The 576716-nt window shown below is 32.3% G+C and overlaps 23 protein-coding genes, 5 long non-coding RNA genes and 3 other non-coding genes across 60 annotated transcripts in view; 18 read left to right on the plus strand and 13 right to left on the minus strand.

Moving 5' to 3' along the window:
• Window positions 1-230: 230 nt before the first annotated feature.
• Window positions 231-171657, minus strand: LOC145977422 (band 7 protein AGAP004871). 2 transcript variants are annotated; one of them, XM_083109395.1, is made up of 6 exons: window positions 170707-171657; window positions 151778-151907; window positions 150148-150263; window positions 76278-76401; window positions 1136-1299; window positions 231-603 (listed from the first exon to the last, which is right to left on the minus strand). In XM_083109395.1, exons 5-6 carry the CDS (start codon window positions 1260-1262, stop codon window positions 431-433), a joined length of 300 nt encoding a protein of 99 aa, XP_082965521.1. In that variant the 5' UTR covers window positions 1263-1299; window positions 76278-76401; window positions 150148-150263; window positions 151778-151907; window positions 170707-171657; the 3' UTR covers window positions 231-430. The 2 variants fall into 2 exon arrangements, with proteins under 2 accessions (XP_082965521.1, XP_082965519.1); XM_083109393.1 differs by lacking the exon at window positions 76278-76401.
• Window positions 30733-50578, plus strand: LOC145977416 (LHFPL tetraspan subfamily member 6 protein). Of its 2 annotated transcripts, none has more exons than XM_083109385.1 (5): window positions 30733-32188; window positions 36272-36390; window positions 40735-40910; window positions 41722-41817; window positions 43643-50578. In XM_083109385.1, exons 1-5 carry the CDS (start codon window positions 32099-32101, stop codon window positions 43774-43776), a joined length of 615 nt encoding a protein of 204 aa, XP_082965511.1. In that variant the 5' UTR covers window positions 30733-32098; the 3' UTR covers window positions 43777-50578. The 2 variants fall into 2 exon arrangements, with proteins under 2 accessions (XP_082965511.1, XP_082965510.1); XM_083109384.1 differs by having other exon boundaries at window positions 30737-32188; window positions 41719-41817.
• On the plus strand, window positions 160526-162366 carry LOC145977421 (uncharacterized). Its single transcript, XM_083109392.1, has 2 exons — window positions 160526-160811; window positions 161048-162366. The coding sequence occupies exons 1-2, from the start codon at window positions 160634-160636 to the stop codon at window positions 161311-161313; spliced, it is 444 nt and encodes a 147-aa protein (XP_082965518.1). The 5' UTR covers window positions 160526-160633; the 3' UTR covers window positions 161314-162366.
• A 2464-nt stretch (window positions 171658-174121) lies between the features above and the next one.
• Window positions 174122-178391, plus strand: Ras85d (ras-like protein 1). 3 transcript variants are annotated; one of them, XM_083109409.1, is made up of 5 exons: window positions 174122-174336; window positions 175375-175565; window positions 175837-175980; window positions 176041-176247; window positions 176396-178391. In XM_083109409.1, exons 2-5 carry the CDS (start codon window positions 175437-175439, stop codon window positions 176480-176482), a joined length of 567 nt encoding a protein of 188 aa, XP_082965535.1. In that variant the 5' UTR covers window positions 174122-174336; window positions 175375-175436; the 3' UTR covers window positions 176483-178391. The 3 variants fall into 3 exon arrangements, with proteins under 3 accessions (XP_082965535.1, XP_082965537.1, XP_082965536.1); XM_083109411.1 differs by lacking the exon at window positions 174122-174336 and adding an exon at window positions 174416-174553; XM_083109410.1 differs by lacking the exon at window positions 174122-174336 and adding an exon at window positions 174430-174583.
• Window positions 178392-178800: 409 nt separating this feature from the next.
• Window positions 178801-184414, minus strand: Vap (RAS p21 protein activator vap). The gene is made up of 15 exons (XM_083109396.1): window positions 184168-184414; window positions 183532-183713; window positions 183205-183386; window positions 182500-182897; window positions 182247-182392; window positions 181839-182172; window positions 181304-181647; window positions 181029-181220; window positions 180746-180895; window positions 180622-180670; window positions 180336-180554; window positions 180020-180252; window positions 179777-179918; window positions 179483-179620; window positions 178801-179346 (listed from the first exon to the last, which is right to left on the minus strand). The coding sequence occupies exons 1-15, from the start codon at window positions 184213-184215 to the stop codon at window positions 179269-179271; spliced, it is 2835 nt and encodes a 944-aa protein (XP_082965522.1). The 5' UTR covers window positions 184216-184414; the 3' UTR covers window positions 178801-179268.
• A 270-nt stretch (window positions 184415-184684) lies between these two features.
• Idi (Isopentenyl-diphosphate delta isomerase) lies at window positions 184685-186658 on the plus strand. 7 transcript variants are annotated; one of them, XM_083109402.1, is made up of 4 exons: window positions 184685-184910; window positions 185021-185253; window positions 185435-185761; window positions 186054-186658. In XM_083109402.1, exons 3-4 carry the CDS (start codon window positions 185480-185482, stop codon window positions 186510-186512), a joined length of 741 nt encoding a protein of 246 aa, XP_082965528.1. In that variant the 5' UTR covers window positions 184685-184910; window positions 185021-185253; window positions 185435-185479; the 3' UTR covers window positions 186513-186658. The 7 variants fall into 7 exon arrangements, with proteins under 7 accessions (XP_082965528.1, XP_082965533.1, XP_082965531.1 ...); XM_083109407.1 differs by having other exon boundaries at window positions 185450-185761; XM_083109405.1 differs by having other exon boundaries at window positions 185453-185761.
• Window positions 186659-188652: 1994 nt separating this feature from the next.
• Window positions 188653-194517, plus strand: LOC145977424 (arylsulfatase B). The gene is made up of 8 exons (XM_083109397.1): window positions 188653-189044; window positions 190195-190354; window positions 190740-190966; window positions 191318-191561; window positions 191777-191934; window positions 192312-192603; window positions 192890-193206; window positions 193514-194517. The coding sequence occupies exons 1-8, from the start codon at window positions 188925-188927 to the stop codon at window positions 193745-193747; spliced, it is 1752 nt and encodes a 583-aa protein (XP_082965523.1). The 5' UTR covers window positions 188653-188924; the 3' UTR covers window positions 193748-194517.
• A 143-nt stretch (window positions 194518-194660) lies between these two features.
• On the plus strand, window positions 194661-200896 carry LOC145977425 (arylsulfatase B). Of its 3 annotated transcripts, none has more exons than XM_083109399.1 (9): window positions 194661-194904; window positions 196593-196687; window positions 197070-197229; window positions 197537-197763; window positions 198011-198272; window positions 198595-198752; window positions 198983-199274; window positions 199565-199842; window positions 200264-200896. In XM_083109399.1, coding segments are annotated over exons 1-9 (1632 nt in total). In that variant the 5' UTR covers window positions 194661-194903; the 3' UTR covers window positions 200423-200896. The 3 variants fall into 3 exon arrangements, with proteins under 3 accessions (XP_082965525.1, XP_082965526.1, XP_082965524.1); XM_083109400.1 differs by lacking the exon at window positions 194661-194904 and adding an exon at window positions 196413-196494; XM_083109398.1 differs by lacking the exon at window positions 194661-194904 and having other exon boundaries at window positions 196536-196687.
• A 1300-nt stretch (window positions 200897-202196) lies between these two features.
• LOC145977232 (uncharacterized) lies at window positions 202197-203368 on the plus strand. The gene is made up of 3 exons (XM_083109036.1): window positions 202197-202232; window positions 202338-202598; window positions 202994-203368. The coding sequence occupies exons 1-3, from the start codon at window positions 202197-202199 to the stop codon at window positions 203174-203176; spliced, it is 480 nt and encodes a 159-aa protein (XP_082965162.1). The 3' UTR covers window positions 203177-203368.
• Window positions 203369-204384: 1016 nt separating this feature from the next.
• Window positions 204385-208713, plus strand: LOC145977428 (arylsulfatase B-like). Its single transcript, XM_083109412.1, has 8 exons — window positions 204385-204801; window positions 205368-205527; window positions 205877-206103; window positions 206416-206677; window positions 207003-207160; window positions 207407-207698; window positions 207785-208062; window positions 208456-208713. The coding sequence occupies exons 1-8, from the start codon at window positions 204667-204669 to the stop codon at window positions 208621-208623; spliced, it is 1680 nt and encodes a 559-aa protein (XP_082965538.1). The 5' UTR covers window positions 204385-204666; the 3' UTR covers window positions 208624-208713.
• A 5278-nt stretch (window positions 208714-213991) lies between these two features.
• On the plus strand, window positions 213992-230909 carry LOC145977429 (protein Wnt-11b). Its single transcript, XM_083109414.1, has 6 exons — window positions 213992-214398; window positions 214735-215100; window positions 222821-223062; window positions 224438-224790; window positions 225016-225287; window positions 229566-230909. The coding sequence occupies exons 2-6, from the start codon at window positions 215015-215017 to the stop codon at window positions 229738-229740; spliced, it is 1128 nt and encodes a 375-aa protein (XP_082965540.1). The 5' UTR covers window positions 213992-214398; window positions 214735-215014; the 3' UTR covers window positions 229741-230909.
• Window positions 230910-232299: 1390 nt separating this feature from the next.
• Window positions 232300-237706, plus strand: LOC145977487 (uncharacterized). The gene is made up of 3 exons (XR_014440510.1): window positions 232300-232538; window positions 232675-232766; window positions 232842-237706. It is a non-coding gene; the product is annotated as an uncharacterized LOC145977487 (long non-coding RNA).
• LOC145977482 (EF-hand domain-containing family member C2) lies at window positions 232315-237236 on the minus strand. Its single transcript, XM_083109534.1, has 14 exons — window positions 237040-237236; window positions 236672-236836; window positions 236315-236465; window positions 235831-236054; window positions 235435-235677; window positions 235030-235256; window positions 234761-234952; window positions 234526-234668; window positions 234055-234251; window positions 233540-233679; window positions 233350-233463; window positions 232834-233013; window positions 232661-232763; window positions 232315-232522 (listed from the first exon to the last, which is right to left on the minus strand). The coding sequence occupies exons 1-14, from the start codon at window positions 237094-237096 to the stop codon at window positions 232370-232372; spliced, it is 2289 nt and encodes a 762-aa protein (XP_082965660.1). The 5' UTR covers window positions 237097-237236; the 3' UTR covers window positions 232315-232369.
• Window positions 237549-249130, minus strand: Esyt2 (extended synaptotagmin-like protein 2). Of its 2 annotated transcripts, none has more exons than XM_083109532.1 (17): window positions 248967-249130; window positions 245134-245511; window positions 244862-245002; window positions 244670-244746; window positions 244525-244591; window positions 244310-244455; window positions 244082-244202; window positions 243791-243961; window positions 243150-243235; window positions 240740-240788; window positions 240577-240666; window positions 240415-240501; window positions 240152-240310; window positions 239904-240056; window positions 239668-239785; window positions 239211-239499; window positions 237549-239129 (listed from the first exon to the last, which is right to left on the minus strand). In XM_083109532.1, the coding sequence occupies exons 2-17, from the start codon at window positions 245473-245475 to the stop codon at window positions 238802-238804; spliced, it is 2424 nt and encodes an 807-aa protein (XP_082965658.1). In that variant the 5' UTR covers window positions 245476-245511; window positions 248967-249130; the 3' UTR covers window positions 237549-238801. The 2 variants fall into 2 exon arrangements, with proteins under 2 accessions (XP_082965658.1, XP_082965659.1); XM_083109533.1 differs by lacking the exon at window positions 248967-249130 and adding an exon at window positions 248703-248938.
• A 2-nt stretch (window positions 249131-249132) lies between these two features.
• On the plus strand, window positions 249133-254277 carry Tms1 (serine incorporator TMS1). 4 transcript variants are annotated; one of them, XM_083109538.1, is made up of 11 exons: window positions 249133-249405; window positions 249982-250146; window positions 250208-250395; window positions 250460-250669; window positions 250741-250825; window positions 250910-251093; window positions 251182-251376; window positions 251580-251618; window positions 252219-252369; window positions 252443-252613; window positions 253503-254277. In XM_083109538.1, the coding sequence occupies exons 1-10, from the start codon at window positions 249379-249381 to the stop codon at window positions 252579-252581; spliced, it is 1383 nt and encodes a 460-aa protein (XP_082965664.1). In that variant the 5' UTR covers window positions 249133-249378; the 3' UTR covers window positions 252582-252613; window positions 253503-254277. The 4 variants fall into 4 exon arrangements, with proteins under 4 accessions (XP_082965664.1, XP_082965663.1, XP_082965666.1 ...); XM_083109537.1 differs by lacking the exon at window positions 253503-254277 and adding an exon at window positions 252711-253445; XM_083109540.1 differs by lacking the exons at window positions 251580-251618; window positions 253503-254277 and adding an exon at window positions 252711-253445 and having other exon boundaries at window positions 249138-249405.
• LOC145977483 (nose resistant to fluoxetine protein 6) lies at window positions 253428-271939 on the minus strand. Of its 2 annotated transcripts, none has more exons than XM_083109535.1 (12): window positions 271306-271939; window positions 260677-260832; window positions 259627-259847; window positions 257686-257894; window positions 257209-257464; window positions 256693-256853; window positions 256424-256592; window positions 256063-256256; window positions 255855-255984; window positions 255564-255756; window positions 255325-255470; window positions 253428-255154 (listed from the first exon to the last, which is right to left on the minus strand). In XM_083109535.1, exons 1-12 carry the CDS (start codon window positions 271577-271579, stop codon window positions 255008-255010), a joined length of 2256 nt encoding a protein of 751 aa, XP_082965661.1. In that variant the 5' UTR covers window positions 271580-271939; the 3' UTR covers window positions 253428-255007. The 2 variants fall into 2 exon arrangements, with proteins under 2 accessions (XP_082965661.1, XP_082965662.1); XM_083109536.1 differs by lacking the exon at window positions 271306-271939 and adding an exon at window positions 261133-261267.
• A 5511-nt stretch (window positions 271940-277450) lies between these two features.
• On the plus strand, window positions 277451-294659 carry LOC145977486 (uncharacterized). 3 transcript variants are annotated; one of them, XM_083109542.1, is made up of 4 exons: window positions 277451-278096; window positions 285371-285654; window positions 290629-290892; window positions 291273-294659. In XM_083109542.1, exons 2-4 carry the CDS (start codon window positions 285534-285536, stop codon window positions 291332-291334), a joined length of 447 nt encoding a protein of 148 aa, XP_082965668.1. In that variant the 5' UTR covers window positions 277451-278096; window positions 285371-285533; the 3' UTR covers window positions 291335-294659. The 3 variants fall into 3 exon arrangements, with proteins under 3 accessions (XP_082965668.1, XP_082965667.1, XP_082965669.1); XM_083109541.1 differs by having other exon boundaries at window positions 285516-285654; XM_083109543.1 differs by lacking the exons at window positions 277451-278096; window positions 285371-285654 and adding an exon at window positions 287348-287504.
• A 1903-nt stretch (window positions 294660-296562) lies between these two features.
• Window positions 296563-305448, plus strand: LOC145976809 (gustatory receptor for sugar taste 64e). Of its 6 annotated transcripts, none has more exons than XM_083108232.1 (12): window positions 296563-297099; window positions 297444-297617; window positions 299988-300049; window positions 300139-300286; window positions 301651-301769; window positions 301852-302046; window positions 302862-302971; window positions 303275-303445; window positions 303903-304057; window positions 304352-304514; window positions 304804-304893; window positions 305116-305448. In XM_083108232.1, exons 2-12 carry the CDS (start codon window positions 297559-297561, stop codon window positions 305215-305217), a joined length of 1374 nt encoding a protein of 457 aa, XP_082964358.1. In that variant the 5' UTR covers window positions 296563-297099; window positions 297444-297558; the 3' UTR covers window positions 305218-305448. The 6 variants fall into 6 exon arrangements, 5 of the variants coding, with proteins under 5 accessions (XP_082964358.1, XP_082964359.1, XP_082964360.1 ...); XM_083108233.1 differs by having other exon boundaries at window positions 296563-297024; XM_083108234.1 differs by having other exon boundaries at window positions 296563-296932.
• A 1851-nt stretch (window positions 305449-307299) lies between these two features.
• LOC145976811 (gustatory receptor for sugar taste 64a) lies at window positions 307300-315001 on the minus strand. 2 transcript variants are annotated; one of them, XM_083108236.1, is made up of 11 exons: window positions 314759-315001; window positions 312332-312349; window positions 311695-311979; window positions 311072-311303; window positions 310424-310559; window positions 309385-309581; window positions 308954-309045; window positions 308634-308851; window positions 308103-308271; window positions 307884-307973; window positions 307300-307547 (listed from the first exon to the last, which is right to left on the minus strand). In XM_083108236.1, the coding sequence occupies exons 3-11, from the start codon at window positions 311953-311955 to the stop codon at window positions 307482-307484; spliced, it is 1461 nt and encodes a 486-aa protein (XP_082964362.1). In that variant the 5' UTR covers window positions 311956-311979; window positions 312332-312349; window positions 314759-315001; the 3' UTR covers window positions 307300-307481. The 2 variants fall into 2 exon arrangements, with proteins under 2 accessions (XP_082964362.1, XP_082964363.1); XM_083108237.1 differs by lacking the exons at window positions 312332-312349; window positions 314759-315001 and having other exon boundaries at window positions 311695-312052.
• A 1496-nt stretch (window positions 315002-316497) lies between these two features.
• Mrps14 (mitochondrial ribosomal protein S14) lies at window positions 316498-317431 on the minus strand. Its single transcript, XM_083108247.1, has 3 exons — window positions 317272-317431; window positions 317049-317180; window positions 316498-316798 (listed from the first exon to the last, which is right to left on the minus strand). Exons 1-3 carry the CDS (start codon window positions 317344-317346, stop codon window positions 316613-316615), a joined length of 393 nt encoding a protein of 130 aa, XP_082964373.1. The 5' UTR covers window positions 317347-317431; the 3' UTR covers window positions 316498-316612.
• Window positions 317432-317710: 279 nt separating this feature from the next.
• LOC145976821 (uncharacterized) lies at window positions 317711-319702 on the plus strand. The gene is made up of 3 exons (XR_014440315.1): window positions 317711-317937; window positions 318155-318340; window positions 319537-319702. It is a non-coding gene; the product is annotated as an uncharacterized LOC145976821 (long non-coding RNA).
• On the minus strand, window positions 318825-322332 carry Cabp1 (Protein disulfide-isomerase A6 homolog CaBP1). The gene is made up of 6 exons (XM_083108246.1): window positions 322157-322332; window positions 321687-321880; window positions 321392-321616; window positions 321043-321249; window positions 320634-320959; window positions 318825-320280 (listed from the first exon to the last, which is right to left on the minus strand). Exons 1-6 carry the CDS (start codon window positions 322203-322205, stop codon window positions 319962-319964), a joined length of 1320 nt encoding a protein of 439 aa, XP_082964372.1. The 5' UTR covers window positions 322206-322332; the 3' UTR covers window positions 318825-319961.
• Window positions 322333-323393: 1061 nt separating this feature from the next.
• LOC145977316 (uncharacterized) lies at window positions 323394-350226 on the minus strand. Of its 2 annotated transcripts, XM_083109200.1 has the most exons (10): window positions 350072-350226; window positions 344665-344757; window positions 334526-334723; window positions 333959-334309; window positions 333416-333732; window positions 328159-332629; window positions 327625-327885; window positions 325739-325923; window positions 324842-325025; window positions 323394-324483 (listed from the first exon to the last, which is right to left on the minus strand). In XM_083109200.1, the coding sequence occupies exons 2-10, from the start codon at window positions 344704-344706 to the stop codon at window positions 324208-324210; spliced, it is 6285 nt and encodes a 2094-aa protein (XP_082965326.1). In that variant the 5' UTR covers window positions 344707-344757; window positions 350072-350226; the 3' UTR covers window positions 323394-324207. The 2 variants fall into 2 exon arrangements, with proteins under 2 accessions (XP_082965326.1, XP_082965327.1); XM_083109201.1 differs by lacking the exons at window positions 344665-344757; window positions 350072-350226 and adding an exon at window positions 336832-336973.
• On the plus strand, window positions 335913-337745 carry LOC145977321 (uncharacterized). Its single transcript, XR_014440475.1, has 3 exons — window positions 335913-336201; window positions 336302-336599; window positions 336849-337745. It is a non-coding gene; the product is annotated as an uncharacterized LOC145977321 (long non-coding RNA).
• Window positions 350227-371108: 20882 nt separating the features above from the next.
• Window positions 371109-576716, plus strand: part of Nrx-1 (neurexin 1) — a 222501-nt gene continuing 16893 nt past the window's right edge. For 2 of the 4 annotated variants that reach the window (XM_083109202.1, XM_083109205.1), the window contains exons 1-20: window positions 371109-373981; window positions 385540-385587; window positions 460736-460877; window positions 478388-478531; window positions 482401-482561; window positions 492440-492466; window positions 498362-498520; window positions 501956-502108; window positions 516323-516397; window positions 529206-529313; window positions 530685-530877; window positions 533601-533792; window positions 535009-535152; window positions 535475-535692; window positions 539048-539156; window positions 549112-549434; window positions 549918-550209; window positions 556646-556939; window positions 557775-557953; window positions 558191-558362. In XM_083109202.1, the coding sequence (XP_082965328.1) occupies window positions 373373-373981; window positions 385540-385587; window positions 460736-460877; window positions 478388-478531; window positions 482401-482561; window positions 492440-492466; window positions 498362-498520; window positions 501956-502108; window positions 516323-516397; window positions 529206-529313; window positions 530685-530877; window positions 533601-533792; window positions 535009-535152; window positions 535475-535692; window positions 539048-539156; window positions 549112-549434; window positions 549918-550209; window positions 556646-556939; window positions 557775-557953; window positions 558191-558362 (3742 nt within the window). In that variant the 5' untranslated portion in view covers window positions 371109-373372. The remainder of the gene's footprint in view (window positions 373982-385539; window positions 385588-460735; window positions 460878-478387; window positions 478532-482400; window positions 482562-492439; window positions 492467-498361; window positions 498521-501955; window positions 502109-516322; window positions 516398-529205; window positions 529314-530684; window positions 530878-533600; window positions 533793-535008; window positions 535153-535474; window positions 535693-539047; window positions 539157-549111; window positions 549435-549917; window positions 550210-556645; window positions 556940-557774; window positions 557954-558190; window positions 558363-576716) is intronic. The other 2 variants (XM_083109204.1, XM_083109206.1) reach the window with 2 other exon arrangements.
• Window positions 411844-417937, minus strand: LOC145977320 (uncharacterized). The gene is made up of 4 exons (XR_014440473.1): window positions 417855-417937; window positions 417517-417750; window positions 413156-413450; window positions 411844-412543 (listed from the first exon to the last, which is right to left on the minus strand). It is a non-coding gene; the product is annotated as an uncharacterized LOC145977320 (long non-coding RNA).
• Window positions 484011-486723, minus strand: LOC145977322 (uncharacterized). The gene is made up of 3 exons (XR_014440476.1): window positions 486397-486723; window positions 484455-484589; window positions 484011-484363 (listed from the first exon to the last, which is right to left on the minus strand). It is a non-coding gene; the product is annotated as an uncharacterized LOC145977322 (long non-coding RNA).
• Window positions 526662-526781, plus strand: LOC145977568 (U5 spliceosomal RNA). The gene has a single exon (XR_014440564.1). It is a non-coding gene; the product is annotated as a U5 spliceosomal RNA (small nuclear RNA).
• Trnas-cga (transfer RNA serine (anticodon CGA)) lies at window positions 534254-534335 on the minus strand. The gene has a single exon. It is a non-coding gene; the product is annotated as a tRNA-Ser (tRNA).
• Window positions 551412-553862, minus strand: LOC145977319 (uncharacterized). Its single transcript, XM_083109210.1, has 3 exons — window positions 553333-553862; window positions 552109-552336; window positions 551412-551892 (listed from the first exon to the last, which is right to left on the minus strand). Exons 1-3 carry the CDS (start codon window positions 553593-553595, stop codon window positions 551886-551888), a joined length of 498 nt encoding a protein of 165 aa, XP_082965336.1. The 5' UTR covers window positions 553596-553862; the 3' UTR covers window positions 551412-551885.
• Window positions 576247-576440, plus strand: LOC145977576 (U2 spliceosomal RNA). Its single transcript, XR_014440572.1, has one exon. It is a non-coding gene; the product is annotated as a U2 spliceosomal RNA (small nuclear RNA).

The raw sequence follows: 576716 nt of genomic DNA on the forward strand, positions 1-576716 counted from the left end.
TCCAATTTCGTAAAAAAAAACAGAGATTATGATAAAAAATATTAAATATTTGACATAAAGTATTTTTACAAAGTTATTTATATATTGAATATTAAAAGAGAAAAGATGCATAAAATCTATAGCTATTCTTCTTAACTTTGATTGTATGCGTCATTAAAAAATCAAAATTAAATTAATTTTTAATTAATATATTAATATATTAATATTAAATTTATTCAGATCTTATAAAACGTCAAAAATAAGACATAGACTATATACGTAAATATAACTTATATATGTAATATCATAAAATAACAAATTAGTCGTATAATTTTTCCAATTATTTTTCTTACATTGGAGTTGCTTTCAAAACAATAACATCGTATTATCTTTATGCTAGAAATATAATTATCTTGTTTTATATTAGCGATAAAAGAGAGAATCATAATTTTTAATATTTATCCTCTGTTTTATGTAAGAATCCCGCCATCTGCACAATTTCTTGATGAGTACGCAAGCTGGAGATGAATAAAGGCGTCAGGAACTCAACGGACAATGAGAATACGACTGTTGAGTTCTCGCCGAATATATTGTTTATATTGCAGAGTATTGTAGATATCACAGCTGCCGGCAATAACAGTTAAGAATATAATGTATTATCTTTTTCATCGTATTATTTTTTAATTATGACATTCGACTCGAGAATTTTTTTTATTTCCAAGCTATGTGTATCGAATACTGTGTTTAATATGTATTATCAATGAATAATCAGAGTCCTATACTTTTTGTAGAATTTTCTATAGTAACGTTTGAAATTTTTTGTCATAAAAAGCTTCACAAGACAAAGTGTTAAACTTCTTTCTCTCTCTTTCTCTCTCAATACAGTAAATAATTAAAATTATACTCAATTTTAGAATATGTATAGAATTTTCCAATAATTAAAAAATTATAATATAGCCGTGATTAACTATTAATTTTAATTCATTAATATTAATTAATAACGCATCACGAATAGCTCGTAATATTAATATTACGAAAGTGAAATGTAATAAGACGAAACCACAAAATAAAGTACAATTTTCGATAGTAAATAATTAATAGCATTTGTCAATTAGCGTCTGGTTGCAAGGAATGAAATACGAACATGTATGCGTACCTGGGACAGTAGGACTCGTGGAAATGACATCGTTGGCCTCTTTCAGGGAATGGGAAGCTCGCATTTCGCTTTCCGCCGCAATCACTTTGGTCCTCGCCTCCCTCGAAGCTTCCGCCTCCATGGCCATGGCTCGTTGAAGTTGCACCGGAAGTCGGATGTCCTTTCTGAAGCAGAGGCATCCGTTAGATATCCGTTTCGGGCAGTCGCAAGGATCGGGAATTCATGATCGAGCATGCGAGCGCAATCGCATGAGCTGCGACAAGAGATTCCGTTACAGATTGTACGATCTCTTAGGATAAATACGCTTGAATTATCACTATTAACCCCTTGCGCTCCAAAATAAATTTAGAAAAATAGCATAATACCTGAATAATTTATTTTTATAAATTAAAATAACTAAATACTGTCACATTTTTACAATCTAATAATCACTTTCTGTCCCGTATATTATTTCGTAAAAATTTGATATATAAATATTCTTTACAGAGATTACAGTAATTTCTCGCTGGATGAGTAAAATATACACATGCAATATTATTATGAACGTGTGTGGGGCAAGACCATGATGAGCGCAAAGAGCTAATATCGAAATGGTGATATTGCCGCGATGGTATAATGCATACAACCGTAATGTAATTACTCCTTAATAACTCTCTTCGTCGATGTAAATAAATGCAATCTATAAACGTATCGATTCGTTCTCTGCCCGTCTGTGAAATTTTAACGGATACACAGCAAGCAAATAAACAACCGCCGACTTGTTTTACGCGAACGCGGATTCGGTGAACATTTAAATTTTAAATCGCGCCGCGAATTCTATCTTTTTTTCTCCCTTTTTCTCTCCCCCCTCCTACCCCTCCTCCCGATTGAAATACATTTTCGTTAGCGCATTATTTTTATCGGATCACTTTACACGACGCCTGCATAATGCAGCACAATCAAACGATTTTAAATTTGCATTAGTCACTGTTGCCCGTAATAATAATTTTTTTCGTTTCCGTGCGAACGGGAATGTTGCTAGCGCGAATAAGGTGAATTTCGTATTAGAAATACAAACATTTAAATTTGAGCAAACTGTTCTTAATACTTTAAGTGAAAAACTTGCCAGCGCGATATTAAAGCGCAATTTCGCAAGATATATTTTGCGAAGCAAGTAGTAGAAATTAATTCGCGTAATAATATTTCTCTATTTCTCCCCGCCATCTCAAGTAATGAACAAATTAATTACGCGAGCCGGTAATGAAGGGAAAGCACACTCGGTCGTACAGTCGCGATGTGCTAAAGTATTGAGAAAAATAAATATTCACATCTCGACGCGCTTGACTTTGACTCCCCAAGGATTCGTTGTCTCGTCCAGGACGGTACAGGGAGAGTCTCTCCGACAGGATCTTAGCGAGACTTGGAGTCTACTGAAGATCATTTGTAGTGTATGCGGCCAGCAACCGCGTTAAATAGTTAGAAAAGTAAATAAGCCGAAGGGGCGATTCGTCAAGATAGTTAACCATGAACGAAGCGATGATGCAGCTTAAACTACCCTCGCGAAATATCGAAACATATCGACAGGCTACCGACTATTTCCCGTAATTTTTAATGCACCACAAATCGCCTTTCTGTGATCCGTTTTATATGACTTTGAATGCATTACACAATATATTAATACCCTATGCATTAATGCCCTCTTATTACAGTAATAAGGATTTAATAATGATTAAATATAAAAATATAGTAATAAAGATTAAATATAAAAATATGGTAAACGAAATAAAATTCTATTTGTGGAATATAATATTTGAACGGTGTTAAATCTTATATTGCTTCATTATTTCTGCACTGTATCTTAATTACTAATTAAACGACAATCAATGTATTTATTATAAATCGGAAAAATTACGCAATGAATTTCGTAATTCATAGCATCAAGTTCGTTGTACGGTTCACCGCTGCGAGCCCGAAAAAGATTTTTAACATGCGTAATTAGCTTATTTTCATCACACCGTCGCGTATGTTTCCGTCAGTAGTTCTCGCAATGACCAAAAATAAAGACAGAGATTACAACGAGCGTGAAGGCGAGCAAAGGAAAAAGGGTCGCGTGCAATCAAGTATTTAAATGCCGTGCCAGCTGCACGAAAGAGACACAACGTGTAACCAAAGAAAAAACCTGTACGAAGTGCTTTCATCATGGCTGTAGAAATAAACTCGCCGAGTAAAATTGTCAGAGTAAAGTGAAAACTGTCAGTCGCAAGAATGCAGAATAATAACATAAAAAAATTGCAATAATAAAATAATATTATAAAGTAGTATATATTCTATAAATCACTACATGTATATATAGATTTAATTTAAAATTCTAATATCTTTTTTCTTGCAAACTATTTCGTCTTTCTGTGTCTTCATTTTAGAACAGATGATATAATATTTTGATGATATAATATTATTATTTCTCGTAATTCGCGCAAACGGCATGTACTCTTTTATGCGGTAATAGATAATCACATTTACGTTTTTAGTAAGACTTAAGACATTTCCTGTGGCGCAACATCAAGACACTCTTTCAGGTTTACACATATAATAAATCAATGCATGGCATGACGATAAAAGGAAGAAGGATCATTGAAGATTATTCAGAACATTTATTTTTTATGTCGAATTATAAAGGCAAATCGAATTGATTTTAAAAATTATAGACAGTTTTCCGAGGTCGCGAGCACCTTTCAAGTGAAATGAAGTGAATTCCATTTTGAAAACAATCGCTCGTGGACGATTTTAAATAAACAGCAGAGGAAGAACGGCAGCATAACTATTTATAAAAGTAACGGTTACATTGTTGCAAGGAATTCGACAAATCTTGTCATTTTACTTTTTCTTACTATTCATGTCGGTCATATGATGATTAATGTTCATGTTTCCGATTGCTTAAAAAAAAAAGCAAATATCTTATAAACCTTGATCATAATTTAATTATTGAAATTTAACATTAATTAACAAAATATATTAGAGATCTATTGGCATTCTTATACGATTACAATTTTAATTGATTAAGTACAAATGTAAGAGGTTAAATATAATATTTTTCACTCATAAAGGCCTTTGGATTTTCTATACATACGTAATTCGGTATTTTGCTCAAACAAATTCTCGATTTAAGCAACAGCTCTGATTTCGTCAGGGAGAAAGATTAATCGAGCCATCACAAAAGTGATTAGGTAAAAGCAGAGCGGGCGATGCGCTCCCTTGATGCCGTTCCCTGCCGCTGATCGTTTTCTTTTCAACTATATTGCAAGCAAAGCAATCATGCAAACGCCTTTTACGGAGATCGCAGAGGTTAAATTGTGCGTGAAATGGAACGTCTGCCAGAAAAGTAATTTGTCCCTTTTCGTCTATACCCTCTCTCATTAATTTCATTGCACTGTGTTCCGTCAACTTTTTTTCGCGAGTTTTTTACGAGAGAAAATTTAAAACGCAAAAAGAAAATATTTGATGTACGAAGCTCCGTTGACTGATGCTATCTCAAAATATTGGTGATCAATACATAACTAACTTCAATACATTAACTTTAATGTAATTTCCTTAATTTCTGTGTTATCAGAGAGAAGCACAGAGAATCATTAAGGAAAGTGAGCGATTTATTTCCTCATTGCAATCTCTTGTACATAATGTACCATACCATGTATTGTAAAGGACTTTCCTTCCGTTAGTCTCTGTTGGGTTCGATCACCCTCCATGTGGTTTCACCAAAACGACGTCCTCCACTTAAACGGGACACGCAGGATCGATCAACTCAGAGCACCTGCTTGTTCATCAGATTTCTCTCGTAATTCTAAATCCAGCAATACACCGCGTTATCGCAGAAATATATGTAATTATCTTAAGAAAATATACTTGTGAAATAATTGAAAAATAATCTGAAGAAAAAATTAAAAGAAAAAATTTATTGTATTGAGTTATCGGATTGTATTATTGTATATTCTCGATCAATTTACTATATTATTTGTGCATCTAAAATCGGTATCGAGTAAAATTAAACGTTTTTTCGATAATAATTATTACAGCCTTTTACTTACAACTAATCTAAAAATTTTATGTTCAAAAAACATTTTTAGATAATACTTATTATATTTTAAAATTAAAGAAAAATTTATTTGAATATAAATGTCTTTTTTAAATTTTACTATTATTATTTATATATTCTTTTTATGCTCAACTCCTCGATTCTAATTTTGATTGAAATGTTGAACAGTGCTAATACGTTAACCACAATATTGAGCATTCTTCGGTTAATTTCCGGGGAGTTTAATCTCTATGTATGAATGTGAACTCTATGACAGACACAATACTAAAAATTCAAGCATCAAAATAACGCGGGCCGAGGGTGTGAACGCGTTCGTACGCACGCACGTATGCACGCACTCAAGCGATACCGTGTCGCGAGAACCTGCTAAATTAACCGACAGCCACGTGCACCAGTTCTGTTCCCGTGTTTACGAGCTGTAAAGTTCTGTGTGAAAAGGCAGTATAAACTATTATATAGCTTGGACGCGACATACGCAAAGCTGTTGAAAAAAGTAAATTATTCCTCTTGGTGCGTGTTATAACGAGACAATGCTGCGAAATCTACATTTCAGACTCGTTTTATTTGCGCACTCGCGCAAAGTTTAATTAACGAAAGAAGTAAAATATGTAAAAGGCGATTGTGGCCGATGCGTCACCGAAATGCAATTAAATTTTTAAATTAGCTGATTAATATAAAATCGACATATAAATAAAAAAGTCAAGCGTATTATATTCCATTATATTCTCGCATATGATATTTATTATAGTATATTTAATAATCATTCGAAATTCTGTTTTTCTCCCTGATTCTCTTTTCCTGTCTGGCAATCCTAGGATCAACTCATAATACGCTAATGCATTATCGTACGACTCGAAGACATTTCGAGAGAGCACTTGACGGCTCCAATGTCTTCAGTCGATTAATCGAGAGGTAAAAGGGCCGAAACGTTCTCTTTCGATCTCGTGCGAATTTGTTCGCTCCTATAAGACATCACGTTAAGAGAACTCGTAGTCGATGAGTCTATTGTGATAGAGTAATAGCGTTGTTCCTGAATTGTTCGGATTCCGTCGTTCGTCGTGTGCTTTATTTTTTTCCTTTTTATCTTGTTTTTCTTTTATTTTTCTTTCTTTTACATTTGTGTAGGCTCAATTTTTAAAGTTATTCGATCACTCGCGTTACGTTTCCTTTCATTACTTCAAACCCATGAATTATCCAATTTTCCGTGCCGTGGTTCGCAAAAAATAGCAGATTACCGTTTCGAGCATCGAAATCCATTAGACTAATGAAATTGCATTCGCGAGCTCGGATGGATACTCTTTCGAAGTACCGACGAGAAAATCCCGATTCGTATTTTCAGATCGTCGACCATTACAAGTAGCCTTCTTTAATGGCGATAGTGACGATGAGGTGCCAATTAACGTGCATCAGCAAACTTTGGCTACGGCGTAAACTAATCGAGAAATTTCGTTATGGATAACTTCCGCTGGAGCTAATGGTATTTACGTCGATGGCAAAAATCATAATGCACCATTGTTGCTATTTTATCGCGTTTATGCATAATGCCAAGTAAATATGCGCATTATTGTCCAAACAAATTATAGGTGTTATAAATACTTATGTGTTTACATACGTATTTAATATCGTTGTTGATATTATATCCTAAATGCATCGTGCATGAATGTCGTTTATGAATTAAAAGATACGTGTAGAATTAATGGGAAAAAAAAATGTAAAAAGTAAGTAATTAATATGTGTAGACCGACGTGGAAAACATGACTAGCTTACATAAAAGCAAATGGGTCGTTTATGCATGTAGAGCAAATTGCCCAGAAATAATAATAGCGGAGTTGATGCACAGCAGAATCAGCTGATAAGATTTAATAAACAACGACCTATTATATCAACAGGAGCATACGATTTATTAATGTCGAAAAATTACGAGACAATCTTCCCAAAGTATCGCGCGATAGGGCGAACTTTTTTTACATCGGTCCGGCGTATTCGATAGCCAAAAAATAGTAAAATATTTCGCGCGACCTGAAAAACGACATAATAAAAGAAGAAAAAAAGCGGAGGAAGAGAAATATTGAAATATACACGATTCGGTGGAATCGTGGGGTGGGGGGCCGTCATTTTTCCAAAAGCCCGCGTTTTCGGGGCTACGTTTCGCTGTATACCATGAGGTATACCACCGTTAATCGACAACTGGCGATCTGCACATGGCAGGTTCGCACGTGCATATAAGCGCGTCGCGTATGCATCGATGGAAACGATCGCGGGAGTATCTTGACAGACCACGGACGAGAGTGTGTCCCGGAGAGTATGCGGGGAAGGAGGGGAGGCATGGGGAAGAAGGGGAAGCAAAATACCGGATGGTGAAAAGGTTGGATAGCGGTGGTGAGAAAGGGTGAGTCGGCTAGCTGATGTGGCGATCCTGTGGGAGTGCTTGAACCGTGATCACGTTGTTAACCCACCCATACCTCATCTCGTCTCTCTGCCCTCTCCGTTTTCCTTTATCCGCTACGATCGTATGCTCTTTCCGGGCGTGTCGTGTATAAGTACATAGGTATGTATCCGCGCGCGCGTATATGTGCTCATATTTATGTGTCGTTCCTCTCGCCTTACCTAGGCGATACACGCCGTACTTCATTTTTCGCTATCTAAGGATAGTTTGCCGTCGATCTACGTCGCTAGGCTGCCTTTTCATCATCGCGATACACTAGAAGCACGCGTGCGTGTAAGATTAATAAAAGTTTATGATAATCGAAAATTGCATTAGAGGAGAGGATAAAGTAATATTGATACTCTCGTGTGTGGGAATTTTATATGGATTTCAGTATATAAAAATATTTGATAATAATAATAATAATATCTTTTTTATTGTAGGCGAAATAATGTGTTATAAGACAATAATATTATTTTTACTGTTTTATCACTGTTTAATTTATTTAACAAAAGAGGTAAAATTGCAATTATCAAGCTATAATAATATAATATGTAACCTGAGCAATAAAGAAATAAATTGTATAAATGTATGCAGAAATTGTTAACGAAAATATATGTACGTACTTAAAACAAATGCCAAATATTATATAACAATTAACAATATGAATAAATGGATTGAAAAAGTAAATATGGAGTCAAATAAAATTATAAAAAATGAAGAAGTTACGTGATTAAATTTTCTGACTCCAAAAAGTTGTATGCACGATGTATGTCATCGATAATATTCGTTAGACGTATATAATCGCGTATACGTGACAAGATTATCACACATTGGGATCTTCCAACGAACAACAATATTACGATTTCAGTGCAAATTTCCTTGTCGGGAATTGCAGCCGACTCTACTGCGTTTACGTCACCTTCCATCTGTGATTCGCACGTACATGTCAAGAGAGATACTGTTTCAGAGACATTAATTAGTTACATTTCAACGTTAGGTTGATGTACACCGTTGAACCATTATGCGATTCTACGTTGACGGAGTTAAAAGATATTTACCTATACGTATTTACTGATAAAAAATCATAAGATTAAGTTAAGATTAAATTAAATATATATTTTGAAAATGCGGAATATACAATGTGTTTGATATACTTCATGACCATAAAATTATATTAAAAATTATTTTTAATTGACAAAGGATTTCCAAAATAATTATTTATTGCGAATTCATTATGCGAATATAATGATATAGAAAAAAATGATTTATTGGAATGCAGTATGGTTTATGGAGAACGCAATTAGCTGTTGCACGGAAATAAACGATGCAACATTTCACGGATCTAACAGTAAGCGAGAGTTTTGAGTGTCAATTAATTAAAAGCTGCATCACGATAAATTTGTATGTATATACAATACATGTACGGATTGCAAACTGCAATTACTCGCAAATTCGAAAATAATTCGCCATTTGATGTATTAACTTGTAATGTACCAAACCACCGTGTTACATGCAACTGTATCGTGCGTTCTGGTATGTTCATGGTGCAACCTTGTTCGGTTGGTACATGAGACAACACGACACGTTAATCTGTTTCTGATATCATCAACGAAATCGTTTATGATGACGTATTATTATTTAATGTTAAACCTCCCTTCAATATTCACATAACACAACTTAATTTAATTAATTTTTCTTGGATATAATCAATATATGATAATTAGATATAATAACTTTTCGATCATTTTCAATATTTTAATCCATAAAAAGCTCTATTTCAGTTAATTATGTTTGAATTTTATTCAGAAATGTGAAACATCCTGCATAATAATCCTTTATATCGAGATTTAAATATCAAGAGTTATGCTATATCTGCCACTTTTTCAATAATTACATAACGATAACTAAAACCATTTATTAAAACCAAGATTGAAAATCCCAAGAAACGTAACGAGAGTTTCTCATAGAACTCATGATTAGATCAAATACTTTATACGTGACGCAACCACGACAAGGTTTACAAGCCGGCCGTTATCATGAACGAGGTCCAGCAGCTCGTTAAGGGTGACTCACGATAATATTGACGTCGTTGACCATTTTGGCAAACGTTCGCACGTAGAGAGAACGCTGAGCATTCGGGCTCTACTACCGTCCCCACGTGACCGAGGATACGTGTCGAGGCTGCGCTTCTCTTAACGGTAGGATGCTTCCTAATATTCCTGCCGTTCCTACATATTCGGGCGGTTAGGGAAGATCGTGAGACGTACGGTTCGTACACTGTCCTAACATGTGTTATCAGATTAACAGCGATTACGTTCGACAATAGCAGGGAATCGATCGAATGCTTTATCGTCGTCGGCGCGAGCTCGCGCTGTCGCGTATTCCGTCGAAATAAAACGCCTCGAAAGATATATAAGAAGCGGCAGTTTTCTTTTCTCACGACCTTTTCTAACGTCGAAACGAAGAGCAGTTTCTGGAGCGATTAAATATTGAAAACGCATCCGAGACTAGGATCGTCGGGGCATCATGAAAATTTTATTTCGAAAAACAATCATCCGTTATTCGGTAACAACTGACATGTGACAGAATAAACGGTACAGAGTAAACGGTGTGCATCGAATTCCGCTTCCTGTCGGCGAGAGGCAGAACTGCCGGATGAAATTTGTGTAGCTGTGAGAAAAATACGCGCGTGGGCGTATGTTCCGAACGGTTTATCGAGGCCTTTCAGCGGAAACATGACTATTGCGAGTGTTTCGTGCGGCATACAAATCCGTCCGATACATTAAAGCGATATTTAGGTAACTCTTATCGTAATTCTGATTTAATTTTAACCATTTCTACGTGTATCGTCGGGATAATCAGGAGGGCGAATTTAAATATATTTCGGCGATACGCCGCGTCATTTCGCGCGCTTTTAATGAAATTTTAATAAAATGCGCACGTAGAGGAGGGAACGCGGCGTTATCGGCACGGTTACGCAACGCGCATTTTACGTAGGCGATCGTCTGCAATCCGGGAGCAATTTGTACCCATTGGCCGAATCGTTTAATAATACGAACCTGACGATGCGGTCGTTGTCGGCCGCGACCGCCGCCGCAGGATAGCAGAATCGACGGTGCGTGCCGCACGCAAACGCGACCGGAATGCGATTTATGCACGTCTCCGTAAGCGGTTTATATAGATATTCGCGATCGATTCCACACGGAACCGAATGGAGCAGAGGCAATGAGATGCGATGCCGTAGATATATACATAGAATACCCGCATATCTCCAAATCGCGAGATAATTTCGCGTTATTATTTTAATCAGCGCTACACATCAGATGATGCGAAAAATAATAAATAAATGCGTATGTTTAGGTCGCGTTGTATTAGACAATTTTTATACGCAAAGTGTAACCAACAAACGTACGCATGTATTTATTATTTGGTGATTACATTCGCAATTACATAAAAGAGACTCGATCGGATATCGAAAAGTTTATATTTATATTTATATTTTTAAAATTATATTTATATTTATATTTTTAAAATCTCGTTTTCATTTTTTTAAAATCGTGCGCTATTTGATCGATGATGGATTGCGGAATTTAAACGGATATAATTCGCTATAAATGACCGAATCATTATAAATTATGTCATTACATTTTTTTTCGATACGATTACTTGACACTCTACGAGAGTTTTCAATGTAATAGCTCGAAGCGCTATTACAGTGTATCTCGCGCACGTGTGCGCCCACCATCCGCGAGTGCATGACCGCGGTTGCGTTACGTGTGAGTAAGATAAATTAAGGAAAAGTAGATTATACGGAGCATGCTGAATATATGGTGCGTTCGTGCATCGTATATCTATCATTTGCAAGCGGTCTCGACGACTTGGGACGGAGTGTCGTGATATTTCAGAGCTTAGAGCACTCCGTATCCACTATGGAGTATGTATCGTACGCGCGGAATATCCAACTAGGCGTAGTCAGGAGCACGTTAATGGTGGGCAGAGACAAGTGTATCTGTCTTAATCAGATTAAGGAGTTAGGAATGTATTCCGTTTAAACAAGAAGCTTTTAATTTGCCCGGGTAATTTATTTACCAAGCTTAAAAAGAGCACTTTATTCATATACGCAACTAATTGCTCCTAAAAATGCTGATTATATGCTCGTAAATTTAACCCCGCGCGCATTAAATTTTTTTATAATTCACAGATTTTATATAATAATAACCGCTTGTGTGCTCTCTGTTCAAATGTATATAAAATGGAAAGATTTACGGACTAAATAAATCAAAAGGAGGGAGTATATTTAGTGATTTATGAAATTCAATTACGAGTAAAATGGGGATCGTAAAAAAAAAAGAAAATGTAAATGTTTATCTTCTCAATCATGGAGATTGTACCTTTCTTCTACCTTTACAGTTGCATTCCATTACGCGAGAGACAGAATTACCCGCCGACCGTATTTAAAACCGTTAATGAAATCAGGACGCGCGCCCGACGCTCCTCTACGCGATCGTTAAAGCTGACGGCTCGTCGCGGACAAAAACCGCGACCACCCCTTCCGTGTTGCCTTCCGTTGCGTTTATTTTCGCCACGGTAATATATAACGGTAGCGGGGTATTAAACGAAACGGAGAGATCATATCGTACAGATTTAGAGATTTATCCATTCGTGGAAGATAGCTTTTACACGGTAGCAATGGCGTTCTGTTACACATGTCGGTATGTTGGTAATTTTTCTGATGATACACTGCTGGCGTACGCACATGTAGATATATCGTATCGCGTATCGTACAGATGTAAAAATTTATTCTTTCGCGAGAAACGAGCTTTCCACTACTACGTAACAATATTTATATAATGCAATAAAAGATTTATACGCATCTGATATTTTATCGAATAGCATCGTCGCGTGGTCTCTTCCCTTTACGCGATTATTCGCGGTTACAGTAATTAAAAAAGATTGCAGATATTGAAACCTCCCTGTTACAAAGAATATCAATCATTTTTCTTTACGATACTTGTAGCTTCTGAAAAGCCCGAGGCAGCTGATCAAAAATTAAAAAGAACGGAGGAAACTTTTTCTCTCATCGTTGCGTCTACAGTTTATCACCATAAGCAACGACACAGTAATTTTCTCAAAGTATTAACAGATGTGCCGCTTCCACGTTTCCCTCTCTAAATTGTAATTCTCCTTTTTCGCGTCGACCGCGTTTCTTTCCGTTCCAGCTGTACCTCGTCTCTTTGCGATCCCGGGCTCCTCTATTAGGCCGTGAAATTAAATTACTGAAATTACACCCCAAGGCAGCGCGCGAGCCGCCAGGTGGAAAATCTGCGAGATGGCCATCTGCTGTCCCGTCAAGTCTTCGTTGGCAGGCGAGAGCAGGTTGTCTCGCTTCTTTTTCTTTTTCTCCTCCGTTCGGTACGGCGCGGTGGGACCAACGAGATTAAGATTCCGTTACCTTGCGTTAGCTCGTGTAATTTTCCTTGGGCACACCGGCTGCTCTCAATACCTTCTCGCGCGCGAGGCGGGATTAATACTTCAAGTTTCATTCCAGCATTCGGCCCGCGCACAACGTTCGCGTGTTAAGAGACATCTGAATAATCCTCAGCTACGCCCACAATTATATCGAGAAATATATTCTTAAAAATTTTTAATTCGCTCACATTTAACAGCTACCTCAAGTTAGAGAAAAATGGAAAAAAATACTTGTAACTAATATTTTATACGAGCGCTTCTCTAATTTTTTTAAATTTTCTTTAATATAAAATTAGTAATTGCAGAGCAAAAATGTTATCTGTAATGTAAATTTTCGGCAGCGTGGTATGTACGTATATATAGCCCGAAAAATGTTTCTCTCGGTAACCCAAATTGATTTGGGAATGTAGGATTACAAAGGCGTGCAACATGCATGGTCATGTGAATAGTCATTGTAACGTAGATGGTAGAATTGAATTTTCCACAATACGTATTAAATATTTAACGTTTTATCTTTGTTTTATACGAACGCTTCTAAAAAAACTGCTATAAAACCAAAATACATTTTAAGCGAAGAAATGCTATACATATAATTAGTAAAAAAATTTCTATTTAACACGAAAAAATAATGCCAATATGATAATTATTATATTCATTGAATTTTTTATTTAAGCTCGACAAAGTAAAATTAATTCTAATATCAATTACTATTATCGTCGAAACTCTATCGCATTTATTTTTCAAATTCAACTACCGTCACAGTGACTGACGGTTAGTGACCAATAAAGCTAGAAGAATCTTACCGCGAAAATAGTGTTTTCCGTTTTCGCATGAATGTGAGGGTCGAGAATTGTACATTTGCATTAAAATGCTCGTAGCCACGTAGCTATCGTCTACATTGGTCGGATTTTCACACGTACACTTTCAAAGGACTCGACACAATTTTAAGAGGCTCACTGTTTTAAAACAGCTAAGCCCACTGCGACGTCGACGTCGACGGAATTCAGAGGAGCTTTCGCCAAATGCATTAATGATATTCTATCTCTTTGCTAAATTATGTATGCTAAGATCATAATATAAGAGAGGAAGAAACTTTTTTATAAATCCTGCAATAATGTAGGTCAGTGAAAAATCTTTAAAAATGTCGAGCAATGTACGATTAATAAAATGTTTAATATATACATATAATTAATATTGATTTTATCGCAAATGAATTGTAATATGTCATAAAATATTTCAAGATACAATCAAAGAAACATATTTTTAAGATAATAAAAAATTATTAAATAAGTTATCGGTCGAGTGGATCTTAAGTTTATAAACGTGAAATTTATTTATTTATCGTCTATGAAAATAATTGAGAAAAGAGCATAAGAAAATCGTTTAACAATTTCAATTCGCGAAACAATTACAATCGTTATTGTCACCTTTCGGGGCAGTAATAGTGTGGTGAACAATACCGTGGAATTGCATTTTTTCGATTTTCGTGCGGGATGATTGCCATTGTTCGCCATTCGTGTGTATCCAGCGGATTCTATTTATATAGGAGCGCTGGAGCCTAAAACGTTTCGTTCTTGTGCGATCGTGGAACTTTTGTCGGCGGTTCGCTGTCATCAAAATTCAATTAAAATCGTCAAAGACTGATTACATATACGTTGTGCAGCGCTTTCAATTTTTGCTCTCAGTCTTATTCATGTACGCGGGCGAAGAAAGAAACGTTGCCTCTATTCGTGTGGGCGCTCTTATCGAGAACAGGATACACAAGTCACTTCATTTTTCAGCGCCGACCTAGGTTTCGTCGTTTAACACGGAAGAAGCTGCCACCCGCGCTGTTATCAAAAGCCACCGGGTAGGAAATCCACGTTAAAGCGACACCAGCGAAAACGTCGAGCCGGATAAAACGAAAGAGAATGTGCGCCGGTGCGCGGGTGACAGCGAAAGCGGGGGTGGAAAAGGCAAAAGACGTTTAATGCCCGCCATCGATAATGTCGTCTGAGCCCGGGCACCAGGGAGTACGCAGTTAAGGAGCGAACGAGGCAGAGGAAGAGCCCCGACTCGGTGAAGCGAGAGAGAAAAGACGGGCCGCGGAAGAAGCGACAAGCGAGTGACGAAGAGGCAATAGCGGTGAACAAGGAGAGATATCGGATCGGAGCGGATGGAGGCGAGAGGAGGGAGAATGACACGAACTAATAGCAGTCGAACGATTAAAACTAACGATCCCGTTGCGTCGACTAGTTCATCCCTGGGCTTGTCCCCTCGACCAGGATTAACTGCCGGATGACGAGCCCGATCCGGCCAAATGAAAATACGGCGCTCTGCTTCCCGGCCACCGTCTTCTATCTTCGTCCGCTACACTAATTGGCAAACCGACCTCATCGTTTCTTCGGGAATCAACTTTGGAATTGTTCTTCTTCGTAAAGTTAGCACTCTATTTTTACAACGTCGACTTAAAAACGATATTCGACCTTTTCTCTAAAAAATTCTACAGTTTTTCATGTTTTGAAAAGCGATGAGGGGATAAGTCGATTTAATATTTTCATTATGTGAATATTGCTAATAACTACTTCATCTATTGGAATCGATTCGAGTACTTGTATATCTTGAATTTTCATATAAACCTTCTAAGAAAATGTTCAAAATGTTTCTGAAAACTGAAAAGTTTTAATCGACGGAAACTTAAAAAATTTTTCAAGGAATTTTTATTGAAAAATTCATTTATCTTTATCACCGTATGGTTGTAATTTTTATGTGAACACTACTTGCTTGTGCTATTTACGTCGCGCACATTCTTGCTTATACTACTGTGCAGACTGGTTCATTTGAAAACGCTTGTACTACTGTAATAGCGAAATCAAATCACTTGTGATTTATAAGTTGACATAAAAGTAATTTATAAATTTATTTTCGAATTAATAAATTTGCAAGCAACTTCTAACAGAAAAACAGAATCTACGAATAGAACGATAAAATTATATATATATATATTCGCACTGAAAATGTCAATTTTAAAATAAATATAGTATTTAATATTAGAATTAATTTTGAGAATCATACAAATATTATTCTTTCTACGTTTTAAAAATAATAATTTCCTTTTTCCCAAGCAATACACGTGTTTGACCTGTGGCTGCTTTTCCAGATGACAGCGAACGGATCATCCATCAGGATGAGATTGTATATTATATTATCCCGGTACTAACTTTTCAAATCATACACTCCCTTTCTTCTCTTCTCTTTTCACGCGAGAAATTCTTTTGTTGATACACGTTCCGCATATTTTCGTGATCAGCGTGCGTATTTACTTTTGATTTAGTAAATGAAAAATTTTATTTTAAGATGACAAAAGATTGCAAATTAAAAGATTTATTAAATGTGTCAATGTTTTGTCTAGATTTCTTTTCTCAATAGATTTGTATAGAGCCTTTCTACGTAAAAGGATTCTTACGCAAAAGGATCCATCGAATCCGTCAACATCAAGATTTATGGAACATTCGAGGATAGGATTGCTGGTAATTCAACGCGGAAGCGTATTTCGTTCGTCGTCGGCGACACTATGAATGCACGATTCTCGGACCAATTCCGTACAGCGATAGAAGTGCGCGAAATAGGTAATCCATCAGAAAACGACGTCGTAAGACTCCCGTACATACGCGCGATATATCACGAGCGCTCTTTGCGTTTCTCTTTTTGCGTCCTCCCTTCGCGCACGGGAGAAAAGAGAAAACAGAGCGAATGCAGGAACGCGGCGTGGAAAGGAAACGACTAGGATGCCGGGACAATACCGCGGACTTTCCATCGTGACCGGCATTTTCGATTCTTCGCATAATTCATTTTTTTCTTCCCGACGCTACCACCCTCATCCCGCGACTCTTCCCATCCCTCCGTCGATTCTTTCGTTATCGGTACCGTTTTTTTTCCTGTCACGGCCTTCGAGGACACGCTTCCACCGGTTTTCGGAGTATTGATCGATCGCGCGTTTCGCGAGCGACACACAGACGCGTTTGTTCGGGCCGATGAGGGACTGATAGGGGTTAGTAATTTCAAGGAGGCTGCTTGTAAAAAAAGGCACATCAAAAGTGAGCTATAAAAATAACGATTACAATACGTCTGGGATATCTAAATTTTTATAAAAAATTCTATTCTACTTCTACATGTTTCAAAGAGACAAAATAATTATTTTAGACGTATTTTTTTTTATCATTTATATTCAATAGTATTATTCTTGCATATTAATAAATTTAATCAATCCTTAATTTGTAAAACAATAACATAATTCCGCATCGTGTGTTTTCATCGTTATTAATAAATTAAAATTTGGAATTAAATGTAGCGACGTTGTGGTATATTACGTTATTCAACTAAGTGTACTACTTCCTAGCTAATTCATTACGTCGTTCGCGAAAAGCTCGTAGAGCTAATAAAATCTCTCTCGGAAATTACGATGAAAACCTTCCACAACAGGCGACCTTCTCCCTTATTGCGTTCCCACTTCAAAGTTGATATGGCGAGGCGTATTGGTGCATGGCATATGTCTGTGTGTGGCAGATTCCAGGCCTTCGCCTCTGTAAAGTTACCTAGAGAAGCACTTGAAGACGAAGAACGATCTCGACGAGAGTCTCCCCTGCCTCCGTACATGCCATTTGCCATCCCGCGTGTTATCCTCGTAATAGGGTTTTCATATGCGATCTTGTGTCACGAGATTCTACAAGACTTTGCAAGTTATGATGAAAATTGGAGAGTCGCGTATATGTCGTATCTTGATTGTAATAATTATCTTATCCTCGCGTCACAAGAGAATGACAGAGTATATTTCCGTCTTTTAAAATATTTTTTCTCTCTGACATTCGCATCTTCACGTAAAGTTTTAAAATCAGGATTTTCATGTTTGCATAAAAATTATATACGAATCTTTTATCGATAAGATTAATATATAATTATCACTTTTTACATATCTTCTATAATCCCTACGATTTAATTTTATTTCCTTCAATAAATCCTGATTTAAATTTATTATTCTCATTTATGTACCGGCAACAGATATTTCGGGATAATAAACTCTGTTAATTTCATTGAGCGTGGCCATTCTGCATAGTTATCGAATATGTCTCTATCGCGAATTACGGCGAGAAACTCGATTTGAGTTTGCCGGATAAGGGAATGATTAAATACTATGGTAGCACCAACGTTGTAGAGCCGTTTACGCGTATCTGCTCGTTTATGTAATCGTATCGTTTACGCATACATCCGTATCGTGAGTTACTACATGAAACATGAAACTCGATTCGAGTTTACCGAATTAAGGGGTTATTAAATAGTATGATGTCGATACACAACACGCTTTGTTTATTAGCAATATCGTGGAAATGCCTCTATATAACCTAACTCAAGATAATCATGTGATATATAATCGTATTATGTTTTGAATGTGTGACAGTTCCTTTGAATAATAGCGGTGCATACATTTTGGTAAATTCAATTGATGCGCGATTCGCCGTCATAAATTGTCAAATATTATCTCAAACTCCAACTTCGCTACCATTTGTAAAAATCGATGCAAAACTATTCTACACAAAATGCGCAATTTTTCATTGAAAATTGCCAATATGTTATGAAATTACGAGAAACATCCCAAATAAAATTCTTTTTTTCTGAAATCAATTCGCACAAAAGCGCAGAAAATTACATACATGCGCTCGAAGTATCTTTTATATGTATATATATCGCAATATTAATCGATTTGCAAGCGTATGCATAGGCTTCCCGTTCAAAATCCAGTCTGTATGCACAAGTTTTCAATTAACTCTTCTCTCTCGCGGGAAGGAGGGGGTCGCATTGTTCTTTCAAACTTTCTCCCATAATTTATAGCATCCAACAAGAAAGCTAGAGAACGAGACCTTTAGAAAACTCGCGCCGCTCTATTTCTGAGAGCCAGAAGGAACTCCACGTCTGCGAGGGACACCGACGAGTGACGAGTGATGGTATCCGGAAAAACGAGGGAACGAGGCGGTAGAGCACGGACGACAGCGCGAAATACCATTAATAATTATCGCGCTTAAACAAAGGATCGTGAAGTGGACGGTCGAACGACTTGCATAAAAGACTTGACAGGACTCTGTGCCGCTCTCATTGCCTCATGAATATTCCGTCCTTCATTGCGGGAACTAAGGGCGCGAAATCATTTCGAGAGATTGATAATAGGACGTTAAAAGCGGCGAAACCACGTCCCGAGACACGCATGAGGCAACATTATGACGTCAGTTGTAATCTTCTCGGTGACTGACGACGACGACGACGACGGTGAAGATTTTATTCCGACGAAATTCCATGACAAATAAGACGCGTCCTGCTGACGCAAATCGAGATTTTTCCGAAGGGTACCAAGGGGTAAATGCCCGTAAAATAGTTCTCGAAAATAATGCCAGCGTGAAATTAAAAATACCGTTATTATCATCACAATATCGCGGCAGCGTCTGAGATATTTTATTACGTTTATTTATGTTCTCTCTCTCTCTCTTTCTCTTTTCATTGTGCAATATAGCCGACAAAAATTCCGTGCTTTTTTGTAAATATTTAATACAACTCTCGATACGCGTACAGCAAAATTTATGTGTCGCATAATAAACGCGTACATATGTACATATTTAGACGAATGGTGCATTTTTTCGTCGATTTCGCGTTATTGATTTAATATATGTACATTTACGCAAAATATTTGGTTTGCTGAATAAATAAAAAATAGTGTAATAAAATTTATCAGCGTCCAAATATTCAAGATGCACGTGCACACAATGAACGTTGGTCGCGTATTCACGTTATACTATTTAATTTCAAAGAAGTACAGTAAAATTAGAAGTTGTTGTCGAGTTACATCGAAATTCCGTAGTCAGATGCTACTGCAATCCTAATAGTTGATCTGATAGCGAAAGTTCGCCAATTTAACCTCACCTCCGGATCGATCTCATACACATAAAAACTGAAACTTACAACATTAACTTTGTCGACACGATAAAGAGAGAATTAAGAACTAATTTCGATAAATGTTCAGTATAGAAACTATCTCATAAATTTATTTAAAACTCATATTTTGTGTATTTTGAACGTAGAAATTAAATATCTTTGAATTGCACATTCTTAGTATCGATAAATGTATATCCATGCATAATACGACAGCCATATTTGTTTCAATACCTTTAAAAGAATATTATAGTAATCATTATAATATAGATGAACAAAGGATTATTGACATGAAACGAGAAAGTTGAAATGACAGAATAGTTATTAAATCGGAGAGTCTAAGCTTCGAGTATCTTTGAATGATGCTTTTTCTCTACCTGTGGAAGCTTACACTTTGTGATATTTGCATCTATGGTTGCGCGGAGTTTATTTGACAGAACTGTCGCATGTTCGCACTACTGACGTGATATATTGCATTTATACATAGTGAAATGGTATTTTTCCTTGATGCTTTCAATATAGACTTACTTGCACATGATTTTTATTGTCATTGTAAATCGTAATTTAGATGTAATCGTAACTGACTTAAAATTGTAATTCAGATATAGTCAGACAAATGATTCTTATGATTGCAATATCTTGTAAGTATTAATATATTAATATTATAATATAATTATATATTAATTATTAATATATAATTAACACATAGTTACAATATATCATAATTATACACATATACATACATTATATAGTTAATTATAATATATTATAATGTTATAATTAATATATTATAATTCTTATTATAATTAATATATTTATAATATAATTATAAATGTATAGCGATCATAACATTAATCGAAACTCATTTCATTTCTTTGATATTCAACGCTTTGATCGCTTTTACAAATATTACAGTCATACAAATCACTTATCTTATTTGAGTTACAATTTTAAATTAGTTATGATTATATTCAAATTACAAATTTATTGAAATAATCGAATTTATTGAAATATCGTTTGGAAATAATTCGTGATGTATCCGTGTTTTAATCCAATAAAAATATATCGTTAATTTCATGATTATCTCCATGGTTATCAATCATAAAAAGTTAGTTAAATTATCGAAAGTTCGTTTTTTTAAACGATAAAGCTTCCCTTATTTTCTTGTAATTACTTCTTCATAAAAATTTCATAAAAGTTTTACAAAAGTTTGTTTTAAATATGTAATAAAATTCTCCTTCTTACGACATAGATTTACTTTTTCTTATCTTTCTTGTACTTTTTGTCCCTCGACGAATTTTATCGATGCTGAATATAACTCAGGCACAATATAGCATAGACCAAGTTATTATGTTGCTGTGTTATTGTTGTTTTTTGATTAATTCTTACAATTTATTTTATTGGTTATCAAAAAGTCTGAGAATATGAGATTGTTGTAAATCGAAATTATATGTGAAGAGAAATGTGAGGTGAGAAAATAATGTGCAAGTGTACCAGTTAACTTTTTAAATAATTTAATTAGTAACAACATTTAATTTTCACATTAAATACAATTAAATTATTAAATAATTCAACTTCTATATTAAATAAAATTCAATTTTTTTCAACATTAAATAAAACTATTTTTGCAATACATATAATCAACTAATTATAAATTAAAGTTTACTAAGTATCAAAATATTTATTTATTATTACAGTATAAATAATAAAAAATAAATGTTAGTCTTCTGATAAAATGTTAGAATTTTGATAGAATCATTGGTGAATTAACATTGTATAATTTAAATGATCACGTAATAATTAGGAAGTAATAATTTGCAAATTTTTGGAAAGAAAATATTAATATATAATTTTAAATGATATAATAATTTTTAAAGAATACGAAAATAAACAGTCAGGAGTTATTAGAAAATTTTTCACGCAAAAATCCCTTTCTCCCTCTTCTCTCTCTCTCTCTGTTTCTTTCTGTTTCTCTCTGTGCGCAATGATATAATAATATTAAAACATTTCTATGCTAGGAACGATGAAACTTCACGGCGCCGAAGGGATGACTAGTGGGCGGATTTGCGCTGTCGTATATTTACTGGAACAACGGCTGGGTACCGTCGTGCAAAAACGGCGAGGCGCAACCGAGCATTCGGTCGTATATTTGACCGAGGCGTGAAATTAATGCTCCTCGAAAGTTGGACGCGCCAAGAGCGCGCCGGTTGTGACGTGACGCGAAGTTTTATCACGAAATACGTAATGTGGAAATCCCGGCGGCGGTGGCATTTCCCGTGAATATTTTAATGTCATTAAACATTCATAAACCCTCCGTCCGCGTCCCCCTATGCGAACTTTATACTTTCCTTCGCAAATTTCTGATCTAATTTAATATTAAATATTTTCACGGCGTATGGACGATGGTAAAATTCAAGGACCTGATATTGCTCGTCCGCGCGGATGCGGATACACGAATCGTTTTATCGAGTTTCATTATGAAATATCAAAGATTAAACAAAAAACAGAAAGCAAATTAACTTTTAATAAAGTGCGCGTGAATTGAACCTGTTCTGTTATTGTGCGAAATAAAATCGCTTTGACATAATCCTCGCACAAAGGCAGCATTGTTCTGCTTCATTTTTTTTTACAGCAGCCACTTTATGAGAAATTCAAGAGGAACGCATAAATTTCCCGCATATTTTGCGTACGCGCGATGTTTGCGCAAAATCCGCAATTTTAACGGCAATTCAATTCAATTTTATAGTACATTAAATTCAAAAGCAAAAGGCACGCGCTATTTCCATTAGAGAAATCTTTGAAATAATATATAAGCACGCTCTTTTTTATTATTAATACATTTAACGATGACCTTTTTCACGCGTGAACGATGTCGCGTGTTTTTACATTTTTACATTTTTGCAACATCATGCTCTCTATATGCGCTCGATGTATGCAAATTATTTACTGCAAACGCATCCCTCGTTATTTTTCGCTACTAGACGGCTACGCAATATCTTTTAACTCCCCAACGAAGTTTGCGGGAGAAAAAGTCGGCGATGCGCATCGTGGTTATGCCATACGATGGACGAGAACCGTACGCATCCGGCGTTATATATTCACGCCTTCGTGCGATTGCATTTCGTCGAAATTTTCCGTATACCTGTTTCCTCTTTCATTTTCTCTTTCTCTTCTTTCTCGCCCTGCAACTAGCAGCACAGAAACAACGAGTCGTATCCGACGTCTTTCGTATATTCCGTGACACGTAGGCGTGAAATTAATGCGTCTCGAAGGTCGAAAGTTTCATCGCGGAATAAGCAATAGTCGAATACGCGCCCGATCGAATATCCGCGTTTCATTAAGCATTCATAGCCTTTTAGTGTTTCCGAATTATCGTGGCGTCAATAATTCCCGTTCGCTTGCCGCAATATCGCGTTTGCATGCGTATATTGCGTTACGTGCTCGCACACCAGATCTAATTCAGAAACTAATGTGGGCCCAGCCGAATTCCAATCTGAGCCGATGGTGTTTTTAAATCGGTGCGCCGATAATATACCTTCCATTGTATTTCTAATTCGAAATTTTAATTAAAGAGTTATTGTACGCATTCTTTAAATAATCGAATGAACAAAGAATTACATGTAATTCCTTTGGAAAGGAGAGGCAAGATGAAAACGCTCTAAATGACGCGGATAAAAATTTCAGCAATCGCTGCCGAGTACATGAGAATTTAAGAGACACACGGATATTCATAAATTTCGACGGAGAATTAAGCAGCATTTTAAATCATGCATATAAGCTCATCGCTATCAGTGCACACGGCTACAAGGACGTGCGTGCCGCGTGTCGTATCGCTGTCCCACAAATTTCGTCCGTGTTTCATTTTCTCGCCCTTTTTGTCGTCCTATCCGCCTTTTTTCCACCACCAACTCTGTCGCTCTCGTTTCATTTCATTTCATTTCATTCTATTTCACCTCATCTCATTCTATATCGCGCGCGCGCGCGAACATCCAGCGTTACGACGTGCGAATACGCGCGGTAAGTGACGTTTTCTCGTTTTCATGTTTATTTTTTTTCTGTTTTTTTTTTTTTGGTATGATGCTTTTATTTGGCGGTTGCCGAGCGAGACGAGACGAGACGGGGGTAGGAAGGAGAAAACGAGGTGGGGAACGTTAGGTTTTATTCCTGTCGTAAACAATATTTTTATTGCCGCTTCATCTGGGGAAAAACGTGGGGTGCAAAAGTGCATTTCCGGGAAATGTTTGCCGTTTCTGTACACACCTGTACCGACCGAACCGCTCCGAAAACGTAACACGTTCCGACTGACGGCCCGATCCTCGCAAGATGAGGCAGACTTATAATTTATGCTTAATTTACATTTTTATGCACAAACTTTGTCGATTAAAAGAGAATGTATAAAATGAGTGATCATAATAATCTGGAATCTCGGATAATAAAAATCGAGCGAACGATAACAAAATTCGCTGCTGGCAACTTGATAATAAGTTGTCATTTTTTTTTAAGAGTTTATAATATAATCTTTAAGAAATGACGCAAAGAAATTATATATGTATATATACAAACTTTAAATGCAGTATAAAAGAATAAAAATGATTAAGAAAGAGTGATAAAAAAATTGAGTAAAATAATTATGATTCATTAACAAAAGCGCTATAATATGATAATGTCATAAAATAAAAGTTGCAAAATTCAATTAATCGTAGTAAATATATGTAATTCATATCGAAACACATGTTTAAAAAGTAATGTATAATAATGAAATTTGACTATATCACATATGTACATATTGAAAATATATATTACTACATATGTATATAACTTTATTTTTTATTCAATAGGAAATTTATCTTTTATTTTCAATTATTTTTTAAATGTTTCATGAAAGAAGAGTACTAGCCATTTGCACGATATTTCGAGATACATATTATTATGTTTATATTTCGCAACTTAGATTGAAACGTGTTACAGTGGAATAATTGCTACGGTTGATAATTTGCAACAGTCTCAATGTGAAAATTTAAACAGATACATTAAACGAACGGTGTGTTATCTATCCGATTCGCGCGCTAAGTACGAACTTCAATTCAGATTTAACTAATGGATAGAACAGTTTATGGACACATGCATGGATATACGAGAGTTAACGGTGGCGGCGATTCCACACACCGGGACTAAAGCGTCAATCTCGAGAAAGTTTCGAGTCGTTACGGCTTGAAATTTCGCTCACGTATTCGCTAACTTCGTCGGGCTATCGAGAATCGAATACAATCAAATTGCAACACGTACAGATGCATATACATACGTATGCATATGACGTAGCGTTCTATTGATATACGCGATTAGTTTGATATATTCAAATTGTCGCACAAGTTTCATTCAGTTTCGCGTTTATCTCTGTGTCTCGCGTGTCATCCCATCGTTCCTCTCCCTCCTTTTTCTCTATCCTTCTCTTTGTAGCGATAATTAATATCTCGCTGAAATGAGGAAAATCATAAATTATATGGTTTTAATTTTTGATCGAACATCCTCTGTCATACTTTGATAATTCGAATCATTTTGTATTCTTATTTATCTGATGTACAAAAACAAAAATAATAAAACTTGTCACGTTATATACATTAATATTCCATATATGCGATAATAACCATGCGCCAAATAACAGAGATTTACTCGTATTTTATGATGAGAGATAAGCTCGAAACTTTTATGTCACGTCAAAGCGATGTGTAAATATCGGTATTTTATTTTTGCCAACAACCATTATTTAGCGTTTAATAATACATTTTATAATGCATACTGATATTGGTGCACACTTTGAAGTTGAATCCATGCAATGGCGGATAAAATCTGCTCCGGGAATGATTGTAATTGTCCGTTACTCTTTGATTAAAGCGCCTCTGGCAAACTGCTATAAATGCCGTGCTAGCAGAGCTAGCATGAGTTTATTAACATGCTTCCCGCTTGTTGTATGCGTCGTCTAATGTCGAGACTGATGGCAAAATCGACGTTGATGCCGAGGCTGACCTCGATGTCGGTCCAAGTTGGTCACTTAGATATTCGATAACAGCGCATTACGTAACCATCTATCTAATTAAGCGCGAATATTCGATTTTTGTTATAATCTACAACAGCAATGTTTTATCGAGATTTTTGAAAGACGAGCCATATCATTTAATTAAGATATTTGCGGATCGCTTTATTAAATACGGCACGATAGTGCCTTCCATGAATTTTTTAAACATGACGGCATTACTCGTTTTCCCCGGTTCGGCCATAACGATAAAGCTTGAAAAAAATAAGCGTTAAAACTGGAATGTGGAGCCATGTGGCGACCATTAAGTCGAAGCTACGCCAGAAGAATTCGTTGAAGGCATGGCCAAACACCGCCGAACAGTGCTCGACAGCAATATTGAACAAGTTACGTGACGTATAATGCTAATTTATAGCAATATTACTACAATTTTTCAATCTTTCCAACAAAAGATCAATCATTCGTAATGTTCCTAACTAAAAGAAGAATTTTCGTTGTTTTAACTTCCGCATCAAGTTCGTTTCACTAGTGATTCATGACCGATTCTTTCTATTGGAAAGCACACGACTCACTCTCTTCCTCTCTCGTACTAGATGCTTGGGAATAGATCGGATGGGTAGAATGATGGAGAAAAAGCGCGTAATTAGGCGTCTACGGGGAAATGAATTCTTTCCGGTGAAACGATTAATTCGATCGAGCGCGAAGAGAAGGACGCAGTCATTTGTCGCGTGTGCGCGAAAGGACGAGCAAGTTTCTCTGTGCTTATGTACGCGAGTCTGTAACCGCCAATTTTTTTGCGAAAATTTAAATTATTTAAATTTAATTTATAAATTTATATTAAAGTTTTTATTAGATTAATTCGCGTCATATAAGTAAAATGTGAACTATTTGTATTGTATATATTTGTATTTTATTTAAAATATGAGATGAGAGTTTGTAGACATTTCGCATAAATATTACGTAAGAAGAACGTTCTTGCTCATAATTGTTCCGCAGTATTCGCAAATTTGAGATACTTATTCACTCTTCCTTTCAGGAAGCTTCCTGTAAAAATATTCCTGCATGGAATTTAATAAAGCGATATGATTTCTCGATATTTTCACGCTCTTCTTTTTTCCTTTCCGCACCCGCGCGTTTTTAAATCCCCGTATCTTACATCTTACGGACTCTTTCGAGTCCGGCCAGACGAATTGCAGAATTTTCGCAGTAGGACTCGAATCTCGACCTGTATTTATTCAGCAGGCAGCCTCGCGACCGCGTACGTTCGAAGATAAGATTCTTTTCTCCATCCAGTAGTCGCGCGCGAGTCGAAAGGAGATCGGGTAAATCCCAAGCTTGCGATCTTTTGTAAAATCTATCTTATCACAAGATGAGAGAGATAAAGATTCGCGCCCGGGGCACTTCGTTTGACGCATCGTACCGGAATAACAGCCGGAAGCGCGGCGCCGCTATCCGATAAATCATCTTTTTCAAGTGCTGCCCGTCTTTTGATCCTAGCGCGATACGTAATTTGCCCGGAATCGCGGGAAATAACGGTTCGTTATTCTACGCGCATCTTCTGCACGAACGTCCCTACAGTTGGCACAAGGTTAAACGTTGCGCCGACGGTTATACAGCGACTGGAAGAGCTCATTATCCGAGCAAATAGAGGAAGATAAGAGCGAGAGATAGAGAAATGAGAGATCTCCCATGCGCGTCTCTGTATCTTAATTTCCTACGCGCGATCAGCCGCCCGTGCGTGCGGTTTGTGATAAAACGCGAAAACGTATTAAAACCGATTCGTACATACGGTTGCTTTAGCGTTATAATGCCATATCCCCTATGAAAAGGGGGATCTAATCTCCGGCTGATTCCCTCTACTGTTGGACGTCGTTCGACGATGATTATTTTCGCTCGCGTTGCTTCCTACAGAAAAGGAGCCGCCATACCTTTCACGGTGTCGTGATTCGGAGCACCGCTATCGAATCAAGGGAGAGCGGTATCAGTTTGCCTCGACGTCCATGACGCTGGGATCTGGCCGGCCGTAAAAATAAATCCGAGACTCATAATCTGTTTGAGGGGATAGTGCTTTTCTCGTTCGACGGCGGAAGAAGAGCCGGGTCTACCGCGATGATATTGTAGGCAAAGAGTTTGCTCTCCGTTTTCAAAAGTTTCGCTGCATTCGTCGTTTCATCTCGGATTTTCCTTTCAGTTGATTTTCTTGAAAACGCTTGACGGCGAATGTTCGCTGAACGTTTAGAAAAATATATATAAAATATTATTTGATCTCTGAATAATATCACACTCTCTGCGTATAATTAAAATTATTGTCGTGATGTCGCGATCGATAATATAAAAATGTATATAATATAATAAAAAAAGGTATGCTCGCAGAAACGAGGTATCTCGTTGCATAACGGTAAAACTCGATGATATTTACACCGAAATGAGATTTTATTCCGAAATTGTCTACGTACTTTGCTCTCTCTGCTTGTGCTGTCGGGTCGCCTCAATTTGTATACGTACACGTGCGTAAACGAGCGCTGGTTACACTCTTTCTCTCGGCAGAATAGAAAGTTTTATACTGTTCCACGCGAAATGAAACGTTACATCGTCGCCATTTCTGCTCCGAGTTGTCAGTCTGCTCTTTTTTTTCTGCCACATTTTCCGGTCTCGTTCTTATCCTTATTTCTTCAGGCTTTGTAGTGTCTCTTTATATCTGTCACGTGATGCTCGTAAAAAAAAAGAAAAAAAAACCGGTTCATTTTCCTAATGCGACTGATAGCGGTGCCAAAAGGGACACTCAGGTCCGTCGATAGCGGGGAGAATGGACGAGAGCATCTCTATGTCTCTATGATAGATGATGGAAATGTTAACGAGATACCACGATGGACGTAGAGCAGAACTAATCGGAACAATATGTTGGCAGATTCATCAACATCAAGTGGTCTGTATATATAGTATATAAGTTAAAGAGATATAAATAAGTAATAAATGTATATGTATAAATTAGAAAAACATATAATTAATAACAAAATTTAATGCCAAGGAAAAATTATTAACTTTTTGCGAGATATTGAAGATGCGTCCTTTTAATTTTCAAATAATATTTTTATTTTTGAACTCACGAGATTCTCTAATTTCTAATATTCTAATAGTCTAATAGTAGTTCTAATTAGTTAGCTATTTTCAATTTCGATTTTGGGGGCTTTATGTCAGGAGGGTGCAACGCAGCATTAATACCTCAAATCGATATACATGGAATTGGGGCTTACATATATTCATTGAGAATTATAAGCTTCAGTGTTTTAAGTATAGAAGATTTTTATAATAAAAATTTCTGCTTTTTATTGTTTGGAAACAAAATCATTCTTTATTATTTTTGGATCTGAGCCAAGAGTTTGGTTATCAAAAGTTATTTTACTGTCTTTCATTTGTTCACTTTCTGTTCATGGACTATTGAAACCGCTTGTAATCTTTAATAACGTTTAATAATAAGTTATAACGTATCGTGTGTATAATAAATATTTAAATATAAAAGTCGAGAGGCTTTTTTGTATAAATCGCGATTGTATGTATCGCGATACATTAAAATAAGGTTACACGAGATACCGAGACTTGATATTATTTTGTCTCGAAATTCGAGACAAAAATCATTATATGCCAATTTACAAAATTTTATTCCATTTTATTCAATAAAAACATTTATATTATCAAATTTAAAATTTTAATACAATAAACAATATAAAGTTTCACACAATTATTTAACAATACAAAACTTTGCGTACGCAGTTCTCTGAATGTATATATGTGAATCGCGTTTGCATTTTGGCTATATACAATTGCTTTTTCGTATATAGATAACGAATATAAATATAAATAAATAAATATATATATTATGCTTTGGGTGAATTAAACAAACGATTAATAATTGCTATACAGATTATGTTAAATATTATTTTAAATTGTTCGGATTGGATAAAAATTGTTAATAAAATGGAGACATGACAATACGAGATGTTTGTTACAAAGGATCAGCCAAGACCAAGATAAAATTTAAGTTTTCGAAAAGTTTCGATATCAATACAATATTTTTATTATCTTGCCTTGAATTTTGCAACATATAGGTATAAACCCTCAGTTATTTTGGCTGAGTGCTTAACAACTGAAGCGTCGAGCTCTTCATCCCTAAATTGATACACCGGGGACCCTAAAGTCCGTCAGCCTATCGATTGACATGTCGTTGTACGCGTCGAAAAAAAAACAAAAAAACAGGTAAGCATGATTAATGCTCAAAGAGCAGCGGGATAACAATGAACCTTGTCATCGCGTAATAACCAACAAAAAATAGGCCAGCACGGGACAATGTCCCGTAATCATCATTTGCTTCTTCGCGGTTCGCCACATCGCGTATTCATCGCGCCGGAAACTTGGAGACAAGGACGGGCGATTATTTGATCTCCATTAACAAACATGTACGTCGACAATGTGATTCGTACACGTGTTACATACATTGCGCACGCACACGTTCCTGCAATGTACACGCGTGTACACCGTCGGCCGTGTGCCCGCCAGATGTCCGAGAGGCGGGATGCTGCGTCGCGGCGCTCTTCGTTCTCCCACGCAGTGCGGTCGCGACGCGGCGCGGGTGGGCAGGAGAAGAAGAGAGAGAGAGGAGGAACGCGCTGAATGTGGAGAACGGAACCGTTCAGTCGCAGCCACGAAGCAGCGCCGTGCGCGACGACGACGACGACGAGAACGACGACGACGTCGGACGTTCGCGCACGTTACATTTCTCCTCGTCGTCGGTCGTCTCGTCTCCGTTCATTCCGAAGGATTATCTAAATCGGATTGAAATTCAATTTCGATCGTCGTGCGAAATCTTAATCATCAAACACTGCGTGTGATTTTTTCGACATCTCCCGCGTCGTGGACGTAAAAGTGCGTGTGCTCCGAAACGGATGGTACTTATCGGGCACGCAACGTGGGTGGTGAACCGTGGTGTGGTGGTCTATAATTAACGGCGAAGAGCGCGTCTGGCAACGGAACGAGGTACCATCGCTGCAAGAAATTAAGTCTCGATGAAAATATCTCTTGATAAAATAGCAGCGAGACGCAGAGAGTGAAAAAGTGAAGGATGTGATCGACGAATTGCGGATTTATCGCCGGACGTGTTTCAACAAGCGCCGCGTTTCGATCGGTGAACTAGATCGATACGAAGTGATGAGACAGTCTAGAATATACATCGAGATCATTAAGGAACAACGTTAGCAAGTTTTAATGAATAATGAACTTCTTGAATCTTGTTGGCAGCATTACGGTGTCAAAATGGAGCAGATCGGTCGTGAAACTTCATGTAGCTGGTGATCGTCTGGAAGTATAACTTTCTTATTAGTTTCCATGCACATAAATACGTGGTAACTTGAGGGATCCTGCCCTCGTTTCATCGTCGTTCAATATCAATTTCCGAGGTGCAAAGCATATTACGGAACGGGAATTAACTGCGTGACTCATTCGAAGAAGTGATACTCTCGGTCACGTTTTACGAGCGGGATAATCTCGTAGAGGTCGAATTAACCACGACGAGTCGAAGGTTTTCACCAGCGGGAAACGACGACGCAGATCGGGGACGATGATTAAAGCATTCATGCTCGAAAAGAGAACGCGGATATGACCTGATCCACGATTAAGAGATCGATCGACCCTGATCGCTCTCCCTCTCCCCCTCTAGCGAGCATCAAGCGAGCCGCGACAAGACCATCAATACCCTAATAAATGTCACTTGCACGATCGATTGGTGCCTTTTGCCAGCCATGACATAAAGAGGGGGCGATTTAAAAGCGACAGAGACGACGGATCAACGTTGTCGAAAACGGCTGTCGGTGTTGGATCGGACGGAAGGACGCTCTTCGCGGATGAGAGTACGTAATCGAGATCCCCGGCGCCACTTTCGGAGACCTTGATAATTATCCACGAATGGAGGATGAACAGCGGTGCGTGAGGGAGAGAGGCGGACGCTTTTAAACCGATGAGATGACAGTGCTGTGCGTGCTGTGGGCTACTCTGTCCACCGTAGCCTCGTTTCTGGCGTGCGCCGGTTTTTACATGCCTTACTGGATTCAGGTAAGCGATGATTCTGCTCTTAATTATGTTATGTCACTTTACGAACAAAAAGTCAAAACTATCCTGCGAGAGTGTTCTTTAACTTTTTAGCGTCATGGAGTAATTTTTTGAAGATTGGAGCAAAGTTGGATAATCTCAAAGGAATTTAAGAAAGTTTCGAAGCAGCCGTAGATAATTAATGATAATGATAATTAATGAATTTTTCTCGCTTTTCTTTCTCCCGTCCTTAGATATTAAACTAGCACTATAAATATATATTCCCCTTATAATTAAATCAATATCTCTCTATTGCACCGTGTGGCGCTTCGATGTTTGATGGTCATTAACGTGCGATATTAATGGCGCGATAAAGCAGCCATGTCGATAAATACGAACACGATATACTATCGAATCAAATAACACGATAGAATAGCATTATTATCGGTTATAACCGGGTTAGCTTCCTCCCCCGCGACGATACACATATTGACGATTCCCGGCGCGCGATTTTCACACGACTAGCGAATAACAGCTACAAAATAACCGATAACTTTTTAGGCGATAACTGGCAACTTTGAAAATTATACTTATCGAGTGGAACTTTGCCGCAGCGACACTTCCTCGTTCCATCGTACAACTGTACGACGTCGTTTTCGCGTTCGTGCAACTTCGCCGAAGGATCATTCCGGATTTTGTACGATCATAGTTCGCGCATCTTCAGGACTTTTATTCGTGTAACGTACACGACAACGATTTATACGAACACGCGAGGAAAATCGTTTTTCCTCTCCGGGGAGTCGTCGAGGGGTTTTGTATCGACGATTTTGATGACTCCGACAATTTCTTCGGCACGATCGTAAAGCAATTTAAGGCATCGCGATAAAACCGAAGAAATTTGCATGCGCGGCCAGTAAAACATCGGTATCGAGATTCTCGTGAGCTTACGACGCGCCGCGAACGTTTCACGATTGCAATAAGACACGTTAAGTTTATTGAATAACGAACGATTCCATCTTGATGTTAAGGTCTAGTTTACGAGAAGATAGAGTTTATATATTTTTTTTTTACGTTATTTCGGTCCGCACACTTCGTACATTCGAGTATTCGACCGACGGTCCATTTATCACTCCGGGGATTCATTCATCGGGAAATCGAATGGCTAAAACTCGTAAACTCGAATTTCAACACTCGTCGAGGTCGAGTTTCGCGCAGAATGTTGAGAGCGACGCGCAACGGCTACTATACTCCACAATATCCATTAATTCTTGATTTCTGCCGCGTAATTAAGTGTAATCCGATTACACGTGTATCGATGTATTTTAATAAATTAGTTGAAGGCCGGAGATAGAACGTGTATTTCCATTAGAATACGGATTAACGGATTTTTGCTTTAAAGCGCTTCTGCACCTGAGCTTTAATGTTAAGACTGCAATGTTATTCGAGAGGATACGACATTATCTCGCGCGTACTATTTACTTTTCATTTTCACATCGTTTCGTTCGTGTGCGCGAGATGTAAAATGAGATACCGGCATCTGCGACAAAGAAGCGAGACACGAGAAAGCGTAGAAAAGAATGAGAAAAGAACAACTTGGAGGGAAAAATAAGAAAAGCAGAGAAGCTAGAGAAATAAGAGAAGGAGAACGGCAAAGAAAACGTGAGAAATCGAACAAGCTCGAGTCGTCTGACAAGATGGATCGCGGAGCGGCGATAGTAATCGGATTCTTCGTTTTAAACGGCAAACGAAACAACGAAAACTGAAACATTAATTCTACGGTATACGCGTCTTAATACGGAGCTTTTATTCCGTGTTGTGACTTAACCGGCGAAAAAAGTCGAGAAGCAGAGAAAAATTATGACGAAAGATATGTAAGAAATATCTTTCAGCGTTAAAACAAATATGAGGAAAGATTGAAACCTATTTACACATTTTTTATTAATGTAAAACTTGATTATGCAATGTCAATAAAGTATGAAATTGGGATTAAAAATGTACTTTGGTACAAAATATCTCGTAGATCTATAAGAAATATGATAAAGAAATATTCGAATCTATTTATACATTTTTTATTAATGTAAAAGATTGTGAGTGTTAATAAAGTATGAAACTGGGATTAAGAAATGTACTTTTGTACAAAGTATACCAATTATGATAGTTGTGACAATTATGATTACATGCCGGAACGATATAATTTATTTTGCAATATGTACAGTGTAATTCGGATAATAGAATGATTTTGAGATGTAATCGCGTAGCAAGCATTGTCAACAAGTGTAACAATGTTCTGGCCGTGATGCGAGGCAAAATTTCGGTCCTTGAAACTTACCGAGACGTTCGTTACGCGTACAAGATTCTCGAACGAGACAAGAACGCTTCGGGCACCGGCAACTTGGTCGAGAGAGAAGTTGATGGAACGAATACCGTTGGGTAGGATAACTTTGCACTTCGCGCGACTACTTGCCTTTACTTGATCCTGGTTTGCTCAATATTGTTGCAGATACAAAATACAGTTTACAAACGAAGTCTTATTCAGATGGAATTTCCAATGAAGGACCAAATTGTTCATATTCTCCGCATCGCATGATAAACGAAAAAGGCTCTTGAAAAGTAAAATTCTATCTATCAATTATATGATTATGGATCTCCGGCTTTCTTTATTTCATAAATCTATTTTGCCTCACCCAGGCGACTGATTTGTATAATTTTGTTACAAATTTTTTTTATAAGATGTAGGTGCGGAAAATGACAAAATTAATATTTCTGCACATTAATATATTTACACACAATTTTCTTTTTTCTAAAATCTTATATTATTGATTGTGAATATTCCATTTCTTTCTAAGAATTTATTTATACTGTTTAAAATTGATAATGTAATAGTTTGCATTATAGAGTCATTGAAAGAATTTATTTTTATAAGAGAAGTTTGCAAAAAAAATCTCTTTATCGAAAACGTTTAAAACCAATTATTTTCTTTATTTCATACAATTTTCATTGTTAATATTTATTATCTTTTCTAGATTTTATTAATTGTGTAAAAAATGCATACAAGTTTTTTTAACATTTTATAACATAAATCAAATATTTGTAAATAAATTTTTTATGTATTTTATATAAATATAATATGATCATTTTCAGAAGTTTGTTTAAATAGTAATTTATTTTTTATTTAATCTTTTTTTATTATTACATTGGAAAATCGAGTTCAATACAGAAAGAATAATAAAAAAATTGTAAAATGAAAAAAGAATAATAAAAAATGACTGATATGATTCTTTTGTAATGTTAGTTATTAAATATAACTTTTCGATATTTTACATTTATTTAGGATATGAAATATTGAAATATTTTACAAAAGAACTTGTTTGCAAAATCGTGCAATTTAACTCGGGGACTTTTATTACGGTTTGTTAATGAAAATAAATGCGAAAAGAACGAGCTCTCTGAAAGAAAACGGCATTTGATAAACGACAAGCGAGCTTATTACGACCTCCTTCCTCTTCCTCGTCCTTTTCCGATAGACGGTTGCGTTATATTTTTTCCGTATTAAGAGAAGCAATCAAAAGCATTCAAACAAGGCGGCGAGACATTTCCCGTTTCTTTGGCGCCGCTTGTAAAATTTGTTAGAAAGGGGAGAAAATTTTCTCAATATACACTGTACTGTAATACGGAGAGAGAGAGAGAGAGAGAGAGTTTCGCGTATAAAATACATAGAATACCTAAGTATTTTGCTCTAGATGTTAATGCACTTAATCGATGCAAGAATTTCTGTGTCAGAAATGAGCAATATTTAAATAACGTTATATACTATCTATTTAATATTTATTTACACTTTTCATTTATTATTATTATTTTTTATTTGATAATGTGCGATGCAAAAGATTGCGTTAAAAAAATATAAAATGAAGTTGCAAAATTTCTTGTAATATTTATGAGTTCCATTCAATTTTTTTTATTAATATTATATAATTTTAAGTACGCCTCTTCTAAATCTTACCAAGTCCATAGTTAGCTAATTCTTTCTATTTTATAAAATCTTATTATAAAATCTTACGCTAAAACGCAGTAACATAATTGCCGTTTTTGCGATCTTGTATATTTTAGGGACGACTACTGGGAAAGGCGGATGCGTACTTCAGTTCCTTTCGACGTTGCAACTATCCGCGAATTAGGGCCCCTAACACCACGCCCGAGATAGTTTACGAATGCGCGAGATATTCCAGGTATGTATTTTTACATTAATATATTCTCATATCTCTTAAAGCACTATAAATATAGATTCCTTTTCATCTGCGATTCCTAGGTGTGAAAAGAGCAAAGCTTGCGCGTCAAGTGTCTTTTATTGTTAGATTATGCGAGACGTGAAAGATCTACTGCAAATTGTTCGTTCATTCTTTCAAATTATTAATTGAATATGAATTTAATTATTTCATGAGGTTATAATTTAAAAAAAACGATAATTACATTCATAAAATGCGCATAAAATGTATAAATTTTTATACGTGTAATTAAAGTTATATCAAGTTGTATAAGCGATACGGAATAAAGTTTAGAAAAAATTAAAAGATATGTAAAAGAATATGAAAAAAATAAATCAAATATATTTCAAAATAATATTAAATCGATAAGACATATATAAGTACTAGTAAAACATATATTTCTGCATTAATAAATAATTATTATAATATAGTCCAATTGAGAACATAATTCAGAAATGGGATTTTATTGCGAATTATTATATAAGGCACCTTAATTATACAATTTTTTCTATGCGTGATAAAGAGAGTAATTTTATACATACTCGCGTTTTAGGCACGAGGATGAATATTTAAAATTCGACAACGGGTTAATTTGAGTTCGAGAAGTGAATCCGAATAATTTCAACCGAGCTCAAGTGACTTGTATAATTCGCGTCGCGCGACCAGAATAATTCCGCGCTAGTACTCGTTCGGGAAACGGAGCGTAAAAACTTTCTTTATGAACGATCGTAAAAATCGTGGTTGACTCGCAGCATTAAAACTATACAGAACACCATTATTAACAAAGAAAATTATAAAAAGTAGAAAGGGAAATGGCGCGATTCTTTCTTATTTGTATGTGAAATTACATAAAATGTGAAATTACAAGAAATTACATGAAATATTATAAATTCAGTCAAAATAATGACTCTTTGATTGCTTTACTCAAATAAAAGAGACTCTCTCAGTTGTTAATACAGGGATTAATTCGAGATCCATTTATTTTAACTTTTGAATGCGTACGAATAATTGAATTAAATGTTAGTTATTTGATCATCTATGCATATTTTCAACAGCTATATCTCTTTCCTCTAAAAGAAATAATAAACTATGATATTCTAAATTACATTTTAACAAAAAATATATGCAGGTTACATGTAACCTGCATTTAGTATACATTAAAACAGATTTTCCTAATATTAATAGTAATTATAGCGGTATTAATATTAATACAGTAAATTAATCAGAGAATATACAGAGGTTGGATTGTGTTCTATTCCTGTTATGGCACCGATAATGATAATAACGGGAATAACAATTATCGCAGTAACGGTGTGTAAGCGCGCGAGATTAATAGAATTGGATTGCGCTTTGGGAATGCGATGTATTAAGGTATCCATGAGTCATGTGTTTTTCGAGTACCGTTCCATCCGATCGCGGCAGTTAAACGATGCATACCAAATCCCCGCATTCGCTTCGTAGGATTAACGAAAGCGTTAAAAACAAGAATTGGACTATTCCGCGCATTCGTATTATCGCCCGTTATCGACTAGCGCCCGTTTACAGAAGAGGATTTGGATAGACGCGGTCGAAAATACGCGTCATATTTTACGCGGCAAAAGTGATGCAACGACCCGTGATAAATTATAGAAGTTTCGTCCTATTTTTTTTTATCGATCCAACGCTGTGCATTCGGCTGACAATTTGCACCGTACGTGATCGTGAGAATAATTTATGTCGAGTTTGATTTAACTTGAATCGATAATAACTTCCCTTCGGTTAATCATTTTTCACAAACACTTGAGAGAATTGAAATTTTCATATTATATGAATTATAATAGACAACACGTGATAGTCGGTTCAGCAATATATATTGATGACGTTGGCAACGGAGAATTGTATGGAAATTGTTCCGACAACCTACTTTATGACAGCACGTGTACAATGATGGAAAGCATAGAAAATAAAGTTAACGCGTGTACTAGTATTGCATATTTTTCAAAACACTCGTCAATGGACAAACAGAAACTTTATCTGTTTTTTTTTTAAATATACTTTGTTTTAAAATTATTTTTAAAGAGAATGTAATAAAAATGTTTTGCGACGTTAATATAATATTTAAATCTTTCAAAAAATTATAAAATAAGCTAAGGATTAAAATTATGACATACATTGCTTTGTTTCCGTACATTTCTATCTATGAAAGGTATTGTTATAAAACATATTCCTCTCATCGAGAATACGATACAGGGAGGCAAGCGCTAACAATGAGTCACCCGCAAATTTAATTCCAGGTATATTTTTTGCACACGAGATCTCACTAGTGCGCTGTGGAAAAGCGATAAAAATGTATATCTCGCGTATGCAATCGCTGATTTAATTTTCGCAAATTCGTATGTAGGTCGACTTCGTCGGTGTCAGTACCATCTCTGGCGAAGCTCCTCATTCTTCTTTCTTTTTCACCGCGATGACGATGTACTCCATCCGAGCAAAGTTTTACTTACTCTGCCAGATTTGATTCAATAGAGAGTCAATTGAATATAGCGAGACGCGCGGTATGTATTCTAGCAATACGTAATTTTGTGTTCAATTCTCCGGGAAAATGTCGGTAAGCTTTCCAGAATGTCTATCCTTAATTTTGATAATAAATCTCCTTTGAAGAATTTGATATCGTTTCTCCTTTTTTTGATATGAAGAAATATGTTTTTCAATGCAATTTATATGTGTCAATAGTATCGCAATCTAGATACGTTGAAATTATATTTGTTATAAATATCATCAAATTATTATCAAATAAAATCCGCTTCTATGACTTCTCTCTTCTCATACCAATATAATAGGTATAAGTGCTAATGCAACTTTGGTCTCTGCCGGAATTGATTCGATAATTTCATCAGTTTCTGTGATAGACTCGTTATCTCTCGACATGGAATTACGATAACTCGAAAATTTATGCAATTGTTTTATTATAAATTTTACGGAAAAAATAATTTGTAAAAACAAATTGTAAAAAGATAACACTCATATTATTACATTGTTAGATATTATCTATTATTCTATTACTTAACAAGATTGAAATACATGAAATAATTAGAACAATTCAATATTACTGACACAAAGCATCAAAATCAAATTAGCTATTTAAAATCATGTTTATAATTAATTAACATAGTTAATATAACAGAAATTATCAAGAAAATCTTACGAGAGTAATAGGTAGAATATTTATAGCTATATAGACAGAGCGTTGGGGCTACGATTAATATTCCATTTTTTCGAAACAAAAGAGCGAACGATACGATATTTTACGTCAGAATGCGCGCTGCGAAAAAAATATTGCATTTGGTCAGTTTAACGGGTCAAAACTTTGGGAAGCTAAAAACAGATAATACGATATTTTACGCCACGATATCTCCCGCGAAAAATATTTGCGTAGAACGAAAAATATACTGCATATTTATGTGCATTTTTTCGATATTAACAATCTCTCTAATTTTTTAGTTGGAATATTCAATTTTTATTTTTCGAATTACTATAATAATAACATAAGTTAAAGTTTACATTATTGCATTCTACGCAGTTGCTATGTAATACTGATTGTTTGTTGTAACAATAAATCTCGTTGTAGCAAAATATTTTCTATATTTAAAAAATTTGAGTCGAGCTTCTAATAGAAAAATTTAAATTGGAAAATCGCTTTAATATTCCAATTTATAAAATAATGCAATTAATTATTAATCATCGCATTTATTCAAAATTACAAAGTAATAATATAATTTAGCTAAACTTTGTTTAATTTCGCCATGAAAATTTTAACTCATTACATACATCAAAATACAATATAATTTCACGTTTGAGTAAGTTCTCGTAATATTATTACATCGGGATGTAATTAGAATAAAATATATTTGCTTTTTCGTTTTGCTTGAAACATTGGCTCGATAAATCCGCGCTAATTTTGTCATATAAGCCGTATACGTTGTTATATTAATTAATGTAGAACAACTATGAGTACGTAAATAATATAATGAATAAAGCTTATTCCAGCTTACGATAAATACGTCGATTAGAGCTTTATTCGAATTGTTCCATTATATTAATAAAACATTTTCATGCAAAAGCTTGTCCAATTTGACGTTTTCTCTTTTTCCTTTTAATTATAATTTAATATTACGCGGAAATATATTTTAGATGCAAAAAATACTTACAAATCTTACAATTTTCTCGGTTAATAAAACTAGATAATTTTCGAAATAAATAAAATGTAAATATTTAACAAACGGCTAGTGATTTCAGAAATTTATTATCGTGATTGATGTTACATTACAGCTTTTGGGATATACCGAGTGCCTGGTGGCAGGCGAGTACAGTCATGATGGGAATCGGCGTCGCGATCGCAGTGATTGGTGCTTTGACGCTTTTTGCAGCGGCCTCATCATTCCTCCCACACATTCTAAAAACGCCGAAACACACAAGAGTTCTTGGTTCCTTGCAATTGCTCGCTGGTGAGTGTCACATACGCGCCTTGTAATTCAATTGAATAATTTCATTCGAAATTAATTTCATTTATTACGTGATATAATGAGCCGTTAACAACGTATCATGATCATATTATGCGAAAAAGGAAAATATATATTATTGAATTGTATAAAATGTAGAATTTTTAAATTCCTTTTATATCTCGAATATAAAAGAAAAGATAATGCACCTTTAAAAATAACAGTTCGTCTGGTGACATCAAATTGATGCGAGGTGAAGGTAATGGACCGGCGAGAAATTCACATCTCGCGACAAAATAATGAACTGTCCCTGAATAAAATAGATATCATGGTAACGTCATCCTTCTTCCAGCGCATTGACGTATTCCATTTACGCGCTTCAAGTTAGTTCGTTGTTCTCGATTTGCTTCTACCTGCGTTCGAGGGTCGCTTTCGAAAAATGACAGAATCGCCCGCAGGCTCTGTACGACATGATCGATGCGGGATGACGTTGGGGATCTCGTAATACTGATTTCTCGAGAGAAAAACGTATGACATAACGTTGAAGTCGCAAAATTCGCTATTATTTCTTCCTTTTAAAATATTTCTATCTTGCAAGTAAGTGTGTGACACGCAATTTTGCAATTTGAACATGTGTGTGTTTATCATTTTTATATAATTAATACATAATACTGTCGACAGAAAACTGCAAAGAGTATTTTAACGGAAAAATGGATAAATAGAACCTATAAATACGCTCCTCGTTTAAAGTAGATTATAAATTCTCCGTCGTATAATTTATAATTCATTGACTATTTTTATCTCTTTGTTACAGCAGCGATGATATGCGGCGGTCTGATCATGTATCCGATCGGCTGGGATAATCGGGAGGTACGCGAATCCTGCGGGAAGGGGGCCAATGTTTACAATCTTGGTGAGTACTCTTCGCCCGTATTCGGTACTCGTATTCCGCGTAGCGATACGAACGATACGGTGAGCGTAGAATGGCAGTCCGGAACTTAATTCCGGCGGAATGCGGCGCGAGTTATCGATCTAATTCGATAACTAATTAACGCTCGAGGAACTCGTGCGCGAACGGAAGGAGGGGCAGGAGTTGCGCTTTAGTTGCTCGTTTCCTAGTTTAACGACGTCTTCAAGGAGAAATTGCCGTTTCGATGTGGCGCAGCAGAAATCCGCGGACGTGTGTCTGTACGTGATTACTCTTAAGACGTTACACTACGACGACGACGACGACAACGACAACGGACTGGTATCGGTGGTGGAAGTTTCCGCATTTTCGCAGGCGAATTCCCGGAACGTTTTACGGAGCACTCAACGACCTACAGCCATTCCGAGACTTTACGTAAACCGGTCGAGACTTATGGCTCTTGTAACTTTGCGGGGGCGCGCAATCCACGTCACGCCGGTCTCGAGCGTAATTCCTCTGATTTTCCCGTAATTTTCCAGCTTGCCCGTAACGATCTGATTCGACATAGACGATCCGGTGGTGATTTGCCTTTCAATACCCGGGGGATTGTTATTGATTTGCCGTGGATTTGCCGGCGTGACTGCGAATGCGTACGTTGTTGTATTCCGCAGGATCATCCCTGATACTAAATTTGCATCCGATAGATTTGCCACGCGATATAACTAGGGGAAATATTTGTTTATATTCAGGCGTGCGCTGCCTTGTATAAGAGAGAAAATTCTCGTATCAAAAAATTTTTAATTTTTCTCTTGTGATTCAAAAATTTTATCGACGCTTCGATATTTTACAAATAGAATTGCAGAAAGCTGATTATATATTTGAAAAAAAAAAACTATCGATGCGAAATTAATTCCGAAAAAATTCCGGGACATTTAACGTGAGCGTGTTCATTTTTTTATCGACAAGATTTTGTAGAGTTGTCTGATCGAGAGAATGTAGTCCATATGCTCTGTATATTCGACGCGAAGGTGACAAGCGTCCCCAGGTGAATACTATGGGAATAGACCGATGGTGAGTCAGACCAAACGTCAAAGCGATGACGGGATGTATATATTTCGATAGCACGTTCCGTCTGTTAAACGATATCTCCTGTGAGTTAAATTGGATTTATTTGTAAACTTTAATAGAAATACAAAGGTTCTCATAGTTCAAATTATTCAAAGCTAACTGACTTGACGAGAATTATATATTTCCAGGCATTACATTCGTAATTAACATCTCTATTATTTTAATGCTGAATTGAAAATATCGATATTAATTTGCGCCAACGTTGATATTATTATTTTGTTTAAATCAAATAATATTTTTCTTTTCTTATCGCTATCGCGAAATCATTTATTTATAAAGTGAAAAAGAAAATAATATTAAGTGATAAAAAATAATATTAAAAAAAATAATATTAAAAAAAATATTATTAAGAAAAAATTAGCAATTAAAATATATCGTAATAATATCTCTTTTCTCAACTGTATATTTTATTAATTATTAAAAAGAAATAATTCTTCTTCTAATTGTAACTTTGAAAAAACGAAGAAATAACTTTGACAGTTTACTTTTGCCATTCGGAGCAACACCTATTTCGTGGGGTAAAATCCGTTTATGTCGGCTTATTAATTTACTCCGCGAGCCACTAATTAAGCCATTACGGCGATCAGATTCACCCTCTCGGCACGACGATTAGGCCGCTGAGCTATTCGCCGGGAATTCCCGGGGGTGATGACGCCGCAGAATACTCGCCGAGTCGATGACAGACGGATGCCATCTGTTTCAGGAAAGTGCTCGGTGTCCTGGTCGAGCTACTTGCTGGTCGGCTCAGTGGCGTTGCTGATGCTGTGCTTCGGCCTGAGCTTCTGCGCGGCGCGGCACAAGCCCACGAATTCGCACACGGATCCCCTGCGCATTTGACAATCGAGATACTCGCAGTCGATTCACGCCTACGCCTCGCCGAAGACGACCACCACGCTCTCCATCGTCACGGTTTGTTGATCATCGCGCCTGTTGCGTGCATACGCCGTGCGTAAGTATGCGACCCTCCGTCGCCCATCCGGGTCGAGGCGCGAAACGAGATGCACATATGTCATCCCGCGCATATATAAACACGTCGCACGTTTACGCGGGATGTTTTTGTTTGTGTCGCGGCGTACTAGCGTGACGACTGCGAGTTGCGTGCGAGCTCGCATCTCATACATATTTTACGTACGTGTATTTTTCGATTCGAGGCGAGAATGCAAATTTTTGCGATTTCACGTAGATTTAGTGCATGGTTTAACGCAAACGCGCCATATGCGTGACTAACCCCTTCCCATTGACACGTCTCACGCTACGGTCGGCGCGAACGCTATAAATGAGCGTCGCGCTCGTAACATAATTCATCGATAAACGAAACGATTGATTATTGAACGATTAAGTGGGTAGGTACGAGTTGACAATTTGAAAAAATTAATTTCCCCCTCTCTGTGCACTTTGAATATATCATACATCTGTCGAACACGAGAAAAGTATACGATCCACAGTGATAAATAATTTTACAAGCGAGGGAAAAACGGTCTCTGCTCAATTGTAAGAAAGTTCTCTTTTGTACAAAGAGTTTGTAAAAAAATTTCTGCCATTTTGATAATTTCTTTTTTAATATTATTGGATAATTTTACGCAATAAAAATATAAGAACTGTATTCGAAGTCTGGTTCTCGAAAGATTGATTAAATTTTTGACAGGTTAACGCATATCTACCCTCTCGAGGCAAATTCTGTGCCTCTGTATATAGCATACGCGACCTGTATATGTACGTATGTATATATTTAAAGTGAATCTTATAGTCTTGTTTCGCGGCGCAGACTGTTCGAGAACTGCTACGGTATTTCCAATTTGGTGCCGTAGTAAGCCCCGGGTGGAAGCGACAAAGCAATTGGCAATTCGCCTTTCAGCACTTTCAATTCGCTTGCCGGGCGTATACACGGTGGCGCGAAAGGATTCGGACCGGGAGAAATACGAACACATACATACACATCTTTTTCGCGACGGGACTTTGCATTCAGATGCGTCGATAACGATCACGGTATCCAGGTGGACTCACCGCACCCTCCTTTCGAAGACGGGAAATCGCTATGTATATCCCACGGTCCCGAAGAAGCCCTTCGGATATATCGATCGCATAGACGTGGAGAACGTTTCGACTCTCCAGAGATTTTGTACGTTTCTCTTATTTATCCTCGTCTCGGATTCCTTCCTCAAGATGCTATTTTTTTCGTGAAAATAACGATATTGGCGAAACGATGATTGTCAGTGTGCGTTTAAGTGTTTTCTCTTAAAATTTATTAATTTTCTAAATGTAAGATCCCAGACTTTTTCGGATAATACATGTCATATTTATTTTTCGCGTAAAATATCGCTTTACCTGATCATTTTATAGGATAACAGAAAAGTGTTGCGTTTTATATGTAGGAAATTCTTACGTGGAGCTACTCTATCAAACAAGTAATTGTTCTCCATATTGAATCGCGCACGCAAGAGAGAATGTTGAGAAAATTGGGTTTAAGCCAGACGCGGAAAATTTAGCGGCTAGCGAAATCCGCGTAATTAAAAGATAAAGGGATCAGGAAGGGTCGAAGTTCTGGGTTTCTATAGCTGCGGGTAGTAGTTTATTTGTATCGCGGCTCCTATCTAAACTATCCGCAGATCTTCTTGACTTCGTTTTTTTTTCAAACGAAAGAATCGAAAGATTGAATCGACCGGTTAAGAAAAGTATTTTCTCGTTCTACGTTTCATCTGCCTCCTCGTTTGGACTTTTATCTGTACTTTAATTACAAATCGTAATATTTATAAATATCACAAATAATGTGATCTTTATGAGAGAGATACATTTCATCAGAGTTACATTTTGTTCATCAGAGTTACATTTTGTTTTTTCGCTGTTTTAAAAAATCCAGAAATAATCAGTGCTTCCGGGATTTTTTTGAGGAAAAAAGGATTGTGCAATTCGGTCGCGGAGTCTCGCATTCACGAATATTGAATCATCCTATACGACTCTCAGGTAAAAAATAGTCTGCGGTATTTGTGCGCGATGTAAAAATGTAATATTCGGGATGCATGTATGTGACCAAGGTATATAGGTGTAGCCTCAGTGAAATTCACAATTGTGGACGCGGTTGAATTTCACGTGTTGACGGAATGGCGCGTACAAACGATGGGCGCACGTTATTCGGTGAAGGCACCGCTATTGGCCGGATAAAAATCCAAGCTGAACAAACAGATCGGAGCACGCATGGGATCTCCATGCACCGCTTACTTCTTGCATCGGGGATTAATCGCGGCTTTTTTTCTGCTGCACGCGCACGCACACATGCGTGCACGCGTATTGTTGCGCGCGAAATAACATACTCGTCGTGGTTATGTATCTGATAAAAATTGTTTCGCCGTGAATAAAAGAATCCGCGTTGATGTGGTTACTGATTCTGGTACACGCTCTCGTTCTCTCTCTCTTTCTCTTTCTTTCTCTTTCTCTCTCTCTCCATCAATATGCATTCGACATATGCGGACCATGGAGATTGTGACAAATTCGAAAAATATCTCTACTATCCATTATTGACAAAACAAAGTCATATTGTATCTGACAATGGCTTTCCCGAGGGTGGCCTAGAACGCAACTGGCAAAGATGTCATAAAACTGCTGAAAGCTTTTTGGATTACGTGCTTTGTGAGTTCAATCTGGATAGAACAAAATGCGTAAATACTGATAAACGTGTTATAGATCGAGAATGTCACTTTTAAAAAAGATGGAAAGTTGAAGTTTAAATTATATATGATATCAAATATTATATCGAATAAGATCGACAGTATTATATAAGCTATAATATAGCTGACAATCGATATTATTAGTTCCATTTAAATTTTCCTCTCTCACATCTGTCAGCGCGCGTCATATCCTTATTTTCCAACAGACTTTTAGTGACTTCGCATCTCAAGTCTCTAACTCGATTCGTTCGTTAAGTCGTGATTCGCTGACAGAAAAGAGGTGGAACTACTGCATCGTGTTTCTCTGCGAGCTATAACTTTAGGCTTCGTCGACGTACCGTCCCCCGAGCGAAACTTAGCAAAAAGTAAGGGAAAGAGAGAGAGAAAAAAATGGGAAGGAAACGAGCTGCTGGTTCGGGATCTATCGATCGATTCGGGTCGGTTTGTTCGCTCGTAGAGCGGATGTACCGTCTCCCTTGAGAAACTTTCGCGGTAAAACCTCTCCCGGTCGCATGCGCATCCTCCAGCATCCCGTCTCTCATTCGTCCCGTTTCCTCTTTCTCTCTTTCTTTTTTTCTCTTGCCTTCCGCTCTCCTCCTCCATTCTCGTATCACGCCGGTCCCTTTCCATTTTTCGTTACGCGCTTCCACACGCCGCTGCCCGATTCCACTTTGCCTCTTATCGACTTCCGCCTTCCTTCCTAACCTAAGGACTCGCCCGGCCATTTCTCTCTGCGACCACTGCCGGCCGATGCGGAAGGTGGGGAAAAGAGATAGCCGGAAAAGCGAGTTCGTTCTCGTGACTAATTGAGCTATCGGTTTACCTGCGAGAGAAAGAAAGAGGGGAGATGGAGAGAAATACGATAGCCTGAGCGAGAAGGAACGGTTCGGGAGCAGAACGAGGAATGTTTCAGCCAACCCATCGTTCCCTTTTCTCCGTCCTCGTGTTTTCGCTCGCTCGACTCACGAGCACTTATCGCGTGACTGGGCAGAGCAAGTGGCGGCCATTTCACTGTCTCCATAAACGTACCGTTTTGTAACCGGTTACCTTGCCTAGTTGTCCTTAGAGAGGCCATAAGGGTCGCGAGCGAATTCCTGTGTCGGTTTATTCTCTCGCCGCACCTCCGTTTAATCTTAATTTCGCTGAAGCCGTTTCCACCTACCGTAATTCGGTCTCTCGGCAACGAAAAGTGAGAACAACGATAAACTACATCTTACTTAAAAACGTCTGCGAGAATTGTCCAATACATTTATATTCATTTTTGCCATCGCAAAAATATGAACAATAACCAGATCCAAGAGTTTCATCGCATTCGCATTTTTCTCACGAGCGGTGACAGATGACGTGAAAATAGATAACGCGATTACACGTCCGTACGATGGTATATCAAGAAATGTCAATTTCGAAGAAGAAACTTCTTACAACTCTTAAACGATTTCGATACCTCCACTGTTTACAAAGTTTCGTTATGTGAGTCTCGTGGCCGCAAAACAATTTATAGCGATTGATTGTGCAATCAAACAATCTCCCCTTTGTCGTGCTATTTATTAAGTATTTTTAAAGTCTATTAATTCCGCAATTATTAATCTAAATTGCTACTGCAATTATTTATCGCTATTTACGTAATATGTGGTTTACTTATTTCAATGATTTGATCCTAATTTATTATTCTTGCACACAAAATTCAACTACAATTTTCTATGATTCTTGATTTTCTTGTATTCTTTTTTCTACATTTTCTTAATTTCTTCCTGGTTATGGTGTTCAAAAACAAATTTTTTTAAATTTTGCGCTGATATAAAATTCAGCTCTTTTTCCCAGTATTCTTGATAATTTTAGTTAATTGCATTTTAATTCCCATTCTTGAATTATGCTATTATTGATCCAATAGAAAGATTACAAATTGAATTGTTTGGATGCAAGATCGCGCAAAAGAGCTATGCTAATTCATCTTTCATGCGAAGCGATGTGCCCTTTGATTAGCTCCTGCCTGTGATCGAACAGCGTAAAGCTTTCTCGCTAATTTGACACTTTCGATGCGGGATCCAATAATGAAGGATATTGGTTGACGGTGTTTCCCGAGCGTCTGAGCGATGGCTGAGTGATTGTGATTAATCCGAATTGCTAGCAACTCCGTAAGACGATTATCATTGTCGGCAATAAGGATTCGATCGATCGGTTATCATCTATCGTATCCTTAATTGTTTGTTTATCCTTCTCGCAGCATCCTTGGGGGCAATTGTTAGTTAGTGTTATTATGGCTACATGATTTTTGAATTTTTGACAGATTGAAAGTATGAAAGATATATTAAATGTTAAGAGGACTTTTACATAAAAGAGGAGAAAATGTGTTCGAGAACAAAGATAAGATTTCTTAAAGTTAGACTTTTCTATTTCCTCTTTCGTCTAAATTTGCCGAGCCATGATCGATATATCCGAGCGTATATGAAATCGACGAGGCAAATTATGACAGCCGTAATCTATCGTGCTTCCCAAATGTCGTTATATGTACATTTTTCATCTTTGACCATATTATCAGAATCAGTGTACCGAATATTAACTATATTAACGTATTGTCATCTAGTGCGATTTATATTGGAGGAATTAAGGACCACGCTAATTCGATCGGTACATTGTAAGTGCGTGTGTAAATATGAATTCTTGAAGAGAAAATGAGAGACCATTGCTGTTACATCTATCGTTTTGTAAAAAAAAGATTGTGCGTTAGTAAATAAGCATCATAGTTTTATCAAATTATTTTATGACATTCGCGGAGAAGCACGTTGCACAAAATTGTATTCGATTTGATATCCTTGCATACCCGATTTAATCTTTAGAGTTTTATAGCTAAAACTTAAATATAATTAGATAGGCAATAAATTTTTCATTAAAATAATGATTCGTGTTCATTTTAAATTCAATATTATTAAATGTATAGTTTTTGTTTATTTCATAAGTGTTAATTTCTCTTAATTATGCAAATTTCCATTGTTTTGTATAACGTGTTTCACACGTGGAATTTCGTCATATAGTATCCTCATAATCAATATGTTTCAGCGACACAGATAATTGTTTCCAAAGGTAATTCGTTAATGTATATTAAACGCGCACGTGATTAGATGCTGGAACATAGTAACAATATTTCGCTGATAGCAGTATTTTAAGCAGATATGCTGAAGAAGGGTTTTCGAACTAACGATATTTGCTTTTGAAAAATGTAAATTTTCTGATATGATGCATATTAAGATCTAACAAAACCCACGAGACATTCAGAGTTGCCTCCAACTTTTTCCAACTTTTTCCTTTAGAATGAAAAGAATGGAAATTTATTCGTTAAAGTTTCAAGAAGTTAGACGAAGAGAAAGGACAGAAGTAGCATGAAAAAAAATGTTGAGATTTGTTGGACCTTGGTGTGCATCCGCAATGTTAATTTCGGCTAAGATTGTTATACAATTTTTTGTAATATGTACATAACGTCAAACGCGTTTATGCAATATTATTTATAATTTATAATTTGTTCGGGAAAATACATTAATCAGATATCATCGATTGCACTCGTACAGAAGATCGAGTGTATATAAAATATTTGGAGACCCGCATGATCCGCCTGTATAAAATGCAAAGGAGCGTGACGAGCGTGTTTAGTTAGAGCTCGTGTAAATAACAGCGCGCATATGCATTTAACGTGAAGGTAAATAAATGCTGTTCGATGTGCAATCCGACACACAATTAATTGGGATCATCTGTTTTTATTTTCACACACCACTGATTGCAAAAATCAATGATATGTGCTATACAACATGTCGATATAGGGCACATTATTAGAATTAGTCTTTCTTTCGTACCGTCATCCACGACTATTTCCTTGTAAACGACGATTGTGTACATACTATTATATGTATTCATCCGATGTAAATTTTTTGTTAGGTATTAATATATTTTATAATAAAAAGGAAATATATATATATAAAAAATGACGAATTATTGTATCAATTATTCTGCCAATTCTTCCTCCCCAATTAATATATGTATTATATATGTGTTCGATAGAAATAAATCAATTTAAAAATTATTTTCTCTTGACATTTTTTATTATAACTTAATTAAAAATTAATCCTTTTAATTTCAAGTGTGTTTGCATTATAATTTTGTGTATTTGAATACTTTAATATATTGAATATTTTTCATTTTGCACGTACACACATGTATTCATGAGTAATCGTTCAATCATCGTGTTATAACGACCTAATTGCGAATGTAGTTTTCGTCAATCTCATCATCTTCTCTCGAATAGAACGGATAAGATGAGAGGATTTATGGGAAAGATCGCTTTTGAGAACAAATGCTCTTACGGCATGAAGCAGTTTCCTATAAGCGGACTAGTGTAACGAAGAAGAGAAGGTAGAGGAGGATAATGACATCGAAACAGAGAGAGGGCGAGAAAAGTGGAGGAGAGGAACGTGATAATGCAACGAATCAATGTCACGATAAAGATAGATGACGAAATAAGTGAAGATGAAGGAAGCTGCATTGTATGCAGGCGAATGGATTGGATCGATTACAATCGCGGAGAAAAATTTCTGCTTCATTAACTCGATAATATTTGTGTAGAGAGATATGCAAGAGATAAACATAAAGTAGAATAATATTAAAACGAACTGGAATAAAATACACGAGGAAAGAATTGCGTTATCTCAATAATGTGTGTTTTCTAAAAGTACAGTTCTGTTTGAAAATAATCGTTTAACGGAAGACATTACGAGAATGACGATGATAAAAGTACAAATAATAAGGAGCAACTTTTTGCCAAATGCATTTATTTGCGAGAAGAAATGTAATAATACTTATCGGAAGCTCTCAATAATGAGATAAAATTTAACTTGGAACTTTACTTATATAAAAAATGATTCGCGAGAGAAAAGGGAAAGAGAAGAGGAAATTAGAAAGGAGAACTCGAAGAAAAATATTTCAAGTCGGTCCTTCGCGTGGTTTTCGTAGATATGTATGATCCGAATCCTAACTTGAAAGAAGGCCGAAGCTATTCGCAGAAATTAATACGCGATAATAAGAAGACTTTTCGCGGTTGCGGACCAGGCGTTCCATAGGAGTCCGGAGGAGAGGTAAAGTAAGGTAATCCGTGACTACGGTAAGATCCCCGCGGGCAGGCGATTCGTGTTCTGAACTCCGCAAGAACGCTAACGCTTATTAGAGTTTGCTCGTTAGAACAATCGCGGAGAACAGACGGCGGAATTAGCCGACATTTGCTGATAGTTGCGCGCACGCTTCTTCAGCAAATTGTAATTAACAATGGAAAATTGTCAGCTGTTATTAGATCATCGTAACGTTTTGCGTCAAATTGACTTGACGTTTCATTATATAACTATTCTTTCAATCTCTCTCCTTTCTTCAAATTTCTTTTACCAGATAAAACCGAAGATTTTAGCATATTTTAGCATAGTTCACATATGACATTATTATATGTAGAAAAAGATGTTATAATGTTCACGATAAAAATGATAAGATGAATTCAAAGAAGGTACACTGAGAAAAAAGTCTGATTACATTAATTAGAAATCTGATTCAATCAGTATATCTGTTGAAAAATGGACGAATCAGAATTTCTTTAGGAATTACCAGATGAGTATGATTAATTTCTTCCTGTTAAATTTACCAAATTCTCTTGGTAATACTAAATTTAACAAAAAAAAATGGCATCACTCTGTCCATGTTTAGTTCATAAAACAAGAAGTTTTTTATAGATCCAACTAGAAAATACTAACCAAATCCTTGTAGTAAACTCTATTAAAGTTCTAATTATAAAAAATCGAGTTTTATTATGATAACTAGAAATTCTGCTTGGTTTAACCAAAGTGGCTTCTATCAGATACGTCTTGTTGATGACAATCAAATGATTTTTCTCAGTGTACGAATCACGCTTTAGCATGTTAGATTCATTAAGAATCTAATTGCATTCTGATGTCTCGGCAACGCGGGTCAACCTCTTCAACGTTTCTCGCGTCCGTCTCGAGCGCTCGATAAACTCCATTTAGGAGACGAGCGTAAAGGGGTTGTACTTTCGCGAAGTAATGCAAAGCATCAAGCAGACTTCGCGCTGCCATCGGGGTAAAATCCCGATAATGCAAAACGGAAAGGCGAGTCCGTCGCGAGCCGAGATACCGCATTGCTAAGGAGATTGGAAACTGGAATCTACGTGCGAAGTAACACTTGTCGCTGCACCCCCTCGTCCTCTCCCCGGCGTTGAAGATACCTTTTCTCTTTGCACTTTTCCAGCTCGCGCCCGAACCCGAATCCCCGCGGCTTGCAACAAGAAATCGCGGCGCGCGTATCGAATTACTTTAAGGAAGGTAAAACCCGAGAAACTAGACCGCTTGAATTTTATGGCCCTGGTTTTCGCCACGCTAAACTATCTCAGCTTGTTATCCGGAGGGAATATAATATAATCACTTATATAAAAGAGATCATTTCTCTCGAAAGTGTAAACCTCTGCTTTCCTTATGACCCTAAAATATAACGTTAAAAGGAAAGAGATGTACAGGTAAAATATTATAAAATAACGAAAATTATGCAATTTTCTTATATAGGGGGATTAAACGAAGCTATTCGGTGCAATTTGATCGGAATGTATGATTACATTCTCTGCTCTTTGTGCGATCTTCACGGTAAAGGGTCTCTTGTATGCATAGTTATACATATGTTATGCAGTTATGAAGTCACTATGGTTATCTTGCCCCTGTCAACTTGCCCGGAATGGCTTAATGTAACGGCACGGCTTCTAGTTTGTAAGTTATAAATTCGTAATCCGATATGCAAAATACGTATACCATAACTAAGGATTCTCGTATAAAACGTGTATTGTTTATTTTCTCCGGAGTAGATTTAAATCTGGAATCTTTGTGCTTTGCAGAAAAAAAAATAAAAGTTTACGCGTATGAAAATAGAAAAATAAATTTTCTTTGAATAACTGAGTTCACTTAATTCGTTGGATGATACGTAAACAAAATGAATAATTTCGAATACCTGAAAATTTTTTATAAACTGCAGATCTGTCTTATTAAATTATATATTGCATGGAACAGAGATATAATCTCTGTTCCATGCAATTATAATTTAATAAGACAGATCTGCAGTTTATAAAAAATTTTCAGGTATTTGAAATTATTCATTTTGTTTACGTATCATCTCTATTGAAATACGTGCGCGTATGCATCTCCTTAAACATGCAAATCTTGAATCGTACTCTCTGAACGACGTAAAGTGTTATATACGTTTATTCGAAGATTTATTCCTACTTCGCGAGAAAGTGGGAGAGCACAGCTACGTGTGTGCTGATGTATGTATACAATATATACATTCCCGGCACGTCACGTACAACGTGAAAAGTGCCGCTTAACTCGCAAAGTGATTCGAGTGGATGGAGAGCTTGTCCGTAGCTTCTCTCGAAAAACGAAAGTCCCTGCCAATTCCTGTCCTCTCCTTTCACGTCGAGTGCTTCAGTTGTAATGGCCCAATCCTCGAAATCGAAAAACGAAATTTTAAAGCTCAAAATTAAGACCAAGGATGCGACTTGATTCCAACATTGTCCACACGTCAGAGACAAAAGGAGATTCATTAGGAGAAAATTAATTTTTTCTTTTTTCGGTAAAAATTTAAGCGTGCAATTTTCAATATTTTGTGAAAAATAGCTTCACAATCGTGAAAATAAGTAAAACGTGCTTACGAAAAAAAACAAACGCGGGAAATTAAAAATTTACCCAACTAATTGACCGCGGTACCATTGCTATTCAGACCTCGTCGTCGCCTAATATTTACTCGCGTTCATTAAAGCAGCGAGTTTTCAGACGGTACAATTTACGTGCTCCCGAGTTCCTGCTCTCCTCTCCTTTCTGCGACGTCGCGTATTTTTCGCAATCCACAGCTATCTCCATCTTCTCGAGTCTCCTGCAAATGGTCCATACACGTCCATGGTCTACGTGACTACGTGAACTTTTTAAGCTGTTTACCGAGTATCGTGTCTACTGCGAGCGGTTTTATCGCGGCTTATGAACTTAGTTCGAGTTCGATGATCGAACCTGGGTAAAGGGATGGGAAGTTATAAATTCGTTATAACTCGTATACGAAATATCGACAAGATGCCATCGAGAACGATGGCATTTTCAAAGTAAACAGACGAAGGATCTACGCGTACGCGGGTTCTTCACGCGACGTTGCATCCATTACAACGGTACCTCTTAAGGTGCTGTCGAAGGAAACCATACGGGCGTCGCGGTTCTCTCTGGAGGGATCCTTAAACGTTCACCCACGTGTTTGTTCGCAGATTGTTATTTTCGTCACGGCGCAAGTTCCGGCGGAGGCTTTTATTATAGTCGGGAAATGTATCGCTTCTGTTCGCTCTCGCGCGGAGACGACCGCGTGAAACGAAATACTTTGCTCGGGCGATTTAAATTCACCGTGCCTGCGATGGTATTCCTTTACTTCATTCGGCGCGAGGAACTTCTTGATTCCCGACCACCACCTGGCGGAAGTAAAAACTTCCTCGAGATCGGGGTAAATGAATTAAACGGATACACGGCACCGCGTACTAGCGTTTCGAAGCACGAGACATTCGCGGCGCGCGCCCTTATTTCTCTCGTCGTCGTCTCGTCTTAAATTCGCCTTACCTGTTCGCCGATATTGTTTCGCCGGCGGAAGTTTGTTTTTAATTACTTTACTTTCGGCATAAATTGCTTGTAACGTTTACTACCGGTCGCTGCGTCCAATAACCTTTCGCACGCAAGTCTTCGAAAGCGCACACTTGCCGCGTACGACCATGAGCATAGCTTTACTACTTATGTGCGTATAATGATATTACACGAGAATGTATCAAAAGAGATCTCGTGATGTTATAAACATTCCCTGTCTTACACAAAGTAAATATTGCTTCTTCAAAAATTTATAGGCAATATTAGCATAAAATTTTCAATTCCTCCAAAATTATAAATTTATTAAATTATAAATTTAATTAAATTAAATTATAAATTTAAATCATTGAAAAAAAACCTACATCTAATTGATATCTTAATTTTCTATGTTCCTTTTTTTAATAATATGGATTGCGGAAAGTTAGACTTACATCTCGATTGACAGCCAAGAGATCAATGTAAACCGTAAATAAAATAACGTCGCGACGGATATTTTCCTATCTCGCCCCCGTAAAATCCTATATATTCCGTATATCTCCTCCGACGTCATCTTGCACGTCATCGTCATTTCCGCTGGCGTAACAACTAGGGGGCAACTTTGCCGGCAGGTAGAACGATTATGTTTCGAGACCTGAATGAATATTTGCTCGACTTCTCCCTTCCGGGAGATAGATCGGGCAGGCGCTGTCCCGGTACACGACGGCTATAAATACTGCTTTGTATGCATGCCGAGTGAGCGGACCGCCAAGCACGGATAATAGGGAAGGAAGCCTCGGAGAAGCTACTTTGTCCCTTCGTCCTTGCTTCGGCCTCCGGCTCCTCCTTCTTCGCGTGCGCGTGCATCGATGTTGTATAATGCGGTAACATAATAACGCAAGGCTGCTCTCGCGACGCCGGCGACGGGTTCGTGTCCGCTCACCACACCTCTAATTATAATTATCAAAGGATTCACGGTGCGGCGACGTCTTCACCAGTCTCGTACCTTGTGGACATTATTTTGATCCTTGCGGTGCTCGTTAATGGAGTGATTACCCGTACGCGTTTATTATCCGTTACTTGCAACAATTTTCAGGAAGTATCTTGGTACTGTGATGTATAAACTTTCCTCATCAACGCTATTTATTTTCAATGCATTAAAATTGCGAGTGCAAAAAGGCACGTTATTATTTATAAATAATTTTCTCTTTGAAGTAATCTTAATAATTAATAATTAATCTCTCTGTCGAAATTATAAATATTTCCATTTATAAATTTATACATTTTACGACGATACATAAATATCATCTGTCGCGTAGCGAAGAGAACAAAGTTTTAGATTGAAAATTTTCTCGGAATGTCATCTCATTTCCTTCGGATGATCTACAAGAGCATTTTGTCGTAATATAGAATAAAAATCCCATGAACGTAAAAGCGATATTTTAACGCGAATGTACTAACTTATTCAACTAGCGTCAATCACGAAGGTGCTCGAGCTGCTCGGACGATTCGCATTAATTTCATTTTAACATCGTTCGTATTAGGCAACACGTATCACGAATCGCGCGTACGTGCTTGCATGTATGGAACATATATCACGTACTACGTGACTAACGAATCGCGAGCGAGCATGTAGACGCAATTTACACAGATAGATTTCGCTAAATTGCTGGACGATTCTATTCTAAAATCGAGCATTTTGTCCAAAATAATACTGTTGCTCGCTCGGAACGGAAGCGGATTCCCGTTCGTTCAAACCCTCCATTTCGAATCCGCTTCCTTTCGGCAATGCCGTTGCCGAGCTAAAGTTTTATCAGGTACAGCCGAATCGCTAATTACATTGCCTTTATACACTACCTACATCTAGTAAACTGTACTCGGAGTTACCGAAGTTCCCTTTTAACCAAACTAAATCTCTTTTTTAGAAAAGTCCCATTCTCGTATTTGTTTCTGTTTTTTCCGCGGAATATCCGCTTTTTCTCGAAACAGATCTCATGAAAATAACAATCAGATGTATAAAATTTAATGCTGCGATATATTGATAATAATCTCGATGTATAATATTCTCCATAATGTGTACGTTTATTATACAAGTTTATTCTTGTATCGAAAATACGTTCTCATTTTAATCTAAAACACGTGTCAGTTTCATTTGATTTAAACTGACTTGAGGAAAAGACGTAAAGCAGCTCAATATCACGGCGCGAAACTTGGATGGATTTCCTATCTCGTGGCTAGAAGTTTGTGTAGCTTATCAAGAGAGGTGTACGTAGAAAGAGATTGAAGTGATAGGGAAGCGGAAACGGCGAAAATTCTTTGCAGTTTTCGTGAAAGGAGCAATGAAGAACGGTACATAACGTATAGAGTGGCAAGAAGAGAGCACGCAAAATTCCCATAAAGCACAGTCGAATATGTCGGTACAAATAAAACGATTGCCGATCAATGCTGTGACTACGTAAGCTCAAATAACGGAAAAAAATGGTCGGAAAGGGTAGAAGAGAGCGTTGCTTTGATCGAGTTCATTCAATTTTGCATGATCAAATTATAAAGAAAAAAATGCAATTTTGTTGATAGAAAAGTTACATCGTTTCTATTAAGTGTTCTCTAAAAACTGTGAAATTAAAAAAAAATAATTATGTTTTTCATTACACAGACAATTCTGTTTTATTCTCTTTCAACTTTTAATAGCTCTTTTAATATTAAAATCTTCAATAGTACGATATCGCAATTATCGCTAGTGTCACTCGCTATAGTAAATACGATCGCTTATATAAAACGATAATACAAACGATAAAACAATGCGTGATATTTTCTGTCGCATCGGTTTCGGTGCCAGTGAAGATGAGGAGCGTAATGAATATCATCGGAAGTAGATGTAAAAAAAAATAATAATAATAATAAAGCGCACTATGCAAAAACTTCGTATTTCATTCTGTGTCACGTCCCGTCCACATCGACGCGGCGTTTTAGTATAATAGAAATGTCGGCACAATCCCGGTGTATGGCGTTTTTTTTCCTTTTTTTTTTTATTCCTGTGTCGACTTTTTCCGACAACCCGTCAAAGCAATCACCCAGCGCCGCACGCTCGTCCGGCGCACGTAAATTCACCGAAAAATCCAATTAATCTTAATCAAGAACCGATTGCATAAAAGTCGTATATACGCGCGCGAATCCAGCTCGGAAAGCGAAAGCGTCCTCAATCGCCGGCGGCGTCGCGAAATTGATATTACGTGCTAGGAACGTAGAAATCCCACGCTGAAGATCGACAGCTAAATGCCATTATCCGAGAGGATTGCTATATACGTCACGAGTCGTATATCGCACAGCTCTAAATGCTCTTCTCGACACATTCCCGGCGCAAATAATCATATTATCGCTCGGCAATAATTGCACATTGTCGAAAGCACTTCACCTTTGTGAAGGGAGATGCGCATTCGATTGTTAAATAACGCAGGGATTGGATTTTTAATAAAAATTCTCGTTACAAAGGTCTCCATGTTTTCGCGCGAGTATCGGAATTCCGCAGATTTATATTATATGTTGCGAACGAAAAGTATCGATAGGACGACGAGTGTCTGCCTTCGACGCGACCGTGTGTCCTGTAACGACGCGAAAAGAAAGAGGTGGTCGGAAAAATGTAAGTGAAATACGATGTAAAGGGAGTAGCGAAGACAGAGGAGATATAACGGAGCTCGGGGGAGAGGCTCAGGTTGCCAGCACAGATGGAGTGGAAAGAAACGTAATTACAAATAGTTCTACCTTTCGTCCGCAGTCCACACCACTGCCTGCCCGCTAACTTCCGGCCATTTGTTCCTTTCTCGTTCGAGACCGGACCGAGAGATATGGGCTAAATTTGATAAATGGCGCTGCCGATCGAAGGAGTTTCCAGTACAACAGGTAATTCCTGGAAACGTTCAGTGCTATCCCGCATTTATTAGATCGTATCGTGTTTTTGACAACGAAGACTGATTTGCGTTATCGTATTTGGGATCGCCATCTTGTACGTCTGAAAGTATCGCTCGATTCTCGAGTATCCATTATATAGGCAATTTATTTTTACGATACATTTTTCTCATGTCTTGCATATATATCTTTATATATATATATATATTAAATTTGTTGCCGAAAAATCACCACGAAATGCTAGTAATTAATATATTATAGCCTATAATCTTTTGGAAAATCTGATCTTTAATCAAAATTCATCAATAATTACATAAGATTAAACTTAATTCTATGTTAAATTTTAAGTGTTTATATGTATGAGTTAATTAAGCGTATTTTAATATAATAATGCCTCCCTATTTAATTAATAACGATTGATACACTTCCGCTATCATAAATTACCAATTCTAGCTATTGCGTTAATTTAATGAACGACAGGTTTGATTATTCGAACGGTAATGGTCTCGTTTTCAATACGATGCATTTTAAGCAAATTACATTTTACGGCAATTCGATATATGTTTCAAAAGGCAGCGAATTAATGTATTTGCGTTTACGTACTGTAATTTAAATATACATACAGAATGGTAAAAAGGTAATAATAAACAAAAATATTTGATGCAGAATTGATGACGGAACATATATAATCATGACAGATATTATTTTTCCATAAATCAATTCATCAAGTACAATTATTTATTATTACATATTTATTGAAATAATTAAATTAGCAGATACGCGATTAATTATCTTTTTGTGAAATGCAACGAGATTCCAAACAATTGGCTCGCGTATCTTTATACATTTCTCGAAACATTTGATTAACATTAAATTTAATTTTATTATTTAAGAAAATATTTATATCTCAATATTGTAAGTAAAAACGAACAACATATTTACGAGCAAGTGTTTTAACTAGGCGTTGATTTTTTTCTCTTAATTTTACGTTAATTAACCGACATATAAACAACTTATTCATTAACAAAATCGAATGTTTTCTCACGTAGATATGAAAGGAGAGATGCTTTGTGTACATTTTCAATTTTTACCGGTGTTTGTTTTAATTCATACTAAATGGGGTGTACGAGCGAAAAGTATACTAAAGTATTTATACACAATTATTCCGTGGACGCGTAATATTTGCGTTTTTATCCGTTTTATTAGCCACTCTAATTCAATTATTCTTTAAATTAGCCCAGCGCTGTCATTCGTCACTTATTCAACTAATCAACGAGAGATTAACGAGCATAGAATGTCTCATTCATATGCTTGTTAAATCTTCGACTGACTTGAAATTGCACGATTGTGATTTATGCGCATTTCCATATTTGCTCAATTCGACGATTGAAGTCAATGTCAGATAGTCTCATCTTTGAAAATATGATATTTTGACAAGCATGTGTTGGCGATATTTTTGATGGAAATGTTGCAGTAATGGAAAAGCGGAAACGGTGCAATAATGCGACGGGCGCGATACTCTCCAGCTGTCAGACCATAATCACACTGATCCCCTATCCACTGTTTTGGATTTAAATCATCATCAAATAGCAGTATGGCATACGGCTGACATCGCATTTCCGCGTCTGGACAACTGCGTGATTAAGCTTTAGATATATCTCAATGTCATTTAGTGGAGGCGACATTTTGTAAGCGCACGCCATGCTCTTTCCTAGATATATTTATAATTTTCAATAACCGTGTGAAAATATTGTGCGCGAACTATCTGTGTGTCTTAAGAATGTGCGACCACTAACACAATGTCAAAATATTAATTTTACGAGAAAAATAAATAAACATTTACTTCAATCTTTCTTATATCTTTCGTATATTTTAATAATGTAATATTTATATAGCAAACTATATAAAAATCAGCCAATTTAAAAAATATAGAAAATATAGAAAATCGAGATTTTTGCCCTAGTTTTTATTGGATTATAAATAAATAAAGAAAACCGATGTTTCATCAATTTCCTCCTCAACATATCTCTCATCTCTGCAGCGTTTGCGTTGCGAAAATTACGTAAAGCGACGGAGAGTGCAGCGACGCGCAAAGAGCTCTCGATCTACTCTCGAGCCGACGACAAGCAAATGAAATCTCATTAAAGAGCGCGCGATCTCTTAAAAACGGTCGGTTCGAGATGTTGTCGACAATGTCGTCTTTGCGAGGAATTCGTGCGGGAATTCATCGCGGACTTGCGCCGTTATGATGGTGGCGCGAGTATTTGCTGATTGCGCGAGGGCGACTTATCGAGTTAAATGCAAACCGACCTTGCAAAATTGCGGACTATCCACACGGACGATCACCCATCCGTCCCAGGCAGCCACGTTTCGGTACAGACGGGCCGACCAAGCTCGATCTCGCCTCCTCTGTATACGCAGAATTAACGGTAGCGGCGGTCCTCTAGGCCGAGAGAGCCAAGCCGAGTGCTTCGTTAACTCATGGAAGCCAGTTGAAAGACGTGCCGAGGGTGCGAACAGGGTACAGGGGTTTCGATCCGAGGCAGCTGCTCTGCAAGACGAGGCAACTACCAAGAGCTATTCGCGTCGAGGAAGCTCTCTGGTAATAAAGACAAGTCTCTGGTAATAAAAAAAAGCCATATGTACTAAAATAAAATTATATTTATATGTTTCCTAAACCTTTAATTGTGACAAAGAAACGAGATCTAATTAACTTTTCGCTAAAATGTCTGATATATTCCTGAAAATTTCATACCATTTTCTGCAAAATTCTATTAAATATTATACATGTTAATTTAAAATTATTATATCCTGACAATTTGTTAATTTTAAATTATTCCTAACAATATCTTATTGTTTAATTAATATTTAGTAACATTATACGCGGAGCAATTTAAAAAGAACTGACTACTGGCGACTATTGGTGTTTGAAACTTTTTCCTGACTAGTTAACTGTTTGATTGGAATTATCTTGCAGTATTTATAGAGAGAAATCAGATAGCTCGTAGGAAATAAAACTTTTAAACCATCGAAGAATAGCGGAGCGAAACACACAAATGGAAGAAGATAGGATGAGCCGGCCGAATCTCAAGGGGATGAGTAACGATTACCGAGTTCGAGTATCTCTGCCGAGCTAAAAAGAGAGAAAGAGAGCAAAAAAGAACGGCGAGAGCCAAACGAAGACGCGAGCTCATAGATTCCGTTAATTGCACTCGACCCTCGAGCGAATCAAGTTCCTTCGCTCTTTGATTCTTGGATATCCGTGAAAATAAGTGTAACGGGCGACATAGAAATCTATATCGACGTTTTTATCCTCACCCTCGGATTAATCGCGAAATCTCAAATCAATTATCGAGCGATCGTTTATATGCACAGTCATCAAAATTATGCATTTTTTTTAAGTAATAGGCAACACCATCGCGTTTATTATTTGCGCGATAACACGTTATCCGCGTTGCTCGTAATATATTACATAATAACACCTGACGCGCACACGCAGGACGTATGTACCGTGAATACTTTAAAGCGGGGGAAAAAGGAAAACGTAAAAATGGTTCGCGCAGGCCGGATGGATACTCGTGACGCGGATATTGCTGTAAGAGAACCGTACGTGGTTCGCGATGAGAATGGCATGGCGTATGAGTTTCATGAAATTTTAACGATGTCGGGAAAGGAAGCGCGAGCGTGAATTCAAGCACGTTTGCAATCGCCGCGTTGCACAGGTCTAAAAACAGTCTCGATATTATGCTCGCTGTTATTGCCCGTGTGAAATATGACCTGATTGCGAAATGAGACAGTCTGACAAATGGCAACAATTCTCGGACGGTATTATATCAGCGCGTTGTGTTTGAAATTTGCGCGAAAAGCGTGGGAAAATCATAATTACAATCGACGGTGAATTTGCCAGAGCCGGGTTTATTCGCGACATTTAAATCGAGTTAATCAACTATAATGACAGAATTTAAATCAAAGATTCGCGGGGCTCTCGTTCCGCTGCACAAAGTCATGTAAATGGCACAGAGTCGGTAATTGCGAGCGAGAAAGAAAATCACCCTGAGAAAAGTACCATTGTTTGGTCTCGTCATCTAAATATCGCGTGTGCTCTTATCTCAAAAACAATTAAAGCATCGTATAATGAGTATGCTGCTCTTCGCCACTACTTCGGTTTCCTTATTGTTTACATTCAATGGACTAATTGCATTTTAGATGAGAGACAAGGGTCGTTGTAATTTTTTTCATCGTAACGTTTCGTTATTTTAGGATGCCATTATTCCACATAAATATTTTATTGATCGCGCGAGCAAGATTAAATTTTATTCGAATAAATATCACGCGTTGGAAAAACGATTGTGTAATTTCGTACGATTTAAATTAAACCACATTGGACGGGACGGATCGTACGGCTCGGCGATGCTGCATAATACGGAAAAATACGGCGAGAGACGACGGCGCTTTGTCTTATTCTGTAATGAGAGATAAACAAGAACTCATCTGTGCTTCCACGTTTAATTTTCCGACTCCCGGCAATCAGGAAATTAACGTTGTTTGAGAGTTGAAGGCGACTGGTCCCGCTTCTTAGTACAAGCGCAAATCGCAAATGAGAGGATGCCTTGTCTGAGGAAAGTTTGATGTACAGAGGCACATATACAAATGCAATTCATACTAACAAGGTAGCTCATTAATTCTCAACAAATGAGATCATCTGACGATGCGTAAGGCAATTCGAAGAGGCGACTCTAAACCTCGCCTCTCCCGTGTCAGAAGGTAATTTTGATTGCGAAAAGAATTTAATCCCGTTCTTGATTATATTTTTTACGTCACTTTTTTACGTGCTCGATAAAAGCTTTCTATTTCTGCTAATTGCGCCTTTCATCTCGCTCGTCTTTGTTGATGCTGCTATTAGGTGTGAATACTTAAGGTGAATCAACCGTTATCAATCACTGCAATCTTATAGCGTAATTAAAAAACAGTTTTATTCACTCAAGATAATTAAAATTCAAAAGTTGTCTTGTTTTTGAAAACAAGTATGCGTTTCGATTAATATTATTAAAAATCTCGCGCGTTTTCCCTCTTTTTCCCTCTTTTTATCTAAAAACACTGATACAACATGAAAAATTCATGAATACCTAATCGTAAAAAGAAGCTCTTTCGAAACTTGCTCCTCGAATTGTCCTTTGCGGAAGCCGCAAAAAATTCGACTTCAATCAACAGGACATGGGTTGCGCCGTATCTCTTCTCGCATTAACAATAGAATATCCGGCGTTGGTGTTTCGTGTAAACACTCGTGGCCGCTCCACCACCTTACAGTATTCAAGCACCGAGCTGAAAAGCCCCCGTGGAAGCGACGAGGGTGCGAATGGCCCTAGTGATGGTGGTCGTGATGGGGGAAGAGTTCGGGCTCGCGCCGTCTGTTCTTTATTGCGGCAGTTAAACAAGCGAGCTTGAATATTTGATTGGCAATTCCACGATCTCACAAAAGATCGCGTCGGGACTGTCTAGTCCAGAGGGCCACGGGTCCACTAAGCGCGTATAATCAACCGCACATAATCAAAACCTAACCCGCGAAGAGAGAGGAGGGAGGGGGCGCGATCCGCCAGCGATATAATCCCGCGAAACGAGCGAGCGCGCTCGCTCGCGATCGGCGAGCGAAAAGCTTGGATTAATCCCGGTGATCCTAATGAAATTCGTCCTCGGAGGATTTTCGCGAAACGACGGGCTGTAAAATCTTGTCGACCATCCTCCCTCCCTCCCTTCCCTCCGGAAAATTGTTCAGCCCGGAAGCGCGAAATTGTCTCTCCCGGGTGTATTCTGCGCGTGTTCTCGCACCGGAAGAGCGATTAACCCGATGAAATTCGTTATCCTGCTGTGATCGCGGAAAGTTAAGTGCACTGAGAAATAAATTACATCGTAGAACAATAAATCTTAGGCGCGCTACAATTCGAAACGAAATTTCATAACTCAAAAATTTCTTAAGACTATTATTTTTTATCAAGAAATACCATTTATTCAAATTTATTTATTTTTTTATTCAAACTTATTTTTATTAATTCAAATTTATTTAATTAGTAATCTTAATTAATGATCTTAAAAACGCAACTATACATGTAAATCTTTACGTATAATATTACGTATATTATTAATGTTAGCAAATAGGTTTTTTTTATTTTATTGTTTCTATTTCATTGAATCTATTTTATTTCTATTTCATTGTACAATAATAAATGTTTTTATAAATTTAGATTGAAAAATAATTACGGAGCAACTTTTTACCACTACAATTTAAAGAACTCTGACAAATTAAACTTCCCTAAGGACACAAATGGAGAGCAAAAGTCTTCAGTTGATGTCAAGTGGATTTTAACTTTAAACTAAAAAGTCCTATTTAACTAAAGTTAATTTGAGACTTATACCGACTTCTTTAATGTGGAGAGTTCAAGAGTTGCGAAACATAGCATGACGCGACCAACCGAATTTTCGTTGAAACAAAACTGTCTCTTAAACCGCTCTAAGAATACGCTCTTAGTTAATGTCTTACGGAATATATTCTCTACTACCACAAGCATATATATATATATATATATATATATATATATATATATATATATATATATATGTATATATGCAGAGTATTCTGTAAGACATTAACTAAGAGCGGTTTAAAATACAATTTTGTTTCAACGAAAATTCGGTTGGTCGTGTCATTCTATATCTCGCAAGTTTTAAATTTTCCATAATCAAGAAATCAGTAGATTTCAAATTAACTTTAGGAAAATTTATTTTGTCAGAGTTTTTTAAATTGTGTGTAAATCATTGACATCTGAATATTCCAAAAAATACGAGAAGAATATTTAAATAACTTCAAACTTTAAAAGAATAATGGAATTTATTTAGTAATGAAATGTAACGCGTAGTTTCATCATAAAACGTTTAGGCAGCCCGTCATCGTGTTCTGGGGAATCGTCTTGCAAATAGTCAACTTAATAAACATAATATCCGTTCTGGGAGGCAATCGCACAAGAAGGAAGCTGGGGAACCGCAGAGTAACGTCGAATTAAAAGCGTCGTGGAATGGAGCGACGAGCTTCGACACGAATAAGCGAGATGCGAGAAGAGGAATACGAAATGAGAGAACGCGTGAAAAACCGACGTCGCGAGCGGATTGAAGAGAAAGATGAGAATTATCCGTTCTCTCGAAAAGAGAGAGACGTATTCCTGGCAGGATAAACAGAATCATCTTATCCCAGCGACACGAAAGAGCGGTTCTCTCTGCTTCGCCATGACTGCCTGGATAATATCCTCCGTACCGTTCGAACTACGGATGCTAAGACGGATAAAGGCAAAGTCGGGAGTCGAGACACTTGTCGAGTAGTATCAATCGCCCCCGACACAGAGGATGACGAGGATAAGTCCGTTTTTCTATTTTGAGAATTCTATCTACGCAGAAGAGGAGATGCGAAATGGGATAGAGGCAGGATCAGACTTCATCTCCGAGGAAAGATCATCTTTCAGACCTCGGTAAACGTCGACGAAAGTTGTATAAATAAGAGGAGCTCCCTGAAATTTGCACACACAAAGTACTGGGTTAAATGCACGGGCAGAAATAACATATGTCGAGTGTATAGATGTCTTATTTATTCATCGGCTCTACAGATAACACTTTTAACTTTGCCTGCTAGAGACCGCGAACTCGTGTTGCAGAAGTTTTACGGAAGATATACATCTCGGGTATATATTCAGAGAGACAACTCTGCTATCTAAATCAACGAAGCGTGCTATCAAACTTTCTTCATTTCTCTTTGAACACGTTTGTCCATTCTATAGCTTTTCTTTCTCTTCTCCTCCTCCTCCTCCTATTTTTTTCAAATAAAACTATATGTATTTTTAATATTATAAAATATTGCAATAATTGCAGAGATTTTTAATATAAAAAGTAGATCTAAATATAATAATTTCCACGCAGAAAGAACCAAGGAATACTCAAAGATCAAATTAAATAACGCGTAATGATAACTTTGATCGTTTCTGCTAATTTACTCGCATACCAACGTCGATTGCTTAATTGAACCCGAGAAGACAAGCTCGTTTCGAAGCCGATTAGAACCTTCGTCGCTTCTGCGAGGAACTTGCAGATACGGACCGCATTTACTCCCGACGCACACCGTGTCACAACGCTATCTATATATTTCAGGAAAGTCTCCGCGTGGAAGGAAAGAGGAATATGCCATTAAGCCTTTCAAATGAGAAAATTAGACCTCCGCCCAACATCCATCGAATCGATGTCTTACAACTTGTTGTCGCCTAATCTCTTCTGATAAGTAAAGTGTGCGTAATTGCTTTTAGCAAAGTTCACGATGAAAATCTAAGTATTTGTGTACAAAATTAATGTGTCTATAAAAATAAAATGAATAAAATGGAATAAAACTGCACTGAATCTTAATTTATGTAAACTGTCAAATTCTTCTCCTTCTCTGTCAGATTTCTCCACAAATTAAATCTTGAATCGCAATTAATCGACTAATATACAGCTTACAAAAAATACAAGAGAACGCATCACAAACTTTAAGTGTATTATAGCGAGACAAATTAATATCTATCAACTGTGAATTAATTTATTGACAGACGTTAATGGTCGAGATCGTTGTAAATAACGGATAAGAGATTACTTTTCTCTGAGATTTCCCATTACTTTTCTCTGAAATCTCCATGTCTGTTACAGTCCGATATCTTGCGTTTGATTGTAAGAGAGTTGAGTGATAATCCAGACGGTTGAACGCAGTTACCGGTCTTGAAGTAACGCCCGAGATAGGATATCCGGTCTGATGAAGGAAAATTCGTAATTCCCGGCGCTCGACGTCGTAGCCTGAGGTGGAATAATGCATCCCAACCAAGTTGCCGTATTATGATAGACTTAAAATTCGAAACAGCAGTTTCTACGAGAAATGCCAAGCTAAGCTGCTTATGCCTTTATCTGTAATCTGCATGCGTGCTCTCTCTCTGCGCAAGTAAATGACTCTTTAAGAAGATATATCAATTCCAAATTAATTGGGAATTTCCTTACTTTCTTCGAATAAGTATTTTCAAAATGAATGCATCGACAATGAATGCATACATTTAAATATAACATTAACAAACATGTTTTGCTTATGCAATTCATTATTCAAGAAAATAATTACTTCCCAAAAGCACTATAGTATTTTCCGCAGATTGGCAATTTGACGTTTGTATTTTAATCTCGATATATTAATCAAAATACATACATATTTTGTAATAATTACAATATAAATTAATTATTGATTATACTGTTATTGTTTATACTTTAATTCTTTAACTTTACGTCAATCTAAATATTTTTCAAATATTACTGTGAAAATTACAAGCTGTAATACTGAATAATGTTTCGCGATGTTTACGCTTGAAAACGATGTTTTTAGAAAAAGTGATAGTATCCGTGACAGCGAGTGAATAGACATGTCTTTGTAATATTATTGCAATATAATCATGGATAATGCAAAAGTCAAGAAATTGGTTTTATATTGCGAAATTATTAAATTTGTCGAAATGAAATCGCGGGTGAATGATTTCGTCGTAAAAATCCTCGAGCTATCGTTTCGTGATACGATGAGTTATCGATTATTACTATCGCTTCGTTCAAGAAGCGCATGTGTACGAATCTCTATAAATGAACAATTTCCATCGTGGATCAATCTCGCGTTCATCAATGTCGTTGAATAATTAACGAACAGCCGGAAATCTTCGTCGGCGTCCTCGTTCATTCGTCGATCCGCGCCGTGACATTTATCCTGCGAGAAGTTTCGTCCTGCCAAATATAATTAACCGACGCCGATTATAAATCCGACCGTCTGAAATTTTAATATCCGGCAAATCCTCTCATATTACGCAAGATTTAAATATATATAATATCGCGATACGATCGCGAATATGTACTTGCCGAATATCGAATGGATCGCCGCGGGCTCGATTTTCGCGTATATAATTCTCTATATAATTCTATATATTATACAGAGTCTATCAGTTTCAGAAAATAGGCACACCATACGTATTCCTGTTATTACAATAATAATATTATTAATTAATATTATTATACTGTTATTACAATAATAATATTATTATTAAATACGATTACAATATGATTAAAGATAATGGTGCGCTAAAAGTTAGATAATTATGGAATTGGACAAAAGAGCAAAAAATTGTCATACATACTGCAGAGTATGCTATTGCATAAAATCAACATGATTTCGACGCATTCAAGTTTGATTATCGAGAAATGCCCGACAATCAAAGGACAATTGGAAATGCGACAATCCCGAATATTTTCAGTGAACGTACCGGATCCAATTTCTGATCCAACTTTGGACGGCGATCGTTGCCGAGTCCGTAATGGGCAAACAAACGCGCAAATGTCGCGTTGGTTACCTCTGGAGTTGGCTTTGCAGAATCGCAAAGCTGATTGCGATTATCTGGAGGGAGAGAAGGAAAATACGACGTACATTTAACCGGCACAGCTTCGTTCAATTGAATACGACGCGAGCAACCGACATGGCCGCGTTTCGTCAAAAGCGAGTCGGTGAGAGCGACTCCAGTTTTACGTGACTTTAATTTTCGTCGAATTTCATCGAGGTAGAAAATTGAAACGCGAAACCCACTAGTTCAACCCCAGCGACGAAATGATCCGAGTGCTTGAGGAAGCGAACGTCTCACTCTAATATCGTTTCCTTTCTCTCTCTCTGTCTCTTTCTCTTGTTCTGTCTCCCTCTGCTGCTACCTTGTCAATCCAAAAGTATAAATTGCGAAAGTTGAACCATTCTCGGTACCGCAGCGATATAGTTAGCATGCAGTTCGCGTTGATTATCGATGATTGCGAGAGATTGCGAGACGGTAAAATGGAGATTAGAATAAAAAGTCCTTTAACTTGTTTTCGAAACAAGTCTTACGTTTTAAACTTGCGCTATTCTTTAGAACGAAAGTGCATTATTAATATTAATAGATACACATCAATAACTCTGATACAAAATTAAAGAACATTATTATAAAAATATATATAATTTAATAGTTATTAATAATTTAATAACCATATTTTCTTTTAAATAAACATGATATTCTTCCATTTTATTCTCTCATTCACCCAAAAGAATCGCTCGATAACATTACGCTAATTAAAGTAATATATCAATCCCCATGTGAAGCTGTTGAACGCGGCTGGCATGCGATTCAAGGATAACTATGTATTCCGCGTGTCGTAGGTTCGTTTGCGATTCGATTGCCGTTCGAGAGTGGAATGGGAAGACGAGCGTAGAAAATGGAGAAAAAGAGGGAAAAGCGGCGGTTTCCTTGTCGCGGAAGGAACGACGGCGACTGCCCGAGATTTATCTCGTCGCGTCGCCGTTCTTCTCGGCGACAGGTCGTACGACATGGAAGAGAGCATAGGGCAAGGTACAAAATATCCTCAAGTTCCTGAAACATACCGAGCGGAAAATTACAAATAGTTGGCGGTGAGGCCGCGATCTAACGCGAGAATCCGATGAAATGTAACGGGATGTAGCGATAAAAGCGAAAGGGGAAAAACACACGTCATGAACCCGTGATATCGATAACATCGCACATACAAATCATAGTAGATAGAAAATACGGATGTTGTCGATATCCATGTGTCGGCGGTTTCCTCTTTTTGACAAACAGTTCGGCTAGAAATATATCGGACGATTTGTTTGATAACGCGGCGCTTCAATAAAAAATATTTGCGACGGCATGATATGTTCCACGTGACGTGAAATTTGGAAAAAACCAGGAGCAAATTTGGTAAAGCCAAGACTAAAATATCGACACGAAGGGCTTTCCTTTACTTTCCCGTGTATCGCAAAAATAGTTCGCTCATACCATCCTTCCGCTCCGAATGACATTTTTCGCGAAATAATACTTGGTGTTGAATATAGGAGAACTCGCGGTGGAAACTTCAATATACTAAACACACCGCGCATCCCTCCTTCCTTTTATGCCCAAAGTTTCATCTTTACAGCCGCAATTTTGCACGCTCGTCGTCCTGAGAGCGCGTTGTATAAATATATAATATGACAATAATGTACTGTAAAGCCTGCATAATCTTCGATCGGGCGCGGCAATACATTTGACAATCGATCCATGGTGATATGCAATGAAAAAAAAACGGACGCATTAAATTAACGTTTAAAAATTTTGACAATTAAAATATTCAAATTAAAATCCAGAAAATTACATACACATTTAGGTTCGAATATTTTATTACGTAGTTAAAGTTTAGTAAAATGCTTTTTATCTTAAACTTCCAAGTATATTAACATCCTGATCTTAATTCAGGAAAAACTATCATTAAAAAATTGTTTGCAAACTGTTGAGAAATTAAAAAGCGTTTTAGTCCGGAAAAATTTGTTATTAAAATTAAGAGCAGAAATTTTTTTTAAAAGGGAAACATCGCATAAATTAATCTATTAAATCCTGACAACTTTGGCTGCCATGATTTTCCTCCTCCATATTTCTATATTTGATATTTTAAAAACTAATGAATTGCGAATGTAAATATTCCATGTAAAAAATATACCATTTATCGTACTTTCAAAGCCGAAACTAATATAGCTTTGTAAAAAAATCTCGGGAAATTCCGGGTTTCGATGGGGGTAAAAACTCGGAACTCTCAATGTAAAGCGAAAATGAGCGTGTGTTCGAGAAATGTAAGATTGCATCAATCATGCTGGAACGAACGCGGCGAATGTCGTTTGCGCGAAATGAGAGAGAGAGAGAGAGAGAGAGAGAGAGAGAGAGAGAGGGAGAGGGAGGGAGGGAGGGAAAGAGAGAGAGAGAGAGAGAGGGAGAAAGGGGGAGAAGGAGGGAGGGAGAGCATGTAATGAGTTTCGACTCGCGCGGGTTTTCGGACCGCAACTCGCAGTATTTCAATAAACCGACACGTACATGGGAGCGATGGAAAAGCGATGGGGAGGCTGTGTTCGAAGACAGGAACCGCAGCGGCATTCCGCGGCCGAGGCGTTTCCGACATCGGCTTCTCTTGCGTTCGCCGGCCGGGGCGGGGGCGCAGGGGAGCAGGGGGGAGGAGGAGGATAGGCAAAGTTGCGCGTGCTTTCAATAAAGTTTTACGGTTCTTCTCTCGCGCGGCGGCTCGTCGTCGTTCGCCGGGAATGTCTAACGGCTGCCGTGGAATCGCATGCCGGTTTACACACGAAGCTAACTTTCTTGCCTACCGCGATGCAATCTTTCTACCCTTTCCCGACGTTCTCCTCCGGGAGCGCCATCGTGCTGCTCTTATTTCACCCCTACGCGCGCCCTCCCTCCGCGAATTCCTCACCCATTCTCTTTGCTTCGCGCCGCATCTTCCCTCGTCCGGATGTGAAGGAGCACTTCCTTGCCCGAATCTCCTCGAGCTCGGTTATCCGAGATGTACGCAGTTACACGGTTTATTGGTTTCCGCCCTAAGGCGCTCTTAAGATTCTTCTTACGCGCATTTTGAATAAATTTCGAACGGATATTCCCTCGGACGAATAGAAATTCCCACGTAAAATGTCGTAATTTAAAATATTTCGCGAGGTATTCCATGCGTGTCCATAGGTTGTAATTAATTTTATTTATATGTGCTTAGCGACACGTGAAAAATGCAAGCGGTTTTACGGTCGCGTTAACCGCAATGGAGAAAAGGAAGAATAATAAGGGTGAGATAGACGAAGCATATCCTGTAGGATTAAAGCAAAGCTCCGCGAAATTGCTCGAAAGCCACAGAATTTCAATAAACCTAGACGCCATCGCTAAGCATGCCGTCTCATGCGCCATGTGATGAATATCGATTTTAATATAAAACAAGTGCGCGATGTTTAGCGCAACTAGAGCTTCATAAATAGAAATACGAGGACGGCGAAAATAAAAGTATTTAAAAGAGATTTAAGTGCACACGCATTGTCGATTTTCAGCGTAATATGAATTAAAAAATATTTTCAAATAGATAAAAATTCATTAATCACGAGAAAAACAATTGAAATCATGCAATATGTATAATGAATAAATAAAATTTAAATTTGTTCGAAGCACATATATGAATATCACATGCCTCTTTCTGTATCCCGGTGATTTGCGCATTCGAGCTTGCTAAAAATGGCAGTAGCCTTGCCGCATTTGCACGTTGATTGGCTTTATGCAACCATCAGCCAAACATAATGCAAATCCTACGTCGTATAGCCGGGGCTTGCAAGGGCTCGCGAAAACGATTTGAATAAAGATCCCATATGAATAGTGAAACGAGTGCAAACAAGAGCGGATGTAGGTAAAAAGATTTTCGCGGCAAGGAACGATTGTGAACATAATCTCGTGTAAAAACCTTGTTTTTCTATAAGTGAAAAGCCCTTATCAATTAACTTCAATATCCGCGATTATAACGATATGCGAATTATTTGTCTGAAATCACTCGATGATTGCAACATGAATATTATAGACGATTAAAAATTATTTTTAATTGCAGATATATATTCTGTTGGGAGATGATGATAGGTTCTGAAAATTATTTTTATATGAAAATGTTGAATTGCAAAAATATAAAATACACGCTTTACAATGCAAATAAGCGTAAAATGTTACGGATGAACATGGCATTAATATTAATCGTCTCGCAAAATAAATGAATTATGTCTGACAATAGAGAGAAACACGCACAAAGAGCGTCGAGTCAAAATACGAGGCGATACATTGCCAGAACCACTGTTCGTTACTTTGAGGTCAATCCTGTCTCCGCGCAGTTTCTGTTCTTGAACTTAGTTTTCAGCGCGTCCGTTGTTATAGCTACTAATTATTCTTGGAACGTCCACGCCAGAAAGCAGTAACTACAGACGGGACTAGTTCGAAACCAGTCCCTGGTGAAGTTACGTTAAGTCTTCTCTCTATGTACCGACTAACACGCCCGACATAAATCTACTGGCTATCGCTTTCGGAAAGCAGCCGTTTAATTGAATGTACAAATGAAATTTTGCTCGAGAGATAATTAATTAAGCATAATATACCGCAATGCATTAACTGGCGTCTCCACTAAAATGTAAACCACTGAAAGTTCTTCAAAAAAATCCGCATAAAAAATATGAAAGCCCTCATAACGGAAATATATGGCGGAATTGTTTCGCTTGTTAGATGAGTTTCGCGTTCCGAAGTTTTATTGAGGATCATAGCAGAGATGAACGACGCTTAAATAAATTGCTTCCGGCTATGTGGTAAAAATTCGATAGATGAGAAAACATTCCGGCGTATTGTTGATTGATTGTTGATTTAAGTTGTTAATGATTTTGACTACCCGAGTGATAGGGTATCAGCGATAGGTTAATCAGGTACGGCTCGAGTTTGAGCAGACTAAATAGGTTTCAGCATAATTAAACGACGTGTCCAACAAACCGACGTCATGCGTCAACTACGCACGCACGCATAATTACTTTGATATAAACTGGTAGGAAAGGACCACTTTTCGAAACCGTGAGATTCAAAAGTTATAGAGCCGCTTTCGAACGATCGCTTTGTCATTACGGACGAAAACTTAACGCGAGTGGTATTACTCGGAAAATTACGTTATTGTGCCAGTCGCATTTGTGCGAGCTCCATATCCGGGTCGTAAATGTTGCATACAAAGGGAGGTTTCCACGTAATACACGATGCAAACGATATTATGCGCATTGCATCTATTACGAATGCGAGTGTATGCGATTCACGTTCGTGCCAATGTACGTAGTAGATATTTTAATATGATTAGCTATTTACGTAGAATATTCATTTTTACAATATTACATTATGAAGCGTAAAATAATGCTGTAAATTTAATGCTCTCCGAAAAAAACTAATGATGTACCCTCTCGCTTTTTCAATTTGTCAATTTTAACTATCCGCTCGAAGTATTATTTGTCATAATAATTCTTTTGCCATGCACGGTAGTGAAATTATGTTTGCAGAAATTGGAGAAACTTTGTTCGCAGACTGAAGTATTGAAAACGAGAGCCGCAAAATCGCTCCTGTGTGCCATTCGTTCTCGCGATCGTAACTGCCCTTGTAAATGAAAAAACAAAACAAATTTCACGCGGTTGCAATTTACGTTCGGCAATAGTTTGACGATAAAATGAAAAGTATATTGCGGAAATAAAAAAGAGCATAAAATACGCAACACCTCTGTTATATCGATATCGTTCTCGAATTTGAGATGTAAAGATAGAATTAATACGCGTATATCATAAAAAACAAGGGTAAATAAAATATTAAAGTTATATAAAGATTAAGATTACAAAAGATTAAAATCTTCCAAGCTGAGGCTGCTTAAGTGAAATTTTATTATGCGAACGTCTACGAAACAAAGGATGATATGCGACTTTAAGGAAGTTTAAACCGTATTAATTCGTCACTGACGAAGTAAGCAAAAGAGAACTTTAAAATTGCCGCATTTAATAAGCTGCACTTGAATCCAACTGTACCGAGAGAGTTTCACTTTAATCTTTTGATCTTGGCGAAGACAGCGAAATTTCTTCTCTAGATAATTATACGCGTCTTGAAATTCCATGTGTTGCAAAAAAAAAGGAAAGCTTAAAGTACAAAAATTATCGATTCGAATTTTAAATGTACGAACGTTAATATCAATAATATCAAAATGTAAACTAATGCGGTCTATAATAAAAAAAAAATATTGTATAATTTTTTAGATACTGTATTAATTTTTAGATTAATTAATGCGCGCTTATTATATTTGCGTGTGTCCTTCATTTAAACGTATCGTCGGGATATTTTGCATGACAACCATGCGTAAAAATAACGCAAATATTTTGAACGTATGCTCGTAAACAATGAAACGATTAAAATATTTGACGATAAATATGGATGATCTACGGATGAGCGTTATCTTCTGACATGCATATAAGATTATCTAAACGAAAACATTATCTCTATACGTTTCTATTCTTATATTTATATTACATTAAATTAAATATCTTTGAAGCAGCATCTCTCTCATATGAACTTGATTATAAGTACTCTTAGAGTTTCATAAGAGATATAAAGATATCGATTAAACTTGCAATACTTGCCTTGTTACGTAGCAACAGTTCGCAATAGTCCGCAAACACGTTACGCTCGCATTACGATGAAATTAGGTCGAAACAGCTCCTTAGGGGAAAGTACCCCCGCCGAGGAAAAAGATCGCTCACTTACCTGAAAAAAGAAGAAAAGAGAATGTTACTGGACATTAAACTAGTTTATTACACCACTTATTCCACACGTATCTTTATAAAGTATAGCCTTACAGAAGAATGATGACATATGGTGTCACATCTTTTACTTTTATCTACATATGCCATCCCAAAGGTATGGATAAAACACGCAGTAATGATAAAGTAAAATATGTAGAGAAGTAGTTTTGATAAAAATAATGCACAATATCGCTCTAGCGATTTCTTCTAAATTTACATAGCCAAAAAAGCCTCTAATTTTGCAATTATATTTTCGTACATTCAGAAACAAAAAAAAATAAACAAAAAATTGACAAATATTTTGGAAAAAAATTGTTGAGAAAATACAAAGCATCTCTGACGAATTCTTTTAATTGATACTGCGTCCATGTTCAATCAATAGTTTCATCAGTAACAGAATAATAGGGAAAGGAATTTTTTTTAGCAAGCTTACGATTTATCTTCTTATATTCCCCTTCTTCTCCTACGCGTTCGCTATGATGGAGCATCGGTTTATTCAATCGCTAAAGGTCCGTGCATTCTCTTAACAAGCTATCATTAAATTGATGTTAACATGGCTCAACTGTACCAGTATCGCTCATGTGCAATTCCAGGGATTCCATTCTACATATGCGAGGATGAGCGACAAACGGAGATAGTCGGTAGGAATCGAGAGGGTTAGATAGTTCCGGAGGACAATGAACAACATTCGACAGGGCGAACAGAGCTTCATCGATCTCTCTCGTTAAAGCTTGCTTCCTTTTGTTTTAGGCATTTTCTTTTCTTCGTTTCTCGCCGAGATCGGTCGGCGGTCGAATAAACTCTTTCTCTCTCTCTTTCTCTTTATCTGCTCTTCCTCCTTCTTCCTTCTTTCTCGCGCATTTCTAGGTCCTCCTTCTCAAGCCTCTTCAACCCACTATTATCGCTCGGCTGACTCCTGACGCCTCTCCGCCTCATCCACCACCACCTTTACGAACCTCGAGACCGACCGTCCGACCAAGCAAGCAACTAACCGGCCCCAACCGTCGACTTCGCAGCCAGATTACACCCGCGGGGAAAATTTTACCTCTCCCATCCGCTTTGATGCCACTCCGTTTAAATGCCGCCGACGAGATACTCCGCGAAATTCCGCCTGGGCGCGCGAATGCGTATGCCATTGTATAGGTTGCTGTACCTGTCTGTAGACGAGTATAAACGTTAGCCGTCTGTCATCAAGTAAAATTTCGAGGCGAACACGATGCAATATAATGGTCGTTAACTACCTGCGCGATCATTGATAAAAAATTGATTAGATATTTAAATGATTTGAAAAATTATAAGATTTACTTATTCAATCGCTAAAGGTCCGTGCATTCTCTTAACAAGCGATCATTAAATTGATGTTAATGGCTCAACTGTACCAGCATCGCTCATGTGCAGTTCCAGGGATCTACATATGTGAGGATGATCGACAAACGAGGATGGTCAGTAGAAATCGAGAGGGTTAGATAGCTCCAGAGGATAATGAACAACATTCGATAGGGCGAACAAAGCTTCATCGATCTCTCTCGTTAAAGCTTGTTTCCTTGAGAGTGATTTTACTCTCCTTCCCTTTATTTTTTCAAATAATTCAAAGGTGTCTTATTCATATTCAATGGGCCTTTTAAGGGTGTAAAAATCTTGGCGATAATAATAACATTGTAAGACAAGCAAGTTAATTTTTCTAAATTATTATCGCTCTGTTTTATTTTATTAATTAAATATCTATCCTTAATCGATAATCAACTATCGTGAAATTATCACAGAGCGGCGCACAGTTTGTTATATTCACCGTGAATAAGGAAATTGGTTTCCTTTGTTGTATTCTCGAACTCTGGTTCGAAAGCGATTAGCAGTTACTCGAAGTTAAACACTGGGATCTGTGAAAGTTACTTTCCAACGTAAGCGAAGTAAAGTCAATACTTGTGACAATAGCTCGAGTATTTCATCGATTTCGCGCGCTTGATGCGGATAATAGAGTGGAAGAGAACACGATATGTAGAGTAAGCGATAATAGAAAAGAGAGAAAGGGACAGGGAGGAAGAGAAAAAGAAAGAAATCGTAATAGACCCATGAAATAACACGACGCGCTCTTTGCGGAATAAAGCTTCGCGAGCGACTATAAAAAAAACACATACACACGTAATATTGCGTAAATATTCAGGAATGTGTCGATGAAGTTTCAACTTTACAACAGCCTATTAATCTTTCCACGGCATTCAACGGTCCGCGATGCGAGTCACGATGACATCCGGTTGTCGATAGTAGGACATCAATGATACGGACGATGTGTATCGTGCTAACAGGGTTGCCACGAGGATACCCGCGACGCGAGGAAATATAGATCGCAATCGATAATAAAGCAATATATTTGTGTCTGGGATAGACGAGGGAAGAACATCTCGCCCTTCCGTCACCGATATTTTTCCGTTTGATTCCGTTCGCGAATCGCGACTTGTCAGTATTTTCACGTTTTGTCCGAGGGATACCAAATGCCGCCGTGGCCGCAAAAAGCACCAATTTTCGCAATGCAAATGCTTCAGACCGGATTGCGTTGACAGTCGGACGGACGGAATTAACCGAAACCTTTTTCTCCTCTCCCCCGCTTAACGAATTCTCTGATGTATTTTTAAATTAGTGATTTTATCCGCGATATACGAAATGAAATTGGATTAGCATTGATAAACGTTGGTGCAATCATGTCTTTAGATTCATTTTTATATCTAATTTAATATCCAAAGCATAAAATAACGATAAGTTAGTTTAACGATAGCTTAATTCGGGTGTGATAGCCGGGATATCATCTTGAAATAATAAAATTGCCATGTTAAACAAAGTAGAGAGGAAAAGGGAGGGGAGGAGAAGCACGAATATATCGTAATGTGATGGCGGGAATTTTTTTATGTCCGTTTCGTAACTCATAAAGTTTTGCCAACTTACTGAGAGGAGAGGAAAGGCTTTCCACGCCGAGCGCTACGAAACTCCACTTCGAGGGATTTGGACGTCATCCTCGAATCTCCAGACAGAGTCTGATTGTAGCTCGACGCGAGTCCATGAGCTTTATGTTGCTCCTGTCTACGTTCTCGGAAGTATGTTTCTTCGGGTATATAAAAATATACTTTATCGAATCGAGCGACCACGTTGTTGACTTTGGTGTTTTGTTAATTCTCTTTATATTCTCGCTGCTTATAACTTATCGCTCTTCTTCACGCTCTATTAGCTTCGCGTCATCTCATACTTATAACGACGTAGATATAAATTGACGATGTGAGGGCGCGATCAATATTCTATTTTGCTCGAAAAATATTATTTTCGCGTGTTTTTCAAAGATTTGATTTTGAAAAAAAAAAAATGAACAATATCGAGTTACTTCGTTTTACACCGTAATCTCCATTCATAGTTTTAACTGTACACGGATTTGATTTATCTTATCCGATATGATTTTCCGCACGACGCTTTGAAGCCACCCATTTGCAGCAATAATAATAAATCAAACGTTTTACGAGACCCGTAAAAATGCCTCGGGAGAGACCAAACATGTAAATAACGGTAAGCTGCGAGCATTATAACGCGAACCGCCGGAAAGATATCCCCTTAAAAGTGGATAATCGCGCGTCGGACGCGTATAATACTCGGGGATGGAAAACTGCCATCGTGAAGTCTGATGGCGGCCCGAGAGCATTCACGGGTCCCCCGGGGGACGAAGACAATATATCACGTCGTAATTACTCGGGATGCCGAAGATAGGTTGAAATATAACACGAAGGTGAAGTACACGAAGAAGCGTCGTTTTCGTGGATATACTCGCCGGTGGAATATATAACGAGCGTCTTTATCACCCGATATTCCGCATGATAATACGTATAACGTACGCCAGACATCGCAGTAGCGAAACACAGCTATAATCAGCCCGGCGACGTTACGTATCCCGCAGAGAGGATAAGGGGAAGTGACGCGTAGTATCCTCGCCCGTCATTTGTTTAACGCTTTTCCGCCGAGTGTAAAAGCAGACGGTTAAGCCCGGATTATCCGACTTTCATTTAATTGTTCTGTCGCGCCGCGGTTTAGCTCGAATCTCCGCTCTCTCGCCTGATTTTAATCCCTGCTGTTTTTAATTAGCTCGATCTCGCGCGAATAAAATTGTCAGAAACTGCTCGAGCGGATGATGATTCACGAAGATATAATCGCACCTGGATTTCGGAATTTCTGTAATTTACATACATACAATCGCCGATTAAGATGCATAAAATTAAAACGGCAATTTATAATTATATTTAATTTAAACACTCTTCTTTCAAGTAGTTGGCAAATTTGCTCAAAAACAATTGACTCGAAAGTTTGAGAGGAATGCTGCACGCTCTCGAGTCCAAGGATCGCATTCATCTTTGCGCCGTACAAAGTGCATTGCATCTAAACGAGATATACGGGGGAAATAAATGGCGCTCGCGGGGAGGAGGAGGAGGAGGGAGACGGACAATACGGTTGAGGGAAAAGTTTTATTCGCTCGTTATCCACGGTTGTCTGAGAATAACCGGTAGCCTCTCCTTTACACCGGTCCCGCGCTAAGTTCGGCCGGGAGAGAATGCACTGTGACGAGAGGAGAAAAGATCTTATTTATAGGCGCGCTAAGTTTCCAAGTTCGAGAGCTCTTCTTAGCGCGCTCTCGAGATCTTGCTTCCAAACATCCTTTCTCTACCCTTTCGCTTCCTTTTGTCCGTTGTCTGCCGGTGTTTCCGATCCTCCTCCTCTCTTTTTTCTCTCTTTTCCTTTCATTCTCGTGCGCGACAAACTTTTGTTTGCGGGAGCAACGGCCGAACGAGCCCGAAATTAACTTGCATCCGAAAGTTTGACGTTGCGTAACGCCGTATACAAACGGTGTCACATCTCGATCTCGCTGTTCTCCATCGTAAATTATAAACGACAAATTACACACGACAAATTATTTTCTCGAGACGAGAAAATAAATCAGAACGTTAACGCTATTATTCAACCAGTCGCGTGATATCCGGCATAAAAAAGTGACTTAATGATACTTGAAATATAATAAAGAATAAATTATAATTGAGAAACCAACTTGGCCATGTCGACATAACGTCAAATCATTGCGATAATTTCTTTCTCTCGGGAATATCGACTTAAAGTTTGATGATAGTTTAACTCTTTACAAAAATTACTCTTGTGATTATCATGAACTCCGCGTCGATTAATACGCGAGGAGTAATAAAGAGATTATTCCATTTGCGCAGTTTGGCAGATTACTTTCTAGATTTAATTTTGCGAGGCGAGAAAATCACAGCCGAGTAAATCGCCCATGATTCCGCTATTGTAATATCGTCGTAAATCTTATACTCGTTGCGACTCTACGTTTATCCGAGTTTCCAAGTTTTCTAGTTGTGCGCGCTGCTGCGAGAAGAAGAAGCCATTATTTACTGCGTCTTCTTTAAGGAGAACTTATCTGGCTGGTAGATTACATAACAGCGGGCGTTCCTCGCAAAGTTTACACCTGTTGCGAATTCTACGGTGAAAAATGGTAACAACGCGGACCGTACGTGACATCCACGTAAAAACGATGACACTGTCGTCGTCGTCGTCGTCGTCGTCGTCGTCGTCATCGTTCTGGACGCTCATCTACGATAGCGTATAATTCCGTCGTGAATAGATTAACCAAAGAATCTCTCTTTTTGCCGATAGACAGACTTGCCCTGGCTTGCCCGACGCAGATCCGATTGATTTACGGTCAAAGTTCCTCGATATATCCGCTATATATATGTAGTTACATGATGCTTCCACGAGATGAGTTTCGCGATCGAATTAAGCTCCCATCTTTGCGATAGACATTACCAACTTCCTGCCCATCCTTATAGCTGATTTCCGGCGAACGCCGGAGGTCGCAGACTTAGAGGGGATAGATTCGAAGAGCCTAATATATGTTGGTGAAAGAAAATATTTCAATCGCGAAGCTTCAAAATTGACTTAGGAGGAAATGAGAAGTCGTTCAAAAGAATCAACTCGAGAGTATTTTACATGTAGAAACATATTTTGCGTTTCTTGATAGCTTATTCTAAACGATATATAAAAATACGTCTGCAAACTTTTCATTGTAATGCAATATATAATATAAATAAACTAAACTGTTTTTCACTCTATTATTTGATACAATAATACATATAATTTTCTCTGTACACACAGTCTTATAAAAATATTTAAAATTTACCAATAATATATATATGCATTGTATGTGTGTGTATAAACATCTCGTTTTGTATAAATATTAATCGTATTGCTGCATTGCATATAAGAATAAATAATTCTTATTTTATCATGCTGCATAAATAACAATCATATTTTTCAATGTGCGCTTGAATGCTTCTCTCAAGTCGGTAAAAAACAGAAGGTTTTATGTTTCGTTATCGTCTATTATCTTAACCGTCATTTAAGATCATTTGAAATAAAATATGACGAGATTATACATTGAAATATGAAAAATTGCTTGTGAAATGGATCGCGAGAAAGAACAAAAAGAAATGTACAGTCCTCTATTGTCATCTTCTTTACATACGTCATCTTTCTTGTTTATTAACTAGGACTTATGCGTTATTAATGCATAAAAATATTTAATAAATTAATTAAAAATTATGTTAATAGATGTAAAATATTCTCTTCATAAATTAAGAAATATATGGATAAAAAATATTGTGAAATTTTTGGAAAATACGCTTCAATGATTTTATAATTTTAAAACTTTAATGAAGAGAAAATAGTATTGATAAGTCTTAATATGTACTAGTAAAAATTATTCTTATTTCGCGATAACTTTTTTGAGATGTCTCGCGAAAAATTTGGCATGTATTTGCAAAATTCATAATTTTTATGTAAGAGCCAAGATATATAATTCAATACATGACTTGTTCTTATATACGGAATTCTGTCAGCTTTAGCTGTATTTTAATTTTAAAAATATAAGAGATAATTTATATAATTTATGCAGCACGCGCGACAGAATACTCTCCTTTATGAAGCTCATCCCACAGAAAAATTCATAATGGCACATGATAGATAAGAAATCAGAGCTTTTATACTCGAGAGAAGCACGGCGTTTTCGTTTGAAAAATATTTCTTTGCGGGCTACAGGGCACGTTATCGGTATAGCGCGCTTCTTTGCTTCTTCGAAAGTCGACGAGCTTTTTACAACGAATACAAACATGCACATGCACGGTGCATGCATGGAACAGTAAGCTTCAAGCTAGCTCTTCCATCAAATTCTTTTATATTTTGAAAGGGTTTGTTCTGTACTCTTCTCATATTTCGAAATATATTGACAATTCTCTGAAGAAACTTATCATACATAATTCCAGGAAAATTTTGTATTACAAAGAGATTTATTTAAAAAAAAACCAAGATCATTTATTATTATTTTAAATATTTTTATAATTATGTATTAAAAAAAGTCAATTATAAAATATATTTCTCTATAATTTTCAGAGAAAAATATTCTATTTAAAAATTATTTCTATTTAAATATTCTAAAATATTCTAAAAATTCTGTGCTAGAATAATATTTATCTTCAAGAAGAAGAAAAAGACGTAACGCTTCTCCTACATGGAAGAGTTATTTATACAGATTTACGAAAAAGTTTCAAACAAAATTATTAAAAAGATCGGAAAGAAAAAATATATAAAAATATATAAGTCTCTTTTCTTTCTCTTCCTTTCAATTTTTGCTTTATATCGATATTATTTCGATAGACTGTCATTGCAGACAGTTCGTCGCGATCGGAGTGAAATTATATCCCCCGGTCGAAGATATGAAAAACGTATTACAATCCCCCGGCGAGCGACACAGACAGCCAACCGGAAGGTACCGGGCAACATCCGACGTTCCGTTTCTGCGGAAACGAGTATTCCGCGCATCGAATATGGACCCGATGGCGAACATCAAAGGCAATACGACCGCGGATATCCGTCGTCGTCGATCGAGACCGCGCCTCCGCGCGACGGAAATCGCAAAGATGACGGTAGCCGGATAAGGAAAAGTATTATGCAAGATAGACGGCATAACGGGATATATCCGCTCTATGGATTCCGTATGTGACAGCGGACGGAGATATGCGCCCCGAAGCTACCATCCCGACGCGACGTCGCCATGGAAAGTGAACCTAGATATATACATACTCGCGAATTGTCCAGAAGTACATAAAGTTAAAATGCTATTATATTTGAGAAATAACATCTCCTCGCACCATGCACCTTCTGAGATAGCAACAAAGGACCGAATATTGCATTCCAAATTTGACACACAAACTGTTATATTTTTTGCAATATATTTCACGTTGGCAAAAACAACGCGATTATAGAAAATATGTAATTAATAAATAAATACATTAAAATAAATTTAGAAAATAATAAATTTAAAATAATATTGAATTTCTAATATGTGCACAAGTCATTGTTTTTGCAGAATTATATATATCTTTCAATTTATATATTATTTCGCGAAGAGATAAATTATAATACAATATTCGTTTATATAATAAACAATAACTACAACTTATTTGTTCAAGATATAAAACGCGATCTTCAATTCTTTTTTTTAAATCTCGATGCGCTTGCTTGCTTGTGTGAATGCGCAAACGAGATAGCGTACACAACGTCTTCGGTAATCAAGTTTCTTTGGTCCGAACCTGTAGGAATCGGACTCCAAGAACATTTCCCCGGAGGCTGGATTCAATTTCGCCAACTGAGACGCAGAATTTTGCTATGCTCAGTACTAAGCTGTCTGTAAACTCGCATACGATCAAAACTTGCGCAATAAGTCCTTTGACTGTCTTGTACGTAAAGAAGGTATAAATGTAAAACGGGAAAACAGTGAAGAGATTCAAACGGGCAAGTATACAAATGGAAACAAATGCTCCGTTTCTGATGTTTGATTTTTGCAACAAAAGTAGACCTATTATACAGAAGAAAAGGAGTTCTGCTTTCCATCGTGAATTACTTTATGGATGAATTACTGCGAATAATATAAAAATAAATATAGCTCAAAAGAGAGAAACAACTTTAAATTAACTTGTGATTCGTTAGTTTAAACAAAATGTAAATCTAATATTAATAATTTATAATTGGAGCTAGTAATATATAATTTGTCAATTAGATATAAATATTATTATTGTTATGTTTTATTTTATTAAACTATTTTGCTTTGGAGACTGTCGAGTTTTATGGAAATGTCGCATCTCTCCTGAATCATTGTTATTATTCATTTAAAATGCATGGAATGAATCATATCTTTGTATGTTAGTGCAATCGATCTTCTTTTCTTTCCCACGAGAACTTCTTGGTTCGCGTTCAAACTAAGCAAAAACTTATTGGCTCTGTATCACCGAGGAAGTCTCGGTAAAACGAATCTACGATCTAAATTAAATGAAAGGCAAAGAGAGAAACTGCGAAATGGAAATGGCTCTATGTGTTCGATCTTAGTTCAAGAATACTTGAATTCGTCTGATTATTTTGATCTCCTATAAGAAAGAGATTGAAATAATTAGTTGAAAAAAAATTAATTAACGTACATAAATACGTGTAAAAAATCCATGGAAAAAAATTTATAAAATTTAATTATTTAAAGTATACGTATGCAAACAAAGCATACACATATAGTGTAAATAGTACAAATTTAATTACATCCACGCTATGTGCAACATATATTGTGTAATTCCATCGTGTGTAGAAGGCCAATAATCTCTTAGAAAATCATTGTGAAGAATTTCAAGTTTCCAACAGTGATGGAGAAAAATTAAATCTCGTGTAACAGAAACAATTTCATTCTTTCAAGGATTAATGACTTGAAACAGCATAATTATTTGATAATAAATATGCTTCTTTGAAAAACAAATATTAAAAGACCCCGACGTAGGTAATCTATTCATCAGAAATTTTGCATGAATTTGTCTGTATATTTGCACAGACGAGAGAAAATGTAGAAAGCTTTCAAAGGAAATATGGGTTGTGGATATTTCGCGCATCGTTGGAAAACGCCACGAAGACGCAACTTTAAACATTGCGCGAAAAATGAGCAAACGGACCAAAGAGCTCCGCGCATAAGTCTAGCTTGGTAGAAAGTATGTATACGTGAGGCATTACGATTCAGGTTCCAAGAGATCGTGCATCTTGAAACTTAATAAAAATAGAGAAAACCGTCATAAAAATATCAGAATATCAAAATATGGTAAAAATATGACAAGTAAAAGTTCCGTGACAGAGAGGAAGAGAAAAAGCGCAATATTTTTTTTCGATAAAAATATAAACATGCATTAAAATTTACATAATTTATATTTACGATTCTGTATCAAAGAGAAACGTAAGCTTCGTTTTGCTAGTTTTCCTTCATTTAAAAATTAATAAGTGAAAGTATATTATATTATTTTATATTATTACTGAAATATATAATTTGTTAAATAGTATGTTTTGCTTTAATCCATGCAAATCGAAGATCGACGAGTAGTTAGCGAACATTGCAAATGACTAGGTAGCGGATTAGAGACAGATGCGCCGAGCGGGTAATCGGCAGAGCTTACAGAGAAACGGGAAACGCGATCATTAAGCGGTACCGAGTGAAAATGACAAACCGACACGTCCGTTTCGCGAATTTCTTGCACGTGTCCGACAACAACGACCGGTAGTTGTAGCGATTGCAATAGGATGCAACGCTTGCAACACACGTTTATCTGTATACTTGCTCGCTAACGTTACTAAAACTTCAACAAATGAATACATCTCTATAAATATTTAATGAATCTGGATATTCAGATACATGCATAAGCGTAATAATCAGGAATATTTGTAAAATTATTTGATATTTTTTATAGTTTTATATAAATTTAATTTTGTTTGTGTAAATACATTATTCAATTAAAAAAATAAAAATAAAAGAAATATATATTCGAGAATAGAAAATATTCCTTGAATTTTTTACAATCTACTTATTCGAGCTGAGATTCACTATTGGCAGATATCGCCTTTCTATAAAATGCATCTGAAATATAATCTGAATAATATAATACATTTGCTATTTCAACAGAATGAACAGGAACTTTATCGCCCTGGTAACATTAAAAGTTCTTGAAATATAGACGGGAAATATGAAACGCATATTTCACGAAGTTTAACTCGCAAATAAAATTGGCTTATAAATAATAAAAATTTCTCGGTATCATTTTCTGTCTGCAATGCTATTCCGAAAGTCTCTCGGTGACCATTCCCTGGTGGAATTCCAAAGGATATACCTAGAGCTTCGAGAATTCTTTAGATATAAGGCAACGGTAAGCCTCGCATTCTCGAAGATATACGGAAATATAGCGGCTGTATCTCGAATCGAAGATGTATAGAAAGTGTACATATCCCGAATGCATCTCTCAGAGATATCGAATGTGTTATCTTTTTGAAATCTCGCATTTTGTACACTACACGTTTCATACACTTATAATCTATTGTGTAAAATATTTAGAGTTAAAATTAAATGTCATGGTCTGCTAAAAAAATATACTTATGCCGACATTAGTATGGTATCATTAAACGCAAATTTTGGAAAGAAATGATATTCGTTGTTCGAAAATGTTGCATGAAAATATTTCGCTATCGGAGACCGTTTCAAGGTATCGATAAACCATCATACAACGCGAAGATTTTAGAATCACATACCGATTTTCGCACAAGGACCGTAATTCACCCTCGGAAAAGATAGTTTAACAGTGAAATATTTCGCAAAGTAATTCATCATTATGTCATCGATCTTTAATGGTGTTCATCTGTAAAGAATCTAAAATCTATCTATTTGAAAGAATTCACATAAAGTTTTTTTTCAATCCTCGAGATATTCTATACATATCTATGTAACAAATTCTTCAAAATTAAAAATTAAAAATTGTAAAAATTACAATAAAATTTACTGTGTCTGAAAAAATTGACTAAATAAAATATATAAAATTTAAAAAATAGTTTTTTATATCACTTATGTTTGGTACCAGATGCATTGGCGTTAATTCCAAATCAACCTAGTTCATCGCTACGTGTTTCTGACTCAAGAAGAAAATTTAGGAAGAGACAAAAGTGGAACATGGATGAGAAACATGCCAATAATTTTCAGTTTGCATCGACCGAGATCGTACTAGATCTCAAGCCCGAGCTGAACATTGTGGTGCGAATCCTCGTAAAATGTCGAGCGCTTGCTTCTGTTACTGCAGCGGTAAGCAATAAAATAGCGGTACTACAAGCTGCACGTTATTACGACGCGAACATTCCTCGTGTATTTATTTCGGAATCGTGTGGCAGCGCTGCTCTCTATGTGTGCAATCGAATAAGAGACGCAGCACGCGAATCGAGAGGGAAATCAATCCGTAAATCGCAAACATGATCGCGATTACAGTTCTCCAATTGAAAATGTGGCCTGCCACGCATTCCACCTACGCTGTGTGTCCACAATACAACACAAACCATAAATTAAATACACAAAAAAACGGTATGACACATGCATTGGAGGAGTCATTTAAAAAGAGCACGATTCCATTAAAATAAAATTAATTGAAGCTTCTAAATTTGCGGAAAGCAAGTAAAGTAAATCAACGACGCTCTAATTTAAATTTATGTCGATATAAAGCTCCTTTAGGAAAAGAAACGATAACGAATACGAAGATAATATGTAGAACTCGATAGATCGAATCTTCCTCGAATATTTCGAATGTTGGAATCAAAAAAAAAAAAAATAGCGTACTCGCGTATCCGACCTGGAATAAATAAAATGCAACCGACGAAATATACGTGCAGCTACCGATCGGCGTGCAGCTTTGTTCGCTCCGGTACGCCGTGCACGGATCTTGTTTATGTCATGTACGCTTTCGCTTCTGATATCGCCTATATTTGTCAGGAGTAACTGACCAGAATGGAGAAGCATAGCACGTACTTACACGTGCGCGCCACTTGATGTGTGTTACGCTTGGCCCTTCACTTTTGTTTCCAAGACCAATTCGTCCCTTTTTTTCTCATGTATCTCATGCACGCGAGAGCGACGAGCGCAATGCAAGGATTTAATACAGTGATGTGTTCGAATGGGATACTTTTATAATCAGCGCATATAAATTGATCACGAAAATTAGAACGCATGTCCTTTCAGAGAAGGGTTAATTGATTTCAAAGATTGTGAAGGAAACTTGCAAAATTTATATTAAAGTGCATAATGGAAAAAGTGTGTGAAACAAGAATGCTTTAAATTAAAAGGTCTCTCTAATGTAAGCTTTGTTTGCATATATTTTTTCATTTTTATTTTACTTTTGTGTGCCTAATGAAGAAATGAAAAATTAAATTTCAGTTTTTTATACCCATTTTTCACACACACACACACACACCGCTCTTTCGATATAAAATATAAAAAAAATATCTATTATGAAATGTAATGGCATTGAATTGTAGTCGGAATGTCTATGATACATCAATATAAAAAACGTTTGCTCAAAAATTTCATATTCACACGTTATAATTCTAACATTTCGCTCATATACCATGCATTTGTGCACCATAATATGCACATTGTAATTTTAATTTGCCCAGAAACACAAACAGCAGATTCATAATTTTAATCATATGATATCTGATTATATATAGCGTTTAAAACTTTCATACCAAATGATATGGAACGAGAATAATTAGTGCATTCACTAATAAAGGACTATATTAAACCTGCATTGATTAATATTTACGAAGTAATAATATATCATTGAACCGTGTTATACTGAATACTATTTTATCAAATAAAATATGCTTGATTCTGTATAATATAGGGATATAGAAATGTGAATATTATACATTATCACATAAAAAAGTTATTTTTGCAATAATTATTTTTGCAATAATAATATTTTTCTGAGAAAAATATTATTATTAAACTTTACAACTGTAAATCGATGAGCCTGTTAAAGTAGCCTGAGTTAAAAATTTTTATATCGTACATTTTAAATGAGAGAAATTTTGTACAATGCCAATTTTAAACGCATCTCATATCGACGATAACGCAAACCAATAAAGCGGGAAAAAAAGTAAAAAAGGTTTGCAGCTACTGCTATCCATCGATTTCTTTATTGCCTTCTACATTTCCTTTCCGTTTCTGATCGCGGCATTGGAAATTGCAAGTTCGTCTATTGTCGTCGACGGCGCGTGTCTAAAAAAGAACAAGCCAAGGAAAGGATTGGGGAATCGCAATAAACTCGATGGAAAGAGAATCGAATGGTTGCCGCGTCGCATTCTCTTTCGCGACCAAGCCAAGCGAAAGGAGTTCCTCGTTAGAGCTTTTCTCTGCGGGTTTTGTTTTCCCCAGCCGAAAGACAAGAAACTTTCACCATCGACAGACGCAGCAAAGATAATCTTTAATGAACTAAAAGCGCACTTTTGTTCCAATTCCCGGCAAGAAATGACTTGCGCGAAAAAACCGCTTTTCCCGGGAAAAAAAAAAAAAAATCCATTTACATCCCTTTACAAATTCTATGAAATGCGATCTTTAGTCGCTTTTGCACTCTGTTCGGTATTTTCGGTTTGATACTTTCTATGCGTGTATGTGTGTTACATATACAACGGCGACATTTGCTTTGTAGAATTCACAACGTGTACGCTATTGGGAGCACAATAGAGAATGATTTCGATTTCAAAAATGTAGTTCTTCGAAACAGCTGCGTCAAACTGCATGAATTGCATTCCTGCAGATCTATACGTTTGACTGTCCGAAAAGATGAAATATATATTGTAGTGCTTTTATATTAATCTAACGAGAAATTTTTTCTTTCCTCAAAAATCAAGATTTTTAAAATTTTAAAATAAATAAGATATATATATCATATATATATAAAGTTCATTATATTATTCTAAGATTCTATTTTATTATTGAAAATTATTAAACAACAATAGTGAATTTTCCTCTTATCTGCCTTTGTGTAAAAGACTGATTCCGAGAGATATAATCGTAAATAAGGGAAATGTGAATGGCATTATGCTCCGAGATGCAGGAAATAATTCCGGAATTAAATACAAAGCAAAGAATCTGATCCCGCAATTTGACGATGCCATTGGGATCGAGCAGGTTTGATTAAAATTTCAGTTCTGCCGTTTCGAGCAACTGAAGCCCGCTTAGCTTGCGCATACGTATGTGATTTTTATTCGTTGCAACATATATCACGGCGCTATACTTGGCTGTTCCACTCGCGCGAGAAGGGCAATGTTTCGACCCAGAGGCACGGCAGGAAGGTTTCGTGTTTCTACACATCCCTAGGGTGTGTTTCCGGTGTACGAGGGTGCAGATACGTTTAGACACGGACGAGAGGAAACACCGCGACTCTCTCTCTCTCTCTTTCTCTTTACCAGCGCGGCGTCCCGATGGAAACTTTCTCCTACCCTCGATGCACGTTATTGTGAAGATCCGTGCAGGTGCGGTGGAGCTCTCGTTAATCATCTCTGAGCGACTTGATCCTCGCATCAGATTACTCCTTGTCATACAGTTTACTCGTGATGCAATAATAAATGGAGAATTAATTTCGTTTCGAACGGCTATTTTACATATGTATCAATCTCGTTCGTAATTTCGAGGAAAAACTTTCTCTGCCGGTAACATTTATTGGATGAATTTAATAATCACAGTTTGCTAAAAGTAGATATACCAAAAGTATCTCATGAATATTTCCATAGGATTTTCACCATATTACTTTTTACATATTATATCAGAGATATAGCGTTACGTAATATGATTATTTCAGTCCCTTGGAATGATGTAGCCGCATAGTTCTGCTTGAGCTACGCTTTTACATTCATTAAATAAGCGGAACAGATTAAATTTACAAGAATTTCCTTTCATTAATTAATACTCATTAATTCGACGTGTTATGGATATAGAAATATCAAGGATATCAGGGATACGTGGAAAAACGATATTCTCGTCATTAGAAGTAGATTTATTCTCACATGTTTTGTAGCGTTCAGAATCAAGAAGAGAGAAAGAGAGAGAAAGAGAGTTCTGGCTTTTATTTTAATTTATTTTCAAGACGGAAAAGAGATGGTCTCTCGACTAAGTGATGGAAAACGGGAAAAAAAAAATTCTCTCTTCGCGAACTGAAATCTTGAGGAAGAAAATGTACGTTATATAAATGTATATATATAAATGTACACATACATATATATACACAGTTCGTTTTGAATGTAGTCGAGAAAGGGCGCGAAGGGCGGCAAAGCGAATAGGATAAGAGGGTGAATAAGAAGGGGGTAGATAGTGCTTGGTCGGGCGATGCACCGAGGTTAGAGTCGGCTATTATGTAAATTTTAATGCAATACTGCTTCGGCTGCTCCGCACTCCCTGTAACTGCCTTACATCCGCCATTCTGCGGGCCGCTCTCTTCGCGAAACACTTATAAAATTATGCCAGCCGGCTTGTTTTCCCTCCGCCTCACTTTCGGCCTTTTAGAGGGATCACTCGGGATACACGCAATTCACGCATATTCTCCGCTACAGTTAACTGCGGAAACTGACGAAGTCTCATGCCACATTTAGTACATTGAAATGTCTGCATCCGCGATGCATCCTTTGAATATATACTTTTAAATAAGGATTATGCGCAAAGACACAAGTCATGGAAGATCGGAGAGTAATAAAATTTCCTCAACATCTCGTGAATTCTATACATACTATTTTCGCCCACGCAAGAAAACATTTTATCTTCTATCGCATAAAGCTATCATAACACGCTAAATTCAAATGCAAAAATATCGTTGACACGATAATAAAGTTGCAACTTCAAAAAATATCAATAAATATTTTAAAATATCTAATTGCTAAAAATGTTTAATCACTAAATTGTTCAATACGTTACATATCTTACATTTCAAGAATGTTTAATAATTTTTTATTTGAGCATTCTTAATTTTATAAAATGTTCAAATTTTTTAATTAAAGATGCAACATTAGAATTTTATCTTTGCATTAATATATATTGTGTGTTATTTCTCTTTCCCAACCCGATCGATGATTGTTCTATTACCGAGATATTGAAATGTTGGACACGATTCGTGATGATAAATTATGAGTTCTGTGACAATAACATGATCGCGATCACCATCTCTCTCGATTCCACTTTAATATAATAATTATCAACTGTGTACGCACGTGTGTAAATTTGCCACTAGACGTGTGCATGCATACGAGATAAAATTATGATCGAATATTATCGAGAATATATCGGGGAAAAGTCCATGATAAGGTACGAGAACGCTGCTCGTTAAAAGTATTTTTTTTTCTTCTTACGAATAAACGGAAGTTCGGAATTATACGTCCCTCTTTACCTCTTTTCGCCTATATTGTGGCGACCTGGTGATATAACCGCTCCCCGGGATATTAAAGGGAATCGACTTCCACTTCCCTGAAAAATGCATCGCCGTTCGAGCGTTGTAATCTTTCTTCTAACCACAACTCATTGTTGCTGATCGATCGCCTCCATGTGAGCTTCCTTATCCTTTTATGTTCGGGTAAACGAGTCGACAAAAAAAAGCCCAAATTATTTAAATGACGTTCTTTCGTTAAAACATAAAAATTCGCGAAAATCAAGTAACGCGATTAATACCATCGAATAAATTAGCTCGTTAATTTATACAGGGTGTTTCTTAATAAGTGCGAAAAATTTTAGGAGATGATTCTTTGTCGAAAATTAAGGGGGGTTTTTCATATAAACATATACTCCTGGAGGGTAAAAATTAGGTTTTTATTTTTTTCTCAAATTTGGAACAAGTTAAAGAAATGAAATTAGGTGGATATTTTCTACTAGTAAAAAGGTTATTTATTAATATTTTTTTCAGCCTCCCATATTGTTATAAGGAGATGAAACTAGCAACCTCTATTCAATTTTTTATTAGAACTTTTTAATGTTTATATGAAAACCCCCTTTAATTTTCGACAAAGAATCATCTCCTAAAATTTTTCGCACTTATTAAGAAATACTTTGTATAAAAGAAAATCTTGAGAAAAATATTTTAAAAACGCTCGAGTTAGAAAGGAGCTAAGCATGGCCATAAAGCATTAACATAAGCACGTTAACGAGGCAGTCGATGAAGCGACTAACTCGTTACAGCGAGAAAACAGCTACGCGCAGCAAAATTTATATCTTCATGTGCGTAAGTGTCGAAAGAGTTTTTAATAATTATCATATTCTTACGAGCGCGCGTGTAATATCTCAGCTGGATCCGCGAGGGTCCCTTAATACGGTTTGAGGTCGTTATGTTAAAAACTCGTTAAGCGGGTACAGTTGCGTTAAAACCTCATCGCAATACAACTTGCGCGAGAGGAAAGTTTCAACGATAAAAACTTCACTGTTACCCTTCTATCTTCAGCCCTTCAGCCACGAAGCCGTTCTCTTCTCTTGCAAGACCAGACCCTTTCCCGTAATTACACGCGATGCGTTGAAACCGTCCCGTTTTACCTTTCTGAGTCGACTTTAGATAAGATACCTCGCGGCTTTTATTATCATTACGGACCGGTATCTTACTGGGTGTATCACTTAAAACCACCGCGTACAAAAGTTTGCAAGAGCGCAAACATGACGCGAAAACGTGTCGCATTCGCTACTAAAACGCTCAATACTTGCTTATTTCGTATTTATGATAAAAAGAAATCAATCCACAACATAATTTGTTGTATATAATTATTTAGAGCGTGTGTCATTTTATTTAAATAATTCTTTGCAAATCTGCAACAACCTTCTAATTAAATTTTGCAACAATTTTCTGTTTGTTTGATCGCAAACGGTGAGAGAAAATTTCATATTGATTGGAAATATCGAATTCTGACTCGAATGTTTCTATCTCATTATGCCTTTGTTCTCTTATTTAAATGTGTACATACGATATAAACTACACAGCTACATTTTACATTTCACTTTTTCATTCCACGTTCGCCAATAATGAACAAAAGTCGCGCGTGGCGCCAAACGTTTTAACGATTTTGTCATTATGTTGCTGAAGACCCTTTCGATTCGCGAGTGTTGTTGATGCCGAGGAAATACGATTCGATAAAATAGCCACGTTCCAAAGTTATTGGCGAGACATTCGGTTTCCATCATCGGGGTTCGTGTATGTCGGGCAGTCGCATACAGTTACACAGGGTGACACGGAATTTCGCGAGGAATTTATCGAAAGTCGATCTTTGCCTTTGATGAAATTGAGATGCATCCGAGATAAGAATGTAAAGCATGTAAAATTGTTATAACTAACTTGACGTATACAAAGTGCATTATTTCTCGAGGTGAAGTTAATGACTAATAATAATATATATATATATATATATATATATATATATATATATATATATATAACTAGAGAGAGAAATGTAAATATTTTAATAAAAGATAAGAAAACATGTCGACACTCTTTTACTTATAACATTTGCATCCTTTTACGCATAATATATAATATTATTCGAGGAAATGAGAATCACCCGATACAATCGTGCTTTCAATACTACGCGATGCCCGAATATTGATTGATACTTTTGCGAGAGGCAATCCGATACACCAAATAGTTGACTTCTGATGCGAATTCCATTCAAGTGCCTTAACGTCATCGGTTTTGCGTGTGGATATCCATTTCCATTTTAGTACGTTTACTCAATGGAATATTTTGCATGAGAGTTCGCGCAAAAGCAAAATCAATTTTATTGCTACAGGTACACTTAATGCAGATCTCAATACAATACTTGAATAATGTAATAACATTATTTCACTGAGAGATTGTTACGATGTACGCAACAATTTCTCCCTTATTATTTTTATGTTACATATTCCTGCAAACTATTTGCATTCTATTTAAAATTTTATTTCTTTGAGACAATTTTATATTATTTTTTTGATAAAAAAATGTGTATTATTTTTTATTTAAAAAATATGCTTTTAAGCTTAAATCATCAAATTTTATGCATCTGTAATTTTCGTAAATGGCGATGTAGATTAGATCATAACTGCGATGTAACGGTTTATGCAAGATCATTATCAGGCAGCAAGCGAGTGAAATTAAGCTAGTGTACGTGGCATGTCTGGATTTGAAGATAGCCATCGAATATCGCTATACAATGCAGTTCATGACACAGCAAAATTGAAGATTATTAAGACCTCAGACATTTTAATACACGTATTATAACAATTAATTAAAAAAAACTAAAAACAGTGTTTGATTAAAAAAAACTATATTTTTATTAAGACATTTGTCTTATATTGTAAAATAATATATAATATAATTAAATAAAATAATCTTTTTCTGCATTCTTCTTCTTTCTACATTCAACTTCAAAACTTCCTTTTTTTATTAAGTGTATTATAATGACAGTTGTCAAAAAAATTAATTAGAAAAGAGAAAATTACAGTTAATTAAAGAGCATAATATTTTCAATCTTCATACTGCAAATATACTCAATCTATCTCCACATAAATGTACAAAGTACGAATATCATATCGTATGTAATAATCCACACTGCCATCGAAACATCTCTCTAAACGACCGATTGCAATCATGCGAGATAAGCGAATGAGAGGATACCTCCACTGGATGCTCTTTTTACCGACTCTATCGCGCAATGCAACCTTATTTTCTTTTATGTAAGTGTTCTCTCTCGAGTTTCTCCGCACGCGTGGCCATACATACAAACGTCGAGCGCTCGATACGACGAGAAAGGATGACGCAGGGCGAAACTCAATTTATCAGAGATTGGTAAATAGGTTGGCCCATGTACCCGGCGGCGACCAAGGGTGCTCGGGTAGGGGGAGCGGAAGGGGGGTAGAGATGGAGGTAGCAATGGCCATCGGGGACGTGACGTTGACGACCGCAAAACGAAAATCAGAAACTCCAATTTATCGCGGGAACAGCTAATTTCCCGGACTTCGCCTCACCCTCTCCTCCTTTCACCCCTCATCACCACGAGCCACATCTCCCGCTGCCTCGCTGCCTCGACGGCGGACAGCGCCGGTCTCTCCCTCGTGGTAACGCAAACCACTCCTGTCGCCGGCTATACCGCGCGTCTCGCGTTCCTTCGTCCTGAGATTCCTACAGTAATTGGCAGGCAGACCGTGCGTTTAACCGTCGCAACAGAATAGTGGAATTAGAACGATGTGCTTTCAAGAGAACGGTGTCCCATTTTCTTCTTCTTGTCCCTTCCGCCGTCCTCGTCATTCTCGGTCGTTTCCTTCGGGTCGTTCCATCCTTCCGGAATGCCTTCGTCCATTGGCGGAAATACGTAGTCTATTCAAATCACATGATAGGCGGGAGAAGGGGAAGGAGGGAAGCCCGCGAAATCGCGCGGATCCTCTTATTTTCCTTCAATTGACTCAGAAATAATATTTTATATATATATCGCGAGACACTGCGTTATAAAGAGAAAATCGAGAGATTAAAATGAAGAAATGCGCGTCTTCATTGCGTGAACTGTGTAGTATTGAAGCGGAAATGGAAACTCGAAAAATTTCGCAAAAGATATCTACTAATTGCGCTGAAGAAATTACTCATAAAATCCTATAAAGTTTCTAAATTAGAGTCATTAATCATTTTATAATCCTCGTATCAAGTGTCATTGCCGACTCAAGCAATATTGATCGCCAATTAGTTATGTCAATTATCATGTCAAAGGTCTCTATGATCATTATATCAGGCATATTATTACGACCATTATTCCCCTTGGTTACCTAAGATGTCTTGTTGGTGTAATTGATATGCGGGAGGAGAGCGAGTAATGATTATTATAATATTTCGCATATAATATACCAGAGAGCTTCTCACGAAGCTTTTTCATTGAGGAAACAAAATATCGAAGTGATATGTCGATGAAAGCTAAATAATGGATACCGAGTTACACGGTACATGTTTCTTTTAACAAGTATATATAAGGGCGTTACATATACTTCCAATGTGTTAATTAATGGCATCGACGATCTTCCTCGCGTTTTTTGCCCGACGATTTGCACATGAAAACTGAAATATGATCTCGGAAGCGAGTCGTAGCGCGCGGAAACGAGAGTTTATCGAAAATTAGCGATAGCAATTCACATGGCGTACCCGCGCGCGCTTACCTACATTTACTGGCGTGGCCGCAGGCACGATAATGTGACCCACTAAATTAATTAAGCGCGGTAGCGTGTGTTAAACTGTGCGCATACATATGTGTACTCCCTCCTTCCCTCGTTCAATGCTGCCTTTGTTTCCCGCGATGTCGAGGAACACAGTGCGATCATTGCAAAAGCGATGGTCGCCGTTAATCATTCCTCCATATAGAATGTTGTGAGGCATCAATAATTTTGATAATCAAAACACTGCATGTTTCCTTTTAAGCAGGTTCCTTGACCAATTTAAAATCGATTTTTCTTTAGCAAAAATGTGAGAACAGTATTATCACTTTTTTACAGGTTTTTAATTGTTTTCTATCAGCTTTATATTTATTAATTAAATCTCAAATATCAATCAATCAGTTAAAATAAATTTACAATTAATTGATGCAGTTTTGTTAATTTTTGCATCCCGTAAAATTTGTGTAAAACTTTCCTCTCAATCGTTTATAAATCAAAAATTATTGGTGCAACGATATTTAAAAAAAATCGTCTGCAAATTGGCTAAAAAATTTACTAAAAAAACACGCAGCAATTTCGAGATAACCTGTATTTACATCTACGTATAATCGTAAATGCATATACATATATACTCTATAGAACCCATATAATCGAGCATTTCTGAAACGAGATACTAAAATGATGTTTGCAATGGTTTCAATGGTTTTTAATTTTAAAATTTCGACAACTAACGTTTTCGTCTGTTATGTTTTAATCTCATTATCATTTTAATATTTTATTACCACTTAATAAATGTGAAAAGCTCGCAAAAAGTCTCTGCGATTTTAATTTACTTAATTCAGAAATTGTTGGATATCTCCACGCACTTTAATTATTATGAAAAAAGAAGCGTCTGTGAGTTTCTCAAAGAATTTATCTAGTTAGTCCCTTTTTGAATATGTACACATAACGCGCGCACGAGAAAAACTATTTACCTGTTTCTTTTCTCTCATTCGCATTTAAAATCTTTTTATACGTCAAATAATTTTTCTCTTCTACACTTTTAACAACTATGTTATAAAATAGTATAACTGTTTTTCAGGCATAAATATTTTACGCATGTTTAAAAAATTCAGAGGTATTTTAATTACGAAAAATATATTCCCAATATTGATGAAAAAATCTCTAGGGAGAAATTAAACTCGGCAATTCCGAAATCCCTCGCGCTTATGATTTATGCCACTTGAATCGAAATTTAACGACCCTAAATTTCGCTACCTGGTACCTAGTCACACCCCGGAGCACATATAATGCATACGCGTACGCGTCCGCGAAATGCTTCCGCGGCGTCAAGACCGACGTGTAAGTGCGAACGTCTGTTTTATGCATGATTGTAGAGCGAGATGCAACCAGGCCGCAGGAGTCGGGAAGACGAACCGACGAGGACGTGGGAAACATGGGAGAGGATGTTTCGCGAGAGAGCGACTGCGGAAGAGACGCTGGATGCGGGGAAAATGGGCGGAAGCTATTTCGGTCGCGTGAAGTAGAAGACGAGCGGCAACGTACCTTCGCTTGGGAGACATGGTACATGCGAATGACAGAACCTCTCCCTGGAGCGCGCAAACAAGGACGAAAGGGCCTTTCTGTCGCGCGCGACGCCGTTCACCCGATTTTCCTTTGACCGTCTCTATATGGGGCGATACGGCGTTTCCTTTCGTTTCCGGCCGGTATTGCGGAAGCGAGGAGGAAAAGCAACGATGAGAGAGCTTTACATGCCGGAGTTCGAGTCCTGCACCTTGAACATTGATTTCGTTACGTGAAAGACGACACGTTCTTCTTCGAGCTCGCACGAGAGAGCAGCCTGGGCTTTCGCCTCGAAGGCATCAAAGACGTTGCATTTAATGGATAGAATAATAATTCCATCCATTGTTGTCGCATAAACTAGTACCTGCTATTTCTATAAACAAATAAAATTTATTTAAGATTCTTATCGAAGAAGAAATTGTAGTAATAAAATTTCATAAAAATATATCAATATCATTGTTAATTACATGTATAAAATCTTTGATTAAAGTGTGATGTACACGATTAACATCAAAGAGAAAATCATTTCTAATCGGTAAAATAATTTTATATTATTAGAAATGATGTGATTCCTCCTCCTAAAAATTATTTTAAGTATACATAAATAAAATGAAAATATATTCCTTCAAGTTTAGAATAAGTTGTAATTTTATAGGAAAAATTTATATAAAATAAATTGACTTTTACATATTCGTATATATACTCTTGGACAAAATTAACGCATAATTTTTTTTCACTTTTTCTTTAAAATTTTTCGTTAAAATTTAAATATCAGCTTTTAAAGAAAAAGTGAAAAAAAATTATGCGTTAATTTTGTCCAGGAATATATATACGAATATGTAAAAGTCAATTTATTTTATATAAATTTTTCCTATAAAATTACAACTTATTCTAAACATACTTATCAAAATCGAATTCACAGTGCGATCTTGTATTTCATAGAATTTCTCTGACAAAAGCTTTCATTTATGATATAATATATAATATACTTGAAGGTTCAAGCTCACTGTTGTTAGTGTTCTCGAAAAGACACACCATACCCTGAAGCGAAGCATTTGATATCGCGGACCGACCGACTGTATTTGCGGATCGACGTGTATGCGTTACAAAACCTATTTTAACGTATCCCGGGGTACGTCCATTTTACGACGGAAGTTCAAAGTGGCAGGATATGGACGAGAGAAAGAGCGACTCGTCCAATCGATGCGCTCTCTAAAAGCGCGCGCGCGCGATATCCATCGAGCTTTCCTCGCGACGTGCTTCTAACTGAAACGATTTCTCGTTACTGTCGAGACTTATCGCGCGAATGAGATATCATTCGCTTTTTTCGACACTTTGCTGCTTTGCTACTTTCAGCGTTGTCGATCTTATTCTTTGCTCGTGCTACGTACAAAGGGCATCGATGGAACACGGTCAGTTGCAGGGAGAGTATCCGGAAATAAGGAGAGTATTCTTGCTTTAGTCAGCCAAAGCGTCTGTCAATTTACCGAACTATCGTGCTGCGCATTTGAGTATCAAAACCTAACACAATTTGCATATTAATCTTTATAAAATATAGATCATTCGATCTGCAAATTCTGTAACTCTTATATCTTTTAATACGTTTTGCATATGTTTGTTTGACTGTAAATAATAAATTTAAGTAATTTAAAAGGGGAATATATATTTTAAATTTATATTTCTCACATCTTTTATCCGTAGAAAATGATATTAGTGTACATTTTATATTTAATATACAGAATTTCACAATTATCAGCGCCGTGTAACCGAGCAAACTATGCCAGTTCTGTTTGCAAATTCCTTCAGTACTTCTGTAATGCCCTAGGCATCAGGAATGCAATCGACACTGAAACAATTGAAATCCAAGTGACGCGCATTTGTAGCAGTTGTAGTTGTAGTTGTATCTATATACGAATATACGTGTGTGTGTCGAGTGCATGAAATGGGTAAATGTGTGCAAGCGCGAACATTCGAAACGCAGATTTGTTACACGAGCTGGTAGAGATAACTTTGTTGAACACGCGCAGAGCACGGCCTTGTACACCTCTAAAGTATAGAGCACGCTACTGAGGTACGTACAAGAGGATACAAGAAGATACGACTTGGCAATGCCAAAAACCAGACGCGTTAATCTCGAAGAAATAGTGCACACATTCGAGCGAACGCAAGCCAGAATGGCTCTTTCTCGCTGGATATATAATTTCTCGCCACGTACAATTAACATTTTCAATTTGTAGATGACAGCTCTTTTAAGCTCCCTCTAACTTTCATAAAAATGTCAATTACAATTTTTCGGATTTCGATAAATTTTCCCGCAATAATTGCGAGAGCCGTAAAAGATATCGTTTAAATTGATTCGGAAATACGGTCGATATTTAATTAACGTTCATATATAAATGAGAAATTCAAAAGTTAAATCCTATGAAATTCATCGTATGCGTAATTGATTGCGGGGAACTCAATTATATATCTTTTAGAATCTCATTGTAAAATTTTACTTCGTATCCGTAACATTCATTTTTTTGCTCGTAACTTTATCGCGTCCGCGGTTAATTTAATTAACCCGTCGCAAAAATTGGAGATCTTTCGACGATTAATTCACCGCGAATCTGATACAAGTGCATAATTATCCCTATCTCGGTTTGCTATTTATTCTGCGAGGTATCTATTCGATTAATGCGAGATGTATCATCAAGATCATGTTACAAATATTCGATTGTGATCCATTAGCATTCATAATATAATAGCGACACAATAGGGAACGCACATTTTGTACGTCCATCAATATTCATACCCAGCTCGCCGGAGAGAGAAAGTAAAGTTTCCGCATCAATCTGCCATACCCCAATCCAAAAAACACATACCCGGAATATTTCACAATCGGTTCGCGGCTTAGATTAGCGGAGTGACTGTCGAACGCGACGCCAACCGGACATTTCGCGAGCGTGGCCCAATTAACTTTTTCATTATCGCCGACGTGATTAGTACCGCGGCTCGGTTTCATTCCCTCCTCGTGTTCCGCGTCAAACTGCATTCCAAATTAACGAACTGCGGCAACCTCTGGATTTTTCTGCGTCAGGCGCTATCAATCGGTTTAACGGCCATCGGACATATTTCACAAGAATCACTTTTCTATTGACAAAATAACGAAAACTGCTCTTTTTTGCCACGAGACGGTATGAGCAGCAAGAACAAAAACGATCGTAAAATATCAACGTCGTGGTTAATCAATAGAATTAATCGTAGTAACGCTAGACGTGTTGAATAAAAATTCTTATAGATTAAATCGTGTACTGAAAAAAATATTATTTAAATATAATCTCTTCTTATTTAATATTTAATTATAAATTGCAAATAAAAATTAAAGAAACGTTAAAATAAAACTGTTGGAAGAAGAACCATTAAATAAACTTATCTATCTATAGTGAAAATGTAATCGGAACCAGCAATCGGTGAGGAATTCCAATTTTTATGGGCTACAGTTCAATTAGTTCTCTTACTAACAAGAAGAAAAATAATAATAAAATTATACTATGCATACATGGAGAAATTTCAAAGTAAAATATTTTAATTATTCTTTCACATATTATTGTTTCATTGTACTCGTGATATATGAAATGTAGACACATTATTGACTTAAAATTATAATGCGGTGCAAAAATGTTTCTATGATGATTTCGCGGTTTCTATCGTGATTTTTAATAGAAATTTAGTGGAAAATTATGTTATTCCTAACTTTACAATATCCATCTATTTATTTATCTTTTTTCTCTGGAGCAAGATTTTTAAAAAATAATTTTTAAAATTTTCTACATTTTTGCACGTTATCGCACGTTAGCACACGAGACTGACTTATAATGATGAATCTATGGTCTGGAAATGCAAAAGTAACTCGCAAAGAGAAAATAACAGAGTGTAACAGAGACGAGGCGACAGAGTGAAAGATGAGGAGAGAAAAAGAAGGAAAGCTGAGAAGTGACATGAAGTGTAGGGGGTCTACGAGAAAAGTTTATGAGTTTATGAGAGCTTGCGTAGAGGAGAGGGTGAGGGCGAGAAAACAAAATAAGAGATTCCTCTAACTATATCCAACTGCCATCTCGTATCTTTTTCATTTACGCGCTGTTTACAACAGAGCAGAGCATTATTTTTATCGCACTACGAACACGATCTTCTGAATTACTCGAATACCGTAAGATACGCTGATACGGATCGAAGGATGAAGGAACGAAAACTCACACATCACCGTTTCTTTGTGGAAATGTTCTTCTTGTGTTTTTAAGTCGTGCGGATTTTAAAATCCAAATGGAAGAAAAACAAATTCTACTCTTCGATATTGCCTAGCTTGCTGTTTGACGTAACAAACGTTCTCCTATAGACAGTTCACATTTTGATGATTACAGCAACAATAAACTGGCGAATGGATTTCGCAATGTCCCATCTATCTCCACCGATTGACAATATCTGGTTATAAAAAAATAATCATTGAAAACGATTGGAAAAATATCAAAATTATCCCTAACGTGTCGCAAAGTTAATTAAAGATTAAACGAGCAATCCAATATATATTGTTAGGTCACGGAAATTTTTGTAGACTTTTCTGCTTACGCGATTCGAAAATTTTCCGAATGTAATTTTATCTTTATAAAGAAAAAGTGTAATCTCGAATTTCATATAAAAAAAGATCTGTGGAAGAAAAGGCGGAGAGATCTGGGGCAACCTATAGCGAAAGCGCATAAACGACCATTTCTCTTGCAAGCTGTTTCCACCTAACCGGGAATAGCGCGGATGTCAGCCCTTTCCCAATAACATGTTATCAGCACAATCTGTCCGGCACACAAGAATGCCTAGCTACCTACAGTCCGATATTCCTGTTGCTTATTGGACGGTGGCATCGCGTCGCGCCATGTCAATTTGCTGGAAGTTACGACAACGCCAGTTATACGACAATCCGCCGGCATCGTCTCTCGCGTTCCGTCAACGGAGAGGAATTGCCGTGCATAGAAGCGATGGGATTCGGAGGCAAGCCGATACGGCAACGGATCCCCCCTGATCCTGGAGGAGATCCTAACAACGTCTCCAGCAAACGACCTTGCCGTCCCGTCGCTCGATCAATTAATCGTCCCGACATCGAGCGGCGGAAAGGGATCGATCGAGGCGACCGCGTCTATTCGAGCGAGTCAACGACGGACATTTTCGGACATGTCCACGGAAAGGGAAGAGGACAATTATTGCTAAAACCTGCGCGCGAAATGCACTCGAGAGCCAGTCGGGCGATGCAATCGAAGAGATTGCGCTTCGACAGAGACTATTACGTGTCCGTTTAATTTATTTGCATGAATTAACAGGCGAGAGAAATGTTTCCTGTAACATTTGCGTAACGAACAGCTTTCAGATAGAATACAATATGTCAGATATAATTGTTCAAACTGTCTGCTACGTGACATTTCTTCCGGAAATGAAATATTTATCGTTATAAAAGAAATTACAGATTTACATGTGTATGATTAGATTATTATGTAGATTTATATGTAAAATTTAAATAAAAAGAGCGCCAATCGCAGTAAATTTCGAAGGAAAAAGATTGAGGGAGCAGACACTTTGAATGGTAAACAGCGAAAACAGAAGTGAAGGCGAATAAAATTCCATTAGACCGCCATCCGATTTGTTCTGCCACTTTCTCATTGAGTGACATCTCTCACTTTACATTCATATATTTTTTTATCCCCTTGATCCCCTCTCTGCGCAGCATCAGACAAGAATTACTCTTTTAAAAACAAATTCCAGAATATTTATATTATCAATACTTATTCCTTTTTTAAGATCAATTTTGATTATTTAATTTCTTGAGTAGCATTTTTAATTTATAAAATCAAAGAAATTTGTCGAGATTAAAATTTGCGTATATAAAATCATATGTAAATAAAAATATTTAAAAATAATATCATGTTTCGATCAAGCGCGTAAAAATCAAAAGGCAAATTATGTCGTGCATTTTTCATCGTCACGAGTCGTATTTCATATTACATCCATTCATATCCTACTGTTATATTCACTGGCTCGCTAAACGGAACTGCTCACCGTTCCACAACTGGCATTTATCGATTTCCGTGAAAAACGGGTCCGCCAAAGTAAAGAGCGGTGCTGCGAAGTGATTAACACGAAATGAAAATCGCTTCGAGCTAAGCGGCGATGTTTCGTCGATGTAAAACCTCCGACACTCGTTTCGAGCTTGGCTCGGTAATTACATCGCACGAATTACATCGGCAAATGCGGCTAAGATAAAGTACATTTTTCGTCCCAAAGGAAGAGACGAAATTGGAAATACGGAAAATACATACATACCGTTATACCTTCGCCGTGCTCTTTTGTTCTGCTCGCTCTATTCACCTTTAAATATCGATCAAAATCGCAAACTCTTTGTGCTTTATCCGCATATTAAAAAGCTTCCAATTAACCGTATTTTACTAGCTGCCTTAATATTTCAACATCCAATAAATTTTCGCATCCTCCAGCAAATTGCTTGCATCAAAACTTCACAACTCTCCACACATGAGGTATGTCGGGACTCTCATTACAATCCGTTACAACTCACGGTATATGTGGAATGATTTTACACATTCCAAGAAAGTTTGTCGCAGAATTATGTCGAGTATACATACAGTTTACCAGCGTGTGGAAGTTAAGTTCTGTTTCGCGACGATTAAGAGACTTAACACTTATGTATCTCTCCGGATGCGAATACAATTGCGAGGTATACGTGATCAAATTTTAAATACGCTACATCTTCCGCGATAAAGCAAACCTCATCGTGAATTTAATTTAGGACAAATCACGTGGAGCAAATACAAGAATACAAGATTCTCGCGATTCGCGTAAAATATCATTCGCGAAAATGCTTGATTCAATTGTCAGGTAGAGACGAATGACAGAGGGGAATATTTCAAAAATTTGCGACCGCGAAGAAAAGATTCCATTATTTTTATCGATGCCATTTTTCGGGATCGGCGATACAGAAGCGCGATGGCAGGGGCTAAGAAGCTAAAGGAGGACGCAGATTTACGGTGTTTGTAAATCCTTGGGTAGCTGCTCCGACGAAAAATACGAGCGGTCAGACGTTGGCAAGAGATTAGACGATTTTACGTAGCGCGGCAACGCAGGATTTTAGCGGGTCGCATTAATGGCACTTAATCTCTTCTACCTATCGCCAAGCAACGTTTTCATTGTATAGCGAGAAAATACGGACTATTCTTATCTTTATCCTCGCTTATCTTCGCGAAATCCTACTCGCTTGTATTTGTGTGTCGAAAAAGAATAACGAAGATACAAGGAATAGATACATGGGACTGCTAAATCTATACTTATTTCTTTCTACATTCTATTGTATAAACTTACTTACACAATAAATAATTAAAACTAATTAAATATTATTATATTATAATTAAATTTCTATCTAATTTCATATTCACTTATAATTAGTATTAGTTATGATAAAAATTTTGCGATCAATATCAGAAAAGTAAATATAAAACAACAAAATAATATATAATTTCAGGAAAATTAAATTATTTTAATAAGATTAAAAAGAAATACTGCATAAATAATTGCATAAATTGAGCTTTTTGCGAGAAATAGAGGGTCAAAAGTTACGCGTGAGTTTCAGCGCACTTGTGATGAATCGATTTCGTAGTCAGAGAAATCGCGGGACGCAATAATGACTCGTCTCTGAATAGAGAACAGCTTATATAAGCGTTTCGCAAATACTCATGATATTAGTGGAAGAGATATGAAGGACTCTCTATGTAAACTGCATGAAGCGCGTTCTCACGCTCCCCGCCGATGTACGGTGTAAAACGAGCGAAACATTTACCGCACCTGGTTAGATATTTTTCATTTGCTGTCGCGCGTTTAACCGTCGGGCATTCGTGTTTTATGGAATATTTTTCACGATCGCGATAACGACTTTGAACGGAGATCGATGTTTTGCGGTTGCGCACCCGATCCTCCCCTAAAGGCTAGTTTAAACCAACATTCCCTCCGTTATTTAATTTTCTCGTACTTGCAAAATATTCGCGATACTCCGAAAAATCGTATTTTTCGCCATTTCAAGTCCGATGTTTTTCCTATCGAACATTTATAAAAAATACAAATGTAATATCTGCAAGAATTAAACGAATAACAACCTGACAACAATATCTCGGAAAAGGAATTCAATTACGAGCTTGTGTTTTCAATTTCTCCGACTTTTCCACGCTTTCTCGAGCGTAAATTCTGGAAAGGAGCTCCCTGAGCAATTTATACGCTGTATAATTCGACCCTTCGAACGGTGTTCGAAATCCTAAGGTGTAAGCGCTTTTATACGATGTGCAAAAGTGGATACACGTGCCGACACCTGACCGCCTCGTGTTCGAGCGGTTGAGGGTCGAGTGATGTTTTATGAGGTAATGAAAACGCAACGGGCTGGCGGGGCTCACCCCTGCCATTACACGGGCTTATTATACGGAAATTACGCTGGTTCGCTGACAACACCGGTCCACCAGTGTCACTTGTCGATGAATTAAGATAATCGAATATTGTTGGCCCTGCAAAATTTCATCGGAGATATCCACGCGAGCAAAGTGCGATCGAGACGATTACTATTATATAAAATGCTAACCGCGAGTGGAGCATCGGGTTAAAAATATGCGCATATATTGTTGTCATAAATATTAATTTCGACAAAACGTATCGATATATTTTAATAAAAAAATATTATCGTTAAATAACGCATAATGACCAGAGTAATGAAGATAATTACCGGAAAATGATAATTAAGAACTAAAAGGCAAATAAGTGCTTGTATAATTTCGATGGGCACGGTTGAATTAACGCGACAATGCGTGAATAATTATTAAGCCGTGCATATAATTCCTTTTCGTCTATATTTCATACAATTAAGCGAAACTACGATGCACGAAACTGTGAAACTATAACAAAGCCGCGTGGTTAAATCCATTAAGATTATGTTAAAGGAACGTTCCAGCTGATTTAGGCCAATGTAATTCATTGTGTCTAAGCGAATGTATAAGCGGTACTTGATGATGTTTGAAATTTCCCCATAACATAATTAAAATGTACTAAATAATTAAAATACTAAAAGCGATTACTAATATAATGTAAAGAGAAATTTCGATTAAAGAGAAATTATTAATATATTATTAATATATAAAATATCATGAAAGTACGAGAATCATCTCTGGATATTATGTTATTTATTTGGGTCATCTCGCTGTCAAATCGCGCGTGTCGCGCTCGAACGTTACGTAAAAATCCTTAAATAATAGGATCGAGCAGGGCCGGTGCGTAATCGGTCCAAGATTACCCGTGTATATTGATGGGCTTGAATACAATTGCACTTCGTATAACAAATATGATTACCGGTAATAAACCACCGCAGGGCGACGATTCGAGTACACGCAGTTCGACCAAGAATTAATGTCAGCTGGGACACCGCCGTAGTCACGTATAACGCGTGTACACACATCTACACGAGTATTTCGCGTCCATGTTGGCGCGCATACACCTTAATCCGGCACGCAGATTTATTTTACAACGTACACATCACACACGGGACCGTACTCTCGGGATTTAGAGACCCCGCGTCTATCCGTCAATTTATTTAATCCGATTATACGTATCCCGTGCGTTTATCGATCGTGCGTCGACGACGGAGATCGAGAACCGCGGTGACTCTCGCGGCGATGATCGACGCCGCAAACTTTGACCAGCAAAGTACACTCGAGTACCAAGTGTAAAGCCAGAACGTCTGCGTCGACTTTTCCATCACTTATGTCAGAGCGACAAGAATCAGCGTTACTTAACTAAACAACAGCGTTATTTAAACAATGAAAGAAATAATGTGATTTAAAATAAAAATGCAAAAATTAGATTAGAGAAAAAAGCCCATAATTATATATTCGTTTTAAACACAAAGTCTCGTCTAAAATAGATCTCACAAATTATATAATTATATTATGCTTTCTATAAAATTATTTATCTTGTTAATGTAAAACAAAATTCAAAATATCGTGTATACTTTTTTAACATTTATAAGCGATTGGCAGAAAAATAGGAAGCAAGAGTTTAAAATTGAGTTTTACGAGTGTGATCGACATTACAGGCGCGTTTATCGCGATCGCATCTATCACTGGGGTGACATGTCGAAGCTACCCAAGCGAGCAGGAAAGTAGTAAGAGAGACGGACTCGTTTGTAAAATTCGTTATCTTCGCGGCGACACTCGTGACACTTGTTTCATATTTATGAGAGAAGGAAGAGAGAGAATTTTAGCATATTCAAAACATAAATTACTTTTAGCGGGGTAAAAAAGTCACCTAGCCAATAAAATACTGCCCGGAGTTTATCTCCTACTCCCGCAAACGATAGGAATCGGTAGCAGAACGGAGATTCAGGACGAACGGAGGTGGGAGCCTGAATTATGCACGATTGGAAGCCCACTCTCGCAATCGTATGGGAGGTTTTCATGCAAAATCGCGCAACCGCTTTCCTTTTACAATGCAAATTCGATGGTAAACACCCGCCGTGCTTTTCTCTACTCGATCGCTGCTACCGGTTCCCGTGATACATCGACGGATCTAAATGAGTTTCGTGCGCCATATCTCGGTCGATGCGTGGAACTGCTATGAAAAATATTCGTTGCTTAATCACTATGCAAAACGCACATATTGCGAATCTTTGGAAAAATTAAATTTTTTCCTAAAAATCTTTTTAAATATATTTATATTCTTGCAAAAGAATAAGTCGCAAAGTATTTACATTTTCTTTCATATTTAGAAAGAATTGCGATAATTTTTTTACATTTATTAATACATAATAGAAAAATTAAGGATATATTGTGCTTCGATAAAAGACGCACTATCTGGAGCGTTACAACGTTTCTTATCCGCGAATTCTTCCTTCAGTGTTTTCGCGCGACATTCCTCCTCCCTCTTTTACGACAAAATGAAATATTTTCTGACGGTCTTCGGTAAATAACAGAAAGTACTCTGAATCATGCCAGCAAGCTTATGCTACATCGAGCGGAAAATTACAAATGGTCGAACTGGACGCTTTGCAACTGGCAACGCCTTCGGACCGCTTTATATAACTGAACTCTCAAGAGTAAACTTGTTAAATTCACGATGATTGCGAACTCTTACACATGCTACTCTTACTCTGCCACTAATTCCGCAAGACTAGTTCTTTAAGAAGTTTCAAAATATCTCCACTCGAGAAAAGGTATTTTTCGTTTTGCGAACACAATCGGTCGAGAAGTTGCTGAATGATCGATCGAGCGGAATGATTCCTAAAAGAAATGCGCCACGTAGAAAATTATGCGAACGATATTCAATCAGTTTGAAATACAACACTATTCAAAAAATTAAAAAAATAAAAATTTTGTAAATTATAAAAATTCAGAATTGTTATATTTGTTCGAATAAGCAAATAAAATTGTATGTGTGTATGTGAGAAAAAATAACTCAATTTAGCAATAATAAAAAATGTATACGCGTTTATATGAAAAAATATTTTCCACGAGAAATTCGCATTGTTTTAAATCACAATACAATTATCATTGCGTATTCATATTCTTTTATAAAAATTATAGAATATATTCTACGCGAAATTCAACATATAAATAATCCTCGACGTTAGATTACGTACATATCCTTCAGGAATCTCGCTCGGTGAGCCTCGCGGGAAACTGCACGCGTCCGGCGCTTACATGAGAATTCTCGCCAAAGAATTTACATAGCCGACCATGGTCTGCGCCGAACCGACCGGACCGACGAAATGCTTCCGCGTCGCAAGTCTGGAATTAAGGGGGCTTAAGATTTAACGCGTTTCGACCCGGGAAGTCCTGTTTCGCGGCCCGATAATTCAACCCCGCGCCCGGCGACGACGGTGGCGTCAGAGTTTCGCGCCGAATAACCCGCCGTGCAAAAACAACCCCCGACGTCTGTTCCGTTCCTCCTCTCTTTCTCGTCCTTACTTCTTCGTTCTCCGGCGCGACCTCGCGCAATTTGCCCCGCGTCCTTTGTTCAGCGACCAGTCGCGTCAAACCTTGCGAGTACTTTGCATAATTTCTTAGTTTTGCATAACCGAGTTGCTTCTTTTTTGTACCTTGAAGAAGAAGAAGTTAAGGTCGTTGTCCCGAAGACTTAACGAATCTATCTTGTCTTCTTTGGCGACGGATCTTGCTCTCTATTTTCAAGAAATCAATAATGTTTCAAGTAATCTTCTTTAACATTATTTTAACAAGTAAGACATGTATAATGCAGACAGTATATCTTTATTTTTAGTTGAAAAAATAAAATAATACGTACAAGGCAAATATATAAATACAATAAATAAATTATAAGTTGTATTTTATAATTCACTAAAATTGTGTATATTTAATTGTGTGTTACGTACACACATACATTTGTCTTATATAAAGTCAATTTAGCGAAATGGTAAAGTTTAAATGAATAGAGAGTGTTCAAATTGAATTTAAAGTTCATATCACTTTGGCATATGATATAGACTAGGAATTCAATCAAATTTATCCGATTCAGTATATTCGTTAACTAACGTAAGCTTCACCATGTACATTATATTTACATATACAATCACGTATACGAAATTTATTTTTGAAAGATATCAAATGGTTTTCCAGGTAAAGCCAAAACTGCACTGACAGCAAAATATTTACATATTGATGTTTGAATGATAGTTGACGGATCTATTTCATCTCGTTTTTACATATACACGTTTTCTGTTTAATATTTTAAACTGGCACTTTCAACGAGTACAAATTGGATTTTTTCTATATTTAATTAAATGTGTATTTTTTTAGTATATCACCATCGCGATATTACATCACAAGGCATACGGCATAGATTGCAAAAAATTTATCTATCGGATGACTATGTATTTGTAATTGTATCATGTGCGAGTAAAATGATATTTATATTACGATATCGATAAACCATTATCAAGGTTTATGATACACGAGTTAGCTGATTTTCATGCATGGATAATATCCGTACATACTAATAGCTTCTGTTTGCTTTATTTTGAAAATTCACTATGGATTATTACGTATCTCGTCAATTAAAAATTCAAAAATAATGGTAAACAATAGAATATTAAATATGAAGAATATTAAATACGCCTAAGGTCATTCTAACGCATATGCATACATATATGTATAAAGCTTGCATCAAATGAACAAACTTAATGTATCTGTCAATTAGATGTAATATTAATGAAATATTGTCAAAATTTGTTTACACTTTATAAAACTATAATTGCTACCTGTGTAAAGATAACAGATGTAGGGAAAGAATAATATTTTATTCGTGCGCTGAAAAGCATTTTCATGTTGCATCAATCGAAACAATTTCCAAAACAAAACAAAATGCAACTGTGCTTTGCTTGCACGGGCTATTGTCTAGCAATTTCATTACGCTTTTCTCGCGTACGATCGATTTGCACAATACCACCAGACGAACAACAGTTTTAGGCGATATTCGATATTAATACCGTTCCGCGGCGCCGCCGGTTCCTGTCGAATTTAGCGGTCCCAGATGATCTCGCTGCAATTGCGGTTACCGGTTTACCTAGCGCACACACGCGCCCGGCAGTCGAGATTAATTTACAGCGGATAAAGCGCACGCATCCGATGAAACAAAGCGCCGCGGCGCGCGCGGGAAGGAAACTTCATTTTCTTACATCCGGGGCGCAGATTAACGGCCTCGTTTATCACCGACCTGACCTTTCGACCGCGATATCTACGAGCACTCGTGTAGCGACACAGTGCAAGCGATTCGTCCGGCTGTCTGCTCCAGCCTTACGCGAATTACCAGCTTCCTCTTGGCTTTCCCCGCCACGCTGCTGCTGAGCGGAACGTGTTTCATAATGTGTTCCATTTGTAGAACGGAAGACATTCGTAAATTATACGATGCCCCGAGACCTATGCCAGAAAAATTCTGATCTCTTGAGGGCATTAGACGAATAAGAATTTTTTTTCTCAGCGAGACTTTGATAATAAATTCTTTAATTATAATAACGGAATTATGCTGGAACTAAGAGTAAATTTAGCTTGATATGCGATAATATTTTTATCAGCTTTTATATTTATATTGTATGTAACTAAAAATTGCAGCTCTGATACATACATTTAAAATGGCTAAAAGTTATTTATTTATTATCCGCACGCATAAATTCACTCACGAAACGAAATTAAGTCCGAGACTAGAAATTTCGAGCAATAGATAGTCGAGAAACATGTATTTCCTGGCGATTCTTCCCGCTTTCCCTTCGTATTACACCGCGCCACACCGACTTGGCACTGTCCATCCGCCGAGCTTTTGTACCGCCTTCCGGTGAAGTCCGGGTAGAGGATCTTTTCCCGTGGACCAGAGGAAACGAGGGAAAACCGTCCTTACAATGCCCGACATTGCAGAATCAGGATGTTCGCACTCGCTTCATCGCTCTTCCTTCACTCTATAAATGTACCTCAGAAATGTATAAAAGCTACCTTACACTTTCTCGACCCATCTTTTCCGGCCAAATTGCAGCCAATTTTTCCTCGACGAAAATCTAATCGAGCGCCACTTTCTTTCGTAACTTTAAGCAGCTTTGTAAATTTTCAAAGTCCCCTGTTTTTTGTTAAAAATTATAATTATGTGTATAATATTTTATGAAAGATACTTTTATACCTGCGTTTGACGTAAAATTTTTAATTCGTTTATTATTAAAACATTTCATTGCCGCTTTTATTCTCGCGCACGTAAAAAATTTGCTAGAGATCGCGCATATTATTACTGTTCACTCGAAGCTCTTTTGTACAATAATATAATAATATAATAATTATTATGCAAAATTATTGCATGATATTCTGTATTATACCGCGGTAAGCGAATAATTTCGTAACGAATGGAATAATATGCAAAAGTGACGAGGCATAAAAATATTTGCCGACGTGTTTTAATTCTGTCCAGTACATAAAGCACGTTCCATCCGGACCGCTTTGCGTCGCTAAATAATCCAAAACGTCAATTTCCCGTAGCCAAGAGTACTTTTTCGCTCGGTTGCTCGGATGCTTTTGTGTCGACTTCAAGTCACTTCCGCACCGCGGAAACTGAGTTTTCCTGCGGCTTGTCGGATCCATACCTACCCCAAACGAGCTAGAAGCGGCTAATATCGCCGCGATGAAGCCTGGATGTATACCAGGCGTCATAATAATGCTTGCGCGCTTTTAGCAAGATTCCAACACGTATAGATACTTGTAAATCATGATTTACAAGTATAAGTAATATCAACAAATAATTATTGAGAAATAATTGATCGTCAGTAGTTGATATATGCAACAGCGCAAAAATGTACAAGATTAAGGAGCAAAATAAATTCTTTTATTGCATAACAATGAATAAATTAATTGAAAAATAAATATAATGTTCATATAAAATTCGTCTAGCGATTAAATTTAATATAAAAATATTTGGCGTAATTGAACGCGACATCCAGACGATTTTATCGATTTTTTCTTTGTAAACAAGCGTGATTAGAATTAATGGATTTCTAGCTATAGGTTGGAGGGCTATCTATCAAGTAACGAGAAGCAAGTATTTATGACAGCGAGTGTACCCGTTTCGAATGCATGCCGTTAACTATTTTGCCGTGCTTTCGCCTGGCGAATGCATGCGCGCGCATCTCATTCAATTTGTACACGCACATCACGTACACGCTATTCCACAATGGGTGCTTGTTACAACGTGTTAATATCCTTGCAATGCGCGCGACGTGTAAGGAAAATCGTAGACGCGCAACGTTACATATTTATGCGTACACACTGTCACATATGCGGGGGAGAAGAGCGCGTCTTTAGGGTACATTATGCGTCCTACGCGCGAGATTCCTTGCATGTGTGGATGTTTTTCCGCTATAAACGAAACGTAATCTCTCCATTTAGAATATTGTCATCACGATGTCTATCTCTATTTCTTCCCCATAATATTGTACGCTATCCACGCCATTTGCAATGCCATATATATCGTGCGCGCTTTATAAAATCGTCCAAACACGTTTGTTTTGAGAATGTGACAAGAGAATATATTTCCGTCGCGTCTCACGTCTCTTCTGTCAAACAAGAAGGTCTAAACATACCTGCGAGGTGAATTTTATAGTATTATATTTCGACAAGTCTATGATGATTCATATCGATGCATAATTCATTTCTTTTTTCAGCCTCTAGTCTCATATAAAACATATAAAACACATAAAACATATAAAGAGATCATTTTTCATCGGGAACAATCAGATACGAATTAAAGAGACACCCATCATACTATCGTTTGGGACGCTCTAATGAGTCGAAAACTGATTCGTGTTACCGTCGCGTTTATACAGGATGTTTCCTAATAAGTGCGAAAAATTTTAGATGATTCTTTATCGAAAATTAAGGGGAGTTTTTCATATAAACATATACTCCTACATCTCTTCCTGTGGAGTTATACTCCTCTAAAAATGGAGGTAAAAATTAGGTTTTTATTTTTTTCTTAAATTTGGAACAAGTTAATGAAATGAAATTAGGTGGATATTTTTTACTAGTAAAAAGGTTATTTATTAATATTTTTTTCAGCCTCCCGTATTGTTATAAGAGGATGAAACTAGCAACTCCTATTCAATTTTTTATTAGAACTTTTTAATGGGCCGGAATATGATCATCTAAAAATATGTATTAAGAAGTTTGATTTATTTAGAAACTTTTTTATTTCTTTTATTTTTTCATAAAATCAATAGTTTTCAAGAAAAAAAATAAAATACGTTATCGTGCACAGATGCTAAATAGCATAGGTTTCGAATTACGAGAAGTTAAATTTTAAAATGAAAATAAAATTAGAGTAAATGGGAAAATTGGAACAAAAACAAAATTATAATAAAAACCTAAAAACCTAATTTTTACTCTCATTTTTGAAGGAGTGTAATTCCACAGGAAGGGATGTAGGAGTATACTCCTATACATATATGTTTATATGAAAAACCCCCCTTATCTTTCGACAAAGAATCATTTCCTAAAATTTTTCGCACTTATTAAGAAATACCCTATATAAACGAGATAAGTAATCGTAACAATTGCATATAGTGCGTTTTTATTGCCAAAATAAAAATGTCATTGTGCGAATGCATGTATGCGCAAAAAAAAAAGAAAAAAAAGAAAAAAACGAAGTGCGCCTCCGGATTGGAACATAATGCGAACCATCTTACAAAGAGCGGTACGTTGTTCCACGTGTGCCAGTTCAAAGCGTATTACTACAATGCGAAAACGTATGCAATTATGGGGAGGCGGGACACCGACTTTGTGCGACTCAGAGCGCGATGCTCGACCATGTTTAGCGAGGTAATACGAGCTCACTTCCTCCCTCCCTTTCTTCCCACCCCCTCTTTCTCTCTCTCTATATATCCGTGTAGTTTCTACTCGAAAGAACGACCAGAGTTCTTGTGTTCGCCGACGTAATATAATATTCGCGCGGTGCGCTTTCGTGGTAACAATGATATCGCGGATTACCCGCCCTATTTTACGCGAAACCTTGTAAAATGTGGCCGAAGGACGATACCGCCGTATCTTTATTGCGCGGCGAGCAAGAAACACGCGGATAATAGAGAATCTCGCGGATTATTAAGCCGTCGACGACGGCTATCTTTGAATGACGACGAATTAATTAAATGGAATAAATTAGTAGGATTGCGCTAAAGCGCGCTCGCATGAAATACGAATGATGATTAAGAGTTATCTTGCTCCGTTAATGGTATCTTGTATGCTCCATTAATCTGACATGCACATGCATCGATTTTCGTTGTACGAGCGATAATGTTGCGCGATGCCGCCGTAAAAGTTCAACAATCTGTAAAGCAATTACAATATCATCCTTATTTATCGGATAGCGAATAATGTGATAAGTGATTAATTCGCGCACGAATGGGAAACAGCTTTCTATCCCTCTTCTAGGGGTATCGGATTGCGCACTTAGTCAAACCTCCATCCCTCTCCACGAGTATCATCATTCATTGTATCACGTAACTAGCACAATTATATCCCTTCTCGAACAACGCGAATGGCGCGCGGCAACCCTTTCGGGCGTAATTCCAACGGCGAGATTACACCAATTATGTGAATGCCGCATGTTAATGCGGCTGATAAATTTCATTCTGCGGATGATATCTCTTTGTTAACGAATCTAAAGGATTCATCAACATACAATACGCGAGTTAATACGTACATTGATACGTATGAGAATCAGTCACGTGATATATGAAAATGTATATAATTAAATCTCTTTATAACATATTATTTAGATTATATACATAAAGTAAAACAAAATCGCGTATACGCGTTTAATTAAAATATTATATGATTTCTAGCATTGATATAATCGTTGCTCTCATCGTAATATCTTCTTTATTCTCAATCCCTCTTAAAGGTGAAAGCACCATTATCGATTTTATTGAAGGAGAAACGCGAGCAAGAGTTCCCCGGTGACACGGTGTTGTATTCAAATCGATGCTTATCTCGAACAATATGAGTTCGCCATATAGTCGTCCACAGCGTACTTCGAGCAACAATATCCTTGGAAACAGATTTCATAAGAGGACACTCGTAACCGGCGGCGAAACGATACGAAGGTCGAATCTGTTTTGTATTCAAAAGCGTTTCCCTGTCCTACGCCTGCGGTCCCGATCCCGCTGAGACACTTAAATTCGATTCAGAAGACAGTGTAAAAATTGATTTATAAGGTGCTAGGAGGCGCACGCTAATGTATAAAATATCAGCCAGATACGCAGGAAGAGGGGAAGGGACTAAAATAGAACGTGGAGGTGCGAGGGAATGAAACCACACGTAAAAAGAGAGAAAGAGAGAGAAAAAGAGACCAGGATCTTTTATAGAATTCTGATAAAATCGTGCTCGGAAGCGATTGGGCGTCACAGCCGATCGAAGCGGAATTGGCTCCTGGATCGATTTATTGCCCGATGGTCTTGCCACGGCCTACAATCACGGACGCAAATAATAGGGACGGGCGCGATGGCAAATCTGCTAGCATGAGCAGTTCGCCGCGATTACGATCGCGATCATGATCCATGCCGCCCCGTGTATAGATTCCGAATAGATCTACGAATAGACAGGCAGTCGTCCGCCGCCATCGCCAGTCGCTGACACTGCTCGCTTTGTCGATTGTTCGAAGTTTGCGTGTTCGAGATCGATTTATACTCCGCGAGATGACTCGTATAATTATACGAGCAACGACAGCGTCCTCTCTCGATTCATTCATTCGCAGACTTTGTAATCAACTCGAAGTCGATTTAAGCTAAAGGATTTGTCAATGTGAGATTTACCTCGTTTATAGGCGAGAAATTCTGCGTGCGTTTCATTTTACTAGCCCACAAGTAATCCTTGTAAAACATCTCGGCATCGCCTCTCGTCCATTCAATCTTCCGGCGTTTCGCATAGAAATAATGCGGCTTAATCTGGATTACACTAACCAGCAGCATGAACACTCAGTTTTTGTCGAACGGATTAAAATGCGGATTATTTGCGCTCGCGGTATTTGCATGACTAACGATAAGCGCATACATTAACTTCGTTTACTCGTAATCATATTTACCGTATAAAGTCCAAACATTAAATTATAATCTTTAATCATTACAAAATATACATCACCTAGTTTAAATAAAACAAAATATTCCCTATGATATACACAATAATATTTTTTCAACGCGTTTATAGTTGAAACGATTGTCCATCAGTTATATTTTTGCGATTAAAAACTGCTGTATAAATCTCTATTCGCATAATTTCACACGATACATTGCGATATCCTCCTAATTATACCGCATTTGCATTAAATGCAGTTGATGAAGCGTCCTGATTAGAACATTATCGATGCAACAGCAATAATCGCTCTAATTGCTAATGTCATAAAGAAGCGACATAGTTGGTTGAATGAGATTTGATATCAGATTTGATTCTGCTAAATGGACCGCAAAACGCAACAAATTGAACGTTAAGAGATTGCATTTTATCCCTAAAAATTTTCTTGGTGACACGATAAAGCTTAATCCCGAGAGGACGGCCAAATACGAGGCTTTAAATGCGCCATCGCCACATTCGTCCGTCTTCGGACAGCTCGAAAATCCGACCATACGTTTTTGACCGACGACATGCAGTATCGGAAAGTGGGCTTCGCGTGTATCGCGCATGTGTACATGTACTTACATATGTGTATATCGAGCCACGACGAGCAAGAAAAGAGAGAAGACGAATGGAAAACGCGCGAAAAAGAGAACGGAAAGAAAATACCCCGTTCCACAGCCACTTTCAATCGTATTTTCATTTCCTTCTCGTCCTTCGCGCTTCTTTTCCATTAGCCGATTGTATTCCCCAAGTAAATAAGTCTCACCTAAAATCCACGATTGTATTCTAAATAAGCGCGATTGAGAGCCGATAATCTCATCGTTACGAGGACATTAACACCGGAATGATTCGAAAACAATTTGGAGAAAAACGGGTTAAGAAACGTCGAAGATAAATGGCGACGAAGCATTCTGTTTGCACGAGAAACTCGAAATATGATTTAAGAATGAGAAAATAAATGTCAAGTTGTAGAATTTTGCACAATCATATATATATAAATTATATATGCGATCGTGAATTTTATATATATATATATATATATATATATATATATACAGGGTGTTTCTTAATAAGTGCGAAAAATGTTAGGAGATTTTTTGTCGAAAATTAAGGGGGGTTTTTCATATAAACATATACTCCTACATCCCTCCCTATGAAGTTATACTCTTCCAAAAATGGGGGTAAAAATTAGGTTTTTATTTTTTTCTCAAATTTGGAATAAGTTAAAGAAATGAAATTAGGTGGATATGTTCTACTAGTAAAAAGGTTATTTATTAATATTTTTTTCAGCCTCCCGTATTGTTAAAAGGGGATGAAACTAGCAACCTCTATTCAATTTTTTATTAGAACTTTTTAATGTTTATATGAAAAACCTCCCTTAATTTTCAACAAAGAATCATCTCTCGTATAATATATTCCAAAATTTTTCGCACTTATTAAGAAACACTCTGTATATATACATTTTTTGCTTTCCTTCAATATATTCATTTTAATCAGAATTTAAAGATTTTGAATTTAAACTTTGAAATAAGAAAAACGCGCAACAAAAAATAAATTGTATTATATAAAATGATAAATAATAAAAATCGTGCTTATATATTCATTTTATAGTTACATAATTACTACTCGAGCTGATATCTTTTCAAAATGTAATAAATAATTATACTCAAGTTATCTTAAATGTAACTAGTTAGCTTCTCATATAATACATTCCAAAATTGAAATTGCATTCAAAAGACTGCCATTGGATCGTAGTCCCATGTTCAGCGCTATCAACACCGAGCAAATAAACGAGTAAATAAACGGAAGTCAGCAGTAAACGGGGGTAGTTAACTCTCGGAAGAGGGATAAATGTGTGCAAGTTCTATTTTGTTTAATTGTGCTCGGCGCACTTATACGATGTTGGCAGGCAACCGACTGACTCGTATCGACCGACTGTCTAGTAGAATAAAATGCACCCGGAATCCATCATGCTCGGAAAGGATTAACTGCAAGCATTGACATAAATCTTTCGTAGTTCGCAATATAATACTCGTTTAATTATCGAATGTTCATTAACTCTTGTAATTACCAAATGAGTGCCTTATCTAAATTAGCTCGGACAAGATTTTGTTTCTTTTAGAATGAATTTAGAATAAAATAAGAATTTGTATATATAAATCAAACTAATGGGTGAGAAATTTTTATATTAAAATAGATCAAATGCCATTTTTCAAATGTAAAAATTTAGAAATTTTTTTGGTGAATATTGTTGGATATTATTTTCACTATTTTACGAGTTCATGACTACACATAGCGAGTGTATTTTACATTTTTATATTTCGGTATGTGACACATATGGCTTGTTGAAAAAACGTTTTTCACTATTACTCGTACATCGATATAGACATGCCAAAGATACCATTGAAAAACCACAGCTGTCAATCAAATCTTCTTTTATAGATAAAATTCTTTTATAGATAAAAGTTCTTCTCGATGGAAGAATATATAATTCACGCGCGAGAAAATGCGAAAATAAAATATAAAAGAGAATGCCTTAATATTCTCCAAGTTCTCTCGAATTCATCATTAAAATATGAAAATTACTGCATTGCGGAAGATTTTTCCAGCGATTACTGCACTAATAAAGTGCGCTATTTTATTAATTAGACCGGCTCCAAAGAATTAGATTCGATGAAAAGAGATAGATGGATTGTGTAAGAGAGGGACAGAGATAGAGAGGGGAAGAAAAAAATGGTTAAAAAGTGAAAGAGAGAGAAAGAGACGTGACGGATGGTAGTGACATTTCCCTGGTTACAGCCAGATGCTTCGCGTCTATGCAAAGAAGAGAGTAAGAGTTTGCAAGATTCCAATGTCCGATTAGGGGGTTCAATTTAAAGCCGGCGAGGCTAGAATGAAAGTTTGCGTTTGACGGTGCACGTTTGGACGAAATGAAAGTCGCGTCGCGTCGCGTCTCGCCATATTCGATCGCGAATCGGGAATTTCTACGATATATAATATAGCTGGATTCACTTTTCTACGTGGTAGAACGTACGTGCGCGTGTACACATGTATATGCGTCTGCATGTACAAGTAGAACGGTGACGGGGCAAGGATTGGCATATTTAAATTGACTCGATTCCGACGAAATCGATTCGTCGCGCTCGTTCGAACCACTCTCTTGCCGAATCGCTGGATCGCCGTGTAATGCATGGCTCGTGATTCAAGTGATCCAATATAAACGTAATAGTCTGAGAGATCGAGTTATCGACGCTATCCAAGACTTCCAAGGCAATTTATACCGGCGTTCGATTAATCAATTATTTGTCGAATTTTCCAGACATACCAATATAGTTTCAGTCATTTCTCACGCTGTTTGTATTTTTTTTTTAATAATGAATATAATGTGATATAGACAAAAATGGCGGAAAATATTTCAAAGATGGGAATAAAGTTTCCGGGTCCTGTATATTCGTTTAACTTCACGAGGACAATGCGGTCGTGCAAAACAATATAGTTGCTTAGATACGATAGGAGTCAAAGGATACGTATGGCTTGTGAAACTCGTTGCAAGCTCGCGAGATGCGGCATATAACGGGGGGGATTAAATCCACAGCAGTTATAAACATCACCGACCAGCTTACGGTAATTCCATGCTCAGTGTAATGGCATGAGCCAAGCCCCGCGTCTCTCCGCAAACACGAGACCGCAAAGTCGAGAGGCATCTTACTGCGGCGTTTACGGTATGCTGTATTTTAATGCCTCGTCTAGAATATCTCAGTTGCGAAATCTCGGTTGTCTTTACCTCGAACTAGCGAGCTCAAAGGATCGCCAGATTGCTATGAATCTTCTGTGTGGAAAAACATTGCGCAATGAAGCACACAATTTAGCAAGTCTCATCGAAATCCTAGTTTCTTCTCGTATACAATTCCTTATTTTTATAATATTACAAATATTTATATAAATTAAGATGTTCATATAAATTAAGAAAAATATTTATATAAATCAAAAATCAAAGAAACTTTATTAAACTTTATTAAAATTAATAGAAAATAATTGTAAAGCTGATAAAAAAAAGCTTTAAAAATATAGTCTTGACAAACAAATCAGATTTTTCATTATTCAAAAATTGAGAAAATATTATATAAAAAATATCGATGAGTATAATTTATGACAGGATTTACTGTGTGTGTTGCATTTATTATAAATATTTTAAGTGCAATCTATTAACTGACAAAACTAATCGATGTCGGTAATTGTAGTTTTTAAAGCAATCGTTAGAAATTCGCAATATGCGTATAAAAATCTCAACAGCCCTACATGCCATAATGATGTGCACGTATCGTTTAGAAATCCGTGCATCTTTGAATAGAAACGCAATAACTTTTGCTGCCAAGAGCTAAACGTATCTCGTATCGAATAAGGTCAAAGGAGAGTCTATGCTCTATTCGCGAGTAATTCCGCAATTTACTTCCCGAAGACCAACTAACACCCTTTGCGGGATTAAGAGAAACATATCCCTTACGAGAAGTAGAATAATTTCGCGCTCCCTTTGATCGTTCTCACGACCATTTATACGTGTACATTCGTGTTCTTCTTCTCGAAGAAATAATAGTACGAACTAATAATATTGACTATGACGCTGAAGCTTAATTTACAATGACTACCGAAAACTTTCAAATAATTATAATGAAATACTGCATTTAATTATTCTAAAGTTTAATCTGAATATATGTGACATAAGAAAATTAAAAAATTTTAATTAGAAAATTATTTTGATTAATTACTTATTAATTAGAAAATTATTATGTTGTGTCAAGTTATAAAATTTTAATCTTCGAAATAAGAAATTTAAATTAAAATATTTCTTTCATTCGCACTGTGAGCTTTTTCTTTACATTTTAATTAGTCGAACCCTTCAAGTACCTGTAAATCTACAACAACGTGAGAATTTATACAACGTTGAACGGATTGTTAAACCGACATTAATTCCGTATCAGCGAATGCCTACAATAATAGTACGTACTATGTGTAATATTGACTATGACGCTGAATCTTAATTTACAATGACTACTGAAAACTTTCAAATAATTAATTATAATGAAATACTGCATTTAATTATTCTAAAGTTTAATCTGAATATATGTGAAAATAAGAGAATTAAAAAATTTTAATTAGAAAATTATTTTGATAATTTATTAATTAGAAAATTATTATGATGTTGTCAAGTTATAAAATTCTAATCTTCGAAATAAGAAATTTAAATTTAAATATTTCTTTCATTCGCATTGCGAGCTTTTTCTTTACATTTTAATTAGTCGAACCCTTCAAGTACCTGTAAATCTACAACAACGTGAGAATTTATACAACGTTGAACGGATTGTTAAACCGACATTAATTCCGTATCAGCGAATGCCTACAAAGCAGCGTACGCTGACCTTAGTTAGATTGCGTTTGCATTACGAACTCGAGTGGAACGTCACGGCTACGCCACCACAATTTACAGTTCACACGTCGTGAACTACCGACGGATGACCGGTTCGTGCAATTCCGCGGTTCCACTGCCCATCCCTTCTTCACCCCTTCTTCCCTTCCTAGCTGACACCCTTTCGCACCGCCGCGGGGGAGAACGCGGAGCGATTCCGCTCTGCTGGTAGAGAACTCTAAAGAGAAGATCACATCTGCGCATTGAGCTAAATTTAGTTTCAATCGTGCAACCGCTCGGAATATTGATCGCGTTGAGAGAGCGTCACGAATTAACGAGGAGAAGCGCCACGAATGTACAAAAAGAGAAATGCATTTCGCGATTTAGCAAGCGAGCCGGAAACACGAGTGGGAGGAATTATTTCAGAAGACATTTTTTTTCTCTCGCGTGTGAATGGAAAATTCAAAATTTATTTTAACATCGATCGGAACAATGGGACGCGTCGTCAAGAGATCTGGAATTGTCCGAAAATATATTCGGAATATTAAAATAGGTCATATAAATTGATGCGCGCTCTTTTTCGCGCGAATAATATTCCCACGACACATCAACATATTTATTGCTTTAGCATCAAGTAGATACGAATTGTGTTTACATCGAAATAGTACGAGCATACGAGGAGTAATACAAGGAGTTTACGAAAGCGGCTATACATCCGCTTCTGCAATGCGCGCGTCAGCTGACACTCACATCGGGAGATTGCGCGAGACACGCGCGGGCTCTTCATCAGAAATGAGAGAGTTATTTATCAGGCCTCGCATTAATCATAAGGATATCAAGCTGCTTGACATTTCATCAACATCGCGCACGCGCGCAGAGAATCGCGGAAAGAGTAGTCGGTCGGAGATAAAACAAGACGGATGAAGGTTGCATGTACTTCGAAGAGACCCGGAGAAAAATGTTGCCCCCGACGCATCTCGCGCTCACTTATATAAGAATTTGATTATGAAGATCGAGCGCGAGTCGACCGATATATCGCATCAGGACAAAACAAGATGGATCGCGCATCCCCGACCGACCGAGCGATCTCCGACGAAAACGCGGAATGTTCGTCCCGGACATGCACATTTTCTTCTCCGCTTATCTCTTCATTTTGCTCAACCGTCGTGGGAATCGCATTTATCGGCCATAGCGCAACCACGGATCCATTTGTTACGAAGATTTGCTACGACCCTGTGCAAGTTCGCGCTAGCCGCGGAGTTACAAGATGGCAGGTTGGACGTAACGAGAATTTATCGCGGCCTTGCTGGAAAGAAAATACATCACGACACGTTTGACCTCGACTAGAACAAAAACGATAGATTAACAACCGCGATGGCAATTTGTCATCTTACGGTGCCTGCGCTGCCAGTGCCACGTTATCCCTAAAACGATGTTTTATGTCTTTCGATCCCTTTCTCTTTCTCTCTCTCTCTTCCCCCGCGAACGTATATATTAGTTCCCGCTTCAACGGAAAGCCTCGCAAGTAAAATTATCAAGCGCAATGCAGCCTAGGAGGTGCGGCTATTTCGATGGAATATCAGGGAGCAATGCTCGAGAAATCAAACATAATATCGTTTCGCGGATTCGCCTCTCTTCGAGGATTATTGCGCCGCGGCTTCTCCTTCTGCTCCTATATATCTCCCGAAAATGTATAGGCGAATAGTTGTCGTAACGGGGGGTTGTTATCGTACCGCGCGCGTGCATTGTGATTTATGCTCACTTTCGATACCTATGCTATCGATTGTTTCCCCGGCGTGGAAGCGCGACGAAGGAAATCTCGTGCGGTCGTAATAATTTAAGCTCGGAAAAGCAATCGAGTGAACGAGCGACTCGACAACAAGCTGATCAATGGTGTATTCATAATTCTCGCTCGCGTATCAAATCGGTCGATACAAACTGCGAGTGAGTAAAATTCGCGAATTAACAATTTAAATTCTCTCGTTATATGATTATGAATTCCCAAAGAAATCAAGCTAAAATGTCCTTTCATGTAAGAATTCATCCGCCATTCAATTCCTAAACAGGGTGTTTCTTAATAAGTGCGAAAAATTTTAGGAGATGATTCTTTGTTCTTCGAAAATTAAGGGGGATTTTTCATATACTCCTACATCCCTTCCTGTGGAGTTACACTCCTCCAAAAATGAGGGTAAAAATTAGGTTTTTATTTTTTTCTTGGAACAAGTTAAAGAAATGAAATTAGGTGGTTATTTTCTACTAGTAAAAAGGTTATTTATTAATATTTTTTTCAGCCTCCCGTATTGTTATAAGGGGATGAAACTAGCAACCCCTATTCAATTTTTTACTAGAACTTCTTAATGTTTATATGAAAAATAAAATTTAATTTTCGCCTCTCCTTAATTTTTGACAAATAATCATTTCCTAAAATTTTTCGCACCTATTGAGAAACGCCTGTATAAAAAAGGAAGTGTTAGCACGGGTTACATTGCTCGGAGCAATGTAACTATTTGATCTACATGCAAGTACAGCTCTTATAGTAGTCTATAGTAGTCTATTTCAATCGAACGCTCGCATTGTCGAGCATACAAAATATTACTCGTCGGTACTGATAGGACAATCTGCACAGTTAGCAAAACGCGATACACGTCCCGTTGCGTTAACTTGTTGACAATCGGACGTAATTACCGTGGACTTGGCATCGCGCCGTCCACAATTTCACTGGCCGCACCCTGATATTGCGCGTCCACCGCAGACTATCGGTTAGCTACACTTTAAACGCGTATAAAATACGCGCGTCTGTATCGGGTGACAAATGATATTCAACCCATAATGAATATGAACAAGAATTATCCGGGTGAATAAGCAATTTGTCAATGTTTAAACCGACATTTTCACAAAGCGCTGATAATTACTGCAACAGGATAATACGTTATGTTATACAGAGTGCTCAAAAATTACATCATGTCCTCGTTAATAGCAGATTTTCTAATCAATTCAAAAGCACAATTTTTCTTTAATGAAAATCTTGAAACATCAATACGAGTTATAAGCGACCGAAAAGTCATGCTTGTATTCCATAAATAATACAAATTATATTAACATTAATGTGTGACATATTATATTAGGACTTTCTGCAAATTAAACTTTGTGGAGTTAAAAGATTAATAAAAGTATATTCTGCAGTTAAATTTAGATAAAATTTGTATTCATAGAATTTTAATTTTAATTTTAACTGGTCAAATTGCTATTAAAAAAACATTCTGTAATTTAAAAACATCCTATATAAACATACGCTTATACTTCGCTTATATACGCATAAATAATACAAATTACATTAGCATTAATATATCATATATATTAGGCATTCTAGTAATTAATAATTTATCAATTCTGAATATGAAATTTTGCAAAAATCATTACAATAATAATACAATAATAATATACGCAACAATGTGCAGTAATTATTAGCTACTTGTGTGTTGTCAGCCAAAAGCTTGCAAAATTTCAAATTCACGACTAACGTGAGAATTATTGCAACATGCAAAGAGAGAGAGAGAGAGAGTGTCGTAAACTCAATTAGGAAAAAAAAAACAAATATTTGCTGCGTCTGACAAGTCTGACAAGTCTGACAAGTTGATCTGAATATCCGCGAGGTGAGCTAAAAAAATATAACGACGTAGTCGAGAAAGAAGATGTTTACTTTAAGATTGAACTATGTCGTGGAATAAGAAGAAGGACGTCCCCGTTGCAAACGATACACCGTAAGTTGGTACATGCAGTCCGACACGGAGTTTGCGATAGCTCGGCGAGGGTTTATTGTCAAAGAATAGTTTACAGTCACGCGCGCGGGCGAAAGATGGGCACGGCATACGTGAACACGTAACCGTCGCCCCGGAACGGTTTTCACGGACATTGCAGCTGCAGCAGCATCGAGGACGAGGGGCACGAAGAATTCCTTGCACTCGGGGCATCCATGCGGAGAATTCCGGGCACGTAAATCTTGGCAATCTTACGGACGGCTCTCTCTTCACGGTCCCGGCTTTCGTAGCTCCATCCCCTCGTCCTACCACTGTTTCGCCCTCTCGAAGAGAGATTTTATGTTTGTGCCATCGCTTTGATTCACTCCGCGGTCTTTTATTCCGTATTTTTGACAAGGTCGGTAACAGAGAGCGTGGGAAGAGAACGCGAGGAAACATTTCCACGGTGAAATTCTGCCTGAAAACCGCGGGATATTTCCTTTTAACCGTATTTCAAAGTCCCTTAGGCGAATACCGGTTCATGCACATGAATTCCGTGTACTATACATGTGGACGCGCGCCACGTATCCCTCGGTCTCTCTTTCAATTTCAATCCTCGAGGTAAACACGCGAGGAAAAAAATCCTTTAATACCCGCGTCCGGTTCCAATATTAAATAAAATGCAAATATTTCGAAAACATGAACATAGACACTGACCGCGTTTCGTTTACAGTCGTGCGTTTCTTTACTCACAATATGATTTCGAACAAGACTTATACACAGAAATCTGCAAAGGCAATATTTGACTTGCTTTCGTGTCTTTATTTCGCAATAATTTCTCATATAAATATTTAATTGGTTTTTACTATATCCAACAAGTACACAAAAAATATAGTATTCATGAATTTAGAGAGAGAGAGAGAGGGAGGAGGAGAGAACAAACGATGTGAAAAGCATCTTGAGCTTTTTCTCTCTTTTTATGATATTATTCAAAACTACTCTACATTTAGATTTAATAAATCCACATGTTGACAATTATGCATTCGTGCACATGAAAAATAATCGCTACATAAAAACATACATAAAGTAATATCAAAATGAGAGAGTAGTCTCGATCTCAAAAAGAATTTTTTAGATTCGCGTAACCATGAGAGGAATATTTTTTTCAAGACTCACATAAAACGGGTGTTAAAATATACTGCCGGCTAAAAGCTGACAGTTTCCAGACGAGCAGATTTTTTTTATGGTCGGACAAGCAACACGAAATCCGACGAAATGTCGTTCTTTCTCTCTGAGATTTCGTGAGATATTAGGAGTAATCTCTCTCGATGAGCGAGAGAGAGACAGAGAGAGAGAGAGAGAGAGAGAGAGAGAGAGAAATGCCGAGAGGGACGACGATGGAACAATATTACGCGAACGTTAATACAAATAATAACCGGTGGCGTTATTTAGCGAGATAAAGCGCGATTAATACCAGAAGGTAATGCACGTCAACGATTTAACGCGCGCGAGGTAACACCTTACGTAATAGCAACGATCGCGTATTCAGCGAGACATAAATGCGAAATCGCGTTAAAACACATCGTAGATAACGTACTACGAGCGAAGATGTTCGCAGAGCAAATTTAGCGGGGCGAGACGAGCTGTGCATAGAGCACGGTGTTGTTATCGATCTTCGTGTCTAGGCTGTAGGGATGCCGCGACGCGGCTGTAGGGATCCGTGACGTCTCCCCTCGCTTTCCCCCGTCGCTGAACAAGTTATTATTTGATAATGCTCGTTGGCGCTAATGAAACTATACTGTAGCAAGATGAATATGCCCGCTCGTGCGTTGACATCCTTCCCTTCTTAGCGTGACGCCGAAGACAGAGGAGAGGGGGGAGGGAAGGGGGGAGAGAGAGAGAGAAGGGAAAAAAGAAAGAAAAGCTAGTGGAAGCCGGTAAGCCATAGACTGGGATAAGTTTGGCACGGTATCTTAACCCGCAAATTGACCAAGAAGAAGCTTGAGCTAATTTTCGATGGTACGCGACCGGATCTTTCTTCCGGCTTCCAATGCGAGTGAACGGCCCGTGTAATCTCAGGCGTAGACCGGCGTAAGTTTAACGAATCGAATCTACTATGCGCGCACCGTTATCATCTCCAACGTAAACCGTGGAACTAATTGCTTTCGCCGGAGCGAAATGGAATAGCGCGGGTACCGGCGGGTCACGCGGCAGATTGGACATTGTGCCCGGTTAAATTTAGACGCCATATAGACTACGCGCCGGACTAATTTTAATATAATATTCTCTATAGCGGGATTTTAGCAGCTTCCACGAGATTGTTCAATCGCCCTGATGGTTAATGGAGAGTCAACGCTCTCTACGTTCTAGTTCCCTCCCTCTCTCTCTCTCTATCTGTCTGTCTATTTGTCTGTCTCTCTCCCTAGCGCGGGTGAGGGCGGAGAGCTCCGCGTTAATAGTACATACTGTATAATTTATGCGCATATTCTACGACCATAATTTATGTAACGCATCATACATGTTTAAATGTCTATTATCGGGGCCAATCATTACTAACGTCACTTGCATTTTTTCGTAACTGTATGTATGTTAAATACAGTACATACAGCTTTCTTTTCTTTTACTTGTAACTAAGCAGAATATGCTTGGAATCGTATGCTGAGGTCTAAAATACAATCTTGCGTCACGATCGCGCGGGTAATGCCGATGTAGTACATTTTAGTCCTACCTATCGTCTACAAAGTTCGGTTAATAATTTTGAACTTTCGCTGTTTCACGCTAGCGTGATTTTCCCTCTCAAGTAAAATGGCCCGACGTAAAATTCGACATATAATTTTACGTTTTAAATTTATAATATCTATCATAAACCTATAATCATCTATAATAAACCTATATATTTTAGTATATTTACTAAAGTATTCTCTCATAAATTTTATGTTTCTCTCTGGTAGATAATAAAGATTGTTTCAACTTAACATTAAAATTGGAAAATTTTTGGAACAAATCCGCAATCGTATATCTTGGATTATTTATCTCTCGTAAGATTTATATTGTACTATTATATTAGATGTAAATGTATACAGTAAGATCCTATCTTCCTTCAAACCATCTTTTCATCACATTAAAGTTGGTAAATAGAGAATGTAGTTTGTTTAGGTAACTCTAACAGACTGCCTGCGGCTTACGGTAATTACACAGATGTATTTGTCAGACTCTGCTATCCTACACTTGTGGATCTAGCTTCAACAGCTGCAATAGAGAATTCTTGATAAACGTCACTCCTACAGAGTAATTACAGGTTTAATCTATTAAGCCGCTACAAAGCGCTACAATCAATAAAAGAATATTTACGAACAATTTTGCATCTCCGGACGTAAGTTTGCATCTCATTAATTTCGCTAAATATAAACTCATTTGGCAACTTAACGTACGAAATTCTCGGATTAACATTCATAGTATTGCGAGAGCGCAAGTTAAATGTAATTTGTTCGGGTTAAAGAGATACTCTCCTTAATACAAGTTAACAAATGTTTGCCGTAAAAACGAGTTAATAGCTTTTAGCTTTAATATGTTTGCGTAATAAATCGCGGCAAGAAAGGCCGTCGAGGCAAAAGGCTAACGAAACTAAATACTTCTACTTAAAGCGGTACTCGGGGATCGCTTGCTCGTAGGTTACCGTATCCAAAGGAACCCCGCGAAGAGAGAAAGAGAGAGAGAGGGAGAGCAAAAGAAAGATACAAGTATTATTCTCTCTGGAAACTGCATTTTCCGCGATTCAAGCATCATGAATGAAAAGCAGAAAGAATGGATCCACTTCCATTCCGAAGGAAATGCGAGGGCGGCGGCACGTTACGGTCTTAAAGGGTGGAGAGAAGGGAAGGGGATGCGGCGAGAGAGGGGTTGGAGCGAGAACGCGAGAGGCCAACGCGAGGCGCAACCGACGATGCCGCAAAAATGGGCAAAGTTCTAAAGGAAGGTCGGAAGCGAGAAAGCGGAAATGGCGACGCGATGATGCCGGTCGGCTCGTGTCACCTTTTTTTTCTTCTCTCGCTCGCCTCTTTTCTTTTCCCCTTCTTCCTCCCTCTTCTTCTCCTCGTACCCTCCACGATCGAAGATTAAAGTCTTGCCCGCGCAACTTCAAACGTAATTACTTTGGTTCTCTTTCATCTTCGTTCTATCGGTTGCTTCGAGCAAATTCACGTTGACACCTTCGCGCGCAGTCAACCTATTTGCCAAAGATCCCTAAGTGCGATGGTTTATTTGCTGCGGTTTCGCGCGAGAAGGGAATTTGGCAAAAGATGAGAATTGGGGATTGATGAATCCGGAGATCGTGTCTCACGATCGTTTCTTACAAGTTTCTTAATAAAAGTTTCTAAATAAATCGGAATTTGGAAACCCGATTCACGTCGTGATATTCCTATGCTAACGATGCTTGGGCTTACTCATTATGAACTTTGCTTGTTACCCCGCGCGTTCAAAAGCTCTCGCTCCGCTTCGTTATACTCTTACTTCGTACGCCTCTTTCGCATCGAATAAAACAATAATAACGAAATGATGAAACATTCTCATTGTGATCCGTCGAAAACTCGATAAATAATAGATCAGAGTCGATCGGGATAATTACAACACTGCATTGTTTTCCAACATAATCACTATTTTCAACGATTGCGTAATTAGACGTAATAATTATAATCGTGCACTTCATTATTTTACCCGTTGAATGAAATTCCACCACACATTCGTTATAATATACGCCTTTCTCGCGTCAAATAAAACAATGATGGAAATGGTGAAACTTTTTCATTGTTCAACCGATATTATTTAATATTGACCGAATTAAATATCCACGTCTAGATTCAATCTCGCGATAAAACTATGCATGCTGATTCAATTCTGAATTCTCTGCGAGCCCCTGAAAGTCTTGTGTATAGTAAGAGTATTGCTACATTTCTCTCCACGGTTCAAACTGCGAATGGAAGAGACTGTTTGCGGTAGCTACGATAGCAAGAGTGTGCCAGTAGCTAAACGAATATACCCGTTTCCTTCCACGGGCACGATCGTTACAGAAACGAGAGTGCCACTTAAATCGTGTCTTCTCTTTCTATTTTTCGTTCACTCTTCCCCTCTCCGTCCCCCCTTTCTATTTTCCAGAGGCGCACCAAGTAGCGCGGATGCGGGGTATCCTTTTCTCATTCAATGCGCCTTCGTTCTTCTCGTTGCGAACAAAATCCTTCCGCGTCCCGTGATGGCATAGGCGTGCTCCCCAGGCTGCCGAGGAAAATACAATGAGAAAATCCGCTTCCGATTTTCGCGCACGATATCGAGGCCACGATGCAACGGTGGGCGAGATTGCTTTCGTTGCCGATTCCGTACGATCCCCTTTAAAGTATCGCCACGCGAAATGGATCCGTCGATGCGACGGTACGCTAACCGCAAATCGAAAGAGATTTATCAATTGCTCCAAGTGTCCGTTCATCGCCATCGACAGCACAATCACATGTCCGCGGATGACCTCCATTAGACCGCGTCCCATTATCCGCAGCATCTCTCCGATGGAACTTTGTCCGTGAGGGAAGCCTAGCGTAGAAATTGTCGAGGGTTGATAAAAAAGATATACCGGAAGCACGCCGACGTAGCAAATTTTCCCGCAACTGTATTGCGAGCTACAATATTGTGTCGTCCATAAAGCGACCCGAGCGAAAGCGGCACGCGCGAAATGCGCCCCGTACAAAATTTCATTTCGTATATCATATTAGCTGTTTATTTTTAATTAAAAATATATCGTCACGCGCGATTTCCCGGCGAAGCCCTAATTTTGCTGCGGTAGCTGCGGCGGCAAACATTTGATGCAAATTATCCCATAAGTTACGTCAGAGTCTAAATAGATCGTAATGTTAAACGCGTAACGTTTAATTAACAAACTCCAGTTTTGTTGTGAATTAATGCATAATTACGTAAAACGGTTATAATGTAAAATTATTGTCGTGGGGATAAGCATACTAATTCAGATATATATTTATATTATACATTTAACATACAAACACAACTCTTTCTTTCTCTCTTTTTATATTAAAATTATATAGTTTTCTAAAATTAAAAAATAATGACATTTTAAGTGCGACTTTCTTTATTGTAAGCATGATGTAAAGTAATATGTAAAACGATGTTTAAAACAGTAAGATTTAAAATTCATGGGCACAAGAAACGGAGAGGAATTTATGAACTTTTGGTCAACAGAATTCGATGGAATGTATCATACAAGGATTAGAAACATTCAATCGTTTCAATTATTATATGTATTTATATTATACATTTGACATACACTTTCAACAACTCTTTCTTTCTCTCTTTTTATGGATATATTAAAATTAAATAGTTTTCTAAAATAAAAAAATTATGAATAAGTGCGACTTCCTTTATTGTAAGCATGATGTAAAGTAATATGTAAAACGATGTTTAAAACAGTAAGATTTAAAATTCATGGACACAAGAAACGGAGAGGAATTTATGAACTTTTGGTCAACAGAATTCGGTGGAATGTATCATACAAGGATTAGAAACATTCAATCGTTTCAATTAGCGTAACAACGTAGAAGTGACATGACGGCCGATACATTGACAGGACATCGGCCGTCTTGATTAAATCTGGCATTAAACGACGTCAGTTTGACGCGAACGCACCGACGTTGACGCAGCGGCAACAGAAACAGAGGGGAAAAACCGCAGCGAGAGAGAAATCGCGTCTCGTCGCGTCTAATGAAATCGCACGGCAGACAGGAGAACGCAAATGGAGCGAGACCGAGACACGTGTCCGGAATGTACGTAATACCGATATCGCGCTTCTCTTTCGCGAGATGAGAACACGAGAGGAGAAACCCCGGCCTCATCCATCACACAAGAACGCGAGAGTTCGCACGAGAGAGGGAGAAGGGAGAACGATCTCTGCGGTGTCATCTGCGGACGCGGGGTAACCCCTTTTCGGCGCGTTTTGCTCCTGATCCTAAAGCTTCGAGGATGACGGCGGAGACACGGGAGAGACGGAGCCGGAGGGGATGAAAAGCGAGCACCAGCCAAGTACCCGAGCTTTCGATGCATTCCATTATGGTAATGCGACCTCGCGCGTCTCTTGAAAATTATGTTGATGTTATGCCGCATCCCCCTTTCGCGCCGTCATCACCATCACCAACCACCGCCGTCGCCCTTATCCTCTCTGACCCTCTGACCTCCGACGACACGGGGACGAAAGCAGTCGTCTTATTCTTCCCTCCCGGGTTTTTATCTCGAATTCATAAAATACAATTATCTCTTTCGAGACTTGCACGCCGTATCTCTTCATACCATCTCTCCATAATTCTTCCCTTTCTCTCCTCTTTCCATCCCTCGCGTTCCGCCTCCCTTCCTTACCAGAGGCTACTCGATGGAATCTCTAACCTACAACTCGTACTATCTGGACTCGTCGTGTTCTCCCGAGTTGTTCCGCATCGTTCCTCGAGCGTGATGCTCGCGCTACTCTAGAGTATCGCTCTTAAACGGAATTATTGTCAGGAGTAGCACCATACGATAGGTTTGCACACATAGATTTGCGAGTCTGGGCCGGAGGAATGAAATACGACGATGGGAAACGAGGCGACGGCCACCATCATTGAAGAAACGGAGAGGTCGAAGAGTAACTCCACCTCCATTCCACCTCGGGAATTCCCTGTCAGGGATAGCTAGGGAGGATTCACGGAGAAGCAATGGCGGCCGTGCATCATCCATACGAAAGGACTGGGGACGTTATTCGTCTGGCCGACGTTCTCAAAGTGGTTTTGTCAAGGCACGTCGATGAGAACGAATGGCGCTTTTCGTTGGTTTTCACTCAGTCTTCCGCGAATAGAAACTTCACCATTTTTCAACGGCTAAGAATTCTCGCCGCTGCCAATCTCGAGATTTCACACAGCCGCGACAAATAGTCCCGCGATTTAATATCACGATTTTAAGAAGTTCAAACGCGAAATTTCATAATTATGCGAAAAATTTATTATTTATTATTTATATTATTTTTTATTATTTTATTATTTTATTTATATTATTTTTTATCATTTATATTTTTAATCGCCATACAATGTGTCATTCTAAATATATTATTACATAAAAATATATGATGTTTTGAGAGTAAAAAAAATGCGTCTTCTTGTTTTATTTTTCCCGGCGCAAATTTCTTTTGAAAAATGTATCAGAGAATAACTTGGACACGCGCAACTTCGACGCTATAAATCTCCCTTGTGTGCAAGACCGTTTTATTCACGTGTATAAAGAAACACGATAGTAGCATGCACGAAATATTTAATAATGAGCGCTTCAAGCTGCCATCCGAGATGCGTGCAACGTGTTTTGCGTCCGTCTTTATCATTTCGCACGACCGAGAAACTCGTTCGTCGCTCGCTCGTTCTACCGTAACCGTTGTTTTAACGAGACGTTGATAATATATAGCTCCATTTGTGAACGGGTGTCTAGCGCGGTTTATTAACGCTTCTTCGAGACCGTTAGCTGTGTAATCGATAAAAGATATTACGTGGAAACCAGGCTGCTGCACAAATTTATCGACACTAACAGTTATATATTCATTTGCATGCGAATAAGTAAATATTTTTCTTTTGACCCAGAGGGGAAATATATAGAAAATAAATTTGATATCGAAACAAATATTGTATATTAAATTCTATACGAAATATCCCGTGAATATACAGTCGAAATATGATGTTTGGATTATGTAATAAAAGAGATGTAATAAATAAGTAATTTTATAATATTGATTTATTCATATATTTACGTATTATTTACTATAATGTATCGTTTATTGAACGAAATGCACTTTGAGCATGAACAAATATCTAGTATTTATATCCGTGCTTTTCAAAATCATTTCGAGGCGCATTTAATAAATAAAAGTAATAAAATGCGTTTATACATAGCACTTTTATTCGTATGACCCAATTTTACGTAGTTATTGAAACAAACGAGTAACGAGAGATCTGCATTCATGTCGAGCACATTCATGTTTATTAATTGAAAATCATTTTTGCTCGACAATAAAGTACAGATAAATAACTGTGCACCATGAAAAAAAGAAAGGGACAGAAAGAGAGGACGTTTCGTCGCCAATAAACGTGCGCAATTGAGCTTCAAAAGCTGTTGTGAAAGCTGGATACTTTTCGTCTCGCCTATATCGAGTGTCACTTTTTGTTATAACTGTGATGAATTTCTGCCCGAAGCTTATTCGCACGCGACATAACAAATCATATACGTGAAATACGTCATGATTATTGAAATGTTAATCCATACAAGATATCATATTTACATAATCGATACGGAGAGGGAGAAGAATATAGAGGCGCGGTGAAATGAAAGATTATAGAAGCGCTTTTCGTATGTTATATAAATGTATAAATGTGTTGAAGACTCCATCGCATCCATAATACACGGTCGAAAAGAGAATTCGAGCTATATTTTCAAGAAAATTTATGTGCAATTGTAAAATCTGCTTTCTGGTGCAAAACTTTCATACTCCCGTCAAGATAAAAATCTTAACACATTTTAAAGGGAAAAATTGAGTACGTGTCTGAGAATTTATTCGGAGCTTAGATCGAGTTTTCTCTAGGCACCGGAAACTGTTTTGCACCGCGCGGGACCTATTCCGGCGGCTTCTCTAAGATTTCGCGTGAGGGAAAAATTTTTCCTGGCGAGCGTATTTTTACGCGCTGAGTAAAAATACGTGTGCAACGTCACGAGCGCGAATAAATCGGCGACCCTTGTAAATCGCGCACAAATAGATATACGAAACGCAAACCTTCGTCGATCGACGAAGCCCACGATTGTAATATTTCGACCGTATACGAAAATTGACACGATTTAGGAAATTGCCATATTGCATCTAAAATACTTGGAACAAGTTGCTTCGAGGATAGTATCCTGAAACCTCGAAATAGTATCTTCAAATGACGTAGAAAGAGAGAAACTAGGTCATTTTATTATCGCGATGCGAGAAAAACAAAACGTGAAAATAACACACGATGCAAACTGAAAATAGATATTAATATCGCGAAATGCTTCTTCACATGAAAAAAATATCAGAAAATGTATAAAACTGTTTATGTTATATAAATTAAACATGTCATTTTTTAAAAATAATTAATTAGATAATTCAAATTTATTTTAATTTTTTGTCGGTTGCAAGCAAAAATTCCAATTAATAAAATCTTACAAACATGAGGCAGACTGTTAATTCTATTGCGTGCGCTTATACGAGCAGAGCTCGAAATAGCGCTCACACACCACGAGATACATCGTATAAAAATATTTATCAAGAGCTTTTCTTGCTGTTTACATGCTGTAAACGTTAGTAAACACCGCGAGGTGACAGTCACATAGTTTTCGGGCAAGGTCCGCGACGCGAGATGTATCTCTCTCGTGAAACGAGCGAAAAGCTGCCAAGAGGTCTTCGTCGCCGACTGCAGGGCAATGTTGTGCACCGGCACGTAACTGCGACCAGTATAGCGAGCACGAGAAATGTGGCGGAGAGGCGTATAATTTTTCCCTCGGCGATGCTAAAATGAAATAGGGAAAGAGAGTCAGCGGGAAGAAAATGACGGTGGGAACGGCGGGGAAGAGAAAATCGAGAGAAACGCGGAGAACGGTGAAAAAATGCGGACGAGAAAATGAGAGAGAGAAAGTGTGCGCAAGAACACGAAATATGGTGAGAGCAGGGAGAGAAAAAAATTAGGACCACGAAAGGAGAGAAGAAACGCGCGGAGAAACGTCACGGATAAAATTAAAAACGGCCAGTCGCACGTGCTCTTTTTAGCGCAATCGGTGGGTATTCGAAATCCCCGTAAACGCCGTTATTAAATCTGGCATCTCGCCCCTCTCCCCCCTCCCCCCCTCCCGCCCGCGTCCCCCGCGGATGCAAACGTATATTAAATTTTCTCGCTCCGATCAAGTTGCTCCTGAAATGGAAAGGAAATTCGTAACGCGCGAGTGAAAAATCACTGGATCTACGGATGTCGGAGTACAATGCATATAGAACATTGATTGATACCTCAGCTTATCGTAGAACTCTGCTCATCATGCGCAATTCGAAACCGAAATGCCGTAACAGGTAATAGACATTGCTCAACGGTCCGTGAATGTTATAATGTAGAATTCAGCGCAATTTCTGTATGCAAAGTCTCGTATCGTTTTCCATGCGTAATTAACGCGTAAACTGCGCAATCATTAAATTACATTAATTTCGTAAATTCATCGCAAAATAATTACGTAAAATTATATAACGCAACGCTCTCCTCTCTTGTACAATAATACAAAAATTTACATCATATAAAGAAATTACTTCTCCATTACGAAATATGCAAAATAATATTCGTCAATAAGCGAAATGAGCTTTTCGTCTGTCCAGCCAATGTTTCAATCTCCCGCGTCAACATACGGCGATTAATAAATAAAGCTTCATGATAAATAAAGCTTTAAGCGGTATAATGTAACGTCAACTGATTCGCCTCGCGACAACCTTTACTAACGCGAGCGCGCAGAAACACCCCGCCCGACTTGCTTGCGCTTGCATATAATTAAAACATGCTTAGCTACGGTTACATCTGCATGTGCGCCGAGCGAAACGAGCGGCTCGTCCCGTGCCGTGGAGTTTTCCTGACGCGGGCACAACCCAGTCTCGCCTCCCCCGCGTCGTGGGGGACATAAGAGTTGAAGGGGCGGGCAAAAATGGACGAGAAAATTATGCCGCGATGCATACCGCGCGGTGCATAAATAATAACCTCGCGGGAGGAGAGAACGCAAAGGATGGAGGTCGCCGTCGATTTATCCGCGAGGCGCAAGCATAAAAGAAAAGGGAGGAAAAATGAAGAAGAACGTAAAGTTACATCATGGGACGGAGGGGATGGATAAACGGGAGGGACGGAACGTGAATCACGCGAGTAACGCTGAATAACGACTGTTGGGTTGGGCGTTAGTGCATTTTTTAGCATTTGCATGCATTAAGCAGATACGAAGATTAAATGCCGACAAGGAATTCGCTTGTTTGTTTGTGGTGTATGATAATGCAAGCGGTGCTCCTCGCAAGAGTACGCAATCTGCTTTCCTTTTAATTATGAAGTATTGTTTATCTGTGTATATGTGGCTCCGGTTTTTATCTACCGCTCTTCCCTCGTTCTACGCGCACTCGCTCTTAAACATCCCCGTGAATCACGTTTCGCGAAATTAATTGCGTAGTACCGTACACAACTCGCGGTATGAAATTAGGATTATTACTGTGGATTTTATTACTTGGCCCATCGCTATTATAGCGCAAACTGTGTGTATTTATGTTTAATAATATATATTTTCCTCATCATTAAATATCAAGTTCCCTTGATTACATGTGTAATCCAAATCTCTTTTTAAAAATGAGATATAAATTATGTAACATGATAATAATTATAAAAAAGATATATATATTTCCGAGTTCATAAAAATGTAATTAGAAGTACAGAAATATGATTGTATATAGAAAGTTTAAAAATATCTCTATCTCTTTTTCATCTTCATTAAATTTAATTTTGAATGCGACATATTTAACGCGTTACCACCGTTTGATCGATATTTACCTGATACAATGCATACGGTAAAAAAACATATGCGTGTTTGCATACATAAGAACACGAAAAAAGCGTGCTCGAATTTGTTTGCATTATCTTCCTCATAAAGTACCGACAAGCTTCCGATACCGGAGCGTTCGCAGTCTCTCGGATATCCAATTACACGTGCCATTAAACAACAAGTACCACGACTAAAGAAAGTTTAATTTTAACGAGTCGGAAACGGGAGAGTTTTTGAACTAATCTGTAGGAGCCGGTAATTATATATACGGTGACCCATGACAGCACGTAATTCTTTCCGATTCACCGCGGGGTACCGCTTAAATCTCGCAAAAAGCGAGGGACTCGTCTCGCGAGGTCGGAGCAGCATAAATCGTAATTATAAACGGATAAATTCCGGCCGTCGTGTTTGCTCACTAATTGCGGCCATGGAAGTTTAATCGTCCGATAAAATTTACATTTTTACGAGCATCGCTGCAAAACCGTGTCCCGGGCTTTCAAATAAAACAGCAGAATCCTGAGGTTGCCCCTCCCTCTCATCTACCGCGTTCGGAGAGTCAGTCCGTTTACTCCGCCGTTTTATCAAACAGGTAACGAGCGAACAATTATGCGTGCGGCGCTATTCTATCCGTGAATCAGCCTCATCGAGATGGGGCACGTAAAGTAAAATAAAAAAAAAAGCATGGAGAATTTTCGTTTCCACTCGTCGAATGGAGGGAACGCATCAAACAACGAAAAAAAAAGGAGGGAAAAAATATGGAAACCGAGTATCGAAGCGTGCGCGCGGTTCTAAAATCAACCGGACTAACGCCGTAACAAAGTTAAGATCCGAATGCATACTCGTCACGAAAATGAAATAGTGCGCAGTTGGATGTAAAACGGGTTTACCGGATCAAATCGTGTAACTGGAAACTCCGTGCGCATCCGCGGGTATTCATTATTTGTCTGACACGCGTATTTTCCATCGCGCGTATTATCCCTCGGCGAAATAATCCCCGAAATATCTGTAACCGGTGGAATTTCGGAAGAAAATTCGCGGAAACGCGGGTGGAAAGTGAATTTCGAGAAAAAACGGGAAACAAATGTCTCAATTCGACTTGTCTAAATGTAACGCGAAACTCAGCTGATACGGCTTTGTTATCCTAATTCTCGCGCATCCCGTTTGTCGTGAAATTAAACGACTCGCGTTTATGTTACACTGTTGGGTCTTTGGTAACACATTTGTCGTAATTTCGCTACGTTTCTTCGTCCTCGTTTATCTTTGTATATCCTATTTCGCGAGACGAAGCGCGGGAATCGGCAAATCTTAGTCCCGCGCCCGATGACACCCCCAGCGTCTCTTTCGTCACGAGAACGAATCGTCGACAATCGACGCGACATTCGTTTTAGGTCTCCGAGTAATTGGAACGCCACGTCTTAAGACGAATGCTTCCGTCTCATCAACCACAACCGAGTGACCCACAAAAACTAATCGTCCTTCCGCCAAAGGAGAACCCGCGGCGTCCCGCCCTCGCAAGAAACTCTCACTGCGACAATACCGTCATTATCACCTCCGCCATCGTAAAATGCCGTAGCTCGGTCTAAGCGTCTCGCGACGTCGAGACGGGTAGACGCTGTCGCGGGATCGAACGAGCAGAGAGCGACGGAGGAAGGTCATGAAGCGCACCGCGACGACAAGAGAGAAGTCGCCGTCGCGAACGTGCTCGTAACTAAGCGCGCCATTTCAAGCAATCCCGTTAGTTAGTACGAGTATCACGTCGGAGGATTTATCTTGAACCGTGGACTGTGGACGGCTTAAGTGGGTGAGGCTTCTCCTCTTACGTCCTCGACCTTCTTTGCCACATCTCCCTCTACCCCAGTCTTAATCGCACGACGCATTCACCGCGAAGAAGACGTGGACACAGCTTCGTGTTTTCATTCGCTCTGTGTGTATGTGTGTATATGTGTACGTGTATCTACAGACAGCGGCTTTCACCGTTCTCACTTTGTCTCCCCAGACGCAGACGTGTGTACATATGTATTCGCTGGCTGTATCCTCAAGGGTTACCGACGTCATTCCGAGACCACGTAGGGGATTCCGCCTCGTAAATCTGTTATTTTGGCGGAGATAAAGGAGTAAAAGGAGATTTCGACGTGCTGTTAACTCGGCTGGAACTCTCGCTGTCCTTACGACGACGATATGCAGCCGGATATAGGCGCGATGTTTCTGAACCCGTCGAGCGATTTTATTTCAATCGTTTATTATATCGGATAATCGAGGTAAACGGCAACTATCCGGTTTTTATTATTGGTACCGTGCAATATCTGATATTCCTCCAAATTCTCGTAGAAATATATATATATATATATATATATATATATATATATATATACATACATATATATATGAAGTCTCTGTAAAGAATATCTTGATATAACCTCTATAAACGGGGTATATGGACGACGTATAAGGGGAATAAATCTGTCGCGCTTAACGTTATTCTGCACGAGCTTTATGCAAAGAGCGGCCTAGAGCTACGGTAACATTTCACGAACTTATAGAGATGAAGAGATTTATTTCACTATATCATCGTTATATCATTTCGATATATCATCATTTATAATAAATAAATATAAATTTTAAATAGAAAATTTTAAAGAAAAATTTGAGCAATAATTATTTTTAAACATCATATAGTTGTATTCAGTATAATAAATAATTATCTCTTTCTCCCGCATAGATATTTTTTTACAACTCTACATTTCAAAAAATATCCATATACTGCGCTATTATATTATAATAATTTTTTTATAACTTTCCACGCGTATATAAAAGAATATTATTTCAAAAAATATCCATGTACTGCGCTATATTATATTATAATATTTATGGCATATTAGGTTTTGCGCCGTGAATGGGGTTCAACAGAAGCGCGAAAAATCGACGGAGATAAGAAGTAATCGCCGTTGCGCCGATCCACGAAAATAAACCCGATGCTTGAAGTATATGCTCTCGTAATCGGTTCTTTTCCCATAGAGAGGGTGGATCGTGGTAAATTGTCGGTACGATACCGGAAGGATAGGTCGGCGGTTGAACGGTCTGAGCCTCGCTCGGAAATAAATCTGTCTCTTCCCGCGGGACTAAACTGGATTTATTTCCGTAGCTGTAACTTTAGCTGCGCCGCGAGGTTCATATAGGTCAGACTCGTATGTCTCCGTAGTTTTGGACATCGTTTAAATCGTCGTGTCGCGCAACTTCCGACATCAGTCTGCCATTCGTTGGACGGACACGGCGACAATTACATGATTGATATTCAGTAATCTACATCAATTTAGCACGTCGCTTCGCGCGCTTCAAAAAAAGAAGGAAAAGAAAAAAATGATAAAGGAAGGCATTAAAATCAATGGCCACGGTTTCATCACGATAAATCCCAACGGCTTACAATATGATATTAAACCGATGATATTGCGTTAGCAATATAATAAGAAAAATTCGATATTCCTTTGCTTTTGATCTCGTTTTCGCAGTTCGCAGAAATATATGTTGCCCGAGACTCTCAAATTTTTCGATCGTTACGATATTTTCTATCTGCGCGCATAACTACGCGAACGTATAGATTAAATTCCGTAATAAAACTGCGCCGTCAAGTTTCAAAAGCGATCAGTCGAGCGAAAGCGCGCGGATAAAACATGGAGAAAATTGGAGAGAGGAGCGAGAGTCGCATAAGGAGGATAAAAGAGAGACGGAGTCGTTGCAAGAGGGCGAAAGGAATGAAACCGCCGTCGTAATAGTCGGACAGACATTCGTCTTAAAGAGCAAGGATTATGTTTGCGAGTGATCTCATGCAAGAATCCCATAAATTTTCTGCCACGGTGGCGAAAGGGGTTGCCAGCAAACGAGCGTATGAAAACGGGGGTAACAGCAGGACCATATAACATGCTAGGAAATGTCGGCAATTTGGATAATGTGCCACAGTAATGAGTCCGTGGCTACGGCCTGACGAATATAAATAAATGTAAGAGCATCTGCCCGACGCATTAATATTTGCCTACTGTAACGTGTTGTGCCCGACGTATATCGATATCGCGTAACTCGTACTTTAATTTACAATGTCACCCGTGGGAAGTAAATGGTTGATAGCGCGGTTCGCCGAGATAGAACGTCGTTAATTTCCCGTATATATTAATCTTGACGCATACATTCAAAAACCTATTTAATTAGAGCCTCGAGAAGATGATAAAGGTGTATTAATAATTGTATTAATTCAGTTACTCATTCTCTTTTAGCTGCTACATCAAATGGAATTATTTTCAGTATATATGTGTGTGTGTTGAACATATTAAAAATATTGAATATACTAAATATACATCATCAGAAATATTAATTGGGGATTAAAATTTTAGTATATATATCATCAGAAATATTAATTGGGGATTAAAATTCTGCTAATTTTTTTGATAAATGTGCAGTTAAAATATAGATAGGTTAAAGGAAATGGATTTCTCTTTTACTATAATTTTTAATAATATCTGATATCTGATATCTGATGATATAAATACACATCGGGCTAATAATATTATTGTCTTTCAGTTAAATCAGCCAATTTAATTGAACACAAATGAAAAATCCAAAGGGTTTTGGGACGCAAATATTGATTATTTGTAAATAGTTAATAGTTAATCAGATTGAAATTAGTAGTAAATTAAATTAAATTTAAGCTTCCTGCAATAACTTGCCTTATTCGTTAACTCTTTTCAATCCGATTTATTAACACATGTATAAGTGATATTAAATCTCGTTAATTTCATTTACCATCTCTATCAAATCTTCGTTTGCAAAGTACAATTGCTTAAACATTTAACCGTATTTTACTGCGAGCTAAAAATGAGAAAGCCGAGGCGCGTTTATATTACACTAAAGGGTGTTAATCAGATTGCGCGAATACCATTATATAACTCCAAGGGAAAAAAAAGATTTGGAAGAAATAAACTCACGAGGATCTTCTATAGCGGTTGTCTTTGCACCGTAATATCGAAATTAAATATATATATTTCTAATTTGCAGATAAAATCGTCATAACAATATAGCCAAAAATATTTCTATCGTCAAGCAATATTTCGTATAATAATTTCATGTAGTATTAAGAACGGAACATCGAAATCTTGCCAGTTTATATGTGAAAGATGGCGAAACACGGGCGCATTTTCGCGTAAATACAATAAAACATTCTCCATAAATAATGTCCAACTGTCAGCACTTGCTATATCCAATATTATTTCGTTCCCCCGGGATTTATCGCATATGGCACAATATGTTCTTATATGTGCAAAAGAATTTAATACTGTAGATGCACACCAACAAACACACACCAAAGAAATATTACGTACAATAACGTTCTTCATGTTATTTGGAGTGAAATTCTTCTTAACCGCGGATTCTCATACATACCGTTGTATAATAGTTTAGCGCGTTTTTCGCCAAGAATACATTTGTGCGGCGCGCAATTTTTGTACGTCAAAGAAAATGAAATATTGCGCGCGCCATGTCATCGTTATGACTCGAAATATCGCATCGTTATGTTTCGACGAAACGTTACAAATATATTTTATGGCGTATTTTTCAGGCACAGATTAATTAAGCCATATGTCAGAAAGATATCAAAGTTCCGTTTAATTAAGCCGACGTGTCACGAAATTATATTTTTCCTCATCCCCGCGCCATGTTTTTTTTAGCCAGGATCTTATTGTTTCATAGCAGAGTATTTTGTTTCTCTTCTCACGGAATATCAAAGATGTAAAGAAAATATGAGAAGAGATACATGAATTAAAAAAAATAATTATATCTCAATATTAAGAGATCTTTTGCTTTTTTCCGCTCGCTAAAAAGGATATTGTACAACGTTGACAATTTTTCCACGAAAAAGTATTCATAACATTTTCTTTCTAAAGAGAAAAGCTACGCTTATTACATGTAGATGATATTTGTGGAGATGCACGAGTCAAGCTTCGAAGCTCCTCCGAAATATGCCAATGCATACAAAGATAAATAATTAATATTTGTCTTACTGCGTCGATGCGAATCATCAAAGATTGGAAGTGCAAATAAACGCATATTGATAAACAGTAGTTACGTTAGATTATCGAGATGTTGCCGCGAATGCGCCAAAGTGAATGGCCGTATCGCCATAATAACACATCAAAGTGTTATCGACTATAATTAAAGGTCTTTACTTAACGGTCGATTATCGATCAGCTTCGGATATGCCAGCGACCGCGAGAGGTCAACGATCTGCTCCTTCTGTATCGGCTATGATCGATGACGAACGTCATCGGACAACGAGCATCATATGATTTATCGAAGTTTGACTATCTGTTGTGACGCGACTTCAATGTTCTTTAAAGATCTTACTATCCTTAACTTTGTTCATTTTAAATACGACGTCCCTATCGTTAGTTTTTGATTTATATATATACTCCTGGACAAAATTAACGCATAATTTTTCACTTTTTCCTTAAAACTTTTCATTAAAATTTAAATATCAACTTTTAAAGAAAAAATGAAAGAAAAATTATGCGTTAATTTTGTCCAGGAGTATATATATAAATCAAAAACTAACGATAGGAACGTCGTATTTAAAATGAACGAAGTAGTATATATATATATAGAGAGAGAGAGAGAAAGAGAGAGGGAGAAATCATAATAATGCACGAAATAGCGAAACTATGCTGTGTGATTAAATTAGATTCTAGCTATGCTCGATCTTCACAATTACGCGCTCGACGATATTAGTTTCATATATTACTACACGAAATATTGATTATACATGAAACATTCCTCGAATATATCCTCAATTAAGCGCTACTTACTTGCGGTTATGCTTTATTAACTCACAGCGCTCTCCCATTTCCTTTATATGTATCCAAAATTCCTACCGATATGACATTAGATTCATCGTCACATTTCACAATGAACTATTGTACCACCGAGTCTTAAATACTTCATATGCCATTGCAGTAACGTATGGCGCACGACATATTAATCATCAAGATGCTACAGTAAGACATTGTTAATCTTTCGAGAAAGAGAAACAGAAAGAGAGAGAGAGAGAGAGAGAGAGAGAGAGAGAGAGAAACAGATAGAGAGATAGATAATGCTGAATTTAATATTCTCATAGAGTATTACACTGACAATTTAATACATAGAAGTTTGTCTTTGGTAAAGTGCTAAAAAAATTGTTTTCCGCGAAACGTTCTATTTATCGAATATCGACTTTATATATTTTTTTATTTTTTTTCTTAAATAATTTAACTTTTTTTAGTTATCGTCACTATTTTTTCCATTCTTCAATTTAACAACAATATCTCTTTTAATTTATATTTATACAGTATACGAGTAAGAAGTCATAAAATAACTAGGAGAAAAAAAAGAAATTTTTTTATTATTTTTACACAAAAAAATCTCTTTTTATTAATTTATAAATCACGATTTTAATCCTTTATAATAAATAAAATTTGATATCTAGTTTTAGAGAGAAAATAATTAGTTATCTATTTATTTTAAATTTATTTGTTAATTAACTTGTTAATCGCTTGTTAACTTGTTATTTAAAAGATGTGTAATTAAATGATATAATATATAATTTCAAATTAAACATATGCATTTACTAGAATGTCTACTAGTGATAACGAGACATCTAAGAGAAGCATTGCGTATTCTCGATATCAGTGACAAGATAACGCATAAATTACCGTCATGTCAAGAAAAGCCCGGTAGAATTTATTCGCGGATTATCGCACTGCCTCCCGAATGGTCGTCCCTCCTTCACTCGCAAATCCCGCCATTCTACTGTGAAAGCTGTCGCGTTGGTACGTATATTAAAATTCGGACCACCGGGAGTTACGGGACGATAAAAAAAGATTCGAATTTAAAGGACGCGCCCGGATGTCAAGCCGCCGTCCATGCGTCCATTCAATTTGCCGTCGATTACGGGATCCTCCTCTCTCTCTCTTTTTCTCTCGTAACCCGTATCCATCGCCCGTATGATCGACGAGCATTAACCCCTTCCGTCACGTCGGGGGCTCTTTGCGAAAAAATTTTGTAAAAAAAAATTGAACTTCGTTATGCATATACTCACACATACACACACCCTTTCTCTTTCGTTCACGTCAGATAAACGAATGATCCATAAAGAAAAAGTACTATAAATATCTATTTCGTGTATATCTCACTTTGAAAATTATTCATTATTCAATTTTTTATTCAATTCATCATTTAATTCTTTATCTTAATAACTTAATTTTGATTGTATAAAAATTCGAATTTTTTATTGTAGAAGAATAGGGTAAAATGATAGAATATTATCGATGTTGTCACAATTCTAACTAAAATTCTTTTAGTTCAACTGTATCTAATAGTTTAAAAATTTAATTATCTCGTTAAAGTTAGAAATATCCTTAAAATAAAAATTCAAATTTTGTTGATACTGACGAGACAAAAATGTTTCGATCTGAATGTGTATACAATAATAAATAATAAATAAATAATAATAAACAAAAAATTAACTTATATTTGATTTACTCACGGTCTCCATAAATGTCTCCAATAATTGCTCAACGTTCACTCGATGTCTCCCCAGATCTGCTTCTCTTCTTTTGCTCATCCTTTGCTGATTCTTCATGTCACTCACTCGCGAAAGCACTGAAAATTCAATGATCGATATTTTATATGACACTCCCAATGTTAATCGCATTTTATGACGGAAAAACAATCGAAAACTTAGAGAATGTTATGTTCACGCACCGGCAGGAATGGTGTCGCGATATGTATGTGGACGGTCGACGTCATACGCACACACGTGAAGCGCGCACGTACGCGAGCCAAGATTTATTCATTAAATTTTATCTGTTTATATAATTTAATTATAATTTAATTTAATAGAATGAATGCCGACCTTTAGTGCACGCGATTAAGCCGCATTTCTTAAAGAAAGAAAAGAAAGAAAAGAAAAGTACGCATATCGATACTAGAGCGCAAGAGACACGTATAGAAATAACGCGTCTTATAGTTCTCATATTTTCTCTCCCGCTCTTGTGCCGTGCGCGAAGGACGCAACATCGGAATGCCCCCCACTGCTCTACCCCCACTTTCTCTCTCGCTGCCCGGTCCGCGTACACGCGCGCTTCGTCCCGGCATGCTTGTGTGATGCTCACTGACGTCACACTCACACAAGCATACCGGGACACCATTCCTGCCGGTGCGTGTACACGTATAATATTCAAAAAGTGTACAACAAATAAATTCATGCCATCATCGCTGCAACACTAATTTCGATTATTAACATATGTATTAACATATGTTTTAAAGAAATGTCTTGTGCGTGTGTATATAAATATAGGTGAACAGATACATATACATATACCTCGAAGAATATGTATTATTTTATTATTTCTCAAAATATACAATTATCGAAACAAAAGACATTAAACAAAATTATTTTCTATAAACAATTATTGATCTATACAATTTATTAGTTCCCGCGATTGACTTATAAATGTATCAAGGTAATTGCTGTGTTAAAATGTGTATTTTGCATTATTTATTTCAAATAAAAATTGTAAAATGCGACAGCGAAATTATAATTGTTTTATTATAATTTTTATAAACAATATAAACATTTAACCATAAATATCTTAAAGTCAAATATATTATGCCTTGTGCTTTGAGATTTTCGTATTTTGCTCAATTTAAGTGTTTTGCTAATTATTTTCAGACTGAGAGAAAGCGCGAAATAATGTATCAATTGTAAAATCAATCATAAAGATGTAATATATTAATCGTTTATTATTAATTAATAATTAATTTGAAAGATATTGCGCGTGAATTTATTTCAACAATAACACCTTGATACTGTTCGAATTGAGTTAAAACACGATAGCCCATCCAAAAATATATCAGCAAGATTTAGTATTGTAAGCATAATTTATTTGCAATACATAAACTTTGCAAAATATCACGTATTGTGTTAATGAATAATTGATATATATATCATAATTTTTCATCACTTGGATCAAATAGCCGTTATCATAATATTGCTAGGTCATTAATTGTAGAAATTAATTAACTACATGGATTACAAACACTAATTTTAATAATTGTAAGAGATAATTGCGTTTCAAAGAATAAAATACGAAGATATAAAGAGCGACTCTCACCATGGCCTTACTGCTTGAGTCACATCGGGCGAATGATAACAACGTCAAGGTATGTAAACAATAGTATACCATACGCCGCAAAAACGAGCACCCCCCCATTACGTAACACCTCGTTGTTAGCACAAAATATCTGAAAAATACATAGTAAATTTATGAAGAATATTCTATATTCTTTTAATTTCAAATTAATTATTAACCTATCATTAATATAGATCGGTTGATATATAATTATTTTTTCGTTATTTTAATCAATCGATCTTGCGATTTGTATTATTTCGCGTTATTAAACAAAAATAAACAAAATAATTTAAATCGATAAAATTGAAATTAGTGTATCTCATATAATTTGTATATTTTTATGGATAGACGCATCTTAAATAACCATTAATTCTATTCGCATAATATTAAAATTAATATTGTAGCGACATTGTCATTTTTTTAATTTTTCAAAGTATTTATTCCCTTATATAAATATTAAAATTATGTTCTAGAACATATATATTTATTAAAAATCGAATTAGTTATTATCAAATGACAAATTTGTTCGTGCAATTTTTCAATAAATAGAAATTTCAAGTTTTTCGCGTTGTAATATAATAAAATGTTCATGCGATTAATCAGGAATACAAAGTGATACGCAAAGTGATAATTGTCGAATTCTATTAATTTGCCCGTACTATAATCTGTGTTTTCGCGAGTGCGTACTATAAAGAAACAGAAAAGGATGAATAAAAGACAAGAAACAGAGCCAGGAAGAGAGTGATGAAAGACAAATAATACAAAATTTATTTAATTTATTATGTATTATTTGTGAAACTAATTACTTATTTATGATAGTAATTATCGTCTACTATCGTATAATATAATTATTTAGGTTATTTTTTATATAAGAATTACATTTTTATTTGTATATCATTATTACATTTTTATTTTTTCGTTTTTTTTACAGAAATTCATATACATGAAAAATATTGAATTTCGAAACGATATAACTTTTTAATTGAATTTCTATTTAAAAAAAACAAATAGAAAACGTAATTGAGAGCAATAATTATTTTTTGCAATATTATTTATATTTATTATATTACTGCTGTAAATATATTTTTAAATATGATTTAAATATACACTAATAAAAACACTAATTAAATATGTAATTAGTTTGAATATATTTTTACTTTACAAATCAACATCGTATATTATAACTCTGTTGTGTTATACATCGTAATAGTATAATTATGTTTTTATTTTATAAAATATATATATATATATATATATATATATATATATATATATATATAAATCTAATAAGAAGTAAAAGAAGGCTAGGAACCAAAGACGCAGGTAATGGTGCGTGATAGGAATAATATATTATGATAGAAACTTGTAAAGTTGTTCCACTTACATACAATAAGAAACGTAAAAATATATGTTTAAAGTGTGCTGTCGATGACGTTTCGACCCTGGTCTGGGTCTTTTTCAAAGTCAAATAAGGAAAACATAATAGTAATATGTTAAAGTTTGGAAATCTCGATATTTTTTATTTTTATTTTTTTTTAATTATTTATTTGAAATATATGTATATGCTTTTCATCGCAATTTTTATCATAATTTTTATTATAATTTTATATGTCGTATTATAATAAATTTTTGTTCTAAGAACGCCCCAAACTGTCTTCAATAAGATAAAATTTTACTAATTTTTTTTTAATAATTAGAGATTTGGCTCAAGTGATCAAAAAATTAAAAAGAAAATGGCATAAGAGCCAACGCGCGGTAGTTGGAGCGCAGAGAAGCAATAACACTTCTTTCTTTTTTCAATATTAGTTTATTAAAAAACATATTCTTTTTAATTTTTTAATTTTTTTTTAATAATTTAAATCTTAATGAAAAAAGAAGCATCCGGTAAGTAATAAATAATGAGGAAAATGGGACAAAAAGAACGTCTCGATGGCTCTCTTGACATAGGAATGTCATATTTCTCGGAACTAGTTACACAGGTATGTCGACATACGTAAGAGTAATGAGCATTCCTTACCACGAGCTACGTGCGATAAGTTGACCTTTCGCTAATTATCAAATAGTCTGTCTCGTTGCTAATTACAGCATCAATTAGACACGACAGTGCAATCGTGGATTAAAGGATGGTCGCTGGATTTAAGGTACGCAATTTTCGTCATCTGGTTGAGAAAACAGACGTACGACGACAAGAAGAGAAAACCGAGAAAAGCGAATCCACTGACAAAAGGGACCTGTAAGTACACCATGGAAAGATTCGAAGCTACTCACTATCTATGTATAGAGCTAAACAAACAGTCTCGTCTGTCACACGTTGACTTCTCTACCAACCTATCTATTCACTTCGTCTTCTCTCGTTCACCTTCGGCCACTCAACAGTCTAATGAGAAATGCTCTTTCTATCCGCTAAAAAATATAGTCGGTACATTTTCAATAAATCATTCTCATAAAGAGCAAACAAAAATAATTTTCAAACTATTTTCTTATGTATATTCTCGTCATGTTATTCATACTGTTTATTAATGCAAAAAAAATCACTGGAAAATTTATACTTTATCCGCATAATGATGGAAGTCAGAGATAACATTTATTTGTGAATTTTCCAACATTTTTATTGCACGTTTAAAACTATAAAAGTTGTATAGGGTAAAAAATTTTTTTAACTTTGATGGCTCTCAATATAGCCACGAGTGGTTACAGCTTTGGAGGCTTGTAAAACGCACGTTCAAATTATTTTTCACTAGCTTTTACAAAATTCAGAGGATTTACGAACATTTCTTTTGCGAGAAAAATGCGCTCGGCTTACTTCGTAAAACATTATGAACGCGAAATACTTGCGCGTATCTCGAAAAACAGTCGATTCATGCTCCCTTTGTCGCCTTGCCAGCTTTAATAAGGGAAAACGGAAAAAAGAGGGAGCGGTCTGAGATTAATTACGAAAGACCGACTTTTTACTTCCGCAAATTGGCGCGACCGCGTCCGCTGTTTTAACGGCGCCGGGAGCAAAATCACAAATCTTGGAAATTAATTAAAGTAAAAGTGGTCCATCCGCGTGAACTATAAAATCATAATTAATAAAGATTATAATACTTTTACACATTCTTTTAATTGATAACTAAAACAACTATTATTAAGCCTGTTAAGTGATATATTTTTTACTATTAATTTTATATACAAAAGTACTGCATGTACTCAGAAATTTTTATTATTTGTTTTTATTATGTAAATAATAAAATTTAATTTAAATTTAATTATTATTTTAAAATAATACTTCAATACTGTATGTTTTTAAATTACTTTTAGCTTTAATGTTTTTTCAAATAATATATTATCTACAATAAATTTAATAATTTAATTTTTTCCGCGCGAGAAATTATAACGAAGTAAACATATACAAAAATTGGATTGTCATTTTTAAAATTATTATTTGCTTTGTTTATTTTTTCCAATGCACTTTACATTATATTATGTATTATATTTTTATATTCCGTAATTAATAATAATATATGAACACTAAATGTCGCAGTGTCAAAGCGACCTCAGCAACCACGAGTCTAGATGTTCATTATCGATGAGCCATCATATAGAAAATGACTTAATAGCAACCTAAATTTTTACGCAATATCTTTATTAAGATAATCGTATCATAGAGTTATAATTATATGATAACTATTACATGAATCACTGGAGCGAAATATATGAAGAATTATCTATGTAAAGTAATTTGAGTTAATAACGAATGGAAATGTAGTTCGTTACGTCTTCATTATTGGCGCTGAATAATTTTTAATCTGATAAGTGGCTAGCCGCTTTACTTCCATCGAATCGACAATAAATTTTCCTTCATTCTCTCGCCATAAACAGCGAACGAGAAGAACAATTCCTTCCTCTTCGTCATAATGAATAAACCGTAACGAACAATTACGCGAAAGTAATTTCTTAAACTACGAGGAAAATTCCAATTAGATGATAGTCTCGCAGTAGTTCAATAAAGATATTGCGTTAAGTGCGGTAATTGATTAGCATCGACTTTGGGTCTTTAAACTTTGTATTCATTGAGCCGAGAGCTACCCTCGCATTGATTATAATAACGGCCGAATTCATTCGCGACGTCGTAAATTAGGTAATACGAATATGAAAATTTATGGAAGTTCCCGAAATAAGTATCAATGTATAAGTAAGAATATTTGTTATAAATCATGCATTATCGATAATAATATTATTCTTACAATATATAATATATCAATACTCAATCATATTTAAAGAGAATGAATCAAAACTTATTTAGACGTGCCACGATCTTTCTGATTTTTTGTTATAAATCATGCATTATCTATAATAATATTATTTTTACGATAGATAATATATCAATGCTTATTCATATTTAAAGAGAATAAAACAAAATTTATTTAGACGTGCCACGATCTTTCTGATTTTAAATAAAAGATGGAGAGAGATTTTTATCTTTTTTATTTTTTAATATATATTAACACATTCTCTCTATCAAATTTTATTTCGGTAATATACAAAAGCTCATACAATTACAGTTTCAGAACGCTATATTTGTTCTATTTTTGTTTTTATTCGCCGGATCGCATTTGCATTCTACAACTCCAACGTCGCGTAAAATCATGAGAGTGGACTTGCGCGGACTATTTGCGGAAGTTATGGTACCTCCGGATATACGGAAACACAGGAGAAACATAACAAGCAGTAGTTTCGTCGACGCGGAGAAAAAAATGCTACGAGACTGCAGACGAGAAAAGGAAGGGAGCTACTGAACTTTTACTGAAGTAGCTTCTGTCTATGTACCCCGCCACGACGACGACAAATGTTACCCCGAGGCGTTACGAGAGTCCGGGACAAATATATTTTTCACGCATCCTCTCCTATGCAAAGTGATGAACTTATTACGTTGAGCGATAGCGCGTTCCCAGGCATTGCGATATCCATCACGACGGCTTTTCGCAAAATAACGTATTGGCGGGTTTTCGCGGGATCCGTCGATATAAATTTAAATAAATAAGTCATCGAGAAATAAGATGTCACCGCGTATTTCCGTCACGATATTTTACCTTCCAGGATATTTTTAGCTTGACTAAAATATCTCTTATAAAAAAAAATAGAAAATAGAACGCGCATACTCATACATTACTATAAATATTGAAGCGCAGTATTGATCGTTCGCATTTTTCATCTATATATCTTTGTACGTTATGTATTATATTATTTTTTATTTTTGAATTTGTATTCAATTGTATGTGGATATATTCTACCAAAGGAAATGAAGAAGCTACAGACTCTTTTTCTACGTGTGCTTTAAGTTAAACTTTACATAGTATCATAAAATGTTCGGTGTTTATATAAAAGTTCCCAGAGAGACTTAATTTTCTACGAGATCTTATTTTTCGAAATAGTCTCTCCACTGTACATTGAATACTCTGTGAGAGATAGGAAGTTTCAAGAAATAGAAAGAAAACGCCTTCATTCGCACGTTCAATGAAATAGAAACCGCGTCGCTGGAAGTATATTAGATTCCTTCGAAGATAAACAATTGCCGATATCGAGAGGTAGGTATCGAGGAAACAAATATCACACATCATGACTGAAACTGTCGCAAGACGTTAAAATAGAATTTAAAATACGCTTTTAAATATAATGCGTATCGTATATAATCGATATCGAGAAAAAGTCAAATATAAGAATCGCAACAAAATTTATTCAATGCGGCAAATTCTAGTATATAGTAAAAATAATCGATCATAATTTATATCACGCCGATTTTGTTCGACCTACTTTAGAAAAATAAATTTTTCACGCTTGAATCGATTTGCAGCGCTCCTGTCATTCGCGATTAATGATTACATTTATAACGGAGCATTAAAAATACAATTTTATTGCAAACCAGAGACAATAATCTCTTTTACGTTTGTATTAATTCACATAGAAAGCTTGGTAAATCGATGAATATAATATTCGATGGCGCGCACCATGTTTTTCTTCCCCCCTCCTCCCCCCCTCCATCGTTTTCGATCAAATACATTATTTCGAAATTATATACGCTTTATAATGCAATTGGTTTAACATTCATTAATAAATCATGTGTATAATGTTTGATCGAAATAAGTTAAACGAAGCATAAGCTAACAACGCAGCCTGATGGTACACAAGCAATTATTAACATCCCATGATTATTAGCACCATGATTATTCGAGGGAATGAATCGCTGTTTTCCGAATTTGCACGGTCACGTTCAACGTTATTTTCACAAATGTGGCTACGACGTGTTCGATCAGAAGCGCGAATTTAGTATCACGTACGCGTAATTATGCGTGTTCAAGATTTTTAATATTGATTGCGATAATAACAAGGCGTACATCGTTTTAACGGGCATTAAAGGAACATCGGCAACGCTAATAATTGGCAAGTAAATTCGATTCGAAATCATCATACATTTCGATGTACATTAGCTATCGAACTATGATGCATTTAGCCTGCAGCATTAGATTTGTAAACGACTAACCAACGGCACACCGGCATGTTATGTTAACTAGTTCCCTATGGAAATTCTGTTTTCAAAAGAGCAAGAAATGACAAGTAACGAAAACAAGTTTTCATTTACAAAAAATCTTGAAATCTATCTCAATAAACGAAAAAGTAAACAAACTGCCACGTAATACGCGCGAAAAACAGAATTTATATATTATATACAATTATTATATGCATATTATTATATACACATTATATATATTATATACAATATATTATATATATTTTTTATATTTTATATATATTTATATATTATATACAATAATAAAAATATCGTATTAATAATAATATTATAAAAATATTACATACAATATATTATATATATTTATATTATATACAATGATAGAAATATCGTAAGTACTGAAAGCGCGTTACTGCAAACTAATCTAAAGGATTAAAACAATGTTTCTTAACTTTAACGCTATACAAACTGCGTGAATGCGCGAATTCGAAGAGCACAAGGTATTTACATCGAACCGGTATTTAATGACGAAAAGAAGTTCGTAAGTTAAAGGGTTAAACTTGCTGCATGCCGACCTGTGTGCAGGACTTTTCGCCGGATTACCGATTAAAAGTTTAACAGCCCGAACTTTTCAGCGACTTTGCACAAAGCGGACAAAGTCGAGCGGGGCGCCGGTTGTGCCGTTCTAAAGAGGGATATTTTAAAAGCTGATTATGCATCGCGCAGTAACAACTATCGATTCGTTTCAGCAGATTCCACGAGCGAATTATTGGGCCGCGCGTTTTTCGTACCGTTGGAGAAAAGAGAGGCGTTCTCCTCTCGTTCCTTTTGTCGAGAAAGTATTAACCGAGCCAAGGAACTTCATGAAAGTAAAACACGTGTGTGTGGCCCCGCGTTATGAAAGAGCCGCATAATATTAGCATACCCCTTCGGTCGCACATGAAGCGTATCTCCACGATAGGGTCGAGTATCGCGCGGCCAAAGAATGAGCAGGGAAGAGATTAATGGAATTTTTAAGTTCGCCCACACACAACACACAAATATATTCGCCTCTTCTCTTCCACTCTGTCCATCGTGTCAACCGACACGTATAATACTATTTTTCGCGTATAAACTTAAGCATATCGCCTCGAGTTTATAACGCGCGTTGCATACATTTGTGAAAATGTTTTACTTAATCTCCCGAGTTATTCATTTAGTATATTTTCTTGAGAGGAAAAAAAAACTTTGTTTTCAGAAAAACATTCGTCGTCGTCGTCGGAGGGAACCAGGAATGACCATGTCGCACGCGCGAGAGAATAAGTCAGCGGAAGAAGCTGAAATATTATCTTTTAAAAGCGCGGACATTAAGAACGTTATGAAGTTACGTAACAAAGGAGAAGTTTAGGTGCCAAGAATATTAAGTTTTCCTAGCGAGGCGTGCGCTCGAAAAAAAAATGGAAGGATGTCGGGGAAAGAGAGAGAAAAATTAAAACCGAGCGTTGAAGGGACGATGAGATATATATCTCCGAAACTGGACGGGTGAACAAAACTGACGACAATATTTGCATATTTATCCGCGAAGCGCGATTCCACGCACTCCGCGGAATGACGTGGGCTCTTTCGCCGCAAACCGGTAAACGTCAGGAGGAGAACGAAACAATGAAAGCGCTTTGCGAATGGGAGAAAGAGATATTTCGACGGTATCGTCTTATGTCCAGAAGAAATTTCCGAGTGAAAACAGTGAAGCTATTTCGACGACCGCTTCTAGTCTCACGGTTCTATGAGAACGGAATCGTCCCCGTTACAGTCTTTCCTCATCTGCATTTTGCTTTTACATACTTTCTTTTTGTTTATTTTCACGCCGTCTTTACATAGCGAGGCGAGGTAAAAGAAAGAAAAGCACTTTGCTCGTGCAAGATACTTCTCTTTATGTACATTTAACATGTAAAAATTTCAACGGCGAGGATAATTCGTACACAATCCTTCGAAGACAGTAACCACTATTGTGTATCTGAATATGATAATCAATTTAAAAGAAAATAAATATATTTAAATAAGTATATAACCGGATTATGTAAATTAATACGGCTGATTTAACTTTAATATTTTATGAAAAAGTAAATTAATATATGCGAAATATAAATAATATTCAATAAAAATAGCGTAAAAAATAAAGTATTTAAGATGAATCTACAATATAATGCGAGATGCGTGAACTTGTATCAAAGCAATATAAATGTTCAAGTCATATTTTGGATAACCTTAAATGCGACAAAATTCCAAATGATGTATATAATTCATATTTATAAATAAAAATATATAATTGTTTTTTAATTATTTCATTAAAAATGATGAATCGTCAACTCATATGCCCTAATAATATAGAGTCGATGTACGATCAAGTATCGCACCAGATTGACAATAATATTTTATCTGTTAAATTACCGAAAGACCGACATCGTATTCAAGCTGTGAATGGAAAAGCTGCCGAACCTATTATCGATGTTAATTGTTTGGATAAATATGGTAAAATATATATTAATTATATTTATTATATATATTATTAATGCATTAATTTTTATTATTTATCTTAATATCAGTTAATTAGTCACTATTATAAATTACTATAATAATAACATATCGATAACAATAATATTTATATAACATTAAAATAATTATATATTTTAATATGTGTGTAATTACACATATATGTATGTTACATATATTAAATTTATTACAAGATATATTTCTCTCTATACAAGGCAAGACATATAAAAAAGGCTGCCCAAAAGTCCATGTAATACATAATGAAGCACCTATCTCGAAAAAACCAGAGGAAGAAATGTTATTACTAAAAACAACTAGGCAAATTACCCTCACCGGTGATATGAAACACAGTCTTGAGATCGAATTGAAGTCACCACGAAATTATATTCCGTTAGATCCAGGTCCTCCCCCGCCCATAATTATTCCGAAAGAATCTATTATCGAGAAGAAGCTTGAAGGTACAAGTAAGAAAAAGAAGTAAAGCAATAAAGATAAACATCGAGCAAAGTTTTCAAAGACACCATCTGTGCAAGAAATATTTTACTGGGAAGTATAAAAAGTCTACAGAAAAATCCTTAATTTATTTATAACGACAAAGAAAAACAGCCAATTGCTATTATTAAATCGCGTAAAAGACAAAATTTTATAAAAGTAATTTAATTTCAAAGAATATATTTAAGATTTACTTTTTATAATAAAATATTTTATTATAAAATCTCTATTCCAAAGCTATTATAATAAAGTATATATTTATGCGGCAATATTTATGTGTGATAATCACAGACGTAGCAATTTTTCACTTATGTCACCCGTGCTTTCGCCATTATTGCGGTAGAGATCGAACAAAAGTTCGACGTTAGGCACGAACGTCTCAAAGATTTACGAGTTGAGCGAAGCTAAAACGTTCGCTACTTTGTCGGAAACACAGAAGCAAGCACGGAGTCGAATATAACGGAGCGGTAAATCACCGATAGTATTATATTCTTGCTCGTCTTAAGAAACAATAGATCATATCGCTCATACGGATACGCTGCTATTAAACCGTTTTTGGGACCCATTGTCGCCCACCGTCGCCTGTGACCTTTTTGAGCTTTAAGTTTCCACCCTCTTGTCGATAAATCACGATGATTTTACCTTGTGTGGAGAAGGAAACGCGAACACGGATGCGTTCAAAGAAAATCGGCTCTTCGATAAAGGGTTTGGAAAAGGAAGGATCTCCGCAAATATTCCATTAGTACTCGCACGCTAAGAGCCGGTGTATAAAGTATCACTCGATGCTCGTATTGCTATCAAGGGAAGCTATGGAATATGCGGTAACGGAAAGAAGAAATGTGAGATCAACGGAGAAATGTGAGAAAATCGATACGGATGGCGTGACAAAGAGGGCTATTTTTCGGTACGTGTAAAGTATTCATTGTCGGTTGACGTCGCAAAATGGGAAACTCCTTTTCGATGATATAATTTTAGAATATTTCTGGCTTTACATAAACGGAGAAAAGAGAGAAAGAGTTGATTATTTTCCTTTCTACCTTTATTTTTTTCTCTTTTAATTAACTATATTTAATAAATATTTAATAAATATTTAAATGAGATTCTAATAAAACCTTGACTTTAACGTTCCTTATTTAGAATCTTGTTCTGAGAAAATGCTTTTCCAGCTCCCAAAGCTTCGTTTACTTTTGTTACGTGATATTCGCGCCTCTAGATTTCCGCGACTTGAGCTTTGAGTTTCATCTCTCTCATGAATCACGCGTACTTACGCGTGCTATGATTTGCGACAAGGAAAAAAAATGAGGGGAGAAAGCAAGAATATAACGAGCGTGAGCCGATAAAAGATCGCGCGCGTGACGTTTTCGCAATGACGTAACGAGTGACAGATCGTTGCCGGAAAAAGGTACTGTAGTTACACTCGAAAGTGGGAGGATTACCGTACCACTTCGGTGGATCTTGGCGCGTAAAATATATCTGTAATCGAGAGAAGAGTTAGAATGATGAAATACGCATCATTTGTCTCTGCGGGCCCAAAATACTCGCGCACACAAACGTCGAGCGCGGTTGCGAAGCCGTAAAAGCCTGGCAACGACAAACGCAGTCGCTTGTTCTAAAGGCGCGCGAGTACATGCACAAGTGTTGGTCCGTGCAGTGGATGGCTGTAATTGGGCGCTGGTTACAGAATTCATTGCCGCGTTTAGGGCCTTAAACGGCCGAGAGATAAATCACGATTAAACGTGGCCATTAATCTAAACTCTAAACGTTCAACGCCATGTAAAACAACACATGGGAAATCGACGCGAGAAAATAAAAGTATGCGTAATATTGTCATTGCGAAAATCCGATAACGATTTTTAAACATTTATTTAGCTGCTCTTTCGCTTATTGTTTGTCGATATATTTCGGGGAATTCAACGCGTTGCGCGTAAATTATTATTTGCTATTAATTCCTTTGCATTATCTCGTGAACCTCCCACAATATTCTCCCATAAACGTGCGTAGGATTCTCTCATGCGCGCATTGTATCTCCGTAATATGCGTGCGTACCCGTAATATGCATGCGTACCCGTAATCTGGCGTAACCAGGGGCAGAAATTTCCGTTGCCACATTTAAGACCATCCTAACCATAACACGGACTGGCTGGGTATCGAATTCGACGTTGAGCAAAGCTGGTGGAACCGCAATTTACAGCAATTTACATGCGCCACGTACTGCCCTTAACGCAGTACGGCTATAGTCTGGCTAATGGAGGGTCTTAGTACAAACGGAATTGATGATTATGATACCAAAGGCCTAAATCTATTTCTCGACCATAACGCACTTTGAATTGCTTAAAATTCTATCCGCATTTTTTTAATTAATTCTTTTAGTAAAATTCCTATATTTTGCCAAAAAAAATTAACCTTAAATTGGTAAAAAAAATTTGCGATCAAAAATTTAGCGTGCAAAATTAGAGCGTAAAATTCTGCGTAATATAAACGCCGTCATAAAGATATTTTAATGCACGGGAGTTAAATATTATGCGCAATTTACGTAATCTGCCGTGGTTGCTATTTTCATTGCAAAAAGCGGTAATAATATTATTTGGAGAGGTAGAGTATATAGAGAAGAGAGTAGACAAGAGTAGAAAATAATGAGATTTAGAAGCGTATAACCGCGGCTATACAAAATGGAAGGCTTAATAAAAGTATACTTAATGGACTCGTAAATATCATAAAAGTCTTTGTAATCTATGTTTCCAATGTACGAACAATTCATCCGTGTATTCCGGGTAAGCTGCTTACACGTTAACAAGTACCAAAGACAATAAGCATAATCGGAAATCTGATAGTGGCACCAAATGCAAAATCGGTACGCAAAATTATTCACGCGATTCACTGGTCACATACGCTCGAATAACGAATGCGAATTCGACGTATGTGTCTGCGAGCGACAGAAATGTACCATATAATTCCGTCCACGTACATTACAGAAATATAATATAGAGATTAATTGAAAGAATAATTAAATAGAATACTGTGTCATAATTAAACGCAGAGTAGAAGATAATAATCTCGTCAACTATCCATATAGAAAGTAAAAAAAATCATGAGAATATTAAATTTATTGGAGTGGATATATAATAACTGCTTGAAATAATTTCCTGTAGAAATTAAGAAAACAATTAACGCAAAAACGCATTTATTTCTGAAAAATAAAAAGGACATTTATGAATACTTTAATTATGTCTATTATTGTAGTCTTTGATTACAATTAGCTTTATCATAAGAATTAATAATTTTGTCATAAAATTACAGTTGATTATATTATAGGATAATAAATTAATAATATTACACTAAATTGACAATTTCATCAAATATCAGGTTTGATCATTTTAAATCCGCTGCATTCTGAAATATGAACCTGTACATACAGAATCGATTAGAGAAACGCAAAATTCAACGCTGCCGATCGTAAAAGCATTCGCGTGTCATTTAAACGATCTCTCTGATTTCTATTGTATAATTCAATAAAATTTGAATTTATTGCCTCGCCTCGATTATTCGAATTTGTTGGAATTCAAATTTGTTAAAAAATGTATTTCACATATATGCTTTCCTCAGTATATTTATAAAAGAATACGCGTCTATTTTTATACATTTTAAATAAGTTATTAATTTTAAATTTCGCTTATATAAAACATCTTTGCGGAAAAAGATTTACTTTCATATTCAAAACAAATCACTACTGTATCACTCCATTATTGTTTAAATAATTTTTTTCAAGAATTCTGTACATGCAAAATGCAAACTTATGATTATGTGGAGTTAATGCACACTTATACGCTTTATTGACATAAGAAAGCAGATGCGTGAAGTTAGTTCCCCTTTAGAAATAATTGATTTTTTTGAATAACTTTTTACTAGAGGTGTGCAAATGAAAATTCAAACTATATATATATGTTCAAACGAAGATCTATCAGTGATGTTGATTGAAGACTATTTTTAAAAAAATTGGGAGGAATTATTTCTAACATTGGGGGGCTAATTTTACTAGGAAGCAGAATGGATTCTGATTTTTTCGTAAATACACGAGACATTGTGCGATAAACCAACGTTATCCGGACACGTTGTGATATTCCGCAGAAAATAAACCCGCCGCTGTTTCTCTCCGCGGCGTGCCAAGAATACACGACGAAAAGTTGACCGAGCCGACGACGACGTTTGACGCTGAAAGAGAGAGACCCGATTGTACACATCGGTGAACGCGCAACGAAATTGATCTTATTTTCTGCTTTTACGCACCTTTCCGCTATTTTCCGCCACCGTCAACGTGTATGTTTCTCGATGGTATTTGCACACCGAGCGTATCGCCGATAAGACCGAATAATCGCTTCGCGAATATCGCATCGCATAGTCGATATAGTCGATATAGTTTCAAATGATTCTTCTTTGTTTTAGATGCAACCGAAAACAGTTATTTGTCATTTATTTATATATTTATCGTTAAACTTAGCATTTATTTCTTAGATATTAAATAAAAAAACTTAAGTTTCCAAATAATTATTAACTAAAAAAACTCAAATCTCCAAATAATTATATACTCTTTACACGTGAAAAGAAGAATTCTAAAATAATGCAATTATTAAAATGAAATTCACGCGCGAAAATATATTTACCACCTTATTTCATGTATTATTATTTACATAAATAAATCGGCATCAATCATTTACCGACGCGACAATTTCATTAAACGACACATATGTACTCGACGCCGCATCGCGAGATATGCAGAATCCGCTTTGTAAAGTCGATTTCTGCGTACACTATTATTTTACCTTATTGTTGAACACGGCAAACGCGTCGTCCTCATTGTCGGTTTTAGGGTAACCGGCGATATCGAGTGAATTCGCGCAAAACGGATGGACGACATGGCTTTCGCGCCGAATATACGCATTTGCGCTTTCGCACCGTGATAATACTGACGACGAGCAATCGGTAAACAGATTAAAGCGCATTCGGCGAGTCACGCAGGTGAGCACCAATTGTGTTCATTATAAACGTAATCAGATGTAGCTGAGCCATGCATGAATACGCCTCAACGCGAACGGTTAACGTTAACGATCGCGTCCGCTGCCGATGTACCGGAGTCGTTATACACTGTCCAATCGAATAGTTCCCGATTGTACCGTGTCTGATAATGAGCTTCCGGTCTATTATCTAAAAAATACCACGCTAATTCGCACCACGCGAACAAATCGACAATTTTCCAACGGCGGTTCGATAAATTGCGTGTCGCTCAGTTCGAAACACAATTATTTCTTGCTAACGTAAATATTAGTATGCGAAACGTGAATATTTTCGAGTAACGTCTGATTGCAAAATATACGAATTGTCCAACTGAAACGCGGATATTTTCCATTGCTAAGCTAATAAATAATTAATTGTACCGTATTCCCTGAGTATCAAGAAATATTAGAAATGATTACTTTATTCATTTAAGTATAAATTGTCACATAAATTTAAAATTCTTCGGGAAATATTTTTAATGTTGTCTAAAAAATAAACTCATTTTCTATTTTTCTGCGCATTGATATATTATAATATATATGATATACAACACTATTAATTTATCTTTCTTCTCTCTCGTACTCCTTTGTATTTTATGTAGTACTACAAAATTGTTTGCAAATTCCACAATAATACCATGATAAAGAAAATTTCAAAATTTCTCTCGCTCGCTTTAACATCAGGTTATTCGTGCTCGTCAGGTATCGCGAGGCAAAGAAGAATTAACGATGCTTTCGATAGCAAGCAATGTAAAGAGGATCTGTAAGATTCTAAGTACATCTTCGTTTTTGAGACTGCGGATTTTAGTGAATATTTTCGAGTAACGTCCGATTGAAAATATTCGAATTGCCCAACTATAAAACGCGGATATTTTCCATTGCTAAGCATAAATTAATTATACCGTATTCCCTGAGTATCAAGAAAAATATTAGAAATTATTATTTTATTCATTTAAGTATAAATTGTATTTTATGCAGTACTACAAAATTGTTTGCAAATTCCACAATAATACCGTGATAAAGAAAATTTCAAAATTTCTCTCGCTCGCTTTAACATCAGGTTATTCGTGCTCGTCAGGTATCGCGAGGCAAAGAAGAATCAACAATGCTTTCGATAGCAATGTAAAGGGGATCTGTAAGATACTTCTAAGTACATCTTCGCTTTTGAGACTGCGGATTTTAGTGAGATTTTGGTTTCAGTTGACGGAGACGAGCCGCTGGCAGAAAGAAGATTCCTCGCATCTTATATACCGAGATACAAGTATAGCGAGATACAAGCACACGAGTCTCTATGCTGCACGCTCTCTCGACACAACGCTCAAGAAGAGAGAGACGGAGAGAGCGAAACGAAGGTAGAGAGAGATAGTCCTAAGGATGAGACCATTTGCATTTCTCGACACTTAGACGCGGGCGGTGGTTCGGCGCGTTATGCAAATCTTAATTCGCCTCTCTGGAAAACTCGTAAAATTACCGTGCTTTTCCGCAATAAAGTCCCGAATTACTTGCACGCGCTTCGTCTCCCCTTCGCATTCCGTGTACATAGATCTCTACGCGATCGTCTCGAGCGCGCATTTTCCGCTGCGTGAAGTTAACGACACTCGCGTAGAGAAAAAGAGTGGAAAAAAAAAAAATGGAAATGATGCTATCGCGCGTCGCCGACCGGTCAATGAACAGTCACCCCCGCGGGTCCTATTCGCGGCACTCGGGGGATAGATCTTGATTTTCCCGCGCGCCAGTATATCATTAGCGCGTTATCGTTGAGCGCGTACGGCGAATGATCAATTAATACGTATGCACACGTGCGCGTGCAGTTTGCAGTCTCGATGGTTATTAGATACGCGATATAATTCGATTCGCTCAATTATCGCGGCCGCGACTAAAATTCATTCGACACATCGATACACGTCCGTCCTCTCCGCCGCGTCGCCTCCTGGTGACGGGACGCGACCGCGCGATGTTCCTCCTCGTAACGGCATGCCCGAAAACTGGGCGAGAGCCATGCGACGTCATTTATAACGACGATTATTCATTCACTCAATAATTCATAATTCGCCCGTCAGCCTGCGATACACCGCGCGCGAGTGACAGCCACCGCGCACGGCCGACAGGGAATACCCGGTATATAATTTAGGTGATTTAAAGCGGGCGATAATACGGCGTCACATAGCTAACCAAATTGATTCAATGGCGAGGCTCGCGTAATTGCACGCGGAGAACAACCGCAATGTAAATATGATCGGGCAGAGGTAGAAGGGGGGAAGAGGAGATCCCGTCCTCGTTATTTAGCCGAACCATCTTCACCGTGTCACATCGATGATATTATTTCTAATTGATTATATCCCTCCGAGGATGCCCTTCGCATTGAATCTCGATGATAGATTCTTCAACCGTTCGTATCTCATATAATAATTTTAATTATCGTAAATTTGATCTCATATGATTTTTTCTTTACATATATATTAATAAAAATTCTTGAAATAATAATAAAAATTGTACGCTTTGAAATCTCATTATTTTTTTTAATAATAAAAAGTAGACGATATAGTGATGTTATGATAGTTAATTATTTGATTAGTTTTCGATTATTTGCTTTTAATTAAATTTGCATTAGAAATAATTTAAAACGAACAAATAAAGTGATTATTAAAGCTTACATTTATATTTTATACAATTTACGAAAGAGATCTACATTTTTATTAAAAATAAATATTAACGTTTATATTGAATATTAATTTCTCAAATATATAAATTTAATTATTGGTAATAGATTCTTCAATCGTTGTCATTCATATTCCAAAGATTTGGAAGAAACTTGAATATGAATGACAACGATTGAAGAATCTATTACCAATAGAAATCGTCAAGTACACATCTACTTTACCTTTACTTTTGCGTGTATATTTATATCAGATTTAAACATCTAAAACTCCGCATTATTATATACATATATCTAAGATAAATTTATAAATCATTGCAATAGCCGGGAAAAATGCGTAATGCTCTTATCAGCTTTTATAGCCATAGATAGGGGAAATTTGCGCGACCGTCGTCCTTTGGGAACGAGATGCGAGATGATACTTCGGATAAAGTCAGCTTAGCCTGTTGCGGATAGCATCGCGAGTTTATGTCGCACCTAGAAATCGAGAGACGATGTATTTTCCCGAAATCGATGCTGCAATCAGATAATTCGTGTCGTCGCAACTGATTTGCCTGTCCGCCACTTTAGTTATAGAAAGATACGAAGCGCACGAAGTCGGTAAAATATGCGTTCAGATAAACAGATCCTCGGAAAACAATTATCTTCGAATACTGCTTCCGAGTAAACACATCACATCGAAATATAATACAAGTTTCAAATAAAATAAAATTATTTTGCTTCAATAATATTAAATGAACATGTTAATTAAAGAGATAATGAAGAAGGGAGAGCAAAATCTCCATGTGATTTAATTAGATTACAATCTAAAGTATATATGCATTATTTGCGATAATATACTTTTAATATATTTTATATAAATCACAGAAAAAATCAATTATATAGTTACATATATTACAGTGAATTATATATATAATTTTTAAAACCACTAGAAAATTATCGTTATGTATTTATACATTATTATTAAATTGTATAAAACAGAAACATATTATTTTACATCAATACTACATTTCTTTACAATATGTATTTAATAATATATTAATTATTGAATTTACTCGATATGTGTATTTAATAATATATTAGTTACTGCATTTATTCGATAATTTGAAATAAAATTTTTACTTTTCTGACTATAGAATAAGATCATATAATTAACAATTTCTAACAATTCATATTTACATTCATCAATATCAGTATATTTACATTTACTAATATGCAACCAACAGTTTTTAAAATCAAAAACTTTTTTCAATATATGTATTACATATACTTATTTATATACTTTTATTTGCAATATATTGAAACAGAAAAAACAATATACTAATTAAAAGCTGATAACATTTCTTGATTTGTTTTTAATATAACTATGTTTATAATTTAAGAATTTATACATTTTATATATATTTTATATATATAATTATATATATTATATATATATATATATAATTTTCCCTACATACATATAGTTTACATATATTATATATTTTATAAAAAATATTCCAAAAAATTTTTAATTTATTTTATAATTATAAAATATTATTTAATAATTATATTTTATTTTACAATTATATATTTTATAAAAATTCTGTACAATCTTGTGGTGTTTGACTATTCACTAATAAGTCTTCTATATTATCGCAAATAAGCAAATAATTAACTAGACAATTAATTTACTCACCGATGATGCACCACCTCGCCGTAATCGTCGCCGCTGATTTTATTACAGCTGTCCCGAGTACTTATTCACGCCAATGTAATTCGAAAGAAAAGCTGCGGCTAATTAGAATCGCGCACTCGTTCGCTGATACTTTCGACACTCGCGACTTACTTTGTACGGCACTCCCGACGCGTGTTGCATATAAACTGCGACTAATTGCGATCGCGCACCAGCTAATTAATACTCCACAATACTCGCGATTCACGTTGTACGGCACTCCCGATGCGTGTTATATATAAACCGCGGTTAATTACGATCACGCACTCGTTAATTAATACTCCGCGATATTCGCGACTCACTTTGCACGACACTCCCGACGCGCGTTACATATAAACCGCAGCTGATTATGATCGCGCACTCGCTAATTAACACTTCGCGATACTCGCCGCTTACTCCGTACGACACTCCCGTCGCGTCTTACGCGAAATAACGTGAAAAAACACGATCGCGCATCAACAACAACACTCTTCACACCTCCACAGCCTAACAATAATCCACATTCAAAAAACAAGATGGCTGTCTTATGTCACAATCGCAACGTCAGTGAGAGTCGTAACCTAATATTTGGCGAATGCTGATTGGCGCGAATTTTACGGCGCGAATTCTAAATTATCCTACATATGTAGGATATGTTCAACACTTGTTGGCACTCGGCGAAAGACTGATGAGATTAATACGATTCTGCGGTCGTCCTTTGACATTACACGACACTCTGACTCTCGCTACGACATAATAAACAAGTGTGATGCGAGATAGGTCGAGCGCAGGTCAAGTATACTCGCTTGTTAACGTACCGTGCAAACGTCAAATAAATTAAACACACTCACGAATAAATAATATGATGATATATCGATAATTGAACTTACGCGAATGTCAAGAAAAGAAATTTATATCCTGCAGAAGTAGACTGTAGATTCGCGACCGTGGATATTCTAAAAAACAAGATAGTCATCTTATGTCAACAATCGCGATGTCGCAGCGCAATCTACACTAAGGATATAGTAATTAAAAAATTAGCGCCCGCCGTTCGACATCGTTCAAATCTTACAGCGCGAATCAATGTGACAGATTATTTTCAGAATATGCAGATATTAATTCCTATCATACGATAAAGCAATAGCTTACTGCACACACACGTGTACTCAATTAATACGATCGTCCTAGTTCACAACGACACTCCGATACTAATTAGCCAATTACTCATGGGATGTATATTCAAGTGTGTTAATTGTGTGTTAACGTACCGTGCAAACGTCAAATAAACTAAAGTGCACACTCACGAATAAATAATATGATGATATATCGATAATTGAACTTACGCGAATTCCAAGAAAAGAAATTTATATCCTGCAGTGCACAGAAGATACGCATCGGAAAAGCTATTCGAAAGAGTAGCAAAAATTAGGAGACAAACGACAAGATGTTACCTCTTCGTATTATGAACTGAACCGTCATTAACTACAAAGTATATATTGAGAATGTAAATAAATACTCTAGTTCTGTGTGAGAGATAAAAGGAAGAAGAACAAGACAAATTTACAGTTCCAATTCGAAACAGGATTCAGATCAATAAAAACGGAAAGTTTTGAAGGAAAAAAATATATCATGATATATATTTACCAAATTAATCTGTCTCTACGATATGAATTCTCTTATTATAATTATCATAATTGTCGAGGGAAAGAATGCATTTGCTTCCACTGATAATACAGACCTTATTAACGCTATTTTATTAGCAATTGATAAGTTATACCAACTGTTGAAATATACGTAACCGTAAAAGTTTCTTATTTATTTTTCGCCGCAATTTTATTAAATTTACTTTCACTAATTTTTAACCTTCACAAGTTTAATATCCCATAACAAATAAGTGATTCAAGCATATACACAATATATGAATCTAATTATTATATTAATCAAAACAATTGCGAAATGTTTGATAGAAGCGGTGCAAAAAATAAATGAAGTATTTTCCTTTTTGATAAAAGTATTTTTAAATTATATATACAAAATATATATATATATATATATATATATATATATATATATATATATATATACAGGGTGAATTTTAATGGTTGTGTCAATCTTTTTATCATGCGGGAGATTACCGATCGCAATTTTAACAAATTGATCGATACATAGATGTCAGTTAATTGGATCGACCGTATCGAAGGCCGAAATATAATGTGTACAATTAAAGCAAGTTAAAAGCTGAAATTATATAGTATGGATTTATTATTATTGTTAAAGCTACGCACTTATTATTATTATTATTATTATTATTATTATTAAATATATATATTATTATATTTATTATTATTATTATTATTATTATTATTATTATTATTATTATTAAAGCTACGTATACATATATAATATATTAAAGCAGTAAGAATACATATTTAAAAATTCAGTTCAAATTTAACACTTTAACGTTTTATGTAAAACTTTATTTCAAATTCCGCATTTATTTTTATGATAAAAATTTTTAATATTGTTATACGCTAAAGGTATGTAGTATTTCTGCTTTCTTGAAATAAAATCACGCAATTGTTCCACAAGAAATACATTCTTATGAAACAATTGCGTAATTTTATTTTAAGAAGGAAGAAAATTTTTTGCTCCATATTTTTAGCATATAAAACAATAAAAATTTATCATAAAAATAAATGCGGAATTTGAAATAAAGTTTTACATAAAACGTTAAAGTGTTAAATTTGAATTGAATTTTTAAATATGTATTTCTTCCGCTTTAATATATCGAATATGTATAATAATAAATCCCTAATTTGATCATAGTAGAATAATAATAATAATAATAATAATAATAATAATAAATGCGTAGCTTTAATAATAATAATAAATCCACACTACATAATTTCAGCTTTTAACTTGCTTTAATTGTATACATTATATTTCGGCCTTCGATACAGTCGATTCAATTAACTGACATCTATGTATCAATCAATTTATTAAAATTGCGATCGGTAATCTCCCGTATGATAAAAAGATTGACACAACCATTAAAATTCACCCTGTATATATGTATGTATGTATGTATATGTGTGTATGTATATTTTTCCGAATATAAAAAGATGTAAGTGATAAGAAAATATCTTGTATGTTTCTTAGAAATCATCTCTATTATCACTTGTTGTCATTTCTAAATATAAAATAAAGAAATAGGCGACAGATATAATAACATAAAAATCCATCACATTGATTACACGATCCCTGATATCTAGAAAGAAGATTAGAGCCAATTAAAATTTCCTCAAGAACACCCATATCGCGAACGATAATACGCGATAATCGCATCGACATTCGCACCATCTATGAAAGTGGTCCGTGAGCCGCGCGAGACGGTCAACACCCTTTCCGACATTTCCGTATCGTCGTCGTCGTCGTCGAAGGGGAATAGGGAAGAAGACGACAGGGGGAGGGAGAGAGCGACATTGGCAACACTGACGATGCTCCTTTCCAGATGGTATCTCCAGTGACTAATTCCTGACGATACAGACCACGACGAGGTGGAGTGTTTTCAGCGATCCCGGTGCAATCCATGAGATGAGCATTTTTTAAATCACGGTAAGTGTCCGGGAACGCGCCGTCCTACCCTGTCCTCCTGCCCGTTTCTCTCGCCAGTCTCGCATCTCTCCCGATGCGTGCACTGTTTACTCCGAGATGCAACGCGCGTAGCACTCAGTCGATGACTTGTCGTGGATTCTTTGTCGGATGATTCCTTCTCGTGTTCGACGATCATACATCATCAGGACGCACGAAGACGCTACGATCGATCTGTCACGTCTGTCCGCACCTTCGTCATATGATTGTTGTTGAGTCCGCTTTTATTTATATCACTTTCTTTTCAGCCGTCTACGACGCGCTCGAGGCATCGCACCTTCGAAATTATCGCGAAAAAGTTGCATGAGTAACGAACATCTATCGCGCATCTCTCTGTTCTATTAAGTAATAATTGGATGACTAATACCAATGATTATACAATGTTCGCTTTCAGCAGAAGACAGCCTAAGTTAACACTCAATATTTTATTATCAATGGTTTGAAGATTGTTTCTGCTGTGAATGCTCTTCTTTTATTAAATTACATCATTCATGTGTTTTGTGAAAGATAGGGATACTGTTATTAATTGTAGTTATAATTCTAATACACTGAAAAAATTGATATTTGCTTAGCTAACATGTTAAAAGATAGCAGATTAAAAAAGTTTAGCAGAAGATCATACAACAGTTGTAAAGTTACTCTTGTGTTGTGAACATGAATGATAATAACAACTGTTGATTAAAGTTTTTAAATTACATAAGCAGTAGTTATATTTGAAGTGGTTTTTAGGAGAATAGAGTTCATATTTAATTTAATAATCAATGTTAATCAATTGATAAAATTAACACTCTCCAATCTAATCTTTATATTCCGACACATATATTTTAAAAGCTATAGATATAATTTTATCATATATTTATCTCTCAATATTTCTTCAATTTCTGTATTAAAATTTTCCTAAAATTATGATTTCCTTTGTTGATGAATTATATATATATTTATGTAAATCTTATAAAAAAATTTAAACTGATAAAGCATACATATATTCTATTATTTTTATAGATAAAGGAACTACCTAGAAAAAAATAATAAAACCTGTAAGCTGTACACTAAGAAATTGCATTATGACGGAATACAAGCTTGTAGTAGTTGGAGCTGGAGGTGTCGGAAAATCAGCACTTACTATTCAACTGATACAAAATCATTTTGTTGATGAATATGATCCTACCATAGAAGATTCATATAGAAAACAAGTAAGCATATTATTTTATTCACATTTAACTTTAATGTTTTATAAAAATTTAAAATAACTTCATTCTGTATTGAATTATTTAAACTTAATCCAAGCATAATCAATATGTCATAATAAAACATAAACTGTATAATATGACTGAGCCTTTTGGATTAAAATACCACCATCTATGTCAGAATCTTTCATTGTCCAAAAGTTAAAATAATTTACAAGTACAGTATCTTTTTTTTCTTTAGTTCATTAAATATATTGATATATTGTTGTTAATACAGGTAGTGATCGATGGTGAAACGTGCCTTCTAGATATCTTAGACACAGCTGGACAAGAGGAATACAGTGCAATGAGAGATCAGTATATGAGAACAGGAGAAGGATTCTTATTAGTCTTTGCAGTAAATTCTGCTAAAAGTTTTGAAGTAAGTGTATTATATAGATAATTATCTATCTGATTAATAATTGCATCATGTGTTTAATAGGACATTGGAACATATAGGGAACAAATAAAACGAGTAAAAGATGCGGAGGAGGTACCAATGGTATTAGTTGGAAATAAATGCGATCTTCAACAATCTTGGGCAGTAAACATGACCCAAGCGAGAGAAGTCGCACGACAGTATGGTGTGCCATTTGTAGAAACTTCAGCGAAAACAAGAATGGGTGTAGATGATGCATTTTATACTTTAGTAAGTAAACAAATTCTTGTTAATATCACACATTTTAATATGGCACAACACTCATAATATTACATATGAAAATGTTTATATATATGTTTCAAGTGAAATTTTTGCGAAAAATTTCAAGCGATGAAAATTCATCATACACGCGTTTCAGGTCAGAGAAATACGGAAAGATAAAGAACGTACAGGTAAACCACCCGGTAGTAGCGGACACAAGAAACGTCGATGCTGTATTTTATAAATTCTTGAATAACACCAATATATATTTTCACTCGAAACTTTATTACAACGCAAAAATAGAATATGAGAAAAGCCTTAAATTATGTTCACAGTGCACAAGTATATGCAGCTTACTCTATAGAATAAATTGCGATATAAATTGTAATAAATTGCAAGCACAATTTTTTCTATATATTGGAAAAGAAGAACAAATTATGTAATAGCAAATTATATAATAGTTTCTATTAATGGATTTATGTTTTATTAGAAACGTTTACTTGTAACAGTTTGCCAGGCAATTCCATTATATTGAAGTATCTTAACCCTTGATTGAGTGAAAGAATAATGCTGATTTTCTTTGCATATGTATGATGTTGGCACAAAAACATGTAAAATTATACACATATACATACATACATACATATATATATATATATATATATATATATATATATATATATAATATACATACACATAAAATTATAGAATTGTAAATCTATAACTTAATTCGCCAATATTATATTTGATGAATTCATATTTATCAATATATTATTGTCATTTTTATACCGAAAAGAATATAAAAATTGTATTACAGAATACAAATAGAGGCCATTGATAACATGTGGCATAAAATGTGACATGTATATATTACTCTTTATCTTATAGACATTTAGTCGATATTTCTAAGTATTTACTTGTCGCGCACTAATGGATTTTAATCAAACAGCAATATTATAATATGTTAGTAAAGTAAAATTTAATCGCTGTATAAATTGTTTTATAATTTATGAATTAAGTTTTTTGATCAATTGCTATTTTTTATCATGAATGCTAAGCAAATAAAATTATTATTCTAAAGCAGTAAAAAAAACTCTGAGTCACAGAAAAGATATTATAAACTTAATTCATTATATGCTGTGATTAGATATTTTTAAGTACATCAAGTTAGTTAAGGCGTTACTGTACGATTAAGTCTGCAATATATATATATATATATATATATATATATATATATATATATATATATATATAAATAGTACTTTATTTAGTAATTATAGGAGAATATACGCGCGTAAATATATAGATGTATCCTTAAAGGAACTTGCTTTTTTTGAGATAGATATGGATCAAATTACGCGAGTGTTGTATAACAATATCGAAATAAATTCGCAACATAAATTGTTAAATTTGAATAGAATATCGCTTTCTTGTATTAATTTCTTGTGCTACCTACATATTATTAACCAAAGGCTTAAAATATTCATCTAATGTACATTTATTTCTAGGGATAATGAATTTATTGCAAGAAAGCTATATTTTTTTTACTATAATTACTGATAGCATATGCATATAAATATGTATTTTTCTCTACAGGTTTATATAAGAATCTAAATATACTTAAAACTATAACTTTCCTTTAAACTTTAAAAGAAAAGTAAATACAGAATAAACATCCTGCGCTATTGGAGAAAATTAAGATAGTAAGAAATAAACTTTTACGTTTCTGCTTTATTAATAATTTGCTAACTTATGCTATAATATAGATAATAGAATAGTTCATTAAAATATTAACCACGATTTATTACGATATACTCAATTTTATATATAAACGACGAACACTAATAATACAATACTCAAGTTAATTGAGTTTTTTTCCTGACAATAAAATAATTTCGACATACAATGAATTTATTTTTTACAATTAACATACAACGTAAATATTGATGGCTAGGTTTTATAATATGGAACAATCAAGGGTTAAATCCTTCGTTAAACAATGCAAACTTCCATATTCTCATATACATGTAATATTTTTTAATATTAATATTTCTGGCTAATGAAAAGAAATGTGTATGTGTATATATAAGTATACACAGTATAGAGATATTACATATAATTCAGTTTCGTAATAAAACTTTGTATAAAATCTATTTGTTATGTAACATTCATATCGAATGCTTGCCTATACGATCGTTATGACTCACGTACACGCATTATTTACTTTTGTAACATTAATTATACATCATAAAATCAACTTTGTAATTTTATCTAACAATGTTTTGTCATTGACACGTGAATTTTTATGTAGAAATAAATTTACATTCATATATAATACTACTCAATGATATTCACGTTTCAACTATATTACAGTCAAAATTTGTAAATCAAAAACTATGTAAAGTTTGATTATATCAATTATTTGTTAAAATTTTTTAAAAATGTATTAAGGTATACATATATAGATATATAAACTTATCTTTAACATATTTCATCTTCCATCTAAGATATGTGAAAATGTTCATAATAAAGTTATATCTGTTCTTGAAATATACAATAATATCGAGATAATATCGGCTTAGTTTATTTACCTTGATATATGCATTTTACATTCAATATAAATATTTTATAGAAATTGTGCGCGACTTTAATTACTCTTGGGATAATGGGCTAAGAATTATTAAAAATATTGAAATATTTCGATTAAAGTTGCATTTATTTTCGAGCATCTAAGTAAATATAAAATTGTTATATGCCTATATGATTCTGTATGTATCTATATCACTGTCATGTTACTGTGTGTCACTATATATATATATATATATATATATATTTATATATATAAACTAACTTCTAATTACATATGAAATAGTAAATGTAGGCTTGAGTGTGTATACAGTAATATATATGGCACGTCAGTCTGTACGTTTAATCACTTAATTATAGTTATTAAATATTACTATACGTTATCCGTCAAATTTTATAAATCGTTTTATTGTTTGGCATTATTCATGGCTGATGGTTCTAGCACTACCGTATCATCTCCATATATTTCTGCTTATGTTTGCTCAACATTTCAGTCACTGTTACCAATTGTTTAATTGTCGGCTATAAGTAATAAATATATTTTTATATGCATATAATAATGTATTTTTAAATGTATTTTATATGCATATGCCTTGAGAGAGAATATCTACACAATAAGATATATATAAAGTATATATTATATAAAATATAGACATACCTGTGTCTTTGACAAAACCTGAAGTTCCTTCAAATGTGAGACACAAATATGATGTAATGTCGCCAAGTCTCTTGCAGTGTCGGATACGCTTTTGGTTCTTGGATCTGTACCCTCTGATTCTGGCTTCTCAGTAACATTCTATATGAATTTAATTATATAAATTCAAATTTTTATTTTTTACTACATTAATGTAAAATTTTTATGAATAATGCAATGAAAACATTTAAACTCAACAATAAAAATCAAAAAAGCCTCTAATAAATAATATAAAATAAATATATAAAGTAAACTTACAGATAGCTGGTCAAGGAACACCACCATTCGTTCTTTATTTTTGAGTATGAATGGGTTTACAACTTCCATGTATGGTTCTTTTCCACCAAATTCCACTAAATTAGCAAGATTTTGTAGACACTTTGCCACCATGACTAATGATCTATAAATAATTCAAATTAAACAAAAAAAAAGTACAACATGGAAGATATCCTTTTTATCATTATCTCACATTCATGTAATTTTAATTTATGTATAATATACCTTGCAGCAGATGGAGGTGGTGGCTCAGCTATTAGATTAAATGATCTAGGATTTAATATGGCAGGGCAGAGAAGGCGTAGAAATATAAATCCACTGACTACCCGAGTTCTGACTAGTCTTTCATGTGGCCACTTAGCAACTACTGCTCTTTGTAAGCATCCACAAATGTATCTGAGAGTCCTCGGACAAGCATCGGGACTCGTGAAAATACTCAATGTAACTTCATCCAATACCTAAAACAAAACAAAGCACAAAAAATTATGCATTAATATAATTGTCTAATTGCAAAGTACAAAATTGCAAAAAAATTATATACTTGTAATAAAAATTCTGCATTACTACAAGCATCTTCTGGAGAATCCATTTTTGTTGGATTTAATTCGCAGCTCTGTTTACTTTCAATTAATTTCACAATTGTATCACGCAAAGCTGCTTTTAAAAATGAAGTACAAACGGATTTCATATATAAATCCATCAAAGTAGTAGTAAGACTGGCAGCTCTAAACAATGTTGGTGTTTCATCTTCTTTTTCAACCTAAATAAAATGCATTTTATAATTAAGTGCTTATATTTTATATCTGAATAACCAAATGATAACTTACTTCTGCTTGATTCAATGATCGTAAAAGATCTGCCTCTTTTCTTTCATGCCTAAAAAATTATTTTGATAATGATATTAGAATTCATTTTTATAATTAAATGATCATACAAGATAATTATTTGTACCTAAAAATTCTAAGAAGACTATTTGCCAGGGGTACTCTATCTAAATGGCATACATCCGCTAAAGCCTTGACAACATGCAGTTCTGGATCTAGCAATAACTGTTGAAGAGGACTGTACTCTTCAGGAGGCATAGCTAAATCGTGTCTGTATCTGTAAAATACACATGTACATATATATACATATACATACATACACACACACGTATATTATTATTATTATTAATATATTATATTAATATGAAAAAAATAATGTTAATGTTTTAAAAAAGATTCTTTATCTTCACCGTATGCGTAAACGTAATGCTCCCCATTCCCCGATAGGTGTAACTCCCGATAACGGATACCATTCATCCATTTCTTCGCCGTTAGTCAAACTCGCCAGTTCAACCGTTAATTCCGCAACCTCTGTGTCTTTGCTACGCTTGCCTTTATTATATAAAGTCAACGAAAAGGACATAACATCCGGCGGTACATCCCTGTTGAGCATATTAATAAAGGCAATTGAATAAAATTTGTATATATAGAGTAATTATTTTATATAAAAATCACGCATACATACTCTAAAATAAATTCCTCATCCCAGAGTGGATGTAATCCCGTTTTAACTTTCGTGCGAGCAACTTTAACATTGTTTAGAGCCACTATAATAAATGGACTCGGAACTAGCTTATATGGAAGCCTATGCGCGTCTAAGATATGCAAGTGCAACGAACGTAATTCACGGAGACGAGCAACTTTTGGAGCACGAGTGAGTTGTGATACACATAATGGTTTCAAGGCATTAATCCAATCTAATGCGTTCTCGGAATTTGGGGCAGCCAAGTAAGTTATGGTGGCCAGACAAGGTAAAGCACGTTCAACTAATTGAAAACAATGAGGCCTATCAAATACACTTTCGTGGACCTAAAAAGATACTTTAATAACTCATCTTGCGTTTACTCTAAAGTGTTATTTCTTGCCATTGCCCATGAAATATTGCACATATATCATGCATGTTATAACAATTGTATTATAGCAATTATTTTTATGTTATTAACTTTAATAGGATTTGAAGTTTCAATATATTACATACTGTTCTAATGTATATTTCTCACCTGGTATAAGTAAGCGCAACTCAAGTCGATGAGACCTTTTGGCTTGGTTCTTTTAGGATTGTCATATAAATAAAGATGTGTGTCGGTAGCGTCCACTAACAACACAAAATACAATGCTTTCCATTTTTTATTTTTCTCAGACTTCTTTTCCAAATATCCTTGCATTTTAATTCCTTTGTTTTTCTTCGCTCCCGATTGCTCTCGGCATTCTCTCAAAGTCGCATATATTTTTTCGGCATGTTGAATTTCTCTATTTACTCTGACACTACCATCAGGCTCAGTTACCATTGCTTGAACTAAAGTATGCCCTTCCACAATTTGTTCTTTTCGATATCTACAATATAATATTAAAAGTAAAAGTTATGTCAAAATTATTTCTGTGCAAAGTCAAAATAGCAAAAGATATACCTGTTAATAACAGCATCAAGACATTCAAATGTTCTACCTCCCATTAGATACCTTACTCCTTTTTTTTCGATTCTGAATCTTTGTATCTGATTGTTTATGTGGAAAAAAAGTGAATAATCTCCCGGACTATTGTCCGATGGTCTGACCTATAATAGAAAATATAAATATAATTTATATAAAAATAAATAAAATCAAGAAAATTTTAAAATAGAAGATATTATTTATAAAATAAAAAGTATAATTATTTGCTTACTAGGAAACTTCCAGGTCCTGCTTTCACCAGCATGTCCACTGCTTCGCTTTTGGTGACATTAGGATGAAACCAGGAAAACACTGTGTTAGGATCTATTGAATCATCGAGATCCTCCACTAATTCCCGAAATATTAAACCCTGTTCGCCAGTTCTATGGGCAGTGACCCACAACCACCCATCACCCATGTCATTGTGCACAAAAAATATATCACCTTTTTGAAAGCTCAATTCATCAGTATCTGGCATTTTTGTATATGGCAATATCGCGACAATTCGTTTCTTATCATTTACTGGTTCAGGAGGTGGTGTTGGGTGTATAAGTCTTTCTCTCTTTAGCAGATCCGAACAATGAGTATAATATGCAACTAGATCTGATAAGCTATTAAATTGACGACCGCCTACAACATTATTTCAAAGTAGAAATTATCCATTTATGTAGGATTTCTACATACAAAATAATGCAAATGTAAAAAATTTTGTCATTTAATTTATACATTAAAAACATTTTATAAATATGTATTAATTTAATATTATATCTCAAAATTTGACTTGTATAATTTTCAGAATGAATCTTATGTGCATACAAAAATAAAATATCTCTCAAATAATATACAACTATTAAAGTATATATATATTTCTTTTTAAGTTGCTTTAAATATTTGTTATGAATGACTGAGGATTGTTAAATTATATCTTAATCCTTACCAATATAATAATCTCCACAGACAGCTGTAATTCGAAAGTGATTTATTCCAGTTCTCCCCAAGTAAGATAAAACATAACTTCCAGGTTTCCTATCACTTTCACGAACCAGATAACTACCCATTTTACTCGCATCCCACAATCTTTCTTCTGCTGTAAATCTATCTAATCTACCATGATACCACCTGCAAGAAAAATTGTACACTTCTATTTTAATCCTGGTTCTATGATTGTGAATGCAATCATATAATCAGCCTTGCATTAACATATAACTTTATCGTAAAGAAATCATATATTTGCAAAAAATTGATAAATTATATTCAGTCTCACTGATTTTCTGGTGGTGCTGTTAATAAGGTAGCATTTGCACCATCAGGTTCTTCCGTATCTTGTATATCATCTGGTATATTTTCAAGAAAGGGATCAAATTCATTCTCTGCATTTAATGATTCATTTTGACCGCCATCTTCGCTTCCTGTACTGGGAGATCCGCCTTTACTACTATGTTCCATCTATAAAAATATGATTATATCCGATGAAATCAATCTTTCATTTTTACTTTCTACTAATTTTATACATATACTATTTTATACATATACATGTATCAATAATTTGACATCCATTTTGACATGTTACTGAATGTCAATTTTATTTTAATGCAACAAATGTTATACTAGATATACCACAATTTTAAAATAAACAAAAATATAGTATAAAGCATGCACATTTTTTTTATGCTTAATCGAAGAATTAATGATATCGGTCAGACGACACCGAACGACAGACATTAAGATAAGTCACAAATGTACAAAGCACGCTGATAAAACTCGGAAAGGAAGTAAAATATTAAATAAGAAAGACGTGAAGCAGTTTGCATTACGGTGATCGCGCATTCCTTTCATAACGCCGCATAACAAAGAAATGACGTATGACGGACGATGAATAATACTCCTCGTACATACTTACCTTGGCATTGTTGGACACGCTGGGTCCGCCGCGCACAAATTCCGCCATCCTGTCGACGCACACTTCACATACACGCGATTACGGACGAGAATCGAGCCGGTCAGTTGAACGGCATACCTTACACGACAGTCCTTATTGCGATGTCTCCCTGCGCCGCGCGAATATTTACAAAAAGGCAGACTCTTGTTAATATAAAATATATTGACGTTTCCCGGCAGCCATTTTACTATTGCACGCGCCGACCATGACATATGCATGAACAAGAGATAGCAAGTGACAGCAGATGAAGATCGGTAATGCAGCGATCGACACGTATTGTTATGCAGCGACAACTCTTTACAAGCTCTTGTCTATGGCTACGATCGGGGAGACGCTGAGGATGCTTTGAAGCGTTTAATTGACCAATCAGGTTAAAGAAATCTTTATTTCTTTCGTCCTGATTGGCTACTCAAACGCTTCAAAGCATCTTCAGCATCTTGCTAACCGCAACCTATGCCCGAAGCGAATGTATTGACGTTACCGATGGAGCTAAACAGTGAAACTGCTGGGTGAAAGAGCTAAACGAACGTCAATTTATTCAATCAAGAGGTCTGTTCTCTTTAACTGAACTGGCTGTACCTGTAGAAGTTATCTTTTTCTTTTCAATGTAGAGTAAAAAAGATAATCTCTGAACTAGTGCAGTGAGTCAGCTGAAGAGAATAGACCTGATGCTGAATGCATTCATGGAATTTTTTTCAATCATTGTGAGTTTTGAGGCTTGAGATCATGACTATGAATGCTAATGCGATTCGGTCTGACGTATTTCTACATACATATGAATGGCACATTTTTCAATCGTATTAACTTTTATCAGGTGTCATAATTATTCTATTCATTTCGAGGACAAATAAAAATTAGCTTGCGTAAACGATAACGGAAGTGACTGAAAAAAATGGTGACAAGTGACATTTAGTAACGTATAGTTAACCACGTGTGTAGACTTGGTTCGTTGCTTTTAATTATTACTCTCCATACGAGTAAATACTGAACTGGCACGCAATTGCTTTTTTAATTAGAAAGTTCAACAGTGTTTCTAATGCTACCTAGGTAAAAGAAGGCACGAATATCTTATCGCGTATAATACCTGTATTTATTCGAAATTTTTTTTACGATAATTTTTTGTTATCTTTGTATTTCGAAACACAAAGTGCAAGGTTGAATCGTAATATATTAGCATACATTATACATTCTAAAAACAAAAAGTAGCATTCTCTGTATCTGTTTATAGCTAGTTGTTGCTTAGCAGTGAGAGAGTTAACTCCAACTTGCCATCATGATACAAGGAGGATCTAAGAAGCTTTGCAATATTATACACAAGATTACAACATGTATGGGAAAGAATTATGGAACGGCGCAAATAGCACCATTACAACAAGCTGCTTTGAAGGAACGTTGTATACTTATAGACAAATTGGATAGACCTATCGGCGAAGCTACAAAAGAATTTTGTCATGAAATTAATGCAAAAGGAAATATACCGCTTCACAGAGCATTCAGTGTTTTTCTATTCAATAACAAAGGAGAGTTGTTACTTCAAAAACGATCTAGTAGTAAGGTGAGACTTATATATTATATTATACTTTAAGATAATCTTGAATATTTTAATCAATAGTTTTAATGAAAATTAATAGATTATATTAGTGTGAAAATTAATAGATATAGGCTTCAATTTTAATATACATAACATTAAATATCTATTGGAAATTAAAATTCAAAGTAAAATTATTTATTTATCTTGACATTTGATTAAATTAATATAGAATAATCTTTCTCATACTTTTAGAAACATTGGATATAAATGCTTAAAAAATTTATCTTTATATGTCAAATTTCTGTTACACATCTAGATAACATTCCCAGATCATTACACAAATACTTGCTGCAGTCATCCATTAGCAGAAATTCCATCTGAAATGGAAGAGGAGAATGCTATGGGTGTACGCAGAGCAGCAATAAGAAGACTCCATTATGAACTGGGTATACCTAATGATGCAATCAAACCTCATGAATTCTTTTATTTAACAAGAATCTACTATGAAGCAATGAGTAATACACGTTGGGGTGAACATGAGATTGATTATATATTGTTCTTGCAAAAAGATAACATCACTATAGATCCTAATCCTGATGAAGTCAGCGAGGTTCGATGGATACCTAGATCAGAGATTGAAAATTTTGTGAAGACTATGATACCACTGACACCATGGTTCCGTCTAATGTATCAATATAAACTATTGCATTGGTGGGACAATCTACATACTATAAATAAAATGCAAGATCTCGATAATATAACTACATTAAAATAACTACATTAAAATACTATATAAAATATCAAAATGATTCAAGTGAAAGCGCAAAGTCTGATCACCAAAGATTTTTTCATGTATATATTGCAATTTTGCAAATTGATAATATTTTGTAGCTTAAAATAATAAATGTCATATATATGGGATCTGTTCGTACCTGTATTTTTGCTCGAATATTTTATATATACATATTTCCATATATATACCTTATATAATTCTGATCTGGAAAAAGTCATTTTTAGGATAAAAAAATTAGATATGTACATAGAAAAATAAGAAAAAAAGAATTTGAAACTTAGCCTTTTCTCCATCTTTATAACAAAAATATAATATACATAATTTAAACATTTCTTGATGTGAAAGAAGCATGCACATATTTTATAGGACAAATTGTAATTAAATAAATTTGTTACTGTAACTTATACTTCTCTGCTTTAATATTCTTTATAGTGTGTCTTACTTTTATTTTATCCTAACTAATTAACTTTTATTCTCATTATTTATATTTTGTATTCTTGTTATTAATTCATCATATTGTTTTTAAATCATGAATTACAAGTTTATAATACTTAACAAGAGCAATATATACTATATATTATATACAATATATATTATACTATATACAATATATATTATACTATTTGTCAATTATTGTACGTAAGACTAACTGTAAATATAGATATGCATTTATTTTGGCTGAAACGCTTCCAAATATAAATTTAGATATTTTAGTCATTGCGCATTAATATAATATTAATACTTATAATGCTAATGAAGAGGATCGACAGTTAATGTCATGATAATTGTATAAAAAATACATTATAATAAAATAATCGATATAAAATAATTTTTTTCTATATGGAAACAAAAATGCAATAAATTTTTGTTTGATTCTGTTTGCGTTTTCAAAAAAGTTATTTTGAATATAAAAAATATAAAAAATGATGTCTTACATCATATTGAATGTATATGTCTAATACTTATATTAAAATCTTTTAATACTGTTTAAGCTGTAGCGAAATGTCAATATAAATTCTTAATGTTAAAAATCATATTAATATATATTCACAATTACGATTATGAGATATTGATTATTTTAAGAAATTATTGAATATATATAAATTCTAAGCGAGAGAGATATATAAGACGCTTTTTATTATAAAAGTTAATAATTCAGAATTAAATCATATATATGAAATAATTCATGAAACAATATTCATATATGATAATAATATAAATGCAAAGTATATAAATAAATAAATAAATAGATGTGTTAATTCGTTAAATCGTTAACAATATTCATATTTGATAATATAAATACAATATAAGTAAACTCTATGATAAAAGAGAAGCGCCTTATATTAATTAATAGATGCACATAGGTATCAAATAGATTTATATTTTATTTTGAATTAAAAAAATAATCCTGAGAAACTACACAATCAAAGAATAAAAAAATTTATTTTATATTTTGAATTTTTTTTCTTCACGAGGAATTATATATCTTTACTTACTAATATCACAATAATAAATATTCTGCGATATGTTACGTTTTTCAAATATATGCGTAAAGAATTGAAAGGAAGAAGAAAACTACCGTTTTAATAATATGCCAGGTGGAAAAAATCTATCGTTTTAATAATATAAATATAATAATTTTTTATAAAAAAATAAAAAGAATAATTTACCATGAAATATCGTAAAATTTCATTAAAGAGTTATATTTAATTCTGTCAGAAAAATCCAGAATGAAAGACTAGATAGAAATATGAAGAAATAGAAAAATATTTAAATATTTTTTATATAAATTTTTGATGTTAATAATTACGAATTATATAATAAATTCTTGTTAATTTCCTTTATTTTTTAATTAATTTATTTTTTTCAGATATTATAGATATTTTTTATAAGCAATAAACTTTTTAAACGTGAGAAAGAAAGAGAATGAAACTATGTCAATAAAAGAACACCGCGCGAAAAGAAGCTCTTATGTTACGTTCCCTAAATTCTACGCGATCGTAAGTCGCAGTGGGAATTAGATAAGTAGGGAGAATAGAATGTAAAATGAGAAGTAACCTAATTTATAAGTTACGTTATAAGACACGTTATATATTCTCGTCATTACGGTGATCATTAGTATATCTGCCCTTCCCGTTCGCATGATCCATTCATGACGTGCTTTCGTAGGTGGGCTATATATAAACCTGTTTATGTCCTCTTCTTGCTCTTCTGTATCCCGTAAGACATCGTAGATGTATATGCATCGTGTATATAATTATACCTTCCTTTTGTTTGCATATGAATTTATTGCTGCCGTGTAACACAAAGTGAAAAGAAGTACATAAAAGTTTATTTTCTCTCAGCACGTGTTTATTTTCATATATGTGAAAATTTTTTTAAATCGTCTCAAAGATGATACGTTCAACCACAATTGGGGGTACACTTGTTTCATACTTTATTGTATTGTTTGGAACTACATTGGGCGTATACGAATCAGCACCGCACATAATCGTCCTCATGGCTGATGATTTGGTAAGATATGTGAAAATGAAGATGTAAGACTAATATATATATATATATTTTAATCGTATTTTAATCGTATTTGACAAAGAAATAATTTTTTTAATAGTGAGGAATACTCTAACGAAATTATTAAAATAAAATAAATAAATTATTTAAATAATTATTTTTCAAAATAATGTTCTTTTAAAAATTAAAGATTGAATTTAAAAATTAAGGATCTTCTAAAAATTAAGGATTGGTTTTGTAATTGTTAAATTTTTTTCTGTTCTTGTATATTTTTCAAGAGGATTTTAGAATCTAATTAAAAAAATAATATAATTAAAAATATGATTTTCTATTTATAATTCACAAGAAAAATTTGTCAATTCAGAACTCTGCCATTTCTTTGTCAAATATTGAAATACTTATTCCATATTTATTTATTATATATTATTATAGTTAAATAGTACTATTATGGAAAAAAAGAAATATAGAAAATAAGTTTTTAAAGTAATCTTTAAAAATTGACATTTACACGTAGAAAATAAATTTTTTAATAAATTTATTTATTCGCTTGTTTTTTGCGGAGAATATTGAAACACACATACATCAACAGAGAAGCCAAAAATTACTTACGCTCTATAATGATTGACATAAACTATTATTATGTTATTTATACTTACATGGTATGTTTAATTTGTCCCGATTAGTTTGTACGAAAGTATGATTAAAATTATCCTTAGTTAAGTTAATTATCGTGGCTTACGTACTATCCACGCCTCCGCGATCAAACCGTGGATTGTGACTCATTCTAACTACTTGACGAATGCTAATTCCCTACACGTCAATTATACTTTAATTCGATCATGTAATTATTATATATTAAACTTCCGGTGCGCTATACGTATTTGTGAAAAAGGAAAGTACTCTCTACCCTTCTATACTTTAATCACATAGAAATATTGATAACGCAATGTTTTTGTACAAATCAATTTTCTCTATAAGAATCTTCTTTATAATATCACGATGTATACATACACACATATTTATCGTAGCATTACAAATACAATTTTTACAGAAATAATTGTTTTCTGCCAAAACAATAAATTATTAATATTTCAATGTAATTATTGATTATCTATTTAACGTGCCAAAGACAAATAATGCTTCAAATTTTTAGGGATGGGATGACGTCGGTTTTCATGGCTCGGATCAGATACCGACTCCGAATATAGATGCCTTGGGATATAATGGAATTATATTAAACAGACATTATGTCTTACCATCTAGCACGCCTTCTAGAACTGCTTTTTTTACTGGACAATATCCGATACGCATGGGTATGTTTTTATTGATTGCGCTCAGTAAACGATAATATCATGAAATAGTATCTCTGATCTGAATCAATGTTTTTCAAATACATTTTGCAAAATTTTCAAAAAAAATAAATTTGTCATTTTTATTTTCTTTAATTTGGAGAAGATCTCTTTCTGTGCAAAAAAAAAATAGAGAAAAAAATATTTTATGTATATTATTATATTTATATATGATTTATATTATATTTATATGATCGACTCTCACATGATAACGATAACAGGATGTGTCAATTTATCGAGCGTTTAAACAATAAATAATAAGTATAACTATAATAATGCTACAAAAATTAACATTAGCATTCGTGCGTATTTTTGCCACTCGTGTGCCTATATTGTCTTCTTCATGCAGGTATGCAGGGAGAAGGTATACAGGGTGGTGAACCCAGAGGGATTCCTCTCAATGTGAGGATATTACCGGAATATCTACGAGGTTTGGGATACATGACGAAACTGATCGGAAAGTGGCATGTGGGGTACTATACACCTCAGCACACCCCCTTGCATCGGGGTTTCGATTCCTTTCTTGGCTTTTACAATAGTCACGTTTCGTATTATAACTATAAGTATTCGTTTCAGGTATGGCATATATTTTAATTATATATTTTGATTACTTGAGCCAATTATTATTTCATAACAAATTAACATACAATCAAAATAAATATCCAAAAGGCTTTATTTTTTATTTTTAACAAAAGCGTTATTTTTAGATAAATAATATAATAAAAATTAATTAAATACACACGATTTTCTCTTACTAAAGACGATCATGTATATATATAATAATAATAATAGCGCAATAACATATATATTAAGATATTTTATTTATATATAATCCAGTACAATAATCGTGAAAATTCATGTTTGATTTATGTAATTCACTTTTTATTACACATTTTATTGTTATACTTCGATATTTTTTCATATTAGAATATGAGCGGATATGATATGCATCGCGGCGATGCTCCAGCTTACGGATCAACTGACAAATATGTGACTGATTTTTTCACCGACGAAGCAATCAGGATTATCCAATATCACGATCCATCTCGACCCCTCTATCTCCAAATATCGCATCTCGCTGTTCATGCGCCTCTCGAGAGTCCGCAAGATTATAGTCATTATGATAGACAATTTATGCATATTCGGGAAATAAATCGCCGCAAATATGCTAGTACGTAATATTATATTGTTTTTAAAAGCAAATTAAAAGTATTAGTCATATTTAATATTAATTATCAGTTACAATAAAAGTTCACATTAAATAAATAAATATCTACATATTACGCAATATTGATTTAAGTTAATGAATATAATTTTAGTATAAAAATTGACAGAATATATATAAAAAAATAATTCATTTTTTATATTTTATTATTGTTTTGTTAGAAATGGTATCACGATTAGATAATTCCGTTGGACGTATCGTTCAGGCCTTAGGTAACAGAGGAATGTTAAAAGATTCATTGATCCTCTTTCTAACTGACAACGGTGCAGCATCCATTGGCAAATTTCGCAATTACGGTTCCAATTACCCTTTACGAGGTGTATGTATCTTAAATCATAACTAACACACATATCGAATAAGTTCGTGACCTTTAATTACAAAAATATGTTCGTTCCAATCAATTTTCTTTTGATAAATAGAATAACAAATTCAATGGAATTGTAATTAATATAGTAAAGAAAAATATACATATATATATATATATATATATATATATATATATATATAATTTATTATAAATAAATTATATATTTTATTCAACTTGTGTTTAATTAAATTATATATTAAAATTTTATTTAATTATATTTAATTTTTTAATTTAAAACTTCTAAAAAAATATGTACGAACTTATGAATCGCTTTGATAGTTTAAGAGACAATAATAAAACAAGATTATAATTTATATATATAACGGTAGATGAAATATACACTATATGAAGGAGGCGTGAGAGGAGTTGCTCTACTGTGGTCACCAAGACTGCGTAAGACAGCACGTGTATGTGACGAGCTGATGCATGTAACCGATTGGTTGCCAACTCTATATTCTATCGCTGGTGGTGATGTGAGAGACTTGGGAGAGATCGACGGAATCGATCAATGGTGCATGTTGAATGGCAGTCTACCGAGTGCCAGGGACAGACTATTGCTTAACATCGACGAAGTCTCTAAGACCGAGGGTGCCATATATAAACAGTTCAAACTTCTTCGAGGTATTTTGTTATTACAATCAGAATTATTGAATCAAATAATGATTTAATTAAAATTCTAATTCACATACACAAAGATAAAATGTGGAATTATAAAGTATTATTAATGAAAATTTAGATCTTCAATTGTATGTTAAAAAATTGGAAAGTATATTTGCTCATAAACTCATAGTTTTTTGATATTCATAAAACTGTGATATTTAACAGAAATGGTTTTATAGCTCGTTAATTTATTGGCAATAATTCTGCATTAATTAGTATATTTTTGAGAAGTCATCTTATGCCTTAGGTTCAATCGAAGGCGGATACTATGATGGATATTATCGTGATATCGAAAGAATCATGCCTAGTGATCCTAGGAAAATTATGCAAGAAGATGTACCGCTGTACACCGATACCGTTTTGAAGAGTGCGGTATCAGAGAGCATCACTCGTCACCTGGGTGACCCAGTTACCCAACCTAGCACGATAATTCAATTACGACGCGAAGCAACTGTCAATTGCCGGGCTAGAGACAGTTTTATTACATGCAACGTTACCGAGTGTCTCTTCGACATCAATAATGATCCCTGCGAAACGAAGAACATTGCCGAGCAATATTCAAGGGTGAGGAGAAGTTAAATTTTTTGTACGAATTAAAATTGCATAATTATTGAGATTAATGTTTTAAACATGTGATCAGTAAACGTTTTTAGTTCAGAAGATATTTTTTAATTTTTAATACTCAAAGAATTTTAATACTTAAAAAATTAAACTATACGCTATTTTAATAACAATGCTTTATCAAATAATCATCCATTTCGTATAATTACTCGTCTAGATTTTAATCATTTATCAATCAGATAGCGAAGTTATGAAGTACTTAGCTAGATGACGTATACAATCTCTTATACAATCACTTTCCTTTTTGCAGATCTCTCGGGAACTGGATAAATTCTTGGAACAGTATGGGCATATCGTTAAGAGACAGATGAAAATACCAGTAGACTGGCTGGCAGATCCCAGAAGGACAAATAATACATGGGAACCGTGGATACCATCGGGTGAAATAATTTTAAACAATTCAGCGGCTCAACTGGCTAATTTGGCCTATTGTGTTCACATTGGAATTATTCTCGTAATAGTCACGTGCGATGATTTCATTTAAACGAATGTTACGCAAAACGTACAATTATGCGCGAATTTTAAGAAAAATGTGTTGATCAATTCAGAGCAACTCCGGAATCGACTTATCGATTTTACGTATAAAAATATCTATATTTTGAGCGTCTTCTGTTCTCCTTTTTATATATAACAAAAATCATGCAGGTTTTTAAAAATAAAAAGCGTACATATGTTATAGCATATGATAATGTAAATGTGCAATAAGTTTGTTTTCAAATGAATAAATTATAATGTATAGATATGTTAATTCGAATTACAAATGCCTCGGCGAATTAACATTTGTATAGCATTTTTCCTTATCGTTGTATGTTTTTACATACATTTTATGTCAATCTTTTCTGTCAGATTTTGCTTTGAATTATTCGCTGTTGATTTACACTGCAGAAACACTTAAAATAACGACGGATGTTTGTAATGGCTTATTTTATCATATCTTATTTGAAAACAAACTTGGTGAAAAAAAGTTTTATCGTGGATAGGTAACTTTGTAGATGATTTCAGATAGTTTCATAATATTTCTTTAATTTTTTAACATCATTTTATCTAAGTTTTTAATCATAATTGTGTAATTATCAATAGATCTCGAATGCGTATTGTCTCCATAAAATGTATGACCTAGTTGAGGATTGGTAGTTATATAAACAGTGCTGCCTGTGCGAAAGATACCTACATCAATTGCGTATGTTCAAATCTGTTTTCAGTTTTTTGCAATTGTGCGCGTAATAAAGTTAACTACGCAATTGTCAAATAGAATCAGAGTTGATTTTTGGGTGTACTTCTGAAAACCGATTACCTCCGATTTGAATGAAATTTTGTAGAAAGCTTCCTTTTAGCTTAAAATACAAGCCTGTAAAAGGAATTTTGGCGACTGCTACAAAAAAGTCATTTTTTTAAAAGCGAGATTCCCCCCACATGAGTTTGTAACTTTCCACGCGAAGCGAGGGGGACGGGGTGGGTGCGGGAGGGGGGGCCAAAGGCCCCCTCTTGCACCCCCCCCGTGTGTGTGTGTATTTGGCTTGTTGCGCGACCTTGTTTACATTTGTTACGATTTGTTTACATTTTTTGCTAGCCGTTACTCGTGGTCTACGTTTCAATTTGTGCTGAGTACGTATGTATCGTTCAAAGAAGTAACGTTAACTAGTAAGCTAATAAAGCTTTGTTCAGTATTTTTTTGTGTATATATTCTAATCTTATCTATCAAGATATGATTTTTTACAAATTGTTATTCGTGACGATTGTGTATTGTTTCAACACTTTTTTGTAGGAGTCGCCAAAATTCCTTTTACAGGCTTGTATTTTAAGCTAAAAGGAAACTTTTTACAAAATTTCATTCAAATCGGAGGTAATCGGTTTTCGGAAGTTTATCCCGATTTTTTGCCTATTAAAATAACTAAGTGCTAATTTAATTTATTTTAAATTACAATGTACTAATTCTGCGTTTCTGTTCATTGGTCTTCATGTTGAAAACGCACGTTTTTATCAAATTTGCATTAAAATTAAACAACCATTATTATTCCATAAAAACAAGATATGGAATTTTTATGTTTTCATCTCATCGTCTGTTAAATCATATCTCTGAATGTGAAAGATAATACTTCGGATCAAATTAATTTTAATTTGTGATTTATTGCATTGAATTTGTCATGTGATCTTTGCACTATAAATAATCGAAAATTATTACGTAAGACGACAAAAATTTTTTAAATGTGTCCATGTGTTCTTTTTTAATTCTTTTTAATTAATATTTTATATTGTTATTTTTTTTATTATATAATGTATTCTGTAATTAATAATATATAATCCCGTAATTATAAATAATTTATAATCGATGATATTAATAATATATGATAAATAAACATATATATCAAAACACAATCATTACTTAAATATTTTTAACGTATTCTGACATATAAAACCTTCGAACATTTTCATATATTTAAAAACAGCATTACGTAAAAAGTTTTATTTGAAACAAAATACATACATTTGCATAAACAGATATTATATAATACATAAGAGAATCTCGAAGGTTATATATATATATATATATATATATATATATATATATATATGTATATATATATGTAATATATATTACATATTTTATATATATTATATATTACATAATATATAATTTTTATATATATATATATATATATATATATTTTTTTTTGTATACATCAATAGGTAAATATTTAAAAAAATATTAAAAAAAACTTATTTACTTTATATTCGTGAAAATAATTTATTAAATTTAATAATAATGAATTTATAAAATTGCTGCGTATTATCATAAGGTGCTGTGTATTATCGAGGTCATTAAGTGTGAATGCTATCGCTGTTAGCGTATAAATTTAGTAATGTATGTCTTATACTTTGTAGTATTAAATTTAATGTGAACTCGAACAGTCATCTCCGACAATCGTTCGCTCGTCAAATGATAAGACCGTATAGGTAATCCTAGATACTAATAGTGCAAACTATAGTGAAAAAAAGTGCTCACATTGTGTATACATCGTCGAACAAGAAGATAATTTCCATTAGCTTCACTTAATATTAAATTTTCTACAAGATTATTTTAATTTTCCATAAATAAATGTAAACATAAATTACGAGATTAAGAAAAAAGAATTATATTTTTCAGTTGATTAATCGCCAGTTTTAATATAAAAATATTATTGCTATATGTGCATTTCAACATCAATCATCGATAATTCAATGTGACATTTTGTGAGTTTGATTAATTTCGGTGATCTCATCTCATTAAACGAACAAATTTGGAACGATGTTCTTGAAGAAAACAGGCTTATTTGTATGTGTTTTTGTAGTGATTATTTTAAGTACCTCATGCATCTATTTCGGTTTGAAATATGATGTTCCTATGCAGCCACCTAACATCGTCGTCATCATCGCCGATGACCTTGTAAGGAATTATTTTTATAATAACTTAGCACGTTTAAAGAAGAAGATATGATTGCACAGCTTAAAATATATTTGTGGAAAAATCTAATAAATACTTATAAAAAATTTCTTTGTCATAGAATATTTTAATTGTTCATTTCAAAAATATAATGTGCTTTAATTAACACAGTTTAATTCTAGAATATATATCCTTCTAAAATTTTTTTGTATGTTAAATATTATCAAGATTAACAACGAATTACTTTCCTCAAATCATACATTTTCTATTGTTTCTCCTTCTTAATAAATCTTCTTCTTAATAAAAGTAACACGTGTATTAAAATGTATTATAAAATATAAATCATAAAATGTAGTTTATTATTATATATTTTGATATCTATAAGGGATGGAATGACGTTAGTTTCCACGGTGCCGATGAGATTCCTACGCCAAACATAGATGCTCTCGCATACAATGGCGTGATACTAAATCGACATTACGTACTGCCAATATGCACACCATCAAGAACAGCTTTTCTCACTGGAAAATATCCCATAAGGACAGGTAATCTGAGATGATAAATTAATCATATCTAATAACATGATGTATTTTATTGTAGCAAAGAACTTCTGAAAATCATTTCACATTTTATTAGCACGTTTCATTGGTAAAAATATTGGTGCAAATTTGTCTCAACATGATATTCCATCCAATGGTAATTTCCTCGCGAAAGTTCACGTTCATTTGTTTATTCAGAATTAATATCCTTATTAATTCTTTTAGTAATAATTATGATTTTATGTGCTGTTTTGATAATATCAAAAAGAGATTAATTAAAATTTAATTCAATTGAAATGTATCGAATATTTAGGTATGCAGGGTTATCCCTTGCGAGGAGCTGAACCACGTGGTATACCTTTAAATAGTACACTTTTACCTGAGTATCTCCGAAAACTCGGATATACCACTCATTTGGTGGGAAAATGGCATCTTGGTTATCATACAAGAAATTACGGCCCTACTCGTCGTGGCTTTGACACTTTTGTTGGATATTATACCGGTTACATCCAATATTTCAATCATACACTCTACGAAAGCGTAAGTTTTGTATTATTATATGCATATATATATATATATATATATATATATATATATAAAATATGTTGCTAGAAATATAACAATACGTTAATATACATTATATTACAATGCAGTAATAATAGACTTAAGACACAAATCATTTGTCAGAATTACCGAAAAAGTTTAAACAATCTATAGTCTTCTTTTTTACTATATGTTATGAATAAGTTAATTATTCAGAAATTAAAAACAGAAAATCATTTTACAGGAACAATTGGGCTACGATTTGCATCGTATCATAGGTGATGATCACAAGATTGAATACAGATATGACTATATGACTGATCTTATAACTGATGAAGTTGAAAATATTATTTCCTCTCATAATCCTGCGAAACCTCTATATCTGCAAGTGGCACATCTTGCCGCTCATTCTAGTGATGCCGAAGAAGAAATGCAAGTACGTAATTGGAAAGAAACGAATGCTACTCTCGGTTACATCGAAGACATAAATAGAAGAAAGTATGCAAGTATGTATCATAATATCTTTTGATTGCAATTATCGTAAGTATTGTATACGTTAACAGATAAAAATCAAATCGAATTTACACAAAGAATATAAAGTCGTTTCTCTTTCTTTTGTGTTTATTTAACCATAATTTTAGATAATCTCTTAATTTATCAATCAGTTCTATAATTTCAAACTATTCAACAAAGTTTTTTAAAATTATTTCACATGTTATTTTGCTTCCTTTTTATTTCAATTATAATAACGTTATTTGCAACGTTGTTTACGTTTTTGATGATATCAATGATTCGAATTTATTAATATTTGGAATTATAAATGTTTAGGTGTCGTTGCCACTTTGGATGAATCAGTCGGTCGGGTGATCGATGCTTTAAGAAAAACAGATATGTTAAAAAATTCGATCATCGTTTTCATATCCGACAATGGAGCGCAAACTGAGGGACTTTTGCAAAATTATGGATCTAACTATCCACTCAGAGGGGTAAATGCAATTTCGTGCAAATGTTTTGAGACTGTAACTTTACATTCCTATTCACACATGAATTTTACTTAATATTATTAAACGAGAAACGATATAAGTTAGCGTTATGTCGAAAGTTTGCGAGAATAGTTATTTAGATAAAAAATTTCGACAGAAGAAAGAATTAAGATCTCTATATGGATTTTGAAATTACATATAAAATTAATAGAAATGATTTTTATTTATTTCAGTTGAAATTCAGTCTCTTCGAAGGCGGCGTTCGCGGCGCAGCGTGCATCTACTCACCCTTAATTGATCGTCCGTCGAGAGTTTCCACTCAATTGTTTCATATTACTGATTGGTTACCGACATTATATTCTGCGGCTGGCGGTAATCCGAATGATTTGAAACATTTAGATGGTTTTGATCAATGGTCTGCAATCAAGAAAGCGAGAGATAGCAAACGGAAATCAATTCTCGTGAATATTGATGAGAAGGAAAATAGCGAAGCTGCATTAATAGGACATTATAAACTTGTTACAGGTAATACACACACACATACACACACACACACACGCACACAAAATAATTATATATATAAGTAATAAACTTATATATATATATATATATATATATATATATATATATATAATAGAATAATCTTTTTTTATATTACATATTATTTATCATTTATTTATAATTTAATTTTGAATAATTCTTCCCCTCAGCATATCTTCAGTTTTACTAAGTATTTATATATATATATATATATATATATATATATATATATATATATATATATATATATATAAATGCATTTCTTCTTAATATAGATACATCCGAGTACCAGAAGTATTATAATTATAGCGGAAACAATGTATTGTATCCCAAATATAATGCAACGACCATCTTAGCATCGCCAGCTGCGTCAGCTATCGCGAGTATTTCGATTTCTACGTTAAACGCTAGTAAAATAATGCAGTTGCGGAAAGAGGCCACAATAATTTGCAAGAATTTTACGGATTTTTCCAATTGTACGAATCGCAGCTGTTTGTTCGATCTCAATAAGGATCCTTGTGAAACTACAGATTTATTCTCGAAGTATCCTAAGGTGACGTTAAATTATGATTAGAAATAAATACATCTTTATATATTTATAATAATAAATACATCTTTATATATTTAATATTAATGAAAAATAAATTATAAATTACATATAAATGATATTTTATATGATCAATACATAACGAGAAATTAATGATTTTTTAATCTGAATACATGAGTCAATTTTAAATCTTACAAATACATTTTTTAATTAACTATGACAATTATATTGCATTAAGATAATAATGGCTATTAAATTAATTGTGCTATTAAAATGTGTAGCCAATGTGAGTTATGATTTTACGATTATTAGGAAAGAAAATGACTCTCGTGAGAATTATTATTATTATATATAAATATCGGTACTTATCCAGACAAGATAGAAGCAAAAGCAGAGATAATTCAAGAATACGTCGTTCCATTTGCAGGACGTAGAGAGATTGAACATGTTCATCGATCGCTATAAATCAGTCCTCATGAACCAGACGAACGCACCCGTCGATCCTGCTGGTTTTCCATGTAATTTTAACGACACTTGGATGCCCTGGTTGCCGGATGACTACCAGTCGATTAGCATATCACGATGAATGAAGAAACGACGAAATACATTAAACTATCGTTTTGAGAAATGAGTGGCCCGCATTGCCGCTGATAATTAATTATCTGACATATGATAGCAAGTATCGCGCACATTCGTCTTCAAAGAGCGATTCATAAATTATTTTAAATATAAATTTACAGACTAAGCATTGCATAGCTGAAAATTGTATTTGTTAGTTATACAAGCCTGTTATGTATTTTACTGTACGCAAGTGAATGTACATCGATTACTTATTAAATGTATCGTACTTTGTGTTTAATATTTTGTTTTTTTGGTTGCTAAGATAATTTATCTTATTAAGTTTCGAAATTATTGACAATTAAATTTATCATAGATCTTTAGAAAGTATATGCCAAGAATTCAAAATATTCGCGATAGACTATCAGAATGTCAATTAAATTGTAATATAATTGATCAAAAGATAGAAAAATAAAATATATATAGAATTTTTTCTCATTAATTTTATGGTTTTTAAAAATAAGAATCTAAACATAAATATTCTAAAAAAGCAGTTTAAAAATCCATTATCGCTACCACTCAGTTACGTTCATTTCTATAATGTGTGAATTAATATAAGTGATCATATAAAATAAGATATATTTATCACACATTAGAATTTCGCGTAATTACGCTGTTTATTGTGGCTAATTGAAATGGTTGTTTGTTTGATACATATTACTTGTTATTATATGAATTATGTAACACAATACGGAACTCAAATATACGGAATTAATTCGAATACACGTGATATATCGATATTTCGCTTGATGTATTGTGACATGAATCTATTGACAAGGTCATTATAATAAATCATATCACAATAAGTTAAACATATTATTGACATATCAGATATATTCCAATTAGTTCCATATATTGGAGTTTCAAATATTCCAATTAGTTCCGCATTGTTATTTGTAATTCATAACAAATAACATTTATCAAGCGGACAACCATTTCAATTAATCATAATCAAACACGTGTGAATACTATCGCTGTTAGCATATACATAAATATAGCAATGTATATCTTACACTTTGCAGTGTTAAATTTAATGTAAATTCGGGAAGAGTCAACAATCGTTTGCACGTCAAATAATAAGACGACATAGATAATCTTAGATATTAATAGTACAAAACTATAATAAAAAAGTGCTCAACCTACATCATTGAAAGAAAAGATAAGTGAAGTTTGCCTCGAGAGCTTTCCAAAACACTATAATAAAGTATTTCTTCATTGAGTACTTTTCGAGTTATGAGGCTTGAAATCATTTCTTAATTTTACATAAACCATAAAATATCTAGCAAGATATTCATTTTTCGATTATCTTACCCTAATACTTTTATGCACAAAATAATGAAAGAAATCAATTGGTATAAAAACAACTGTATGTTTTCTTTACACCAATTGATTACTCTCATTATTTTGTACATAAAAGTATTAAGGTAAAATAATCGAAAAATGAATATTTTACAAGATATTTTACGGTTTATGTAAAATTAAGAAATTATTTCAAGCCTCATAACTCGAAAAGTACTCAATGAAGAAATACTTTAATATAGTGTTTTGGAAAGCTTTCGAGGTAAGCTACAAAGAATAAGTCATAAAAAATAGGGAGTTCCATTTAAAAAATTGAAGATGACCTTCACGTGACCTTCAAATGACTTTTCATAGTCAAACCAATAACACCATCTTATGGACCCCTTAAAGTCAATTAACTTTTATTTAAAACATTTCTTTCTTCAACGCTTTGTTTTTGAGATATGTCGCATTATCAACTTAAATGGGACACCCTGTATGTATATATATATATATATATATATATATATATATATATATATATATATATATAAAATAGGAATAAAAATGCATTTCTTCTTAATATAGATACATCCGAATACTAGAAGTATTACAATTACAGTGGTAACAATGCATTGTATCCCAAGTATAATGCAACGAACGTCTTAGCATCGTCAACTGCGTCAGCTATTGCGAGTATTTCGATTTCTATGTTAAACGCTAATAAAGTTATGCAGCTGCGGAAAAAGGCCAGAATAGTTTGCGAGAATTTTAAAAATTTCTCCAACTGTACGAATCGCAGCTGTTTATTTGATGTAAAGAAGGATCCTTGCGAAACTACAGATCTTTCTTCGAAGTATCCTAAGGTGACGTTAATTACAATTAAAATTAGAAATATGTCTTTATATCTTTAGTATTAATATTTTATACAATTAAATACGTAGAAATAGATTTTAATTTACATAAAATGATATTTCTTGATCAATACGTGATGGAGAAGTAAATAATTTTTAATTTGAATATATGGGTGACTTCTAAAATCTTCTAAAGACTTTTTTTATTAATTATGCTAATAATATATCGCATTAAGATAATAATGGCTATTAAATTAAGTGTTAGTATCCACAATATCTGAATATTTGATTTTACTGTTACTAGAAAGGAATTGAATTTCATATAAATTATTATTATATGTAAACATCGATGCTTATCAGAAGAGCAATAGCAGAGATAATTGAAGAATTCGTCGTTCCATTTGCAGGAAGTAGAGAGATTAAACATGTTCATCGACCGCTATAAATCTGTTCTTATGAAACAGCTAAACGCACCCATTGATCCGGCTGGCTATGCATATCACTTTAACAACACTTGGATATCCTGGTTGCCGGATGACTATCAGTCGATCAACGAAATGCATTTCACAATGAATGAAGTTACACCGTAATGACGAAATAAACTATCGCGGTGATTGTCTCGATGATATGGTACCGTCGCCGATAATTAATTAACATATACAATAGCAAGTAATCGCATATTCGTCTTGAGAGAGCAATTCATAAATTAATTACGCGCAGAGCTGTGATCTAAACAACTATATGCAACTGAAAATTGTACTTAATTATATAAACCTGTTATGTACTTTACTATACACAAGTGACTGTACATCGATTACTTTTTTGAATATATTAATTTTAAATATATTAATTTTGCGTTTCATATTTTGTCTTTTCTTTGCTAAGATAATTTATTTTATTAAGTATCGAAATTTTTTACAATTAGATTATCGCAAATCTTTAGAAGATCCTTAATATATACCAAGATACCAAATATTTGCGACAGAGATTATCAAAATGTCAATTAAATTGTAATATAATAGATCAAAAGATAGAAAAATAAAATGTAAAGATTATAGAATATTTTTTCTCATCAATTACATGATCTTCAAAAAGAAAAATCAAAATATAAATATGTTAAAAACGTAAAAATCCAACATTATTGCTATCGTTAAATTATGTTTATTTCTACGTGTAAGTTATATAGCTATTCATATTAGATAAGATATATTTATCACACACCAGAATTTCGCGCAATTTCTCTATTTATTGTAGCTAATTGAAATGGTCATCCGTTTGATAAATGATAATAATTACTTATTATATTAATTACGTAATGAGGAATTTCATACTAATTCGAATATATGTTATATATCGAAGATACCTTTGGCATATTGTGATATGATTTTTTAATTAACTTGGTTATTAAAATAAATCATATTTTAATACGCCAAATATATTATTGATACATCATGTATATTTGAATTAGTTCCACTTTGTGTGTGTGTGTGTGTGTGTGTGTGTGTGTGTGTGTTACGTAATTCATATCATAACAATCACGTGGATCAATAATTCATATCGCACGGATCAATAATTAAATGTCGTAATAATCACGTAGACAATTTTATCAATTAATCGTAATAATCACATGTGAATGCTATCGCCATTAGGGTATAAATATAGCAATGTATATCTTACACTCTGCAGTATTAAATTTAATGTGAACTCGAGAAGGGTTAATATCTACAACATCTACATTCGCTCGTCAAATAATAGAACCACATATAGAATCATTTTAGATATTAATAGTGCAAGACTAATGAAATAATGAAAAACTGCGTATTCATGATTGAACAAGGAGATAGTTTCCTCTAGCTTCACTTGGCATTAAATTTTTTTACAAGAGATTGTTTTGATTCTTTACAACTAATATAAACGTAAATTAATTAAGATATTAAGCAAGATAAATTATATTTATCAGTATCGTTTAATCGCCAACTTTAATATCATTGTGATATTGATCGATAATTTAATGTGATATTTTATAAGTTTATTAATTTCGGTGATCTCGTTTCATCAAACGGATAAAGTATTTGAAACGATGATTTTGAAAGAAACAAGCTGGTTTGCTTGTGTTTTTATAGTGATTATTTTAAATGTCTCACGCATATGTTTTGGTTTAAAAAATGATATTCCTAAGCAACCTAACATCGTCGTCATTATCGCCGATGATCTTGTAAGGAATTATTTTTATTAGTATAATAACTTAACGCGTTTAAAGAAAAAAAGTAATTCCATAACTTAAAATATATTTTGGAAAAACTAACAATGGTTATAAAAAATTTGTTTATCTTAAATAAACAAATTATTTATTTAAAAATGTTGTCCTTTAATTGACACAATTTAATTCTGGAATATATGTTCTTCTTAAATTTTTTGTATGCTAAATATTTATCAAGATTAACAACGAATTATTCTCTTCAAACCATTTTCTATTGTTTTTTCAATTCTTCTTCTTAATAAGTTTTTGAGTCCATTCAGTTCCAACAAAACGTTTTTATATAACACACATAGCTAGACAAAATTACACAAAGCTATATTTATTTTGCTTTCTTATGAGGCTGACTAATGACTTATCATTATCGTTGCATTAGTTCTAAAATTTTGCAACGTTATACGAGAGATAGTAGTTTTTTAGAGAAAAAAAAACGACAGAAATAAAAGCAATACATACTAAAATGTATTATTAAATGTGAATCATAAAATGTAATTTTTTAATATATATTATGGTAAAAATATAAGGGATGGAACGACGTGAGCTTCCACGGCGCCGATGAGATTCCTACGCCGAACATAGATGCTCTCGCATACAATGGTGTAATACTAAATCGACATTACGTATTGCCGATATGCACACCATCGAGAACAGCTTTTCTCACTGGAAAATATCCCATAAGGACAGGTAAAATCTGATAAAATAATCGTATCTAATAACGCGATGCATTTCACTATACGATACAGCAAACTTTTGAAAATCATTTACGTTCCATTGGCACGTTTCTTTTATCGGTAAAGATATATTCAAATTTGTATCAATTTGATATTGCAATGCAATGATAATTTCCTCGAAAGTTCATATTTCTATTTATTTATTCAGAATTTATATCTTTAATAATTCTTTTAACGAAATAATTTAATAATTCTTTAACTTATATCTTTAATAATTCTTTTAACTTTTATGATTGTATGCTCTTTTGATCGAAAACAGATTAAGTAAAATTTAATTCTATTGAAGTGTATCCAATATTTAGGTATGCAGGGCTTTCCCTTGTTACCAGCTGAACCACGTGGTATACCTTTAAATAATATTCTATTACCCGAATATCTTCAGAAACTCGGATATGCTACTCATTTAGTGGGAAAATGGCATGTTGGTTATCATACAAGAAATTATGGTCCTACTCGTCGTGGTTTCGACACTTTTGCTGGATATTATAATGGTTACATCCAATATTTCAATCATACAGTCCTACAAAATGTAAGTTTTGTATTATTATTTGGACAAAGTTTTTATTTTAGAAGGTATAATATATATACATATATATATATATATATATATATATATATATATATACATATACATATATATTGTAAAATATATTGTAAAAAATTTAATAATACGCTAATATGTATTTCTTTTGCATTATATTACAATGCAGTAATAATAAAATTATTACTTGCCACAATTGCCGGAAATATATGATCAATCTATAGTTTTCTTTTTTATTATATGTTATGAGTAAATGAATTATTAGGAAAAATGAAATTAGAACAGAAAATTATTTCACAGGAACAATTGGGCTATGATTTTCATCGTATCGTAGGTGATAATCACACAACTGAATACAGATATGACTATGTGACTGATATTATAACCGACGAGGCTGAAAATATTATTTCCTCGCATAATTCTGCGAAACCTCTATATCTGCAAGTATCACATAATGCGGCCCATTCTGGCGGCTCCGACGTGGAAATGCAAGTACGCGATTGGAAAGAAACGAATGCTACTCTCGGTTACATCGAAGACATAAATAGAAGAAAATATGCAAGTATGTATCATAATATACCTTTAATTGCAATTATCATAAGTATCGCACACGTTAATAGGTAAAAATTAAATCAAATTTATACAAAGGATAAAAAGTTGTGTTTCTCTTTCTTTTATGTTTATTTAATTGTAATCTTAGATAATCTCAATTTACCAATTAGTTGCATTATTTCATAGTATTCAATAAAATTTTTTCAAATTATTTCACACATCTATATGTTATCTTGTTCTTTTACTTTAACTATAATAATAATGTTAATTACAATTTTTGCTAATATCAATGATTGATTTTTAATTTTATAATATTTGGAATTATAAACTTTTAGGTGTCGTTGCTACATTAGATGAATCAGTCGGTCGCGTGGTCGATGCTCTGAGAAAAACAGATATGTTAAAAAACTCGATCATCATTTTTATAGCTGACAATGGAGCGCAAACTGTAGGAAATTTGCAAAATTATGGATCCAACTATCCACTTAGAGGGGTAAATGCGATTTACAGCAATTTGTATAAACATATCGAGACTATATATTTATGTTTGATTCATTTTCGCATATGATTTTTACATAGTATTAAACGAGAGCGATACAAGTTAATGTTATGTCGAAAATTTGTGAAAATAATTATTTAGATAAGAAATTTCTTTAGAAGAAAGAATTAAGATTTATAAAATTTTGAAGTTACATATAAAATTATTGTAATATAATTGAAACAATTTGTCTACTTCTAGTTAAAACTCAGTCTCTTTGAAGGCGGCGTTCGCGGCGCAGCGTGCATCTATTCACCCTTGATTGATCGTCCGTCGAGAGTTTCCATTCAATTGTTTCATATTACTGATTGGTTACCGACATTATATTCAGCAGCTGGTGGTAATTCGAGTGATTTGAAACAATTGGATGGTTTTGATCAATGGTCCGCAATTAAAAGCGCGGAAGATAGTAAACGGAACTCCATTCTCATTAATATTGACGAGAGAAATAGTAGCGCAGCAGCATTAATAGGACATTATAAACTTGTTACAGGTACCACCCACCCACACGCACGTACACATACACACACACACACACACAGTAATAGGAATAAAAATGCATTTCTTCTTAATATATAGATACATCCGAGTACCAGAAGTATTATAATTATAGTGGTAACAATGCATTGTATCCCAAGTATAATGCAACGAATATCTTAGCATCACCAGCTGCGTCAGCTATCGCAAGCATTTCGACTTCTACGTTAGACGCTAATAAAATAATGCAACTGCGGAAAGAGGCCACAATAATATGCAAGAATTTTACAGATTTCTCCAATTGTTCGAATCGTAGCTGCTTGTTCGATGTCAATAAGGATCCTTGTGAAACTACAGATTTATCCGCGAAGTATCCTAAGGTGACGTTAAATTAAGATTAAAAATAAATACATCTTTATATCTTTAATATTAATATTGTAAACAATTAAATACGTAAAAATAGATTTTAATTTACATAAAATGATATTTCATATGATCAATATGTGACAAGAGAAGTAAATAATTTTTAATCTAAATATATAGATGAATTCTAAAATCTTCTAAAGACTTTTTTAAATTAAATATACAAATAATATTGCATCAAGATAATAATGAAAATAATAATTAAATTAAGTATGTTAAAATGTGTATCCAAGATATTTAAATTAAAGGAAATGATTCTCGTGCGAATTATTATTATATGTAAGCATCGATACTTATCGGATGAGATAGAAACGACAGAGATAATTGAAGAATCCGTCATTCTATTTCAGGAAGTAGAGAGATTGAATATGTTCATCGACCGATATAAATCTGTTCTTATGAAACAGCCAAATACACCCATCGATCCAGCTGGCTATCCATGTCACTTTAACAACATTTGGATGCCTTGGTTGCCGGACGATTATCAGTCAATCAGCGAAATGCATTTCACTGAATGAAGTTATGCTGTAAAGACACATCATTGATTTTGGATGATAAAGTGATAAAGTGCTAATCATTTTGAAAATATAACAAGGTAAAGAGAGAAAAGCAAGAGCATATTAATTTTTTTTACATTAATAATTTCTGAATAATTATACTTAATTGTACGTATTCGTTTATATTATTTTACAATAATAATTATGTATATATTGATATTTTGATATATATTATGATATTTTGCAATATATATATATATATATATATTATTAGAACATATTTTACTAAATTCAAACTTTGACTCTATTTAAAAATATATTTAATTAAAAAATCATTATCTATTTTGTATATGATGAATGAAAATTGCCGTACATAGTAATACAAAGTCATACAAAGTAATAGCAGATCATTACGATACATATTGTCGAAACGAGGAACTCCGAAATCAATTTTGGCGTAAACAGGAAAAGAAAATTTGTAGGATGTGTCAAAGTGAAATCGAAATTAGAGCATTTAGCAAGAAATTGTACGTAGAGGAATAATGCAAATTAATCAAATTTTAAAAGAGAAGAAAGAAAGAACCCGTTGGATGAATAAAATTCTAAGGATAAGAAAAGAAAACTAAAGAGAAGATATCTAAGATAATCCAGAAATAATTAAAATTAATTAGTATAAGAAATACCATTATGTAAAAAAAAAAACTTATTTGATTGTATGTAAAGCATTATTATAATGCTGCAATGTGCAATATTTGTAAAACTTTCAAAGCCGAAAAAGCAGAAAATAAATAAATATCTATTTACAAAGTAGTAACAATAATCTTATGGAAAATCATAAATAGATTCCTTAAAATATAGAAAACTTCATGAAAGAGTGCTGTGATAAACTTCTGGCACAACTTCTAATTATTAAAAAAAATTAGCGTGTGCGAATATTTTATTAAATTTAGAATAAAGTTATAAATTTGGAATTTGTTGAGTGTTAGGACGGGATTTATTTAAAAATAAAAGACAAAGAAGAGAGAGAGAGACACTAATGCTTTATTATATATTTTTAAATTCGAATAAAGATTTACTTTCATTTTTAACAGTTTGCTATCTTAATTTATTTGGTGAGAGATCTAAACAAATATTCTTAACATTTTATATGCTAGTTGAAAATCACCCTATATATCTTTATTAACGGCATGGAGGGTGTTGACCGTAAGGTGTAGGAGGGTGGCAAAAAGTTTGTCATTGGTGGGACAAAACTCTTCTTTTCACTGACGTTATTGTATAGAGATTATGCAGATGGGATGCCATCGTTGTGTGCTGAGAAGGTTGATATCTATTTAATTACCGGTATCGTATTAATTAATCGTGTCTCATGCAAATAGACAATTTTGAACTTTTGCGACGTCCATTTTATCGATAAACGTGAACCTACGAAATACTATGAACTTTTTTCTGTCTTAATTTTTTCTATCTCATATTATTTATATAACAATCATTTTTCTACGTATTTCTTTTTATTTATAAATGAAATAGTTATTCAAAATAAATGCATAGAAATTCTTTCTACAAAGAATTTTACTTTAGGCAGCTTAGGTTAATGCATTATTTGATTCGCGTAAAAATCTTCTATATCGAATAATTAACAGATGCATGCAAAAAACGGAAAACGCATTTTTTAATTAATCTCATCGACAATTATTGAGAGATATTTAAAAGGAGAGATGGTAAATATATTTGATATCCATAGATGTGTATAGCATCTCTTACAACCATCAATTTCTTACCTCGTGTTTAATATTTGAAAAACGATTATACTTATTAAACATTCTTTACTGCCATTCTTCACAAGCCTGTAACGCTTTCGAGTCGCGAAACAAGGGATACTCGGCTCTAAATTCTAATCTAGGGCCAACAGCGAAACCTTTTCCTTTGCTTCTTCTTTTATATTCCCGAGGCGCGGCTTTACGGCTCATTTAGCAATTCGCTTATTTACAGGCAAGAAATCGCAGACGCGTATATGCGTACGTGTGGCTTTACGCTTTGTTTATGCGTAATCACGAGAAGGGGATGGTATGACGACAAGGAAGAAAGCAAGAAGAGCAAAAAGAAGCAAAAGGGAGTGAATGAGAAATAGAGAGACAGTGGATGACGGGTAGGGGAGGTATCTTCACGTTCTACGATCGCAGAGGAAGGGTTTGGAGTTTAAGTCGCTTTTAATAGCGAAGCAGCTGTTGCCGGATTTGCTTGTTTCTTTTTTATGGCCGATGTCTTCTTCGGCGAATAATGCCGGGAAATAATCTAAAACGAAGGAAGCGTTGTCTCTCTCTCTCTCTCTCTCTCTCTCTCTCTCTCTCTCTCTCTCTCTCTCTCTCTCTCTCTCTCTTTCTCTCTCTTTCTCTTCCTCTCCTTTCCTCTTTCTCTCTCTTTATCTCAGTTTTTCTTTCTTTTCCGCTAATAAACCTAGACCTTTAATGTTTAATTTATTAGTTTATTGTTGATAGCAATATTACATAATTCTTTAATTCATTATATACCGACCTGATTATGTATATTTGACTATCTTTACTAATTATGCGCCTCACTTTAATATTAAAGTGCAATATTACAATTACATATCTATTTTCTTTAATTTTAAAAATTTAAAATATGAAAATCGAAAGAAAAAATGAGATAAATATTAATATCTCTTATCAATTTATTTTTCGCCATTTATAGAGAGTTAGTATTCTTTCCCATAAGCGAAAGGACTTCTCTCGTAGTGGGAAATATATGAAGTATATCGTAGTAAAATATCAAAAAAAATAAAGAGAGAGGTTGCTTGAGATCGCGAGAAGATAATTAGACAATGTAAAAAACGAAACAGAATTGATGGCGCGCATAATGCGGTTGCGCGTTAAATTCTTACAGATCTGACATTCGCATGTTGCATTCACTCGTCCACTTATCTGTTTCTCAAATTAATGAGATGTAAACGCATTGCGTAAACCGCAAAGTAAGTATAAGTTAATGTTCCATTCATTCCGCAAACCGAGAGGTATAAACAAATAGATATTCTCACTTTTGTGTTCCATTGTACTCCACGCGAGGATTGCCCGTGGCAAGAAATTTGCCGTCTCTTAGAATACATACTTTTGCAATATCGCCAATAATTGGTGTTCATTTGCGTATCGCGTTTTCGAGGCTTGCAAAAATAATCTATCATTTGTCTCACCTATCAATCAATTTTTTTATTTTTAATTTCTATAATTAATAAACTGTTGAATAATATGTGAACTCGAGAACGTGTGATTTATTGATATTTATTAACTTATTTTAGAATCATACCGTAATATCGATTCATAAATAGAGAATTGACGATATTAATCGCCTAAAAATAAAAAAAATATACAGTATATTTTAACTTATTACAATTATTAATTAACTACATTATTTACTATTATGTAATTTTCATAATTGTAATAATTGCCTTAATATTCTTCTTATATATTTGATTTAATTCCTAAATAATAATAATGTCAAGTATATGTACATATACTTGACATATTCTTATTGATTGGATGTCAAGTATATGTACATATACTTGACATCCAATCAATAAGAAACTTGAATTTCTCATTCCTTAATCCTCTCTAATAAGTACTTATATTTCTGTCATTTGTTATAACTTGTCTGTCAAAAACTAGACAATCTCCGTTTAAAGCAAACTCACTTTTCTCTCCTCATTTAGACTAATATCGATATCCTTTATTAATTAAAGGATCCGCGATTTTTTTTACATGGCTATTTACATATGATATTTCCAGGTTTATATCGCTGCAGGCGAATCTACTTGTTGGGTTCCGCGTAAGGAGGAACGGTGGATATAAGTCCGAGCCAAAACTTAACGACGTAATGAACGTCTGACGCAGGATTATTTATCGACGGCAATGGGGCACCGGAAGGGCCGGCCGAAGTACCAGCCTAAGAGTAGAAAGGAAGACGAACGATCGACACCGTGGACAAAATTGGCGCGGTAATTAGCGCAGGGCAAAGGACTTACGAGTTCTTCTAATTGATGCACTTGATGAAATTCACTTGCTAATTGTACGCCATCGATTTGTCTATTGAAATAATATATGCGTACAAATATGAAAGAAAAAATGTGTATCGGAAAAACTTAGAAGAGATAAAAATATAGATTTAAATTATTTATTTATAAACGTTGTAAAATAGAATGAAAGGTAGGTTCATTGTTAATCGAAAATAATTCAGCGATAAAAATTTATGTTGAAAATTAAGAAATTATTTAATTATTATAAAATAAAATATATATATTATTTTTTCGAGTAAAATTTGCTGAAAAATATTTCTTAAAATTCAATATCAAATAAATTATATCAAAGTTAAATATAATCAAGTTGAATCAAAAAATAGAAAGAGAGAAGAAGAGACTTGACATTACTATTTTTTCTATATAGAAGTATTTGAAATCGATACTCTAATCCGATTGATGAATCGAAGGACCAATGCTTACTAGTCTTTAAATGGTAAGGCAAGGATAAATTGTTTTGGCTCCGCCTTGTAGTAAAACAAATGATCACAAAGATACCGCCTGCTCGTTAAAATCATCCCGCGAAGGTAGGCTTGGTTTTTCTTTCTTTTTTTTAAGATATTCCTCGTTATGTGAGGTGTATAATTTTCGATAGAATCGAACTCTAGGAAAGCAGTGTGTTGAAATTAATTAGTGATTAAAAAACAAATAATTTGTACGCCGATAAATGATTTAATTTATTCTTTTTTGATTCATATTGGAAAGGTTATTATTATATGTGATTCTTATGAAATAATACTTTGAACTAAATGAATTAGAAGCCCATAAAATATTTTATTTCCTTCGCAATTCTTCCTCATAATATGTAATTCTTTGATCAATGAAATTTAAAGTTAATATTCCTTCAGATTTGATTAAGTAACATTTTTTCTAGTAATATGCTTGTGTCAAATGTATTTAAAATTGAATAAAAAAACAATTTTTACGTTTTTCCAATTTTTTTGAATTCCCGAGATTTCTAGAATCTCAATCATTTTATATCTATATATGTATAAAATATATTTTTGTCAAATAAAATCTATTTTGATTTCGTCCATGTATAAAGTTGTAAAATATAAAAGAGATTTTATCTTTATATATGATGAATAAAAAGAAAAAAAATAAATTTTAGATTTTAGAAGGGGTTAATGACAATAATTGTCTTTCTTCTTCATTCGGCGGCATCCCTGTGTCGATTGCCGGACTCCTCGTATATCGAGGAAAGAGGAGATTCAAGTAGGAGGCGAAGTAGGAGGAAGTGAAGTAGAGTAGGAGGACTCCACCACCACCATCGACTGGCAAATCCTGCGGGACTGCTCCGACGGACACCTGTAAGCACGCAGACTCCCTGCCGAGCCGGACGCACGGTGCACGAGAAAGTTCGCCGAAATCGTCGCAGATCCTGAAGGATCCTGAGGCGTACTGTCGATGCGTTTTTCACTCGCGATTTCAACGAAAGTGATGCCTAGTGTCTGTGCGCGTGTTTTACATGCGACCTCTCGTCTCATCTTTTAATTAGTTATCAATCACGTTATTCAAAAGAAAGAAAGTCTCATATTTGAAAATAATTTAATCAGTGAAATTATTAAAATTATTCGATATTAAAAATGTAAATCATTCAAAACATAAATCATTCATATATAGTTTGATCACGAATTAATAATTTTGGCCTTTAAAAAGTGTATTCAGTAATGATTAAGGACAATTTCATCGATAAATAAATTTAAAGTTCGGTAAGGATTGATTAAAAATCTTTACATCTTATTTTTAATTATTATTAATTAATCTTTGCTATTATTTTTAATTATTATTAATTAATTTAAAAGATATATAGTTCATAAGTTTTCTTCTTTCCAACTAATCAATAGAAAAATTTAATTTCTAACGAAAAGTTTCTAAATAACATGCACAAAATTCTATTGTCCTGCGAAATAATATTTAAAAAATATCAACACGAATAAAAATATTAATCGGATCCGATACATTATTTTTATCATAAAATTATTTTAAAGAAAAGGTAATTGAGTTAATAATCGAATACAATATTAAATTACATAAATGTTATATAGGATCAACGATTTCAATAAGGATATTATGAAGGAGATAAAAAAGGGACTTTTTAAAATGCATTAAAGACAATTCGAAGCCTTCAGTTTTTCCACAAAGAAAAGAAAATTCTTAATAGCGATAAATTAAATGATGAAGAACGTGATGAAGAGATCTCAAATCTTCGTGAAACGATTCATGCAACATCGAGGGATGGCTGATGGTCTTTGAAGAATAAAAATTGCAAATAAAAATCGTCTTCGCGGTATTCCGTTAACTTTTTAGAATGTGAAACGGGAAAAAATGCAAATAAAGAAGCTAAGCGGTGGTAAAGTCTGGCTTCTGCTGCTCGTGTTGGTGGTTCAAGATGGCAGATGTATAAAATGGCTGTGAGTACTGATTTATCTTAATTTGAATATATTATTCAATTTTGTATTTTATATATTTCGCACATTCAAGGAATTCATTTTACAATAAATCTGCGATAAAATCAGTTTTTACGTTATGTCTCTATGTTCGCGAACTCTAAAATGTCAATCGGTTAACGCAACTAAAATGGAAGAAACTTAACTTATTATATAAGAATAATATCCAATCAAAATTTTTTAAATGAAAATAGCTATCGCATTGGCTACCATTAGACATTTTCATTCATTCAAGTCCAGATTTCTGATTTCATCATTTTTTTTATTATAATTTAATTTTCTCTGTTGCACATATATAAGTTTAAATCTAAGTTTTAATAATAACATTTGATTATATTATTTTTTCTAATAATATAAAAATAGGTATCAATTTTAAAAACATATAAGATATATATAAAAAATATATTTTTTAAATATAAGATATATTATTATAATATATTATATAAATATATTATATAATATATTATAATTATTAATATATTATATAAATTTAAGATGTATTATTTAAAAATATGTTTAAGATGTGTTATTTAAATTATTTATATTTGTAATATATTATTAAAAATATATAAAGGAAGAATTCATAACTTCTGCTAGATAAAAAATTAGAAAAGAAATAAATATCGAATTATACAATTGCAATAACAAGCCAAAGATATATATGCATAGTCGTATGTAAATATTCTTCAATCATTGAATCAAGCAGAGATATCTGAGAAGTTTCTCTATGATCAGCGAACCCTCGTAATAATGAGTTCCATTTGCGCTCTCACGTTCGCTCGCGGTGGCTCCGAACGAGTTCGAAGATTAATGTAGGTCCGTTAATGAGAAACAAATAGATTAGTGGCCGAGGGAAACGCGCTCGAGAGCGCGAGCCGGAGACGTAGTCTCCTATTCTCGATCTCGATCATTATTTTCCTTGAATCAGATCGGACCATGGCGAGATTTAGAGGCGATCGACATAAATTTCGTACTTGAATAAGGAATAAAGATATCGCTGATGCCGCTTTATGGGCTGCATATGTAAATAGCGATGCCTTATGTTCGTAATCCCGACCAATATGTTTCGCAAATGAAAAGAGGATGATTATCAGTACCAGTTTTAGACATAACTCGCATCGTGGCGAATTTATTGCGCTTTTTTTCAGACTAGCCGTTTTTAATTATCAGCAGTGATGATAGAGAGATAGAATTTTTTTATCATGATAAAAAAGATAGAGAGTTTTCTTTATTTAATTCATATTATCGAGTTTTTATTTATCAAGAAAATAATTTTGAAATATTTCTCTCTCTCTCTCTCTCTCTCTCTCTCTCTCTCTTTTTCATAATTGCTTTTAATATTACTTTAGACTTTGGAAGCTTCTTTAGATGAGAATCTTTAGACCAATCAATTTCGGATTGTTATTGATTGTGGACAAAGTAATCATGCACAAAGATTAAAACGAAAATAAATTTTAAAATAAATAGAGGAAAGAATATTATTAAATCGCAAGATAGATATGTTAAGATATTAGTATTATTTATATATATATATTTTTTTTCTTTATTTTTTATTCTGCTTAAGATTGTTTCGTAAGTCATTTCTCATCATTCATCGATTTCTATTAATTATTTCTACGCCAAAAATCATTTCTTTCATCTAAAATCGTTATCAAATTATCTCGTTAACATTTAAAGCTGATGTGGAGCGGATTGTCGAGTAACCTTCTTTTTCGAGAATTTCTCGGCCTCTGGAAATGCTTTAATTGTCGTGCGAGATTTGTGTCGACGAATTTCATCGTCTGTGAAGGAGGGCGCGAGGTAAAGGCTAAAGGGGAAGAGAGCGGAAAAAGCGGAAACAGAGAGAAGGTTGAGCGGTGGAAGATGATGAATGGCGGAGTGATGGTGCTTTTGCGTGCAAAACTGAAAGTACGACGAGGGGAGAGGAGAAAATACGTAAGGAAGATGATCGGGGAGCGGCACGAGGATGGCCGGGGGTGGAAGATTAGGGGTTGCCTACAAATCGTGATTTATAAACGACGGTTTCCAAGAACTCGCCCCCCCAGGAACGAAGCCTACGCAAGTTCTTCTCACGATTCATTTGTTCATAATTATCGCGGCCGACATTGACGGATAATTTCGAAGGGTGATTCAAATTCTCGGTTTTGTTGCTTTTCTCGGGCAACCATCGATCCTACATTGTCTTAAAGTGTCGGTAGCAATGTGTCGGACGATGATCTTTCTGCATTAAGAAGTGTCACCAAACTTGCCGCGCAGTTTTATTTTTTTATTTGGAAATAGTAGAATTTAGACGAAGAATAATGACACTTATGTCTTGAAAGTAAAGTAATAAAGATTTAGGAATATAAATAACGGAATTTCATATTATATTTTCATTCTTCTCAAGGCGCGTCATTTTTTTAGTACAATTTTCTAATCTCGCGATTTAAAGAAGTAATAATCTATCCTGAACTGCGTCTATGGAGCTATTAATCATCGTCTGAAAGATCGAAGATTGTTGCTTATGACTTCGAGACGACGTTGCGAATAGCATTCTCAGTGAGCAATCTGCGGCTCTTTCAGCGGGATCATGTGGATATCTTCGTCGAATCGAGGCCAAGGATCGATTTATAATAATTTACTTGCAACGCCCGCAACAAACGCCCGAAGGGTCACATTGAATCACACGCGAGCTGCTATTTATAAGATCATTCTTGACGAGGCGATCTCTACAATGCATCGCTCGTAAATCACGCATTCTTACTTAACGCGAGTTGGAGAGCAACGGTATTATATCGCTGTAGCGTGGAATTCGCGTCCTACACAAGGAGATCCTAACTCGCTCGTCTCGTTAATTTGTCATTCAAGGGACACCAACGTCGAAGGGATTATAAACAAATTGATGTTAATTGCGAAACAAGCTGGGTTAATCAATGAAGTACGACTTTGTATAATAATGAAGAATAAAGAAAAAAAAACATTAATAAGATTCGTTGACAGATAATTAAGATGTGATTCCATTTTTATCTCTTGATTGATAGTGTTTTAAGTACATCATCTTTTCCCCCTTTTTTCAGTTAATATACGCGAATGCACGAATCGGTTATATCTGATCGCTCGTGGTTTCAGGATAATACAAACCGATTTCATTTCCTCTCTCGTCTTTTCAGATATGCCTTTGAACAGTTCCTCCTCTTTTCAATCTCTTCGATCGGACAAACTCGTAGGCGCCCGCTTATTATCGGTCTCGTAAAAACTACGCTTTACGATTCTACCAGTCAAAATGAATTTCGAAAGTGCAGCTGGTCTATATGCAGTTTCGAAATATATACTGTGATTCTTCTTTTTTTCCGAAGAAACTGCCGTGCATTTTCATAAGAATGTCTGCCACGAATGTCCGTGAAAGTCCTTCTGTCGCGAGATTCTCGCGCGTAAAACGAAACGGTCAACAGTGTACAAATCAAATTATGTAAAATGGTAATATGCACGATAACATTACTACTTTCCTCGATAGCGATCATTTACATGGAAATTCTAAATGGGAAATCAAGGGTAATGTACGTTTTACGTTAAAAACATTATTTATTAAGAATAATACGCGACACAACATATTCCGGAATAGCCGGAACAATTTAAAAAATATATTCTTCAACGTAAAAGAATCTCTTCTTTTTTGTGAAAAGAGGTGAATATTGCCATGAACCGTTTCGAAATCCCATGAGAAGCGAAACGAAAGGCACAGCTTCGACGCTCGTCAGGATGCTCGTCAGTAGCATTATACCCGACATCCCGCAGGGTGGCACGATATTATACGTCAAAGAGTAAGAAGGAAACATTAGAGCTACTTATAACGAAGGTAGTTATTGAACAATGCAAACGCGATCGCGAAATGACGAGAGATAAGTTGGCCGTAAGCTACTCACGCACGCGTGTGGTATTCATTGTATTTTGTAAATTATTAGCTGCGTTACAATGGGCAATTATCATGTTGCAAGGCACTTCGTAAATCATTTTACCTATTTCTATCTTGGCCGTTACATTTCATCTTCCATCGAGATCTGTATAGATCTTTCTAACGAGCTTCAGTTTATTATTCCAAGAGATATTTATCTTAGATGAATTATTCATATTTTATATAGAACACACTTGTGCACTATGTTTATTCGCTAATCCAAGGAGATTAATCTAATATTGCAAGGTTCTAATTTTATTCTGTGTAATATTCGACTAATTTGATAATAAAATTTTATTTTTTACGTAAAAATTCCTTTCGCAGATAAATTACTATTAATATTTGCGATGTTAATTATTATGTGCATAGTACATTCTCGAAACTAATCAGAAGTAAACTATTGCTTTGAGCAGTGATTGGCCTGATGGTACGCATTGCCGCTGATAATTAATTATCTGACACACGATAACAAGTAGTTGCGCATTCGTCTTGAGAGAGCGACTCATAAATTACTTTACGCGCAAAGCTGCGGGCCAAGCAATGCATAATGCAGCTGAAAATTGTACTTAGCTTAATTATACAAGCGGTCTGTTATGTATTTTACTGTACGCAAGTGACTGTACATCGATTATTTATTATATGTATCGTATTTTTTACGTTTGATATTTTTTTTCGGTTGCCAAGATAATTTACCTTATTAAGTTTCGAAATTACTTACAAATTTATGATAGATCTCTAGAAAAAGTATGCCAAGAATTCTAAATATTCGCGATAGAGACTATCAGAATGTCAATTAAATTATAATATAATTGATCAAAAATGATGGAAAAATAAAATATAAAGAATATAAAATATTTTTTTCTCATTGATTGCATTTTCAAAACGAAGAATCTAAATATAAATATTGTGAAAGAAGTAATTTAAAAATCCAATCCGTTATCGCTCAGTTTATTTCTATAATGGATTGATCGTATAAGATAAGATATATTTATCACACACTACAATTTTGCGTTATTACGTTGTTTATTGTGGCTAATTGAAATGGTTGTTTTGATAAATGTTACTTGTTATGAATTACGTAACAATGCGGAACTAATTCGAATATGTGTGATATATCGATAATACGGTTGACGTATTGTAATATGATTTATTATAATTGACAATATAATAAATGTTAGAAAATGTCTGATATATATTATACGTTGTAATTGTTAATAGAAATCGATAAATTGATCATAGAAACTGCTGCTGCCAAAAAAATAATTTTAAAACGTAAACAATAATATAATTTTCAAAATAATTATAACTTTTTGTTATATATTAAACATATATCGTCTAAAATGTGTTAAAATTATAATTAGAATCTAGACGAAAATATCTGGTTACGCTTTCTAATTTTCAAGTAATTATCTTGTGAGCCGTCGCTTATTATTATTCCGTTATTACTTTCGACAAGATCAAAATGCTGTCGTTAGAAAGCCTGCTTTAATCATAGCTTGATTAATTATAGAAATATGTACATTCTTGTGGTTAATTTAATATAATAATTATATATACATGTTAATATATATGTTAATTTTATTAGCAATAATTTTGTCTTCAAATCTAGCTGCCTTTAAATGCGTTATTAAAATAAAGCCAATTGTTATTAATCGTTATTAATATAAAATTAATTATTTGTCAACACATATTGCTTAAGGCAACAATTTTGATCTAATTGTTCGTTTTGTTAAAAATTTGTTAAACATCAATCACACAAAAAAAAGTGATAAAGATTGTCTTTTACCTCTTCTTTCTCTTTCACATAACTATATGAATATTTATTTTTCTTTAAAAAATTATGTTTTTTATTATGTGATTGTATTTGAGTTATCACTAAATAATCTAAATATATTTATTTATGGAAAAAAACATATAGTACTGCAAATACTTTTTTAACTTATACGAGTAATTGGCGCAAAAATTTTGCTGTGGAAAAAACAAAATTATAATCTATCGAATCTATTCGCGCACAAGATCAGTTGAATTTAATTTTTACTTTGCATTTATTTGTGATTAAGATGTAAAATCAATAATTAACTTTCAGTTGAATACGAAACATGACATGCTACATTTATTATTTTCTCTGAGAGTTAAGGTTCCTCATTAATACATATCAGATCGCCGAAGTAATCATCGCAGATTGATGCTTTAATGAACTGATAATTTGAATCAAATATTTATGGTTCGCAAAGAATGAACATGGTAAAAATTCCTAGACCGTCCCGAGTAAAAATGTTTCCATCGTGTCGTTTCTTCTTTTTGAGACACGCAAATGATTCGAGACGCGTGCTGGAGAATTGCGAAGCTTTGGCGCCCTTCATGCGTGCGGCTTTAATGAGCCGTGCGTGCGAAGAATGCACGCGCGATATGTTTGTAAAGAGACATATAATCTTTTACTGCCATCTTTTCCCCTTATAGAATATTTTTCATTTTTGCATATATTTGTCGCGCGGTGTCGAACATCGTATGAAAGTATTTATTTCAAAGAAAAACTACAAATTCGATAGTACCTAAAATAAATGTTACAACAATGTAGAATAGATCGGAAAGAGGCAAGGATATATAAAATTTATATTTGATATTAATGAGAAGAAAAGAGATTTATCGGCCCAGAAAGCCATTTACACGAATGTTACAAGTTTTATGCAAAGCGTATCGCGTTCTCGCGTGGGTTGTAGGGCAATGTGAATGCACGCTCGCGAGCGTTTATGTGGAAATAATATTCCTGAGTCGAGTCGTAACGCGGCGAATCTCTCGGCGAAATGTCATCGAGAGGAAAGGAGCAAGTTGGCGTGAACTTGCAGCAACAGCAGCATCACTTCGGCGGTAATAATGAATTAGAGAGTCACGGGCTTTTGATAGGGTAATTTCAAGGGTAGGCTCCGTGACACGGGGTTGGCGATTCGGCCATTCCCAGGGTTGTTACGTCTAGACGTGGTGCGGCGACCGCGTGCACGGGTCATTTCGACTTTCAGGTGTCCGTAATTATTATCCCCCGTGTGCGCTCTCGCGCGTTGCGAACCGAGGTTTAGAGCCGCGCGGCATTCAACCCGCGGCGCTTAAAGCCGAGCCCTTTTCAGCCTCTCGCGCCCTATAATTTTCGAAATTCACCCCCTGATTTACGGCACGGCGCGGGTCGTACCGGGACTGGAGAGGTGGAATCGCTCACGGCTGTCGGCCTTTCGACGATCATCCGTCCGACAGAGTCGTACATGCCGAGTGCTTCACCCCGAATTCTACGATCGCGTGTTCTAAAGTGTTAAAGGCAAGGGAGAAAGGAGATCCTTCATGCTAGAACTTATTAAGAGCACCTATTGTTGAATTCTCAATCGCGTAAAACAATTCTGGATCTTTATTGTAATATGTATTACGAGAGCAGCAAAATATTTGTAAAAATGACCTTTATATATAATGTTAATTAAAATGTGTTATAATTAATTAATTAATTATAATGTGTTATATATAATGATCTTTATTTCAAATTTTATAATTTATATATTATAATATAATTTAAAATAACTAACTTTAACGAGATATTTTTTCACACACACGTACTTGGGATCGAATATGTATTTAGATTTAATTTAGATTTAATTTATGTAATAATAAAATATAAACGCGTGGCCACATCAATAATGCGCGTTATTTTTCTAAATTGAAAATTACGTAGTGGCATATTTAAACGGATAAATCGAAAATTATTGTGTTTAGCGGCCTCGGTCACACCGACACGCAGGATATGTGGACCAGAGAGGCGTGCACCAGTGCAAAGAGCACGGGTCTGCTGGAAAGGAAGCAAGCAAGAGCCTGCAGGGCTACGCCGGATGTGATGCCCAGTTTAGTGCAAGCTGCCAAAGACACATCTATAGTATGCCAACAGGCATTCCGACATCGCAGATGGAATTGTAGCAGCATCGAACGCGCGCCTGACTACACTCCCGAATTGCTTACAGGTTTGTACTAAATATCACGTTGTCAAAAAATTTTTTAAACATTCTAATAATGTTATTAGAATGTTTAATATATAAATTAATATTATTATAATGTTTAATATATAAATTAATAATATTATATTATCTAAAGATATTACGAAATATCCATCTAATTTTTTCCGAAAATTATAATTAATAATTAAAAAATTATTGAATTAATAATAATTGAAAAAGTATCTATTAGATATACTTTGTATGAGAAATATCTTCTGTTAAATCTATTGTAAAAAAAATTAACGATGGAGGAAAATAAACTGGATATTGGATTTCCCTCCTTCTTAAAAATTAGCAACTTTAAAGTTAACGAATTAAAAAATTTAAATTATTAAAAAAGAAATACATCGTAAAAATCTTTTAATATTATTCCTAACATTGACATCTCTTATCAATATCGAAAATGTAAAGATTATTATTATATATGAGACTATCTAGTTGTATTATTATGCATCAATATTTTACGTATAATAAATTTGTAATCAGTAATTTTGCGAGACAGAGAGATGCGAAAGTCGATGAAGATTCCGTGGAAACGTATCGAATATCCTTTGAGAGATTTCCGACGTAAATAGGAAGCGCCTGGCAGGCGCGCCTCAATTAGCGATCATTAACAAACCGTAGTTTCCCTCGGTCTTCATCCTCTTGCCTCGTGACCGGCCTCCGTCGGATTAATCGCTCGCGTTTCACGATGGTTATATTGTAAATAAAAGTGTGCCCGGAGAGATATCGAGATATCTTCCGTTAATGAGAAAACCGAGAAGCGCCAATGAGAGATATATCACGACCACGCGAACGTAATTTTCGCTGTTGTATTTTTCATTTCCACAGTACGGTAATCGGCTTTTCTTCAATCATTTCAATTTATAAAGGAAAGACTACAAATGTAATTTTTAATTTGAGAATATTAAAATAAAATTTAATTCGTTACAATGATACATTAAATGTAATCTACGCGCATGAGGGCGCACTTCATAGATTAAATTATCGAAATTTAAAAATTTGAAAACTATTGTTGTACTGATAATTACTTTATATAATTAATTGTAAATAATTATATATAATACACGAGTTGATTTAACAAATATAACACTAATTTTATAAATCCTTAATAACATGTGCGAATAAATATATCCCCAAAAATTGTTTCTATGAAACATAAAAATATTTCTTCATTATTGACAATTTAATATTCATGTAATCTGTAATATAATATATCTGCAATATAACAATGTTTAATATATAATTTTATTTCTTTGAGTAGTGCACCAATTCATCAGTGCATCAGCTATAAAAGAAAATTGATCGTTTCACATACGTGTTTCGCGTGTATTTATTACAGGAACGAGGGAGCAAGCCTTTGTTTATGCGATGTCGGCTGCTGCTGCAGTCTGGCGACTTGCACGAGGATGTGCTTTAGGGAGTCTGGCGGCTTGTTCCTGCGCGACTCCACCACGAAGAGAGCCACCTTCACCCTCGGCACTTATGTCGCCCTCGTCTTTCACCGCCATGTCCGTTTCCTTCGACACGTTATCCATAAGGAATTCTTTTAAATGGGGCGGCTGTGGAGACGATGTGAGATCCGCCTCGAGGATGGCAAAGCGGTTTCTGCAGGGCGCGACGCCGCTCGGCACTGGCGCAACCGCCAAGTTTATGCACGCTGTTAATATGCATAACAACAGGGCAGGTCGAAGGGTGAGTGTTTGTGACGGAAGAATAAAGTTATTAAAATTAATTAAAACAGATGTGTAGAAAATTCGGCGATTTCTCCCAGAGAATTTTCAGTTTCATCGTTACAATATCTTGAGAAGGATACCTCAAGTCGAGATGAAATTAATCGAAGAATAAGATATCTATTGGTATTCTCGAAGCTTAATATCTCGAAAGAGTATCTGATAATTAATATTTCTCGTATGACAGGCGGTCGAGCAATCCTTGACTCTGGAGTGCAAGTGCCACGGGGTGTCGGGATCCTGCAGCGTGCGTACCTGCTGGCGCGGTCTGGGCGCATCGGGACCATCCGCCGCCGGAAGTCGTTTGCTTCGCAGATACGCTACCGCGGCTGAGGTCAGACCAAGATCCAGCGGCAGACTACCTCCTTTATATCATCACGACAATCTACTATACACGACTAAAAGTCCGGATTACTGTCTACCGGATAAGAAGAGGGGCAGCCTCGGCACGATCGGCAGGTTAGATGGGTTTTATTATTTTATGTGATGTATAAATTGTATTCGATCACATATAATGGTAACAGTTACATGATATAAATCGCCAAAGATGGAATACTTAAATATTTCTCTAAAATTTGAAGATACAAAGTGCAAAAATGTCGACGATAGTTATGTGTCTGAATATATTATATATTCAAGATCATCTAATTTCTTAATTTTCCAATTTATCAAAAGCATAAGCTATATAAAAGATAAAAGATAATTGCATATTGTTTCAGAATTGTGTAATCATGGAGATGCTATCCTCTTTAAAACGACTAGTCTTTCAGAATAGAACTTGTTAGAGCTAATAAATTGGTTTAACTAGCTCGTTAAAAATATTTAATTTATAAACTTGTGATTTCGTAAGCACACTACAAATTTCAATGTCTCTTGACATGATTCTTATCGCTCGAATTGCACTTTAATGTGACTAATAACGTGAAAAAAAGGAATATTTATTAAATTTTATTACGAAATGATTTTTTTCACATAATGTCATATAATTCCGTCCGTTAACGCAAAGAAAAATAAGATAAACTCACTTCTTCGTTGATTATTGTGTTATTTAATCAAATGATATTATGTACAATCATAAATATATTCGTTAATATATGCATTTAATATGCATAACGATGTTTCTTGTCAAAAGCAAAAATTATTTTCTCTTAAAATGTCTAAACGAATAGGCTATCGAGCTTACAAATGATTGAAAAGGAAAGTATGCGTCAAGATAATTTAGCGTTTATGTTAATGCTGCAAAAATTCTTCTCCTGGCTTTTTTCGTTCCTCATCTGAAAAAAAAGCGCGAACGACTTGGCAGGCAGAAAAAAGGTATGCCATGGTGGTTCCGTAAAGTGAAGGGCGGCCAGGAAGGCAAAGAAAGATATGAAGACTGCAGCCGATCCACTTTTTTCAGTAGCCGCAGGCTGGAGAGTCTCCTTTCTTTCTCGGCAGTAGTTATCTTCGCGATAGGTCATTAACTTCTCTCGAAAATACATTTGAGAAGCTAATTATAATCTTTGATGATGAATTCTTGCGATGATGAAATCTAATGTTTGATTGAAGTAAAAAATATTGAAATTGACGCTCTATGATTTTTCTTACGACATTCTGTTAATGTGTGATTTCAGTTCGCAAAAAGGCACTGCCCATTGATAGCGAGCTCGTGTGATTTTATCGCATGCATTTTCCTAGCTAGTAATCCAGGTTATGGGCTGATGGTGTATAAAAGTGCGAAGAAAGACCATTAGCACGGCTATAACGTGGCTCTTATGAGGCATCCGGTCACTGTTGTGACTTGCGATTTCTTTTTCAGCTTATACTCATCTTCTAGTTGCAATCAATGATTTTAATAATCATTATCTCAAAATAATATCTGCAGGGTAAATATTCCTCTAAATCATTTATAACTAAGCCTCTCCAAGTTGTTTCCAATGAAATATTGACTCGAATGTTGTTATATTAACTAATTTTGCTTCAATAATAAACTCTCTTCGTTTCTCTTATGTTAATATTCTTTATTTTAAATATGAGATATAAACTGTTAAAAATTGTTATTATATATTATAACCGTATAAAAGTTTATCTAATCAAAAATTACTCCAATTAGACAGTTGTTCATTTTATTAAACAATAATTATTATTTCAACATTAATTTTTAATGGCATGTTTAACTTATCCAATTATTCCCTTTAGAATCTTAATTTGTCGGTTGCAATCTTACTTTCTGTAAGACGATTGTCGTTTTTTTATTCGATTTTTTGTTATATTAGTCGAAAGTATCAAGTCATATCAGATACTAATAAAATATTTCGTTCATCTTGTTACTGTCTCAGGACGACATAAAATGTCTAGCCACACGCAACGAATTTCTCCACTTCGATTAGTTATCTTCGACATTAGCTAGAGAGTCAGGTTTATTTATGTGACTACGTCCATAATTACGCACGAGGCGAGAATGAGAGAAGACGTCTCAGAGATAGGGTGTCCTATCATCTCGACGATGACGACACTCGTTCCGAGCCTGTTTTCGAAATCGAATGAATAGGTCTGTTTTATGATGCCGAATACCGTTACGACTGCCCATTCACAGTCTTGTTTCTGGTTTTTTTTTTTACGAAAGGTGTTAACGTTAATTTTCGCTACGTGTCATTTCGCGAGTTACCGCTACTGTTCGAAGAGCACTTTTAACGACGCTACTTTACGACTTCTTGAAAAGCCTGCGCTGCAGGGTAGAGTTTTCCCGAGACCCACATCATCCTTTAGTCATGGCTTGTTTGATAAACATGGAACGAATTTCTCTTCACATTAAATTCGATATAAATCGTCATTTAATATATTTTCCTCATTTTTAATAATTATTAAAATATTGTGTATAATCAAAATAAGTTATACAAAATGTTCTTAAGCAAGATTATTACATATAGAATACTGTTTGAATTATCCTGCATAAGAAACATTTGCTAATTCATCATGATGAAAGAAAGATGCAAGTCGCATCCGGTCTAGCAAGAAGGGCGGCTTTTTGCAATATACGATGATTGCATTCGTTACGGATTTTCCGGCAGCAGAGAAGATGGCTCTTCATCTAAAATTATCTACGCTTTGTTCCGTGTGAATTAAGATCACCCACGGCATTTCAAGAATAACGTTTTGTAAGGTGGAGGAAGTACCGGATATATGCGATGGATCCGGTGAATTCTTTGTTTCGTTTCGTTCGGTCCATAAATCGTCGAAGCTTATTATTTGTACTCTCCATGCGCTTACACAAAAAACATGCGACAGAGAAAAGATGTTGATATAAATTATATATCGGATGTCACGATATTTTTCTATGATCATAATGACCCATATTTCTATTGTATATTTAATTCCAAATGCAATTGTTCCCCCCACGTATAAAAAATGTGATTTTTATATTATTTTAAATAAAATAAAAAATAAAATAAAAGATAGTCCTAAATGATAAAATTATGAAAAGTACTTTTATCTCTTGATTTTGAATAAAGCGTGTTACATATATTAAAAAAATGAAGATAAAAATTGAATTCAATTAACGTAAAAAAAATTTTTTCTTTTGATAATGATTTCACAAGAGATAAAATAACATATTTTTTGGACTTTATAAGTGATCAGGAAGCTTTCGTTCATTAATGAGCATGCCAACTCTCTATTCCTCCGATTAGCCAATATATCTTAGTCTATCTTAGTCGGATATTATTTTCTTTTTATGAACATGATTTCACGTATTAATTTTGTGGCGAGTTCTATCGGCGATGCGAACTATCGCGCGTGTCCCTGATGCGCGAGAAGTTTCTTTTATTTTTAAAAGACATGTAAAACGAAATCCAATAATTTTCGAGGTGATTTGTGAACTAAGTTAATCCGATTCGTTTGTTTGCTGATATTTCATTCGCCATTACTAATATGTAGTGTCAGTTCTTTGGGCACCACTGACTCACCTTGCCGGTTTATAGCTTACAACCCAATAATTATAAGCCCGCGTATAATTATACAAAATAGGCGTGGCGAATATTTATCGCGCGGGATGCCTTCGATCGTTCCATGTACGACGAGAGATTTTTCGTGATCCTTTTTTCTTAACACCACGTATCCGCGTAATCTACGCAGATAGTCTCGTTTGCTTAAAGCCAACATCTTTACAGCATATCAAGTGGACATCATGCAAATCGATTAATAATAGAGTCCGAGAAATTTTATCGAAGTAACCGGAGGCAGTTTCGATTATTAAAATTACATAGTTCTTTCTTTCCCCTTCCATAGATTATCATAAATAATTTCTAAAGAACTATTACGTACGAATAGGATGAATAGTCATTCACGTAATATCCGGTAAATGCGATTATATTAATAGAATAATTGTGCAAATAATAAAAAATAGTTAATTATCGCTAAAAATATTATACTGAAAAGTAATTTAAATAAGATCTTACTTTATATACGAGTTTCTTTTTTTAATTGTATATACATATAGTCCAATTTAAATTTTTTTTTAAATTATTTCATATTATTTAAAGTAAAAAAAAGTATAATATAAAAAATTCAGTTTTCACTTTATCTCTCTTTTTTTCTTTCAGTAATACATCAAGTATTACTCTCTATTAATATTAAATTTATTTTGTACATATTTGACTTATTCATAATTTATTAAAAATTTCTAGGAAACTAGTAATTTAGAAATTAATATTTCTATGTAGCAACAATCATATAAAAAATTAAACAAAAATTTTACAGACAATGTAATGGCAGTAGTTCTGGTTATGAGGGCTGCGAATACCTTTGCTGCGGACGCGGTCACGTTACCAGGACCGAGAACATCCTGGAGAGATGCGACTGCAAATACATCAGTTGCTGTTATGTAAGATGCAAGACGTGCAGACGGGTCATACAAACGTACGAATGTAATTAAAGATGCGAATCTGGGACAATTAATATGTACGAGCGGGATGAATGCAGCCTTAATCCGCTCGAAGAAGGAAGCACTGAAGGGCTAACGACGGAATTAGATCTACATACGCGCGCGTCACATGTAACGATCCATTCAATTTATATAAATTATATAAACTAAGACCAAATTAATTCTACGAGATGCGCGAGGATGTGAAAGTTGCATCTCGAGTGAGATTTGCACATTCGGCGGCAAGTGAAAACCTGATTTCGCGCGCGAATAAGAAAAATGCGACGTTAATTTAGGCGATAAATTATTTATCGTGAATATATAACTCATGACAGTACGTAATAGAGGAGTTATTTATATCATGCTATATTTGCTATTTATTCAATGTATGTGCGTGTGCATGCGTATATGTGTGTGTGTATGTGTATCGTGGAAATTCTATGTTTGTCTGCACCGCGAGTGATGATAATCCGTTTGCCTCTCGATAATCGCGGAATTAATGTAAATTGCGTTACGAAGGGATCGTCGTAGTCGTCGACATTTCACGACTTTAAACGTAGATCAAAGCAATGTATGTACATAGAATGCTCAAATTCAATGTAACCTACATTCTGCAATATAACTTGCTTAGAAATGACATCTCAATCTTATTCAATCGTTTCCCGCCAAACGAAAATAATTTACATAACTCGCACGATGGAATTTACAATTTGACACTGTTTAATTAGATACACGATAAGATTCAATTTTCATAGTGGAGATTTATGCGTGAATATAAATTAATCAACAATATATATCGGATCAGATCGGCTTATCGCCGGAAATAACATGAAATATTTTTCATTTTCTCGTCAATTTAAAGTTTTTTCTTTTTTGTATAATATTAATTATTCGAAAAAGAAATTTATCGAATTAGAAATTTATCGATCAGATGGAATGACAAACTAATTCGCGTTTTATATCATATTAAATATGTATCATGTCTGTCGGAATGCGTGTGAATGATATAATAAACACAATGATACCTGCTCGCAAGTTTGACCAAATTTAAACATTTCATTCTAGATTATTATTGTAAGAGACAATAATCGAAGAATTTTGATTAATATTGTACAACCTCGAAAATTACTTTTTTTCTCTACATTTTTTCTATTATATACATCATCAAATAAAAATTTTATACCTGTCTAATCAAGTGTTATTAAAGTAATTTATTTTACACAGTTTTTCTTAATAATTGAAAACGCATTATTCAAGTATATTTAAGGAAATTTCTGTATTTCTTTTCCTTAATGATATTATTTTGTATAAAAACATTATCTTCAAATTTTTTTCTAAATCAATTTTGTCAGCATTTTCCTTGTAGCACTAATTAGTGAGAATTTTCTTTATAACATTAATTAAAAGTTATTTATTAAAAGCTATTAATAAAGGCTATTCTCACATAATAATATCCAACAATTAAAAAGAGATGATTTTGATATTCATATATTTAAGAATTAAGATAGTAATATTTGTAAAATATTAATTTTCTATATTAATAAATCTATTCAAGATAATAGCAATTTGCAAACATAGTAGACATCGTACATATCAACAAAAAAAAATATTAATAAATAACCTTTATTTTTTTATTAAATTGCTATTAATTTGATATTAAGTTTTTATTTAATATTAAGTTTAGCATTGCCAAATATGATTGGAAAGAAATATATGACAAAGATATCATTTATCTCAAATATAATTTTACTGCGGAATAGTAAGCCGGACCTATCAGGCAACTGCTCCACTCATTAAGCAATTCGTCTCAATATAAAGTAAGTTCTAGAAATACTTTGAATTTAGCCAGAATCGACATATTGAACCATAATCGACATATAAATGTATATTTTATATATTTATTATTATTATCCGCTTCTTTATATTTGTCAATAAATAAAATGTCAATAAATAAATGTTCAACATAAGGTCCTTTTTCGCGGACCATTTAAGCATAGGAAACTGAATTTAATAAAATTGTACTGCTTTTCCAATCCTAGTATAAAACATCGATACACAATAATCGTAAAATAATATTTTACATACTTGGCGATGATCCTGCAGCCATCATTGTGTTTTCAATGCATCTCGACGAGAGAAGACCTCGAAATAATCGAAGATGATTTCGATCGATTTCACGCACACAAGAGAATATCATTGATATCAAAAATCGCGATCCTGTTGATTACGATACGATTGTATATACACGATTGGATATGTTTAGATTAGAACACTTTAGAGGTATTCTCGAGAGCTTTTCACTTTTAGACAATAACAATTATGAGAAATATATGCGATCTGTTACACTGCACTGTATCTACGTAGCACGATTCGAAGTATTAGAAAAGAGCGGCAAACTTCTGACTTGTCAAACGTCAAACAGACATGTGAAAAAAACTAGCCTCTTAGTAACTTCTGAAAAGAACTAACCTCTTAGTAATTTCTGAAGAACAAATCCTATTGGCTATCGGATGCGGTTGGTTATTTTGGACAAAAAATACGTCCAATCACGAGAAAGATTCATAAAAACATTTCTATGTTATTAAATATTGTGATAACAAAATATTTAATGATTTTTTCATGATTTTTTATCGCGATATATTCAATGTGTCAAGTATTTGAGTTGCGTTTCTATATCTTTGTCGTTTTCCGCCGCGTTTCCTTCCGTCTTCACGTTCAAATCCTTGATAAACTCACACCAGTTTATTCCTTCCCCACAATCCGGCTCTTTTTCAGATGCCCACCAAAGTGCTGTCTGTAAACAATAAATAGTACGTATCATTTCTTTTTCGTTGAATTTCTTCTGTAGAAAACACTAATTTATCAATACAAATAAAAAATTTCAAAAAATAAGATAGTGCATCATATGTATACATTAGATTATTCATCGTACCTTTACGTTCACAGGAGCAGCAGGTGGTAGAGGGTCGATCTTCACGTTCATGAATTGGAGCAAGTCGTTATAGTCAATTTTACCGTCTTCAGCTTTGCGTAAACTTGTAATAATAATAATATTACGTTATAATTGTTAAATGTGATCAGCTAAATTCATATAAAAAAACTTACTGATCTAGCATGGAATTTAATAATTCTACATCGACTGGAACCCTGCAACCACGCAAGATCGTGTACAGAGATTCTCGAGGTAAGAATCCTGTCCTATCTCCATCCCATTGATGTAGATCTTCTTTCAAGCGATCGAGATCATGCCACAAAAATCGATACAATTCCGTATGTAATAATTGTCTAAGGATACAATCAATATAATTATCGATTTCATATATTGATAATTTTCTTGACTTAATCTTTTAATTATATTTTAATTATATATCTTTATCTATTTTAACTTGATCTTTTAATTATATTTTAATTATATATCTTTATCTATTTTAATTATTTAACTTTATCTTTTAATTATCTTTTAATTATATTTTATTTTTAAATGCTGATAATAAAAAAAAATCTTTGATACTTTGTCAATGGCAAAATTACTCTTCGTATTTTATCTCTTAGCAATTATTATTTAGAAGAATAATAGCAATCTTGATCGTAGAAAATGTCATTGAGATAAGATTCACATACCTCACGTATTCTCTAGATTTATGTTCAATTTCCTCATGAGATGAATAGTATCGAGCAATCGTGATTATTTCATGCTCTGTTATTTTATCCCCCAAATACTGATGCAATGCTTCTCTAAAACATTTAATTATAGAAGATGAATAAATCACGCACGCAAATAAAAATATATAAAATTATTTTATTTACACACTTGAACTTTCCATATTCTAAAATCTGAATATCATCTTTTGTATCTTTAGGTGGGGCATACGTTTGAATGAATTCATTATAGACCGGTTGTAGATGTATTCGAAGTTTTTCCATGATCAATTTCTTGTTTGCTTTGGGAAACTGCAATAAAGAGATCATTATTTCTTCTTCTATCAAAATAAAGTGGAATAGAATAAATAGAATTTAAAAATGAGAAGTAAAAAAAGTTTAAATATAAAAGTTTCATTACAATGAATTATAATCACTTGATTATTTCTGTTTAATTATAAAGATAAAAAAATTAATTTTTCCTTTTTTAACGTTATTTTGAAATATATTTAGAGTAAATCTATATTATACTAAAATTTTTTAAATTTTTTGCGGATATTATAAATACCTGTGAGAGAGTTTGTTTAGCTAATTAAAAATAGATGTCATCTATGAGAAATATTCTTATAATGAATTGTCCATCTTATTTATATATTAATATGCAGATAATCGGATATTTTTACAAACCTTGTCGCAATGTAGCTCCATGTAACGGAGAGCATAAATATCCGCAGATGTAATCTCGAAATGAAAGTCGCTCAAATTTATGTGCGCTCCTATGTAAAAATCTTGTGGTTTATAGTAATCCGGTTTCTTGCTCGTGAAAATATCTTGATTAGGCAACATTATCGGCATTCGTTTTTGAAACAAGGACCTTTCAAACCCTAATTTAATTTTTTTAAATTATATATTTGATTTGATCATATATTAAATTTGATATATTTTATTCTAAAATCTTATTTCATATATATTATTTCTTATATATATACACATTAATATTATCCAATATTTGTGCGAGATTATTAATATTATAATCATTTGATAAATAATTTTCTATCTAATTATAAAAAATTAAAAAATTATTTTTTTTTTCTTTTTTTCAGCAAACATTTTATGTAAATCTTTATGTATTAAATTTTTTGCGGATATTATAGATACCTGAATTTCGTTTAGCTAATTCGAAAATAGATATTGTATCATCCATGAGAAATACTCTTATAATAAATTGTCTATCTTCGTTAGTTGGAATCTTTGATATCATTTTCGCCCGAAATCTCAAGATGTGACTATTAAAGCCTTGTCTGAAATAATAAAAAATAAAATAGAAAAATAGAAAAAGAGAATAGAAATAATTAAAAAAACACTTTCAAAGAATATATTACTTTTCACTTACTTGTCATGATACAAAAACTTGATAAAGTCTGTCTTAGGTGGTTTTGGTATCATCGAAAAACAATTACCAAGAGAATCATCATAAGATCCAAAACCATTGTAGGGTGGTATATATCTCTCTATCTTCTGACATGCTTCATCATCTTTTCGAGGTTGTGACAAAGGCGTAAAATCATCTAAACCGTATTTTGTCCTAAATTATTTTTAAAATGTGCACAAATCAGTCTTTTATGATAGGATTTTTTAAAAAATTCTGGTCATCTAGCTTACCGGTAATACTCTTTCGTAAAAACGTCCATGTCCGTGATAACAATTTTTCTACCAAAAACGTTGATCTGCGCTCCGATACACAATTCATTATCTTTATAATAATCGGCGGAAATTTTGCCAGTATCAAGAGAATCCACCATGTAATAGCTCTGTCTTGTATCTTCGCCTAAGACATTTAAAATCGTGAAACGATCTTCTGCGCCAATCGGTTGTAATCCAGTGTAAAACTAAAATCAATTTAAAAATAAAATTAAGTAGAAAATTTATAGTAGCTATTGAAACAAATCTATTATTTTATAATAACATAGTATATTCAGTGTAACATAAAAATGTATTAATAGTATATTGGATGCTTTTACGTTAAAATTTGAGATAATATTATTCGTAATAATATATTTATCGTACTTTTGGTATTTTCATTCTTTTAACCAACATAGGACCCGAGTCTCGGCCAGCGTTTGATGGTACATTTTCTTTGATTTCCATTGTATTATCAGAGAGATAATAATGTAGTTCGAGATCGTGAACAATGCCGTGTAAATTTTCGGTATCATCCCAATATCCATAAAATCGGAGTACCTGTCTATCGTACTTTAAAAAATTGCCAAGAGTGTCCACCATACGATTAGGCTTTTTTGGAAACACTTCCTGCACGTAGAAATACAATATAAAAATTCGATATAATTAAATTAGTAATCTTAATTTAATAACAAAATATGTAAGAACATTATATAGTGATTTCGTGTGAAAATATTATTCTATTTTAACCGTACGCTTTTTTTATATAAATACTGTACTTACGACTTTTCGAACTTCAGAATACGGATCTTTTGGTATATCGATAGGATCGGGCACTGGTATTCCCATGCGATTAAGAAAATGTCTCGTAAATTTATCGCAATCTACAATTTTGTATACTCGTCCGTATATCTCAGGTTCCTTGCCAACATTTAAATCAAGTATATCGTAATATCTATACTTCACTTGATCGGGTATTGGTATTCTTTGCCGTCTAACCAGAATCCCTTTGCATAAAAAATTATTATGACAATTGTGTACATTTTACTTTATATTTATAATAATTACGAATATTTATTTCTCGATTACGAATATTTATTTCTCGTACTTTGATTATTTTATCACAATGTTTGCGTTAGATACAATAAAATACAAATAGATATAATAAAATACAAATATAAAAATAAAAAAAGCTACAAATAAAATAATACTGCTGTGACAAAATAGCAACGAAGAAAAATTATAAAAATGAAATGCACCGTTGAACCTTGCTCAAGACCGCTATTATCCACAGACGGCTCTACGATCTTTATCGTTCCGTCCTCTAGAAAAAAACTAATATTCACCACGCGAATGTGAAAGGCCGTTTTCCACTTCTCTTGTACAGTTTCTTGAAAAAACGCTTTAAACACGAGTCTCTAAAAATACAATTAAAACAAAAATAACAGTAGTTAATTAAAATCAATTTATAATTCTTAAATCAAAGTTTGAAAATTTAATTCATTCACTGAATAATAATTTGATTATATATAATTAATATATAGCGCTTTTACCCTTTTAAAAGAGATGTTATTTATTTAAAAGGCAATTTACTTTAATGAGGTGCATTTACTATTAATCATACTTGGCCATCGTATGCGAGCCATGGTGGAATTTCTGGTGTCTCCTCTCGAGGATAAATGGATGAATAACGGCTGTAAACGCTCGTATCTGCTTTCTCGGATAAATAATATACTCCATCGTGTATCTTGTCGAAATGTTGTCTTTTGTGAAATTTAGTTTTACCAAACTGCAAAAGATATGCACATATACTTAAAATATATATACAATTTTTTTGCATTAATATATATATATATATATTTATTGTGTTTATATTTTACAATAACGGCTATACTTTATTATATATTTTTCTTTATAATTAATATTAATAATAGCATGATACATTTTTAGTTACGTATGTTATAACTGTATTATAAATATAAAAGCACTTACATTCTTGTCAAAGCTAAATCCTGGAAGGCAAGGTAATATCCGCGATGTCCGATGCATACTGATAAAAATTCTATCAATTCACTATTAAATTATCATATTAAATTAATTATAAATTCAGAGAAAGAGTATACACTATTTATATAAAAGCTTCTTCGTGCAGTGAGGTGAGAATATCGCCGACAAGAAGTATGCATGTATGTACATATTTACATTATATCATTGAGTTTCCTTGGTGATCGTTTAATCTATACGATCTGTACACTCTGTACAGTAATATGTAAGAAGAAAGTATGCGATTTATATATATATTATATAAAATAGAGAATTAGAAAAAAATAAGGTTTTATTTAATTAGTAACATAGAAATATAACGTATCCTTATTTTAATTACATCATATTTTATATAAATGCAAGTAATTATATATAAGTACAGATATTTTTTCAAAATTGTATGATATAATAAAATCAGGATTTAATTGTTATAATAATGTATAGTTATAAAAGGTATATAAATGATAATAATGCATATAATATTTATTATTTTCAACAATTTGTGACACTGCAACGTATCACAGAATATACATAAATACTTCATATATGTATGTGTATATATATATATAATATAGCAAAATCTTTCTGTGATACAAATATAAAGCGTATATATTAATTCTATTTTTTAAGAATTATGCCGTATTAAAACTATATAAGCTATGTTAATGTGTATATCTTTGTATATATTTTTTATATAGCTATGTATATATCTTCGATAAGGTATACCTTATAAAAGCACATATAATTATTAATGTAATCACTTATTTAATTGCTTATTAATAAATATCGCAATTAGTAAATATATTACTTCATTTTCTTAGTAACAAAGCAGTACTAAAACAAAATAAAGAAAAAAAGAGAGAATATAATTATAGTGAAATAATTTCCATGATAAATTTTTAATATCAATCATACAAATAAATCATAATATATAGTATATTATATTGATGTATCATTCTATAGTAATAGCTATATATATAATGTGTTGTGCATTTTGTATCATATAATCATTAATTCAAGTACAAAACAGAAGATAAATGTAAATGTATTAATAAAAAAACGTGGAAAATTTATAAAATGAAATTTTCAATATTTCTTATATACATTTGAGTTAATCGTAATCATGATTATATAATTGTATTTTTGCAGATTATAGTCACTTATATTATGAAATTCACGAATATACACATATAAATGGAGTATTTAATTAAACATTAAATGATTGATTATTTCAAACACATTTCTAAAAAGAGAATATATGTAAAATTTAATACATGTAAAATTATAAAATCTATTGAAACTCAATTTCTTTATGCATATTGTTTTATAGGTAACATTTTACTGATTTTACAAGTCGATGTATATAGAATAGCAGTTCCAGTTACATTACCAATCCGTCCTTCTGTTTGAAGGTTACAGCAATACTATAAATCAGATCATTCCTATGCCATTGGACGGCGTAAGTACAAATATTTAATAAGAATTTTATCTTATTTTATAAAACGTTTCGCATCTCATATGTAGCACCATATATCTACTTATTTTAATATATAATAATAGTTAGTTTAACAACATAATAAAGTCAACGGAATATTATAACTGTAAAATTTGAAAACTTTCATCGTTTGTAAAAATTGTTCAGCGGGAATTTAAGTGGCTGTTTTGTCAGACAACCGCATAAACGTTCGAAGCCCCGCTTACTTCTCTTTTTCTAGTCTTTGAATTCCGGTTGTAAATCGTACCAAGTAGTAATAGCCTTTAAAATGTCGATTTCGCTTAATTTCAAGTGAAGTTGTCCCATCACATTGCTTCCAGTTGACAACCAACCCTTTTGAGTGCACACAGATACCTCTAATATTCGCGTGTTTAAGTCTCCCTGCGAAACTACATATTCGAATTGTTCGTCGAATGTTGGATTACAATTGTCCTTCATTACAGCAGTCTTGCGCTTTGTTTCCTTATGTCGATCCGGCAAAAGATAGAGTTTTACATATGGATCCGGTATATTGTGTGGGTCATTTTGAGGGAGCGGTAAATTACTGTAATATAACATATAAATATATAATAGAAGATAATATATTAGTTAGACTTATTTTGTAAAGAGATGTCGATTAACTTACGCAATTTTATGTATAACAACAACAAGTTTCTGTCTCTGCACACTGTAACGTAATGTCAATTGTATTCTGCCTAATTTTGCTTCTCCCTGAGAGGATGTCATGGAAGAATGTCTTAAGTGCCCTTGGACAGCATGAAATCTTACAACCGAAGAGGACGGAACGCTAGTGTTAACTATTAATTCTTCTTCTACCGCTGCTGGTTCCTCAGGTAAAAGCGCAGAGCTACTATTATGAGACTGACTGTTGATCGATTCTTTTGAAGGCTGTTTTTTAAGAGGGCTGGGAGGTACTATAAGAAAATGTATCATATTAAATATAACATGTGTTACACTATATGATATAAGGATTAAAAAAAAAACATTTTTTTGTGGATTGAGTTTTTTATCCAATTTAAATAAATATTTTTATCCAATTTAAATAAATATATTTTAGGTAATATTAATACGATTCTACTTACCAGAAGATACGTTACTAATGTTAGACTCCTGACGTTCAATTCGTTTATTTAATTGATTGATATCATGATCATCTTCATCTTCTTCGGAAGTGGGTTCAGGCTCTTCATACTTCAAGATCTATAAAAACAAATTGTTTTGTATGATTATTATGTCTACTTGCATTAAATTCTGTACATATATATATATATATATATATATATATATATATATATATATAAAATTTTCTGTTACTTACATTTAATGACATTGACAATACAAGCTTACTATCTGCCTCAGCCATTTGCAGATCGTATGGCTGTTGCGTTACTTCTAAATTATTCTTTTCCAAAAGTAAGGAAAGATTATAATTCATTTCCCCAACTGTCATGGCAGTTTTCTCATCTATAATCTAAAGTATGGACGATTATTAAATTGTTATTATATATAAATAATAATAAATCTTATGTTTCTGTCACATATTTTTTTAAAAAGTGCATAGGAAACCTTTATATGTAAAACACCAGTTTCAGGATTGCTGACTAAAAAGGTATATCCTTGTTCCCATACTGGATCGCAAGAACGTGGTATAGTAGGTGTTCTTTCTTTCTTTCCACCAATCTTTGCTTCCAAATAAACATCAGGTTGTTTATTTCCTCGAATGCACTATATATACATATATTGTGATATTAATCATTTTATTAAAAATAGACTCTCATTATTTTATTAAAAATAGAACTCTTTTCTTACACATATTATAATTTACGTACCGGTAAATTTTTAGCAGAATCAATGTAAAGTGTAAGAAGGGCTGTACTCATCGATGTAACTCTAAGTTCCTGAGTTTCTACTAAAGCCTGTACAAGAGTTATTAATTAAACATTGTATATATAAGTATTAACATAAAGAAATGTGTATTTTTTTCTACTTACAGCTTTCAAATCAGCAGGATTTTTTGAAAGTTGCAACCACATTAATCGTAAGTGAAGCATACCATGTTTCGCTTGCTCCAAGGAAACCCACTACAAAATAAAATCAGTTTGATTATTAAGACAATATGAACAATTATTTCCATGAGATAAATTTCATACTCACTGTATCGATTGTACCTTTTTTCTTCACTCGGATAATTTCAATAGTAGCTCTGTAAAAAAATTTGAAATATGAACAGATTTTTAAAAATCTCTCTGTGTGTGTGTGTGTGTGTGTATATATATATATACACAGTCTTATTAAACTTTTAAGAATGTTATACAAAATTATTTCAGCAGTTTCACAGAAAAATGCTTGTGGCAATGATAATGTATAGTCATTTATAAAATGCAAAGTACAATATATATAGTGAGTGAGTGAGTGTGTGTGTGTGTGTGTGTGTGTGTGTGTGTGTGTATCCGTAATACCATTTTTATGAAGCACTCATGCAGCAATAATGCAGCTATATTATACAGTTATATTCTGATGTACTCTTATAATTCCTGTTTTAAATAAGGATACTAAATAAAGAAAGCATCTCATTGCACATGATATACATTTATAAAACATGCAACATTTCACAGTATTAATTTATTGCATAAAACAGACATGTTTTAATAGGTTTATTCAATATGTAAATGAGAGTAATGTGGTGACATGAATTTAGAATTATTTTTAACGAGTTTATTGAAATTTTCATGTACCAGATTTTTTCATATGGATTTTGAATAAACAGCATGCATCACAGATACATGATTAATATTTATCTAAAATACTTTAATATTTATCCTGCAATATTTTATATAAATAATTCATACAATAAGGAAAAAAATACAGCTTTTCAAGCATAATCTACAATCAGTGGCAGATATTCGCGCATATACTAATTCACATTTCTATACGAATCTCTTATAAAATTATTGATCTGATCTAGAATTGGTATACTTGTTACATTCAGCAATACCTGCCAAGCGGATCATCTTGAGCAGCGTTGTCTTTGTCAAAGAGCTGGGCAACCATCGTGTTGTAGGCTCCCAAGCCCTCTTTCACTATAAACTGTCACCACATAGTTTATTTTAGTTACCATTCTTATTAAGTCACTCCGATTAATTAACTAAAATGATGAAATTAGAATAAACGTAGGATATTTTTTTGTTAAAAAGAACATTTATAAAAAATAGAAAAATGTTTAATTGATTATATTTTATTATTTTTGTTAATGATAATATTTTTAACAAAAAAGTTAATAAAATACGTAGATTATATTAGAAATACTCAAAATCACTATAACTATGGATATGAAAAATATCAAAAAAAGAAAAATTGAATTTTACCCTAACAACACACCATGTCCAAAAGACGTCCATAAAATATCTAGAGGACAGCCAAAGGATATTTTATGTCCTCTGGATGTCCTCTAGATGACCTCTGGACATCTTTTGGACATGTGTGTTGTTAGGGTAATAACTTAAATAAAATAAAATATATATTCGTGCAACGCGCATTTGAAAAGCTATATCTGTAGAGCGATTTTTAATAAAAATAAATAACTTAAAACACAGTGAGATAAAAAGAGGAAATAAAGAAGTCTTATTATTTACACAGATAATACATTATACTACGAAAAACGCTCGACTAAATGACATGCTCGAATAACATCAAAATTAACATCTATAGTTTTTTATTAGTAGTGCATATGTAAGCATTGCTTCATTTACAAATCATAATTACTACCTGCCAAGGAAATCATCACATTGTATCCCTGAGACATTCGGATCCCAATCCTAAAGAGATATCACAGCTTCTTGCATATTGCATAAACTGATTATAGCCTGTGCTAATATTATGACGTAACAAATATAAAGATGACAGTCTTTTAAGGGTAACTATATATATCTTCAATTATATTTATATTATTTCCTTCTATGGAATTTTTGCATCATGTAAATGTATGCTAAATACATGTACATACATTATATGAATTCTCATAAAAAATGAATATAACATATTTCATCTCGATTATAAATATGATATGTACATAATTTAATCTGAATAATAATTACAATATGCTACTAAATAGATACGTAATGATTAAAATGGTATTTCATAATGTGACGATTTTATTTTATGTGTGTAAAGCATTAGTAAAGAAAATTAATAAATAAAAAAATAGAAACATGCATCCACAGATGTTACAAAAACGCATTTAAACCAATAAATCAATAAACAATATCAATATTATCACACCCCCACACAATGAGACATCATGCAATTTCTTTGTGGATGGATAAAATAGATGAAATAAATTTAGTAAATAACTTTATAGATGAATTATTATATGTACAAAATAATAAATTATATATATAAAATTACAAGAAAAATATTAACTAAAATATATTAATAAGAGTATATTATATTTTATAGTATTTCAGTATTTTTTAATTTAAACTTATTTTTATGTGATTAATTGATGATATAAAAGCGGAAATATTATAAATGAATAAAAGGTACAGATTGTTGCATATAACTATACCTTCCAAGACTTTCATCGCCCTTAGTGTCATCATAGTCCCACAACAGTACAGTCAGTTGCTGCGCGATGGCTGAAGGCACGGCACACTAGTCCCACATAATATGCATATCACATACACACATACATACTAATTTATGGGGAATAACAATATATTAACATAAACTAGAATGTATATTCTATCTGCAATCCAAAAAAAAGGTAATGCTAACCATTAAAAGTAAGGGAAAATAGGAAAACGTAGTCGTGGAAATGTCTGCGATTGATTAAAAGTTATATGTGTGTATGTAAAATTATAAATTATATAAGAAAGCAGAAGAGTTGGCTGTTTAAAACATTAAATTAGCTATGTATTGAATGCTTAGTATATGAAAAGTTTTTATCTCTATTTATAAGAAAGATAAATGTAAGAATCTTGTGATATCTAACAATGTCGTTAACTCAATAGATTAATGTGATGAAATAGAGAACAGAGTATTGTCTTATAAAATCTCGCTTTCTAAGTTACTAGAATATTTTTTCTTACCACATAGAAGACCTTGTGTTGTGTTTTTTAAAAAGATGTCGATAATTGCGATGAAGCACATGCATTAAATTGTTAATATGTATTTTGTACTCAACTAAGTATGAAACACTATACATACTTCACACCAAAAGTCCCACTTTGGATTAACGGTATTGTCAATGGTTTTTGTTCTGAATTCCTGGGCACCAACATTTATGACAGCATATGGATCAGATTTACCCTTTCCTAACACTCCAATATCTTTCTTCATTAAATGCTTTGCTTCTACAACATGAATTCTCAGAACACCCTAGTTAAAAAAAAAAGAAACACATGAAAATATTTCATGAAAAATAACGTATATGTATAATATTATACAAGATTTACAATTATAACTTTTTATTATTATAAATATTATTATAAATCTTACTTCAGGTTCAGGCATCTTTAAACTTTCCATTGGTACTTCATCGCTTAATGGTATAGTTATTTTGTTCGGCAATACAACAATAGCTGCTATTTGTTCAACAATGGTTTTCCTTAAAGTTTCACTGAAAGAAGTATGTTTTTACATCATATTCAATTAACAAATGATGCTATTTAATCAGTTATCAATTTTAAAACAAAAACATATAATTTTGCATAAAAAAAATCATACTTGAATCCAGGTAAATCTAATACATCAGCCATTCCTACTAAGTTGTAGTTGATAGTAGGATTATTTAAATAGAATATTTGTATACCTCCGATTATTGGCATTACAGATAGCATAGGTTTCATAACAATACGTATCAAACCACGTATCTAAAAATATTCAATTTTTACTAAAAATTGTAGGAAATATTCTATATAATCGAGTTTTAATATATTTACTTGAAAATCTTTAATACCGCCTTTAATGTTTCCAACAAAAAAGGTAATATCACAGTCGCCAGCATACCTAAAAAAATGCAATATTTTATATTAAAATACACATTTCTTAAAAATATTACTGTGAAAAAAATAATGAGATACATACATAATGTCTGCATCTAAAATTATCTCATTTCTTGAAGTATTTTTATCATATACTTTGATTCCATAAATTTTTGGAGGCTGTAAAAGATCATTTTTGTAAGTTTTAAGAAAAAGTACACATGCATACACAAATTACAAATATAAATACTTAAAAAATAAGCTGTATACAAGTGCCAAATTAAAATAAACTTACAATACGTCCTAAGACGAGACGATCAAATTGAAAGCCTTTTATTTTATATTCAGTCAGTTTCTCAACAATTGATGGTTCTATATTTTGTTTACATAGTTGACGAACAAAGTGATTCATACTAGGCCACACTTTATATAAGATCTGAAAATATAAGAAACAAATTATAAAAATTTTAATTAATTTTTGTCTCAGAAATGATCAAACAGTTTGAAATTTAAAAAAGATAATATTATACCATTTATAATATAACATAAATAAATTATAATACATACTCTATTTAACCATTCAGCTCTATCGAAATCGGGAAAATACACCCATGACGGTAATTCGTCTATTCGTCCCATAATCATTACTTTTTCCTTAGCCAATGCACTTGCTTGTGTTGTAAGCATTCTTAGTTCGTTATCCTTTTTGCATTCTGCCTTCCATACAGAAAATGCGATTGGCGCAATCAACCAAGCTATGCTGTAATTAAAGTATCCCCATCCCCAGATGATACCGGCTGCTGTCAGTTTAGTTAGAAACGATATAGTTAACGAACTGATATTCATGTATGGCCAATTAATTGGTTTAGAAACTTTATTAGAAGTATTATTTTCTGATTCTCCTTCCATTATTATCGGTTATTATCAATTGCGTCTCGATAAATCCTGTAAAAAAAAAAGTAATCCTTTTATAAACAATTTAAAATATTTTTATTCGGAATTTCATATACAGGGTGTCCCATTTTAAATAATACGTTCAAATATCTCCGAAACGGTGCGTTAAATAAAAAAATGTTTCAAACAAAAGTTGTATGGCTTGAAGGGGGCCATCAGATGGTGGCAATGATTTGACCTTGGAGAATCATTTGAAGATCACGTGAAAGTCACCGTCAATTTCTTAAATGGCACTCCCTATTTTTTATTGCATATTCTTGTAGCTTATCTCGAGGGCTTTCCAAAACACTATAATAAAATATTTTTCCCTCAAGTACTTTTTGAGTTATAAGGCTTGAAATCATTTCTTAATTTTACATAAACCGTAAAATATCTTGTAAAATATTCATTTTTCGATTATCTTACCTTAATACTTTCATGTACAAAATAATGAGAGGAATCAATTGGTATAAAGAAAACACAGTTATTTTTAAGAAAAAATATGTAATTGCTAATTGCAAATTACATATTTTTTCTTAAAAATAACTGTGTTTTCTTTATACCAATTGATTCCTCTCATTATTTTGTACATGAAAGTATTAAGGTAAGATAATCGAAAAATGAATATTTTACAAGATATTTTACGGTTTATGTAAAATTAAGAAATGATTTCAAGCCTTATAACTCAAAAAGTACTTGAGGGAAAAATATTTTATTATAGTGTTTTGGAAAGCCCTCGAGATAAGCTACAAGAATATGCAATAAAAAATAGGGAGTGCCATTTAAGAAATTGACGGTGACTTTCACGTGATCTTCAAATGATTCTCCAAGGTCAAATCATTGCCACCATCTGATGGCCCCCTTCAAGCCATACAACTTTTGTTTGAAACATTTTTTTATTTAACGCACCGTTTCGGAGATATTTGAGCGTATTATTTAAAATGGGACACCCTGTATACATAAAACATTTTGTACAAGTTATTTTTAAAACGATATTTGCTTTAAATAAATAATTATCTCTGATTTAAATAACTTCAAAGCGCTTACTTTTATATACAAAAATAAAAATTATATTTGAAAAACAACATACCATAATTATACACACATACACTTCATTATTAGTTTTACATTACACTTTATTACTATTAGTTATTATAGAAACAATAATATTGCGTTTTGCATTTATTCGTTTACTCTAATTAACATTCGTTAACATAAATTAATATCAAGATCGTCGCCAGCTTAGATAGATCTTACTTTGAAATTGCTCTATTGCGTTCTATTACAAAAGTACCTCTCTATCCGCACATTAAATTATATCAACGCAATTTACGGTGACCTTTAAGATTGAAGAGAAAGAAAGAGAGAATACATAGAATTTTGATGACACAGACTGGCCCAATCAAGACAAGATATGCAAAATATCAAGCGTGAAATATCGTAATCAAAACAGCATATTTTTACTACACATACAACATACAAGTTACATTTATATTTTTATTGCACAATTAAAAATTCATAAAACTAAGATATTTACTTTTATTTACAAGCATATATATTTTTCAATATAATTAAAACTCATTAAATAACAAGTGCTCATAGCACTTAGAATTAAATGTTTTATGCTGTTTATATTATATATATATATATATATATATATATATATATATATATATATATATTACTTTAGAGATATTATTCTTATAATTGTTATATTATTATTATTCTTACTATATCCATATTTTTTAGGAAATGTTTATTGTTAATCACTTCGTGATTATTAATAACTTTTTAATTTGAATTTTATGAGAGTAGAAAACAAATAAGCTCTTTTAAATTTTTTTAGTTTTTCTTATCACTTATTACAAAAGATACGATTTTTGAAAATTGAAAGATTCACCTATGAAGTAGAATAAAAACAAAAAATTCAATAAATGTAATCATCATATTGTAAAACATGCAATGTATAAAAATTATTAAAATCGATAATGTAACAAATTCTTTTGCATACAAAACTACGGTCTCTAATCTTATAGCAATACAGTTATTCGCGTTTTTCGCTGCGAGATGATTCATATAACGATAAGATAACGTTTATAGCAATTGCAATTGTTAATAGAAATGTGATTCGCATTTGCAAAATAATAACAACTATGAAAATCGATTCTCCAAACATGAAAAAATGGAACGTGCTATTTTCTCTTCTTGTGGAACAAACGTTTAGCCGAAATCTAAATATAACTTAATTTCTCTCGCGCAATGAGATTACAGATGCTACGTTTTAACATCATATGTGTATTCAGAGATTCCAAAGAATTCATGTAAATAGATGGAGGATTAAGATAGTTGAAGACAGAGTTGAAATAATTAAATATGATTAAACTTCAAGAAAATGTGAATATAAGTGAAATTTAATTTTGCAATCGTTTTCAAAAATATATACTTTAATAAGAATTTAATTTGGAGCGATATATAATCCTGAAATATAAAAGAGGTTTTTTAATCATTGTAGATATAATAAAATAATTTTTTCATACAAACTTTTGTACACACACCGCGCGTGTAAAATTTTAATTTCCTAAATAGCTTATTTTACAACTATTATATATAATTTTATAATACTTAATATACACTTTTACCATTTTAAAATACAAGAAAAAATAAAAATAACATTATATCAAGTTTGCAATCTCAATTTTGCTATTATCTAATCATCTATCTAATCTATATGTCTAATCTATTTATATATCAATCATTTAATAAATATTATTTGTAAAGAAGTATTGAAAATATTAAAAAATCGATTGCTTTTTAAAGATTTTTTAAAGGAGAATTTATTTAAGCAAATTTTTATAAAAAAGAGTCTTAAAAAAATTTCTATTTAAAAAATCCAAGAGAGCACAGAAAAACCATAAGAGAAAGAGCAATTCCCATATGGGTTAAGGTTAAGGTCGTTAGTTCTATTATTGATTTAAAATAGATTTGTCCTTCTAAAATAACATATGAATTTTAGAATAGTAAATTTTCATGTATTCTTTTTTTTATTTTCACGATTAAATAATAAAAATATTCGTATTAAAAATACAAATATATGCAGACAAAAACTCGAATCTATATATCTAGTTGAATGTATCGTGATAAAACTAAAATCATGTATAACTATATATGATATAACACATATATGATATTTTATTATACATTACCACGGATTTTTTATTTTATAATTCACATCGTAATATCACAGATCATAAATTAAGCTTTTTCACAGAATCTTCTTTCCTCAGGTAACCAATAAATTTAACCGGTAAATATGTCCAATGGAATATAAAATTAGATACACGTCACTAATTTATGCATTGTATTCCTCGCCCACATCGTAAGTCGTAAGATATTTGATTCGGAAAATTCGCTCGCAAAAGAGTTAATATATTCGAGACAATTACACGACAATGAGATAACCGATGTACCTTAGTTCTGCTTGCAGTAATTGAGGCAATAAGTCGCTTACAACATACTTAGAATCGAGCAACATATAAATGTGCGTATTCTACTTTTTTTTTTTAGCGATGATGACAAAATGACAAACACGCGTGCGAACACATAGATTGCCGCTTCAATACTGCTCCCTACCTAACCAAGATCGGACTCGCCTGAAGTGCTGCGAAATAGCGCTTGTGACGTCATGGTCAGCTGATTGCGCGAAGTTGCCTGCAAATTGGTGCTGTCAATCCGCTATTGTTATTATTGTAGTACAGTGACTTTCTCGTGGAAATTTTCCTTGCTCGGTGAGATTCCATTTCGATATCTCTAATCAAAATTCTTTTTTCGCGAAGCATCTCGTCTTTTCTTCGATAGCTCGAGCAGCGAAGAAATCTCATCATGGGTCTCGTGTGCTCCACAGCTCAGGTAAAGTTCAGATTCGAAGATAACTATTGTCTGACTCATTCTTTTCAGAGAAAAAATTTTCCCTTTTGCCTCATTGAGCAAAGTACTACGCACTATTATTTATTTAACGAGATATTTATGATTATGATTATGCAGTAATTATAATTCTATTGTTGGTATAGTCACTGGTTGTGTTTATTTTATTCCTCTATGGACAAAGAAGCCTTATACCAAATCCTTTTTTAAAAATATAGTTGAATCAATTTCAGCCTCATTTTCCTATGTATCATAGGAAATTTTATAATTTCATGCGCGCGAATGATCTAATGACTTATATGCGTCATTTGTATGTTTTCATTATGTATATATTTCTGAAATATTGATTGTACTATGTTAGGATGTATATAATGTATAAGAGCTATGTATTTTTTGTAAAGGTTTTTTGATATGTAAAACTGATGATTATTACAGAGATGTTGAAATATGAGAATAAGTTATTTATATCATTTGAGAAATTATTATTATTGTATGTTTTTGTTTTATCTATTTATAAATGCCATGGATTCATGCTCTATACGGTTCTCTTTTACTATATAGCTTGCGTGTTTGTGCGGAAGCACAGCTTGCAGTTTCTGTTGTTCTCAATGTCCTTCGTGTAGGAACAGTACAAGCACTCGCATTATGTATGCGTTGCTTTTATTATTGGGAACTATTGCAGCCTGTATCACTCTGTCTCCTGGACTTCAGGATGTTCTTAAAAAGGTAAAAAAATATTCTTACTAATTAGAAACGCCCTGTATTTAATGGTATTATATTTAAACAGGTTCCGTTCTGCAAAACTAGTTCTGATAATTATGTTCCATCGGATGTTACTCTCGACTGTGAATCTGCGGTTGGTTATCTAGCAGTTTATAGAATATGTTTTATTCTGTCTCTGTATTTTTTCCTGATGTCTGTAATGATGATCAGAGTAAAAAGTTCACAAGATCCACGAGCACCGATACAAAATGGGTAATTGAGCTTATATTTTGCTGATTAAAATTGCAACTTTGTAATATTTATATAAAATTCTCAGATTTTGGGCAATCAAGTATCTTTTGATAATTGGAGGAATTATTGGCGCATTCTTTATCCCGGAAAAATCATTTGGATCTACTTGGATGTATTTTGGGATGCTAGGAGGTTTTCTCTTTATAATTATTCAGTTGATTCTGATTGTTGATTTTGCTCATTCTTGGGCTGATGCATGGGTAGGAAATTATGAAGAGACCGAATCAAAAGGATGGTAAGAAGATATTTTTATAATAATATAAATGCATTAAACATTTTTGTTATTGATACACAAAATATTTTTAGGTATGCCGCATTATTAGGTGCATCTTTCTTTAATTATGCTGTTTCTATTACTGGAGTGGTGTTACTTTATGTATATTATACACATGTAAGATTATTAATCATATTTATTTTTAGTAAAGATTTATAGATTTGTTCTAAATATATACACTTATTTACTTTATATTTACAGGAAAGTATATGTGCCCTTAACAAATTTTTCATTTCATTTAATTTGATTCTGTGTGTCATTACCAGCATCATATCAATATTACCGGTTGTACAAGAACATCATCCACGGTCGGGGCTTCTTCAATCTTCTGTGGTAACATTATATGTAGTATACTTAACATGGAGTGGTATATCAAACAGTCCAGGTAAATATAAATGACTTCGGAGTAAGCCAGGAATATGTGACTTATATTTTATTCTTGATTGTCATTACTTATTATTATTAATTTGTAGATGAGGAATGCAATCCTGGTTTCCTTGGAATATTCTCTGGTAATGATACGAAAAATCGTGTCACATTTGACAAGGAAAGTATTATTGGACTTATAATCTGGTTTAGCTGCGTTCTATACAGTTCCTTACGTACAGCATCTAAGTCATCAAAGATTACAATGTCCGAGAATGTGCTTGTTCAGGATAATGGAGCTGGTAAATATTAATTCAATTTCTGCTTGTGTATGTCACTTAGTAACCATGCAATTTTGAAAGTATATGCTCTCTGTTCCTCCTGTTAAATATCTTCTCAGAACTATTTCTTTTTTAATGTACCGACAATAGTATCTTTTCATCACCTATTATATTTAATCTTATAAAAATTAAAATAGTTGTATTAAATATCGATCTTTCTATAGTTAGGAATGCAGGAGAGCAGTCTCTTATTGGTGGTGAAGGTAGGCACACACTATACCTTATAAGTAGAATTTATTTTCTGATCATACATTTTGATTATATGCATTTAGATTTTTAAAAATTATGTTTCAATATGTTTGCACAGATACATATGAATATATATTTGCACAGATAAAACTTATTCAATAGTTTACTTATATATGTAATAAAGAATATATTTTATATTTTTATAATTATGTAGCATTGAATAGATCTGCTTAGCAATTAGTGTGTGTTTATCTTTATTTCCTTGCTTATGTTATATTTATTTGTTGTGTCAATCTTTTGTTTGCCATTGTTAAATATTTTTTATAGACATAAATTGTCTTATACAATTGTATAATTATATAATTTTTATAATATCGAAATTAAATATTAAAGATACAATATGGATTTATTGTTATATTTTTGCAACTATAATTTCTCAGTATATATGTATGTAATAAAATCTTCTATGCATTTATGGATGTTTTTTACAATCGATTATCATTAAAAACATATTAATATTAAACAATGCTTGTTTCAGTCTTTTTATTTGCAGTTTAGTAGCTTTTTCTTTTGTTATTTCTTGTTTTCCTAAATGTAACCAGATTATACTACAGTAGACGGACGCAATCACGATGCAGAAGGTGGAAATGAGGCCAAAGTTTGGGATAATGAAGAAGAGAAAGTAGCATATAACTGGAGTTTCTTTCATCTTATGTTTGCCCTCGCTACTTTATACGTTATGATGACGCTTACAAACTGGTATAAGTACGTATCTGTACTATTAAATCATTAACATATTGTTTTAATGTGTATCAATATCATTATATTACTTTAATAGACCGAACTCCAGTTTGGATACCTTAAATGCAAACACTGCTTCAATGTGGGTGAAGATTATTTCTTCATGGATGTGTTTGGCTCTTTATGTATGGTCATTGATAGCACCTGCTGTTTTCCCGAACAGAGATTTCGCTTAAATTTATTGGAAGATCCACAGCTTGTGAAACAGGTATCTATGACTGAGTGCCATATTACAATAAATTCTGATAAATGATAAACAGATATATCTATATATCTAAATATAATTAAAAAATCTTATGTTACAGACATTTCTCTGCTTATGATCTAACATTGAAATGCTAATCACGATTATTTACGCCAAATAATGCAATTTGAAATATTGCATATTAAAGTATATTAATATACTATAAGAAATAGGCACACATTTTATGTGCAAATTTGCTTCCTCAATAATTAATTGTCTTTGATAGAAATATTATATTGTAGAGGATATATATATGTTATATGCTGCATGTAATTTTAGTACTAAACTTTTATTAACCAATCTTTTAAGTTATGCAAGTTGATTTAACTTTTAATAATGTGCTTTATTCTTGGACTAACAATTATGTTATTATTATACGCCTTATATATTATAAGAGAATCAGTTTTATTAATACATATATATGTGAAATTATATATACATGAAAAATTACAGTACATATAAAGATATGATACAAAAGTACATATTTATATGTCTAGTATAAAATTTACGACATTATTTGAAAAGTCGTTTCAGTATCTATTCGATTTATATACTACGCAATATATGTTGCACGTAATATTGCTGTACCACTAATGCATTTATAACTAGTTTATAACTGAAACTGACGCATAATTGGTGCGTTGTGTGTTGATATATATATATAAATTGCATATATATTCAAGTATGATCCTATTCATATGTAATATGGCATAATTAAACATTTTTAATGCTTATTAAGAGTTATAATATTTAAAATTTATTGAAATATGAAGAATAATATTGTATTTTATTTTAATATTTTTTGTTTTTCTTTTCTTTAAATTATATTATTGTTTTATGCTTTCATTTTCAGCTAAAACACACACAGCCTCAATTTAGAGCTTTCTTGTATATCATCTGCCTATTGCAAAACATACATAACATCTATAAAAGAAGTTAATTACAACTGATTTTATGAATAAGTACTATTAAGAATATAGGAATAGATAATTATCATATGTGATATGGCTATTGCATTACATTCTATAATATGTAAAAAAAATATTCTTTGAGCAATTTTTTGTAAAACATTTACATTAAGTGTGTGTATCAATGTATCTTTTTGTTCATATTTAAATGGTTTAAAATGCTACTTTCATTTGTTTAAACTTTTAATAAAAAGAAACACACACATACACATATATATATTCTTCTATGTAAATACACACTTAATTATTACATAATAGTTACATCGTAATATAATTAAGACATATAAGAGAATTTTATAAATTTACTTTAATGTTGCAAATATATTTTTGATTTATTTCATAAGATGTGTTGCAACAGTTATATATATATCAAATGTAATGAACATTATGTATTTTATGTTTGGCAAGATTAAAATACTTTTGAGCGGTGCTCGAAACACATGTAACAAATTTAATTTAAGTTTTATGTCTATATATGTATAGTATTATATAACAATCTAAACTTTTATTTTCACTATTTTTCACTTTTCGATATTAATATTCTTCTGTATAATAACCGAAGATTTCAAGAAATTATGTGTGAACTGTATTTCTCGAACAATATATGTAAGACATAGAAGTAAAGAATGAGATAAGAAAATACATGAAATGTGTATTTAATATTTTTTACAATAATTATATTTTATTGTCCTAAATTTCCTGAGCAATATATTTTTAATCAAAATGCATTTATATATACACAATTACGAGATATTGTTAACATTTTATCTTTTTTCATTGACGTATTGTTTTTGCTTTAAGTTAACTACATTTTTATTTAATTTATAGGTACAAAAATGTCTTGGTCATTTGCTTTTATTTATTTTTTTATAATATTGCTTTTCATTATTAATTATTTTTTTCCATCTTTATTGTGAGGCTAGAGAAATTAAAGCATACAATGCCAATTTGTATGAATTATAATTTACATAATACTATTGCCTAAATGTATTGTAAAATGTATAATATTCTATGTAAACATATCAAGTTTATCAATTGTACGAAAAATAATGAAAATAATATTTACAGTTATATTTGTATGGCTACATGTGCAGGAATGGAGAAAATTATGTAAATATGTTTTTATAATCATTTAAAATGCATATTCAGGTCAAGAAAAGAAGAAAGAATTTTTTTAGAAGATAGCTTGATTTCGCTAATTATTTTTTCATAGAAAAATGTTTAATTTAATTTTGATAACTTTTCTCTCTACTTAGTTTACAGTTTTCATATATACTAGGTTAATTACGTCCGTAGGATTAAAAACTTAATAAAAGCACTATGTACAAAATTCTAGGTTGTTGTGATGAAGATAAAACATTTAGTTCGAATCGTTTAAATTAAAATAGATTTATTCTATCTTAGATGACTTTGTTTTATCTTTTTGTAATACTGGTTTTTTCAGTATATAATTTTTTAGATTTTGGAATGGTGAATCGAACAGCAGTGTAAGAATTATGGACATGAAAATAATCCATATTATTTCTTTTAAATTTATCTGAAACAAAATTTAAAGATATATTAAAGATAATATTACATTATTATAATCAAATAATATAATATTATTATAATCAAATTATTTTATAAATATATGAAAAGGAATAATCCATTTGAAAAGATTTCACTTTTTTAAATCTTCAAATCGTCCACTTTTTTAAATCTTCTTACCATTATCTTGAAAAATTCATATTGCTCCGCAGTGCGGGTTTGCCCAACATTGTAGAAATATATTGGAAACTGCGTTAAATAAATAGCATAACTTATCCTCGTAGTAATGAGAAATCCTCGCCAAGAAAATAATTTATTCAAGAATCCTATGATTGATATGATACATGTTACTTTCGGATGAGTATTATTTGCAGAATACCAATTTTGCATTATTATTAATATGTCTTTTCAGTAATTACCGTTTGAACTGCCAGTATGCTGTGTTACTGCTATCCAAAGAAACAATCCGCACCATCCGATAGGAGCGAACGCGTTATAAGTAGCTGCGTGGATCGGATCGTATACGTAATCGATTAGTCCCATTTTAGAAGGCCCGATAAAAGCTGCCAAAAACATTATAGTGCACACAGTCCAACCTGTATAGAGAGCTGTCTAAAATCCGTATATAAAATTAGTATATTTCGTAGCATTAGTATATTTTAATTATATATTAATTATATATATTGTACATTTAATACAATACCACTTACTGCGCTCAGTTTGAAATCTTTAGGTATATTTCGAAGTAAGTAGCCCGCAAAAATGCCTATGATATAAACAGTTAATCTATGTGATGGTAATGTATAGGAGAAATCAGCAGTATCAAATAACTGTTTTATCCTGTCAAGAAGAAAAAAAATAATGCATATCGGAGTCAATTTTTTTTAAATATTAATATAGCATACATAATTTACTTACGATGTGCCAAAGTATACATAATTGTTAAGATATCTAGTATACGTGACGTAAAATCTTAATATCGTAGATATCAGGGCTATTGTACCAAGTACAATGACGCCGATCTTTGGTTTTTTATATAGGAGCAACACCATCACGGGTGAAATCGCAAACAATTGCGTGTCTATTCCCACATGATGCGTATGTGTAAGACACTAAAAAGATCTTGATATAGAAAAGTCGAAATAATATTGCAAATAATCTTTTAAAGACTATAATTAAGACATCTTTTAAAAGTCTTTAAGTTTGCATTTTTTGCAGAAAAATAATTTTATCTCTCGAGTAAAACAATTATTTGGCATATATTTTGTACGATACTTACCATATTTTCGAATCCAAAATAATTATGAATAAATAAAAAATTCCGCCACCACGTTTTCTTGCAGATATTCGCGTGATTGGTCACCACCAACGGCCACTGTGGTCCGGATCCGATGTACGGCATGATGTGAGTACAAAATAATATCAGCGCTCCTAAAGTCGGTACCAATCTAAAATCGGAAATCATTGTACGTATTGAAAGAACTAGATATTTTCATATTTATTTAATTAACATATACATTACTGTTACATATATGTTATTATCAGCACCTCAGCAAGCGCGACAAGTATTCGCTCTTGATATCCAATGTTCCGGTTTTGTTTAATCTGCCTACGAACGAGTATGTCGTTAACAGACCGGACAACATAATGAACGGATCGGTATAAAGACTAGCTGCTCTTCCTATGACAGTCCACGATCTACCTAAAAACTGCGCCAAAATTGTCGCATATTTTTAAATTGAAATAATTTATGTCTATTATGAAGATCAATAATAGGGACTGATAATAGTGAAAATCGATTTATAATATGTGCGTGTGTATACATCATAAACAAAATTTGTATTTATATAAGGCAAATGCAATATTTATGAAATGATATTCTATATTGTATATTTTAATAACACATTTTTTATTTTAAATATTCTATTTATATTTTTACTACTTGAGAAGATTACAATCTCCTATAAGTATATTTTATTTGTGAAGTAACATTTAGTACACACACATATATTTTTTTAAAATTTATTCCTATATACTCGTCTTTAAAAATTGATAACGACATACCTCACTCATATAAGTCCGATTCACGTATGGAGTAAAAAACGCCGCCATACTCTTATGAGCTATAACTAGTAAAACGCTGTTTAAAAATCGGATACCGTGGAGCGATGCTATGTCGCCCTGCGGTCTTTCCAATGAGAAAAGTTTCTGGACATTACGCTTCAAAGAAAATGATAGAAGCAATTCACTGGCCGATATTTCGCAGTGATCGTAGTACGCAGCTACGAGAGTCAGGATGAACACAGTAGCGAAGAGAAGACTGTGGAAAATAATGTAGAAAAAAATTATTTAATTTTCGAAAGTTTAATTAAGAATTTGCAGTAATTACCTAGTTTTAGAAAGAGGCGAATTTAGAAAGATCGGTAGAAATTTATTATAAATAATTGAATAAGTTTCTGTCAACTTTAATATTCGCTTATTTTTTTACAAGATACATATTAATGCAAGTATTTTGTACAATTAAAGTAAATCTTTTCTTACCTAGTAGCGATTGTCGCTATTGATAGAACAAGTTCCTTTTTCACTTGACACATTTCCTCATCCACATGCAATGTAATTTTGAGACCAGTTTGAGTCGTGTATTTTGAGACAGCATGTTGAAGAGAAGCCTTCACATCTTGGGCTGTACATGATGCGGGTGTGCATACAGCCCAATTTATGGTGCTAAAACGCGGCACTCTGTGACCAGGCTGAATGTTAAAATAAATAATGTCAAGTCTTAACTTTGCAGTTACAGTACAAAACTGTCGGACAGATTACAAAGATAAATTTGCGTCACAACGCAGACAAATACTTAGAACTGTATATTATTAAAAAAATTAAATATAGAAGCGACGTAGAAATCTTGTGAACATTTCAACTAATATGAAACTGATAAATTAGTTTCTTAGACATCACCAATAATATTTTCTTTACTGTGTGACACAACATTTTTGTTTCGCTATTTAAACTCATCTCCATTTTGTATATACGCTTATGCTCTCTTTTGTAAGTGCTTGTGAAAAGAAAAAATTACCATTAAATATTGGCTCAGAAATAAATATTTATAATATATTGAAAAATATGTAAATTCTAGAGAACTGTTTGAGAAAACATGAAAAATCGATGTTTATTACTATGATTATATGCATAAAGAATGATAATAGGATATTTTTTTAAAGAATCTCCACCATTTCATAACTGATTCATTTCATAACTGACCTTCGTATTAACGAGAAATTTAATATATCACGCAAACGCTTTTGAGATATTTACGGAAGTCTATTCTAAAGTATTCGATTAAAACATTCGAGAAGTGTATGAATAAAGCAAACGGAGATGCTTCATAAATCATATTCACAAGATTCTTATGAAGGCGGAACGGATAATTTTTTATTCAGAAAATAATCGATGCATTTATCTTGTTAAGTAACAACAATAATTGATACGCTTGGTTTCGCTGAGACAAAAGATAAACAATGATAGATACTAACATTAAGCCAACATGCAACATTACAAACGATTGTTAGAGTACATTGTAATATTCAGTCATGATGTATTATTATCGTAAATCACACACATTGTCGACATCGAAAATTATATTCTTTATAGTTTATATAATCCACGATATTCTAACGCGATTTACCGTTTAATTGAAAGCCTTATTAAATCTAATTACATATACCTATCGCTATAAGTAGCGTTATGAAACATTCTTATAATACATCGATCTTCTACAAATTTATTCCTCAATTTCTGGCTTTTAAATTTAAGTTACATTTTCAGATAGCTTTCAAGTTTTAAGAATATGTCTTTGTGAGTATGTAACTGTTTTTTTTATACACAGTTTGCCGTTTCGTTCTATTAAAATTCACTCTACGTCGTTCTTTGTTTTCAGCGTGGTTGTTCGTCGAATGAACGTCTTTCATTCGTCGACATCCGCCCGCGTCGCTGTCTTTTTCCTTCGATTTACATAAATTCTGCGGCACGAATTTATGTATCTACTATATATTCATTAAGGATTAAATGTACATGATCCTTCGAATCATTAAAATGCCGCGAACATTATGCTCAGAAAGAAATATTTATCGCGCAGAAGGCTCAGATTTTTTAATCGATTCCAATTTTATATGAATCTCATATCATTCAATATTATTATCAATTTATCCGATAATATACGGCATTTTTATAAAACATTTTCGTGTAAATGTACGTCATAATATTTATCAGAATGTATACAAGCATTATCACAATCCTTCTTGTCAAAAAGAGTGAATAATCTTTAAATGACTCATATGTGCGACAAGAGCTTGTTATTCTACGTGCCAAAGCGATCGCCAATTTCATTCGCGAAGGTGAGATATTGCGATAAAAAGTGGTGATTGATTGCAAAACGATCGATCCAGCCAATTCACGTACGCACAAAAATGTACATATACTCACGTCTGTCATGTTACTGCGGAATGCATAGTGCGAATGTAGCAGACGATGCAAATATTTAAGATCTGGTCGAGATTGATTGACATCCAACTGTAGATATGCCAAGCAATACTGTCCTCGAATGCCACTTTTGCCTTCGACACCAATACATTCGTCGAAATCACCGAATTGATTAATGTTTCCATTCAGTAGACCAGAAGGTACTTTTGCAGTCGCATCATACACTAAATAATCAATGAATATTATGAAAATAGAAAAATCTCTAGAGAGACGAGCCTTCTTCTGATTATAAGGGCGATTTTATTGTAGACTAATTAATTCCTTACGCAAGTGACTAAAGTGGCTAATTAATGGTACAAGATAAATATATTTATACATTATGCATAGTTATTTTGAAACGTATATTCTTTTATTTTCTTCTTATAGAGAATCATATCAGATTTATTAATATATCTAATATATTTAATATATATAATGATTTTACATTACATATATTTTCAAGAAATTAAACTCCTACATTTTAAAAATTGCATATGTAAAATACACTATTTTAATGAAATCAAGTTATGAAATTAATATTTCGGAGTTAAATATCTGCGCTTTTTGTGTTGAAATATTAATCCGATTAAATACATGTGATGTACATATACATGTATATATCACTAATAAGCTGAATATTCGAACAAAAAGAGAAATCGGGTAACCAACATCTCAAAGTAACTATTGCCAAATCTCCTATGTCGCTTACAGAATAGCAACTTAATGTTCAACTTACAAACATTTTATGTAAAAGTCGATTGAGAAAGATCATTAAATATAAATTTATTAAATTATCAATCATTTTTTAAATTACTTCAAATTTGATTTCGAATTTAATCTCATAGAAAATATGAATTTGATCTCGCAATTATAATTTCGAGGAAGAATTTCTTAGACATAACGCCGTTTCTGTAATTACTGCTTTCATAATTTAATTTTATTTATGGCTGATATTATGTAGATTGTATGTTTTTGAAAATATTGAGAATATTTATTCATAGATGATTGACTTACTTTTAAGAGCCCATAGTGTAAACTTCGCAAGTTCCTCGTGGAAGATATCGGAATGTTGTTTGCATTCCGCGCTGACGCCACCTGCACCAGGATCATAAGCAGGGAGGATTTGTAACAATCTGCGTGCCTCGAGATCGATTTCTTCGGGAAAATTTTCTAAAAAAAATTCAAGAAAAGAATCTTTTTAATATCTCCGATCGAAAATCTCTTAATGTTTGCATATTAGGGCAGTCATTTCGCGTTAAAACATGCTCACATTTATTTAAGAAAAACTTGTGAAAGGAAAACTTTTCGTTCGTTTCTTATCGAATTAATATATCGCGTCGGGGATTCACGTAAATCGCATGAAACCGGGTACGTGCCTCGAGTTCAAACATGAGAGTGAGAAATTTTATCGACGTAAAACCCCGCTTGGTTTGACATTGACATGATAATGCGAGAGAGCTATTAAGATACCTCCCGATGTGCCTGTCGCTCGCAAGCTACGTTGTAATTTACGAGAACATGAAAGCAAAATTTTCGGATAAGATCGACGCACGAATCGCTCAATATACATATATAATAATTCTAATCGATGTTGCAAAAGAAACACTGTGTTAGATGTGTTGTCTGAAATGTGATTCAATCTCTACTTTGCAATGTTCATATCTAACATTTTTCAATTCGATATTCTACTGCCCTTTTTTTACCTTTCGTCTTCTCTCTTTTTTATATAAAACAAACTTTATTTTACGAGGCAAGATTTTTATGATAAAACTTGTGAATTGAAAATCCACTTTATAGGCAAAATGATGAGCTAACTCGACAAAATTGAGCATAATAAGGATATGTAAGGTCGTTGATCCGCGCCGAGTGACTTCACAACTCATAAAATTAGAAAAGGTTAACGTACAGAGTTTTTTTTTCGAGAATTCTCTCTCAGAATGTCATTGAACCGATATTATGCATAATTAATTAGGTAGAAAGAATTCTTAGAAACTTATATGTTAAGAAGTATTATATTCTATAATATTGTATAAATGTGACAATAAGATAGAATTGAATTCTTTAATGTCATAGAAAGTACACTAAAAAGTCCATTTTTTTTATTCGTGAAACAAATAAAAAGTTCTTTAATAATAAATTATAATTAATTATAATTACAGTTATATCTTTTTATATGCGTTTTTAAGGATGGTTAGAATTATTCTTGTTCTAATATTATTATTTATACGCTCTCTAAAATCGATTTATGATTTTTAAATGGTATATCAATTTTAAAGAGGAATTTAGCGAATGAAATAGTTATGATGCTATTTTCTAATCATATTAATATTTTTTTTTAAATTTATCATAAAATATTCATCGACTCATGAAAAGACTCAATTGTGTAGAATCTGATACTTATGCGGTTTTTCCTTTTTATGCATTTTTTTATACATATCACTGTGTGAACTCAGATTGAATTGATTTCAAATGTGCTACAATGGTTGACTGTAGAAAGTTACAACATGGTCTTTCATAGTGATTGCAGTTATTGCATCACAGATGCATAAATTCTGCATTGAAAGATTCATCGAATGTACTGTAAATAGGGAGAATATGATCGACATTTCTTTAATTCTCTCATTGTATGTATAATTCTCTGATATATATTTGTCATATTTATCTACTATCAATTAAATAATATTACTTATAAAAAAACCATGAGGTCGTGATAGTCTTTGAGCTTCATTACTTTTTTGTAGTAGCGGATGATCGACCTGGTTTCTATTGTTATAATATGATACAACATTTTCTCGCGATATATGGCAATCGAATTAAAAATGAAGCCGGACATTTAGAAAGAGCGAGCACGACGCGATGGCGAAACCACGACGGTCTCTGAGGAATCACTTAGCGTCGTGGTTTGTTCGATTAACTGTGTAACCGCATAAAACACAATATGCATAAATACAGTGCAGAGGGGATAAATAATGTGCATTTTCGTATCACCATTATTTAATGTTTCATATATATATGTTTATGAATTTTTTTATTTATAGTTATGTATATGCAACGAGTTAAAAATTTGAACAGAGCAAAGGTATTATAATACAAATGACACGTACTATTACATAAACATTGCATAATAAGCATTTATTTGTTTTTTGTTAAATCGCTGACTTTATCGGAAAAATAGGTGATAAAATAATCTCATATTTTCGTGAGCACGAAACACGTAATTAAAGCATTTTAAGTACAAAGTTTATATCATATATAAACAGAAAATTTTATGTTACGAAACGCACGATAATAATCGGCAGCGTTAACTTGTCGTGTAAATGCGGTGATATTACATCTTCCACCGCGGTTTACGATGTCTTGTTGTACAAGCAATTAACGCGTAGACAAGAAGGATCGGATAGATATCTATGTATCTTCATTAGCTTGTTATTAAACGTGTTCTTTGCCAGTTGCATATAGTTAGTTGGTTTAAAAAACAGTTAAATAATTTTCAAACTTATTCACATTTAGAAGAAAACATATTTTTAACATTTACTGACATTAAAAATCAAAATATATTTCATTAGATTTGAATTATTCAGTATTAAAGTGTATTATATATTTTTTTTATAATTCGGCAAATATGAGTACAACAAGCGATAAGAATTTGTAAAAAGAATTATTGTCTATTATAAGTTATTCACAGAGATAAAAGATTAAAAACATATATCTCTGATATCGAAAGTTTATGAAACCGATGTTATATGACGAAACATTGTATAAATATTGGACAAAAACCCTCTCTTCTTTTTTAATTGTATTATATATGTGTACATTCCATAAATTGCACAGAAGCGTCCTTGTTTATCTGTTACACGCGCTTTCACATATGCAGTACATATAAATCACAAACCTGAGGTAATTGACACCTTTAATCGAAGGTCACGTATTACATCAAGCTTACGACTTACATCTCGAACTTTTGCGGAGCATCTTATTATTCAAAATATGAATCAATGCGCTCAAGAGAAATTATGAATTAGCTATTTATTCTCCTCAAAATCATGACCTTTTGCGAGATATTTCATTCTTGTAAAACTCGATTTTATCACTTCCTGTTATTTTACATTACTTCACACACTTCTTGTATATGAAAGATTTTATTCTGTTTAATTATATATGTATATATGTGTATATAAATTCCTATTTAATTATATATTTGTGTTATATTTTATTTTATTTTATATTTTCTTGAAAATTTCGATAAATTTTAATTATGCCGATCTTTATCTTTCGATAGAGATATATATTGTTCTCGCAAAGACAATGTTTGGTTTACATAGATTTTTTACATAGATTTTTTTATGATTTTCACACTTTTATGATTTCAAGATTTTGAAATCATAATTAAAAGTGTGAAAATTTCAATGTAGAGATTTTAGAAATTACAAATATGCAAGAGTAGATTATATTAGCTTAACTTTTTTCTTTGAAATATTAATGTAATACATCGTTAAAGAGATAATTATGTACTGAGTAAATTTAATTGAATCAGATTTTTAATCAGATTTTAATTCGAATTTGTAAGTGATTCTTTTCTCAAAAATTTACGCATATTTTTGATTAATTAAACCGTTTAAGAGATTTAACGAGTTTCTCAATTGTAGTTTTCTATTACATTATCCTACAGAAAAAGAGAGAGAGATTAATTAAAATTGAATGCTATATTAAAATAAAGATATTAATTGTCAAACAAAGTGTTGAGGATAAAAGGCAAATACGTGACGACAAGAATAGTACTTATATGAAAACTAAAACTAGTTTCACTGAAATTTTTGCTACTAAATTTTGTTGATACTTAATTAAAATCTTTTCACAAAACACCATTTATCTAATTTTTTTAGTATCTCTCATATATATAGCTATCGTTTCATAGCCATTCTAATAATAGTGACCTTGAATCATTAGACTACCGCGTTCACGACCTTCCTTCGGTCCATTGGTAATAATACTGTGTGTACCAGGCGCGTTGCATAATTTACATGCGGTAATGTTTACTTTCTTTACGGGTCCGGTTCATAAAAAGCTGCCAACAAAGTCGTGGCAATCTGAGACAAAATTTGCCGCAATGTGCATTGGTTAACAACGTATGATGTGGCAATAAATGAGGTTGCAATGCGCGTTGCAAATAATGGCTCACAAAGCCAATTGTGTTAATATTATGTACTTCTAATTCTGATATTAATATCTTAATTTATATCTTAATTTACCTTATTAATATCTTAATTTACCTTATTACTCCATTTATGTGATTACAAATAGATTTATGTGGTTATAATAGATTGATAATAACTAGATTTTATAAGTCAAGTCAAAAACACAATAAATTTTGTTAATAAAAGATTTATTTATTATATTATTATTATACGTTTTCGTAGACAATGTTATTAAATACTGTAGCAATTAATAATGTTAATAGTAATAATATTATATTATTAATAATAATATATTAGTAATAATATTAATAATAAGTATTAGTATTAATATCATTAATTAAAAACAATTTATTTTTCATTTTTAGAGAAAACATTCTAAAAATAAGCAAAACATATCTAAAAATAAATTAAAATATACATTTTTAAAGGGCAAAAATTTATAAAAGAAAATATAATTGAAAATATAATTAAAAATTATTAGTATAATAACATATATGATATGTGATATAAAATACAAAAGTCAAATATCTTATAGTTAATCAATAAAATTTATTTATTTTTTCTTAGATCATTATAAATCTTACTAAATGTTGCTTTTTTATTCGCGATATTATTATTAGAATTATTAATTCTTGAATTCTGTAATTCTTGAATTCTGTAATTTAGCATGTTAACACATTTGATTGTTTTCACCTTTAGCCATAAAAAAAACTGAATTAAAAATGAATTATAAAGCATAAACTGAAGCATTGATAAATTATGGTTAAGATCTCAAGTTGTTTTAAGAAATCCCATCAACTGGTCTTGAACCGTAGGACAAGATGTGCATCAAGGTGAATTGCATTCTTTCTCTTTGGCGGAAAGAAATAAAAAAATATGAAACATATATAAAGATAATACATGAAGTAAAAAGTAATATGATTAAAAAACCGGTTCTTTTCGACAATTTTAGTATGATAACCCTCAACAATGAAACCTGCTCCTTGACTAACCGGAAATATCTTTTTATAGATTGCACATAATAAAAATATAATGATCCAGGTCTGACCGGATCTTGTTAATATGTATGTATAGATGTGTGTATCTATATCTCGGAAAAAACAGTTATAAATCGCATCACTATAAATGTTAATGTATTCTCAGGGATCACGTGTTGTATAAAAGAAATATTAAATTTATTTTTTGGAACTTTTAATATTTGACGATATTAAAATGTTTTTTAATTTCAAATCTTTTATGTGTAAATTAGTATTCTCTTAATGGATATAAACTGCGTTCATGACTCATTTGCTTAATATAGCAGCGTATAATTTTGTATTATATACATACATACATTCATTTTGAATTACATACATACCGTTCTATCATGCGCTATTAGTGGCATTACACGTACGGATTGTTTGATGGGAAAAAATTAAGTAATTAAAAATATGATATAAGTATTCATGTGAAATATTCATTATCCAATTGCATGCGATATCTAACAGCATTACTATAAATTTTTAAAATAACAATAATTATATTTTCGCGCTCGAACGAAACTATAAATGTTTTTCAATGCTAATATTATTGAATTACTCTCATTAAAAAGAAACAGGAAATAAAAAAAAGAATCAAATATAAATTATTGTAAAAAATTCAACACAATGATAAAAGTTGATTGTAAGAATGTGTAATTGATCAATATTTTCTTTGTAAGAATCAAGTTTGGCTTGTAGAAATTTATATTTTATTGCGGGTATTGAAAAATGTTTTATAAATAAATATATCAATACCATCGGATCATGTTTCCATGCTGCATCAGTAATCATATGTCCATAATTTGCAACAGAATGAATGAATTATACCGGTTTTGAATTGATAAATTACGCAATTGTATGCATTTATGTCACTCTTCGTCGAAATTAGTCTCGCCGCACCAAAAAAAATAATAGTCGTTATTAATAGATACGAGTCAATCCATCAATTAGTATAATGATGTGAGAATGCAATATGTATTTTTATTGAAATAGTTATTAATAGAATATTTGCAGTTGTATTATGAAATTTAATTACTTATTTGAATATTACATCCAATATGACACACACACACATTTTGCATTATATAGAGCTATGTATGTGACAGATTTGTATATGATGCATTATGAATTTTATTTTGAAAATTATCTCGAATAATAAATTTCAAATTCTTAATAATAAATCTTAATAATAAAAATGTCTCTCTCTCTCTCTATTATATAATTTAATATATTAATAAACTCAGAATTTTTCTGTGATAAATAACATGCTAAAACACAATATACATAATTCGTATATTACTACGATTATATGTATATATTTCAGTGAGTAGAAGTTTTTCAAAGCAAATCTGTAGCATTTTATAATAAATTTATATAATTAATTTTATACTGAAATTCATCGAGCACTCGGAATTATAATGATTTTTTTTAGATTATATATCTTTTATAATGATTCACTATTTTTTTGTAGAAATTTTATTTCATATCTCGATAAATTTTTACAATATCTTAATTTAACTCAATGTTTTTAAATAATATGTTAGATGTAAATTAATGTTGTATACTTCATATTATGGAGAGATTTTATATATTATTATATATACTATTTTAGATTAGATTCTAATATAATAGATGTAATGAATATCGAAGGAATATTAATATAATTAATGCTTTTGAAATTTTTCTTGTCAAAAGTGTATTTATAAACTGACTTCCTATATTGCAATGCTTAATATTTAATCACTTTTATTATATCTCGTTGCACAATTGCATTTATCGATACGTCAGCACATAATATACACAATATTATGATTAAAATTACTTTCAAATAACATGTGTCGAAATATCAAAAAAATATTTCTACATTTTTTGACAGTTTAATAAACGGAAATTTTTGTGAGTAAATTTATTTATGTATATATATATATATATCTATATGGCAATGTTTATCGAGATATTGTAAGTACCTTTAATCAATGCCACAATTAAGGTCAGCATTTTTTTGCGGACGCATGCATTTTTTCTGCTAACGTTTGACTTTGGTAAAATATTCTTTGTTAAGTATTCTTCATTATATAGAATTCCGAATAAAAATTCATATAATAATTATATAGGAAATATATATATATATATATATATATATATATATATATATATATGTATATAATATTGTATGTCTATATTTTTCCTCTTTTGTATAATTTCTGTCCGTATATGTAAAGAAAAAAATTATCTGTATATAATTCAAACTAGGCAATTTTTTTACTAATACTTTACTTCTTTTTAGTTTACTTTTTTTAAAAAACGCAAAAGTTATTCTTTTAATTGTTTTTTTATCATTCTTTTTATCATTATTTTTTCTGTATATATGAACAGAGAAAACACATATGGGTATATTTTATATATTATATATATATATATATATATATATATATATATATATATACTATATATATATTTATATTTGATATGGATTTTGTGTTGCGAGATGTTTGATTACAGTTACATTTGATGAATATGATATTAAATACAATATTTCCTGGTGAGAACCACCGATACTTTTTCTTTATCAGAATTTAATTAAAAATAATTATTAATCGCATTCTTTTTCATAATTTTATGATCGTATATATATTAATAATTATGCTTTTTAAGTTAAGATTTTATGAAAGTTTACTTAAAATTAAATATATAGATTTTTAATATTATTCATTCATATAAACTGCGATTAAATAAAAAAAACTTTTTTAAATCATTCATAACATAGAGATATTACTCGTTTTGATATTTTTATTAAAGAAAAATCAGTTTTTTATAAAAAATATAAATGTCAATTTTCATTTTGTTTGCTAATAAATATTTGTCATTATAATTTTATCTTAAAAAAGGACAAAAAGATTGTTTTATTGCAAGTTTTAATTATGCGATAATCCTTTTAACTAATTAATATTAACTAATTAAACTAATTAATATTAATTGTAGACTGTTTACGTGAGTGTATTTCAAAGACGAATTGCAACATAAGAAATCGAAACCTACTCATGTTACGAATTAATAAATGGCTTTTCGATATTAATTTTTCATTAATCGAATTTAAACATTCGTCATAAATGAGGAAAAAAATCGATTTCTCTCTTAAAACGCTTCTGTGAAATAAGTATCAATGTAATAACACTGATAAAAAATTATAGTTGAAATTATCATAATTTCACTATAATTTATAGTATCTTAAGGCGCCAAGCATATATAATAGTGCATTTTACTATAAAAAATATAGTTGATATAACTTTAAAATATAGTTCGTAAAATCATAATATCCATTTCATGTAACCATATGGTTATGGTATACGTAGTGTTCCGAAATTCACTATTAGTACTGAGAATCTGTAATACATGTTACGTATATTACAGATTTTTAATATACGCAGCACCAAGTTGTTTAAAAGTTTTTTTCCGTCTATAATTTCAAATAATCTGTTTAATATTCTGAATCCTAACAAGGAATCCAGATTATTAAATAAATTATTTTAAATTCAGTTTGTCTGAAATTAAACTGATAAACAGTGATATGTCAGAAAGAGGATGCTCACATGCATACAATCCGAGAACCTGCGTGTGAGTAGCATCCTCTTTCTCGCACTACTGCTAAGAGGAAAAAAATATACTTTAGATTTTACGTGTTTAAAGCCTACGGCACACGGTACAATTTTTCGTACTGGATTTGATAATATTTAGTAAAATATTAGAAATGCTGCATTCTGATTGGTGCATTTTTAGTATTTTACTAAATCTTATCAAATCCAGTACGAAAAATCGTACCGTGTGCCGTCGGCTTGATACTAGTCCTTTATATACATTTTATGCTAAATATTAAACACGAGAAAAGTTAAGAGTAGTGCGCCGCGTAACGGCAAGCGAAGAAACATGTGCCACAAACAATCATTCCAAATAATAAGTTTTATGTTGTTAAATGTGCTATTCATCAGGTTCCACGTACTATTTAGATATAGCTGTTATTATAATTTTTTTTATTTATTACTACTATATTAATATCTAAACGACAGATAATAATATAGTAATATTTACCATTATTAATGTTACAATGACTATATGAATAGTAAAATTATATGTATCATTCCTTTCTTTCATTTTTTACTTATATGATATTTGAAATTATTATAAATTATAGTAAAAAGTTTCATTGTTTCTCGGTACTATGCGTATATAGTTTATATTACCAGTATTATAGTAAAATTTACTATAAAAATGAGTATCCTAACTATAATTTTTTTACCATGCAATTATAGTCAATTTTATTATCGATTTTTTTATCAGTGAAGTATTCGCGTTATACGAGATTAAAATAAAAGCGTGTGGTCTTCGACAAAAAAGTGCACACAGAAGTTATAGGGTATATTTTATAATTCGTGGGCTAAAGCTGCAGATTATTTTTCTGTCAAGGTATTGTAAAGAACTTTGATATCATTTTTTATATTAATGCTATTAATTTTATCGATGGTCAAAGTCAATTAATAATGAGATGCCAAGAACTAAAGAAGCGCATGAAGCTGTATTTACTCCATTCATAATTGATCAAAGGTTAATAGTATTTTTGTTGATAACGAGATTATTGGTAATGCAAGAATGTGCAAATTTCAAATTGTTGCGAGTAGTATGGTTTTTTAAATTAACGAATGTTGTTTAAAAGATGAAGTGTTGATGTATTCCATGAAATAAGTGATAATATGCACCGCGAGTATGGAAATTATATATATATGAATTTCTTATAGCAATGCAACTTATCAATATATGTATCCACGAGTCAGATATAATTTAATGTTACTGTTCGCAATTCGAAGATGATCCGGTTGATTAAAAATATCTGCTTAACCGAAAAGTCATTTATTCGTTTAATAGAATACATTTAGAATACATTTCAATTTTCCATAGCAATTCGTCTTTGAAATATGTTTGCGCAAACAATCTAACAATTGTGGATATTAATATTAATTAGTAGACAAAAGCGATAATATCAGAAAACTTTAACTAAAATTTTTTTTATTAATTTTTATAAAATGTAATTCCTTATTTTTATACAAAATAAAGGTATTAATAAAAGTAAGTAATAAAAAACGTTAATAGTAATAAAAAATTGTTCGTTTATATGTAAAGAAAAAAATTATCTGTATATAATTCAAACTAGGCAATTTTTTTACTAATACTTTACTTCTTTTTAGTTTACTTTTTTTAAAAAATGCAAAAATTATTTTTTTAATTATTTTTTTATCATTCTTTTTATCATTATTTTTTCTGTATATATGAACAGAGAAAACACATATGCTAACGATAATCAAATTTCACTTTTTTATTACGAGCTATCAGCAGAGATGTTATATTTCTCATATCTTATATAAAAGTATAGAACTCACCATAATGCGGATTCGTGTGGTGCATTTCCAATTTATCATGATTCCATACATGCTTTTCGGCGTCTATTGTATAATTGCCAAGGCTACTGATTAACTCGACAAAAGTGAAGTTTTTTGTTGTATCAGTCTTGTTGCGCGAAAGCACGTGTAGTATGTCCTCCTCTTCGAAAGTGTCGAGATTGCCTGAAGGCGTTAGGATGTTCACTGACGATTTGTCTGCATGCGACAGACTGATCAAACTAAGAATCGTCCAAATTCTCACAATCGTTCCCATTTCTCCCCTCCAACAAGATTGTTAAGTCGAAAAGTATTACGTATATAAGAGTGCACCAAATTGCACAGTTTGATTTTTTGTATCGTGATATCGTTGGTATTTTTCAAATGAAATTGACAGGACCAGGATGGCAAGATTAATCGTGAATCATATTCGCACTTGCGATCGCCGAAAATATTCACTAAAAGTTCGAAAGCCGGGAAATTCGCTATTCGCTCGAGTCACGGGCTCTCTCTCAAAAAAAAGAATGAAATCGTAACGAGTCGTCGCGCAGTACCTGGATCGGTCGAGAAAAATTGAACGGGCTACATAGAAGTATTTCACGAATTGCCCGACTGTTCGAAGGCGAACTTAACGAGTGATCGCGGTACGATCGCGTAACGACGAAGACACCTGGTGCCACCTTGCCAATAGGGAGGCCGAGAAGAGGGGTTGAATACTGTCGCACACGTATATGCTCGTCTTCTCCCACTCTTCTATATCAAGGAGGACCTCGGTCGTCGGTGAAATAAAAGTGACTAGGTATAACCGCGCGAAAGTGTTGCTTATAAATTGAGAAAATATCTTAGTCATGTGTTCGAAAAGGCAGAAGGATGATCGTGAAGATAATGAAAGAGATTCGAGTCGATATTGGCGGGATATTGCCTCGATAAGACGAGATTAGTGTTGTTACTAATAAAATCAGTTTTTGTTCGCAAGAATACATTTTTACACAAAAGAGATATCAACATTTATTTAACAAGTTAAAAAATGACTATTGATACATCGCTATAGTAATATTTATTTGATTGCCTTGTTGCAATTGCATACTTTTTGTAATTTTCATATATATAAAAAAAATTAATAATTTTTTGATATTTTAAAAATAGAGTTGTATATCATTGCTTTTCCATTTTAAAGTGAACGAATTAAAATAGACTTTGTATTCGGAAGGATTCGTATGTGTACAAATAGATAAAATATATTTATATTTTTAATACAAATTATTTATAATACAAAATGTACACAATATATTTTAATCAAGACGAAAGAGATTTACATAAAAAAGATTTACATAAAAATTATTAAATTGCAATTTTAAGCCACAGATGAAAGAAAACCGATGTAAAAGAGAATATTTCTAATATATACATACATAATATTGTTGCAGAATTAAATTGCAATAAAGTCTGCACACGCACCTAGATTTAATACATTATTCTACGCGATCATTGATTAAGATTCGATGGCGGTTCAGTGTGGTCATTCATAAGCGAAGCAGTGCTGATGATGACTCGAGATCAGCGTACAATTAAAATTATCCTTGAAGCGCATTCCGTTACCGTCTTTGTTAACTGACCACAATTTCTATTAACAGTCGTGACCCTGGAAAACCGCGATTATCATCAAAGACTGATTATTTCATTATATAAGGTGTACTGTCGAATAAAAAAAACTTTTTTCGCCAAGTTTTTAATTTCTAAAAACACAAAACAGATAAATATCATATAACTTTAATTTGTAAAGACTATTTTTGACAAAATTATATTAATTAGATTAAATATTTTTTTTCTTAACATCTCTCTCAATGCTCTGTCAAAATAAGGTTTTATGTACGTAACATTTATATATTAAAATAATGATTTTATGTATTTTTGACAAATTAGGTCGAAAAAGATTAAATATTTAAGAATTGAAAATTTATATAATTATTATGTTATACATATAAAGCCATTTTCAAAATGGGTTTTCAAATGTCTTTTTAATCGAGAAATAACACAAAGTCAAATGAAGATTAATGTATATCTGTTAGTACGTATGCTTTAATCATATGTAAACTCCTTCTTACTTTATGTTAAAATTAACACTTTCGAAGGTTAAAATATTTGGAAAAAAAAGAATTATATAAAATAGTTCATTCTTTTTTAAAAAACAAATTTTTTTTTTAATGAAATTAGAGAATCAGATAATAAATCATGATTTTTTATTAAATAATATTATTCAAATGTATTTGTTGTTTACGATCGATTATGTTATAATCAGATGTCAAGAAAATTCTGCTGCATAAATACGAGAATAACTGAACAAATAGTAAACTCGCGATGCATTATATACAATATTTGTTTGATTTTTTCGATTTTTTATTTCTTATACAAAGTACATGGATTAATTCGAGATAAACATTAAATATATGCAATTCATTTGATAGATTTTGTCGACACATGTGCAATTGAAATCAATTATTATTATTTTCAAACGATTATATCGCAATATATCGTGATTATATATATTATTAAGATATTAAAGTGTTACATATGCTCATTTTTGCAAGATATGTAGGTAGGAATATTGGAAAGTATTACATGCAAATTTTTATTTAATAGGTCAATAGTAAAAATATAACATCGTATGCAATATATTGTACATATGAAAAAATATATACTAGAGGAGCTAAATCCAAAAATTATTTCTCGAGGCAATCGACTGTGTAGCCTTGATCTTTTAGGTGTTTGACCTATTCGATCAGTTCGGCTCCTAATTACCTTTAAGAATGTCTCGGCGGACTTTCATCTATCTCTATCTGAAAATCTGAGATTAATCATGTTACTTCAACATTCGGCTTTTTAATGATTACGAATACCGACATAAATGCATCACACATAGTGCAAAGGTTTCTCATAAAACTCATATATAATATTTTTCGTTGGCAATAATCAAATCTCTTACATGTTAATTATCTTGCATAGTCATACACACACGTATATGTTACTTCATCTTCTTTTGTATACATAGGCCTTGGTAGTTTGAATTATTTCATGACATGCCGTCTCATTGCACTATGCATATGTTGCATAAACATCCTCTAATCGAAATGATAGTCCATTTTAATTTGTAAAAACTTGGTCAATGAATTGCAAAATCATGATTATATTGTATTAATTATATCATACGAAATGTTATACTTTAGATTTATTTTTAGATTCATATTTAAATCATATACTTTAAACAATGATTTAATAGAACAGAATCCTAGATTTCATGTAAATTCTTTGCAGAGAGGATTATATATATTTATATATTTATTTGAATAAATTTATATATATATATATATATATATATATATATATACATATATATATATATATATATATATATATATATATATTCTGTTGATTTAAAAATTAAAAAATTTTTATTTATTATCATAATTATTTAATACGTTTAATAATAAAATTAAATTATATTTTGTTATTATAATTTAATACATTATTAAAAAATTATAAAACAATTTCCATTATAATATAAATATTTTGTAATATTTTTTAGACATATACATGTTAATATAAGCGTGCACTTTACAGGTTAAATTTTTTTCAAAAGAACAAATTCATTTATCTACATTAAGTTGACAGAATATAAACTTGCTAAAACTTCTTTAACAAATTTTAGCTGCTCGATTCAAGGCTAGTGAATTGCTTGAATCTCTCGATGCAGTTTGTTTGTACAAAACACTATTAAAAAAATAGAAAATATTAATGCAGTCTTAATTATAATTCAAGAACTCTCTTAGACAAGCAGGCGAATCGTAATCGTGATACTGGGTCGGGGACTTCCGCAAGTTGCATTCTGTGCAACGAATAAAAGAATGCAACTTGCAAAAGTCAACGACCCAGTCACGACATACGTACACACACACACACATGCACACACACACACGCACACTTATTTCAAATAAAAGATTAAAAAAAATTTATTAGCAAATTATTAGCAAATTATTAGCAAATTATTAGCAAATTAGTCTTTCTTCATCAGAGGCATTATTGAGGAGGGTTTTCGATAATAAAATTAACAAGTTAAAGTTTATTTGCATGGTCGTGGAGTTTTGCACTTTCAATATCTTTTGTGACAAAAGACTAATTTGCTAATAATATTTGATAAATGTTTTTTTTTTTAATATTTGAAGTAGGTGTACAGTTATATAGTATATATATTTTCCAAACATCCTGCATAAATAGTAATAATTTATAATCTATAATTATTTTAGATAGAAAATTCTATTTAAAATGAATCTTATAATTGAATTCTAGATTCAATTGTAAATTGTATTTTAAATGGCATTTATGAATGTACATATGTATATTCAGATTGGAATATATATTTATTCTTAGACTAGGCACTTCAATTTTATTCAATGAACGACAGAAATACATGCGGATTAACGTATATTAATTACAGCAAGCGCAAAAGTAAAAAATTCATCAATTATTCGCATAGACGTTATAAAATCAATTTGAAGCAATGTAGCTTAAGCCGACGGCACACGGTACGATTTTTCGTACTGGATTTGATAAGATTTAGTAAAATACTAAAAATGCACCAATCAGAATGCAGCATTTCTAATATTTTAGTAAATCTTATCAAATCCAGTACGAAAAATTGTACCGTGTGCCGTAGGCTTTACTTAGTAAACAAACTGCATACGTAACGGTTGAAAGAAAGTTCGTTAGATTGTATACTATTTTCCATCAGAGAAAATAGGTGCATTATAATCTTATCAAGAATCACACAATGACCTTTATTATGGCAACGGATAATTCGCTTCTTCCACATCGGGATTCTGTTATAACATTATTATAACATATCATTTGTTCGAGGTATTAGCTTGATTGTAATATCATGTCAATTACAGTATCAATTTAATTATGCTATTAGAAAGAAATAGGGAGTTAAACAGCAAGAATTATCCCTTTATTTTAAATAAAGATCGCATGCCAATTACGCTAACAATTATCGCCATAAAAATTAATTAAATTATAGATAATTTGATAAAAAATGATAAATATATATTTAATAAATATTAATGTTCAATATATATATGTACATATATGTATAATATATATATATATAGATGTATATATATCCATACGAATCGATCTTACGATAAAAAAGTGAAAGTAATTAATCAAGGATTAACGTAACGTCTCGTAATTCATGACACGCGCGATATGCTGCGTCGTTTATTTAAATGAAACACGGCTCTCTTTGTATCGCATGTAAACGGGTCGCGTGTGTTGTTGAACTTCTCGGCGACTCGTTTAATGCCCTGACCGATCCGTTTTTAGTGTCGCGTCGACAACGATAAAAAGAGTTAACAATGGCATACTGCAAGCAATCACGAGTACCGCATATGCACGCTGTGACTGATAGTTTATTGTCTATTACTTACGAGCTCTCTTTCTCGAACTTTTCTTGACATTTCTACGCGAGGCTGCAGATGTTTTCGAGCATTATTTTACGACAAATGGACTTTTTTGACATGTCAAAGTCGCGTAAACAAACGTCCCTGTTTCGCATTGTATCTCGCGTTCTCCCACGAAATCGATTCATTCGCGAATACATGTGTCAAAATATATATAAGTCATATATATAAGATTTATATATATTTTATTACATATATGTTATATAATATATGTTATAAATATATGTTATAAATATATGTTATATATGTTATATAAATCTTGAAAATTCCAAAGAAATTTCCCAAAATTTATATTCGAAGAGCGATACATGTCGTGTCACATTGTTATGTCAAAACTGTAACATATGCGAGAGAGATACGTGTCTAAAAATTCTTATTTCTGACTCATAAAATCAGCTGAATATTTCAATAATGGTATTTTGACTGACAAAAATCATTTTACACACTCACGGTTTACAATCTAAGAAGGAGAAACAGCCTACATGACAATATTTACGTTTTTTATATTAAAGAATATCTACGTGCTTTATGCTGCGTCTCTCTCTCTCTCGGAACACGCCGGTCGGCGCTCGGCCGTTTTCGGCGGCGCTCGGCTATTTTCGGCGGCGCTCAGTCGACAAGCGCGCGCCGCCGACGCCGACCGCCAACGCTGTGACCCGTCGGCAGCCGACCGGAGCGAATCAAAGTCAGATGTTTGACAATCGGGAAACGATGTCGCCGTCTTTGTCGCGCGCCTCGTCGACCATTACCTCCTCCAGTCGCGAGCCCGCGGTAAGTGCGTGGGCCGTTAATTACGTTCGTCGTGCCTTGACGACGACGGCAAGGACGACGCGCTCGTCGTCCTTGTAATTGCAAGGGAGACTTCCTAGTGTTGCTCCGACTGAGGGAACGGCATTTTCGACATTCATCCTTCGCACGTGCCCCGTCGTCGTCGGCGTGACGCGAGGTACCCGCGAGGGTATCGATTCTTTCGAGCGCGAACGCGGGGAAAAGGATCGCGAGACAGACGTGCACAAGCGTCGCTCCGCGCGGCGCCGCGTCGTGTCGCGTCGCATCGCGTCGCGTCGCGTCGCACGACGCCTCGTCAACGCGTAAACAACATACGTATTCCTCGCCGCCCGCCGGCGGCGTCGCACCGGCGAGGAGGCGACGGCGGCGGCCCGCTACTCGCGCCTACAGCTGAGCGTTGACGCGCGTCTGACAATCGGTGTGCGGTCGCGGCGATAACGCACACGGAAGAGACGACACACGCAGCAACGACAACGTCACATCTCGATGGTGAGTCTGTGAATCGGCGCCGACGTCACGCACGCGTCACGGCGAGTACGCGCGACTGGCTCGTTCGCTCGCTCTCTCCCTCGCGTGCCTTCATTTATGGCCTAGCCTAGAACGATGACGACTTTGCGTAATGTCACTTCTGGGAAAGAAGGAAGAAAGGAAGGTCGTGCCGCCCACTTTTTCTCTCCGATTCGGAGCTTACAAGGTCGTCGTCTCTTCGTTTGTCGCGAGTTTCGCCTTTTTTTTCTTTTATTTATTTCTTCTTACTTTCACTGGCCATTTGAGGCGTCTCTCGAAAATGTGTTTCTCTTATTCCTTTTCCATTCATTGTCGTGGGAGAGCGCGGGCGTGAGAGGGAAGAGACAACATCGTGACACAAATACAAAATGCGCAATACTAGGTACGGCTTCATCCTCCCATGAAATCTTCTCTAACGAGAAATACATTCTCCGCAGTAGTCACGATTTATTGTTTTCCAATGAAGCGAAACTCGGATTTTCTTTGCGATCGGATTTTGTTGAAAGCAAAGTTAGAAATCCAGGTTTTCCGCTAATTTATCGATGATTTATCACGGTATATCAACTTTGTTAAATTTTAGATGGAACAATAAATATCCGCCGGAAGCTAAAATATAAAATGGATATTAAACTTAACGATGTATCTTGGTGATATTACATGATATGATATTACGTGATATTATATGATATTACGTGATATACTTGTGTAATTATTATGTGTGATGCTATTATGATCATACATACACAGCGTGGATTAATTTAATATCTAATATATTCTTCTTTGGTGATATAGATATACAATTTTGAAGCACACGCAAATTATTATTTTATATTTTATATATATTGCATTTTTTTCTTATTTATCTATTATGTTCTTTATTATATATTGTGTTCAAGATAAGTTTTTTAAATTTGATTATTGGGTTTTATATTTAAGCCGATGGGGGCTTTTATATCTAAGCCGTTTATGTTGAATTCATCTATCTTGTATCGATGTTAAAATTTTATTGGGTTTTATATTTAAGCCGATGGGGGCTTTTATATCTAAGCCGTTTATGTTGAATTCATCTATCTTGTATCGATTTTAAAATTTATTGAAAATGGTATCATTTTGTCTTTCTTCAAATATCTCTAAACATCTGAGATTTCCAATTTTGCTCGAATTGGAGTTAGTAATCGATTGAAATTCTTACATCTTGTAATTTCTATACCCCGCCATTTTGCATGCAATTCTATACCAGGGATTTATTGCGTCTTGCAATCTCTAAAGTTCTTATAGTTAAGAACGTACACTTTCCTTTGAACGCGCGTTAGATTAATAAATGAATTCCTATCTTCGTTTAATTTGAACTTAAAATTGCATGCATTTTTTGAGAGAAGTCACGTGAGTACACATGATAAATTAATATACATAATATTATAGAAGAATCACTGTAGCAGAGATTTTATTTAATATTATATAGAATGCCTAATAATAAGACAGCGAATTATTTTTTATCTATAAATTTTTTTCTTAAGTCGAAAGAACTCATCCTTATTGTAAATTAATTTTCTATTACATTATACTAATATCTTCATCTACTAATCTCCAAAATTAAAAGTAAAGTTTATTTGAAATTAAATAAATTCTACTATTTATTTTTATTTCTAAAGTTTAGTTTATGAAAAGATCTTTATTTTAATTACTTATATTATGATTAAAAGATTTAACTTTTTTATTTCCTCTCGTGTTGCTTGAAAAGAATTGCTCAAAATTGGATTAAAAAATTTGAAAGAAAGATGATATGATAGAACTGCAGAAGGTATTTTATAACATTGACTTTTTTTTCTATATATGAAATATTAAAATATTTGCTATGCTTCTTTCTCATTTATAATGAGGACATGTCGAAATGCAGATATGATAATTGACGAGACATGTTAAAAGAGAAACGATATGCACGCGCGATTGAGAAATCAAAAAGGAAATCTTTCTCGATTCATTTTAAGATGTTAACAGATCTATTGCAAGCTTGATTGCTTGATTATTTTCCGGAGGCTAAATTACGTGAACGTATATGTGTCGAGGTCAAAACTGGTCGAGGACTAGACGTATAAAATATTTTTAGATGTATAAATTATTTTTGGCTATCGAAATTAAATTTCGTCATGACTGAAATTTATATATGACCGAATGTTTTTTATTTTAGTAAATTAGGTTGTAAAATAATTTAGAATCAATTAGGATTTTTTAATTTCGCGTTACATTTTGCAACATTTTTCCACTTTACGATTTTACTTATGTATATTATTTAAATTATCATAAAAATCGCATGATATATGCAGAACGTTATCGTGTTTTCGTTCAGTTTTATATGAGTCGTATAATTAAAAAGGGCTTTTTATCTCAATTTGCTGAATTTTTAATAGTTTGATAAGAAAACAGAATACGTTAGCTAAAAAAATCTCGATTAAAATGCTAAAAATGAGATTTATTCAAAAATACACGTGCGCGACTGTCAGTCGATATACTGTTCCTAAATACTCCATTTTCCCGAGATTAGATCTTATTATCTGAAGTAAGTTTTCTCATTTTATCTCTCGCTTTGTCAGAGTATCGATCGGCAACTGGAAACACGAGTATATGTAACATGAATAATAATAAAAATTCCGAGAAGTCAGAGGAAGAAATTGATTATTCTGATGGCATAGATTGTAATTATTCTCTTGTTAATTGTTATCATTAGTAGTCGACATTGAGGCTCTTCTCTTCAGTGTGTTTGATCTCTCATAGATAATGTAACCGTGAATAAGTAAAATCTACTTCGTAAAAAAAATATGATATTAAAGTTGATATTATTATAGCACAGAAATATGTTATTTGTCGTAAAATATTTTGAATTTTTCTATTTTATGCGAAATGGAGGGCAAACTAACTCCGTGATAAATCGACGGATAATATTGATTCTATAAAACAACACTATTACTGTGTGTGTTCGATCGAATTCCATGTATATTATTACATATATTTATTTATAGAACATTACTCCTGACTGGCGTTATGTTTAATTCGCAGAATATGTATCAGAATTAATTTAGAACATCGCGATTATAGTCAAAAAGTCTCTTAATTAAAAAAAATAAATAATAAAATAAATATATAGTAAAGTACAAAGTAAACAATAAAGTTTGTAACAAAACGTGCAAAAGTTGAGTCCCTACATTTATATTGTTAAATTACTATTGTAAATAACATTAACATTATAAATGAACAATTATGAATTTTATTAAGATTTCAATTAGTACAAAGAGCTTTTTTTCAGTTATATGACTTTACATATATGATTCGTAAACAAAGAGTCGATTCGCCATTACCTACACAACGGCTCTCTTTCGAGTGGCGGTACTTTGTGCTTGCTCGTTGCTTTCTGTCGTGAAGGAAATACGTATATCACGCGAAGCACCTACCTGACCCGCTAAAAATAGCTGATATACTTTTTTCGTATTTGTTCGAATGATAAATCTTATTTCGAAAATGTAGATAAATGATTGAAAAAACGCGAACAAGGGAGCTTTTGTATCTATGATCGATAATAAGATATTAATTAAAATTAATTTGAAAAATAAACTTTTGCATTTTTTTTATTATTGGTGAAACTCTGAATTATTAATTTGTTTTTGAAGTTGTGTTGAATTATGATATCAAAAGCGGAGAACCATGTGTAATTTTTTTTATAATATACATTTAAATATAGATGAATCATTTTGATAAAAAAATTTATCAAAATTTAAAAATTGATAATTTGTTTTTAGCTCTTAAATAAAATGCTATATATATGGAATTCAAATAAAGCTTGTTTTTCTCTGATGTATATTGGAAGAAGAAAATTTAATGCTCAATAGTCACTTTTGACGTCATTTGATGATTTCGCTGTAATGACTAAGTCTTAATTTGGCTTCATATCAGTAATTAAATTAGACATGTAATATCGATAACGTTGATGCATATAGTATGGTGTGCAGGCTTTACTTTAGCAGATTTTATTGATAAAGTTTCACTGTACGCATGTATATATATTTTCAACGTCGAGTTTTTTCAGAGGTGTCGTTAGAAGTAACAAATTTATATGGAAACCAATGCAATTAAAATTTCAGATTTAATCTCCATAACAACACCCCAAAAAAATAATTTTAGAGATATTTACGAACTATTTTAAACAATATTTTATATAAAACAGAAAAGTACTTGCGGCTTTATTTTTCTATTTTACCAATAGAAATATAAAATCATATTTTTATTATTATAAATGTTTCATTACTGCTTACGCGCTACACACACACACACACACACACACATATATAAATATATTTAGAAGATAAATATTTAAAATATATTTATCTCTTTTCTCTCTATTTCACATATATTTGGGTTATTATATTTTTGAATAATATTTTGAGCAAAAAAATTTTATTTTCTTCTTAAGATTTAAGTTTCCGAATAATATAGATATTATTTATAAATAATAAAAATTCTGCGTATTGTATAAAATTGTATAAAATTTACTTTGTAAAATGTGAGAGCAAAATTTTTCATATAAATATCTTTAATATATGATTTCTTTCGTTGTCATTGCGCTATAATAAGTTTAGATACCGGAGGGATATACAGGGTGGACCATTTTAACCTTTAATGGAAAATAACTCGAAAACCAAGCCCGGGAGAGAAAAATGTCTCAGACAAAAGTTGTTTGGTTTCGAGGGGGCCATAAGATGGTATCATTGGTTTGACCTTGAAGAGTTATTTAAAGGTCACATGAAGGTCACCTTCAATTTCTTAAATGGAACCTACTATTTGTCATTGCATATTCTTGTAGCTTATCTCGAGAGCTTTCCAAAACACTATAATTAAGTACCTTTTCGTTAAGTACTTTTTGAGTTATGAGGCTTGAAATAATTTCTTAATTTTACATAAATCGTAAAATATCTTGTAAAATATTCATTTTTCGATTATCTTACCTTAATACTTTTACGTACAAAATAATGAGAGGAATCAACTGGTATAAAGAAAACACATAGTTGTTTTGAAGAAAAAATATGTAATTTGCAATTAACAATTCCATATTTTTTCTTAAAAACAACTATGTGTTTTCTTTACACCAATTAATTCCTCTCATTATTTTGTACATAAAAGTATTAAGGTAAGATAATCGAAAAATGAATATTTTACAAGATATTTTACGATTTATGTAAAATTAAGAAATTATTTCAAGCCTCATAACTCAAAAAGTACTTAACGAAAAGGTACTTAATTATAGTGTTTTGGAAAGCTCTCGAGATAAGCTACAAGAATATGCAATGACAAATAGTAGGTTCCATTTAAGAAATTGAAGGTGACCTTCATGTGACCTTCAAATAACTCTTCATGGTCAAACCAATGATACCATCTTATGGCCCCCTCGAAACCAAACAACTTTTGTCTGAAACATTTTTCTCTCCCGGGCTTGGTTTTCGAGTTATTCTCCATTAAAAGTTAAAATGGTCCACCCTGTATATGTATACAATATACATCACTGTTTGCTTATGTAAGCAAACGCTTGCTATGAGTTGGAAGCGGAAGATTGATTTGCGTCAGCGGTTTTTCCTCGTGATGCATCGTCTTTTTCCTGTTTTAGGACTAGGTATATTCTTTTTTAAATTAGATTTCCTTTTTAGGACATGGTGTATATTTAATTAGTTGAATATAGAATGAACAAACATTCGTACGCAAAGCTCTCTATCATTATACAATATATATTATACAATAGTTTAAAATTGTGCATATTAATCCATAAATATTTGCTTTATGAGCATTGTATAAAATATTATTTTTTGTCCAATTTTTACTAAAAAATTATTATTTAATTGTATATGATTTCCTTTCCAATCTCTTAAAAATTTACACTCATTAATATAAGTTATATATAATATAATGTATATATGCATATATATTATATGAAACATTAATATTTCATTAGAATTTATTCTTTGATAAATATGAGAAAAAATTAGAAGAAAATTGATACTTAAAACTTGAAAATTGAAACTATTATTGGGAAAATTTCATCAAAGAAACATTGAGATGATAAATTTATAAAAAAATATTTTTCAAAGTATCAGAACTTTTCTAATTGAACACTGTATATTAAAGTTCTTGAGGTAATTATCTTTTATACAACTATAATGATTTTTTACTTGTAAGAAGGAATTTTTATGATTACAGATATCTGGAAAAAAATCTCTCTATCCTAGGTCCTTTCGGAAATTCTTTCTTTAAGGAAATTTACGTAAAATTATTATGAAAGCGTCAAACTTATCGTTCGTTGCCTTTTGTGATTGCGATCTTGATACAGATGACAATGTATTTAGCTCTTTCGTTTGTGTTGCTCAATTCTCTCTCCGTTCTTTTCTTCTTCTCTCTTATTGGTCCGCCGATGTTCTGAGCTGTGACAATGTAAACAGTTTTATCATGTATATTGAACGCTTCGTGTGGGTGTCATGAATCATGAATGAGTATAAAGCATCAATGCGATTGTCTATGTATTTCACTCGCATTCGCTCGACATGTGTGTATTGCTACGACTAGTATTATCTTTCAAGGTCGGATGTGCACGACAGTATGATGATTTATGGAAATGTATGCCATATGAGTGCAAATTTATAATTTAAAAATTTAAATTTGTATTTTAAATTTAAAGATAAATCAAAAAACTAATCATTTTTCAAGACGCACGTGACTTACTCAGATAAAATATACAACGATATATTAAGTCTGTGGAAGTATTTTCGTCGTTACATTATTATGTTGTTACATTAACTTAATTTTTCTTATCTCACATAAATATTTATATTAAGTGCGATTAATTATTCTGTAAATCTATTGTTATTAAAAAGAACAAAAATTTGGAGAACATAATTAAATTACGCGAGAGAATAAATTGACTGAACATCTTTTATGAATAATATCTTTCAAAAACATTTAGATTCTTTAAAATATTTTATTTTCTTTTTAAACTCATACGTTATATACGGCATTCTGTAAATATATATTTATTTTAAAATATTTTTTATTTTAGACAAACAAGAAAACTTTTAAAAATAAAAGATCTTTTTTCTCAAAACAAAAAATTCGCTATGTTATTTGTGCTATTAATCCATATTGTATTATTAATAAATATTTAATCGGAAATAAGTTATTGGGATCCATTGTAGCTTCCGGAAAATGGTCTACTTTTTGTACAGAAAGGAACGAGAGTATTTTTCCTCAGACCCGACAAATCTTAGCGCGCGAGCTTGGTTTGCGATGGAACGTTAAATCGTCCAGATTTAATTCATCTCCGATGATGGATAGGAATAGTCTGTAACACGATAAAAAACGTCCGATTAGGTGAAGCTGCGCAAAGTGATGCCTGATGATGGCGGTTCCTCGCGGCGACGATTCTTCACTGCGGCCGGAGATTGCCTTGTCATTTCCGGCTATACGTCGCCCAAAGGATATCAGAGAAAACATCTTACACGTGCACAAGGTATCGTTTGTTCATATCGTGCTGTTATAACTAATTTAACTAAACTCTCGACGTCTTACGTGCACTAACATTTCGACTAATTTTTCATCCTGACAACTTTTGTGAATCATTCTGCGATGAAATCCTCTGTGGGAACTCTGGAAATAATTCCGTGGCAGAATCGATAATACATCTTGCAAGTTAGATTAAATTAAATTAAATTAAATTAAATCAATAGTGTGCATTTAAAAAAGTGATGTATAAAAATATACGTGACGTAATACGTGATGTAATAAATAATAAATCGCTAATAAATCATTAATTTTAATAAATAGTTTAATTATTAATAAATGGTGGTTTGTAAATAAAATTAATATCGCATATATACAATATATGATATATTGCAGTATTTTTTGTGCTGTAATTATGTTATGTAATATATTTAATGTTTTCGCAATGTAATCTTTAAATAAGTGAAATGAGATAAAGCAAGAATTTACATTGATGATCTATTGACTTTCATATGACACTATCTGTATTAACTTCATCTGTATTAAATTCCTGTCATATTTTCAAGCTGAATGTATGTATTGTTTAAATTGCAGCAACTATATATCTATTTGAGCCATAGCGTATTTTTCCGAGCAATTAGATTAAATAACCTGAGTCATATGAGTGAATTATATATCTCTTTACGAAATAATTTACTTGTCACCGCTATTGCGACATAAACACATTATATTTATAGTTTTGATATTAACTTCATATGAAGATAAAAAAACAAGTACGCATTACGGTTCGAAAAAGTGACTAACAGTGCGTTAACATAACATTTTTTATTAATTTTTTATAAAATTTATCATGTTTTTTTAAACGTGGTATATGTAAATAAGTTAATTTTTCTTTTAAAATTTATGATTCTTAACGTAGAAAATTTGCACGCTTGCACAAAAATTAAATGTTAATTTTTTTATTTTTTTGCTTGTTTTTTAACATTTTTTAAACCCACGACATATTTTATCGATATTTTCTATTTTAATTGTAATTACTTGTATATTATACTTGCGTAATACAAAATATTTCTGTACTAATGACATAAAAATCATGCACTTCAGATGTAAATTGCATACATTGCAATAAAGTAATAGGAAAACAAGTATGATTTTGATAATTTTTTGTACGCGACATCTTATCGATGTTTATTTCAACAAGAAATATAAAGATAAATGCACCACACATGTACATTTTTATACATATATATCTCAGAATTATTGCTATTTCTTTAATTTGAAAATTTTCGACGAATTTTACAAGATAATTTTTCAATGTATTAATAATTTTAATCATGATAAAAAAAAGTAAATTTTAGTCATGAAATAAAAATCTAGAAGTTAAAAATTAGAAATTATCAAACCGTTAATAAATAATGATATTTTTTTCTTTCAGTTAATTGTAAATAAAGGCTTCAATGAAAATTCTTTACAGTTTAATTATCAAATTTAATATTAAAGAAATGGAAAAATTATGTAAAATGATCATTTTTTATCAATCAAGTTTTCATTAAATTAACCAATGTCTGCAGATATAAGATAGTTCCGACAATAGTTTTAATATACTCTATGTATATGCACATCGTCAGCTGTGTATATGCTGACGTCACTAGTGATTGAATCAACATTTCGGGCTTTTCTTGCGTCGATCTTTCCGAAGTAGTAGTCTTGCACAGTAGACCTTGCGATCATCATCGTCATACACAATCGTCTTATCGAGTCACACGCTCGCAAATCTCATAGATATGGGTTACGTTCCGATACCTCGTGAGGAGGCTGATAAAATTCTCGATGATGGATATCTGCCATTTCACGAAGAAGGTAATGTTTTAGATTAGTTGTTCGCCATTCTGTATACATTCAAACTCGCGTTGACGTTTGGTGAAACTTTTCGATTAACGGAAAATTTAGATACGGGTAAGTGCTCGTGGAGAATTAATTCACAATCCTAAATAGAGACGCACGCTCTCATGCGATTGATGCAAATATTTTTAAATAACGATAAAATTTTTTAACATAAAGATTAAGATATTTAATATTTAATTTTTCTTTATATATTTATATAAGGAGAAAGTGTGTGTTTGATACAAAAATAATTTATAAAAACTGAGAATCCTTTTTCGAAACATGAGAAAATATAAATTAATAATTTTCAATAGTTTTAGTATTTAATTTACTGAAATTTATTCAAGTTTTAATATTGAATATTTAAATTTAATAATTAAATTAAACATTGTAAAGATACTAAAATGTTTTTCCTGATAAAATCGCAAATCATCATTCAATGTACAATAATTATAACATAAAGATATTGAGGATTCTATTATCTAATCGCGTAATGCTATGTTTTCTCATACTCGATCTCGCGTGTACTTGTGCCGTTAAGCGTGAAATGTAATTAAAATACTTCGATGTAATTAGGAATGTAAACTACCATGTTATAATGTGGGAAAGAAATGCAAAAAAATGCAAAAAACTTGGAAATGATAAATTAATTGTAATACTTTTTACATACAATATGTATGTGTGTTCATCGTAAGAATAATGTGGAATAATTATATCCTGCATAAGTGTCCTCCTGCATAAGTGTCCTCCAAGGCCTGCTCGATGATGCCGGGGACGCGTTGATTCTCTTAGCGACAAGCAATGTATGTTTGGCAACAGTTCGGCGGCTGTTATGATTTGAAATCTAACGGTGAGACGAGATCAAAGGCGCGGATGCGAGAATCGAATAAGTCAGTCGAGACAAAGCGCTGATCGACAGGAGTCGCGAAGAGATCGCGGGATGACCGATAGTTGTTGAAGGCGCGATACTTGTTGTTCATTAATTATAATATTAATTGATCCGCTTCCTTTTCTTTTTGGTAAATATATACATATTCATTTGTTCAACTAAAAGTCTCTAGTGATTTGATTGCTACCTCTCCAAAAATGATTAAAACAGCTCGTACCGATGAAGAAGTCGACAATAATCTGTCTTTTTTTCGAAATTATAATTTACATAACAATAAATTAAAAATAAATGAATGTGTGTAAAGAATTGTGTATAAAAAAGATCTTTATATATTACATAATTACTATATATATAATTTATTTAATGCGATGATTTATAAGAAGAGACAGTTAAGCTTCAGAAATATAATTATTAAAGGATTTTAATTAGTTGCGTATATATATATATATATATATATATATATATATATATATATATATATATATATACAGGGTGTTTCATTTTAATCCGACCAGTCGAATATCTCGAAAACCAAGCCCGGGAGAGAACAATATTTCAGACAAAAGTTGTTTGGTTTCGAGGGGGCCATAAGATGGTGACAATGATTTGACCTTGAACAGTCATTTGAAGGTCACATAAAGGTCACCTTAAATTTCTTAAATGGAATACCCTATATATTTTTGCACATTCTTGTAGCTGACATCGAGAGCTTTCCAAAACACTATAATTAAGTACCTTTTCGTTAAGTACTTTTTGAGTTATGAGGCTTGAAATAATTTCTTAATTCTACATAAACCGTAAAATATCTAGTAAAATATTCATTTTTCGATTATCTTACCTTAATACTTTTATGTACAAAATAATGAGAGAAATCGATTGGTGTAAAGAAAACACAAAATTGTTTCGAAAAAAAAAATGTAATTTGCAATTAACAATTACATTTTTTTTCTTAAAAATAACTATGTGTTTTCTTTACACCAATCGATTCCTCTCATTATTTTGTACATAAAAGTATTAAGGTAAGATAATCGAAAAATGAATATTTTACTAGATATTTTATGGTTTATGTAAAATTAAGAAATTATTTCAAGCCTCATAACTCAAAAAGTACTTAACGAAAAGGTACTTAATTATAGTGTTTTGGAAAGCTCTCGATGTCAGCTACAAGAATGTGCAAAAATATATAGGGTATTCCATTTAAGAAATTTAAGGTGACCTTTATGTGACCTTCAAATGACTGTTCAAGGTCAAATCATTGTCACCATTTTATGGCCCCCTCGAAACCAAACAACTTTTGTCTGAAATATTTTTCTCTCCCGGGCTTGGTTTTCGAGATATTCGACTGGTCGGATTAAAATGAAACACCCTGTATATATATATATATATATATATATATATATATATATATATATATATATATATATATTGTGTATATGTATGTATGTATGTATGTGATATATACACACATATTGAATTTATTAACATTTTCTATGTCTAACTAGTCACATAACTAATGCTACAAACCTCAATTAACACTATTATATCATATCTCAAGCCTATCAATGTTGACTGGATTAGAGATTGCTATATTTTGTGAAACTTAATTAACATCTGATTTTTTACTCTATTCTGTAAAACTTAATTAATGTAGATTGTAGATTGCTATATTTTGTGAAACTTAATTAACATTATCGAGTTATATCTAAAAGAAATCTAATTAACAACATTATTAATCTTTAATTTATAAGACTGCTCTTAACTATCTTCTTTCTATTCCTTCATTTTTATTTTGTTGTTTATGATTATTTATTTAATTGCAAAAGTGCTTGATAATATTCTGATTATTTTAATATTTTCTACGAAAAATATACAGAAATAACGATGAAAGGATTAATATATTTACTATATGAGATAATTTTACATCGAATGAATACGTAAAAAATAATATTTTTAATTATTTATATATACATGTGTTTGTGTGTGTATCTCTAAAATATTAAAACACACAAAATATTAAACAACATTTATAAAAAAGAACTGTTATAGGAATTGTTATAGAAACTGTTATAGAGAAATTTAATAAAGGTCAGACAATGTTTTATTGAAAATTTTGTATAATAGTAGAATGTCATATACGCTGAAGGATCACTTGAATGAGCTTGCGAAACAACAGTTGCAGAGCACGAAAAAAAGATTGCCGTTTATTTCCAGTGTTGAGGATGCTGACACCGAGACGAGCGGGGCCGGTCGGAAATCCCGAGGAAATTGGGAACGGGCCCGATGACAAGAGTGCGAGCAACGCAAGCGGCTCGATCACTCCAGGCGGGTCTTATGAGAATGGCGACAATTCTAAGGAGTTTCAGTCGACCGGGAGGACCGGCAGGAGAAACGCGTTACCAGATATCCTCGGCCGACATGCCGAGACCGGCCTTTCTGATCTATCAGATCGGTTTGAGGAGCTGTCTACAGATACAGGTGTCAATTCACGCTCCTTAATCATTCATGATCTCTATAAAATAGTTGTAAATAACAAATAATAATTAGAATTAAGAAAATTATAAAATATTTGACTCTGCTTCTCTTGAATCATTTGATCCTATGCTATATATCATGCTTTAATGATTTACAAAAATATAATATACTTTATTTGATGCAATTTTATGTTTTAATAATTTATAAAAGTGTTATGACATTTCGTTGAACACAATTTTTGTTATATAATAATATTATCGCAAAACAATGTTGTATTTTTTTAGATTTTTCGATGGTTATTTTTTAGGCTGCTTATATTTTAGGCATCTGTATTATCCGAAACATGTGTTGCAAGAAAACTTGAATATTCCTCTATGTTACAGATCATTCTAATAACAGTGGACAAGACCCGAACATACCGGGTACCTCGAAACAGCATGGCTGACGTGCCTATAAGGACTTCATAGCGAATTTCGCTGTGAACATTGACAACATTGTGACAACATTGAGCCTTTTCGAGCATCATTAATGATGACAACGACAACACGATGAAAACGCATACCATTTTTGTAAATGAAGTTTTCATCTATGCTTCTTGACTCAAGTTATAGCGATAAAATGTTGACTGACACATGTAAATGACAAACTGTATATGACGCATTTTGTTGTCTCTGTGAAAACACTTAAGAAAAATAGAATTTGGACTCAAAAGAAATAGATAAAAGATTAAAGTTGAAAGATTCAATGCAAGAATGTAAGATTCTAAATTTTAATTATAACGTTTATTTTTAACTGCAAAAGATCGTAAAATCTATCTAAAATTTGTCTTAAATACAATTTTTATTACTTTGTTATGTCAACTGTTACTCCTTATAAGTAATATCACAAACTATTTACTTTACTCTTGCAGTGACTTTTCTTAAGTTCAATTTTTCTCTGGAAAGAAATCAATAATTTTTGCTATTAAGGTAAAATTGATTTACAATTTTTTCGAATAAAGAAACGTGGGCAAGATTAGTTTTGTGGATAGAAAAAATCCTAATAGCTTGTGCGAAATATTAGAATTATTGATTTTAGAATATAAAAATGAAAAATATAATACGATTCTGTAAATGATACGAAAGATTTAATTTTTTTATTTTTCTCTCTTCCTGAAATATAAAAATTACTAAACTAAGTTTGAACGGTATATTTCAAATATTGAGCATTTTATCTGTTAAGTAATTGAAAATTTTTATTATGTATTTCTACGTGATTCTCCATTTAATAAATGATACAAAAGATTTAATTTTTTTCTTTTCTCTCTTTTTGAAATATAAAAATTATTAAACTAAATTTGAACACTATATTTTAAACATTGAGCATTCTTTTTGTTAAGTAATTGAAAATTTTTATTATATTTCTGTTTGGGGAATTATATTAAAATCGACGAAATAAAATATTGAAGCAGTTAAATTCTCTAAATGCGTAGCGCTTGAATCGACTTCGGCTTTATTAATAATGATATCGTTTAAAAAAATATAAGTAATATTGTAATATATGTATGATATATATATATATATATATATATATATATATATATATATATATATATATATATACACATACAGCATAATTTTAACAAAGTTTCTACTTTTTATTTTATATGCGATTATCGATTAATCGGATACTGCGAGAAAAGCCAATGAAAAACATGTGCCATCAAAAAGGACTCATTGAACTGGTTTAAATTTTGCGCTATTATTAAATTTTACAAATTCCGCCCTGTATAATGTAGCGAGAGAACATTCTGAATAATTGAGAACTGCATCGATATTGATATTATTAATATAATATCCATGATATAATGTGAATATTAATTATAAATCAAAACGAAATATGTCATAGGAACCGCTAAACTTATGTATGACATCGTTACAATATATATTGTATCGCATTCAAATTCTAAGATTTATTGATTTATTTAATTGAAGATTTAAATTTAATAAAACGAAAAATGGCCTACGATATTTCTATCAATAAAACATCAAAGAGATTTTTTTTTAATTTTACCCGCAGCCGAAATTTTTATATATGTTTTCGAAATCATATGTTCATCTCTCTTTTAGCAAATTCTGTCGCAGACTTTCGCAAAAATATTCAAGGTTCGATAAGTGATTGTTTGACACAGTTTCAATAAATATAGAATGATATTTTTTCGCGCGCAATATTTTGAGTAAAATGAATTCCGAGAAGAATTACATTACAATATATTATAGTCGTAACTTTTTTTTACATATTTATTGCGAAAACTGTTACAAAAGAGCTTGTAATATTTAATTATGATATACAATATCGTCGCGTAATTTCATTAATGTTTAACTTCAGTACTCATTACCTAACGAGCGTCCCTTCTTATTAACGTTATACAACTGTAGAAGCGTCATACGAACTTCAAGATATTTCTAACGATTGAAACACATGATTAGATATTTGTACAGATGGAATTAAGCAATTAATAGCGTATAATTGCGCATAGTGAACATGTGTATATAGATATTTGAAGGTGATATATTTCGCTCTCAGAGTTTTAGTCGATATCGTTTCGGCATTGTCCTGGATTTTTACGAACACGAGCATCTAGTTAATTAAGTCAATGAATAAGATGTTTTTAGCGTCTGTACATAGGCACGTAATCGTTTTAATCATATAAGCGTTGTAATCGTATTAATTAGTTCGTGTTCTTAAAATACATTTTACACTAAATAATGACCGTTTGTTTCTCATCTCGCATTTGTTTGCGCTTCGAACATACCTTTTATGTGGAAAAATTAAAATTTAGGATAAAATTTGATTTTAGCAAACAGCTAAAAATTTAACATAAAGCATGCGCGATGAGAATACGGTCTTTTTAAGTGAAATAAAATGGTTTTAGATTTATATGTAATAATCTTTTAAAAAAGTCGAAGTCTCCATCTTCACGAATTTATTGAAAGAAGCAATCGAGAAAATAATTGTATAACTTAAAATTTATTGCGACGCTTTTTTGAAAAGAACTGTTGATACATTTAAATAATTGACATTTACCTGCGATTTTTTTTCTCGATAACGTCAATTCGGAAGCATTGCGCAGTTTTACCATTTTTTTTTTGTATTTTGACCATATTATTGATAAAACTTTCGATAAGTATAGTAGAGACACGTGTGATAGCAACGATATTGATTTCTCTAATGAAAGAAATTTGTGTCGCGTTATTTAATTGTACGACGGTTTAGTTTAAGTGTCAACTCGCATTATTTCTCTCCATGTTTTCACAAACAGAGATTCGAGCATTAATGATATATTGTTTTTTTCCATGCGTACCTGTTTTTCATAGTCAATAACAGTAATTACGCTTTCGAGGTAATGGCGATTATTGTGGGTTTGTAGATATAAAAGCAAGCATTAATGGACTCGATTCAGCCGAACGATAGTGATTAGTGTTTTTTTGACGCAAATGATTCAGAGATATATATGTATATCAACGATTCGACGCGATAATACGAGATCGCGTCCCCGCGATTGTAGATACATGTGCCGATAAAACGGCCTATGATACTGCTGCGATTATCGTTAAAAAAATAATACAGATCGATCGCGAAACCAGAATACTCGCGTATTCTCATGGCCTTTGTGCGTGAATGGTATAGTGGTCTCTTGTGTGGACTCTTGTGCGGAGAAGATTGACACAATTGTAAAACAATTGTACATTACTTCTACCTGTGGGAACACAATACAATTTTGATTCGTATGTGTAAATTCCTTATATAACAACCCAATCATCGTAATCTCCTTGTTCCTGTAAGACGGGAAGTATTAATGTTTCAAGCTGCTATGAGCTTGAAACCGTTTTGCATATTCAAACACACACATTTCATTTCTTGAAATTAATTCTTGCAATTCCACAGAGAAATCAGAATTAAAAGTATCTTTTGATCATCATCTAAAATTTAACTGCAATATTGAAACTCAATTATTTATTTATTCAGATAAAGTTTTTATTAAGTTTAGTGTATGTATGTGTTTAATTTATTGTTTTATTATGTTGCACTTATATATTTCCATTTATTTATTCTTATATAAAAAAGTTTTATAAAATATATAATTTATTTATATAAAATATAATTTGCATAAAATAGAAATTTGCATTAGATCGTAAAGGTGGAGCAATATTTATATAAGTTTTTTATCGAAATTATTATGTAACATATAAAGTATAAAATTTTTATATAATAGTATTGGAGTGAAACAAAAATTCTAAAAAAGTATCATAGACTATGATGGAAATTAAATAGGTCTATTATCTTTCGATATTATTAATATGCGCCATAATATAAAGGGATGATATTAAAGTAGGCCACCAGTCTATGCGAGACGAGTCGCAATACACACTTGCATGCGAAAAGTACGTATCAGAGAAACAGCAGCAGATATGTATGTATGTACGTGTGTGTGTGACATTGGAAAAATTCCGTTTGCACAGCTTGTCAGGAAGACAAGACTGTTCACACGTGCATCATCCCGGAAAATGCCCATGAGAGACTGGAATAAAAATGAAATAGCTCTATCACATGCACACACACAAAAGAATACAGAAAATGACTCATTTTAATGTTGCGAGTACAACATTACTCGCAAAAAGTGGCGGCACTATTATTAATATACAGTTGTTGCTTCCATAGTTTAATGTTACCCCATAAATGTGTTGTAAAAACATATTTACAAAATCTGAATCTATATTATATTAAATACAGATTACATCTTGTATAAAAAGAAGAACCATTTTAAATTAGTAAAATACTAAACTTGATTTTTTAACGTTTGTATAAACCAACAAATTTTTTAATTTTTTTTCTACTTATTTATATTATTTATTTATTTTTCTATTTATTTAGATTACTTATATTATGTATTTAAATTAATTTATAGATTCATTTATTAATTATGCAATTATAATTACGTTATAATTAATAATTGTTCTTTATTGATCTTAATAATTGATTAACAAATTCAGTTTTTCAGATGTATACTTCTAAATGTTATAAATAGAATTCGCAAATATTTGATGTATGTGTTGCAAATCATAATATTTTCATATGCAGCCAAGATTTGCTGGATATATCAGTTGTTTAGAGATTTTGTACGTATCAGAATGTGGTCGACATTCATCGAGCTCTTATCTCAGTTTCACAAGCTTGTACATTCTTAATAGATGAGGATAGAAGAAGTGATGGATGTACATTTTCATTATATATATGTAATAACTCGTTAGGCTCATTGAATAAACAGCACAAAAACTCGCGTTTCACATGCATTTAATCCTGAGAGTTGGCAGGTGATGTCTTTCCTGTATTTGAAGCGGTTATTATCGCTAATGATAAATAGCTTTTATCTAAAGTCGTGTTCTCAACGTGCATATAACTAGCATTAAATAAAATTCTTCGATAATAAATTTTATTTGTCTCATATAAATCTCGTGTTTAGAAAATTAATCTTATGAATTTTTTATTTTATTAGGTGAGATAATAATAAATAATATAAAAATATTTAATTATAAATTTTGTCATTTATTACCACAATTTGTAAATTTTTTCTAAAAATGTTTTTCTCTAAAAACATTATATATTTTAGACAAAGTTAATAGTCAGATATAGCTCTATGAAACAAATATTACTTTTTTCAAATTTTAGATAGAAGATACTACAGATATGTAAATCATAAATGGCGCAAGCATATGAGTTGAGTACCTCTTTATTACGAGTGACAATGAATGCGGTTCATGTCAAGTATGTCAAATCGCCGCACACAGGTGCGAATCGTTATAACCGCATATGGGAAGCTGTTATTTCTCCGGCCTATGCAAGCAAAGATTAGACGCGGGATAGAAACAATAAGCGCATAAGTTATAGTGGTTTCCTCTACGACTGTCAGTGCACATTCAAACGCGTACTGCGACAGGCGACATTGTTTTGCGACATACGCGCGCCTCATTGTTTTATCTTCCGCATACTAAAGTATTCTCCGGTTACGTATTACGCTATCGCCTTGCAAAAGACACGTGAATTAAGTCGATTGATCGATAAGATTTCAAAATTTAAGACATTCGCAAAAATGATGTATAAATCTCTTTAATTATCACAAAAAAATAAGATTTATAATTATTCAATCTTTAAAAGATTCAATCTTGGCATGTAATTTGTTCATTTTTATATGTCTTTTTTTCTCATTTATTCTCCTTATTCTTTCTCATTTTTCTCTTTTTTATTCGAAATCGGTGAAATGTATGAAGACTTTGTTTAAAAGACTTTGATTTTTCTTAAAAGTTGGGAATTTTCGATTTCGCAGAATGACTTTCTGTCAATTTTTTTCCAATTTATCTATCTTTTACAAAAATATTTTAAAATGACTAAAATTTTTTAATCAATAATATATCTTTTGATTGCTTCCCGAATTACATGATTCTATTTTTAATTTATTTGTATGTGAAAGGATACTTTTATCGATCTTTTAATTATATTGCTTATTGAATTTTTAGAAGTATGTGCTGACTTGACCTTAGGAGAATGCGAAGAAACTCTCAATGTCTATTGTTAAGAAAATTATAAAATAACATAACAAAATAAACAAAGAAAGAAAGGAGCGTCTCTAAAATGTCTTATTCACGATGGAGTCCTGCAAACTCTTGGCATCCTGTTACAATTAATGTTCAGTAAGTTAAATATTAACATGTTATGATACATTTATATATTTTTTATCATTATTTATAAAAAACTGTTAAAAACATAATTAAATGCTTTTTTTATCATGCCACTAAAATAAATAAAACAATAGATATACGCATCATTCACACTTAAGTATTCGAGGATGATATTTAATATGGAGAATGATATATTTTTATTTAATTAAATATATGTGTATATATATATATATATATATATATATGGATCAATAAATAAAAAAAATGTAACGATATATAATACCAATCAAAAATATTGCATCACTTATAGAAATAGGAAAGTCATTATTTTAACACACACACAAAACTGTATATAAATATTATCAAATTATATTTTATTACTATTATTTTATATTTTAATAATTAATAAATATGAGTAAAATAGCTAAAAAAATAAGAAACTTAATCATTTACTTGTGTTTTCTATTTGCGTCTTTTGGGGAATGATGCAATATTTTTGACTGTAGATGAAATGCTTAGGAAAAGCAAGACTGAGTGAACAAGCACTCTATATAATAAAAATCGATTCAATTATGATTCTCAAATAAACGCCTTCTCTAACAAAAACTGTTATGTGCAAACATTTCAATTTAATGGCATTCTCGGCTAATAATCGTGCAGTTTGTGACTAAACCTGCCTTGGAATTAATTATAACTCAATGTTTTTATTCCACAGACGTTATGTGACAATTTATATAAACATTTTTCTTTATTTTAACATTATTGTACAGATTTTTTGAAGTTTCTTCTGACAAAGATAAATTAAACATTTTATCATTTTTCTACAGAGATTATAAATATTATTCTGTTATTCTTTTTGCAATTTTTGCAAGCGGAGATAAATATTGCTTGATTTAAATTATTCAAGTTATTATACAAGTTTTGCGTGCCGAGAATTTTTCGCTTTGACTCGTCAATTGAATTTTACATAGCATTACATAAGGTGGTTGATTACTGTAGAGATGACATCAAACTAATTATTTATTTAATTACAGAGGATTGTGTGAGCATTTTGCATGTTTCCGCTATATTACTCTTTGATAAATATGAAAATTTATACATTATGAATTTATTTTTCATATCAGATTAATTAACAATTAACAATTCTCAAAAGTAACGTTTTAAAGCTGAAAAGGAAAAATTATTTTTATTTAGTACACATAAAAAAAATGCTTTATATAATATTCATTGAGTAACAAAATTGCAACAGGCAAATTCAGTAACATCATAAAATTTTAAAATTTTATACAAACATAAATACTTTTCCTATTAAAATTTATTTTATTATAATTTTCTTATAAATTTTTATAAATTTTCATTTATCAAAAAAATTATGTCAAACATTAAATTTTTCAAAAGGATAGAAAAATTCTTTAAATTATCTTTAATTGAGTTTCTTAAGTATCTTTAATTGAATATCTTAATGTCTTTGAAATCACTGAAGATAACGAAAATATTAAATAAAAATTACTTTTTGCAATAAATATTTTAAAATTTTCTATTAATTAACTTTTATTAATTTTTTTTAACTTAATAATTATTCAAAGGAGACATTAATGTCCTAAAATTCTTGAAAATTATATATGTTTATGGAGTGAATTATAAACTTAATCGCCCCTTTTGTCATGATGACGTCGAATTCTTTTCTCGGAGGCGCATTTATCTCTCCCTCTTTGTGCGCGAGTTTCACGCACCTTGTCGTCGAGGACGAGGTCTCAGCAGTCTCGAGCAGTCTTTCCACTAGCTGTTGGAAGTGGACATTTATTGAGTTCGATATTTATAAAGCGCCCTCCGCCCTGTCATTTCGCTGCATGATAAAGCTTAGAAATAACGAGTTCTGTCTTCTGTCCATCATGCAATCGTGTAGCGTACACAACGTTAGTCGCAGCATGCATCGTATGAGGTGTGTCTTTGAAAGCAAGTGATAAAAAATTCTTAAGTCGAGGGAAAAGTTTAAAAAAATTGTGCTACATGGATTTGACGTCACAGAATGAAGTATAATTTAACTAGGGGAGAAGAAATATAAAAAAATCATATTTTGTCGATTAAAATCTGTTGCAATGCTGGAGAAATTTCTTGGCAGATTTGGATAAATCATTTTTTTGTTTTAACATTAAATTGCAAATTTAAACATCAGTTTTAATACAGCTTAATTTAACTGAAAGACAATAAGATTGCGCTCTTAACTCACTACCAAGAGAAATTGAAGAAAGTGTGTTTTATTTTTATTTATGTGTGAACTCGATTTATTTTTAAAAATATACATGGATAATCTCAGATGTCAATTATTCAATTTCGCGTCAATAGATGATACGTCCAAAGTGTAAAAGTAATTCTTTTCAGATCGCCTAAGAGTAACCTGCGTAAGTTCGATCCGACGAAGACCGATGTAGTAGTACCCGAAAGTAAGTTTAGTTTGGATTTATTTTGCATTAACCATTCGTGACTTGTTTTGATACTTGTAGATTTTTTTATTAACCGTCGCGATTTTTAGTGCTGACGACTGTTGTACCTCCATCACAGACTTTCAATCCTTCTACTGATAGTCTGTATGCAGCGATAAGGCCGATCATTATGCTGGCCCAATGTTTCTCCATGTTTCCGGTGTGCGGTGTCAATAAATCGGACGCTTCGTATCTCCGGTAGATAGAAATAGACAGTGCATAATCCCTGGCGAAAATAAAATGTAAACCGAGCGTTAACAAAGCATGAATTGGAGAGTTAATCTAATGTAACGGAAAAGTGACGGAAGCGTAAACGAAGCTATTAAAAGGCGTAAATTGAAACATCGGAACGTAAAGAAAGCGGCTATTAAGTGTTAGAAAAGCGTTAACGAAGCGTCATCAAACTCTCCGACAAGTGTGAACGAAATATCCTTCAAATATAAACGGAGCGTCATCAAACTCCTTAAGGAACGTAAACGAAACGTTATCGAACTCTCCGACAAACATGAATGAAATATCTAATATAATTTTTAAAGAACGTAAATGAAATGTTATCAAACTTATTGGCGAATACAAATGAAATGTTTATACTCTACTATATTTATACTGTACCGTTAATATTGCACTTTACATTTTAAATAGGTAATAAATGGATTATTTTCGTTTATTCGCCAGACATTTACTTGTCCGACTTATAAAATCAATTTAATATCTGAAGCTCCTGCATCGAGATCAGAAATTAAATTGAAGTATATCTTTAATCTTATTTGTTACTCTTTGTAAACTTTATATAATTCTCATAACTAAACTTAAATACGAGAAAGATAGCGCATCGCACGTCGCGTAGCTAAACGAACGAACTAACAGATCCTTGCGTGCTCGCGCGAAACTTTGACGTCCTTAAAAATATTTCTTTAAATTGTTAAAGTGTAAGTGGAAAGTATTTCATACATGTTTTGTGCAGTGTTTAAGCATTGAAGAAATGTGGATGAAGAGTTTCTAAGTCAATCAATCATTGAAGCGTATAGGAAGCGTATTGGAGTGCTTCGTTCACATTTTATGGAGCGTTTAGGAAGTGTAAATAAAGAGTTTCTAAAATGTCAATCATTGAAGTGTACGGGAAGCGTATTGGAGTGCTTCGTTCACATTTTATGGAGCGTTTAGGAAGTGTAAATGAAGAGTTCCTAAAATGTCAATCATTGAAGTGTGTGGGAAGCGTATCGGAGTGCTTCGTTTACATTTTATGGAGCGTTTTGGAAACGTAAAGGAAAACATGAAATATTAAAGCGTAAGGGAAGCGTAACGGAATGCTTCGTATACACTTTATGGAGCGTTCGAGAAATACAAATGAAGATTTAAAATCGCGAAGAGTTAATGGGAAGTCAATGAAGCTTCTAAGAAGCGTTTATTCTGTTCGTTTACGCTTCTTTGACACTTCGAGAAGCGTTTAATTTTCACCAGGGATTAATTGTTTAGAAAATATTTATTTCGAAAACAGTGTGATATTTTGTGTTTCTCGGTTACAAATTTTGCGCGTCTCACGTGCTCTGAATATCTCACAGATTTACATGGAGGAGTCCGAAGATTCTTTACACGTTGATTGTTTTCTTCGGAGTGTCCTTTATGTCGGTTTATAATATTTCGTGGCTGCTCTCTACAGGAACAAACTCTACCAAAATGAGTAAGTGATTGAATAATATAATTTTGATGGATTGTTAGTTATATACTGTCTTTCTAAAAGTGACATTTGTCCCGAATATCAGCGACATTTGTTTTCTACATTACGAGCCTCGTGACTGCTGTCTTGTTCGTACGATTGGCATGGCAGTGGCCTTGTTTGGCGTTAACTTGGGAGAAACTTGAGTATGAACTCACTTCTAGATATCGAGAAATTTCAAAGACTACTTTGGCAACTCGTTTCAAAATCGTAACTATTGTTGTTATGTTGCTTGCATTAGGTGAGTTTTGGTATTTGTTTAATTTTAAATAAATTAAAGATTATGCATGGTCACTTTCAATTATAATTGATCATTTTGCGAATATATGTATCATTATTATATCAAGATAACTTATCTATCTTTATTCTGAATAAAATATACAAGAGCATTTTAATATAAGTAAAATAATAAAATCTGCCATGAAAATACATGTATAATTATAACTACACAACTTATAACATATATCACTGCATATATTACTTTCCCACATATTTCTTTTTTATATATATATATATATCTAATATTTGTTTCATCGGTGCATTGATTCCAACAGAAATTAGTGTCAAAATCTTAGAACCGAGATATGTTGAACTGTCAGTTGCATATCACTTTCCAGTCAAGAACTTTTTCAGGGATCCAAATTGGGAGATGAAAATTGATGTAAAATTAGGACTATGGGAAGGACGATTCGCCATTCCTAGATTCCAAAGTCTTTCTAGATTCCAAAATCTTGACACAAATTTCTTCACTGTTGGAATTAATGCTTGATACAAAAAAACAAACAAATACCTAGATACATATAAAAAATATATGAAAAAGTAATATACATATATGTTACAAGTTATAGTTATAACTATATATGAATATATTTTTTTTCTCTTTAAAGACAAGTTTTCTTTACCTTATTTATTGAAATACTCTTGTACATTATTGCCGAATATCTCCTCTAATAAATTACATTTATGTATTTATTTGCCATCAAATGTCAAAGTTAGTTTAGATTAATATTGTATTTATTATATAATAAATGTATCGAATATTTTTTTTATAAATAGTGGAACATAGTGCCGCTGTTGTTTCTGCATACGTTAGTGCAATAGAATGTGCGGATCATCGCGGGGATACAGATGTCATCGGTACTTATTTTCAAACTCAGTTTCCTCAGGTAATATAAATAAATATACATATATAAATATAATGTAAACAGACATTTAGATATATTAAATAGATCATTTGATTTATATTTTTAATACTGCTATTTTATATAATTAAATGTATTTTTAAATGCATTAATAAATGCATTAAAATTTTTTCAATTTTTATCTGCATATTATAATAAACCGAAGAAGAGAAACTGTATAAAAAATAATTAGCGTGTAAATTCAATTATCATTAAATTAAAATGTAATATTATGTAATTATTAATTTTGTATGGAGTTTTTATATTTTATATGTAAATTTTATATAGATCTTCTCAAAAATGCCCTACAGTCTTTGGAAAGGAATCCTGGTCGAAACTATAAATATCCTCAGTACATTTTCATGGAACTTCGTCGATCTATTTCTTATTCTTATTAGCATAGCCTTAGCAGATCAATTCAGGCAATTAAATAGTCGTCTCTATTCGATACGGGGAAAGGTAAAATATATGCAAAATATAATAAACAATATTTGTTTTCTCCTACGAAAACGCTAGTAACATTTATATTTTTTATGCAAGATATTGTCGTATATATCTTTATTAACACGTTCGCTGCTAACTACAAGTATACTCGTAGTTGGCATATGAGCCTTACAAGCCAACTACGAATGTACTCGAATGTCGATTACCGATCTCCTATGCCAAGCGCGAGTTAACTCGTAGTATAAGCACGTTAATTTGGACCTAACCCTTAACTTGTGAATAAAATAATAAGTGAAAGTGCTTGGCGCGTGGTAACAAACTATGTCCGAGAAGTGTGGCAGCGAACGTGTTAAATTAAATAAGATACAATATTAGGAATTTCTTTGTGAGAAAAATCAATTACATTTTGAAATCTTTGCTTTTATTAACAAATTTATTACTATTAACAACTTAGCACCTTGTCGTTCTTAAGGCGATGCCGGAATGGTGGTGGGCTGAAGCAAGGAGTGACTATAATCACTTGGCGACTCTGACACGCAGAGTGGATTCTCACATTTCGTGCATCGTACTTCTAGCCTTTGCTACCGATTTATATTTTATCTGCATCCAACTGCTGTTTTCCTTCAAGTATATCTAACATATAACATTTTAATATATCGCTCATATATTTTTATATTTACATAAAATCTATTTTTTTCGAACAGGAAATTTCCCCTGAAAATTAATCTAAAATTTTTCATTTCATGTTTATGTCTATTTATAAAAAATCTAAAATTTTTCATTTCATGTTTATGTCTATTTATAATTGTTACTGCTTCTGTGCTAATATTAATTTTGTTCGATGTAAGATGGCTTTAAAAGATGGAATTTACAGCAAAAAAAATTTGAATAAGTTTGCATAACGTCCATTTTTTTTAACAGTCCAATACGCGGTATTGTGCGAAAGAGCTACTATTGCTTCTCCTTCGGCTTTTTATTAGCAAGAACAACGGCCGTATCTTTGTACGTGGCTTCTGTTCACGACGAATCTCTTCTACCAGCACCAATTTTATATAGTGTCTCTGGTTCTAGTTATAGCAACGAGGTTAGTCATAAAATATTATTAAAATTTAATCACTGATCCATATGATAGTAATCTTTAAATATTATTCATAAATAAAAAAAATCTTTTATTATAAAAGAAGGTTGTTTCTTATGATCTTCCTTTCTCAATAAATATTTAAAGAGATTTAAGAAATTATGTAAAAATATTAGTTGAAATTAGTTAAAAAGAAAATTAATTGAAAGAAAATAGTAACATGCTATTTAAAAATTAATTTTCTTAATTCTTCCTCTATTTGTACATAAGTTTGCATAATATTGCAATATTGCAGGTCTCTAGATTTTTGATGCAAGTAACGACAGATAACATAAGCTTAACAGGAATGAAATTCTTTTCTGTAACAAGAAGTCTCGTGCTAACCGTAAGTATAATCTTATCGAGACATTAATCTATTGTATCTTACTTTCTTAAAAAACAATTTGAAAATTTTATTTAATATATTTATTTAATATAATAATTTTATATTTAATTTAAAAAATAAAAGTACTCTTTTAAATATTTTATTGAGATAATTTAAATTAATTTTAAATTATGATTGGAGATATCTTTAATATATCTGTACCAATTACGAATGATGATTTAGGTCGCTGGAACTATTGTGACTTACGAACTGGTTCTGGTACAGTTCAACTCCGTCCAGCAAGTGGATCAATCGAATATTACAAACAGTTGCGAGGTGAAGTAGGGAGCTTTCGAAAAGATTTATAAGGATTTCGATCACCTATATCTGCTTCTACATCTGTAAATCACGCAACTGTGAAGAATGTCATATAGTAGACATATTTTTTGAAGTCTTGTAAATACAACTCTTTTCAACTCGCTCTATTTATATTTCACAACTTGTAAACTTTATATTTATTTATTTACACACATTATATTTATTTATTTATACACATTATATACACATTATATTTCACTTATTTACATATTTATTTACTTTTCCCAGCACTCTCACGTTAATAGCTAATTTAATGAAATTTGTGTGTTTTAAATCTATCTTTTATATCTCATATTTTGTATACATATGTATGTAGAGTTTTCATTATTTGGAAACTGCTGTAACATATCTTTAAATATTTACTTTGAAACTTGCTAGTCTATTTTATTCACATATCTATTATTACATTAATTATAAATTGCATAATTCTATTATAATGCTATCTTGAATAAATCCTAAACTGCATTACATTGTTGCAATTTAATCTAATAACTTTTTGCCTTTTCCTCTCTTCTACTCTTCTAGACTAATTTTTTCAAATATTTTTCACATATATTTTATGATTTTATGATTTTTCTTTTTGCAGAATATAGTTTACACTTATTATTATTTTGTTTTAAATCTATCTTTTATTATTTCTTATATTTTGTATATATTCTTACGATATAATAACCTTATTGTTACTATGATAAGTGTCAATTTATGCCTTTGGAATGTTTTTTTACAAAATATATTGTATATAGAAAATTTTCATTATTTAGAAACTGCTGCCACATGTCTTCAGATATGTATATAACACATGTAATAATATTTACTACTTTATAATTTTTATGATATGTATATTTTGTTATTTATTTATATGCAGTAAAAGATATTTGCTATATATATTTTAATCTTTTATTTTTTTCCTACTTCTGCACATTTTTCGATAATTTTAGAATAAGATAAGAATGCAGATTACGACAAATAAATTTTCTCTCCTCTATGTAAATATTTTTTATCTTTTTTCTGTGTAAGTAGGCAACATATAACATTTTTTGCATATTATTTTTGCATGATTTTATTTTCTAATTTATTTTTTTGTTATAGATATTCCTAATATAGCCCGATTCAAGAAAAAAGCGAACTGGATATTTTAGACCAGTATTCATGTCATAAAACGATATGTAATATTACATATTTCTTCATCTAGATACGGAAAACATCATCATCTACAAAAATAAGTGAAAAACATATATATATATATATATATATATATATATATATATGTATATGTATTTTGCAGTATGTTTTAATACATATTATAAAATATATAATATAGCAACAATCTTATTTTTTCATTTGTTGGAATGATATCCCAGCAAACACCAAGTAACAGTTATATAATTGTTAGTTATAATTTCCTACTCAACAATATAATTGTTATCTAACACATAACAGTTATATAACATGTAACAGTTATATTGTTGAGTAGGAAATTATAACTAACAGTTATATAACTGTTACTTGATGTTTGCTGGGATTATACTGTAATAATTTTTTAAACATTGCATATATATATATATATATATATATATATATATATATGAATAATAAACATAAAAACGGTATGAAGCATATTTTAAATATAATATTTAAGAATCTTATACAACAAACATTATTTGGATAATTCTGTATAAAAAATGATTTCTACATAATTATATATTTATATAGAAATAATTGATCAAATAAAGAGATTATATTAAAAAATTTTATTAAACATATTTAATTATTATCAAAATATAAATGTAGATGTAACAAAAAAAGCGTCACATTTTACCTTTTACACTTATATTTAAATAATTCATGAAAATTATTTATATTATAAAATTGCACAGTATCGCATAATATCACACAGAATCTATAATAATGTGTAACTGAAACAACAAATTTTTTTGATACAATAACCTTTATTGTTATGATAAATAACAATTTACGCCTGCAATGTTTTCTTACAAAATATATTTTTGAAAAATAGATATCATTTCAGAGAAATGCTATATATAAGGGAAATGCTATAAATGCCACGTAATAAATTACACGTATTATAGAAAATTTTTTAGAACAAGGATTTATGATGCTGATATTTTAGTTAACATGTTTAGTCAATTTTATATATTTTCAATGAGAATATAAATATTATATTATTTTATATTTTAAATTATTTTGTTTCAATGAGATGTGTTACACTGTTATTCGTTCATCGAGATATTGAATTGCAGCAACACGACTTCGTATGTTACAATTGCACCAGCTACCTGCAAGTGAATTTGGTATATTATAAATGTTTAATAGTTATTATAACTTTATCATATCATAACGAGATACTGAAATATACAGTATTACATAATATATATATAATGCAAAATATATGCTAACAAAATTCGATAATTTTTCTGATAATTAATGTACAATTAAATCGAGTATATAAATATGTACAGAATGCTTACGAATATATAATTTCTTCGTATAAATCTTTTTACACATAAATGTCATAAAATTATGCAATAGTACAATTTGTTTTCCTATTAAAATTCGTGTATTATATATTGCGCGTATTATATATGAAATATTGCAGAAAAATTTATTCTTACTGCTAACATGAAGTTCCGCGTAATAGAAAAGAAGCGCATTCCCGTAAGTGTGATGTCATCAGTAGTAAGTTGATATATTAGCCTTTCCGTCTGTAAAAGCCATTATAAATGAAGTATTCTAAGCAACAAATTAACTAAATAAATTATTTATTGTAAAAATTTTGAAAGAATTTGAAAGAATTTCTTCTCTCTTTATATTATTTTTCTTGAGTTATTTACCTCTTTATTAAAGGTAGAAGCTGAACAAGTATACAAAATCGGTAATACCACTTTGCTTTGATCGTTGATCCTAGCAATGAGCAGAGTGACGAGCACCGTCCTACCGATTAAGAATATAAAGGATCCAAAGAAATAGATATCGCTGATGATAGTGCTGTCAGTTCTTTTTCTGTATGGATCAAGCAAACTAAAATTTAGAAATTGCTATTTGTATTCCATATTAATACATTGTATCAATGTTTTATATATCTTTGATTTATTTATCATTAAATATGATAAAAACTATTACAATATTAATTATATTACTACTGCAATCCATAAATCAATATAAAAAAAAATAAATTTGGTTGTTGTTTCCCTTAAAAAAAATTTCTTATTGTCGTGAATTTTCTTTTATTTGAATCAGACAGAGGAGTAAGCAGATAATTCTTGCAAATATAAAAATGTATTTATCAGTAATATTTAATAGTGCTTTGACTGTTAATTAATAATAATTGATTTTACTCTTTTTTTATCATATAGTATACTTACGACAATCCATTGAGTAGTTGCAAACAGATAAAATAAAGATTGTTTGCAAATGACAAAAGGATTATAGGTGAGATATCGTTGTCCACCTTCTTCACCATGCAACTAAGTGTAGCATAATCTTCGCGAATGTCACACCAATCGATTATCCTATGCTTCGATGCAAAAACTGTTACTTTCTTGTTCAACACTTTGTATCTTTCAGCTAAACCAGTAGCTACCTGAAGATTCCAACCAAGGGATTGAATTAAAAAAATAAAATAAAAAAATTGATAAAATCGAATAAGTTATTAATTTTTTCTGATAAATGAAGATTTTATTACCAACATGATGAAAACATCCACAAAATTCCATGTAAAAGTTGCCAGTTTGCTGATGATAAAGACGAAAATTCCGAGTGCAAGGTTATAATTCACTGAAAGTAAAAAAAATTAGTATTTCTAAAATATCCAAAATTTTTCAAATCTAGAGGAGAAGAAACTCAAACAATAATTCTAAAATGAAATCGTGCAGAAAAAAAGTATAAATTGTAATTATTTTACATAAATATTCGCTTAAACAAAATTATTATAAAAAAAAGTAGATTTTACGATTTAATACTATACGATACTTTTTTTTCTGTGCATGAATATCTCAAGTTAGATTTTTATTAATTGAGTATATGTCTTATTTCCGTGATTAAAATCATTTTATGTAGATTTTTAAATTCATAATAATTAGCAATTTATAATATATATAAACATAACGTGCTTACATTGCTCCAGAACAAACGCGTGAGTAGATATGCAATATGTTTGCAGAAAATGTGGAATTGACGAATTCTTCATATTACTCCAATCATAATTTTTTATGACCACTATACTCAAGACATGTTCACCAAGAGCCAAAAGCAGAATAGAAGCAGTTATCAAATTGAATCTCCAACGAAGTTTCGGTCGTTCTATGTTATTACTGCAAAATCGATTTTGATATAAATACATTATATTATCAAATTTTGTATAAACCAATGAAAAATTAACCGTACAATATTTATATTGTTTATTAGAATTCAAAATAAGAAGCAATCAATTTTTATTTAAATCTTGTAAAGAGAGAGAAAGAGAGAGAGAGAGAGAGAAGAATAGTTTTGATGTGGATTTGAGGTGATTTTAAAACACTTATAACATTTACACACTAGGCAAAGATTATAAAATTACACGATATTTTTATGATATCAGCCTTGATTACTCTATAAATGATTATGAATCATATATATCATATATTTCAATATTGTTTTACATACAGATATTATATATATATATATATATATATATATATATATATATATATTTATTTATTTATGACAATAAAAATTAGAGTACACTTATCGTAAAATAATAGTATATATATTATGCAATTTGTTTTAAAAAATTATTTTTGATTTACTTTAAAGTTTATCACAAAAATATCAAAAGAACTACGACACTTTATTGCAATTGTTTTCGTAACATTTGTTTGTCATCGTGTATGAACGTATGCAAGATTACAATCTTTCATTGATTGTCGAGGCTATGCAATTCTATATGCAAATATAACGTATGTACAGTAGGCGCCAATAATGCCTTAACATATGAAATTGGTCGCATTCGAAACTAATAATAACTTAATAATATCTAGTCATTATTAATCCCGAATGCGACCAATTTCATATGTTAAGGCATTATTGGCGCCTACTGTACATATGCTATTATCGATCGATTTAGCTGTGCAACGATCTTCAATTTCTCTTGACAAATTTGCATTTTAATATCTACCTGTTTATAAAATGTTCCATAGCTCTCCAATCGCATTGAAGAGTTACCCAACGCGGTGACAGCCAAAGAAATATGATCAAGCCTATTACGCTGTTCCCATAAAATATTGCGCCTGCAGTTGCAGCTGCTATTCCTCCTAAAGTTCAGTCATATGTTTAAGAATTTAAAATTTGCTGAAAAAAGGGTATCGGAGAGAGAGAGAGAGAGAGAGAGAGAGAGAGAGAGAGAGAGATATTATAATTAACTGTAATTAATAAGTTAAGAAGATTATGTAATTAATGACATTAAAGACATGTAATGATGACAAGAAGATGTTTAATTTAATTTAATAAGATTTTTAATTTAATTTCATAATTATGATTTTAACTTTAAAAGAATTATTTCTTCTCCTTTTTCGTGAAAATAAAAGATAAAGTCAATCTATTTCTTATTTTTTTCTAGTTTATTTCTCTCCTTATCTATATTTTCTATGTTTATTTTCTTATTTCTAGAAAGAGATGTAAGATCTGTTGAATTTTAATTAATTTTAATTAATGTTTATAGGAACTATTCACGTATTTGTGCTTTCATTTTAATGAACATATGTCGCTTTCTGGATAGGATATGATGCGGCAACACAAAATATATAAAGGACTTATCTCTGTTTACCTTTCATTTCGAAAGCTGTGGTATTTAGCGTCCTTATCATGTGCATAATTGCTAATATCGCCATAAAGAGCACCATCATAGTTACGGAAATAGCATAGGCAGTACGAAATGAAAATTTCACAAACTTTAGCTTCATCGGATTTGGCGCGGATACTCCTAAGATTGGCAATACTCCGAATATTTGGGCCATTCCTAAAATAGGCCCTATTGCACATTGGAAGCTCTCTGGATCCTGAAAGAATTTTCTTTCTCGATTATTATACATATATATATATATATATATATACACACACATATATATATGTGTAATATATATGTAATATATATATAATATGAATGTAGGATATATTATAAAATTTTGTTTCATAGATGAGTTGTCATATATATATATGTACATATACATACACACATATCTAAAGAATGTTCCAATCTTTCAAACATCTTTAAATATCATTGATAATGTTTTTCTTATGTTAAAGTTTCGTTTTATTTCTGTAAGGTCTTTATATCTTATATTTTATAGATATATGCTTTCTTCCTTTTTTTTAAAGCACAAATACATATTTCGTAATGTATAAGATAAATATCGAATCTTCTTATAATACTTACATTATAACACTTACATTACTATTTACGGGTACAGTTTGAGAATTTTCGTTCGATAAACTGCTGCGAAGAAAAGGTCGTACCCTAGGCGGACCCAGAGGACGCGATTCCGTAATTTGGGTCTCCATCTCCTTTGTCTTGTCTTTTTTTTGACGCATTAGAAATGGTAAAAGTTTCTGACAATTCGCACTGTTTCCCTTAGAACTTGCAGTGAGTATCTGTTTTGTTTTTAACATCATGCCGTAAGCTTCCTCGTTGACATTTAGAGAAGTAATCATTCCGTTGTCTTCTCCTCCAAACTCCTGATAGATAATTAATTTGATTATTTTGTCAAGATAAATTAAGAAAGTATATTAAAAATCGTCTCTTATGCAAAAAATCTTCATTGAAAAAATATGAATTTCTTATAAGTTTTTATAAGAGTTTATTAATAATGATTGTTGATTTGCATTTGCTCAAAATTGATTAAACAAAGCTCTTAGAGAATTGTTAATTATGCATCCACAATATAATGTGTATTATCCTCGTTGCGAAATGCAAAAAAGACTAACTGAAGCATGCGATTGTTCCTCACATAGTATGCAAAATGATGATATGTAATGTGTATTTTAAATGATATTAGTTTAAGTAATTACTTATCATATATATACTCACATATATTTTTTTTGAAAGCTGTCAAATGGAAATTAACACAATACATATAATAAAGCTCAATATATGCATGAATAGTTCGTTAATATAAAATTTGCACATATTTTAGAGTACTATAGTGAGTAATATACTATAAAAATTGATATAAATAGTCTTATATAAAGATCTAATAAATTTTAGAATATTTTGATTTTTTTGTATTCTGAGATATGAAACACTTATAATATGTTTTTACACGCATTTTATGTATCCATTTACAGTAAACATGATATAGTAAACATTATATATATGTGACTTGACCAATTAATTATCGTCATGTTTCAATAGATGTAAAAGAAATATCACATTTCGCTGCAGGAAAGGATTGGTCGTTTATCTAACGTGGGGGTATAAACTCAATATGTTGATGCAGATAGTCGATTCGCTCGTCAAATGCAACGTCTTACTTCATGTTCATTTTCTCGAATAACGTTGATCAAACGCTATTAAGTGGCTATCCTGGTGCAATTTCCGAGTACGTTCTTATGTTCCATAAACTTTTATTATAAGACTAACATTAAGATATTATGAAGTGGCACGCGTATCTATACTCGTAAAAACTAAGAAATAGGTAGGAAAAGTAATGGTAACTCATAGTGAATATCGATGTACTTCTGTTTATGTGCAGCTTTAAAAACATAAAAAGAATACTTTTAAAGCGGAAAATTATATTATATTAGTATTATAATTATATTATATTTTATACATCAATATTTTTCAGGAAAAAAATTCGTATATACAAAACAAAGAAAACATATATGTTTTATAATTGTTTTATGATATGTTTTATGATTGATATATATTTTATAATTATATCTATTTGTTTTTAACTTTTCTTTGTATGGACAGAGATTATACAAAACAAAAAAAACATATATTTTATATATAATTATATATAAAACATGTTAATATATGTTTTCCTTGTTTTGTATAATCTCTGTTCATACAAAAAAATAATAATAATAAACATAATTTAAAAAATAATTAAAAAAAGTAAATTTTTTAAAGAAAAAAATTTGAAGAAGCGAAAAAAATCGCTTATATATAGTTAAACATTAATTTATAATTAAATATTAAATTTATATATATAATATTCATATTAAATCTCGTATATGGATATATTTTATATATAATTATATATTTATATTTATAATTATATATGGATTTTTTAAATTGCTATTTATTGAATTGGATAACATATAGATATTTTAATTAAATAAGAAAGTTATTTTATTTTTCTGAAAAATACTTAATATGCAATAAAACCAATATTATGATCGATATTATTTGATTCTTTCATTTCTAATTAATTTTATCATATTAAAGAAATCAATTAGTTATCATATTAAAGCAATCAAGGTATAAGAAATATTACATATTATACATTTTATATTATTGTTTTCATGTTAGCCAATGATACGCATATATATATACAAGTTGTTATTGTACATGTATCATGTCGTGAATATCAGATATTATTCAAACACATTTTATATAACTCATGTTTTTCATTGAAATTATATATCAACTGATCTTATACAACAGTTGATTATTATCAATCATTTATTATTAATCTCAATTCGACATGAATGTAAATAATTATCGATTTCACAATAAAATTGTTATAGCACGTTAATATTGACATGTGTTTATGAGTCTAGATTTATTAATAAGTGTTAAAATCTTTTAGATATTTCAATTAAAAATTAATTTATTATATAAAAACTATTTATATTTGTCACTTAGCTATATAAATAGATAATAATAAATATAATTTCATATTGAATATGCTCCCATACACATGCATAAGGATCCACACACACACACATCATATATATGTATGTATATAGTATTTCTCTAAATAGTTTAAATGAGCCTACGAAAATAAATTTCTAAATTATACATAAATTATTGCATTTAAGATTATCTAAATCATTTGTATTTAAGATTATTATTGCATTTACGATCAAGATAATGATCGAAATGTATACAGTGTAAAGTAGTTATGAAAAATCTTAAGATAAAAATGTAAATATCATTCATAATAAATATGTATTTATAATAAATATATATTTTAAATTTGTTTTAAACAATTTTAATTATTTAAATCTACAATACTCAGCATAAAAATGATTCTGGATTCTCAATCTTTTTTTAATTTTTTAATTTTGTTTCAGATTGATCAAAGAATTTTTGATAATTTTAATTAATCGAAAATACACGTAAGTAGTTTCTTTATATATAAGTATATATTTTTTAAAATCTTGATTGTATTTCAATTATATCTTAATTCTAATTATTCTACGTAAAATTTATGTATTAATACTGAAACTAATAATGTTGAAACCCTGAAACTAATATTTTCAAATTTTACAGAATTTTTATACCCACATATGAAATCCTGTTTTTCGTAGTTGACTTTTGTAACCGTGATTTCTATCCGTAAATATAGACAATGCCTAAGAAATGGATTAATTTCACTGATGGTGATGGATAAACCCGCCGCACAGGTGTGTCGACGTGCACTAGTGCAAAGACCGACTTGAATTAAGAGCGACTACGAGGAGGTTTGCTACGCATGTCTGATCAAACAGTCGACTATACCACTTACTACTCAAACGCAGAGCTTTACTGATTGTGAGGATATAATGCGCGTGTACAATACCAGTCGTATTGATTGCATTATTTATTTTTTTTTCTGTATATTATGAGCAATTATCTATTTTGAATTTCTTTAAATATTTGATCTTCTGATCATGAGATCGTTTCGGTACATCAGAGATTAATTCTTGTACGTAAAGATTTCAAGTTAAAATAAAAAAAACAACAATATATGCAATTTTAAATATTAAAAATTATATCTCTCTAAATAAATCTTAAGCTTTTTTCTTACTTTTTGCAATTCTGTTTTTTAATCCTATTTTATTTCAATTAATCGTTCTTTTAAATCTATTTTTACTCTCGAAAAATTTTTTTGTTATTTTTCTTAACTCAAAAGCAACTCAAAAATCGAAGGATTTAATTTATAAATTGAATATAACTAAATAACTAAATTAATAATAAAATGTAAAAACTCTAAATAAGGTATAATAATAGACCAAATTTTAATTAATATAATAGCGCAAATTTATTGATTATTTTACACATTTATTAGCTATTTTATACGTATTGTATTCACTTGATCAGAAATTGATGATCGTTATTATTATTCTTACCAAGATTAATGCAGTTATCACATACACAATCATTTGGACGTCATTTTGATGCGATTTGACGTCAAAATAACGTCAAAGTGATTATTTTTGCTACCTGAATTGTAAAGGAGAAAAAATATATCTGTAAATTTGGATGTGTGTGTGTGACAACTACATTAAACTTGGTAAGACTGTGCCAATCTTTCATATCATCGTATTTCGCATTACAATTGGTATATCAGATTTGTTTAAACACTTTATAATCTTTAGATCAGTACGGTACATTTGCGTTTTTCGATCAGACGAGATAAACGATTGTATGAGAGCGAGTTAGATGTTAGGATTGATAAAATATTCAAGGATGCGACTTGTCCGCAGTTATGGGAAATGTACGAATGAGATAGAAAGGAAAACAGCGAGACCTGTTTACATGCAACACGCGTCTATGAATCGATTTCTTTATGAAAAACATATGTGTGCGTGAGGTGAAGTCGAATAATTGGAATCAATATAGATCTCGCATTATTCTTGAAATAGATCTATATATAAGCTGCAGTTATCAATGTTTAGTGATTGATATAATTTTGATGCAATGTAATACATGTTCAATTAATACATTAGCAATCAGCAATTAATATATTAGCTTTTTTAGTTAATTAATTTAGCGGTTAATTAAATTATTTAACATTTTTTAAATTATGTTAAATATACATGTTAATTTCAATAAGTTTTTAATTATATTAAATATACATGTTATTCTTATGTTAAATATACATGTCATTTTTAATTATATTAAATATATATGTATGTCATTCTTTAAAATGTAAAAAGAATATTGACATACATGATATAAAATGTTAAAAAAAAAAGAATAATATAAAAAGTATAAAAGGAAAAAATAAGAACATTAAATCAAGAAATAATAAGTCAAGAAAATGTAATAAGATAATTTTTATTTTCTAAAATTTTATTTGCATCTATTTATGTATTATATATAAGCTATATTAATATTCAAATATAATGAATGTATAATAACTTGATGTACATTGATTTACCAAATGGCACGTTGTACTCCAGCCATTTTATTATGATCAACTAAATAGCGAAAGATGAATCGCGATATTCTCCATCGATGTACTGTACCATAAGCTCGAGCAGTTACCACGCACCTTGGGGTCAATTGTCTCAGAGCAGTTTGTCTGGGAATTGTTTCATCTATTTGTTTTCCAGCGAGTTTCTAGAAATATTGTTATATTGTTTTAATTATTCAGACAATTGCAATATTGTATATAAATAGATTATACAAACAATATGCATTAAAATGTTGTAAGTACTAGAGCATTAATATATCCTATAAAAATTGTCCATAACAAGATATATATCAACACACATGTTACATAAATTGCATATTTTGCAGATTTCTAACTTGCAAATGATCGAACTATGAATTTATCATTTATAAAAATGGAGAGAGAATCATTATTTACTATTATATCTGGTGGTAAGATATTATTTCGCTTTAAGGCAACCAATCTCAACCGCTCTTCAGCATATTGCTCTGCACATCTTCTACGCTTTCTGTCGCGCAACTGTCTGTAGCCAATAAAGTTTCGTACTTGCTATAAAAAATAAAATATATATGTAATCAGTTACTGAGAATATATAATTTTTATCAACATATTTATATCGATGATAAATTATCGTGCTTACGTTATATCCCAATAAATTTATATTTGTCGGTAAAATATTGCAAATAGCCGAAACGCATCCTTTCAACATTGCCATGTTTATCAAATCAGATGTTTTTGGCCCATCGTCTAGAACTCTATAATATACTAAAGTGAGTATACTATCCCATAAAAAAATCGGACCCAGAACTAGAAAAAGACAGATTAGGTTGGTTCTCTGTCTATTTAGTCCCGATTTACATACAATAGGTAATTTAAGCCCTAAGCCTCAAGAAATTGACCAATCACAGTCGAATATTCTCTTCATACTTGACTGTGATTGGTCAATCTCTTAAGGCTTAAATTACCTATTGTAGACCCGGCCTTACTACCGAGTTAAAAATATCTCTCATCAGATAAATTCCCTAAGGTAATGGGGATATTCAAAATTTCCTGGATGCATATAGTTGTGGAATGTGTATTACATTCCTTTTGCTTGTTGCCACAGACGGCACAGACATTTATCTTTTATACACGGTGTTTGTTGCACGTTGCGCTACGAAGACCACGTTTTTTTATTTGAATAGTTATTACTTGTTTTCGTTTGCATTAACGAAAAACACCTTGTTTACTCATTTAATAGAATCTCAATCGCAAACAGATCCAAATATTATGAAGACGATATATTTTGTTTTTATCGTGCTTGTTGGTAAGTGTATGTTTAAATTATTCAACCTTTTCTAATAATCTCTTATATATAAAATATTTTCCAATTTTGAATTCTTACATTAAAAATTGAGATATCTCTATTTTTATTATGATTATATTAATTGCAATTCTTATCTCTCTCTCTTTAGTGTTAATATTAGGCATAGTCTATTATAATCATTTTTGATATTTAATGATACAAAAATGATTGTGTGCAGCAACCCTTTCCATAACTGAAAGTGGAGTATACTCGCATGGCTCAAGGCAAAATTATAAGACAGAATATCATAATTATCATGGCAGAGATATTGATAGCATACCAGCCAAGTATTACAAGAATCAGAATTTAGCAGAAACAGCAGCATCCACAAGCATATCAAATTCACATCCAGCTCATAAAATTGGTATTTCAGCTTGGGGAATAATTGCGATAATTTTAGCTATAATTATACTCGGTACTATAACATATTATATAATTATATTATACCCATACATATGTAAGAGAGATCAGACTTATGATATCATAGAGTTAACAGAAGTTAACTCTGTGTGTACTGTTAGTGACAATACTAACAGTATGCCAATCTATCCTAATTCAAATGATGTATTAAATGACGTATCAAACAATGTATCATTAAATCGATAAGAAAAAGACTGAGAAAACAAATTTATACGTTTGACTACATAAGTGAGTACACATTCACTTAGGATATCAGTATTTTTATATAAGCTTTTATATGAGCTAACAGTAATTAAGTTTTATACGAACTTTAATGACAATTTTATGATCTCCAAATAGAAAAATATTAAACATTGAAATTATTGTTTTTGTACTCCCTTTTATGTGCAATCATAGAATAAATTAATTTTTAATAAATTATACAAGTATTTACAGCAACCAATGTAGAAATAATGTTTTATTATATTATTGTAAAAGATCAGATTAAATTATACAATTGAAAATGTACATCTTGATACATATACATCTGTCAAAAATAATTTTTCTAACATAAATGTTACTTTGTAGAAGTAATAAACAATGTATGTCAATTTTACTTGTGAAGGAAGACTCTCTACATAGAATATTTTCATTTAAGTAGATAATAATATAAACGTGTAATAACAAAATATTACTTTTACAAATATAAAAAGATTAACATATTATGACAGACTGAATTTTACAATCTTCAAATTTGGTCCCATTGCAGGGAGAACCAATTAATAGTTCTGTAAGCAGAAAAGTTTTTTCTTAAAGTATCAGTATATATTAAGCTCATAAAAAAAGACTTATAGAAACAGTATACATGTAAATGTATGATGTATATTTATTACAAGTAGGAAACTATATATGACTTTACATAAACTATGTGTACTTTAATTTTATAACCCACTTTCTATAAAAAATAAGCAGGCTAATAAATGCATCATAACACACAACATACATTTTTCAAACTTCTTTTTCTACTTAAACATGAGAAACAATGAGAATCAGAGAATTGTATGGATATGTTTATGCCGAGTCTAGACTAGTTTACGTTTCCTATAAAGCAACTCAATATATATATAATTTTATTGAAAATTGATTAAAATTGGCTTTCAGATGGAAGAATTAAACAAGTGTCTTTATAAAATTGGATAATTACACCTGAGAATTAGTTTTCCTTAGACACAGAGCGACAAATAACTATATCATGTGTATGTATATATGTATATATATATGCATATATATATATATATATATATATATATATATATATATATATATATATTTGTACTTCTTACAAAAATCATTAAATAATGGAATTGCTTTAACATTGTACCATAAGTTTTATCAAGAAATAACTGAGTCGATGTAGAACCTTATAAATACAAATGTTAAGTCTGATACAAAATAAATTTCTCGAGCGAGTGAGGTTTATACTGTGGATCATGATTAATGCTTCTAATCAGCTTTATATAGAAATTATGTACTTCACATGTGGTAAATTCTCTTAAGAAGAATTTAACCATTTGGCTCTCGATAAATTATAGCTCGTCCTTCTCATCTAGAACAACATCACTAAGATCGATATCTTCTTCTTGTGGAGGTTCGGCGTCCTTGCCATCCCAAGCCGCTGTTTCGAAAATAACAGGCAATTGAGCACCTTTTAATGGTGCAGTACCACCTCTGCCATAACTTAAGTCTCGTAGAAATTCATTTATTCCGTCATATGAGAAACTGCCCTTCAACAAGGAATATTTCATCTTCTTGATATTGACAGCTGCTAATGCAGGATAACCGAAACCTCCAATTTCTAAAGCGTCTTCAATGTTTGATTGAGCACCAGCTTCGGACCAAACCCATCTATGAGAAAAGTAATTATAATTTTGTAAAAATTGTTTATTATACAAATTAAAGATGCATATAATGTTAAAATACATCAAATCAAGTTCCAAAAAATTAAAATTTAGAAAATCAAATTTTATCAAGATTTTATATTAAAAATTACTATGCTAATCTCTACTTATATAATTTAATTTTTTATTTTACTCTTGTTTAATACAATATAATATAAAATTAAGTAATATAATAAATAATAATATAAAATTTACAATATAAAAATAAAAAAAGTCAGTTCTATAATTGTATTCAAATACAAAAGAACATTTATTTTTGGATTATTTTAAAATTAATGAATGTAAATTTGCTATACATACCCCCACATCTTCTTTTTATATTTCTCCCCGAGATCATTCAGAATCTTCAAATATCCGTTTCTACAGTCAGATTGACAGTCCAGGATGTGTGGCAGGACAGAGACTACACAGATTGGTTTATCTTCGCAAGCATTTCTCAGGCTTTGTTCGGATGTAATTTGAATCACTTCTGGCGCTGGAATATTCTCCGCTAATTTTTCAAGCGCCCAGTTAACGATATCGCCACTGGTGCGACCACCGTCATATTCCTGTACCGAATCGGCATCCTTTTTACCTGGTGCAAAGTATTTGATGGTAGGGTAACCCTTGATTTCGTATTTACTAGCCTGTAACATTAATAAGTTAAAACATAATTGTATTAATTGATTATATATTGTTAGGAAAAATATCAGTAAAACATGCTACTTACTTTCAATGTATTTACTGTAGCATCCAAAGCTCCTAATTTTACTTTGCCCTTAAGTTGAGTAGCCGCTGCTGCCCACTCAGGTGCCAGATTTTTACAGTGGCCACACCAAGGAGCATAAAATTCAACTAGCCACATATCCTCGGAATTCAAAACAGTTTTGTCAAAGTTTTCATCTGTTAATTCTATTACATCTTTGGGATCTGAACTCTGCAACAAGTAAATACCCAAATTAATATTATTTGCCAATCAAAAAAAGCTGTCATTTATTTGTTTATTTATATATGTCATCATCTATTTAAATATTCTATGTAAACATCTAAAGCTAATCACACAATTAATTTTAGCTTACCTTGGAATCACTGTCTGCCTTCTTGCCACTTAAGGCTCTTCGTGCTTTTTTACTGGCGGCATTCAATGCAGCATCAACAATACCAGCTGCGCTTCTTGGGCCATTGAAGTCTTCTGGTTTGCTGTCGACTCCAAAAATCTTAATTGTTGGAAAACCACGAACGCCATATTTACCTCCGAGAGACTTGTGTTCATCAGCATTTACTGCGCCAACTTTTACAATGCCCTATCGAAATAATAAATAAGTCTCAATGTATACGTTAAAAAAAATAATAATAGAACATGATGGGAGTCACCTTCAATGCATTAGCTGCTTTCTCATATTCTGGTGTCAATTGTTGGCAATGTCCACACCATGGCGCGTAGAATTCAACCACCCAAATGTGATCACTATTTAAGACTAAATTATCAAAATTATTTGGCCTAAGATCAATGACGGCTGAATTGGACGCATACAAGCAATTCGCTCCAGAAACTAGCAGCAGAAAACCTATAAGAAAGAGGAAATACAAATGTATTATTTTAGATGTATATGAAAATTTTCATGTAACTACTTTGAACTACATGTAAGGATTAAAAATAAGTGCAGAAATTATAAAACTTTAACGAAAGCAGGCTTAACAAGAGAGACACTTGTTGCGGTATCATTCATGTAAAAGCTCGGTGATAACTCATCAAATTTTTAATTGCAACGTCAAAGATTATCGCGGAGCAACCGGTATCATCGAGCCAGCAAATTAACAAGAAGCATGCGTTTATCGCTCACCTAAGAACCCCAACATTTTACTGTAGATTTCACAAACGACTCGGGACATCGCTAATAGTCATATACTTTTTCTGTCACAAGTGAAGCACACACGAACTACACGAAGCGCTATATTACTTCCATATAAAATTCTCTGGATGCACTGGCGGCATCCCAGCCGATACCTTGAAGTTTCGTGGACCATTCTGATTGGTTCGTCGGCCATTGACGGACGGCATTCGATAGTGGTCGTTTCGAGAATCGCAGTATTGCTTTTCGATAGATTGAAGTTTGCCATGGAAAGCCCGCCATAGAGATCCCGCCAAAAAGAACGCGTCGCGTTGTGTTGACTCGTGCTCCGATAATTTTCGCGATTATCCCCTAAAAGTGAATTGTGCCGTGCGAAATTATCGCAAGTGCCGCATAAGTATTTGTATTATCGTAAACGTTGCGTGTGGTTTCGCGATTTTATACGCGATTTCGTGATTAAAAGTAAGGTTCGTCTTCGTGCGATCGGGTTCGCTCGAAATCTTCAAGCGCCTCGCCAAAGTGCATCGAAAATATGACGCCAGTATCATCAGGTATATATATAATTACATACATATATACATGTAATTTATCATTCTGTAATTAATCATGTGTATCGATTATACGCTTTTTGCAATATTTGTGATTCTTAGCGGTGGATAAATTAGCGGGAGATAAATGAGCATCCGCTTCATTTTGTACTCTTTATCGCTTTCGAATAAAAAACGATAAGAAGAAATAATATCATAATATAGAAGTAGAATTTATATGATGATAAGAAACTTGCAAGTTTTAAAAGCTATTAGCATATCTTACAATAAACTCTCTCTCTCTCTCTCTCTCTCTCTCTCTCTCTCTCTCTCTCTCTCTCTCTCCTCCCCCTCCCCCTCTCTCTCTCTCCTTCTCTCTACATTAAAAAACGTAATTTATTATACAGGAAAAGAGAGAGAGTTTAATATAATAATATTTTCCTGTTAACTATTTTTATTAACTGTTTCTAACTGTTTCTATTAACTCTTATTAATAATATAAAAACATAAAAATAAAAATACATATATGAACAATTAAATAAAGGGAAAGAGATTTTATGTAAAACTTAAATAATACATCACATTGGTTTATATGTAATTTCTCAATTTGTTTTTTTGAAATTATCAAACAATATTTTTTATACAAAGTTATGCGATTTTATAAGGACCTACAGGTTTACATGTTGTAAAATAAAAATCAATTTGATTACTTCATTCGTGCTATATATATTTATTTCATGTATACAGTATCAGAGCACTTTTACATCTGTTTTATTATCTTTGCATATAAGCTTGCAGTTAAAAAATGCATGTAATTCTAATAAGTAGAAAAATATGAATAATAAAATTGGTAAAAAATTTTATCAATAATTATTCAAAACTGCAATTGGATGATAATAGCTTTACACATAAAAAGCAGTATTGATTAGTAAAGGGGCACTTTTATTTTAATTATTAATTGTTAACATTAAAATATAAAAATCTAAAATTTTGCGACTAGATAAATCGCTAACTTGTATAAATAACTCTTATTATTATTCATTCAATTTTTGCCCAAATATTCAATTTTATACAAGTATCGTACAAGTTCAATTTATAAAATTTTCATATCATTGTAGTGTAAAATGCAAATAGCGCTCTAATTAAAGAAACTAATTTTCACACAAACTTGTGTCTTATATTTATATATCTTTAAATATATGTATATAATATAGATTATATACTGTAAAAAACTTATAAACACATAATTTCTATTTATTACAAATATGAGTTTAAGACAGTTTGGAAATGTTTTCCAAAATTTAAACAAATTTAAACAATCTTTTAAATCACATTTATGTATCAAACATGGGCGAAAATTTCTGAATCGAATAAATCGCATCTGATGCAAAGAAACGTATTACGCTTGTAAATCCCTAGACAGTGTATCTAGACAGTGACTATAATTAATTTATTAGAAAGCACAAAATTCGCGGAGGATTTAAGCTCATTTTAGGGAAGATCATCATAATCTTGCTAGCGTCTCGGTCTTGATGCTCGTAAGTGCGCTGGTTTATTATGAAGCATAGTCTCGCATTTGGGAATGTGTCGTTCCGCTGCAGCCTGATTGAACTTTCTGTTACAGTGTGGACATTGGATGTAATCGCTGGTATCGCTGGGTGGAGGTGGCGGAAAGTCCTTCAAGTTTCCGCCTGCTGCCATGTGTGCTTGTAATTGCTTGGCGGAACGAATCGTGTTGATGAAATCCTCGTGTTTGCGCCGCCAATCGGATTTCACCTGCGGTTTCTTCGCCTGGAACAATGTAAATACATGATCACTATTTTTTCTGATACCTCCAGCCTTCGACCAAAGTGAATTATAACGATTTGTCTAATACTTTTACGCACCAACATTTAGTAATATATTTCTCTTTATCGCATTCTCATTAAAATTTAATTTATAAACCTTCTTATCGATTTTCAAAGATATTCATTGTGATTGAGATAAAATAACGCGATCGCTAGTTTTAAAGAATCGATATTTTATTTTTTTTTGTATTTATATTGACTGTCAAATAACTCAAATGTCAACAAAATTTTTGAATTTGAAAGAAAGAAACCATCGAAGCAAGATATAAAATAATAAATCGATAAATAAAAAAGATACTAACCTCCTGCTTTTTAGTAAGGCCCTTCTTGGCAAACGGCTCGAGCTCAGTTCCTTTAATTCGGAACGTCATTGCGTCAAACTTTTTTCTCTTCATATTCACTACTTTCACACAGATCTTTTCATGATAGCCAATTCGATCTTTTGCGAAAGTACGTTCACATGTCTTACAGGCTACCAAATTATCCCTGTAAAATAATAAAATATCTTTTATTAGAAAATACATAAAATTTGCAAAAATTTAAATTGTAATTTTTTTTCTGACGACTTGATTTATATGCATTCATTTATTATACGACTTATGTTCGCACTTGACATTATATCGATCTATTCTAGCGGAGATTATAATCGTTGATGCAGCTGGTATCGTTGGCTGGAGGTGAGGACAAATTATCGTTGTAAATAATTTTTATAGAAATAATTGAATGGCTTTTATACTTTTTAATGAATTTTTAATTTTTTCAAAAAATATAATAAAAATTGCATTTAAAATCCATAATGAAAATTCTATTAAATTCTACTAAAGATCCACTATGTTCGACTTTTATGACTAGTGCTGTTTATCTGAATTAGAAATAAAAAAAGCTGATACAAGATATGAATAATGCACGTACATTTGTCCTCTCATTTCTTTCTTTGATATATTTGTGCACATTTTTTCAAAAGACGTTACTTGTCTGTTATTATTCTGATTACAAACATAAATCACATATTTTTTTTGTTCTACACACTTCTTGTTTTAAGTTTGTAAATGTGAATACTATTTATTCACTTATTATATTTTCTTTATTATGCATTTATATACTGCTTAAAAAGATTTTATTTGAAATGGTTTTTGGAACTGTTTATTTAAACTATTTTTCGTACTAAAATATACAGTACGGTTTCTAAAAAGACTTACCCGGAAGTTCCGCTGGATCTTGGTGAAAATGATCCCTTGGCTTGTGGTCCACCGGAAGCGGGTGCCTTAGCTCTTGTTGTCATTTTATTTTTCGTGCTAGAAACTTGACCATGAGTTAAGCTAGCACTAGAGTTTGATGATACCGAGGTCGGTCGATCTGATGCACTAGAAGCTCTTTGTTGCTTCTAGATAAGTAAACAAATTGCGCATATAAATTAAATGAACAGATAAAATGCATAAAAATATATTTCTATAAAAAATTTACATTTTAATACGTTCTTTGTTGAAATTTTCGACAATCTTTTGACGGTAAAATAAAAATGTAGGTTACTAAATTCAATTATAATCGTACTTTGTATAATGTAATTTAACCTGTCTTCATCATTTCGTTTTTTGAAGCGATGTTATAACTAACATTGGGAATTTTTCATTTTTTTTTTCACAGAATATATTTCCAAATTGATTCTGATTGCAATTGTTTGCGAAATAAATTACACGGCCGTGAAAAGACCGTAGCAATATAATTCAGTTTTACATCAAATACCTGGCTGGCATTCACTGCTGATTGATTTTTTTACATGCACAATACGACTTTCAATTTGGAAATGGGGCGGAAAATCCATGCACGATTAACTGCCTGGTCGGGTTAGCGTCACGAGAGGCGACATTTTATTTTGACGCCGCGTTTCAGAGAGCATTACTCTTGCACTGTCTTTTTTCACCGCCGACCCGTCACGATTTGATCGAATAAATACGGATTTATTTCTACTTCGAAACGGACAATAATGTCGAAACGAACGTTAGTAATAAAACTGCGGCATTTAATCTGTTCACTCTTTTAGCAATTTTTCAATAGGACTAACAAATTGTATAACATTTTTTGTGTGACAGATGTATAAATGATATTATGATTTACCTTAACTAGTAATTCTATATTTCATCTCACATTATATATAAAAATTGAGAAATCAAGAAAAAATATAGTAAAAAAATTGGAAAAAAAATTATAAAAAACCATTTAAAATTTTTATTTCATCGTACAAAATTTTTGAACATAAATTCCATTAACTATTAATAAAATATAGTTATCTTTAATTTTTCGCAATTGAAAAAGAATATATTTTTTCTAAAAACCAAATTTTTACTTATATACTTTTTGGTTGTAATTTAAATTATTTTTATATATAATTAAGTAGCAATGAATTACTATCGGCTATCGACGAGCAATATTTGTACTTATTGTAACATAGTACGTAACATAATGTAAAATGATTTTTGCAAATCACAAAATAAAAATCAACCTGTTTCATAATTGACTCATTGTTAGATATCAAATATTTAGTAGACCGGGAATATTCTAAAACTATTTTCTTTTTACACACATACACATTGTATAGATTCTTTGAATATTTTGACGTATTGTTTCTCCATAAAAAATTGAGTAAGATATTTTAATATAATTGATGGTTATGTGTAAGCAAAACGCTTCTAATTAAGCTTTAGTAGAGAAAATGGGGAGTAAAATTATATTTTTCTATTAATTTTATACACAAATGGATTTTGTATAAAATTTTAGTTTGCATCTCAGTTATAAAAAAATATGGAATGTTAAGAAACTAACAATGACCTTAAAAAGATACGCGATTATTATGGAACATTAAATAGAATCAGTACCACTTTGAAACTTGAATTTTAATTCGATTTATATAACGAAAAAATAACGCAAAGTAATTTTATTACGCTTTAATTGCATTCATAGCTGTTAGTTTTAAATAATAAGAAAGATCACAAAATTACATTATTATTCATTTCGTTTGGTCAATGTAATAAAAGAAACTTGAAATAATGCTCGTATTAAATTTTTTAAAATAAAATTAAAGTCTTACATTGCTAGAAGACTTCTTTATTGACGATTTTTTCGACACTATGTCACCTTCTTTCGCGGATTGATCGTCGACGTCGATTATAAAGGCGTCGGATTTCTTTGTCGTAGATTCGTGCAATGAGCCGTTTTGGAGAGCGACACCATCGATTGTGTCGACAACTTCAATTGTGGCCGCTTTACTTCCGGTCGAATCCATGCCTTTCGTGACCGCTGACTTTCTTAAAGGTTTCGCTTCTTGATTCTTTGGCTCTATAGAGGCATACTGACGGAACAAATCGTGATATATTACTTGTGAGAAGTTACATAAATTACTTTAAACTTAATATTCCACGAGATTTCATTTTATTTTAAAATATATTTTAATAATATATTTATCTATATAAATATAAAATATTTTTTCGGATAATCGGCTTTTTATTGCGATAAATAAGAGATAGGAAAAATGATGCATATGTCTTTCTCTCACAAAAATATCTTTATTATTATTATAGAAAGCAATTCTAGTAAAAATATCCAATTTTTCAATTATACTTACTTTAGAAGCAATATCGGGACTTTTGGAAGGAGACGAAGGTACGCTTCCTCTTGTCGCTCGCGCGTTCGTTTCGTGATGCTTTCTCGTAGCTGAATCAGGACTCGGGCTTTTCGTGATCCTGGATACACAGGATTTAGCTTTAGTCAATCTTGCCGGGTTGTCCCCGAGAAATACGTTTTTTGCTGCATTGATCGCAGAGACCGATCTTCTCGCATCGACATCCTGTCGCGAAACCGAACGCCGATTTGCAATTGCTGACCTCGACTCTTTTGCAATTACTATTTTATTTTGTTCGTTATCGATTGATTTCCGAATATCTTCGATAGATCGTAATGGCTTCACGGAAAGCATTGGCATTTCTTGCAATCTTTTTGATTCTTTTGCATTCTCGCGATTCTTGGAAGATTTTACCTTTGAAATCGCTTTATCCTTATGAAATCTAAAACTTACGGAAGAATAATTTTCTTTCTTACGCGCTTTTGCATAATTTAATTCTTGACTTTCTTTTTCTGAATCAGATTCGAATAACCGTCGTTTACATATTGGTGATCGAGTTTGCGTAGATTTTTTGCTATGAATCGTGTTTTCGATTCTTTTTTCTAGCCTTTTGATTGAACAAATCCCTTTGCCGGAAATTTTTAAATTACTTTTATTTAAATAATTTTTAAGATCTTTATTGACTGGAGATTTCGGAGTTGATTTTAAGACCACATTATCTGTTATTTCCGGAGAAGGAATTAACGTTGATCCCTCTGAAATGATTGTCTGTTTAACAGAACTTTTTGTTTGCATATCCATCGTCTGCAGGGAAATCTCTGGAGATGCTTGGAAGCTTGTCGGGCCTAAAGGTTCAAATTCTGCGCCGATGGAGTCAAATCTTCTTAATGCCGACTCTACGGAGTCCATTCTTTCGAAATTTTTTTCAGATTCGTTCTCTCGTTGCATTATTATTTTTGAAAATTCCCTCGCAGTGTCTTCCGACTTTTCTATACGTTTTATATTCGTTTTATTAAACAAATTCGCCGATTTCTTTGCGATGAATACATTTCCGTTTTTGTGATCTTTGATGGTATTTGTCAAAAATTTAGATGTGAAATTCTTATTCGATGCGACTCTTTGAGATGGCAAAATCTTTGAAGTGTCGGCACCAAGGGAAATCTTTACAGTTTTCCTTAAAGACGGGACTCGCGGTGAAATTTTAGATTTTACATGTTGACTACTACATTCTTTTTTTGTTGCTTTTAAAGTATTCGATATCGTCGACGCTCGTTTTTCTCGAAGAATGATGTCTTTATCTATACTTTGATCAGTGGAATTTGAACGAGGAATATTGCAATAATCCTTAATCTCCTCATTCAAAGCGATTCCAATTATCGTTTGATATTTTTTATTTTCGATCCCAGCATCAACCTCATCTACATTTTCCTTCTCGTTTTCTATCCTTTTTCGATTATATTCAGATGCAGACAAGTTTTTTTCTTTTAAAGTATCTTGCACCAATCGCATAGACTGTAAGCTTCGCAATTGATCCAATTCTGCACGCGTTTCTCTGCTTTGTTCCTCAGGTTCGCATAAATGCGGAACTATATCATCAAAATATTTCCTTTCCCTAGAAGAATCAGGAGACGCTTTCGAAGTGCGAGTTTCCATAGATCGATTCCGTATTTGTTTCAGAGATCGAGGAATTGTATACTGTCGATTTTCAGATTTCTTAGATCGAAATGCAATGCGTTCAGCTTGATTTCGTACGGATTTGTTCCACGTTTGCTCTTGTGTTTGAGATGTTTTAACTTTATTCACTCGATTTTCATCTCCCTTTGGTCGAGTTATGATATGTTGGGAAGTCTTATTTACAGGACTACAATCGAGTTTACTTAGACTGATTGTGCTTTCTTCACTATCTCGATAATTTTTGGATTTTTTACTTCTTCTGAAGGAATCTTCTTTCGACTTGAAAACATTTGATTTTAAAATAGATGCTCTCTGCTTTTGTGTTTTGCGAACGGGATAGGTAACTGAGGTTTTGAATTTTGTTTTATCGCTTATCGATTTTGTATATGTTCCATCAATTTGTTGCCTCGATATTGGGCTGACTGTCTTTTGTAGCTTGTCGCGTTCGATACGATGATCAGTCATGATAATCTCTTGAATCTCCGTGTCAACTTCTGTGGGAGTGATACTTTTGCGAGGCGATTCTGGTGTAGCTCTTTTTCTATTTTCAGTAGATGACGAAATCGCTTTTTGAAAAGATGACGAAGTTTTACATCGATTTCTCGATTGATTATGCTTCGCAATCAAAGCGTTTCCATTTTTTATGTGTTTCGGAGACGATTGATGGATTTTGTGTTGTTTTCCATTTTGAGATTTCATAAATTTACTAACAAGTCCTGCTGATTGCAAAATATTGTCAAATTCCAAGCCATATTTCAGACTTACAATCGAACTTGTCGATGTTGCGGATGTTTCCGAAATCTTCGATGATCTGCGAGATTCTGTAACGATGCTGGAAATTCCATTTTTCTTTAAAGCTTTTTTTGTTTCATGTTTGATGATCGAAGGATTTCGGATTCTATCTTGTGAAGAATTGATTTTATTAATAGAAGATAAAGGTTTTACGGATTGTTTGTAAAAAATATCTGGAGTATGACTGCGTTGTTTTAATATATTTTTAGTGGAATCAGTTGAACTCGATCTTGGTTCGATCAACATCGTTGTAGCAGATTTTTCGGATTCTTTGCAGAAAAATTGCGGGCTTGCCGTACGCTTTTCACGTTTTTCGCGACTCTTTCCAGACGATCTGGATTCATCGTATTGTCGATCGATGCTCACAATTGCTGCAGATCGTTGCTGGCTTTTTCTGCTGGACAATTGTGAAGTTGTGCTTTGTTTTAATATTTTTTGATTGTATGATGGCGATATAGGTTTTTTAATTTTGTGATCAATACTCATAGTTGTGCCAGATCGTTCGGATTCTTTGCAAAAGAATCGCGGACTTGCACTTCGCTTTATTGTTACTTCTCGATCATATGATGACGATCTAGATTTATCAACAGTGCTATCAATGCTCATAGTTGTGCCAGATCGTTCGGATTCTTTGCAAAAGAATCGCGGACTTGCACTTCGCTTTATTGTTACTTCTCGATCATATGATGGCGATCTAGATTTATCAACAATACTCATTGTTGTGCCAGATCGTTCGGATCGTGGACTGATACTTTGCTTTTTTAATATTTCTCCTTCATATAATGGCGATTTAGAAGTTTTTCGATTGAGACTTGTATCTGAAATTCGAAATTTCTTATCGGTCGTACCTAGCTTTGTTAATAACTCTTTGTTCCATTCTGACGATTTAGATTCCGTAATTTCTCGATCAGTACTCATAGCTGTTTCAGATCGTTTAAATTCATAACGGAGTGGACTCGTGCTTCGTCTTGATGAAATTTCTCTCTCCCATAACGGTGATTTAGATTCACTTGTTGTACGAGATTGTTCAGATTCGCTGAGGAAAAAATGTGGACTTTTACTTGGCTTTGTTAATGTTTCTTGATAAAATAACGGTGATTCTGACGAATAAGACTTTCGATCAATGCTCATCGTTGTTCCAGATCGTTCGGATTCTTTACAAAAGAATTGCGGACTGGTGTTTCGCTTTTTTAATATTTCTCTTTCATACGATGGTGATTTAAACGAAGTTTTTCGATCAAGACTTGTTTGGAGGTTTTTATCGAAATTAACCGTATTTCGCTTTTTTAATATTCCTCGATCGATTTTAACAGCCTCGATTTCTCGATCAGAACTCATAGCTGTTTCAGATCGTTTAGATTCACGAAGAAGATACTGCGGACTCGTGTTTTGTTTTAATGAAATTCCTATATCCCATATCGGTGATTTAGATTCACTTGTTGTACGAGATTGCTCAGATTCATTGAGAAAAAAGGGCGGACTTTTACTTTGTTTTGTTAACGTTTCTCGATAAAATAATGGTGATCCTGAGGAATCAGATTTTCGATCAATGCTCATAGTTGTTGCAGATCGTTCGGATTCTTTACAAAAGAATTGCGGTTTTGTAGTTTGATAAAATAGTGGTGATCCTGACGAATCAGATTTTCGATCAATGCTCATAGTTGTTGCAGATCGTTCGGATTCTTTACAAAAAAATTGCGGTTTCGTGCTATGTCTTGTAAATATTTTTCCATCAGCCGTTAGTGACTTAAAGCTATTTAAAGCCTTTCTAGGATAAATCGAAGTGTCTCCTGTTTTTATTGGTTTTTTAGAAAAACTTGGCGAATTGTTGCGACGGTTAAATATTTCAATATCCGAATTTTCCCTTCGTCTCTTACTTATTTTATCGATTGCGCGAGCTTCAGGCGGCAGAAAATTTTTCACATTTTCAAGAATTCTTTGACTGCGATCTGAGATCCAGCTTCCGCTTTTCGTGTCGGTTGGGGAAGTTCCGGCGATCTCACTCCGTCTGAGAATATACAGTCGAGAAAGCAAATGTAGAACGATTTCTGAAGAAAGATCACACTAAGAAATGCGTGCTTTTTCTTACAGCGGTCGACCTTATTTCGGTTCAGCGCCCAAGCTGATTAGCGCTAGCTGCTTTTGTGATAGACGTTCTGCTAGTTATTTTTCTCGCAACCCGAAATGTTAAATCTGCCTCACGTAAATTACGGTTAAATGAACACGTACGGAAAGATAATTAAGCTCGTGAAGTAATTTTGCACGCACCTTCTAACTGGAGCAGAGGAACTATCGAATTAATTCTCTCTTCTGAGAATACTCATGTATTCAATATTCATGACTCTGTGAATTAGTTATCCACCATTTGTCCATTTTTAATATTCGTTCTAGTTTACTTCTAGTTTGCGATGAGGCGGAGGTTAGATAAACATGTATTAGATAACAAAAATTATGTGATATTATTCTTCCTCAGATCTATTTTTTTCTTCGCGAATTTCTCATGATGCACATTGTTAGCGCAATATATCTGTAATATTCGAGGAGCAATTGCATTTACGTGGCGTAAATTAATTCTGGCAAGCAGCGGCGAGTTATTAGCGATTGTCGATGATTGAGATTCACAATGATTTTTTGCGCACGCAAATATATAATAATAAACTTAATTTCCAATCGTAACAGAGAATATTTTCTATATAAAATTTAATCTTTTTATTAAAATTTGCAATGTGTATTAATCTCTGCAGACTATACTTTATTTACAAGTTTTAATTATGAACAATAATAAAGAACTTACCTCGAATTCGATTTTGTCGTTTGTTCGGATCGCTTTTTTACCACGTTGCTCGTTGAAGTCAACTGTTTCGACATTTTGCTTCTCTTCGCGTTTGCGTTTTTGAATCGCTCGAGTCGCGCTTCTGCTTGAGACAATTTTTTCGTGACGTTTCTCCTCGGAAGTCTATCGGGCACATCCACCATGAGGTCATTCGGAAACTCTTCGTTTTCCAAATCGTTTCTCACATGATGTTTTAGACTCTCATCGAATCCCATTAAATGAATTTTCGCCATCATGCGATTATTCTCTACTGTTTCCCGATCTATTACTTCTTCTTGCTGTGCGTTAATATATAATAGAATAAATTTAAAAAATAGTACATTTATAAAATATATTTGATAAAGTAGCTGTATCGAATAAAAGTACACATTTCAAAGGAATGTTTTTCAGTACTTTTAATAATTATCGATAATCTCACACATATGAGTAATTCATTTAAATTAAATTAATTCAATTAAATTAAGAATAGAACAATAGAACATTAGGATTTTGTTTGCAACCAACCTCATTGTCAGCTTCGTGACGATATCCGTTAGCAAATGTGGCGACGCGATTCTCAACAAATTCGTCCTCGTCATCATAACGACGTCCGATGATGGATGGTCCGAATGACTCGCGCATGATTTCTTCGTGATAGGAAACGACGGGTTTGCCGCCGTTAACATTACTATTGACATCCGCGCGCGTTATGCGTTTCACGTTGACGGATTGCCGATTCACCATCGAATTCCCATTCCTTTGCGTCGCCAAGCTGTTCGTTTGCTTCCGCGACTTGTTCTCGAGCGGTTCCAAAGGGTAACTCCTGTCGATTCCCTTGACGGTGGTTTGCCGCCTCTCATCGAACATTTGCCTCACCTTGCGCGATTGTAACAGTACATTTTAAATAGATAATTTAAAGAATTATAGTTTTTCTATCTCTTTATAATCTATGAACAAGAAATTTGTCTTTATTTCTCAGAATTACTTTCGTTAATAATTAGCGCGATGAATCACGACTCGAGCTGACGCGTGCAAAATTATGATACAACTCTACTCGGTATTACTCTTCATTCGTTCCGCGAAATCACTTACCTTACCGCCTTGCGAGGTCGAGGTCGTGTGAGTCGTTGTCGTCGCTGTGGTCCTAGTTGCAGTGGAACCGCCGTGATTAGAACTGTTGGAACCCGCGCTACCCCGTTGCACCACTTGATAGGCTCGCTGCTGCTGCTGATCGTACAGCTGCAGCAGCTTCTGCTCCTTCTCCTGCAGTTGCTTCTGCTGGAAGCGGGCCTGCATTTCCGGATAATTCGCTTTGAGTTTCGGCATGTCGCCGCGCGGAAATGCGGACCGACGTCGCGCGGTTACGTACGTCGGCTCGCATGTGAGTGCACGATATCGCGCGAGTTTCTATACCGCAGGTTACACGGCAACCGTCTCATCGATTCACCTCTAACCTACATGCGAGGGGGTTAGTAAACTCGTTATTATGCTAAAGCGGATCGTCCGTCTTTCCCTGCGACGCTCGCTATGTGTTTCAACCTTCTGCAATTTTTAAAGAATATCAGTGTTATCTTTGATATTGTATTTCGAATAATTGAATGAATAATTAAATAAAATTCTGATTATATTTATCAAAAGAATTGGCGGTAAAATTGATAAAAATGTTGCTATTCGTTCTATATGAATTTTTAGAATAATAATCAATTTATAAATTAATTTTAGTTATATAAGAAAATAGCTGATAATGGAGGTTTTTTACAGAAAAAGCTGTAGATTGAATCATTTTATTTCATGATAATAAGATAAATTATACATATTTTTTAAGACTTAATAATTGTTACTTTTTGCGATCAAATTGATTTGTATTAGTTTTATAAATATTCATAATAAGATCTAGAATTTTTTATATCATCATAGTCATTTTCTAGGGGAATAGAAATGGAGCAAAGATCAATTGTGGTTCAATAATCATTTAGTTCTCCTAATTGCATATCTCTTCGATGATTGCACTGGCAATCAGATGCACCACTAATTGATTCATTCCTAATGAACCCGCTATATTGGACACTTTGTCTCTATATACCATACGGTTACGAACGTAAACTCGAGATTCATCGGGAAGGTAATTAATAATGACAACGGAACGTTAATTGCACTCATGATAGTAGAATAATAGGAAAATATGGAAAATTTTAAAAACTTTATGATTATGAAATTTTAACAAAGAAATGATTATGAAATTTTAACAATCAATTATATTACTACAGATTATTTCAGCATTACATAGTAGAAGTATTTTTAGGTACAATAAATAAAAATATTAGCTAAAGATCTTTAAATTATGCATTAATGTGTTATTATATAATATATGTGTTATTATAATATGTAAGAGCCATTAACTCTTACTTGTCAATTTTTAATTGATCGAAAACTTTATGTAATCCATGAAGTTTGCTTTTATTTGCCAATTTTTAATTAACCTTAATTTTTATTATTCGAGCCAATTTTATTTTTATAAAGTTTTCATTACGTTTTGACCTGGTAAATGCTCGTAAATGCATTGTTATTGTATTGGCAAATCCTTGATATATATTCGCGAGATTCCGACAATCGATATGCACATTACAAATACGATAACTATACCCATTGTGCTCTGGTGAAACATGATATTATGATATGACTATTTGCTAATAACACATCCATTAGTAGCTGATTGCCAATTAAGCGTGAAAGAATATATCTGAAGATAAACAGTAAAGGAATAAGAGGCATGGAACATAATTAGTCGACCTATATCTTAGTTCAAAATAAAAATGCTTAATACATAATACATTTTTCACGATTGCATTAAAATTGTATTCGTTTTAGATGCGTTAAAAAACGCACGAGATGATTTTTAAAAAGGAAAAAACGATTCGATGGATTAGGTATCGCGTAGGCATACGGGCTATTCGAGATTCGAGAAGTCGACGACTCTGACACACATAACCATATATAGAGGAAGCAACATTCCCGTTTCATTCTCGCGTCTGCGGTTTCTCCTTTTCCGCTTCGGAATATTGCAGATAAATGTGCGCAACGTCTTACGAAAGATCTGACGTTGGCCCGTTTTGACGATACGATTATTTACTTGCAATGAATCTTTCTCGTTTTCTCACTGAATAAGGTATATTGGTTGAATGATATTTTTGCTCTCGTACAATTTTCCATCAACCGATCAATAATCCTCACTAACTGATTAAGTTTTGCAATTATAATACATACAAGTAATTTTAGTTAAACTATAAATATTTTTGTAAACTATAAATATTTAAAATTTCAATATTTTACAGTGATCGATATCTTGATATCTCTTACAATATATATATAATTAATTTTCAAGTTTATAAAACTTGTACCATTGTTTCCAAATTAGTGGAATCGTATTCCTGTGCGGCCCATGATGTTTTCATGTCCATGGAAACTCCGCGAGCGCCCAGCTGTTGCGGTTGATTATGCATATTTTTTATCGATTTCTCAATCAATTTTCTATTTAGATGTCATTGGTCATAAGAAACTCCTAAGAAACTGTCATGTTCTAAGGAATCCTTGCACAAATCTTCTTATATTGAAAATTTGACTGCTGCTTTATCCAATCACGAATCATTTATATCTTTGATATCTTTAGCACTGACACAGATAATTATTTCAGTTTCGTTTATAGAATTCACAGTCGTAGAATTCATAGTTCACATTTTCACGTGATATTGTCATTCATTATGCGAATTTTCGGGAAAAATAATTTAAAAACATGTGAATATAATTATGTTCCATAATATTCTTCTTTAAATTTAATATTGAGTTTTTAAAACAGAGAATGCGCGAAAGAACTTTAATAAAAAGTTATATATATAGTCACACGAAAAAGTCTATATCGATAATAGGTAAAGGTCGTGACGTTGTACATCAAGTTCATAGTCTTTTTCTTCTCAAACTTTGCGAAACAAAATACTTACGTGCTCAACAGGCAGGTCGAGCATTATTAAAAAATGCCTTATTAAAGCAGTTTATCGAAAATTTAGTTAAATTGCCACGATATGCGTGCCTCTTGCTTATGCTAACTTTTAAATCTTTATAAATAATTTTTTGCGTATTAGTATGTATTATTCGCTGCATTTAATGAATTTTTATTTAATTATTTTGTAATTTTGTCGTGCTTATTTAATTACAATTGAGCGTAATTCATATGAATTTAATTCTTTGCGCGTATAATAAGAATTTATTATTAAAGAAACGCAATTTTCGTAGTTTATTTTAATTTGGCCATTAATAAATCTAGAGAAATCTTTGTTAAATTAATACATGTGCAATAAAAAAAGAATAAAAACAATTATGTGTTTTAAAAGTTTTATATTTTAGAGCAAATAACATATCTTTTTATGAAACAACATCACACGGATTGTTTTATAATTTCTATAATTTATTTAAATATTCGCAATCGAATTAACATATTAAGAACAAGCTTTGTTAAATTAATAAAATTGTGACGAAGAGTATAAATAATTACAAAATATAAATTTTTAAAAAATGTCGATTATTTTTTACAATAAACGCAATTTTCTATAACGTCAATCTAAATTTAAGCCATAGACAATATTTATGATTTAAGCCGAAGCTAATTTGCCCGCAATCTCATTAGCAAATATATTGAAGGCAGTTTTTGATAAATCAATGCCGCTACGATAACAAACAGTTGCGAATTTTTAGAAAGTTTCAATTTGATATTGTAGACTAAATAGAACAAAGTGTCACTGAAACATTAATATGCATTTTCTACGTTGAATTTAAATTTGATACTCTCATGCAATTAAATTTGCGCGAAACATGACAAAACGCGTCCAATGTCAACATTGATGTGAGAAATGCATATATATAGCACTACAATTTGTATGTGAATGCTGTTGAATGTTTTCACAGGCGATCGCGTGGTTAATCGCGAAATGATGAATTTCGAAAGTTACGAAATACGATTAGCCGGGGCGGATGATTTAATAATCGGCTAACGCGCACATTGTAACGTTGATAGAACTACCGCACTGTGAATGTTACCATCACAACTGTGTTGTTACAAACTACAACGTACTGACATTGTGTGGCAGCGCGCATGTCCATCTCACAAAGTTCTACCCTTACGACCGTGATGATAGTTAATGTAGGTTGGCAAGCGATCGAAAAGAAACCCATATATAATATGTACACGTAACTAAGTTTCAAGTGTGATTTATTCGTACATAAATTCTTTAGTAGCTTAATTTTTTTTTCATTTCTATTTTCATTATAATCAGTGACGTAATCAAGTGGTGGCTAGGTGAATATTATTAAATATGCGGATATGTAGAGTGAGACGCATAAAAATGACATATATTGTTGTTTTAATATAATAAAAAAAGATAATTTTAATAATATAATAATTTTTATAAAAAGAGAGCTCTCTAATTTAATATTAAAGATATTTTTGAACATAATAGTATTTTGAGATATTTTTGTACTTGTGGAAAAAATAATTCTAAAATAATAGTCTTGTTCAATATTGAGATATTTTTAATTAAGATAAAAATATTATTTTTATCCCATTATTACTTTACCTTATTATTTTTTCATACTAAAAGGAGTTCTTACTAAAAAAGAAATAAATTATAAATTTAATTTTATGCAATATATCCAAATATATCCAATTACAACATATCTCGGATATACATATTGCTTAATAATTTGGATATATCTCGTTGTTTAAAATTAATAATCGGTGAATAACTATTTTTCTTTTTAGACAATTATTATTTTAAAATTACATATTTTTCTATTATTAAAAATATTTCGATATATTTTGAAAGAAATAAAAGAAATAATTTTTATTTTTTTAAATATATTACGTATTATAATAGAATTTTAAAAATAACATTAACATAATAAATTTCACGATATTATAGCTAGAGTAAATTTCTTCGCTAAGTATATCGCTCACATACAAAGAGTTCGAAACAACTTATCGATGTTACTTGGAAATTTCATTGAAGTACAAAGTTCAAGGTTGAAAAGAGTAATAGAGGTGATCTTAAGAATTGATATAAACGAGTCGTATGTTTGGCAGCTCGATTTAGATCAAGATTTATTACTTCCTTGTTGCTTTCATAGACTTCGTTCACTAACGCGGAAGATTGGCCGATTTTCAACGAGTTAATGTCAATTTGCCTTAATAAGGTGAGTTTTATCGCAGTTGCATCTCGCGACAATAGATAGGGCTGTTCGCTGCAAGTAGAAATCGATTAACCTATTAAAAATTTTAATTTTAATTTAGTTGGTGGTATATATGAAACGTTTTGTTTCACAAAATTAATTTATATAGGAGACATTATTTGTGAAGTTGTCAAATATTTTTATATTGATTATATTGCGTCCTATTTTTATTTTAAATAGCAATTTCGTGCGCTGTGTCAAGAATGGGTTTCTAAGAAAAAATCTTAAAATGCTTCTCGAGAAATAATCCGTGCCGCTTATCAAATTCACAATATTGCTACATATGAAAAAAAATACTACAAATGAAAAAAGTAAATCATTTCGTTTATGTGATTTATTTTGATTTATTTGTTAAATCTCACGCGCGCGTTTTCTGTATAAAATTCTATTTTTATTGTCGGGAAATACCACAAGCTTTGCCGCGGAAATTAGTTGTCAATACAATCTATAGAAAGGGAGATTTACAATAAGAAATATAATTTCTTCAAAGTATAAATGAAACATTTTCATTATTCAATACTGAATAGAGGTAAATTTATATTTAGAAACGTTTTATACAAATTTAAATTACCATTTTATTGTAAATATGAAAACGAATTAATAATTTTTTTCTTTATAATATTATTGAACATCGTCAAAAATTGTCAAAATTTGATAATATATTATAAATGATTTAATAGTTTCTTAATCTATACTAATCTTTATAGTCTATATAGTACGATCATTATTTTTTTCATATATTCAAAATTATTTTTTTAATATGTTTAATACATAATATATAACATGTTTCCTCTTCTAAACATAAGGCAAAATGAAATATATTGTCAAGAGATTCATCCAATTGCCTTTTATTCGTTCGATTTTATACAAGAGAATAGTCGTTATTTAGAAATTATCTATTTATATGTTTGTTCTTCATTCGGATGACCTGCGGAATATCGATCCCCCAAGTCTCCTACTTTCAAATATTACGTTTCAAAATAAAGCTACGACGGATTTAAAAATGCATTGTTTGCCATAGGAAGAGGGGCAAGAAGAATCGTGGAAATGTTGGACGCAGGTACTCCTTGCGATTACGGCGTTCGACAGACCGAAAACCAATCATTTCGCATGACCAACAATGCTCTCGAAGAACCTTGAACTTTGTATTTTATTGAAGACGAATTGAATTTTCGCGTGCAACTATACAAACTTTTTATATATGTATATATTCTATACTTTCGATGAAGCGTTTCTCGGAAATGGAATTCGAAAGTTATATAAGTTTGATAAATATTTCCCATGTGAAAAAAGGATCTTACATCATATATCATAGTGGTTTCAATTATAACGAAAGGACAAGGAAATACATTTCACAATAACACTCTAAACCTCTCTTCCACAATCTCTATCGATATTATATCAATTTGAATATCTGTTTTGAAATGCATTGTTTGCCGTAACGAAAGTTAGACGAGCAAAATAGAATATCGAGAGAGAAAAATAATAGCAACTTTGAGATCTCGGCGGCGCAGTATCCCGTTTGTCTTCCATAGATCATGCACGTGTCCCGATAACGAAATCTGCCCATAATTACTTTGCTTAACTGGGCATGCACCTCGCGAAATTACAATTACAAATCGGCGGCAAGCGAAACTGCATCGTACCTCTCTTCATCAATTATTTATAAGCCAACCGCTACCGTTCCCGCGGTCCTCCTTGCTGTTCCAAATTCGCGTTTCAGATTTATCCGTACGAGCTTCACGTTCTGTGTCGCACGCGCCTTTTTTCTCTCAGTGCGTGTTGAATGTGTACGCTCGCGTGAAATACGTGCCCAACATTCCCGTGTTCATAGAATATTAGAAAAATGTGTTTAAAGATTTTAAAAAAATTTTGTTTTTAGATTCTCTTATATTAAACGTCTCTCTTACAACAAAAATATTCTTCTTTTGTGCAATTCTCTAACAAAACCAAGAATTTGTAATGTAAATTATATCCGGTAGAACACTTGTAGATATATATCATCTCTTCATGATGTTTAAAAATGACTTATAATTAGCAAGCGCTTCAATTACTTTGCACTGTAATTACCTTGCAAAATGGGATAGCTTTCTAGAAACTTTTTTAATCGTTGCTTCGTTGCATCATTTAGTTTCAAATTATAAATGCTTGTCAGATTCTCACTTATGCACTTTAATAATTTTAAAAGATCTCTTAGAATTTTTTTTAATCTATCGTAAATCATACCATTGAGCCTAAAAATATCTACAAAATTTATCAATTAAATTTATTAACAAGCCAATAAATATAATTATGTAATTACGTAATTATGATCGAATCGGGTTCCTCGAGCGACAATGACGTAATGCGTTCGTATTCGAGGTCTTTTTTTTCGACTCGTACCTTCCTTCAATGCTGGAAGGTCAAGCGTGGGTGTCGCAAACTGCGTGCGTCGTTCGCTGTTTGATCATTTATGCGCGTTAGTACCAAGAGATGCCTGGAAACGAATCGTATGTTGCACATAATGCAATGCGCATTAGCTTCGTTTGCATTAATATTCTCAGATTTTATTGAGAATTATTACATATATCCATTTTCTGTTCCCACAACGATGCCTTATACAAAAATCAAAACAACGACAACTTCCAAGATATGCAATGACAAATCAGGAATTGTTGTGGAAGCTTTGTCAACGAATAAATTTACTAGTTTAACATGAATGAATTAATTTAGTCAATAAAAAGTGAATCATTTTTTTCCATAATGCACTGTTGATTTATTTTATTACGATGTAATTATTTTTTGTTCTATGATATAATATAATTAATTGCATTTTTTATTATAATTAATTATATCGCAATTTGTGATCATATAACAATAATATTTGTCAATTTGGTAGATTAGTAACATATAGTGTATTTGTGTATTAGAGTGGTATACAATTTTAACTCTTTGATTCGATTTATTGTTAGACAGATTAAATTTCGAGCATTATCAATTATTTCCGTTTCAAATTCAATTAACAATTTTTGATCAAAAGTTCATGTTTTTGATATATATATTTAAATAAACTCAAAAAATCAGAACGATTTTCCATTGCGCGAAGTTTAATCTTATCTTTTAATTTAAAACAAATGTACGAAACGATTCGCTATATTAACATAAAGATCATGATAAGATAGAAAAAAAGGATTAGTTATATACTAGCTACATTTAAATTATTTAATATAATTGCTCTTGTTTTTTTTTTGCTTTTAAGACACAATATATACATATTATGGAAATGCTGGAATTAGAGTTTAATTAAGAATATTATTAGAACTTATAACCGAGGTATGAAAGATGAACGGATATCAATATGAAATATTACTGAGAATTGGAGTAAAGAAAAATTTTTCCTGAGATTGATTTATTAAATTCTTGTTATTCTTGTTTTTAAGAATAACTTTTGAATTTTATACATTACATTGTTAAAAGATTTTTTGATCCATTTAATACTATATATCCATAACTGCACATATAAATATTTATAACAAAAAATTCAAAAAAATTATTATTCAGTATAACTTAGTATGTTGTTAAAGCATATAAAATATTTACAGAGATAAGAGTATATTTATAAATATAGAATATAATTTAATTTTATAAACAATGTAGAGCAAAAAGAAATTTTAAAATAAAGATTCGTGTGCGCGAAGAAAAAATAATATCTGAGAAATCTGCCTGTCGCATCTCAATGCAAAGGAAATGACGTCACAGTATTATGGTTACGAGTCTCAATAGTTTGTCATGGTTGACAAACCAAGCGTCTACTTTTTTGTCTTCTTAAGTCTCGCGATTCTTGTCTCGCTCTATAACTTGGAGTTGCGTTCTTCCAAGAAAATTGCCCTTAGAGGTGTGTCGTGTAAGAAATTAAAATCAGTTATTAAAGTATGTAATGCATTTTCCATATAAATATAATTTTAGAAATTAATTCAGAGTAAAAATATATAAAACAGAAACTTATATGCGTGTTGCGTATTTTTTATATTAAAAGAATTATTCGCCTATCTTTATAGAAAATGTTAGAAGATGGTAGTACAATAAATTGTTTAACATAGCTCTGTAATTGTCATTGATTCTTATTAAATGGTCGTTACGGAAATTATTTAAATACAAAAATTATTGAAACGATTGTAATTCGGAAACAGTTATCTGAAAATAAAAATCGTTCTTATTATTTTAATTCTGAATTTACATCTGAAGTTATATTCATTGAGAAACATATTATATGTAAGAGTAGGCGGAAGAGGTCTAACCTTGTCGAAATATCAGCTGTCGATCGGATTTGGATATATATATATGGTACGTGGGTTGCGCATTACGCGTACTTTGCCTGAACAAGATGCCATATAAGCATTTGCATGGTACAGAAACGATACGTGGGCCAAAAGAACACGCGTCAGTTACCTTAAGCGGCTTACTAGGTAATATTTCGAACATAAGAAAGAAAGAAAGAGGACCATAGCACAAAACAAATAATCGATAAACAATTTATCACATTTTCGCAAAAATAACTTTATCACGAATGTGTTTCTATTTTATGTAATAGCGTAAATGGGTGTAAATAGATTCCGCGCGGTGATCTATTTTCACGATTAATATCGGAAATAAAGAATTAATATCGGGAAAAAATATTGAGCACAAAATTGTATAGACTTCCAAATGATATAGTTAGCAAGAAATTATGTTATGCCTTTAAATAAAAAGTTGTTAAATTAAGCAATTTATGAAAAAACAATTTTGATTTATGTGTTTACTTATATATTTTTGTATTTTACTTTATTAATTATACATTAAAACGTTTAACAAATTTAACAAATCCCATACTACATCTTGAAGATTAATTATATATTTATTTAAAAAAAATTATTAATTTATTTGCAGATAGAAACTTATCTTTTTAATATTATCAGTAAGAAAATTGATTCTTTTACCTGTAACATTTCGAGACGCGACGATGCTTGTGGTGCTGCCATGTTTCAGTCGTCTATTATTTTACCACTCGTGCAGCAGGAGATGTTCTCGTTCTGAAAAATATCAATCAGTTTTTTCAATTTTAAAAAAGAGCAAAACGGATGAACATCAATATTAATCTTAACACATATATTTCATGTGTTATTTTTGGCAGTTTGAATATTTTAATCTTAAAATTAGTAGAAAAATTTATATTATTTTTTTATTGAGAGAACGATACTAATACATCAAGTTTGATAAATATTTATATTAATCTTTTTTTATACAGATATTATTATTAATAATATGACGTCTTAAATTAATTAATTTAATTTAAGGTAATTAATTTAATTTAAGGTAATTAATTTAATATTGTTGGTATCTGGGAATATTAGATTAACATTAGGACAATATTTTCGTTTCTTAATACAATACAGTTTTTACACATATATAGTGTATTTTTCCTGTTGAAATAGTGAGCCATTCTTTTAGTTTTTTTAAATTGGAATATTGTGGTAAGTTTAGAAGATGCTTGGAATATTCCAATCAAGGTAATTGTATGCTAGCATTATAAACTAAAACGCAGTTAGACAAATATTGCGTATCTGTAATTCGCTACTCGCAGAGTAGTAATATTACAGATGAAAATAGCTCGGATCAGTGTGCGGGAAACGATGTAGTTCCTCGAGTTCCAAATAATTATACTTAAAATAGAATTGTACGCGGTATTATAGCTACAAAGCAAATGCTTTCATACTACATCATAACAACTATTGAGCAATCAAATATGAGTTATGTTTCGCTTAGAAATTTTTCACTCTTACACGAGTTTGATATTGGATAACGATATAGATATATTGGAGATCCCGATAATAAAATATTAATTAGAAATACATTAAATAATACATAAAATAATATATGAAAATGGTACATTAATTTTCTATAAAATTTTTAAATTACAAAAATGAATTTTTAATTCATTTGAAGCTATGCAAAAAGAATGTTAAGCTCTTTTCTGTAAGTACGTGCAATTTTAAAGCGGACAGATATCAAAGGTTTAATGGCACGTGTTAGCTTTCACTTTTTGTTTCATCTGTCACATTATCGAGCGTAATTTCTGAGCGGTTCGCAAATGTAATTGTAATCGAACGAATTCGAATTATGCACGGGTGAACTCGACTATTGTTACTCTTTCGAGTGTTCTACCTCTATAAAGTCAAGCGCGTTTAAACGTGGGTGGATCAGTAACGTGGACGCGTTTAATATTAACGTGATACGTTATTACGTTATCGATTTTAATCGTTTTCATGTTTCTCATCCAGTGATGGACATATTTTAAATTTAAATTATTGAAAATAATTATTTCAATAGCCTTTCATTTAAATAAAATATTTATTCGAAAATTTATTTTTCTGAAAATTATAAGTATCGGAATGTATTGGAAATATTTATTTAAAATGCCATATTTTAAATTAATAACTAAAATAATATATTTAAAAAAATTATTAGAAATTCTGGTTTGGAATAATACTTCAAAGTTGTTAAACTTGTATATTTATTATACATTGAGCATTTCAAATATTTGTTTCTCTTGTATTCTTTAAAATATTTGTTTCTCAGATTATGTATGTTAAAGAAAATAATAACTAAAATAGTGATCAAATAAAATGCATTTATCTTAAGAATATAAAAAAAAATTAATGTTTATTTTCAATGTTAATTTATAAAAATATATAACATAATAAAACATGAACTATAAAACTAGATGTAATATATAAAGAAGAAATAAATAAAATAATTCATATATAAAAACAGTATTTAAATATTTTAATCCGTATATACTGAGAAAAATAATTACTTAATTGCATATATCTAGTTAATGATAATACCCATTTTTTTCAAAACAGTAATGTATTCATAAAAATCGTGCGTTCAACGCACATCCTTGATATTCTCTTTAGGAAATTATTGATACGAAGTGACTCGTTATAATAGTGTTTTTAGTCCAGCAACATCGTGATTCACGCGACCCCTGACGTAATCGTGAGACTTTTATGGTTAAGAACGGAGAGTCGTAGCGACTCACAACTTATTTGCAATTTTTTCCGAACATAAAGATACAGCTCGCATCGTGTGCTAGAAATAGTTCAAGAAATCATCAGAAACCAATTACACAGATTACACAGTCTTTTACAGATTATTGTAAGCATATAAATGCATTATAATCAGGATATATTACTAAAATTGATTATATATATTAAACAACCTAAAATAAGAATCACAAATTAACAATAAGAAACGTAAATCAAAATTATTCGCTTGAAATTTAATTGTCTTTCCTATAAATCTTACATATACAGCATATACGGCATATTATAACTAAAGAAATAAATCACATTTGATTAAATTACGATAGTAAAATAAATGCGTTTTTGCAAAATTTCATGAATTTGTCCGAGTTCGATGGCATATACAAGCGAACGAAAACGTCCAGTGACCCAGGTATTCGACTTTCACGTGCTCTTATTGCATGGATTATTTATAGTTTTACTAAAAACGTACTCTTCGGGAGGATTACCATAAGCTATTCCCATACATATACAGCCGTTCTCTCTCTCTTTCTCTCTCTCTCTTCTCAGGTACACAACTCAATTTCTATAATTAAACTTATGTGTGCGCTCATTTACGATAAAATTTGTGAAACGACGTATTTATGTCGATAAATTGCGTGAAATAATGGACGTGAGCAAATAAAACAAACAATAAGTCGTTTAAAGAATTACAATAGATATAATATTTTACAAAATTTTATCGCGAGAAATAAAAATTTCTATGGCAGCTTAATTAATAGTATGTAAATTGTGGCGTTAGAAAATTTTCAATATTATTATTCGCGCATATATGTACGAACGGCTGTGCGAATCGCGTGCATGTGTGCACAATTAGGTTCGCACATGATATGCACATGCTCGATTCGAAGATGAGGAGAAAAGGCACGCGTTCTTGCAGTTGAATGCGCTTGATGCATCAAAACAGTAATACACCGCGATGCGTAATGCAATTCATATTGAACTTTTTTACACGCACGATAAGATTCTCTCATAAAAATAATTGTTTGCGAGAATACATTATCTGAATTTTTATCAAGTATTAAATATTTTGACTCCCTTATCAATTCAAATAATATATCGAGGACTTCATAATAGAGGGACATATCCCTAATTTTTTGAAAAATAAGATAATAATTTAAATGAGGTATTAAGATATTAAATAAGACATTAGTATTCTTGTATAATGCCTGCTTATCCAAAACAAATTGCATTCTTATGTATAAAATCCAAATTTTAAAACAGTTTTTCTCGTTCTTGTAAAGTTGTTTCGAATTTAGGCTTCTGTGCTAAAAACTTAATTAAATTTAATAAGGATTTTTGTCTCGGATTTATTAACATATAAACAATTTGTGTTGTCGAAATTTAATACAGTATTATATAAACATAATGTATAGTATAAAAATGTATAATATATAAAATTGTATGTATAATTCCAATTATAAAATGTATATAGAATTCCAATTAAAATACGTGTTATCTCTATTACCATGAAATTTATTTAGTCAAGCTTACGATTAATTAAATCAAGTTAAATTACAATTCATTTGCATTGATTAAACGGTAAATGACATTACACGGTACAAACAATATTCAATATCGCTCTTTGAGTTAATTATTGTTATATAATGGCCTTTAACAGCGTCTTTGAGAACGGAGGACGATAATAGAGAGAACAACGATGCCTGCGATTTAACGGGCTGTGTGTAACGGTGCAATTAAGTAGTTGCATTTTAAGAACATTCGTCTGGCCATTCTCTGCTCTCACATTCGTTATCTTTCATCTCGGCTCGGCATAACCAGACATATGGCAGACGCGATTTCTTTCTTTCTTTTTTCGAATAATTGTCAGTAATTATCACGAGTCTAACATAGAAGATTGACGTAAAAGCATGCGGCACTTGAGAATTATTCGCGGCGCTTATTCACATTTTACCCTGCGCAATTTATTGCGGAATTTAAGCGTGTAACAAGTTGCATGATTTTGTACATCGTCAAGGTGCGAAGAAAGGATTTTTTATGTATTTTTGATAAGAGATATAACGATTAGCAATCAAACTTTTTGTAGTCATTAAAAATATATCTTGCAGCAAACGTGCTAAATATGTGATAATTTATAATATGATTTAAATTTATCTTAAAATGAAAAAATTATCTATATTTTTTTATTACATTTATACATATGTATATTCATATACATATATTTTATTTTTAAAATTATCGAGAAGCAAATTATATGTCTCAAAACAATGCTCCATAATATTTTATCGTACACATAAAATAAATATCATCTGTGTTTAAATTAACAATTTAACGATGCTTTCACATAGCTCATCAACTACAATTTTAGGAAAAGGATGAACAAGATAATGGCGTTATTATTAGTTACGACGTTAATCATGCTGGGGATAGTTATTATATTTTATAAAAGATGGATGTATTTTGGAAGCAAGAATGCTATGATCAATTTTCAACAGCACGATAAATTAATGGAAATTAAAATGACATGCAAAATTTGATTTATGTTTCCCCGAAAAACATTAACAATTCGTGATATAAAACTAGTGTTTGAAAAGATTATATTTGAAAATATATAAAAAAATTGAAAAATTGAAAAGATTATATTTGAAAATATATTAAAAGCAAGATCAATTTTCTAGATGCCCTGATGTTTACATTAAAGAAAAATCAAATTCACATCAATTAATGAATATTCATATATCAAATAGGAAATTTTCACATCAATTAATGAACATTCATGAATAAGAAATTTTCTAAAATAATCATTAGAATAAAGAAAAATTGGCTTTTACGTTAAATAGTTTAATTCTTTTGTATTTATCCAAAATATAACATCAAATTTTACCAACGATTTATACTTATTATATATATAGCCACGAAATTGATTAATTTTTTTTTAGAAACAGAATTTATAGAAGTTTTTATAACGTAACAAAAAGAGAAACAATTTTTTATAATTTGTATTATCAAAAAAAAGATACGAATGATATATAATATTTCTAAAATAAAATATTTTTAAATAATTTAAAAAAATTTTTCAAAATATGTTTGATTTATTTCGAGAGAGAGAGAGAGAGAGAGAGAGAGAGAGAGAGAGAGAGAGAGAATCATTATATATATTTGTACATTATTAAAGTTGTAGAATAAGGCAGACGGGCTCTACTTGAAACAGCATTCGTGATAGAGCAAGTGCATAAAATGCGGCGCGGCAGCGAAGCATGCAAAAGAAACAAAGAGCGTAAAAAGAGAGTAAACTCACTGTCGTGTCGAGAAAAAGGACCCAACAAGAGAGGTAATCACAGATGATCTCTGCAGTCCTTATGCGAGGAGGATCAATGCAGCACTGACAGTTTTGCCGTCCCTCTCTGATTCATCCTACGACTCCCTCTCCGTCCTTCTCCCTCCCGGTCGGTTTGGTAAAAGAGTAAGAGGATGACGGAGAGTGAACGAGAAGGGTTTATGAACCTGAAAGGGAACCTGGGGAGGGAGATAGAGTGTCAGGTGAACGCCGGTATCGCGCTAGAAATATGATGACCTTCGGACAGGCCGGATCGTATGATCTTTCCGCCGGATATTTTGTATCCTTGGAAAAGCGTCAAAAATGTAATAAAGTTTTTTTGTGGAAAGTGATTTATCGTCATGACAGATCGTCCAAAGATGATAAACTAGTTGGTCATGCTTGATAAATTGAAGACTTTAAAAGATATTTTATAGAATATCGCGTAAGGTAGGCTTTTAATCGACAAGGAGATGATAGAGAAAATAATAATACTGAGAAAATATAAAGGTATAATGTAAACTATACATATAATTTACATTATACATAGAGTTTATATTTATATTTACATATATATAAATATAAACTCTTTCAGCAATTTTTATTACGCAAACATGAAACTTTAAAGGAAATTTCTTTTGCGTTTCTTTCTTGTGTATGTGCGTGCTGCAAATAACAGAATTATTAGGGACATTTTCCATAAGTTACTGAAAGCTTTCAATATATCACGAATAATTGATAAATACTGTACTGCTTTAATTTGTTTAGCTATAACTTGTCTCACGACACTGTGGACATATTATATAAAAATCAGTTATTACTTGTGGGACATCTTTTTTAACAAATATTTTCTTCATATAACATATTTAATATTAATAATTAATTTAATGTTAATGTCAATTTAATATTTTATGTTATATTTATTTTAGATTTTTCATACAATGTTTATATAAATCTATTTAAATTTATTTGTTCTTTTCTCCTTTAGAGGAAAGAAAATTAAAGTTTGTCTTTCTCGAGTATAATTAGTATATTTATATTTACTGATATTCAGGACCATAATTGATCCATTTTATCTGACCCATAGGTTAGTAGCGCAGCTCGCACTTCTACTCGCACGAGCGAGTTATTATCGAGTCTGTCTGATCGCTTATGATAATGGCGCTTCAATATTCAATAGATGAGTAAGCGACCAAGTCATCGAGCGGTTATCTAATTCTAATTCCCCATTCGTACACCTATCTTCGTTACTCTTGGAGAAAAGGAAAGGGGATAATATTGAGGACAATAATATTATCGCTTTTGTCCCCTAACTGTGAATATCGCCCAAGCTCATTAAGTACATGTTTAGTCATCGATAAGTCATTTGTATCGGTTTATTCGATATTATTTTAAAGAAATTGATGTGGATGGGTTTTAAAAAAATTGATGTGGATATAAATCTGACGAATCAAAAAAAATTTTCATATTACGTTTAATTTTTTATTGCATATTTTTGAATCCAGAGATTTTATCATTAGATTAAAATTGTGAGACGATACATGTATTTATTTATACGTGACAATTTAATCACGAAACCTACAAATGATGCAATATTTCATCTAAATAGAAAGACTTCGAATATCGTAAACTCCTGCCGCGAGAATATTATGCATGTTAGACATAATATTACTGTCACATTAATGTAACATCAAATATTCTTATATGAGTTTTAAATGGATATATACTAATCGTCACAGAATTGGATCGCCCCCCCCCCCCATCGACTTTGATAATGGTAACGTTATACATAATATGTAACACGCTTTAATCTAATGTTCACTGATTAATTTAGTGTTGCTCTAATTTAAAAGTCTCTTTTAGGATAGAGTAAATGTCGTTGAGCAATATCTATATTGTAATGTTCGCCACGACACTTCTATGTTATGCAATAATTGACACTTGATTTAATCGATAATAAAATTCCAGTGAATGATAGAGATAATTTATTTTACTCATTTTTCACTCATTTTTACTTTGAATTAAAACAAATGAGGATCATTGTGATACAGTGTGCGAACGTAAAATGAATATATTGCATAGAGAACGAGAAAAAAGACATCTACATTGTGTTGAAGAAATTGGATATTTTCCCACAGAAATTTCTCAGTTATAAATAAATCTTAAATATATTTAAGTACATATTAATTTTGACTGTTAAACTTTTAGTGATCGTTCTGTAAACTCTTAAATTAGCAACTATAAAAGTCGATTATGAATTTTTTACTAATGGTCAAGATGAAAGAGGATATCTCAATGATTACAACATTTTTTTTCGCAAGACTGCTCGCCCGTCTTTTGTTCAAATATGCTTTGTGCGACTAAACTTTCTCGCAAAGTAAACCTCTCACGAGTTGAGATGGGAGACAAAGCCGCAGCAAAGTTTTTCTGGTAAAAGCTGTAATTTAACTCCTACGTGGAGCAAATGTATGAATTGTCGACGGGATGCAGAAGTCTCGCAAATTTGTTTTAAAGAAGATACGCGAATTTCTCATCTTGCAGGAAATTTTGCTCCGAACAATTTTTTAAAAGTAACTCATTTATTAAATATGAATTAATCAAACATTGCGTGAAATGCAGGAAGCGAATCATGGCTATTTTCATTTCGTTTTATTCCGTTATATCAATATGTTTCGTAGGTGGTAGGAAATGTGTGACTCATGTCTTTTTGTGTGTTCATCGTGTTACATAAATGTTACATCATACTTCTTCCAAGATGTATTAGATTGATCTTTTCTATTCTAATTCATGCGACACAATAGGACTATTATGATGATATTAGCAATAAATTATGAAAGGATATCAAAATCGATCGCAACATAAAATGACTATAAAATATAAGTAAGAAATACTACATTTATTTTGAAAAATATTTAATTCAATTTGTAAAATTGAAAATATTCTTTTGTTAAAAAAATATCACAGATTCATTTTTGTAATAAATTTTAAATAAATATATAAGTAATTAATATTTACAATATGTACATATTATATCTATTGAATTCTTTTAATACCAAACTCTATATTAGCTTAAAATTAACAATGAAAGAGGTAGAATAACGAATTTATTTAGGAATTTATAATAGTAGAAATTTTAAAGAGGACTTTTCACTCAGTCGCTACTTTCTGCGATTGATTCGATACCTTTGAATTACCCATCTGATGCGCCAATAATGGCTCGCGAATGGCCCAGTTTCGGCAATTCCGACCGCCGCCCCAAGTGGAGTCGATCGACAAAGGTTCCGGAGTTCCGTGCCTCGACTTCGGTTCGGTCGAGATCGAATAACGGGCGACGTGACTGCCAAGATTGCTTCCTCGCGAGATGAAAACTGGAGAAATAGGGATAAGCGCGTGTCGCTCGTGCGAATAAAATCCGTAAAGGCGTAAAGGAATTCAAATCGCTTTTGTCGCCGATATCATATGGCTCGAAATGCCTATCGCGAAACGATTTTCGTTCGTGCCAGTTTCGAAAGCGTGGAACGTGACTTGTTGAAGAGCTGCGATGCTCCAAAATAACATGGCTAGTATTTCGGAGTAAATAAATCTGTTATTACAATTATTACTACAACTATATGTATATGACTTTTGCAGTTTTATTATCTATTATCTAAATACGTAATATATTTATATTAAATTATAGAAATTTGTTTTTAATTTTTATTTCATATCTCAGTGATATTTATATAAAATAAAATTGTACTACAAATTTTTTATTAATTTTACAGTATATAATTTGCGTAGAAGAGAGAAGTCTACTTTGTGTTTCTATATTTAATATAGAATTAATTTATGTATAAATTAAAGTGCACATGCGTTTATGATGTTTAATGTGATACATACAAAGCATTACTTGTCTTCACATTCCTGCGAGTCATATGATAGCAAGATAATTGCTATCCTTACGATTTCTTGCGGCTCTTCACGGTTCTTCGTCATGAATTCAGATGGCAGTAGTCTGATCTAACACAGTCTTATGCTACTTTGCTTTGCTTGTATGTAACTTTCTATTTTTACTTTCGACAAATTATACCAGCAATTAATGAAAAAATATTTTCTCTATTATTTTTATTATATCACTCTGTTTTTTTTAAGATATGCATTCATATAGATATGCATTCATATGCATTCATAGTGTATATTTAAAAAAAAATTTTATAAATTATTTCTTTTTATTATTCATGTCTTTGTATTATTAACATTGGTAAATATATATATATATATATATATATATATATATATATTTACCAATGTTATATATATATATATCCTGTATTTACTACATTTATTATATTTAGCAAATTTATTGTATTATGAAAACCATGCATATACACCATATATATATATATATATATATATATATATATATATATATATATATATATATATATATATATACACAATTTTTTATTTTAATATTATTTTGTTAAAATATTTCACGTAATTTATGAAAGAGTACATGTAATAATAATGCTTACGTTTTATACAAATTTTTGTAGTAATGTATTAGAGTCTGCGTCGATATTCTTAAGAATTAAAATTTTCTCAAAATTCGATAACTCTGTTGAAAGATTGAAATGATGATGGCTATCTAGAAGAGTGAATCGTATTTCAGAGATTTAGGTCAGTACGCGAGAATGGTTGCAGTGCATCGAGTTGCTCTTTTACCAGATTCTAATGTCGTCACGGCGACATCGTACGTGATCGTCGAAACAGGTCGGGAATTACAGTTTCCATTACCTCGTGGCTCAGTGAGGAACAGATAGAAATTAACAGACTGCCGCGCGGATGTTAACCAATTATATGGCCGTGACCGACTGTATTCTAAAGAATCAGGGAAAATGGTTTGAAGCACGTTTCTCATTTTTTTCACAGTATTTTTCGAAAGCTTTCAATAGGGAAAATATTCGTGCATTGTGCATTGCTTGTTAATTTATTATAAAGCTCGGTTCTCCAACCTGTTCATTATAATTAAACATTTAGATCAATGATTTTATTTTCTGTAAATATATCAAGAATAAAAAATATAGAATAAGAAGAATTATTTATTTTGAAGGATATTGAATTGGAAGAATATTGAATTGACGATTAATAAATATGTATTAATAATTAATTGTGAAAAGAATAGCAAAATTTATTGGTGGTATTCAAATATAGTAATAATTTATAGAATAAATTATTTTACGTAACTGCATTGCAAAATAAGCGCAATGCTTATAAAGTTGTTTTATAATTTATTTTTTAAAAATAAAATATGAAAAAGAGGAAGTACTAGAGGAAGACTGAGAATTTTTTTAATTATTTATCTTCAAAAAGATTTATAAGAAAATTCCTATAACAGAAAAATTTCTATGGCATTATATAATAAATAACTGAATAATTTATAATTGAATGTTATAAAATTTATAATTAATATGTATAATTGAATAATTTCAACTGTAGGCTTATAAATAATAGCATAATATTATGATTAAATATCTATTAATGTAATATTTATTATTAATATTAATATCAGTTATTAGCAACATTAATAATAATATTTATTGAAATCTCAGTAAAGTACACAGGGAACAATCGAGGGAATAATATTTAATAATATTTGTTTATTGAAAAATGTTGCGTTGAATTAAATAAATTTCTAATTTTCGAAAAGATATGTAAAAAAGATAATTTATTATGATAAATTATTATGATTTTGAAATTGCTATATATATGAAAGTGTGTATATTTATTTTGATTAAAATTTATTGCACAGATTGAAATGGTTTTCTATAACATAAAATTCGCAACGCACGGAATTTAGGAATGTTACGCAAGAAAGTGATGCATCTATTTCGGTTTCTACAGTAAATTCCGTATTTCTTTGTACCACTCCTTTTCTTTCTCGACAGTCGCTTTACTCTTCTGCCGTTATTTCTTCCTTCCTCAGTATTGCTACTTTTCGCTCTTTCAACTGCGATTCTTTTCTCTTCCATTTCAATTTGCTCTACTCTTTAACAACAGCTCTATCTCTCTCTCCATCTGTTTCTCCATTTACGCCATTTTTCGTTAGTTCGTGTCCGGAGAGTCGAGGTTGGCCGTCTTAATCAGATTTCGTTCGTTCCAAAAGAGAGAGAGAAAGAGAGAGGGAAATAATTAATGCGAATAAGGCAGGATCTTTACCCGAGATAATCTTTCTAATTATCCGGCGCCCTTTCCGGTTCGCATTTATCGCACCCAGCTTTTCGGTAGATGCTTATCGTTTCTTGATCTCCCAAGTATCCTCGCCCTTCTCTCATCGTATACATAGAAAATAGTGAAGTTACGAGTAAAACTGTTAATCTTGCACTGCCGGAACTTGTAGATAGGCACATTGATTTTTGAGCATTTAAAATAATCTGCATAAAAGTATTTAACATATATTTTAATATGACTATTATATGTTATATAATTTTTACATTATATGAGAATTTATAATAGAGACAAAGTTTTTTGTTATAGTGGGAATGTTTCTAATGGAAGATATAAAGTGCTTTAAAAAAAATTATCGACTGTTGCAAATATTTGTTATGTACTGTATTTATAGGATAATTTTAATTCTTTAATAATAATTTTCACGATTTACGAAAAAACGATTTTCTAGTGCAAGGGATTACGTTGAAATTCCACAGGAGAGCCTTTGTACTTGTAATATTAGTTTGCAACTATATAAATGCAGCACGTAAGATATACTTACATCTGTAGATTGCCTTTCAAATAGTAAATAACGCATTAAAGATAAACAAATGATAAAAATTAATAAGCGAAAAACAGGATTTATCGTTGTCGAGGAGGATAAATTTTATTAATTCCATGTTTGAATGTGTATACTGCCTACGTTTCTCCATCGTAAATATTTACGAACTGCGAGCTGCAACGTGCGCGAGCTTTCGAGAGGGGAAAATTGCAGTTGTTTGCTAGCTCGCATACCACGGAAGCCTTTGTGCGAGCGCCTCACCCTACCGCGATTACATTCTTGCGTCTATAACGCGCTGTTTCTCGAAAATTACCAATTACGGGCCGCGAATGGAAGATTGCGGTCGTTCACCTACATAAAAACAACTCGTTCGAGTGAATTAACGTCGCGGTTATCCGCGCTTTCGCAATTTAAACCTGTAACTGCGATATCGTCGCCGCACATGTATCGTCCAGCAAGGACCGAGACATTTGCGGTAAACACAAGTAGAAATTTTAACAAACAATATCGATTAAGTCTTCTCCAAACGATTACTTTATCGTTACAACAATGACAACACATTTTTTATCGATTAACACTTGAAAATAACAAATCTAGGCAGAGTATGCCTAATATTTCAGTGCATTTTTATCTCGCTTATCGGTAATTTTGAGAAAATTTCTTTGCACGTCTCAGGTCGAAATATTAATGATCTTATGTTGCGATTAAATTGTGTGTATAGGCTAATGTTACAGTGTCATGTGTAACACGTGATATCCGTGAATCCGTGATTGCCTCTATTGGAGCTTACGGATTTTTTGGAGCGTCATTGCGCGATGATAACGTTTGCAACAAATCCCGCGTTCATCGCATGCGTATCTGTTCGCCGCTTCGATGCTCCCAAATAGATTCAAATTATAGACAGCGAATCGAGATTCTTCCTGAGCTTTCAGTCGAGGAAATTACAGTCGATAAAATACCGCGCGGCTTTTTGTATTCACTTTACGATATTTCGTTTCATCGCGCGCGCGCTTGAAAACAACGGAATTATTTGCGGGATATGTGCGGCTTATTTTGCAAGTCGATCCTGAAAAAGCGATCAGTGTTGCCAAATTTTGGCATTTTTTTTTTGAACGGTACAGCTTTCCTATATTTTGGCGAACATCTATTCATTCATTCAGAATTACAATGTTTCTGTGTATAAAGTTTACATAAAATATATCAATTAGATATAGATTATGCATTTGTCTTTCGAAAATGCGTTGATGGGACTACGAATATTTGAACGACTCGACCAACACGCCTATTCGAAATAGTTTGATCTATTCAGATGGTCCAAAGGGGACTCAAATAGGGCGGGCCAGTCTTCTATTCGGAAGTCAGAACTATTGGAAAACTACTCGAATCTAATTGAGTATTCGGTTTGGTCTCCGATCGACAAATCGGCAGTTCGCGTTTGCAAACGCGCAAGCCACGCTGTGCATACTCGCCATCGATTAATCGAGTTATTAACTTCGCTCGAGGGAAGAAATGGCGATGCACCCCACGAAGGTACCGAAGTTCTTGCTATCTAGGGTGTCCCAGAATCATCGGATTCACTATATTAAATTCTTCATTCGATTTAAAATCGAGTTTTCCTCAATAAAAATATTAAAACACGTATAACCTTTCAGGTAATTGGAAATAGTAGCAAATTTATTTTAAATAAGAATCTAAACAAATAAAAATTTTGTTATTAAATAGATTTTAGTAGAATTTTTATTTAAAACTTTGACTTTATAATTTTTATTTGATCATTGAAAATTGAGGGACATTTTTATCTTTATCGAATCTATTTTTAATTTGAATAATTTTGATTATGATTTCAAATATAATATACATGAAATTAAGAATTTGTATCAATTTCATCAATTTCAATTAATGTATTAACGACAGTTAAAAACAAATTTTGAATAAAGTCGGACTAAAATCTAATTATAAAGTAAATATTTAAATGCTGAAGGAAATGAGTAAATTTTTTAGAAAGATATTTTTAAAATTATTGAAATTTTTATACAAACATCTTTCTTAGACGAAAGAAATGGATATCGAATTGTTCTAGTCAAAATAGTAATTCAAGAATATTATTTTGTAATATAATTTCAAGAATATTATTTTAATCATTGTTTATCTATGATGCACATGTCTTGTAATATCTTTAAACTGTCAAATATATGAATATATAGTATGAGACATTCGGATATTTGAATATTCAGGCATATTAAGATATTACAGATGCAGAGAGAGAGACAGGACGAAGGATTATAGATCCGTCAAACTGACTACACATATCTCAAGATATGGCAGCTCGATATACACGACTATATATCTTTACACTACTAAACTACTAAACTACCGTAAAGCATTTAATAGATCAAAAGTTATATACGAATTTCCGGGGCGCTATCGCGTGACTTTAACCGTCCATGTTACAACTTTCGTAAATATATATTTAGTTATTTAGTTTATTAACTTAGTTTTGCATGATTTATCATACGTTTCTCTGTATTGTCTATTATTTTAAATGTTTATTAGGACAAATTATTCGCGAACAAATATCCGCGAACAGCGCATTATAATAAAAATATTTGTATATTTTTAACTTTACATTTTTAGTAATTCGATTTTGATTGACGTAGAGACAATGATGCGTTATACCAGCAACTATGTTCGCATTAATGTAACGATTTTCCTTAACGAGAAACGTGAGAAAATCATAGTATAAAGAGGTTGTTTTCCATATTTCCGTTCTCTTCGAATCGATTTGATGAGAGTCTAAAGATAATGTTCAGCTTTTCAATAAACAAGAATAACAATGATGTTGAAACGAGAGATCTATGTTGACAGTGAAGTAGGCGGTGAACTTTAATAGAGCCGTAGAATTGATTATACGATAGCCTCGTTTAATTTTTTACTTTTTAACCACGGCAAATGAAAAGAATGAAAATCGAAAACTCGTACAAAAGAAAAAAGGAATATTGATATAATTATGTAATATTTTGCTTCCGAAACTTTCTGCAAAGATTTTAAATATATATATACAATATTTATCTGCACATTAGTGACGCCCGGTTTATCTATAATTAGTAATTAATTCTTCTATAATTGTAATATTATTTTTTTCTTCTGCAATACTTATTAGGTATTTATTTCACATGTTCCTTAAATGTTTTTTTTTATTTTTTCATTGTTCTTCATAAAATTAGACATCTATAATATATGAACAAAGGATTTTTTTTTAATTATGAAAATTGATGAAAATGTGAATTATCATATATTGACATAATAAACTATTTATTAATCAAATATTTAATTAAAATCCTGCTTCTGATTTCATGCTAATATAACATATTTTTTGTTATCTCTTTTATTTTCTATAGTTGCTATAAACTGATGAAATATTACCAAATGTCTTGATTAATTAATTATTCTATAATTAATTATTTAATTTTTAAAATTTTTCTTGATACACTATGTGCTAGCTGCTATATTTGTTGCAAAATACGCGAAACGCTTAAAAAGAAAAAATCTTGCGTTTAAAAGTAACATTTTTATTTTGCGGAAAGCAATGCACAAGACATGGCAATCGACACGAAACAATTCAAGCGGAAAAAAGTCGCGTTTTGGTTTAAACCGGATGAGCGCAAGGTACGGAGGAAAAAGGACTACGCAAACTAGAGCATCCCATACCCGCGCGTGGGCAGATAGGTAAATGGACACGAGACTGTCGACGGTGATATCACACGAGGGATATTGCGGATTATACAGGTGCACGTGCGATACTCACCGTTTCCGGCTGCTCGCCCCCAAAGTAACGTACACACACACACACATTCATACACATACACAACATACGAGCGCAGAGCAGCGCGATATTACGTCGCTTTTCGATACTCCGAGAGGGGTTCCTTTTTAGTATGTGCACATATAGTATGTTGTACTTCTACGCGTGAACTACATCGTGCGATTATTTCGCCTCTCAACCAGTTTTTCAAGAGAAAAAAACGCATTCTAATGTTGTATTTGATATTTACTCGAGAATGTATCTTTTTTGAGATCTTGTCGTTTTTGTTATTTATATTTGCAATCTACTTTGTATCAGTTTATAAGGTATTAAAACCTCTTTACAGGCTTTAAGATTTTTGTTTACTTCAGTAAATAGCTATAACATTCTATATTTTGTAATTTATGAAATAAAATATATTTCATCTTTTATTTGCTATTTACATCAAATTACAACTAAATAGAACATATCTTTTGCAGTACACATTAAATTATTTTTCTTCATTTCCTAAACATATATTGCTCTAAATTTTTTAAAATATTTTATGCATTATAAATATCAAAATGACATTGCAAATTTTAAAATTTTATTTTATTTCTTATTTCTAATGCTACATCAATTGAACATGTAAATTATAAGATTTCACTATTATTTGATAAGAGATCTTTCTTTTCCAATTTTTTTGGCTATCAAGTATTTATAGCTATAGTTATCTACTTTAATATTTTACGAAGGACTTTTGATGGAAGTGAAAGTTTTCGATTTCGTCTTGTTTTATTATATAATTTATTTATTAACAATAAGTAAAACAATTCTGTATTATATATTATATCTGTATTATATATGTGTATCAAAAACATCATCTTTTATTTGTCACTCGTGAAAGAGCTTTATTATATCGTAATAAATCGATAATTATAGTAGAATTCAAACTTTTAAAGTCAACACATAGCACGATCATTGACATAATTACATTTTCGTAGCTGTAATTTTCTATATTAATTTCTTAGCTTAAATTATTCTTGATTATGTAATTTATCTCAGACTGATAAAAAATGTACGAGACCTTAATAGGTTTTGGGCGAAATCAATGTATTCTCATCAACGAGCCCTCTGCACTTCGTGAGCAACCCCGAAGCGCGCAATCGATACTCATAGATAACTATCGCGCGTATCGTTCACCGCATTTATCGGGCAACGAACTCGTGCAAATGTCTTTGTGATGGATGGTGCTTGCGATAACGAAGACAAATCTGTAAGCATTATGAGGCGATAATGCGTAGGTGTTACATCGAAACCGAGATGCTGATGCAGGAATTTGGATTATATTATGAAGTAATCGGACATTCCGATGAGATTGCACTTTATTCCGTTATGCATTACCTATCAGACTACGTAAATATTGAATAATACTAACAGATTTGATTACAGTGTACATGAAAAAAATTAATCTATGATAATGCGCTAGAGAATATCAATTTAATAAAATAAACCAATGCCAATGTAAAAAAATAACATGCAGAGCAAGTATTTAATTCAGTATTAAAATTTGAAAAATAGCAAATTTTGATTTAGAGCGAATTGATTCTGAACTAACAGTATATAATAATATTATACATATTAAAAATCGTATTTCAAATGAGATGCAGCAAGATGATGGCGGAACTTTGGTCGCCCAACTTTTGGAAATTTTCTTTGGTCACGAAATATCCCGAGTGCATGTAGAAACGCGATAACGTAAGTATTACTGCATTCAATAGGATCGGAGAGTCAGCTAGATGTAGTTAAATCGAGCGACACAAAAGTGAACGATCGTTCGTTCGTTTTTTCATCACGCGATCGACGCGTTCGAGACGAGCGATACGAGCATTTCGTGCGATTTCGAAGTTGGTCGCGCACGTCAGGTTGAGAATACGGATCCATAATTACCTATTTCGTTTAAAAAATTCATATTTATCCAAACGTGATACAAAAAAATGATATATAGTGTGATCGACAGGTCGACGTGATCGAATTAGTCAAGAAAATTGCGCGTACATGATTTTTGATTTAACTTATTAATGGCCAATAATTTCGATATAAGATTTTTAATATAAATTAATATAAATTAATAATTTTTTTTCTTCACACACACATATAGTATATATATTTTTTAAACATATTAAGGGTTTTCTCCACAAATTAGGCATTTCTAGACATTTTGTATTTTAAAAAATTGTGGTAATAATAAAAATGTTTGAATCAAACATTTCGTTCTACACAGTTAAACTTGCGTAAAAAAATTCTCTATATTTTAATTATAACTTTTTATGTTAGAATGGGTTAACACGTTTATAGGTTGGAAATGTGTAGAATGATGTGAAAGCCATATTGTATGTATAATTTTATTTTGATAGCATACACATTCTTGAATCTTGCTGGTCGTAATTATGCAAGGCTTTATGTATCCGTTACGTAAAGGCATATTATACTGTCGGGATCGCAAAGTCTATTTACGTTCGTTTTACAGGCGTATTTACACGGATATTCGTGTTATCCTGGCGTTAATAATATTCGGAGCTTTATTGCGTTCGTAGATTTTCACCACGCGGGATTTATTCATGACACTAGTATAATTTTGCTAGTAAAATGTAGAATGGAAATTTATATTTTGTTACTGCGACATTTTATTTTCACTTGTGAGGGCATTGATATATACACATTTCGATAAAATATAGTAATTTAGTTTATAATGTAGAAGAATCAGTAATGCCAAAAGTAAATTAATCATAGCATGCATATTTTTTGCGCGTGATTACTTAATCTCTTTTTAAAATTTTATACGTTGATTTTTTGCTCTTTTTTTATTATTCTCTTTAGGGCATCGAATAAACTTAAAGAATCCATCGCGAAAGTCTTTAAAGAATCCAAAGAATATGAAAACGCAATCTACAAAAAGATCTTTCGAAGAAAAAGTTGTTTTTTATCGTTTGAAATTTAGTTTTTAACGTTTGAGATGAAGTACGGAATTTTCGAGATATTGTTAATGCAATTTTTTTTCCGAGTTTATCTGCATTGCGTTGTATCATGCTATGACAAACATTTCTTTTTTCACATATCTGATTTTGCACTGTTTGTAGCAGGGACAGAAAACGCACGGAAAGCACGTAGCAATAAAACGATGTCACAGTGACGAATAAAAATTTTGTATCACGATTTGATTAATGTCTCGTTTTAATACTGATCTTTCGTCACGACAATTTGCAAAATAAGGAACACATTATTTTAAGAAATTTTGATTATATGGGAAACAATTCGCAAGTCGGATTTTTTTTTATATTGAACAGGTTCAATCCGAGAAGATGTTATTAAAGGGGTAAATTTTTCGTTACTATTTTCGTTACATTCTCCATTCATGTTCTCTCTTCTTCCCTTTCGCAGTTTTAATCGATAACAACCGACTACACGGCCGCAGTTCGATCGCGCGGCTGCAGTTTCAATTGAATTACGCAGTTCGAGGGTCCGATCGGTCGGTACGCGAAAAGTTTCGCGTGCGGATTGAATGTTCGTGTGGATGCGGTCGTAGAGGGAGGAGAGTGGGCTTTAACAACGTATTCCCCCGCGCGTGGATGTTACAATGGTTAACTAGCGGTGGAAGCGACCGTGAATGCTCCGAATTGCTTTTGCAATAGGTTCCATCTCGCCAAGAGTAACGCGGCTCTCGCGAAAGGGAAACGCTGTTCGTTTCGGGTTTCCGATTTCTTTGCATTCCCTTTGTGTGTACCCTCGTCTTCAAGCCTCAGCGGATACCATAAATTTTGTTAAGCTCTCGGGATACTGCGGTCTCTAATGATCTCATCTAAAGTATTCATTAAAATTGAAAGATTTATAAGGAAAAATGAGTTTAATCGTACTATCATGATACATGTCTAAGATTTTATTCTTTATATTTTATTACAATGTTAATTACGATAACATTTTTTTGTCCTGAATTCGTGTAGTATTCGAATAATATTTTATTATTAATAGTTATGCGTAAATTATTAATGAAAAGTTTTTAATTTTTTTATAAAACAATGTTGTTTTTAAATTATGATTTTTAAATTAAAAGTGAGAAATAGAACATTCAAGGTATAAGCTTAAATAAAAAATTTGAATTGTATTAATCTAACAAAATAAGAAAATATGAGTGAAGAATTTTCTGATTCCATATAGATGCTTACTTAAAAATGGAATCTTATTCTATTCGGCGGCTGTCAGCCAATCTTTCGAATTTTTTATTTCAGAACTTGAAAAGGCGCAGGTTTCCATCTCATTTCGCAGTTCGACAAATCGCGAGATTCTTCAGCCAGCATTTCGCATTTTGCAGTCGTGGTATATTATTCTTTCTTTCGATCTTATTGAAAAATAAATTCCTAATATCTAATAAATTGCCGCATTACATTATATGATTGCTCGCATTCGCATTTATGCCCATCTCGCAATTATTGCGCTTCGCTGACTGCAGCCGACTTTCATTATCCCAAAACTTTGCGAGATCGACAATCTCATTTTTTTCTGTAAATTGCAATGATAAGGGTATACAGGATGCTATTAATATTTAGATTAACTTTGTAGGCGTATTATTAAATCAATGCAATAATAATGTATAGCCTAGTATTTAGCAAAAATAATAATTATTATAAAAATATCCAAATAATACCAATTAATTGTCAAATTATTATAACTAAAAGAGTTGACATATTCAAGATCAAGAATTTTAATATTTTGAATATCGCACGGTAGTTCTCATCTAAGCTAAGTAATAAACATAGCACCTTCATTCTTGAATAGTGAGTTTTTGAATAGAGAGAAATAAATGGAAGCAGTGCAGTAGAGCGATAGGTCTAGGATGCAGAAAAGAGGGACGCGGGAGGGAAAATAGTTCCTGTCGAAAGCACACGACAGGAACGCATATCATTGACCTATCTTTCAATTTCTCATTTTCTTGGCGTCGTGAGAGGAATCGATGACTGCGAATAATGCCGCGTCGACTTCTCTTATATGCGTGTCAGACCATAGAACAGTTTTGAAAGTAACATTAGTGGCGATATTTCTTTCTATAATTTATATTTATATAATCTATATCTTTTTTTTTTTGAAAATTTTGATGGAGTTGACAAAACTTATAATTAAGTTTATTTAAAATGTTAATAAAGTATATAGCACGAATATAAGTGCAGTATAAATAATATAGTAAAAATTAATTAAATAATATACACGAGAAATTTATGTGTGAATTATAAATTATATGCTGCAGATTACTTTACAAGAATAAATAAATAAACTTTACGATTATAAAATTCTATAATTATAAAAGTGCGTCAGTTTTTTTCTTAAAATATTATATAAATGAATATTATCACACTCATACATTTACTATTTTAAATTGAAATATCATTTACACACAAACACATACACACACAAATATTGCCACCACAGATATTTTATTTGCATTGAAAGATTAAAAGAGCGAGAAATTGTCTGTCAATTTAAATAATAATTACAAAATTATGAACTGGATGATTTTTATACTTAACTGACGATATTGCGTCGGGTTTAAAAATTTCAATGCTTTTCATCTCATGTATGTGTGTATATACCATATCCTCAACTCTAAAAATAATTTCTATAAAACAAAACTCGCGCGTACATGCGATAACCGCGATACATATGCAGATAAAATACGCGCGCAGTATGCAGCTCACTCGGAAACTCGAAAAAATGTGTCTACAGCCGCGTTCAATCATAGATTAAAAGCAGATAAGGGAGCGTTCTACTTTTCTCTTACTCTTCCATTATCTTCATGTAAAAATCGTGCGACGCAAACGGGCTATTGAAATGAGCGACATTAAATCTGATTTAATTAATAACGATGATTTGTCGTAATATATTTTGCGACACAACAACGAGTAATCATAATTTCTCTGTTAATGTTAATTAATTCCCCTATCAATATATTGATTATTATTTCATGCGACAGATCCGTAGATTAATTCGCCGACTGTTCTCTGTAAATAGAGAACAATATAAGCACGTATTCGGATATGAGATATGATTATGTCATATAATAGGTCTGCGAAAATATTAGTTTTTATCGCAACATTTCAAGCACACGAGGAATTTATTTCTGATTATTAAAATTGATACTCTAAAATCTCATTATTCTGGAATTAAATAATGATAATAAAAAGTGACAAAGGAAAATCGAACGGAAAAAGAAGCAAAAAAGAAGCAAAGTGACATTTCTAGAACGGCTCTGAAATTTTCCGGAGCATCTGGCACTCTCGTTAGATCGTTCAGAATTGTTCTGCGTTCTCCAAGACTGACTATATGCGTTCTAGGTTATTGGTATTTAAATTTCTTTCATTTCACGAGAGATAGTCGGTTGTAGGTTAATTACACACCTATATAGGATTGCGTGGGATGATGTAATTATATTGTCGCCGAGAACGACCGGCTTCGAGAATAGCGGAGATAATAATAGGGCCCATAACTCGACGTTTCACGGATGAGAAAAATCGCTCGTACATTTATAAAAGAATTGTGTGAAGCGTAAAATTAGAGCCCGTTTTGATTGAATTATTAGAATAATGCTTATGATTTGATGAGTATGATTTCATGACGGCTTTCCTGAAGAGAAATTCAGTAGTATAAAAGATTACGAGTCAGACGCGTGAGCTTGACTGAAAGATTAAAATTCCTTTTGCAGTTAACGCTTTTCACATATCATGATAGTCGTTCGGAACATAAAGCTAGATCTTTTCTACGCAAGTTTCTCTTTTTTTGCTTAATTGTTAACACAGAAACGTGGCATTGTTAAAACAAAAAACCAGTATATACCTGTATTATTATTCCAAACTATGGAAATTGTAACAAAAATTGATTCGATAATTGTATATTATGTAATTATATTAAATGTATATAAAATCTTATAAAATCATAAAATTATTGTGCGATTAAAAATTAAATACAAAATTTTATTATTGAATACAAAATTTTTATTATTAATTTAAAAAAGATTTATATATTTGATTTGGTAATAATTATTATACTGAGATTTAGATTTATTGTGTTTTTTTTATGCAAAATAATTTATTTTCTTTTTTATTTGTTTATATATTTTTTTCTTAAAAATTTGTTTATGGAAATATTTGGAAAATGCAATTTACAATAAAGAATACACAAATATATCGCAGCATTAAAAATTCTCTATCTTTCTTGCGTAGAACGCTTGTACTTCGAGAAGGAAGATATTTGCGAGAGGGTCGATAGTATTCATTTCATGAAACGATATTTCGATGGTGTGTTGTGCGAAAACACGCATTACGAGATTAAAACAAACGGCCGGAATAGATAAAAACGTACACACTCGCGCACTTTTTATCTCGGTCGACAAACAAATTGCGCAGCGATGCTTTTTCGCAAACAATGCAGTTTGTTCAAGAAAAAATGCAACATTCACGACAGGTTTTACTGCATCCGGTTTGGTTCAATTTGGAAAGGTTTCTCCATAGTTTCTTAGGAGCTAATTTTTTTTCAAAATTTTTTTACCTTTGATTAAGCCGGAGAGAGGTTAGCTATGGATCGATATTTGTAAAAAACGGAAAGAACGTTCCTCACATATTATCCTGCGTTATCGTCGAAGTTTCTCAACGTCTTCGACTCTACTCCACACGTATGCATGCACTTGTATACCGGATGACAAAATAAAAATTTAGCAATAAACGTATTTATAGAATAAATTTAATTCTTTGTATCTAAAGTGAAAGAAAATTATAGAATATTTTTATATTTAATGTGAATCAACTTTTGACAATACTTTGATTATATGTAAATTTAATGGGTTAACGGATAATAATTTTATGTCGGAATAGTTATTTTCTTTATATTTTATTTTTTTGTTTCTCGAATCGCGATTGATACATATAATATGTATAATCTAAGTCCTACAATTTAAATCCAATCTATATGTTTTGTTGAACGGATTTTTCTATCTGACCACCCAATATTAACGTAGCGGACAAAACTTTGGAGTCACAATCGGGATATACTTTCCTATGCGAGTTCTACTCGGGGATGTCGACGTACATTCGACGAAAACTTTTGTAGCTTGAGTGTGAGCGTTTTCTGTCTTAGCGTTTTTCAAAAGTACCGCGAGCTATCAAGTAAACACATCCGTTGGATCGACCTATTTCTTAAGATTTAAGACGTAGTTTACCGCGATCCATCAATACGGATGGACAATGTCTGACGGATAAAATATTAAAGAGAAATCGTGGAAGATATGTAGCGACGTCATTTTGAGTGTATCTTATTTAAGGATCTATTCTATCTATATCATCGAGGGTTTATCATCTTAATATTGATATTGCAATCAAATTATTTATAGAACTGATATTTTGATAATTGCGATAATAAATTGATAAGCTTTGGGGATTTTCAAAATAATTACGATGAATTTTGAAATGAATATTAATAGAATTTAGTATTTTTGTTAGCAAGAGTAATAACTTGACAATAAATATATTGCTCCGACATTTCTCCAATTTATAGATACATTATTAATATACAACACACTAATTAATACTTTGAATCCGGAGAGCGTATTAACATCGCGGTGGGATTTGCAATGTAATTCGCTGGACTCAAAGTGTTAATTATACCAAACGACACAGACTAATGGGAGCTATTATCTCGAGGCATATGAGCATTAAATTGGCGTTAATAATAATCAACTGTCATAAATAATAATAAATAATTGATATACGCTCTAGTTTCTCCTTTCTAAGGCAACAGGATTTATTTTTTAACGAAGACTCTATACAATTCAAATAATCAAAATTAATAATTTTTGACAATTAATTACGAAGGAACGAGAATCAAAAACATATTAGAATATAATTAGAAGTTTTGGTCTTTACAATTAAATAGATTTGATATTTTACAATTAACGCGAACACAAGTCGAAATTCAGTACAAATGTTAACAGTATTAATCATGTATTTATACGATCTCGATTTTTTGCAATAGAGAAATTGCAGACTCGAGGATCAACATTGAAGATTCTCGACGGCTCTCCTTGAATTTCTGACCAGGCGAAATCGTCGTTCGCCATTTCTCGATTCGTGTTGTATCGTTCTCGAATCGGTGATTTTTGCGACCACCATGCTTTCTCAGCGCATCTCGAGTCGTGAATTTGGGGAGGTTTCACCTTTCTCTCGGCAGACATTTACACATCACCCTGTTATTCGGATCAGGGAACCACCTTTATACAGTACTTTTGTGCAGCATCTTTTCTCTTTGTCTCGCTTGTTTTATTTGAATTTCTGTGTTCGTTTTCGTCTACTTCTTGTTTCACCTTCATTTCTTTTCCACTTTGGTAAGACAAATGGTCCAATTTTCGCATTTAAACGCTATCGAATTAATATAACTAAAAGACACATATGAGCTATTCGGTCTATTTTATATCAACAGCGAATACAGCTACAAAAATAAATATCGGATTAATAAAAAATTTTTCATTTGTTACATTTTAGAATTCTTTTTTATTTGTGCTAACATTAAAATTTGACATTAATAGAGAGGAAATGAAGTTTCCTGTGAAACAAGAATAATCACAAACTTTTTTCAAATATATTGCATAGGATAGTTTCTCTTTATATTTCATTTTTTTTATAAAGTATCACACAATACCGAGATAATTGGCAATAATTTAATTGATAACAGAAGATCGTCATAGAAAATTCTGAATAATTTGAACAATATTCATGTATATATAAAATTGTTTTAATATTATTTGCATGTCCTATTACATATTATTGAAAAAAATATATAGAAATATATAGAAAAATATATAGAAAACGATTTATTCTTGACAAAGGCAAGTAACTTAACAATAAATATATAAAGTTTGTTCTCTCTCTCTCTCTTCTTTTCTTATATATTTCTTATATATATTTGTGCCAACGTGTAAAATTGAAAATTTTATGTGATCGATTAATTCCCTATATATACGGTATTTCGATTTCGAGAAACGAAACTCATCATCGATCAACGATTCATGAAGCGGCTGGAAGTTTCGCAGAATGTGTCCCGAGTGAATCGACACAGCTTCGGTTAAGGGCTCTTTCCGGTCTTCGATCGCGGATTCGCTCAACAATTTTTCAGCGCCTTTCGTCGCTAACGTTTTCACCGGAGGTGCACACCATTACATTATCCGCGTCCCTCCGGCATCCTCATCTGGTCCTAGCCAGGTTATACGACGAGCGAACGAACGGACAGACAGACAGGCACCGACATGAAGAGAACAACCCTCTCGCACCACCGTGCTTCCTTCCCTCTTTCTCCTCCGGTCTTCATCCCCGACGCGCGACTGCGCAGAGGAACGGCGCGAGGCGTCGGCGTCGACGTCGTCGTCGGCGTTGGCGTCGGCGTCATGCCGGGGGCGTCGCACCATCGTCATCGGCAGGCGAGCGTCCCGACCGAGCGTCGCTCTGTCTCGCCAAGCTAGTATCAAACCGGGAGTCGTCGAGAGGGTCGACTGATCCAACCCTCCGGGAATCGGTCAACTGATATCACGACCATCTATTAGGACGATATAATGGTGGGGTAGAATTTTCCGTGAATTTCGCGCGCGCGTTCGACTTACACATCCAGTTTCGCTTCGGTGAGAGCTTCCGGGTGGTGAAGAGCAAGAACGAGAGCGAGAGAGAGAGAAAGAGAAAGAGAGAGAGAGAGAAAAATGGAGCGCGCGGCCGGATCGATCGCGATACGAACGGATGGCTGACTCGAGAGTGAACCGCGTTCAGAGTACTAGTCGTCCGACGGCTTGAACAAGCGATTCGTGCTGTGCCGGCGCCATTCGACGCCAACCACGAGTTCACCACGTCCGGAACGGCGTCGTCACGAACGTCGCCGTGCGATCATCCCCCGTGTCTCTCTCTCTGCGATTCTGCGTCGCGACGCCGGGAGAGGGAGGGATACAGAGAGCTGGTGTGTGGTGAAAGTGCCTCATCGCGTGATTAGGTCGAGGTCGTGTCGCTGGGACCGCTCTCTATCCGGTGACCTTCGGTGCTGGAGATGAAGCTCGTCGAGGTTAGATGACGTCCCTCGCGATTCCGGACTGATTTGCAGACGTTTCATGTGTCGTTTCCCGGCCGTCTTTCCCGAAACGTATACGTATATATATCCCACTAAAGGAGAAAGTGTGCCATTGCAACACGACGTGTTACGAGACGACCCGAGGGGATCACGGCAAGGCACCCTCGACACGAAGCAATACGAGGGATAACGGCTCCCTCGACGTCGTGATAGTTGCTTGGATTGTTATGCGCAATCAATTCGAGGATCCTTCAAGAACCGTGAAAGACAGGAAGAAACTGAATGTCACACTAACGGTTGTCTAATAATTACTGAATTTTCCATATCCTTATCTTTTCGATAGAATTTGCTGATTGGACTCTCGAATATATCGTAACTTCTTCAGTGAATACATGCATATACGTGAATCATCAATTCCTGGAGACTTAACTTCTTTTTCGATAGTTGTACGTCGTCTTCGATGTTAACGACTGTCATCCATCCAATGAATACGGTGAAATAATCGATCAGTTTCTCAGAAATCAAAATCCTAGAGAGAATAAAAAAGTTAACTATAAGGGTTGTGTAAAGAAAGAAAGTTTGCATTGCAAGAACGATTATATAGAACGTTGAGATATTATTTTTGTTCCTTCAAATGTATTTAAGTTTGTAGTTGAATTGATAATTTTCCATAAAGAGATGATAATCATACTTAAAAAAGTTGCATTACACTAATCGAGCAATGCAAGAAATAAATATATAATTGATGTTTTCTGGACAAAGATGCTATTGTAATTTTTCAATCTCGTTAATTTTTATAGATCACAAAAAAGTGATATAAAAAACTTTTGATTAAAGTTTTCCAGGAAACTTTTCATTGTGAACCGATTGATGCACCGAGAAAGATGTGCATTCTTATTGCAACTCGAATATTTTTAGAGTATATTCGAAGCATTACGAATTTTGATGCATTCAATTGAATGACTGAACCTGAAATTGAAAACATATCCAGAAATATCGATTTCTATTAAAGCAATGAATGAATTTCATTAGTTAAAGTAATTTTATCGAAGATAAAGTATCATTTTACGAATAATTATTATCAAAGCATTTTTTCACAAACCTCCGTTATTGTAAATTATCTTGAGAAAGATAAAAAAAAAGGAAGAGAGAGAGAGAGAGAAAGAAAGAAGGATTTTGAAATTTAACTACAAAGATAAATTACAAATTAAAGATTTGTTCGAGACGGTGTCGAGTAACAACCCTCTCTCTCAGATCGTCTACTAATAAGTTACGAGAGCTCAAGAAAACGTTCATCGGAGGCATTTCGAGATATTTATATTGTAAGAAGGAGAGATAGAAACACACACGAAAGAGAAACAGCGTGTATTCTCGTATTCTCACGAAACGCGTATCACACCCACCACGGGTGCATCTCGCACGAATCGCGCGTGCGTGCTCACGTGCTCACGGATGCGGCAGCCGGGTGTCACAACGTGGCCGACGTCACGCACCCACGCTTCGGACTCCTACGCGGAATGCGTATGAGCGCGTGACATCATCGCGCTTTTATATCTAACAGGCTAATGAGCAGGATCTAGGGGCAAGGATTTCGATTCAAGAGCGAATCATGCGTCATCCCTCGCTTATACCGGCGCCGCTTCTGCCGGTGGTGCTCCTGCTCGCCTGCCAGGTGGCCCGTTCGTTTCTGCTGGAAGGCTCCGCGACCAGCTACGCACAATTTCGCAAATGGAACGCCGGCCTGAACGGCACCCTCGAATTTGAATTCAAGACCGAGCAGGGTAACGGGCTGCTGCTTTACACGGACGACGGCGGCACGTACGATTTCTTCGAGGTAAAGCTGGTCGAGAGCGCGCTCAGGCTGAGGTACAACCTCGGCGGTGGTGCACAGATTGTCACGGTCGGTCATGATCTCGGCGATGGTCATTGGCACAAAGTGCAGATCACTAGGTGCAACGAAAATACCACCCTGACCGTGGACGGTGTCGGCGCGGTATCCACGTCGCGCGGCAAGGAGTTCGAGTTCGGCAAGCTCGCCGGGAACTCGGACGTCTACGTGGGCGGTATGCCTAGCTGGTACAACAGCAAGCTCACACTGCTAGCGCTGCCCAGCGTGATATTCGAGCCAAGATTCAATGGATTTATTAGGAATCTCGTATACGCCGATGGGGAGAATACCATGCCCAGGAGACAGGAGATGAAGAGTCGGGATGCCAAGGTACGCGATCGTTTCCGTATCCAAATCTGTATCATATCTGTATTTGACGCGTTATAATATTCAATGATTAATTTATCCAGGCCACGATATATTTCGGTATGAAATTCTAAAAATATGCAGTTTTAATTTTAAGTTTTAATTATTTAGATTTTCGCAGTCCTTGCAAATGTTTCGTAATCGTAATTAATGACCAGACTTTCGAAAATTTATTTGATTTATTTGAAATAATTAAAATAATTAATATTAAAGTACGAATGTGTGGTCTAATATTATAGTTTTCTGGATGCGTGGTTTATAATTTATGATTCATGTTAATTTATGGTTAACTTTTTCGCATATACTTTATTGAACCAGAGTATTTCTGTAATATATGTAATCAAAATAGGAGAAAACATTTTTTGCTAGCGAATCGAAGATCACCAGCAGATTGGAAAAGTGCCAATCACGAGTTATTTGACACTTTCATTTTGATAGCGGTTACAATTTTGTCAGCGTGATTATAACGAAAAGTAAGAATATAAATTCGAATTTTGAGATTTGAGGAGAGAGATATCAAACAATTTATTAATAATTATATATTTCTTATATATATTCATCATAGTATTTTATCGTTTGTGTTAATCAATAAGACATTTTATCACACGCATTTTTCATATTTAATAGCCTTTCATTTTTCTTAAAAAATACGCAATTACTCGAGAAGAGTTTTGTACGAATGTAAAATTGCCATTTTTTATGATATTTAAAATTATAAGTATTTTTCTATATTTCTGGAGAAGAATAAATGAATTAATAAATAATTTTTTTTTTAAATAACTATATAGCAATAAGCAGAGTTGGGAAGTAACGCGTTACTTGTAACGTCGTTACTGTTACCGTTACTTTTTTTCGGTAACGATCGTTACTTTTTTCTGTCTGTAACGATAACGTCGTTACATTTTTACAGTAACGGTAACGAATTTAACCGTTACTTTTATCGTTACTTTAATTTTGTAATCCTGGATAGTATCCCCTTAGTAATTGAAAAATCTATTCCTATTACAAAACAGTTTGCAAATATTTTGGAAAATTATATACATGGATGATGTTTTTCTCTGTATTCATAAATCTAAAATTTTTAAATTACAATGAAAAATTGAATATGAAGAACATCAATGATGGAATAATTTATAATTATCGAATATATAAAAGTAATAATTATTTATATTTTAAAATCAACTATAATAAATACTATAAAATAATAATTATATTTTAAAATAAATTAATTTAATTTTTGTATTGTAAAAAGTAACGAAAAAGTAACGAATCGTTACTTTCTTAGTAACGGTAACGGTAACGAGTTACTTTTCAAAATTAGTAACGAGTAACGGTAACGAGTTACTTTTCACGAAAAGTAACGGTAACGGTAACGCGTTACTTTTTTGAAGTAACGTTCCCAACTCTGGCAATAACTATATATATTTAGGCTCTTTTTTATATTTTTTATTATATTTTCTCAGTGCTTTCAGGTCTTGCTATATATATTTATCAATTACAATTCGTAATTTAAACAAATTGCGATTGAAAATAATATAAAGTAAAATCGAAACATTTTGATCAATGTAAAAGCACTATTGTGCGCCTTAATACCTTAATGTGAATCGGCTGTCCTTTCAATTTAATTTTAATCAACGAACTGTTAATTACATTAATTATTTATCATCCTTGTCATCTCGATCACAGAATCGATATGCGCGTTCGGAACAATAAAGAAAGTTGTTTCCAGCGATGTCATTGACCGTGCGCAACACCGCGCGGCTGATGGCTGAGTCAGGTTCATCGAGAAATACCTCTTGACGCGCTATGAGAAGCGCGTGCGCTTCGTCAGCACAAAATCGAGACTTTCTCTCTATCGCGAACCGCGTACACGAGAGACTAAAAATAAACCCCTGCCATTTAGGGGGCTTCCCCGTGCCGTTTTATCGCCTTCTTCCGACGATCGATACTCCCTCTTGTTGTTCAGGAGGGAAAGGGACATCCTGAGGATAACAGCCTTTATTTCTTGATTTTTATGTGTAATAATTAGACATGCTATTGAGTAAAAATTCGGTCTTCTGTGAAGACATTCTTTCTATTCTTTAAAAGTTTTATGAAATTTTTATCTATGTAAAGCACTATTAATTGTTGAATATATTATGCAAAAAGATCTATATAATATATATGATATACGAAGCAAATTTATATGATATACGATTTTTATCTACAATTAAATTCAGTAAAAGTTTAATTATTTGATACTTGATATAATTATAATTTGAGAGAACGGTAATATTGGAGCAATATGTTAACCGTCAAGGTAGAAATATGCATGTCTTGTAGATAAATAAAGACAACTTCTTCTCTTTTCCATACACGATATAATATGTTCCATTCCATGTGCCTGTCTGCTGGCACCCCATGACAGAATTTATTACGTGTTACCGTGGAAGCAAGCTCTCAGTTCATATTTCTCTCAATGGCCGTCTGCCAACAATTCCTCTATCTCTTTGGATACGTTTCTCGTTTTATACAAATATCCTTCTTGTATCTCATTTCGAGAGTAATCTTGTCGACTATTTAGCAAATGCTAGTCGCACATGCTCGTTTCTCATAATGATAACAGATTTTTGACATTGACAGTACTTGTTAATTTTTATTTCTAATACAAAGATTTAGAAAGTGAAAATAATTACAATATCTTTTTTCGAATATTTTAAGAAAGCAAGCGTCAATTTCGGAAGAGAAATTTCTGCTTAGAAGCAACATTTCTAAAATGACATAAGTAAATTTAAATGCTAAATTATTATATCAATTTAAAACAATTAAGTTACAAATTGTTTTAGAAATAAAAAATAACTCAATTTTGTTCTCTAATTTTCTGCATACATTTTATTCTATATACATATATATATTCTTATGTAAGACAAAACAAGATATTTTTATTCTCCCAGATAGAGTGCACTGTATATTGCATCTAGAATGTCGCTGAGTTTGAGTAGGACATCGTATTTGTAAATTTAGTCACCTCGCTGCTCGATTGGCCGCATGCGGTTACGACGCGCATATCCGCTTACGATTAGATAAGGCGACAAATCGAGAATATCCGTCAGGAGGATCGCCATACGATTACCGGTGCAACGATGTAACCCGGTCGACGTTATCGTTCTCTGTGCATCCATACATGACGTTGCAGCAACACAGATAGATAACCTAGATCTATCAATGCATATGCAAGAAGTTGTGTATGGGCGGCACATTATTATTTTAATTATTTCCCTTTTTTAAATAATATTCTCGAAACGCATTAAATCTAAATTTCATCAGCATATTCCGTTAATAACATTAAAAACATGAAAAAAAATATCACGTAAATAGAGATTCGAATTTTTTTCCAGAAATTTATAGTGAAGTAGTCACAATTATTATTTTTATTCTACCCTTTGATAGCTTTTTCTTTCTTTAATCTTTATTACAGTGTTCACATTTACATATACATTGTCCTGCGTTATTCGAGCAGAAAAGATAAGCCTCGCAGTAAGTTTTTCTTGGTTGGCAGAAAATCGCCATTTCCGCGCAAAATGCCTTCTCAGCACTGATTGCTTCGTGTTAATATTATTTTTTTCTGTCGTTAACATTGTAATGTACGCGCGGCACGAAAAGCGATTATCAGACGGACGGGGAATAAGCGCGATCACCGGACTGCTACAAATGACTGTCGTGGAAAGAGCGAGCAATTATACATAGGAAGCAATTATTTCATACCTATTACACTTTCGCCGTGACTGTATCGTGTACAAAATAAATTACGTGAATAGTTACCAAATGGATAAGGAGAATGAAGAAAAGATATTATTTATAAGTGCTCTATGACGCTTAGATTTCGAGCAATATCATTACATTGTGGAAGCGGTAATATAATTAAATAATGTAGTTAATGTAATTAATTAATGTAGTTAAAGGAATTTCATTGCATAATATTTATATACGTATTAATTATTTTTACAAGTAAAAATTTATTTAAAAATAATTTTTCAAACATGTATAATAAACATCAATTTAAATATCAAGATATATATACATATATATGTATATATATATAATTTAATTAATTTTTAATTAATTTTTAATTATTTTTTAATTAATTTTAATTAACATAATAAACGCATCTCTTTAATTCTGATATAGAGTTTAAATTGTGTCAAAAAATCAAGCTTAAATAGTTGCAATCTGTTGACGTATAAATGATTTAACAAAATTAATATTGTAAATTAAATGGGAAAGTAAATTAATTAATTTATGTAATAAATTATATAGGATTAATTACTTCGAGCAATAGAGGTCGCGCGAAAGTTATTTCGCGGTAATATTGCACATGTTTCAAGAAACGTACGAGTATTGCATAATGGAAAACAACCAATATAGATCTTTATCGGATAATGTTGAACCACGAACCCGTAGATAGTATTAATTACAGGGTAGATACGCCAATGTGCATAGCCGCACTCGAGCGAAATAATGCATATACATGACGAGCGAAATATTGCACATTCATGACAAGCACGAAGCCTGTATATATAAAAATAAGATGCACCGTTAATGATTGCACATAATATGTTTTTTTGTAATTGTCACTTTTTTGTAATTATTTAATATTTATAATTTTGATGTATTATATATTATTTTCGATTCGATTTTAAATAGCTATAAATGATATTAAAAATTATGATAATAATGTTTAAAATATTTATGTAATTCTTATTGTGTTACAAGAGTGACAGAGACATTTTAGCTGTCATTTAAACGCGAAAATATCTTGTTTTGATCAGGATATTCAAGTAATTAAAATAATCTTTAAGGAGAGAGGGGAGGGAGGGGGGTAATTGCGATAATACAAATTCTGTTTTTCTTATTGTGTTACAAGAGTGACAGAGACATTTTAGCTGTCATTTAAACGCGAAAATATCTTGTTTTGATCAGGATATTCAAGTAATTAAAATAATCTTTAAGGAGAGAGGGGAGGGAGGGGGGTAATTGCGATAATACAAATTCTGTTTTTCATACATATAGTTATTTAAGTCTTAAGAAAATTTTAATTATCTTGTGCATTGCATTTATAAAGAGAAGACAATAAGAAACAAAATAGTTAGAAAATAGCTTGCAAAATTTGAGTAAAATAAAATTAATTCCTTTAACCAATCGCGCTCTGGTTGGCTTGGATGATGATGTTGTTTACGCTAAATTTAAATGTACGAATATAGACAGAAAATCGTTAAAATTGCTGAATATCAAACATTCAATTTTCAGTTCGAATATTTAAATATATTTATTATTTTATTTATAAGCTGACTGCTTAATGTTTCATCTAAAATCAAACCGAAAATTTCAAAGTTATCCAAGAAATAAATATATATGAAAAAGTAATTGTATAATTATAATTTTATTTAAATTATTAATTAAAGTTTTTAAACGTGTTATTCATATTATTATATAATATATAATAAAAAATTATATATTTTTCTATATTTTCAAATATTTTAAAAAGTAATGTAATGCATATATAATATCTATATAAAATTTGTTTTTAACATTTTATTTAATATATAAATAAGTTTTTATTATTTTCGTTGAACATAAAGAAAAAATACCTGATTAGGATGATCATTAATTCGTGGCAATCAATCAATGTCGAAGGAAAAACTTGTTATAACACCAACATTATTTTTCCCTACGCTATTAATCACACTTATCTTTTTTTCTTTCTGTTTTCCGATCTGGCATTCTCAAAGCCGTAGCGTGAATCGAAAGACGGTCGTCTAAGCAATAGAAAATATCGCGTTTCATTAATTATATGCTCGCTTGACGCAGACGAGGCTTTTTTTTCGTCGGTTGACCGCATTTCTTCGCACGTAATCATGCGTTGAGTGACATAAACGACTATACAGCGTTTATTATGTTGACTGCTACAATTTATGAATGCGCACATGTGTAACTAATGAGATACGATATCACATCCTGTCGAATCACAAACACGATTCCTGAATAAAACGAACATATAATGTGAATATGTACTCTCATTAAGCATATCATAATCAATAATCATGATGTAATAGAATAACTGCTAAATAATATTAGAATTAAGAATTTAGTTCATACATTGTGTACGATATGTATGCATAAGATATTCACAGAGCAAAAAAATTGTTAAAATTGAAAGTATTTTGATTTATTATACAATTATGAGGTTCAACAAGACATAAAGGCATTTAGGTATTCTTTTAAATCAAAACTGATTTAAGACTTACCGACGACTATATTTCTTTCGACAAGCTAAAAGTTCAAGTGATTTTCATCCACAATGACACTTGGTCAAATGTATGAGTATGAACGAGGTGAAACGCGGCGCGATAATTAATCGAGAAACTCGTTAATGAAGGCGGCTGAACGAAAATTCCGCATGTCGAGATAAATTTCGCTCGTACATCCTCGGAAACAACGAATACGTATCTAGATGACGTAACCAGCAAATACATATATACGGATAAACGTCGTACACAATCTCATCGCGAGAATGAAAATCGAGGTTATATAGAGTTGTTCGGTGGAAAAGTTTGTGCTTCTATAACGATCCATGTTTAATTAATTTTTATTGTACAATTGTATCCAGTTCTGCCAGTGGTCGTCATTATACACATATATTGCTATATATATATATATATATATATATATATATATATATATATATATATATATATATATATAAACACACACACACACACACACACATATATATAAACAGTTTTATTTATTTTTTTAATTTTATTATTTTTTTGCATTATTTATAGTTTTAATTTATCTGCACGAAAATATAAAAATTATATAAAGTGGATTCTTTCCAAATTCCAATACGTGAGATATATATAAACATTTTGACTTTCTAATCTAATAAAGGCAAGTATATACATATCTTTCATATATGCATAGTGATAATTTACAAATAATTTTTACTAATGAGATTCTTTTTTTATAAAATTTAGCAAGAATAAAAATATCCAAATGTATACCCTAAATAATAAATATAACATAGTATTTATATGTGAATATTGATTTACTTGTAACAAAATGCAAGTAAAAATAAATAGTATTGAAAAACTGTGCCAAGTTAAAATCAGGATACCATTTATATTCATAGCATCTATTTGCATCATCTTTTTTTTCATAATTTAGTTCAATATCATCTTTTCACTCATGATTATTAGTTTCACAATTTAGTTGCTGTTAATATCGTTAGTCAGAACATTTACTGCAGCTATATCTTTTATGTATTTTGAGAAAATAATGGCAGACGATCGATGTTATAATTAAACTACGCGCGCGCTGTTGAATTTTTCAAGATTAACAGAAATCCGTATAAAAATTTACATTTAATCAATTATTGTGAAAAATTTGTTGTTTCTATACACGCGGAACGAGTAGATTTATCGCTTTTGTATGTGTATATTGAAAATAACAGAATATTATCTCCATTATAATGAACAGATTTATAATAACGAAATTTTCAGAGAGTTGTAAATCCTACTGCAATAAACCCGTGTAAAATTGAATTTCTGTATAATTTTTTGTTTTAATTAAAATGTATTTTCGTCTTTTTTTTATAGCACGCGTAGGTCGCGGTTGCTATCCATCCTGGATAACATAGCAAGCGTCCATTTAAACGGGTGGTTCAGACATATCCCAGCTGTGGGGAGTAGAGGCATAAATGTAAAGGGAGTGGTTGTAAAACTGAATTAATTTCTGTTGAGCGAGGCGACGGTCGGCCATTCCTGTCAACGATCAAAAATGAAAATCCCCGTTGACATGGGCCTTTCGATGATTTACAGCCAGCGAAGTTTGTGTCAATCGCTGGTAAACATTGCACGGTGATGCCGTTCGCGTTAATCGAATGTGCTCTAAATTACTTATGGTTTGCGCAAGCAGTTTACAGCGACGAATTTGCTTTGTCACATTTGAATTATTATTTAGAGCATTATTACGCGAGAATGTGCGAACCGATCGATATTCGTTTCTTTAAAAACGAATCGGCAACGATATTTTTTTTTCTCGTTTACTCAAAACACGATGTCAATGTTTAATTTCGCTGACAAAAGTGCTAACGATTGAATATACATCAGAGTTGATCGGAAATCGATTCGAGAAGAATTACCTCAAACATATGCCATAATATCGGCTATACAATTCGGGATTTACGGTCGATCGTTAATTATTTATTACGCAAACGAGAACGAGTTTTATGTATTAAATACCCTCTTTAAAAAATCGTATTATCTAATATTTCTATGTTGATACCAGATTGCGGTTGCACGTTCTTTTTATAAGAAGTTTCTCTAAAATAGCGAAAAAAGATTTTATTTAGATTTTATTCATGTTTTATAAAAAGAATGCTTTTTTTACATTATTTATATTTACATTTTTATATATTCATACTTTCTAGAATAAAGGGAGAATGTGCTTTTATTTATTTTATTTATATATTTAAGAATTTATTTATATATTTATAATTAAATCATCGTTCTCAATCATTTTATGATCTCTTAATTCGGATATTCTATTTTATTAAAGAAGTGAAATTCGAATATTTTCTAATTTTAATAAAGACTTCTTCAAAGTTGGATTTTTTAATGAATTGAGTCTCTTTTTATTCTTGCGCGTTTTCTCTTGTCATCATGCTTGTATTGTTACTTAGTGATGAGAAAAAATGGTACAGTGTATGTGTGTGTATATGTGAATTGCTCTTTAGCCTTGAACGCGCATAATAATAAAAGATCGCCCAACGAAGGGCAAAAGGAACGACAAGAAATAGCATCTCGGCGGCTTTTAGGTGGCGAGAGCGGACGAAGACATATCGATTATCTCGCTCGACTTTGCGCAAACGAGACCGCATCGCAGCACGAAGAGTGATCGAAGATAAAACCGTTCTAGACGGAAAGAGGGAGTTCAAGTCCTCCCCGTGGAACTTTTTTCCGCCCTCCGAGGATAAAACTCCGGGGAAGACTTAATCATCGCGAAGCATGGACCGAGCGAAGGAATAAAGTGCTGTTCTCCCTTCTGTCGACCGTGAATCTTTCGTGAAAAGAGACCAGCATAAGGCAACAATAAAAGATCGAATTATCATCCGTTCGAAATTCTTATTTACCATATATTCTAAATAAAAAATGAATATAAAATAATACTATAAATAAATTAATTCTTCTTGTAATTTTTTTTATAAACTGAGCAGTCATGAAAAAAAAGATTTTACTTTCTCATTTACTTAATTTTTTGTAGCATACTTTTCACTACAATATTTTATTTTATTTTATTTATTATTTACTATTTTTAGATTGAAATAATTAAAAAGATATGCACTAATAACAGTGCGATTATTTTAAATTATTTTTAAATTATTTGACAGAGCTAAAAAAAGGCAGTGTATATATATATATACACATACACACACACACACAATCGGAAGTAGCATGTCCGTGGAATATGGTAGGAATTCCGTCAGAAGTGGAAAGCAATTCTATTCTTCCGTTGCGACCGCTCGGCAAATCATCGACAAAACCGAGCGTTCTTCTTTTGCGTCCTTCTCTCGTAACTCGTTCACGTTCCAGACATCGTTTTGAATTTCATATTTTTGACATTGCATTTGGGCGGATAAAATATATGCAAAATGCTAATGTAAATTTCATATGAATTTACTAAAGTCTGTTTTCAATGGGTTTGTAAAAAAAGCTGCAAAAAGGAGAAAGGTAGAATCATATATTCTATTCTTTGAAATTACATTGTAAAATTTAGATGAAAAAATTTAGAATTTAATGCAATGAAAAATTACTCTTTATCAATGAATTGTTTATACATAGTACTGTAATAATCTAACAAAGACGAAGTAATAAGAGGATAAATATGGAGTTTATCGAATATATTAATAAAAAATATAAATATATAATTTACTTTTATTGAAGAATTAAAAGGGTTAAAACATTTCAATGTGGAAAAAAATGTTTGTCGCATTAGTCAGTGATATTTCCGTGACAAAACCATTCCACTCGGTTATCCGCGCATTAAACTCGTCGCGTGCACGCATAGAAATCGCGCACGAGCGCTCAGCATATTTTTACGTGTCCGTCATGATAAAATAATAAACCGCACTTGCGGTGTTTGTATATGGTGGCTATGGTTGCTCGTGACGAACTTTTTCGCATTTCGGAATGACGCTCGTTTCGTCCGCTTGCGTAACAAGTTGACGGAAAAGCCGAACGGATTCTTCCATCGTTAAACTGTAATAAGCAGACATGAAGGCATAACGAATTATTACTATGCCGACGAGTTTGATAAAATCATTTTACGAAACAATATTTCGAATATCTCTTTGACACATGATTATAACGCATAAATATGTTTTTTTTTAATTTCACTCCATAGTGATTCTTTGTCCGTCAAATCATTTTTTTCAATTTCTCACATATAATGATAGTGATGTAATTCTCAGTTTATATATTTATATTTCGAATTTTTGAATCTTACAAAATTTCTATTAATTTCGATAGATTTATATAATCTAAGCAAACGTATAACATAAAAATCACATTTGAAAATGCAGACTCTATTATATTGATAGTAATTAGATAAATTCATAAGTTTATTTTTCCTAAAATAATGAAAGTATAAATATTTGTATTTCTAAGTAAATATCTGGAGAGCACCATAAAGATAGAAAATTATTAATTAAAATAATGGTTTTAAAAGAATTATCAGAAATTTCTCTTATTTAAAATAATATTTTAAGTTTTCAGATTCATGACAATTTTAAATATTATTCTTGCGATATTTGAAATGTTTCATAGAAAAAAAATAATAAGAAATTAAGCCAGAATGTATCAAATCAAATACGCATTTATTTCAAAAATAAATATAACCATTTATTTAATAATTTAGAAACGATTAACATGATATAAGTCTTAACATATTTGTAGTCCAGAAACGATCTTGTTGATTTGACAAAAAATTTTTCTCATATTTTAATGTATAAAAAATATTATGCAAATGTCATATTATACCTGAGCATGTGCAATTACTGTGAGGTGAGAGTTAATATATAATCGCGATATGTAAATTTCAGAATTATGAATTCTTATATTGATCGTAAAATTGTCTCGACGTATATAGATATGATTTTATAATATAATTTAAAACACGCCTTTCTGATAAGGCATTCATTGAACGCCTTTACTGTACATTCTACAAAGACCGTCGTACAAGCCTCGAATGTAGTTTATAACATACCATCTACTGTTTATTATGCTATAAAACCAATCTATGTTACCCATCTAGTTCTGATACTTTGCATAAAAATGTTTTTCACTGTACTATTTATGATTAATATTTGACGCAAAAATCTCTATCTATAAAAAATATTATTTTTCTGAAATATTACGTGTTCTTGTATTAAACATGATTATTAGATAGGACCATTATATAATACATTTATGTATGTATTTCAGTGCGGTGGTTTCCCGTGTGTCGAGAGCGCCAAACGCAAATCACCAAGGGTGAGTAATATAATTTTCCTCAAGGAATTTAGTGTGTATATCACATTGGTGATAATATAATAAGTATATGAATGAAAGAGCAGCATTAAAACTTTATAAGATAACGAACTCTCTTTCTGTTTTAAAAAAATTGGAAAATCATATATATTGCATCCCGATGAAAAAACCACCAGGTATTACGTAACTTAAAAATATGCCGCCGCAAGTGATTGGCAATAAGAGCCGCAAAACAATGAGTGTTACTCGATGGTGATACTCTGCTCTTTTATTTTTTTTGAATGGACGTGTCATAAAGCTACACGTGCGATAAAATCGGCAAACAGATTTCATACGCAAGCGAATATGGTTGCCTCGCGGGACGCGTTACATCCAATATCGGTTTCTCTTGCCGATGCGTTGTTATACAACAATTTTCGTTGTTCTCGTTGCACGGCACGCACAGGCCGATTTCACATTACGTGACATGGGACAGCTGGATTCGGGGTTTAATATCTCGTAAGACAACCGTACAACGCCGCGGATGCGTTGTATGCGCTGTGTTACGTTCGATCAGGCATGCTCCGAATTGCTGGTGGCAAACAACGCGCGGTTTCTACGTACATAACGTTGACTACGTGGTTAACTACGATCGTGGATGTACCGTGAGTGAACAAGTCAAGTCGCTTCGACCCACCGTTGTATATCGATGAACTATTAATTGGATTCAGGTAATTTGATTACGCGACAAAGACGTTGCAAAATCTCTGAAGGAGAAATCAAAGAATTTAATTTGCGAAAGCATCGAACATTATCGACATAGTTTTTTTTCATCAATTATAATCATGAGAGAAAATAAAAAGTAAACAAATATTTATCTGCCAAACGTTCAAACATTACGCAACACTTTCACAAGGAAATAAATAAGCGAATTATTATTACAGTAATTATATCAGAGATTTTAATGCAAATCTTATAAAAGACATCTTTAAATTGTGGAAATGACATATTATTATTCCCTCTCTAATGCGTGCATTGCATATTGCGTAACGTAGTTAGCTATATTATACAGAATGCAAGCAATATCTTTCAAACTTTAGCCTCTCTATCTACTATTCCTCTCATTTCCTTTTATCATTTTGTACCTCGTTAATAAGCCATCGAAATTAAATCCTAAATCGTGCGTTGAAATTTACGTATATAAGCAATTAGTACAATTAAGCTACGGCAATCATAAATTTCATGGAAAGGACAAGAGAAAAGAGTAAACAATAAGAGAAGGAGAATGTATAAGGATTTGCTGGCACAACATTTTATGTTGTGTTTTTCTTAGTCTAAAAATTCTATGGAACGTTATCTTCTTTTATAATTTAAGATTCTCGATTAAGATTAAGCTATAATTAGGTTAAAATGTCTTTGCTTGAAGTTAAATGAGATAATTAGATTATAATATCTATATGCTTGAAATTAAATAAGATATTTAATAATCTTATATATCTCTGATCTCTACTTGATAAATGTACATTCATAACTTTGATATCACTTAATTTAACACAATTTTGCACACATGTCAATTAAAAAATTTATTATGCAGAATGTCAAAATGTTAATTAATAATGTTTTCATATATATATATATATATATAATTATAAAATTTAATTATAAAATGAGCGCAACAAGAGGAAGAGTAGGAGCGTTTTGGAATATGTGCTGCAACAGCTGCCTATATCGTTCTCTTCTAACAAAAAATCCTCATATAAATCTATTATAAAAACCTATATGATAATAGTAATAGTTCTAATTTGATTTTGTGGAATCAGTACTATTTCTAATGCTAAATTGTTGGAGATGAAATCATTACATGCGTTTTCCAGCTCACTTGTAATCGTGTTACAAAATTCCTCGAAACTATAACGTTAATGCTATCGATCGGACAAAGTAAATGGTTTCGGAAGGAGCACGAAATTATTCGTCGTCTGTATAGAAAGTAGTGCACGGAAGAGGGTTGAGAATCGTTAGGAGAGAAATGAAAATAAATTGCTTGGCTGGATAGATTCTAAGTAGGCCGTTGTGGCGATTTAAGCGAGCTTTGAGAAATGGTGCGTAATAAAAATGCACAATAGGCATTATAAACGGCCGATTGTGCTTGTTAATAATATATGTTTGTAATATTGTTTTATTTATTTGCTTACAAATAAAACAAAAAAATCTCTAGGTTATATTACACTTAATAAATCTGATATGGAAAGGTAACTTATTATAATTTTTTGTGAGAAATTTAAATAATTTTTAATAAAAAAAAGAAACTCGTTTATATAGGAAAAAGTGTAATAATGATGATATGTATATATATATATATATCTAATGCGAACCAGCGACAGTACGTTTTTTGTAAGGTCATTTAATTGCAGTCTCGTTTGTTCGCGAGAACAGAAAATAGAGAAGATACGAGATATTTAATATGTACTTCTTTTCTCGCTATAATTTCGTCGGATTTCAAAGCCAAGAACAGTTAGCGAAACTGAGAAAAGAATCTCAATTTTTTTTTATCTCGAATTTCTTTCACGCAACTCAAGGAGACGGATGTCAGGAATACCTTTCCAACATAAATTGAAATGCAAGAGTAGAGAATATCGATATTGAAAAGGTATCTGTGTACATACACACACACACACACACACATATATATATATATATATATTATCCTTTATATTTAAAAGGCAGCACATGGATTTCTTTTTATGAACGAGTTGATGGACGAGTTTATATCAAATTGCAAATTAACTTGCATAATGCAATCTTCAAAGAGACAAAATTTCATTCTTTCTCTTCTATAGAAGCTGAAGATTGAAAAATATAAGACATAAGCGTATTTTTACCTAAAAAAGATCAGAACAGTGAGAAATTTAAATACGAGTAAATCATCAAATGTAATAGTACTCCAATATTTTTTTTCTAGTTTTAATAACAGACTTTCTTCTAATGACAAAGAAAGAATGAAAAAGAAATTGATATCGACTTTCTTTTATCGAAGATGTCGAGGAAGTTAATCATTTATCGTAACTTTTCAATTTTCAATTGCTTTTAACTTTTTGAAAGTTTGTGTTTATTCTTAATTTTCGAATCGATAAGATAAAAAATAAAAGAGTTTTGATAATTTTTCAAATTTTTGCATGTAAGTTTTTCAATTCGTAAGAAAACTTTTTTTTTTTAATTTAGAATTTTGATAAAAATTTTGGACAGTTTCAGAACTTCATAAAAAAATATAAATATTTAAAAAATGTGTTTTTAATTTAAATACAACTATATCCAATTCGTGTAACAAAAATGTATAAAAGAGGCAAACAAGCATTTTACCTCCGAATTTTTGTTTTTCATATTTAATTTCAGAATTCATTAACTATAATTAATTTACAACGAACTTGGAACTTTTTAAGAAAAAATCAGAACTGTATTAATTTATTATATGGAATTTTTTAAAGTGGGATACTAACTTTATAGATAAAAAATAGAGATAAAAAATCAATTTCAAATTAAAGAAAGAAAATGTGTTATTAATACATTCTAATTTAAAAAATATAATTTAAGAAATATATATATATATATATATATACATATAAAATGTTTTATATATTTATTTTTTTCATAAAGAAATAAGCGAATCTATTATATTTTTCGTATCACATGTTTCGTATGTACATTTTATCATACATTGATACTTATTAAAACTGATACTTTACAGATAATTGTTTTTAATGATAAAATATTTCTTGAAAAAAAGAAAAGAGAGATAGAGATAATAGTTCGCAAGAGAGTATCAAAATAACGAGACTTATCGGGAAGCCCGAGTGCATTGAAAGTAATAAGCTATCTTCTATCGCGAACTTTTCAATAATAAGAAAGTCTTTGATGCTCGGGCTGCCTTTTCACCGTTTAAATATTCATTTGTGCTTGGTAGACTCCCCAAGGAAGGAGTCTCTTAGTAATTTAGAGAATCGATTTAATTCCCATCTTCATCTGAAGATAAATAATCTTGCGAGATTATTGTTCACTCGATAAAACTGTCAAATATTAAATCCAGTTCTCATATAATACGAGATTCCTCCGTGAAACCCTTAACTCTAGGATATTCATCTGGATTTCATAAGATGAATAAAAATTCGTTTAATAATACGGTAATATTCAGATGTAAATTTTATGATTAACACTCTTTTTATGCCATCGATTAATTTATTTTAGAACAAATTATAAATCAAAGATTGCGAAACAAAACTTTTATACGATCGATCGACATAAGTTTCTTTACCATTGAATAGTATTCGCGATCTATTACATAACAGAAATATCAAAATCATTTCGTATTTTGTTAGTCTCCCTTCTTTTGTCCTATAAAGCATGATCATAAAAAAAATATATTACGCTAGATGAGAAAATCGAATATCGATATGAAATTCCCCATTCAGACTCACGTTTGTAAGAAGTGTTACGCGATTTTATCTACAGAACTGGAATATGGCTAGATTAAGCCGGAATATAGTTGGATTAAGGTCCCACGATACCGCGAACTTAATGAGCGCGAAGGATAACATAATACAATAGGAGATTTCATAGCGTTATCAATTTATATATCGTTTTTTGTATAAATTTTTCGCTATTTCTTATATGCGTCTAAAGAAGTCACATTGTGATTGAAATTAGAAATCATCTATTTCATACGTTTTTTTCATTGCATTGATGTCGATATTCATGTACTTTTTCAACTGTAACTTCAGTTGAACAACACTGAAATTTTTAAAAATGTTTCTAACGCGCGCGAAGGGTATTTATCGGGTGCAACAAAGTTTCTCGACATTTTTTTTCTCGTAAAAGTTATTTCTATATTATCTTCCTGCAAAAATGCTCACTGATAGTCGATGCAGTAGAATGACTTCGGAATTCAATTTGCGAGCCACCGGCAAACGCCGGTGTTTTAAAACGGCACGCTTCAAAGTGGACACGTAATATCCGCCGGATCGATTAACAGTACACGACATTTTATAAAAAAAAAGATTCGATTTATCACGTAATACCACTCGTTTTAAACAAGCTCGATGAAGACTGCCCGTGACTGCCTCTTGCGTTCCCGTAATCATCGAATCGTTGCTTATAGTACGTATAATATAATAACTAGATCAAAATAGAATCCGTAGATATTGCATATAATATGTGCTATATCGGCTAAATAAGGTAATTAATACTTAATGTTAATCTTATGCTACGGATGTAAGAAAATAAAATATATATTTTATTGATAATGTAAAGTGTTTTTTTTAGATAAAAAAATTTAAAATTCTTAAATACTAAAATTGTTCGTCAAGGAAAGATCGATTTCGAATCAAAGAAAATCTCCGAGATAAAAAATTTGGACTAGCTACTGCACTGATTAAATTTCATATGAAAAATAATAAACCTCAGAATATGCAAAATTTTAGAACATGACTTGGATGTATAAAAAAATTTCTAAATGACTCATAAATCATTTAACTTTCAATCCACTTCATTTTGTCACTGATACGATCAAGCCTCGTTTATTCTAGATTGAGATGAATCTCAAAGTGGCGCAAATTAAATTCAAGTTTCATTATTCATCCTAGACGGGTAATGTGGCTCCATTAAAAACGTATTAGAGCCGTTCCGCGTATGAGAACCGGCAAAAGATCTCTACAGAAAGTGCTAACAATTTATTAGCGCACAATCGCCCACCTTCGTTTTTAATCCATTGAAAACAGCGCGTTTGTTATTTCCATCGTGTTGGTGAATTTCTTCCGCGGCGATTGGCGAAATAACGATGGCCAATACTCGTGAGATTATTATACGTTGCACGCGGGTTCGATTAAATACATGAGCAGAGAGGGTTTTATTCACTTCGGTTATCGACCTGCGTGGAAATCTGCTCGAATCGAATAATCCGTCCGAAAAAAGATGAAAGAAAAAACAAAAAAGTTACACGTGACACACGAGTTATAATTAGCGAAATTGAAGTAAATTCTTGTCGATTGTGTTGGCCGTTTCTCTAACTCTGGCTATTATATCACATAATTTTCGCGAAAAATATGAATAGAATTTCTCGCAAAAATAAAATCATAATTAAAATACCGTTCACAATCATTTGATTGGTAAAGAGCGGTGAAATAAATAGGGAGGCACGTTCCCATTCCAAAGATGTAGCATCAAGATAAGATTAAGAAACTAACACAATAATTAAGAAACTCATAATACATATTTCACGAATTAACAATTTAGTCAATTTCAATTCATTTTTTTTTTCATTTTATTCTCATTAGTATGAGAATGATAATTAAACAAAAATCTCTCGTATGATAATTGGACAAAAATCGATAAGAGCAAATTGAAAATCTCATAATCTTGTCAAAATCTTATAATTATGTTTTTTTAACATAAACAAGTTTTAATAGAAAAGAAATGAAATTAGATGATTATTGTAATATTTTTGATTATCAAAAAAAAATTTCTCTTGTTATTAAACAGACATTATATTAATAAATATGCGCAACTGTGCAATTTGTGATGTTAGTTGTGTAAATCTAAGTAATAATTCTCTGACGGGAGGAGGTAAGATGTGCACATCATGTGTGCAAATGCGACTACGAGTTCACAGAGAATCGAGGCTGATTCTGCAGGCATGTTCGCTCTACTTCAACAGCCGCTAACCGCTATTTCATTAACGTGCATTTGGTGATATATGCGTGCGTTTGCGAGTCTGAGGGGAACGTATTAATTAAGGCACACGGAGAACTTATACGCAAGGCCCAATCAGTCGAAATTATATGCATTTCCATTAATAAGGAGACGACAGGAATACTTGTATATATGTGTAACATTATATTAGAGAAATTATATGTATTATATAAACGACGTTGCCATGATTTGCAAAATTTCTACGAGGAAAAGTTGGATGTTTTAAATTCTCTCTATAAAATTTATTCATTAATGTCAAATAAAATGTTCTAGTATTTTTCTTGTTATCTACTAATTTTTTGTGATTTTGTGTTTTACTCTCTCTATTCTTTTTCTCATTTCTATAACTTATCGTATTATATAATTTTGATTTCTGCCTTCTTGTCAGCGATTTATCTCTGCGTTCCATCCCCAGCATGTGGCAAGGAGAATAGTATCGTCGGTGCTTTATGCAAACCACCGGATCTTAGCATAATGTGCCTTGTAAGCTTTGTCTACGGTTGTCTTGCCTCTTATAGAAAACGGTGGCTAGACATTGTATTTGTTCTCCTTTGCATTGAGATAGACATTTCTTGCACTTCCGACGTTACGGACTCAAAGACATCTCTGTGTTTCTCGGACTATCCTGCTCGAGCCCTCCGACAGATGATCACAGACATGATCGCGAATAGCTGTAAGCTAGTGTATTATTGTCTCGAGTTGATTGTGTTTAGTGAAGTTAGTGCGAATTATCCGCGGAGTGAACAGAAGCAGCTAGCTGTTGCACTGTTTCACGCGACAGGATCCGTTTCATGTTAATTTCTAGTTTGATCAACGTTTAGAATAAGTACGAAATAGAATCGCTCCTTTTTTTCAAACTTATAACAGTGGTATATTTCATAGAACGAAATATCGAAAATAATTATTTAAATTCTATAGTTTTGGTAAAATAAAATATAATATTTTATATATATATCGAATAAAAATTCCTATATTTATTTTCTACTTTAGATATTATTTTATTACTTACTGTGCATTATAATTACTTTGTCTATGAAATTAAATTCGTCGAATTTGCATTTTCTTATTTTTATTTTTTTTAATTATCGAGAAATTTTCCTTTATTTATACGCAGTGCTATATTTTTTATCTAACTAATCTCTAGCGGAAAATTGATAAGTGCATTGTATTAAACTATCCAGATCTGCAATATTCGAATACAACTTTGTCGAATTCAAGGGTCATCCTCTAAAGGGGGGAGAATCGAGTAGACAAGTAAAGATCGCGAAGAAGTGAAAGGGGCGGAAGGATCATGATTCCACTCCGTAGGTTAAGGACGTTGAAACTGAGGGCCAAGACAGTGGACTCGGAACTACAATGGGTCCGTCAAGCGATTGTGCGGCCATGCCTCGTCGCTTGGGAGTTCGCGAGATCGATAGAGAACAGGTCGCCTTTCATCGAGAGGACGTCTACGTTGAATATCGCATCGCCCATCGCGCCATTATACAGAACTGAATAATCGGGGCAGCTTCACTCTGGTCCTTGTATGTGTACCGAGCGTTCGAGTTTGACGTACTCGAAATTAACGGCGCCCCGCTCGTATGTAAAATGCAAAGCAGGAGGTGTCGGAAAGTTTGCGCGTGTTCTACTAGACGACGCTATTCTCTTAAATGCATGCTGCACAGTGAGTTGCAAATTTATGCAAGGAGATCGACGTCCCTTTCGGTGATTCGCAATTTTTCTGTTATTTCAGTCATCATCATTTTATAGCAATGTAATTTTATAGGAAATCTTGGAACTATATATCTGAAAAAAGCACTATTACAAGAAAATAAAAATTGATTTAATAATCTTGCGCTCTCTCTCTCTCTCTCTCTCTCTCTCGGTTAAATATTTATTAAATATTAGAATAATATAAAAATTTGATTAATTGTAAAAAATCGTTATAATATTGATAATAACATTTAAAAAAATAATATATATGTATATATCATACATACACAATTGTGTTTTAAAAATTTATATTACTTTAATATTTTTATATAGATTTGTTTATGCTAATTATTTATATAATTATTTATGATAATTATTCGTGCCTCATATTATACTTGGAAAAATATAATTATTATCACAATACATATTACAATTAATATTACGTGATCATATCATTTCAATTTCTATTGGACTTTATTTTTAAGAAATGAGATTATTATTTAAATAGAGTTTGTTACTGAGAGTATAAAAATTGCATATTTCTTCGTCATTATATGCACGGTATTTTTAGAATCAATCATGCCTTATTATTGCGTTAAAAGAAAGTCAGGGATTTTTATTCTTTTTCTTTTTTCTTTAATGAAACTGTTCTCGAGAATTACTTAGAATATCAAATTGTTGAGTTTCTTCTCTTTGTAAAATAATTTCTTTTTCAATCTTTTATATCGTTTTGCTCTTTATCCCATGATTTTTATTCATGTACTGAATAAATGTATAGTTGAATGTTGGAAATTGTGAGCATCTAATAATCATTGTAGTAGTATAATTGATAGGAATGTTTTACAATAAATTGTATATATCCATCAAAAAATTTTGTTTAAAAACATATATATTTTATGAAATGCGAAGCTATTATCTGTTATAGCTTGTATAAATGTTACATAAATTGTGTAAATGTTACTTAAATTATAAATTTATTATTAAGTACAAAATATTATACTATTTCATACATATTTATTACATTATTATAAGAAGAACACAAGATGTACAAAGATATAACATTTACACACTTATAATTCTCATAAAATTTTTCCCGCGGATTTTATATTGATAAAGACAATTTTTAATGTAATTTTTATCTAAGTTTATCTCTAATATAATGGCTAATATTAATATATTTCTCGCGAACGCAAAAGCCAAACGGCAACGTAACTCCATTAATATTGCAAGTCGTCCTGCAGTTCTCTTTCAAGAGGAAACCCGGTGAAGGTGTCTCGCTAGGTAGATCGAAGCGAAAAGGAGATAAGCAAGTTAGGATGAGGAAGAACACCTACCCGGCAACGGTGAAAAAAGACAAGAGAGTGGCTCTTCGTCGTATACATATAGACGCCTTCCTTTATACCATCCAACTACTCTTCCTCCTACTCGGGTCGCTCTGCTTGCACTCGCTCCATTGTCTTCGGAGCACCGCAAAAGGGCTCCCAAACACGCCCCATCCCGAGCCGACGTCTACTCTTCCAACATCTCTCCTCCGCCCTTCTCTAAGACCCAAGATGAAAATAGGTTGATGCTCGAGAGAGATCCGAGGAGGTCGCGGGCGGATTGGAGGAGGTTGTAGGTCGTAGGTTGAGAAGTCGTGAGCTTCCAGCGATGTGTGCCGCTTTCGTTATGGGTGGGCGAGCATGCCGCTTGTGGATTATCGTCGTACCGCCATTTTTTAACGCTTGTCACATCTGCACTGATGTATGCCCGTTGGCTTAAAAGTCCGGGAAATGAAATGGATGGGAATCTCGACCAATTTACAACCGGTGTATTTCTCGCGCGAGCCATTAAATTGTCTTTTGCGTTAATGTGGATATAAATTTCTTCTCTAATTTTTCTTCTACAATAATTTATAAACTAACTTTGCATACATCGTTTTAATTATTTTTTATATCTTCTTTAAATATTCTTTTATATGTTTTACTTTCTTCCTCTTTTTCCTCTCTTTTTCTCTCTCTCTTTTGTCTCTTTTCTTCTTCTTTTGTTATATCAAAAATTTCTATAAAATTTTTAAAACATTAATGTCATGAGAAACTGCAGGGAAAGAGCTTGTTTCTGTAAAGATATTGCTAAAATATATATAATTTTTATTACATAACTGGATATAATATATAACTCCAATGTTAAAAGAGAAAACACAAAAAGTTTATCTATACAGAAGGAATTTCATTGAATTTCATTTTTCTATAAGAGAACATAAAGTAATGAGATGTAACATGGCAAAATAAAAAAGTGCTGCTACTTCACCGGCACGCCTTTGAAGAAAGCTCGCCGGTCAGAATCCGCGGAAGAGTCATCGGATATACGTCCGTAAGTTCGATTGTGCGGGCGGAACGATCCGGATATGAGTTACTGACCCGTGCATATAAATGGACGTTATGAATCCTTCCAAGGAATATTCATCAGAATCATGGCATCGCCGTATAAAGGAAATCGAGTATGAGTCGAAGGAGTAAGATACGTCCTTCGATGGTGGAAGCTCCTCTGCGAACAGCAGGGCGAGCTTTTCTATCTCGCCGTGTGATCTTGAAAGGAAATCTTGGAGGATCGTGGAGTAGGGGGAAGATTGCCACCCTTCTGACATGGAATTGGTGAGAGGTGGCGGAAGGAGTGTGCGCACCCTTTCGTCGGGTTCGTCGATGAAAATCGCGCGATTTACTCGACCGCCATATCTTCGCGGAATAAAGGATAACGTCTGGAATCCCCCTCACAATATTCGTTCCCGGGGCACACTTTGGCTTTCGAGGGGAATAATCAGATGTATCTGAATGTGCCAGCACATCGAGTCAATCGTCTGGCCGATCGAGCATTTTGTCGACTCCCACTTTTTTGGGGAAACTATTGTTTTTAAATTAAAAATTTCTGAACGTAATATATCTTGAATGTATCCAGGGAATGTTATTTCACAGTGAAAAATTATTTAACTCGGCAAAGTCTTTGCATGAAGGACGGGATCAATTTGTTCTTCGAGAGAATCTTTTTCTTAAATCTTTTCTTAAAATTTATTCCATCCAGCCGGAAGAGTAGTTGGATGGAATAAAGAAGTCGTCCTCTGTCTGATGCTGTCATCTTTTTGTTCCCTCTCGCGTGTACTCGTCTTCTTAACCCGCTTATCTCCTTTTCTGTTCGATCTACTCTGCTCACAAAGGCATTCGCGCTTCTCTTTCGTTTCTTTACTACACGTTCGCCCAAATCTTCTATTCCATAGTGGCGTTCTACCTCACGGTGTCGATCCTTCTCCATTTTTATATCTCTTTTATCCGTCATGATCAAAGAAATCTTGACGTTCCTTTGGGGACTTCCGCGCATTTTGCTTCGCGACGAGATAGCGAATGCTTAACATCGTTACGATAGACAAATAAAAATGATCGAAGAAATCCGATTCAGTCTCAATGTTAGATGCAATATAATGCGCGAATTTGAGTAACTTGACTTGAATTATTTAATTTACTTTCCTTTTTCTAATTATGAAAGCTATATATTATGTATATATATTATAAATTAAATTAATCCTTAAAATCTCTCTTTCAAATATTAAATGTTAAATGTTAAATATTAAATATTGTTACTATAAAATTTTCTAATCCTGTTACTATAAATTTTCTAATCTAATATTGCAAATTCAATATAATAATTAGATTTATATAACATAATAAGTTTAAACATTTTATATATTTTAAATTTTAAAGTACATTTATAATTTAAAAATATACTAGTAAATAAAAATATAAAAATGTATTAAATTTCTTAATGTGTGTGTGTCTTGAGGAAAATTTAGAGAGAAAAATAAACACTTTTAAATTCTCAAACATTCCGAAATTTTATGGGACGAAAATTTATGAAGAAATCATATAAATATTGCATGTATTATAATACAGGATTATATAAAGTCTTGATATTACGGTGACATTATCGGAACAAAGAAAACTCCCACACGTTCCGGCATATTATTCTATAGTCTACATCTATATATTATAAAGTTAAATCGATTATACGAAGCTTTTGAGCGGGATATTATTTCATCAACACGAACTAAACGCTCGTCGTCATTGTGCTTGTATGGAAGACCATGTCAAAGGCGACGAGGGCGATCACCTTAATTAAGCGGTTACTGGATTGGAGCGATAATACCTGGGATGTATAACTATGTATCGATGCATCAATACCCTCCGATGTACCGTGATCGATAGTACAGCGGAATGAACTACATCAAAGAAAATATCTGTAACAATATCTAATTAACGTCATCCTTGCGTGCGTTGCAGGTGGCAAGTGTGAAATCTGCCCAATCCAAAAAGATACAAATATTTTATCTGATTATTTTTATATTTATATGCAATCATATAAACTTCTACTTTTTGTCGCTAAAAGATGAGAATTAAACAAAAGAAAGTAAAAGTGTAAAGTATACTCTAAAACTACAAAGAGTTTTATAAAACACGAATAATGATAATACATTAATTGAAAAATAATATGTTGTCTTTCTATAATTCAATTTTTCCAAGATATACTCTTTATAATGAAGTACAATTTATGTTTTCATTAGACATATAATTGCTCATGAAACTGTGATTATAAATGTTTTAATAATTTTAAACGTAAAAAAATTTTTAAATGTAGAGAAGAAAAAGGAGCAAAAGATTATACATGTTAAAATAGTTTTTTATAGTTCTATCTCTTATACCATTTATCAGAAAAATAAAAAATCATATATTTCTGGAATAATCCCCTTTCTTATATTTTAAATATTTGATTAACTTCGCGAATTATTGTAACAATATAAAATTTACCCACGTAACTTTTACTAGCGTGACAACTTAACAGCAGTACACGCTTGGGATATCTTCTAATATTCATTTATTTCCCTTATTCGCGGTGAATCTTTGTGTTCGAGAGTAGTCTAGTCGCTCGTTTCTCGACGAAGACGTTCTTTGGAGTATCGTCTAAAGGACTCAACCCTGTCGGCTGTAAAGACATCATCGCGTCGCGTCGCGTTACGGTCTGTTTCCTGCCCTTGCCGGTACGCTAAGTCTCATTCAGCCCTTTTCTTTCAGCGTGCCGAGCGAGCTTCGCCAAGTTCCGCCAAAGAAGAAGCGAAACTGGAAACGAGCAGCGCGGTAGCGACGTCGGGAAACTTTCAATTACGTTCGCGTACCGTGTCGGTGTGTGTATCCCGATACCCTTCTGGCCTGACTCGAAGTCGCTTAAGCCCCCTATCCCCTGGGGATCAGGTCCATCTGATTACCGGTAATGGGGTTGTGTTTTAAGCCACCTTTGCAGTCGCGTGGATGGGATGACGGAAAAGGAAAGATGTCCTACTTGCTCAATAAGTCCCTTAGAAGAGCGATGGCGTTGTTCTTTTTCTTAGGCAGGCCGATCGTGCGACGGATGAAGTTCCAATCTAGTTATACGCGATATCGATCGCAAAGCGTGACGGAGAACGATTTACGACGAAAAGGCGACGTTGTGCATCCGATTATATTTTACGTACGTATATTTTATCGACCTACATTAGATAATGACTTGTTTTACTTGTATTAAGGGGGAGATAGAGCGAGGGAGACAAAGAGAGGGAGACAAAGAGCTTTGTTCCAATTTTTTATATTCATTTTTAAATTGCAATATGTAATACATGCAATATATAAAACTTTATTTGCAATAAATTGAAGAGGATAAAATTAAATAACGATTGTGTGCAGAAGCTGAAAATAATTACTTTTGTGAAATCGATTCTATAGCTAATTACTTCGAGCCTATAGCACCGAATCTGTCGATGCTCGTTAAAAATTTGTATCGTATCATCGAACTGCCAATAAATAAACAGATTTTCAATTAATTTCATTACGCTTGTGGTTCGCATAAGCGGCTATTCCTATCGAAGTACATTACATTGATACACGCTTTCCTGCTACGTTTTTTTATTTTTTTCTGTTTATCTTCGGCTCTTCCTATCCGGCTTTTTTCGATCACTTTGTGATACGTTATCTGATTCGCAATTAAATAAACATAAAAATTTTTTGTCATTTATAGAAAAAAATTATTGCTCCGAGAATTTATGATTTGGAATCTTTACCGTATTCCACGATTTAGCTTTGTTAAACGATAATATTTATAGAAACATTTTTATCTTCTTTCGTAAAACATTCGTTATTTTACTCCAAGGCGTTTTAGACTCCTAGCTTTTATTGTAAAACGTTTTAAACTTGAAGTCCTTACAAAATGACATAAATAGAATTTGACTTCTAGCGTTTACTTTCATAACATTTCGTTATTATTGTGCGCATAATTATGACATTTGGTAGTCAATCATTAAGAGATATTTAATTAGTGTTCTAAAATAACAAAGTTTATAATTGATGGTTGTAAATAAGACATAAGAAAATATATTTCATTTGTGTATAATTTGTTGCGTGTGTGTTATGTATACATATATATGTACACATGTTTGATTAAATTATCTTTGCGAATTTTATATCAGTCGTTACACCCGATTCTCTATTCTAAAACGTTCTAGTACTACGTAATACTATTTTATTTTATATATAATATAATCGCGCATAGATTATAACATAACACACACACACACACACACACACACACACACACACACACACAGAGAGAGAGAGAGAGAGAGAGAGAGAGAGAGAGAGAGAGAGAGAGAGAGAGAGAGAGAGAGAGAGAAAGTTACACGGCATACAAGTTTCAAATTTCATGCCTGAGTGAGCTCTGAACTGGTTCAAACTTCACTATTTGGATAACTGCCTCCAGAAATGTACAATAGATCGGAAAATGTCAGAGAATAATTATATTTTAACTACAGATCTTATATAAAGAGCTTTTTCCGAGAAATAAAATTTTACTGAGCTTTTTATCGAAATAATAAAATTATTCGTTTAATTTCTACGCTCGAAATAAAAATCAGACTTCCTCGAATATGACGCTTTTAAGCGTCACGTCATTTCGAGGAGTAAAGGGCAGAGATGCCGGGAAGTTTGTCAGTTTGCATACGTGCAATAGTGCGACGCGGTTTGCGAGCAAATATGCACTTTAGGATAGGCAAAGTCGAGCTTTATGATGTTCCAAGGACCGACATGGTTGGTTTGTTACGTTCAGAGTTCTGGCTCGTTAAAGATTTAACGCTGGAGGCCAGCAAGTCCTTTAAGATCGTGCACTTTTATCAAGCGCGAAAGTGGGCCGCGATGATACGAGTGTTTTTCAGGGATGCTATTAAAAAGGAACCTTTTATCAACCGGCAATATCCACAAAATTGGCTACATATAAACATTATAAATGGAGATCTGTACATAGCGTTTCATTTAATTTAGCTATCTAAAATATCTTGCTAAAAATAAGATTTCAGAAATTAAATTATAAAAATTATTCTTTTTAATAATTGCATACGCATTGTAAAATTTTCGGCTGAAGGTTCAGTTAAGTTATTTTAACGAGAAAATATACATGTACTTGTGCAATGTTAATTTATAGGAACGTAAAGGGAACATACAAAGAAGTTAAAAAATAATTCTGTTGGTCATATTAACGAGGCAAGTTATGAATATTTCCATTTTAAGCGTATATGATGTAGAGTATGTATATAATGCGCATTCTCATACGGGGATACGTGTAGATTCGTGCATAATCCGCGTTTCAAATGACTTTGAAATTGCAACGGATTAACGCAAAGATAATGAGCATTCTCGCGATTTAATCCGCGAAAAAATATCTTATACCCCGCGATAACTCACTTGCATCGTGTTTATCGTAGCGTTTATCGTGGTTGCTAGGACTTCTCGCTCTCGTATGAAAAACACCCGTAAACACAGTTTAGGATAGCGCCGTTTTTCGCGTAACGGCTTTCCTCGAGGAAAATAGCTTCCTTAAGCGCGTTATATTGTAATTTCGCAGCAACGTTTTCATCCTTATTCCCATCTCGCGACATTTCGCAACGTTTCGATGAGAAAGAAGATTGAATTATTTCTAAGCCATTTATTTAGCTGAAAGATTTTCATCGCGAGAGAAATTCATGACACTCATCTTCGATTGTTGGTGCTTCGTGAAAGTCAAAAAATAATTGAATTGTGCAATTAATTAAATGCGAAAAATCGAGTGTTAGAAAAACTAGCATTTTTACGTGGTTTATAATGAAAATATGGAACGTTGTCGTATGTTAACGCTCCGGATTTGTATGACCATCCTGATAATATTGCTCTTGTCGATATCCACTCTGTCGGAAGTGCATTTTCTCGATGAGTTCTCTCGGAGACTTTTTGCTTCTTTGGCGTCGCGGCAAAGTAGAAATTACTACAAGCTCCGTTTCACCGGAAATAAAAAGATCACTCTCGAGCACGGTGATGTACCCGATGTCGCGCGAGCGAACGTATATCTATGTATGTGTCCATGCATATGCGTGTGTATGTGGAAACGGTAACAGGTGGAGCGATGCGGCGAAAATCCTTGGCACAATTCCAAAACGGTTTTTACGTCCGCCCATTTTCACTGCCAAAAATGATTACACGGCCGGAGAAGAGATATCGGCAATAACGCTTCGCTCGTTGCATCTAAGCTTATTCTTAATTATCGTCTATCGCGATTTAGAAATTTATTGCCGGAAATAAAATAAAATTTCATTTGCGAATTCTTTGCACTGGTTTATGTGAAGTAGAAAGATCAAGATTGCGTCATATGTCATCGGAATAAAAATAAAAAAATCTTTATTTTCTTTTTCTTTGCATTTATAAAAAGTAGTTAATTTATAATTTAACAAATTGCAAATGTTATAAAATTGGGTTATAATTTTTCCTACTGAGTTTTGAAAAATTACCGATGAAGATGGAGATTGTAATAGCTTTTAACAACTAGTAACAATAAACGTTTCTCAATTTAGCGAAAAAAAAAACAGTGTTTGTAACCAGCATAATTATAATTATTGTTAAATGCATCCTTTAGGAAAACGCCAAGTGCCGTAATCTTCGTATGCGCGCGAGATAAATTAATCTACATTAAACGCGCGTTCCGCTCAAACAAATTCACGATAATTACGACGCGGCGAAGCAACGATGAGTTTATCAAAGGAATCGCTCCTGGCCGAATTAGTATAGGAAATGTTGTCACATCAATACAAAGAGATACGCCGCATGCTCTATCATACAGTACTAACTACCGCCAGCGGCTTTGCCACTAGTGCACGATTTGCATGTAAAGTACGAATGGAGTCTGGTAGATGATTATACGACTGTTCGTGCATCTGCATACAATTATGCAGGCTACGTGTTGCTCTCTAACTGTCGACAACGTCGCAGCTTCAATAATGCCTGCTTACTGTCGTGCGTCATAGTCTGAAAAATCCGTTATTTATTAAACACTTCGAATGCCAGCCAAAATGCTGGCAAAACACAATTTTTAAGAAAATCGATCTACATGATTGTTACTCAAATTATGTCCAAAACTTTTTTCATTTCCTTTCTCGGTAATATATATTTTTGCTTCTCATTTTTCACAATATTTTAGATTATTGTTACTTATTACTTCGAGAGAATACTGAAAATTAATACTTTCCTTAGTAAATAATAATTGGAAAAAAAATCTCAACATTAATTATATTACTTTAATAAAGAAATTATATCCTAACGATTAAGTTAAATTAGTTAATTCAACGCGATGGGATTTTGTTGCTGATTTAATGCGCCTCGTGTTTCAGTATTCCCAATAACTCTCTAGGCAAGTTCCATGCGGGCAGTAGTTAATACCGCGTATGATCAGCCGACGCGATTGCGCTTTCGTTTCTGTTTATGTTCGCATTATGTTACGTACATTAATATGTAATTCGCGATTTTGTAGCAAAGCACGTCAGCGTTTCTAGCTCTGCGTCGAGCATCGATAAAACACGGAACGATATAAGCGAAAAGCTTTCTACGGTAAGTGAGAAAGTGTGTTTGCAGGATATCAAACACACGTGTTTTTATCGCGAAACCGACAATGTGTACGAGAAACGACTGAAGCCCTCGTTTTTCTCGTCTTTTTAATGCGTTTTATCGATGTTGCATACCTTGCAATATTGATTGTATAAATAATGCAATTTGTATTCTTGATATCTCATGGTTATCATAAGATTGGAACTTTCTTTTTAACTTTTTTGAAATATAAAACAATGCCGAATAATTCGATAGAATGGAATTTTTCCAAATCATGGAATTTTTTTCACACTTAATATATAATCGTAAGTATTAACATTATATATAATTTGGAAAAATGAATAATTTTTATATATTTATGTACTTTTTTAAATCTGTTTTTGTTTTATGTTTATTTTAAATGTTTGTTGGTTGCAGAATAGCTGTCACGATATTAAATATAAAAATTCCTTTGTTTGCTAATCAATAAATTATTGCAACAAAAAAATTTGTGTTAGCATATTTAGAGATGTTTGTATGTGTGTATGTGTATACGCACATATGTACAAATATTTTTTTAATTTTCACATCGTAGGATTTTATTACATTTATCTCTGTAATAAGCAAACAAATTGATATAACACGATAACTATAAATCAAAAATAATTAAAATTTAAATAACTCTTCATTTTTTAGACACAGAATTTAAAAAGCAACAAAGAATTACACGATTAATTATAATTTTAGTTTAACTGATATTTATATTTTAACATATAAAAATTAAATAATGTAGAGTCGCTACGTATTATAAGTATAAATATCTCAATCAAGAGTATATATTTATCAATTTTTACCTTTTGATTAGATAATTTTACCTTGATTTTGCCAACAAGACAGCTACTTACATTTGTAACGTAATAACAGATAACATTGTTTCATATATGTTACATGTTAGATGTCAGTTGTCATTCACAATCTAATTTAATGTATGTAACATGACACGTGTATATTCAAGTTCACTTGTGTGTGCATTTACTATGATCTGATATATAAATAATTTTCACGAATATATATACATAAACATTTTCCTTTCTCGACTTTGCTATCATCGAAAACTTCACGAACTAATTACGCTTGATTATTATTATTCGCAAATTTTTCGTTATAAAATAATGCAATGTGTCATTATTTAAAGTGCATTGTTGATACAATAGGTTCAAACTTCGTCATAAATTTTCATAAATTTTAATTTTTTATCTCTCTATTCGTGCTGTAATATGATTGATTAATTATTAATTATGAATTAATTAATTTGATCAATTCTATCAATTTCATTAAATGTTTCGGAGTCCACAAATAACTGGATTTATCGGATATTTATTGGATATTTTTGCATTTTTGTTTCAAATTCTTAGATTTATAAAATATAAATATTTTATATATTTTATAAATCTATATCTTATACATACATATATATATATATATATATATATATAAAATAATTTGTTTAAAGCTTTAGATAAATTCTCCAGAGACAGTCATGAAACGTTTATGCAATAGAAGCAGCGATCTAGTTTAGTTCTGCTCCTGAGATGAAGAACGCAACGCGTCTCGTACGCGACAGCATGTTAATATGAATGAACGGCGAGAAGAGTGGAAGATTCGTAGGCTCTCCTCTCTTTATGCAGATGCGGTATATGAAGTTTTAATTAAAGGAATTTATGGGCCGCGTCGCGACGTTTAACGGTGTCACGGAAGTTATCTCTCGTTTTCCTCGCGCTGCTTTGTTCCTCCCTTTCACTCTTCAGCTTTCCTTTAGAAGTTCGCCGACGTTTGCTTTATATGGACACGGATGTGCACGTTTTTTCGAGTCCCACCGTTGAATAAAAAGATGTAAAAATATGAACGAAAAGTGTAAAGTCCCTTCTCATTTCTTGTATGCTTCCTTTTTTCTCGATTTTCTCTATAGCATAGATAAATTTATCGATTGAAGAGAGAAATTACGATGTGGTAAAGAATTAATTTGAACAATGTCCATAAATAACTTCTTTTTCTACAATAATCTCTTTTTTCTCCTTTTCTTTTTTTGTTGTCATTAATAATTTACAATTTCTGTTTTTTTTTCTAATTATAAATTATAATATTTCTTTTTAAGTCATCGCAAAAATTTTCAGCTTCATAAGTTCTTTCTAAATTTCAAAATTAAAAGTTTCATTAAAAGAAAGAAATTTTTTTGACTATTTAAAGCACCGAAGAGAGAGAGAGGGAGAAAGAAAGAGAGAGAATGGGAGAGTAAATTGAATTTAACTTATCTTTTATTATTTAGGAAAATTTCGCGGTAATATATATTCAATTATTTATTAAAAATATATGTGTAAAAGAAAATGTAGGTGAGATGCTACCTCAATCTTTCAAATTCGCAATCAACCACAAACTGATATATAATATAATAATTTTTCCACACGAAAAATGTGACATGGAACTTCGCCGATTTAGTTTTTCGCATTTTCGCTTCCATTTCAGCAAAATGCGTTTTTCATTGGCCAGTCACGCAGCTCCATTGCTCCGACAGGATGCGAGGATATGTTCTGTCAGCTTGTCGGGCGTAATAGCGTGGGTCTTCGCGTAAGTGTCTGCGAGGTATAACAAGGATACGGACTGGAAGGAAAGTGGGCGTGAAGCAGGCTTTGATGTAGAGAGGGAGAATTTCGCGGTTGGTTTGGGATAGAGTGGGAATAATCGTTATTCTCTCCCTCATACCGAAGCTTTCTCTGAGTCAGATCTTGCAGATGTTAAATATTGTTTTACTTTACGTTTGTCGAAGTGCAGGAATCTGTAGACTGCAATTTTTCTGCTTACGTCTGCTAAATGTATTTAATATTTCAAATTTTAAACGTTTTTTTAAACGACTAATGTTTTGTGTAATAATCTTTATTCATCTTAAATAGCATTGCGAAATAATATCAAAAGCATAAAAAATGGGAATACATTTTTATCGAAGCTGGCACAAGAAAAATGATCGGGATTAAGATTAGGATGTCTGTGCAATATTCCGGTGCAAAGCTGGAAAGAAAAGAATGCGGGTTTCCTGAATTTGAGCAAGCAAAGTTTAACTCGCGAAACGAGTAAATGTTTAAGTGACCACATCGTTTGACGATTCGATAAAATGCAGCAGTTTTAGGAGAAAAAGTAACATAATGAATAGATTTCATCGCCGATTAAATATTTTTCCGTGGAGCGAAATCGATTACGCGAATATGATTCAAGGTTATTCGTTTCCGAATTCGAAACAGAATTAATGCAAATAGGAAACTACGTATTATAAGAAGATCTAATTACAAAGATATTTTATTTTTGTTGCATGTTTAGTTTAGCAATTTTATAGGAGAACTTGCTTCATAATTTTAAGAAGAAAGATTTTAGAGACAGAAATTTTTTTATTATCGAAAAAATATCAAAATTATTGAGAAGGAAATACGTGTCAATACAGCTCTCATGAGCTCTGATGAGAGAAATATGGAATACAGGCGAGTCTCAAAGTTACTTATAAATGATAAAAAATCAATTTATACTGAAAAAGTTACTATTGCTTTACAAATAGAACAGCTTCTAATTTATTTATTTAGTGATAAATTTCAGTAATTAAATAATTTATGAGCGTATAAAAGTAGAAAGTTAGTAAAGTAAAATCATCAATCGCTTTACATAAATAAATTAACATGTGAAAAGTTAATAAAAAAATAAAGAAACATTTCAAAATATTTCTGCAATAAAATTAACCAAATATATTATTAAAATTTTATTATATTTTTAGAATAATTCGAGACACGCGCGTAAGCAAATTAGGAATGTATGAAGGATATAAGACAACATTATTATTATTATTGGATTTACATATATGATTAAAATGATTAAAGATAAATTTTTTGTGTTATAAAATATTTTTAAAATCCTTGTAAAATCAAATTTTACAAGAATTAGAATTAAAATTAAAAAAAAATTGTGTTTATAAATGCGCAATTTTTTCTAAATGTGAATAGTAACTAGAACGGAAGTGGATTAGCTCGAGATCCTAGCACGAATGGATTGTGCTGGAAAAACGAGAGCAGTTATACACCTTCTAGAAATCGATTGGCAGGCGAGAGGAACGAGAATTTTACCTACGACTTCGGAATATAATGTAAAGAGAACCGCAGCTGTCGAGTAATAGGATGATTTAATCTGTGGTTGTTGGTACGAGACAAGGAAACTAGTGTGGTCGATGATATTGGACAAGGAATACTCAGTTTCCTATTCTCGAGCCGCTACATGATGTTTGATCTTTCATATCATGAGATATAAATTAAAATCCTGACAATTTACTACATATTTTTCATCATTAATTTATTTGATATCAAAAATTACGATATAAAAATAAGTTATAGAATGTTCAAATTACTTATGAAAATATGCGCACATTTTTTTTATATATTTCTTGTCAAACTATATTTATTTTAATTAATAATTTTAATCAACATTTTAAATAGAATTACTGATACATCAGTGGAAATAATTTACATGATATTGAGCTGTATTCCCGATATACACGACAGAATCATCTTTAAAATTAATAGAGCGTATTCCAAAAGAAATAAATTAAATATAAAATAAAAAACATCGATTATACATCATTAATTACATCTCAATAACTGTAATGAATTCGTCTTTTTTGTTTTACATATATATTTACATATGATATTAAATATTATTAAAAAAATAAATTATACCAGTGTAAATATTCTCTTTTTCAACATAATATAATATGTAAAGTAAATTAAAAATAATATATTTGCAGAATAGAAATAGAATTACTAAAAAATGAATTAAGTAAAAATTTATTTAAAAATTTAACGAAGTAAAAAAGGCTTTTTATTTATGCGTACTTTATTAATTAATGAAATGTGGGTCACCTGATCTCGAAATGGATTAGAAATAAAAATAATCGTCTGGACACTACTATATTTATAATTATCTAATGAAAATTCTATTGAAATCTTCCAAAAAATATGTCATATTTGAATTAGACGAATGATACAAGATATTAGAATATTCTGATATCGCGAAACCAGATTGATCAAAGTCGCTCGGCATTTCTGTTCTCATTTCCGCGTTATGCGCTTAATTTCGCAGTCTGAGTATCTCTCGCAAATCCTGTATGTGAGCCACCCCTCTCGCATAACGAACGAACTCAAGTTCGCAATATATTCGGAAGTCGTGCCGGCAGTTTCAATTTGCTCACAGCGGGATAATTCACGCGCGAAATCGCGGTGGCCTATTTTTTATTACGCGCGAACCAACTTGCGCGCCATTGTGCAAAGTCCGCCAAGGATTTGCAACTTTCAGACGGCAAAGGCTGCGGTCTGACTTTCTTGAAATTTCTCGCACGTATATTCAGTCGCAAGTTCGTTCTTCGTGAGATCGACAAAAGCTGCCGCGGTACGTACGTGTATGTGTGTATCGCGTACGTGTCCGCGGGCAACAATGAATCACTCTTAAAACGTATTTTATTCGAAAAGACATTTCTAGCGAAATGGGCCAACTGTTAAAAAAAAACCTCTATCATGAATATAACATATAATTCTGACATATTGCGTTGCATGAAATAAAATGAGGTTTCTCCTTCACATACACGTACACATACTCAAAGAATCTGTTTCTGAATATTCGCATTTTCCTTTAACGCTAGATGTCACGTAAAGTAGAAAATATTTTAAAATATAAACTGTACACTCTCATATGTAGTAACCAATAAAAATTCTAGTTAATGAAATCTCTTGCGCTTACATGAATTAATAAATCATATAAATTAAAATTAAATAATTAAAAACCAACGGAACATTTATATTGATATTGAGATATATCCAATACGCAGTATACATTTTTTTTTAAATTACAATATTTTCGACATTTGTATTTTAATCGTGAAACATTCTACATAAAAAAAAAGGATAAGTTATCACTTTTCATTTTCCTCTACCATCGAATATGTAACAAATTATTGACAATATATAAAAGCTTATATTAATAAGCAGTTATATTAATAAGAATTTGTTGATAATGTTACATCTTAAAAGATAAAATTTTTGGCAAATCACATCAACCATCCTCTACGAAGATATTGTTATTGTTAACAGTTTACTCACGTATAAACTGTTTGTCACCAGTTAGGTTGGCTGAAGTTTGCAAAGTTACTTACTACCGTGTATTCTACCGAGTATTCCTAAGATTTTTTTTCTTTAAAAAGTTATGACGGCAATGGCGTTTTTCAAAGTAACAAACTGGCACAGATGCCATCTCTTCGCGTAACAGGAGAAAGAGAGAGAAGGGATTAATAAATTAAAAATAAAATAAAAATTTTCATCATTATTTTTTCTAACGCGATTCTATGCAACGCTTGTCCACAAATCGGCGCAAAAATTGTGTTGGTATAAAAGTTCCACAATGCAATATCTTTTTTTCCGCATCACATGGTTGAGTTTCTCTCCGAGTGGAAAACCCAACAAACAATGTCGAGCAACTCTTACCATGGACGTGCAGGTCGGGCCCTTAGCGACTTGAAGGGTAGAGGCGAGTCGTCCTTCCTGGCAACGTACTTGAAACGTTTGTACTCCTGTTAAGGCCGCGGAAAATCTTTCTCGACGGTGGTGCCGAGCGTAACGAGGGGTGGTCCTCTCAACCCTCCTTGTCATCAGGAACGAAGGTGTTCTCCAACAGAGCTTGCGCTCTGCTAAGCAGTGCGGTTTTTCCGTGCATTCTAAATAACCACAAGTGCAAATTTTTTGCTATTCATGCGGTTGAACAAATGGCAAATAAACAATTTGTTAAAAACAAAAAGAGATTGTAAATGTCGCGAACAATGCGATTTATCGGTGCTGAAGAAAGTGGTGAGCGTGTCGCAAGAGTAGGGAGAGTACAATTAGAGTTAGATACTTCGAAGTTAGATATTTCGAAAGGCTTGTGCCTAGACATTAATTCCTCTCTCGAAGACGTCACAGTGATTGAGCCCACTCGAAAACTACTTCGACGCGCAGCTGAGGGAGTTTAAATTTAATTAAGTTGACGAGTTATTATTCGATGGCGCTCGACGGTCGTTAATCCTACGTATCGAAATGAGGGATGCCAGATACTCGAGGAATCTCAAGCGCAACTCTAAGTTGTACCTGCAATTCGCAGTAAGACTGTATCCGCAAGTGCTCGAATCTAGCAAATTTCCTACTGCTGCTCGATTTTCGAAAATAATTCGCTTTAATTGTCGTCGTGATTGCAATTAATTGTTTTAATTGTCATTTAAAACGTTGTATTGTACAGTTAAAGAAGTTCTAATTATTTCAATTATTCAATTTACTGAAATAAAATCTATAACAACATTTATATATAAAACGCAAAATATAAAAAGATAAATGTTGACATATGCACGTATGCTGGACAGTATTTAAGCATTTAAAAAAAATATTATAATTATATTATATAAATATATTTATGAATATGTTATATAAATATATTCCTGTTTGATATGTAATTTTTAATATCGAACAGTAGTGATGACAGAATTAAGTTATATAATATTTGAGTTATTAAAATTTTAAGTAGAGCGTTACATCTTAAGTTATAAAATTGTTCGAGGCCGATGTTCGGAGCAGGATCGTTACATTCAACCGCAGAAGCGCGGGGAATAACCGATCCTGCAGGATTCTCGGGATAACCGCCGGCTCTCCGACTATGCCGATTAGTTTCGTGTTGACATAGCCGACCGCATCGATCGTTAAGTCCTAACGACCGTTCCTGATTACGATTTCTTTGCGATGTAAATGCTGCAGCTCCAACGAGCGTGCTCTATTTTAATTAACAACTCTCAGGTTATTGGAAAAAGAGGCGACTATTTTATAAGAATATAAATTTTGTTTATTACAATTACTATTTTTTTAAGAGGAAAAGAATTTATACATATATAACAATATATGTATAATAACTTATTGCATGATATTATACATGCTATGAAAAACACATTTAAATTCCCCGGGCCATTAAGAGCCATTTGTAATATTTAGCCATTAATAATTTTTTAATAATTTTTATAAATAGAAGAGAAAACTTAAATGTCAAAATAACGTCATCTAGCTACTTTTAATATTGCTCCGTGATGACGTGTGAGCGCCTGCTGAATAATAAATCCATTCTTCGCGTTTCACGCCGACGACATTCAGCGGTCCGCGTCGAATTTCGCTGTTCATCGATTCTCCCTTTTCCGGATCGAAGGGCGGAGATTGTGGATAGGCGTGTATGATGTAGTCGAGCGGCTTTGATGCGCGGTGAGTGTGAACGCAGCGATTAACCCCGTATCACCCCCTCTTATCAAGCGCGCCCCTATCCATTGCAACTTCCGGCCCGTCTCTTTCGCGCAGCGAGAGCGACGAATTTCGACGATCGACCGAGCGCTTTACTCAAAATTTCTTTCTGTCTCTGCGTTTTCTCTTTATATATTTCCATTTCGATCACACTTCTCTCTATTCTTCTTTTATTCTTCCTGCCCGGATATATATATGCATATAACGGAATTGTGGAATCCTCTTCTCTCAAAGCTTTTAACAAAGGATACGTTCAAAATATCGGTAAAAAACGCCAAATTCCCCACTTTGTACAGATTTATATGAATAAAAAATGTTTTTTGAAAGATTATATTATATTTTATAAGATTCTTTTAAATAAGTTAAAATTTGGCGCTGTAATCATACTAATTGAATATCATATTCATTCATATTGATTTAAATTCAATATAATATAGTATATAATAACATGGTGTAATATAATATATATATAATTAATATAATATATAAATATCAAAATATAATATAATATCAAAATTGGTCGAAATTACATAAAAATTAAACAAATAACTTTAATAATTGAAATAATTAAAAAATTAAAAAATAATTTAAAAAAATTTAAAAATTGATAAATTATAACATCAGTGAGTAATTATTAAATTGCAAATAACAGCACTAAAAACAATTATAATAGCAATAATTAGGTCATAATAAAAAAACCGCTAACGGAAATGAGTAATAATAATAATAGAGGGCAATGACGAATACTGAGAAGGAACGTAATAATCAAGGTAAAATACAATAGAAGCCGATAAAGTGTTTCCACGAATAAAGTAGTCGATAGCATTCTCTTTATCTGACCTTTACCTTTACCGCATATCCACTACCACCAACAATCACCTTCAACCACCTTCACATCCGTACATGCAACTTTTCGCCTCCGCTATTTCCTCTTTCCTGTCTTTCTTTGTCTCCGCGTTCCAGGTAGAAGGGTAAAGACTGTGGTTTGTTTTGGCCACATCATGAATTCAGGTTACAATCTGAGAATCGACCTATATTTGGCGGTAACCTTTAAGCTGATGCGGTGCACAGTGCCTCGGCGAAGTTTATAAATTTATATTTTAGAAATATCCAAGGGAAAAGAAAAAAGAATCCGTATAATCTGAAATTAAAAATAAAATAAAAAGAATAAAAAGAAAGAGAGAGAGAGATCATCATATATAAAATAAATTATGTGAATTGTAAAATTTTATTCCGTTAAAACGATAATTAATATAGCGATATTTCATCATATCAGATTTAGCATAGATAAAAATACATGTGTCAAGTTAATCAGGTTATTATTATACATCAATAAGCAATTTCTAGACAATTAGAGAAGTTTGCAAGGTTTAATCCATAAAATCTCTCTCTTAGGTATCTGCTTTTATGTTCGAACGAACGCGAGCGCGCAAAAATACCTACGCTTTATCGTTTTTCTGCCTAAATGTGGACCTCGCTGCACGCGAGGCGAAATGTTAAAGTACGCGGATGCATTTTCTAGCGATAGTCAGAGAACCGCGATTAATGCTTCGCGGAAGGGAAGAGAGGTAGCTTGTAAAGAAAAGTAGAACACAGTACGTGTAATCCGAACTTCAAATAGGTAAAGGCCGTTTTTAACAGCTATTTTTTAGCGTTCTAGGAATGTAACGTAGAAATCACTTGCGAGAACAATTCACGAGAGAATTTTCCAACGTTTCGTCCGCCCACACATCCGTCATTGTGTATCGATACAAAAGAGTAAGCTATACCTAACATTCGTAAAAACGAGATTAATTCGTACGAACGAGATTAATAAGTAATTTCGCCAAATAATTTGCAAAAAACGAGCAACATCATCGCGCAAATGATGCAATGAGGGCAACTTGACTGGCATGTGTGTACTCGAAACGTAATACGTAAACGCGCGTATGCACTTAGATAATATTATTACACGCATTTACATAATGCGTCGAGACGTGACCCGTGTATGTTTAGTATAATGTTGTATACCTGTCCCGCACGCGTTCTCGTGCTTCAGTGATGGACGGATTAAATCGCCACGCGATAATTCGCGTGCGAACGAGCTCAGCACGCGGACAATGCGACAGCGGAAACATTAACGAACATATTAATCGTATAAATATGTGTAGCTACATTTCCCAATTAAAACTTTTCAACCGAAACATTATTCTTGTTTGTAACAGAAAGTCCTTTCCATTCTTCATTCTAGATTAGCTTCTGCATTAAGTTTTGTAATAATTCAGAATCATTAAGTACAAACATCTCTATTTGTACGAAAGAGAAACATCTTTACTTTACAAAATTTGATTTAAAGTCAGATCAACCTAGGTCCCTAATTTTTGTGCGAGACACGAATACCTGAGGATTAAGATGAAAAAATTTGTTAAATGAGACAATGTTGTGCGAGAAGCATAAATGCATAATTCCGCGTTCAATTCGGCATCTGCAACGGATCGCAAACCTTTCGACATTTCGCGAGGGAAACGAGGAGTGCTGCGGTAGTTTGGGGAAAAAGGGCAGCTACGGCAGAAAAATTGAATGCCGCTCCACCGGAAAATGTTTTGCCGCGGCAACGCTATTTCCGCGCAGCGGCAAAGATAAGCAAGAAACATTGTTAAGAAGAAGCGTAGTTTCTGATTTCGTGACGCATCCCTTCCAGAAACACCGGAATAGAACTGTTTCCAGGCTCTTGTATATTTTTTCCTTTTTCTCTTTTTTTTCCACCTTGCCTCTTACATAACGCGAAGCTACAGTTTCAACGGAATGAGGAGACAAGGACGAGGATGAGGAGCTGGGGAATGAGTTGAAAATAGTTTGCGTTATCGATCCAAGTGCATTCGACGGTGGATCTTAATGTAATTATATTTGAGTAAATGAAAAATTCACGGAGAACACAGTGAGGTAACAACAGCTGATCGAATTGATAATATATGAATAAATGTTCTTCGTAGATTGGCAGACTCTTTATCAATGCAAGCGATTCACGGAAATTTAATAATACATTTGATGCACATGTACATATATTTAGATTCATCGAAACCGCTTAATTCATTTGAATCTAATCAATTCAAGCAAAAGTTAACTCAGCAAAAGTTGAAGGTATGTAAGTGTTTCTGTTCTTGCTTACAGTATACAGACCGTAAACCGGCTGACGTTTATTCATTGAAGAATATAATTACGTTCAGCGGAGAGATTATAGCATGCAAGCGCGAAGGGCGAAGTAATACATTAAAAATATATCGAGGTAAAATGTCAAGCGTTACACGATATTTTTTATATAATAGCGCTTCCTTTATTATACATATATATATATGTATACATACATATGTATATGATATACCTCGTTTGACTATTTATATTTCGTACGAACAGTACGACAAGAAAGTAATTTGTGCTATTTTTATTGATCAAAAAAGTAATCTTTGCATAATCATGTAATACTTTATATTTATTAATTTCTATTTATACTATATTATGCAAGATACTCTAAAATTATTAAATATCCGTTTTTAACTACGGTTTCCTTTTTTATCGATTGTAACTTTTTTCTTTTCAAAGAAGGAGAGGGAATATTTATCACATTTTTCAACATTTTATGCATTACTAAACTTTTAAATAGTGTTAATAGTATTAAAACAACAGTAAAATTCACTTAACAATTAACTGTATGATATAATTTTTCAATTATTTTACTCTTGAAACCTCATTTGTATTATCCATTATTAATATCTTAATTACTCGAAAATTATCCAATATTTTCATTCGGAAAAGATCGATTTTAAATTAACCAAATAATCTAATGAGAGTATGGAAGTACATTTGATGATTAGTATTTAAACCTGGAAATAAAATGCAAAGAGCTTAATGACAATGACTATTATTTGAAAATTAGTTTATATTAGTTAAAATTAGTTTCATATTTTCACAATGTATACATTTACACTTCAGCGATTTCACGCTTTATTGTGTTATTGCTAGTTATTGTAGTTGACGCCACAAAACGGCGCCGACTTTATATGATGACATAGTAAAAATTTAATTGCTCCTTTACACGCTATCTGGATATATGTTATAAAGTACAAATTTACTGTGAAGGAGTTTGTCAAAATAAATTTTTATTGTTTATCCAGATATTCTTTATTACTCCACTCATTTATTTTCTATTTTTTCGATGTTTTTCATTTCCGTATTTTTGAAAAAATTTATTAATTTATTTAATTATATTTATAGTTATATACAATTTATAACAGATATTGAAAGAATATTATTTAAAGTGTATTATTAGCAACTTACTTAAAACTTTATTCTATATGTGATAACCTGTTAAAATAATTAATTATTATGAAGATAATCGTGTTGTAAGTACTAGTAATCCTTTATATTGGCAAAACACAAATTGTCGCTCAATTCAAATAAATCTATTTATCATAGTGTCGTAACGTAACTGTGTCAACGTCGTGAAATAATGAGATTATTAGACGTGCAGATTTGTTCAATAAGAACTCGCTTACGAGAAAATAATGATTTTCTCGTCCTTCATCGAGGTGGATCATTATCTTCATCGAAAAGACTTGTTTTATTTGTACGAGGGACGCTGCGATCGATGTAACGAGCAGTTTGTTAAAGGTCAATGGTAAAGATAAAGATATACATTTAGATAATAATGTTTGATATCTCTCTAAAACAATTGATTAACCGTGAAATTCGCGATATTAGTTTATGAATTACAAATAGTCGCATAAAATGTCCTATGCATACATAAACCGGCGAATTTATTCGCGCCACGTCACAACGGGACGATTACCGATATAACCGGATTAATCCACGTTGCTCTTTATACTATTTATTACCGTGTATTGTGTCGGATTTGTCAGAGGAACAAACAAAAATGTAGCATTCCGTTATCCCGAACGAATTGCCGATAATATCAGGTATATTGATGATTTTAATATTAGTATTTTGTCTCTCTGAATTGCCTCATATTATAAAATCCAGCTTGATATATGTATAATAAAAATATTGTATTTTTCTTTCTCATCATATTTTGATTTTATATTATTCTGAATTTGTCTTGATTTTTAAAACGGAATTGGAAATTGTGGCAGAAAACTATTATTATATTGCGCATACTTCTGTATGATATATTTATATCGTGCATCTTTATGTGACGATTTAATTACTGCTACCTGGATTCGATTAGTGAATGGCTTCCAATTCATTGGCCAATAGCAATTTCTCTTCGTCAGAGACGTGCAACGAGATATCGTTTCCTTCCGCCGCGCACCCGTAATGCCTTTTTCTACACTGACTGTTCGTGACTGGAAAACCGCGCGACCGGACTAAAAAACCTTGGTTGGGAACCTTTGACGTCAAGAAAATGTCCGCCCATGCCGTTTCCTCCTTACCGCGATGTCCTTCTTCTACGGCATGCGAACGAGGAATGCTTTATGCGACGAAGAATTTCATTTCTTACGTTCTATGTGTGTGTGTGTGTGCAGTATGTTATAGATTTTTTATGTCTTACGTGACTGGAATTAAAGTGTACGATAGCGCTCATGCTTCTATTCGAATCGGCAGCTCGCCTTTACGCGTTCAGAAACGGACTAATCGTCTTTTCTCTCTTCCGCGCGTGTGTCAAAGCTTGTTCAAGCTTTAATTTATCTCGCGTGAAACTCATCAACGAGATAATTGAATGTAATCCGTCTTTTTTTTTTCGATTTACGAGGCAGCAATTAGCGGATGGAACGCAGAGCGGAGTCTCTTATAAAAATCTTTTGCCTTTTTCCTTTAAGAAACTTAGACAGGAGAATTTATTGTAATTACGAGGCATTCTAGTCCAAACGTTTTTTGCGCGTAGAAAAATCTCTCGCCGCTACACAAGATCGTTGAGGCACTTTCGTGTGCGCGGTCGATGACTGGGAGTTAACAAGAATGTAATTCTAAAGTGTTGGCAATGTGCTTCGGCTGACCATTGTTGAATCCGTAGTACATTCATCACGGGAATTACTCGAGGCGAGGTCTCCACTCTACGGACGATTTTTCAAAGGAGACATTGGACATTTCTACGTACTCACCTCTCTGCCGGTATCCATATGTCGGACTACAACTAACGACGACGACGACCACCACCGCGACCGACATTCCGGAATAGTCTCTGGGACAAAGCTTGATGGCCTGGAAATCTTTTTTCAAATAACTGCGAAGGTATTCGTTGTCAAAAGACACCTTACGAAATTGAGCGTACCGATCAATCTAGATGATTTATTAAGTACAATATATATCGTCTATAATATATCGTCGAGGTTGCAATACACGTACCACACGTAGCGCAATTAAGCTAAAAGTTTCATCGCATTGAAAACATAACCATATATAATAATTGAAAATTTAATTCTCTACGATGCATGTTTTTCAAGTTAATCGAGTTGAAGATTCAACGGCGCGGAATTAAATTTCATATGTTTGATTAAAGCGAGAAGCGTAATATCGGGATTAATCGGCATGTTTTTGCTTTGAAAGCCTATATATTTATGTTAAATAAAAAAATAAGTTTGTTTATACGTCATGAAATAGTGTACAAAATTTAATTCTTGTTTGTAAATTGATAGAATTCGCTTTTTTATTTTAACTTATTTTAATACTTACAATTAATGTACTATTATAATAAATAATATAAGATGATATCTTCTCGATAATAATAGAATTTAACAATAATTTTCGACAAGATTAATTTTTTGTCTTATAAAATCTTTAAAATCTTTAATTTCATGATATTTAAATGATACATTATGATGCATATATCATGATTGCATATTTCATGATTTGGATTTTTATTTTTCATTGATTTAATAGTCGCATTCAATGTCTTTTATTAAAAATCGATACATTATATTTCGATTTCTATTGGATAAGAGGATACGATATATCTTTCGCGCACATATCCATGCCAAGGTGCGGTAGTACGTCTGCAATGTCGATGCTGGCCTGTGATACTGACCTCAATTAATCTTTGAGTTTGACAGATCGTGTTATACGGCATTATCGGGGAAATCGTAGGAGTGCAAAAAGCGCATGTATCATGAAAAGAAGGATTGGTCTATGATATTTGCATCGATTTGCTAGCGGCGATGGAAGAGATATCTTCTTTATCAGATACTTGAAATTTTGCAAATAATTGCTTTCATTATTTTAGGAAAGATTCAGTCGTGTTGTTTTGGAATTTATAATTACGGTTCCGGTACAATTGTACAGCTGATCTTTTACTTTGAAATGATTTTGGAATAATTATAATTTTTATTCTGTCGCATGAAAAATATACAAGCTTTACCAAGCCGCGGCGCGTCGAATTATATTTGGTAGATTTGGAAATAATGATGCACACAAAATTCTACGTTGCATTTTTAAAAACTTCTCGACGATAACCATGATACATGTAGTCTCTCCTCGGTACTTCGCGAGTACCCTACAATACATCAAACTTCGTTAACGGTCGGTTATTAAAGTTCGTGTTCCACTTTTGCTGCATTTAGCTACCCGCTGGTTATTGTTTCCTCGAAATCGCGATATGGATTCAATTTGTCAATCGCTACAACGGACTTTTTTTCTTAGTTGTTGTTGCAAAGCTTCTAAAGATAGCGCCTTATTCGTATCTTTGAATTTGACAACTTAAGAAAATGTAATTAACATATAGTATTTTTTAATGTTACTAAATAATCTTTCATATGTTTTCTAGAAGCCATAGAACTCTTTCAATTTTTCATATGATTGTGATTGTTTCGGTTTACAGGTTCAAATTCCTTTTTACTTGTTAATTTTCAAAAGCACTTCTCATCTCTCTTCGTCAGACGAGTCTCTACACATAGGTCACAGCAAGTCCAACGGTTCTATAAATTCGGAGTTTCGGTCTTTAGAAATAGTTGTGTGAGAGGACTTGAGTATGAGTAGCAGCGAAGTAGTTTCTGCTTCCGGCAGTTACTCGGACTTTGAATAACCATTATTGAATACGACACTCCATTATTGATACCAACAAGGTATTTAGAAAGCCCAGAGATAACTTAATGTAAAATAATGATAAAGTTTATATTTTACATTTCTTTTTTTTAAGTTACTTTACAAATGTAGTTTAAATTTTTAACTTTAACTTATTATATTCCATCATTATGACGTAGCTACTCCGATTTCTGTTTTTAAGAATTGCAAAAGATTTATCTAACATCTTGAAAAAATAAGGGACATCACATATTTTATATATCAAAACATTAAAAGAATACGCTATGACATTTATGACGATTAGAAATAAATTACTCATATATCATGAGTGTATGCTATGTTGACACTTATTAAATAGAGGAAGTTCTAAACATCACTTTAGCTGTCCATTAAATACACAGCTTGTCATTAAATACACATACATGTCTAACTTTTAAAGAGAATTACATAATAATCAAATGCTCCTCGTGACCTTTTGGTAACCTATAACCTTTCGGTGATCGAATATTCGGCTCGAAATTCCGAGATCACATCTCATCTCGATAGCTCGAAATTAATTGGCTGTGCCCCGATAGGTTTTTTATTTTTTCTTCGCCCAAATGCATCGGTGATATAAATTAATCCGAATTGTAATCTGTCGATTGTCTTTTCGCGTCCACATGTTTTCGATTTAGCAAGAATTACATTTTTAAGAAATAATGCAACTGTATTTACACTGTATTAAATACACACATATTATCCAAAAACTGCACAAAGATTTCTTTTTAAATAATTTTTTAATTTTAATTCTACCAAAATAAAAAAATCAAATATCAATATTATTTTGTGTTTATTAATTACGTTTTCTTTAATGTCAAAATTCTATTAAATTATAATTCGTATACTTGTTATCTGAAAAATAACATTTTGTTTATTACTTGTATTTTTGAAATGCAAGTTGTCAAAATCTTTTTTCTCTAATTGGTCGCAGTTCAATAACTATATTTACGTCTCGATATTTTTATTCGAGAGAAATTATTTCATTTTTTATTAAAAAATATCACTACATGCATTAAATGCCCTTGTTATCGTACTAGAAAAGGATCAATATCCACTTTGCTTGTATTGTAATCATAAATTTCTATTTATTGCGTAAATAAGAATTAAAAGCTATATTTAAATATAAAATTGAAATTACTACATCAAATTTAATTGAAAATAAGGATATTTCTTTATAATGTTATAAAAAATATTAGAAATGATTCGCTAGATTCATCAGTTGTACAAATTTTACATCGTTATTTATTTCAATATATTTAATTTTAATTATACATATCTAAATGACAATATTGTTTGTTGATATTTTTGCATCGTTTGCAATTTAAAATATTATATTTTGTTTTTAGATTTCATTAATACATAAAACAAAAAATAATTAAAAATTAATTGTGATAGTATTTATCATCTAAAAACATGTAAAAAACAGCGCATGTATCAATAACACGTGTAAACAGATACAGACTTATATAACGAATGACTTATATAACTGTTTGTTAAAAAACTGTATTGTTAGGCATTTAAATAGTCAATGTAATCGATAAAGTCGATTTCTAATGCGAAAGACAAATCTTCGTGACAAAAGAATTTAATAAAGTTAGCTAGAAAAAAAATAATTGGTAGAAAACAGCTCTCTTGTTTTGTACGAATAAGAGGTATAAAGTCGCAGTCGCGTAAAAAGATCGAGAATCATGGATGTTCTATTGTTGGGATTTTGTAGAATAGCGCGCTTTGCAACTAATGTCAAAAGGGGAGATAGGTGTAAGGATTTCTAAAGATATAAAGGTGAGAAAGCGATATTACTGGCCGTTGCGCAGAAATGCTTGTAATAGCATCGATTTCTTTCTCTCCCTTCTCCTTTTTCCTTTCTCAAAATACAAACAGGAAAGTGGACGGAAGATAAAAGACGATGCGTGGGTGGATAACAGATTCGAGAATGAGGGAAAGCGTCGGATGCGCGTGGTCGTTGCACCTTTAATTTCAGCATGAGCAGTGTGTTTTTCATACCAGTATTTTCAATGTATTTATTTAAAAAAAAAATTATAAAGAAATGTCAAATAAGAAGTCGATATATATTTTAACGTATGGTATTAATATTTTTTATCTATCACATCATTATATCTAACATTATTCAGCCTTGTCGTATATCATAGGATTGAATTAAAAAGTTCAAAGAAAAGTAAGACATGCTATGTTGTATACGTATAATAGATCGTATGTATATTTTGTTGGCATTTTTTATCCTGAGAAAACATCTATCGTAGAAGCGAAGAAATCTCATTTGCTTATCAATTCTTGAATACGAAAGTAGATAAGTCTCAGAAATGTAAAATGTAAAATGTACAAAATATTCCATTCTGCTTTGCATTATATATGTATATATATTGTAACTCGACATTTAATCTACATAAAAGGCATTTTTTTGGACATTGATGCAGTATTTTAATCCTTAATCGGAGAGACCTGAAAAAGACTCTTTTCAACGAGAGAAATATATTTTACAATTAATTGAGCCACGCTCTAGTACTCTGTGTATTTGTATTGAATAAATTTAATTTTTCTGCTCTCTCTTAAAATATTTCCGTTGTAATTTTTATTTTAAATTTTACTGACAAGTATGATTAGCAATTAATAATTGCGAAATACGACTGGATTATTGTAAATAATAAATAACTAATCGTACAATTTCATGATATAAAAATTTATCCATAAACAATTTCATCAATCACATGACGTTAATTAATTTCTTTTCTAATATTTTTATGTCTATCAACGTATTCGAATGTTATGTTAGGATGCAGCAAATTGTCAAGGAAAAAGACGCGGCAACGTCGCGGTAGTGACTGCAGGGGTGGCCGAGACGCAGTAGGGGGTGCTGCGAAGTGTAGGGGCCGCCGATCAATATGGCGGCAGGGGAGGGTGTGGCAGAGGAAGAAGGGGAAGTTTCGGAAGATAGAGTGGAACGGGCACCAGGTACGCGCAATTCTGTCGCGTTTCGGTGACCTTGAGTCTCCGTCTCTCTCCGGGAAAAGCTCTTTCTCTAGCTATGTGTTCGTACATTCGTCCATGACCATTAATCGGATGCTTTTTTAAACACGCAAGGGATTTCAGATTTGTTAGAGAGAACGGGTCGCAATCGTTTCTTTTCATCGATGATTCTTTAATTGATTATTTTGCACGAGGGAAAGCTTAGTATTTCGATGCAGCGCTATAATAGCCCCCGTGTCTACTAACTTCGGCAGTTAGAAACTTCCGGTGCAGTCATGCTGCGGGAATTTCTGAGTAGCGACCATATAGAATATCCTAAAAGTAGCATGAACGGGAAATATTAATACCGTAATACGTTGGTCTCGCGTCCCATTATTGTGACGATATATTGTTATTCATACCGCATCGATTTTATTTATCAGGCGCTATGTACAATTAGCATTATGAAATAATTAAGATATTTGTTCTTTTTTATGATTTTGTTCGGTTTCATTTTATAATTATATAAATCTCTATCCCTCTGTTAATAATATATATTGTGATAATACTTCGTTAGTAATATTAATTTTAATTTTTTGATAAGTCTCTTTTTCCCTTTTTAAATAATTTTTCAGATGTTTCCGTGAGATATTACAATCGTATCTCTTAAAGTGTGTTGTTTATTTCGCAAGCTAGGCTTTAACGCGCCAGAATAAAGCAGGAGAGACGGTATTGTATGTTTACGTTACGCTGCAGTAGCGTATGCTTTGAAAAAATAATTTTGCCACGAGACTATCGTAACTCGCGATAAAGCGGAACAGAATGAACTGTATGCCGGAAGTAGAAATGGCGTCGATGTATGCTCTATGCAATGATATTGAATTCCCTTCTTCTCATCAAGTCTTATCTTTATCTCTGAAGCCAGGCTCCGTCCTTGAGGGCGCTTCCATCTTCTCGAAGTGTTAAAAATAGTCTAAAAGTTTCAAGTTTTTCTCACGTCCTTTTTTTCACGATATATAAAATAATATTAAATATATATATTATTTAATATATTTTTTATTTTTCTTACATAATATTTTTTTATTACATTAGACACACTTCATAGCTTTTAGATTTGGAGACTTAAAGGAGATTGTATATTTAAGGAATGATATTTTTCTCTATATAAAATATGAATGTTGGTAAATTTTTTTAAATTTTCTGTATCTTTAGTCAGTTGTCATTTTCTACTTGAAGTATTTTGTCGCAGTTTTTAATTTTTAAAATTTATGTTTTTCCACTTCTTCGTTATTCTCCATATTTGCAAATTTTTCATTTGCAAGCTTGTTATATTCCGTCTTATTCGCGATATGCGCTTCGTTATTTTGTTTCAAGAAACAAAGCAAATATACGGAAAATATTTGTTTCTCGCAAATTCAGATATGGAAATTTATAACTTTCTACCGTCGCAAATGCAATCCTGGCGCTAGATAGGAAAGGAGATTTTGGTTGCGGAAATTTCACCAAAATTCGGAGACCACACTGCCAAGTAGTACGAGTCAATATTTTGTCGGGTCGTCGTACCTCGTTTGTCGAAGTTATCGATTGGCTCGTCTTCTTTTGCCGTTAGCACTTTGCTGACATGCAGGCTCAACGACGTTCTCTCCCTTTTTCAGGGGAAACGACGTATCTTCACCCTACGGGTTTACAGTCGCCGATCGTCCGTGAATATTCTTCTCGTTCTCGAGAACGAGAGTCCTTTCGAGCTACGAAAATTGGAGGAGTCATATATTATCGGCGTAAACAAGCATCCTTCTTATTATGTCACTTTGTGACATATAAGCGTCGTTATGTTTCGTGCGTTATATAAATTTATATTTATTTTCTTTTATAAAATAATGAAAAAATATAATGTAACGATAACTTTATAAACGAAGTAGGAAAAGGGAGAGAAAGAAATTATATGTTTAACGAGTAATAAAAACAAGAATAATTTACAAAAAAGGATTTGAAGACACATATTGGCAAAATGTACAGTTAACATAAATCTGTCAATCAATGTTTATAGAAATAAAGTGATATAAAAATGAGTATTTATTTTAAATCAGATTTTCAGTTTTCTGTCAAACATATTCTATATGTCTATCTTCCGTGTCAGTCAATAAATCTGAAGTTGCAATGAAAATATGTGCGTTTTTTATGAATTGAGTGATTTTATATAATTTTAAATTTATTAAAATTCTTTAGAATATCAAAGATGAGGTATAAAATGTCGATAAAATTAAACTCTGAAAATATAAAAAGATAAAATGAAGATGAACGAAATAATCTATATAGTCAAGGTTTATTGAACAACGTGAGAATCCTATATTGCCGCGTATAATTCATTGATTATCATTTTCGACGTTATCTGATCGAACAGAGTACGCATAGAATAAACGAACGAGCGGATCATAATTCGTGGCCTTAGCCCTCCAATTAGGAGGTGTACGCGTGGCTAGATTACAGAGATGTGAGCACGATTTCAATTAGTGAAAACTTATCGATTGGAAGGATATTTCCCTGTCGAAACGCGGAAAATAAATCTGTTAATTAAACTAACGAACGCCAAAATTCCAAGCTCGTGAAGAAGAGATGACGAAGGTCAGATTGTCGAATTAATAAAGCCATTAATCCGATGAAACTCCCGATCGTACCGGGCATTTCGCTCGATTTAATAAATATGTATATATAAATTAAACAATGATTAACATTTTTAAATGGATTACAAACAAGTAATGATCCTTATCTTCAAGAAAGAGATCGATTTCGCTTTTTCGCGTGCATCTATGTAATCCCATTTTATAAAAAGAAGGAAAGAAATAAGATTAGCCGCTTTTAAACGTCGTAGTAATTGCATTCGCTAGCTCTAGATGAGACAATCTGTATAGTCATGTTTCACGTAAAATGTTGATGGCAATTTGCCGAGCGAATGTATGCTACAGCTTAAAGGGTTAGACTTAGAAATTGCCAGTCGACGGTATGAGATTGCACGAAGAGATGAAAAGATGATATTGAACGTGAAGCTGCTTGTCCGCGAGCTTACGCCTTACGGGGGTCAGAAAGGAAGCTCTCGTGACCGAAAAGAATTGCCGTTTCCACGGGCAAACGAGCTGCCATCATTTCCACGAGGTAGAATCTTGCATAGGGCGCGCCTAGACGGAAGAAGGGCAGGTGGAGGAAAGATGGAGAACCTCGGCGAAAGGCTGGAAGCTTTGCGATCGTGTTTGCTCGGACTTCTCGCGCATATTTCATATCCAGACTACGCGTCCTTTATCCTTTTTACCTTTTCTTTCATGTTTTCGTGTCTTGCGCAGCGTTCACCGTACATAGAGCTTTTCTCTCGTTGTCTCATTCGTTTATTTTGTCGACTCCGTAAAGCAATTTTATCAGGAATTTATGACAACGTATGACAACGTTACGCGCTATTTATTATTAATTTTTTACAAATAAGTTTCTATTGTTATATTCATCATACACGTGATTATAGAAATAAACAGATACCTACATATATATTGCCGTTTTAATTTAATAATGAAATGTTAAATAACAAAATTCGAAGATTTATGTATTATTTTTTTCACAAAAATGTATATTTTCCTTAAAATAATTATATTATTATTTCCATTTAGTATTAATGCGCGTTTACTAATTTTACTATTGTTAATATATTTACTTAATATTATAAACAGTATCACAATTTTTCATCAATTTTATAAATAATATCACGAGTGTATATCTATTGTACTGAACTTATTAAAGGTATTTCAGTATTAGGGCGGTGATATATACGATCTTTCGAGCTTAATGTAATTGATATTGACCACAATTTTCCTGAATAATGTGCACAATTTAGTCTACAGTATTAAATAGTGGTCTATCGAATTATATCAGTTAGGATACTATCCAATTAAACGATATAACCGGCCGGATGTAACCAAATGTATTTCAATTAGAATTGTCGAGATAAACATGTAAAAACATTTTATATTTTTTTACTATATTTTTACTTATAATTTTTTAATCAAAACTGCAAGTTTTCGATAATTAAAAATTAATAAGAATTTTCGATAATTGAAAATTAATAAGAAATAAATTTGCGCGCTATCATTTCCAGGGCTGCAAATTTCCAGCAGCAATAGATTTTACGATTATTAACTTCCTGATGACCGCGCGCAACACGCGTTTGAATTATATCATTGTTGCTGCAGTCGATTTTGCATTTCTGGTATGCAACGTCGACATTATGCAACACAGCTGTACATACGATTTCGGCTGAGACATTAGAGTAATTCGCGCGCTGCGGTTTGTGGACAACGAGGTGTGCTCATGACGCTAATTATAACGAATGCCTTCGAGTGGACCGTGCTAACACTGCGTCGCGAGGTGCGCGCCGAATATTGTTTAGAAATGGTGCCAAGTCATATGTTTTAACGCGGCATATAGTCCACTAAATGCAAATTTTATATTATGCATTCGGAGAGAACAATTGAGCATACTGAGAGGAAAATCTTAATATTTATTAATTAATAGATTTTCATGCGCAAATATTAGTCATATTTTTAGGAAAATCAAATTCCTTAAATAAATAAATTTATTCTCTCATATTAGTGTATTATTTCCAAAAAGTATGTGTATAATTTTTAAATTGAGAAATCTGTGTACATAAAAAATAATATGTAGATGTAATATGTAGATAAAAAAAGAGTAGATATATTTAATGATGATGAATTAATATTTTGTTACCCTTATAAATGATATATTAATAACTTGATTAAGAAAAACTTTATTCTTGTTAAATTTATTATTAATTATTATGAATAGTTTTTCAATTTTATTTGACAAATATGCAAATCTCTACAATTTAATAAAATTAACAAATCAATAATAAATACAGTATAAATATAAAATATAATTAAGAATTATAAAGATTAAAAAACACATTTTGAATTCATGAAAATGATTTTTCGAGCAAGCTTATAGTTACCAAAATAACAGGGAAGCACATATATAACGGCGAGTGATCCCCACAAATCAAAGATGAATCATAGAAAGCAATCGTTGGTGCTAGTTTGGGATGCTCTGTTTAAATGTATGAGACTATCTGCCACTGACAGGCCGAAGTGTTGCGTCGCAACATGTCTTGTTGTTTTGTAAACGATGAGATGCTATAGCATCCATTAAACCTAACCGCTGTGAGGCATTTAACTTGCGAAAAGCTACAAAGAGAGTAAAATGCAGTCTGCACATATATTTCTCTTCCTTATTCTCTTTCTAATATTGTTAACATAGGTATAAATATTTTAAAACGGATATCAAAACAGCATAATTTTAATCGTACTTTATGCTTATATTATCGTCATCTTGTAAAAATATAATCTCTTGGAATAAATAAATAAATTCGTTTGTACATTACGCAATGAGAATATGCGACGAATATGCTAGAAATTTGATTTATTGGACGTATAATCCATCAATCTGTCTCTCTCTAAAAGACTTAAGACCATCCCTCTGATTATGTTTTTACTCTGAAGTCGGCTTCTTTCAACCCGGAAATTACTTTTATCCCGCCCTCTTCCTGCTTCACCCTTCACGAACTCACCCGCTCCCTGTCGGTCCTTTCTCCTTCTTTTTGTCCGTTTTATCGCAGATTTCCCGGAAGGTAATACCGTTTTATGCCCCTTACGACCCTCATTGAACGACTATCCGGCTACAGATAATCGAGTACTTCGACTGCCAAGCAAATAAGCCGTGAGAAGGGAAACTCGAATCTTTGAAGGTATGTTAGTCACTACAGTGTTGTATCCAGATTTGCTTATATTAAAGCATTCAAAGCGTATTTGCTTGTGTGTTTGCACGCTATGCGAGTCGATAAGCTAACATTGAGATATGATCAGATTTTGCTATAGAAGCAATTATAATATTAATTGAAAACGTATAAAATTGTTTTATTTTAGATTTAAAAAGTAAAAATGTGTAAGATTCCCATACCCAATAATTTCATTTAGAAAATTTGGAATTTATAGATAATTATAAGCTTTAAAAATTAAAATAGTTTCAAAACTTTATACATTCCAAGATACTGAACATGTAAAATCTTTTATCCCCAAGTCTTTCTTACTAATTTTTACTTGAATCGTTTGTAAATAGAAGTATCTTGCAATTATATATTAAAAATACATAAACGACATAATAATATCATATGTTCATTCCTTTTTTCTTCTATCATCATTCTTCTTAATATCATATATTCAACTGTCTTATTAATTTCTTTCTATTGCATAACGTGTCATTAATTTTGAATAGTCGTGATAATGATCAATATCAAATCAAAAGTATTTTTATATATCACGCAGCAAGTTTCTTATTTTTTTTATCATTGTTATTATTGACGTTTCTTATTTTTTATTATCATTGTCATTATTGACGTTCTACAACAACGGATTTATATACCTATTTGGTTTCATATAATCGAGAATATTGCAAAAAAAATTGAATTAAGGCGGATCGTGTTCGGAATAGTTCTCATTACATCGCGAGAATATTATTATATTCTCTCCTCTCGTTTTTGCTTCAATTGCATCGACACTTTTCGCGCTTCGATTTTTACGCACGTCGCGCCTCGATTTCAAAAGTAAACGCGCGCATCTCCACGTTCCTCCCTTCACAATCTTCTTTTATTCGCCAGAAGGCGGGAATCGCGGGGATATATGTATGTATTCCGTCTGACTTCTCGTGTGTACCGACGGTCTTCCAATATTCCCGCAATATCACGATGCCGCGAATTGTTGCCCCGCTTCCTTATTTTCTTCATGCAAATGCGTACATGCGGGATCATCGTGTACGCATTCGACGCGATTTTACGGAACATCACGTCGCTGATCTACGAATGACAGGCAAAGTTGACAGCCTCATAATATCGTTCGTTTCTTTTTTCTTTTTTTGTTTTTTCTTGTAAAAAAAGAAAGAAACATATTTTATTAAAAATATTATATTACTACATTTTTGTTATTGCTCAATATATACATACATATATGTCATGAACTTGTTGATTGCACATGTAAAATGAAAATTATACTGCTGATAGTATTGTAATATTTACAATCCAATATCGTTACAAATCTGCTTAGAAGAAAATCGTGTACATCATCAATGTACAGGAAAGATTATTGTCAGGTGAAAAGTTTTTATCACGTTCTCTTGGAAGAGAGTCGTATTTAAGCAAACTAGCAACTACAGTGAAAAGTGTATCCAAAGAATATATTGTCTAAATTATGATCTATTTATTATGGCTTTTGTCTCTTTTGTGTTCCTCTTTGATGGATAAATTTGATAAATTTATAGCACAATTGTAACATATTTACATACAATTTTATTTGATCACTATTTCTCATATATTGCACATCCAATATTATATATCGATTATATCGCGTATAATTTTGTTTCGGATATTGAATATCATTACTATTAATATCAACATATTAATATTATGTATTGCGTAAATATTATATGTGATGAAATATTACACGTAGATTTATGAAGCATTTATCTAAATCCTCTTTGAACTCATTCGAATCTTGATATGTGTAAACACTTTATATTTTATTATAAAAAAGATTGTATTAATTAGTAAGAATATCAATATTTTTTAAAATTTCAATGATAATTACTACACCAAAATAAAGTAACGTAATACAATGGTGGTAATGGTTAATTAAAATTAGATATAAAATATCAGTATATAAAAGAGAAAATAATAATAAAAATAAAATAACAATAGAATATACAAATAATTCCCATTATATTTTTATAAAAACGCGAATTATTTATTATATTTATTTAACAAAGTTAAATCTGGTAAGGAAATATTGTTCCATTTCGTTCTAATACGAGGGAGAGAATACAATTCACCCTACATAAGAAGATCACTGCTACTTTGAAAATAAGCTCCGACAGGGAGTCTTTTAGAATTTCGTTGGCTTTAAAATGAGAGTATCGGACTTGTTTACCGTATATATATACATGAGAGAAAGAGAAGAAAGAAAGAGAGAGAAAAAGAGAGAGAAAGAGAGAGAGAAGACATAAGAATAAACTCAATAAATGCTGGAAGCACGTAACGGATCTGTTGTGCGCACGAATGTTGTTATGGCGTCTGAATCTTCATTACTTCCGATCTCAGGCACGTTTCCACGATTCCTTGTAAGACCAGACCGGCGGAGCCGGAAGAAACAACAAGCCCGACGTCGCAAATGGACAAATCCACGGGATTGTCGTATATATACAAAGAGCGACGCAGCCACCTTATGAGTCTCTTTAAAAGCGCTATTATTTACTATTTCTTTATGCGACGTAGAGATTGCACGCGGGGAGTTCGTGCGAGCATCGCTTTGAAAAATGATTAAAAGCTCCTGGAGCTTGCACAAAGACATTCGAATATCATGATATTTGTTGTGACAAGAATAAATAGTGACTAAGGAGTTTCGAGATACATATATAAAGTGACAACCACATAAAAGTTTTAGAAGTTAATCTTAAATGGCCACATTTATCAGCTTCAAAATATCCCGCATATCAATATTTTCCCTCTCTTTCTAGCTGAAATTCAATAATTTTTGTCGATTGCTTTTATCGAAAAATTCAAACAACGATAATCCATACAATTCTGATTTCTCGGTATAAATGACTTCGCATGTTTATTTCGATCGATTAATTTTGCCGACACAGCGACCAAGGCTGTGCTACGAACGCGGATGGATATATTAAATTTGACGGGAACCACATATGTCTCCGTTGCAATTCGTTTCGCGCCACGCTGAAGATGTCGTATTTCCGCCAGCAGCTTCATAACCGCATCCTCCTTCCTCTTCCTCCTCGCCGCCCATCTTCCGTTCGTTTCCAGCTCCAGCTATTCCCGCGTAATCGAGTCACTGTCAATTATATTGCCATTTAATTAGGCCAATTTCTCGAGCGGGAAATTTCGGCCGGGCGGGACGCAAATTTTCGATCTCCCGCCAGACGATCCGTAGGACAGCCACCAGCGTAAGATAAACGAGCGACGAGAAGCAGCCCACCTAAGCAGCAGGATCCTGTCTGCGGATCGCGATAACGACCCCATCCTCGTTACTCGTCGCTCCTTATTATCCCTAGCGCAGCCATATGTCACTGTCGGATCAATTTCTATACGTGCTCGTCGCGCATACGCGAGATGTTCCGTACAGAAAGAGCGAGAGCGAGGGAGGGAGGGAGAGAGAGAGAGAGAAAGAAGGTCTGAATAATTTCTCGCACATTTATTTCTTGACACGGTCGAACGTGAAAAATGTTAAATGTTGCAAATTTAATTTTGTGCATGCTCAAAATTGCATTTCCATCGCGTTACATGACGCAAGAGTTGAATGATGAGTGAACATAGTGAGCTCTGCAAAAATGAGTTCGTCGACTACCGTCAATTTGGCGAAAATATGTATACGAGTGATATTATTAGAGAATTAAATTTTTCCGAGCAATTTAGACTTTCGTGCATTAATTTTGCAATTACTTCAAGAATGCTCTTAATTTAATATTTCTCGTGACCTAGCAGTTTGAATGTAAAAAAAGAAAAAAAAAAGAAAAAATATTGGTCGAAAATTACAGGAAAAATTATATCTTGAAAATATCTCTATAAATGGGAAGGGAACAGGAGAAATTATATCTCTAATAAATAATATATATATGTGCTTAAAAATTGTAGAGAGAATACTCGTATGCACAAAATCTCATTTAACATTATTATCAAGTTTTATAAACATGATAAAATAATAGTTATACATATATATATATATATATATATATATATATATATATATATATATATATATATATACACACACACGTTATATGTTTTAATGCTGATAATATAAATAAAATATAATAATAAATAAATTACAAATAAAAGAATAACATATATTCTATATAATATTTTAAGTAATATTTTTAAGTAATATTTCTTAAGTATTATTTTAAATAATAATTTTTACCTAATATTTTTTTATATAATATTTTATTTTATATCAAATAGATATTAAGAAAGAGCTTGAAATAAAAAAATTGCATGTATAATATTCTTATTAAATCGAAACTTGTATTAAATATATATTACTGCAGGAGAGTATAACGTAAACCGTTATTTTTAATAAATTCTTAATATATTTTTATTATAAATATAAATATATTTTTCCTTCATATATTTATTTTATAAATTCAGATTTCAGATAAATATAATTTTATTGAAATTAAATAAAACGAAACCAAAGAAAACACACACACACACACATACACATATACACATACATACGAGACAAGAAATATATTTATTAAATTTTTGTTCCCTTTTCTCTGCGGGAAATTTCTTATTATACGATCGATTGTTCTTGGAGTAATCGATCGAACCGGAAGAGCGTCGACGGAAACGAACAATGTGCATCGCGTGAAGCAGATGTGATAGAGGTACACGGTTACAGATACGCGAGGAACTTCGTCGTCGATAGTGCACTGCGGTCGGACGATCACGTTTCACGGTCCTTGCCGCATGTTATGTGTGGCAATCTGGCATGTGCATGCAACAAGAACTTCTATACCTGGCCACACATTCCTCTCTTCCTTCTCCGCGTTTCGGGAAAACGTTCGTGTCACGCGAAAGTTCATAATAACCGCGGCGTGGCAGCAATTTCGTATCCCACAGTTACAACAAATCGCAAGAGTTTCGCGGAAGTTGTCGAATTTTTTTCTCACGATAGCCATTCGCTGAATTTTCTACGTAATTTCGAACACTCCGACGGTCAATCCGAGTAAATTTCACGACAGATGACGTAGAAACATGTAGAGATTACTTTTTTAATTTTGCTTCCCTAAGATTTGAATATTATAAGAAATATATAAGCGTTCTTATTCGCAGATGGACATTTTGATTATTTAATCATCATATATAACTAGTAAATATATTAGCAATTTGAAAGAAATTGCGTAAGAAGAAAATGTTTTTTCTGAATAAACTTAAAAAAGTTTAGATTTTGCCTGTCTAAACAACACTATGCGAGAGAAACGAAGATGCATATTCGAAAAGAAATACGCGCAGAATCGTAAAGTTTCAAAGATGCATATGACTTAAGTAATCCACCGCATTCAAGCATCGACATAGCAGTCGCTAGATAAAATATGCAGTGGTCCAGATGCCATCGATCTATCTAACCGATATGATATAGTATATGCATGCATTTGTACGGAACAGCGCATCAATAAAATATCACATTGTGGCTGGAAAACTTTGATATGCACGTATAATGGCTATTTTCTTCAACAAATCAATAAATCAATAAACCAAAATTTTTCAATCTATATCTTTGAAATTGCGTGAAAAAGACAATTTTAACTGTTTCGTTTCAATTACTGAAAAGTTTTTCATATTTTATTATAAAAGATAGAATATAAGGATGAGAGAGAGAGAAAAATTCTCTCTTTTTTATTCCTTCCACATTTTTATATTTTATAACTTGAAAAAAAAATATTCGAAACTTATCTATTTGAAAAATATTTCAGAATAAAAGCGAAAACTACTCAGTTTGTACGCGGTGTGATATTCAGGCAGTTAAAAATAATTCTCTATAGATTCGCGTATTTTTGCCAACATCATCGATTTTATTGAATGTCGAACATTTGTTACAAATATACTAACAATATAATTCACCTTACTTTTCTGTTCGCACATATTATTGCATTTAATGTAAAATTTGATGACAATGAAATGACATAACCGAATTTCAAATAATAATTATATAGATGTAATAATAATTAGATCGGCTGCACCCATTGTATTAAAAATACAAAACACGAATCGCGCCTAACTCTGAAAACCGATACAACGTATGATAATTAATAGCACGAATAAATGTCAACGTGTGTCATATAGTTTTCATGCATCGAACAAAATACGCGATGTAATAACTTGCATCCAGCAGATCCAATATTTACAATGCTAATTAATTAATCTAACATTATAAATTGTTAATTTGATTTGCAAGCCTTTGCATCCTACAATTTCACAGTCGTGATTCACGATGTGAGATAATTAATGAATAACCCGAAAGCAACGTGCGATTTGCACTTGCAATTGAATCACAAGCTGCGTGTCTTCTGCGTAAGATTTAGAGACCTAAGTTCAGGTAAAATCAACCGTAACTGTATATCTCACGGATTGCGAGAGGATCTGCGAGACAGCAGATTTTGTAATTACAGCGAAATTATCCAACTTCTAATCGTGCAACGTGTAATTAAGCAACGCTGACAAGTTGTGCCGGCAATTGCTTAGCTCGGGGCACAATTAGCAAGAAAAATATCATTTGTTCGCGCGCGGCATTCAATAGGCGAAATAGACGAAAGGCAAACTGTAGCTGTTTATTGCTTTAGAAGGAGCATGCAAAGTCTATTTAAAGTACGTCACAGTGCGTCCGTTGACACTCAACGAGATTTAGACGCACTCGTCCAACCCCTGCCATTCCTTAATTATATCAAACTTTGATAAACTTGATAAATATCGACAACAAAGTCTCGACAAACAGAATTATCTCGTGAGAGGAAACCACGAAGCACGGGCGAAAACTGTCAAGCTGTCTACTTCGTGAATATCACCAGGAATGCTTGGTATATTTTTGATTGATTTATTTTCTACGTACGTTCTTTTATTATATACGCGAGGTAGATTTAAAAAATTCAGATTATCTAAGGATTTTTTTTTATTAACTTGAAGTTTTTAAGTAAATCTTCTCTTAAGGTAAAATTTAATTAAACATTATCTCTTCTATGACTTAATACGCAATGAAGCAAATTTCCATTCTTTGACTTTAATAAGACGGAACATCGACTTATGATTGAAAGAAGATGTATTAGTCCCGAAAGAAAGAAATAGAGAAACATCGCTTCTCTTAGTCTTCTCTTTTTTTCTTTCTCTGTCGAGATTGGCTGGCGACAAAAATGCTTCGAGAGAAAGGATCGGGAGCTGATAATTTCCCTGGCGACAGTGAGAAAGAACGCTCGTCGATTGTTCTTTATCGGGAAACACGGGCTACTGGTTACAAACGCGGATGGATCCTCATCCATCTTGACCGCGACCATGGAAGACAGAAATGACAGGAGGAAAGAGACGCTAAAAGAAAGAATCGCGAAGAAGAAGCAAGCGGGAATAAGGAACAAAAAGGATCGCGTTGGCTGGTACACCTGCGAAGAGAAAAGCAAGGAAGAAATGTGTCCGCAAATAATTACCAAGATCATCTATCAAGAGAATCTCTCATTTTCTTTTCTCTCTCTCTCTCTCTCTCTCTCTCGTCTTTCTCCTTCTTAATTTACGTCTTCTCTTTTTGTCATCCGACATTTTCTCGAGACGTGAAACCGCGATGAGGGAAAAGGACAACGCGCACAACGGTGAAACGATATGCTTCCTTCCTTGTTAAGCCGCCGCGCTGGAATGCTTGTTAAATTGTGCAAGTGATGTCGGATATTAATCACACGAGTTGAAACCCGAATAAAATACATAACGATATGTATTACTAACCATTAACGAAAGGATGTTGAAAAATTAAAAAGGAAATTGTCATTAATATATATCTCTCCAATTTAGCTACATTTTCTTATTCAAAACGAAGTGCATACATATACTTACAAAGATTGAAGAAAAAAGAAAGCAAAACTAAAAGTAGAGAGTGCAATTTTCAAACAAACAAATACGAACTTAAGTTTGTAATTTTCGCCAATTTATCAAATTTTAGTGTCACTATTTTTCAAACAGCATATGTGCAGTATTTTTAACATAGAGTATCTTTAACAAATGTTACCTCAAATTATTGAACAACGTTCGTAAATTATGTAGAAATTTTTATAAATGATAAATATTTTATGATAAATATTTTAAGTTATATGATTATAAAATATTTTATGATTACAAATATTAATAAAACATTTTACGAATTTATATTTGCTTTTGATTGGGATGTATCGCAATTTATTAAAAATATTTTAATCGATTAAAGATATTTTAATTTTCATATGCTAAATATCTTTTATTTTAAAAGCAATATTAAATAAAAATCTTTAGTGAATAAGAAATACTGAAGAGACATTTAATGAAGAAAACCCGAGAAAAATTCACAAGAGAAATAGAGGAAAAAGGGAAGAGTTTGTTTTTTATTAATATAGAGATATAGAGATGCATATTTCTACGCTGTACTGCATGTACAAACGGGGTGTAGGTTTATCCGCACGAGAACATATCGACCTCGACGCGTACAACGAGAGTCGAAGGGGAAGAGACAGGGGTGTATATGCCCGCGCAAAAAGGAAGAGGAAAAAATACAACTGGGCAAAACGACGAGTAGTCGGTAGTGAAAAGTGCAACAACAAAATGCGAGAGCTGCGCAAAAAGAAGCTTTAGGTATCGTACGAAAAACGTATGGCTCTACCTGGCCCGGCCGGCGTTCTCCAATAAATCGAATGTATTTACCAGCACGCGCGCATTCGAAAACGTACGTACGCACATACATGACGGTATATGTGGTGCACAGTGCATCGCGTTTATTCGTCGAACAACCGCGGATATATCCACTTTCATCCGCGGTTTACACACCCACACTCGTGCGCCGGACAACACTCGGTGGCCCTTTTTTCTCTCTCGTCCACATCTTTTCTCGATATTAAAGCGTTTAATATCGAGAGGCGAATTGCTATGAGGCCAGATTCCGCGCACGGCCAATCGGTTTTATCGGGGGGTCGGGAATTTCGGGATAAATTCGCCGATGCGCGAACACTGCCGTTTCGACAAATCGAAGAAGATGCGCACCGCGATTGCTATTTGCTGTTAGTCGAATATTACTGACATCGCAGTGACATTCTCTCGTACAATATGAACAAAACGATATCAGTCAGGTCAGATATTCAGTTTTATCTTTTATAATGAATATAATTCTATGAATACGAGAATTGCACATGCTAAATCTAATGAGACAATTAAGTAGTTTTGTTTTGCGTAATATAATCCATGAAATTTATAATAAATAATTTCATAATAATTTTCCGACGCGTTACATCTGATCTCAAGTTTGTAGAATATTGATAAAAATGAAAAATTAAAAGGAGAAAACGCATTAAAAAAACCGAAGAGCGCGTAAACTTGTCTCTGTATAATAGATCGTGCGACACTTTTCATTTGCAAGGATATTCAAATAAGGGAGGATAGAAATTTCTCCGGAGACTCATCTAGGGAAATTACAAACAAAGCTGGATGGAGATGTCTTTTCGAGAATAGTTGTAATTCCATGGCGCGCGTTCGCGAACAAACTTCGCGAGTTGAAAAATAATAATAGCTGTGACTCTCATGATATCAGTGGATAGTAGTACTAGGAAGAGACACGCGATGACCGAATTTGTTCAGAAATGGTAAAATTTGCCATTTCACTCGAAATAGTCAGCTTATGAATATTTACCGGTCGAGTTAAAACTCAAAAATTTTGTCAAATATAAACATTTTATATGTAATGTGTGCGTACTTTAATTCTCTCAGTACTATTTTAAATTTGCAATTGCTTTTGATCTCTCTTTGACATATAACTATATATTTAATGTAAGTATTCTAACTAGGTAAAAGATAGATAAGAATTTTCGAAATATTAGATGAATATGTAATAAATATGAAGAAACAAAAGATTAAGATAAGCTCTCTTTCATATATCTCCCTATAATTAAGCTAGACGTATTTTATGAAAATTAATTCGTAAATTTATATATACTTATATATTAAATATTATAATTATATATTTCTAGGAGGGAGAATAAAATATCTATTTAGAAATTATTTATCATTGTATTTTTTTTAATAAGGAACTAAATTGTAAGCTATGTAAATTAAATAGATTAATTTGAAAAATAATTGCGAAAAATAATTTTGCAAAAGATTTCAGATCAGAACAGAAAATTTTTACTACAGGATGGAAGGCATTATGCGGCTGTTATATAAGTACCTTTGTCCGTCGCATTTAATTTAACGATGCCTCTGGCGTCACGGCCATCTATGGACAGTGGAACAGATATAATTCGCGATAATGCTCGCCTTTCAGTTGAAAATTCCAATTTGAGTCGGTGAGCGTACGGCGAGAAGAATTGGTGGCAAAAATCCGCAGCGTTCGAGATTGTTTTCGTCGTTGCGCGATCACGACGAGGATGGAATTTTAATAACTACTCGGTAGATTTCCCTGGTGTACCACTCGGCTTCTTCGCGAAAAAAAGAAACGACCATGTCTGCGCTTTATATTCGTTTCCGGCGATTCATGCGAAGGCAATACGCCCCGAGAGGTGAAAACTTGTTCGTCGGAAATAAATTGCGATTGAAATTTTACCACGTACATAATGAGAGAGAAATGTTAAATCTGCATTTGTTTAAAAAATTATTTCTTACAAGACACACGCACAGTAGCAGAACGTTATTGGAGATTTTTCATAGACTCGTTTACTTGTATTAATAAATTGTTCACATTAAACCTATACGTTCACGTACATGAAAGTCAGATTAAAAGTAGCTATAATTTAAAATAAATTTGTCAACATATTCTTGATTGTAATATTTATTTGAAGAGAAAGAGAGCAATAAGAGCAATCCAAAGTTATCATTATTCTAGAAAAAAAAGGAAGCTGCGTCTGCTTTCATGTATTTTATATTCGTCGTGTGCTGCTTGTGCTCCAGTTCGCGGGTGCTGCGAGTGAAAACTCGCGGACGAAACTTGCTATAACCGCACGATTGAAATTTTATGGCAGCGATTACCATATTTATGTTATGTAAAGTTATTCATATAGTGCTGGAGACTATAAATCGAAACTTATCGTTGTTATTATCGTGCTTCCACTCGGCTCTACTATTATCTCGTGCTCGGCGTTTAATAATTGCAATAATTAAACATAATTCGTTGTATTACTTTTAATTAACAATTATGTAATCTTATATTTCAGCAACTTTCACGCCCGTAATGTAATGTAGATGAATTTCGACATTAAAATTGTAAAAGTATCGTGATATCTTTACACATACAAAAATAATCCAGATTTTAACATTTCCTATATAATTTTCTCGGAGGGAATATTCAAACATTCAAAATCAATAAAAGAAATAATATTGAAACATATTCAAACATCCAATAATTAAAATAAATAAAATTTATAGCTTCTCTCTCTCTCCTCTCTCTCTCTGTACTTTAAAATATTTTTCTTTTAATATCTTCATACAAATATTGTTTATATTGTTTTTCAATTTAAAGCTTTTTAATTGAGAAGAAAAGAATAATATAATTTTTGCAGTCTCGCAATAAAAGAATTACTATTTGTTCATAAAAAATACTAAAACCTAAACATTAATATTCGTAAGTTTTTAAGTTTATATTATTTTTGACAACTTGTGATAAGTCAACCGGTGATGATGTAAAGATTCATAGACGATGGAGTCTTTGCGAGTGTTTTTCTTAATTTTATTACATTAATATAATACTTTTGTTTGACGAATAATAATTCTGGCGTGTAATTCTTTATGCGCGGTACACGTGCAAGGAAGGACTTAATTAAGGGGTTGCAGATTCAGACGCGGGCATCCGTTCTCGACATCATCCCCCCGGTTTTGACCGACTCTCTACAGCTATTATCTTATTTTCAATTAACTTCTTTTGCTGTCCGATTGCCACCGGCTGTGGCAGTCGGCGCGCCGGAGAAAAAGCGACACAACTGGAATAGAATGGTGGAATAAGTCGTCGTTGGGCGTACTTGCAGCTGGTCCGAGGTTAATCTCGCCGATTACAAGAACAAGAAAAAGCGAGGCTAAATAAAAAGAACATCTATTTCGTTTAACGCTGCTATGCTTGTTTCTATCTCGTACCATAATACTTGTGTAGCGTTCCGTCCAAAATTCCGCTTTCTAAGAGGAATATCTTAGTAAGAACGTTATAATATGGACAATATCATTTATTAGAGAAAACGTGATGCAGCATAATTCTCCAAAGGTTTGCTACTTAGTCTAAACTTGGCGAATTTGCCAGTCCATGTCGAAAATACAACGGATCACTTTACCATTATGTAATAATCATCTTAATGGCTGACGAAATTGTTTAAATATTAAGGAGGATTCGAGTAAATCTGTTCATAGCATATATATATATATATATATATATATATATATATATGAATAGGACATTGTAATCATGAGATATCAAAGAGACATTCTTAAACATAACTAAATATATAACTGAAATTAAATAAATTAAGATACATTTCTGCTTAATTTCGTGAAAAATATTATCCGATAATTTTCATTGAAACAGTAACATTATAATCGATTGCCTCACTTTTAAAAACAGTCTGTCCTTATTCGTATTTAAGCAAATTAATTGTTATATATAAATAACTTGTGAAACAATATATTGCTGAATAAGAGACATTGTACTTATACAATAAAATATCAGAATTATTTATATATTGTGTAATGACACATATATGAAAATAACTTTATTAATCACTGAATATACTGACATTGATACTGACATTGATTTCAATGATAAATTTAAAATTTCTTAAATTATTTTTCTTAGCAAAATCATTAAAGCCTAAAAATTTATAATTTCCAAATTATGATTTAAAAAAAGCAAACTTCACAAATTAAACTTCAGAAAGAGGTACATATAATTTACATAAAATATAATTCATATAATACATATAATTCACAGTTTCTGATTAATTTCAAGTAGAATATTATTCTAATAGAGAATTTCATTCATTATTTCTATTATTAAAATTACAATTTCCTATATTTTTCTTTAATAATCATTCTTGATTACTTTTAGACATTTTTTTCACGAACAAAGTTGGATACATAATATTCGATGAGTTCTAAATATATATCTATATATGAACTGTAACACAGAATATCCGGTTTCATCCGATTTTATCCTACTTTCTCATGCCGCGCGAGCTGTGATAACGGGGTAAACTCAAAATTAACTTTTCCAATAGAAGAGATGGTCTTGTTCTTACCGCTAAAACAGCAAGTTATCAGCGTAGATCCGTATCGCCTATCCTCTCCATATGAAAATTTTAGCAGGATAGGCATCTTAGGTCCATCGCGACTAAATGTGACCTAGTTTACAGCCTGATAGCTTGCAATATGTAAAATATTAATGAATCTGAAATTCGCAGTCTCTTTAATTAACGTAATACGTCAATTATCACCAGAAGAATCGGCTCGTGTGATAGTCATAAAACCTAATATGTGCTGAAAAAATATAACAATTTTTAATTGTTATAAACGCCGCATATGATATTATTGTAATATTTATTAAAAAAAAGTTGTGAATATATAATTGTTAATTATCTCTATGTTAAAAATAACAGCATTTTATATAAATAATATGATGATGCTTTGCACGAACTTGGCGCGAAACACTACCGTGTCTCTTGGCAAATAAAATAATGAATAATAGAATTCTAAACCCTATCGCAAATATATATACATTATTTTAAGCTAATTTATTAAATATTTAACATTCGATTGGGCAATTTTGATTACACATAAAAATTACAATACCTATATTAATGAAAATATTCTATATAGATACCGTTTATTTCTTCCTTCACAATTTGTGAAACAACAGAACTTGCGCGGCAATTTAAGCAGAACTCGATTTTCTCGAAGCGACATTTACGGCGGCAATGCGAGCATTGCAAACGAGCTTCTCGGTTGTTTCAGTCGCCCCGTGGAAATCGTTCCGAATTATAGTCCCGATAAAGCGACAAATCCCTGAGTTCTCGCACAGTTACCTTTATTCTCTCACGAACGCGACATATATAAGCGACATGCGCATAGCAAAACACATGCTTCTTATGTTTGTTTCGATTCGCAGTCGCATTGAACGTAATATTGCCAATGTTTGTGTGTAATAAAGTTTGGACATATAAATGAACGTGTAGTAAACTTTGGCATTAGCTATGCGTTATATAGGACATTTCAAAGGTACGATTTATCGGTAAGATGATAAAAATGATTATATATAAAATACTATGTTAATGTAAATAGATGAAGATGATATAATTATATTATATAAAAATTTGGATTTTAATTAATTTAAATTTAATACTTATTTATACATAATATATAAATGCGTTTAAATTGCGCTCTTTTCTCTAATAAAATAAAGTAGATTTTGTTAGACATAGTGTTCTAAATATTCTGTAGCTCTCTTTATTATTGAATAAACAATAATTACGTTAAGTACGGCATGTTTGTGAAGTAAAATAATAATCATATTACCTGAAATAGAATAATAATCATATTATTTAACAATCTTCTTGCTTAATTTTACAATAATTTTTTAGGTCGAGGATTATTCGTATTTTGATTAGAAAATAATTAATGCCGAAAATAAAACGACCTATAGCAAAAAATAGCACGTAATTTGATTTTTTTATTATGAGAAGATTATTTGCAAAATTATGAAGAAATTTATATCTAGCCGAGAAGTTGCGAAAGTTTAAACAGGGGAAGCTTTTAAGCTGAAAACGTACGTGCCTACTCATACTGTTACACTACGTGCGTGCTTCAATTTAGATCTACCTTTAACTGTGTCACTCCCGTTACATGTACATATTCCCTCAACGTTCCATGTAACTACCATCTCTGCTCTTTCGTGTGCTTGCCATATTTGATTCCCTTTACGTTTGACCTATTGAAGCGCCTAGCAAAGCGGCATTTTCATCAGAACTCTAGCAAATAATTGTTTACGTGTCTACGTCAAATGAGATGCTCATTTCACGTACATGCAATAGAACGTCTGCGAGACATGTTTTGTCAAAATTAATCAACTTGTCGCGTTTAAACAATGACAAGCTGCAATTCAAAGACTTGAATTATAAAAAATATTAAAATAAAATTGTACATTTTATTTACTTTTGCAAGAAATTTAGTTTTCTCTCAACAAAAACTAAATAATTTTATTATAAACTGCACTGGAAATAAATAAATATCGTCATTTATTTAATTAAAATATTTAATATCTCTACATCTCATATATTTATTTGAAATATTTTAATTTATACATTTATTTTGCACGAAAAGAAAAGAAGAGGGAAAAACTTTTGGCTGTAATTTAATTTTCTTACTTTCTGTAGTTCATTATTTTCTATTATCTCTCTTCTTTAATTAAAATTTTTTACTTATGAAAGAGAATAAAATCAATTTATGTAAAAAAACCATACAATTCCATTTAAAGGGAGTTAATATAATGAGAAGTTAATAATTTTGAAACGAAAATATTTAAAATATATTTGAATATTCTAAAGAAATTAAAATATACTTTTTTAACATTTTTCCATATATTTAAAATATATTTTTTATTATTACACATGTAATAATCTATGAAAGTTACTACTGCATCGAGGTGTGAACTAAATATGCGATTAGATGAAATACTAGTCGTACATATTCGTATATTTTACCTTCGATCTTTCGGGAGCATCCATGAAATTCTAGTCGCAAAAGAATACCAAATACCGATACTGCACATCGACATTGTAGCATAATGTATTGCATGTTGTCGATAAGAAATGAAATATGTGCAACTTGTATACCTATCCACCTATCTAGCAAGGTTCGGTAATAATGATCAGGCTGACCTATATATTGTTAAATCGTAGGGTCATTTAAATAAATATAAGCAAATTACGCATATATTTTCCATGTAGTCGTAAAGATTACACGTTCGGCACCTGTTGCGAATGAAACGCTATTGTTTCATTTCATGCGTAGTGCTTTTTACAAAATATTATATAAAATGAGAAATACGCGATGGAGTTTTGAATTCAATAGTTATACTTTTATGCCAGTGATGTTTATTAATAGGTTAAACAATTGTCTGTAGTTAAGTTGTTTATCTGTAGTTTATCAGTAGTTTAAACAATTATTTGTCAAATGAATTTAATAAATGAATTAAATTAATAAAATTTGTTACCTATGATTTAAAATTGCGTGAATTGTACAAATTTAGAAATTTAGAAAATTCATGCATATAAATTCAGAAAAAACCTGTTTTCTGTTTAATTAAAATACTCATCACTCGTATATATTATATGCTTGTATATATTAATCAAGAATCATTTGCAAGAAACTTTTACCTCCTTTTATAATAACTCTTAGTTAGATACAACTAAATTAAAATTTCTAATTAAAACAAGACGAAAGAACTTGATGAAATTTGTTAATCGGCGCGTATAAGTGCTGAATCAAGAGAGAGCTGTGGATAAATAAAGTTTCCGAAAGTTTAGCATGAAGATCAGGTCGAATGGATATTTCTGAAAATGCGAGCACGGATGGATTAATATCAAAGGTAAGATCCCGGTTCGCGTGCCTCGAGTTTGCTGCAAATTAGAAGGCTCGAAGTCCTGATTAGTGAACGATCAGGTTACAGAGGATACCTTAGCGTGGACTTTGATAATATGATGCTTGATATAGACACCGTGCTTTAATCATTCCAATCTTAATAAGTCGAATGATAAGCTGATGTTTTAAAGGACGCTTGATTAACAGCTGATCGTAATGAAGTCGCGGGACTCAATCATCTGGCATTAATCAAGTACAATGCCGTCATGTTCCGTCGCGCGAATCGTCGTAATCTACATGTTTAAGGATGAAGATGATTGTGATTTAATAATGTCTATGAAGCAGAGATTGAGTCACGCAAAAAGATGTAATATTGTCACATACCGAGATGAATCACGATATTTTGTCTTAATTGCCATACTAACCATTTAAAAATGACATCTGTAATTTTTTACAGGACGTGGTATTTATTTGAAAATAGTGGATCTTACTTTTTATTTAATTCATGTTGATTCAATATGAATTTTCACGTTAAAAAGAATCTTTATATCTAAGTATCGTCATTCCAAGAAAATGCATAAATGAAATCTGGAAATATACGGAGATAGCTAATATGTTGATCTTGTAACTCTGTTACATCAATATTTAATATATAAAATTAATATATAAAAATATATAAAAAATTAATATATAATAATATATAAAATTATATTTTTACCCTTTTTGTGGCATAAATATACATTTTAATATTTTTATAATAATTTTTATACTTATAACTTGTAAAAGATTTCTTTGTTTTGCGAATTTTTCTAAGAATCATGTAAAACGCCGTATTTTAATTTTATTGTGTGCATACATTTTTAGATATAATTAGATGTAATTTAGATATATAATTATGTAATTTCTTCAACTTTTGTATGCAATTTTATAAATTTAAAAAAATTTTGAAATATATATTTATATATTAAAAATTAATTACTTTTGTGCATATTAAACATATGGCTACATTATTTGTATAAATAATATTTGTCGGTCTGGAGAAAATCTTGAGCATGAAAGGGTCATCGCGCTCGATATAAAGTTTGTTAAAGTTGTACTCGAAAGTCTGTTTCTAGCGCCGATAAATCAGAGTGTTCCGGGTTTACTGAAAAGTTAAGCGCAATAAAAATACTTCACACGGAAAGGCACTTACGATGAGATATTTAATCATAGCGTGGGTCGAGGAACCGTAACGTAACGTAATACCTGGTTGCATCGTGCCGCATTGCAGTAGAAAAAATGGGTTAGTTTCGACGTGAGGTACGGTGTATCCATATTGCTCGCTTCGCGAGCTATCAGTACCCACAATATTACACCATCCTGTCCCGGGAGAATAATTACATCGTCAAATGAAGTTAGATGACTTCATGGAGCATCGTTGTCGATACGGTGCGGGCCTGCCTCGTTACGATCACCTGTTAATGAAGCGTCCTTCACCGGGATTGTCCCACGGGTACGGGCCTTATCTTCAAACTCGCATTAAAGTGAAATTTGAATTCATTCGTCGGACTGATTGGGCCTCTGAGATCTCTAATGATCTGCATTAACGAGCTTCTGAATGTCGTAAGTCGTTTTAAGAAATTACAGATGTTATGTTATTTGTTCTATATATGTTATATATATGACTGATATGTCAATCAATCGTTAAACGCATAGAAGCAAGAGAGACATTACAATTTATTATTCCTATATTAAAATTCTTATATTGTAATACACTCGCACAAATTTATCTTTTCAATTGATGTTATTGAACTACAATCATCCTCAAATATTTGATGAAGCGTGAACGTCTGAAAATCACGTGGAAATAAACCGCAAAACTGTGGATTAAAATCTAATGCGAAATACGCGTACCAAAAGTAGATACGCATGGATATATAAATAGTTGCTGGCGCGAGTATTCGTGGAAATTGACTAAGTTTTGCGGGAAATTGCGCGGCAATTTATAGCCATGCGATTTAATAACCGGCCCTGTTGGCGACGATGTTTAAACCTCGCTGCTACCTCCCCGAATCCGTGTCATGACGTCCCTGATGGTGTGGCGCTCATTTTCCGATTTCATTTCCGTGCTTATAAATCTGGTCGGTTAAACTCGTTTGCGTGAATCGCGCGTAATAATTGTCGATCGCAGGTATAGATCTTTTGCGTCCCGACTTTACAAATAATTTATTTCGTTGAAATTTGTGTATATGTATTATCGAAAAGTATATTCATCTGCTAGAAATATCAGTTTAAAAAGATACGTAAGTACTATTAAAAAATTAATTGTACAAAACTAGATGAAATCAATGCATTTGGCATGAAACCAGCAATTGATTACGTGCTACTAATTTATAAACAATTCTAAATAAATTATGCGAAATATACTATACTATATTTCTTGAATTGCAAATTAATTATTAATTAAAAAATTAATATCACGATATCTTTTGTTATGTTAATCTGAGTGATTTGAGTGATCTGAGTAAAGTGAGTCTTCAGCAATGTATATCTTATTGCGCGTTCTCTTTCTCAATTTGAATAATATATATAAATTACATTTAAATCGAAAAATCGATAATGATAATCGATATGATAAAACATCGGACGAAATATTTATTAAAGTAATCATTAAAAAAGTAATTGTTCTCAAAGATCGTAACAATAATTTATAATTTTTATCCTTATCACTTTTCCTATTTGAAATAATAAATAAATAAATCACGGAAATACGCGCTTTAATAAAGATTTATCATTGCGATACAGTCAAATATCATTTACTAGAAGTGGATTTCTTAATATATTCTAATGATTACAACAAATTGTTTTTCAATATTTGTTGCAATTGTGACAATATACAAGTTTAGTTTCGAAAGAGAATTCTATAATATAATCTATAATATATCTATATAATATATGTAATATATAATATATAATATATATCTATAATATACGAATTATCATCTCCTTGGTCGAATGATAACAAGATCAAATATCTTAAAATAATACGCCGAGAAAAACGATGTACTATGCTAAATATTATGTGACAATTAATTTGCCAATAAATTAAAAATATTTAACATTTTATAATATAAAGCTGAATATTTTCTACGCTTTCCAATTTAATTTTGATAAGTGGGTTCATATCATCATATAATAGTATCATCATATAATAATTTATTTAAAAAAAAATATTAATGTAAATTAATTTAATATTATCATTCTACGCTAATTATTTTCATATTCGAGAGAATTAAATGTATCATTAATAAATCAAGAATCTGTCGCGTTTAATTTTAATAAATCAATATAATAAAATTCAATTATTGCAATAGAACTAAATGTATCATTAGTAAATCAAGAATCTATGTCATTTTAATTTAAATTAATATAATAAAGTTCAATTATTGCGAAAAAGTAATGACTTATTATTTTCTTGGAATCTTGCAAATTTTTCTCGGTTTAAAATAATTTTTTCGAATTTTATATCATGAAAGCAATATTTATAATAAGCAATATTTAATGAAATAATTATATAATTTCCGAAATTATGTTTTTTTATATAATACAAATTTTAATAAAATATATTATATATAAAAATCTTTTCCTCGAAATTTTATTTCAAATAAACGAACTAAGTAAGGAGGAACAAAGATGTGCAAGATAAATAAGTAATATTAAAATAAAATAAATTACTCACTTAAAAAATGATCCGCCATCACCCATAATCTCCTAGATTTCCTCCTCCTTTTAGGCTGTTAGGCTGTTCATTGCACTTACAATGTTTGTTGCACTCACTCGCGAAAATGTGGTTCATTACTATTTATTATGCGACACGAAAGTACATATGCGCGATACTTTGCACGACACTTCTGAATTCAAACGTGATACTTCGTACAAGAATGTATCAAACTAATTAAGACACAATACGTTGCATGGCACTCCTAAACTAGTCAAGACACGATGAAAACGGATACGCGATACTTTGCACGGCACTCCCACGCATTCTGTGATCACGAACTAATTTTCTCTTTTGCGTAAGGATTATACTTCGAGTCATCGAATCAAGAAATTAACAATAACTTCTAACAAGGTAAAGTCTTGGTACTCATCATTCGCGAAAATACAGTCAATTAGAATTAATTTCGATACATTTATGTATAATTATAGTAAACGTAGGAAATATAACCGTATTTCTCGAAGAATAATCCGACGATACGCAGAGCAACATTCTTATTCGACTTTCGCCGTACGAATGACGCTCATCTGACAATGAGCGAGTATATCAACAATAACATTCTGTACACCGTGAAAGTCAAATACCTTTGTACGATAATAAATCTGTTGTAAACCTTGAAAAAAATATGTAATATTTTACAATATAAATTCACACTGAACATATTCTGTATTTTTATTTTTTTTTTATTTTCTGTGCTTTAAATTAACATTAATATATATTAACTTTGATATAACGAGAGATATTCGCAAATAAAATCTAAAGTTGATTCTAAGAATAAAATTTATCTTATTTTTAATTAAATTTATTAAATTTATTTACATGTAATGGTTATTTAAATTAGCTATTTAAATTCTCATTAAGATTAACGAATAATTATATATTGCACTTAATTCATAACACAATAGTCTTTCTTGAATAAATCAGCAACCTTATAATACTTTTATTTAATGAGCAGCACTTTATCTTGTTAAGAAAATATATGCACGTCACGATCAGACAAGGAATACTTCAAATTTTTCTCTTGCGAGTATATTACTCGCTACTTACTAAAAATTTCCAGAAGCTGTTACGTACGTAACAGCGTTTACATTTTTAACTCGGTATAATTAAATAGAGCAGAGTTAATGCACACCGTTCGTGTAATAACAAAATAAAAAGAGCGAGAGTTCGAAGACAACTCGTTTCAACGCGGAAAAAAAAGTTGAAGTTTTACGTAGAAAGTTAACAGCTTATAATTATGCCGGTGCCAGTGCACTCGTGACTGAAACAGTATCGCCGAATTTCCCTCGCGAAAAACGAGTCTCTTCCAATCTCCGTCCAGTTTAAGAAAGTTCCAGTGCGTTGCTCCGGGCGGACACCTCACACGATTATCCCTTTGAGCCAACTTTGGCCGAAGCAGAACCGTTTAATCAAGTTGACAACTTTCGTAATCACGCCCGTAATATGGCTGAGCCTTGTACAGAACTAAGTTGGTCGCCATTGAATAAGGATCCGTGTGGAGAGAGCGAAAAAAGGATTAATCGTAATTAGAATTTTTGTAGATGCTGCAGTAAGTTTATTTACAAACTTACTTATCGCTACAACACTTAAACGTTAAGATATTCCGGGAAGTTACAGAAAAATTATTGAATATTTTTTTTCACCGCATGATACAAAAATAAATTAGTGTTGCACATAATAAGTGGTTTTTTACACAATAGATTTATATGAAAGATATATCGAAAAGATTCGTGAATTAGTAAATAACCGCAAACTTTTCAGTAGATTATCATAAACTCTATTTTCACTGAAGAGATAAGCACACATATAAATTGAATAATTCGTTTATTTAATAAACTATAATAAAAAAATAAATTTATGACATATTTTATCAATCTGTGCTATAACAAATACACAAAAGAAATGCTGTCGAAATTGAGTGAAAATAAGCGAAAAAGCTAATTTATTTTAACATATATTATAAGAAAAATTTCTTTTTAATATCTTTTATAAATTATGATCTTTAATCACATAGTGAGATTAGATGTCTTAGATCAAGATAGGACAATTTACTATGATATACAATATATATCTAATGCATAAATATTATAATCATATTTAAAATTAATATAGTATTAACATACATTAATTCAAAGGCTGTGAAAAATATGTCTTACCATTTTTCAAACTCACTCTATATCATCCTATCGATCACTCAATTTCGGATCTTTGACAACGCGAATCGAAGAGAATTCACATTCAGTAGAAATGCCGCGGCACGTCTATGACGGAATGAATATTCGATGAGCTCTCAGCGAAATAATGGAGCTCGTATTTGTTCGGAAATTTTCCGTCTCCGTAGCAAACGTCTGAAACGCTAATCGTATCGATCGATTGCGATTTTAAATAAATCAGGAGCCGTCAAGGAATATTACGATATAGCAAATAAAATGAGAAGTAATATTTAGTATCGGATATTTAACTAAACAACCGATCCGAGTAACGATCATTTACATAATTTGAATTTTTTGTATTTCTGAAATATTCACACACTTATCTTTAGAATAAACGTAAGAAAAGAGTAAAAGAGATAAAAATAAAAGCAGCACACGTAAGCGAAACGTAATCAAATAAAAATGAAGAATCGGAAAAATATATAATACAGAAAAAAAACTGTGTTAATTAAATTGAATATTTCTCTTTCCAGTGCATATACGCGTATATACGGCGCACTCTAAAATTCACACAGGAGTTATTTTTAAATCTGTGCAATTGGATTCTCAACGTCGTGTTTCTTTTCGAGAGAATAAACGATAACGAGCAGTAGTAATATTAGGCAGTAATATTCATCAAGCGCGACGGGGTAGTGGCAAATATATGCCTTTTCTCAACGCGAGAGTCTGTAATGGGCCGCGGTAAACGTATTTAACTTCCGGCCTCTTCCAGTTATTTCTCCGGCTGAAGTACTTTGCAGACGGGGATGGGTTGTTACACGCCGCAATCTCTGCAACTCGTTAAAACAATTTTCACATGCTACCAAGTCCTCCGTAACTTCGCGCGCGGATAATGGCGAAAAAAAGCATGATGTAGAGTAACGGCCGGGCCGCATTTTACAGGGCGCAGGGACCTTGTTCAACGCACGGCGAACCCTTTTATCTTTCTTCTCTCGCGCGTGATAGTTAAAGCCAATTAATAATAATGACCGCACGCCCTGGCTGCTAAACGACTGCGTAACCGATGTGCTTAATTACATTTCGATAGGACTTGGAACTTGTTATAATACCACGGCGCAAAAAATAAATATCTTCTAAAATGCGCTCTTCCTCGTTGTTTTTTACTTCATGGTTTATTAATCTCTTTTCCTGTACGATTAAATAAAATAGAGAGTAATAAACATTTATTTCTTGCGAAAAAGATATGAAAAATATGAAATTTCGTTCGTGAATGTTTGCGTTGCGGTAAATCACATTGCTTTAAATGCACGCTTTAAATGTAACGCTTTAAAAAAATGTCAATCCTGTTAGTATAAAACAGTAACTAAAAATGTTGAAATTTTTTCGTCAGAATAATTTTTAATTCTTTTTTTCGCTTACTAACGCAAGTTACTTTTTATAAAAATTTCATGCATCTTTATTAATGCTTTATAAAATATTTTATATGAAAGCTATATCTATTTTCGATCAAATCTCTACTTTTCTATCTCATAATAAAAATATGTATAATTAGAGCATATTATGTGAATATATGGTGTAAATTTTTAATACATTGACATGATATTTGCATTCGATGAGTATTAAAATCAGAACTTACAACAACGGTTAGATAATTGGTAAAATGTCTATATTGCAGGTGATTTGATTTTACTATCGTAGAAATTCCCTTCCATAGAATCCTGACTGGCCGGTAAATTTCGTTGCACCGTCGGCAACATCTCGAGGAAACGAGGTGCCGGCAGTGCACAGGAATTGGATGGAAACTACATGGCAAGAGGTGGGAATATATATCGTAAACTCCGTGACAAGTCTCGGAATCGGTTTGCAAACTTTCGCTATATCCCGTGTGTGTGAAGGATCGCGGACCCAAAGATTTACCACGTATTCCTTAATGGAAACCGACGACAAGGCTGCCTCTGGAAACAAATCCGCGAATTCGAGGGGCTAGACCGCGATATCGAAGCTGGGTGAAACTCGAAACACCGCGAGACATCGCGTTTAGCTGTTATACCGTTTCGAGAAACTCTGTGAAACACTCACCAGACATCTCAGCAACGATTACAGTAGTATATACGTGTGTCTGTATTTCTCTTGTCTCTTTGAGCGCAATTTGCTATTAAGTTCGGAATGCGCAATATTGAAACTATGATGCGCGTTTCATTAAAGAGATTTTTTCAAAATAAATGAAGTTTCTAATGTTATTTTTATTTATAAAAATGAAAATAATTTTAAGAGATCTTATACATCTTTAAATAATTTTAGGCTACAAGTGACGAAAACTATCAAAATATAAAAATACATAAGAACATATAGACTGAGAAAAAATAATTTTGAATCAACAACATCAGTATAATTGGAATTTATTTTATTAATGCAATAACATTATTAACATTAGTATACAGTCATATTGATTTGATTAATAATGTTATTGAGTTAATAAAATAAATAAATTAAATTCTAATTTAAATTAGTAAATTTCAATTATATTGATGTTGTTGATTCAACATTATTTATTTTTCTCTCAGTGTACTCTTTAAATTCATCATCGACATATATTGCTTCCGATTTTTAATATTTACTGTAGAACAATATCATCTTTTGCAAAATTTGCATATCAGATTGATATTAACATAATTCGGAATAATAAGATGTTCTACTTATAAGACATTGCTTTAATAAGACGTTCTGCAATATTTTAAACAGTTGCAAAATTGCTGCATAGGTATACTTAATACAGATGCAGAACTTTAATATGAATTTTTATTAGAACCGCGTCAGAGAGAGGAAATCGGCCGAGTTTAATAGGAAGATTTAAAGTTTAAGTGAAGTAGAGTTGCAGACTTTTCCGATTTAGTCAAAGTCAACATCAAACTTTGTTATAGACTCTCGTATGCTTATTTAACCAAATGTAAAATCGTAGATTTTAAATGCTGATATCCATATTATTTTCTTCTCATTAAAATTGCACCGTCTTCGTATCATTACACTTCAAATTTGCTTCATCTTTTATATCTTTATATTAAATTTCTTTGCACACACAAATTTTACATTATCTTTTAATTTCTTATATGATAATATATGGTATTGCATGATAAGTCAGATAACGATAAAAGGTTATCATTATATTTTGCAACAATATATGTAATAATAATCTGCAGAAACTAATAAAAACCAACATATATTTATATCTTTATCATCATAATGTTAAAAAAAACAATAGTTAGAGCTTTTATATAATTAGATCAAGTTTTTGAAATATTTTTTCTTGATTTAAAATGAATATTAATGTTGTGATATTATTATATCTCTGTGCAATTGCTCAACGTTTTCGGAAATCAAGGACAGAGTTAATTTTCGAGGCGCTCGTTCATTGAACGGTGGTAATTAACGAAGTAGCTAATGAATTATGCAATCGGATCCGGGGAGATGGTCGTTTCGTGCTATTGACGTTAACGTGGTTAGTCATTGCGGTTGTTAATTCGGTAAACTGCATCGAATGCAACGAGTGAGTTCCCTTTGATGCGACTTATTCGTGTCGGCTGTGTATCTCTGCGCTGGTTTATATGCCCCGGGGTCGCGTACGCGCTGTCCAGGATTTTCGGTGGTCAAGACTGGATAGGATCGTGCAGTTTTAGCACGACGTAGTTCGTGTTGCACACACAGCGAAAAGCTGCAGTTGTGCTCCCGCAGTTGGGGCCCTATTTATCGCTTCAGTTTCCGTCGACAGGTTGACAGGAGGCTAAAGCCATCCCTTCTCTGACTTTATCAGAGTTGCCGCGGCTCGCAGCTCCCTCGACGTACTTCGCGGTCGGAAGAATGCACGTTGCACCTGGGATGTTGCGTCTTCGGAGACACAATGACTAGTGTTGGGCAAAAATTCTCTCCTTCGTGGCGACGCATACGTAATCGTTTTACTGAATATTCGCGACTCACATTTGGGAATAACGGGGGCAATGTATCAACGTTCACAATAAGTCTTTCGAATTGGCATTTCTGTAGGAATCAAATACTTCACTTGATTAAAATTAGTATAAATTCGATTTACTTAATTTACTCATCATCGTTTGTACTTCGTTTATATCGCCATACATTATAAGTTTATGAAGTCTATTTTATCATTGTTTTATTTATTTTATCATCTATTTTACCATGATTTTCACTATGCTTTTGTAATTTTTAATATTGATATTAATTTTTTTATTGATATATAAAGGAAATTTTCGATTTATAGTTGTAGAAAAAATAAGACTAGAATTTTAAATTCTAAATTTGTTATCCATGCATGCTAAACTGTTTGAGTAGATCGTTTTACATGCGGGCATAGAAAATTGCCGACACGAGGATGGGCTAACAACGTTTAATTCCGTTCAACTTAAATCGCTTGATTTATTTGAATACTTCCATCTACGATAGGCATACTTACGCAACTATGCCGCACATAGTTCATAAACATTATGCAGCTTTTGTTCTCACCAAATTCCATGTACGCTGAATTAATTGCAGTTAATTAATCTCGTTCTATAAATTATATGCAACTTCTGAACTAATCTCAAAAGAAATACGATAATCTCGAGAGGCTGCGAATTCATGAAATAGTGACGTTTAGAAAATGATTCACGGATATTTTTTTAATATTCTTGAATTTACGTGAGAATAGCTTTGTATTTTTTTAAATTTTTTAATTCATTTATTTATTTTTTTATGATGCAATTTATTCTTATATACGTCTTTTGTTCTCTCTTAAAAATACATGTATGATATATGTATATGCATAACAGTTTCTGGATTTATAAGATTATGTTTATATTTAGGAAGAACAAATTAAGTTTTTCTAGCCTAGCAATATTCGATTTCAATATATGAAACTTATATATAGCTATATTTATCTCAATTAATACTTTGTATTTAATATATATAGCTATATTTATCTCAATTAATATTGTATTTAATTCATTTGATCGGTTTTTATTGCATCGAAATTACGAACCGTATTATTTTACTAACTGCGAAGGAAGGTCAGAAACAGCTAAGCCGGGGTCGTATCGAAAATGCAATTTGCCACGACTAGACGTCAATTAGCTTTTCTCGTAGGAAATCTCGTTAACAATCCGCTGCACCGTGTGGTCCAGTATGATTAATGCGGTCGACTCGTTAAGCAGGCTTGATGGCCGTATTCGTGCAGGGTGTATTCGTTACTCTAAGTCCTTTTACTCCTCTTTGCGTAGAATATACAGGAGATATACGGTTACGGTTCGCTTTGCAAATACCTGATTTTATTTTTAATGGCGAATGCTTTGTTGAATCCGCAATTTATTTTTTTTCTGATAAAAGAATGTCAAGATATATTACCGTTTGTGATAAATTTGCCATTTTGAACATTGTACTTGTTTTTATAACATATACAATTATATAATATACAATTAAATTGTAAATTAAAATTTCATTAAGATAAATACGCTCATTGTTATAAATATATCAAAAATCAGCAGAAAAAGAACCTAAATCTAGGATAAGATTTTAGGATTACATGAAAAACTTTATATGAAAATCTATAATTCTAAATCTAAAATATTATTAGCGAATTTAAAACGTGTATATATGTTTGTATAATAAATATTCTTTTATATAATTAAGAAAAAAATTCAACCTTATAATGCACATAATATCAAGTAAAATAAATGGTACAAACTAACTGGAATCGGAGTAAATATAATTTATTTTATTCCGAATTAAATAATTTAAAAAATTTTTAAATATGATATGTACGAAATGGTTTTTATGTACATTATGGATACTAGAGTACTTTTTGAGTCAAAATTTAATATAATTGTACCAATTCTGGCAATATTGAACATATGCTGCCTATTCATATATTCAATGCACGATGGAGTTAACCCATATCGTTACCCTTCGTTTCGCGTCATCGCTAAAATTACTATTCCGTATCCTTCGATGTGGCCATTTGCCAATTCTGTGGAATCCCAGCCTGGCCGCAATAATAGAGCGCAGCGACGCGATTGACCCCATGACCCAACACGTGCATCCGCACTGCTTCACTAAATTCCTTGCGAAAATTTTGAACCATCTGTCGAAGCGGAAAAAATTGGAGAAGAGGTTCTCCGAGAGCTAAAGATAATATAACAACTCATTACCTACGAAGAAGCTACTAATGATTAATTATGCAGCCCGTCATTTTCCGAAAAAGCAGAAACAATAATACAGCGAACCGCAAACGCTAACAAATGATTTTCTCGCGGAGATAGAAATTATGCAGCGTATCCTTGAAAACGCGAATGGAAGTTCAAATATTTATTATCTATCGGTCAATATAGGCACGTACCGTGAACTCGGCAAAAGTTTGCATCGAATGAGAGAGAGAGAGAGATCGGGATCTCCGTGATTATCTTATCCATCGAATTTGCGGACGCTCGTTGCGCAAAGATGAATTTATTCGCGAGTTTGACTTGCCGCTCTCACAAAAGTTAAGAATGTTCCATCTTCGCTAGAAATATTGATGCGAGTAACTGTGAATATTTTACCGATCGCTGTGAAATTATGGAATATCTTGGACGCTAGTTTAAAATTTCTAGCGATTGTACCAGTCCAAATATAAACTTAGAATTAATAAACAAAATTGCGAGCTTATTCGTTGAATATTGTTATCGAATTATTTTGGACAGTTTATTGAATGAGAGGAAGCATCAAGAATAATATTATATTCTTCAACTGAATAAGCTATAAGTATGAAATTGATTGGTGATGAATAAATTTCATAATAGGAACATGTCAGACACATATTAGTTTTGAATAAAATATTTAATTATTTAATATTTTTAAATAAATCACTACGTATATTTTATTCAAATTATAACAGATATTTATATCATAACATATATTATACATTCATATTAAAAATAATATTTTATATAAAAATTTCTCATATTTCGAGAAAATTGTATTGTAAAATTGTAAAATTTCGATTCATATTCGAAGAAAATTGTATTATTTATTTATTGTTATAATCAATTATTAATACAAAAAATATAATTTGATCAGAAAATCTATCATATAAAAGTAAAATCGTGGTATCTTGAATAGCAAAAACTATTATATTATATGAATCTTAGTGATTTTTTAAAACTAGCTCGTATTCATCTTGACGAATCTAGTTTTTATTTGATTACGAAGATTTAAATAGACCAACTAGAACAACTTGAAAAGAACTCTGGAAACAAGATTGCACACACAATGTTTGCTTATTTAAAGAGCATTCATAAAAATCGATTATGACTTGAGCTTCTGAAAATAAAAAAAATCTCGTTTGCGAGATTTAAAACATGACGATGCGTGATGTAAAATAAATTAAGATGTTAAAGGTGTGCACTATCAAAATAAATGAATCGTAAAAAAAAACATGTTCACCACGGTAACGATGCGTTCTGTATTCGTTTATTATTCGTCGTTCCGAAGAGAACGGCGTGTAAGCTCACAAAATAAAGATAAATGTAAATTGAGGAAATGCGGAAGCTATTCTTCAAGCTAAAGTATGCTATTTTTTTCCTTTTAATTCTTGCTGCGTAATATTGCGAATATTGCAACCAAATGTTATGAAACATATGTATCAAATACGTTATTTATATTCATTTAAAAAAAAAATAATATGTTAATAATATGTTAATATGTGCTAAAGAAAATAAAATATGAATTTTATAAATTATTTGTAAAGAAGTACTTATTTGGAAAAATAAATAGAAATAGAAATATTAAATAAATTTAATAATAATATTAAATAAATAGAAATATTCAAAGCCTTATTATATATTAATTAGATCTCTTAATATTAAGAAGATGTTAATTAAGTTTCTTAATATTAAGACTTCATAAAAATTGTCATATATAATATATAATATAATAATTTTTGAACTCTTGAATTGTTCTGTATAACAAATGAAAAAGAGAAATAAATTGTTTATCTCTCTTATATATCTTTATATATCATATATTACTTCAAAATTATGTTTGCAATCCATCGGTATCATCTTTCATGAAAAGAAGTTCAAACGATACTTCAGCATTTATAGATTAAAAAGTTCTAAGATTTTTAATACGTATATTTTGTGTATTGATCCATGTCGAGTAAGAGAAAGGTATCATATATACATTAAAAATTAAATATTAAATTTGCTTTTAAAAGCAATGAGAATATGCAAGATATATCACTTTTTCAGATGTATTGCTATATAATCTTGAATATTTAAGTGACATCAATCGAAATGCTTGAAATGCCGCAGCGAATATCGTAGAAAGTATCATAGAAAATAAAGAATTTTGTGTATATATTTCCATCTTTCTTTCTCGTATACTAAATCTTTCTCGGATTTATGCTAAGAAGTTATATTACCGCAGCTAGCATATCCATGCAAAAAATCTGCTGCATAATATGATGCGAAAATTGCAGCACGCAATAGTAGGGAGAAATTGCAGTCACATGTGTGAGATATCTTTTCAAAAATATCTTTTAGTTTAATTATTATATAGATAAAAAAATATTTTTCTGTTATATAATATATCGTAAAACTTTTAATTTTATAATGGACGGCGTGCAAGGTTACTATTTTTCTTTTCATTTATTCCTTACGAATTTAATTGTATTATACGCTAATTTAATTATTACTTAGTACATTAGTTTACTAAAATTAGTTTTGATTATGTTAATTATGCTTAATTAAGTATAATTCGATTATAAAGAGCGAGAAAATTCTTCTTCCGTATAATGCAATTTTTAAATCATCGTGCAATTATTGAAATATTATATTTAGTGCATAATTTTATTATCTTCTTTATATGATGCTTTTACAGTATATATTGTAATAATTCAAATAATAATAATTCAAATAATTTTATTGTTTATCAACAAATTTATTACTACAAAAATATTCTATATCATTATTTGAATACTTGTTTAATAATTTGATAATTAAAATTCAATAATTTCCTATAACATTATGATGTGATGTTTGTTACAGAGTTTACGCAATATTGTGAATACAACAGATGCTTGCGAGACTCGTGATCCATGTCAGCATGGTGGCATTTGCATTTCTACGGATAGCGGACCGATCTGTGAATGTCGCACCGGTGATTATGAAGGCGCATATTGTGAAAAAGGTTAGTAAATTAATTCTTAATACATAATCTACATTTTTTTAAATTAATTATAATAAACAGGTATTTTTTGCTAAAGTTTCATAAATATTATTCTTAATTTCTTTTATACAGTATCAACGTAATATATTGTCATATGACAATAATAAACATATATTTTGAAATAATTAATTTAATAATTACTGTTTAACGATATTAAAATAATATACGTATATTAGATTAATATGGATTAAATTACTATCTATTTATACGTATCGCTTCGAAACTATATTAGTATTAGTCGCTTCGAAACTATATTAGTATTAGTATTATTAAAAATATATTAAGGGACAAAATTTTTATATAAAAATGAATCTTCAAAAATAATAAATGAATAAACTCTCATCATGCCATCGTTACACATAGTGTATAATAAAACAAAGTATAAAATCAACAAAAATGAGGAGTAGAAATTAATATCTTTACCAATTTGTTTTAATTGAACAATCTGCAAATAATATTAATTTTTTATTACTGGTTTCTTTTAGAACGTATGCGATACATCCTGAAAAAATATATAAAACGTAATTAATAAAATTATGGTAAAAGTCAGTATTTGCAGAAAGATAAAAAGATAAAAAAATCTTTAAAATACTTTTTATTAGTGTTAGTTTATAATATATTTAATGTAGAAATTATATAAAAAATTATATATATAAAATTGAATCTGTTAATTTTAAGACATCAAGCAACTTAATTCAATCACAATTTATTAAAAGCACTCCATTTTCTTTTTTAAGGTTCTATTGTATTTAATTTCCTTTTTTAATATTTGTATCCGTCGGTTTTATATTTAGTGGTTTTATTTTTAGTATAGTCTATATTTCACCTTTTATTTTATACAATCTTTTATTAATATACAATCTATCTGCGACATTCGAGTTTTATATTCTTTTATTTAGTTACCAATAATTTATTGCAGATCACGTTTCATTAAATGCAATATCAATCATTCGCACGAGGTTCATGCAAACGACGAATCTTTCCTTCAAATATTCATTAATTCTTTACATTTTACATTTTTTTCTTTACATTTTCTCCTGTATGTAGGTAACATGTCACACGGTTGTCTCCATCAATATCGTTTTTATCCTTTTTCATGCTCTGTCAAATCGATCGTCGTTTTTAACGATAAAATATCTGGATAAATATATATATTTCTTGTTGTTAACTTTTACGCGTATTAGCGAGAAAACGCGCATCGCCTAATGAGGCGTAATTGCCGACAGCTGCAGAAACGAGAGATGATCCCAAAATGATTTTTCCCTCTCTTAAGCCACCGGCAATTAGAGAGGCCGGGCATGTCGGGGTCGTTTCCAAGACGTTTCACCGATAATTACAATCAGACTTGCTCCTCGTTAATGAGGTGCACTCACTAAGGAGCCGTTAACGGAGGCGATTCGGCAGTTGCGAACGGGATTGGCGAAATATGCGAAAGTTGTTCGTTATATTTGCTTCCCTCATTCGAAATGTTTGAGAGAAAACTCGAACGTCGTGAAGTATATAAAAGTTAAAGTCCATAATTCTAGTAATTTATAAAAAAATGTTTAAGCTCATTACAAAAATATATTAACATTCTGATATTTATAAAAAAATATTTAAGCTCATTACAAAAATATATTAGCATTCTGATATTTTTGTATACATATTTTTAATGTAATATAAAATATTTTAATATAAAATATCAATACATGTATATATATTGATTTGTAAAAACGTGCATTGTCTAGATCTCTTCTTACAGAAGATTCAGGAGACTGCACTCGACAGATTTAATGGCGGAAAACGAGATTACATTTTTCTCACAAATAAGCAACATACCGGATTTATCTTAATTGCAATTTATTCTCTACTATAAAATTCTTCGCTTTCTCGAGCTTTCGCCTTGTCCACAAAAAGGAATATTCTCGACCATATACATTAATGATAACTTTATTATCTTGAGAATTTCCTACTTCTTCGCGTACGTTGCAAAATATATTTATAATGTATGTTGCTGTAAATTATTTTTAATGATAGAATCTCTCTTTTATATAAAGCTTTATTTAAATCTTTCTCCTTTATCTTCGATAAATAAGAGTGAAAAATTGCCGCTTACGTTTTAGTTGATTAATCAATTATATATCTATTATAACTTTTTCGCATTGAAAGCAAATCGTAGAAAACGCGCGCATTGTAACATTGTGTAAAGTTATTTTTATAAATAGTATTTAAAATATTCTACTTCGTAGTACTCGATACAATAAACGAATGTAAATGAAATAGATTTTACAATTCTCGATATTAAGAGTCGAAAGTTTCATAATAGAAGAAGGATGTCTTCATGCCTCGAATAAACAATTTTCCTTTATCGAAGATTGCAACGTAGAATGTTTATTCAAAGGCTTACTTCACTGATAATTGCGAGTCTTTGCGAACTCATGGCCGAGTCTTTTGTCGCTACTGAGACATCGTCCAGAACGCGAAACTTCAAAGAGGACTCTTCGCAAAAGGAACCAGGACAATTTCATTTTAATTCCCCTCTTAAGCTTTTTGCAAGGCGCGATTGTCCTTGTCCCGCCTGACAGGCACAGCCGTTATACGCGATATAATGTAATTTCCAGCCTTAATGACCATGTTGAAACAAATGGAGGAAAAAGAAAGAAGAAAATGAGATAGTGAAGAGAGAAAGGATGAGAGTGTTACAAGCGCGCAAGATAAAATAGCGAAGTCAGAAATGAGAGCTGAAACACAAAGAAAAAGAGACTTTATAATTTATCAAGGGTCAAAATAATCAATTTATCAAGGATTTCTTAACAAACATCGCGAAAAACTAATATTGCTATTTCATGAAAAAAGAGTATATGTACAAACTATAAAAAGATTAAAAAAAAAACAAATAAATCGACAAACATATATTGCATATATTATATAGAAACTATATATACATATATTTTTGTATATGAAGAGCAAATGCAAATTTTTAAATCGATAATCAATATACAGTATAAATAATTATTTAGCAGTTATTATCGAAAACTCGGAAAAATAGGACAATTATTTGAATTCTCAACATTAAATTGGTATGTTATTAATAAAGAAACATGTTTTCTTTGTCATCATAAAATGAACGAAATATTATATTATTATTAATATTAAAAATAGAAAATTATATGATGAAAGCTATCATGAAAATATAAGAATCGATATATGAAAATAAAGTATAATATAATAGTATGATTAGTATTTGATATTTAAAAAAGATATGAATATAAATGAGCAAGTTGAAAATAAAACATAATATAAAACAGATTAAGATAAACCGTTCATTTCGCATTACCTGCCTTAAACTGGATAATCAAGAGTTTATGCTCGCGGCGAATCGTTATCTGAGCAAAGTGATTCAACTTTGCAGGCATTCCGCGGAGAGAAACTTGGTTGGTTAACACCCGATATTCGCGTTTGCGAGAGGACAATTTTAATTTAATAATCGCCCAAATGTTTCTAAAGTATTTAAATTACTGGAAGCTTTTAGGAAACGCGCGCATTCCATTTCTTCTTTCTAGAAAATGTATAAGGATTCGACGCATGGTTTAGTTCTTTACTCTTTCTTCCTTTTTTTCTTTCTGTTCTTGCATATAGAGGCATGGAGCACGGTGCTGCCTACGGCGGGTGCTGGCGATTACTGGGCTTGGGATTACAGTGAGTCTCACTAATTACAAATCCAAAGCACATCCGCGATAATGGTATGCGACAATGGTAGAGATATCAATACGAGTAATCAGTAGATCGTAGTTCTAGCTAAGTTATACATATAGGTGTGTATATATATTTAGACCCTTTAGGCATAATCGAACAGATTCTTGATTAATGCGAAAATGAGTGACAACGGCTCAGGTAGCACAACGTATAATTTACTGATGTGAAAAACGAATAGTAACACTAATAATATTCCAACAAGTAAAATTTTAAATTTTATATAATTTTTTATACGCAAATATAATCGAATTATAGAATGCCTTTGAAAAATTAAATTTTTGTACCATACAATGCATCTATTTTTTATAATTCTATGCATATAAAAATTTTATATAAATAATATTTTAAACGTAGAAATATTTGTTATATATATAATTTTATATCATTTAAATTTTAATTAAATGTACTTTAGTATATCATTTAAATTTTAATAAAATTTACTTTAGTATAACTTCTTTTATGATAAATAATCCTTCTATTGTTGTATTAACATACATTTCATTAGTCACAAATCATTGTTTAATTATTTACCATCATTTATCTATCAACGTTTTGAAGATCAAGAATTGATTTAGATAAATTACATATTATATCGCTCCGTGCTTGCATAGATATTGTTAGCTATCCTGCATAGTTTCCATTAGTGTATCACAAAAATAAAAAAATGAATGAAATTAATATGTTAAATAGACCTTTGTTATGATAAATGTGTAATTTCGTCACATCTCATAACTTATCTCCCACCCCCTTTGAAAATTTACATATTCACAATTAATCTATTATGCTTATCTAAATGCAATAATAATAAAACTGCTGTATAAGGAATAAATCAATAACAAATATCCGTTATAATCTAGTTGGAAATGAATAAACATTACTGATATTCACAATGCTAGCAGCTAACAGAGCGAAAATAGAAGGAAAATCGTGGCATGATAAACGAACTAACAAAGTGTTTACGAGGGTAATAATTATTTTATACTCTGGTGAATTGATTCACAAGTATATATTGGAAATTGCGCGCGCATTTTTCATTATTCATAAATGTATTTTCTGCTCAATGGGGAAACAAACAGTCGATACGAATGATACGTTCGTAACTCTAAAGCGTTAAATTCTCGTCCGTGCACTCTCGATTGCAATATTAAGCTCTAAATGCGGATCAGCGGCAAAATCACGTAAATCACCAAGAACACTCCGAGTGCTGTATGGGGAAACACACGGTAAACAACGAGCAGGCGACGGCCAGCGCGAACCGAACGGTTTAGGCGAGACTAGATTGGTCCTTCGTATCAATGGTAGTTCTACGTCAACAGTGCAGTTTAGTCGTTAATTTGCATACCTCGCGAGGTACCAATGCATTCCACTAGTCCGCCGGTTATATCCGCTCAAAATTAGGCTCGTATGACTTGCGAATACTCGAGAGTCTCGAATCTGCCGGTAATGACCCGTAATATCATACGATCGAGTCCGCCATCCGTTACTCCGGAGCCCGTATCAACGAAAATTCATTTGCAATTCAAGAGAGATCGCAAAAATGGTTTTTACCCCTTTGTACAAAAATTGCCCTCAAGACTGCATTCTCAATAAATTATAGAAGATATTCCATACTTTTTTCTCTAAAAATAATTGTAAAAACATTTATTTAATGTTACACCAGTTTTATGCGTGAATCAAGTATTATTTCTATGCAGATAAAATTATCACAGATATATATTGCAAAAGATGAACAAAATAATTGAAAAACAAAAATTAAAAATATTCGTGTATGTGTATATTATTTTCCCCCGTAAATTATATAAATAATAAAATTGAGATAATATTTTATACACATAACGTTTGAAGTAACATTTAAAATAATGCATGAAAGAAAATATGTATTTAAAATAATCAATGCAAATTTAAAATTAAAAGTTACAAATATTATTTCAAACAACAATTTCAAATAATGCTTTGAAGATTATTATTTCAATTTTGGTAATTTCAATTATTACACTTTGAGCCAATATTTTATGTGCATTTCTATCTACATTTATTTTTTCTCTCATGGAGAATAAAATTTTATACATACCATATCTTTTAAAATAAAATTATTCAAATAATCACTTTCAATAGTATACATTTTTGTGACATGTATATATTGAATCCCACATATAAGTATTTGTCGTTGTTGAATATAATCGCCGTCACGTAACAGCAAAGAATATCCTCGACCAGCGGGGTTAATAACGGGGATTACGCTTCACCGCGCTCTTCACGATTATCCTCGACCGTCGTTATCCACTAGGGGGTGGATCGACGACAAAGAGTTATCCGCATCCGGTCGGAAAATTCATTTTCCAACGGCGCGGTGTCTCGTCCGAGACGAGCAAAAAGCCCGCTCGGAAATAGTTAGATACGTTGTACCGGTAGAGACAGAAGGATGGTGGATTTCCGACAATAGTCGGAGTTAAAGTTCCCTTCGCTGGTTACAACAGGAAGAGGAACGTGATATTCTCTTCGCGCAGGATTTATGCCGCGGCGACCGACTCGCGTCATACTGGAAGCAATTGCGGGTCGCTGTCAGAAGGGTGCTGTCCTCGTGGATTATGAACGACCGTTTTGTTGCGTTGTTAGCAGATATCTGCTACGAGGCAGGAAACGTTCGTTAATTAAGTTTTTCTCGCGCAAGTTCGTGCGCCGCATCTCCGAGTCGCGGAGATCCCGGGAGAATCTTTCAACCGTCTCTCAACAAGGCGCAAAGAAGTCTCCTCTTCAAGTTTCATTTGACATATTTCTTAGATCTTCACAAGGAATATATAGTACTCCTCTCACTTGTTATTATTTTTTTTTTCTTAAAACTTTACTCGTCAAAAGTTTCTTTTCAAGTTCGTTAAATTCATTTTTGATCTTTGATTATTCGAAGGCCACAGGTCTTTCGACATTTTTGGAGGCAAATTGATTTCGCATACAGTCAGAAAAGTATTGAGAAAAACAATTAGGCTTTGAGGTGGCATGATATTAAAGTAGCTGAGCAGTTTCCAGGTCCTTTTATTGTCAGGACGACGAAGTGACGACAAGGAAAATAAGGTGAGAAGGGACTTGGTGCAATTACTCGTACGTTCCGGTTGCGAAGAATTATGGTCTCTCCAGTGCGGCAAACTCGCGACGAACTTTACCCGATCCTTAATTCCTTAACGCCTTGGCCGTGCTAAAACTGTAAGAGCGATATATATAATTCATTAATGCACTCGTCGTCCGCCATTCTGCTGATTATTAATGAACACTGAAGACGGAAAACAAATTTCGTAAGTTCGAATTGCGTTAGTTGGCGTTATAACAGCACTTTGATGAAAGTTAAAAAAAACTCTGGTGAAATGAGTACCACGGAGAGTAACTAAATGTAGATAAAAAAATGTAGATAAAAGAAATCTAGCATATATATATAATATAATAATTATCTATAGATGTATTGAAAAATTAAAACTATTATATATAAAAAATATAAATGTATCACACAAGATAATATATATTAGTTAAATAAAATTGATAGAGGAATAGGGAATTGTTTAAGTATTCAAGAAATAACTAAAATAATCGCTTTAAAGATTATATGTTTCTTAAAGATGTAGAGAAGTTGCTATTATTTTTCTCTCTCTCTCTCTCTCTCTCTCTCTCTCTCTCTCTCTCTACAATTTTTGATTACAAGGATATTTAATATTAGATTACTAAAAATCCTTCTCTCTTTATATAAATGATTTTCTTTTTCTTAGTTCCAAATTTTTAAAATAAATTCGTAAGTAAAGAGAGAAAGAAAGAGAGAGAGAGAGAGAGAGATTTTATATATATATATATATATAAAATATAATATAATGTCTATAGAAGATATTTTTTATTAAGAAATAAATAACGTCTATATTCTTCTCTTAATCCATGAAACTATTTTGTGTCAAACGCAAATAAATTTGTACGCCAATATTTTACTCGTCCTGTAAAAAAGATTTCGTCCAACTTTATTTCAGACTTTTAGCTTAGACTAGACTGTTTTATTACAGTTGTCAGTTTACGCCCGGTGTGTCAATTGGGTCAGCGAAGAAGGCGTTTGTGCCACCGAGAAAAAGCGGTTTTATTAAATTTTGGGGCTTAGGCCGATTTTACACGTACGGTCTAACGATTGCAATTTTCCGCTGCAACGATACAAAGAGACGATGCGAAGAGGGTCACTCGGCTCAGGTTTCTGGGTTATAAACGAGTTGTTCGCAATAACTGTACGATAAGTAATCAATATTTATAAAGTGAACGCTCGTCGATGAAGAATTCGGCATTTAATCGATAAGAGAAACTTGATAAGCGAAATTATTAAAGAGCCACGATAATTAACAACCGTGTGCATATATATATCGAATTTTCTGTATTGTATACGGTCTATTATATGTGTACATATATTACATAAAATAGCATTATACGTATTCAGCAGCACACATTGCATAGAATATTCGATAACATTCGCATTTGGTAAACAGAATTTATCGAGAACTGAAATGTCCCTCTTCTGATAAAATTATTAAGTCAAAATTACACAAATTATTTTTATTAAAATATTTGTAAATTTATAATTTTGATTAAAAAATTTCATTCAAACCTTTAAATTCAAAAAACTTTATTATTTTTAGTTTAAAAAATCTGCATATAAATTTTACATATTCTTTATCCCGGGAATGAAATTGATCTAAAATATAAAAATCAAAATTCTATATTACACAACAATCTTTTAACTTTGTGAAATATTCATTTACTTTCATTCGTATTCCATTCATTGTACTCTTTATTTTCCCCTTTTAACAATAAAACAATTCGAGCTAAACAATTATGCGCTGGCTAGTTATTGCTTTTTTGTTACCAATTTCAATGGCAAGCGAAACTCTTTTCGGTATTTCATCAAAACGTCACGCGAAAATTTCGTTCTCTTCTTTTCTCTCGTGCATTTACGTTCCGAAAACGAGCGACGCTTTATTCCGACGCCTCGCTCCTTGGAAATGAAAGCGCCTCACGTGCAGAAAAGAGAACAGCAAATTTCTGCGAGGTGGCGTCGCAGGATGCACTACTCCTGAGATGAGAAAAAGTCTGTGTCGTTTCCCGCGGGATCTCGTTACTCCTCGAGGCTCTTCGAGAGATTACTCGGCTAATCCCGCAGGGACGACGACGACGACAACGTCTAGAGGATGAGATCGAACGACAGCGTTAATGCCGCTTTTATCGTCCTGCAGGAATTTATGAAATAGGTCGCCGCAATGCTGTACAACGCAATTATACATATCACTGCGATATTTCGATTTCACTTCATGTTTAAATGTCACTTAGGAAGAAGTAATGTTTAATTTATTATCTTTTAACATTATTGACAATAAAATATTTAATATTTATTCTTAAAAAACCGAAGAAGCTAGAAAAATATAAATTAACAAGATATTGAGAGAGAGAGAGAGAGAGAAACTTTTTTACTTTATAAAATAAATTTACCTCAATATTTCTGAGGGGAAAGAAAACATTTACTCCAAATTGATCAAAAAATCTAAAAGTCACTAAAAAGACATCTTCTTGAGATACATTATGTATATTTCGTGTAGATATCTAGTACACGATATATTTCTGAGCTATTTCAATTTGAAGACATCTCTGAAATTTACATTTCATTAATTTTCGATTTTATGTAAAAGAAAGTTTGTAAAAATTCTCGATCAAATGGCTGGCTCTCTCGAAAGCGCCATGCTCGCAGATTGCGCAAAGACATGCTTGTCGCAGGACTCTTACGGTATAAATCAGGCTTAACACTTTCCGCGTCGCAAAAACTTTTTTAATATTACATCACACGACTGGCAAGAAGCGTTTTTCGATAGGATGATTTTTGTATTCGTCGCTGCAACGCTACGCGAAATCAACGTGTGAGGTAACCGACACTCTTACGTCATTTTACATCCAGACGTTGTCTGGATTTATCGATTTTCACACTCCCCCGAGAAAGCTTCTCGATGCGAAAATCGGCCACTCGGTGAGGCACCGTGGGACTTGTTTACGTTTATTGGCCGCTTATATCCTTTACTATCACTGTGCGCTTGTACACATGAGGTGTTTCTGGAGTATCGAGCAGACTGTATAAGGTGATAAGTCGCAACAAGAACTGTATTCTTTTTTATTGAGACATGAAAAATAGAAATGGTCAATATACATCGATTGGGTGCTACGTGAATTACGGTTATTGATACGAAATGAAATCCATTTAGCTGCAACGTATACTTCCTAAAAGCCTATAGAGATATTTACGATTTAATCAGGATTGAAATGGGTCTAGAAATCGCTTCTCTCTCATACTAATCGTCTACTTTAGGGGAAGAAAAGCGTTTCGATTTGATTCTCCTGTCGAAAGTCATTGCGAAACATGTGCGGTTTCGGAATAGCTAATACAAGTTTCTCTGTAATGCAAATTATTAAAAAAATTATGGCACAACAAAAGAGGAAAATCAATTAAGATCAGGTGAATTTGCGAAGAAAAGACGAAAAAATACCGAATTATTGAGTCACGGTAGGATTCCTGTCACGTGCCCTATGCTGTTCATGCTCCTGGGAACGTTCTGCGGGAGGGCGCAGGATTTCGATTCGAATGCATTCTCGCGGGATCGAGCCTTGAAAGTCTTTGGCCGCGTCCGTTATGCAAGAGAATTTCCGGCCATTCTGTTCGCCGTGGTCAGGACGAATGCGCCGAGAATTCCGCCACTCGCAGAACTCAATATAACCGGGGTTTGGGCACAATCGCGCGCCAGAGTACGACCTGTAATTTCCATCGCGTTCTCTCGGCGCGAATGCACCTCTCGTCACGCACTCATGCATGGAATTGATGTTCCGCCGCGTCGCCTTGCCCTAATAACTTGTTTTCCCACTTTGTTCCGGCTACGAATTTACTTAATCCCGAAAATACGCGGTATGAATTCCTCTATCTCAAAGCTTTTTTTATACGAAAAAATTCTTAGTCTACAATCCTATGTACAAGAAGCCAATAAGATTGTTTCGTAAGTTTGTTAATACATTGCATAACTTGTCATTGCGTATAATTATTGCGAGAAAGGTATCAAAATTAATCATCATTTGTTTAGATCTTAAAACTTTGACTGAAAATTTAAAAATAAATTAATAAAATTTATAAAATAATAATTATAATTAATATTATTAATATAATTAATAAAATTTATACCCATGGATATATTTACAAATAAAATAAATATTGTTTCAAACTTTTGAGTAAATGATCTTTTTTAAAAATGAATGAAAATATAGATCTGAGAAATTGACTTTTCAAAAATCGATATCTTTTGAAAATCAAAAAAACATAATATAAATTAGATGAGAGCACAAATACGGAAAAAACAAATTCACAAAAATTTATACAAATATAGAGAAAATTTATAAAAACATAGAGAATATAAAATATTACTATAAACAAAGAAGAGAAATATTTCGTTATACATTATACATTCTATCTATCATTATATCGAGATTACATAATTTGCCACATCACAGCAAGATTTTCATAATTTTTGTTACATGATGTACCGTCATTAAATCTTTCTGGGATGACGAGCTGAATATTTTTAATAGGCGAAATGTTTTGTGAGCTCTCGCGATGTCAGACGTTTCATAAAATTCTGACAGGAAAATTATAAGATGCGATGCGATGGTACACAGACGGATGCACTCGGAAAGTAATTTTCGCGTTTCTCGTTTGAGAGTTGAAAAGTACAATACATCATTGCGAGATTTCGCGGCAAAGCGACAATGTACCTTTCTCAGACGGAGCATCCCGATTCAAGCCGGACCGAGCGTCGGCCGTGCATTAAGACCCTCGGGAGTTTGCAGGCCGCAACGGAGCGTGCGATAGTAAAACGACGGTTCGTATCCACCTTGGTAGTTTCCGGTGAGTGATGTCGTCATGTGTCGCGCCGACATGACGCAATATACATGCTAATATGATAGCTTTAGTCGGTTCATGAGGTGGATACCGGCAGAAAATGCCGAGATTCTCTCGCCGGATCTTTGAAATGGCTATGGAAGACGTCGCAGCGATTGGTCATTTCTCGCCCATGAATTTCAAGCGAATTTCTTTTTCTCGTTTTACTGACTTTAAAACAGCTAAAGAAAGATTATCGATCTACGCGAAAATTTCTCGCAATTAAAATACTTATTACCAAGGCACGCAATTACCATGACGTAATATATACCCGATGTTATACAACGAGGACATTTTATATTGTATAAATTGCACTGATATATATGTATCTTTTGCTTAAAAGAAAGAAAAATAAAGAAAAATTCTGTTAGTTTTATACTAATACGATATTTAATTATTACAAACGTTTAAAAAATCACGAGTCGTAAATGCTGTAAAAATATACGATTTCTAATTTCGCGTTTCACACATTCACGGCTCTATAAAAGTATTTAAAAGTATAAAAATTAAATTGTCAGTTTTCTTGATACATATGTCTGTCGTATTCGCGACATATGAAAAAGGTAGATACTTTCCTGGTCTTGGCTTTAATACCGAGAACTTTGTCTTCCCAACGATACAGATAGAAGGTTTTATTGTTTTAAGGGATCTCCGCGGGCTACAATATTTTCTACAGTCTGGAACAAAGAGAAATCTCTGGCTATGTTTACGATGTGGGTTAGATTTCTACGCAAGTTGTAAAAGCAAACGAACCGGCTCTCTTCGACTGTAATTAAACCGGAGTAAACAAACGTCAGTTTGACGTGTTTATTAATACAAGTTTTCACTAAAAAAAAAAAAAAAAATTTCTTTTTGCATGAAATTAATTACATAACTAGGTCAAACAAATTAATCCATAATTAATAATATACAAATTTACGTGCTGTACAACTTTTGGAGAATATAACTCATTTATATTTAGTTTATTTTTGTTTATTATATATATATAATATTATATATATATATAATTAATTTCATGCAAAAAGAATTTTTTTTTTTTTTTTGAGTGAAAACTTGTATTAATAAACACGTCAAACTGACGTTTGTTTACGTATTTATATATACATATTTATATATATATATATATATATATATATATATATATATGCTAAAAAAATTCCTAACAGTGAATTACATCTTTAATTTTTATGAGAGATTTGATTTTATCATATTTTTCAAATTCTGATAATGTTAAATTGATAATTTAAATTTTATGATCATTTAAATAATTAAATAAATCATATATAATAATAATAAACCAAATAAATCATTTAAAACATTAATTTAACATATCATCAGTTAGCTTTAATAAATATTATTCCGTAAAGCTATTCTAAAGAATTGTATTGAAAAGCTTATCATAAATTTAACGAATATCTTTTGAAAAAACGTGAATAAAATACAATCGATAATTAACTTTTTTAATCTCATTATATCTTTACATCAAATTTCGTTCTTTCTTTTTTTCATTTATTAATACTTTATTATTACGATTTGTTATGGTAAAGGATTGCAAATTGCTTTTGCCGAAGGCACTTCTCGCGCAGCAAACTGTTTGCGAGGATTAACTTGGTAATCCTTTAAATGCAGGCAGAATACGACGTGGAAAGATTCGAAAGTGGAGGAACTAAATAAATCGGACGACGTCCTTAGCACGCTTTTATCCGCGTGAGCCGTCGAGATTTATTAAACCTGTATATACTTCCACATCTACTGCCTTAAGCTCAAGCTTCGATACGGTTTATTTTATTCCAGCCTGCAAGTTCTCTGAAATTCAAACTAAACAAATGAGTTTCATCGCTGTTCAAGGAAAACAGATAGTTCTCTCTTTTAAAAGCAGATTCAATATTAGGTTAAACCATAATACACAATATTTATCTTCAATGTTTTGATCAATGTTTTAATATTCAATTTTTCTCTATCTGTATGAAATTATATTATTTGATATATTTGTAACGAAAAATTTCATGTTATTATTCTTAAATTTAATGTAGTTATTAAATCGATAAATTGTAAATAAGAATTCAAATAAAATAGAACAAATAATTTATAATTTAATATAAAACACACACAACAATTACATTTAAAAGAGCAAACATTATTTCAGAATTACTTCAAAATTATTAATATTTTTCTTAGATATTTGTAATTTAATCATAGAACATATATAATGGCAATTTTATATGATAATTTTTTACGGTAATTATTGATTTAATTTACAGACTTAAAAATGCCTGAGATTACAAAAAGTAAAATATAAAAACAAAATTTTAGATTGATATCTGATAATGTTGCGATCGTTACAATACCACACCGATACTTGAAGCATACTATTGGATATTGGTATTTTCCCTGTTATTTTTTTTGCGAATATATCATAAAGAAGAAATGCTTCCATCTTCTCAAATATCATTTTTATTAGTCACGTAATATACGATACTCCTTAATAAGATGATTTTTAACTTTGTTTAAATATTACGTCATATACGTACAGATAAAATTTTTAAAAATAACAACTTGCTTTTTCTTCTTTTTCTTACTTCTCATTATTATATGTGATTCAATATCTGAGAAACGAAGAAATGTGACAAATTATCTATAATATCGTAGAATTATGGTCGTAGAAATGAGTAGAAGGAGTGCTGATCGCCACGAAGGATAATAGCAAGTATATGCAATATAGATGTGGATAAGATATTATTGTGATATGTTCATATCACATTTGCTTTCTTATTGCGATCACTTAGAAGCTTATCAAGCGAATGTTTTATAAGATGGTTGACACGTAATGAATTAAACGAGTCTTCAGATAATATCCAGTGGGTATAATATTGCATTATATGATTCGCCGTTTAGATTTTCAGTAATAAATAAAAGTGATTGAAAACAAAAAAAGAGTTTCGTTAATTCTTTTGTTAGTGAAAATTTGATTGAACGTCACTTTCGTATAAATTTTTAGTACACGAGTTTATAAAATATTATTCTAAATAATTTGTAAAATAATACATCTATATGTATATTAAAATTCGATTCTAAATTTGATAAAATTATTATACATAATTAACAATAATAACGAGAGACAAAACATCCAATACATCGTTTATGAGTATCTTTGTAACTGATAAAGAATCGCGTGTACTCTATGCATTTAAATCATTTTTCATTCAGTCGTAAGGTGCGCTCCTTGTTTCACTCTGGAAATTTAATTCTCGGGAGAACCAAGCGGATGTTTAGTTCGCTCGAGTAATTACGCGCGGCTGATGTTAATTATCCGGCACGTGCGTTATACGCGCGAGTACTGTAAAATCAGGCGATCGATTTAGTTGAGACGCCAAATGATCCCCAATGGAGCAAAACCAACACCATTCTGCTGGATATCGTGTAATTATCTAGGCAGGATAGCGCTCGAGAGATGCCACGTTTTATGGTAATTGTGTTCATTGCCTGTTCCCGGCGACATCGTTCCGGGCAACTTTAAGGACAAGCTTTTAAGAAGATACCTCACAGTGTTTTTTAATCGCTTGTAGTTCCCAAACTGTCAATGTCTCTCGACACTTTTTCCTTAGGATAAAATCGATTTTAAAAATTCAGAGAATCGAGTCGAATTTAAGATCGCTAATCGTGATCATTCTTTTGCACAGAATCAATTTACTTGTCTATGTAAGATGCATCTGAGTAATCCAGAAGCTTGCTTTTCCTCGATTAACGTTTTTGCTAACCTTTTATCGCGCGTATCGGAGGAATACGTTGACAAAGTTGCGCATAAATCGCAGCTAAGTACGCCTTAGCGCGGCCGATACACGCGCCTTCGCCATAATCCGTATTAATCGCCGACCATTCATTAGGAAGCCAGCAGTGGGTGCCGCGTAATTCTGCACCTGGCGCACTCTCGCGATCAATCGCGCGCGCGCGCACGCGTTCCTCTCTTATCATAAATCTTGCCACTAAACTGCCGCACGCCCATAGAAGACAATGACCAAGTAAGCTCGACATTTCTGGAGAGTGACTCGAATGAAACACGCGCGGCCATGCTCGCATCGTCTGCGCGATCGAAGACGATGGAAGCAAACTCCGTTTTTGCTAAGAAACCGCTACAAAACATTTTTTAATTTCTTTATGATTTCTATAGTTTCTAGAAAAAGTTTAGAGTTTGCATCTGCAATAATTAGATAAACATTTGCGATTTTAATAGCTGGAATTGATGAGTGTACAATTTAAGTGTAGGAAGAAGAAAGAATTTTAAAAAATTCATTAGTGATAAATAAAATACAGCCTGTTTAATGGCTCTTATTTTAAACATATTGTATATAAATATCATTCGAAACATGCGTCTTCCTGTCTAAATCCTCAGAAAATATTAAGTGGTCTAGTGAAATAGCTTGGATACCTGGATTCGCTAAGCCCTCACCATTGTAAGCTCCTGAGGGATCGATCGTCTATTATCAAATATCCTATAGATAGAATTATATTGTAATGAAACGAACGTAATTTTCTTTTTCAAAAGTAAAAACGAAATCAATTATTTTGCATAAATTTACCGATATTTATATAAAGTGGACGGAATAAAAAATAAAATTTCATTGATTTAAGAGCGTCAGAGCGTTTGCATTTTAAAAACTTGATACATCTTTTTCACTTTACTCACGTTCGAAACTTTCTTCCTATCTTCTATCTCGTACTTGCTAAGTGTCAAGATCTGCTCGTTTCGAATTCGTCATCGTTCGCGATGTCGTAAACAGGTCCCAACGCTCTTTATCCGACTCGACGAGGATACTTAATCGGATTTCGAGATTCCGCTAGGGAGAGCCCTTCCGATGTCACGGACTCGCCTACACCGTTATTTTCCATTTTCCATTGTTATCGCGCGACGAAACAAAGGTAAGCTCGGTCGCGCAAAAAAGCCTCGTAAGATGGGTTTTAATGGCATTGGCACGTCGCCAAATCGTGCCGAGGCGAGGGTTCGAATGCACCGATTGAAATGTTCATTACCGCCGCAAATCATCCCGCCGATCCGCGGAAGGAAGGAAGAACCGGCTGTGTACTATATATCCGCCACTTCGTATCTCTTTCAGTTCGCTCAACTGCGCCAGGAACGAATCGCCGCGATAAATCCGCCCACGTCGATTTTTCTCTCGAGAGGCGCGTCGTTTCCAAGATGATAGGTTGGGATTCTCGGCGCTTATTATTATGATTCACAAACTTACGAAAGGAAACTTAGAAATCTCATTTAAGGAAAGAAAATGAAAATTATATTAATGTTTTCTTTTGGTTATGCGTTAATTACTTGTCATATAAAAAATATATTAAGTTATAAAATAACAAATGTGTATTTATACATATTTCTATTTGTATAACAGATTGTCGTTAGAAAATAATTATATAATATGTATGTACCTTATTAGTATAACAATTGATTATTGCCATGCAACATATTTTCATGCACATTATCTTATAGTAAAAGCATCAATATTATGTTAATAGTTTATTCTTTTGTGACAGGATGTGAAGAAGATTCATTAATTTTAATGAAACATTTTTATCCTTTAATCTAACCGAATTTTCTTCGTCAGATTTTCTTGTGCTATTCCAATAAAGATGAAAGAGACTTCCTATTTATCTTTTAGTCCATGTCTTAGCCAATTCGCTAAGCGAGTCTATAACGAAAATTCGTCGCGATGAATTGACCGATTTATAGACCGGTGGCTCTTTTCTGTTCCAGACAAAGCCCCTTCGGAAGCGTCCTTCAGAGGGACCGAGTACCTTACGATAGATTTGACCAAAAAAGACCCGGTGCTCAGTACACAGGAATCTATAAGCCTTCAGTTCAAAACGAGACAGCCAAACGGACTTTTATTTTATTCCGGTAAGTACTTCCTATATCCTCCTTGTAGTGAATGACTTCTTTTGTCGATCATAATAACTTCCCTCTAAGTGATTTCTCACTTTAGTTGCCAAATTGAAAAAATGAAATAGAGTTATAAACAGAAATTAGTTGTAATTGGAAAAACAGAAAACATTTTTGATAATTAACAAAAAGAAAAATCGTATAATCAACAAATATTTAATATAAAAATATTAAGTGTAAAATCGAAAGCATGAAAATAATAAGTGGAAATATAACTTGGAAACAAGCGACAAAATTGTATAAATTTTTGGTTCGCAGCAAATATTTCTACTAATAATAGAAATATGCAGATGGTGATTGAGTTAATATAACAAATTAATTCGGTATATATAACAGCAAATTCATTATATATATATATATATATATATATATTGTGAATTTTCTATTCTGGAAATAGATGATCAATCGTAGAAGCACGATTAATCGAAAACAATTCGAGAGAGTCTACAATGGAATCACATTTAATCGAGTGACTTACGGACGGCCGGATATCCTTGGAGAGAATGCGGATAGACAATGGTACCATCTTGGACAATGGTCGCATATTAAATCTTTGCGATATCTCCTTCTCTCGTGGCAACATTATAGCCAATTAGGACGTTTCAGTGGTTCGACTCCCGGATATGCAGCACCCAGAGAAATTTTCCGTCTCTCTTTCTCTCTTTTCATTTATCCATTCTTATTGTCCTTTCTTTCCTTCTTTTATTTTAGCAAGGTATGGTAATGGCTCTTGGTTGACCTCCATTAATCTTAATTTCGAAAATGTTAGCTTAGAATTTCCTGAGCAGAATAATAATGCATATCATATATGTCATTTCCATTTAAATTAACGAATATTAACTAAATTATTTATCCTTTTATTCCGAAAGACAAATTGTATATCTATAATTGTTTTAATTATGTTTACTTTAATATATAATTTAAAAAATATATATTATAAATAACTGCAAAAATTGTTTAACTTTGCGCTACATTAAAATTACATTTATCTCAACACAAATATAAAAAATAATCTTTTTAAATGACATGTGTGACATTGTTACAAAAAATAAGAACTTTTTGTCGAAAAGGAGCAGAAAATGAATAAAGAAAAGAGAGAAATTACGACATCTTATTATTGTATAATTAATTTCGAATAAACTTTAATAAAGCTTCAATTTGGATTTAAAAAATTACAAAAACCTCTGCAAAGATACATATATAGATTTGCGTTTGATCAACTTTTTGTTAGAAAAAAATCAAATTGAGAAAAAAACAATCAAAACGATAAAAATTTGATTCTACACTTTTTCGCGTGCGATCTCAGATTTCTCAATTAACTCATTTTTTTATTATAATCTCGACGGTTCGTTTGTAGTGCCATATCACGGTTTCCTTCATCTTATACTCCAGATGCATACTCCACACGCATACCTCCACTTTATGGCATACTTACATAATGAACGGTAGGGAATCAGCGCAGCCAAGACGGCAAGACTGCACCATCCGCAGTAAAAGGAGGAGTTTGCACCTCCGCTCTGGTTACAGCGGCAACTCGAAACCTATATACCGCAGCCGCAATGCCGTACCACCCATACACGATACACACACACACATACATATGCATACACACATGCACACACACTTGTTTCTCCAGCTTGCATCTCCTTCCTTGCGGCACGTTCGCACCGGGCCGCTCATTTGTTCTCGAGATAAGCTGCAATACAGCCGCGGCCGTGCATTTGGATTACGCGTATTTTCACGGAGGATAATCGTCGTCGCGCGATTTTACATTCTTCAAAATCGCGGTGCCGCTTCGCGAGGGAATTCTCACGCGAAATAGCTTCCTTCGAAACGGTGTCTGACCATCTCCGTCTTTCGCTACTCGCGCTCTCTATTTTCGACTGGCTCGCGTGGCGAACCGCGGTGCGTTAAATCCGCACCTAAATTATTTCGCCCACTTTCGCAATAACTATCTACAACACGATCGTGTAACGATGTCTCGAGAAAATATAACGAAGGAAATATGAGCGGATATTTCGTTCGAGGAGTAATTGGGCAGAATAAATTCATACAACCAGAGCTAATTTTAATATTAATGCTAATTGCAATATTATTGCTATTTAATATTATCAATATTAAATATCAATATATTTTTCATTTTAAATTAATAATTAATAATTCGTATAAATTAATAATTAATAACACGTATTCGTATCAGCAACAATATAACGATTATCTCCAACTTTAAGAATTAGCCTTGTCAATGAATAAATACTTGCTGAAAAACGCATTCGGGGAAACGGTGGTTCACACATAGGCATCGTTTTAATCAATGTAATCAATGTAATCTCGACGGAAGCTCGCGCTACCGATTCCTCGTATCCGCTGCACGAGCGCTACGAGTAACGCGTGTTATCGCGTTTGTTTTCGGGTAGCGATCCGCGTATCGTGCAAATAAACGGGACGCGCGATAGCTACGCGAGCGAAGAGCGCGATACCGCGCGTAATGCACTTACAATTAAGCGCATGCTAATGCGCCGCGCCGGCTGCAATTAAGTCCGAAGTGCCGTCTGCATCTTTTATACGCTCCGGTCTCCGGTCGCCGTCTACCCTTCCTCCTCCCCCTTCTCCCGCCAGATAATTAGTATGCGGTCACGGCCCGATTTTAAAGCGGTTGCGGCAATATCCGTCGTTGGCGTTTGCGAAATTCACGAGGGTAATGACACGCCCGCGCAACTCGCTCGATGCGTCTTAAGTTTCCTTCCTCCTGTCCGCCACAGCGAGAATTATGATCTCCGCTTTATAGAGTCGATGTCTCTTGCATTTTCGCGTCTTTATTATTCGCTGCGTGTCCCGTGAAAGGAAGAAAATTGAAAATAAATAGAAAAATGCTCGCCCACACAAGCGATCCTTTGAATTTCTGCAAAATCAGATGCAATCAGATGCGATAGAATAGAATGAAAAAAAAAATAGAATATTGCATATAAACTTGTTTACCAAAACTGTATATATTAAGAGAAATTTTCACAGATTTTTATTTACGATTTTTATTTACTTTTATCATGAAAATAAATATAAAAATAATAAATCATTCTTCGCTTATTCTTATAATACTCTACTTCCATTTTTCTACGAGAGAGAACAAAATCGCTTCAAATATATTAATCTAAATGGTATCTGATATCAATTGTGTACGTTTTTCCCTTTATATATCGCTGACATTTAATCGCAAAAGTATACTCTCCATCAGCAAAATCGTCTTAACTCCCCAACTCATTACGAACCGAACGGCATAATCCGCGAGGATTTTCAGGTGAGGCTGGCACGATAATTATTAACGACAATCGCCGAACGTTTTAACCGGTCGCGCTCGGACACTAAGTGCCCCGAAACTAATGGTTAAACGGTCGTAATCGATTTATACGCATCGCTTCGCGATATAATCCGGCGAGCTCGACGAAAAATGGAGCGAGCGAGGGTAATCGATGGATGCGATGTCGCCATGGGGATTAAAAAGTTGCATCGGAATCCGCGTATGTGCGTTGCAGATTTTTTTTTTTTCTCCCTGTGCAATGCGTACGACGTTAACGCGTCAAAAGGGATTGCGCTCAATGGACAGTAATGTCCCGGTCGCGTCAACACAGATATCCGCGACTAAAACGATGGTCCGTGATGGACCGAAACGGGAGGCTGAGAGCGTTTCCGACGATCTCGCGTCGCGACCACTGTCACGTTAATTCAATAACGCGTTTTATTTCCGCTTTCGAAAGCGAAGTAAGGGTTTATTTGCGCTCGCACTCATGCGACACTCACCGTGACTTCATTAGTCCCGTTTTTAATTACAGGTGAGGGAGATGATTATCTCACCGTGTCGCTGAGAGACGGAGGCGCCGCGGTAGGAATGACACTGGCCAAAGGAAGACTGGATCTGCACATAAAACCTGCCAGAGTGCGATTTGACGATAATCAGTGGCACAAGATCGTCGTCCACAGAAAGGTCCAGGAGGTAACGATCATATTTTTATTTTTTATTCGAGCGCTCGTTGAAATAAACGGCAAATTATTGATGAATTTGACATGTGGAAGTGAGTTTTATTGAGATAGACAGAAACATGTAATGGTATTCAGGACAAGCGTTTGATATGCTTAAATCTATGAGTATACGTAGCAATCCGGTCTGTCTTCTAACTTTAAATATCCAATTTTAACGACCGGAGAGTGGAAAATCCGATACCGTCCGGACGTTGAAGGCGTTAAATTTTCACACTGTCGCGATCCAAATGGATCAGTGAACGGACGTGAGAGCAATTTCGTTAATGCCAGTGAGTATACACCGACATTCATCGTGCATTACGCATAATGGATAGAATAGATAACGCAATTATATTTACGCGTCTCTATCGCGCGCGAGTTTCGCGAACTGCGGCACAACGTGAGTTTATCGGTTTATCATCGCCAAAATATTGGCACCTCTTGTTGAAGTGCTGTGAAAATTTGTTACAGCAATTATAGTGAGCTAATATTTGTGCCGAAATGCGTTGACTTTATACGGTGATAGATTGCGAATTAAAAACATTATTTGATTTACTTGCGCATTTTTAGCGCAAACAATATTTAAAAAGAGCAATGTTGAAATATTCATTAATAAGTATGATAGAATAATGAATATATACTATTGATATTATATAATATATACTATTCTCATATATTCAATTTTTAAAATACTTTCTTTTAAATATTCTTGAATTAAAAATGCATAAATGCACAGTGTTTTAAATTTACAATCCATTATTATATAAATTTATATATATAATTATTACTAATTATTAATAAACATTTCAATATTGTTTGTATTAAAAATATCTAATTCTTTTAATTTTACTTATACATTTTATTATACATTATTTTATAATTTTATTTATATATTATTTGTATATTTTAATTATACAAATATGATAAGAATTTGTATGTGTAAATATTTATATATTTACATACAAATTAGATAAAATTAGAAAGGAGAGGATACAAGGAAAGTTAAATTACATGATTAAAGTTAACCGAATGGTAGAGGCGACCGTTGGATATAGATACGCTTCGTTACGCGGTTGTGTATAATGTACCTCGAACAATGGCACGAAAATAGCGTCGCACAGCCGAATGCGTTGAAGCAATGAAAGAGCTTAAATTTATCTCTCTTGCATTCAAAAGCTATCGTCTTTATTGTTTGGTCGTTTACAAAATACATATTGTTAAGAGGAAATGCGCGATCACAGGCAAAAGATCCCATGATATATAATGTTTCTCACTAGACATTTCCTTAAACTGCAGGAAGCTTAAAAATTTAATTTATTTATAATTAAATAATTTAATTTTTATAATTTAATTTATTTTTATTTTTAAGAAAATTCTTTGTTTCTAATAGTTTAATTTAAAAACCTATGAGTGTCTTGACATTTCTATAAAAAAAAATTGGTCCAAAAATTGGCAACAGAAATCCGCAATTTGAGGGAAATACATTCAATGATGACACACATGGAATTTTCACAAGTTATCTATTTCTGCGCTTCGTTATCTCTTGTATCAGAAAGGGGACGAACCACTATATGCGGCAACAATTTAAGGGTGGCGGATGTGTAGCGCGTGAATAGGGTCGAGAATAGCTAATGTCCGTCGCTGTGCTTTGGATAATTTTCCCGAGCACACGTTGTTCGTTTGAGTCACTTCCGCAGCTGTGTAAACGAGAAATCGATTCCCGAGCATGTGCCGAAGGATCGTCCACATCTGCGGCGAAACTATGGCAATATTTACCTGACATCGTAATATAAGGATTTCGTATGTTTCTTTCGTGAACAAACGTGTACATTTTTAGAATCTAATATATATGAATGTTGGATATTACTGTAAAGTGTTTTTCAAAATTCTGTCGAAGCATCACTTCTAATCAGGCGTGTTTAAGGCATAATTAAAAGAAAAGACTCGTGTTTTTCACCAATCCGATCCTTAAAGGCACCAGCGCACGCGTTCGCCAGGAAACCTAAATAAAGGGCTACGGTGATATTTATCTCTTGATTTTAACGATGTAATCATTAAATAATGTTAATGAGAAATTAATCTAACCGCGAGTAATCATGAAGGTGTACGACACTTAACCTACGTTCATAAACGCATTTATTATTTATTATCGCGCTCCAGTTATCTCTTCACTTATACGATAAATGACGATATCTTCCTCGCATGGCGTTTCAATATGCATTGCACACGCATATGCGCACTCTGGGTAACGATCGTATCCCTTGCTACATAGCTAGAAACCGACATGTTTGCGACAGTTCAAAATACCAAGTAATTGTACTCATTTTAATAACGAAGGATAAATATTAAATTGCAAACACATACATACACACACATAACGTGCAGGTGTGCCGACAGAATTCCAGGCTCATTTACGACGATATACAGTACGCAGTCTCACCATAAAAAAAAATAAAAAAAGGAGCATTTATATCGCGTGAAGCACGCACGAGGCGCCCGTCCCGCTTTTTATTCGATATTATGTGTGTGTCGACTTCGCGGAAAATGCTGACCTCGACGTGATACCGACGTGACCGTTTATAGAACACGAGTATGGAATTATTAATAATGCGCCGCAGGTGTACCACGCGGTGAGCACCGTCGAATCGTCGTGTCATTATGTGTGTGATATTAAATTTTAAGAAATTACCGCGCCACACGTTCCCCCGAATGGGAAAACTCCATAATTGGGTTGTATTTAACCAGACTATTTAACTGAAAAAGTAATTATTTTAAAGCTATATAAACAGTCGTAAAAATTTGCTTGTGTAATTTTAGTTTCTCCTGTTTTTAGATATAAGATATGGAAAATGATATTCTTTCTCCTCTTCTCTATTTCTTTTTTCCTTTTTTTTTAAGAAAATCGATTTTTTTATTGTTAGCTTACAGCTGATAAGAACAGATACAAGTTTCACGACAGATTTGCGTTAATTTGACACCCGGATAATACATCTTAATATTAATCTAAGTAATAAATATATGATAACATATTTTTTATCTTAATGTTTTCATGTATATATTTCAATTTTCGTCCAAGCTGAATGGCTGCGCGTAAAAGGAGGTCGTGAGAAATTTGTGTCGTGTTTTTAATAAATAGTTACTCGGCTCCGTGAATGTGAAAGGGAGGTAAGAAAAATATGCGTCTCTCCGCGAGATTAATCGTCGTTCTCCATCAAACGAGAATTCTCGCCTGACACTTTTCAACCCTTTTACGCCGCGAGCATTCCAGTGGCTACGCACTTGCCAGGGACATTCAAAGAACAAAAAGGGTCCCGTTCATCCTCGAGCGTATTGTTCTCCTTAGATCAGTTACTGTCGCGGTACGTGTAAAGGTTAATACCGTCGTGGACAAAGGGATGGGGATGCAGAAGGGTTAGGAAAAGAGATTGGATGTCTAGACACCTTTATTCGCTAGCTAGATTGGTGCCCCTAGGAGGTTGCGAGCTGCGTGGATCAACTGTAACCATAGATTGCCTGTTACGTGTCACCCGCGAGCGTTTACACGTGTCGTGTGTCGCACACATGGACACTATTATCCCGGCGATAGTTTTAAACATGTTGATGCCACACAAGCAATTTGTTATATAACAAAAAACGAATGTAATTGTTTCACATGCTAACATTTTTATAACATACTAACAAATTTCCCCTGTGGAGTTTTCACATTGTAAAGTTTCCTATATATATATGCAAAAAATTAGCATATTGTATACTCGAATCACATTCCAGAATTGAGCAAGTGTGATCAGATCACTATTTTTCATACTCACTCAAGAATGTCTTGAATTCGGAAACGGAGAGGAAACTGATTGTGAAATCCGACTGACTGACGTCACGATGACACGCACGAGTGCATTTAATGCACGGCACTTCGCGGTAACGTTCGTTAGCATCGACCAACACGAATACTCTGATGACGTTCCGCATGCGAACTTCTGAGATTTCAATCGATTACGTCGCCCACGACCGCCATAAATTAAGCCCTTAAATGCGATCACCCGATTTCCATTTTCGAGATAAGTTTTATCGGCTAATGTCACGTAGCTTTTATTAAATTTAAGATAATGCACTGCAATTCACAACCCTCCATAAAAGAATCGGGAAGGAATACGATATTATCTAAATCTAAGATTTAAGTGTTCTTTTATCTCCTGATAATAAATAAGTTTTATCTCGCGATCACTGTCAATCAAACACTACAATAAGTGTCAATATCTATAATATTACATCGTATACATCTGCAATATTTTTATTTGTATATAGATGCAATTAATTATTCTTAAAAAAATGTATAAAAATAAATAATTTATAAATTATAATTGTACTAGTCGTATTTCTTGGTTTTTGCGTATTGTTATATTTTTCTGCCTATCATGTTGTATGTCAGCATATAATTATATATTTGCATCTATTATTTTTAATATTTTAAATAAATTGAGTAAATTTAAATTTTTTAATAAATATATCTTTGTAGAGGAAAAGTATCTATAATTTAGAAACTTACAGCTTTCAAAATATTGTCGGAATATATGTCTTACTAGCAAAGATATACAATATATGATTTTCTTTTCATTGTTTTCGCTAATCTATTAAAATCTAAATAAATAAATTTATTCCAATTATTTTATATAATCGAAGGTATAATTATATATATATATATATATATATATATATATATATATATATATATTATATAACGTGATTATAACTTCTGATATATTTTACATAGAGCAAAAAGCAAAATCCGATTTACACTTGACATTTAACACGAAGGACGATCAAGAGGACGCGCTCGTCAATTTTGAAATCCTCAAAGGACGAAGCCCGTAGTATGCCTCGTTTTGAAGAGAGGGAGAGGGAATTCACTAGACCTCTGACAGAAAGATTTAACACCATATCAACTCTGAATTTTATCCGCTGCATACCTGCGAGTGCAACCCGTTCGTTCCGTGCGTTCTTCGTAGCAACGAAATCTCCTCGCTTTTACATAGTGGCGGAGGCGGATCGCACGTCATCCTTCGTATGTCACTAGATCACTGGGTGTCTTTCAAGCATGAGTGCTTTCATCTCCCGCTTTTTCGTGACGAAAAGTGCACCGACTGGAAAATTCAGTCTTGCGTTAGCAGATATATAAGGTATATCTCTCTCAAGAAATCAAGTATATAGGAATATATGTAATCTTATGTAATATTGAATTTACATTCTTTATATGTTGATTTTAACGGAAATTTATATATCTAACATTGTTACATACATGTAAATTTATAATCACATATTTAATAAAAAATGATGAAATAATAAAAAAGTTCTTGATATATTATAATTAAAGTTATAAAATATGGATAAATATTCCCATAAATTATTAAATTATTCACAAATTTGTTAAGTAGTTATTTAAAAAATTTATATTTTTTATTTATTTATAAAAATAACCATGTTTTAATATAGAAATATTATTTTTATATTTATTTATTGACATTAAAATTTTGAATGCGAGAAAGATGCAACAACAAATTTTTAATCGATTCAATTTATTTAAAAAATACTATCTAATTTCTATATATTAAAATTTTTAAATGTAATTTTTTTCAAAAATTATGTTATCTTTTTCCTTTATGTAGTATACAAAGCAGTTTATAGTAATTGGAAAGTGTGTGTTTTGACAAAAATTCGCACACAATCTACTTATATAGAGAATCTATTCACATATATATTATAAATTTGTCTTTTAAATTTCTATATATAAAAATATAATGAATATATCGTTCTTTGCATATTAAGGATTTCATCATCTAGGGATGTAAATTTTACAGGAGAGATATTATTCTTAAAAACATTTTAAAATTCAAATGTTATATAGGAGTGCAACTTTTGTTTTTAAGAATAATATCTATCTCATTTAATATCTCATTAAAAATAAATAAATAAATATATATATATTTTATTAGTATTCTATTAATATTCTTAACACGTGAAAATTACATTCCTATACATATATAAAATTCGAATTATAAAGTGTTATTTTTCTTATAAAGTTAGGATTTTGAGAGAGATATTATAATACCTTAATATCTCTCGTTCTAATTAATATTTCATTTTTCGAAAAATTGGATATACTCTTTGTTATGAAACTTTCTACAATATAATGTAAGTATTTTTTATAATTTATAAAACTTTTAGAAACATATATTCAATTTTAGTTAAAAATAAGTAATTTTTTCTGAAACGAAACTTTCTACTGCTTGTTCTTGAATCACCCAGTACAGTGAGCAATTCGAACAGCATATATATATCCTACCATAAATCAAGATTTCAATTCGTCGCCTGCCGGATCGAACTTACATGCGACGATAGCACCTCACTCTCCTCTTGTCACGCTCTCACGAGAGGCTTCGAGAATTCACTATCGAAGTATGCCATCCACGATACGTTTGTTGTCATGATCGATTCTTGAAGGAGGAAACAGAGAATGCTCGTGTAATGATGCTCGTTGGATGCAAGAATATTTGCGTAAAGAGATTGGGCGTTTGTGCGCGCAAAAAGGAATGCAATATGCCAACAAGAAAAAGAGTTGCTTGAGAACAGTGAAGAGATGAGAATTTCAAATGTAATTTGAAACGTAATAATTAAAATTATTAATTCAAATAATAATTTTAATTATTATAGCAATTCTTATATACATTTCAAATATGATTTTTCAAATTTTCAAGTTACATTGATAATAAAATATTATTTTTACATTGACAATAAAATATAATTTTTTAAATATTATTTCTTGTAAAATTTTTTTGAAAAAAATACACAATAAATATATGAAATACATATTAATGCGCGCATTTTTGCATTCCCGAAAACATGTTATATATACGTAATTATGTATTATTTTACTCTCCAATTGTTATAACTTTTTATTACATTTATTAAAAAATTCCTCCTTTTTAAAAAGAAATAATACTGCGTGAAATTGATAGTTCATTTGAATATCATATAACATTTCAAATAAGAGCTTCAAGGAATGAATATTATTCTTCGTTGATCTAATATTTGAAATATCCGGAAAGAGATCATCGTGTGCTAAATTCTGACGGAATAGAAGGATCTGCGATTCTTGGTTTGCGGAATGTTTGAAATACGCGATCTAAATCCGCGGCATTAAATCATTCTCGCGAATAAGAGAGGCTTGTAACGCGTTCGAGCGGTTTCCTTCCGCGAAGATCGTTTAATTCGTTACGTACGATTCAGCTGCGCAAACATTGGCTCACCCGAAAGAGAGTCCGGAATGCCGGTTCGTTTCTTTGATATCTACTGGTGCAAAGTAGATCCTTAAATTCACGGCGCTCGATGAAAATCCCACCGGATCGCCACCGGGTCGCATAATGCCAATTTTATGTAAAACTGCAGCCACATTCAGTAGCGCATTGACGTAGATTTGATATCAAGAATATAAACTAGCCATTATAAATGTCACCTTACGTTTACTAAATGTGGGTAACTTTCGAATTAACGTATCATCTAAATATACATCATGATTGTAATAATTTTATTCGTAATCGAAAAAGAAGATCAAGCAATGAATGAATGAAAAATATAATTCTTGTTAAATCAATTGTTTCAGATATTTTATATGTATATATGTTCTTTACCTATATATATATTTTTTTAACATTTAATTAATAATAATATTTAAAAATTTAATTAATAATATAATAAATTACATCATAAAATATATCATAAAAATAATAACTTCTTGTTATTTATAAATTTGCCCAATTCTATATGAACGCAAAACGTTAAGCTTTATAGAACGAGAAGCTTATTGAGATTGTTGCAATCCCTTTGTCCTTTGACTATTTTTACTCAGCTATATACGTACGAAATTGAATATTACAGGCTTGAGCCCGAGGGCGGTCTAAATCGAGAGCCAATTAAGCAGATAGCTGATCAAAGCCAAACAATAAGCTGCCTGACCTAGCCTACCGAGATATTAACATAATGCCAAATCAGGAACCATTCGCAGCATCGGTTGCATCTGCCTCCGGAAGCTATTTACTTCATCTCGTAACAATGCAAGTCCTATTACTGTAATGAAATAAATTTTAGCATTATGCTGACATGAAAATATTCAGAAAAAATTACACATATGTGCGTTTTCTAAAAAAATAGGATGTTATGAAATTATTATATTTTATAATTGTACCGATATGAAATTATTGAAATTATTATATTTTATAATTGTGCACAATCTTGCACAATCCTAATATATATCTATATTTATATATAAGCTGCATATACCTAATGGTATATTTGTGTAAGAGTTATGTGCTTATTCATTAAGTTATAAAACATACATGCTGAGAGATATGCTCACAAACTAAGTTCAACAAAAGTGAAGCCAGATAGTCGTTGTAATAATACGTAATAAAAAAGAAAGTTTAATTCGTGCAAATGAGTGTACAACGTATTGCAGCCCGATAATAATTTGATCTACACGCGATATAATCGTTAAATAAACAATAAAGAAGTTTGACGGAGATTGCTTGATGCGTGGCTCATTGATAAGTTTCCGCGCGATAATTAGGGCGAACAGAAAGACACGTATGCGTTTATTTTTCACGATCGTTTCGAAGCGAACGGCACAAAGGCAAGAGTTCGCTTCGTCACCGGCTTTCTCTTTCTAGGGCTGTTGCCCTTCTGTCAGTCGTTTAATCGCCACGTGATCAAAGGGATTCCTTAATAAGACCCGCACACAGCCGCAGGCTCACAAACCGCCCGTGCTTAGAAAGCAAATGCACTTTGTGTCATACGCATATGTTACGCGCATTGATGGCAGGGGTTTAAACGAAATCTCTCATTTTTTCATTATTCATTTAAAAGCAACTTTAATTTTAATTTTAAACTCTCTGAAAGAAAGTACTGTAATCAACGAAGATAAAATTGAGGACAGAAATAAAGATACGTTTCAACAAGAAAACTATTAAAACAAACTGACATTAAGTAAACAATGGTTTCTATTAAAATAGAACTTTATTAAATCTATATATTTGGTTAGTTATTCTTCTAATTAATTTTTTAATTATTTCCTGCTGCACCGAACGTTTAAAATAATATTGAAATAATAAATATATTATGATGTATGTATTTAAAGTGATCAATCTTTTTCGCAAGTTTTAAAACCTCTTTTTTGAAATATTATTTTAAAAAAGAATTTCTAATAATTCTTTTCAAATTATTATCTTAATTAATAATTCCAATTATTAGTTCCAAGATTGCAGGTATATTGTGCAAATATGTGTACCCATCATTCTTAAAAAAATTTTTTTTAAAATCAATTTTTATAACTAATACTTTATTTAAACAAAATATTATTTAAATGATTATTTTTTAATACACTTTGCATTTAAAATTTGCATTATTACGCTACGTTATTATTGATCAGACAATTAAAATTTTGGGATAGATCTTTGCGTTGAAAAAAGAATTCAAGTTCCAAGCTCGATTCCTGCGCATCGAAAGCTCTTCTTCGTGCATCAGACTGCGAGTCTCTCTCGCGAAAAATGAAAATTGTTTGAAGTTTCCGCGAATACGTAAAATACGTTTGTGCCTTTTTCTCGAGCGACATAGCCATTCGCGCATCAAAAAAAGTTCTTATGATAATCCAGAGAAAAAGTTCGAATAGCTCGCGAGCTTGCGGCGATCAGCTTCGTGAGCTTCCGCACGTAGGGTAACTTTTGAATTTCAATTGCCGGTGTCACATTTACGTAAAATATATACGGACATTTTGTACTGATCGCACGTTTATGCTTTCTGTTTCAGATCTCTTCAATAACCAGCTTCTGCAAGGTGAGTGTGTGATTTTTATTGTATCGCATATATTGTACGTATGTAGCTTTTCGATATCTCCAATCGCTTGCTCTTGAGAGCGATGCAAACGTTACCGCAAAAAAACAGTACGCAAAAGAATATATTGCAGTCGTTTCAATTGGATTTGCACCATTTAATTAATTACGTCTCTCTCTGTGCGTATTTTTTTACACAAAGCTGTTTTTCACACGTTTACTAATTGATATTAGTTTATTTGAACGAACAGCACTTTATTTTCCGTTTCAATTATGTCCGTAACATGTTTTATATCATGTACAGTAATCTATATTATAGTATATTGGCAAAAAAAAAACAGCGACATAGAATTGTTTCGAAAATAGAAGTCAAAGAATCCGAGGAAAAGTTTATTTAAATAAATAAATTATTGTAAACTTTATTTAAACTTATAAATAGCTTATCTAAACTTTATTTAAACTTATAAATTACTGTAACTTTACAGAGAAACATTAGAGTCCCGCTTGGTTGAATCGTTTTCTCCTTGCCACGTTTTATTCACCGTGCCTTCTATGTACAATATATATCCTTGTTCCTTCCTGTCAAACCTTCTTCTTGAGCAAGTTGCCTGCATTTCAGAGAAAAATGCCAAGATATTTTTAACAAGAATTCATCCATCCGTTTAGATCCTCCGGCCACGTCCCCTTATTGTTCCACTCATGTTCTACGATGGCATGCGGATGATCTCGAGATCTCTCTATTCGAGTCTCGTCCTCTCTCCTAAGCGTTGTTGTCTGGCTCACTATGTTTCTAGACGGAAGGAAAATCCTGTGTGAATTTTTTATTGAAAGTATTTTCACAAGAGCAGCATACAGAAATAGATTGACAAATGTTTTCGCATTATTTATTTTAACTCAATTCCGTTAAATTCTAAAAAACCCAAATAGTTTTTAGCTTATAAATGGTGTTAGCTTTTCGAAACATATTTTCGATATATGTGTAAAAAATTATATTTAATAAATTACAATAAATAAGAAAAAAGATATATTGTAAATCACGAGATTAAACAGGCTGTTAGAAGTAATTTATTACATTTTATATTTTTTATTAAAATATTATAAAGCGCTCATCAACAAACATCTCTCGCTCACTTACACATCGCTCGCTTACTCGCTCATATTATTTAAGAAAACCGGAACACTATAAGCGCCCCAGTTATTTTATACAATATTGTGAGTGGAATAACATTCCAATAAATGATGAATTTTCTATCGTCTGTCTGTTTTGAAGAAATATACCGTCGAGTTCGAAGAAATGGCAGAAAAAGTTGCAGCTGATGCATCTAGTCTGCACTTGACTGCTTTCACAAGCGGGGAGTCGGAAAAAGATTCTGAAATGCAAATGGGCGCGAAACCGATCGATTGCATAATTTACGGCGCGGCCCGCGAAAATACCGACGTTATCACGAAAATTTCTTGTCACGTAAACGTAAATTACTTCTTTTAGTTATCGCTGACAATTTCCCATTAACTGAATGCGACCATCACATAAAATAGTTTACCAAATAACTCTTTTTAAAATAGCTTATTTTTTTAACAATTTTATTGTGTATCATGTATTTTTTTCGTATGTGTTGTCTTTAATGACATTAGCGCTAAAATTTAATATTATGTGTATAAAAATTGTGCATAGGAATTACAGATATGTAATATTATATAACACATAATATTATAATAATATCTTCATTATATAAATAGTATTTTTCTAACTTCCTGTGAAAATATTTTCTTGAATTGTACAATCGAAACGGTCATACAAATAGATGATTCTATATTTCGATATCAGTTTGAAACGCAATATAAATGTAAAATGTATGTAAAATACAAATAGAAATTAAACCATTAGGTTTAATTATATTATATTTAATTATATTATATATAAAAATCCCCGTTATATCATAAAAATTTTCTTTTTCTTTGATGTCTCATGTTACATTGACGCCGTACTATCGTTCTAAAAGTAAGAATAAATCATTCATGATGCAAAAAGTAAAAGATCTCGCATTGACTTCGCCCGTCTCTTCTTTAGTGAGAGAGTACGCGCGTGGAAGTTTTCACATTTTCTGTCTTTTCACCTCGATGTTTGAATCTGAACTCCTCTTAAGGTTCTCGCGATGCTCCAGTAAATTCGATCATGACATTTCTCCCCGGTTTTCGCCAGCTTCTCGCGAATCTTTTTCCTTGTTTTTCACTCATTCCGTAGACGGCCTTTCATGGTGTCGGGTATAATTTACGATCTCGTTAAAAACGTAGAAATCATTTATTTTCGTCGTACGACATAATATAAAAGAACGATCGGTAAACGAAACCAGTAGCAAAAGAAATTTATTTCATAGCTTCCATTTTTAATAAGACGAATTGCTCTTTGTTACACGATAAAAAGATAAAAACATCATATTTTTAACAAATTATTTAAAACAAATATCAATTAAAAAGTAATACAAGTATTATGTATGTTATAAATTAACATTTATATCATTTTAGTATCAAATATTTTTAATTTATTTTATTATAGTTTTTTAATAAAAAAAATATAATAATAAATATAATAATAATAAAAATATATGTATATAAATGACATATATGTATATAAATGTAATTAATTTCAATTTTATTAAACTTACGTTAGATGCAAAAATTCAACAATTCTTACTTTTTTTATTATAATTGTCAAAGTTAATTTGATTATCCAATTTTTAAAGTTTTGGCTTTTTCCTATATTTCCTATAAATTCTTAAATAAATACTTGTTTCTAATTCTTGCATAAAAACTTTATTTTATTAAATATTAAATTCTTTGAATTATTAAGCCTGTAAATTATATTATTATATTACATATATATTAAAAAAGGAGATTCCATCAATATGTAATTCCTATATTTTCTTATATATATTTTTATATTTATATTCTTTAACTATATATATTTATATATTTTTTAATAATATTGAAAGTGAAGAAAACTGTTGACACAATAAATATATTATCTTATATATGTTACATTCACGAGATGTGAATATAAACTGAAAATTCATGGTATAAATTCATGAAACAAAAAAACGTTGATGATAACAAAATGCAATGCACTGTTGCGTTACTACAGACACGTACAAATGTGCGCAATACTCATCATCCATGAGCGGCTAAGTAGAACTCGCATCTGAATGTAATAAATAGTCTACTCCATCCCCTTGTCACTTTGTTCACTCCATATTCGTCAAACAAGGACCGGTATACCGTTCTGTAAGAGGGATGCTCTCGCGCGTAGGTTCCCTTCGGTGTGGGTCTGCGGCCCACTTTCTCGGTTGCGCTTATTGTGCCGCCCCAAATACATTGTGCGTGCAAGCGAGGAATATTTGCTGACGCTCAACGGTTCACGATTATTACGATGCGAGAAAAAGTACGCTATTAAAGGACCTGATTTTCCCTCAAATCGACTTTGCATGCGCTCCGTTACTGATTTTCTCAAATTTCGTTTCAAGTAATAATCTAAATAATCAACTTTAAATATTCTATGCGTATAAAGTATTCAGATGGGAATATAAGTTTTCTCTCTCAAATTTAATTAAAAATACATAAAAATTCCTATATTCTTATTATTTATGTTCATTCATCTTAAAATTATCATCTGCAATGTTATAATTATTATCTATAATTAAAAAATATGGTACTGAATTCCTAATTATTAAAATTATATATGTTAAAATGAAATATGTTTTACAAACAACATTATTGCATTAGCCTAATTTAAGAGCGAGAAAATAGTTTCAATAAATTATTAGTTCAGTTTATATATTGCAACATTGTTATAATGTTTAAGATGTCCATTAGCCTGAGTTGGTAAATCCAGACGCTGCTAATGAAGATGGAAAATTAATTAAGACGGAAAATTAATTTCTTCTCTGCGATAGCGCGCGATATTGCGGTGTCCCGATTCGATTCAAAGCTGCGAATTTTGATTTACCTCAGCTTAATTAAATTTCCACCTGAATTAGCAAGTTACCAAGTGGGCGAATTCATTGACACAATGATTCCTGTGTGCGAAATATAAAATTTCTAAAGTTAATCTACATTTGGAATATACTTTTTTGTAAGGCATATTTTTATTTAAAGGCGTGTGTCTGTCGATGTGATTCCACAAGGAAACCGTGATCGATAAATAACTTAATAGACAAGCGCAACAATTGCAAGCAATTACATAATAAATATTAAATAATTAATTATTATTTTAACTAACGGTAGCTTGCCATTTATAAATTGATCATATAAACAATTATTTTATTAATTATATATTAATATATTATTTATTGCGCACATGAAGCACAATAACTAATATATTGAGATATAAGGTAATCAATTTCGTAAAATACATATTACGCGCACAAAAAATACTCAATTTAAAGTTATATGAACTTAACTGTGTCATTTTAAATCTCGATATTATTAAACTAAATTTTGCTACACATAGATATAATCATCTCTCTGTAATGACAGTAAGACATTTACATAATGTATCTTTGTGCTCTTCATGCAAAACGGTGTGGAACACTGGTTACTCGCAGACAGCTCCTTAATTTTATCGCGATGACTGCGGGATCTATTTGTTCACTGAGAAACATCGGAGATAAGGCCTCGAGGATTATGAAGGAGATTGCTCAACTACGGTCCAAGGAAACGCCCTCGACAAGAGAGCTACCTAATTACGATGAGGAAAAGCGGAAGCCTCAAACAGGGCCGTCCCTAGAACAATAACTGGAATTTAATGCTGCACATCGTATTTCTTGAAGTTAAATTAATCGATGAGCTAATTTTTTCTTCAAAATACTATTTTAATTTATTTTAATTTATATTTATTTATGACTACTTTATATCTTTTATAGCGCCAGCGTTTTCCAACATTTTTTGTTGTTTCAAATGAATTTTAAATCGAAAATAAACAAATTCTATTTTTTAAATATTAAATTTTAAACAGGAAATAAGTTACTACAAAATTATTATAAAATTTAAAATATATTTATTTAATGTTTTAATTTTTCTTATGTTATGTTATTCTTATCTTATGTTTTTCTTATCTTATGTTATTCTATTGTTATGTTTTTTTATGTTCAATTAAAATGGAAATCGTAGGCTTACATTTTTGCCAAGATCTATACACTTGCATCGCAACGACCTTGGTGTGATAAGTGAAGATGAAGAGTAAGAAGATAGTATCTTCCTCTCGATTAGGTGCCTCCGGGAAGACATAACATTCTAACGTTTTACTCTGTTCGCTCCTCTGAGTTTGCCGCCCTGTTAGTTAGAACGATGGACGAAAAAGGAAGAGAATAACCGGGAGATAACGATGCCATAGCTAAAGTCGTAATGGACCACTCCTCAAGAACGGCGATTGTCTAAATGCTAAACTTTACGGCATACCCGCATGATTGCTGTGGAAACTTTACCCGCTCTTTTTTAAGGATCGAAACGATACCGAGGTTAATACCGGTTACCTTTTTCAAGCGTAAAGCACAACGACGCTTGTAATTTATCTGTTTGATAAAAAATCACAGACAAAATTAACAAATATTTTCATTTATAAAAAATATATATACTCCGAGTACTTTATCTCTATATAAATAGATAGAAAATTAAAAAAAGGTTATATAAATTTTAAAAAAAGATTAAAAAACATAGAATAATATTTATAACGCATAATAAAAAACAAACACGGAGATATATTGAAATAAAATTCACGCTTATTTGAATTCAAATATGTACCAATTATACAAAGAAAATAGACTGTAATAAATAGAGTTAGAAATCACATTAATTTTACAATTTGCCGTGAAATGGAATTTTCGAGATACTATTCTTTCTGTTGCAGCTCTCTGCTATTGTGGATGGAATTTACGCCGAGCACGGACATACCGCGGGATCTTTCACGCATTTAGCAAGCGATCGACTTCTCGTCGGTGGAGGCGCCGGTGCGACATCCTTGCAAGGCGCTAAAGGGATCAACAACTTCGTCGGATGTCTGAGAAAGGTTACACCCCCCTGCGATAGCATGATTTATTTATACTTTCCGCTAACTTTCTACCATCTCTTCTGCCTTAGTCTCTAATAAACTAATGAAAATTGCATAAAACGTAATAGAGATTATTAACCTTTTCCACGTGAAATATTTACAGAGATTAAAAAAAGAAATCACAAATTCAATAAGAAAATAATGTAGAATGCAAAGAAACTTGTAAAACTTTTCAAATATTGGCTTTAAAAACATGGACAGATAGACACGTTAAATGAATGGGAAATAAAACGACTAAATAAAATAAAATTGCTATCCTAATACTGTTTTAAAAAAGTATAATTACTAAGCAAAAAATAATAGATAATTAGTGATAAGATATAAAATTTATTTTATAAAGTTTCGAAGAAACAAATAGATTAAAACTATATTCTCTTTAGTTAGTTTTAAATACATTCAACTTCCACAAAACTTCAATTTGTGTTTTAAGTACAACGAGGTGTGTTCAAACTTGGAAAATTGCGTTAAGTGATGCCCTCGACATTTTCGCCGGGAAGAATCGATTACAAGTTCTGCAATTAATCTCTATTTATTGAAATTTAACTGATTTATTTTGGTATTTCGTATAACACATCAAATGCTTTGTGTTTTTTCGTTTTGTGTCAGTAGAAATAACGTAAAAATACAACTCTTTCTCTTTTATTATTTATTATATTTTCTTACTATTTTTATCATACAAATAACTAATTTTCCGTACTTTTTTCTACTATATAAAACGATAATATTATTGGAAAATAAACTGTATACATTGTGTTCATTGTAATTATTAAATTACCTTTTTTGTGCTGTTTTTAATCGAACTGATTAGCAATTCGAACGATAATTATTCTGAAATTCCATTAATTGATTTGCCAATAGGGAATCGCGATGATGTATCATTGAATCTTTTATGAGAAACAATATTAGCAGAGAGAACGTGTAATGATCATAAATTTTCCGAATCCTTTCAAGAGTATATATGTCGCTTAAACATTTTATGCTGTAATAAATGTAAATAATTAAAAAGATGGTTGCTATATATGGAATGCAATGTAATACGGTACATTTATAAAATAATAAGATTTGTTAACATTGCGCGAATGAAACAAATTCGGAAAAACGTTTGTCAATTCTTTATAGTTTGATTACATATAAACATACACACACATGGTGGCTTTCTAAAATGTTTTAATTACAAAAATATACTACTATATCGCACAGGAAAACTGTATATAACTATATAACTTTTACAATTTGTGGATTTTTTAACAAAGAAGTTGATTTTTCTGCATCGAAAATTTAGAAGTTCCTTTTCAATTATCTCTCAAATATAATTAAATATTAATATAATTAAACTCTTTTTCTAAATTAAATTTTTGTTGTACTATTTTGCTGTACTTGTCTCTTGTTAAAAGCCATTGAAGATTAAGTACATAATAATTAATATTTCGTTATCTGTTGGATGATTGCTTTCAATTTACTTTCAATAAATGATGATTTATATGCTTGTAAATATTGCTACTTTCACACATTTCATTTGATAAAAAAAATTAATCTTTTAAAATAATTAAAAAATATATAGATAAAGTTTATAATTCATACATAATAATTAATAGATATAAAAAACGGATATATAGATATTAGAGAATGTTTCATTCTTGTTCAATTTTTATACGTAAAGTTCTGGAAAATTCTTATATAAATATTTGTATCGATTTTTTGAATAAATTGTTAAAGAATTTAAATTTCATTAAAGTGTATTAATCGAAATGTTTTGATAGAAAAAATTGTCAGTAAAAGTTAAAATGATCAGGTGCTTTTACAAATATGTAATACTTATTACATATCTAAAACTTACTAATTCGTAATACATACATAAGTTTATTTAAATAAATGCTACGATATTATTATTTTGAACTCTCGAAAGGAATTCTGGAATTATTTCTTATCGATAGCGATGCATACAAACTTCTTGTATCCTGGATCAATAAAAATGTCCACCCAACGCAACGAGGTGTCGACTTGGTCATCGCGACGCAATGAAATATTCATGCTAGCAACTTACTTGGGGAGTTTCGCCGAGAAGTGAAGTCGAACTAACACGCCATGGGCGGCGACAAAAAAACGGGAATAAAGCGATAAAACTCGACGCAATATAAAACGTTTCGCGTAACCGAAAGGTTAACGACGACTGTAATTTGCTGACTGTTTGCGACTTAACTAGCACGATGCGAATCGTCCCTGGCAAATTATTCTTACGAGTTTTATTTACGGGCACATTCGCGATATGTAAATTGTTCAGATCTTATTTGTGAAATTCTTAATTTTCTATTGCAAATATATTGAATTATGATTATTACCAAAAACGAAATAATCGAAAAAGCTTTTTCTTATAAATTTAATACATATATAAATTTTTTAAAATTAATCTTATATTCTATATAAATTCTTCATCTTATAATCGTATACTGAAAATATATATTCAAGAGAGAAAGAGAAAAAGAGAGAGAGAGAAAGAAAGAGAGAGAGAAAAGGAGGAAGTTTTATGTATAAATTAAAATTCTTTAAAACCTTTTTTGATTAATATATACTAAGCGCGCTTGCATATTTGATCAGTAATCTTTATAACCAAAAATCAAAATAATTTATATAAATGATCTGTCGTTAGCTCGTTTATTCTTTTCTGAGAATTGAGAAAAATAAGCACATGATATTTTAAAGCTGCAACTATTTATATCGTTGTCAATAAGAAGCATTTGTGGAAGATTGGAAAAATTCTCGCAATTTGTAGAAATTTGGAAATATTCTCGCAAATATCCTTGAAGCGTATATTCAAATTTAAACATATTTGATTTTAATTTAAGTTTTAGAGTATTAAACGCACACATTTAATTTAATAATGAACAAAAATTTTAAATGAGGATACTACATGAAAAGTACACATCTGAATTTTTATTTAGAAAAGAGAATTTTTTAACTAATTATTTCTTTAGTAACGTTTAAATTAGAATCAGATTAATTACATACATCATCTACAAAATTGCAGAATATAAAATTGTTAAAAAAAATGCTTCATCCTCAACAGGAAATAATATCTCTGTGAATTTAGATAAAAAATTATATTGCATACAATTTATATAAATTTTGGAAATTAATAAATAATATCAAGTGTTTAAATATATTTCGATATGTAAAGAAATGGCACTTAGTTATTTCTAAAAAAATCAATTGTTTTTAATATGTCTTAAATAACGCATTATAACATAATACTTGCATTGAAAATGCTTTTGTAGAATTTTCTGTCTCACTTTATGGGAATTAATGATACTAGTTGATACAAAAATCTTTCTCTTTCTGCTCCTATTGTTACACCATGTGCAGTAGCTGTCATAACTTTGTTTACTGTGCTCGCAGGTGGAATTTGCTGCAGAAAAAATCAAGATGGAACTGATCGAAGCGGCCAGGAGCGGAGCAGCGGGTGCTGCGGCTTGGGGAAAGATGGATTTTCACTGTCGTGAGCCAAGAGCCTCAGATCCGATCACGTTCACCACCAGGGATTCGCATCTCGTGAGTACATGTTCTCCTTATTTGCGATAAAACGCAATGTTTTTTTAAAATGTTTATATGAAACACGCATTTTCTCGTTGCCCATTTGTTGGGACATTTATCATTTATAAGAAGAAACAATAAGATTGTCCATAAAAGAGAAACTCTTCTCATTTTAGATTGTATCTGTATAAACATTATTTGAAAAAAAAAAAAACTTTTAACCCACTTTAAAATGTCATGTATATTTCTACTAAAGTATTATTACTCGAGCTCACGATTCGGTTTCACGAAATTCGCTTTTCTTTTTTTAGTATACGATATATATACGATGATAAGATAAAATCGTGAAATTATAAAATATGCAGAACTATCGGTCTTCATCGTCATTACACATTTGTATGAATAAAACGAGCTACAATCGTTCCAGATTAATCGTTTTTATTCGATAACGAACGAAAATTTTATAAAGAGCAACATTTGCATACACGTGTTTATTAAATAATGCAAGGAAAGGAGAAATACGATCCAATTCCATTATAGTAAAGAATCGTGACAATAGAAATATCCAATTAAATCGGGAATGTAATCGAAGACATTTTTACACTAGTCAATCGAGCTGCAAATAACTGTTCGAAGCAACGTCGCAGTTCGTTTTTTAATCTCGCTTTTCGCGAATATCTCTGATTCTGGAAAAGAGTCGAGGTCAAGGAAACATTTTGCCAATATGTCCTCGTTCTAAATTAGAGATCTTCTTGATTTTTTTATATCGAGAAGAGCATTCGAACTCTTGCACGTGGCGCACGTACTCGATTGCCGATACGCAGTTTGCTTCTCGAAGGCATGTAAGTTTTTAGGAAAAAGGACGCCAAAGAGAAATATTAAACGCAACGCAATATACGAGCAAATTAATTACTTATAAAAACTAATTACTTATAAAAGTAAGCAAATTAATTACTTATAAAAACTAATTACTTATAAAAGTAAAATATAATAAAATAAAATATAGTTTATTATAAATTATTGAAATTATGAGTTATTGAAAAATATAATTACAGGAAAAAAACATAAATGAGGTGTCATGTAGGACTTACTTTGGAATCTCTGGTGTACCGAAACTTCAGCATTTCGTTCTTTTCTACCTGTGCATTGTTGTTGTGCAGAGATATTAACGTTATAATGCACCGCCTATGATTTTCGAGCACATCCCTCGCCGATTAACATATATATATATATATATATATATATATATATATATATATATATATCCGTTTCTCTAAAAAAAACTTCTAGAAGTACATTTAAAAAAAGAGAGTTTGATAATATAAAAATTTTATAAATACTACCACAGAATATTATCGACTTGGGGAAAATTCTACGTAACTGTAGTTTCAGAAATTGTTAAAAACTCTCTATTTTCTTTGTCCGTTGTTATATCCGAAGATACGTTTTCAACGCAAGATACGCATAGATTAACACGAGTACGCTTCGCACAGTGCGTACCCTTGTGAGCTTTTACAGGTCACGAAGCATCGTCGTTACCATTGCAAATCCTTGTTGCATCGGCCATCACGCTGTCAAAGTACGCGTTCTCTGAAAGCGCATTTGCCACCCTCGCGCAGAAGCTTGTTTACGAGTATGACCGTTCTTGGATTACGCTGCTCGCTATCGTCGCGGTTTATGCAACCAATGCATTAATACTTGCAGCATCTATTCTGGGATATGCCTGTCTCTTTGTCTATTCAGATGGTAGAATATCTCAAAGTTTTGGCACTTAGTACTTCAAATAAGTTGCGTATAATTGTAATCTGTCTATGAAAAGTAGAAATTGAAAGAAGATCCAAATAAAGCTGATGGTTTTTTTCAAGAAATGTAACATTTATGCACCGTAGATAGCTTATATTTAACATCACACTTTCGTTGACAATAAAATTAAGTAATTTCGACATACAATATCTTCCTAATTTTTAAATTAGAATTATATATATATCAAAATTCATTTCAAATTTATTAAGAGATACGAGAAAGGTCCGTTAATGAAGCTACAAGCGTTGATTATATATATAATTTCATTCTCTATATTTTTCCTTGAAATTTAATTCATTAGAAGTCGCGTTTATTTTTCTGAATTTCAATTAATTATATATTATTAATTGAAATTTATATATTATTAATTATGAATATTAATTAATTTAATAAATAATCACTTTTTTGATAGTAATAAGTGACTTTCATGAGATTATAGGAAAAAATGACCCCAAATAGATTACTGAATTCTTAACGAAAAGATTATTTGATTATTTGGGTATATTATATAAACTTCAAAGCACTATTTTAATATGCAGCTTTTTATTATGCATAATACGCGATAATGAAACCAGTACACGTGATATTCTGCAACTACTTTGGGTCACCGAGATTTTTAATTTAATAAGAATATTAAAAACCTCTTTTCTTCATAGTTATTTAAATATGTTTTATATTCCTATATATATCATATTCGATATTCGCACAAGAACTACTTATAACATAAAATACACCTTACCGTAACCCCCCTAGAGTTAATGGATCATTGCTTTTGGGCTCGAGTCTAATTAAATTTAATATCCGATAATTTAATATAAATGCAATTGCAGAGCCAACTCAATGTAGTAGATAATATCGGATAATATTTTATCGATTTAATAAACAAATTAATATACAATTAGTATTTGGATTCAGCAGGGAATTTACAATAAATAAAGAAATTTTATATACCCTAAAACGATACAAAACTGTTGTGTTAAATGTTAAAATAAAGCTAAAATTATATGCAGATTTATATCGGCCAAAAACCGATTAATATAATAAACTTTTATTACAATATTATTTAACATTCATAATTTATACGGCAGTACGATCGATATTACTTTCGATTGACGTGTATAGCATTAAACTCATTATGATAGTGAGCAGATGGTCATTCAAAATGGACAACGCACTCGCGTTCGAGATTCAGTTATAATTAATATCGATACCGGCATACGGGCGCAATTACCCAGTTATATCGTAAAGCTGCATTCGCCCCATGTTTTGGCAACACAGTAAGAGAACATATGAATACGAATGTCGGTATTGTTAGCGTATTCATAATTAGATCGGAAGCTGTGATGCCTGCTGTGTTCAGATATCGATATCTCGAGTTACTCTGAAATCAATGGACATACGGGAATGTATTGTATATTGTATATATGTATCGAAATATTGCATTTGCGATATTCCATACCGAGATTAAAGTACTGTAGATAGTTTTGGAAATATATGCGTCAGCAACAAAGACATATTTTCGAGGAAGGAAGAATTTTTCTCGACAAAAAATTGACTTGATTTTTCTATTTCTTGAAATCTATTGATTTTCGTAACATGAAATATTGTATATTGATAATCAAAAGTCAGATAAAACTTTAATATTTGAATATCCGATTTGTCAGAGAGATCCGATTCGTTCAGTCACAGATAAATATTTCAAAATGTCATTCTATATCTTGAAATCAATAAATTGAAATATGATTCATTAAATGCACAAGTCTCGGGATCTTGGGCTTTGTTGATTCACCATTTCGTAGATTCCACGTCTTTTACGTGATAGGTCTTTGATTCTTTATGTGTCGTTTACTTGTCGTATCCTTTACTTTTAAAGCCCATAAGGTTTCAGGAATCGTTGAATTACGTTTTATGCGCTATACTGGTACCGCGATCATTCGCAAACGAAAATCAGTGCTGGAACATCATAGCGACCACACGGTGGACTATTTTAAAGGAGTAATTAGAAGATGAGACGTTTGCGGGAAACTACCACAGATCGAAACGCTCCTTTGCTCGATGGCGCCAGTAGTCAGAGTAAACGTCAATGCGGACGTTACAGTGGTTGCGTTTTAATTATCGAAAACCGTCGCGGCTTTGCTTCGATGACCATCGAAGTTACTTTCTTATCGAATACACATATATATTGGGATTTATTAATAGAAATTTTCGTCTTATATTCTCAAAGGATTCTCATTACAAAAAATTATTTAATTAAAATTAACTTAGAATTAACTATTTCAATCCAAGTATACTTATTAATGTATATTTAATTTTTTGCGTAACCGATATCCTCAAATAATTTAAATTTTGTTCATATTTTGTAATTATTTATCTTGATGTGATTAAAAATATAAGAATATATAAACAAGAGAAAAATAAATAACACAATATTTTTCTTGTAACTTAAATTCTTGAGGTTCAATAAATTATATTAACATATCAAGTTTGTTTAAAGCTATAAATAATATGTAATAAGACATTACGTGCAATGACAGAGAAAGAGAGAGAGAACAATCAAATTTTCGGATAATATTTTAAAACGTTAGCTATTCTGTTCTGCTTTGCCTGATTTATTAAATTATATTATTTTATATATTGCATGATTGTATTATATTTGATTTTATATATGAAAACTATAACAAGAAACTAATAACGCACACCAAATGCAATATCGAAATAGCTATAAGTTGTATAAACTGTTATTTGCATGTTAATATAACCATGAAAGGGCTCGTCGTCATTTGTAGCTCGGCAATTCTAATTGAAACTCGTTACACTCGAAATTACTCTGCATCGCATTGTATCCAGTATTATCGTATTATCATATTAATACTGTCATTTCGTTCCACTTGTCAAAAGCAAATTGTACGTTATTAGCCATTTAAAAAATAATGTTTTATCAACTCTTGTGCAATTCCTCCTCAATTATTACTAAATCGCAACTAAAATGTAAAAACAGTTTCTCAAAATGATTCTTATTTCATTACAACGCGTGTAGCAACTTCAGACTTTTACTTTTATTTTTACCAACTATTTATTAACAGATTGATGTTATGCAAAAATCTATACCATATATACAAAATTTCTGATTAAATCACCAAATTATTAAAGTTATGAGTAAATGATATGTAAACCTAGAGATAAATCAAATAAAAAACCTAAATAAAATATTATTTTTTTTAAATTAGTGACATTTCATATATAATTTAAAGTAATTTTTATATAAAGCTATCAAAATTAATGCTATAGTCATTCGATATTATATTATCAATTAATAACTCAAAAATTTAATGAATTGTCATTTCTTAAAAATATATATTATTTGAAGGGAATTAAGAATGAAATATAAAATTGAAGTAAGATAGATATATGTCTATAAATATTATGTTAGAGTCTTATATGTGTGTGTGTGTGTTAATTTTTTTATATTCAAGTACATCAACTGAATGATTTTTGTGCTTTGATTACAACGATGATGCAAAAGCGCAAAGAATATCTCGCATAAGATTTTTTACGTTTTGCGGCGCATTGTATGGTTCTGCAGGGGGTTCTTGTTCCCTCGCTGCATTACGTGCACGGAACACATTTGCAGTACGAGCGCGTCGGATGCATCGCCGCTGTTACACGCCGATTTTCCTCGTCTACACGGCAATGCCCCTGATTTATTCTACGGAACTTCCCGTGTTCGGCCATCTAATGCACCACGGCCATATAGCTATCCCGTTGCACACGTGGCTACATGCATCAGCGAACTTCGAGACTGCACTTTTTCATCCACCCATTTCCTCTCGAGTTTCTACAGAATTAGTGTCATTAATCCGACGCACCTCGGTTTATAATTAAGCAGTAATTCAACCGAATCAAAATGAAATAAAGCAGATTTTGATATTTATCTGATATTTATTAGACCAAAATTTTTTCAAAATAATATGAGTTTTATTGTCCCTTATTAAACTTATTAGAAAATCCATTATTTAATGTGTATATATTTGCTACTTTCCCCTCTGGATACAATGTATTGACATTTTTGTATTAAAATATAAATTAATTATATAATTGGCGTTATTTATATATAAAAATCAAAATATGACATTAGTTTTAAAAAAAATATAATAAAAAAATATGTAATAAAAATATTCTATTATATTTATCAACATTTTTCATATATCAAAGTTTTTGTTGTCTTTAAATATAATTTTACTGTCACCCTTTTATGAAAGTTATTAGTTAACATGAAATGTGCATATATATTTAGTGCTTATTAATTAAACAATTCATTTGAGAAGAACATAAAGTAGAATTTTATATATCGTAATGTTTGTCCTGAGCGCATGCATAGATCATGAAAAATCGTCGTCGAGAAAGTCGAAAACTGGACGTCCGATTCGCTTATTTACCGTGGCCACGGCACCAACAGAACAGGAGCCATTAGCGCAAAGTTAATTCCAGTTAAAGTAGAAAACTCGCGAAACTACTGCCGAGCTGGGCGACATATTATTAGCCAGCTTGCAGTCGTTTTCGTCGGCGACTTCCGCGACATTATATAGTTACCTGCGGTGCACGTTATAAATGTAAAATGCACAGAATGGCCGCAGCAGAATTATTCTTCAGAATTTCCAACATTTAATAATTTACAAGTATGTATATAGAGAGGCAGATATGTGAGACAGAGGTGAGAATAAAATATAAAATAAAGGTATAAGAGCTATTTCTATGTTATATAAACTATTCAGAACATTAAAATAATTATATAAGTATTTCTCTTATCGAGTTGTATAAATAATTTATTTCATGTGTGGCTCAAGAATACTAAATTTTAAATATTTTAAATATAGACATTGACCAACATGTTATTATATCTCCTTATCTCTAAATTCCCGGGAGACTTAAGTGGCCCGGTTAAGACATCGAGGATAACTCGGATATCTCGGGTTCTCTAAACTTATATTCACTACTATAGGTTTCTGAGGGATAATTATTTTTTGAAAAAATGCGTATTTGCTTCATTATTTTTCAAACTATTTTCCTTATTAAATAATATTCAAAATAATATTTGAAATAACATGTTTAAAATGGTCAATATTTGAAAATTACAAACATTAGTTTAAAGAATTATGATAATTATTTTAAAATTATCACTTAATTAATAATTTTTATTAACACGTTTCAATAATAAGTCCTATATATATTTATATTTATTAATCTCACGAAAAAATTTTCAAATAAACTTTTAGATAATACTTAAAATACAAATTTATTTAAAACACCATTTAAATAATTATTTTTAATAATCTAGATCTTCTTTGAAATGTTTTCATCGCTGGATAAAAAAACAACAACTTTATTAAATCATAAAATATAATTTTTCTCTTTTCTATTAAAAAGCAATCCAACAATATAATAATATTATTTATAGTATTGCAAACAGGAAATATGTGCAATATCAATAATGAAATTGTATTGCATTTGTCAAGAAAGATGTATGGAAATTTCGATTGTACGAGATGGTCGAATTAAATTCAGTCTTGACTTTTCACCGCTACAATTTCGTTTTCGTCTATTTTACCGCGAAATACAATTTAATAATAAGAATTGCGCTACAAAACAGCGAGAACAACGAAATGGAACAACAAAAATCGAGCGCCCAATGGCAAGAACCGGAAATGCTCTGCCGACCGAGAATGCACAGTATGCCTTTATAAGCAAAACACCGGAATTTCCGGTAATCCAATTAGCCAAAGACGCGAGAATTACCGCGAATCCCCTTTCTCGGATTCACGCTTGTTCCTCGGCACAATCCCCGACTTCCTCTCTCCCGATTAATTCGAGAACGATTCAATCCCATTCAACCTTCTCTGGTAAACGGTAGGATAGAAAGCTAACGAGTCCCGAATGAGTTTAACGAGTGCGATGGAAATATGTTTCTCGTGTCGTCGATTTTAAACAAAATGTGAGTTTGCATTTCAAGAGAAAAATTATTGGTATTTTTCATCGGAATTTAGCGTGATTCAATTCCCATTTATTTTTATCACGCATCTTTCATTAATCATTGTATAAAGTGATAGATATGTTCGTCAAGTACCTCACATGAGATCCTTATGGTCTGTGAACCGCTGCCAAGATCTATCCATATCTGACCGAGATGGTCTCGAAATACTTCACATCGACGTAGAATTACGTTAACTCCCTTCCTTTCTCAACCATTTCCACTCCAATGGATCGTTAATCCACACGAGATCAACCCACACGACTATCAACGGTCTCGTCGCTTTCGCCCCCGCTGCGAAGAAATTGAACAAGTATTTATGATCCCTTTTTTTGTAGGGATGGCGATCCTTGTGCGCGCTCGGTTTCACACTCGGCGATTTACGATATTATTTCTATCGTGAGTTGCAGGGAATCGACCGTGTAACTTGGCGCGCGTTACAGCAGCGCGAACGTCATCGTTATTCAACGAGATTAGCCCTTCGGCCTCGTTTCATGTTGTATCCCTTTTTCCCCTTCTCCCCCTCCGTCTCTTTCGCGTTCACTCTTTCCAAACATTTTCGCCCGGATAGACGACGAATCTCAGCCGGCCGGAAAATATACGTCCCTGCTAAATAAAACATTGTCGGGACTGGGTGCGAAGTGCACCGCGAGGATAAATGGACGAGAAAGCGCACGACGGGGTTGCATCTGGGAAAAGTGTCGGAAAGAATAGCGCGGATATACTGCTCGCTTGCAATCCTGATTTCTCCCTTTTTCTCTTTTTTTCTCTTGCTCTCTTTCTCTCTCTTTTTGTCTCTCTTCTTTTTTAGTTTCACGCAATCCTTTTTTTCCTTATTTACAAGTTACTCATAGTGCACACGCGATAACTTGATATTATTTTTGTTACGTATCAAAGCTTTACGTCAAAACGATGGAACGTTTAAAAAAATTTGATTACTTATTTTGGAGATAAATACATAGTGCATATCGATCAACTCAGTAATTACAAACTATTTATTAAATTAATACTTACAAACACTATCTATACAAACGCTATTTATGAAATTAGAATTTTTCTATCTAAGCAAATAATTTTTTTATTAGATTTTTTATTTTCTAAAGCAAGGATTGAGAAATTATAATACTTTCCAAATGAAAAAATATACGAATGTGTGTATCATAATTATTTTAAATAATAGGAATTACTTTGGACTACCATTTTTTTGCTTGATTTAACGAACATAAACCTCTCACATTAATCTTAAGAACAACGTATTAAAATAATTATTATTTATTAAGAGAAACTACATAACTTGATTTATCAAAAAGAATCCACAACTGCAAATCAATTTGAATAATGGGTAAATCTCTACATTCTTATGGATCATGCTACTTTTTTTTAAATAGTTACATCGCGTGCATTGTTCAATGATGGTTTACTTCGATCGTTACCTCGCGACACACGTGATCGAGAATTACGAGTCACGATTCCGCTGGAAAGTAAATCCAGCCCGCACTCGTAAATTTCGCGCACAGCTTGAGCAGATTTAACGATTTTCAGTAAAATTATGAGTTCGCATCTGATCGACGAATCGATGAGATTTTGATGTATTATTAAACATAATACTCGTATAAAATCTCTTCATTAAAACTTATAATAGAAAATGTTCTAATAAAATGTATAAAATAAATGTAAACAAATTTCATGAAAATTGTCTATAGAAATACATTACTAATACAAAAATAGGAGAAAATATAACATTTTTATTGAAATTCATCAATATTCTTCCCTCCTTTTTAAATCATTATTATGAAAAAACTTGGAGTTATTTTTTTCTTGAGTCTTTTATTAAGTCTTTAATTTAACATTAAATAAGAAAAAGCAATTTTGCCAAATAAATCTTATATATAAAGATAATTTTTAAATGTAGGTCACTAAGCTTTAGGAGCTGAACTCTTTGACTGATTTTTCCTTAGAGAAAGTTTAATTGAACGCTATGCTTTTTTTCACAACTTTTTAACATTAAATATTCTCAAAGTCTATTTAATTTTAAATTAGAAAAATAAGATTTTATTATATATATATATATATATATATATATATATATATATATATATATATATTTATTATTCTTAATTTATTTATTATTTATTATTTATTTATTTATTTGTTTATTATTCTTAATATTTTGTCTAAAATCGTTGATTTTTTATTTCCTTATAATTCATAAATTATTTATATCTCATTCTATTTTTATAAAACAGAAATAGAGTAGATATATAAAAAATAATGTATGTATATTTTAAATTAGAGACAGAGAGAGAGAAAAATATATGTGTATATGTATATACATTAGATATTAAGAAAAATTTTTATAATAATTCCAAATACTTATTTTCAAAACGATTTCAAAATCTATCATTAAAATATTACATAATAAAGTATTCTGCCAAGTTTCGATAAGAAACTGAAATATAATAAACAGTACATTTTTCCCAGGCATTTAATAATCTTTTTCTAGAATGTCGAAAAGAGAAAAAGAAAGAAAATGCATTATATCTATATTACTACAGACAAAAGTGACTCGCAAAAGTATATTTGAAAACGTTATTATATTATTTTGTATTAATGCTTTTAGATTAATATTTTTCTTTCTCTCATTGAGATATAACGTTAAGAATGTCTCTAAATCGATGTTCCATTCGTTTCTTACACTCTAATTCGTGAAGTGACTTGATCTTCCTTGAAGTATTCTTACAGCCAAGTACCGTCCCTTCCTCTTCATAGTACGAGCAATCGGGACAGTTGTAAGACGCCCTTCCGTCTTTTAATTAACGTACCAGCCGTTTTCGGTGCTGGTTTAATTAACCGAGTGAACTTCTCTGCAAGGCGACCAAGTTCCAAGAATTAATAAACGCGAGTGTAATGTTTACAGGTAGCATAATAATTAATTTCCATGGTGACTAAGTTTCGCGGCATTGTCGAATGCTTCGCGAAACTTTATTCAAATGTACCAACAAGTGAAATTAATTTGCCGAGTTAATAGTATCCGATATGCGAATTGAAAAGTTTATTTCATAGTGCAGATTACGCATTTATGATATTATTATTGAGAATTTTGTAGCGTAATCTTCATTTTTTAAATTCTACTTAATTTTATTTTAAAATAATTTGGAAGTAAGCTTTTTAAATAAAAGATATACAGATTAGATAAATAACAATAGCTAAAAGAGAAATCTAAAAGTCTACAGAATATATTTATAATATATTTTTCTAGTTAATATTTTATAAATAAAATTATACGTCTCTTATAAATACTATTATTAATACCACAGAATAGTCTTTATGAAGAATACAATAAAATTTGCAAAAAAATAACTACATGTAGAAGTTAACGTTGTATAAATCATATTTATCGATTACTTGTTCTCCTTGGTAATTAAATATTCTGCGATTAATTCTTAACCTCGACCAAGTTCGAAACTTCGCGATGGAATAAGAATCTAGCAATTATGTGTTAAATTATATCTTAATTTATAACAATATAAAAGTTTTGCGATGGAAAGTTTGAGGCGAAATTATATTAAAGCAATTTATATTTAATTTAAAATAAGAAATTGATAACTCGTTACTTTTGACACATTTCTAATCTGTCAAATGTAAGGTCTTTGCGACGCGGAAAACTGACAACGGAAAAGAAATTTACCAATGGAATTTTTTAAACAGAATTGTGTGCCTCGTACAAAATTGGCCGGTATCTGGGTTAAGTCGTGGATCCTCCCAGGTATATTTTCTTATTTGTGTGCGTGCTCATCGAATAATCTGGCATAATCTGTCACGAAATCGCTAAGCCTCGAGTAGCTCGAGCTTACGTGACGTCTCGAAAACGTCTCGACGAGAGATGGCCGCGATATTAAATCCTAGCACAGGTGGATTTTATTCCACTGCGGTATACCGAAGATATTTCTCGTGTACTTAGATCTCATCCTGGACGGCTCCAATAATATTTCCGTCAGTTTATACTCTAGGAAGTGAGATTTGTCATCGTATTTGATGCGATTGCGTCTTTTGACCTCAAAATTCTGATATTCTTGGTCTACTTATAGCAATTTCCATTATGATTTTGTATTTTTATCGTATATTAATTTTCATATCTCTTATATGCTCTCCTTTTTTCTTATTTAACATTAAGCATCGTCGTTTGCTTCTTGTCAGTGAATTTACTTGTGCGTAACTTTCACAATGTTCTCATTTTGTGTGCGAACTCTGCGGCTCGCTGAAAGTTTTACGGGTATTCAAGACGAACGCGTGTCTCCTCATATTTATGACAAGCGCCTTAATGCTTGGGCACGATGTGCCGACACGAATCCTCTGCCGCGGAGACTTTCAGCGACTTACTCCTCTCGTTATATCGCCCGAAAGATAATTCTCGTCTTAAAGTGACACATTATACTTCGCGACGTGTTTAACGATGCGCTTTATACTCATTTCGTTCCAAAGATGGCTCGTTGAGAGCTAGTTTTATGAAGGATTGTTTAAAAAAGACTTAAGTGCTTGCCGTAGTAAAAATATTTACCAAAGTATTCTTTATGTGATGTAAAACCTTTTCTTCTACCCAATTTCAACATCGGAATAGTTAATTAAAAAATCCGATTTTTCCTCATATAATTTTTACATATTTTTATATTATATTTATAATTTATATGTGAATTTAAACACATGATTATCTCCTAGAAATAGAATTTCAACCCCTCTTTTTAATTTTTATAACAGATTTGTTAATTTTTTAAAATAAATTTTTTAAATCGATATTAAGAAGTCTTCATTTATAAAAAGCACTTTTAGAATAGACTAAATTTTTTAAATAAAATATTAAGAGAAGTTTAAAATATTGGAAATCGAATATCTAATACTATAATAAACTCTTTTAACAATTTTAATTTTGAAAAATCCAATAAAAGTATAACATAGCAACTTTTCATCTATATATCTGATACATATTTACTAATTTTCTCTTTAAGATTTACAAATATATATGAATAATTAATGATGAATAATACTTAGGAGAAAAAAAACGGTATGAAATGTATTTAAATCTTATACACTAATATTTTTTCGATAATAAATATTTTCTACAAATTTTCCTTATATTTTATATTTTAAAAACGTTTTAAGATTCGAAAGATTTAAATAAATTTGATAAATGCAGTAGTTGCAAATGATGATAAAAAAATTTCTGCTCAAATCTCATGGTGTACATATTTCTTTAATGGAAAAAAAGCTTCGTAAAGGAAAAATCCTATGGAGCTTAGCGAACAAAAATTACGCTACGAGGTACCTCCAAGGATTTATCCGCCAGGGATGTGCTCGACAACGAATGTTCTTTAAACTATTGTTAAAAGTCGTACTTACTTTAACCTCTCGTGAATGAAACTTTATTGTCTCATCCGTAATTTATTCGTTCGCAACAACTTGGCAATCAACGAATTTAGCATTTAGTTCTACGCAAAGTAAGAAGTTAATGTTAAAAGTTTCAGGTGAAAATAAAATATGTTAGACGACCGCCTTTTTTACCTGCACTCCTCATTTGAATTGCGGATTTAGACTTAATAGAACACCTACAAAATAAGATTTCGCGTCCATCAAAACGCAGAGACTCGAAAATCAATTCCTCGTACGAGTGTACGAGAGCTGGTAGGAAATTACGAGAATCTCCTATATGTCTAGGTGGAAATAAATTTCCGAAATCGATTGTTAATGTTGCGCTGTCTATCATGCGCCCTGATTTTCTCCCTCGTATCGAAAAACGAATAGCGTGCGAGAAATTCATCGAAATGTGGCGAGAGACAAATTTGGTAGAAAAGAACGAATATTGGAAATGTTGTTCGTGCCAAAATAAATTCTCCAAGTTGGCAACTTCTCGCGCGTCATTAAACTAATGTTATAACACATATAGAAAATAGGAAAATCAAATTTTTCAATTTGTACGATGCAATCATTTTAAAATCACTCTCTCATGATGTTTTTTATAAGTATTAAGCACATTGCATGTTACTTCATCATAGAATTTTTTAAACAAAAATAAATTATAACGATAATAATCGTTACAACTTCTAATCAAAAGTGCTCACTAATTTCAAAGATGTTATGTAAAATATTAAGTAAAAGTTATACACATTTTCTATTTTTTGGACTCATACTGCACTATAATTAATATTAATATGCGTATAAGTAAAATCAATTATTAGTACTTTTCCGAGATAAAACTGGCACCAACATGAAAAAAGCACCAATGAGTACATAAGTCGCACAATCATGCGACGTCGATCATTCTAAAATCGATTCTCAATGTTGCTGACCCTTGTGCGCCCACACGTGGTCGAACTTGGGCCAACGCACGCTGTTGGACTACCATTTTAAAGAAGGCCGGAACGACGATAAACATGAGGCGACTCCACGGCCTTGTGGTCACCTTCACCAGCCCAGAGTCCCACCTGGTAAGCCTCAGTATCACAAGCTTGAAAAAAAATCAGCAAGTGAAAGAAATGAAGCTGAGAGCTCAGCTCGCGAGCTCTCATTTGATTGGCCCGGACACGCACCTGTATATACCTAATTGGCTAACTTTCACGCGAGAAATTAGCTTTTTAGAGAGGAGTGATCACCAGAGCACTTTCTTTTCTTCTTCTTCTTCTTCTTCTTCTTCTTCTTCTTCTTCTTCTTCTTCTTCTTCTCTATCTTTCTCTTCTTCTTTTTTTCTTTTTATTTCTTTTTTTTTAATTTTTTTTTACTTCTTTTAATCAGTCTTTATAATAGATGATATTCGAATAGTAAAAACTGAAAACTTTCAGATATGTTCAGATTTTTCTTCTGAAATATATGTGTTCGAACATATAATATAATCATTTAATAATAAAATTAAATTTTTTTTTATTATTACGCATTGTTAATTCATAGAGAAAAATATCGTTTAATCGCGCATTGTTTTCTAGCTTAATCATTTTTTGTGATGATAATAATATTTTCTTTACTTATATATTATAATCTATAAAAGTAATTATGTATATATTAAATATTCCTACTAATATTTTTTATTACACTACGTTTATTATTATTGCTATTATTTCATTCAAAATATACACGAAAGTATAAATCTTAAAATAATATAATCTAAATTGAAATATATAGATATATTATGAGTTTATAAAAATATTGCAAATATACATGTATATAATATATGTGAAGAAGTCACGAACATGATATTCAAACGATAGAATGCTTCAATATTTGAATACATCTATATATGTATCTCTTTACGACCCTTATCTTCTTTCTACATCCAACTTTATTATTTCTTTCTGCTCTTCTTTTTATTCTTTTATTAAAGAGACACGTGGAGACTTGTGGAAAGAATTATTGATATGAAACTATGTATTATTGCTACGTATATATAAAAAACTTCATAACAAGAGGAGAAAGAGAAAGATTAACTAAATCTAAAAAATCGTGTACAAAAATTATATATATTATATTTATTATCTAACAATAAGATACTTGATTACGAGCTATTATTAAAATATTATTTAAAAAATTTTCCATATGAATTATTTAAAAATTTCCAAAATATATAAATTTTCTCATTTGGTATTGTATACAATTATTTTTGAAGCAATATATTATCAGCAAAAAATGTAAAAAAAGAATTTGATTTTAAATTAATTGATAGCATATTTTACTAAATGTTTATTCTTGTCAATAATCTATAATTGTTTCCACGAGTGCTTTCTTGCAAATGGTTAGGGGATGAATCACAATATGTACATAGCTCAAATGTGAATAATATACGCACACGACACTTAAGCTAGCTCTAGGTACACCACTGGTCATTGCACATGCACGCAATAATCTACGCTCCTCTCACTATCATCATCTCTATCATCGACGCGATCCAGTACATCTTTATGATTGTACAATACCATGAGAGAGATTGGAACTTAAGTAAAAATCAATTTTTATTATTTCACCAAAAACTGTATTATTTTTTTTAATAGACAGAGATAATTAATTATTACCGTATTCATTTTTTCTTACAAAAAATAAAAATTCTCTCACCAAATTTATTAAAATTAGTTTTCAATCAATTCGAACAATCTAATTTATTTACTTCGAAATGACTGTGAGCGCGATTAATAAAATCAAATTATTTCTCGACAAGTACTTTAATTTTTGGCAGATTGAGGCTTGTTGTACTTCTTGATTTCTATCGATCGATAATAGCGATCATTTCATCAAATCATCCTCTCTGCCTCACGGAATGAATGATTAATGAGCGTCTGACAATTGCCTTTAGCTCGAGCACCAAGCTGCATGAGGAAAGGAGAACGAACGAAATGCACCCGCCTGCATGTTGACGCCAAAAATTACGTCTAATTGTATTTTCAGGATGAAAGAACAGATCGACGCCGATTGGACCCACTGTTATCAGTTATGCTGAAACATATTCGTTTCGAGAGAAACGTACACCAAGAAGCAGATTTAATTACAGATCAAATGTTTTAAAATTGTCATTGAGATTTAATACCAGAAATCTCTTAATCACTGAAAAATTTCTGTCTTTAAGAAAGTATATATATTTTTTATTTGTAAAGTATTCTGATATAAAAAAAATATTTCGTAAAATACTTGCTACACAAAATAATTTTTACTCATATGATATACATATATATATGGATACACACACACACACAGGCGCGCATGTGTATGTGTGTATTATATATATATATATATATATATATATATATATATATATATATATATACACACATATATATATATATATATATATATATATATATATATATATATATATATATGTATGTATGTATGTATGTATGTATGTATGTATGTATGTATGTATGTATGTATGTATGTATGTATGTATGTATATGTATATGTGTATGTGTATGTGTATGTGTATGTGTATGTGTATGTGTATATGTATATGTATATGTATATGTATATATATATGTATATGTATATGTATATGTATATGTATATGTATATGTATATGTATATGTATATGTATATGTATATGTATATGTATATGTGTATGTATGTATGTATGTATGTATGTATGTATGTCATATGAGTAAAAGTTATTTTGTTGCAAGTATTATATATATAAAACAGGTTAACGCAACAAGTTAATAAGATTTAAAAAATATATATTATGTATTATTACATATATTTTGCGTGTAGTGTATATTTACTAACAATTAAAAATTGCATTGATTACTAATTTTTTCAATTATACATATCAAAAGCGATTATTGAATCTTTTTTTTAAGACAATTATTACTTTAATACAATTATTAAAAAACTCATCTATTATATTTTATAATATATAATTTTCATCATAGCACATATATATATATATATATATATATATATATATATGTATTTATATAAAAATAAAAATTAATAAAAATAAATCTGTAATAATAATAAAAAAAGATAATACTACAAAGAAAATTGTACATATTAATATTAGATGCTATTATACATAGGATTGCTTTATTATTATTACTCTTACAATTCTAATTTTATTAATAAATATGTTATAATAAAAAATTTATAGAAACATAGTATTATTAAAAGATTTAAAATATATTTATCGCGGACAATTAATAAAAATAAATCTTGAATAAATCTTTAATATAATAAACTTTTATAAAAATCTGCTTCTAAATAACTTAAATACTGTGTTCGCTGTATTAACAATCACTGTTTCAGCATTGCTCGGCAACAATGGGAAAAGCGCGTTATATTATCGATATGTCGGTACATGTATTGAAGATATGTAAACAAAAAAGAGAGAAAAAAAGAGAATAAAAGGGAGAGAAAAAGAGAGAAAGAGAGAGAGAGAAAGAGAGAGAGAGAAAGAGAGAGGTTTCAAATCGATCGAAATATATCATAATCAATAATCAATTTCAGAATCAATCCCAGCCCGTCTCACAGTCGTTTCACATGATAAAGATAAAACTTTACATACACAATACATGACACACACATGCGTGTACATCTTCTATTTTGTTTCTACCATCTCGCGAATATGAGATAGCCCTAAATTCTCGTCTACTGAGCCTCAACACATATACACCGTGCCTAACCACGATACCAATATCGTAACTCTTGCGCAGCTGCAACACGGTGGGGCTCTGGGTAAGAAAACACTTGGAATAACTTTGAATATATATTTCTCGATTACTTCGTGCCAAAAGTTCCTTTACCTCTCTCCTCCCTTCGTTCTCATTCCGGCAACAACCCCCCGGGGTACTTATCTTCTACCCTTTATCTTTTCTCCGAGGTTTCTTTTTAATTTATGACGTATGCTTTGCTTTGTTTTATTAATGTTTTTATTGTTCTTTGAATAAATCTTTCTTCTTGAAATTAGACTTTTTGCGTGAATATTGAACATTTTTATTTACAAATTATACATATTCGGCAAATGCTTCGCTCAGTACATAACTTTTTAAATTATTTCTACACTTAATAATATAAATTTAGATTAAAGGTAATTTAGAGGTATCTCAATATATTAAGAAAAAAATAATAATTCTAAATTAATTCTAGCTAGTATTTTAATATTTGACAAATTGATAAATGCAGATATTTTAATCTCTATTTTATATATATAAGAAAAGAGTATATATCATATTAAAAAAAGAGTAGACATCATATAAATATTTAAATGTAAGTTTGCTTTAAATACTTCTACAAATAAATTGCTCTCTTCTCATTAGAAAAAAGATCTAAAATATTCATTCAGAGATTGAATATTTTTGTGTAGCCTAAATAAAGTTATAATTTTAGAAAATATAATTTTCAAAATAAAATATAAAAAAATACAATTGTACAAATAAATAAAATTACTTGAACACAATTTTTGCATATAAAGACCATGCATACGTCATACATTTTTTGTCAAAATCACTCTTTATATTTCTACATTACATATGGCCAAGTCTGTTTATATTCATTACTTATATTAAAAACACTTTACAATAATTAGTGCATTTCAGCTTCCACAATGTTGCTAAGTTATAAAAGTATCAAGATCACCGAAATGTCTTTAACTTGATTAAAAATTTTAACATATCTCTTCAAGATTTTTTTTTCAAACATTTACACCCATCGAAGCAATCAATAATTCAGGGCTTTATGTAAAATTAGTTTAGAAGAGAATTTACTTATTCTCAAAAAAATTCCTATCCAAAGTTTTATGAAACCCTTGCTTTTCCTTTGTCCATTCTTTTCGAGTTTTCTACAATGTATTTCAGGATACTTGATCGCTCGCACGGATCTGCTCTTCATCATCGATGGAGTTTGCAGGTGAGAGATCATTTAATCGATCTTTTGAGGCGGGATACGAGTGCGCGTAAACACTTGACTTTTAACAAAGCCACTGTGTTACGGAGCATGACACAGTTACTGCGGTTGTAAGCCGGGCTATAACGCTCCGCGCATCAGGCTTGGAGTAGCTTGCACAGGAAGCAGCTTGCGGTTTCTAAACTCTGGATAGCTTTGCTCGAAGCGCGACAGGCAAACACAGACGCGAATTAATATATACAAAGCTGTCACATGCGATGTTTAAAAGAGCGGTTAATTGAGCCACCAATTGCGTAAAATCAAGAGCATTTGTATAAATTATTATTTGTTATTGCTTCTATTCAGCACATGTCATTTCGATTAAACGCTTTTAAAGCTCTATCTAGATTGCTTTTTCCATAAAAATACTAATTCCCGAAATAATATTAATTTAATTTACAATAAAAAAAGAATTACATTAAAGATACTTCATTATTTTTTGCAAAAAGATTACAAAATTATCGGAGTAAGCGAAAATTATTAAATATTGTCCTATCGTGAAATTTTTCTGAAAAGAATATGACGCATTTCTTTAACAGATTACAAGTAATTAACATATGTTATATGTTGTAGTTACGAGCATATATTTAGTTATAATCTGACAGTTTATATATTATGTTATTAACCTTGCAACGTTGACGATCAGGACGAAGTAACTCGATATATAATCGGGCGAACGCGACGATTAGTTTAGATGGGAACGCCAGCTATCAGTCGCAGATTCACGTTGACGTAGTTGGGGAAACTAATCAGCCAACCAACGTGTATATGTACACTAGTCGACCTTAATCCGTCAGAATCGGTTCGCCAAGAAGGAGACACGTTATCCGATAGCTACCGATATTGCCGCCACATTGACGCATTTCCATTCGCTGGAAATTCTCACGGGTCGTGTAACGCAATCAGATGGTTAGCAGGTACTCCCACGTGGTCGCGACCTACCCATCCGCCTGCACAACAGGTTGTCTATTTACTTTCCTAGACTCTACTTTTTTTTTTTATTAATTTTTGGGATCTTTTTATCCTTTTTATTCTTACACGAATAGAAGTGAAGAATATTATTTTTGTAATTAGTTAATGAATTGTGAAAAAATATGAAAATATATTAACAAAAATTTAGAGAAAAATTTATCTCAAAAGTTTCTATCGATTTTAATGAAATAAAGAATATATTATATATATAATATCTCTCTTGACAGAGATGCCACAAGAGTTAATAAATTTAACAAGAATCGTGAAAATATCGTAATATCCTGTCCAATACATTACGTCTCTCGCATATAAGTTTTAAAACAAAAAATGTTTTGCTTTTCGATGTCGATTATTTTTCATGTTTAAGGAATTTATTAAAAATTTATTTTATCAAAGTATGAAATAAGAATTTTGACACATATCCCATAGTAAATTTAATTATACATTTATAAAGCCACAACAATATATGATAAACTTCAAATCAAAACATGTTCAAAATTTTAATCAACAATAAGATGATTAATAAAAATTATCATATATCGTTACTATTATTTATCATTCTAAGCTATGACTTGTCGTAAAGCTACTAATATTGCAATATAAACTTTCATCATTTCCCTAATATTGGATCGAGAAATGTTTTCCTTAAATAGCTGAAATTTGCGCAGTAAGTGCAGTATAATAGAACATTTATCACAAAGCTCGCATAATCATAATTGACATTTGCTGACAGGTGCGGAGATCGGAAAGGATTGGTAGCCCGTAAAATGGAAGAGGGGTACGAAGGGGCGCGTCACTCGCGGATTAGTAAATAATTTATTTCAGGAAGTAATTTAACTTTTCTAATTGATCGTCTGCTCGGTCGAGAGTTTCGCGAAAAGGGCGAGGCATGGCGTGCAGACAGAAGGGTGAATAGAAGAATGTAGCCAGTTTCAGGATGAAATACCTCGACGAAGCGCACTTTGCGCAGCGGACTAGCGAGATGAATTTCTCGGCGTGGCTGCCCCAGACGAGAGAGATTTCCAGTTTCCACGTAATTCGAGGGATTTCGAGATATAATGAGATCGATGATGATTACAAGCCCACGATCTATGAATGCGATGTTGTGTGTGTGTGTGTGTGTGTGTGTGTGTACATTTGTTCGTATGTATGTGCGCGTACTATTTTTGACAATCGATTCAATATCCACGACATAAATATTGACAAATGACTTTGCTGATGTATTGATTATCGTGCGATTGAAATGTGAGATATTTATTTTGCAAAAATAATCAGAACGTTGCACATTGACTATACGATGTACAAAGAAATTGTTTAAATATTTATTCAGATATTATCGAAAATTTATATGACTAAAAATTAAACATCACTCAAATCTTTATGCAGAAGTATTACCGATATTATTCGCAATGTTGTTTACTATTAATTTATTTAACTGCTAGTTGGACAATCGATAATATATATATATATATATATATATATATATATATGTATATATAAATCATGCAAAAATTATATAAATAACATTATTTTACGCGTGATATTTTTGTAGCATTTAAATTTGGCAATTAACATAGCAACATGCTATATTGACCAAAATGATGTGTTTTATCGCTTTGCAAAAATTCGTTTATTAAAGAAGGTTTTTTGAAAAACGTTTTCGACTACAACGCGTATCTTGTGGAGACTTTTTGAAAGTGAGAACGAAAAAGTCCTGGTCAATGAACAAGAGAAGTCGAAAAGTACTTTACCACGTTCTTGGGAATTGTTATACGGAAAAGATACTCGCTTCCCGAGAAGGACGTAAAAAACATTCGAAAAGAAAGGCCCTGAAGATATGGCAACCTAAAAGAAATCTCTCACTCAAGATCGATCCCTTCAATTCTTCAAGAGAAAAAATTTAGAAAGATCGTCATGAAACGTAAAAGAGTTTTATTACTACTATCATAGTTGCTGTCATAAATTTCTTTGCAATGATTTCTTTCAATCTTTGCTATTTTTGTCGCATTCTTTCTGATTGATATTAATAATTACAAATATGTTTAAGTTTAATTCTTAAATATCTTTCGTAAAATATTCATTAAAATTTATTTACAGTATTATTACAGAAATAAATCTGTTATTAATGATATGCAATCAAAATGATAATAATTCTACGAAAAAAAAGAAAATGCATGATAAATGATCAATCTGTATACGTGATCCTTAATATAATAATTGCATATCTGCCTTTGCTGTGCTAATATTAAATGCTACTTCACTAAAACAACACAAGACGTTTTCTTGGATCGGATTTCTACGCAGAGAAAAATCATGCATAGAAACCTGTTTTCTTCCTATTTTCTTCGTAGTAACGCGGGAAAAGTTTCCAGGTTTGAGATAACCGTCTCAAGTCTCGTGGCGAGTTACGGTTCACTCCCAAAGGTGAAATTGGAAAAAGTTTTTCCGTTTGTGTGGATGCCTCTGCGGGTGGTATCAATCTCGCGGACTTTCGGTATCTCAAGTGTGTTGAAATGTTCATGTCGCGAGAGACGTATATAGTGTTCGAAATGTACTTTAAAAGATTGTGTATTTTAATACGAGAGTCTTTCAGAAAAACCAAAAGAACCAGTTTAATATCGTTAGAGAATTATCTCTCTTGTTCGAAACACGTTCAATCTATCATCACGCATCTTTGCAAAAAGACGCTTTAAAAAAATATTCTGTTTGAAATTCTTTTATACGAATAGAAAATTCGCATCCGCGTCCAGGGATTTCATACATATACTGAAAGCACCAAGTCTAATTGGAGTTTCATGAAGGCTAATTTCCCTAATGGAAAGCAAGATCGAAACCTCTGTTTCAATATTATTATTTATTCTTGTCGCTGTATTCCCTTGTTGAAATTACATATAGAATATGTGTTATTCTATAGACTATTCACATTTCTTTCGAATTACTATAAATACATACAGAACATTCTACATATATTATAAAATGATAATTGTATGTTTTTCTACTGCATTTATGTTTTTCTACTGCCAAAGATATCGCAGGAGAAAGTAGCCGACTTAAAAAAACGTCAATTTATCGCGTTTTATTTGGGTCACGCTTTGTACTTTAGAATAAACGTACCGTATTTTTAAATACACGAATTACGAGAATAAAAGAAGGTATTTAAAAAGCGACCCAAGAGTTGTGGCCATCTCATCGGACGTTGATTAACGAACGAACTGCTTTGTCTATTTCTCTATTTCGGTAGGAAAATATTTCTCGCCGTCCTTTGTTCCGTAGAATAGTCTGTACGAGTGGCCTAATTAGCGCACGACGTTTAAGCCAATGGAAAAAAAAGAAAAACCAAGGAAAAGTAGCCAGCCAATTTCTGTGACGATTCTTTTATATTGCGATTTTCTTGCGAGAGATGCATCGAACATGCACCATTTAATTAACTCTTTACACATTAGAAATAATGTTCTATTTTTCAATTGTTATTATTTTAATTGTGAAAAAGGAAAACAATCATTTTTCTTATTGCAATTCATTGCTGGTTTTTTAAAAACTTTTGATCATTTTATATATATATATATATATATATATATATATATATATATATATATATATATATATATATACATATATATTTTTTTAGAAGTCTAATCCTCTTTTCTAAACATAAATTTATTTTTATATTTTATGTGTATATAATTTTATATTGTAATTAGATTTAAATAATACATTTAATTATATTTAAAAAATACATGTTATATATATTTTGAAATCTAATTACAATATATCTTATTCATATGTAATTACAAAACAATTATTAACCAAATATTTAATTATTAAATATAAAAAAAACATTTTCTTACTAATATACATAAAATATAAATAATATTTTTCATATTTAGTATCTCTTTCATTTACTTTTCATTTTTTGTACTTATGGAATTATATACATTATTTTTTACTTTAAATATACATTTTCCTTAAACTGCAAATAAAATGCAATTTATAATCAAGGTTTTACTGAGTGTTCCAATTTTAAAAATTATATTATTTTGTAGATTTATTAATTCGTATAATACAATAAATATGGGAAATATATATTTTCTAATTATTTGTGAAATAAAGAAATAAAAATCGTTCAAAATAAGAATTTACTATTCTGCTTGGAGTATTAGTTAAGAGTTTTGTCGGCATTCATCTTACATTAGGATATTGAAGAAGGAGAGGGGAGAGAAGAGTATCGATTTGTGGACCCTTCAAGACTCGAAACGACTGTTAGTTTTGAATACGATCGATAGATGTCCAATCTAGTCACAACTTTCTTGTAAGTGAAATTCAGTATTCTTGTATATATAAGGGACACGTCATGGATTGTGTTCATCACTCGGGTTTCCCTTCAATACACGAATAAATCTTTCGCCTTTTACTAAAGATTTCCGTGGAGGGGAACAACTCAACGAGTCTTTAAGAATTTTTGACGTACCTGGCGAAAGCTGGGTCATAAATCGATTCAAAGTTAACATATCTAGGAAAATATTACATAATATCTGAGAGTATGTAAAGTATCTTCATAAAAAGTGCCTTAGGGACAATTTGGAGATTTTCAAAAAGTATCTTTGCATATCGGAATGATCGATATGGTTTGAAGATACACGCGATCTCATCCTCGCAGTTGCTTATACTGAATCTTTATTGGAGTTGAGAAGATAGAGAAGAAGTATGAGCTCTACAACGAGAGGATCCATTCCGTCTGATGCTGATTCATAGCGGTTAGACGTGCTCTGCATTATTCAGAGAGCGCACCTGACCGTATAACGTCATGCGACTTTAAATATGGTTGCATCACTTTTGACTATCAAAGCAGATAATACGGCATGTCATACACTTTTCTCTCAGTTGCATCGATGGCTAGCAAAATCGAATAAAGAAAATGCAGCATTGGATTTACATGAGAAAACGAGATGAATTTATAGCCAGTATATTTCATTATTTACATACCTGACTTGTTTCTATTTTCATTGAAATATGACGCACTCTTAAAAATCGTTATAATTTATCCAATATAATATCGTTACAATTTATACAATCCAATAAGTTATTATATATACATATACAATATATATTACAAGATTAATTTTGAAATGTCCTGACATTACTTGCGCCTAATAAGATAAAAAAATAAAAAAAGATCGCAAAATAAGAAGAAAATGAGAATAAATATCTCTCTTTTTATTGAATTTAACTGATAATATTATTGAAAGATTAATGTTTATTAACTAAAATTTTACGTGTTACAAAAACTATCTAATAAAATAATAAATTATAATTATAATTTGTTCAGATTATCGAAAAAAATATATAATGTGCATTTTTTAATCTTCATGAGAAAAATTGAACGTATTAAAAAGAAAATAACATTGCACGTTCTGATCAACAATACATGTATTTCAATTAAAATTTTATCAAATAAAAAGATGAAAATAAAATAGAAAGATTATTTTTTTAAATTAATGAAGAGTTTTTCTATGAGAAATCTACGAAAGTCTCACGATAAAAGTAATAAAAGCAAACGAGGATGCTTTCGTTTAAATTTGGATGCAGAGTTCATTCTCGCGCGTGAGCGCGAAAACGACTATACCCGTCACCCAATATATTGAACGTAACCCACTATTTCGACCAACCGGGTTTTGCACGATGCAGTTCATGCAGAATACGACTTTTTTTTTCTCGTTGTCTCCGATTGGTACATTCTATATATGTATATATATATATATATATATATATATATATATATATATATTCACTCGCTTTGTGAAGCTGCGACAGCTATACGTGAATTTCTCGGATTTTTCTCCACGCATGTTTGTCAACGTTCTATTATTTCGCAAATTGTCGTCGTATAGAATAAGTCTCATACTTTCGACGTATATTTTTGCAAAAGTTGTATATTTTTTTGTCTTTTGTCTCGTATAAATAGGGGATGCACGTTTTACCATTGTTGATTTTTTAGACGATTGCTAGCAAATATTGTATAAAAAAATATTTGAAATTTTGTTGCGCGAAGTATAAAAAACATTCTTATCAGACACGAGCGATAAAGAAATCGACTATTGCGTTCAATAAAAATGTAACGGGCAAATAATTTTGAAACTATTTAAAATATTGAAGGTAATATTGGACAAAATATTTTATCAAAATAATTTTTTACATTCGATATAAATATAAGGTACGTATAAATACGTGTGTATGCGTGTGTATGTGTGTGTAGGTGAATGCGTTATGTGTGATATGTATGAATCCCCTATCTAGCGATTAATTGTTTGTAATTATTGTTGTAGTAATTTATATATAAAAATGTCAGATGTCATATTTAGTTATGCAAACATATAGAAATTATTGTAACTTTTAGCTTTAAAAGTCATAGCCAGAACTGCAGTCAAAACTTTTGAAAAAGTTACGAGAGTGTATATGTCGGAATTTTATGTATAAATTATCCAAGGTTTTTTCTGGATAATCATACATAAACAATAATTTTAAATAAACGATATTAAATTTAAAATGATGGCTCTTAAATGATGGATCTTAAAATGGAATTATAGAATCATAGAACTTAAGATATTGATTTTTGGCAGCATTTCAAATAAGAAGATAAATAAATTCGCAAGTCACCACATTATATCAATGCGATTTTCCACCGCTGCTTATGCCCAAACGAGTGATCTGATTCTTTCAAGCACTTCATGATGAATGGCGAATTCGTAAGAATGCACGTAGAGATTGCGGATGCTGAGCACGACGAGGCTAGCTCGTCCATTCTTCTCGAGGACGACGCGGCTTCTTCCATTTCGCTCTTTCTCGCCGCTTTTTTTTCCTCTTTAGGCCCTGAAGCTACGTCGTAAGAACCATCTGTCTCGTTTGTTTCAGGTTCTACCACCTTGGAAAGCTGCCAAGTCCGGAAGTATATCCTTCAAAATTCGTACCAACGAACCCAACGGATTGATCATGTACAGCCGCAGCGGAGCACACACCAGAGTACGTATTTCTGATTCATCCTTTTTTCTAATTATAATATCGACAATCGTTGTAACAATTTGAAAATATCAAATAAGCAACAAAAATTATTTTTTTTAATTATTTTAATTATTAAAATTAATTATTTTAATTTGTTAATTTTGGGGAGCGTTTAACTTTGTGTAATTTTATATTATTTTTTTTATATAATTACTAAATTTGAGAGTAACTTTTGCACATAAAAAAAGGATAATCCGAAAGAGCTTTAGAGATAATAAAATCGAATGTGGCTGCCAAAGCGCGATTACGCGTCTGTACAATTATTGGCTGCTGAAAACGTTTTTCGAAATAACAAGCCGCTTTTGTCCCAAAACTCATTCCGGCCGCGGTTGCACACTCGACTGACGGTAATTTAATTATCGATGCACAATTCCATTCTCCTGACACCGACGATCGATGAGTTCTGATGGTCAGTGACCTTTACGCCTGAATTTTATGATTATTTAGTATTTTGAGACAGCCCCTTTTCTATTATTCTATATAATATTCTATATATATTATTCTATATAAATATCCTTGAATATGTAATTGTACAATTGTTAAATTAAAAAATATATATGAATCACATTTCGAAAATTAGAATTTTTTCTATAATTAAATTAACGAAAATAGACCGATGCTAGAAATAACTTCAATAACCAGAAATAGTAAATAAAACATCTTTTTGTGTTATTGTAGAATAAATCTATGTTAACTGATGATTCAGACATATTATGTAATTATTGTATTTTAAAATATATATTTTTTAATAATTTTTTATCAATCAGCTTTACACAAATGTAAAAAATTATATGAGTCTTCATCTAATCAAATTATTTAACAAATTATAAGTATTGTTTATATTAAACCTCTTTTTATACTAGATAAACCTGGTTGCCACAATATATCTTCATTTATTCGTAATCCTATTAATAACAATGATACGTTGACATGCGATAATATATCTTCATCTATCTATCTGTAGCAACAGAAATTCAATAAATTGCGACAATAAGCTTTTTTTATTTTATACAATAGATAAAAAATATAAATCTCCTTATACTACCTAGCTATAATTCACAAATATGTGAAAAAATCTGCTATATCATATTTTCTTTCTATATAATTTAAATAGTTTGTGAAATAGATTGTGAGAAAGTAAAATATAACTTTACAAATTATTAGTCAAAAATTCCAACTAAAAATTTAATAGATATTAAAAATCAAAGCAAAGAGTAATAGATATTAAAAATAAATTGCACTGTAAAAAAGCATGCATGCGGAAGCAATTTATTTTCCATTAGTAGCAATGCTGTAATAAAAATGGGCGGTCTATTTCTCTACTTATTACAGCAAGATCTATTTGCCTTCGAAATTCTTGGAGGACATCTTTACTTGCATGCCGATCTTGGAAGTGGTCCTGTTAAAGTAAGATCATCAAAGACACGCATCGATGATGGTGTTTGGCACGACGTTGCCCTAAGAAGGGTCGAGAGAGATGGTCGAGTCACTGTGGATGGTTATACAGCCGATTTTCGTACGCCAGGTAATGTAATGTAAATCTTTCTTACTGTTATTATTTTTTCTCAAAATGCCTTAGTGAGAGAGAAGTCATATAATTCAGCAAAAATCAAAATAATTTTTCCTGAATTTTTCTAATTAATTATAAACTATTGTGAAATTTATTATAATCGTATAAATAAACAAATTTGTAATTTCAACTAATTTCTAAATTTGGAGCTTATAATAATTAATTTCTCACAATTCTCAAAACAATTAATTTGTTTGTATGCATATGTATTATTGACAGATATATAATTATATAAAATAGAAATAAAAAGAGATAAAGAAATTTCAAACATATATGTATGCTGTAACGTAAGTTGATATCTTGCAAGGAGGAAGTTTCTTATATTGATATTCTTATTTATATTCAATTTAAGTCTTTTAAAGTTGTATAGATCTATCTTCCTTTTCGCGGAAAAAGAGGAAAGTTTAATATTTTTCTTGAAACTTCGCAATCGATGCCAACGCCTATCATAGTTGTATTTATACGTAAACACATACACACACAGTGACGATTTTTCAAAAAAAACTATCTCACCCCTTATACACATAAAATGTCTAACCCAACGTGGCAGATAAGTGTCCTCGAGCGTGTAACTCTGAATTATGAGCGGCTCGGCCCGCTCAGTTCACCGTTTACGTCGCTGGACCGCGATGTCCAGAATTTACTCACTACACCGTGGTTAAGTGATAAAGCACTACGTATGTACGGTCACAAACACGCGAACGATACCGCAAAAAACGACAAAAAGAATTTCATTGAGACAGCGAGAGTCCATATATCCTCTTCCAGATAACGGTGACTTAGATCGTTGAAGATGTTATTGCAATTGAGCTTATTGCTCCGATGTTTTTTTTATAAAGAAGAGATAGAATCTAATTTATGTCTAGTAAGTTGTGTGTGTTATATAAACAAGATGTACAATATCAGAACTAGTAATAGTAATTGCATCAACGGAAAATAAAGATGTTTATATCGAGGAAAGATGTTTATTTTAGTGTATAAATATGTATGTAATTCATTCAAATATGATTAAATTTTTTAATTATTAAGATAATAAATAACAACAAAATCAGAAACATTTTTCTCTTTTCTTGTTATATGTTATAAAGTACATATATGTACACATACATGCACATGCATTTTATAACGCGTTTTTTGTAATCCTCTAATAACGTCAAAGTGTTTTTAACTAATCCCACTCTCCAAAGCAAAAAATTAATTAACTGACAATAAATTATTATATCCGTTACAAAGGATAGTAACTTCTTTTTCTCTGAAATTTGTTGAACGAAGGATTAACTTATCCGCTTTTCTGTTAACTCTACTCATCAGTAACTTCCTCTCTGCACATGTACATTTACTGTTTTCTTTTCTAATTTTTTCGTGTGAAATAACATAGACTATTTATTTATATTCCATATTCTTGCATTAATCTAAATATTAAAAATTAGATTTAATAATGCGTCAATACCTTTGAAAATAATCTTTTGAATCGAATATATTTATAAAGTCAACGTCTATTGATCGAATTTATTCGTTAATAATTTATTTGTTCATTAGTTGTTTTAATATATGTTCATCTGCTGCATTGATTTTTGTTGTTTGATAAAATTTCCCGAATATAATATAAATTTCCGAAAATATGATATATAAATTTCTTTATCTTATTCTATCTATCAATTTGCAATCTATTTCATTGCAATCAATTTGCTATCTATTTCTCTTTTTCGATTTCTTTTTCTTTTCCTTTTTCATATATTCGCGAGATAAATTTGTAACTTTAATTGAACTATATCATATCAAGCGTTTTCGTCTTATAACGGTCGCAGTCTGTCGCAGTTAGTCAAATTATATGGATATTTATATGGTTCATTTACAGAGAAAACTTGTCTTTGAATCCTACCAATATAGCTTTGAGCAATTTAGTCCTCGCGCTCTTGTATAATAAAATCGATGCAAATAACGCGCATCATTGTCAAGCGCAAAAAAAGATTTCAGATGCTTGATATTTCTTTAAAATAATTTGTTTATCCGACATAAATTAAGAATAGAAAAATAGATTTGGAATCGAGAAATAGAGGACTACAAATACAAAGATATATTTTTCTAAGATAAAATGTAGCAAAAAACCCAGAATTAGATGTATATTTTTTCAAGACAGTGTATAAACAAACAAACATAAAAAATAAATTAAATCGAAAGATGAAATTTTTGTATAAAATAATATATATAAATCCATTGTATTTATATATATGTTTATTATATATATCACCCTCTCTTTTATAAACTATTTTCTAAATAAAAACAAATTTTTAAAAAAGTTTTAATATATTACGAAGTATCAAAGTATGTCGAGAGTAACTTTCAAACGGATAATATCGGGAAATATTAGAACACCCAGTTTGGTCGACGTTCAATATAAAAGTTTCTAACCGATATTAATTACGCAGTATTTATATAACCACACGTATATAATACTTGCTCGTTTATTAAACGCTAATATTAATTAAACTGCGCTATACTTTAGAATGTTTCTCTATTTATCCTTCTATGATATCCTCCATCGTGTTTCGGTGATTATACAGAATGATTAAAATTTGTTTACGTACATATTTTTTGCACATACTTATATATTAGATAAAAATTTCGATTTACAATGCAGTGTATAACTAAATATACATTAATAATATTATTGACAGGTGATTCCACGCAATTAGACTTGGATGGTTTGTTATATATCGGTGGTGTGGGTGCACCATTCGCGCCTTTAACAGTTCCGCCCGTTCTATGGACGGGTGCCCTTCGACAGGGCTATGTGGGTTGCATGAGAGACCTCGTTATTAATGGACATCCAGTAGATATCGCAGGATATGCGCAACAACAAGATTCTGGTAAGAGATTTAATTTTTATGCAATTATATATTCGTGAAATGATAAAGTCGTACATCTAAAAAAAAGTCCGCCAACGATTTGTAATATATTACAGAAAATAAGACGAAAAATATATGTTATCACGTTTCTGAATTCTAATATAACACTATAAGCTTGAGTATGTGTCTATTATTATATAATCTCAATTACAAACATAATAAATCTTTATAAACTATTATTTAATTTAATAAGAATAGTAATATTTTGAAAGCTTATAGATATCTCTCTAAAATAAGGCAATTAAACGTGACAATCACATTGCGCTAACGATTGCTGGAGCAAAATATTTTTTCCTACTTGATATAACCATGTTTATTAACTATTTGCTAATAAAAACAATCCCTGCGGCGTGTGATATTATTGATATTTATACGGAAAAAGCGGCGGTATGATTTTTCGATGATGTAGATAAAAAATAATACGCTGCGGACAGGATTCGAACCTGTGCGGGCATAGCCCATCAGATTTCGAGTCTGACTCCTTAACCACTCGGACACCGCAGCTTACGGACGCTCCCTCTTATTTCAACCAACTTCTGACATGTGGTACAATTTACTCCAACCAAAAAATATTGAATATCACAAATTTTATATTTCCAAATTTAACGTAAAATAAATACGTAAAGAACATAATTTATCATTTACTTAAAAAAATAAACAAAATGCTGTGAAAAATAAATGGAGAAATATTAATAAAAAAGAAAAAAATTACTATATTTAATTAAAATACTATAACATATAATAATATATCCAAATAATAATCCTTCTTATTTTCTTAATTAAACAATCAGTGTTTATAATTATTATACAATTTTACAATATATTTTTTATAGAAATTTTATTTATTTTGAATTAAAACTTTAAAAAAATTTCGGAATATGAATTTTAAATTTTTGATCATTATGTAAATTATAAATTTCTGCCATTGTCATTTAAATGCATTTTTTTATTTGACTTGAAATTTAAATATGCAATTATTAATGGTTAATATATATATATATATATATATATATATATATATATATATATATATTAATATTTATAAAATCATTTAATTAAATCAGTAACAGCATTAAATTGTGATAATTATGATAATAATTACAATTATTAATTATAGTTATTTCATTTTTTTACATTGACGATTGAAAATTTTGCAATTATATTTTCGCATGCATAGGTGCAGTGAGACCTGCATGTCATATTCAACCCCCACATTGCCCTTCGCAACCGTGTATGCATGGTGGTCATTGTCTCGAAGGATGGAATCGATTTCACTGTGATTGCACCAGCACACCTTTCACAGGACCCACTTGTGGCAAAGGTAAATATATGTATAATTTTTAATACATATACACACAATTGCTTTTACGTAAAATTACACATAACTTTTTTTAGGAGAATTAACATCTCTACATTCAAACTGAGATAATTTAATATTTATAATAATTTTATTTTGTAACTTTAGCTATATATTTTTTTATATAATAAAAATAAAATAAATTTACTTTTTTCTCTTTAATCAACACAATGATCAATTTTAAAATAATTTTTAAAAAATGATCCTATATATGTCTCTCAAGGAACTCAAATTTGGTTTTTCTTTTTTGTGAATAATATATTATTATTATATACACTTATCGCAGATGCGTCGACACTGCATTTGAACGGCACGCAGCAAATGACAGCACTGATGCCGGAAGAATCCAGAACACAGGCGGAGGAAGTCATCATACGATTTAAGACAACTAGACCACGTGGAGTTCTATTAGCGACAAGCTTGGAGAACAGTGTCGACCGTTTACAGATTTATTTAGACGAAGGCAAAGCGCAGATGCTAATTCACATCGGAGATCGAGAAAAGGTAAGTTTATGAAATATTCAGCTCTCATCATCATTATAGCGATAGTCAATAAAATAATGGAAGTAGTTCTAAATTACCGCAAAAATATTATTTATATTTCAACTCAAAATGACGAATAAAGTGTATGATGAAATATTTAACAAATATTAAATGTAAACATTTCGAAAATAATTTTGATAATTGGGAAATATATATTAATTATTAAAAATTTACTTAACTTTTAAAAATTAATTAATATTTTAATTTCTTTGTATTTTTTAAATATTATTTAACTGTTCTAACACCAATTTAACGTGATATAAAATCAAAATTACTAGATTTTATCACCTTTTGCATAAACGCTATGTTCTTTGTTAAACGCTATTTAAACAAATATTATTGCAAATAAATAGGGACGTGTTGTCGTGAAAGGACAAAATATTGAATTTAGCTCGGACAAATTCGATCCACTTAATGTCAAAGAGTACCCGCTCAGAAGTTAAAGGACCGCGTAGTTCGCGAAGATTTACATTCCTGGGAAGCATCTTCGACGTCGCTCTAGTATAGTTGACGTAGATCGTTCTCTCAGTTGCGAACGACGTCATGACATTAACTTAATACGTCACTCGCAGGAACATCCGCCAAGTAAATGGCTGGCGTCTCTCGTCTTCATGTAACGGAATATTCTTTCCGACGGAAATGTTGAACGCGTAAAGCGTATTCTCGGTAATTACTTCCGAAACATCAGATGACGCGCAATAATTTTTCATACTTTGTTATATTAATTCTTTCAAAAATATGAACTCCTATGGAAGATTTAAATTAATTATACTTATAATCCCTATATAAGATATTTAATATTTTAATATTAATTACATTTATAATCCTTATAAGATATTTATTATTTTAATATCTTAAAGTTTGAAAAAAACAGATAACACTTTTGACATGTAACGTAAAAATTTCAAGTATCTTCGATATCATTATAAATATCGTTTAGCATCATTTTTTAAGGATCAATTTATTTTTATTAAACATTTATCATCACAGGATATTTAATCTCTCAAATTAATGAATCTCTGCGAAATTCTTGATTATTGTAATTTTTAGCAATCTATTCTTTTATACTATAACAAATCTATATAATATTACTTTTACATCGCGATATAATTTATCTTGAGTAAAAAAAAAATCTTCGTGAGTTTATTAAGAATCGGTAAGAATACTGTTCTCCAAGGTCGCAAAGAGCGTTTCCGTGCTGCTCCATCGATCGTTTTCCCGGGAGCCAAATGCATTTCTGAATGCATCTCGCAACTCCTCGTTCACGCAATCCCCGACACCATCCCTCGCTTCTGTCACCCACATTCATACGTGGAAATACATAAGCAATTCTGCAATCACGTTTCCGGTCGAATGAATAGTAAATCGCTCGATTCGATTTCACAGCTATCTCATTAGATGATGCGTAAATGCACATTTTATCTTTCTTCATTTCCACGTATTGATAGTTGTGAATATCTTTAATTCTCGCAAAAGTGTTATTATTAGAAATGTTTGCCATCAACTTTTTGTTCGATAAATCATAAATACTTGAAAATAAAAAGATAAAATAAAAAATAAAATTTTCAATTATACATACATCTACACATATGTTAATGTAATGTGGACGAAAATATATGCGTGATTAATATATAATACAAAATTTCTATTACATATGTTTAATCATGATTTTACAATTCAAGATGTATCTAAAATTCTGGATATACAACTCGTTTCTGAATTATAAATCGTCTAAGATAAGTGTTAAAAATAATTAATCATAGAAAGCATTAATTTGTCGCGCGCATTACATTGTTGTCATATTAAACTCTCAGATATTGTATTAAGCAGCGGTGGTACCTGAATTAACAATCTTGGGTCGAAGTCACTTGCAACTCTCGTACATGTGCGAATGAGTAACCAGACGTACATACATGTACACAGATATAAGCGCGAACGTACAAGGCGCACGATAATTTACGGTAATGTTTCAATCTCTGTATTCTCTACACGGACTCGTTAATTGGGCGGAATAATTGATATGATAATGCGGCAAGCTTGATGATTAGTCTGCGGAAAACCGGATTCCACGAAGTTCCTAGGAAGTTTGAAAGCGTTTCAATAAAGATTCTATCGCGTTCGCTTCCGATTTTCTCGAAATTATCCGCAATTTTTGATAATTTCTTAATTTTTTAATTGTTGCGAGACAGAAATTGAAAATCATAAAGACAATATTCAAGTAATTTCAATAAATATGTCCAAATATGCGACAAAAAAAGAAGAATTTTTTAATACTTTCAATTTTAAACTTCATATTTTATGAAAATCTTATGATAAATATTAAACAATGTATAAGATTATTTATAATAATTTATAATAATAATTTATAATAATTTTATAATAATATCGTTACTATTTTATCGAAAAGAATTATTGTATATTTATCAAATCATTATATTTATAATAAACCTTTTTCCATATTTTCATGTATATATAGATTTTGTATTTTACATATACATATGTATAATGTGACATACATTCTACATCATATAAAAAGTTTCTAAAGTTAGATTTATATTTTATACATAGCTTGATTTTGATTCAAATAAAGTTTAAATGCTCTGAAAAAAGCGTGAAAAATAGTTTGATAAAAATACTGTTCAATTTATCAAGCCAATTTATCAAATATAACTTTTCACTAACGGAGATTTTGATGGAGTTGAAACCGATTTTTCTTTAATAAAAATTCAATAAATTGTTTTTGAATTTATATATTGAGTATAAGAAATATATTTAACGATTGTTGACGCAAATTGCACGACAGCTGCAATCAGAGATTTGCAATAATAATATTCAATCCGGCAGCGATGCATAGATGACGTTAGATGACAAACGCGTGTCAGGTGCTACACGACACATGATATCGTATGTTGCAATAGGAACTGTGTCAGATAGTGACGAGTTGCTTGGATTTATGGAGCTTGGCCGAATGACAGACATCTCATAGAGATGGTTTATCGATAGCTTTAAAGCTATTGCGACACGTTGATGACGTTGTTACTGTAAAACGCGATAAAATTTCGAAAACTCAGTGCAAATATATCGACTGACTTTGTTTTAGTATTCAAATTTTAGAATAGAAAAAAAAAGATCTTTGGAAAATTAAATTTCCTCTAAAAATTTGCAATTACTTTAAATACTTTCCAATCAAAATTTTCCAAGATATAGATTTGTCATGTGCGGCTTTAAATTCTTCGCTTTAATATAATATTCATAGTTATTATAGATGTTTATCACAGCTCCTGCAATAAACTTAATCGATACTTTTCAATTTCAGTTATTGGTAGCTGGACAGGGTCTTAACGATGATATGTGGCATACACTGAGATTTTCCAGACGCTCCAATTCGCTCAAATTCCAAGTCGACGACGAAGCAGCCAAACGAGGTATGTACATTTAAAATTATATTTATTGCTATTTAGATAAAAATTATTCTAAATAAATATTTTTTTATTTACAAAAACAGTTACACAATTTTCACTCAAGACATTTTTTTTCTAAGTTTGTCATCTTTATAAATATTGATTTTTGTAATTAAATAATTTGTATGTACAAAGCGTTATTATTAAAAAGAATTCATGATACTTTATAAGATAAATAAACATGCAAAACGAATATTGGATAATCAAATAAAAAGGAAATTAAATAAAAGGAAAGACTGGTTAATTTAAACACGAACTATATTATTAACTTGACGGAAATGAAATGCCATTGGACGTGTAAAGTGCAGCAAATTGTATGTCGGTACCAGATGCAAAATAGTTGATTGGTTTTGTGCAGCAGCGGTGCAAGTGGCGTCATCGATCGCAAAGTATAAGGAACATTGAGGGGAAAAAACAAATCTATTTCAGGACGTCAATGAGAAAGAGAGAGAAAGAAAGAAAGAAAATAAATGCCAAAAATACATATCCATCTCTTATTTCATTCAAAACATTACTACGTTAAATGTTAAGATAAACAATGAAAAATATATAAAAATTTTGATTTTTTTATTTACTCATTAACTGTCACATTAATTGTTTTATTTTTATTATATGTGATATTCTGGCGTAAGGTTTAAAGCCCATTTTAGACGATTTCTCGCGAATTTGCGATAAATTTCCCGACAAAATTTCATTCATAATTTTATATGATGCTAATATCATAATATATATGTATATTTTAATATATATTTATGTATGTATTCTATTTAATTAAATATGCGTTTTCTACATTACACGTAAAATTATAAATAAAACTCTAATTTTATCGTAAAATAGATCATTTAAATCAATTTTTTTCGAAATATTAAAATTAAGTAATTACTAAAATAAGTAATATATTAAAAGTAATACATTATCTTTTCTGAGAAGATTGACAAATGTCATTATGTATAAAATGGCCACAGCAATGACAGCGATAAATCTATTAAACGATTTTCTTATATGCATGTTTAGAATATCGATATCTTGCTTTTATACGCGACTAAAATCGCGTAACCATAATTAAACTTGAATTCGTAATGTAATCAATAGACCTTTTCCCTATACTAAAGCTTTTACATGAGGCTAAAAATCGTGCCATAATTAAACCTGAATTCGTAATGTGCGTAAAAGCGAACGATGCTTCGAGGAAATATTAGAACGAAGTTACTATATTATCTTCCCGTAGAGCGATATTTATTAATCTTTCAAGAAAAAATTTCTCCATTATTTGAAAATAATTAATCATATAAACATAAAGCAGAGCTAATACTTTTACTTTTATTTATTCAAACGATATAAAGAATTTATTTATTCTTGAAGATTAAGTATTTACAAATATACAGTGGAGATACATAAAATATTTATGGTTTGATTATGGATATGATAATGTGATAACACTTATTTGAAATGCTTATTTCATAAATTATTAATTTATTAATAATTTGATTAAGAAATTGAATCACCTTTTTATATTATGATTGTAACATTACTTTTTCATATAAAATGTCTTTTATTAAATATTCTTTACATACTTTAGTGAAATGTGTTATGTGACTATTATTAATTATACTTTCTTAATTTTCAAGATTAAATATTATTTTATAAGTAAGAAAACCGAAAAATATATAATTTTTAATCATATTATAGATCATTATATCTATTATATTTCTATGAAACTTAACTTTTATTTTTAATTGTTTTTAATGTTAAATATGCTATGTTTATAAAAGGGAATTCGATTCATAATTGTCTAAAGCATATATAATTTAAAAGAAACGTGGTTAAAATAAGGAATAATTACGTATAAATTAATTTTGCAATTACGTGGCACAAGAAAAAAAAAATTATTATAGAGACATGCAATGAAACTTTTTTAATAATGAATCTTATATGTGGTCTATTTTATACAAATTTCGAAAAGAGAAATTTTCCTCTCATGTGATGTTTCTTGCAATTCAGACGCGTTTTGCACGTCGCATCGATTGTATCGATTCGAAGAGTCCTTATACATCGTACACTGAAAAAAAAATTCTGGGTAAATCTATGAGATGCATTTAGTAATGCATTTTTTGAAATATTTAGTTTTTATCATCAATATGATAATAATAACAAAATATTTAGTAATAGTTATAAACATTTTCCAAAAATAGTTATAAATATTTTACGTTTAATTGAGTTCACTAAATATTAAAAATAATTAAATAATTTCGTCTTAATCACCTATACGTAACACTTACAGCGCTGTGGTGAAATAGTTTCAACTAAACGTATAGGTGATTAAGACGACATTATTTAATTATTTTTAATATTTAGTGAACTCAATTAAACGTAAAATATTTATAACTATTTTTGGAAAATGTTTATAACTATTACTAAATATTTTGTTATTATTATCATACTTGATGATAAAAACTAAATATTTCAAAAAATGCATTACTAAATGCATCTCATAGATTTACCCAGAATTTTTTTTTCAGTGTATGCATGTGCACGTTCGAACTTCTCGCTACAAGGCGAAAGAGACCGTGCGAGGGAGCAATATCGTATTTCAAAATTTCTATTTAGCATAAATATCTGACCGCGGCCTCGGAAATTTCGCGGCGAAAGTCGAAGTGAGAGAGAAGTCGAGAAAAAATACATATAGATACAAGAAAACGTGGAAAAATATAGAAAGTGGAGACAAAGATAGAGGATCAATATAGTATTTGTTGTTCTCATAAATGTCATTAATTATCAAATAATATTATGTAACAATATAGAAAAAATTGACAATGTTGATTAGAATATATATAACGAAAAAAAATTTTATCTTTATAGAAAATTTTATAAAATTTTTATTATGAACATGACTAATAATTTTTATTTTATTTTATATAATTTTTTTCATATAATTTTTATGGAATTTTTGCTCAAATATTTTAATGATTTCAATATATATTATTGTTTCTGTTTCAGTCATACACAAAAATAAATGCCAAGAATTTTTAATTATATAATTTAATTTTTCTATTTAATTTTTAATTATACACATACGCATGCGAAAATTTTGAATATTTTTGTATGCTTGATGTATACTTTATAGCTTCTTTTATGTTAGAAAAATTAATTTAATTGATTATTATAAAAATATTACTGCTCAGTTGGTTACTTAATTTTTTCAGATGTAAAACATTGAGAAAAAGCAATAATCAATTTAAATTTCTATTTTTAGTTTGAAGCGTTTATTTTAAAATTAAAATAAAATATTATCTAATAATTTACGATATAATGTGCAGTAGCAGAGTTGTGTATACATATGTTGAGTTATAAAACAAAAACATATAAATTATATTTAAATATGTATTTAAATTATGTGCTTATATAAAGTCATATTCATAATAATTAATATTGAAAAATAATTATTGCTCGCAATTAAATTAAATATTTCATCGCTTTTTAAACCAATATTTAACAAATATTACATAATTCCTGACAAAATTTGTTTAAATATAAATTTTTATAAAGTATACTAAATGAAAATTTAATATTCTTTTTAATTCAATTACTTCAAAGAACCATAAATTTAAAAAATGTTATGTATATAATTATGTAATATATCCAATAATCGAAAAAATGATCAAGCGATTATTTTCACAAGTAAGAAATAAGATATAAAAAAATCAAATTATAAAAAAAAAATAAACTGCTTACCCCAAGATTATTGCGCCATCGCCTGATGCCATCTCGGGCCTCCTCCGCCTCCTCCTCCTCCTCCTCTCTTGTTCGCTCTTTGCTGCACTTTCATGGCACTCCCACGAAAATGATCACTCGCGAAAACACTCACTAGACGTTAATCGCACGTCACTTTGTACGGCATTCTCGACGTTGATCACACGCGACATGCATTTACAATATAAGGCGACAAGAGATTAACACGTAAACCTACGCACTTTAGCGATCCAAATTCACGCATCATCCGTCGTAGCAACGTCAAACAACAAATAGAACGCGATGTAGAATCGAATTATTCTATATCCGTTTTGTTTTGCTTGTTTTTCCGTAATCTCATAAGTGTAGGCAAGTGACAATTAAATCGGACGGAGATTTCGAAACCCTGATACGAGATACATTCCGATCAAAATCTTGTTAAGGAAACATTATCCACAGAGGTTATAAAACGATTACTAAGTAAAATTGTTATTTTCTGTTACTTCGATTCCTAAATCACGTAAAATTTATACTTCGATAAATAACTCCGACATTTCGCGAATCATTAATTATAATAAACGCACGGAATTACCGTATTTCTCGAAGAATAGCAGCGATGACGACACGGAACGTTTCGGGCACTTATCTCGCGGCTCGAGCCTCAATCATGTGAAGGTTACTGCGTATGTTGGCAATACTTCGCCGCGCGAACGACAAGGTCATTGTTGGCAACAACGCCTTGTACGCCGTCAAGATCAAATACTGTGTAATAATTAAATTGTTATCACTACGAAATATTTAACGCACTGTAAGTTGTATTTATATGAAATATTACTCTTGAATTTCGTGCATGAATTATTAAATCAATTATTCAATTAATTATTAATTATTAAACAGTTAATGTGTATTACATTTATTTAATTAATCATTAATTATTATAAATGGTTAATGTATCACAACTTTTCTTTGCTTGAATTATTCGATGCTGCAATTTATGCATTACTGCGCGTTCTCTCGATTTGAAAATGATTGATAAATTACGTTTGAATTAACAAAAATTTCGAAGCGTAGTGCGAGATATACTCGAATTCAAGCATCCCGAAAGAAAAATAACTATTATTCATAAAGATTGCACTGAAACAATAACTTCTATATAATTCCTATTCTTTGTTGCTTTCATTTGTATTTTAAATATATAAATTTCACGAAGTACCTGCTTTGATAAATAATTGCCGCCTCGGTACGTTTATGAATGCTCAATCGTAGGAGTTAATTAATCGTGCAGATTAATAATTTTTAATTTTAACTAAAGAAATTGTTTATTAGCTTGAGTGACAAGATTAAATAACAACAAAATTGCAAATTTGAAATTATATATATTTCTATTTCCATATCATTCTCACGAATAAGAAACTTTTAAATAATAGCAGCGTATATGTGGCAATTTTTCTTATAAAAAATAAAATCTTGAGAAGTGATCATATATTCCAAGGGCTATTATCTCGTAGAAGGATAAGCAAATAACGCGATAGATACGAAAGATACGATATTAATTATTTCGCAATAAAGTTATGATGTCTTTGAAATTGGAAAACAGAAATATTCGATGGAAAAACGGAGAGAAAGAGAAAAGAACAATGAAGAGATAGAGAGAAAGACAAAAAGGGTAAGGATTAACTGCATCGCACGACTAAATTGCCTCGAGCGTAAATACAGGTGTACACGAGACTGAGGGTGGATTTTGCCATGGAGAGAATTCTACCTTCCGATAATCAATTTCCACATCGAGATTTATCAGTCGGTAGATTCACCGCGGCGCGGCGGATCATTCGGTCTACCAAGATTTATGCGAGCGCCATACGATGCGGCCGTGGCCTCGTATAGGAACGATGCTCTCGCGTAGAAAATAATTTTCCGCCTTCCCTCGATCATCGCACGCCGCGCGATATCAAATGTTGTTATTTGTCGAACCGACGAATCGGAAAAATTGGCGGACATTTTGGAACTAAATCGTCTCATCGTTCTCAGCTATTGTTGTTAGCGATGATTAAATAAGGGTCATCGGTTATCAGTTATAGTTGCATAAATCTTTCTTATTTGAAAAAACAGAAAAATATTCATGATAATTCATATAAAATCTTACTTTGCTTTAATAATTTTTCTGTTATTCTATAAAAAAAGTTTTATGTCAAAAATATAAATGAGCTTAAAATAAGACACTAATAATATATAGATAAATTATAAAGTTTTGGTTCTCTTTCTTGAAGAAATAAATTTGTAAAATATTTCAAAAAATTACCGATTAATATAAATGATAAAAATGAAAATAAAAAATTAAAGCAACTTTTTAATACTTGGAAATTTTTTATTCTCTTAAAAATTTTGTGGATAGTATCATAAATAAATATCTTTTAAAATATCTAACTTTTGATAATCTCAAAAAAAATTGTACATATAGAGAATATTGAGTGGAATTAATTTATTCAAAATAAAATATATGTTTAATTTCAAAAAATAAGCATTTGTTCCTTTGTTTTCGTAGAGTTCGGTAGCATCCTATATGTTTTACAAAGATCCTAACAAATTTTGAAACTTCAAAAAAATTTTATTTCTATAATATAGTTTCTGAAAAAATAATAACTTGTAACACGTTACATGAAGTATTTTGTATATTTATTTTAAGTATTTAAAAAAAATTACATGCGAAGAACATCTTTAGACGATTAGGCAAGTGAAAAGATGAGTAATTGTTTGGCCGTTCCATAGATTTGAATAATTAATGAAAATCATCAGGAAAGTTTTGGAAGATTGAGCGGGAAAAAGCGCACGTTATAAAAATTAAAGAATTTTTCCAGCAATTTTTCACACAAGTTTCAAGAACCTTCTCGTCGTGTAAATTGTATATAACTGGGAGAAAAATTGGTGAATTAGAAGCTGCGGTATAGTTTATTGCAAAAAGTTATTAAAGTTTCCTTAAACTGAAAACTTGAGATGCATATTGCTTTAAATAAACAATTAAATTATAAAACAGAAGAATTGATATCTTTCTATAAAATATCCAAATACGCTAATTTTTCCGATATATTTTGTATTTTTCACATACATATAAATATTCAAAATGATGAAAATACAAATCTGGGCACTTTTTATTTTTAAATATTAATATCTTATTTATTATAAATTTACGGTTTGTATAGTTAATTTGGAAAATCAATTCTTAAATCACAAAATCTCTTCGAATAAGGAATGTCTCTTAAACTATAAACAATTGAAAATAAAGAGCTTTTCCGTAGTTAAAATTTATAGGAAACTAGATTGATAATGAAATCTTGTTTTTTAAATTTCAAATGAAAAAGGTTATATAAAATATACTTAATATTACCAAGTATGCAATTGCCTTTGGAAATATCATGTATTCGATCAATTTTAAAAGAGAATAATAAAAAAACTTACACAGTTTTATCTTATCTAAAATCTCTCGCTACTATGTTGCTACTGTATTTCAATTTTGATAAAGCTTCTTTTGAAAAAAAGCCCGCGTTTCTTCTATCAGATAAATTATAAATTTCCCATGGGCGCTCTCGATTCTTTGTAATCAAAAATTCAAAATGCATCGCGCAACGAATTCGCTTTTGCATTCTATTTGCGACTTTTTGAATCAAACTACTCTTACGAATGCTAATCAATAATTTGTCAAAGTTATGATTGTTATCACATATGTCAATCAAGAAAATATATTAACGAGCATATGTCGTTTGTGATAAAAATATTTTAAGTAAAGAAGATGTGAAAAATGACTCAAACGAAACATAAAGTGCTTTACAGAAACGCAATTAAAATGTAATAAATAAAGCATAAAATATTAATAAAATATAATAAATAAATTTTACTATAGCTTTAGATGAAAAAATATTTTATAGATATTTTATAGAAGAACGGCATATAATTTTCTAACAAATTATTTTCTTTACATATACATATAATATTATTCTAGTTATTTTAAGTTATACATATATTTAAATAATTGAATCATAATCGAAAAAAGAGGAGTTTTTTTTAAAAATAATATAAAATTTATACATGGAAAATTTATTTATTGTACAACAGGTGTAAAGGAAAATAAATAGTTTACGACAAATAAAATAAATAGTTTACGACATATTTTTGCGCAAGAGATATTATTGGAATAAATTAATAAAATAATAAATAAATTAATAAATAATTCAATAACAATTTTTTATAAGAATTCAATAACAATTTTTTTACAAGAAATTTTTCTCTATTTTTTCTTGTCACGTTTTATGCTGGGATAACTTATTTTTTATTTAAGTCAATGCTTTGTTGAAAATAATCTTATTAATTTTACATTTTCTCAGAATCGACTTTCTTGAAAATAAAGTCTTTAAAGACATTAAAAAATTTTATTCTTTCAAGTTACCTCTATTCGTATAAAATGATTATTTTCATAAACATGTCAATAACGAATTACGTTATACACGTATTTAAAAGTACTTCAAAAATACTTGCATCCATTTCTACATAAGAGTATATTTTGTGCCACTTTCTGGACGACTGAATGATCAATACTTGAAGAGGCACGCACCACTTTCGGATGTTCCTCTCGACGCAGAGAATTTTCTTGGCTCGCACGAGTCTAAGACCGTCGATTTTTCTCTGTTTACGCCGATCCGCCGACCATATTATTTACGAGCGGTAGATACGAGTCGGTGCCATCGATTTTCCCGACATCCAGCGGACGGATTACAAATCGCGGGCATGCAAATGCGCTTTTTATCGTGCCGACTCCTCGAAATGCTCTTCACGCCGCCGTCGGCTGACGCAAACGAGAAAATGCATCCGAAATCGGCGATGGGGTCGACAGCGTGGCATGCGCGGTATTCGCGGCACTCTATCGCAAAGCGATGCGTTTCAAGTATAAAGTAAATTATAGTCCATGTGCGATTCCATCAGCGGTAAATGCTTTTTGCAGAAATTCTCTTGGGACTGTCACGCGCAAGGTCTCGTTTAATAAACGATGGACGCACTACAAATAAGCAAACAATATAGAAATATCGAAGATCTCAATATGCTTTCTGCATGATATATTGGCACATTTTAATATCAATATTATCTTTTTTTTATATTACATCTTCAGTTCAATATCGATATTATGTCGTGTTGATCATTAATCTATCGCGCTTATAAATAATAATATTTAAATTGTAACTTTTTTGTATGTATATATTTATGTAGGATAATTATTGCATGTGGCAACACAATAATTCTATTACGATAAAACAGTAATGCAGTATATCACAGAATATCTTATTAATATCGATAAATAATCCACGCGCGCATTCTGGGCTTACCAATCAGGCCAGCTCCAATCTATAAAACAATCTCCATAGCCAACCACAGTAGCCGTTGTGAAACAGCCACCCTCGCAAAGCTGTCTGCCAAATCACCCTATTAAACTGACGGCGAGTGCCGGCAATATTGAGTTAGGTGGCAATAACCTAAATTGCAATAGCCCTTTACTTCGGTGCAATCGATCGCGCTAGAACAACGATAATTACTGCACAGCGAGGCACATGCGGTTTCTGTCTTGAACTCAGAATAGTTCAAGATCCGTTTAAATACTAAAATTCTGTAAACTTGCAAATTTTTAGAAATTTTTATCAGCGGTTTTTTCGGTTAATTTATCGCATCTAATGAGATATATTGTAAATATAACACACTTTGGTTTACGAAATCATTAAAACTTATATATACAAATATTAAAGTGAAACATACAGTTATATTTTGTATCTCTGTACATTTTTTATTTTATAATATTTTCAATATCGTGAAACATGAAAGAAATAAATTTTATAAAAAGTATAATTTTTCATTTGATATAATTTCCTGATATTTTTGTTTTGGAAAAGCAGAATTTAATTAATAATAATATTGTAAAATATCTTTCAAGTGTCAATATCTTTTATCTATAAATTATTTCTTGTTTTATAAATAATAAAATTAATCAAAAATCTGTAGCAAAATATTCAATCTCTTCTAATATCTTCTCATATGATTTGAATATAAAAGGCAACTTTTAATTATTTTATTGATATTGCGATATGAACACGCGTAATAGCTTTCGTTGTTATCTTAATTAAGAATGACAAATCGTTTGTTGTAATAAAAATAGAGGAGACGCAATTGGGAAAGCAGAGCATCTTGGAGTTTCGTACCCTCCATGTGGGCGGATATCTTCACACGGGCGAGGACATACCACATTTCGTGGGCCAACTGCAGCAGATTTGGTTTAACGGATATCCGTATTTGGAGATTGCGCGCAGCGCTGGAAGCCATCAAACCTCGCACCAGGGTGTTACGCCCATCATCAGAGTTACCGGCAAATTCGGGAAGAGAAACCATCCGGTTCATCATCCGGTAACCTTCACTTCCAAACACACTTTTGTTGGCCTTCCAGTGCTCAAAGCGTATGTGGAGACTAACATCTATTTCCAGGTAAAGATTAATATTTATAACAATTATATTTGTAACAAACCATTGACTCTTCTATTCACAATTTTTCTGGCCATTTTTCAGCAATGCTTCATGGAAATGTCGAGATTCTTGTATTCATTTATCATATTTTTTTCAATTTAAAATTTTAAAACATGTCAGAATAAAAAATACATATCAGAATAAAGTATGAAATATGTTTGGTCAAGCTCACTCTTTCGATGACTTTATTTGAATATATTTTTACGTGGACATATTAGATATCGAAAAATCGATCTGTATACAAAAGAATTGTATTGTAAATGTAGATATTTTTAAAAAGTACAATTGCATTTTGCAAAGTTATCGAAAAAAAAGAATTTGAAGTAGTTAAATTGCATCCATGTTTTTTCATTATCAAATAATAAAAGTTTCATCGTCAACAAAAAAAAGAATGATAAACTGCGAAATATTCTCCGCTTAATAAATCTACAAATTATTTTCCAGTTTAAAACGCGTGAGGCGAACGGCCTGATCCTTTATAACGCCGGAAGGGAACATGACTTCATTGCAGTCGAGTTGGTTAACGGACACGTTCATTACGTGTTTGACCTTGGCGATGGGGCCGTCAGGGTCAGGGACACCTCCAAGTCCAAATTGAACGATGGCAAGTGGCACGCCGTCAGCATCGGTAGACCTGCCTCAAAGAGACATACCCTCGCTGTAGACGATCATGTGACCGCCGTCAACAGCCAGGGCAGCAATGAGAATCTCGATCTTGATGGCATTTTGTATATAGGTAAGTTGAAAGGGCTACAAACGCCATAAAATGCCATAAACTATTTATTTTAACATTATCTACAAAACAGATATAATATGCAATTGTGTCCAATCCAAGATAAATATTTTTAAATTCTTAATTATATAATTATAAATCTAAGCTTGTGCTGTCTTTGCTTCTATATAATTCTTATAAAGACTACAGAAAATTTCATGGAGAATTCGCGTTGTTCTGTTGTTCAGATTAGCATAGTATGAAAATGACAATAGCAACGAGTGGGAATATTTTAATATATTTAAAAAAAGCAGCCAAACTACGTCGGAAACAAGATATTGAAATCTAAAAATGATAAATACGAAAATAATAAATGTTATATATTCTTTAGTTAAAATAAATTTAAGAAGGATAAGAGATTGAAGTAAGATGAAATATTTAAATTAAAAATTTTTTATTTTTTAATTATTATTATTTTACAATATGTGTGTGTAAATAAAATCCTTCGAGATTTTGAATTCTATATATTCTAATTTTTTTAATAATTCTATATATTTTAACTTTTTTAAGTATCTTCTTTTTACTTATTGAACAGAACTATTACTTATGTACTTATGTAATTTACTTATGTAACAGAATAGTATAGGTATAATCTAACTTTGTAGTAAAATATATTTATTTGCTGCACGAAAAAAAATAATTTCATAGTGATGCAATATTAAATTTAACTAACAATGAATATTGCAGAATATAATTAATTGTTAAAAATTTAGAAATCTCTCTCTATTGAAGCATTAAAAAAATTTTTTTAGATTATTTCCTAAAACATTATTAAGTTCTCTTTATTCTTATCCAATTTTCAATTATGATAATCTAATTGTCATACTTTCTCTATGTAAAGTTCTTGTTACATACTGTACGTGTTACACAACGCATTTAATTAGGATTCCACTTGACAATTTCATTTGAGATATTATAACAATAAAATATAACAGGGTATATCTCCAATATTAATTTAATTTAATTAGTCAGTAATTTACATTTCCATTCCGTTTTATTGTATAAGTTAAATACGTCATTCATATATTGGATTCTTAATTAGTTTAATGAATTATTAACCATTTCGTATAAGTATTATTGTATTTATCGTCAAATCCGTTTAGTTGTAAATTATAACAAATGTAGCATTTGTATTTTCTCTAATTTTATTTTTGAAAATATTTAAATCATTTTTTCCTTTCTTTTATTGTGAAAATGTTTCTATACATGTCAGGATTTAATATTTTGCCAACTCATAAAAGAAAATACATATAATGTGAATTTCAAAACTATAGCGATGTAAATAGAGCTCCTCCATTGCATATATATATTATTTATTTTGTTTTCACTACAAATGTACAGAATATTACGGGTAGCAAAATACATCGCACATTAAATTTGAAAAACGTGTACATCAGAATATACTTTCAGTAAATGTAGAAAACTTCTACAATTATATGAATTACATGACTGCGCGTGCCTTGTATTAATTATATTCGAATGTAGAACAATGCATATATATTTAGTATTTTATTAATAAAACAAAATAATTTTCATTCTCTCGCTACAAATCTGAAAATCTGACTAAAATCGATCTCAATGACTAAAATAATCCAATTATATTTAAATATTGCCCTTTTTATCTTCTCCTTTTCCTTTTTTCACATTCTATAACAGAAAAACATAAAACATTCGATTATTAAATCTTAAACGAAATGTACTAATAAGTCGATAATCATGTTCCATAAACGAAATGTACTAATAAATCGATAATCATGTTCCATAAATTAAAAAAGCCATATTTTATAATTATGTAGAGTATACTAAAATTTTCGATCATGATGTTAATAACAATTTTATCATTAAATGGAAGAAACTACTCACATAATAGTTCTACAACGTCCCCTGTTATCCAATCTTTGTCCTGCCGGGCAGTATGTAGGTGCTGTTATAATATTTCTGAATCCAATTTGTGGAATAAACTCGTCAGGCATCACGACATCCTGAACACTGCCATTGTTTTCTTTTTTCTTTTCTCTCGTATCCATATTATCAGTTTCAACTCGCGAAACTTTCTTCTCATCTGTCATCGATGTTGCTTTCGCCGCGTCACTAATCGATTCGTGATAAAAATCGTATAAGATTATCGTAGTTATTAAATTTCTATATATATGTTTGACGTCAAGAACACCTTTCACTTTCGGCTCAGGCATTTCCGGATCAAAAACAACGCGCTTTATTAAAAAATTATTAAAAAATTATATTTTTATTAATTAATTTAATATTGTATGACTCGTTATTAATTTTTAATCATGTTGAATCTTTTATACACGTCAAGCACTTGAAGATATCAATTTATCAGAAACAAGTATGATAAATCTAGATATCTAAATAATGTGTTTGACTCAAAAATGTCATATATATGACTCATCCAAGTTGCGTAACTCATTTCATTTATCAAATACGATAAGTTATTTTTTAAAAAATATCTATATAACAAATATTATAGCATATGCGGCGTCTACATTGAAATAAAGTAAAGTTAGTTCTTGAGAAACTTAAGAAAAATTCTTCTATGTGCAAATGTATAATTTGCAAATCAACACGAAGTCTGTCGTGATGTACAGCGAAGCGGAAACATTATATGGATTTCGGGATGTAGAATTCAAATTACTGGTTCGGAACCAAACTTAGGAAGTGTATCCATCATAGCGTGAATTCTGAGCACGCGCACGGCTAATTCAGTTTAACACACTTTGAACTTTAAGATTTCAATTCCTAATTTTTTTGTCGGACACTCGGAACAAGCCTCATAGAATATTGAATAAAATTTAACGTTTCGTCGATGTATCGGATGAAAACGTCCTGGCATTAAGCTAATGCTAATTCTTTCATTTGACCTGATATTACTCGATAGCAATCAAGCCGAGCTTCAAGCCACAGATTTGAAAGGTCATAGTCGCCAGAATTAGAACTTTTCATACGCGTAGTATGCAAACTAATTTTAAGCCGGCTTAACATATACACACATCATATACGCACGAACACATATGCATCTATTTCCTTGATCAGCTTTTTTCATATGAATCCTTTATCGTTTATACGTACTCGTAATCTTTACCCGAGTATTTGTACTCATTGCTAAATGCCCATTTCTCGTCCGATGAAACGTAACCCTTCATCAAATGTATCTCTACTTGTGGTGCTTTCGGCTCTGGATGCACTTTTTTCCATCTATCTGCTATATCCCCTAGACTTGTCATCGATTGCGGTAAGAGACGTATGATCAAAAAACTTTGCGGTCGGATTATCGACGATGACGTTGAGAAGCCAACGATCGAGATTAGCAAGATAAGATTGCAAAGAGACATAACGATATATAACTTATGACGAAAACGTGTAATTTATGTCGATTTAATAGTCTTTAAAAAATAATTAAATTTTTATCTGTTATATATGTATCTCGATTATTATCATTTTCTTATCGCACGTCGACTGATTTGCAAAGCACCGTGCGGTCGCGTAGTTCTCGAGTTTATAGACAAGCTTGGATTGATAATTCGAATTCACACGCTTTCAATGACGGTGCATAGACGACTGTTTGAGGCGTGAAATGATCGGCTCCGTGACTACAACTAACTCAGCAAGCCGCACATCCGGCCTTCGACCACAGCGCACCCGCAAATGTAAGATTAAATTCGTAAGAACGAATGGTTCACGGTTACCATGATTAATGCGATTTGATGACAATTCGACAAAATTCTGATAAATGATATTGCTGGTTGATAAGACCGAGCAATCAAGATAGATTCAATACATAAGCGCGTTTAAATGTGATTAATATTTTTCGTTAATAATTATTTTTAATAATTTATTACGTTCTTCAATGCAATCACATTTTTTATATGACACGGTTCATTATTAACAGTACGTGATAATTTTTAATTAAAAAAGCATAAAATAGATTACTTCATGAAAGATTTGCTTTTTGAAAACAGCGATTATCAAAGTATAAAAAATTTAACTAATTCTATTAGTAATAATAATAATAATAATAATAATAATAATAATAATAAGTTATAATTAAAAACAGTACAAAAAAGTTATTTATAAAATGTAGGAAATCATTTTTTTCTCTTTTCATATACTGCATTTCAATCATAAAATGTTATAAAATTTATCGTATTGCCTTAAATATTATATTTGATAAGACAGTTTTTTCGTGCTGGGTAATTATTTGCATTTGGCCAATCTCTCTCCGATAATCTCGACCTTGATATACATTGTAGAGATGTAGATATTGATTGTAATTTTATTCTAACTGACACTACACGTATAGGTTTTAAATATACTTATATAAATGGAAAAGAATAAATCTTTATTTTATATATATATATATATATATATATATATCTTAGTTATTTATCTATATTTCTTTTAAATTTACATTTATATTTTAATTCTAAATTATTTCAGCTAATTCAAACTAACCAGCTGCTTAACTAAATATTACGTTATTCGTAGAAATATCTCTTTTAATGCGAAATGTTTCTTTTGTCACGCTAACGTGTGATTTCAATCAATCAATTCTTTATTGCCAATAACACAAAGAATTATTTATTAACAGAATTCTTTACGCTTTTACGTAAGCACGCAATTAATTCGAAGGCTATAGAGATAGAATAAACTGCGCGAAGACATCGCACGACAATTATTATATCATTTGTGTATAAGCGAGTAGCTTCTCTTCAAACAGTCAACAAGTAACGACGTAAGAGATCTGTGCAGAGTATTAATTGATTTTATCTTTGTAATAGACACAGTATTATTCCGTTATCTGTTAAGACTATTCGCAAGACTTACGAAAGACAATGTCGCACTATATGAAAAGATGCATGATTCATTGGTGTTTCTAATAGATACAACAAACATTGTGCACAATTTAATTTTCAGAACATCATCAGGATTTCAATGTGAATCACGAAAATCACGATTTTACATAAGTTATAATATCGATTTCTAAAATAACATTTATCATAGATATTTGCATTTCCAATCATCAGCGTATCAAATTAATATATACAATCTAAATGTATATCTGAACGATATTAAGAATACGATATTAACGATACTAACAATACTAATTTGTAATTCTGTTACGGAATCAGCATAATGCGCTATGAATCATCAGTAATTAAATCCATATCATACCGTTCCCGTTGCTTAATTCATTAATAAATCTATCGGTCACTGTCGAGCTAGCATAAATTAGCAAATCCACCATCAATTATTCTTCAATTACAATTGCAAAACCGCGTTCACGCATTGCAAGATCTATCGTAGGAGACCATAAATTGTCAGCCTAAATTCGAAACTCCAATTAACCATAATTTTTAAATCATCTTTTTGATAAGATATCTTAATACTTATTTGATTAGATATTTAATACAGACATAATGCTTATAAAATGCGACATACACATTTATATCTTTTAAATATTTTATAATAGATCATACGACACATTTAATAAATAATACATTTTATATAGATTAATTTTATATAATAGTACGAATATTTTATATAAATAGTATGAATATTTTATAATAGATAATACGAAAAGAGCAATATAAGGAATTATTTTTTTCAAAAAAAAATCTCATGATTAATAAGAATTTGTTTCGAGTTATTATCAATTTGTGCTGTTAATAATTTTTTAAAATTTGTTTATAATTAACAAGATTGTAATCATTGAAATTTTCTTAGATAAAGTCATATTATCTTTTTTATTCTTTATATAAAGAGATTTTTTTCTATCTTTAGTCGATTCTATCTTTTGTACAAATGTGTACTAGTGTACACAATTACATATTTCTTTCAATTTTCTTCGTCACTTGCGTTAATATATCGTATTTGATAAATTTTTAAATTCAAGTTTTTCTGAATAATCCCTTGAAATTAAAAAATCTTTAAAATAAATGAATATGTCCGAAAAATATCTCTTACATATCATCGTGCTGGTCGGGAGAAATGCGTATCGAAATTGCATACAAGCTAATTAGCCACGCAGTCTCATTTCGAAATTCCTGCACGCACAATATACAGAGTATAATGTGTGACCATTGGACGGACGGTTGTTGAAATAATTTTCGGCCGGCGACGATCCCACAGGATTTATGGTGGCGAAATCGACCGGACATGCGGTCGTCTCGGTCCGTCGAACAGGCGCGATTGCGAGAGAATCCGCGGATATCGATACGAGTTTGCAAGAGAGATGATCTCGATTTAACTTGACTACATTTCGATTTCGTTTTATGTTCCGTCTTTATTCTACTATATGTTTTGAATTTTTATCTCCCAAATATTCACCTTTAAAATTAAAAGTTATGTAAAGAAAAGTTAATGTTTCTTTTATTTCTTTCAGGCGGAGTGGAGAAAACGCAATACGGCCAATTGCCGAAGCAGATTCTCAGTCGTCACGGATTCGAGGGATGTCTGGCGTCGTTAGATCTCAGCGGGGAAAGCACCGATCTCATTACCGATGCCGTTGTGCCGAGTTCACTCGTCACATCCGGATGTGATATTTATACCAACTTACACCCGGGCAAGAAATGCACGCATGATCTCTGCGCCAATCATGGCACATGTGTACAGCAGTGGAATAGTTACACATGCGATTGCGACATGACAAGTTTTACTGGGCCGACCTGTAATGATGGTAAAGAAACAGAGGAAAAAATGTGTAAAGCGACTTATCAGTTATTAGTTTACGCTAGTCTTTTTATTATATTGTTATCACATTTATCTGTAGGATTAAAAGACAACTAAGATTTTGCCGAATGACGAATTATTACAGAAGAGTAGTGCTCTTTGCGATTTTATTTCGATTTAAATAGAACATATATTAAATGATATAAATATTAATTTAAAAAGATAAAAAAAATTGTTCGTCTAAATTAAATAACGCAAGTAATATTGAGACTCAAAAAATTCAACTGCATAAAAAGTTGGTTACAAAGATTATAGTGAAATTATTGTAAAATACAAATGAATTCTAACGATATAATTTATAATCTTAATAATGAAATTGACGATATTATGAACTTAAAAAGGTAAAAAGATCTTATAAATGTTATATGAATATTTATTTCAATTTTTATCAAATATAAAATAATTTAAAATATTAATTACTCAATTGTGTTTACAATTTTATATTAATTGTTTGATTATATTAATTAATAAAATTAATCTCAATATACATTTACTAAATATATATATATATATATTTTCTATATTTAACTTCATATATTTATAGAATTACCAAAAAAAAAAGATTTTGCGTTTTGTATAGAAATGTAATGAATAATTTCGGACTTATTTTATCATTTTTTGTTAATATTTCACCACATATGTGTGTGTATTTTATATAATAGTCTTTAACTTACAATAATAGCATTATATTGAAAAGAAAATAACTTCTTAAACGTTAAAATTTAAAATGTAAAAGAAAAATACTATCTCAATTAAATGTATTATCAAAATATTTTTTGCAGAAGCTATCGCTTATGAATTTGGGGCCGGAAGAGGGATTATCACATATACTTTTCCGCCTGATCGTCGGCCGGAAATGAAGAGGGACACCGTGGCCTTGGGTTTCGTCACCGGCGTTAATGATGCCGTGTTGCTTAGGATAGAATCTGCGTCGAGTAATGATTATCTCGAAATAGAAATTGTTAGTATACGAACATATATAATTAATTTTTCATTCTGTTAAATCTTATTAGTAGAAATATACTTAAAATATATACTCAAAATATATTTTATATATTATATTTTAATATTATACTTAAATACGTTCTTTAATTTATTAATTTTTTCAATCTATATATTATATAATTTTCTATTTCGATAAATTATTTGCATGAATCAAGAGTAAAAATTACAGTTATAATTTATTCTTGTCACATAGGTGGAAGGTAACGTTTTTGCGGTTTATAACATGGGCACCAATGACCATCCAATCGGCGAGGTTGGCGTGAAAGTTAACGACAACCAATATCATGTGATTAGATTCATCAGGACAGGACCGAACAGCACGTTACAAGTTGATGACTACAATTTGCAATCTAATCATCCATTAGGTAAGTAATTTTTACATTTTTTTAATTCATGCTGTACAGAAACCAATACTATTGCGAGTGATAAGCTATCGCCGATCGATTGTGTCATCGAGCTTTCATATACCATAATGTATGTGCGATAAAAGATTCATATTTAATATTCCAGATTTTCGCAGTGTACATGAATATTAGAATTGGCTTTCAGCTCTAAGCCGCATTAATTCTTTATTTGATTCTAACATTTCGCTTCATCAAGGAGGAATGATACTGGTATCAATGAACTGAAATATTCACGAAACGTTAAAATCAAATAAAGAATTTACGCGGCTCAAACCCAGAAGCCAATTCTAATAAAAATTCCTATTTATCAAATTTTTATCACACAAATTGAGTTTTATTTGAACTGCACATTATATTGTGTGTATATATTTGCAGTAAATATATAAAATATTTATAATATATAGAATGTTTCCTGATATTTTTAACTTCAGAGATATTAAATTCAGATCTGAAAATAAATAAAAGATTTTGATATAAATATAAAGAAAATAAAATAAATAAAAGAATAAAAAATAATAAAAGATCTTTATATAAATATTTATATATTTTATCTTACTCTCAGAGTTTCGAAATTATTGATCTTTTTATATCTTAATAATTCTCTTAATATTTTAGTAATTTTTTGATTGAAATAATTATTATTAAAAATTAATGATAACATATTTGAGAAGCAGACAATAAAAATTTTGAATGTTTTATGTGAAGACAAGTAAACGATACAGAATTCGACAAATATATGTATAACAAATATACACAGAAGACAATCAGATAGGATAAATAGTTACAAATTTTTTCTATGTTATTCTTATTTGCTATCTTTAATTTTCTGTTTTACCTACATATTATGAAACATTTTACATTATTAATAAGCAAAAAATATAGACAGTATAATTTTAAAAAATTACGCCCTTTTTTTCCTCTCTTTCTTTTTCTTTTTTTCTTCATTAATTTTTTATTCCTTTTTCTAAAAAGAAAAAAAGCATTAGATGTATGTATCAAATATCCGACTATCACACACAATAAAATTACTGAAAAAGATTGAACAAAAAATTGCTTCACATAGATATTAATAAATTAGCAGCACAAGTAAACAAAAAAAAACTTTGGAGTTTTCTGCAGTATATGAATTAAAAACATAGTAAAAATTATCAGAGAGAACAATGATTTTCAAATTGCCACAATATGTTCTTCAATCATTATATCACAGAAATTGAGTTAATCACATAAACAAATTTCTAAAGCCCGACGAAGGCATAAATTGTAAAATTATATCGCGCATAAATGTGCAATACAAGAGACGATCCAGACGGTTCGAGAACTGCCGAGAAACTGAGGACGAAGAATCCTATGTGCTCTTTTATGAACTTCGTGGTGTCGGTCACCGACCTTTTTCATCCCAGCCATGGGAAACGACCTTGATCGGTCGTTCACGAGACCCTATTGTCTATTCTCCCTTGTGGTCTTGTTCACGAAGGCGAAGGCCGATCGTTATTCCTACGGAAAGGCATCCTGTTCCTGTCGGGAATGATTTATTTATTAATTGAGACTTATCAAGTATTAAGTTACCCGAGAGCGTTCCTTCCGCAATTGCACTCAAATATATTGTCGATTCTGTAATTTATATGAAGAGAGTTGCATATAATAAAATACCCTTCAGTATCATTTTTTATTCAACAATTTGGCGATATATTTATGTGCAAAAAGTCTTTCTAAGATATCTAAATTTATTATTTCTTATATTAAAATATTGCTAATATTAACAGTGATATTAAATACAATTACCGGTCGAGATAATTGATGTTACTACTTTTTCTTTTTTTTATTTAAGTTCATAAGATCCTTGCGACTATCTTCGCTTTCCTAACTATCTGATACTTTTATAATTATTAATTAATACCGACACTTATAAAACTCTTAATAAGCTACCCTGATATACATGCGATGACGTGCTTCTCATTCCCCTGATAAGATGAAATCCTGATGCTCAACTAAGCGATCGATGTTTCATCGAACACGAACTAAGTCTATTCTACTCTTGCATCCTTTGAAATTTCCATGCGTAACATGCTGTCCTGATAACTTGACCTTTAAAAAACGCTTTTGCTTTTCTATCAAGCCTGTGTGCTTATATCATTTCTGCGTGCTTTTAATACCTGCGCGTGACTCTCCCTTTAAAAGAAGAATAAGATGAGCTGAGCCAATGAATTAGAAGTACAATATTAAAAGTTTAGATATACTATTTTAAGTATACTTCGTAAAATTTAATAAAAATTACAAATAATGTAATTTGCAATTTGTATGATAATACATATAAACTTAATTATTAATAGCATTAATATTGAAATTAATTTAATTGCATAATATATTAATTAAACGCAGATTTCATTTTCGATTGATGTATTAAAATTATAAAAATTGAAAGTAAATCACATTTTATTGTTAAAAATTTAACTAAATACCAACATATCATAATAAACAAATGTGATTGATCTTGGATAATGAAAATTCATTTCAAAGAGATATGTATAAATAGAAAATCCTGCGATGAGCATCGTATATTTAATTAACAAATGACAAAACGGAGTTTCTATTTTCCGTATACAATTAATTTTATAATGTCGTTCATATATCACATTCACCAGAAATTGCATTTCGTTTCATGACGTGGTGTTAATGTAATTAAGTGCCTCACTTAATTAGATTACTCTCAAATTGTTTACGTTGAAACATATAATAAAGTCTCAGTGTATTTACTTAATATAATTTAACATCTACCAGTATATTCACAAATTCTAAATTACACGTAATATGATGTATTTATCATTTCTTTTGAAAACAATCTTTTTAATTATTTCAAAAATCATTTCATATATTGCTATATTATATTATTGCAAATTATATCACTTTATTTAATATATCACAAAACATGTAAAATAATATAAATATTTGATGAATATCTCTACAACAGTAAAGTAAAAATATTACCAGATCTCATCGATTGCCATATTTTTTCATTCAACTATGTCAGCAAATTAGATTTACCTCACCACATAATCAGACAGTATGTTCGCGTATATTCGCGCGCAGATATTAATTACGATGCAGCATTGCACGTAATACACCATGTTGCACTCGTTTTCCTGACCCGCGGAAATTTATCGTCGACTAATGCACGATGCATTTTCATAAGTGTACGAGCTTTTTGGTCCCGCGAGCCTCGTTTGCGCATTGCGAAACTCGCGAATGCGCACATGTGTGCTTAAAATTCAACAAATATTCGTCAAATCTGCTGCCTCTGACTCGATAAGTAGTATAATTAATTAATGTCGAAATCGTAACAAACCATTTTCACATGTCTAATATATCTCCGAAAATATATATTACATAAATACATACATAAATACATATTTTCATTACTTTATAATATTACAATTTAATTATGTAAATTATGCTGCGTATGTAATTTGAGTATTATTTGCTTGTTGCGAAAAATATAGATAAAAAAATAGATCAGTATATTGAAACTGAAATATTTCTTAATTCTTGAAATTGAAATGCTTTAATTATTGTGACAATTATCAACATTTCTGTTGTTTTTAATGATATAGGAATATATGTTTGAAAATAATGTTATTTACACTTTTTATAGTTAACAATAATTTTTTTCTCGTAGTTTTTAAACTTTTAAAATTATATTAATTATAATTAAAGTTTCTTTAAAATGGAATCTTATATAATTCTATATATTATTTCTGTGTACTTTTTTTTACATGTAAATCAATTTATTCTAATATATAAAATGTGAAATATCTTACATAACAACTAATTTTTAAAATAAAGTAATTTAATTAAAATCCAACAAGCAAATGCAGAAATTATCGACAAACTAAGGAAGTTGCGTACCGTTGCATTGGGTGAAATTTTCGCGGGTTGGATGTTACGAAAGACCTTTGACCTCAAGAGATATATAAGCCTTTGTCACATTAACCCTTTGAGCCCACCCCAATTGCCTGCTTAGCGGCGCCGCGTGAGCGAAACTCCTGACTAACATTGCTGTCCTGATAACTTTCTGGATCACCTAGAACCCTTTGAGACTATGGCCCTCTTATGTCTTTCTAATAAGAGCTAAGGACACGAATAGATTTTGATTGAACATTTTGTAGAATGCTCTCTAAACTACTTTTAATTGATTCTCCACCAGACGATAATTGTTGCTGATCAATTGCTCCATAGGCAACGATATGATTTAATTATTATTATCGCGATTAAACGATAAATATTATATTTATTTTAATACAAAACAAACTTATTGATGTGTTTTTAAATATTAACGATAAGTTTTATATTTATGACAATCTTATATAAATATTTTTAAAATAATTTAAATAGTTGATCTGAGTTCTTTCTCTACTATTTTATTTCTTCTAATTGATTACATGCGTTGCTTAAATTTATTAATATTTTATTTAATTATTTTGCTTTCTATTTTATAAGTACTTATTACATATTATATTTCACAAAAAATAGATTTTACTTTAAGATTTGTGTTACGTATATGCATTAGATTCTGGCTTTTGATCTTCATATCCTACTGCCTTAATCCACAGAAATTCGCGCGAGCTTAGAAAGTTAGACCCCTTTCGGAGCGTTCATGATATCGCGACCCTTCTTCCACCCTATACGATTCACATGATGCAATCTACAACAAGAAGGGAATCCTCTTCGCGTCTTCTGATACTCTGCTTCATGTGTGGTAGGCTGCTTATCCCCAAGCCACGTATTCTTTTCTACGTGTGTATCATCTTCTCGAATGATGTATGATGTATGAAGATGTCAGAAATGCCTTCACTTGCGGTTCTTTAGACATTTTCGAGATAGATGCGTCGTATCTATTCGTAGATATTCAAGCATTATGACTGTTAGTTCTGAAATAAATTGACAATTTTATAATGAATAATTTGGTCCATGATAATATGATGATAACATTACTAATTTTTCTAAAAGTTATGATGTATCTAGACATGATATATTTCGTTGGAAAATGTTGTGAATTTGGAAGTGAAATCAGTCCTAACATTTTCTGTTTATATATTGATAAAAGAACATATATATTCTTTAAAATTTACTAAAATTTAATTAAATATGTTGAGTCAAAAATGCTTTGACATAAATTATGGCGCGTCAATTTTATGTAAAAATTTTAAACACTTAAATAGAGCATAATAAAGTGTTATATAAAACATGATAAAACAATATGCTTCAAGAGAATATATTTCATAAAGCATCGCCGAAATTTGTTGATAGATAGTAAAAAAGAGTTTCCACATTTTAAGCAAACTTTTTTTCTTTTTCTGTCACACAAAACAAAATGCCAAAGACAAAACCGCTTTGTTCTTCAATTTCAACAAATTGTTTTTCTTCGAGATAAAAAATTCCAGCATGTCGACAGAATCAATTTTGATCGTACTATTTCCGTTCTAGACAAAAGGAAAAGAAGATAGTATGATTGATTGTTCCCAAGTCTAGACTAAATATGTTCAACACACTGAAAAGATGGCGCATATGTTACTCATTAAAGACACGAGAAATAGGCAATGCTCGGTATCAAAAACTACCCTTTCGAAATTATTTGAGACCCTATCGAGAAAGCTCAGGCGGAAACTTCTTACATCGCATGCATCTCTGATGGAAAAGGTCACACGATAGACCTTTTTTCTCATTACACTCTTCGCTCTGGCGCCCACGTGTTCAACCCCTGTGCCACTTCTTACCCTCCATGTTATCCTCATCAAACAATTCGAATGGCACGTGGTAAATATTAAATGTCAGAGTCTTGTGACCCAATATTTATCTTTACAGTAGCGCAGATATTTAGGAACGATGCATATGTTTCAAATGCATATGTGTCTAATTTGATGTGTTGAGATATACCCGAAAGTGAATGTATCTATTTCGAAATAATATGTTTTCATAGAACTTGTGTTTTCATAGCAAATGTTTAATTGAAAAATTCGGATGTTAAAAAAATCATGATATTAATAAAAGGAACTAGTTGAATAAACTTATTGATTATATTTATATTATATTTAATGTATGAATAAGGGTTAACAATAAAATCATCAGCATCTAAGAAGGGCATCCATGTCCTCTTTGATTATCCTATCTTCCTGATATTTAAGTAGATCAACTTGACTAGAAAGATCAATTCTTTCATCTCCATAAATCCTATTGTATAGCAGCATGCTTTTGTGAAATATAATCAAATAATATACATATTATATACACTCTAATACACATTGTTTTTAAAACTCACGCAATCCATCGTTCTCCTTCAAGAAATCTTTTCAGCAAAACATATACAAATTATAATTTTTAATTTTATTTATAAATTATTGTAATAATAATTCGATAAAGAAATTGAATAAAATAAAATAATACATAAATAAAATAATAATTTCTTGGTAGAAATAAATGTATATTAATCTTTCTTTTAAATTTATTCCATATGATTGAATTAGGTCTAATGTCTCTGCTTCTATGATATCTTATATTGTTTGAGATGCTACATATTTTTTATTATTAATATTCTGATGATGACGGTTTGAAAGATGATCCCTTAAATATAAAGTTATTCGCGATAGGAGATTGCGAGGATGCTTCTTCGAATTCCATACTATCCTGATCTTTAATTAAGGAACTCTATTCATGGTGTTACCCTAGGGGTAATGTGATCCGCGTCCCTACAGGACTGCCTATGCATTCTAATGTAAGAATAATAGCCTCTTTTGTCTATCATTCCGCGTCGTTCGTTCATATGCCATAGACATCGTACTTGTAGAATAAAAAAGAGATATAAGTGGAAAAGTTAATCTAAAATATATCTATTTATAGATTTGTAGCTAATTATTTTGAAAAAATGTAATAATGAAAAATGAAAATATCACATCTTCTAATCGTTCCATAGAGAATTATTTTTATATTTCGAATTTATAAAAGAGATGACGATATAAAATTTTACTGATAATATGGATGTGTTATCAGTAATAATAATTAACCAATTTTCTTTTGTTTTACTGCTGTTAAGGGGTATGATTCATTCTACAAACTTGTCGATTACAAAATATAATAAAATATAATCGTAGAGGTCGACACGAGATGTTGAGTTTGTCCAGCATTTTCCGTTGGATTCCTATTTTATTTATTTAAACACAAGTTACCTCCGTATCTCATCAAGCGCGTCTTAAGGTTTCTTCCTACGGAACCCTGACGCCCTAATACCCGATCAACAGAATTTGACCGTGGGCGAGGATCGTTCTCACGCTCGAGGCAGGATCGCGTCCTCGACGGAGGCGTCCTCCGATATGGCCGAGGGGTCGTGAGAGGGTTCGAACCTCGGATCCTCCTTCGCGATCTTCCCTTCGCGCGGTATATAGACGAGGACCTTTGAACCCGTAGAATTTCGTGTCGATAATTCCCAACACGACGAGGGAGACGAGGGCTCGATGTCGCGTCAAAATAATCCACACTACGATAAGATATTTCGAATTCTTTCATCTCAAAAAATCGCCTCTTAAAAGTGGAAAGGACTATTTTCAACATTCCCCGAATTACGTATATTTCAAACGTACATTTTCATGTGTAAAAGTTCCTTGAAAAACTCGTTTATGTTTTTATATCGTAAAAATGTATCATGCGCCAAGATAAATATTAATATTAAAGAAGCATCTTCTTACTGAAATAAGTAATAAATAATATAATTAATAATAAACAATCATATTACTATTATATCATATCTAAATGGATAAGATTGGAATTTTGTGTAAATCTGAAGATTTGTCTAAATATTTAAAATATAATATTTAAATAATTTAAAATATCTAAATATAATATTTAAATATAATCGCGATTTTTTGCCTAATAAAAAAACGATGAAAGCATTACGGAAGATTGAATTTGATTGAGATTGATTATGATTATTAATTAATATTAAGGAAAGATTAAGGAAAAAAATGTACTTGTTTCACACACATTATATAGTATGATCTATATTATAGACGTCATACATACTAAATGATGTGTATTTTTTAAGGGCTTGATACAAAGTGCCGTTTAATAAATAGTTTATTTTGTTATTGCATCATACTTGATTAATTTTTTGAAATAAAAGGCGATTAAAAAGTTTTATCCGTAATTTTTTTTAAGCAATGTGTCATATCCTGAAGGAGTCCCCTAAGAGGGTTCATCTACCTACCTACTCGCGATCGCTGAAAAATCCAAGGTGTCAAAGTTCTCGGAAGATACTATGGATCTTCCTCCCTGTACTTTTTTCTTTTTTTTTCGTGGAAAGGCAAAGCCTCGTCCGTTAGGCTCGTGGGAATCGAAGGACGAGTCCCACGGGCGTGAGAAAGCAGCTTCGAAGAGAGATCGAATCTTCTCAGGGTTACTAGGGAATCATTCGGAGCTAAGAAGCTTCTTGGTTCGCAGGCATCTGCAAGGAGGTTATTAAGTAATCCGATTAATTATACTATAATTAGCCAGTGCGTAAAATAAAAAATGTTAATTCTTTAGTTAAATTATTATACTCTTTAATTGCATAATGTAATTTAATGTAACGTAGGAAAATCAACTTTTGTTCAGACATACGTATATCTAGCTTGTAAAACATATAAAGCATATAAATGCCTGCAAAATTATGACTAATTTAATAAATTTTATAATAAATTTTAATTAACTAAATAGCATAATTATCCAAATTAAATAACATAAAAAACACAAAAAATATCTCAGAAATATTATATATTATTTTTTTTCAACATCTAATGCATTTAGTACACAACTTCGAATCTTTATTTCTTTATTTCTGCTTTTTTCTCACTCGTTCTCTCTTTATATGTGATAACCATATAATTTGTTATATCGTTATATATAAGAATTCTATCGAAGAATTATCATACCTACATACATCTTAAAGGATGAAAGATGAAATTGTATTCTCATAACTATTGCATGCTTGATAATCCTGAAAAATAAAAGATTTCTTTGGAATATTGATTTTTATACGTTTGCCCTTATGGTTTCCTTCAGGTAGATGATTCGAGTTTTATTTGCAAATATCCGTTAAAAAGACGTCAAACTTATCTTTTGGAGCAAATTTTTTAACAGTCATGTGGCAGCCACTATCAGATGTTTTCGTTTTTTTTTAACTGACAGTTATCAAGAATGTGACCGCTATCAAACAACACTTAAAATATTTTTATCTTTTAATCTCCAATAATCTTATTTTACACATGCAGAATATAACTGAAATAATCACTTAAATTCATTTTTAAACAATGTATTAGTTGAAAATTAAGATGAAAATAAAAATCTAGATACTTTTAGAATCTTACTTTGCCAATATAAAAATAATTCGATTAATCTTCTTAAAAAATTTATAAATTAATATATTGTTTATTTTCCAAACCTGTTTAAGAAATTCAAACTTGCTTGCATGTATTTATCTGTATTAATTCTCATGGTATTGACTTTCGATTATAATCGATGACTTATCTAAAACAACATAATTAAATTAATATTACATTCATTATCTTATATATTCTCTAGTAGAATAAAATAAATATGAAGCAGTCTAAATTTGAATACATCGTAACTATATAGTTTTAAATAATAAAATGGAAGACTAAATTTTCAATGCATATAAAAATTACTAAACAATTACAAAGTTTTCTGTGTCACTGATGTACAATGAAATACAATATATGCAATATAATACATCTAATACATTATTATATATCGTACAAAAATAAAATAAAATAAAAATACGAGAAATCCAAAATATAAATTGTGAGCATAGTCTCTACAAATAAGCAAATTAATCGAAATAATAAACTCAAAAGATATAATTAATTATGCTATGATTAAGTAATCATATATTCTTGAGTGGCGCAACAACGAGATGATAACAAGTTTAATAAATGAATCAATTATTTTTACGTTCTTAATTTACAAAAAAAAGATCTTTTTAAATACATGCTTTTTGCTTTTTATTTTTATATGTACAATACAAATACAAAATTTGAACTTTTTGGTTTTCTTTTCTTTACATTATTTTATTCTCTTATAATGATATATCAGAATATAAGTAATAAGTAAGAAAGCCAATAATAAGATCAATTAATAACAGAATTCTTCCAAAGAGTTGAAGATGAGCAACTACCGACGAAAATTCTCCTCTCCTTTGACATGTGTCGTATCTCTTTTCGCACGATATTCTTAACGTTTTCTGACCTCCTGGTACTGGGTGTTCGATTAATTCGTGTTTACAATGTTCTTCACGCCTCGGTTCAGCCCTAAACATGTCATTAACGATGTCATTATCGATGTGTTTTAATATTAGACGCAATTTAACAAGATGTAACCGATACGAAATAAATAATGTTTCGGACTCTTGTGATTACGTTGCTATATGCGTGGGCGAATTTTAGACACCACTGCTTTCTTGACAACATGCGTGCCTGATAGAAGGAGGCTGTAAAATTTCCGTTAGCGCATGCTTCTGAGTCTGGCATATAGCGCAGTGTTATGCAAAACATCATATGTTCGCGAATAAGAATTATGAATTGTAATTATAAGAATTTTATTCCAGATTTCTCGATTTTAAATATTCACCGTAAATAAATAAACTTATATTCGTCAATTACAAATGTAATCATTTTTTATTTTATTTATTAATTTTCGCGAATAGTGACCAATAGTTTGACTTATATCGTATGCTTTTAAGAATGCGGCAAAAGTTATATGACAAAATAAAAGATAAAGATATGTATGTATTGTAAAAGAATATATTTCTTTATATGTGTCTGCATTTATATGCACATGACATGTTAATGCAAACGCATTAAATGCATAAGAAAGAAGAATGAATTCTGCTTATAAAGATGTCTCTTGTAACGTCCCATTTTCTTCAAGCATTTAGGGCCTGGTCAAGGTTGTATTTCGAGGACCACTTTGACCATGTTTCTGCTAGCCTGATAGAAAATCTTATACTAATTTATATTTACAATGCTTTTTCACGCCTCTCAATGAATTATAGCAGTATAATGAATAGCGGTCGTTAGCGCACTCTTATTTCTTGAATCGAGTTATATTAATCGACCACATATTACATTATATTGTTATTAAGAGTTGTCCATCTTATGAAAGATTTTGGAACTTTCTGTTTTTCCTGCTGTCCTGCTCATTGGAATATACGAGATATCCGTTGAAAAATACTGGAACATCTTTTGTCTAAATGCGTAAAAAAGACAGTAGAAAAAGAATTTATTTAAAAATATTTTTTTGATTATGTATTAATATTCATATACTTCGAATATATTAAAATATATTAGTGATTATTTTATAAAATATTGATACATCGGTAAAATTTTAATATTTATTTCATCTTTATATACTATCATCGAAAACGTATATTAAAAGTAAGACATTGTTTTATTCCAATCTTATATTTAATTAATTCTAGTTAATTAATTCTAAGAGAATACTTTAAAAAATGAAAATAATTAACTGCTTATTAAATTAGTGATATTGAGAATTTATATTTTACTTTTTTTATTGATGGTTCTCTATCATAAAATAAAAAGATCTTTTTGCCCGAGTTCACGACAAACATATAAATAGTTTTTACATCTTATAATTACATTAGAATCTATTAAATATTTAAAAAACATCAATTTTAAATATCAATTTTATAAACCTCTAAGTTAAGGGAATATTTGAATTAAAAATATAATATAAATTAGTAATTTTATAAATTACTTTTAATTAATGTTAAAACCTAACTTATCAGCTTATAGAATAGTAAAATCATATTTTCTCACGTTATATCTTATATGTGATAATTTTATACATATCTCATGATATTAATCTAATATACAGATAAATAATAATTATAAATATTAATTAATATACATAATAAAATGTTACATTTATGTTCATACGCGCGTGCAAGTAAAATTAAAATATTAAATTGATCGAAAGATTCTGATATTTTGTAAATGGAACATATTTCCCACTGTGCATTAATTTAATTTCACCTGTTCGATTACAGACCGTAAGTAAGGGGGTGAGTGATATAAAAAGCATCAAGAGTACTCATGGTACTTGTTGGACTCTCATGATGCCCTGGTAGTAGAAGCGCCACGTTCCTTCGTGGTTTTCCCACGAGCCCTCTTCAAGTTCTCACGCGGGCGACTCCTTCCCTTCTTTCATGTGTGCCTCAGTATAGCCATGTAAAAAAAAGAGAACGAGGTAGAAAGGAAGAGAGAGACTAGCGGAGAAAGAGAGAGAGGGAGAGGGAGAGGTCGCGGTAAGAATAGTAAATGATTTTGTTCGGTCGATCGAGTCGCACGATCCAATAGATTATTTTTAAATGGCCACTGAGAATTTCCTCGTGTAATAAAACGCACCGAGAATGCACACAGGCGTATTTGTTTCTTGGATACAGAAATTGCAGAATTTTAAAAAATATAAAAAATATATTATATATAATTACATGGTTTTTTTCTTGGAGAATATGCATTTGAAAAGTCACATATTGAAAAAGACATATATGATGAAAATTAATAAAATAATATATCTTTCGAGAGAGAGAAATATTCGAGAGAAGAAATTCTTTAATTATAAACTCCCTTAATATGTATAAAACTACGTGTACTAATATGAGTTTAATTTTTTTTTATTATTTTATTGCATTTTTTTATTACTTTAAAAGATAAGATATATATTAATTTAATAATTTATTCAATAATAATTCAAAAGGATGTATGTCAAATTAATTAATTGGAAATAATTAATTAATACCTAATAAAATAAGAAAAATAATGCAAATCTCAAGTAAATAAGTATTTAGATCCAGGAAGACTTCCTGAGAGCGGATGAAGTCCTGGCAGTCCCGAGTCTCGTATTCTTGCGTTCCTGGAGAGACTCTCCCACGGTGCGATCCCGTGGGAACAATTTAATTGGCTTAAGAAGAAGCAACCTTGTCCCAGGATGTTGCTTTATCTTGCTCCCACTGTCTTTCTTTTTCATCTTCTCTCCATCCGAGTACTGGTCATTTTAAGCCGTTTAACCCTCGATGTCGAAGATCGCCGACCTTTCGAATTGAATGCCCCGTCGTAAAACTTGACCCTTATCATGATCCATTCCTCTCTCACTTCTAATTGTACAGCTCGACGAAATCGATTGTATCGTCGCCGAATCCTATCCTATGAAAAATAACGGGAAATATCCTTGTCTCGGCGTGTAAAAAAATAGATGCATTGTTGCAGATGAGTTATATCAATTTCTTTAATCTTATCCTGAAGTACCAATGAGCTCCAATTTACTCGATATATAAGAATAACATGCAAGCTGCGAATCGCCGCGAAACTCTTTCGCTCGTCTACAAGCCTACTACCGAACCAGATCGCTTGGCTGGCCTCAGGGACGGTTTGTCCCACGTTGCTGTGATCAGCCTGTGGGAATCAGCCTGCGTCTGGAATTCGTGAGAAAATGCGAGAAGCGCGCGCGACGTCATTCTCTTGAGATCACCGCTGTGTGCGAAGGGTACAAGTGTATTCTCGAACTGTCACGTCTATTTTAAACGATCTACATAAGTCACGATAGATTTCATAATCTTTTGGAATCTTTATATCTTTTGATACATCCTGCAGTAAAAATCACTAACAAAATTAGAATTATGAGATTAAAATATCTTGGTAAGCCGACTTAACTGGCGAATTTTCTCTCCAGGATTTAATTCTCGCTATCATTTCTATAAAGCAATTCGCGCGTTATCAATGATAGAAGGATTGTACTTTGATAATTACTATTGAGATTTTGAATAATTTATATGGTAAAATATTTGAAAATTATTTAATTCAAAATGTGATAAAGGAAAATCAGTTTTCGCTTCAAAGATCATCTTAAGAACGAAGCCTCGCGTGAAAAAATTTTACTCTATATCTGCGATTTGTTACTCTCACGTGGAATTATCATTAATGATAACGAATTCTATTTAATTGCAGCTAAAGATTTAAAGAACCTTTTAAAGGACATGACGTGAGAATCGCTCCTACATGTTGATACATGCCTATTACACGAAACGACGATTTCAGCCCCAAGTTCAACATCTTCTCACGCTCGAATCTTGCCGTTGCGTCGCGCCTCCGAAATCTTATTATTTTTTGTATCGGCGTCATGGGAAAGCCGACAGTACGAGCGTTATACCGAAACCGCACTATGAGACTCTTTTCCCACGATTTCGGGATTCTTTGATTCTAAAAAACGTTTTTTGGATCCCGCCTTAAACCTGACATCGATTTTATGGGCCACACTTATGCTGCGACTTATGAAATGACCTAATATATGAACATACCACAAAAAACTTTATTTTTTTATTGATAAATCTAGAAAATGATCGAAATATGCTTTTAACACAGATTAATTTTGTTCGACGCATTAAACAAAATTTCCTTTAAAATTAGAGATTGATATAATCAAATAAAGTTTTAATTAATTAATTAATTAATTAATGTCCGATTTAGCAAATAATTGATCTTGAAACATTATTTGCTAAAGATGCTCTTTTATATATTATTATTCTACATATTCTATGCATATACGTTCTATTTATTTATCCTCACTAAAAGACGATTTTCTTTCAGTTCAAAACGTGCTAATTAAATTTCTTTTTTTTATCAAATTTTAATTGCTAACAGTCTGTAATGCATAAAGATAAAATATGAGTGCAAAAAGTTATGCCTTCGTCGCTTTTTTGAACTCGGCAAACTGTTATACATGCCAATAATAACACTCTAATAATATATTTGACGATGAGCGCGATAGGCTTGTATCGTCACAGACAGGTTAGCATCATTCTAAGTTACGTGTTTAGAAGAACCAGGCGAACATCGTGAGATGGCAGTTGGTCTAAGCTACGCTCGTGCACTAGGAACAGCCTTGGAGTCTGAAGGTCGTTTTAAACCTACCAGACAGGATTCTCGATGACCGGCCGATTCCCGCGGCGTCTTCGCGCTTTATTGCTCTTGTTAACCGAAGATCGAAGCATCAGATGAGGAAACATCCTCATATACACATGTATATATATGTGTAAAATTCGGAAATTCTCATATGAAAAATCTATAAAGAAAAATTCGAACAAAATTAAATGATAAAAGTATTTGCAATTTTTTTTTTATTTCGCCAAAATAATAGATTCTAGAAATTATAAGAAATTAAAGCGTGTGTATATGAATGTATCTGACAAGATATATCTAACAGTCATACATATCATGAGCTTTTTTACCATAATTTATTATTTAATTTATAATAAAAATTAATTTATTATTTAATTTATTATTAAATTAATTTATTATAATCTTTTCCGTTATAAAAAGTTGAAAATTGAGACTCGAATTTTTTTTGTATATGAAAGTAAAAAAGTTTTCTAATCTTGGAAGAGAGCTTAAAATTAGTAATTAACCGAGTCTTGTTAGTTTAACGCGCGAATGTATACGAAAATTTCCTGGCTCATTATTCATCGTCAACCGGTACATAAATGAAGATGTGATTAATGACTCGGTAGTAATTAATTTTGATGCAGTGATAACGTGCAACTACTAATCAAAGACAATCGAGACGAGACAAATTTTCCATCTGATTGATGCATTTCATCAACGACAAAATTTATAAACTGCACAAATTTAATTCGCAATTTGGTCTTTATTATTTTTACATGTTTGCTACGCAATTCTATATTTAATACAATCTATATTTAAAACATTTAGAGTAAGTAACATAAAATTTTTATCTTAATTGCATATCACTTACTCCAGCATTTTATCGAGAATATTTGGGAGCATAATAAAATTGCTTATATTATTATTATTTTTAAGCTAATGCTTATATTATTATTATTTTTTCTGTAATATTTTTCCAAATCTACAAGATGGTATAACGCAAACGATCGGCGACGATTGATACGAACTTGCAGTTTCCGCATTACACATTTGTCTCATGCTACAACCGGACAAGCCGGTCTTCTAAAATATACATACACGTGCGACGCGTTTACATTCGCCGTTCACGTCGTATGTGCGAGAGAAACATTGCTACCATCGCCTGGGAATCATCGATGTTTCCCATACCCAGCATTCTCCGTTCTCACCATAAAACCGATGTGAAACCAGACGGTTCCCAACGCGCATCCGTGAGACTCGTTTGAAATTCGGTCTTTTCGAATAAAAATTCAAAAGGATTGATTCCATCTTTGATTCTGTTGGCTACGAGCTGAAAATTTAAATTATAATATTTATAAATAAAATGTCATCTTTTTTCATCTTCTTTTCATCTATAATTTTGATTGGGATATATTTATTTCATGTCTTTCTACAGATTCATTTTCACTATACCATAATCTTATTTTACATATTTGTTTGATTATTTAAACCGTTTATTAATATTGCTAAACGATTTTATAACATTTAAATATTTATAATACAAATTGATAATTATAAATTGCAATTAATTATACATAACAAATTTAATTCATTTGAATTAAAACAAATTCAGAAAATTTAAAATAGTTATGAGAATCTTTATACTTACAAAATAAATAATGTAAAGATTAGCAACTCGATATTTATTTTCGTCTTTTGATTCACTTTAGCCGAATGTGCTAATTCTAATACTACTGTCTAATCATTAAGCATGACAGCTCAACTCACTTTCGGATTTGGTACCTCCCAGTGCATCATACTTTCCTGTCAGTTTACTTATCAATTTAGATTATGTCACGAAAGAGCTAATTATACTTCCGATTTGTATTCTCGAACTTAGAATACGTATCAAATTGAAATATATTAAATAATATTGAATAATATCCTAGTTAATTTCCGAGAAAAAATGTGCTTTATTATATATATTATTTAAATCAAGTTTTATTCTTCATAGACACAACAATGTTATATACATAACATTTCTTTACACAAATATTAAAACTGTATGTCTCTTTTTTACAAAAAAAAAACTTTTTAAACGAAATCTTAAAATAGAATTTTGCTGACATATTAATATAGAATAAATGGCATAGGAAATGGCGATATTATTATTCAAATTTAATTTTACGATTGCTAATTTTGATTCTCAACAAGATCACGAGGATTGTGGTTCCACGCTTAGATTCGGCTCTCATTCGACTGATGCATCCGGCATGTACGGGACCACACCCAACATGCTTATGCTCTCCTAGTAAAGTGATACAGTTTATTGGACTTCTTCAGATCGGAATGCAGCGTAAATGATCTTATCTCGATACGAGAAAGAACTCGGGCGATTTGACCGGGCAAGCTAATTCGGGATGCAGTGCAGTGTCATATGCACGTGACGGCATATCTGCATATCATCGCTCCATCTCGTCTCTTACAAGAAAGAGACTCGACGCAGATGCCGTCGAGAGTACCAACTGCATTTTTATGCCACGCTGGTGAACTGACTATGCCTGACCAGCGCGAGTGTTAAGTGTTAAGCGCATGTAAACTGTATGTACATCATCAGAGAGCGAAAGAAACTGGATTACAGTCTATATATCGAAAAATACGAAATCGCACCGCGTGTACGTATATGAATATAGAGCCACGTGCTCTCAGGTATGAGTGGGAAGCCCATAATCGACACGCACCATACGCGTAAGACATTCGAATCGACCGCTTTTTCGGTAGTTGCTTCATCCACCACAACGTGGTGTATCTTTCTCGCATTCAAGTTTCGTCCCAAACTGTATATAAGGCGTACAGAAGAATGGAATGGCATCGCTTCTCGGCTCTCTGAGCTAAGATCAAATGTGTAGTATCTGTTCTTATCAGCTTAATATCTGATACAATCCCCACAGGGGATTCAGAATATTAATGCGATTTTTGAAACCAGGCGGGGGACTGGAGCTTGCTCTAGCCCTGCCACGGGTCGCTCTGACATTGCAGTGACGTCGGAGTTGGCCTTATAAATAATTCCAAAAATAATAATTATTTTATGTCTCTCTTATAGCTTCGATTAAATAGAGGCATTATATTTAATCGAGTTGGCTATTGTTGCCTATTTTCAGATCGTAGCCAAGTAAACAGTTAACTGCATCATACACACACATCACAAAGAGTATAAGAATAATAATAATTTTTCAATTATCAATTTTTGGCCATTGTAAAATATCTTTTATATATTGGAATAAATTTATCATAGTGTACATTTTATAATTATAACTGAAAGAGAGAAAAGGGAAAAATT

Source organism: Camponotus vicinus, unplaced genomic scaffold (genome assembly GCF_025532165.1).
Source record: "Camponotus vicinus isolate PSW18456_S1 unplaced genomic scaffold, iyCamVici1.0 SCAF_9, whole genome shotgun sequence".
Taxonomy (NCBI): Eukaryota; Metazoa; Arthropoda; class Insecta; order Hymenoptera; family Formicidae; genus Camponotus; species Camponotus vicinus.

Coding starts and splice junctions, on each gene's coding strand:
- LOC145977416 (XM_083109384.1), top strand. CDS start 32,099: ATGACAGTGCTGTGCGTGCTGTGGGCTACTCTGTCCACCGTAGCCTCG. Junction 36,391..40,734: donor GAATGCGCGAGATATTCCAG/GTATGTATTTTT, acceptor GTTACATTACAG/CTTTTGGGATATACCGAGTG. Junction 40,911..41,718: donor TTCCTTGCAATTGCTCGCTG/GTGAGTGTCACA, acceptor TCTTTGTTACAG/CAGCGATGATATGCGGCGGT.
- LOC145977422 (XM_083109393.1), bottom strand. CDS start 150,243: ATGAAGAATCAGCAAAGGATGAGCAAAAGAAGAGAAGCAGATCTGGGG. Junction 1,300..150,147: donor TGGAGACATTTATGGAGACC/GTGAGTAAATCA, acceptor CCTCTGCTTCAG/AAAGGACATCCGACTTCCGG. Junction 604..1,135: donor CACGAGTCCTACTGTCCCAG/GTACGCATACAT, acceptor TATTGCCGGCAG/CTGTGATATCTACAATACTC.
- LOC145977421 (XM_083109392.1), top strand. CDS start 160,634: ATGATGAATCGTCAACTCATATGCCCTAATAATATAGAGTCGATGTAC. Junction 160,812..161,047: donor TAATTGTTTGGATAAATATG/GTAAAATATATA, acceptor TCTCTATACAAG/GCAAGACATATAAAAAAGGC.
- Ras85d (XM_083109409.1), top strand. CDS start 175,437: ATGACGGAATACAAGCTTGTAGTAGTTGGAGCTGGAGGTGTCGGAAAA. Junction 175,566..175,836: donor AAGATTCATATAGAAAACAA/GTAAGCATATTA, acceptor TTGTTAATACAG/GTAGTGATCGATGGTGAAAC. Junction 175,981..176,040: donor ATTCTGCTAAAAGTTTTGAA/GTAAGTGTATTA, acceptor TGTGTTTAATAG/GACATTGGAACATATAGGGA.
- Vap (XM_083109396.1), bottom strand. CDS start 184,215: ATGGCGGAATTTGTGCGCGGCGGACCCAGCGTGTCCAACAATGCCAAG. Junction 180,253..180,335: donor ATGCAGAATTTTTATTACAA/GTATATAATTTT, acceptor GTTTTGTTTTAG/GTATTGGATGAAGTTACATT. Junction 179,347..179,482: donor AGGTTTTGTCAAAGACACAG/GTATGTCTATAT, acceptor TATTACTTATAG/CCGACAATTAAACAATTGGT.
- Idi (XM_083109402.1), top strand. CDS start 185,480: ATGATACAAGGAGGATCTAAGAAGCTTTGCAATATTATACACAAGATT. Junction 185,762..186,053: donor AAAAACGATCTAGTAGTAAG/GTGAGACTTATA, acceptor TTACACATCTAG/ATAACATTCCCAGATCATTA.
- LOC145977424 (XM_083109397.1), top strand. CDS start 188,925: ATGATACGTTCAACCACAATTGGGGGTACACTTGTTTCATACTTTATT. Junction 189,045..190,194: donor TCCTCATGGCTGATGATTTG/GTAAGATATGTG, acceptor TCAAATTTTTAG/GGATGGGATGACGTCGGTTT. Junction 193,207..193,513: donor TTGCCGAGCAATATTCAAGG/GTGAGGAGAAGT, acceptor TCCTTTTTGCAG/ATCTCTCGGGAACTGGATAA.
- LOC145977425 (XM_083109398.1), top strand. CDS start 196,550: ATGTTCTTGAAGAAAACAGGCTTATTTGTATGTGTTTTTGTAGTGATT. Junction 197,764..198,010: donor ATCATACACTCTACGAAAGC/GTAAGTTTTGTA, acceptor ATCATTTTACAG/GAACAATTGGGCTACGATTT. Junction 198,753..198,982: donor CTAACTATCCACTCAGAGGG/GTAAATGCAATT, acceptor TATTTATTTCAG/TTGAAATTCAGTCTCTTCGA.
- LOC145977232 (XM_083109036.1), top strand. CDS start 202,197: ATGTCGCATTATCAACTTAAATGGGACACCCTGTAT. Junction 202,233..202,337: donor TTAAATGGGACACCCTGTAT/GTATATATATAT, acceptor TCCGAATACTAG/AAGTATTACAATTACAGTGG. Junction 202,599..202,993: donor TTTCTTCGAAGTATCCTAAG/GTGACGTTAATT, acceptor TTCCATTTGCAG/GAAGTAGAGAGATTAAACAT.
- LOC145977428 (XM_083109412.1), top strand. CDS start 204,667: ATGATTTTGAAAGAAACAAGCTGGTTTGCTTGTGTTTTTATAGTGATT. Junction 207,161..207,406: donor CCAACTATCCACTTAGAGGG/GTAAATGCGATT, acceptor GTCTACTTCTAG/TTAAAACTCAGTCTCTTTGA. Junction 207,699..207,784: donor ACATTATAAACTTGTTACAG/GTACCACCCACC, acceptor CTTAATATATAG/ATACATCCGAGTACCAGAAG.
- LOC145977429 (XM_083109414.1), top strand. CDS start 215,015: ATGCAAATAAAGAAGCTAAGCGGTGGTAAAGTCTGGCTTCTGCTGCTC. Junction 224,791..225,015: donor ACAACAGGGCAGGTCGAAGG/GTGAGTGTTTGT, acceptor CTCGTATGACAG/GCGGTCGAGCAATCCTTGAC. Junction 225,288..229,565: donor AGCCTCGGCACGATCGGCAG/GTTAGATGGGTT, acceptor AAAATTTTACAG/ACAATGTAATGGCAGTAGTT.
- LOC145977482 (XM_083109534.1), bottom strand. CDS start 237,096: ATGCATCGGACATCGCGGATATTACCTTGCCTTCCAGGATTTAGCTTT. Junction 236,466..236,671: donor GGCTCGCATACGATGGCCAA/GTATGATTAATA, acceptor TTGTATTTTTAG/AGACTCGTGTTTAAAGCGTT. Junction 234,953..235,029: donor TTTACGAAAGAGTATTACCG/GTAAGCTAGATG, acceptor AAAATAATTTAG/GACAAAATACGGTTTAGATG.
- Esyt2 (XM_083109532.1), bottom strand. CDS start 245,475: ATGGAAGGAGAATCAGAAAATAATACTTCTAATAAAGTTTCTAAACCA. Junction 245,003..245,133: donor GAGCTGAATGGTTAAATAGA/GTATGTATTATA, acceptor TTATATTTTCAG/ATCTTATATAAAGTGTGGCC. Junction 244,747..244,861: donor GTCTCGTCTTAGGACGTATT/GTAAGTTTATTT, acceptor GATCTTTTACAG/CCTCCAAAAATTTATGGAAT.
- Tms1 (XM_083109538.1), top strand. CDS start 249,379: ATGGGTCTCGTGTGCTCCACAGCTCAG. Junction 249,406..249,981: donor TCGTGTGCTCCACAGCTCAG/GTAAAGTTCAGA, acceptor TTTACTATATAG/CTTGCGTGTTTGTGCGGAAG. Junction 250,396..250,459: donor CGAGCACCGATACAAAATGG/GTAATTGAGCTT, acceptor TAAAATTCTCAG/ATTTTGGGCAATCAAGTATC.
- LOC145977483 (XM_083109535.1), bottom strand. CDS start 271,579: ATGGGAACGATTGTGAGAATTTGGACGATTCTTAGTTTGATCAGTCTG. Junction 256,854..257,208: donor ATCGGACTTATATGAGTGAG/GTATGTCGTTAT, acceptor ATTTTGGCGCAG/TTTTTAGGTAGATCGTGGAC. Junction 256,257..256,423: donor ATTTTGGATTCGAAAATATG/GTAAGTATCGTA, acceptor AGATCTTTTTAG/TGTCTTACACATACGCATCA.
- LOC145977486 (XM_083109541.1), top strand. Junction 285,655..290,628: donor ACATCTTACACGTGCACAAG/GTATCGTTTGTT, acceptor GTTTATTTCCAG/TGTTGAGGATGCTGACACCG. Junction 290,893..291,272: donor GGAGCTGTCTACAGATACAG/GTGTCAATTCAC, acceptor TCTATGTTACAG/ATCATTCTAATAACAGTGGA.
- LOC145976809 (XM_083108230.1), top strand. CDS start 299,270: ATGATGACGTCGAATTCTTTTCTCGGAGGCGCATTTATCTCTCCCTCT. Junction 304,058..304,351: donor CAACTGCTGTTTTCCTTCAA/GTATATCTAACA, acceptor TTTTTTTAACAG/TCCAATACGCGGTATTGTGC. Junction 304,515..304,803: donor GTTCTAGTTATAGCAACGAG/GTTAGTCATAAA, acceptor GCAATATTGCAG/GTCTCTAGATTTTTGATGCA.
- LOC145976811 (XM_083108236.1), bottom strand. CDS start 311,955: ATGATTACTTCTCTAAATGTCAACGAGGAAGCTTACGGCATGATGTTA. Junction 311,304..311,694: donor CTGTACCCGTAAATAGTAAT/GTAAGTGTTATA, acceptor AAATTCTTTCAG/GATCCAGAGAGCTTCCAATG. Junction 307,548..307,883: donor CGCGGAACTTCATGTTAGCA/GTAAGAATAAAT, acceptor ATTCACTTGCAG/GTAGCTGGTGCAATTGTAAC.
- Mrps14 (XM_083108247.1), bottom strand. CDS start 317,346: ATGGCAATGTTGAAAGGATGCGTTTCGGCTATTTGCAATATTTTACCG. Junction 317,181..317,271: donor TAAATTTATTGGGATATAAC/GTAAGCACGATA, acceptor TATTTTTTATAG/CAAGTACGAAACTTTATTGG. Junction 316,799..317,048: donor TCTTACCACCAGATATAATA/GTAAATAATGAT, acceptor CAATATTTCTAG/AAACTCGCTGGAAAACAAAT.
- Cabp1 (XM_083108246.1), bottom strand. CDS start 322,205: ATGTCCCGAGTCGTTTGTGAAATCTACAGTAAAATGTTGGGGTTCTTA. Junction 321,250..321,391: donor AGGCAGACAGTGATTCCAAG/GTAAGCTAAAAT, acceptor TACTTGTTGCAG/AGTTCAGATCCCAAAGATGT. Junction 320,960..321,042: donor CTACAGTAAATACATTGAAA/GTAAGTAGCATG, acceptor TTAATGTTACAG/GCTAGTAAATACGAAATCAA.
- LOC145977316 (XM_083109201.1), bottom strand. CDS start 336,933: ATGCATAATCAACCGCAACAGCTGGGCGCTCGCGGAGTTTCCATGGAC. Junction 332,630..333,415: donor ACGACAAAATCGAATTCGAG/GTAAGTTCTTTA, acceptor GTATATTCTCAG/ACGGAGTGAGATCGCCGGAA. Junction 325,026..325,738: donor AGATCCAGCGGAACTTCCGG/GTAAGTCTTTTT, acceptor ATTATTTTACAG/GGATAATTTGGTAGCCTGTA.
- LOC145977319 (XM_083109210.1), bottom strand. CDS start 553,595: ATGTCTCTTTGCAATCTTATCTTGCTAATCTCGATCGTTGGCTTCTCA. Junction 552,337..553,332: donor TACTCGGGTAAAGATTACGA/GTACGTATAAAC, acceptor CGAATCGATTAG/TGACGCGGCGAAAGCAACAT.